This window comes from Anabas testudineus, chromosome 9 (assembly GCF_900324465.2).
Source record: "Anabas testudineus chromosome 9, fAnaTes1.2, whole genome shotgun sequence".
Taxonomy (NCBI): Eukaryota; Metazoa; Chordata; class Actinopteri; order Anabantiformes; family Anabantidae; genus Anabas; species Anabas testudineus.
Window position 1 is genome coordinate 16,470,199 of NC_046618.1, and position 468,923 is coordinate 16,939,121.

The window sequence follows — 468,923 nt, forward strand, 5'->3', positions numbered from 1 at the left end:
TTAGACAGTTGTAATGTACTGAGCACTTAGATTTTCTAATTTACACTTCTAGTTCAGTGAAAATAATGTTTTTTACTCTACTGTTAATAGTGCATGTTTTGTATACAAAACATACCCTTCCAAAATAAGATGAATTCCTAACGACTACACCCAACAGATGTAGCTATTTTTGCTTGTTTTCTAACTCAGTTCTAAGTTGCATTGGATTAAAGCATCTGCCAGTGACTAAATGTAAATTTAACATATGCAACATATTTAAAATGATCTCTATCTAAACCAGCTATACATGCAATTAAAGTGCATGTAAATTGATTCATTCTAATAAATAGTTAATTAACTTTGTACTAAAAATACACATCCAGTGTAATTTATTTTTAATAGGGCCACTGTGGCCTGGAAAAATCTCGCAGTTCACTAATTTAACTTGGAGGACTGCAGATTTTCCCTCTGGTCAGTCTTTTCAAAGCTGATTGCCAAAATCAAAACTCCAGCTGAATCCTATGCACTGGATAAATGATCTGTTCAGTGACAACAAATGCTGAATTATTCACATATCTTTATTAGGTCTTCTGAATTTTAACAAAGGGGTGGTTTTAATCAAGCCAGAACAGTACTAGTAACAGAAATGCAAACAATAAATCTGAAACATGTATAAAATCTGTAGCATTTTGTTCTCTAAACAATGCATTACTGTAACTACATTTATCACCTACATCAAAAGGAACATCATTTTTGGACAGGGTTGCTATGATTGCACCATTATGGTAAGTCAATAGGCTATCTACACAGTTAAAAAAAACACATAAAGGAAAGCTCAAATGGCACATATTTTCTCTCTCAGTTCACCATAATATAATAACAGTAATAAAGATGATAATACTATGTAATACCTTAGAGATAAGTTAATATTCTTGAGCAACATCTTTGTATGCTGGCATTAACAACACATATAAAAGCCATGATATTCACATCTGAGTCTACTGTACATCATAACTTGTGTGTAGGACACTACATAGTGCAGTTAGCCTGAATGGCCCCTTTCAGAGAGGCAGACTCTCACTTGTCACATTTTTTAAAACTTCTTTCTCCCCTGCTTTGTCTAAATGAACTGTACAGAATAAAGTAAAGTTTTCCAGGATATACAGACGGCCTCGGTTTGAAATTTCAGTCTCACTGCTCACACACTGCTCGTGTCAAGCTTTGACATATACATCGCACTGTAGTTAAAGAAAAACCCTTTTCTCTTAATATATTCACTTGCTATATTGCCACTAGTCCCTCTATCCTCAATCTCTTACGCTGAAGCTTTTCATATGTATACACACATGCACACCCGCTTGCACGCACCCTCGTTGTCATACACACATTTACAATCTATAACTATTAGAAGTATTTCTTTCTTTTATATCATACATTCTATAAAATGTTTTTAACTTTGGGGATACTGACTGCTCTCTCCGAGTACTTGGCTGCGAATGACACAATTATCATAATAACCAAATTCAAATTGTGTGCTTCCATTCACATTCACTCGGCAGTTCAGAAGGAAAAAAATGGTGTTGGGAACACTGTGAAAAGCTCTCTAATGTCCTCTAGCGTTTGATTTTAGACACTGCAGACGACCTACAGTGAAGGCAACCCATCTTAAAACATATTCTATATTAGGGGTTCAATATCTGCTAAACATATCTATTTAATTCAATTTGTAGAAAATATAAACTCTGTTGGTCTTAATGATATGTTTGAATGGGTCATGCTTGTTGAACCCTGTGCATGAAATGACTTGAAAACTGAACCAGGAGTCAGACTGTGTGACCTGTAACACCAATACCTGCCGGGATTTAAAAGGAAATAGTCCAGCTTTGATGTGTAACAATGATATGTCACTCTTTTACTGATATTATAATTAAAGCACTGAAAATAATAATCACACTTTTTTTTTCATCTATTCCCAGCATTTATATGTTCTTTTACACATGCTGGAGAGAATGGAGTAAGGCGCTCTCTGGCCAAAAATGCAAGTTAACATCACACACTCTGACCACTAATTCTACTTTTACAATACCAGTGACACAGACTTACAATGAATAAATACCGCATAATATTCTTGTTCATCATTTCTGACAATATGCCTGATTGTCTTGGTTCTTTTCTCACGTGGGCATTAAATGCCCTCTGTATTAGTGCTGTAATATAAACATTCTCATTTCACAATTTGCTTTTCTGCCATCCATCAGTGTGGCACACTTTTCATGAACACTGATCATGTAGCAGTGTTCAACTAGTGAGAGAAAGGCTGAATAAGATAGACTGAGTGTAACTCAACTTCCTGTTCAGATGGTCTGCTTGTTAATAATGCCTTTTTTGGTGTTAAGTGTCTGTAGTTGCTTAGAAAAGTATGTCAGACTGTACTGATTTATTCTATTGTAGACTGAAAAGTTGTTCTGCTCTATGCTGAAGTGTTTTTTGTCTAAGAGGCCTTGTCACTGTGTGTGTCCTAAACTGATTAAACTGGGTAATGTGTAACTGTTTTATGGCGCTGGCTCTATATCTCAGTGGATTCTATCCTCTCCAGGCGTGAGGGTCCTGCCCAGGGAGGGGCAAGCTGGTGGAGAGAAGGAGGGCCCTTCTGGTCTTCACAAGGTGGGGATAGTGTGAGGGCAATAGGGCCAGGAAGAGAGAGTGAGGGCTGAGGAGACAGAGTTGAGAGGGCTGGTGGTGGAGGTGGAGAATTGGAGGAGGTGGGGGAGGTGGTAGTGGTGGTGGTAATGGTGGTAGTGGTGGTGGTGATTGTAGTTGGTTTGGCTCCCAACTGGCTCATACGTTTTTCCAAAGCTTGGTTCTTCTGCAGTGTTTCAACATAACTCAGCTGCAGCTGTGCCTGGTATTTCAAAACCCGCTCCTTCTCGTCCTGCCAGGTATGTCGCTCCTGGTCAAAGTTGAGGGCCTGGCGTTCCCGTTGCTGCCGCTCGAGGCGTAATGCGGCCTGCAGCTGCTCCAGCTGCCTGCGCAGCTCCCCTGCTTCATCCCAGTGACCGTCCTGGGCTCGCTGTGCCTGGTGGGCATCCTGACGCAGCTGCACGTCCTGGCAGAGTTGGGCCTCGTGACGCAGCTGGGCTTCTTGACGCATTTGGGCCTCATGGCGGAGCTGGGCCTCCTGGCGCAGCTGCACCTCTTGACGCAGATGTGCTTCTTGTCGTAGTTGGACTTCTTGACGCATTTGAGCCTCATGGCGGAGGTGAGCCTCTTGACGAAGCTGGGCCTCCTGGCGGAGTTGGGCCTCTGGTCGTATTTGGGCATCCTGACGCATTTGGATGTCCTGCTGGATGTGGGTATCTTGCCGCTGCTGCACATCGCGCCATTGCGCTTCTTCACGTTGCTGCCTCTCCTGTCTCTGAGCTTCCTGCCTTTGGGCTTTGGCTTCATCACTCTGAAGACTCAATAAGGTGTCAGATGTGGGGGTGAGGGAGTTTGTTGAAGGCTCAGTGGGGTTACGTGGGCAGTGTACAACTCCCCAGGGTGGCAGCAACCCTGCAGCAGCTAAATTAGGGCTCACCACAACTTCAGCTCCTCTGCTCACTTCACTCAGAGCCCGCTTTAAACTAAGCACCTCTGCCTCGAATACACCCAGCTTTTCTCTAAGGACAGACACCTGTAGAAAGAAAAAAGGTTTAAAACAGAAAATTCAGTTGTAAATGTAGTAATTGATAACGTATGTGACCTCATGAATGCATAAACTGGAAAATGTATTTAGCATTAAAAGTATATTGGCGTTTGCTGTCATATTAGTAATAACATGCCTGACTTACAGTGTAGGCTGAATATATATATGTGTGTGTGTGCATGTGTGTAAGCTACTTATGGATTTATACAGCATATTAAAAAAAAGGTTGCGGCTGTAATATATAATTTCAGTGATTGTATGCATAACAATCTAGATTATGTGGTAAGAAATCCAGTTCTGAAATCTCACTTTCTATTTTCTGACTGCTTTGGATTTGTCTTCGGCATCATGTCAATCTTTTGAAGACTCTACTAAATCATTTATTTCTATTTACAAATTGGTGATTGACAGGGACATACTGGCCTCTAAGACACATCCTGGCTAAGACACTGAAAGTTTTTGTTTATTTAAAAGCCCCCAGAGACATCTTGTTAAATCCTCTGAAAACCTACCTCTGACAGAGTCCTCCTCAGCTCTCCCTCGCACTTCTCCAGCTCCCGACTTTTGGCACTGTAGGAGTCTTTCAGGCCCAGCATGGCCTCCTCCCGCTCTCTCAGCTGGGCGTTGAGCTCCTTCAACTGTCCCCTCAGGGCCACCATCTCTCCAGCTCGTTGGGTCACTTCAGCCTGACTCTCCCTTAGCTGCTGCTTCAGCAAGGAAATCTCTCCCGCCTTCTGACACACCTGCCACACAAAGTTGAGCGACTAGTATTTTTTGCAGTATTACAGTACAGTGGTAAAATATAAACCATATGCTACCATCTTTCATCCATCTTAATACTGAAAACATATTACTAAACTAGTCAAGCACACCAACTCATATCTCACCTCCCACTTGGTCTCCTCCAGACGAGGCAAGATGTCAGCCTGCTCCTTCCTGTAATCCAGACACTTTCTCTCCAGCTCCTCTCTCTGAGCCAAGAGAGCTGCCATCTCCTCCTGGAGCCTCCTTTTGTCCTGGGACAGACGGGTTATCTGGGCCTGCAGGGCAGTCTGGGAGCGCTGAGCACGGCGGGTAACCTGCAGACATAATGTACATCAGCTGTGTAAGTTCTACTGGTATTGATGGTAAATGTGCAGATTCTGCAGTGACATCATCTAGTACTAGCAGTAGTGTAGCCATGACAGTCTACACGCCGAGATGCCTTTCTGACGGTGGTGTGGTGTGGTGAGGTCACCTGCTGCAGGCGTGAGGCATAGTTCTGTCTGAGCTCATCCATTTGTCGCTCCCAGACGCGCTGCTTCTCCTCAAACACTTGAATGATTGCTGCCTCACTTTGGTCCAGGTTTCTGCGCATGTGCTGCACCTGGTAGAAATAAAGAGGAATCAGGCCGCACACTTGGGCACTTGGATTCAAAAATATGGAGCTTTAAGGGAAGTAGCCATTTTATTTAAATGTTTTTCCTTTTAAAGTTCTGGCAACTAAATGCTGAGTAACGAAAAATAAGATATTTCCGAGTGACCTCTGACCTCTTGCTCTTTCTCCCACAAGCGGTCCTCAAGGTCCTGGATGATGTCATCAGAGGAGGGGGAGGGGCGCAGAGGTGCTGGAGCATCACTCAGGTGGCTAAGCCTCTGATATGATGAGGAGCTCTTTCCTGAGGAGGATCGGCCACTGTCTGAGGCGCTGAGTCCGTTCTAGAGAGGAGAACCAGATTGTGATACTTTCAGGGTGAAGAGGGATACAGTGGCAAACTAAGTGAGAACCTGGTGGTCATACCTGGTATCCAGGCTTTTCCAGCTTCTCCAGGCCTGCGGCTGCCCCAACCATGCCCAACCTGTTGATGTGACTGGTGGAAGCACTGAGAGGCCCCAGGACTGCGGGGGGCCCACAACCAGACCCCGAGCCTGTGTATGTGGGCAGGCTGGTTAGGGAGTTTCTCCCTGAATCAGACATCCCTCCCTGAACCACTTCATTACCATTTCCCCCTCCCTCACTTCTGCTGACTCTCACTGGGCTGTCCTGGTCCAGGAGCAGGGCCTCTGGGACCTCTCCTGACTCTCCTCCTCCTCCATCCCTGCCTCTCCTGCCTCCTCTGCCCTCACCAAACCCTTCACTCCTTGCCTCAGCCTTTCCCTCGCCCCCAGCCCCTCCTGCTTGGCCCACCAGGTTCTGCATTGAGTGGAAGCTCTTCGGAACCACTGGCTTGAAGGCGGAGGGACGGACAAGGCCTGAGTTGTTCTGCATCGCCTACAAAAACATGAAGTAAGGAAACACAGTAACATTAGAGTCGTGATAATCACAACTTAAATTTAATAAGTTATTTATAGATGTCAGTTTGTCCTACGTCTTTAATTACCTGCTCCAGCTTTCCCGACACTGGCAGGATCTTGGGTGGGTTGTGGTTTGGGGGGTTATGGCTGGAGGGATTGGTCTCACCATCATTTCTTGCGGCTGCCATCTCTCTGTGCTGGTGTTGATTCATGCCAACACTGTTCTTCTCAGTTGCTCCTCGACCCACGATGTTCCCACAAACATCTAAACCTGCGGCCTGCATTTCTCTCTCTCTCTCCCGCTCCAGTCTCTCGTTCTCCAGCCTCTCTCGTTCCCTCTCCCTCTCCCTTTCTCTCTCTCGCTCCCTCTCCCTCTCGATCTTCTCCCTCTCGATTCTCTCTCTTTCCCTCTCCCTGGCTCTCTCCCTCTCTCTCTCCCTCTCTCGCTCCAGCCTCTCCCTCTCCACTCGTTCCCGTTCCCTCTCCCTGTTCCTCTCCCTCTCTCGCTCCCTCTCTAACCTCTCTCGATCCCAGTCTCGGTCTCGGTCCCTGTCTCTCCCTCTTTCACGCTGCCTCTCCCTCTCCCTCTCCCACTCCCTTCTGCCCGCTCCATTGCCACACTCCAACTGGTTGTTGTTGCAGGGGGCCGTCATGGTACATTCAGTGTTGGTGGAGGAGGCTGTTTCAGTGGGCCGGTCAGTCCCGGTACAGGTCCCAGTCCCAATACTAACACTTCCTCTTTCATCGCTAGAAGCCGTCCCATCTGAAATAGTCGCCGGGGGGCGGGGCAGCCGCTCTGCGCTGCAGCTGCGATCTGCAGGGCAACGGCGAGAGAGAGGAGGGGCCCGGGGCAGGGTGGTCCTCGTGCCCACAGACTTCATGGCAAACTCCTGCTCTCCTGCCACCCCACTGCCAACACTGCCCATAGTGGGGGTCAAAGGTCAGGGATTAGAGGTTAGGAGTCAGGATTGGGGAGGGTCACAGATACATTTGGAAGTAGTGTGGGTCATCACAACCTAATGCAGGTAGTGGGGGCACACACACTAGAGGAACACAGAAAAACGAAAGGAGTTATACAATATTGTAATTGCATAATGACTAGTTACACAATAACAGCTAATGCAGGCTAGAGTCCAGCCCACATACTGAGTCCGCGAGGTGCTCCCACCATGATAAAAATGAAAAGGGTCACAAAGATATGACTGGACAACGCCGTGCACCCAGGATATAGATACTGTAAAATGTCAAATTAAAGCTGTTCTGTTTTGAATTTATGTGTATGCAGTTAAGTTAAGTTAAAAGAAGTGTACAGGTCACTCTCACAAAAAACTACACTGAGCGTATTTCAACTAGACCATTGCTGGTACACAAATAAAAAACTCACCTGAGACAATACAACAGCCCTGCATTAAAAATAAGTTTGAGAAGTTTAAAATAATTGGTTTTCACTCACTCTGTGTCAGACACATGCTGCTTTAACTCTCATGCTTTGATGCTAAATCTTTTAGTTTGCCATTGTTTGGGGTTCCACCTGTGTTCAATCTGCCATTTTTACACTGTAGTCGATATAATGAACATGCAGCTTTAAAACGTCTGTCTCTGTTGCATTGTTGATGTTTGTTTGCACGTGGTTTGCTGGTTGATGTTGATATTTTTGCTGCTGTAGTGGTCTTTTACTGTAAGCACAACCAGCACATTTATTCTATTTATTACTTGTTTTTTATGTCACTCAGTCTTGTGTTGTGTTTTGGTGAGTCAAAGACAAGAATTAGTGCTCACCAAAGCCTGATTCTATTGTTGTCTATAGATCTCTTCTGTACTAAGATGATAATCTTTACCAAACTCTGCTTTCACGTGTCACTAAGATGACTAAATGTTGAAATTAAGTATAGTTATTACACCAAAGATGGAACTTTTTTTTAGCATTATAGTTGGAGTCAATTAGACCTCGGAGCCATCAGTCTCCCACTTATGATTTAAGTATAAAAGATGTATAAAGTATGTTTTACAATTGTTTCAGTGACATTTTTACTAATTAAATTTAATTTTAGCAGAATTCAAGGAACCAATACAGAGGATTAGGGTTAAGCCTATGGTAACTTCTAAGGTAGTAGTCCTCAGTGGTGCATTGGATTGTTTCATACAACAACCACAAGTATTTACAAGACAACTACACTACTACAAACTGTGACCTAACATTGCCATAGAGCTTTATCAACACCCATCTGACACAGTCTCGTCATTTTAAAATATAGTTATATAGTAGTAGTAAATACATAATGATTCTGACATTTCATTTAATATTTAGAGCCTGACCTACAGAGGGGCTGTGTCAAAATGTGCTGTTAAAAATGTGTTGATTTTTATGTCCCACTGGACACTTTCTTAAGCAAAGTTCTGCTTGATCAAATAATCACAAACTAACTGTTAGTTTTGAGCTACCACCACGTCATGAGACAAACACCTCTCTGTATAATTGAATACAATTTCAAAAAATCAACCTTAAAGTTGAATCTCTAAAGCAAAAGAATTGTTGAAGTTGTGATGCTGTTGCAATAGACTGAATTATTTCTAACTTGATACCTAATAAACTGAGTGTTTCTTCAGCGGCTGCACTTTGCAGAGTCTAACTCTGCTGCAACAAACCGATGGTTGTTTGTAGTATTTTATCAAGTTATATCAGTGTTGGAAGACTAAAGATTAGAAACATGCCCCAGAAAGCGTTCAGGAACCTTTGCTGCTACTCATCTATAAGTCTTTCCCTTTGTTTGCCATTCCCTGTTCCAACACCAAACGAAAAAGAAATCAACAACTACTGATACAACCACATCTCAGTATAACACTGCCGACTACAATTCAGCATCACTGCCAAAACATCTTCAACTGCAAATATACCCAGGATTTATTGCAGGATCGTTGTATTAGACCACCTTAGTTTTAGCTAGGTGCAACTAATAAACTAGCAACTCAGCAGATGGAGATAAGAAGAAGGCCATTAGGTTTAGTTGGCTGTAATCTGCAGCCATCAACTACAGTATATATAGAATTATAATGGTACCTACCTACAGTATATGTAATAGCTGCTTGTTCATATGTTTCAGCATGGTTGTGATAGATAGACAGAGAGATAGATAGAGGAATATATAGATAGATAGATAGATAGATAGATAGATAGATAGATAGAGAGTCTTGCCAGTGCACCCCCCCCCCCCCCCCCCCCCCCCTTCTCAGCCCATTTACTAGAGGTTTACTTCCACTTGGGTGAATAGTAGTAGTAGTAAATACACTGCCTATCTATGTGCTACTCTGCCTCATCCCCCTCCCCTCACGATTCCCTCTCTCTCCCCTTTTTCTCTGCATCCCTGGGCGGCAAGGGCGGCTTTAGCAGCATCCGCATCAAGCCCTGAATCGACTGCGCTCCCAAACAATTACTCGCTAGGCCTGAGACAAAAAAAAAAAACAAAACAAAAAAAAAAAACAAACCAAATAAATAAAAACACACAAGCACGACCCTCAATGGAGAAAAAAAGATCCATCGAGATTAAAATACACAGCGTCACTGACATTGGCGACGTATAATGCGGTAGCTTTGATTTACCGATTGTAGCATCCTGGCGCTCCATCATCAAAGGCTACTCACTATTTTGCAGCTCGGTGTTTTTTTTAAGATGGCAGCCTCTTTAAATCATATTGTCACGGCACAGCAGCGCCGGTCCTGGTCGGTCGGGCTCCCAGTTATTCCGCGATGCTCCCGCGGCTCGGTAATATTCAGGGATGCTGTCTTCGACCGCTGTCAGTCGGATGCTGATGATGGAGTCGGTCGGTTGATACGCGCATCAGCTGAGAGACACACACCCACCTCTGGTCCCGCCCCTCCGGCTGCACGATACAAACGCCCCCTTTTGGCATTCGTCCAGTGCTCCCCCTCGGGAAAAGCCTATGGAGTCATACAGCTCTCCTGGATGGATGGGTGGATGGATGGAGGTGGATGGTGGTGCATGAGGAGTTGTATGGGAACAGCACTGATGCTGTGGTAGCAACAGTTTCATTATATTTATTATTTTTTAGCCCACAGCATGTAAATAATGATTAGAAATAATAATTTTGTTGTTTTTCTTTTGTTTTTGATCCAGTGGTGGTGCACACTTTTTCCTGACGAAGTCCTTCTTGACATCACAGTGTGGGTCGCCCATCAGTCCTGCTGGTTTCACCAAACTTGAAGAAAACTCGTGACACACAACATTCATGTCACCAGTAAAATAAATCCAATAACGTACATTAAAACTAGTCACTTGGAGGATTGTGATTAGAGTGACTTCTTAAGCTTCACATGGATTCACTAGCACACGTCTGCATGTGTTAGACTCTGTTTGTCACATTGCATTGAGCTTTGTCACAAATTTAACATCATTACTTCATCATTGAGTCTTTCTCTATGCACTGTTTGGTATATATTTATTTATAACATCATTCTAGACAAACCTCCTTCATATCATTGGTTAATTCATAGTTTACTTTCTAATCTTAGTCTCTGATCCCAAGACACATACCTGTTGTCTCTCGCTGACATAGGACGTTTCATGTTTTCTTCTCCCACCAAAGTTTACAGAGGGAAATGGAAAAAATAAAAAAAGCCAGTATCCCAAACTAAACTAATTTCAAATTCTATTGGTGGGGAATCATTCATTTATTAGGTATAACACACAGCACCATTATAATTAAAAAATTTTTTTTTTTTTTTTATTCAATTAATAAAAGAAACTCCAGTATCTCCAGTAGTATATTTAGCTCCATTTTGGTCTCCACCAAAACTCCTGTGTGACTTGTGTGATACTTTACAACGCAGCACACACGGTTAAAGGCAGCAACAGTCAACATTACATTGCCTTTAGTATTTCAAATGTTGTTGACCTCCTTTGGAATAATTCCCCACAGTTATACGTGATAATAAAAGCAAATCTAATTAGTGAAAGTAGTGAAATCAAAATTTCTAAACAATCAAAAGACAAACTAAAAGCCCGAGCCGGGCCTGAACGAAATAGGCAAATGAGCAGTTTTTGTTTCAAGGTAGGAGGTGTCATTGCATAAAGAAGCATTATGAAATATTTGCACTTTTTAAAAGTTTAGGTGAAAATCAAAATCCCCAGAATGAAACATAAACCCTAAACTAAGTAACATACGACCACTTTAAGAGCGCAGCAAGACCTCAATGTCCTGGATTGTCCTCTAGTTAGAAGTAAGTTAAATGCTAGAGCTGAGAGAAACTGTACAGTCAGGTGATGATGAGTGAGAAAACAGCCTGAATTTGCTTGTAAATATTTATGGACATTCAAACAACACTAATGATATTACAGAAATGGACAAAATATTTTAAACTGGAGCCTGTCTTGACTAAATTTCTTTATATTAGTAATTATATCAGTCCAATCACTGACTTGCTGGTGGTCGCACAGTTTCCCACATAGTCATTTAACTCAACACTAAGCAGCTGATGCTGGTTTTGTGGACAGTCAAAATGAGCTCCCTGCTCAGGTTTTTTGCTCTTATTTATTTATCTTTTGGTATGAATAAACTTTTCAGTTCACACGTGTCAATCCTCATTTAGTATTCCAAGTTGTGACTGCTTGTCATGTTTACTTTGCTGTTGTCACATTCATTGTTTTATCCTGATGAATACTTGGCTTGCACACACACACACACACACACAACAATGCACTTTTTAGAAAATTTGTGTAGATCACACGGCTTGTTGACTCATTTAATAAATTAATTAAGGCAACAGGTAACTGAAAAAAAGATTAGTAGTGACCTAACCTACTAGTTACAGACCTACTTACTTACTGCAACATGTTTTTGTATCTCAATTAGTGATTAAATATTTAATTTTTCTCACAGAGTATATTTACAGCTCTCTGTGACCCTCTGTTGTGGCAACTCCCCACTTCCTCATCTTTCTGTGCTAATGTAGGATAGAGCCTTTTTCTGTTCCATGTCATGACTGTCCAGGAGGGGGCACTGGTGTCTATGGGATGGTGCTGGCACCTCCACAGCTGCAGTTCTGTATCTCCTTGGTTTCTCTTACTCCCATTGGCCACTGAGGGGCGCTATGGTTTCTTCCCCTAGAATGCTGCTCTCAAGAAGTGACACCCACTTTGTATAAACATGTTTAACCAAGTTTTCTTTAACTAGCTCTTGTAAAATACATTTTTAAATGCATTTTGTTTGCCAAGGACGTGAAAACATCACAGTGGATCTTCACGTCTCCTTTAATAACAGTTTTTGATAATATCAGCTGAGATTTCATCAGTGCAGGTTGACGCAGTGTGAGAGTGAGAATGAAACACTGAAATAATGCTGTTCAGAAACGAGTGAGCTCCCAGTAGACGCTAATGTTATACACGACCACAAGTTCAGTACATTTCTATACCACGATTCCAACACACGTGTTACTGGTGGCAGTAAGAGCACTTTCTGGATGTGTCAGTTCCCTTCCTAAAACTATTTCAACATTAGTGATAGAGAACAAAAGCTTGAAAAACACGTGACAACAGTCTGTACAGCACACGTTAGAGGATCAGTCCTTTAATCTGACTGGAAAAAGCTGCTGAGACATTTACTCAAGTGGTTCCCTCTGTTGTCTCTATTTCTACGTTTGTTATTTGCTAATCCCACTAAAGTTTTGAGTCCGGAGGGAAAATGTTATCTATGAACTTCTAGGAGCGTTTTGATTGATTACGTCTGACTTTTCACACTATTTATCCAGTTTAACACGGCCTAGCCATCAAGGAATGCATGAAAGGATCACATTTTGTTCTCACATCTAAAAACTATTTCATTTAACCATTACTGTGTATAAAACTGCAAGGAATATGTAAAGTACTCTGTTAAGTTTAGATTTCTGTTAGACAAAAAAAAATTAATAGTTCAACAATACTTTTATTTACTTGTACTTTACAATTAAATTCATTGAACTTTCAGTTTCGCTGTGAAACACATGAAAGACATTTGTTCTGCCTGCTAATGTTGGGTTATAAAAGCAGCTCAGTGTTCACATCCTTCTCACCAGATGACAGCAGCAGTGGGCTCTGTCCTCTCCTTTCTTAGTCACGTTTCTACACATTTTTCAGGACTTTTACCACCAGACAGTTTGAAAAGATGTCTGACGACCACGCTGCCAACCCGAGGACTCTTGGCAAATGCATATGCATCATCACAGGAGCCTCCAAAGGATTTGGACGGGCACTGGCATGTGAAGTAAGTGATCAACCTAATGAAAGAAAGAAATAAGAAAAGAAGACAAGAAACAAACAAAATGTCCTGCCTCCATCCAGGTGTCCCGCTCTGTGATGCCGGGCTCTATCCTGCTGATGGTGGCCCGCTCTGGGATGCTCCTGCAGGAGCTGAAGGAAGAGCTGCAGAGCTTCACTGAGGAACACAAGCTGGTTGTTCGCTGTATCACAGCCGATCTGACCACGAGAGAGGGAGTTAATGACACAGTAGCAGCGGTAAGGCAGGAAGCTGCGGATGAAATGGATCATGTGCTTCTTGTCAACAATGCTGGTGAGCCGTGAATAGAGGAATGTGCTTTGTTAAGATCTGTACAGGCAGCCTGGTCCATGCTGATTTTTGTGTAGTGACGATGTGAAATCACTCTTTACTCACCAACCATCTCTCTTTCTTTATCCCTCTCTCTCTCTCTCTCCCTGCTCCCAGCCTCTTTGGGTGACATTTCCAGGTTTGTGAATTTCACAGACTTTGACAAAGTGAATTCGTTTCTGTCCTTCAATGTTAGCTCTGCGTTGGCACTGACTGCAGGAATCCTGAAGGCCCTTCCATGCAGAGCAGGCCTGCGATGGACTGTGGTGAACGTCTCCTCACTGTTCGCTCTGCAGGCCATGCCGTCCTGGGTGCTGTACTGCACGGCCAAAGCAGCGAGGGAGATGATGTTCAGAGTGTTGGCAGAGGAAGAGCCAAACATCAAGGTCCTCAGCTATTCTCCAGGTACAGGATTTCAGTGAATTATAAGAGAAAGGTGGTTTTCAAAAGGTTCATTTACAGTAACGCAACGTTACAGCTCAGGAATTCAGTTCAATGTCCACTCACGACCCACTCACCCACTTGTCCTGGAGCTTTCAACTAGAGCTGGAGTCTTTCTGGTTTTCCTCAGGTCCCATGGACACAGAGATGCAGCAGGAGATTCTCAGATTGACAGGCGTCAGTCGTCATCTCCTCCCCTGCCAGGAACCTGCAGCCAAATTGACGAAGCTGCTTCTGGACAATAGTTTCGCCTCAGGAACACACCATGACTTCTTTGAAGACTGATGTAAAATCACGGGAGAGTGAAGAAGACTCCGTCCACCGACTGCATGTCATTAGGTTAAAGTTGGGGAAAAGTTCACAGAGGTGTTAGACAACAATACTGTTCATTTTCTTTTTCACATTTGTTCTGTCTGAAGCCTGTTTATTGATTAAAAATATATTTCCAACTCAATTGTGAGCAAACTTGAACAGCAGTCCATTATTTATGTATTTAAAAAACCTCTGCCAGTTTACTTTGACAGGCACCTACGAACCCCGGGTTTACTTTATTTAGTTTACATTGTTACAGAGCACTTCCTGTGTCTGTGAACAGAGGCCTCACTGACAAACCTGGCAAGTACCCTTCTCAACATTAAATCTACAACCAACAACATAATCACACATTCATAACTTTATCCAGATTATACAGGCAAACAATTATTAACGTGTCTTGGTACAACACCTGTATCTCAGAACCAGTGCAGCTACTGTTCAACGAACCACACCACCACCACCACAGTGTTCAGCTCATTCAGCTCAGGGTTTGAAGGTGACCAAGGGGTACTGTGTGGACTCTAAGTCATCTGTAAGTGTATGCGAGTGGATGACAGTGAGAAAGCATCGCTTACACTTCACGTTATGTGATAACTTGTGTGTGAGAGGGTAAGTTTGAGAAAGCACCAGAACAGAGTGGAGGCAAACAGGGAGATCCGATCCGTGTCTGTCAAACATCTCGCAGCTGTCCAGCGTCACCACACTCTCCCGACAGACAGCTCCAGCTGAGGGACGAAAATAACCCTCAGGGACGGGGCACCTACCAATTCACAGTTGGGGGTAGTTACCACAACAAGAAGCAGAAAATGTGACGGCAAATTCAAATAAATTAAAAGAATCTCAGAGAATGACAAAGAGGTCGGCAGTGTTGCTCTCGGGGGAAAGGTTATAGTTTTACTGACATTTCTCACTAGTGAGGACATTTTATTTCTCAGTCAGCAATGAAACAAATCTCCACCAACCCATTTTGTGTGTCTCTTGGTACAGTTCAAGAGGTGGCCGGCTATTTTAGTACCTTGGGTGAGGAATGTGCAGTTGTCATTAAAGAAAACAGAGAGCACGGATTAGTCTACGAGTTCCTCAACTACTTCACTGCTGCATTTAGCTCCTCTCTCCCACTGAACCAGCACAGGAACCAGCACCGGTACCATCCATGGAGAACGTGGCAATATTCGACTCACCTGGAAAAGGCAGAGGTTTGAAGGCAACCAAAGAGTTCTGGGCTGGTGACGTGATTTTTTCCGAGGCCAGTATTTCAGCTGTTGTATTTGACAGGTATGGACGATGGTGGTCGATGTGTTCAGATGTGGTCATTATGTTTTATGTTGTTTTATTGTAGCACGAGAACAAGCTATTGTTTCAACTGTGCCTCCATTGAAAACTGCTAATCAGAGGGTGACATTTTACCGTAACTGTACAGTAACTAATAGTTACTGAACATGCAGACATAAAATGAATTGTTGAGAGCACTTCTATCATGAATATGGGGTCATCATGTCACTTTCTGTCTCAGAATTGTTTGATTGACAAACCACCAAATGTGGAAGACAAAAGTCTGATGGATGAAAATATTAACAAATGTATTTTTCAGACAATAATGTTGAGCTGTATTGTAGCTTTATCTGGTTTGCATGGATTTTTTAAATTCTGACTTTAAAAACAAATTATAATTAACTACTTAATGCTAAAATGTGTTGCATACCTGTATTTCTTTTTTTTTTTAAATAGATAAAGATAAGATAGAAAGATAGATAAAGTTTTCAGCTGCTGTGACAACATAATTTCAACACAAGTTTACTTACTTTTACTTACTTCAGTTTCAGTTTGTGGAAGACTTTCATGCTCATCTGAAACATTGAGCCTTCAGCGGTTCATAATAACTTTCCTATTCTACTTCCTCTGTTTTTCTGCAGCCTAGCAGATCGTATTTGCCACAGCTGTTTCCGCAGACAAGATAAACTCCAGAGGTGCGGCCAGTGCAAATTTGCTCATTACTGTGACCGAACCTGCCAGCGTGCCGGCTGGGCCGAACACAAGCAAGAATGTGGTGCCATCAAAACTTATGGCAAAGTACCAAATGAGAATATCCGGTAAGTGGAAGAAAAAGAAAACAGACTGACAGAACATGTGCAATGTAAGGTGCACGGTGTTACGCTTTTTATAGAGTTTACTGTAGGTGAAGGTTTCAATTAACAAACAATACATAAAAAATAATTCACAGAGATATATTAAATCAAGCATTTAACATATTCTTCTTCACTGTTGTTATATATATTTTTTGTGGCAGATTGGTGTCCCGCATCCTGTGGCGCCTTGACAAGGAGGGTGGCGTGGTGTCTGACACACAGCTGACCACACTGGAGGAGCTGGAGGACCACACTGCTGACATGCAGGAGGATGAGCTCAAGGAGCTCAAAGTGGACATCCACAACTTCTTGGACTACTGGCCTCGAAACAGCAAGCAACACTTAGTCGAAGACATCTCACATATGTTTGGAGTGGTGAGTTTGAACATCTAAACCCTGTATTTGTCTTTCCTAGTGTCAGCACTAGTTATCTGTAACACCTTTTGCTGAACAACAGTGTGAATGACGTCATAAATGTCAAATTACAGCCTGTGATAAATGTCATGACTTGAAAACAATACATACTCCCAAATCTTTCTATCGATCCAACATGTTCTATGATGTGTTTGCTCCAATTATTCCCATTTTCAACCCAGATCAACTGTAATGGTTTCACTGTGAGCGACCAGAGGGGCCTTCAGGCAGTAGGAGTTGGTCTTTTCCCTAATCTGTGTCTAGTAAACCACGACTGTTGGCCAAACTGCACTGTAATCCTCAACCACGGCAAGTGAGTAGAAAGGAACCACTTTGGTTAATTTCTCTTATTGTGGTATTTAGCTGGCTTGATTGAAAAGTGGAAATGTTTGTGTTCACATGCTGTTGTGTGTGTGTATGTGTGTTTGTGTGTAAACGTGTGTTTGTCAGGTTGCATTTGGTGTTAAACTGCTTCCTGTTTGTCTTTCAGTCAATCGGCTGTGAACACTATGTTTCATTCTCAACGGAGGTGCGTTACCTCAACTGAAGCCGTTTAAAGTGTTGTTTATTGTTTATAAATGCTGATCAACACATCGATATAACCACCATCCTTTCCACTTAATAATGTAGAAAATAAAAGCCCGGTAGTAGTGTGTCACAGTAACTCACTTTAGTGTGTTCATATTGAATTTTACTGCTCTAACCTTTATTTAGAATAATTAGCAAAAAGTCTGGTGTTGTCTTCTCTCTGCATATTTCTTCACCTGCAAAAAGCTCCTTATTCGAATCCCACACGTTTATCTAACTGTGTCCACACAAAGTTTACCTGTGCTGCTGGTTTGTCACTTTGTGTGTTTGTCCATGTGTGACTGCACTATGTGTTGTTTCTGCCACTAACACCACGTAGCATGAACCAGTACACAACATCACAATGTAAATGTTTTAAAAAGAAATTCACATAAGAAAATATCTAATACAAATGACCAGACATGAGTTGAATATTCTGCTGTGTTAGATTTCCCTCTGGATACTGTACAGGTATATTTAAATTTAAAGGGTACTTCACAAAATTAATGAGATGACTTTAGGCTTTATTTTACTGATATCCACTAATATCCACACTGTCAATACTAAAACTCGAGTGAACATAAAGCCACAATATGAAACAGGGTTTCACCATCAATCACAAAATTAAAAACTGATTTCGCTTAATTGTGCATCTTTACATGACTTTAACTGTGTTTCTCTTCCTCAGGATTGAGCTGCGTTCTCTGGGTAAGATCTCAGAGGGAGAGGAACTGACAGTCGGATACGTGGACTATATAAACTTGTCCGAGGAGAGACGGAGACTGCTGAAAACACAGTACTTCTTTGACTGCACATGTGAGCACTGCACAAACCATATCAAAGATGACCTGAAGATGGCAGGAAAGGAAGTGGACGGAGTCAAGGTTTGTGTCGTTGTACACATCTTTTAATTTTGGTGCTGGACAAAGCAAACACGGACTAAACCCCCACAAGACATTTAATAGAGATATAGGTGATAAGGACAGACATGAAACATGAGAAGTGAGAACCACAGTGACTATTTAAAGCGAAGATAATTCCCAGTGGACTACAACACTGTGTGCATGTAGCCTATATTATGTTATTATGCTATTCCAATACCATAAGTCTTATACGTTGCACTATAATACAACTGATAATGTGTAGATCAATGCATGTCACACTATAAAAATAGGTAAAAATAGACGGGGCTTGACATTATCTTCATCTCTGAAACATGAGGCACTACGCTTCTGTCAGCACGACGACTGCCAGTTCACTCTCTGTGTCAGAGTACGCGTGGGCTAAAAATACTACGTGTCAGCAACTATCAGCTGAAAAAAAGGTTGAGGAATTTTGTAATCTATTTTTAACAATAGATATCGGACGTTAGCAAACTCTTATCGTATGTTAGATGGAGTTGTTTAAGAGTGACTAATACCAGAGTTGTCTTTCAACCATTTATGAGAGCGTCTCCTCTATTTCCAACCTTTTAGCCTTCAGACGAACAAGTGAAAGAGGCCACAGACTATTGCTTTGGAATGCTTGACAAGTTGGAGAAGGCTCGACTAAATGGTGACTACCACGAGGTAAACCACAGCAGAATCCAGATTTCACTTTTCTCTCATCTTATCTTATCACGCTTCAACATTTTAAAGATCTTCCGGTTCACGTTTTTTTTCTCTCTTCTTCTCTTCAGGTGGTTAAAATATGCAAAGAGTGTGTAGAGAAAACAGAGCCCGTTTTGGCTGACACTCACATCTACCTGCTGAGGATATGGAGCACGTTAAGTGAGGTGCAAGCTTACCTGCAGTACTTTGATGACGCTGCAGAGTACGCCCGCAAAATGGTGGAGGGATACATGTGAGTCAGAAAATTCCTGAGCCGTCTGTTGTGACACGATTGTCTTGAGTATCAATCAATCCAAAACACATAAGACAGTAAATAAATCGAATCTCTTCCCTCTGACAGGAAGCTGTACCACCCGAACAATGCTACTCTTGGTATGGCTGCTATGCGAGCAGGAGTGACCCACTGGCAAGCTGGACAGATAGAGGTTGGGCACGGGATGATCTGCAAGGCCTACGCCATCCTCATGATCACCCACGGCCCGACACATCCCATCACCAAGGACCTGGATGTAAACACATAATCTCATAACCTGAATACAAAGCTGCATGTGTTTTTGCCATTTAGGCCGACTATCTAGCAGCCAGGTTGCCACAATTCAAATGACCAGTTTTCACAGATAACACAATTAGAGTGGCTATAACCAACATTTGTGAATGATAAATATATGTGGAATTATCACCTGAACAGTACAGTAGTACCTGATCACTAAGCTACAGTTGCTTCAATTGCATCACTCTTGTGCCATTTTCTGGAAATGGCAGGCAGTCGTTTTCAGCTAAAATACAGCGTAAAGTCAGCTTAAACACTGATGTTTCCACCCTGATATCTCCACAGGCAATGCGGATACAGACCGAGATGGAGCTGAGGATGTTCAAGCAGAACGAGTACGTTTACCACAGTATGAGGGAGGCAGCTCTAAAGAACAAACCCATGGCCATGATGCATGAACCCAAGTCTGTGGAGGAGGGAATCAAGAATCTCTTCCACCGGAGGAAGTGATAATGTTACAGCCCGTCTAAAACTGTTTTGTGAGTGTTGTAACGTTTTCTGTATCACTCGCTTTTGTAGTTACTTTTCATTAAAATATGTCATGTCAGACTTGTGCATTTTGTTTTTGAGGCTCCAAACCAAGTGGAACAATAAAATTCAAATCTTTTGTTTTCTAATGCATAATGACTTGTGCCTGGAAATACTACACTAGTATTTTAACTGAACAAGGCAACCTATTGAAGCCCTTTACAAAAAAATCTAATTACCTTTGCTGCACACGTGTAAAGAGGTAAGACAGTAATATTCGAGAGGTTTAACATGGCACCATGTTGTACATGCCTGTTACTTTCGGGGCAAAGAAACCGTTTCAATGCATTTAGCCTTAGCTATAATTGTGCTTTTCATGCTGTGCCAATGCCAGTGTTAATAAAAAATCAAGCCAACCTTTTGTTTGTGGAAAACAAACCCAAATGACTACAGTGCCTAGTGTTTAACTTCATGTGTAGTTTGACACAGTGTCAAGTTTCCACTTGATATAATAGCCATAATAGTTACATTAGATCACTGACCAACTGCACTTTATCCTGTTCATAGGACAGGAAGTCTTCTGAAAGCCATCTTATCTTTGGATTTCAGTCAGTTTGGATAGTTTACTGAAGTTGTCAGGTCTGAAAGTAGACTCAGTCACAATACCGGTGCAGATTGGTGAGCAGGGTTTGTACCTGCACAGTCGCTCCCTGCACCAAAAGAAGCCATCCAGATCCACACTAGACCGACTTCATCCTTCAGAAGGACAGATATCATTATGGCTTGGGTTCTCGTGTGTAGTACCGGCAGTCGTAACAGTTGCATGTCTGAAACTACTACATCAAATGGCCACTCACTAGATTCTCCATGGACTTCACTCACTGGCATTTTGTTTTTAAGACATTTTTAGTCAAGAGTACACAATAGTGTTAAACATTTTATTAACCCAAGTGCAGACATTTATACACGTTTACTCGTTCTTTTATATACAATGCCTCCTAGCGTCAGTGTCTGTGGGAAGAGAAAAAATAAAAAATTAGGACCAGTCCAGACTAAGCACTGAATTAGTAAAGTTACATCTGCTGCGTTTACTCACATTGATGATCGTGTTCCCATCCACCAGTTCTGTGACAGACTCTATTCCCTTTAGGTTGACTTTTAGCTTGTTGCCTTCACGCCGAACCACTGCCTGCAAGGAGGAGGACATGAGATAAGATACAAGGCAGGGAAAGTTCAGCCAATGCAATAGTGACACACTGCAAGAATTAGCAACATGTCCCAGTCTCATTGGATTTGAGTTTCTAGCTTAACGCGTTTTAATTCCCCCTTTTACATTTAGCATCCCTTAACACGGTTTCCTTACCTTAACCTTCTCTCCAGTGAGAGTCTCCAGCTCAGCTTCTTGTCCAATGGTGAAGGAGTTAACAAGGACCTTTGAGCCAGTTGTGACTGTTACTTTGAAGTTGTCACCAGACTCCTCGATTTCAGAGACGCTCTTGATGTCTTTGCCTTTCTGGATGAGTTCATCAGGGAGCCCTTATGACAGAAAACCACCAATTAGGCCGCCATTAAATGTTGCACACACCGAATGTTGTTGCAGTAATTTTGAATGCACCAACACAAAAAAAATAAATAAATAAAAATAAACCACAAAGCTAAATTAGCAGCTATGTCACAACAATCAAGAAGCATTGAAATCTTACCAACAGCCTTCATGAAAGGCTCAAAGTTCTCCTGAGACTCAAGTTGGTACTTTCCAGCAAAAGACATGTTTGCAATCAGTGAAAGTGAAGCACAGAGACAGTGAGCTGCCTGTTTTATACTGTCACTCTGCAGCCCTGCAATCATTAACTACAGGTGTCTCCAATTAAGTCATCTCCAGCCCACTTGATCCTGCAGAGCTCACAGATGACCCACCAGCACAGATAAGGACAAAGACAGAGGGGGAGATAAGAAGAGAGTAAGGGTGACTAGGCAAAAGTTAGGCAACGTTTACTGCAGGCGGGAACTTAATGAAAGTGTGACAGTACTTTTGGAGATTCATCTGGTTCATGCATTGACATGTATGTAATGATCCTCACAGCCACACACACTAACATACAGAATGATTAAGTGTGTGTCCAAACGTCTGCTGACAGGGCACTACGTTTCTGCCGTGTGTCCGTTTGCAGCTTTCCTTCAATCTTCAGGGTGGGCCTTCAGATTTCTGTTCCTTCTTTTTATCTGTTTTCTCTATTTTTATTCCTTATGTGTTTCTTTCACCTCCTCTCTTGTTTTTTTTTGTTTTGTTTTGTTTTGTTTTGTTTCACTTTTTACACATTTTACATGTTAGAATTTAACATTTAAGCAGTTTTTAGATAATATATGTAACAAAATACGAAGTAGTTTTCCACAACATTCACAACATGCCCTAAAAGCATACTAAGAATGAATGCATTGCAAAAATAGTATATCTAAAGATGAACTTATGCATTAACTGGTGCATATTTTGTGTTTTATTATATTGTTTAGCGGTGATGTTCAGGACATTTTTAGCAGCTTGTAAAAATCCTGAAGTCCATGCGAACACACGTGAACTATGCTCTACATTTGATTGCAAACGTGCTGACGCAACAGTCGTGCCAATAATATGTCGTTTGTGTTTGGCAGTGTGCACAGATTTGTATAATTTCCCCAGTTTACTGTGTTTATTATTAATTTGTTTGACATTCACCTTTAGCATCCAACAGGAGCTTATGGTTTTACCGTGAAGTTAATAGCAGGATGGATCAAAGGTGACCATGCACAAGATAACCATCGTAACTGTTGCAAAAGCGAAGTTGTGTCACTAGAGCTGCTGTGAAAACACACACACACACACACACACAGCATCATGTGAGGCTAGTTTGAATCGCACTGCGGCCTGTTCATAGATTGTGCAACGCTCATCATCAGAAAGATAAAGACTGTTGGGTTCATACATTTGGTGATAGGAGAATATAGCGTGACACAGCAGTCTGATAAGCTTCAAGCTGTCTCATTCTTTAGTGTGTAAAAAAAAAGATTTGAAACCCTTTAAAATTGAAAGTATTTTGAATTAACTTCAGTTTTAGTCTGGAAGCTCTACAATAAAACCACATTTTATACTCTCTCAAAACTTTATTTCAACATGCAGATATCTGGATGACCACCTTCGGTATTCATCCCTATTTTTCATACATAAAAATATTTGGACAAAGGACAGGACGTACTCCAGAGGAAAGGGCGAAGTCGAGAGTCATGATGACAAAAGAAATACAACTAATCAGCTAGAACTACGAGTCCCTTTTAGCCCCTGTAACTGTTGACACCGCGAAACCTTGGCGTGGGGAGCATCTCATTGGTGGACCTGATGAGCAGAGGTGTGACCAGCCAGATGAAGGAGCCTGAGGATGATGTCACCTGGGTCGCTGCCTTCATAACGGCCCGTCTGGTCGTCCCCCTCGTCCTCGGTGAGGCAGGACTGGTCTGTGGTGCAGCTCTCTGTAGTAAAGAGGGGTGGAGTTGTCACAACATGTTGTTATGAGCCTTTGTGACATGTTACTAAAATAGTCAAACTGTTCAATCTTTAAATTAACACTGAAGTTCATCACATTATTATTATTGGGATCCAAACGTCTGCCTAGGAAACAGTGAGATAAACTCTTACTCTATACTAGATTTAGCTGAGAATACCTTTTTACCATAGAAACAAATGCAGGACCTTTACTTCTTAGTTTAAGTACAAGATAGGAATATTTCTATATATCTTTTTGTGTTTATGTACTCCAAGACTTTCTGACCTGCATCGCAGCAGAGTCCTGAAGCAGCACAGCGTCCTCCCTCAGATCCACAGGATCTCCCTCCTGCTTGGCAGGGGGTGAGGAGGTAGTTCTCCTCCACACAGCGAGCTGTTTCTGAGGAGCCCAGCAGGCAGCCGAAGCCCTCGCCGCAGCAGATCCCGGGGCCGAAGCATCGGCCCCTGTCTCCGGGGCCACAGGACATGCACTGGAGAAGGAAACGGAGGATTACTGTTGGTGTCATTTAGGAGGGCACTACATTTTGGCAGTTTGAGAGAAAGAGAAAGTTTATCATGAGCTCATATGACTGTTGTTAATTTCTGGATTTCTATTCCTCATTTTTTTATGTTTCAGCATGAAAGTCCTGGTTTCTTTCTTTAAGTCTATATTGACTCAAGTACTTTAGAGACTTGCTCTTTTACATTCTGAAGGCAAATATGAACTCTTTACTACATTAAACTAAACAGCAGTTTAGTAAACACACAGGCATATTTCAATGTACAAAGATACATTCTTCTTTGAATCACAGCAGACTGTTTGCTGATAGTTATACCTCTATTTGCCATTTTAAAAATAAAATCCAAGTTAAAGCCTCTCACCCTCCGTAGTGGTGCATCCATGATGGACCTCTTGCCACCAATGGGGCAGTTGGAGATGTAACATGCCGAACATACGGACAGGAGAAAAAGCAGACACAAGGACACAGCAGCTCCAGTCATTTCTGCGAAGAGTGAGGGAACAACACGAACGAGAAAATAAAGAAAGTTTTTAGTACAACTGACCACAAAATCTAAGCCGGACAGATGTTCAGATTGTAGCTTTACCCACTTGTTGCTTTCAAGTCAATGAGTAGCAGATTCCAGACTGTGTTTCAGATGCTTCTGGATGATCATGGTGCCACTGACTTGTCTTATATACTCTCAGGTCTTCTTTTGAGAGTGACACGGAAACCCCAAAATCACTTAGAGAGCGTTAATGAGCCTCCTTTAGCTACTGGCACCTCCGGAGATGAAGCTGACCACTGGGCAGGCCACAGGGTCAAAGGGCCGGGCAGCCCGGTTTGCTTGATACTATTGAGAATCATTAGCGCAGGGCTCGTAGTGCGTGACCGTGCATTTTACAGATGATAGCCGTGCCGGAGAGGTCAAGAAGAGGATAGGAAGGTGAAAACTGAGTTCACAAAAAAGTAGTGCAACTTGAATCTGCCTTATTCAAAGAAAGCACATACATTATTGGGATTTTTAGATTTTTTTTTAACGAACGTAAACACAGGGAAGAGATTCTGTTTCAAAGGTCATCAAAAGACGTCTGCCATGTTGGCTTGATGGTGCTGGACACACAATTTGGGGTTGAGTGGATGCTTGCAAACAAACCAAATGACTACAACAGGCCCACAAACAGGCACACACACCTTTCTATTAATAAAGTGCTTAATTCTTCCCAGGAATTGATGCACACATCATCCTAGGTCTGAGGTTAATTGGCCTTATAAGCTAATTATCACACCAGAACCCATAAAAGACTGTTTCACTGTTTCAATGATATGAGCTCAATTACTGCAGCTCCCTTCTGATCTACTGACTGCCACCTCATCGCAATTACAAGCAAGTCTTAGTGTGCCAACTTTCGTGCCAAAAAGTGAGAACTGGACACGTGGACTGTCATTAGTTTATTTAGATTTCGCAACCTTTGATAGTGATCGCATGTAGCACAGAGAGATCATAAAACACAAGTTATCATGTGAGCACATGAAATAGCTTTAAGGACATGGGACAATTTTCTGGACTTTGGAGCTCCAGTACTGGACCAGCACTAACTGCACCTTTACCAGCTCCATTCAACAAACTGGTTGAGAAGTAAAACTCAATGCATTCACACTTAAGCAGTCTAAAGTCTACAGACACTTATCTAGTGGAATGCATCCACTAGATACCGGTCCAGTTTTACCAGCCTATAGACCAGAACATACTGGCCCGTCCAATTAAAAAGGCCACGGACCAGCAGCTGACCACAATAGAGGGAGCTGTTTCCTGACCCGTCGCTGGTCCACGTGTCAGAAAAACTGGCCCACGTGTGTTTTCCTGATGCAGAGGTGGAGATGAGCAAGAGGGTGAGAGAACAAAAAGAATTAAAGAACGCACTCGTAGGGCCAGCACACACTCACAGTCTGTCCAAAGGTAGAATGAAGCAGTGCAAAAAGGAAAAACGATTAACTAAAGATCAAACTGTGTTCACATGAACAAATTGTATTTTTTCTTCCCAAATACTTTATTCAAATACTGTACTATAGCTGAGTAACTGTACGTAGTTACTTTCTACTACCGAACCAATGATCCTGGCCTGTGGTTCACTGAGAGCGGCTCCTGGGGTGGAGCTCCAGAGTCCAGAAAAAGTTTCCAAGTCCCTTTCGAAAACGATGTAAACGGGAAGTGTCACTCAGACAATAGGCCACTCCTGCCTCCTAGTGGTTGTCTTGATACATTTCATCTAATTATTGATTTGTGATAGATTTCGTCCGTCATGCTTTTTGCATGAGGTGAACAAAATACAAATACAAATACTTATCATGCAATATTATGCCATCCATCATAACAGCATTAAAAACAAGGCGCCAAACCACAGAAGGAGCGCCTCAGCATTTATCTCTTTTGTCTCTTCTCTCATTTCTTTGAAATCAAACATCAAAAGTTTCTTACCTACATACAGTCCTGCTAGATTTACATTATCCTGAGCAGGAATTAATGTTATTGAGCACAGCTCCTCTATGACAGAGGACTTTGCACCCAATAACTTTGTCTGCTAGACTTTAAAAGACTAGAAATATCTCTTATCTGTATCTCGAGCTGTTCAAAAACCTGAAAATCATTTGATATTCCACCTAAAAACATAGAAGATTTCATTCATTTTAATCATCTTCTCAATGTGCATTTCGCTGAACTGAACGTAGAGATAAGGATGAGTGGTTCTGACAGTTTGAGATCATTGCATGTCGCAGCTGTTAAAAATTCAAACTGCATTGTTTTCTTGTGAAACATCAGATCTCGCCTCCCCACGTTCCTCCAAAAGCTGTGCAAATCCCTATTTCATAGAGAAATGGAGATGTCTATCTAGTGTTTCCTTATTTTTCTGCAGGAAGGCACTAGGCTTGTTGACTTCCTCTCCCCTCCCTTCCTTCCTTCTCTCCGAAGGTACTCATCTGAAAAATGAGAACAAAGTGATTGTTCCTGTTCTCTTTCTTAAGTCACTTCAAATGCTATCCGTGGACGGGCGGCTCATTGTCAGGAGAGTTGCAGCACGAGCAGGAGGGAGAGAACGCAGGTACGGGCACAACAGCAGCAGCTGCAGCAACAGCAGCACTTCAGCCACAGCATCACAGAAAGCACACTCTGCTACACTCAGCTGGTAAGTTACACACACAGACCTCACTGCAGCCTCACACAAACACACACTTACATGGCACCGACTGGCATACGGGTGAGGAGGGGCTTTGGTTCTTAATGGATTGTTAGGAATGCATGGAGTGGCAAAGTATGGGCTGGGGTCTCTGCTCAGTTCAACTTAGGAGGGTGAGGTGAAGAGGATAAAAGAAGAGAATAATATTCTGGAGATCCGGTTGAAAAGGAAACATAAGAAATTACAATATGCATCTGATATTGTTACAGATTCTTATCATGAAAGCTTTTACTCACAAGGCTGAACGTTATGATTGCACTCTCCACGCTGTTGATGTTTTAAGCACGTCACTAACAACTAATAATTTTACATCCAACTACTTGTAATGTGTATTTTCATCATTTACTGAAATGCAGAAATCCTACCTGTTCTTAGAGAGAGCGTTGCTTTTACGAGTTTAAAGTGTGTCTCTGCAGACACTGAATTATATAAATGAGAATTGATGAATGTGTCTGTAATCCCTGCAAGTTTCACTGATCTTCATCTCATGGTCTTTCTTATCATCCCACTTGCCGTAATCTTTTCAGCAAGGTTCGTCTGCATGAATCTAGATGTACATATGGAGAGCTTTCCATTGCTGTTCGAGCCAAATACCCCCCAGTCTCTGTTTCTAAATGATGAGATTTGTCTGCTTGTCTTCAATCTATGTCACTCTAAACAGATTACGCTGGGGTTTTGTATTGTTGGTCAAACTGAAAAAGACATTTTTAAGACATCCTCTTTAAGTTTTGGGAAGTTGCATCAGGTATTTAAATTATGTGTATAACAATATGCATTTTGTGTGTGTGTGTGTGTGTGTGTGTGTCATTACATAGGAAGAGCAGTCACTGCATCTGCAAAAACCAACGGGGATGTAACATGTAACAGACAATGAAGTAGAACTTGTGGCCATGCTATAGTGGATTGATATGTTTCTCACTGATAAGCACTGAACTATTCATGGGACTAGACTAGATATGTACAACACTGCTGTGCACTATTTTGAATGTCATGCAGAAGTAAGACAGTTCCCCTCTGAGTATCAACATCTTTTGATCCATCATCATCATCTACACTAAAGCACGCACGCAAACCGCAGCGGATATTTTCTCCATATAACATCTACATGAAATCTCGCCATTGCAGCTCGAAGCTTATCAATAAGTTAACTGGACCCAGACTTTAGGGTGCACACAGAGATGCAGACATAAATCATCACTTAGTTCTGTCAGTGGAGGAAAAAAGGGGAAGAAGAAAAAAAAGATGAACAGAGCAGAGAAAAAAGAGATGGAGAAGCGAAAAGTGTGCGGGAGGGAGAGGTGAGCATTTCACAGATAACTTCCTAATTTCAGGACAGGAGGAGACCTGTGAGAAAGGAAGAAGTGAAAGGTTTCAGGTTGAACACTGAAAGGTGTGGGCGCTGACACCGTACTGCGTGTGTGTGTCCAGTCACAGAAATCTTTAGAGAAACAGTTTCATATCATAAATAGAAACAGAGACGCTGGACGCCGGAGGCTGCAAGCAAGGGAGCAGTGGTGGAAAGTAAATAGGAACTCTCACTTAAAAGGCCAGTGAGAGTTATAGTTGTTTATTTTCATTTTGTGCTATTGTACTTTTTCCACCTCAGAAAGATGCCTCACTGGATTCCTTTTGTGCATGTTAGCAGTACTAGTACTCCCTCTGGCCTGTAGACGGACTGTAGACGGAGGGTAAAATCGGTTGCACTGTTCAAATTTCCTTTGAAGAAATAATTTCTTTCTCTCTAATGCAGAAAGAAGGAGATGGAAACAGACAGAGTCAAGTTCTCACCAGGAAGAAGTCCTCCTCTCAGAGATGAGCCAAGGCAACCATCCCAGCACAGCTTCTACCTAAACCCGCCTCCACTCTACATCAAGCCCCCAAAATTCTCACCTCCCAGATACTCCAGCATATCACCAACCAGAGATACCTACAGTGCGTTCAGCCCACCTGCTTTCTTTCCCATGCTTGGCCCCAGTTACACCCAAAAGGAGGGATCCCAAAAACGCAAAAGAACTCCTTTCAAAATGGACGCCCACGAAGAGGAATCAGAGAGAGGAGCAGAGGAGACAGAGGAAAGCAGAAGTAAGAAGACAGTCGACCTCTCCCACATCCCCTTCTCATTTCCACCTCGCCCCATTGCCTCCTCATCTCCAAAGCCCCTCCCTGGTATGATTGAGCTCAACAGACTGCAGCTTCATCACAGAAGCATGAATCTACCTGTGCAGGTGAAACAGGAGCCTCTCAGTCCCTCCTCTGTTTGGCCTCCCTCTACCCTACTTTTGCACCCTCCCTATTTCCCCCCGCTCCACCACAGCCTCCTTCCTTACCCCTTCTTCATGCCCAGGCCTGTCATGCACCTCTCCCCTGGTGCGTTCTACCCTAGGGAGGACATCCGCTTGAGTCATCGGACTCGTGACGGACCTCCCCGGAGCGGGATGACCAGCGCTGAGAAGCTCGGCCTCAACGTCCATGTAGACGACAGCTACTACGTGGATGTCGGCGGCGACCAGAAGCGATGGAAGTGTCGCATGTGTGAGAAGTCCTACACCTCCAAGTACAACCTGGTCACACACATACTGGGCCACAATGGCATAAAGCCACATGGATGCCACCTGTGTGGGAAATTGTTTAAGCAGCTGAGCCACCTGCACACGCACCTGCTCACCCACCAGGGCATGAGGCCCCACAAGTGCCAGGTGTGCCACAAGGCCTTCACTCAGACCAGCCACCTGAAGAGACACATGATGCAGCACAGTGACGTGAAACCATACAGGTAGTCCTGTAGCAGGCTTGTTGCTGGCTCTTCGTATGTTCATTTCTAATACTCACACATACCCTTTTTACCCCCCCTCCAGCTGCAGCGTGTGCGGTCGGGGCTTCGCTTACCCCAGTGAGCTTCGCGCACATGAGCTGAAGCATGAGAAAGGCCAGGAGAACGTATGTGTCGAATGTGGGTTGGACTTCCCCACACTGGCCCAGCTGAAGAGGCACCTGACCGCCCATCGCGGGCCCACCCTGTACAGGTGAGCATAAAAACTTTGCACATTTAAGATACTGAGTACTAGTGAGCTTTAAAGACGACGCGGCTGGATCATGCAGTGGTAAGATCACCTCCTTCCATGTGGGAGACCGGTGTATGAATACCAGGTGTGGCCTACCTCCAGCAGGGGCCCTTAGGCAAGACCTCTTTACCCTGCCTTTGCCTTGTACTATGTCTCACTGGTAAGTAAAGGCATCTGCCAAATGACTCATTGTAAATGTAAATCTTTTAACAGTTGGACAGAACTAGACTGTCTGTCTGTTTCGCCTCTCTACTCTTGATGATCTAACCAGATGCTAGCTGCAGCCTTATATATTTAATGGACAAATAATAAGATTATGTCATGTAACTTCTGGCAAGGAAGTACAAGAATGCATTTCCCGAAATGTCACACTATTGCTTTAGCATTTCAACTCTCTGTGCAGCTATATAAGGAGGTTATACCTGTTGTTGCTGCAGGTGTGCAGAGTGCCAGAAGGCTTTCCAGTATCCGAGTCAGCTTCAGAACCACATGATGAAACACAAAGACATCAGACCGTACATCTGCAGTGAGTGTGGGATGGAGTTCATCCAGTCACACCACCTGAAACAGCACACGCTCACTCACAAAGTAAGTTTAATTAGGACGTCAAAGACAAAAGCATTTTGTCAGTGTTTTTGTGACAGGGGTTGGAGACATATGTATGAATTTGTGGCAAACCAAACGCAGTTATCTAATTTTGCTATCGCATCAAGATGCTTTCATTAGTCCTCATTCACATTTTGAATTGTGAAAATGCCTCAAAGAGTTTGGAAACCAGCCTAGCAGGTTGTTTTGGCAGCTGTCTCAAGGCAATTTCCTCTTAAATTCTGGCTCCTGATGCAATTTTAACCCCTTCAACACCCAGTATTTAGCTTTTATTCCCCCTTTGAAATTAAAAATAAATAAATCAGTAGCTTTCTGGTTAGCTTGTCCCAACTCTTTATACAAGACACTGTTACATCAAAGTGAAACATTTTGAAAAATTCAACCTGTGTTACGGCATCAGGAGAAACTACCACACAATTTAAAAAAAAAGTCATTAATACAAAGATCAGTCAAATGTAAGAGGTTGAACAAGAATTTTAAGTAGCGGACAGACATTTTTCACACCGCAACTCTCACTCTCACTCTCGTCCATCAGGGTGTCAAGGAGCACAAGTGCCGCATCTGTGGTCGTGAGTTCACCCTGCTGGCCAACATGAAGCGTCATGTCCTCATCCACACCAACATACGTGCTTACCAGTGCCACATGTGCTTCAAGAGCTTTGTCCAAAAACAGACTCTCAAAGCTCACATGATCGTCCACTCGGACATCAAGCCCTATAAATGCAAGGTTGGTGCAATTCAGCATGACAGGTGTGGCTCTTTGTATTGTGTTGTGGCCTTCGGTTTTGGCTTTGTTCACTGATTAAAGGAAAAGAATAACAATAGACACTGCCCTCATATCGGTGCATTAATTAGTGACTGTGCAGAGAGGAGCATCAGACTCATTTCTTTACATTTCCCAAAACTACATATAGCGCGCTCAAGTGATGAAGCCTTTTAGGAGGCACAGCGAAGAAGGTGGTATTAGTAAGACAGGTGGTATCTATATTATCAGATCAACTAACTCGGTCACAATCGAGCAACCAGCCTGATAATAATTAGTGATAGCTGCTTTTAGAGGATCCCCCTCTTTTCTGGAGTGTCTGTTTTGACCTTAGTGTTTGCTACAAGGCTTGAGACGATGACCAGATAGCAGAGAGGCTTTTGGAAGTGGGACCCTCCTTGTCCATAGGAAGGATATCGCCGCACAAACTGCCTCTCTAACAATGGCCTCCAAGCCTCCCCGGAGAACGAGGCCCGCAAATAGATTTCATCTTGCTTTCTCTGCTGCTGGATGGAGCTTCCTGTTTTCTCACGGTCCTCTTGGACAGTTTACAGTCCCTCTCTCCTCCTGAAGGAAAGGACCACCCTAATAAAAAAGAATGCAGAGGAAGGACAGCGCAGGAGTTGCCCTTCCCTGTTCTCCTCCTGGCCCTGTCTCGATGTTGCTTCCTCTCCCTCTCTCTTTGTGTCTCCCTTTCTGTTTTTCTTGTGTGTGTGTGTGTGTGTGTGTGTGTGTGTCGGGGAGCGAGAGAGAAGGGGGAAGACAGAGAGGAAAAGAGGAAAACAAGGATAGAGGGAGGGAGAGGGTGTGTGTATATATATATCTATCTGAATGCCTGCACATTCATTCATGATTACGTGTAGCTCTGCAAATCTGCATTCTCAGAAAAATAGTCATCTAGCAAAAAGGATTTCACAGAGAAAGAAATAATAGGTGGGTGATGAAGGCCTATTGTTTTTTGTATCCTGAAATAATGTTTACTACAGCCAGTGGTGGAAAATCACTAAGTACATTTATTAAAGTACTTTATATCATATCACTTCAGAGGAAAGTATTGTTTTATTGCTCATTTAACTGCATTTAACTGACAGCTATAGGTTTTAATTATTCTGCAGATTCAGATTTTCTATACAAAACACACAACTAAAATATAAATCTGAATAAATTACCAACTGGGGATAAAAACGTTTGCTCCACCTCTGGGACCGGCAATAGTAAAATGATACTTACAGACCCAGGTAATGTAATATACATTAGAATTATGTAACATTTTATTTTTATAGGTAAAAGTAATACTTTTTTTTGTACTTTAAATATTTTTTTTTTTCTAATAATGAATCTGTTTTTTGACTTTGTGGGAAACGTTCACTTTCTGGTGGAGATTTCACAGCTTTGACTGATGGTCACAAAACGTTCTTCACTGATCAAAAAGATTCACAGGCTGTTTTCAACCATTATCAGACGTGGGTTACCACATACCACTTCCACCGCCTGGGTTTAGCACAAAAACATGTAGGTTGGGTTGAAATAATTACTTTCCAAACTAATCACATTGACTATTTGTTTGAAACGAAAAACATACGTCTTGGGTTTTCTTGCACTCTTTTCCACTTCCTTCTTTCTGTGAAGACTTTATACCACGTCACCAGCGGTGACTGTTCTCCCGTCATAATCACTACAGCTACTGGAGATTGCTTAATTCTAATGCATGTCAGTGATATGCACTACATAAACTTTGCCTCTAATGAAGCATAATTACAGGTGTGATCACCATCGATAACGACCATTTAATGGAGGTTATAGCATTCACATTTTTGTGCTAATTATTAAGGAGTTTAGGGATTGGTGGATTTCACTACATATGGATATGATAGTTGTTCCAGTCTAGTCCAAGTCTCTATTCTTATCTGTTGGCTTCAGCTTCATATTTCACACACAGACTGATGTTAACCTTCTTCTTTCCTACAGTGCTGAACTTTAAGTGAACAAACTGAACCGCTGTTGGAAGGAGTTTGATTTCAACCATTAGAAAACAATGCACATGCCTTTGTACAAGCTGTGTAAAACTCATCATCAGTTGACCTGTATACACTGTCTCTTCTGTCCTTCAGCTTTGTGGGAAGGAATTTAACAGGATGCATAACCTAATGGGCCACATGCATCTCCACTCAGACAGTAAACCCTTCAAATGCCTCTACTGCCCGAGCAAGTTCACCCTGAAGGGAAACCTCACCAGACATATGAAGGTCAAACACGGCATCATGGACAGAGGGCTGGATGAAAGATGTAAGGGTGCACATTTTGTCATTGACATTACAAAAGTTGCTTTATGTAATTACTTTTCTCTGTGGCTTCAGTATTTAGGCAAAGAGGACGATTCTGCCTGTCCACTCCGATGGGTCTCCTCACCCACTTCAGCCAAGAGGAGCCATTTGACCTCTCCCAGAAACCCCCGGGCCTTCGTCTCTCCCAGTCGGATGGTGAGAGCGTCCCGGGAAGCTCGTGTCAGGAGGAAGATGAGGAGAGTTTGTACAGGAGGAGCCAATACAGCCCTGAGGTGGACCAACATGAACCAGCAGGGGTGGACCAGTACAACCCTGAGCTGGAAGAGAGAGGGCAGGGGTCTGCTGACGAATTAAGACCAGGAGAGAAAGAGAAACAGATGTATGAGGGAAGTTTAGACGGTGACACATTGGAGAGGGAGTCAGTAGTGCAAGAATCAGTAGATAACAGACGTGAACAGGTGCACATACAGTCAAAGACATCATATGAATCTGATGAAGAACTAGGAGAGCAAGTGTACCAACGCGAGGCCAGCTTTAGACAAACGTACGAGTGTGACTCGGATTCAGAACTAGAAGACCAAGGACTAGACGAGCAAAACAGGCAGCAGTTAGATGGCTATGGCGAGACAGACATTGACGTGAAAGAGAGAAACCAGAGCAGCTTGGAGGCGGACGAAAAAGTGCAGCACACGCACGAAAGTGAACTTTCAGGTCCTCACGAGGAAGAAGAAGAAAATTAGAGAAAGCACGAAAAAGGAGATGCAGGTTTTAGAAAAGGCTGATATGGAAACTGAGATAGTCTCTCCTGACGAGAGAGCTGTGTGTGCGGGTCTGTAAATAAACATGATTATGAAGAATGTAGTGTAGCAGCATAAACACAAGGAAAGAAAGATGAACATACTGTGTTTATTAACAGAGCAAAAAAAAAATAAAGCTGTGAAGCATCCTGGGTATACCACACATATCATAGCCAGTGATAGTTAAAAGGAATGAGAGTGGAGGAGTATGATGATGGGATGTAGGTTTTGTTAATGAAGTGCTTAAAAATATTTAATATTTTAGTTTTTTTTTTTTTGTTTTTTTTTACAAATCACTGCAATCCTAACTCAAATATGCAATTTTGCTTTAACTTTGACTCTTTCTGTGTAACTCTATGATCTTAAATTTTAAAAATCATCATTGTTCAAACTATTATGTATGTTTCAGGGTTATTTTGTATAGTTGCTTGTTTGTGGAAGCACTGATTTATTGTGTGTAATGATGTCGTTTATGATATGAAATAGACAAGTTTGAGTTTCTCGTGTGTTTGTCTTTAATAAAGAAACTGTGATTTGATTTTTACGTCTAATGTTTAGATTTTTTTTTTTAATCTACATGAGTTTCTTATTTCAGTTTTGGGGGATGACTGACTTGTTATTGTATGACACTGTAATGATGGTCACCTGAATATGATTCTGACAAATAAATACAATAAACCTTGTTTCTACAAACCGCTTGTTTGTGATTTTGGATGCACTATAAGCATCGCTGTGAGTGTTTTTAAAGAACATAAGCCCAGATATTAAATCTCAATCCTCTCTGTCTCTGACATACTTTACTGATCCTGAGCTTATTGCTGCGAGTTTTCAAAAAGCTTGCCTTTCCCCTCCTGCTTCTCTTTCAAAGCAGAGGAAGAGGAAGAGAAAACACCTCTCTTCTTCTCTCTTTTAGGTTGTGATCAAACAGCAGTGACGGACACAGTGGGTGTCCCAGACAAAGGCCTCATATGTCTGTATGACTCAGATAAAAGCATTGTTTCTGCTCATTGCAGAAGCCCCACTGAAAAAAGCAAAATACTAGAGGAATGAAAGAATGCCACATGACAGCATTAGACACCTTTTCATGGTTTTACCTCAGCGTAGAAGCCGCTGAAATAAAACGTATGCACGCTGCCATACAGCGAATCACGTGGGCTATCATAAATGTTTGTAATAAAACAATTAAGCAAAACATAATTTCAAGTTATTTACCATGTTTGAATTCACTTCACATAGCATCAGTCTCTCTGGGCTGCAACAGCACATCTTACCTCACTATATCATGCCAGTTCAGGTAAACACAGTCATTTCTTGTCACATGAAATGCAGAACAGCAGCTTCTCTATTTCTGCCAGTGACGACCACCGTGTCCTAAAGGGCGAAACTGCAAACAGTTTGAGGAAGTTCTCACATCCTCCTCTCCTTTTCCTTTCCTCACCTACATGTTTCAATCCCAGCTAGTGGCTCAGAGAGCAACCGCAGAGGGTGGATAGACTTTTTTTTTTTTTTTTGTGCTTGTTGCTGTCTTCTGTCTGGCATCAGGTCCTCTCAGCAGCATCGTTTTGTGTAATGTCTGAATAATATTGTGCATGACTGATCGCAGCTCAAACACTTAAAGACAGATTGTGTTTTATAATGTGTTTCTCCATCACTCTTTGCGTTTTTTTTTGATGAAGTGAAACTTCGGAGATCATGAGAATCCAAAGATCACCCACACTCAGACACACAGGAGAACAGGTAAACACCTGTTTCGTGGGAAAACGGATCTTGTGGTAAGAAAATGGTGGAATGAAAACACACAAATCAAAACTGTGAAAGGATGACAAGATCATGTCTCATCAGGAAAGCACTAATTATAGGTAGTGGAGCAGCGCTTTTTTGGCAACGCAGAGTTAATTAAAACAACACAAATACTGTGACTCATCCTGAGAGGAATTATTGATCAGATGATTAAACCATTATCTCGGAGGAGTCCAAGCCAAAATTATTTTTAAATCCCAAAGACATTCAGTTTACTGTCTAATGGGCTGAAACAGCTATTTTACAGAGGAATATTACATTTGTGCAGCTGTAACATAATATTTACTGATAGTGATACACTGAATGTTTTATATTACATGATCATGTTGTCATGGACTTTAGTGTTTCTATTGCACAAAGGCAGACAACACTGAAACAACAACAAACCTAAAAGATAAACCTCTTTAAACCTGCTTTTCATTCTGATGTTTTATGTCCTTTATTTATTTTATCAAACCCTTTCCTTTATGTATCCAGTGGTTTATTAAAATTCTCTTTCTTGTCATTTTTTCCTTTATGATTAGCATTTATTTTTACCTCTTTTTTGTGTGCTTCATATACATCGTACAATGTTATTATCAATGCCTGTCAAATCACTTTTGATGATGCCAACCTGTGCAAAAGTTGCTATAGCAAAAAATAAAGTTTGTTGAACAGGCTTCAAATATGTTCTGAGGATGTTTTATTACATTTATTAGTCATAAGTTACATTTGTTCAAAGATGTTATTCCTCACCAAAGTCAAGAATTACTGACTGAAACAGTCTCTTCATCAGTAAATTAGTCATTCATCCATCCAGCCATGATCCTAACTGTTGCTTGAACCAATCCCAGCTCTCTTTGGGTGAGAGGTGGGGTGCACCCTGGACAGGTCATCAGACTATCACAGGGTCGACACATAGAGACAAACAGTCACTCTGTAGAGTCACATGTCCGTGGGCTGTGGAAAGAAGCTGGAGTACCCAGAGAAAGCCCACACAGTCACGGGGAGAATATACCAACTTCACACAGAAAGGCACCCGGTCGACCTGTGAATTCAAACCCACATCCTTCTAGCTGCGTCTTTCTGACAGTGCAACCCACTACAGTAGTAGCTGTAACGCTGTCTCTCTGTGGACCACAGAAGATCTGTACTGTCAGTGTCTAGACTCAGAGTCTAATCAAAATGCCTTTAAAATATTATATTAACATACAGCCATGAAGCGTTATAACACTGCTTTCTTTTAACAATGGGATGTCAGGTTATGTATTACAGGGTGGTGCCCATCCTGTTTCATTCCCTCATGTTATGCAAGCAGACAAACTACTTCACATGGTTGTTGACATACAGAAGGTGTACAAACTGCAGAAAAGTCTATTTGAATAATTTTCAAAAACTTCACTGGCTTCACTTCACAGCATATGAGAAACTTTACCATCTCACATTTAAGTAGGAGTGAAAGCTTCACATTGTTTCATGTCTTATTATCAAATGTATGCACGGATTCCTTCAACCAGACTCTCATCTCAATCTGCAAAACTCTCATTGGGTTTAAATGGCATATTTTTATATCCTGAACTCCTGCAAAACATGTTTATTTAAAAGACTTTAACCTATATTTTGGAATTTTGTCAATAAATAGTTTTCTGATCATTTGCAGACTATATGATTAATTGAGGAACCAGTAGATAGATTCAATAAAAAATACAACTTAAAATAATTTTTGCAGCATCACAAATTACTGATGGGCAGCTTGCAAAGTTCATTTTGCTGTCTGAGCAACAACTTAAACACTGGAGCAGCTGCAGGTGATAGGTAGCCATGTAAGATTAATGAAAACAACTGCACCACAACTTAGTTAGTGCAAGGAGCAAGAGCAATTGGTATTGCATACTATATGCTTATGAAACTACATGATGTTTGGGTTTATTGATTGGTCAAGTGAGTATTTAACTGAATAACACTGTTTCAACTCTTACTTACGTGGACTCATAAAGTGACTTGTCATGATGTATAAATACATTTTTTTCACATGGCTTTCTGTGTGTCTTACCTTTTCAGTCACCATCTAGCACTGCTACTGTGAAATAAAAAGGAAGCACACGTGGGGATACCCGTAAGTGAAATACAGAGAACAAAAACTTCACTTCACTTCACTGAAGCAAGTTCGAGATTTCGATGATCAACACTTTCTGCAATACCAACAAAAACAAGCAGAGTAGAGTTGCAAACTACAATCAAATGGAATCAGTGATACTGGACGGGATTTATTCCTCAAATCATATCTGCATCCCCAGTTGTTTAGACATGTTTACTGTACTCTGTGTCAGTTCCCTCCAGTGCAGCTCAGGTAAAGAGCTTCCTGTTTTGTTGGTCGGTGAGAAAACGAGATGGTGCTAAAATTCTTCCACGCTTTGTTTAACTCAACTGTTCCACCCCAGACTCAACCTGTCACCTCCTTTGACCAAGAGCCAAGGAGCTTACAGTAATTATAGCCACAGGTTGTCCTCCTGCACCGAGAACAAAAACACTGGCTCTGTAACAGAGAAGTGAGAGAGGACAGCAGGTCAACAGCCCTGATAGTCACAGACAATACACATTTAGACTAAAAGTAAAACAGCTCAACTCCAAGTTTAGGGCGCTGCCATCCTTCCTGCTTTATTTTGAGGGAGTGTTACTATTTTAAGTGTTGCGTGTTATATTTTAATAGTGACTAGACAAATCGAATGTCCTGTCACGCACCAGGAAGTGGTCCTCCGTGATGCTGAGTAACTAACACAGGGACTTTTCATGGCTTTATGAGCAGTGTCTGAGAAAAACTGGACCTCCAGTGTCAGTCTGTGTGTCTGGTCTCTCTCCTTCTTAAATAAAGAGCGCCCTCTATTGTCACAAAGCTAGTCCTGCTCTTTTGTGGGCTCTTCTTTACATCTTGCATAATTAAAAAGATGCAATATCCAGTCACACCAATGCAACATAGGTACTTTTATTTACTTTATTCTATGTGAGTTTTAAAGATGCCGAACAATCTGAATACAACATGGTCCAGGAGCACTGTTAATCCTTGTACTGTGACAGTTTTGCATTGTGTGACCGAATCATAATAGTATAATGCAGTGTTTAGTAGTAACGTAGTCCTGCATTGGCATAAAAATGTATTCATTTAGATCACATTTAATGATGTCATGTAATATGTCATAATGTTTTGGGAAACAACAACAATCCCTTCATTTTATTTTTCTATTTGGCCCCTTGTAGTTGTTTATTGGTAAATACTGTATGCTATGCTGTGTTTATGTAATTTTGCATCAGTCTGGTTTATTCTGACCTGTTATTATTATTTTAGCTGACTGGATTAGACTAGAGGTGTTTACTCACACTCAAATAAACAAGTTGGGCTAATTAAAATTTATGTTAACTTTTATTTTTACTCGTAATTCCGTTTTAACAGAATTATTTTAGGTCTTTTAATTTATTTCTGTGTTTATGCTATTCGTGAATATTTACCAAATACGTTTTGTGTGAAAAGTGATTAATAGAAAGCTACAGGGTTCCGTTTTGCTTCCTGTCCTTTTTGGTATGATCCGTTTGTGCCTCTTCCCCCCCCCGTCCCGGCTGAGTAATAGTATCGTCCAAAGATGGCGGCCTCCGTGTTGAAACGATGTGTGACTTCACTTGTCAAAGTTAAATGTTTATCTCCGCCTGTTTCAGGTAGACACGTCTTACATCTGCTTACGACAGTCTTATAATTTGATTTGATGAATTTTCTTAGTTTTACTTTTGTTCTTCTGGCCTATTTTGTCCTAATTTTAATATTTAGGCAGGAGGAGCTAAATATCAGTTCATGTTGTTAGCTAATTGTATGTAGCTGCTTTAACCTGCTACTTGTACAACAGACTTTTAATGTCACACTATGTTGTTCAAGTCTTCTTGAAACGTTTACAAATGTGTAAACAGCCAATTGAAGTGCATGTAGTACTCGCATGTGTGTGACCTGTTTGTCTTTGCAGCTAGAAGATGGTTGCTCTCTGCAGCTTACACAGACACCAGAGTTTGGGAGGCGACAGAGAAAGATCCGCAGAACCTGGGTAAGGGTTAAAACTGGGACTGCCCCCTCCCAGTGATCAAAAGAAAATCAAATGGGGATCAGACTAGTTATTAAATGTACTCACTGTCTGCAGAAATGGTCGCAAAATACATGAAAATGATTAATCTTATAATCTGTGACTGGATATCTAAAGTCTGGACTGCATGAAAAGTTAGCTTTGTATTCCTATTCCAATTCTTCTCTGTGTCTTCTTCTTTGATCCAATATTTCATTCATTTAATCACAGTTTTCCAGTTTTATGCTGCATTTTAGTTGTACTGTATTTAAAGTTGTGATATAGAGTATGTTCATATTGTGAATAAATTAAAGGGTAAAGTCAAACTTGTTTTGTTATATATGAAAATCAGCTTTTATATTACTCATTGTAAGATGTCACAGAATATTAGCATTGAAACTCATGTATTGTTAGATCACCAGCAGCAGCAGTGTCAGATGGTGCTGTGTGTGCGTGTGATCGACACAGGGTGGCAGTGTTACATTGCAGCCTGACATGCACAGATCTGTAAATCTTCTGTAGCTGTGTGTATACGATAGTTAGTGTACGCAGTCTGTGTCAACTTAAATTAAAATACTTTCGGCGTGGTAAGTTGTAAATGTAACACCATCTAATGACATAATCAATATGTTTTGGTTGTCACACTGTAGTTGTATTCTGTTTAAGTGACACATTATCACACAATAAACTCTAGTATTATTGATGTTTTTAATACTTTCAGCTTTACTGGCTTCCGCTATGGACAAGATGTATGACAGGAACCTCCCAGTTAGTTCTCTGACCATGTCGCGGGTAAGCTGCATCTACATGGCTTGTGATAAATCTGCCAATGATGAAGTAATAAATAATTTTGGTGAGTTTTAAATGAGTATTCATAATTTCTGTTTGTGTTTCAGTTCGTTGACAACATATCTTCCAGGGAGGAAGTAGATCAAGCTGAGTACTACCTTTACAGGTAAAGGGAATCATTTTGGGCCTTTCTCCTTCTTAACATCTGTGTCGAATATCTGTTCTTTGCTGGGTTTTGTGCCGTACCAGCTTGTGTGCTTTTCTTGGAATGAATAGTCTGTTTGGTTTGTCTGTTTTGGTTTATGTACAGTCACATGCTTTTCTTTGTTCAGGGTAACTCCAGACCTTTCCTGTTTACTCCTTCCTCTGGAATCTGCACCCACTCTTGCGATTATAAGATTTAGTATATTTCTCATTCACACCCTTGTTTGGGGCACAATCATTTTCATAATTGGTTGATAATAAAATAATGTACAGAAACGTTTCACATTGAGAACTTTGTAACAAATTAGTATTGTTAATATTTTTGTTGTTACATTTAGTGGAAGCAACTGATTTTTTAACTACTTGACATTTTGTGAAATTCTGTGGTCACAAACAGATTTCTGTGATTTAAATGTGGTCACATATTGTTGTGAACATGGGGGTAGGGAACAAACTGGTGCACTCATTAGGAAAATAAGTAAAAAGGTCTTACACTTAGATTTGAAACCCTACTTTTAGGCGATACTAGACTGTATATTATTAAGAGATGCTAAATACACAATTTTGTGCATTTTGATTTTAAAATTAAAATAAGAAAAAAAAAAACATACACAGTAATAAACTGGTGGAAGGAGGTGATATCCATGTATCATTTGTTTTTGTATTTTTCCAGGTTTCGCCACAGTCCAAACTGTTGGTACCTGCGAGACTGGACCATTCACGGCTGGATCAGACAGTGTCTTAAATATGGGGCCAGGGAGAAAGCCATGCACACACTCAAAAATAAGGTACATGACACAATGTATTCATTGTGTTAAATGTTACATTTACACAGATTTACACAGTCCTTATAGCGTCTTGATGCTTTAGAAATCAGCGGTTGGTATTATCATATGTGTTGCACACTATCTTTACCAAATCTTGTAAATCAAACTGTCAGTGTTCACAAATGTTTGTTGAAATTGATTAAAAGTTATGTAAAGTTTTTAATGCAAATATTCACATCCTGTGTGTAGGTTCAGTATGGAATATTCCCAGATGACTTCACCTTCAACCTGCTCATAGATTCTTATATCAAGGATGGAGACTTTAAAGGTAAGGCTACGTTTATGTTTTCAGACTGCTGAAATAAAGTACCACAACCTGCAGATTTTCAAAGATATGCTTGTTGAATTTAAATATTTCCAGGAGTGGGAACAGATGGGCTGTAAGATCACTAAAATCAAACAATTCTTTCCTTGTTTGTAAAAGACAGAGGTAAAGAGGAAGCCTGGTTATTTTTTGTAATAACATTAGACAGTAAATAATAAATTTTTCAACAAGTGGAGGCACATACAGGACATGAAGATGCCAGTGTATTAAGTACACTTGAACAAACCTGATGTGGTCTAATACGACAGTCCATCAATACACTGTTCCTTGTCCAACCTTTAAAAAACTATTTACTCACTATTTATTCAGGATGGAATTTGTGCTCTTGTTGAAGTGTTTCTGTCATAGACTGTAAGTAATTTATATTATTGTCAAAAAAGACCAAAAGCGGTTGAGAATTGATCCCATTAAATATTCTTTGTTTCAATGAGCTATGTTGTTGTGTTCAAAAACAAAAAAAAAAGTTTTTTTTATTTATTTATGTATTTTTATATCATGAACAAGGAAGTTAATGTTTAATCAGTCTCTGTCCTGGCGCTGTTCATTCTCTTCAGTCGAGCCAAGTGTGTATTAAGCTGCACCTAAAAATCCCATTATTTAAAATTAAGTTTGTCTTAAAAATTCTCTCAAGCTTCAGCTTCTACAGCTGTTAAAAGATAATGAAAAACAGAAAAAGATCTGATTTGTTTTGTGTTGAATGCATGTGATTACACATAAAAAAGATAAGAAGGCAAACAAAAAAATGATGTGTATTAGTCCTATAACGTTCTTCTTTATCGTACAGGTGCATGCTCTGTGGTCGAAGAGGTGATGCTCCAGGAGGCCTTCGACCTTCCCTCCACACGGATCCTGTCTCTGTACGCTCTGGGCAGTTACCTAGCAACCAGACCACAACTCACTGTGAGTGAAACAGCAGCAACATGGAGGATGTTACAAAAACAAATAATCCCAAAATAATATGTTGTGAAACACAATGTTCCTTGGCTCTTCATTTTCACATTTCCCTATTGCCTAAGAGGGCTTTCATTCAAACATCACTGTGTTCAGGTGTCAGAGGAACGGGCTTTAGGGGCATCACTGCTCATCTGTGGACTGAAGCAAGACAATACTGTTGGCCTCAGCGCTCAGCTACTTGGCAATGCTCTCCTAGGTGTGTATCAGAATTCCCCTCCCCAGCGTGTTGTATTTGTACTGTGACCGATCAATCCAGCATTCTTTAATTATGCTGCTTGTCTCATTTATTCTCCTCCTCCTTCCCCATGCAGGCAAAGTAGAGAATTCAAAGGGCATACATGCCGTGTTCAAAGGGATGCCTCTGTTCTGGGGTCACGGATATATTGGCCGAGCGCTGGCTGTCATGGAGAGAGTGGCTTCTGCTTCTGGTGATGTCAAGCTGTCCAAAGACACAGTAAGGACACATACATTGTAGTAAAACTGTTTAATTTCATCATCATGACGTCAAAGACGAAACTTTCCTGCAGACACACGGGTGTTGCAATGCTTGTTTTTTTAGAAATCTGTTTGTCATTTACACATTTTATGTTGTGTGAATGAGGGAAAAAAGCCATTGAACAAAAGTGCAGTTTGAGGTCACTTGGGGATTGATGCAGCTTTTGTAGCCTGCAGAGTGAAGCTGTTACAGCCAAACAGCCCCAATTCATGATATTCCCTCCACCATACTTTACAGTTGGGACGATGTTTTCATGATGATATGCAGTGACCTTTTCATGCCAGATGTAGCGCTGTGTGTTTCATATAGTTTAATCTTGGTTTCATCAGTCCACAAAACATTTTGCCATATGTCTTTGGAAAACATCATGTGTGCGGCAATGTTCTTTTAAATAAGCAGGGGCTTCCTTCGTGGCGTCCTGTCATAGACAACCTGCTCTTTCAATGTACTGTAGACTCATGAACACAGATGTTAGCCAGTTCCAATGATGCCTTTAAATCTTTGGCTGCCACTCGGCTTGCTTCTTTACCTCATTGATGATGTTTGTTGTGCTCTTGGAGTCATTTTGACTGGCTGCCCACTTCTTGGTAGAGTAGTCACAGTCCCAAAGTGTCTCCATTTGTAGATTTTTTGCCCAACTGTAGACTGGTGAATTTCTAGAGCTTTGGCATCACTTTGTAACCCTTTCCAGCTTTATGTAAATCAACAATTCTTGATCATCCATTATTCACTGTGCTCAGTTGGACTTTTGTCATTGATCTTCTGCATCCACTGTGGGTTTGACATCACTCAAACAATTAAGTGTAAGACTGTGGCTGTAAATTTAATAATGATCAAATCTTTATAAATAGGCTTCTGTGATTGAGTACCGCTGCAGTTTCATCAACAGTGAGCATGGCTCTCCAAAACAGCATTACATAGACTGTTGAGTCACGCTGTTACTTTCCAGGTGGGGTGTGTGACACAAACAGTCCTCATCTGCTGAGATGGAACACACACGCTGTCATATAGTTGTTATTTTTGTATATACACATGCACACACAGTCAGGTGCAGCGCCTCTAATAAGGCCTGCCCTGTCCAGTTCGATAGTTCAACCTTCTCCACCTCTAATAATATTCTGAAGCGCCCGGAGCATGTCTGTGAGAATCAGTGCAACAGGAGCTAAACAACCTGTGTCTGACAGCGTCACAGCAATAATGTAGACAGAGCAGAGACAACACCGTGGGACAGAGAGGAAGTATTACATCTCAAATAAAGGTTCTGGTGACGGTCGCCTCCAGTCACAGTTAATCTTATCTCTTCCTAAGATTAAGAGGTTAGTTGTCAAGTTAGGTGTTCAGCCTCTGTCATCATTACGTGTCTTTTCTGTAGTCATTCAAGTAAGGAACTATATCTTGTAAAAAGTCAAGCATTAAACTTTTATTCAGGTAATTTAATGTACACCAATCAGCCACAACATTATGTCCACTTCATGGCTTTAATGTTGTGGTGGACAGGGTTTAATCATTTAATGATGCAGTGACTGGCAGGATTGACATTAAAACCACCAGGTGCTTTGAATTCTGTGGAAGTCTATTCAGGCAGTAGCAGCTGTTTCACAGTCACTAAACTACACTTTACAAATAAAACATGACAAATAAAAAAAATATGATCATTTTTTACATTATTGGCCTCATTTGTTTCTTATTTCCAGCTGGACTTCATGCATGACTTGCTACAGAAACTGTCTTCAGATTCTGACTCGTCCTCTGGGGATGAGTCAGGAGGTGAAGAGGAGAAGAAAGAAGACACCATAGATGAAGACGATCAGGCCGAGCAGGCTAAGCTACCTCAGTATGCTAGCAGATTCAAGGTGGGTCTCTCTACTCACTGCAGGTGTGCTTATGTTTATGTTTACAGTGTACTTAAGTGATGGATTTAATCAGATGAGTTTGCAATGGGTTTGTCTTCTGTCACAACGACTGTGACAGTACTTGATTTCATTATATTCATACAGCAGTTTTCAAGCTTTTACTTTTCCTTTAAACCCATTGTCAAGATGCTGATCCCATTTGTAAGCAGTAGCATTTAGGACATAGGACTTTTATAAGCATTTATTCCTTAAATCCATGTTTAATTAGCTGCAACAATTGAGGACGAATAAAGGAAATGATAGGGTCCACTATTTGTCTCCTTCAAAGTTTTCTTTTTACCCTCCCTCTCCAGGAACTGAGCAGCCAGCTGGAGTCTCAGGGTAAAGTAGATTCTGCATCCTTCCAGGCTTTAGTGACCTCTCTGGCCCAGCAGAACCTGGCTGCTGCAGAGAAACCAGACGTGGAGCAGTATGAGAGCCGGGTGCAAGCCTGGGAGGCAGAGAAGAGGCGGCTGGTCCAGAGAGAGAAAGAGATGAGGGAGAAGGCTGAGAAAGAGTTGAGGGAGAAGGCTGAGCAGGAGAAAAAGGAGCGCTTAAGAAGCGCCAAGGCTGCAGCTCAACAGGCACAAAGACAGTGAGAATGGAGATGTATAAGAGATAAGCCTCTAAATTGTGTATACTTAAAAAGTACTAATGGTTTCATGTCTTTAAAGCTGTCGCTATTTCAGTTCTGCTGCAGTCACAAGTCATGTGGCTTTTGTATATTTCATTTATTGTGAGCTTATACGTTTTTGTAATTTACTTTGGTCATAATAAAATAAAATAGGCTGTCAGTAAAACAGCTGTCCATTTTCATTTCTCTACTGTCTCACATGTATTGTTTTTTTTGTTGTGGACTATGGGATGATATCATTATTGGAACAAATACATCAATTGTTAGGCCGATGGTTGGGTGACCTCATATAGTAAGCAGAAAGTTGGGGAAAGAGCTTACCATCACATCCTCTCACTCCTTTTCCTCTGTGTCTACGGTTGTCTATATATACAGTATGTGTGTCTGTGAAAAGTTTTCTCTTGGGGGGTATTGCATAGAAAAAAATGTGCTGATAGCCCATCTAGAGAAAACCAAATTCTTGGCTTGGAAAAAAAAAAGTATTTATCACCAGAAACATTTCCGTTCGCAGAAGAAAACATAAATCACTAAGTACAGATACTGATGACAGCAAGAAGACACACAGAGTGCAGAATTCAGTGTTTGTTAAAATGTTAACACGACAGGGGAAACCTCAGCTAATACAAGAACAGCACTCTGCTACGGTTGTTTCCACTCTGCAGGAAAATAGGATAATTTGCTGTCGTGGTAATGCATTTAATGCATTCGGTCCACATTATGTTGCAGCTATTCAGTATTCAGAGCATGATCTTGAGAAACAGCCTGGTATGCAGTGCAGAATGAATGAGCAGCACAAAATACTAAAAGAAGAACCATTGTGATCCAGAGGCTCCTTACCCATTTTTTTTTTTTTTGGGAGCAATCACAGATTGTCAATGTTTTCCTTCATTTGCATAAGAAATGTAATTTATCTGTTAAATACCAATAGTAATTCTACAGTAATCCTGCAGCAGCAGGACTGTTAATACACATATATACTTTACAAGTATAGTAAATAGTGGCATCTATTGATAATAATAAAAGAAAATACTCTCACGTCCTTTAACTGCTTGTCATTTCCAGTTTTTGGAGCAGCTATCATTCCTAGTGGGCCATATAGATAAGGCTACATTTGCATTACTATAACCAGTGACGTCTTTTATCTTCTGCCAGCTTCAGTCTGCAGGCTGCAAAAGCTTGGGCCATTTTTTATGTGACTTTTATTGTGTAGCAATAAATCTGTAACGGTGTAAAAAGCTGTAGATGATGAATTAGCTCTAATCTTTAAAAAAAAAAGGTTATTCACCATTCTCTGTCAACCTCCTGTCTTCCATCTTAATTTAAAATTACTGCTTTGAAAGCAAGACCAGTGTTTAGTGCTGTGGTCAGAGACATTTTAGATATTTGAAAAAGGGTCAGACAGGTGTGCCAACACGGCACATGAAGTCAATCAGGAAGTTGGATATCCACATCACTGATTATCTGAGCCGTTTAAGTGGCTCTGGCTTTCAAGGAGGGGAGAAGGAGGAGGGCGGTTGCAGGGCGACATATAAATATTACAGAATCTGACAGAGAGAAGGGGATGCACCGCACGTTATCATTGCTGAGCTTGGATACACAACATCTGCTGTTGTACAAATGTTAATCTCTAACCTTTTTGTAGAATCAATACTTCAACTGGTGGGAGAATTTCTAACAAAAGGAGCACATTTACATCTAATCTTGTAGGTTTAGTACGTCCTATCCACTCTGAACAGTATGTTCTCCAAACTGCTTTATTCACTCTTTTTTCTCTTGGTTGCTTTTTAACCACTTGTAGCTGAGTTTTTATCTTCACACGAGGGCATTTCTTTCCCTCTCTGATCTTTTAACCGAAGTCATCAGGATTTGGCTCCTGTTTTGTGTGATATCTGTGATGGGAGATAACAGTCTGTGTCCTGCTTTGTAAATCACATTACAGGATAAGATGTTGCTGCTCGTGTTACTCTTCACCCGCCTGCCCGCAGCAGCAGGGAAACGTGATTATTTATCTTTCATGATTCATCACGGTCAGCGGCTTCATATTTAATATTTTACAGAGCAAAGTGAAAACAAATAATGTTTCATTTGCATTTGTTTGTTTGGTTTGTGGGTATTCTTGGCTTTTATGTGTTCTGACACTGGTGCATTGCCCACATATTAAACTATGATGCATAAGGCAGACGTGCAGTGGTAATTAGAAATATGATTTATTTGGCGTCTGATGTGTTTGCCTGTTGTTTTGTCATCATTAGCTGATGAGAATATAGATATATGTATATAATGATGATTTTCTTTACTAATCAACTTGGGGAAATTGTGGTTGGACGGCTGCCAGATATTACAAATGGCCCAACTATAGTCTTCTGGTGTACAGTAGCCTAGAGAAACTGGGAATCAAACCACTAACCCTGGGGTTTGTTCATACTTATAGCCTATTTAAATTTATATAATTTGAGCATAAAAATGTCCTGGAATTGTTGTAACTGAGAACTGAGCTTCTTAAAAATGCTTGCAACGAAATACCATGTTAATACTGCTAAACCTGACATATTTTAGATGGCTTTGTGCAGGCTGGGTTAATGACACAGCTAGGCATTCTCTAGCTTTGCAGTTCTTAGTCTAGAGGAAACCGTGTGGACATCTCTTCTCTGTATTTATACTCTTATACTGTATTTACAGATTGTCCTTATGAAACATACACAAATCAACATGCGTGTGAGTTTTCCTATCACCACAATGTATATCTTCTTCAAAAAATGCCTATTTGTACCTCTGTAAAACTCAGATGGTGATTATTCAGACTTTTATTAGAGATTATAAGTGTTTTTTTTCTCATGTCTTCATGTGTAGTATGTATTGTATGAATTGCTGGTGCAGTAACAGTTAATAGTTAAGTAGTGAATGTGAAGTGACGTGATGCCAAAGCTCACAAAGTCCTGTTACTAATCTCAAAAACAAATATTTAGTATGACATGTCAATAGCAAAAGTGTTTCTTGCTGTTCCTAATAGCCTTAATTGAAGGTGGGGTAATAGGCCTGTCAGCAGAGAGAACAGCAGGACACGACCAATGCTTTGGCTGGTGCAAACATTCAGACATCTTTTGTATGTCACCAAATCACTACAAAAAGTCATCTTTAAGCTCTTTACAGAGGAAGGTTTAAGACCTCACACAATATAACTATATATTGACTTGTATAGAAAACCCAACCATCCTACTTGAGCACTAGAATTAAAGAAATAAAAATAAAGCAGTGTGATGAATCATCTCAGGTTAATACATGCATAATGCAGAGAAGAACCTGCCAGCGTTTATTCTGACCAGGGTTTTCAAAAAGTCTGCTATATATTGTTTCCCAAAGAGGTCCCACCCTCACAAGACCAACATGTGCGTGCAGATGGGACTCTTATCTTATCCCAAGTTGTTTCTCCAAACCATTTGTCAGGCCATAAAACCGCTCTATTCTACCTTTCCTGCGCATACTACAAATATTTTTCTGGGCAATATAACATAAAAACCCTCCAGGGGTTGGTTATCTTTGACCCTCAAACTCAAAATGACCTTTTAGAGAGGCTTACAGTCATTTAAATATTCCTCAGGGAAGAGGAAAACCTCCCTTTATTAGAAGAAACCACCAGCAGAACAAGGCTGAGGGTGAGTGGCCATCTGCCTCGACTGGTTGGGGTGAGTAAAAAGAGGAGCGAGAAGAGAACAGCGTTATTGTGTGCACAATAAATGATGTTTAATCCCTCCACAAACATTACACTTTTTCCCCTGTAACACCTTTTCCACAGACATGCAGTGCAGTACCTGTCTGTGCGATGCAGCCTTGAGTCCACTGAAACCTCCCCTGCCTTACCATGCTCTATTTTAAGATATTTGATGCTCTGGTACTGGTGGAAATTTCCAGTATCTCTCTCTGACATCTGCCCACTCACTGCAGCAGCTTTTTGTTAACAGTGCCTCGTGAAGGAGCGTTAAACCAACGCTGAGGTGACGTGAGTGTTTAGGGATGATGTAACTGTCTGGGTGGATGCACCACAGCTGTCCCACTCACCCGGCTGCAGCGTCGCTTCGGTCACGTCACTGAAAGGAAACTAGATAGAATCAGCAGGTGACTATCTGTAATTTGTTTTTCCGAATTTAAAAATGTTTTCGTTGCCACATGTTGGACTCCTGATGAGAAATTACCAGCAGCGATTTCATTAGTAAGGTTGCTGCAAAGAGATACAGTAAAAGATAACAGGACACTAATTGCATCAAGGGAACAATCTATCTTATTACACATGATTGCTTAGATATATCATCGAAAGGAAATGAGTTTCATAATTCACGGTAAAGTAGCCAACAAGATGTGTAATGAATTAGTTGAATTGGATCTGCACATTCTCTTCTCCCACGACGATCATATGAATCATGATCTGAGAAAATGATTAATCAGCTTAATACGTTTCTTGAGACACTTTACATGCATAAATTAAACTTGTTATGTTCCAATCAGACTGGCAATGAGAGTTTTGAGAGTTTTCACACCACATTTGACTCTAAACTGATAATATTCAGTGGAAAAAGGATTATCTTTCCACAGAAAATGCTAAATAAAATACAAGAACATGACCAGAAGATGCACCGTTTCTCTTATTTATTATATACGCACCATCAGCGATGCACCTTCCTGCATGCTTGTTTCCACTGTGCTTTAAAGGACAACTAGGGTCGTCTGACCACCGCCATAATGTCTACAAGTAATCGTACACGTAGGAGCTAAACTTCTTCCAAGGAATAGTTGAGCTGGATTGACACTTTCAAGACAACTTCCCATAATGTTGCTGTTTGGCTGTTGCTAGGACTTGAGTCACACCCTCCTTAGGGATAAACGCCAGCTGGGTGATTGTGTAAAGTTTAATCTTAGAAGTAAAGTACATGAATGTTTTTTTTTTTTTTTGTTGTCATTTTGACTTGAATGAGCTTGAGACAGCTTTTTTTTTTTTTTTTATTCTGGGAAGCTCTGCAGTCAAGCATAAACCATCCTCTGTGGGTTTGATGTGTTCCAGCTGAGGATTGCTAATCACTGTATTAAGAGAGACTTTGACATTAGTTGTATGTTTTAGGTTTAGATCACTCAGCGTCATATTTACAGTGGTTGTACTGCTGGAGACTACGTAACCGAGTTAGACATGGGATATGATTAAATATGACGTCTTTGTCGACAGGCCAAACAAATGATTGGCACAGTTTGATCGCATGCCTGCTGCGAATAATCTTAAAAATTAAAAAAAAAGGCAGACAATCTATTTCTGTTTTCATGTTGGCATCACATGTCAAACTCGGTGCCAGTTCAAACAGTTTATGTTGTGTTCTCTGCGCTGCAGCTTTGTTTTGTTGAGAGAGATTGCACACGGATGTTATCTACAAATCTACCAGACCACAGAATAAACACGTCCCAGCTCTCTCTAAACTTTACATTTAAAAACATGCTGGGGTCACAGCATCCTCGAGCACAACAACCTGTACACCTGGGCTGATTCTCAGAGTGGCTGAGAGTCCCAGACGAGGTGAGGTTAGTGAATAGCGTGATGTGAAGTAAGCTGCTCTGTTTGAAAGTGCCCGTTTAGAGCTTAAAATAGCAATGTTGACAAAACCTTTATCTGAGAACAAGTGCTCTTGTCAGGCCATTCATTGTTATCTCTTATTTTGCTGCTGACCATTTTCATATGTCTGTACCGGAGATTGTTTTATTTAGGTGTTCAGTGACCTCTGTGTATTTCACCACAATGTGAAAAGCTGCTTAAAGCTGCTCATGGAAAAAAAGTTCATTTACGACTTTGAAACAACTCCACTTTTAACGAGACCAGTTTAACCTCATCACAAACACGCTGCTTTCTAATTATTTCCAGAGTTGAATCGCCACTGATAATATTCTGAGTAGATGTGTGTTTATTTAGCAGAAAGGCAGGACCGTTACCTTCCTGAGGACTTGGGCAGTCTAAACAGGCGAGAGAAAACATCTTCAACGTTGGAGAACTGTAGAGGTGCTGACAGGTGGATTTTATTTACTTTACCAAAATCAGTTTCTCCCATTTCCAGCCCGTGAGCTACGAATGGACGATACGGGGGGAATGGGATGCTTTAAAAGAGTTGCAGCGTGTATGAACTTGGCAAACTCCATGGACTGCTGAAAACTGCACAGTATTATCAAAAGCTCGAAAACACTGTTTTAAACATGTGCACATACTGTCTAGAAGTATGTTAATTGATTGACAGTGTAAACTGTGCTGTGCCGTTTTGGCCATTGTGAAACGTGTGGGTGTGAAAGCTTTCACTCTCTCTCACTCTCTCTCTCTCTCTCTTTCTGTACATACTGTGCAGAACTACACCTGGAATGAAGACAGTTTTCTTTGGCCCATCCCATAAGCTACCGAATGTGTCTGTACCTGATCACAGAGACCGTGTTTTGCTCTAAAAGGTAGAGGCTGTTTTCCTAAACTAAAAAGGCCTGTGGCAAAATGTCATCTCATATGATAAATCATGAGCTCAGCCCGAAACTCACATTGTTGCAAAGGAAGGCATCCAGAGCTGTTCTGTAATTGGGTTTTCTAGTTTTTCTCCATTGGTGTGATTGTCTAAGAAACAAAATCAAATTCCTTTTTAGCTATTTACAGTTTTTTTTTCTACCAATTGGCACTATTTTGAGGATATAGGAGTCTATAGAGCCAACAAAACCTTTCCATTACACAATGTGGTAATTGTTTGGCACAGGAATTAAATGTGCTTGGGAAATAGTTTTTTTTTTCTTTTCATTCTTCAGACTAAAAGTTATAAATGAAACAAAAAACAAAAACAAAAAGGGCCCACTCAGCTGTGTGATTGTCAATCTGCAGAACATAAGCTCATATCCAGAGCTGTTAACCAGTGCAGGTTATCTGACTTGGACAAACAAATCCAGGAAAAAGCACATTCACAACTGGCCCAATCTTTCAAATCTTCTTATAGCACATTCTCAAAGGCGTGCACATGCTGTTTACACACACACACACACACACACACACACACACAAACACATTACATAACATAACACACACAACGTATTTTTTTTTTCAAGGCTATACAAAACACATGACTGCAGAGAGATGCCCCTGTCCTGTGTTTCTATTAATGCAACATATCAGCAACAAAGAAAACAACAACCGTGTTTTTAAAGAGCACAGGGTCAGTTTAGTGGGACAATGTCAGGCAGCGAGGCTCAAGGTCTCAGACCCACTGAGTTCAACTTGTTCTGTGAAACCAGTCACAGTCTGGATAAAAGGAGGAAACAGTCTGAAGTAATAGACTGTGTGGTTCTACTCATGAGGATCTTTTCAATATTCTGTTCCAGTTAATCATATGTTGAAACACCCACTGCCCAGATAACAAGGCCATGTTATCATCCCACAAATGATCCAACTGAAAGCTGGCTCACACTTACAGTAAGTGCTGTACAGGCCTGCAGTCATAACTCCGCTGTACCCACAGCTAAGATTATCAATACAGCCCACGAGGAGCAAGTTGTGGTTCATTGTCTTTTTTCCTAGAAATCTTCACCATGTGAAGTCAGGAGGAGCGGGAGCCCTGACTAGTCTGTCAAGTCAATATCTTGTTTAGAACGACCATCCTACATAAGATAGGCAGATCTAAAACAACAGAGCTCATGCTGTGTAAAATAGTTAATTTTCAGTCACTTTAATGCTGGTTATAGGTTTAAAATGTATAAATTATATTAATACAGGAACTGGATACAAGATGCAAAGATGGCACCTACACACTGGAATGAAAACTGAATGTCCACGGTTACAACCCGCTGCACATGCACTTGTTCCCTCTGCAGGAAAAATGTCCGTTTATTAACAAAAACGTATGCATAACCAGTAAGACTTCATTTGTGGTGCACCTGTGGTGTCTAACTAACTAACTGACCATACAGATCACAGTTCCACGGGACCAGACCCCTCAGTGCCATGGCTGTGTCATCAGGACGTAATGTTTATTTAAAGTAGTCTTAATGACCACAGAAACAAACGCTTCATTAATAAGCAATTAGAATATTTTGGAGTTGCTCTCCAGTATATCCCAGGTTTGGGACCAGCACCCAGAGTGAACTGGCTTGTTCAGCCTCAGTGACTGGGCTTTCCTGGAACCCTAGAGTTGATGGACGACCACTGTGCCAACACTGCTGTGCACATTTAAATTAAATTCCAAAAGATAAAGTTAATTACAGTCATTAAAATCATTTCTTTGATTTATCTCACATTATCTTCTTGCTACATCAAATTTCTAAGTTACCCCTAATTTCTTTTTCCTCGGCATTTCAAGTGAGTCGGCCTTAGTGTGTTACACAATCTGTCCAAGTCTTTCCTGCACCATATTTAACAGCTGATGAGGGTTGTGAAATGAAGGGGAGGGACTGAACCCTGCAGGAAGCTTGAAGGCAGAGCCACATTTCATTGAAGTCACTGGTGTCTGTTGCCTGATTTTGTCTCTCTCACTTTGTGGTGAGTGAAGCCTGCTCGTCTCGCACTGCTGAGGATCTGACAGCAAAAAACTGCACTGAACTGCCACTAACCCCGACACGAGGAAGCGGAGGATGCTGTAGAGGGCTGGAAGGTTTCAGAAGTTCGTTTTAAGATAAGGTGCAAGCTGTGGCTGATCATTTTTGACGATGTTGCCGGGGCTTCCTCCTAGAGCAAATCCGTTTTGTGCCCTGGACTGGAAATACTGGCGTTGAGAAAAAAGTTGTTGTGTGTTGAACTGTGCTTGAAGGACCCAGTGACCATGAATAATCAGTCGATGACAGGGAGGACCATGGTCCCCACCATTCCGTCAATCATGTTCATTTTCGGGGTGGTTGGGAATCTCATCGCCATCGTGGTTCTCTGTAAAACTCGGAAGGAACAGAAAGAAACCACGTTTTACACGCTGGTGTGCGGGCTGGCGGTCACAGACCTGCTGGGCACCCTGTTGGCCAGTCCGGTCACCATCGCTATATATGTGAAAGGATCCTGGCCCGGAGAGGACCCCCTGTGCCAGTACTTTGGATTCACCATGCTTTTCTTCTCTCTGGCGGGACTCAGTATCATCTGTGCCATGTCTGTGGAGAGGTACATCGCTATAAACCATGCCTACTTCTACAATGACTATGTGAACCAAAAACTTGCAGGTCTGACTCTTCTTGGGATCTACATCACCAACGTGTTCTTTTGCGCGCTGCCGATTATGGGCTTCGGACAGGTGAAGAAACAATACCCGCAAACCTGGTGTTTTTTAGAGTGGAGGAGCAACAAGACCAGTGATGCCGCCTACTCCTACATGTATGCGGGGTTCAGCTCTCTTCTTATTCTCGCTACTGTCATTTGTAACGTCCTTGTGTGCGGGGCTTTGATCCGGATGCACCGGCGCTTCGTGCGCAGGATGTCCGTGGGAACCGATCTGGGGCGCAGCGTGGACCCGCGGAGGAGAGGACGCAGCTTCAGGCGTCTGGCCGCTGCGGAGATTCAGATGGTTATTCTGCTCATAGGCACGTCGGCAGTGGTCCTCATCTGCTCGATCCCGCTTGTGGTGAGTTTGCTTGTGCTAACCGTTACGCACGTTTTACGCACGGATTAAACATAGGGAGGTTTTTGTGTGTGGCGCTACTTAGTCACGCAGTTAGATCCAGATTTAATTGATGGATGAATATATAACTAAAGACAAACATATTTCTATTATTGTTCCCCTTCAGTGGTGTCGCCCTCTCCACTATCCATTTCGCACAAACGTGTTTGTTTTTATACACGGAACAATCTGAAATACAAGTGGATGATTGGAGAGGAAAGTTTGATTTGGATTAGATTTCTTTTTCCTCCCTGTTCTTTCTCCTGGCTGCTCTGGTCGGCTCATATTTTTGTTAGTGGCTTTCTCAGTCTTTCTAACAAACACATGCACTGCGCACTTAAACCCAATGTAAAGCATTCCTATTCTTTTTAATCATCTACTCACACAGTATTGTTATTTGATTTGCAGGCTCAGGTGTTTTTGAACCAGCTTTATAAGACTCCAGTGGAACTGCGGTTGGACAAAAACCCAGACCTTCGAGCTATACGCTTTGCCTCCTTCAACCCTATCCTTGACCCCTGGATCTACATCCTACTCCGAAAGGCGGTTCTCCTGAAGGTCATTGAGAAAATCAAGTGTTTGTTTTGTAAAATAGGAGCAAGAAGGCAACAAAGACAGCGAAACTCTAATAACTATAATTCCACTGATGCCCATCAGCTCTCCTCCATCATCTCTAACCGGGACTCTATGCAAGAAGTTACCAGCAGCTCCCAGACATTCCTCTATCTACCAGAGGGAATAGACGTGTACACTGGAAGCTGTCATAAGGCAGACAGAAGATCTGGCTCCCAATCTTCACTGGCCAGAAACTCACGAGCCTCTTATTCATGCGAGCAGGACAATGTTGAAGCTCAGATTCAAGAAGAGACAAATATAATTAGGGACCTTGCGGCTTTGCCCTGCCCAAAAGATCCAGGACTTCAGGTGTCGTTGAGCACTGAGACGGTGGAGGAAAAATCCATCTGACTTAACTTTGAACAAGCAGAACATTTCCGGGACGCTTTGAGGTGGATTGTCCACTGTATTACGTCTCCATGTGAACTTTTAAACCCCTACAAAATAGGGTGCAGGCACATAAACATAATGAATTATTCTGTGGGTGAAGTCAGGCACACGCACCGAGAAAGAAAAGAAACAGAGAAAAGTGCAGTGAACTGTATTTTTTTGTGTTTTCTGTTTCAGCACGCAGCTACCTCACGTGATGACTATCTCTGACAGCATAGCATATTATCGTTTTCTTACAGGGAATGACCCACATATACATGACCCGGCGCCAGAGGTGAAAATATCCCAGTTTCAGCCACAGTGGAAACCTTTGCTTTAAAGTAGATGAGGCCAGTACTTTAGAATAGTCAGAAGAGTCACATACTAGTGGCAAACTGTATAACATATTCTGTTAGTTTCATGGCCATTGTACAGTGCAGTATTATTATTAGTTGGACACCAACGCTTTTATCCCTCTATCTTGCAAGACACACAAACATGTCATCTCAAATTATAAAAAAACATTGTTTTCAAATCAGGGTACAAAGATTCCCGTGCCATAGATGTTAACTTAACCAATTTTAATCTGACTGAAGGGACGAACAATGTGGTATAAATTAATAGACAGTGGTTGCTGCATGTGGATTAAGGTGAAGATATTTCAACACAGCTGTCACCTCGAGAAAACTGATAAATGTTATATTGTTTCTAAAAAAAATTATTCTTCTCTAGGAGAAGGTTTTTAGTTAATAAATCACAATTCTAAAAGAAGTATTTCTGCACAAACTGTGTAGATTAATAGTTCATTCATGCTTCTGAATTGTTATCTTCTAACACTAACATAAAAAAAATCAAGTCAACAGTCAACAGAGCCAAAGATGTTCAGTTTATCATGAAATAGTGAAAAAAGAAAACTTTAGTTGTTTAGGTTTTGCAGTTTTTTTTTGTGTGTGTGACCCTGTTTAACTTTATTTTTCCAGTGACAAACTTTGGATTTTTAATGTCACTTGACACCTTCTGCTCCAGACTTACCACTATATAATAGACTGAACTTTTGAACTCCTGCTTGCTTGAACCTTTCTAGTCAAATGAGCTTTACGTCTTTGGTGTGAGCAGCTCCGAAGAACAGTCTGCCTCTTTTTCCCTGTTATTAAAGCAACTCCAGAGTGGTGTTTACCGTAATGGATTACATTCTTGCCTTTCTTCATTCTTATGTTGTTAATTTTACACCAGCTACTTCATGTGCTAACATGCTGAAAATGCCTTCATGGTTTTACAGTATCATTGTATGCTGCCTAAACTTGACAAACAAGTGGCGTATGAAACAAGGCTATTTTTTGACCTAGTTTTCAAATGATGCACTTTATTTTTATTTTTGTGCATATTGTAATGCTGAATGAAATCTGTGGACATATTTGTAGTAGCTCAGCACAGTTTTTTCTGCTTTTGTATCACTTACTGTATCTGTAAACATTTGTGCCAAACTCAGTATTAATAACTGATAACTACTGTGGGTTCAGGAATACAAATGTTATATGCTGTCAACATAAACAGGCAGTTCATAACAACTTTCTCACATTGACTTTTTTCTTGCTAAGGTTAGACAAGATCATCGAATGACCCCATTAGCGCAGACAAATGGCCCTGAGAAGTACAGCCTTCCACTTTTCCAAAGTTTATAGACAAATAAACTGAGGTAAGACTTTTGTAAGCCTCTGGACCTTGGTAATGTGTCAAATATCTAATGCCAGACACACAAAGAAACAGAGACTATTAGTATTAGTCTGATGGGAAGAAAAATCAGGGTCTCAGGAAATAGACCTGGCCGAGGGAGCTCCCCTCTTGAAACAATAAACACAATCTAAGGCTCCAATTTATTAAAATTAAGCTTAAACAAGCAAGACACAGTGGCTTAGACAAACACAGTGCAGAGATGCCTAAGAAGCAGAGTGTCACAGTATCCAGACTCTGGGAACAACACGCATTAATTCAATTAAACTGTGAAAAATGGGATTTTTACCGTAGCGAGACGCTGTGATGCGTACAACAAGCCTTCCACCTCTTGGCAATTCGATCCTCTTCGCTCTAACCAGAGGCTGCCAAAGTTAATTAAATAGAGAAATGGACAATGAGGATTGGATTCCATCTGTATAGACAGGTATATGTACACATTCTGTTTAAATGAGCCTTAATGAGGCTTCTCTCATCCCAGGCAGGTTGAACCTAATTCAATTTCAGCACTAAATGAGAAATATATTTTAAGATATATATTAAGTTTAATGGTGTCCTGTTGCAAACCTGTGAAGCTGCTTTAGATTAGCAGGGTCCTTCGGTGAGGCTCTGCACTCTGTCACCTCCGTGCTCATTGATAAACAGCAGAGGACATTCGCTGCCTCCCACATCTGCTGTCAGGCCACATTGAGAAGGACACCAAACAATTCTAGAAATTTCCCAGAAACAAAGCAGAAGCTAATAAATGTCCTGTAGTCATACAGGACATATTTCCTCTGAAATATGATCCTCTTTGGCCATGTTTCCACAATCCCTGTGGACTGTGATCCCCACAGGGATTCATAAACGTTTCATGAGGATGTTACAAGAAGGGTGCTAAAATTAAGTTGCTCAAACCATTAAGAGAACACCTATTAGTCACAGTATAACACAATGTCAGTCAAATGTCCTTTAGTTCACAGATGAGAGCAGAGTCACCCTGAGCATATGTCTGTCTGAGTCTGGAGATGCTTTGGTGAACATTATGCTGCCTGTGGCATGATCAAGCTTGACTGGTTTGGTGGTGGGTCAGTGATGGTCTGGGTCTGGGATGCTTGAAAAAAACTGTGCAGACCTGAATGCTGTGAGGTACTGGGATTAAATCCTCACAGTGATTGTGAGACCTCACGCTGGTGCAGTGGACCCTGAGTCACATTACGAGTTCCTGTGATGAAATGTATGCAACTTGGATTTCACTTTGATTTTCACATCAGTAAAAACTTACAGTGTAAAGGATTTAAAATTGTTGAGCAGTGTAGCATAAGGTGCATGCTTTGAACTATTAACATCACTTAAACAGCTGGCACTGAGTTGTGATTATTTTTCTCCGTCTCTGTGCTCTCAGTGTCACTGTTTACACAAGGACAGGATTGAGCTTCTCACTCACGGAGTCACACACAGGACGCAGCCAAGAGAAATGTACTTTTACTCAACTAGTCAACTCAACCTGATGATGACAGTGTTTGTTGAGCCATGCACTATATGCAAATAAAATCTGCCAGTAATACAGACAGTTCCCTACAATTTATCAAACACCTGTTGAACAAGCAGAACGTGTTACAGACCTACAGTAATCACATCATCATTTTCTTTCCATGTGAAATATTTTTATCCTTAAAACGGGGTCATGCTTCTCTGTTAGTGTGAAGATCAGCCTTATTTTCCATAACTTTCTCAGAACAATAAATCCGTGTTTGCTCAGTGTATGTATGTCAAAGGTCCAGTCACCCAAAACTTTTTTATAGTTTTAAAAAAAAGTGCTGAGAAATTTGTTGTGCCCACCCACCCACAGTTTTAACTGGGACTATTTCTTGGAGAGTAGCTCCACTGAAAACTATTTGCAGTGAGGTCTTGTGGATTATCTCAAACAACAGCAGCACTATTTCTGGAAAGAGTTTAAATGCTGCAAGCAACACAAACCAAATCCCATTCACTCCTATTGTATTAAGGAGACGCTGCACTGAATGTACACAGGAAGATCAGTTTCCTTTTCAGTGAAAAATGTTTTCTGCGCCTCTGTTGGGAGCGTTGTAAAGTCTGTTATCTGAGTTATCTTGACTTGAGACTAATAAAATCATGACTTTACCAGATTTAAGTGCAAATGTATTGATTAATATTATTGTAGGAGCCCAGTTGTGTGTTCAGTCTGGTAGCAGACGGCAGCGTGAACAGCTTGAGGGTTGGAATTAGTTCACCTTCTGACTCTCTTAAATCCCACACAAATATACAGTATGCAGATCAACTTATTTCAAAGGTCTTAAAGCAGAATTATGTACACCAGCATGTTCCCATGAAATCATCAACTAATTAGTAACTTTGATCTCCACTGTTATATAAAACCCATGCAGATAGGAAAAACTTAACCACACGAGATGACCTGTCAGACAACAAGCCAATCACACACAGACATGGGTTTTCAAATAAACATATTGTTCATCCTTCGGCGTATTTATGAATGTTTTTCTGTTTGTTTTGAAGTGGGAAGTAGTTCTGCTTTACATTTTTAACAAAATAAAAGCCTTATTGATCCTCTAACCTCTGAATAGATTATAAAAGAAAGTAAGTTTCCAATGTAGGTAGTCACATACTGTATCAGCATCACCTGCTGACTATGCTTGCATGTGCATGTGTCATTCCACGTGTGTGTGGGTGTATTCACAAGGGTCACATTACTTTTTTTTATTTTACATCTTCCAGTCCACACTGTTGGTTTCCATTTCACTTTGTCCATAATATCCATAAATATCCAAATCCTATCAGTCAGATGTCCCAGTATTTTTTATTGCTTGTTCAAACTACATCTTTCTGAGGAACTGGGGTGCAGGGGTCAAAATGAAACAACAACACCAAATGTCCATAAAACATCTGGCATTTGCTGTGCATCTCCCACGCTTTGGTTTCAAATGTAATCAGTGATCTCAATCATATGTCATCCTCTTATATTTATAAAAGAGAAAAAGCAACAAGAAATCCACCAAACAAAACGATGTTAAAAAATGTTACTAATGGTTAATAGATACGTTTATCAAGCCCGAGAGGTAAAGTTTAGTACAATATTGAATTTTTAGTTATTTTTGGAACTACAAGTTCTTGATTTCAGACATATATAAAAGTAAATCAGAAAATGCCAAAATCATTTGTCTGAAAATGTTATGTTAAAACTACTACTACTGCTACTACTACTACTACTAATAATAATAATAATAATAATAACAGACTTCCCCTATTGTTCGCTGGCTGTCCATGCTGTCTCAATAAATTGTAGAGGAAGATGTCTGGTCCGCACTAAACAATAACGTTACAGTCGTTTTTGTCTTGATACTGCTCAGTATTACTGCACAGTATTACGGTTCAGAACTACTTCTCAAACAATATTTACTTACAGTTATTTTCTGATTGATAGGAGCATGGGCGTTAGCAGACAGTAGGCAGGCCTATTTTTGTTGTAGAGTAACACACAGACCAACTGTCTGCATTATAACGTAATTCATGAGCCATAATAAAAAACAAAACAATATCTCTGGTACATATTTCTAGTTCCTTTCCTGATTCCTCCTACACCCCAAGGCACAGTTGTATCTATTTGTTGAAATGTATTACCACTAACAGTAACACCTGGCTGCTCCACAGTTGAACCACTGCACCAATGTTGTGTATCTACTTCTGGAACAGAATCTGGAAGTTCCAGATTCATTTTGACCCCGTTGACTCTGAATCAGTATGTGAAATAGATTAAAGGTCGACACAAGTGCAATGCCTTCTTGAGGTGTGACAAAGGGAGCTGTAGCGCATTTTTATAAATTTTGACATGGTGAGAGAAGCAGAAAAAAAGTTCAGGTCGCTTCAAGCTGAGAAAGAGAGAGTCCAAAAGTCACCACCTGTTGTAAATCTCATAATGCAAACATATAGCAAAGCAGGCTTATAAATAATGAAACCTTGTTGACTGAAGTCACTGTGACCTAACTGGACAAGAAAAACAGTTTTAATCTCTGTTCTTGTTGTTAAAATGAAATGTTGATGCAGCACAAATAGGTGAAGCAAACACAATTGATCACTGAAAGATGTCACAGCGGCCATCACACCAGGAGACGCAGTTTAAAGTTGTTTTTGTCTGATCCAAGCACAAAGTGTGTGGTGAATAGTTTAACCACTCAGTTTCGGGTCCGCTGAGGTGTTCCAACAGAAAGTCATGTGTCCACACATACTGGAAGCCAGCAGCGTTTCCCAGCTCGCACTGCTGTCACTGCCAACTCTGCTCTGCACTCAGTGATTGTTGGAGCACTCACTGCTTTTTGTCTTACCGTCACCTAACACCAGTATGTTTCTCCTTCAATTCTCAAATAATAGTTTCCCCTTTGCAATCACCTATAAGGTGACTCACCTCTTCTCCTCATCATTAAGTATTTATTCAGAACAGGTTAATTTGACCACAGAGCCTCTCTGCAGACTGAAGGCCGAGCTGCTGATCTGCCCGGATATCAGATTCCCATATCTCACTTTTGAGACGTCACTTGTCTAAAAAATACTGCTGTTTAACAATGTTGATAACTTTAACGCTCTTCATGTACTGATTTGTTTTAAGATTTCAGCACCCCATAACTCTCCCTACTACAGCACATTATGTGACGATTGCATCACACCAATTCATAAATCCCCCACTATATGCGCAGGAAAGCACAAACCATCGGCTCTTCGAAAACATATTCTATGCTAAAAATGTTAGCGTAGAATATATGTCCATGCATATGCACTGTCAGTATGACTGATACCGCTTTTGCAAATATCATTTAGCATCATTGTCGAGCATTATATAAATAGTCTCTATCTGCCTCTAGACCAATGGCGCTCGTGGGAACTTCTGGTGAAAGGTACAGTATACAAGAGAAATGTGATTAAGTGGAGGGGTCATACAGCAACAGGCTATAAGTCAGCTAAATGATGTCAACCTGAAATGGTTTATGAAACCACTGATTTCAAAAGGGCAGTAAAGTAGTGAGAACAGCGTGGTTTTCAGTCTCTGTCGAGCAAGTGACAGTGTTTTCCAAACAGTGACTGTTAACATGCTGTTAATCATTATAAAAGTGTACTGCATGTGTGTTTTTGCATTTCTGTGTGTCCACATAAGGATTGCCCGTGCAGCTTGGATTTCTCACGTGTGAGTCTTGAGTTCAGTTTCGTGCCCCTCACCAAAATCAATGAGACGCCGTCCTCGTTTCTACTGCGCGGACCGTGGCCACTAATTGTCGATGGCGTGGATAAACATGAATGTAAGTGTTTTACCAGCGTCTGGTACTTGCACACACACTATATCAGATGTCGCCTTAAGTGCACTTTCAGCAGGCAAAACAGCAGCAAAGACGTCACAACGTGAAGGAGCACACACGCCAAACATATATTTTCCAAATAATTTCCCTATAAGGTAAAGTGGAGCTTCCTAGAAATACAGAAATGAATTCCATACTTCAAAGTGTCCCAAACTGACAGCACTTTTTTTGTCACCTTTCCAATTTATCCCAGTTGAAGGCCTACTGATTCCTGCACGAGCTGTGTATAGTCTGCAAGATACACAGAATGACTCACGTGCACTAGACTACTTCTCTGCTGTAAAATGACAGCAAAGAAGTCCACAAATAGGTCAACTTGAGTACACCCTGTCAGATCTGAACTGCTTTCTTTTTCTTTTCAGTTTTCAAGTTCTTTATTTAAACTAACTCCTGTGGAAAGAAGTTGCTGAAGTGGAAAAGTAGGAACCAGTAGTGCTAACTACTTATATAGAGTTTTTAGGAACTGAGAAATCAAACAAAACAGTATAAATCAATCCAGTCTGCATGAATTTCCTAGAGTTGTCCTAATAAACATGGACTTTACATGATTAAGTTTAAACACTCACACAGAATTTTTCTTAAATAAACAGTTGCTGTTCCAGCTGTAAGATGCTTGGGCTGCTTGCGTGAATATATATTGCTGTGCACAAACCCTTTTTTTCCACGAATACAGAACAAAGTAACAGGTGGTAAGCATGACTCAAAGAGCCAAAGTAGTTGCACTTACGTGAAATTGGTTAAGTTAAAGTTAAAGTAATCGTCTAAACGTTAACAATAGTTTGAACTGTAAAATGCTACGTGCAATACTTGCACACAGTGGGTTAACAGTCTTCAAACATATGGAGATACTGAACATATGTTATTGTTGTCTAACATTCCCCGTACACCCACATAAATGTGTTCAGCTTAGTCTGGCAGTATAGTACTTTTGTCAAGATAGGGCTGGAAATACGCGAAAACGGGTGAAACAGGTTATAAAACCTGTCACGTGGACCCTCATGGAAACTCTAAATTGAGTTTGAACAAAAACAACATAATGGGCAAACTGTGTAGGGGCTTCAATTTAAATACACTCAATGAATGTTGTCAATTAGGATGGACCTGTAATGGACTGGATCAGTGAATTCATTAAACCAAATACATGCTGCTAGTTGTTCAAGACAACATCAGGCAAGGAGGCAAATGCGTCAGTAGCTGCATTAAAGTTAGAAAAGCTGTCTTTTGACCAGGACATTGCAAGTTTGTTCCCCAGAACAGGAAACCATCTGAAAAAGAATCTCATCTGCTCCACATTGCCACTAATAGTCTGTTATTTCTGAAAAAGAGATGATTCTTAGCAGAATCTGTAATTTTGGGGTCACACTTACTGTGTCACCTGTTGGCTACACTATGAACACTAGTCATGACCTGTGTCTGCATTGCATAACCACTGCAGAAACAAGTGACTGTGAGAAGAGACAAACCACCTTGGCCTTGTCAAATAAATCAGTGTTTAGGTTTCACCACAATCTGATCCCATTGTAATAACATAATTTGACCACAATCATAGACTCTGAGACTCTTGGCCGAGCGACATGACAGCCTCTATGTTCATCACGTATCCTGCTGCAAAAGTCTATTTCCTATTCATTTCCTTCTGTGCATCCTGCATGAACTGTCAGACCCTCCAGTGCGTTTGTTTTGAGAGTCTTCGCAGAGTGTCCTCCTTCTGGCCGGGATTGAAAATAAACATTTGTAGCTTTGGGAAACCAATTAAGCTTATGATCTAAAAGCTATGAAAGGAGCTGAAGACATCAGATACAGGAGACATTTCACTTCATTTCATCACTTCTTTTTATCTGTATCTGTAAAAATCAGGGTCAGTCAGTTCATTTTAAAGAGCTGATAATGAATCAGGGCGTTGTGGATAGTTCTGAAATCACCACAAATCCATGTGTAGTGTACAACCCTCCCAGAAAGTTGGGCTCCAGAGTAAAATGTACATTAGCAGAGAATGCAAAGAACATTTCAAATCTATATGTAATTAAAAAAGGGTAAAAAAAATTAAAAAAGGCAACATATTAAATGCTGAAATTGATGTTGGGATGGGGGTAACAAAAAACTTAAAAAGAAAAAAAAGAACTTTAAATTCATGTTAGACATCGTAGACACTGCATTGTCTAGGCTAAAGTCGAGACAGATTATCTGGTTTGTTATGAGTGCATAGTTCAGCAGCCAGCATTTGTAATGGGGGAGGGCTGCATTAGTGCTCACGACATGTAACAGCATGTGTGCTGTCTTCACAGACGCCATAGCTGCTCAGAAACTTGTACGGACGTTGGAGCTGGATGTGCTGCCATCTAGACAACACATCGTTAGGAAAAGCCTTGCTTAATACAGCAAGACGAAGTCAAACCAAATGGTGCAGAGGTGGAAAGTAACTAAGAAAACTATAAAATAAAAGTAGCCTCATAGATATCCTATATGCAAAATCTGAAAAATCATTTAAGAAACAGCTTCAGACTCTCTTGTTTATTCTTTGTTTCTGAAAAGAAATATTTCCAATAATTAATTGGAGCACGGAAGACTAACTTACTTGCTATCAGAGCCTATTTTATAGTTTTTAACGGCACCTCCTCTGAGAAACTTACAGGCATTTTTATTTTTAATGGTACCCCTTATTGCAACTATTATCATGATTTGTTATTGTTCCTATGGACAAAATTAAACTAAATAAACACTTTGTTGAAAAATTGATTTGTAATCTTGCTTTTCTGTTTGATTTATATCTAATAGTTTGCTGCAGTAAGTGGCACCAGGTGTTATGATGCTACGTTCACACTATTTGTTTACATTACTTTAATTTATACATAATTTGACTTATTTTCCATCTCTGCTCTTGTCATATTCCTTGATTGTGTTGTTTGTTATGATATTAGTTGCCTCCCTTTCCCCTTGTTGTTTGCATTTTGTAGCTTGTGCAGTAAAGTTGTTTACTGCTTTTAGTTTCTTAAATAATTAAAGATGAGAGGTGCTACACAAATAATGTTCATTCTAATTCTTGTTATATTACCTGTCTACATGTGGGCAGTAGGTAAGTTAGCAGGCAACCACTTTAGCTGGTTTTTTGAAAACAGATAGGGCCAGCATACATTAACCTTCAGTACAGACACATAATGTGCACAGACTCAGTCGTACTGGGACTGGTATTGATTTTCTAGTCATAACTTCTAGATGACTGCAGTGAAACAAAGAGGGAGGAACAAATATGAGGACAGCAGAACAGTCTGCTGCTTCCACAGTAGGATCCAGTGAGCATCCCAACAACGACAGCGGGTTCACTGATGAGATGACCTTTGGGATTCAAACTCTTTGAATCTACCTTCAAAGAAACTACAGATAAATGCTGCGTCTGAAGTCCAGTATCTGGCCCCTGTGGACATGTACACCCATGACTATGCCTATCTGCTCCTCTGTAATCCAAAGCTCTTTCTTTTCTCTAGAGGAATATGAAGGGACAGTGCTGGTTTACTGCAGCAAGTTATCAGGAAAAGTATCTTGAAATACGTGATGGAGCTCCTATTCCTGGAAGTGTTGCTGACATGAATGTTAAAATGTGGGAGCAGTTGTCTTGTCTTGTCTTGAGAATATCACACAAACTGATCATTAATCACTTTATTACAGTGTGATAACTAAACAGCAACTTCTAGTGCCAACTGTATTATGGCACTAACAGTGAAATCAGATTCATATGACACATAATTATTACTTAGTATTACTACTACTATAACACTTTCCGCTTGTAAATAAGGTTGTAATCATAAATTACAGCATAACTCTGGTAATAAAACACCATACGTGGCCAAACTGACCACTCATAGGTGCAAACATTAACAACAGAGGTGACCTCTCCCCAGTTTGGATGAATCAGTTGTATTGTAGAGTGAGGGAAAGGCTGAAGGGGAGGAAGGGTGAGGGACTCAGAAGGAGGAAGATGAGGACAAGGAAAAGGAGGAAGAGGGAGAGCATCCAGGGATTCATTTTGGCCGAACACATCATGCCAGGCAAAATGTGTGCTCTGCAGCCAAAGAAAACATTACAGAAAGCGGAGACAAAAACACTTGGCCAGACAGAAAATGAATGGGATGAAGCCTTTATTACCACTGTTATTGTTATGGTTATGCAGGAGACAGTAGTAACTATTGCCATATTTTATTCCAATATGTTCTGTAAAGATGTGTATGTTTCAGTCAGTATCTTGTTTAATACGTAAAACATTATGAAACATTTTTATAATGTGTATAACTCGTTTATATTGCATTGGCTTTTTGCAGTTTCTTTCTTATTTGTTGTTTTGTTTATGACGTTTTAAAGATCTAAGAAATATACAGTATGTTGTGATATCCAATGTGTAAAAACTGAAGAAAAATAGGCTGCAGAACATTTGATAAAACTGTTATATGTGATATGAATGATGTGAACAGTGTTCATCCTCTACATTAGTTGTGTGTTATGCTGCAAAAAGAACACATTTAATCCAAATACAGGGTAATGTGTCTCCCTCTGCTGGCTGTAAAAAAACATTTGCCCATAGAAAACAACTGAGGTGATTTTCTTCCAAGCCCCCAACTATGGTAAATGGCCTAGCTGGTAGTTCAACCTGATAATAATGTTCTTTCACGGAGTAAGTACAAAGTTTAGTTGAGGCTACCCTAAACAAGCTGGCATGTAAAGGCCTGTTAACAGGTAGCTTAAAACTGCAAACATCCTTGTAGCTTAGGGATGAGTCAAGAGTGGATCTAACACGTAGGTGAGTTTTAATTTCTCTTATAGAAAAGAAAAACAACACAATGGCTTTAGAAAATACTTAATTGTTTGCATACTTTATTGTGCTGTAGATTTCGTTTTACATAGATAAAATGATACAATAATAACAAGTGTCTTTAGGCATTTTTGCAACGTCTCTGGCCTCAAAAATATTTGGAAACACCAGGACTCTTACACATGTGGCAGAATCAGGCAGGAAGGGCTTTGGCCAGGTTGGTAGCTTGAACCCAGTGGTCACACTAACAGAACTTCAGAGGTCTTTTGTCCATCTCAGCAGCTCTCCATCAAACAGGTCTTAATGTCAGACAGAAGCAAACTTAAAAAAAAAACTTTCTTTGGTCGGATGAAGGAAGAATTGAAGTCTTCGGGCAGAACTCCAAGCTTTGATTAAACAACACCAGGCGCTGCTCAGTACCAGGCTAATACCGTCCCCACCAGCATGGTGGTGCCAGCATCATGCTACTGGGTTGCTTCTCCACTGCAGGGACAGGACGACTAGTCAGAATTGAGGGAAGGATGAACCTGCTTCAGGATGCATGTAATCTGAGACTGGCTGACGGTTCACCTTTCTGCATGACAAATACAGGAAGCATATAACCAAGACAGTGCTGGAGGCCCCGCCAAAGCCTAGACTCCATTATATTGGAAGAAAAGCGTGAGAGGATCTACAAATAAGCCGGGGATAAACTGCCCATATGTACAAAGCCTGTAGAGACTTGTACTTGTAACTTCTGCCAGGCAGGCTTCTACAAAATGCTGATTTAAAGAAATGAATACAATTGTAAATGAGAACTTTCAGTTTTTGATTTTCTATTGTAAATATTGTAGATTTTTGATTACTTTTTTCCACTTACAAATGAATTACATAAAAAACATTATAAATACACCTATCTACAGTAGACTAACTAATAATTCCCAGAGAGGGTTCCCTCCTCTGGTCAGGTGACAACAAGCAGAGTATCATTTTTAATGAGGTCAGAGCATCTGCAGCTGTTGTAGGTCAGGATAACCAGCAGAGAGGGACAGCCCCAGCCGCCAGCCAAACAGCAGTCTGTCAGCTCTGACTCTGACTTGTCCTGCCAGCTGGTCACTCCTGTGCAGTCACAGGTCAGTTTAATCACGTTTCATCTGGAGACACAGCAATCGGTTACAATTACAAGGTAGTAAATAAATTAAAGATGCCCACAAAAAAGAAAAAAACAAGTCAGAGAGTGAAGGAGGAAACCAAAGATGTAGATGACGAGGACTCAGGGGATCAGGAACCAAAGCCCAGGAAGAAAAGAAAGCAGGTGAGTGAGACAGAGGATGCTGAAGAACGGAAAAAGTCAGACGGCAATGAAGAAGAATGTAATTTGGACACATCAGGCCCTGGTGTGAGGAACACAAAGAAAAAAAGAAGAAATAAAGAAAAGGTCAAGGATAAGAAGAAGAGAGCCAAAGGGGACAGCGAGGATGAGTTAAGCGATGAGTTGCAGGATACTGATAATGAAGAGAATAACAACTCCAAGGGTACAAAGAGAAAGGAAAAGCTCTCTGATGTGATTGAGACTACTAAGAAAGGCTCAAAGAAGTCCTCAGTCAAAGACAAGATGGGGTCGAAGGCTAAAAAATCCAAAGACGAAGACAAAAAATCCAAGAAGGATACAGAGAAAGAGGAAGATCAGGCAACTGGGGACGAAGAGGAAGGGAAGAAGAAGAAGAAAGAAAAGAAGAAGAAAGGTTCAGTGAAGGGTGACAGCGATGAAGACACTAAGAAGACAAAAGGGAAGAAGAAAAAGGTTGAGAATTACGTTGAGATCTATGAGAATGAGCTTCGCAACTATGAGCCAGAAAAAGTGGAGAATTACGAGGATGAGTATCACAAAAAGAAAGGTAATCTTTAATTTTTAATCTCTATTCTTTAAAATTCACAAAAGGCAACCACGTCGTGTTATACAATTAATTAAAGCACAGTTCGATAAGTTCTGCTTGAGGGGAGACAACCGACACCCAGAGCAGAGGTGAATCTTTGACTGCGATTACAGGATTCTGAGTGGCTCAAGGAGCAACGTGCCCACGCTTTAGTTTGCTGTTCGTGGTAACATTACACTGAGTGAGGTAGTATCAATGTATGGTCAGTGTGTTATCTTCAGTTGAGAGCTATATGACACCAGTCCATCACTAATCCCTACAAGGTCTTTTGGGTTCCTAATAAGCGCTTCACAGTCTTCTAAAGGTCTTTTTTTGTCTCTCACAGTTGATGAAAGTACATAATTATAAGTAAATCTTATTTAAATTTTATTTCCATTTAAGTAGTAGAATATTTAAGAAAAAACCTTTATTATATATATTATTTAATCCTGGATAACTATCCATTAATGACCTGCACCACTAGCTCTCATGTTTTATTATGGTAAATCTTTATTTTTAAGTTCTTACACTCACACTATCCACAGCGCACCCTCTCACATTTGTTTTCACTCATAGCGCCTCATAATATCCTTCGTAGGACTGACAGACAGCGTGTGATTGACATCTCTGACTCCCTGTTATGTTTATGTGTACATATGAAGCTGCAACAAATTTAGACACCCATGTTTCTCATTGGGATATGAATATGGATACTATGAATGCTTTCCAGTAACCAAACTAGCTTTAGCCTGAGCAGAGATCTAATGCGGCATTGCAAATTGCAATGTTTCCACATCAGTAATGAAAAAAACAACTTTTATTCTGCATGGAAGTAGTAGAAGATAGTTAACTCTAATGCTGACAGTTTTGTCACAGGTGATAAACTGCATAAATTAACTACATTTGTTGCAGCTGTTCAATCAAAAAATCCAACCAGGCACAAACCAGATGCAAGCAAACAGTGTTGAGCTCTGTTATAATTAGCTCAATCGTTTGTATTAGTGTTAATATTGGATTTTACTTTGACTGCCAGCTGCAGTGTATTTGCAACTATTCTGCCAACAGTTTGTTGACATGATTGTCAAAAATTCCAACTCAAAAAGACTCCTAATTGTTTGGTTTTGCCCACTGTGCTGCAAGTAATTACATTGTGTGGGTGTACAGGGTCTTCAGTGGGCCAGTCATGGCACTCATAATGGAGTGACAATAAAAATTTAAAAAAAGAAACCGTAATACAGGTTATCAAATGTGTGGATAGGGTACTGAACAGGTCTCCTGAGTCCCACAGGCTCATAAATGGCCTCAAAGTTAATGCTGATTGCTAGAAAGTCAATCAAAGAGAAGAGGTGAGGAGAGTTAAAACAGATAGTGTCATGTCTATAGTGATTTTGTGTCTCTTTCAGCTCTTACTGTTTAACCATTGTACATCCCCATCATGCCCTCAGGCTGTGCATCTCCTCTATACATCACACCTCTGTTTGTATTTTGTCATTACATTTTTCAGTGTATGAGGTAGTGACAATCACAGGAGATGAAAGAGGAGCAGGCACTGATGCCAACGTGTTTGTTACGCTGTTCGGAGACTATGGCAATACTCCCAAAGTCCACCTGGCTAGCAAGTAAGTGCTCTGCAAAGCTTAAAGAGTTTAAGGCCAGCTGTACTTGTTTTAATAAAGGCAGAAAGAGGCTAAATGAACATGATTTCATGATTTAGGACTACTCTAACCAAATGACACCCAGTTACACCATTTTTTGAAGAAGGTTTCTGTGTTTTAACTAAGACTGTGTGCATGTTTTTTTCTCTCTTCACTTTAACAGCACAGAGAAAAGGTAAGTCTTTACCAGTTGGTGGTGTTGCTTGGGTAAGAATGGCCGCTCAGACAGCAGAATGTGTGCTGGGACTTTGATGTTCAATTTGCAGTGAGTTTGCAAGATGTGATCTGCTGCATGATTTTGCCAAAGGCTTTTGAGGTTTGTGGGTTTTATTGCACAAGTTGTACCATGCTTTTGTACATTTCAGTGTCTTTTGAAGTTTTACTATTTTGTGATTTCAGGAGTCGTACAGCTTTTGAAAGGGCCAAAACTGATGTGTTCAGAATTAGGACTCAGAATGTTGGACCACTGAAAAAGATAAGGTACGTTTTATTACTGATCCAGATTGTTTTTTGACACTGATGAATACATTTTATTTGCGGTTCAGTATAACGCAGATCAGATATTAACTGCTTTTTTTCCCCCCGGGGCAGACATTGCTTACTTTTGATCAGATAAAAGGACAGTTGTTTCCTCCCCTGATTTTGTTTGCAAGAGAATAAAATTTTATTCCTCTGCTGCTGCAGGATTGAGCATGACAACACTGGCCTGAACCCAAGCTGGTTCCTGGACAGGATGGTGGTGACAGATGTGATTAGGCCTCACCTGAGGTTCTACTTTGCTTGTAACAACTGGTTCAGTAAAGTGGAGGGAGATGGCCTTTATATCAGAGACCTGCTGGGCAGCATGGACCCCATGGACATGCCCAAATGTACGTACACTGGGTCATGCTTATAGTTATAGCTATAGTGAATAAGTATATGAATATATAACATTTGCAAGCCATGGTATTACACAAAAAATAGTCACACATTCAGTCAGGTCACTGTGTAAAGTCTTCTCCAGCAACATCACAAAAATTCCCAATGTGGTGAAGGTCTAGACTCTGTGGTGGCCACCCCATGTGTCATAATGATGTCTCCTGCTTCCTGAACCACTCTTTCACAATTTGAACCTGATCCATTGTTGATCCGTTGATGGAAAAAGCTGGTCATTCAGTACATTCAGGTAGTCAGCTGAGATCATTTTGTTGCCAACTGAAACATATCAATCACTGCTGTAATTATTTAATGGGATGCTCTTGGTGTAACTTTTGTTTAGTGAAAACACCTATTGGAAACATGTTTGTTTGTGTGTTTATTTTGGCCAATGATTTCTTGTTTTATTAGCAGGTTCCTCCAGTCATTAATTAAGTAAATAAGAGCCTAATCAAAACCATAAAATCTTTTTCATTTTAATTGAAAGTAGCTGTATATGATTGACATACTGGACTGTTTTTTATTTTAGTTAACTTTATTAAAGTTTTGTGTAGTTTGTTTCCTAAATTTAACTTTAAATTCTTTCTTCTAATTTTTCAGATAATAAATATGTAGTGAGTGTCTTCACTGCGGATGTTAAAGGGAGCGGAACAGATGCAGATGTCTTCATCAATATATTTGGAGAATTTGGAGACACTGGTAACTAACAGTGTAACTGGATTTTTCGTGTATGCAATCAAATAGTTATTTTCAGTTCAGCTGATAAAATGTATAAATTGTTGTATTTCAGGAGAGAGGCGACTTGACAGCGATAAAAATAATTTTGAAAAAGGCACAGAGGACAAGTTCACTTTTGATGCACCTAACTTGGGCAAAATTAGAAAGATCACCATTGGCCATAACAACAAAGGCTCTTCAGCAGGGTGGTTTGTGGATAAGGTAAGAAACAGGCAGACAACACAAGTGTTGTTTACAACGTCGTGGTTATTTAGCAACTTAGAAGCATAATGAATGGGTAAACTTTCATTTGTTATTTCTCGTGTAACATAATTTTTTTTTTCAGTACCTCATCTTGAAACAATACTCTACAGTATTGTTTCAAGATGTGTACTCTTACTGTACTTCATTCTACATTCGAGTTCTACCTCTGCAGAGGTACTTAAGACATGTGATCCTCTTATTTCCTCTCCTCAACCGAGACTGGTGTCACTGCTCCTCCAACACATACAGTGAGCACAACTGAGAGATGACTTCACTCAGATGCACGCATGCACAAGCTCACACGCACACACACAGGACATACATGTTGTCATTCTACCGTCTGTGTAAAGGGAAACCATGCCCATTAAGGGATTGGCTTACAGCAAACAGATGGGTCGGTGTATTTGTTGGTTACTGCAGCACCGACTGACACCAAAGATCAGCAGAGACTACATTAAAGAATTATATCCTGTTTGCATTCCTCGTGTGGTAATGAAAGAGACCAAATAGTGTTTTAATCCTCGAAATCATCAGTTTCAGTACACTGACAGCTTCTGCAATGTCATCTTAAACACTGTCTTGCTTTATCCTAACTTTGTAATAGCATGGAGGTCTGTTTTTCACATGCAGTATTTGATTAGGTTCCTATTTTTCCTTTTTCCTTTCTAAGGTAATTGTGGATGATCTGGGAAACAAAATAGTGTATGAATTTCCCATCAGTCGTTGGTTTGCTATTGATGAGGACGATGGGAAGATCCAGAGGGACATTTTGGTAGGAGGTAGTCAGCCCACAGGTAAGGATGAAATTTGTTTATGAAAAACATATCTCCTCTCTTCATTCAATTTTTCAAAAGGAAACCTCTTGTTAGTGAATGTAATTCATACTCGACTGGTTCATCAAATTATTTGGCTCAGTTTGCTGGTGTGAAAAATAATAATAAAAGATAAATTGCTAATTGTAACTTCTAAGTCAGTCAACGGTGTTTTCAGTCCAACTTGCCAGAGGCCCGCTGTGTGATCATTAACTCTTGGTTCAGGCTATTGATGTTTAGATCTGGTTGAACTAGTTCCTGCTCAGCTCTTCAGGGAGTATGAGAGCACTGAACCATAGTGACCTGCTGGCAGAGCCTCCGATAGCCTGACATGTAACTGTACCCACCAGGTATTGTGTACAACGTCCAGATTGCGACAGGAAACATCCGAGGTGCTGGGACCAACTCCAAAATCCACATTGTGATGCATGGCACAAAAGGCTTAAAGAACAGTGGCAAGGTAATAAGACGATACAGTTTACAAGAAACAAAGACAGACAGCTTGTACTTAATCGAAGGAACAATAGCTGCAGTAATAGTAGTTTTATTTGTGGGAAGCAGAGTAGATAAAGACCCTACATGTAACTTCAAAAAGTACTGGGTGCCTGTTCTAGTCTTTAATGTTTGTTCTAGAAGTAATCTATAGGGCATTCAGTGGTTATTAATTTGGCGTTTTTTTCTCTTCATATCCCAACAATTAATAATTCATTTCAACCAGTGAACATAAAGTATGAGTGGGGTAGAGGTATACCTCTTCTCTGTATGTCTGTCTTACATTGAACTTTAATTTGATCTCCAGGTGTTTTTGGAGGGAGGTCACTTTGAGCGTGGCCGGACAGACATCTTTAATGTTGAGATTGCTGCACTCCTCAGTCCCCTCAGCAGAGTCACCATTGGACATGATAACGGAGGAGTCAGTGCCGGGTGGTTCTGCGAGAAGGTGCATTGAACACAAACTTGTAAACACTACATTCTGGTTATTTACTGTGAAAACATTTCAGCTGAAACAATGCTCTTTGCAGGTAGTGGTGTACTGTCCGTTCACAGGGATAGAGCAGACGTTTCCATGCAGCAAATGGCTGGATGAGAAGGAGGGAGATGGGCTGATAGAGAGAGAGCTCTATGAGATGGTGTCACTCAGGCAGAGGAGACAGAAGAGTAAGTTAGTAATTACGGCTGGTCAGCAGCAACTCTTAAGCGCTAATTTTCTCTTGGATTTTCTGAAACACCCAAATAAAAACACTGACAACTCCATGATATAAATACTGCATTTGCATAATGACTCAGCAGGCAGTCTATTTTCAGTCTACCTTCTAATTTTAATGTGTTATTTTTCATATTGCTGGTTAAATAAAGTCCCGTATCTCCAATTTGTTATGTACTTTAATTGCTTTCATCTGATCCAAAATTACACAGCCAGATGCATGTATTAGCTTCTTTCCACATACAGTACATTTTGGAAAATGAGTATACCTTTACTGCTGTGGCACATCTATTCTCAATAACACAAATTCACAGTCAGGAGTTGTCTGCTGGAATCACTGTCTTCAGCATGACAGTTTCTGCTCTGAGAAGATATTTTAACATGCAAATGTGTCATTTCAAGCTCTCTATTGAAATGTTGCATAAAACTTGTCAAACTGGCAGCCCTCACTGTCTTCTTTTGTAAACTCCAGGCTGCTACCAATATATGCAGAGTTTTTATACACTTGACTCTCAGTCAAAGTAACAAACAACGGATAAGGATAGTATGATTTGGTTCTCCTCAGAGCACCCCTGGTCTTTGTGGCTCTGGACGTCAGACTTTCCCAATGCAGGAACCGACGCGGATATCTCCTTCCAGGTGTACGGAGAGAAGGGCAAGTCAGACGAGCTCAGACTGGACAACAAAACTGACAATTTTGAACAGGGACAGGTGGACAGGTTTATTGTAAGTCTCTTATAATCAAGTGTCACACAAATTCATGTAAAGTTCAATGATTAAGCTGAATTGCAAGCAGCTCTTACCCTCTTGATCTGACAGGTTGAGCTGCCTGATTTGGGAAAACTAACCAAACTCCGCATCTGGCACGAGAAGAGACATCCTTTTGCAGGATGGCATCTGAGCAAGGTATTATAAATCTTATCAATGCACGCGTACACTGGCTAGTTACAATAACATGGAAATCAGAATAAAAAAGGCAGAGTATTACAGGGAATTCAGACCTGTGAGACATAGTAATACCCTTATATTTCAAATTAAACATTACATTGTCATTCTACAATTAGGCCACTCTGATGAAAGCATTAACAAAGGAAAAGTATACTTTTCCCTGTGAGCGCTGGCTGGACACTAATGAAGATGATAATGAAGTTGTGAGAGAGCTACCTGCCACAGGAGAAGGAATAACTGAGCCACTGTCCAGTATGTACATGCAACGAAAACACGTGCTTTCCAAATACAGTGTACAACATAAAGCCTGATTGTATGATGTGATTCTCTGCAGTCATCAAATACAGAGTAACAGTCTGCACTGGGACTGTCAGCGGCAGTGGAACAGATGCATCCGTTTTTCTTAATCTGATTGGCGACCAAGGAGACACCGGAGATCGGCAGCTGGTCAACTGCAAAAACAATATCAACAAGTTTGAGAAGGGAAATGTGAGTACATTTATTACACTGTTAGCTCTATGTAAAAAAAAGAGCTTAGTGAAATCTCATGAAGAAAACTCAATAAGTTTTCATGTCTTTCTGTGTGTTAAAGTGATTCACATGCATGAACATGTTTTACATGCAATTCAATCTATTCTCAGATGTGAATAGTGTCATGTGTTAGTCATACTCAATCTGTGGCACAGAGAAAGGAAACGGACGTTGCACAACAGCAATCTTGTATCTATTGATCTAAAAATATTCTGTGATAACTGTGTTTGTCTTAAACACACTCCTCTATGTAAGAATGTGATGTTACTCACTGATTTTTATTTCCCAGTTAGATGAGTTTATAGTGGAGGCCGTGGCCATTGGGCAGGTCCGTAGGGTGAGGATTGGCCACGATGGCAAGGGTGGTGGCTGCGGCTGGTTCCTCGATAAAGTAATTGTAAGAGAGGAGGGACAAGCTGAGGCCCAAGCTGTAGAGTTCCCCTGCAACAGGTGCAGTAGTCTCACTATGAATACACAAAAGAGTTGTCACAACCACAAGCGTGACTTGGTTCATTTTTTTCTGCAGGTGGCTGGACCGCAACGAGGATGATGGACAGATTGTCAGAGAGTTAGTGCCGTTCTCAGATGGGCAACGTCTTTACAGTAAGTTCTACAGTTCTAGTTTATTTCCACATTTAATCTGTCTTGTATTGCTGTGATGCTGACACAGGTTTGTGCCTGTCTGTCAGATGTTGACTATCAAATCGCGGTGAAGACAGGTGACATCCCTGGTGGCAGTTCAGACTCCAATGTGTTCGTCAAACTCTACGGAGAGAAAGGTGACACCGGTAAAATGATGCTGGTGGTCTCTACCAACAACCTCGGGAATTACTTTGAGACGGGCCGCGTTGACATCTTCAAAGTGGAGACCCATGATATTGGACAGGTGACACTGCACACATAATTTACTGTAGAGACACAGTTCAGGATGCTGGATCATAGTACTTTCTGGAGTCATCATTGCTAAAATATGTCCTACTTTGTTTGAACCACATGATAAATATAAGTTATTGTATAGCAGCAGTTGCTAAAAACATTTTATTATCAATCTTATATAATAAGATGAATAGTAATAAGTAATAACACACTCTGCATGTTTAAATCTTTAGCTCTTTTTCATTCACGTGAATGCCAGCAGTAATTGTTAGTAGATAAAAAAGGTAGAGATCAAGATTTGTCTGAGTCATTAGTATATGTGTGTATAATAAAAAGTATAAATACATTTTTTTTTTTTTAACTTTAAATAGTGAATTCCATTTAATCTTACTGCAGATTAACCGTCTCATGATTGGCCACACCAATGAAGGTATGCGTGCTGGCTGGTTCCTTGACAGCGTTCAGATCATGGTTCCAGTCCATGGAACGCGTTATATGTTCCCCAGTCACCGCTGGCTGTGTAAGGATGAGGCCGATGGAAAGACAGAGGTGGAGATTTATCCAAGTGAGATCCTGGACATGGAACAACGTAGGTAACATTCACACACTCTTATCATTAGAAGAAACTACAAACAGTATTTACTGGTATATATACACACACACAGCAGACATAAGAACAACTAGAAACACAAAAAGTGGTCTCTTGACTGCTCTCCTTCCACAAAGAGTATTCCTGAGCAAGCTTCTTCAGACTAAGGAAGGATCAACTCAACGTCTAGATGAAGCAGATGATGCTTAGCCAGGTCATTGCTGAACATCTTCTGGTCTCTCAAAGAAGAAACCCGCATCAGATTTCGACAGGTCTTCCACTCCTGTTTTTGTCTCGGACTTCAACAGAAGTCACACTTGATATTAGTCACTTTGGCCGACAGAAGCAGTTTTTTCCTGATATGTTTGTGTTGTTTAATGCTGTGTACATGTTTCCTATGTTTTCTAGTTGTATTCTAATAAAGAGACTATAAAATAAATATACATGTGGTCATAATAGCATTGCTAAAATAACAAATAATGGTGGCCTAAGACCTTTGCACAGTACTATATACAGTGTGAATTATGTGTTTGACCTTTCACTCTTGTCAATCATTATTTTCCAGTGATGAACTATGAGGTAACAGTAGTGACTGGAGATGTAACGTTTGCTGGTACCAATGCCAGAGTGTTCGTCCAGATCTACGGGGACAAGGGGAAGACAGAGATTATCATGCTCAATAGCAGATCCAACAATTTTGAGCGGAACACCACAGAAATATTCAAGGTGATTTCAAACTTTTACTGGCTCCTAAGTACATCTCAGTAGTAATGAAAAAAAGTTAATATTCAGATGTTGCATTTTGAGTCAAAAATACTGCAACTTTTCTGTTAGGTAGAGGCCAAAGATGTGGGGAAGATTTTCAAGATCCGCATCGGTCACGATGGCTCAGGGATTGGTTCTGGCTGGTTCCTGGAAACGATAGATGTCAAACACTTAATCATGGCCTTGGTGCCGAAAGAGAAGAAAAAGGAGGACAAGAAGAAGAAGAAGAAAAAGAAAAAAGATGAGGATGACGATGAGGACGAAGGAGAGGAGATGCAGGAAGTGGTCCTGACTTACCACTTCCCCTGCTCACGCTGGTTGGCGAGGGGAGAGGAGGATGGTGAGCTGGTGGTGGAGCTGCTGCCCGAGAACACAGAGGAACTGGAAGGTAAATAGAACTGACGGTAATGTGGGAGTTGTTCAGAAAGAATGAAACAACATAAATGAAATAAGTGAGTGCAGAGAAGAGGCCTTCAAACATTAATAGTTGATCGCATGATTTCCCTACAGTAGCAGCTGAGCAAATACAAAATACAAAACAGCACAGTAATAAACCCTAAATTACTAATTGACAATTGATTAAATATCACCACAGATATACAAAATCATATATTGTATATATAATTGTCTTTATTATTCTTAAATAATACATCTTTTGTCCAAATGTGCTCTTGGTGCCACTCCCACTTTTTGTGTCTTGTTAAAGACATAACTGATTGTTTCCTTCATATGGATTATTTTGAATATTTTATGGTACATATTTATATCTCGTCCTCATACTGGTGTTGTGATATGCTTGGTGTGATTCATCTGTCCTAACCCACATATAGTATGTGGCAGGTTAATGAGGTGTTAGTAATTCATGCCCCGTATTGTCTGACAGTCAACACCTATGAAGTGTGCGTCTTCACTGGTGACATGATGGGAGCTGGGACCGACGCCAATGTCTTCATTAATATTTATGGGGAAAATGGAGACACTGGAGAGCGCTACCTGAGGAACTCTGACAACCTCAACAAATTTGAGCGGGGGCAGGTATGATTGCTGACATAAGGAGATAACTACTGGTTTGTAAAATTAGAATAACTGAAGGTGATGAATTAGATTTTAAAACCTACGTGGTGAAGGTGAAAAGACCAAAATGCTCTGTTTGGGTCATAAAATAAGACCAAATGGTGGATGACAGAGGTAGAAGTGTTTGAGTAGGGAGACTGTAATAAATAATACTTAATTATTTTTCATTAGGCTTGTTCAATTCCCTGACAGGGTGTGTTGCTGAACATTAACCAGCAGTTAGTCAAAGTCTCAAGTGTTCCACACAACATGAGCCATGCTCTGAGGTGTGGGTGGGCGTGTATTCTGGTAGGATTACAAGCGGCCCTGCAGGCGAGCCAGCTATGACCAAGAGAAATGCTCAGGAGTCCTCTGTTTACTGAACCTGTCCTACTTTTACTCCTTACTCAAGCCGAACCTGTGAATTATGCATCTCTACATTCCACATTGTTCTGTGGGTACTCAAAACTCATGTTCACAGACAATCGGGTTTATTTCTTCCAGCAAATGAGAAGCAACAAAAGCCTATTGTCTGTCAGTGAGAGGAGTGCTTGCTTACTAAAGCAACCATGGGTGCTTTTGCTTTTACAAAATGAGTAAGCAAGAAGATTCATCTTCTTGCACATAAATAAATTCAATCCAGTATAACTGTTCTGCTTTAAAACAACATGTACAAAAAAAATAAGGACAAAGGCTAAAACACTTTAAATTTGTTAACTGAAACAATCTGTGGTTGCCATATTTTGCAGGAGGATGTTTTCATTGTGACAGCTATTGATCTGGGTCCTCTGAAGAAGCTACGAATCCGTCATGACAACAGTCGGTCTCCTTCATCGTGGTATCTGGATCGTGTTGAAATAGTGGACACAAAGGATGATACAACGTAGGTGAAAACAGCATGCATGTACAGTTTGCCTGGGTTTTCATAAAACAATGACTCCTATGTAAAACTGTTTGAGTTAGAGTGTTTATCAGACTCATTTCTTGTTTCTGCAGATACTATTTCCCTTGTAACCGCTGGCTTGCAGTGGATGAGGATGATGGACAGATAGCGAGAGAACTGGTGCCTGTGGACGAAGCCTTCATGAGGAAGGATGAGGATGAGGAAGGAACAAGCGCCACTCTGGGGCTCGAGCAGAAATGTAACAGCTTCAAAACTAGCTCATGTCTTAGTGCAGATTAAAGGGTGTTGTGTTCAAGTATTTATCTCAGTGCTAGTGAAAACATCCAGGAGTTGACAATAATAGAGAAGGACACGTGTATTACTGAGAAAATGAGAATGATTATTTTGACTTGTTAATTTGATCTTACAGCCATGTCTACTACATATACTCTTAAAATAAAAACTGGAGAAAAGAAGCATGCTGGAACTGACGCCAACGTCTTTGTCATCCTGTTTGGTGAAAATGACGACACAGGTGAGAAACTGTACCTCGCCGGCGTCCTGGCTTTGTTGTGGCAGCCTCATGCTACAGTACATGTTACTGGCTAACTGATATTTATAATTACTTCACAGGCATCATCAACCTAAAGGCTTGTAAAACCTATAAGAACAAGTTTGAACAGGGGATGATTAATGAGTTTACTGTGGAGGCGGTGGACTTGGGCGACCTGGAAAAGATGCGAATTGGACACGACAACTCTGGTGGGCAAAGAAAGACCACTACAGACCAATAACAAGCAGCTGGTGTCTTCATGAGTAAACTGTGTGAAACTAAATGACTGTTTCTTCATTATCAGGTGCTTCACCTGGTTGGTTCCTAGACTGGGTCGAGATTGACGCCCCCTCACAGGGTCAGAAACTGTGCTTCCCCTGTGGCCGCTGGTTGGATAAAGGCGAGGATGATGGCGCTATAATGAGGGACCTCTATCCTGCTGATTTACAAACTGAATTCTACACCCCATGTGAGTGAACAGCTGTGGAAGAAGTACTCAAATCCATTAGTGAAAGTAGCAATGCACTGATTAAAAAATCTGCATCATGTGCAAGTGCTTTATGCTAATTTTTACTCTGATAAAAGCGTTGCAGCATTAGCAGTAATTTGTATTTAACGCCCTCTATCTAAAGAAGGATGCTTGTGAGAGCAGTGACTCTTTGATGCAAGCTGTAAGAAGTGTTGGGATGTAGCTAGAGTGGCACTTTAAAACTGTAGGAGATCACTTACTGACTTTAACAGTCCAACATCAGTCCTAATCACAAGATAGGTACTGTCTCACCCTGTTTCACTTTTAACAAACACAAACAAACCTTCTGTTTCTGTCTTTCTAATTTGCTATTATAAATGTAAAAATCACAAAACAAATCAAGTAAAAATTATAGATTTCAAATATATCTTTATAATACAGTATATAAAATATATATATTATAAATACACCACATGCCTTTCATTATGGGTTATCTTTTTGTGTTACATCCTAGAGTATTGTGCATAAAACAAATGGATAAAAACACAAAATTAAAACAGTGGAGGAGGAAGTATATTTGAAATGGGCAAAACAAAGTAAAGTAATCTCAAATTCTATGGTCTTACAAAAATGTATGTATCTGTACCAGTGAAAAGCAAAAAACACACTATATATAAGTTTTATCTTCACATATTAACCCATGTTTTTTACATGGTTTTTAAACATAATATTTAATTGCAGATTTTCAGTTTATCGAAGGTTGTGTCACCTGTTGTGTCTCTGATTTTTCAGTTGTGCCTTATGAGATAAAGATCTTCACCAGTGATGTGTTTGCTGCGGGTACAGACGCGGATGTGTTCATAGCCTTGTACGGACGTAAGGGAGTGTGCACACAGCAGAAACACCTGTGTGTCAACAAGAGAGAGCGCCGTCTGTACTTTGAGAGGGGAGCTGAGGACATGTTCATTGTTGAGGTGAGTGTTTACATTTAGAGTGCGGATCCTTCAAGACGCCGGCTGCAGCCTGTAAACACTGTCTTCCCTCTTCCCAGCTGGAGGATGTTGGTGATGTTATAGAGAAGATCAGGATCGGACACGACAACAGGGGCACCAACCCGGGGTGGCACCTCGACAGAGTGGAGATCAGGCGACAGCTCAGGAAAGGAAAGGTATTAAAAACCCACCTAAGATTACACCCGATTAGATAGATAAGAGCATCGTGAAGTGTAAATAGTTACTTTACTTCACTAGATTATTGATGTGTTAATAATTGAAATCATTAACACATCTATAATGCAACACCTTTTGGCTCAGACATCTCTCAGGGTCACATATGCTTTCCTTCAGCGTTAGACAGACACAGCTGGGCCCAGTTTGGGGATTTGTCTCTGTTTAATGGCAGGGTTCCGAGACAACCATTTTCCCATGTGAGCGCTGGCTGGCCAAGTCTGAAGATGATGGGGAGACGGTGAGGGAGCTGGTCCCCTCGGACATCATCACACAGAAACTGCTCAGGGATGGGACACTAAAAACAACTGAAACAACTGTGGAGGATGCTCTGGAAAGTAGGTTTGCCCTGTTTTTACTGCTGGAATGTCATTAAGTGCAGTCCCAAGAAAACGTAATGGCACTGTTTGCCATCCTCTTGTTTTCTGTGAACATAAATTGGTCACAAATTGAAACAAGAAAGGAGGTGTGGTTTGGAACTACCTTGACTTAAAACACTCAACAGTGTCAGTGTGCTATTCACAAGCACTATCAGATGATGTGATCTAGCTATATGATGCTGCTGTGGAATGACCTCAAGAGGTCATAGGTCATATCTAGCACTACAGGTTTTCCATGACAAACATAAAATGAGCTTCGAAAATACAATTTTCTGTTAAAAGTATAGATTAAATCACATCGACTGAGTCCTGTTTAATTGTAATTTAAGTAATGACATTTATTCTCAAATATACAGTATAAAAACAATGATGTAATATTTTACATTTAATAAGTTGTGGACAGTATTGAGTGCAATTTCGCCTGGGTTTTACTAAAACAATGATCCCTCTGTAAAAATGTTTGAGTGTTTATCAGAGGCATTTCTTGGGTCTGCAGGTGCTATTTTCCATGTAACCACTGGCTTGCAGTGGATGAGGATGATGGACAGATAGTGAGAGTATTTTTGTAATGTGAAATAGGTATCAAGTAATATGAGTCTTCTTTTCCTTTATTTGGCATAAGAACAGTTTATATTGTTTGTATTGATTTTAATATTTGTTTCTCCCACAGCCTACACATACAGTGTGTCTGTGAGGACAGGTGATATGTATGGGGCAGGAACTGATGCCAACGTTTTTCTCACCATTTACGGAGACCTGGGAGACACAGGAGAGCGCAAACTGGCCAAATCTGAGAACACCAAGAACAAGTTTGAGAGAGGAGCGGTATGTGAGGAAAGGTACACTGCCCATCCAAAAAAAAGTCACACACTCTAATATTACATTGGACCTTCTTTAGCTTTGATTGCAACACTCATTCGCCGTGGCGTTGTTTCAATAAGCTTCTGCTATGTCACAACATTTATTCCTGTCCAGAGTTGCATTCATTTTTCATCAAGATCTTGTATTGATGATAGGAGATCCGAACTACTGTGCAAAGTCTTAGGAATCTTAAGCTCCCTAGCAAATTAAAGCCTTTAGTTCACACAGACAAGTGTATTCTTTTCTTTTTCTACAATTTGATTTCACCAGACGTTTAAGCCATCAGCGCACATGATTAGTCTAGATTTTTTTGCGGCCACATTTCTCCCTCAAAGATGGTGGTTCCCCACTATCCTTCCAGTTTTTAATAATGCGTTGGACAGTTTTTAATCCAGTTTTAGTAGTTTCATCAGTCTCCTTGGATGTTTTCGTTGCTTGATTCATACCAATAATTTGACCCTTCTGAAACAGATTAACACCTTTTCAACGACCACAGGTCATGGTTGTTTAAGAAATGAGAAGCTACTCATCAGTAAGGGTTAAAAACATGTATTTGACAAACCAATAGTAACCTATCACAAAGCCATCAAATAAATAATCTGATGTTTTCTCACATTTTAACATATTATAATACTTTTTAAAATGTTGAACCTAGCTGCTGACCGATGAACTGTAGAGTTTCTAGGATTTTCTCCAAAAAGACAAAGAAATATTGTCCATGGCTCTACGAACACTAACCCTAACCCATGCAGAACAGCTTTTGAATCGCTGTCCACTGTAGTGACCACTGTGCATAAAAGGGTTAAATCCAGGTGGTGACTTTTTCTTTTTTTGGATAGGCAGTGTATAATACATTATGTTACATATCTGAACCTTTAAAGCTTTTAAAGTGTCTCATCCTTTCTGCCCCTCAGGTGGACAAGTTCTCTATTGAGGCTGTGGATCTGGGGCGAGTGTTTAAGATTCTCATCCGTCATGACAACTCAATGATGGGGGCCGACTGGTACCTGGACCAGGTGGAGGTGATGGATTTGGAAACAGAAGAAGTGTACATGTTCCTGTGTGAGCGCTGGCTGTCAATGAAGAAAGAGGATAAACGTATAGAGAGGACCTTCTATGTCAAGGTTGGGAAAGAGAGGCGTGTTTTTATATTTAGTTTTTTCTTTCTCTAGCAGGTGGAAAGGACAAATAGACTCTGTATTACAGTTAAGGCTTCTGTATTTTTCCATAAGAGAGCAATGTTGTGTTTGGCCTCAAAAAGACGGAGTCACCATTTTCTTCTGTGATTCTAAGAGTCTATGATCCTTCAGAAACAGTCCAAGAATCCATAATCAAAAGCACAAAAGCAACATGGCCAGAATAATTTTAGCTAAAAGTTTAAGAAAATCCTAGAATTTCTACACAGTTTCTGACCTACTTTCTACACACTGATGTAAGTTATAATTATTAAACTAGTCCCAGAAAAGTAACTTGTGTGGTCTGTTATGCTGGATTGGATCTGAACATGAAGGCACCCATTTCTCTATTCATTTTTGGTAGAGGCATGACACGATACTGTCTGGTTTAGGGCTATGAAGGTGAAAGAAACACTGATCCGTATTCCAAGAAGATTGCTCAGGCCAAACAGGGGCTGGACAGAAATGCCAACAAGAAGAAAAAGAAGAAGAAGGTGGCAGTGGTGGAAGAGGGTCCAAGTAAGGCCACTAAACTGTAACATACAAACTCTATGTCAAAGATCTATCATATGACAGATATTGTATAGTCAACAAATTATCCAAAATTTGGGAAAATGGTCGCCATTGTGGGACATTTACTTATGTGTTGTCTTGTTGTCACTAAACATGTATCTACAGCTACTATCAGACACAAGACACAACAATAACAACACATTTCCCTTTGTTTGATTTGTTATCAATCCTCTTGTGTAACTCTTTAAAACTAGAAAGTCAAACAAAACATTCCTATGATTCAAACTAAATTTGGAAAAATCTAAAAACAATTGCTGTACCCAATTCTTCTCTGTCTCACAGTTATTCCCTATCACTTCACCTTGTCCACGGGGATGGATCGTGATGCCAGCACCACAGCCAGGGTCTATATCATCATCATCGGCCCTAACGACGTTGAGACGGACAGACTGTGGCTGGACCTGCCAGAGGGAAAGAAATTCTTCTTTGCTGGCAGCATGGACCACTTTGTGTGTTATGGAACTGACGTAGGAGAGATCAAGAGGGTGGAAGTGAGAATCTTGTACTGTCGCTGCAGCTAAATCTGTGAAACTGTCTCCTCTCTGCTGCCTGCTCAGATACACTGACTTAAAAATGTTAAATAAAGCCATTAAAGCTCAGCACTAATTCATCTGAGCGCTGCCTTCTGCTACCTAGATCAAACTGAATCAGATGATATGTTAATTCTCAGCTTAACCGTCATTCCCTTTCTCCCTCCCCTCGCCCTTCTTATTTCTCTCTCTCCATCTTTTCCTCAGCTCGGGCATAACGGTGTCACACCAGAGAGCTGCTGGTTGGTGGATGAGCTGTCGGTTGCCGTGCCAACCAAAGGTATCAAGTACATCTTTCCATGTAAGTGCTGGCTGGCTAAAGACAGGGGAGATGGTCTGACTGCCAGACTGTTCAATGTTTTGGACTCCAGCATGATCAACATTACCCGCAAAGTGAGTCACTGCACCTAAAATATGAGCTCTTGGAAAACGTTCACTTTAAGTGTTGCAAAAAATTTAAATTAGTCTCTTTTGTGTGTGTGTGTTATCCACTATATTGTAGGTTATTTATTCAGCCACAGTTGTCACAGGTGACACTCAGTATGCAGGAACTGATACCAACATTTTCCTCACTGTGTTCGGAGACAATGGGAGCACAGAGGAAATGCTACTACCTAAAAATGAGGATAGGTTAGTCCTTCAATGATTCTCTAACTGTACAGATTATTTTCAATAAGGGAAGAGCTTGATATTTTAAGCAATATGCTTGTTTCTTTGAGATAATCATGCTATGGTCACGTGTTTTCAAACACAAATGAAACATGTAGTATATCGTACATTGTATTTTTTCCATCTACTGTAGGTTTGAAAGAGGCCAAGAAGACACATTCACCCTAGAAATAGACGACATTGCTCCTCTAAAAAAGATCAGAGTTCGGATTGATGGCAGCGGTAGTCGCCCCGACTGGTTTCTTGACAGGGTAACATAAAGGCTCCTGCTTTCTGGTAACAACTATCAAAATACAGACTGTAATGAATTGTGAACTGCGACAAAAATACTTTTGCTCTTTATTAACAGGCTATTCTATGAGTCTGTGTCACAGGAGGCTTAGACAGCACTTAATCCACATCAAGAAAAATTTTGACGCATGTTTAAGTTAAAAGAAAAATTGAAAAATCTTTGATATTGTGGCTTTATTTTATATAGCAATTTGATATAATCCTCAAGCACCTCAGTCCCTAACACTGCTAAAGTCGGTCTATTTCTGTCTTATCCTGCATTTAAATAATGACATTTGCCAAAGAAAATGTAGATTTCAAACACTGACACTGCCACTCATAGTGTAGTAAGTGTCTCAAATATTTTCAGATCCTAATGAGGAACCTGACGACAGAGGATGAATATCTCTTTACCTATGAGAACTGGTTGTCAAAGACCAAAGGGCCAAAGAGGACAAAGGTGTGTGAGCTGGCAGCTGTGGTGGACGAGGAGGAGATGGTGGAGAAAACAACCTACATCATCCAAGTCCAGACCAGTGATGTTGGAGGTGGGTAGTGTGGTGAATGTTCACATGCATCCAGACTCATATTCTAAAATGGTTCTGCTGATGCAAATAACTATAAATGGACTACAATCAGTTTTCTATACAAAAAACAGAAATAGAAATACCCTCATTTTGTGGTTGCTGGCAATTGGAACAATCATTGGAGAAGGTCTTTCTTTATACAGTATATTTAATATATATATTTTACCATGTTTTTGACATTTACATTAACATTTTTTAAACTAAAGCTACAGAATGGAAAATCTTTTGAATATTTTTATAGTAGTATTAAAACTTTTGAGTTGTTTCAACTCCGTACTCCGAGAAAAGGGATTTCTATCATTTATGCTTGATTAGTAAGTTTTGAAACATCTTGGCTAACACTTGAAGAGCTGTGCAGAGCATGACGGAGCAGAGAAGAGATGAGGTGGGGAAAAGTGGATAGATTTTAAGACTCATGCTAGCAGTAGCAAATAATAAATAGCATGAGGTGTCTGTAATCTGAATTTTGGAACCTCTGATATTTTAGGTGCTGGAACTGATGCCAACGTGTTTCTAATTGTGTTTGGGGAGTACGGAGACACTGGGATGCTGCCACTGAAGGAGAGCACCAACAGGAACAAGTTTGAGCGTAAAATGAAGGATACGTTCAGATTTCCAGACATCCTCAGTCTGGGCAAACTGTCCAAGGTCCGCGTGTGGCACGATAACAAAGGTAAGGAGGAGGAAAGAAGTGCTGACTGTAAAAACAGTAGAGAGACAGAAGCTGAAGGGATGTTTGTTCATCAAAACTGTAGAATTAACATGATTTTGAGAAGTGGTCGCAGTTATTATGATGTATTCGCTTTTTGTTTTGTTTGTTTTGTTTTGTTTTGTTGTTGGTCTGAGACCAACTATGCAAATGATTGTATTCATGAAAATGTAGTAACCATACTAATTGTTTCTCATGAATCTGAGATGGAACAAAGTACATTTTACAACCTTTGTTCAAAATACTCCCTGCAAGAAATTTGGTCTCAGGTCTCTTGATATTTTGTAAAATGTGTATGTGGATCTCATATAAAATTCATTATTTTTTATTTTGTTGATCCATCTATCCATTTCTCCATCCATTTTCTTTTACTTTGTGTTTCATGGTTAATCAATTACAAATTATTGTAGCATTCTGCCAGGAAGGAAAATGTGATACAAATATTAGTCAGTGCATATACTTAGACATTATAGACATTTTACTATACTATACTATCCTGTTGACACTGACAGTTCCTCAGGTAGTTTGCTATAATACTGTATTTGCACCCTTGCACTTGTAGCGTAGGTGTGATGCACAGGGAGTTGTGCAACTTATTTTTAAGTTGCTTACTTATTAAGTTGTTAAATGTGAGACAATAAACATCAGATCATTGCTTTTAAAAAGATTTTTGTATAGAATGAAAACACTTGACTGTTGTTATTAACAGGTCCTGCTCCTGGATGGCACCTGGAGTACATTGATGTGAAAGATGAGACCATGGATCAGACCTTCAGGTTCCCTTGTGACCGCTGGTTGGCTAAAAATGAAGATGACGGGCAGATTATAAGGGAGCTGGCCTGTGCCAACAATGACTCTTTAGACCTGAGTGACAAAACCAGTTAGTAAAAATGGAAATCTGTAGGCATAATTACAAGCTATCTAATTGTCAGAGATGAATGGCTTGCAGCTAATTACAACCATTTGCCAGATGTGGAGTGATTACAGTGCAACTGTCTCTCTGCATTGTCACAGAATATGAAATTGCCATAACAACTGCTAACACAGACGACGCCTCCACCACAGAAAATGCCTGGATCGTGTTGGAAGGAAGGAAAGCCCGTTCCAAGGAGTTTGTTCTGGAGAATAAGAAAAAGAAGTTCTTATGGTAGGTCTTCAAAGAGAGTACAGATGCTTCGGCTCACAGTAAAACTATATTATGTGGCCTTACATAATCTGCTCCCTTTCACATGTTTTGTTTTTCTACCCTCTTTTATCTTCACTTTCTGTTCTCCAAGTCCCCGCTCTCAACAGAGCCAATCCCATAAGACACACAAAAGAAAAGCTGTCTAGCACACCACTGAATTTCATTATTCAGTGGTCAGGATCAAACTCTGCTAGTCGCTGTAACCTTTCTTTTGACCTTTCACAGCGGTGCCACTGACACGTTTGAGTTTTCGTCCAAGTATGTGGGGGAGATTGCTGGTATCTGCCTCGGCCACATTACGAAGGACGGTAAAAAAGTGAAGAATGAAGCTTACTGGCATGTTTTGGAGGTGGTGGTAACAGAAAAGGAGCTGGGAAACAAGTAAGTGGAATAACACACAAAGTGCATTTAGTGTTCTATACAGTGCCATGTTGATAGTGTTGGTATGACTCCAAACCCTTGATCCTGTTTAGGTATTTCTTCCACTGTGATGCACAAATCCCTTTAGCAGCCAAAAAGGACCAGTTCCTAACTTTTGAGTGCTATAAGTCCATCGAGAGCTTTGCAAGCAAAGTCCGAAACCTGGTTCCAGTCAAATACGAAATCATTGTCATCACTGGGGACGTCAAGGCAGCGGGCACAGACGCCAACGTTTTCATCACCATCTATGGCGTGAACGGTGACTCTGGGAAGCGTCATCTCCGGCACAAATTTCGCAACCTTTATGAGCGAGGGCGGACGGACTGTTTTGTTCTGGAGATGCTGGACCTCGGGGAGCTGCTGAGGGTCAAAGTGGAGCACGACAACAGCGGCTCCAACCGCGGGTGGTTTCTAGAGTGTGTCGAGGTGACCAACACAGCCAACTCAGTCACAACCATCTTCAAGTGCGGAAAGTGGCTGGACCGTCAAAAGGCCGACGGGCAGATTCAGCGAGTGCTCTACCCCAGTTATTAGGAGGAGAACGCATGAAACCAAGAGTGGGTGAGAATTTATCTTAGAGACTGTTGGGTCTCTTTGTTTTTTTTTATTTATTTATTATATGAGTGTAATATAATGTCAGCATTTAAATAAAAAATCCAGTGTTTTTTTTTTTTTTTATTTGTGCCAACTAGTTAGGTTGCCCCTCATCTATCATCACAACAAGCCATTTGATACCAAGTTGAAAGACTGAATACAGATTATTAGATTTTTCCCCTTTTTTCTATATTGCTTATTTGATTTGTTGCTTGATTAAGCATGTTTGCACCAGTATACACATTTTATTTCCTTTTTGTCAAAGAAAATCATCAAAAATCAGGAAATAGTCTCAAAGAATCATCTCTTTGCAGGATTTCTACACATCTATGAAAAGTCATATCAATCTCATTCTCACTTATTTCCTTCACAAAATGACTTGGGTGTTAATAAAAGTCATTCACTATTTCATTCACAAAGGTCTGAAATGTTTTTTTCTGGTGAGTTGCAGACTGTAGCATTACTTACCTTTCTTACCGGTGGTTGTGGAATGTCTGGAGATGTACGTCTTTAAACTTCAAGCAATGATGATGAAACTATTCTAGTACAACTACAGAAAACAAAAACAATTCCAGTGAATCTTTGTTAAGTTTAATTGATCGTTTGACTGACAACTAAGGGAACAAGTACTATATAATTTCCTTTTAGTGTAAACAGCAAAGAATGTTTTTATACATTAACTGTGAAGGGAAGTAATATAACATAGTACATAATATTATAAGCACACTATGATATTGCAAGCTTTAAGGTATTAAAGCATGCAGTATAAAATCTTATCCAAGTATTGTGCATGAATAATCTTTACAAAATGTTCCAAACAAAACAAATAAGACTGACAATTCCATGAATGCTCCCTCAGCACAGTATTTTTAAGATGACAGGACACCAAAAAACACCACAAACGTGATTAGTTCTCAGCATTTTAGGCAGTTTATTTGAAAAACACATACAAAAAGATCATATACAAGACAATAAATAAAAAAGAGACCGAACAGTTTGGGTTAAGCTATGCAACTTTTTGCATCATCATTAGTAATAAATACAGTACAAAATCCACCCAGAGTGAATCTAAAGATTTTCCACAATATTCACTGATCATGTTATTCTTCATTATGATTTAGCTATTGCTTTCATATTATTGATACATACTTCTACTTTTCTATAAAATACTCAAGATCATAAAACATTGCGCGGTTACAGCAAAACAGCAGTGTGTTGTACAAAGATGGCCACTTCCCTTTTTCACTGGCAGGTTAATAATCAACATTTTTTCAGCAGCAAAGAAACATCTGAAATATTCAAGAAGGTACAGCATCATATTAAACACATCTACAGAGCTACTCCCACATACACATAGGAAAACCTGAGAAGGACATGCATTAAAAAGCTTGTGCTTTAAGTTCTACTGTTCATTCCGGTTCATCAGCTTGAGTTAATACTATGGCTACTGTCCAGTTCGCTCTGGAGTAATGGGGTACACTGTGGAGGGCGTGGGGTAAGGCCAGTGAGAGCACGAAATGAAAGAATAGTAATAGTAAGACCAGCCTGCTTCATTCCAATCCAATAAATAGTGTATTAATTTGCAGGATTAGTAGAGTATTAATAAGAAATGCACACCGAAAACAGAGTTAGCTTATTATACCCAGGTGTAACACACGCTATCTACTGTATATTGTATAACCACAGTACACCAGAAAATTTGCTCAATAAGATCAATGGCTCAAGTTAGCATGTTAGATACTTCCCGACATCCCACACAAAGCAACTGCCAGCAATACATAGAGACAAATAATACAGCTCAATACAGGGTCCTAAATAATAAGCACTAAATTGAGATCCAGATATGATGGAATATCATGAATATGGTCAAAACCCAACAAAAAACATAAAGAATTAAATCGAATATGATTGATTATGGGAAGCAAAGCAGTATCATATAACAAAAATGAGCTAATTGTGGCATCACGCTAAGACACAAGGGGAATATACCCTGTCACCTGCTTTAGATCAAAGCAGGGCTGATGTTTAAGAATAAAAGAAAGCAAAAATATAAATCAAGAGATGAAATGAATGGAATGTAATCCAGATCAACAGCACCGTGCTGGCTAGAAAATGTGTTGGGAAACACCCCCAGTCAATTTCTCAACGAGTTTCTTTTTTTTTTTCTCCTTTGAAAATAAAAACACAGACGGCATGCAAAAGCATCCCCACCGACCAATGCATAATGAGGTATTCTTTTTTTTATATTTTGTGTTATTTTAAATAAATATATTGATTAAATTGCAAAGTTATGAGATAGAGACATTAAATATTTCACCACGATAGCTAGCTAGCTACAGTTAGTAATAAATAATGATTGTTAAATACTTAAGGCATCTTTAATCACAGCATTCTATGTGAACTAGCAAACCTCCATTTTCATCCATCTGTAGTTTTTTGGATGGAGGTTTCATACAAAAAGAAAAAAAAAAAACGCAACACAAACAGTCAAGTTATCCTCCAGTAATACACAAGGAAGCATGAAAATACTTGTAACTGATAAGAAACACAAAATCTAGGACAAGAAGAACCCACGCCACCAAACCAAAAATCAGGCAACTCCATATTATAGTGCATTTACATAACACAAGCTACATTAGAACAACAATAAATATGTTTTTGCAGCATTGCAGCTTTTTCTTCACTATGGTTAAAATGGACAAGGACTCGGCATATTAGTACCATGTCCAGATTGGCATGTGAGCGAAAACTAAAAAAAACACAAGTAAGAAAGGAAAACAAATGGAAGAAAAAAGACAATTGAAATTAAATTAATGTTAAGAACAATTGTTTGGTATTTTTCAAATGGATGGCTTTTTCTCCCTTTCACCCTCCTTCAAGTGAACTACGCCAACATGGTTCATGCATGATATAGAGAAAACGGCTTCTATCACTGAACATATCACAGTTGTTCTAGCAATACCGTACACTACTACCATGGGGGGGGGGGGGGGGGGACAGTCATACACATTCTAGCACATATCACAGGCAAACTAGTTTGTATTTTCCCTGTAACACCAGACACAGTTTTTTTATCAAACAGTGGGAGCAACTTAGATTGAAATGAAAGGAGCCAATACACGACAGAGGCGATTTGCTGTATATAGAAATCACATGTGCTTGTTCGATAGGCAATAAGGTTCTGGTAATAGGTAATACAAATGTCCGATTTTCTTCACTCTGATGGCAAGACTCAGGCACTGCATCCACAAGCCCATGCCGGCCTCTCATGATCGTCATCATGAGCGTGGCAACAGAGAGGAGTTGCCGTTAGACACGGATCTGCCAGCAGCTCTTTGAATCCTAATCTCGAAATTAAGAAAAGACGTGCTACATTTGTTTGAGATCGGTGTCGAAGGGCAACTTTGGTCAACTCAGGATGAGTGGGGAGTGGGGTGGAGGGGTGTGGGGAGGTGGGGTATTCGGTGCATTCTTGTCCTCCTCCTATGAATGAGTGGGATCATCAAAGTCATAGTATACGTTTCACATGCACAGAAACAGTCCCTGTTTCTACTGCTCCACAATATTAACGACACAGCCCAAGCCTGCCATACAGCATGCACATCTGAGGCCTCTGCTCTAGATTATAGAGGCCCAGCTACGACACTACACAGATCACTGGAAGCCATGCCTGCAGTTAGCGGGTTTAGCATCAACTCTGATGGCATCTACTAACTGTAAATCCAAAACCATGTTACACGAGAAAGAGGGATTTTTTTTGGCCTTTTTACACAACTAGCTCTTTCTGTCACTGCCTACGATTAAACACACTGAATATTCTCACTGTTAGAGCTGTATTCACCCTCTCTGAAGGTTTATTTTTCACAAACACGTTTCTCAAAAGGCTTTTGCTTGCTACACAACACTTTTACTCTGTAAATACTTATTCAGTACTATACTCCATTACACCACAAGCGTTCAGCTACAAGAGTTCACACCAAACAACCTCATGCTAATCATTTGATAATGTTCTGTACAGATGTGCTGAGGGCTTGGGCAGAGTGCAGCTTAAAGGATTTTTTCACAGGCCTAGGGGGGAAAGGGTTTCAGATATAGTGGCACAGAAATGACCTTAATACACCACACTGAGCTGGGGAGGTTGGTAGTCAGAGTGTCCTCTCTCTTGGTAGCTGTATGGAGACATGTACACAAGGTACACCATCTGACAGAATCGTGTGAAGCCTCAGCACATCTGTCCACATGTGTCTGCTCCTACCTTCTACGTGCAGTAAAGTCCATACAACCAATCTTCAGTCCACCTATCTGTGCATCAACCCCCCATCCCTCAGTGTTGTAGTGGAGTGTGCTTTGTTGATCCCTCTGTCGCAGCTGTCTCAGAAGGCAGGCTCGTTGAGTGATGCAGAGGGAAAGAGGGGTGTTTGGCAGAGCTCCCCCTCCCCCCCTCCCCGCCAAGAGGGGAGGCGATGGAGAATTAACAAGACCAGATCCAAAGCTGCAGCAGGCGACACGGCCTATCAACTGTCGGGGGTCAGTTGGGTTTCAATGTCCACTCTGCAGATGGGGCATTTCCTGCTGGTAGCCAACCACTGGTCCACACATGCCTGATGGAAGAGGTGCATGCAGGGTAATCTCCTACAGACACAAAAGAGACTGGGTCAGGATTTTAAAATAACTGTGCATCACTGACATTTCAGAGCTGTCTATAAGGTTTTACCTTACAAGCCCTGTAGCTTGCAGGTAGCTTAAATCAACAACTAAGATATAGGTGAATTTCAATCATTCTCTCTCTTATATATTATAGGAGAAAATGGTAAAGTGTTACATTGCTACTGTAGAGAAGAAAACTATTGAAATTCTTTACTAGGTAGTTCAAACACATCAGTATCCATCAATTTCGTAGAGTGGCAGCACTGCAGAAATCCTTCACTTTGTGTTTTAAATTGATGTGATGATCAACAAAACAGAGTGTGAACATATTTCTATGTTTCCATCCATGCTAATGTATGGAAGTGGAGGCTTAATACATATTACATTTCTATCTGATAAAATAAGATTAAGAAAGTGTCAAATTTGCCTTTAAAGCAAAGGCTAATAAGCAGCTACAAGATAGTATCTGCTAATCTTACATGAGCATCTCATTTTAACCTTTAATGATACACACGGGGAGAGAGAAGAGGAGAGGGGGTGTCATAAAGGGCCCCAGCCAGATGCAAAGCTGGGACATTGCCCAATGGTTTCTATCTTACTTTGCTCCTTTAGCTTACTATATCTTCATGTTTAGCGTTGAATACATCCCTGTGTTCATTGATTCGACTGTGAAAACATAAGTGACAACAATGGAAATATGGAGTTTAAAACCAGACTGGACCACAAACGAGGGTCCGAACATCTGGACGAAGCAGCTGTCGTTACTGTTACTGTGCTGACTTTCTCCAAGTTGAAGGTTTTTTAAATCTTCCATGTAATTTATGGCTCCTGTCATGTCCAGAATCCTGATTGCATCAAGAATAGATCCAGTTGTCTGACTGTGGTTTACATTTGGCGTCAGGATGTGTCTCAAGTGACTACTTGCATGAATCTGCACATAACAACTCACATTTGATTTTCTTTCAGTGGGTTAAGTGTGATTGCTGCTAAAAGATACACATTTATATTGGTAATATACAGTTGGGTCCATAGATATTTGGACCATTGAACCACTCTTATACACAGAGTCCAGACTTTAGGGGCAAAGACCTACAAAACCTAAAAACAAGCACGAATAATTTAGAAGAAGTCAGAATGTATAGATTACCATTGTAACAAACTTCACAAACAACATGTTATATATTATTATGCATATTCTAAATAGTTAAAATAGTCTAATTACAGATGTATCTCTACGTCAGATCTCTGAGTGTTCTATGTACTGTGTGTTTTGCGCATAAGCAAACTCTTAACATATTTCTGATCAATTTTCTTTCTGAACCAGAAATACCTGACCCGAGAAAACCCCAAATTTTCACCTAATTTTAAATTCTTGCTACTCCTTCTTCCTCTGAGAGTCAAAGAACTTGCTCAGTCACTTTGGCAGTTGCACAGATCACAGCACTGGACACACATCATAAGATTTTGTGAAATGCTAATGTTGCCTTCGGGCAGTGTTTTCAAGATGAGGTACTGGAAGAAATGCTGTGATAGGATTTTCAGTCCTGATGCTTTGAACCTACGTGGCAGAACCAATTTAGGGTTAAAAACTGCTTATACTCTGTGGCTGTGCATCCGTTTTGAAGAAAGGTGAATACATACCAAATTAGGAAATGTGAAGTTTCTCTAATCGACAGGGAAAGTGTTCTCTGAGGATACACAAGACCTCAACCGGCTTTTCCCAAACAACCTTAAGAGTGAATTTTGGTCACAGCAGTATGTCTAAGTATACGACTGCATTGTAGAGGTTGAACGTTAAAAACAAATAGTAAGTAAGTCAAGCAAATGTAAAACTTTACTAAACAGGAAACATGAAGGATGATCTAGCAGCAAATAGACAATTGCAATCTCATGGGGATCTATCCATGGCGGCACTAAAAGTCAGAAGATCACCAAAGTCTGGGAACCAGAGACGTGTATCTGTACTGAATTTCATGGAAATCTTTCTGGTGGCTGTCAAAACATTTCACTAAAAAGCAAAAATTAAAGGGACCATGGCTTTGGCTGTGGGGGCCACAGCTGCCTGACTGAATACAATTTGACAATAACTTGAATAGTTAGCTTGTCTGGCCCAAAGAGGTGAATCAAGAGACAATTCAGAGATATTGTAAATGCAGCAACAACACATTCAATGTCCTTAAATCTTTATAAACAGCTCCTTTGTCTTTGAAAAAGCAAAAGGTAAATGCGTGGTGTGTACCTGACATCCTCTCCATCCTCCAGCATTGACAAACAGATGGTGCACTTCTCATCGGTGTCCAGCTCCTCGTCATCCAGACACATCTTCAGGTCCTGGGGTATTCTCTGCAGAGACAAAGACAAACAGACTTTAATTACTCAAGTCTGCCGTACCACTGACTGTTTATGAGACAAAAAAAGAAAAGAGTCACCTAATAATGCTTCGCTGAAGAAAAAAAAACAAAAGACACCAGGAACAGAAAAGACTCAATTGCTTCTTCTCACTAACAAAGTACCAAATGATCTGACAATGTTTCCAGAGTATTTGGGTCATATCCAGTGTAGACGTTTTTTAAAATTCATTCCACGCACATATCTGCAGACAGCTGCATGAGTCATCCCTCGCCTTGAATTGAACACACTGCAGACCTGTTTCACTAATCTGCAAACAGAAATTAGTTTGACCTTTGAACTACAGGGAGGGTCGTGACCCTCATTCATACTTTGATCCACTCGGCACAGCGCTGCCCTTTTCCCCTCCCGTCTTTCACATCGAACTCAACTTATCTGTTGTCCAATGCTTCGTCTGTACCAGAACATATTAAAAAGGTTTAGCACTCAGCCATTTTACCTTTTTGTACTTATGGGGGAAAGTGAATCTCTCTATGGTGGTTTGGACCGCTCCACGGTTTACACTGCCAAGTCTGTCCTCCAGCTGCAGGAGCTCCTACAAAGAAAACATATGGATGTGTCTCTCTGGTTAAAATGTGTAAATGCAAGCCGAGATATATGCGCAATAAAATATTGAAAATGCATAAGACAGTGTGGAATGTTGTGATAAGATATAATAAAACTGGTGCTTCAAGGAACAGGAAAGAACCTCTCAGAAAACAACTGCATCTTGTTGTAAATGAAAACAAATGTCATGAGATTAAAGGCAGCTGGAAGATTTGAGGCGTCTGGAACCAAGAACAATTGGAAATGAAAAAATATGTTACACACTCAAGCCTGTCCAGATCATTGGTCACAGAGAATACAGCGATAAATCAGTTTAGACTGGTGTGTCTGCCGAGGAGAGGGAGGAAGTGGTGGCACAAACCTCGTAGCTCTCTCTGACAGCAGATGCGTGGCGGGAGGGGTTGAGACTCTGCAGAGCCAGCAAATGCAGCTGGGGATATGGGTAGTTTCTGATCTCATGGACAACCTGCGGGATGACAGATAAAAGAAGCTACCGTCAGCTCTGCAGCAGAAGTCAGAAAAAGAAAACAGGAACACAGGTCATCTCCAGTTGCTGGGTATCGAGATTAATCTCGATGAGAAGCGCTTGGAGCTCATCGAGATGAGCATGACGGATTGTACTGAGGCAGACGGAGCTCACCACTTGTGTTGAGGCATTGTTTCTAGGGAAGTGGTGCATCCTAGGAGAGGTCAAGTAGTGCTGATAGTGCTGCGGTAGCGGATGGATGTGATACTGGTGGGGGGGCAGCCCAGCATCTACACTTAGATCCCTGACAGAAACCGAAAAACAAGCCAGTCAGTGACACACCTGTTATTATTTCATTGTGTTTCTGGAAAACTGCGTTTTGATAACAGAGGATTTCAACTCAGTGCAGTGGCTCTTCACATCCGAACATCAAACACACCAATGGTTCCCAGCCAGGAGTACGTTAACACATAACACATGCTATAAAGGCATGAGAAAATAGTTTATAAGCCAGCCAGAGAAACATAAGCTCTCCGTTTAATGATGAATAAACTGTTGAATTTGTAAAAGCAATTAATGAAAATGCTAAAATGAATTGCTTTAAGAAGTGGTGGATGTGCAATATAACTTCCACATATTTCCAGCCACAGTTTGATGTCTTAATATTAATTTGCTTTCATATAGTTGAGTGTTTAAACTTGATTTTTTGCCTCTGTAGTACTAAACAAAAAAAAACACGTTACATTTTGTATAATTTAACGGTCATGATAATGTACTGTATTTTCTAACAAATATAAAATGGCTCTGTATACTGTATGATAAGAGAGGTTCGCTTACCAGTCTGTGCCCTCAGCCAGGTAACGGGGCTGCTGCACCACCGGCTGAGGGGGAACATGAAGTGGGGGAGCAAACTCATAGCCGGGCCGCAGTCTATGGGGCTGGTGGGGAACTCTCTCCGGGGTGCGTCTACTAAGACAAACCAAGCATTTGAAAACATCCTGGGAAAATACAGATATGGGGTTAAATATCATGCTGCTACAAAGATCTTGCAGAACCCCCAACAGTCTGAGGTGGGAACAGAGCAGCTAAACATTTTATCTTCCTGTGAATTTCCCTTCAAACCCCTGTGGGTACCTGGAGGGTGGCAGGATGTGTCGGTGCTGGGCCTCGAGGATCTGCTGCTGGAGGAGGTATTGCTGGTGTAATGCCTGAGGTAGGAAGGGAGGGGCAGGGATGTCCTGGAACTGTGGGGCGGGCAGGGGGTTGAGGGGCGGGTGGAGTGGAGGGCCATGCTGGTGGTTGGGAGGGGCCAGGTGGGGGTTAATGCCTGACTGTGGCTGCCCTGGGTGGGGCATGGGGAAGTCCATGGGCAGCTGGGCCTGAGGACCTAACTGGAAGTGCCGGCAAGAGGTAGCATGGCTGTGCTGCTGCTGTTGCTGTTGCCGGTTGAAATGGGATCCTGTGGAGGATAAGGACAAGTCGTCAGGCATCTGCTGGTCAAGATTAGCTGGGATTAATTGTGGGTGAAATGTGGTGTAACTGTGTGTTTGTGTGTGTGATATAGCATGTTAATGAAGCCCTACCTCTTACCTAGGGTGAAAAACACTTCTGTGAGGGTGGGAAAATGATGATTACCACAAGTAGCATGAACATGACCATTATTGGTCGAACACCCAAATGTCATTTCATTTCTTTAATTGCATTTCCGACCTCTGGATCGACTCCTGGTCTTCTGATTCACACACAAGCGAACTGGATCGACACAGATGGAATCTACCAGTACAGTATAGGGTCTTCGACGCAGTTTAGTTCTTGCAAATTCTGCAGCTGAAAGTGGGTCAGTGCACTTGGACGTAACCACTATTTAATGGCAGTCTGTTAGATATATATTTAACTGTTTAGATGCCAAGCATCTATCTATAAAACCTTGAAAGCTTAGAAAAACTCTTTCCGCCACATAACTGAAACCAGGCAATAAATACACTTTATTGCACATCTGTGCTTCACTGAAATCATCTCTGTTTGTTTGTGTTACACATACAGTTTAACTTGACTTGTACTTCTCCCATATGAACACTCAAGAGTAGACAGGAAATAGCTTGGATGCTTTTTTTTTTTCTACTTTTCCAACCACAGCTATTTGGCAACGGCTGTGAACAGACTGCTGTCGAGACTCAACAAGGAGAAAAAGACATACTAACTTATGCTGCGGGGCAATATGGTTTTAATACTGTACTTATGCTTAGAAACGCTTTTTCTAGTTATAGAAGAGCTGGGAAAATACAGCAACAAATGTTATTTGGATTTAAACGTTTTGAGGAAATCCCGGTTAAAGGAAGCCATAGTAGACCTGTAGCAGGGCACGAATTAATACAGTTGTTTTGGAAAGTGTTACCCTGTTTATTCTTGAACATTTTACTGCATAACAAATGTATTTTGAAATGCAAAAAATGGTCCATCATTCCCCACACAGTAAGCTATGCTGACAAAGAGAGTTTTTTATTCACAGTTTTTGCTGCAGAACTCCAAATTGTGGTTGGGCAAATTGAATTTTCTGGACATTGGCATGATGTTATGAGGGTGCATCTCAGCAAAAGAAATAAGAGAACTGAAAAAAGGTTAAATGCAGTCAAATACAGAGGAGACCCTATTCAGGGTTCACCTGCCCACATGAAGCAGGAGAAGCTTCAGAACAGGTCTCTGACTGTGGAGACACCTGAAGATGGTAGCTGCTTCCCATCCAAGCTGATGGAGCCTGAGACAATCAGGCAGGAAGAATGAAATAAACTACCCAAATTAATTTTGGAAATGAGTGACTGCAGTTTGATTTTCAATACATTTTAAAGTAAGTCCAAAAAATTGTCTTACACTATGAAATGATAGATTATTGTATGTACATAAATAGGGTTAGTGCAAAACAGTAAAATATACAAAAAAGGTAGTGGGAATGAATACTTTCCAAAGCAACTGTATGCTGTGCTCTCTTCTATCTCGAGAAACCGAAGCAGTGAAACTGACTGAAATCAAGTTTAAAGATCAAAGATTTGTGCAGTTTTTACGTAAGATGTAAAGTTCCAGTACAGTCCAAGGTTTAATCTGCTTTGACAGTGCAAAAGACATGATGAATTTTGATGTGAACAGTGGATTTCGTTTTTTTAAAAATCATGAGAAAATAGGCAAAGTCTACATTGCATTTACTGGGAGTACGCTTGAGAAATGCAGTATGATTTTAAAAACACACCCAGACTTTCCAGCTTTGGATTTTCAAGTCGATTGTTGCAACCAGGCAGACAAGATATGACCTTGCTGCTGTGGGTCAAAGGCTCAAGTCTAGACTGCACAAGTAGCACACTGCGTTTTCAAGCGTCTCAGTGAAAACGATCACCATGAACGACAGCAGATAGACTCATTCAGGCTCTGTGATGGAGGAAGCGTGGAAATTGTCTATCTTTGTCACAGCAGGAGAGGAGGTGGGTGTGGGGTGGGGTGGGGTGGGGTGGAGGGGGGCAGGTAGGGACAAGGAAGAGGTAGGACAATAAATGGAAATCAGCAAGAAGCACACTGAAGGTTAGGAAAAACACTATATTCTTTATTGAAAAATATTAGTAAATGTGGAATTTGTGTTTTCTTTCTTGTTTGTTTGTAATAATAGTATAAATCCATGCAACAAAAATAAACAACATAGACTGAAGGCAAGGCCCACCATGCTCCATATAGGGTTAAAAAGAACAAAAGCGGCATCCAATGAGCAGACGTGTTGGCTACAGCACATGATTCCAGTACAGCAGGGTACATCTTTACTACAGAAAGATTACATTGGATTTTTCACTAGTCAATGTAGAAAAACAAAAACCAAAAAATTATGAATCATAAATGTGACCATGCATTGAAAGTATTATTACCAGAACAAAAGGTAAAGAGAGACCACAACCAAACAATAAAGACGTTATTACTAATAGAGGATCTCTTTAGCAGTGCAGGAAAATAGGCATCCCTGTGAAATGGATAGCATTTTGGCCTTGTTAGTGGGGAAAATTGGGAAGTGATGAACCACCAGTGAGCACGTTTTGCTTGCTTTAATGTTTAGAGTTTCATTTACCCATTAAAGGGCAAACAGCCCTGACAATTCAGTGTGATTCAAAGCTTGAAATTTGCAAAGGGAACAAAAGGATTACACAAAAATGGAGACAGTTATGGCAGGTTGTTGTGTGCAGGTGCAGTGTACCTTCAGTTTGAAGTGATCACATTACAGCATTTGCTGAAATGTTGCGTTTAACACTTTAAAACAATGGGCATGCATATGGTCCCAATTTGCATGCTTTTATTCAATCAGAGGCAACTTTAATCGTGTACATTGCACCTTGTGTGAAGAGAAGGAAGATGAGCCGAATTCTGGTGTTCAAAATGCAGTGCAGTGCTTGAGATCATGCAAAATGTATCCACTTTACAGGAATTTACAGCATGTTGTCTATCAAGACTGGATGGGAGGTACACAATGACATTCAACTGGTATCTAAAAAGGAGCTAAAATGTTTACTCAGTGCTACAGCAATTTGACAGAAAAAAAGACAAAAAGGTGCTCTGTTCTAGGTGTTAGCTATTGTTTTAGTCTGCTTAACATGGAAAGTATATGGCTGAATACATCTTGGGAGGGGGTGCTTTTTAATACCAATGTCGTCTTCTGATGGAAAGAGGAAATGAAGAAGGGATTCACAATACAGCTAAATGCAGAGAACAGGCAGAGGCCACGCCACACCACACAGCAGCAGATGATCATTAGCTACACAATGGGGGGGACGACAAAGATCTGATAAATGCAGAATGTAGAGCCAGCCTCCATACTATGAAACAGGGAAATAAGAACAGAAATAAAAGCACAATGAAATCACTGATGCCACTGTTGTATAATTAATGTTACACTGTAGCTTTATCATTATTAAACTGTGACCGCATCCTCGGCTCTTGTTGCAGTTCGGCAGCTTCAAACAAGCAGCTGCTGAATTGCCAATTAACAGATAAAAGGCGAAGGATGCACCGATGGATTCACACTGACGAGCAATTAGCCGTGTATCGACTAATAGAATGGCTTATCGATAATAAAGATTGAAATCACGTTGTGTGGGGGGGGGGGAATAAAAAAGACGGGGAGCGCTAGCAGGAGCAGATGATCTTCAAATGACATCATCCAGGCACAGATAAGCTGACTGGCTGGACAGGCTACGTCTATTTTGCGGTATTTTTACAGTGCAACTACACGAAAGCGCCCCGAGAAAAATAAAACATCATAACGTGGTTTATTTACAAAACGCACGAATAAAATATATGTCGAAATACAGACGACACTCTGTGCAGGAATGCGTTTTGGAGCAGGAGCTATTCTGGACCGCGCGGCCCGTCCATGTGGAATCCTTTGTGACAAATGTTTCCGTTCCAAGATATAGCCGGAGCCACCGAGCCAGTTAGCTTATCTTTAAAGGCGGTATTTGTAGATGAAGTAGACGAAACTACACCCGGAAAATTACATTATTCGATGGTTTGCATTAATCTACAATTAATACAGGTTAAAATAGCGTCACAGTGCGAGTAGTTTAGCGACTAATTTGATCGTTCGCTTCAGCTAGCTAACGGCTAAGCTTCAGCTAGCTAGCCAACAGCTGCAGTGCATATTAAGATAAACAGGGCACATGTTTTGGATCGATATGAATAATAATACCGTACCTCTGTTTCTTACTGAGCCGAATACGGGAAGAACCAGATATCCGACATGCACTAACACCATCCTGGGATCCTTATGTTATGATTCCGCTGGGTTATTCGGAGATACAGAGAAGTAATATAGCCCATGCGGATCTACATTCAGGCGGCTGCTTGTCGCTGGCTGACTAGCACCACAAGCACACGGAGCGACTGTCTGTCGGACTCGCTCGGCTGTCGGTAATAAAAGCCGAGCTGTCGTGTCGTGACCGGAGCAGTGGGGGGCGCTGCTGAGGCGCCGAGTGACAACTCCAATCAATCCAGTGTGTAAACATCAACAACATCAGGGCCTGACTGGGAGGGAGGGAGGGAGGGAGGGGGTCTGCGTAACAGGGCTGATTGATTATGTGCACATTAACGTATAGGTTCCCAACTGTTTCTCTTGTTTTGCAAAATGAACAAACACATTAGATGCATCAGTAGCCAATTTAAGATCATCTGCATACTTGTTAGTATTGTCGTGCATTCATTATAAGCTATGAAAAAAACAAAGGCATAACATGTGAAAATGAATGTGTAATGTTTGTATATACATAATGTTAGACATATATCAAATGTATAGTAAACAATAAACAAATACTAAAATAAATACAAAAAAAAAGATGACAAAAAAGATCCAGTGACAGCTGGGTTTGGCTCCAGCACCTCCATGACTCTTAAAAAGCAAAACATTCAAGATAATGGGTGGATGGACAATAACAATAATCATAATAATAGTCATACATTTATTAATAGAGCACTAATTGAACATGGAAGCAAGTGATGTACAATAAAACAGAACATGAATAATATAACACACACACACACACACACACACACATCAATAAATAAGTAGGTATAACTAAGACTTTCTTGCTGGAAAACTTTTTTTGCTAAATTAAGCTTTCTTTGGGAAAACATTTGCATTGCTGTGCCAGTAGAGATAAACACTGAATCAGTTGCACCTGCCGTACCAAGAATTCCTGCAAGTCAGCAGGGAACCACCTTTAAAGGGATTGCACACAATATGAACTAGAGCAGTGGTTACAGCAGGTAAAGTCTGTTTTGCTATTCATACGGGCACCAGACTGTTGTTTTAAGACAGCTGAACATTTTGAGCTAGATTAAAGAAAGATGCAATTTACAAATAAACCCAACAAATGTGCTTAAATAGTGTGTACATATATTAAACTTACATTTACATTTCCAAAAAAACCTAAAATGTTAATACAGTGAATGTATATCTATATATCTATATAATATATCTTTACATAGTGCTTACACAACAGACAGTACGTAAATAACACAAAGTGAACATAATGTTAACCTGGAAACAAATACGGAGTGAAAGTAAAGTTGGTAGGTTTAGAGGCCTTTTTTTGGCGAAAGAACCTGTGATGATAGAGGGTGGTGACAGGCTATGAATCCTTTCTGAGGCTTTTAATTTGAGAATTTTATAAGAAATATATAATAATATGTTTTCCCAAAATCCACCAATATTAGAGACTTAAAAGTATTTGTACTGTTTAGCTGTTTGAATAGTGAGTTGGTAATTTACAGTAAAGCAAAACTTCATTCATCTTATCACATTGGCATCCTATCAGACAATATAATGTATCTGTAGAGATTTGAAGACGTTGATTTGCGGCATCACAAATATTATAAGTCTAATAAGCAGCTTACAGACAGATAAAATGAAAATGGGTTTTGTGGTCAAATGCATCTTGTTTTAAACAAAAGTTTATATTTTATATTTTGATTTTTTTGTAAGAAGATAAATAATATATATTCTGGGACATTTGACACAGTTTATCATTCAAGCCAGAGTCATTTTAAATGTCTGGATGAGACTTGAAATTGGTTTGAGAGCAGTGTCATGTTCGTACCGGCAGGTGGCAGAGTGCGGCAGAAAAGCAGGAAATTTACCACCGGCTTCACATAAATAGAAGAAGAGTTCATTCAGCCATTACGTTCACTCACAGGCAGGTCGTAGCCGCTAGTGGAGGACAGGTCATTAGCAACCCGAGACAATGCTATCCGTGAGAGTTGCAGCAGCTTTGGCCAGAGCTCTTCCTAGAAGGGCCGGGTTTGTAAGTATTTAATCAAACAATCTATATCCTATGTGGATGTTGTAGTGCGTTAATTTAATTACTGTGTGAGTCTTACGGGCGTGAAGGGTAACGTTAACGACGCAGGCCGCTAGCTAACTTGTCATCCGCTTGTGAAGGTGGGTTTTAAGAGCTGCTAATCTGTTCCGCAGGCGCCTGCTCATAACTAACGTTTATCGTGGTGAAACAAATGTGTTTGTTCAAGTTGCTCTTGTGAATCTACAACCTTCGTCCTGCAGCAAGCGGAACCAAAGTTAGCAACAGACGAAGCTAATGCTAGCTGCTAGCTAGCGCCTCATTCAGCCACGCTGTGAAGGTCAGAAATCCTGACAGCGCATGTCCTCTCTGCTGCACAGACTTAGACTTACTCAGGGTTTATGGTGCACAGATTTATGCTATCGCCGTAATAAGTTTTGTGAACTCTTATTTACAGTAAGAGTTTAATTAAATCCGTCTGTCATTGAATCCAGGTGTCCAAGACTGTACCGGCCGCCTGTGTTGGGGTCAACCACCTCCACACACACAGACCATGGCTGCAGAAGACAGGTGAGAAGGACAACAACATGACACAAGCTCTGTTTTTCATGTTGTGGGTCAGTGCCTAAAGATGATGGAGAAAGGTCACTAAATATGTTAATAATGTGTCTTTGCACAGTCATTTTGTCAGTTCACGTATTTATCCAATCAAACTGAGCTCCTCAGTAGCAGTAGCTTAGTTGGTAGAACAACCTGTAACCATAGAGTTAGTGGTTCGATTCCCGGTCCTGTCCTTGGACAAGACATTGAAATCCTGTAGTATTGACGTATGTACGGTCTGGCAGCTGTCCAACCACAATTTCCACAAGGGGATCAATAAAGTATGTCATTATTATTTATTGTCTTTACTGCAAAGACTATTTAATACCAGGGTATCTGCAGGTGTCGGTTATGTAGCACTGCATTTTTTTTCCCAAAATAAGCCCTTACAATTTGTTAAAGTATTGCATTTAATGTATGTTTGTTCTTCTGGCTGTGGAGTCATTTGCTACGAAGCACACTGACAGACTTAAATTTTTTATCAAAATCTTTACCACAACTAAATTTATGGGTAAATTCCTGAGTTTTCTTTGCCCCTCTTTTTATATTCCTGACATTTTACAACTGACAATGGGCACATTATATTTCTTGAAGTTTTAAATTTAATATAGTGAAGATGTGGGGAGAAATGGATATGTCTTGATTAATTTTATTATAATAAAATGATAATTATAATTTTATTTTTATCGTCCATTATGCTCGTAATTAATTCATAGCTTACTACCTAGAAACAACTTCGACTCTTATATTCAGAAAATCGACAGTAATTAAGACAGAATGAGTTATTTATCCAGAGTGAAATCAGTTATGTGAAACTAAGATTTAAAAAAAAAAAGTACAATAAAAATACTTCTCATTACAGAAGTAAGATCAAAATTTACCTTCACAAAACTGCAGAGTCATCTGATGTGAATAACCAGAATGTTAACATTTGTGCACATCAGGAAAAAGTAAAGTATACAGATGGGTTAAATGTTAACTTTCACTCAGCTTCTACAATTTATATGCTTTCTCTTCCACAGGAACTGCCGAAGTGTCTTCAATCCTGGAGGAGAAGATCATGGGTGCTGACACATCTGCAGACCTGGAGGAGACAGGACGTGTGCTGTCAATTGGTGATGGTATTGCCAGAGTGTACGGGCTGAGGAATGTCCAGGCAGAAGAGATGGTCGAGTTCTCCTCTGGACTTAAAGTATGTCTGAAAGATACCCTCTTCTGTGTGAATATAGTTTTAAAACTCAAATTTATAATAAAACTTCTTTTGCCAATGTTTTACATATGTACTTTTTTTTTTCCAGGGTATGTCTCTGAACTTGGAGCCTGACAACGTTGGTGTTGTGGTGTTTGGTAACGACAAGCTGATCAAGGAGGGTGACATTGTGAAGAGAACTGGTGCCATTGTGGATGTTCCTGTTGGTGAGGAGCTGCTTGGCCGTGTGGTGGATGCTCTGGGAAACGCCATTGATGGAAAAGTAAACTGACATTTAGTGATTATTTTATTTTTTTTTTTTAAATAAATGCTAGATAAAGCCTCATCATCTTTTGAAAGATGGCTCATAACTGCTAGCTGTTTAAATATTACTCTTTTCTAAATCTTTTAATGTACTTTGGGACTTTTGAGCTGCTAAATGTTAATTTCTGTTAATAATAAAAATACATTATAAGTTATTGTTTTAAAGACTGTGTTAAAACATCTTTGAGTTAGAAAGCATTCACTTTGTTGTACAAAAGAGTTTCTACCTGAAGAACCTGAAATATCTAGGTTATTGTCTTTCTCAGGGACCACTGGGCTCCAAGATCCGTAGGCGTGTGGGTCTGAAGGCCCCTGGAATCATCCCCCGTATCTCTGTGAGGGAGCCCATGCAAACTGGAATCAAGGCTGTGGACAGCCTGGTGCCCATCGGCAGAGGCCAGCGTGAGCTGATCATTGGTGACAGGCAGACGGGGTAAATACTGACATAAAGAAATTTTAATGTGGTCAATCAAGACTGTATTAAAAATCATGAATTCCAATAAATGGTCATCTTCACTTTATAGCAAAACAGCTATTGCCATTGATACCATCATCAACCAGAAGCGGTTTAACGATGGAACTGATGAGAAGAAGAAGCTGTACTGCATCTACGTTGCCATTGGACAAAAGAGGTCCACTGTGGCTCAGCTGGTGAAGAGGCTGACTGACGCTGATGCCATGAAGTACACCATTGTGGTCTCTGCCACTGCCTCTGATGCTGCCCCCCTGCAGTACCTGGCTCCATACTCAGGCTGCTCCATGGGAGAGTACTTCAGAGACAACGGCAAACACGCCCTGATCATCTATGATGATCTGTCCAAACAGGTTAGGAAATTGGTTTATTTATTTTAAGGATGCTCATGATTGAAATTAATCTGACATTTCTTCTTAGTTAATATTATTATGGAAGCTGAGGCATTACTTCCACATTTAACCTTGGTAAATCTACTTTCCCTTCTCAGGCTGTTGCCTACCGTCAGATGTCCCTGCTGCTGCGTCGTCCTCCTGGTCGTGAGGCCTACCCTGGTGATGTGTTCTACCTGCACTCCCGTCTGCTGGAGAGAGCTGCCAAGATGAATGACAACTTTGGCGGTGGCTCCCTCACTGCTCTGCCCGTTATCGAGACTCAGGCTGGTGATGTGTCTGCTTACATCCCCACAAACGTCATCTCCATCACAGACGGACAGGTTTGTTTTAGAATTCTTTTATTTTTCCTTTATTCTTTGCTGCTTTGTAGCAATTTGACCTGATGCTTTATTGACTTTCTTTTCCATCTGCTCTCTCAAGATCTTCTTGGAGACTGAGCTGTTCTACAAGGGTATCCGCCCAGCTATCAATGTAGGTCTGTCTGTGTCCAGAGTAGGCTCTGCTGCCCAGACCAGAGCCATGAAGCAGGTAATATCTGAGTTGAAGACTTGTTTCTTAACCAGGCATCTGCCATCTGTTGGTTCATAAAAGTAAATATGAGGCTACAGTCACAGATCATTTCTAACTTTTTGTGCTGCTTTCTTTTCTACCTCACAGGTGGCCGGTACCATGAAGCTGGAGCTGGCTCAGTACCGTGAGGTAGCTGCCTTCGCCCAGTTCGGTTCTGACTTGGATGCTGCCACCCAGCAACTCCTTAACAGGGGTGTTAGGCTCACTGAGCTGCTCAAGCAGGGACAGTACTGTAAGTGATTATTTTTGCTATTACTACAGTAGTTTTGCAACTGTAGCACTGTATTAGACATTTAGCAACAGAAATAAAGTTTTGTCAACATTATCATTTTAAAAAGCAAATGTCAACCAATAATTCTCATTTCTAATGCTTCTCCAGCTCCCATGGCCATTGAGGAGCAGGTAGCAGTCATCTACGCTGGTGTCAGAGGCCACTTGGACAAGATGGAACCCAGCAAGATCACAAAGTTTGAGAAGGCTTTCCTGCAACACATCCTCAGCCAGCAGCAGGAGCTGCTCTCCACAATCAGGTGAGACAAATTCCTTTGCCACAATATGTTTGAGCATCCCTATCGTTAAAATTGGCATTTATTTTATCTGACTCACCTGAATTTTGTTTGTTTCAGGGCTGATGGCAAGATCTCAGAGGCATCAGACGCTAAACTGAAGCAGATTGTACTGAACTTCCTGTCCAGCTTTGAGTAATGGAAAGCACTTCTCTTGTTCTTCAGTGAGCTACCTGTCTGTGTCCCCATTATGCTTGTATACGTGAACACACTGAAGGCCAAAACCTCCATGTACAGATTTCTCAAAATAAACTTTTACAACCCTACTGTGCTGTAAAATTCTTCCAATTGAGCTCTTAACTACAGTAGGTGTGGAGATTTCACCTCTGCGAGAAGAGGAATGAAACATCAGTCGATCAAGAACAATACTTGAACAAATCAGTTGTGTTTAATGTCTGCGAAGTGTATTTCATTAAGAAAATATAAAGGTAATGTGCATAGCAGTGCACATACAAATGACTTCTGCTGTGGACTGTACTGACTCATAGGAGCATTATGTTAAAGAGGGCAAATGAATTGGTTTGAATTAAGTATGTTTTGCTTTTCAGTGGTGACAGGATGTAAAGAGTATAAATGCAGTTTCTTGACTGATTGGAAAGGTGGAAATGTTTGATGCTGTGGTAATAAATTTAGTTACACTGTCACAAATTAAGTCAATGTGATTGTCATTTTTTATTTCATTGAGACTGAGATTTTAGTATTTTGGTTACCTGTAGTCAAATCTGTACCACTTCACATCTCGTCTAAGCACATTTCTGTATTATGTAGTTATGAAAGAATGTGAAGGGCAAATTTCAGAGCAAGGTAAATTATTGTCATATTTAGTTTGAAAAAACTAAAGTTTCTTAAAGCCTAAGATCTTCAAATAGTTTATTTGATCAACTACTCAGAACTCTGCTACTGCTTGAAATGTAACCCATAAACATTGATCTTCTGTGTATTAACTAATAAACTAAACATACATCAATTAGCAACTCTGTTTTAGGCACACAACCTGTGCAGCTATGTCTTTATCATTCATGTCCAGTAGGTGGCCATAGACGCCACAGGCTCAGCTCCACAGCCCAAACACTGGTTGTAGCTCAGGTCGTATTACCAACAGGTCAAAGCCAGTAGTTCCCTGTCTGCCTGTTTTTTCATTATTTTGTTCATTTGTTATAGATTGGTGCTTTATTTTATATTGCTTGCAGTTTTTTTCTGTGTGCCAAATTATAAACCTTTGGAACAGTATTTCATCAAAGGTAGGCGCAAATAATTTGTGCGCTGTCAATCCATTTTTTTAAACAATGTATTAACCAATAAGAATTTAACACAAATATTTCGTTTCTACTATATTTAGTTTTATTTATTCTCTGGCTTTGATTGTTGTTTTTTCCTTTAAAGTTCAGCATTTTGAACATCTCTGCCCACGTCTCTGTAGCCATCACACTTCATGCTTTCTGTGCCTTAGAATCAGTATTTCCTGAAACACAATAAAACAAACTGCATTGAAATCATGGGTTAATAGGGGTAAGTATGGGAAAATAAGGGCAGCCTGTGTTTTGGCAGCCCCTATGGTATCCTCAGACAGTTATTTTGATTATACGATATCTCCAAACCCACAATGTCTTAGACATTGTGGGTTTGGAGATACAGCTATTCATGTATATTTTTTCCTTCCTCTTCCTGTAGGTTTGTTTCTCTTTTCTACTTCTCTAGTTTGAGTCGAGTACTTCTCTCTGGGTTACTTCATGTGAAATTTTAAGCCTCACTCTTATGCAGGTGTCCGCAAACACTTGCACGCTATATTTACCAATTGTTTTTTGTTTTGTTTTTTTTGTGTTCGCTTTTTGTTTTTGTTTCTTTCTCCCTCATTGCCTCACACGAGCTAGAATAATACTTTGTGGAGTCAAGAAAAATGTTCTGGCAAACTATATGTGAGGCCCAATAGGAATTCTTGTTGGGAGGGAAATTCAATTAATGAAAAAGGCTAATTATTTAAGTGCCATTGTCATTGTAGACTGATGTTGTAGACTGATGCAGAGATGCTGAGTCTCTTGTTTCTTTAGCTGCGTCACTGCCTGGCAAGATAAAGTGAGACATGTGACAGTGAGTGAATGGACGATTGTCAAGGAAATCGTGACAACAAGAGAGAGCTCTGTGAAGCAACACACAACGTGACCAGCGTCCAGACATGAGGGACGTGGAAGTTCTGAGACAAGACGAACAGTTTCCAAAATGATGTGATGTCTATGAAATATTTGTAACAATAAGAATTATTGGTTTCATGACATATAGTCAGACTGGCTCTCCAATGGTTATTGGGTGTGTGTTTGTGTTGTTTTGCAAGTTCTCTACAAAATTTCTGCAATGTCAACCGTCTCTTTCAACACGATTTCTCACATACCTTTTTATATCTTTTGTAACTTTTCACATTGCACATGTCATTGGTGATTTCTGCTTCCCACAAATTGGGAATCTCGGTTATGTTATGTTATATGTTAGGTTAGATTTTACTACAACTTGTCAGAAAGTGGGAAACATGGTCATCTTTGTTCATGACTCTGTAACATTTAGTTCAAGGGGTCTTCCATATGAATTCAAATGCCATGCTCGTGGATTTTATACATCGTTGTCAAACTCAATATATGGTTTTATAACAGGTAAAGCATTAATGGATTGAGTCTTTTTAAGTCTTTTGTAGTCCAAGTTGTAGCCGAGCTACTACTATGTTGCAAAATATATTGATTCAGTCATGTTAGCCTAGGTAAAACATCTATTCATATACCCCGTATTCTGTAGATAGTACTGTTTGTTGACTCCTTAGTTTCTCAAATGTGAACAAATAAAGTACTGTTTTGCTACTAAATCACATTTGCTCAGCGGGGTCAGGAGAGCCCAGTCAACAGAGAGACAATAGAAAGTGAGAGAGAGAGTTTCTCTAAGGGACCTTTACAAATAAATCACATTAACACATTCCTATAAATTAAATGTGAAGGTATGTGTGACATTATGAAATATGTGCAAGTCCAGCTTGAAGCACGAAAATCGAATCTTTAATGGGAACTGAAACAGCGGAAAAAGCTGAGCTGGCCTCAGGACAATAGAGTGAAATAAAGCTCTGAGATCTTCAGGAAGGAGGCTGTTTAGGATCTTTTGTACAGACATCTAGATGATCTGAAGTGAGGCTGGGGGTTTTACACTAGAAATAAGGTTTTCTGCATATTCTGAAACCAAACTATACGGCACAAAACGAGCAGGGGGCAGAAACCACAGAATGTAACTGGGTTGTTTGTCTTCAGTGACAGTGAGTTTATGCAGTGACAGTAAGAAGGTTATAGTAGTATAGTAATACTTTCTCATACTTGTACTTTTTAAATACTAAACTTAAGTTTAAAGTGATGAACTCAGACAGGGATAGTCTGCTTGTTCATTTTCTTAAACTCTTCCGTCATGATACCACTGAACTAACAAACCGGTCCATCGGCGTCCAGATCCAGAAGTGGTGTGGCATTTACATGTTTGTGGTGTCTATGGTTTGACCATGAATGTTCCAGACAAGAGTGTTGTGTTAATAAACCCCTTTCTTTCAGCACTCACGGTTTTAGTTTCTCTTCCTCGATGCCTTCATGCCTTACTTTAAATTTACAGAACAAATGAGCACGTGCAACATGTGCTTTGTATTTTTTACAGACAAAACACACAGGAATCATTTCAACAGAGTTTGTATCAAAGTAGCAAAGTTTTCGTCGCTTTATTTGAGTCTTTTTTTTTTTCAGCACTGCTCCGAACCTTACTGTTTAAAGCTTCTGCATGGACAAAAATGCAAAGATCTTCATAGAAACTGTAAAAAACAAAACAATAATGTATTCATTGCATTTTTGATACAGCAGGTAGCAGCAATCTGACAATCTGGCAAAATTAACATGAAATATATCATTTCTGAGTCCAGTCTCGACTTCTTGTTGAAGGACAGTCCAGGTTTTCTTATTCACAGGTGCCAGGCGCTCTACAAGCCCGCTTGCTGTGTGCACACAGACGCTCATTATATTCAGGGAAAAAGGAATTTCATTCATTCATGGTGGCAACATCAGACCAATATATAGTACTAACCACATTTCCAACAAGCTCACACTGTAAAAAAAAGAAAGAATGAAAGGTAAAACCAACATGCTGTATCTCGCCTTGTCGTTCCATAATGAACTTAGCAGAAACTGGTGATTCTTCATCGTTCAGTAAAGTGCAAGTACTGTCTTCTGTAGTGCACTTTTGTTCCTGTAATTAAAGTTTACAGACCACACCAAAGATAGCAGCTAAAGCCTGCAGGCTGCAGTGTTGGCTCCATGCGGCAAATGTTTTTTTCAAAGAGAAACAGCCAGCAAATTATATCAAAGGTTTGCATTTTCATCCGTGTGTTTAGGTCCCCTGTGTCTATTTCAAGCAATGGAGGCCTCAGATTCAGTCGGCCGCGCCATAGTGGTTTACATTAGAAGGGTTTTCCTGTAAACTGGTAGGTGAGGCTTCTTCCTCCTGTGACACCACTGGATCCACTGGCTGTGTAAAGCAGTTGGACACACAGAACACCTGCAGAGAAGCAAGGCGGAGAGCAGCAAAATGAGGACAGATTCCAGTTTATTATTGTGACTGAACAATGGATAGGAGCCGTTCTGACGTCACTGCAGCAGAGCTGGCATCTCACGGACATGCTGGTGGTCACATTCATAAAACAAATTGTACAAATTGTTGCATTTAAATATAATAAGTTCACATAAAATAAAATAAATAAATAAATAAATCGCTTTCTTAGTTAATTTAAGACTTTAGATTAAACTTACAGTGAAAATAGCGACTAAGCCTCCCTGCAGGAGGCCAGTAAGCACATCACTCCAGTGGTGCTTGTAGTCGGACACCCGGGATAGACCCACATACACAGCAGTTGCGATCAGGAAGAACTGGATGGTGGGACGCAGAAGTCTCGCCCATTTTGACTTCAGTCTGGCTTGAATGTACAGCTACAGCGGTCGGAGGGAAAAATGAATAAATAATATAAAAAAAACTTGTCGGTTCACCCAGACACACAGTTTAGATTCTCCGAGCCAATATTTACAGTACAGGTGCTGGCAGCTAGTTTCTCTGCCGAAAAGGTTTTTAAGAAGAAAACCTTTTTATAATGACAAATTAAAGTCATTTGTAGGTTCCAGTTGAACTTATTAGCGTGTAGAGACAGTAAAGAAAGTATATGTATTAGAATAACGCTCATAAATCACAGTAAATTAGGCTTCAACTCATTTTTTAAGTAGAAAGTATGAATGTACTTACTACAAGAAACAGCATGCAGTACATAGAGAAGGAGGAATGACCAGAGAAGAAGGACAGTCTGCAAATAAGAAACAAAACAGAAAGTGAATGAGTTTCACTTTAATTCATATGTTAGATTTATAACAATTCATGATCTAAACCGATAGCTTACATTTTAAACTATGATTAAAGGGGCATTCCACTTCTCTATACTGTATAAAGTGTATTCTAAAGCGTCTATAAAGCGTATTGTGGAACATGTCCGAGTTTGGAGGTTCCCCACAGCTCTATGGATTTACAATATAAAATCACTGGACTATCTCCTGAGGGATTTCCAGCTTGACAACATAAGCTCAACTTAACTATATTGGATTAAGGTTCCTGATAGTTATCCCGTGCATCCACACGAGCTGCATGTACAGCAAAGTAACGCAAATGGCTGGGTGCTCTTTAATTAATAGGCTCCTCCCTGAGTCACATTCATGAACTCATACACAATCCCTTTAATTAAAGGTAATGAAATACGTTCAAGATTCTTCAGAGGGCTTTACCTGGCCTCATCTACCAGAAACTTGTCCCCGGTGCAGGTGAAGTTCTCGATGTACCCGCCGCTCTTGCAGTTGATGCGATCCCAGGCTGGTTTGCATACAGCCAGGAAGTTTGGCCGCAGGCGGCCGATGGAGTACTTGGCTATGTCTGTCAGGGACTGGCTGGCAGCAGCTCCAAATACATAGCTCCCCACAGCTTTGTAGATGCATGCAGCATACTTGGTCCCTAAAGACTGGTGCTTGATGCGAGACAAGTAGACAGAAAGGAACTCACCACAGATGAGCTGCAAAAGAATGGATGAATGGATGAATTAGTCAATAACCCCGCCGCACCTAATGCAGTCCAACTTGTTCCTGCAGTGACATTTAAAAATGCTTTAGAAGAAGAAAGCTTGTTGACTTGCCACTATCAGCGTAAAGGGGATCATGACTCCACCCAGGAGCTGGTAGGATATGGTGTCCTCTTTGAGGGGGTATCTGATGGACTCATCGTCACAGAAGAAACCCCGTTTGAAAGGGCTGTGTTGAGGGGTCAGGATGAAAAATGGTAGTCCGACTGTCAAAGTGAAGAATGAGGCCGATAATTACAAGAACGCCCACAACACCCACTGTGTTCAAGGACAGACGGTTACGCAATAACTCGAACTATACACAGAGTCTTGAATTACTCCACAACACGAAGGTGAGACCCTGTAAAAACACGTAAAACATGCTGCCACTGGTTTTTCTCACATTCTTGTTTCCACTTTCCTCACACTCCATGTGCAGCTTTGTCAGAAAAGAAATATGACCAGTGGCTAAACTAAAGTTAGTAATTCAATGTTGGGCATTCTTCCCAGTAGAGTCACTGAAGACTTCAGGCCTTTGGGTTAAATGAGTCATCACAAAAGGCACAGATCCTTTGTTAAAGCCTGCTGGTTTTAAACCCACCGCAGGGCAAATTACACAGGCTGCCGTCTTTTAAATGTCAGGAGGTGAATGAGATCGAAGCTCGAGGAAACAATAATCCAACTATTATCCTCCGTCAAATTAGATACACGGGGGAAAAAAAAGGAGTAAATGATTGAGTTACACCAGAGAAGAACAAAGTAAGAACAGGAAAATGACATGTTTTGTCTTCTTTGTTGACAGTTCATTAAAACAAACAACTAATTTTATTTATACTAAACAGAAAAGGACTGAAGTGAGATTAGAGGTCGGCTTTGCTAAATATATGATTAGGAATCACAAGGACCTCTTTATTGTTGATAGGTATCATTACTTGATTTATTGCAAACGTTCACCTCTTCATATTGGGTTGGACAGGGGGACGTTGTTTGTCATCTTACTTTTAGTAAAAATAGAAAATGAAACTCTCTTATCTTCTAACTGAGTCTGTGCCCTTGTGTGTGTGAGTGTCTGCCAGACTATCAACAGCCCAGAGAGCAGATTAGAACTCGTGTTTAGACTTTGGACTGAAGACGCGGAGCTGTAAATATGGTAGACATTATATTTTCCAGTACGAGTGCTGCTGCCAGCTCCGAAAACAAAATGGGAAGATGAAGGTGTCCAGTCAGCACAACAAGACAAAGCAAAGTGACTCAGAGCAGATTATCCGCAGCAAAGGATTTCTGGAGCTCTGTAAGTCTCAAGCAGTCTATCTTTATCCATCATGGCAGCTATCAAATAGATCTCTCTGACTGTCCCAGACAGGACAAAGTTCAGATTGTTCCAGCTTTTTTATTTTTATTTTATTTTACAGTCTTCTTATTGTCAGCCACAGTTTCTACTTCTGTACTGTGATCCCACTCTCAACACTGAGCTAAAAATACAACTTTGCATGAGAAAAAAAAACACACACACACACAGGGTGGGACTTTGTTGCCTCTTTTTCCATGTTCCTGCCTGGTTTCCTGGTTTATGTAAATAATGAGAGAGAATTTGCTTAAAGAACTAAAGTGTGGTCTCTGCTCTGAAAGTCCTGCACAGCTCACTTTAACTCTGCATTTAAAAACAGGATCAAGAGGTTTTTCATACCGAGAATGAGACAGGTAACGTCCAGCAGGATGAGAGGGATCCCCGAGGCTTCAAACATGGTCCCTCTGCTTCTTCTTGTCTCTGTCTTTGGAAAAAATAGCGGGTCCCGGCTGCGCAGCGGCCGCCGGCTGCGTTCAGGCGAGACGAGGCGCAGCCTTTCAGGCGCACACGACTCGCTGCTCCAGCACAAAACCAAAACACACCAGAGTCACAGCCCAACAAGCAGCAGCTTCCGAGGACTGTCCGAGAAGCTACAACTACCAGTGAGGAATAAAAAAAAACACAGTCTAGATCAAAGCACGCAGCTACGGGCTAGATCTAATCTAAAACACCACCAACACACGTGGAGAGCCTCTCACCCGTTCCTCTGCTCACAAATCATCATAACGCAGCGGGATCCCCTCTGATCATAACACTGTCCCGTCCTGGGATGAGACGCTGCGGCGAGATGTGGACACGGGGGCCGAGCCTCTCCGGTCCTGATTAGTGCTGCCTTCACGGACGGTGAGGGCATTTTGTAGACAGCGCATCTGCAGCGTTTGTGGGGAGGGGAGGGGGGGGGGGGGAGCAAAAAGGGTGTGGTCAGAAAAAAGTGAAAGTCCTCACAGTAACTTCCAGGTTTCGTAAATAAGGATAGACTCAAAAAGAGGAAAAGAAACACTTTAAATGAAATACATAGCATGGTCATTAAATCATGACGAGCTTTAGGTTTTATTTTAAACTTGCAGGCTCTGTCCCAGAGACCTGTGTCCAAAAGACTCATTTAGTAATTGAAACTCAAAAATCAAACATTAAATTAAATTGAACTGTAAATTCAACAGGCTGCTAATCCATTTAAATGATTATATATTAACAGTGACAAAAATTCAGCTCCCTCTGCCTCCAAAAACACAGCAAGGGAGGAAGCGAGGGGATAATAGAGGCATGTTTGTGCTGAAATGATTTAAATAGTCTTATTAGTTTCTGGGTTTCTGTTGTCTTCAGGTAAAATGGTTGGTTATTGTTTGCTGGCTTCCTACTTTGCAGCTTATGACTCATGACTATATATTAGAGTAGTACCAGTAGATAACATGGTTATTGTCTGCTGCTTCCTAGTCCCATGTGATCAAAATGATCTGACTGGAGTAAAATCCAGAAAATCTGCCACTGGATGAACATCATATTTGAGTATGGTCCCTTCCAGTCATGCACTGACAGTTTTTCATGTCTGTTTATTTGTTTGCATTAACATTACAGTATCACTTTCTCCTAAGTTGTTCATTTTCCAGGTTTCAAGGTTTTTTCAACATGACTGAGATGAACCTTTAAACATGTGTGATGCTACAAATCATGCTCGTTTGCACGTCGTCACGTTTAAAAGTTGCCCTCAGAGATACTTTCCTTTTACAGGCGACAAGCAAATACGCATTTGCATGTCACATTTGGGGTGGGTCTTAAATTTCTGCAGTGTGCGTGAACGCAGCACACGGCCGTGGAAGGTCTCGGGCCTATGGGTGCTGGTGGCCGAGTCACCACAGCCGTCGGCAGACACGGAGCTGCTCCTCCTCCCTGCTCCGAGCATCTGCAGCAGGAACCAGGTTCCATCAGTATCAGTATTAATAGATACCTCCTGATCAATGCAGCACAAAGATCAGAGACAGGAGAGCTTTGTTTCTTAAGGATGTTTAATTGGTAAATTCATTTAATTTTAAATCCCACTGTTTCTCACTCAGCATATGAGGTTATTTTTTTTATTATTGTTACCTTTGTAGCTGTGTAATAGTTATAAATGTAGTGTTAGATGAAAAGTTTCTTTAAGCCTGCAGGTCAAACACAGTCACAGTAACTGTAGTAGTTTATTTAAAATCCACAGTAATTCACACATTAAGAGTTAATAAAATACAAATAATACAAAACATCTTCTGTTTTACTTGCTAGAAGATATTGTCAGACTTGGTTTTAGACAGAAATATTGAGACAGTACAGAGGATTTGGCATCCTTATATTTCTAATACTTCATTATTTGTACTTGTACTTTGTACTATTTGTAATTTAATATTTGATTTTAATTTGTATTTGTAATTTGTAACTTGTATTTGTACATTGTGGTATAAATATAAAAACACTTTCAACATAAATAAATTAATGTTACTTTCCTTGAATGTAGGTAAATAAACTGTAAGTGCTGTAAAAAGGCTGCAGCAGCCTTTTTCCAAATGCTGTGACACACAGAAGTAACAGAAAACACCTCCGTTAAACTATTGAAGTGACAATGAGTCGGGTACTTGGGTGTGATGACTATTGAAACTTCAGTTGTTTGGTTGAAGGTCATGTTTTACCCCCATGACAAAGAAAGCTGTAGGACAGCTGAGTGACGTACGGGTGTGGTCTGCTCCTCTACTGAGTAATGTTGTGTTTGTGTCAATAAAGCCTTATCAGAATAGAAAGAATAGTTCATCATTGGCTATATTCAATGATTTACTTATTTATATTTTGGTCTTAAGGTCCAGAGCTTACAGTTGTACTATGAAGACATTTTTAATTTGTCAAACACAGGTATAAGTAAAATGTCTACGAATCTGTTTAGATACTCAATAAAAAACATATATGAGATTTAAAAAGAAACGAGAGCACGCTGATGCTGATCACTTGGAGGAAAAGGGGGAAGCCCATCGTCGTAAACAGTTAATGAAGCTCGTCTTGCTCTCGAGCTGATCGTCACTATCAGAGAGTCTTGTTTGGTTTGTCTGTGACAACTCTTGTGATTTCAGTAAAGTTTGACCTGCTTCTTGCATTTCTCTCTCGTTTGAAGATGAGCTCCCCCAGCTGGCCGTGCGAGGCTTCGCTCATGGCTTTGGTCTGCATACACATCTTGTACTTGTCCGGAGGAAGCTCGTCTGCACAGGTCTTCTCATGCCACAAATGGAAAAGGCCGCGGGATGGAGAGCGAATCACCATCAGCTTACTGTGAAGGTACTTCCTGTAGAGGTGCACATCCTCCAACCCCCAGCCTTTAATGTTACGGTCAAAACCACCTGCCAGAAAGTGGACAAAGAAATCATCATCGGTATAAATGAAAATGATTTAGATAGAAATAACATTAATTTTATTATCATCATTAACAAGCTGGTGTCATATGGAAACACCATTTATTGCTACAGTAAAGGTGGATGTTGTGAAATCAACAATTAGTGGTGATGTTTCATTGGGTTATGTCTTTCAAAGCATGACATTGGGGAAATTAGGGATGACCCAAGCTTTGTCATTACCTATGTTGATGAAATCCAACCTGTACTGGCATGTCATGCCAAACCCAAAGTCTCTCCAGAATCCAGTTTCCTTCCTCATCACCTGAGACAAAAGGAGCAGCTGGAAATCAGCCTCTCTCTGTTCTTATTCAAGGACATTTTGCTGCTTGTGGAGTGTTTTTGTACCTACCAGTTGTTGTTTTACAGAAGGTAGAAGTGTGTGATTACTGTAGACGATAGCTGGGTTGTACTGGCTGAAGAGCACTGGATAGTACACTTTCTTACCTAGAGACAAAAACAGTACATGTATGAGTTTCATCCCTACTGGTGTCTCCATTAACAAAGTCTGACTGGGTGTCTTCCCTGTGTGGGTGCACGCACGTCATGATTGACATCGCATTTGTGTTCTTGTAGAAACAAGAACGAAGTTAGAGCATGAATCAAGATGGGATAATATCACTGGAAAGCAGTCTATTGAAAAACAAACATTGCACCATACTGAAGAAAATATTTCACACATCATGGGATGAAGCAACCCTGTCTCTCACCAGGCTCTGTGTTGAGACGGCAGGAAGTCAAGAAGTCAGACGTAAAGAGGATGTCAACATCACAGAAGAAGAGCAGGACGTTGTGGCTCCGCCGCCAGGCTCTGGCCCCGACTTCTAAACCTCGTCCACGAGAGAACTCCTCGTTCAGCTGGATCAGCGTGAAACTCCTGAATCGAGTCTCTCTGAGAGGGAGACGAAGAGTTAATGCAGACAGAGTCTCATCAGGCTGTTGCAGCATGACTTAGTTACCAGGAACTATTAGAGGAGCTGCTGGATTTTGCCCCCAAAAACCAAAAGTAAATCCAAGCCTGCATACCAAAGTAGCATGTGGGTGCTGTTCCCTGAGGATGCAGGAGACTCAGAGGACTAATTTATTATTAGACTGCTGCTCTGAAACACTGATACTCTGTCACTTACAGTGCAGCAGAGTCACATCAGTGAGAATAAATTCCATGATAGTTGAGAAGAAGAGACTGATTTGACTCTTGCTGTAAGCTGCCCCCGTTATCTCCATCTTGATATAGGTTAATAAAATAATTCAATTTAGTGTCACTGCACGATAAAAGTTTATGATATAATCAACATCAGTGACTCACGATTTCGCTTCGACAGGAAACAGATGATACCATAAAACGTAAAAACAGTGCTGTGGCCAAAAAAAAAAAAAAAAAAAAAAAAAAAGATGTTCCAAATTGTTCTGCTCAAATGGCTTTTATCCATTTTACAAGAAAATGTATGTTAGTGGAAATGTGACCTTTTTGAAAGTTTTGTATCTATTAATTTATTTACCAGTAACAAAGGCACAAAAAAGCATCCTTTGTTTCTGTAGAGTAACTACATTACTAAAATGGTTTCATTTTTAAATTGGGGAGTGCCCCTGAACGTCAAAGCCAAGACTTACAGACTTACAGATGATAACTTGGTCAAGTACATTATTTACAGCATTGATAAACAATTATTTTAAACCAACAAAAAGAAACAAATAAGGGAGTGACAGGTCGGTCAAACTCTACAAACTGAGGAAAAAACACTCAAGGCTATGAATAATCCTTAGAATCCTAATGTAGTTGAATTACAGTCTCCAATTTGTTGTTTTCGTGGAGACACAACAAATTAGAGATTTGAAGATTCAAACTGAAGCCACATGAAGCCAATGTGAGCTGTGGGCTTAGAATTCAACTGTCAATTCATAACATTACCTGGTAGTCTGGTCCAGCATGGCTTTCACCTGCTCTATCTGATCCCGTCCAAAGTAGACCACAGTGAGATGGACCCTGCCGTCCTGCTGGATGCACACTTCTCTGAACCAAAAACACAAAAAGGTAATAATCAAATACAGATAGATGTTGAACACACCCATCTTAGGTGCACTTCTATACTAATTCATGTACAAATTTCGTTTGTAAAGTGCTACATCTGTACTTTTTGTTCACTTTCTCCAAGGTGCCGAGATGTTTTACGTGCTTTTATGCACAGTTATCGTCGTGGGTGTTAATTCACTTCTAAATGATACCTGAAGTTGTTGATGAACTGCCTGAATGCGTCTGGTCTCTTGGAAAGAGGTACGATGATGTTGATGAGCATGCTGCGGGTGTCCACGCTCTCGCTCTTCACCTTCATCACGGGACCAAATGGCCTGAAAAGCACGAGCTGCGTGAAGTCCTGCGGGCCTTTGCCTTTAAACGTCAGCTCATAAACGCTTCCTCTGTCCCGCTCTGTACGAGCCAGCCCTGAGACAGAGAAAGGGAGAACTTGCAAAAATGAACAAAGAAATAAACAAATAAATCACTGTGCTGTCTCTCTATTTGTCCGGGAATGGATCGACTCTGGTTTTCCAGACATCCACCAAGTGTCAACATGCAGGAAAGATGAACACATGATCTTTCTCACCTTCTATAAAGTCCGAAGGAGAGTATGTGTGCTTTCGCCTGGTGTTGTCCGTATGTTGATGAGGTCCATTCAGGACGTGTAGAGCTGATTCCACAGTGCCTATCAGCTCGTCTCTGCGGTCTTTCCTCACAGGCCTCTCCTCGGGGTGCCGGGTCAGCCCCCTCTCCAGCTGGTACACCCTAAGTCACATAACAAAAGAGCATTGCATGAGGTAAGACTTGACAGAAGTGGGTCACAGAGTACTCCTGGAGGCCCTGAAAGCTCCACTGTTGCTGGCCTCACCGATAAACAACAGTCCCACTCACCTCTGCAGGGTAAAAGTGTCAAATGGAATCACAGCGTATTCGTTGGGCAGCTTTACACCCAAGTTCACCTCCGCCTGGTTGAGCTGGGAGCGGAAGAACTCCTGAAAGACGTGATGTAACATTTACTACTATGTGTCACACTGCATTTGCTTCATCAGCACACGCGAGTTTTGCTTCTTTACAGCATCTGTGCCACGAGTTCCTACCTTCAGGTCAGACTGTGTTGGGGTTTTGTGCAGACTCTCCAGACCCAGAGGCAAAATCCCATTTGTTTTAGCTTTATCCAAGGACTCCTGGAGCTGCTGCGTCCTCTCCTGGAGAGCCTCCTTGAGCTGGGCTATCTGCTTTGTCAAGCTGTTGATGTAACGTCTGTGAGAGTCCTCCCTCTCCTGCAACAAAGCCATGAATCCCTCCTTAGTGGTGGCACCTCCAGACCACAGCAGGGACTGCTGGCTGCCGTGAGACACAGGTTTGCAGGAGAGGAGGTAGAACAGCAACAGGCAGCAGCAGAGGCCCAGCACAATGAAGCCGACACGGGCCACAAGGGCCAAAAGCCACCTTTTAAACATGGTTGCCGTTTATACGATCCCAACAATTACTGTCTTATAAAACCATGACACATCTGTCAAGTGGAGATGCACCCGCAAAAAGATGAACAACTCATAATTCCTAAACTATAGATATAAAAATAGACTCCTCCTGCTTTCTCTTGCGGTCCTCATCTTTCACATCCACAGGCAGCATCTTCACACAGTGTCCAAACATTCATTTGCGTGGAGAAGATGGTTGTGACGCTGAGAGTGCAGAGATCATTCCCAGAAGGCTGGAATTCCCTGGAATGACAAAACTTTAGATTTTAACACAATTCAGTCTAACACTGTCATTCCCAAACTTTCTGGCTACTTGTGACCCTTTATCTTGTGTGGGGTCATTACAGGGTTTTTAGCAGCCCACATCACAATGCATGCTCCCATTGATAATCTTACCATGCTGATGTTTAGCAAGTATAATGTTTACTATGTTACGGTTTAGAGGAGTCAGAACTGATGATTGTGCACCTGTGACAGCAACAGCAGAGACTCCAAAGTTAAGTTACACCCTTTTGCTGCTTTATCTAAAATCTAACTGAAAAAAAAAAACCTAAATAACCTGATCAGCCAATGTTTCCTGAGCAGTTCATGCACAGAAAAAGAAATAACCTGACTTTGCATTCGGTTTGAGTGCCACGACGCTGAAGCTGGGAAATGACAGAAACAAGTATTTCTCTGTGTGTCTTTCCACCCTGAGTGTGTGTGCACGTGTTAGTGTGTGTGTTGCTGCCTTGCCATCATCAGTTTATTCAAGGCACAGTCGGCTCTTTATTGCTCAGGTAGAGGCTGATCTCATGAAAGACTTGCTTATGTTTCCAGGTCCACCCAAACAGTGTGTGTGTGTGTAAGTAACATGTACTGGTAATTACAAATGCATGTATGCATGTGTTCATACCATGCTGACCCTCTTCAACCAGTTTGCCCTTATGATCAGTGCTTTTTATAAAGAACTTACGTATTTCAAACCATCCACGCTCATAAAATAAAATCCACAGCATGAGCAGCTATTGCAAGTTAATATTTGACTTATAGTTGTAATCTTTCATCTGTTGCGGCTCATGCAAAGTTCATCTTGGTGCTGAGCAGTAAATCACAGAGGGTTTATGATGCAAAACATGACCACACAATTAGCACTCAACTGAGCTGTAATTAAGGACAGAGACGATGTACATAAGATAATATAATACTCACCAACTACTGTGAATCTCTGAGAGGATTTAATTGGATGTCCATCATGCTTCTTTTCCAGTTGACCATTTCACTTTACAAAACAGCATCTTTGACACTTTAGAAGTCTAAAAGGTTGAGAGGATGACTTAAAACAGCAGAGGTGGCCTAACAGGAGTGAACTGAAATACTGAGGAGTTCTTCTCTTCCATCCTCTCCCTTCTGAGTCTCCACCTTTTCCCCAGCACCTCCCTCTCGACTTCTCTCCTCCAGTCCCCTCCGTCTCTCACTTTCTATCGGGACCAGTCTTCCCCTACCGTACACACCATCTGCCTTCATCATGAATTCCCTTTCAGGTCCTGCAAAGGCTCCACTTTGCCCTTAAGTCTAATTAGAAGGCAGCCGGAGTAGGAAATGCCCTTCAGATTTCGACGCTCTGCCACCTGCAATCTGTTGTGGGGAAATAGCTAGGTACCAGTCAGATCCCACTAATAGAACGGGGTCTTGCACGTTTAATGAGGCATAGCACAGATGGTCCTTGTTTTCAATCAGATGTTGAACTCTGACTTCTGTAAGTCTTGAGATTTTCTACCTTTTTCCTGTTATTTACTAACGTAAAGGTTTCTTGTAATACGAATTTTAATATTACATTAATCATTAAATCATTAGTAGCAGCCCTTCTAACAGACAAAACATCAGTGCAATAAAAACCTTTCTTTTTCTTGTTAATTACCAGGACGTACGTTAAACATGTATTTCCTATTGCAGCTTGTGCAATTCTGCATCGTTTTGTTTTAAAGGTAGGAAGCTCGAGAACCAGTTGCTTGAATAATCCAAGTGTAGTTAATGAGATATATTATTTCACCTGATGGTGGCACCAAACGAACAAGAGGAGAGAACAATAAAGGAGAGAGGCTGAACAAAACAGACAACTGTATTTAATACTGTTTCAAGTTATTTACATCTGTTGGATTACAAAATGTGGAATGTGGCCAGAATCCGGGTGAACATTTCTCTTACTGTGTAAAATGCAACAATACAGACATTTTTTTTTACTTTTCTTGGCACGTGGGAATTTAACAAGCCTGTGTGTGTTCGGCTTTTTATTACAGTGCAGGTGCCTGTTGTATCTGGACAATGTGCTTCGTGAGTTTTATGCTCAGTCTAGGCAGTGTTTTGCTTTCTGAATTCTTAAAAATCACAAAAGAAAAAAACAACCTATGACACAGAAATGTAAAACAGAACCGCCAATAATTATGCCACAAAAAAACGCTGTGTTGATGCCCAGATATATTCAGACACCAGCAAGTCTCGTTACTGCTGCTTTCTTCATCTTTAGATGAAGCAGCATCTCTGATACTTCACAGAGTTTCATAAAAGCCAAAAAACAAGCGGCCTGCTGTGCATCCTCCTTAGGCAAACACTTCATAGGAACAAAGCTATGGAAACTGTTTCTTTCTGAATTTATAGTGGATAAAAATCTTTAAAAAACAAACAGACAACCAAACTTTTACAGTGAGAGGAGGGAGGAGTCCTTCCAGTGCAGGTGCCGAGTGGCTGCTATTTATATTAACACAATAAAACACGCAATAAAACATCCCAGTGGAAAAACAACTGCAGCATGCACAGTATGTAGAAGATACATGTTAGTATGTAGGCACCAACATGGATCTTAAACATCGGTATCAGTAAAACATATAAGCAAATAAACTGTTGGTTTGTGAGAAAGACTTGATGACATCGCTGATTCATTTGCTACACATGGATTTCGACTCAAGCTGCTTCGTCTAGATAATATGAACAATTTAGTTCATACTGCGGAAACATGAATTTATAATCGAGGAAAGGCCGAAAGTGTTTAAAATGTTATTTTAAAGTGCTTTTAATCAATCCTGTCTATGTCTCTGCTACTGTATTAGTTATGCTCTCTTTGTTTCACTTGTTGCTTTTCATTATTTTTATTGTTAGCAGTGTGTCACGTCTGTCAGCATGTTCTGGTGCTACTGCCAAAGATACTGAGCAGAAAACATCAAATTGTGTGTGGCTTTGTCCAACAACATCTTCTCTGACAGAATTTAGGAGGCATCCATTTTCCTCAAGAGTTTCAATAACCTCAGTCAATACTGATATTAACTGTGACGTACAGCACTCACAGATGCTCAGAGGGGATCACTACCTCCTGCCCAGCGTGCTTCACCACTCATTTGTCCGCATCAATGTTGAACAATCCAACTGCGTCTCCTCCACTTGAGCGGAGCCATTGACCTCATTAGGGAAGACGGGTGGAGAGGGGGATGTTGAAAGAAGAGTGGTGGAGTGATGTGTGGGTGGCTGGAGAAAATCTCTCAAACACCACAAGGTGTCGTGTTGCCATCTCAGAGATGGTTGCTAGGCAACAGCATCCTTCTAAGTCTTCCTGCGGGTGGTAACTAGGTTACCCCAACTTAACCACGATCATGTTGGTGCTTTGCTGCATTTTAACAGCAAAACTGTGCCCCCCCCCCCCCTTTTCCTGTTTGTCGCTAACTTAAGCCAGCTGGTCTGGCCAGGTGCTGGTGTCCTACCCCGGGTGGCGGGTGTTTAGATGTTACACCAGCTCATCCAGCAGAGTCCCTATGCTGTGGTGCTGCTCAGGGGGGCCAGCTATGGGTTTATTGCACATGGGGCAGACGCAGCGCACCTCCAGCCACTTTACAAGACACCTGTGGAGAAGCACACAGACAGGAGAGACATCAAAAAGAGAAACCCAACAGAGACACGATTCATCTTAATCATGTTGACACATTTCACAGGTCAAAACAAAACGTGACCTGCAAGATATAGATATGCATTCATATCTAATGCAGCTAATTTACATCATAGTGTAGTGTTGTATAATCTATATCAATTTAATGATCATATGCTTTGCTTGTAAATATTGAAAGTAACTGAACTTTAAATGTAAAAATAAGTGTAGTTTACAACATTTCCCTGTCATCTGAGTACTTAGTATATTTCATCACTGCCTGCAGGAGTGCGCATGTTAGAGCCGTGCAGAATTCACAAATGTCTATGAAGAAACATTACAAACAATACATGTTGGATTGTTGGATGGATATACAATACAAATGGATGAAAGTAAAGACTGAACAAGAAATCCAGCAGTGTCACACTGTAGACAGGAGCATTCAAGCACCTGACTTTTAATCACTGAACTTCAGATCAAGCATGGCCACTTTCAGTTTAACAAGACAGGTTCAAAGTGGTAACAAGAGCGACGAAAGACTCCAGTGTGCTCTCCTGTACTCACTTCCTGTGGAAAGCATGTTGGCATGGTAACACTCCCAGCTCGTCTTTCACTTTGAAGTCTTCCAGACACACGGCGCACGTCTGCTGTGTGAGTGACAGACAGGACACTCGGCGGTCACTCGATTAAATGATTATGAAGTGTCATTTCTGATAAATACTGAAATCAGAGCAGATTCTTACCCCATGAAGATTCAACTTTTTTGGATCTCCTTTTAAAACTACCTGTAGGAGTAATAAAAATACAACATGCTTAAGAAAGATATGTTTGATTTACACCTTAAAACATCCTGAATATTGACCTGAGGCTTACCTCTCTGTACCCAAACCGCTCACTCTGTGCTTGGTGTCGTAGTTTGCTGTAAATGGCGAGAGAAAAACACATAAATAACTTTGATTACAATCTGTACAACTGTCAGTCTGCCATAATTGTGCATAGATATCATGATTTAGCTCTCTGACCTGCAGCTTTACTTACATGTAGCATTGTTTTCAACTGTAGCAGGCAGTAGCTTTCAGAGAATAAGCTATAAAAACACCTTGTACACTACACTACATCAACCAGAAAGATTTACAGAACATGACCACTTGCAGAGTTATATTACCATATTTTATTTTGCATTAGCAGATCATTATCTGAGATGCATTAACACATAAACCTCCATCCATCCATTATCTTAACTTCTTTCCTGTTTCCCTTAGAAATGTTGAGGGTCACAGGAACATAAGCTGTGTTTATTTTATTAGTGTTGGTTGTGGTGGATCTGTTTCAACAGGATTAACATCACATTTAATAAACTGATCATATTTTTGTATGTTAATCTGCAAAACAACCACCTTCAACTGTGGATATGGGCAACAAAAGTAAAATATTGCCCTCACTAACACAGTGTATTAAGTTCCTACCACTTTCCACTTGTTTACTGGATGATAAAGTGTCTGTATACAGTATTTATTGTAAGCGGAGTTTAACTGAAGGTCACTGGATATAAGTTTGTGTAGTTAAATTATGGGACCATGTGTAACTGCAGGGTTTACTCTGATAATTAACTGTCTCTTCTAACTGTAACAGTACGGTGAACACACACCTGCGGACAAATACGTGTTCCTCTAGAAAAACACATGCGATGTGCACGAGCACTTACAGTAAGTGATCGTAATTACACACAAAATGCCAACACACACACACACACACACACACACACACACACACACACACACACACACACACACAATTGCGCGCACATCTGCACACACACTGTTAAAGAGTATGTTGCCTCTTTGAATCCCTGCACCACCCCAAACCAACAATGGAGAAGAGATTGTTATCACTTGGCGAGCTATGTTTGGTTATTTTTGGCCTCCTGTTTTTACACAACTAAACATAGACTCAAATGTCTATCACTGTCTGCGTCTTTGGTTTGAAACTAATTGCAGTGAGAGTGTTTGACATGAATGAATGGTTAACGATCTCTTCAAAAAATAGATAATCTCAGTCAGTGTTAAAGTCAGGAAATGACAGTTATTCGTTGCTTTTGTCACTTAGTTTATTGTTTACACCTACTGCGATGAACAATCTCCCATGCAGAACAATGTGAGGATACGCGTTTTGCATGTGCTGAGGTTTCCCATGCCTGGAGAATGACGTGAAGTAGGTGAAAGGGGGACATGATTCAATCATTCAGTGTGTTTCAGTCAGCTATTGTAACCAATCTGCAAGAATAGAAAATCCTCATACAGCTGCTGACCAGTTCTGTGAAGGATCAACTGAATTCAACAGCTGTAAAGGTCTCGAAAGGTGCCTGCACCGATCATTGTGTTATTTAATGCGAACAGAAGCTCTGCAAGACTGGGTTTCAATTCACCTCACCAAATCCAGTTCTGTGGGCTCAATAGAAACCAGAGATGTCACACAGGGGAAGAGTTTGGATGTTCTTATTGACTTGAACTTGCAAGCAGAGAGTCAGGGGAAATGAAAAATGAAGTGACATGAACTGTTTTTGGTCTGGACCTTTTTTTAAATGAGGTTTTACTGTGCACGCTGTGGCACCCCTGTCTGTGTAAAGGAGTTGCTCAGTTAGGATGTGATCTTCTGATGTTTCTCATGACAAATGCTGCTGTGTTAACACACACACACACACACACATAATGACCTCCATCAGAAAAAAAGGAGGTGAATTTTCACTTTAATGTAATGCGGCTTTAGAAATGCTAGTGAACCTGCACTTACGTAACCGCTAAGCTTTAGAAACTCCCTATTGCCTCATTCTCCTGTGGGATATGGATTCCCGGGCGATTTCACAAGTTGAGTCTCAGGGATCACTGACTCAATTAAATTAGTCAGTGAATTTATTTGAGCAAAGCCATTCTAGTAGCTCAGTATCTCAGCCATTCTATTCTCTGGCTGAAAAACACCTTCAGCTTACCCCTGCACCTCGGGTTTCTCAAAATATCTCTAACCCCAGCGCAGTTAGAGCACATTTGGGTATAATTAAAGATATGATATTTTTGGTGCATGCTTTTGGCACCCTCGTGGTTTTGCACTCTTGTACATTGCAGGTATACACCCCCCACTTTGTGCCAGTATTAGCAACAGTAGCCACACTACAAGGGTTTTTAGAAAACATGTAATTAAAGGAGAAAGTAACTGTTAGACAAGAACTAACAGAGACAGACTAGTTTTCGCTATAATCCCAAAATTGAACATCACAAGCTCGCTGACACGCAGAATTTAACGAGAGTCTGTCTGAGAGGGTAGGAAATCTGCCCCCGACAGAAAGGGCTATTCATCACTCAATATTCATCTAGTGATTCACCAGGTCCACAAATAAACTCACAATCACACTCCTACCCAAGACTACCTTCAGCATGTTAATGGGGGTGAAGGGAAGTGACTCATTGGTTATGATTCATAGGTAAGTGCTTTAAGAGAAACAGGAAGGATCGAGCTTTTCTGACAGAGTTGGTGGTCAATTAAATGGCGACCTCATCCCAGACAAAACATCCATGATTAGAAAAAAGGGGCCTGATTTCACCCCTATTACTCTATAAATCCAAACTAAATGCTGGGATATGTTCTTTATTTGCCAACATTTGATACCTATTAAGTGTTTTTCTCTAAGTGCTGACCACATTGTAATATATCCTAGATAACAATTTAAAAACCTTTGGATCTTTTCTCATGCTTTTCAAGAACAGATTGGACGAAGTATTGGAGTTTGTGGCATTTGTTTGTTTTTGCTTTGATTAAAAGACCTAAATGTTCAAAGACAGAAACTATATTATCTATAGTTTTACAGACATGGAAAAATAGAAAAAACCCACAAAGGTCACTGAAATAACTTGAAACTGACAAAAATAATGATAGTAATAGTAATTACAAATGTAATAATAATTGACTCATGAAAATCAGACATTGCTTTTTAATTGTGGTTCAACAGAAGTTTAAAAAAAACTAATGAAAGTGGCCTGGACAAAACGTTTAAGGTCCACAGGACTGTAGCCAACCTCCCTGGACATAGCCACAAGAGGACAATTGATGGCAAATTGAAGACAGATTATACAAATGGTAACCAAAGAGCCCAGAACAACTTCTAAAGACATTAAAGGTGAAATCTAAGGTCAAGGTACATCAGTTTTAGATCGCAGTGGAGGACTCCACTGTTCAATGCAAACCATAAAAAGCAAAGCTTATGGGAGAATGTCCTTTGGACAGATAAGACAAACTGGAAGTTTTTGGCAAGTCACATGATCTCTATGTTTGTGACACAATCAAAAGAACACTGTACCTACAGTGACACATGGAGGAGGCTTCGTTATGTTCTGGGGCTGCTTTGCTGCATCTTGCACAGGGTGTGTTAAACCTGTGCAGTGTACAATGAAATCTCAAGACTATCAAGGCATCCTGGAGCAAAACGTGCTGCCCAGTGTCAGAAAGCTTGATCTTAGTCACAGGCCATGGCAAGGTAAGAACCCAAAACACAGCTAAAAACACCCAAAAATGGCTAAGAATAAATCATTGGACCAATAGTGGCCTTCTATTACTTCTAATGATGTACATGAATGATGAAATTGTTGGATTTCAGCAAATGCTGGAGGGTTTTGCAACAAAATATTAAGTTAAATGTACCATAATTTTTGTCGTTGTGGGTCTTCTGTTGACCCACAACGAAAAATGTTTTATATTTATTATTACTTTTGTGAGTTTCAAGTTATTTCAGTAAACATTTTAGGTTTTTCTTTCTTTAACGCAATTCTGCAAACTGAATTTTATTTATATAGTGCCAAATCACAGCAGTCATCTCAAGGCACACAAAGTGGAAAGAGTAATTGTTTAAAAAATGATAAGGCAACAGTGGAGAGGAAAAACTCCCTTTAGAGGAAGAAACCTCCAGCAGAACCAGGCTCACGGTGGGCGGCCATCTGCCTCGTTACATAATTGTAACGTAAGGATACCAAAAATTTTGTCCACGTCTGAATAACTGGGCCACCTGCTGATAAAGTTCATCTAAACGCTTCAAAACAGCTAGTCAAGGATCATTTTATGTTTTAACTACAGTTAGAAGCTTATTATTTCATTTGCTGATGCTGCTTTCGAAAAAGAGCTACTGAGTAGGGAAAAGTCCAAAGATTCAGCTAAAAGTACCACTTACCTACTGTACCTGCTACTACTGATACTGACATGCATTTGTATTGGGACATTTTCATTTGTGCCTTAGTGTATTTTCTCGACAGCACGTTGGCTCTGTCTCCAGCCGACAGACACACGTGTTCTTTTAAATTGTTTTGACATTTTCATAACACAGTCAATTTGGAGAGCAATTCAAAATCATATTTAATGCCAGAATACTGCACCACATTATGAGATTTCAGGTCATCTGTCAATACACATCCTCCAAGGAGAACTAAAAAACCCCCTGCTGCACATGTTGATGCTTCCTGATGAGGTTTTCTACACTGCAGACAGTAATGTATGACGACTGTGTGTAATCCCACTGTGCGCTATTCAAGCTGTATGTATTCTAAACACAATTTCTCTGCAGTTTTCCTCACGCATTGTGGCGAGTGGCTTCCTGTTGCCTCATATCCTGTCCTTCAGACACAAACGTCCCCTCAGCTCATCAGGGAGTTCACAGTCAACAGCAGGAGAGGTCACCCTGTTCCTCTTTTTTTATAGCTCCTTCCCTTCCTCACCATGATTCTTGCCTGCCCACACACACACAATCTCCCTACTGTGTAACAACAATATCAGTCTGTTGATCCACTACTTTGGTCCAGACTACTGGATGTAATATTTAATAACCATACTCATGACCCTCTCAGGATGCTGATCCCCTCAATTTCCATCCAGCATAAACATAAGGTCATAATTTCCCCTTTGAGTTCCTTCTGAGCAATATAATGGTTTCAACACAGTTTATAACCATCTATAAATGTAGTTGTAAGCATATCTTAGTGTTTATTTATGCATTTGTCAACAACAGTCCTGTGGGCACCGATATGGAGAGGCTGGTGCATGAACAGACAAGTACTGATAATAAAGTAGTACACAGTTAAAATAGAAAATATCTTCATAGTAGACATTTACTCAAAGCACTGCTCCTACTAGGGCTGTGTATTAGCAAGAATATAGTGATACAAGATGTGTCATGATAAGGGGGATACGATTCAATATATGATGACGTATTAATAGGTTTATTTCATCTAGAGCAGTTCATTTGTGGCAGTACTGTGATCAGCTAATGTGCACACTGCATACTCGGATGCAAACCTGACAGTTTCTGGCAGCTAATAAATCAATGTCTGACTTGAACTAGTAATGACGTCTATTGCCTTTATCAGGATCTTCCTCCTGTGTTGAATTCTCCTGTTTTTCCTGCCTGTTTTTTTTCCAACATGACTCATTTTTACCCACAATTGTCTGTTTCGTTTGCCCCTCACCTGATGAAGTAACAGCAGAAGATGAGGCTCAGGATGAAGACAAATATGCCTGTCCCGAAAATGACCATGTAGATGTTAAGGGGCAGGTCCTGGAAGGTGATGGGCGGCATGGTGCACGACTTGTTGGCGTAAACCAGTCCCAGACCACAGAAGCACCCTAACAAAGACAGAAAGACATTGTAAAAACATAACTGAGTTAGCATATACACATGATAGAAAAGAAGAAAGAGAAATGAAGGTCCGATATCTCAAAACTGAAAACACACATATTTAATTTTAAATCACTCAGCTAAGCCAGCTGAGGATCAAACCTGCAGCTGAGTCCACCTCTAATTGAAGCCAAAAACTGAGGCATCATAACAGACACACAAGCACAGAGGAAGAGTGTAGAACGACAGAGAAATACAGCTACTGCACTTTCCTGTGAAGGTAAATTATTCATTTTCAATGTTCAACTTAAACAAATATTTTTGTTGTGGTATCCAAGCAACATGGCTGTAACACAAAAGGTTAACGCAGGGGATCCAAGCATCAATGTGATTAAACCGGCAGCATATATTCTAATTAAGTGCCTTCTTCATAAATGCACAATACAACTGACAATAAGAATAAAAACACAGTTCAACTGCAGGTACCTAATGTTTTCATGTCTCCAACTGAGTGCTTTCAGGAGAACTTTTGCAGAGTGCTCAAAACCAAACAGATGGTGTTGTGTGTTTGTTTTACCATGAAATAGATTAGCACTGTAGCACTGCAGTCAAGGTCAGAGACAGAAAGGTGGGGGAGGGTGAAGATTGAGGAACAAAAGTGGCATGAGATTGGGTAAGTTGCAGTATACAGTATGTGCAGTTTACTGTATTTGTTTGGATGTATTTATTATCCTATATAAATAAACTGAGACACTGTACTTATGTACAAATACACAGAGAAATGAATAATTGGATAGAGGGATTGTTGTTTAGGCAAACAGGTCTGAAGTGGATAGATTGATGGATAAATAAACAAATATAAATGCATGGACAGATAGATAGGTGGATGGATGGATAGATGGCTACACTGTTGTGGTATAGACGGGCAGACTTGACAAAACAGATGGATGAATGAACAGATGGAGGAACAGATGGATGAATGGACAGACGGATGGAGAGATGAATGGAGACATTTACCAGTTTAATTTCTCTGTGATGGCATTGTCGTCGTGGAACAGTTTTTTTTTTTTTTTTTGATCGATCGTGGTATTTCTAGTCAGTCCTGCAAGCCAAAGTAACACGTTGACATTTGTGTTTAACATTTCTCCCGCCTCACTGTGGAACGTGCGATGTGAGAGGATCAATATTTCCCGTCTCTTAGTTCCAATCTCTCTGAATGAGCAGCGAGGCTCCATTAATCCTGCTCCTGATCAGCGATATCATACATTTATTTGTGTCTCAAGTTCAAGTGACACAGGTGATGTTTAATGGGAGCATGTATGTTTTTAGAGGTTTCATCTGGTTTTCATTCACTCACGATATATCCTCCTAATTAATGATTGTTGTCCCTGATTCATTATTCATGTCACAGCACAGCTGATGGCACATATCACCTGTGAGGCGGCAGCAGACTCACAATCCAAATCTAGGTCATTCGTATTTGAGTCTTTGTGTGTGTTCATCCTGTCGAGACTGACTGTATGAATCGCCTCCTCCTCCTCCACCTGTGTTCGTATGGAAAGCAGACAGCTATATGTGATATTTTGCTTTGGGTGTAGCCCTGCATGACCACTGACCTATATATTGGCACACTCAAGGGGTGTCCTGTTGCCATGGTGCGGAGAGTAGCAGATGCAGAAAAAGGATGAGGGCTAGCTAGCGAAAGTCCTTATTGTGAGGAAAGAGAGAATCTATATCTGTCATATTGAGTTTCAGCTGCCAGACACATTATTGTGTTGTTCAAAAAGGCAGGAAAGTTCCTTTGTGATTTGACAGAGCTGTAAAATACCTCGGCTATGGCAGCTTCCTTGACAGCTCCTTCGAGATGCCTGCTGGGGTTTTGTCCTATATACACGTCTTCACACAAAGCTGCTTCTGCTGCCTCCACTAAAGACAGAACTTCCCATCAAATATTGAGCAGTTCACATGGGAGGGAGGGTGGGTAGGATGGGGGGGGGGGGACACTCAAGCCTGCCTCCATGACTGGTGCTGGCTTTCAAGATGAAAGAAATCTGCATTACAGTACACGCATGAAAGCGCTACAGTACATGTGTCACGCGTAAACACTGGAACAAACAGTCATGATCACAGACGAGCTGACACACATAGCAGACACTGAACTGTGGCTGCCGGCTACTGCTTCATTTTTGCAGCAGAATGTCACTCTTTGATACTATGTGTGTGTTTGTGTGTGTGTGTGTGTGTGTGTGTGTGTCCTATGAATAGTAGGGGAGTTGAGCAGCACAAAGGGGGTAATTGTTCTGCTCTGAACACCAACCAAAAGGAGGCTGCTGCACTCAAACAGCCAAAGTCACAGGAAAACAACCAAATACTCCATCATCTTCTGCAGGTCTCGCCACGATAATGAAGCACGGACTCACCATTTCACAGCAGAGAGGGAACTTGTTTTGTTTAAGCATGGCTGATACGCCTCCCCGACACGAACTACTATTTTAAACAAGACAGTGTTTGAAGATAATTGGTCAGGGCCAATAAGAATGTAAGTGAGAAAGTGCTGATCAGAGTTAGTCGGTGTAAACAAGTTTACCCAGAGAGTCTAAATTTGACATACATAGCACAATGACTGGTCTTGTGTAGCTCTCTGACTAAATTCAGATGGAAATAAAGGATTCTGTTGTGTAATCAGCCTCTTATTGAACTAATATATGGAAATTTGATTAAGCATTAATAACCATTGTCTGTTTTTCTCAGACAAAACATGAGTGATTATATTATTATTACTAGAATATAGAAGTGTCAACTCTCCCTATTTAGCAGTTATAAGTTAAATACCACCCAATATTGTTTCCATTCTTGTCTAACCTGCAGATTATCTTCAGAAGTCATGTATTCAAATAGCTTGTTTTATTTCCAAAACCTGGAGCGTTACAGTTTATAATGACTGAGAACAGATGTAAATCATCCCATTTGAAATCTGGCACTTGAAAAGTTAATCAGAGTTGACCATTAGTCATCTCTTAATCGACTAATCACTATCGATTCGTTGCAGATTTACTGAAATCTCTCACAACTATATGTATCACGTTAAGGTGGACTACTGCTTATAATACCTGAAAATGAGGGGATTCAAATAAAACACAGCTTAAAGTAAAACATGTCATTGGATACACGGTAAAGTTTCAGGACACTTTAAAATCACTGATGCGTCGTGATTTTGTTTTTCACTAGACTGGATCACAGTATAATACTGCTCTACTCACATATAACCACAGATATGGCCATAAACACCACAGTGAAGATGGGTGCTCACCGTTACACCACTGAAACGGGTGCATCAATGCACCAGAGGGAGTCCTTGCCAGCGGGATCCGATGCGTGTTGACCTACAAGTCACAGCCGCCTGTGCGGGAGGAGGATGGTGGCAAGTGGAGCCAGCGACTGTCTCCCAGCAGAGGGAAAGGTGAGCAAACAAATAAAAAAAAAATAAAGGAGGTCAAAGGCAAATAAAAAGGTGGACGAAAGACGCAAGACTGGAGCGGGGTGCTGTTACATCATGTGCGCTCTGGTTCATCCCCGCAGATCCAAAGAGGAGAAACGCTGATGTGGATTCCCCTCGCTCCTCCTCGCTGTGGTTGTGTCATTATTAATAGGCGGCGTATAACACTGACCCAGCTGCAGCATCTGTGTGTGAGAGAGAGAGAGGGGGGGGAACTAGAGCACCGGCTCGATTTGCCCCTCTCCACCCGCCCCCTCCGCACTCGCTATTGACGTGCGCACAAACCAATCCTCAGCCTGCCCTGGCTCGGTGCGCGTGGTGACGGTGACCGCCACCTCCCAGTCACACAACATACAGTGCGTGTTCGTGTGTAATAAAGGGATCAAATCAGTGCCAATGCTGTAAAGGTGCTGAGAGTGGAGAGGACCCCTTCTTCTACAGGCTGCCATTGTTGGGGGGGGACAATCTGGTCTTTAAAGGGCTGTTAGACGTTCAGCTAGTATGAAGTCCAAACCAGCCCCTTCCACAAGACTGAATTTAAAGTCCAGCACTTATTTAATCATTAGAGCACGGAGCTGAATAGATGACAAATCATTAAAGTGATTATGAAATTAAAACAATTCCTTCACAACTGGACAAATTCAATCTCCTGATGGTGTGATATGGTCCAATCTATATAAAATGAGTGTAAAAAATGCTGAAATCTGAAATCAGCCTTTGAAATTCATGTATACATCAAGTACAAAGGTTTATTCATGCGACAAAAAACAGCTATAACTGCAGATTAAAGTATAAAGCTAATATTTACCTGTGCAGAACTGTGTGCTCTGTGGAATTACTTTTCTGAATCAACATACAAATGTGTGATTTAACTCTTTGTTTAAGAAGCATGTAGAAAATACTTTAAGAGTGTAGTTCTGGGTGTGTTGCATCATAGACTGTATGTGTTGCGCTGAATGTGACGCGCAGTCAGAGTCAGACACTCGGCAGATATCAGAAGAAATAGAGCTGCTGATAGCCTGTGATGTTTCCAGCGTAGATGGGCGTGTAGCTGTAAATCAGTGACGAGGCCTCTTCCTCGGGATTGTCAAACTGATGTAAACTTCTTCTGCCTAAACAAAGCACAAGGGAGATTCACATGAATAGACCAAAACAGGATAGAAGAGATTAGACACCACACATAAGTGTTAAATATGACACTGGTGTTATCTGAAGCATGACTGGATTCAATTATAATGAGATTTAGAACAGCCTGTTACCCATTGCTAATATCTGAGTTTAGATCTCCTTGGTTCTCTGGGTGTTTAATGTCAAAGCAAACAAATGTTTTTAAAAGAACTTCCTAAATCAAGTGTATTTATTTATTTATTTACTGGAGCCAGTGAGACTGTCCTGTAAAGGATGATCTCACTGGAAAAAACAGAAAAGTTTCCTTGTTATGAATATACTAGAACAAACACATGAGCAGGTTTTTAGAGCTCTATGATATGAGATATGCATCTAGGGTAAATATCCAAATCATGTCCACCCATGAAACACTGATAATATGCTGTTTTAGATTAATTTACACATCACACAGCACCTGTATCCATAATATAGAGTTATATACTGTATACATTGGCTCTATCTCAGCTCTATCTCAGCATTTAAATTGACAAATTGCTTTGAATAATAGTTAGATAATGTTTGTCCACTTGTTGTAAATCAAGGTACCTACTGTACCTACACCAACACAACCTCCCTGTAAACCCAACATTACTGTAAGTCCGGCTCTTATTAAGGGGAAGGCAGGCACTGTTTTAATAGTACTGGAAAAGAACTTATAGTTAAAGAATTGGTATTATCTCACTGTTTATAAAATATATAATGTGTGTTTGTCATCTCACCTTCATTGACAAAAAACTCCGCCAGCAGAGACGATAACTGAACAGCGTGACGGGAGTGAGGGAAGTTCAGCTTTCTGTCCCACTGGAAACGATTCACCTCTGGGTGCCACTGGACTCCATAGAAGGGATAGCTCTTACCTATCACGGACAACGAAACAAAGTCTGCTATTACAACTCTGCTAAAGAGCCACAATGACGTCTGTCACATTAATATATTATTAATCTTGTAACCTTCTATGGTTGAAACAAAGTGGGCTCCGTTCTCTGCTACGTTGGTAGACAGCATGGAAAAGAAACTGTGCAGCTTCTCATTTTCCTGGAAGGTCTGTAAGAGCATTGTGTGATTACACTAGTCAATATTTTTGCTAGATAGTTTTGCTGTGTCGTAACTGGATTCAACATTAATGAATTAAGGAGTATGCAACATTTGAAATATCAGCTGTGTCATTATTATTTATATCTGTTCTGCATAGCTCATTGAAGTCCTGAGTTAAGTTGGACAGTTTCTGTCATGCGAAACAAATTTCGGTAAAACACATTTCTCGATGTTGAAATAGTCGGAGGAGTGTTTGTCATTTTAGTTCTCAGTACAATGGCAATGCATATTCATAAGGGAAGAGAGGATGTGAAACTCTCAGTGGTGATACTGGAAACCAGGGGGATTTACTCTACCTTTACTGTGATTCCATAGCGATGGAAATTGCCAGTGAGAGGTTCTTGGGTCAAAGCCTTCATAAGCTCGTCAGGAAAATCCTTAAACATCCTACTGGAGTGGCCCTCTGCAAGGGAAATTATGAGGTATTCAACTTTGTATATATTTAAAAATAGAAAATGTTATTATAGCCTGATGGAAATAAGTTTGATTTGGGGGCCAAAAACATCCTCTACTGACATCAAGTGGTACAATGCAGTACATTTACATCAAACAATGAAAAAGTCTATTGAAAAAAAATCTAAATGTGAACCATGACTGTACTTTAACCTGAAAAAAAATGCACATAAAGACATCAACAAAAAAATTTAAATTCAGCTCCATCTAACCTGTGGTGAGGTTGAGGGGCATCGCCACGTTCTCAGCCGTGGTGCTCTCCAGCAGATTTTCTCCAGCTACCAGCACAGTCAGCAGCTGCATGCCCATGCATGTACCCCAGATGGGGAAGAAGTCTCCTTCATCGTTTGCCTGGAGCAGACACAGAGTGCAAAGTTTTACATTTATGTGTGAAAAATAAAACAAAAACCAAACCATGACAACATTATTAGGAAATATTCTGCTCTAAATGTGGAAAACAATGTAATTTAACTTCCTGTAATTTCTGCAATAGAAAAAATAACTTTTTCACTAATCACTGGGAAAATAGAGACACATTTCTTCAAGTTCCATAATTCAAGAGGAGCTTACTTTAAGAAATATTAAAATTTTATGAATAACTGGAAAAATTATTCTTAGTACATATTGAGTTTAAACCTTATCTCAATTTTTGCATTTTCAAATGATCTGCTGTCTACTAACTTAAATTGCTAAACAATTCGTTAGAGTTGATTAACTGGACTCCAACTCGTAGGTAGAACCAAGTTCTGTCTTTTTTTTTTTTTTTCTGGGAGACTTTAATGGAAATTATTAGGAAAGTACAAACCTGTAAAAAAAATGTTATCGAAAGTTCTCTATACTAATTTTTATGTTGATAAAGTACCAACCCTCCTAAAGTCCACAACAATCTCCTTGGTCGTTGTTATAGTTAAGGTCAGGTGATTGTTTCCCCACCACTTTCCGAAACAGTCCACCAGGCTTCTGTGCTCTGTACGCCGCCTGTCCTGTCCAGGTGTGAGGGAGCTCTCTGGAGCAGGTATATAATGGCATCATCTACTCCTAACTGGGGGCGATAGGTGAACTGTAGTGGGTCCAAAGACGTTTCCAACTGAGACCTCAAATGGGAAATGTAGACATGATGGGTGGGCAGTTTTCTCTAAGCCTGGTTCCCCTTCTCTTTGAAGCCTGTGATATTCTTCATTACAGACCACACGTTTCATGTTGTTATGCTGGAGTTGGTTCTCCAGCTTCCTCATGTAGGCATCTTTGTTCTCCTTCAGTCTCACTTTCAGCTCCTTCTGAACTCTCTCCATCCGGTGCTTCCTGTTCAGCAGCTCCTTCAGGTTGCAGTTAATCCACGGTTTATTGTTGGAGAAGCACCTCACTGTCCTGGTTGGGATTAGATTATCCACACAAAGTTGATGTGCCTGTCATGGAGTCGATGTCATCTCCATTGTATTCACGGGGAACTTCCCAGCCAGTGGCTTCAAAGCACCCCTGCAGAAACTTAACCGCTTCCTGATAACACTTCCTAACAGTTCTTGTGGTCACTGCCCGCTGCTGAACAATGGAAGTGTAGGTAGAGGTGAGAGGCAGCAGGTTGTCTGTTATCTGATCTGCCCAGTGGTGTATGCATCTTTCACATTTGCATGCAGTAAATCCAGTGTAAAGTAAATGAAATTGAGTTAAAAGTGTGATTGTTTGCTCTGAAGGAGGTTGCTAAGAACAAGTATCAAGAAGATACTAGAGGGGGGTGTCTACGATGCGCAGATCATCAAAGAGACTTTAGATAGCAACAGTGAAATCAATGTATGACTGAACAAACCTTCAGAGCGAGTCCGTAGAAAATCTTTGCCACCTTGGCAAAGTCTGACGTCTCCAAATCTGCAGCTCCTCCAATAAAGATCAAGCTAAAGAGACATCACACAGTTAGAACAGTGACAGACTGGGGAACAAATGTAATTATATTCACTCACAGTACTGTAGCTCACCCATTTATCTTCTTAAAGATATCTTCATATTCAGCTGTGGTAAGATTCAGTCTGCAAGAGCACACAAAGAACGGTCCTTATTTACTATATTATTTTACATTAGACAACACAGGAGAAAAAGGCACAGGGGAACTCCAGTGAACCCAGGTGTTTGAAAATAAACTTCTTTCTTTTTTACACAAAAGCAGCAACTATGAACATTGCTTTAATTATGAAGTGTTGTGGTCATATTATGCATCAAGCACCCAGCTTTGAAACCTTGTGGTTTGATATCTTACAACAAACCATAAGGTTGCGAAGCTGGGTGTAGTCAGTCTTTAACAACATTTAACTGAGGGCATTTATTTGATTGTGCATTTATGATGTTTTTTCTAGAAAGAAGCATTAAATGATAATTTTAGTGTGACATTTTTGTTTGTACTTATCTTGTTAAATTATCTACCATTAAAAACATATATACATACAGCATTATCTACCTGCTCGGTAATAAAATACGGATTATAAAGTGTAATTGATGATATTATAAACACCACAACAGGCCAAAAGTACTTTACCCACCTGATAGGCATTACTCTGCTGCCCCCAGACTCAAGGTATTTCACATAGGAGGAAGGTATGAAGGTCCTCCCGAAAGGTTTCAAGATTTCATCTGAGACTATCTGGGTCAAAACACCTGAGTAACAAAAACACAAAAGCAATGAATACAAAAAGGAGCTAAATTAAACACTTACAAAGAAACTGCCATTTGCTCTATTTTTTAAATAGTTGTATTTAAACTTTTAGTCCTAATGGTACATTTGACTCACCGATAATAGGTCTGTCATTCACAGGCTCCTCGTTGACTGTAGTCGGCATAGCTTCGCTGCAACACAAGCAGCAGACAAAAAATAAGCACAAAAATACTGAGAAGTTGGTGTTCGACATATTTTCACCTCAATTTCCACTGACCAATAACAGCTTCAGTCATATGTGGCTCTTAGAAAGCAGTGAATTAAAAGAGAAGCAGCAGCGCGCTTACATATATATGTGTTGCAGTAGAAGAGGATATAGTCAGGACAGGGAAGTTAGGAATATCCAGATTTACATGTCATAACTCCTGTACTGCACATGCCGGTCAGGCAAGTTGTTTGCTGAGGTAAACATAACTATTCTGCTGACAGCGTGGACTTTTTGGTAAAATTCTGATCATTTAATGTTTGGGAAAGGATGCGGCTTCATTGTCTAAGGTGGAGTTTTGTAACAAAGACAACATAAATGAGAGCTTTAAGAAAACAGCCCTCGGTTCACACAGCGCACTTAAGTGCTGTCAAACAGGTTTCCATCTGAAACTGAAATGAATTGCTTTCTATTTTTAGACTTAGAAAGGGTAGGAGCATACTGCAGAGGTGTGCATGAGAAAGGTGACAAACTCCTGTTCTGTGTGTTCTTCCATCTCTTGGAGTGCTCTTCTAATTCAACTAACTTAATGAATATTATCTTTTGACCTTTCCCGATAATGCTGTGTGGACATGTTTCGAAACCTGCTTTATTTTTGGACTGCATCAAGTTCAGCAAAATAGCAAAATAGCATCTCACTGATGCAGAAGCTTCTAAAACAGATGTGCTGATGTCAACACGCTTTCTTTAATAGATAAGATTTTTGCACTGATTGGGTAGCGCAATCAATGCAACTCTGGACAGAAATAAATGTGGTGACTCTGCATAAGCTTATCACAGTGATGTCACTGTGAATGCATGCTGTAATCTAAGCAAAAGGTCATCCAAGAAATATTAGAAAGTGAGAGATTTCTTTGGCATTTTGTAAAAGTATATTTAGTAGTAAATGCTGCTTGATGCGCTTTTTACATTTCCAAGTTAAAAGGAATAACTTGTATCAGCAGAAATTTGCATTAGGTCACTCTTTTTCACAGAACTGGTTGGAAAACCCACAGGATGCCCACTGTAGTAATTGTGCAACATCTTTGTTTTTCCTTTTTTTTTTTTTTTTTTTTGCAGATCTGAAAATGCTGGTAGATTGTACAATGTGGGGTGGTACTGTAATGCCATGTATTGGAAAGCAGATAATTACATCTTAACACTTACATTTTGAGACTTTAATTTATGTTGCACTCACAAGGTGAATGGCCCTAAATACATGTTTTTTTTACAGCACACAGAAAATCTGAGCCCATGTTATTCTAGTATAGTACAAGTGTTTTATGGGTCTTTGCAAATAATAAATTAGTCTGCAATCTATGCATCTATGCAGAGGGAGCTGTACTTGTGGACTTGGGGGAAGAGGGTCAGCCGGGGCAGAGAGCAAGACCAGGCTTTTTCGATAACTGTTCCCACTTATTCCACCCAGTCACGTATACCGAACAACTTCATTGCACAAAAATGGATGACTGGTGTCATAATGATAGTGGGCATGAAAAATGACCAGCTCCAGTTTCTTTTTTTATATGACACAGACAGACCTTTGTCTGGTTACAGCACAAAGTTAGTTGGCCACTGGTCTGTGTCCTGTTTGCAAATTCAGCCACAAGATGGAGACAAGTTGACGTTGTGTGTCACCGTTGTAAAATCATGTAAAAATAAAAAAAGATCATCAAATCACAGAACGCCAAGTTCATTTAAAATCATTTTAATATTTACACTTTAAATATTCAAACGTGTCTTTAGTAATCAAACTAATGTTTAGCAATGATGTATTCTTTGTATTTGGTAATGTGCAGTAATTTTAGTTATTTGTATTTGTACAATGTCTCACACATTTTAAAAAAATGCATAAACTGAAAGATGAAATATTGCACGAAATGTCTCATCAACTGTGTTTGAGTATCCAGCTTCCCCAGAGAATATCTTAACTTTTATAATACTGGTTATTTGTGTCAAGACATAAAAATTCTGGCAGCCTCCGTCTAGTTTCTGATGCTACAGCATCGATTCATTCAGGTTTGGTCCTTTCAGTCAAACATTAGTCCAAAAGAGGAACTTTCCTGCATCTATGGCAGCAGCAGCAGTCTCCATCTTCAAAAGCAAATCTGAGTCTGACCCCCTCAGTCTTTCTCTGCAAAAAAATACACAAAATCAGATTAGTAGCTGTGCATGTAAGAAAGAACTTTGAGTAAATTAAAACATCTCTGGATATTGTTTGACAATGCAAGGCTATTTCAAACAGGATATATTAGCATTATGTGACTTTAACATAATTTGCTGATGATAAATTGTTTAATATTGCTAGCAACTGACTGGCTCAACTGAAAAATGGATGTACTTGCAGAATAATTTAAGGAAATCAGAATTCTCTAGCTAAGCTAGAGATAACAATCACACTATAATTTTAGCAGGATAGTATGTTGTATGTTGATGATGCAGGCTAGCCATTAAATTACAAACTAAAAACACTTAATTTGTAAGTAAGCTGTGCCTCTTTACTATTGTCTCACAACACAATGTGCAAAGGAAACTTAATTGCTACTTAAATCATTTGTAAAACTGCTGACAACTTTGTTTTCTCTTTATTTGTGAGGGGGACCCAAAACAAGGAACATGTTCCCCACTCCAGCTTACCTCTGAGTCTTTCTATTTCTTGACATACATCCTTATACACAGCAGCCAGCAGCTCTTCCTTTGACCTCCGTCCATCTAGAAATACTGTAAAATAAAATTAACATACATTTATTTCTACTCAGATTCATCACTAGTTAGCAGTACAACTGCTACAACAGAACTTTCCCATACTCTACATTGTGTCTTTGACTGAATACCCACCAATTCCTGAAACCATGTTCTCCATTTCCTGCCGGTTTTTTAGGTACATTGGCCACACGTGTCCGTCAAAGTACCCAGGAGGATCGGGTGGCGAGTACACCCTTAGACTGTCAATCAAAGGCAGCAGCACAGGTAAAAACATTGGTTAGCTTTTGTTTATTGCACCTCAATGGAAACAAAATCTCTAAAACATAAAGTAGAACAGATTATTTGACACCTCCGTCTCATTTTGCAGACATCATAAGGTATTTCCATGAAGTATCGTTTGTCAAATAGTTCATTCAGAGGCCTGGAAATTTAAAACAAACAAAAAAAAAAAATCACCACAAAGACGCAAGAGTTTTCACATCATTAAATAAACCTGAAAAACATATTATGTGCTACAGAATTTATACGTAAACAAGCAAAGTAACTTCTCAAAATCCACCGTCTCGTACCTGTAATTAAAAATGAGGAAGCCTTCAACTATCAGCACAAACACCTCTGTGTCGCCCCCCGGAGTCGTGTGCTCAGGGTTCAGGTCTTGCTGCCTCAGGAACAACTCAGGATCACTTCGCCACAAGTTCACCCGGCTCATCATTGTGTCCATGTGAAGAGCATCAAGCACTTAGAGTGTAGTGAGATAACAGGAATGAGTATAAACTTTCTCCAACATGCAACGTTCGACTCAGTTCATCTGTCACTTCTTGGTTTGAAAATAATCCATTATAAATATATTGGAAACAGCAACTTGCGCAATTTTATAATCTGCCCAGGTTGCTAAGTAACACCGGACATGACATCAGTGTCCTCAAAGGTAGTCATTCTGCTTCTATTCATATCCATAAATCTTTTGACCATTTTCAGATCCATGGAAGGATAGAACAAAACTAAACAAACAAAGACACGACAGTCTGCGATTTAATAAGAAATCATTTTAAAAAGTGTCCTTACTGTCATATTGCTTAAACCCGTTGCTGTCTACTGGTACCACAGAGTCATCCTGAAGAAAAAGTGTCCACTGTGATCACTGAAGCTCTTAAATGTCCAGTAGAACAGTATAGGTGTAAGATGTGATTTAACGAACAATCCTTGCCTTAAAATATGAGTCCTGTGCAATCATGCAGCTGTTGGGTATCTGTTGGTGGAGACTCCTGGAAAGAGTTGATTTTCCTCCATTGGTCATACTGAAAGAAAAGTGTTGTAAATATTCAGTTTAAAGCAGTTATGTCCTTTATTCTTTAAAATAACAGACTAGCTGAAATATTTAATGGAGATAACTATATGTTAACAACGACCTTTAAAACTCTTTTTAACCCCAATTGAAAACCCTTTTCTTTGCAGAACTGTTGTTTAACCGTGCACAGGTTGTGTCAATGCCAGAGTTCAACTGATCTATCAGCCATTATATATGCGTGTTGGCTTCACTATACACATAAAGGTAAAGACCTCCTGCTCCTCCTATATAAGAGGAAGACCCCCATACTGAAACACACAAACCACAGAAAAAACAAATGAGAGACACTACAAATGTTGTGTCTCTCTACATCGTTTTTCTCTCTTTCCAACAAGAAACAGTAATTTCAAAGACATGGGTGCAGGGGTCCATCAGTAAAGAATCCATAGTTGGCACATGTCCCAACTTATAAACAGTATATTGTTTTCTGTGGAAACCGAGCCAATATTTGACTGAATCCAACCACACACTTCAAAGCTCAAAGGCCAGTGACACTGCTTTCAGCCTGGAACCTAATATTTTAAGCAGAGCTTCAATGATCAGTCAATTAACGGACTGGTTGTACAAAAGTCAGTAAAGTGAGTTATTTTTCAAACAAAATGTCAAACATTTAAAATTGTTCAAATGTGAACAAATTGCATGATAAAAATAGTCTTTTCACAACACAACATATCTGGACAATTTGATTTCTCTCTGTGACTCAAGTGACTTTGAAACCCACTGTTATCAGTCTTTGCTGCCACATGGTTTTCACATGCTGTATTGATCCCATGGCGTCCCTGCTGCACCCACTACATGTATGTGAACCTGTATTCACTTGGGATTTCAGCTTTATTTTGTTCTGTCTCCCTGTATTTCGTACCATAAACCTCCAAGACACCTTGAAACAGTCTGGTTAAATAAAGGATTGAATAAAGACAAATAATAAAAAATTCTATATTTATTTATATTAGTATTATTCCTAAAAAAAACATAAGCAGAATGGTATCTGAAGTCCAACACGTTATCTGGATGGAGAAAGATCCCATGAGGAAGAATAAAAGGAGAGTTTGCACAGAGGTCAACACAACAACACAGTGTTTACTTACCCTCCTACTCCTACAATTAGAGTCTTCATTTGTTTGTTGTTCAGCTCTCTGCAGAGTTTCTTAAATATACAACTGGCAATAACAAATCATTTAAGAGTTTATATGCTGATATAACTGCACATACATGTGGGGCAGCAGTGCTGCAACAAACCCCCTGGTCTGTCTGTCTGTCCCTGTTCCGCTCTGGGACGCTTGTGATTCGCCCACGGAAGATTTACGTCACTGATGACCCGCCCATTCAGGAAAAAAGAGCAAAACCAGAAGTTTATTTATGATTCCACAAAATATTAAAAAAAAACTACACTGTACAGAAAGTTTAGCATTTACACATAAAAGCTTTTTGTTTAAAATGTTTTATAAGGCAAATTATATAAAAAAAACCCAAAATAATAAGACAAAAACAGTAATACAAACAATTAAAAACTGAAAAATACGAAATGATATAACAAGAAGAAGAAGAAGAAGACGAATAAAAACTTAAACGAAGTAAAACTAAAATATGAAAAATAAACGAATAACGATATATGGAATAAAGTAAAGCTAAATAGAATAAATAAAATATTGCAAAAATATAAACAAAATACATGGTACATCAAATGCTACATATAATGTAATCCAAAACAATATAGTAATGTGTCAAATGTCTTTAATCCTTACCATACAGTATATAGTAATTCATTGTAATTAAAATGTTTTAGAAATGGGATGAAAGATTGAATGGGAGGTTGATTTTGCAGTTGAATTAAATGTATTTTTAAGTGGATGTGTTTATAATCATATAATGTTGTGCTGTTTTATTATACATTATAGATTATAGATTATAGATTTTACATCTGCAGCCAATAGAACCAAAAGAGGAGAAGCCTTACGCTACGCGCATGCGCACGCTAACTTTCCGCCGCCTCACCAAACTTCCTCATTGGCAGTGAGAGCGGAGTTGTTGTCCTGCGCTGCGACATTTCAGTCTAAAACTACTCGGCGCGACTTGTTTTACATCACCTTCAAGCCTCGAAAATGTCGAAGCCTCCTCCCAAGCCGGCCAAACCAGGTAAGGCTGACGATACGAGAAGATCTGACTCCGTTTGGAGGCGAACTTGTTTGTGTCTTACGAGGTCAGCACCACCTCGTATGGAGGCGCTGGGCGCTTCTCAGTGAGCTCATTGCTGTCGTTTGTGTGTGAGAAACTTTAATCGGCCCGTGGTTAGAAAGGCTGTAAACTCTCATTAACAGCAAGTTTTCGTGATTGCTGGTGGACCAGGACGACAGTGGAGCTGGTAAAAGTGTCTGACAAGGAGGGAGGGGGGATCCTGCTCTCAGCAGCAGGCCGCTGCTACTTCCCTATTTCCATCACTTCTGCAGAGACAGAGCTGTCATTCATTCAGTGGCTTTCAGTAGCTGTAGATCGCAGGTTCAGAGGTCACGTTGGGCACACATGGTCTGTTACATCAGTGACATCTTCTCAGAAGCTGCTTCTCATCTGACAGCAGGAAATGGGTCACCCAAGCGAACAATGCAGCTTATTTAGAAGTGGAAGTAGTTTGATTTTCAGTGGGTGGAAGTAGGCCCAAACATTATTCAGCCATTACATAAGCAAGAGTCTTCCTAATTTAAGATACATCAGTGACAAGTGAAAGAAAAGGAAGTAGGGCTGCAACTGCCAGTTACTGCTCATGTAGATTGTTGAGTCGTAATTGATCTAGTGTATATAAATAATATAACAAGATCAAGGTAACGTTGTCAAATGTTAACATATCCAAAAACCTGCAAATATTCAGTTTGTGCGATTCAGTAAATGACAAAGAAAAGCAACAAATTTGAAGCTGAAATCTGCCAATATTTAGCCTCTGTGTAGAATAGTTGCAGATTATGTGTCTATTGACGTAATCGCAAAGTCATTCTCAAGATGAAATGCATTTTTTTGATTTTTTTTGAATAACTATACACGTGCTTATTCTAATAATAAAAAAGGCAACTTTTACTCTTTCGGTTTTCGTCTTTCAAGGACGAGTGAATGAGTTGTCCATTATCCTTATCTACAGCTACAGGGAGTAGTCGATTAAATTACAATTAAATTATAAAAAATCAACAACATCATCATTTTTAAAACACAAATTTAATATTTCTCTTTGTCACACATGACATAAAGTGAATATGTTTGGATTTTGTCTGTCACTCAAACAGAAATTGAATTCACTATAGTTTGTGGGAGATAATAATGTATATATGCCTCCGTTTTCCTAATACATACATTTTGTCAGAGGTTTTATATTCTGTCCCACTGAACAACAAGTCTGTAATTGCCATTACATACAGCATATTGTTTTAACTATTGCTTAATTCCTAACTTAATTCCTGAAATCACAATCAATTTGTCTCCTTTGAGGTGCCATTTTGGACGATGCAGTATGTGTTTTTTCATTCTACTAGGGCGTGTTTCATATGTGTATTCTCCCATCATTTACATAAACTGGATGCTACTGTGCAAAACAACAATGTCCATCTTACCATAAAGCTGTTTCTACACATCTCAAGCAGTCACAACATACTGAACAAGTGAAGACTTACAGTAGGACTGGTGCTTTATTATAGGCTGTATTATTCTCGTCTAGGTGTACCTCTGAAACTCGCAACTGTCTGTTTTTTTTTAGGATGTATCTTGTGCTTCAGAAGTGGTCACAGACAGTGGCATGTGTATAAAAGTTTCACAGAAAAGAAAACTGAGCCATCTTCTCATATAATGTAAGCTCTTACAGAATGAATAAAGACATGTTTATTTAAAAAACTCGCTCTGGGCGATGAATTTCCACAGACGCTTGTAACTGAAGTCTTATGTAGCTTTATGCCCTAATAAAGGGGAGATGCAAATGTGAGAATGACACATATCCAAGAATTAATGTGCAGGATACAAAAATTAATCCTCTGAAGGAGGATTTGCAATATAAATGAGTTTTACTGGATATTAAGAAGCTCTGAGTAAATGTATTTAGGCTGTTTATTTAATATGGTTCAGAGGTTAAAGGACATTTCATAAACTCCAAGCCTCAAACCTTCATGTTCGTCCATTTAAAGTCATTTTAAATAAAATATTCCCAGTGTCAGAGCCGGTTATTTGTAACTATCCTAACAAAGAGCAGATTTAATGCAGTAATCATTTGTTATTTTACTGAATTCTCAGTATTTATAAATGCTAAAAAATGTACTAAACAAATCTTGACAAAAATAAATAAGTAATAAAATTGGAAGTTGTCATAGACCAAACAAGTAATAAGTTAACAGTAATCACTAATCACAGCTCAGAACAAATTAAAACCTTTTTAGTGGGATGCTTGGCATTAATAATATTACCATTGTACAGAGCCACATATTTCCACAGCAGCATATTCAGGACCTGGCTTGTGGATTTTCTTTCTTTCAAAATCATTCTCAGGCTTCAGGTTTTGTGCTAACCAGGAATTGAGAAGACAGCTATGCATTTTCTCCAGTTTAAATTGCTATAATAATTTAGGGACTTGTGGTCATGTATTGTACACAGTTTTACAGCCTGAGCAGGAGCAGAATCAATAAAAGAACACCATCAAAAACCCACCAGCTACGAACATATACAGTAGTGACAATATTCAGCTTTCATTGAAAGTAACCTATACTCCTCTTCTGATTATTGTAGCTTGGAGAAATTCTTGCATGTGCCTGAGGCTTGAAAAAGAAGCTGAACTAGTCAACACAGGCTTTTGTGTGTTTGAAGCGGCATGATGGGGCCTGCAGTGTAGACCTGCTGAACAGAGCTGTGCTTGTGCAGCAGCTGAGACACCGAGGCAGTGCGTTAGTGAAATGGAAACCCTGAGTAACAGCACAGAGCAGTTTTATGTTTATGTTAAGGAGTAATGCAAAAATTATAATAAAAGTAATGAGAATCTTTATTTGAATAGCACTTTTAACAACAGCCAAGATAAAGTGTGAAGTACGTTAACACAATATAAAGCATTTCAAATTAAATGCAGGCTATGTTGCAGCTTCCATTCCACGGCTTTTTATTGTACTTTTATCTGCTATTAGCATACTTAATAAGGATACATACAGCAAGGTAAACATTTGAAAGGGAAGTCAGGAGAATTAAGCACTGAGTGATGTTTAATGACTAATGAGTACAGACTTTGTACTCATTAGTCCTCATAGTACAGTAAACTACACAGAACATAATAAAAATTAATAACTTCAGGTTGTGTTTGGAAATTAATAGCTAGTTATTAAATAATAAGTTAAAGTGAAATGTAATGTGAGTTTTATTTCTTTAAGGGCTGTCCGTCCTCCAACACTAGTTGACACTAGTTACCACATCCAGGCTTTGGCTGCATTCTAACAGCATCGCTAACGTCAGCCCCAAACCACCTCAGAGCCGCACACTCTAGCCATGTGGTTTCGTCTTTAATCTGCATGTGAAGTTGGCTATAGAGGAGTTGTTCCATTTTACCTGCATTTGGCTCCTGGGGAGGGTGACAGGTGATGTTACGATTCGCTGATTGACTGTGTCTATGTGGGAGGAGTTGACCACATTTAAAGTTGTGCACTCACTTGCAGGCTCCTTGCTGAGAAAACATAGCTGAATATTCAACATGGCTGTGATGTGGCAGCATGTGCAGTTTCACATCTCTTTGTCTGGCACCTACTCTGTGCGATGTCCACCCTGTGTATTTAGGGATGAGGTTAACTGGTCACAAACTATGCTTTTTTAATCTGTGTGGTTTCTCCTCACTAGGCCAAGTCAAGGTGTTCAGAGCGTTGTTCACCTTTGACCCCAGAACGGTAAGAGCTTACTGTGCATACTATACCCTTTGATTTTCTGACTGTAGAATAATAAAATGATATAATTTGGCTACTGGCCTGCAACAATCATCTAATATAATTAACAGTCTGCTAGAGTCTTGTTCTAAAGCATTGCATTTGGGGGTTTAGCTCTAGAATTACAGGAGGAAAGGTTCAACAGAGTCTAGATATTTTTCCTCCACTGAATAGTGAGTGAAAAAACGCTGCCGTGACTGATTAGCTCGTAGTGACATTGACTTTTGGTCTTTCAGCCAGACGAGCTGTACTTTGAAGAAGGAGACATCCTGTACATCTCAGACACGGTGAGTAAAACCTCAAAGATTCAGCTGCCGTCTTCCTCTTTATGTCTTCACATCTGATTTAGTTTGAATTTGGTTTCCTCTTTCTATGGAAATCTCAGTGTTGCACTCTTTGCATTGTGTTTCCATTATTCACTATTTTTTTTCCACGTCCCACTTTTTATTGAGTTTCTTCCTTTCCTTTTCTCTACCTTGTTATTTCACTACTATTTCCTCTATCCTGTTTGTGTCTGCACATTTGCTTTCTTATCTTCTTTATTGAAGTAAAAAAACAAAAACAAATAATTCGGCACTACTGTTATCCCCAGAGTGACACTAATTGGTGGAAGGGGACATGCAGAGGGAGGACGGGACTAATTCCAAGTAACTATGGTGAGTGAACAACAAATTGAATTACATACATGTGGTGATCTGAGTATTGTGGCTTTGTGAATAATTCAGTAATACTCCTGTTTTTTGTTTTTTGTTTTCTAGTGGCTGAGCAGGCTGAGTCTATTGACAATCCAATGCACGAAGCAGCCAAACGAGGTGTGACACCTAACTGCATATTTGTACTGTTTAATTATTAAGTTTTTTATGATGTCTGTTGTTTTAGTGTATGGCCTTTCTGAATTGCAAGAGTTGATTGTGTGTTTTAACAGGTAATTTGAGCTGGCTGAGGGAGTGTCTGGAGAACAAGGTTGGAATCAATGGGCTGGATAAGGCCGGAAATACTGCCCTCTACTGGGGATGCCATGGAGGACATAAAGGTAACAGTGATGTATAAGGTTACATAAAGGATTATTGTTTTGGAGATGCCACTGGATGGATTATGTACTCAAAAAACGTTAGATTTTTGTGTCTGATTTATGCTGTTGAAGCAGTGACTCTGATCTTAAATTGTGACACACAGGCAGATTAGTTTTACATGAGAAGTGCAGGACACAAAAAAAAAAAGGAAATTGTCTTGTGAAAGTGTTGCAGTTCTTCTGTGCCCCTTGATTGTTCCTGCAAGATTATTGTGATCTGTGTCATGAGATCTTTACTCACCGTTCACATCACTCCAACTTCTCCTTTTTTGATCTTCATCTATTAGATGTCGTGGAGCTGTTGCTCAGCCAGCCCAACGTGGAGGTCAACCAGCAGGTGAGAACCATTTTGTACCAAAGACAAAAAAAAAAACTCATCAGGACAGTAGTGCCAGTCTTGACATTCAGTGTTGGCTTTTCCAAAGTAATTTATGCTGCAAGACGTGCAGCAGGGTGATGTAGAGAATGGTAAAACCTCGGCAGCCACAGGAGTCAAGAACGAGGCCTTCGTAGACACCAGTTGAACACCTATGAGAGGTTTAGTACAGACGTCTCCACCATCACCATCACCATCATCATCAAAACGCCAAATAAATGAATATGTTGGGGCAGCTGTGGTCGATTTCACCGGCCACATGTTTCCTTGGACAGGACACCAAAACCCCGTACGCACAATTATCTGTGTGCATCTGTCACCATTAGCTCAACAGAAACTCGGAGAATCTCATCTCTCGAAAGATACATTGACTTTTTTTTGTTGAGGCAGTTGATGATTATAAAAAAGACCTTGAACGCATGTCTTGTGTATTTAAGAAGACTAATGTTGGCAGTTGTTAGGCTGTTTGTCATTTTAGGAATACCTCCTTTAGCAAATGTTAATATAGTCAAAAAAAGTTCTATCCAGCTATAGGGTATTAGAAATAGATGATCTTTTTCTGGTCTTTTACGTTTGATTAAAACTGCAGTGCTACAGAGAGTGGTTCAGTTTTTTTTCAGGAACCGTTTTAGAACTTACATGTTGTTGGAATTGCTCTATTCCCCTGTTATTCTTTTCTTAACTTTTACTGTTTTAAGTAAACAATTAAGCTATTTGTCTGAAAACGCCCCTCACGGAAACAACCAGCGGTGTGATCATACATCAGGTTAAGGTAACATTTGTCCATAATGATGATGTTTTATGTTTCAGAATAAACTTGGAGACACTCCTCTTCATGCTGCTGCCTGGAAAGGTTATTCTGACATTGTGGAAATGTTGCTGAACAAGAGTAAGTATCTGTCCACATCTTGCGTTTGGTTTTATAAAGAAAAGTTCTTCCTCTTTGTTTGGATGGATGTCAAAACAGGGCAGGGAAACACAGTCAGAAAGCTCCAGAGAAAGATTTGATTAAACAAGATGTGACAGTGTGTGGTTTCCCATTCAGGAAGTAACCATGTAACTGTCCGTTGTTCGTATATAACGTCCACAAAGCTTTATTTTTATGTGTTCCCATATGCTATATGTTTGAATTTTTTTTACCATGTGTTGTTTAATATTTGTTTCAGATGCGAGGATAGACATCAAGAACAATGAGAACAAGCTGGCTCTGGAAATGGCCACCAACGCCCAGTGTGCTTCACTTCTCAAACGGAAGCAGGGAAGCAGTAAGTACAGCCGCAGCTAGGAGGCAACCTCGCACCACACACACACACACACGTCCTCTGCTGGAGTTGAATGTCGGTGGTAGTAACCAGTTTGACGTGCATTGTGTATGTTACGCTCTTGTGTTGCTTATTTTCAAAATGGTCAGTTTACTGAAGGCTTAACATTACATTTAGTCATTTAGCAGAAGCTTTTATCCAAAGAAAGGTTCTTACTGGAAACACTTATGAGAGGTAAAAGACTTCGAGGCAGTTACACTCAAACATTTACACTAGTCTGCCTTTGTCTCATTTCTCTAAACTTGCAGTTACTCCATCCAGCTGCTTTGATTTAGTTTGCTTGAAACTTGCTTAAGAACATTTTATTTATTTATTTTATTTCATCGTTGTCCTTAACTGTTCATTTCTCTTATTACAGATGTCACCCGCACACACAGCAACGCTGAAGAGTATTTGGATGATGAGGACTCAGACTAAGCTCGCCAGGTTGAAAATTTGTCACACTGTCTTCCACTGGGTTTGGGGAGGGGGTCACAAAGCTTGTATAGTTTTATTACAGACCTAAAATGGATTTGCTGTTCTGTTTCCGACTTTAACTCCATTTTAGCTCTATTATTGTGCGCAAACACCTCAGTTCTCAAAACCCCGTGTATCACATCAGTGGGAATTTCAAGACACTGAATGAATGCACCTTACAGGTCACCCGCATCGCCAAGGGCATCTCCACATACAAGGAATTTGCCTTGGACTCTAAGGGTATAGAGTATGTGTAATAGTGCAAAATGGACCAAAGCCTTAAGAAACACATTCCAAACATACAAATTACTTTTAACCAGTTTAAATAGGAAATGAAAGTGCCAATGAGGATTAAAACATTGATCTGATCTGTATCTATTTATGCTTTCAAGCCCCATATAAATTACTGAACTACACAATCATCCAATTTACTGCATTTTAGAGCTTGGACAGTTTAGAAATGTTAATGTACATCAGGCAGGCAATGCAACATGTGTTCAGCCTTAATATTTCCCCTCTAAACGGGGATGTACTGAGGGACCCGGTGCTACCTGCTCAGTCAAATTAAGGGTGTCAGTTATGTGCATTTAGAGGGGGAAACGTCTTGTACAGCAGTCACCTTCCTCTGCCTCCTGAATGTCATGGAACTCACCTGTTAGTCTCTGTACTACATGTATTTTGGTCTAAGTAATAACATTTCCACTGCCATCAAAGATAAGTACAGTCAAAATCTGTGTGAAACAGAGTTTGTTACTCTTCACTCTTTCAAGCTTTTGATGGTTTGATTTCCATCCTGGGAGCAAGTTTCTGGTTTTATTGCTGCTTTCTAACAAATTATATAAAAAGTGCCTTAAATGTGTTTGAGAGTATATGTGTCTTTGGTTATGTATTGATATGAACATATATTTGTTCTTCTGAGGTTTTGAATTTAAGATAATATTGTTCTAGATTTCTATCTGCTCTGTCTTCAATCTGCAATAAAATGCTAAATTAAAATGTTGCATCAAGTAGATGTTTTTCTTGTTTTGGAAACTGGTAATAAATCGCGAAACAAATATGTTAAAACATCAAAGGATTCTCTTTATTACAAATTCAACATGTTGATGACATTCCAAAGAGGGCAGAAAGGGCAAAAGATAGATGTGTTGACAGGAAATACTGCAAGTCCTGTATGAGGTATTTGGGTACATGCTACACAAATGTCTGACCAGAGGAAAGAAATGAACAGACTGAGAAGGGAGAGAAAAGTTTCTGTACCTAAAATAATTTTCTACTCCTCAACATTTCTTCCTGCAAGAAATTAACATTAACAGAAATGCCTACTTCCTATTTTGATTTTGTTTGATGCTAGAGCCAAAAAAAAACAAGTATTTCTCAACTCTCGATAGATTAAAAACCCACTTCTCCATACTTTTGAGTGCACGTACAGTACAGCAGAAACTGAAGCAACTGGTATCTATTAAGAGTAGAGTGCTGACTAAACCATTTCTGCCTTTCAGGTCAGTTTTAATTAGCTGGTATTAAATAATATATATTTATTTCAGTATCCACATTGGAATGGAGTTAGTGTCTCCTAATGCGGCAAACAGCAGGTGTCTGAGCGTGACTGTACAATTCCCTTGGGGATCTTATTGTTAGAAGTAATAATATAAAGATGCACAACTTTACAAAAATGCTAATAAATACACAGCTCTTCAACAACACTGCTCTCCCAGGTAGCATTGGCTATAAATTATGTGCTGGTGGGGAAGAGACAAGAGGAAGTAGTTATGATTCATTATTAGGCCTCCAGATCATAGCAAATCAGACACATGCACCCAAGTAGACATAAATTAATGACATACAGTCATACATCCACACAGATATGGTCAAACTCTGTATTGTGCATGGTTTAAACATGTTTAAAAAAATAAATAAGAAATACATATTATTAATATAAATAAAATAACATCTAAAATGGCAGATGTAAATAAACTAGTATGTGTTGCATGTTTTTTTTTATGTCTACACTTACTGCTTCATGTTTAATAATTGGTTTGCCCTATAAATATAAGAATCAGTCTTCTCCTGGGTGTCTCCTGCTTATCCACAACACTGCTGGTTAATACAAAGGAAAACAAAGGAAGAGCTTATTTGTTCACTTTTGGGAACAAAATGCTGTAAGTTTAGGTTTGATGTAGGTTTATTCAACTATTGGCTCTATTTTATTTTCAGTTGGTTTAAAGTCAGATAGATGCAGTTCAAATCAAGACCATGGTCTCTGGTCTGCCTGGTGACCAAAACCAGTCACAGGAAGCACCAGAGCAATAGAAGTTAGTTCTATTATTATTAGTACAACATTTAGTGATCACTGATTTATGTGACATATGTTGTCCAGTAATATGTGTAATGGATCATAAATCAAACACAGAATGAGCAAAGTTATTTTGTCTTTATTCAATTTTTCCAAAAGTGAACAATATTTTTCATATTCATCATATTTCACTTCTAGAAACCTACACTGTAAGAATGACAGTCAAGCCCTTCTTTAAACAATAGCAATTTATATTATTTCAGATAAATATACTGTGTATTTACAACAATACCCTGACAAATAGTGAACCTTATGATGTTCAGACACAGCCTCTATGTGCAGTCCATGGTTTAAATGGCAGAAAAGAGGGCAGTTATTTGTGTTACTTATCACAAGACTCATCTTTCATTTTTAAAACTTTTCTTGATTAAAAATATAAGTTATAGTTAGTAGCAATAGCTACTAAGTATTGTACAGCACGTAAAGCAGAACTTCGCTGTGGTCCGAAGGTTCACTGGCAGGAAGCTGGAACGAGGAAGCTACAAAAGACAGAAAAACTATAATAATATACCGTACTATACTATATTCTAAACTTAACACAGCTAAACCACTACAGAAACCAATACTTTTAGTCCAAAAGAGATCATCTCCACGCAGTACGACGGTACTGTTAATATAAAGAATTTTAAAGTGATTATCCATAATCACAGTTAAGATATCTAAAATTGCATTTTGACCAGTTAAAATTACAATATGAATAAAGCTAAATTTTACCAGTCACAATACCTTTGCAGATATCAGAAATTACATCATCAATGCCATCACATTACAGATATCTGCAATGTATATCTGACTAGTCCAAACTATAATTAAAGATTTCTGCAACTACATTTCTCATTGGCTTGAATGGGCTACTGGAATGGGATAGGATTATTTAGTTTGTAAAGTGAATTCCAGACATGTCCAATTACATTATGATTAGTCAAGAATTACAGATATCTTTATCTTTCTTTAATTTGGCACATTTTAAAGCTTGCTAGTTTAACAACACAGCTACTGTGGAACATTTGTATCATGCAAATTAATCACTTACCATTATTGGACCAGTGAACATGTCATCTTCCATAGTCTTCACGTAAAGCAGAGCGCGGTATCTCCTATCGTGATGCAGATTGTGTTGGTCCTTCATCCTGATAAAAGCAGTTAAAAGATAATGATGCTGCTTCCGGATCAACAAGGCACATATGAGCATAAAAATGTTGCCAAGAAGCGATACTTCAAGTGATTCAAAATGAACTCTTAGAATCACATCAGTTCATTTAGTGTCAATCTGCCTTTGATCACATTTAAACCAACTCGTAACAAATACAGACATAGAAATAACGGTTTTGTCTTCAAGTCAGTTACAAATGGTGTGATAAAAATCAGTTTACATATCATCGTCCAGCAGTTTTTTTACATGCTAAGAAAACAGCCCTGTTTTTAGTTATGAGACAAGGTATTTTGAAATGATTTATGTAAAAGAAGAAATAGAAATCCAAAAAGAAACACTTAATCATTCAGTTTATGTCAAAATCAAACAGAAGATACTCAGTTTTTACTGGAAAACAAACAAACAAAACAAAACAAAACAAGATATTGCACCAATGTTTGTTATTCTGAATCAACATACTTTTTTTCATTGGGACCAAAAGCTCATGGTTAACACAGTTATCCTGACATGAAAGTATGTTTACAGAAAAAGCTCTGCATACATATCATTTAGGAACCTTTGGGAATTTTTGAAATAAACGTTGTGCGATTTAGAAGTAATGTTAAATAAACAAAAGTGAATCCATTTTTAGACATCGAAGCACAGTTTAGTAGAATCAGCAATGCCATGTACCAGAACACGAATCCCGTCTTTGAAGACATAATTATCAGATATGACGGTCTGTGTTACAGTAATACTGACAAGTTGGTATATTTTAATACCATGTTGAGCCATGACTTATGAATGCATGATTAAATTATTGCCCTACTGCACATTCAAGTTTTATGACACTGAAACAGGCCTGAACACCAAAATCTTCATACTGACCTTTCCTGGTATCAACTACACTTCACCAAAAATGTATTTTTTTCTTTTCTGTTGGCTCAAGTACAAAGCACTGACGCTTTAAAAAGGACTTAAATGTTAACAGAGCCCAGTCTGAATTCCAGTAGATACAACTTCACATCGAAGCAGCCCTGACTGAATCCACTTTGCAGATCAAATAAAAATAATAATAATAAGAGACTAAAGTTGATACCTTCCAGAATCACATCGTAAATGGGCAGACGTACAAAAAGCCGATTCCAATAACGTGAAATTGTTCACTTCATTTTACTTTCCAGACACAAACTTCAGAGGCTGACAAACAGTATCAACACATCATGCAAATGAGATGAACCGAGAGAATGTGAAACCTACATGAATCTAAATGAGAGTGAAGAGAGTCTTGACGGTAAAGTCTGAACTCATGCCAACTTTTGTTAGAGCTTTCAATCCTGTTGCACAGTCTGCAAAAAGTTCTAACAAAGACACTACTACAGATAAAAGCTCTGGAAAAAGAAATAAGGAATTGAACGTTCAGTTCAGTTTCTTTTGTCAAAACATGCAGCATGGAAGTGACTCTAAAGAAAACCAACCATAGTGTTTATGACTATCCAGAGCTATTTAGTGCCATCTCTTACCAGCTTTAAGAACATTTGAGGCTGCATTTTTCTATTTTATGACACTTTCTTTCAACCTCCTGCTTCGACTATTATTAAACAATAAGCTCAAGAGAAAGTTGCAAGGAAAATAAAAAAGATTCACATAATTTAAACACAGTCTGAGATTCAGAGTGTGTGGAAGAACAAAGTCACGTCGTCGACAGCTTCTCTCCACTTTACAGCCCACCGTCAGGCTACAGGTAAGGTATAAAATAATGCAACTCTTTGTTTAAATAAATAAAACTCTTTAGAATGGTAAAAAGAAAATAAAACAGAATAAAATGAAATAGTTGGGATAAAACACATGACATCTTGGACAAGCAGCTAATAAAAATTCCCTCCCTGAAAATAATTTCTTTCACTGATTTTTCTTTTCTTTTTTCTTTTTTGCAAAAAATGAAAATATATCTTTTCCTTGTTCTTTGCAAGTGTCCATTTAAAAAGAAATTATAGTACCAATGAGTCCTCTTTGAAATATTATCTACAGCTGTACAATAGGTCTTGCAGATGAATTCATGAAAAAAAAAAAAAAAAAGAAAATTAGGGAATAATTTTACATAAAAAAGTATCTTTACAGATATGGGTTAAAAAGGATCATAATAAACAATATAAAAAGACAGTAGAAAGACAGCATATGCTAATGAGATTCATCTAGATTTGTTTTCTCTTCAATGGCCTGTTTAACTATTTCAGCCAACTTCAAGCGGTCGACTTTATCAGAGAAGGCTCGTCCTGCAACAACAACAAAAGAAGAAAGCTAGTGAGGAAGGACTTTATAGTGTAATTCAACGAGCAAACAATTGTACACTCATTTCCCCTAAAACCTATATCAAAAGATATTCCGTTTACTATCTTACAGTGCAAAAAGTATTCACAGTGCTAAACTTTTGTTACAGACTTATTCCAAAATGGATTAAATTCATTTTTTCCCTCAAAACTCTACAAAAAAATACCCAATAACATAAAGACGTTTCTATGAAATCTTTGCAAATGTATTAAAAAAAAAAAGTGGGTAATGTCTGTCATTTTTGCTTGAACGTGTGAGTAAATGTCTTCATTTGACAGGCAGATAAAGAAAAAGGGCCAGATTAATGTGGGGAGCCTTTAAACAAATTTAAGGAAAAACATCACGTCAACAAAACTGACAACTATGTGTAATTTCAAACTGCTTTTTTTTTTTAGATCTCTGCTTTACTTTTAAATTACTACATACTAAAGAACAAAAAAGGTTCTGCCAGATAGAGCCAAGATAAAATGGTACTGACCGTCCCAGCTGAGCCCCTGCAGGCCGTCTCTGAGCAGTTTACAGTCTCTGTTGAATCTCCAGGCTTCGTACATCACCTCATTCAGCTTCTCATCCTCGTTCTCTCCTGGACCAACAAAAATATTCACTTCAGAAGAAACCCTACTTTCCCTCCTGCTCCGGCAAGCATTTAAGCCTAACCTGTAGCTCGTATATTTATTTACACAATTAGCTAAATTAAATGTATTCAATGTCACTGTATGTTCACTGACCAGCCTGTGGTAGTATACACTGTGCTATGACATCTCGTAATTTTTCCAGTGCTACGTTGGAGTCCTCCCCTCCGTTCTCTGGGTCGTGAATGAAGAAACTGTCGCTGGGCTTCGGGCTGCAACATGTACATGAAAACACATATCAGACTGATATCAGAACCCACCTAGAGAGTCAGAGACCCAGTTAGGAGAATAGGAACACGGGAGAATAAGATTTACTTCAGTTGGCATGAAGTAATATATTGCCACAGGGACATAGCAAGAAACAAGAAATACATTCTCTCTACATCTTGCTCTCACTGAGAAGTACAATACATCAAAATACAGACAAAACTATTTCATGTATCTTAACAAAAGCAATCGTACCCCAGCAGTTTCCGCTTCCTGAGGATTGGGTTGTTAACAGAGTTAAGGGGCTTCAGGCTGACGTTCTGATCCTGGATTCTCATGTTGGCCAACTGTTCTGCATGAGCCTGCTGGATACCTGCAACTACCGCCTGGAAGGTAAGAGGAGAGACGGTAAGAACCGGTGAGAAGATGACGTCACCATATTGTATCTTATAATAACTAAGCAATTTTTAACTTGCCACTCACCTTGTCCATCATCATCTGGGCTGATGGCAGCACGTTGTCGAGGGCCTCAGTGCAGTTGAGCCAAGGGTGAGCCAAGACTCCCTCAATAGTCAACCTCTCCTCTGGTTTCACCTTAAGTAGCCTTCAGGGAGCACATATCGGGCATGAAGGGATGAGGGAGTAGGGTTAGGAAGTAAGATAGAAGGAGCGAGATATGGGGAAAGGCATGACAAGTGAGGTTAACAAGGACGAAAACAAACAGGTTTGCAACAGTGAAAGAACATGATTATACAGTACTCACATATCTGGCTTTTTATTTTGTTCCTGATTTAAGTGTTAACAAAAATAGACAGAAACATAGAGCGGCATTTGTGATCCAGCTGCTTACGTGCAAACAAAAACACATACTTGCGTACTATGTCCTTGGCCATCTCGGAGATCTGGCTCCACTCGTCTTCAGGGAAGTCGAAGCTGCCCGTCATAATCTTCTTCCTCATGTCCTTTGGGATGGTGCGACTGTGGTGCTTGGAGTAGAACGGAGGATAGCCGCACAGCATCACATAAATAATCACACCAAGAGACCACAAGTCACAGCTCTGGAGAAAGACAAGAAAAATGTGTTTTAAATGCGAGGAAGGCCACAGTAGGACTGAAAGCTTATCAGAACAAGTTAGTCTCACCTTGTTATAAGTGTAAGGAGTGGGTGAGGTAGGTATAATTCCAGACTTTTCTTTCTGGTGTCTTCTTTGAGCCTCAAGTACCTGATCAGAAAGAATGATAACATGTACTGAATTATTACTTTAGGTTATTATTATGAGTTTCTGATGTTCCTAAGCATGAAGAAATAAGCATGTTTTATGTCCACTTGCTTTTTACCTGAGGTGCTACGTAGTAAGGAGTGAACTGCGGGGTCATTAAGTCTCCTTGATCTATTTTGGCAAACCCAAAGTCACACAACTTCACTGGTGCATCCTGTGGAAAAGAAAGAATCGCAGACGGAGAAGCGTGAATGTGGAGCAATAACAGAAACATATTTTAGTAGCTCTTTGTGAACCATCAATGGCTTCATAGCTTGATATGATTTCTAACATGGAGTATATTTAGGATACCATAAAGATGGATTTTAAAGTCTATCACAGCAACTGCAGATTGAATATTTCTATTGTAAATCTTGTAAATCAGTGCAGGTTAAATTGTATTTTGTGCACATAATTAATCAGCTCTGAAGAATCTGCAGTGGCATCAGTGCTGTATGTGCAGTGCAATTCAAGTCCAGCTACCTACCAGAGAGTTATCCTTGAAGAGCAGGTTTTCTGGCTTCAGGTCACGATGTGCAATATTTAAAGAGTGACAATGTTCCAAGGCTTGACTGATCTACAGGGAGAAAAGACATCAGACAGGCACCATGCGTGTAAAAACATATTTTAGACATCCCTGATTTGAGTTTGTGTGTGTGTGTGTGTTGCTTCTTTTGATCACGTGTCTCACTGCTGCATGAGCTGCTTGATCCCAGCAGGATGCAGTTAATGACATGGAGAGTCTGTGAGGCATGATGTTACCCACAGGAAGAAAATGTTTCACACAAATACAGACAAATCTATACAGAATGATTTAGAAAGAAAATCACTGATGGACAAAGACTGACCAAGCAGAATTACTGATAATATTTACTACACACAATCACAAGTTAAATAAAAGCAGTCTGTGTTGACTCCTGATATGCTGCACCAACCTGTTTAGTGACCTGACTGGCCATCTTTTCAGTAAAGTGCCTGTGCTGACTGATTCTGTGGAACAGCTCACCACCCTCCATCATTTCCATAACAATCAGGAGCCTCGCTCTGTGTCAAAAGAAAAAAGAAAGAAAAAAATGGAAAATGTGTGGATGGTTAAAGACGGCCTAAAAACTAGGACTGATGCATTTAGAAGCACTGGATTTTACACAGTCACATTTAGACACCCAGTTCTTTACCTTGAGCTGGACTCATGTGGGAATTGGACACTGTTGGCATAGACCTCCAGGATCTGCACTATGTTTGGGTGGTTGGCACACATCATATGGAGCCTCACCTAACATAATGATCCAACCAATACATATTTAGACAAATAAGATCAAAATAGACGTTCTTCACTGGGGACATTTTGACATTATTGTTTAGGAAAAGCATGTGTAAATAATAAAATGAATAATTATACAGTAGGTTCATATAGCTGCTTCAGGTTCAGGGGCTTGTATGTCACAAAGGGGGCATACACATTAATTTAGCAGGTGGTTTTAATTGTTGTGACTGACGGGGGTTGTGTACATGTATGTATATTTATTACAAAAATCCTACCACAATGTATATAGAGCCCATATAGTGATGCATGTAAGCAGAGCAACACCTTCAGTCCTCCATCTATGCCTATAGAGAATGCATTTGGGCATAATATAATGATAAAATGTACATACAGTAATGCGTTAGTGGCCTGTTTAGTCAGCTCGTTTCATTTAAATATCAGCATATCTGTTCTGTCAAACATGCATCACATGTTAAACACAAAAATGTATTCTACAAATGTAACTGAACACTATGCTTATTATTCTTCTAATAATAGTTGCAAAGCAAAAAGTATATCGACAATACAGCGTTACCTATAGAAAACCAAACATGTAACTGAACGCATCATTATCATTCACACACTAAACATCTGTATCCGAGAAGCAGCCTCATTTAAAATTTGCCTGCATCTGTGTGTATTTGCTTGTCAGTGCCAGTGTTCACAGTTCAGCAGTGAGTGCTTGTGGGAAGTGTTGCTTGTTTTGACTGCATGTTTCACCGATTCACAGTTGTGTGAGCAGCTTGATCAAAACAGAAGGCTGCTAATGACATGGAGAGGCTTCTAGACAAACTGTCTCACAGGAAGACAATGCTACGGACAAAGAGCCTATACAAACAAACAGAAGGAGCACAGGAGACAGACTGACGGGGAATCAAAGCAGAAATTAATAAAGACTGATATCAGGCTGACGGAACAAAGCTTATTGATATGACCAAAGACAATAAACAACAGGGATTAATCACAGTGTTTCCTCTCACCTCATTTCTGGCCTTGGGGCGATCAATGAGGATCTTCAGGGCCAGGCGTTCCTGAGTTGACTTCTTCACACACACTCTGGACAAGGAGAAAACAAAAATGAACAAACACCTCACTCAACATGCGTGCGTGTAATGTGACAGGTTGTGTTTCTGTAAAAGGTAATAACTGTGTCTGAAAACAAAATGCATAGCCAAGCATTTTGCAAGCGTTGTTGACTGTATGATAAAGAAAGTTGATGGACATGAAGCCAAGTCAGCTGTGTTTACATAACCCTAAACTACAAATGTAACAGTAGTTTTAACTTTAGGTGGTTCTGATATATTCTGTACCATCAATCTTCCTTATCCTCCTTTCAACTAAATATTCAATGCCCTGAGTCTATTGTCTATTGTAAAATACTGTTTTACAGACACACTACACTTTAGGACTGTAACAGTTTACAGTTGAACTACGTTCAGTAGTCCATTAACTTTGTTCCTCCTCCTCCGAGCTGCAAGGACTAAAATATTCACTTTTAACAGCAATCCCTGACCCTTAAAACTCTGATTACACTATTAAAGCATTACAGCACAAAACATTCTGCTTCGGCCAAAGTTCACTCCACTGGAAAGCAATACCAACCTAATGAATAACAGAGTTAGAAAGAGGGGGGCTGGTAAAAGACAAGAATGTGCTATGAGACAGGAAGAGGTGAGCGGGAGGTGAATAAGAGAATTTGAAAAAAGATTTTTTTAAGGCAAAATTCAGTGTGAATCAGAGTGAAATATGGAGTCAGAAGAATATGAGACAGGGCGAATAAGAGCCGAGTCTGAAATAAAAAAAATGCAAGTAAAGCATGAATCAAAGTTTAGAAGTGTATTTACATGGAGGGTTGATGAGTTCATTTCTCAGTACTCTTTTCTCTGGAGCCAAAACTTCACATATTAGGTAATAACAGATTGCTCTCTGCTGATCCAGACCCCCAGAAATCAGTGTCAGACACTGATATATTACAGCCTGTATCTGCCTGGAATCAGCCACAGCAGTTAAGACTTCAGCTAGTATAAACAGAGCAGCTACTGAATAAATCCCAAGACAAAGTGATTGTGAGACAATGCAGAGTTTAAGTCTGATCACAGTTCTGGCCTGTCTTTGAGATCCTCCACATAACTTCATGAAGTCTCTGTAAATGTTAAAAGACTGGCCATCTATGAACCCCAGGGTCGGTGGTTTGACTCCTGGTTCCTCCTGGCCACATGTCAAGGTGTCCATGGACAAGTCACACTACAGCAGCTGTCCAAACAACAATTTTCCCAAGTGGATCAATAAAGTATGTCTTTATCATTAAAAACTTGATGTGTTTTCAGTAATGTGTGCTTTCATGTCAAATACTGTATTGTCCCCCATATGTAAAGGTGGAGAAGATCAGAGAGAGGAATGCAGAAGGAAAGTACACAGATAAAGAAAAGCGCTGGTCACTGATCCCTCGTATATCCACAAACATCCATATCTGATCTGAGCACAAGTTTTCAAAAGAAGAGTTTAACCTGCCAAAGCCATGGAGTTTGACATACGGAAATATACTTTTTTCAACAAGTATATATGTTTTCAATTGCACAAGAAGACTAAAAGACTTCAACTAAAGGGTGTGAGGGTTGTATTCAAGACCAAGCATGTCACAGCTAAAACAAACATTTCCATATTACGAGGTAAGCTTTGACGTGGTTACACACTAGTGCAGTGTGTTAAAGCCACAATCACAAGCATTTGATTCCTTCAAATTCTCAATATGTGTTCTTGTGAATATGTTGATAAATTGGTGTCATGGTGAATACAAAGAAATCAAAGCACAGAAACATAATAAGAAGCAAATATCAGAAATAATCACACTGCTTATCTCTTTGACAGCCTAGTTAGTAAATACACTATATTTGCTGAGATGTCATACTTGAATTCAACAGTCTGTGTGTCAAAAGTGCGGCTGTAACCACCTCTTAGACACTCTACTGCAGCATTCTCCACAATGGTTTATTCATGCACTGCAATGCCAGGGCAATATATCATTATTTATTCGTCTCTCTAATCCTACTCGCAATACCCAATTTTCAAATCTAAACCAAACTAGCAATCAGTCTCATTGGACCCAGGCTCTGCTCTCACAGCTGGATAATTTCTGCAACCTTAAACAATGACAGTGGAAAATGACAGCTGCAATATGAGTACATATTATCATGGACGCCAGGAGCACAGTTTAACAGGTGATTTCTCAATCATAAACTGATACCAGAATGATGACTCCTAGTTATGCAATACTACTGCCCCAAACCAAGTTTAATATAAACATTTTGTTAGGAGTTCTGTCTGTGTAACAAGCAATAGTTTGACATCAAACTAAAGCAGAACAAAAACATAGTTAAATACGTAGAAAAGATAAGAAATAGAGATAGAAAAGACCATTTTCTTTATACACACACACACACACCTGACAGGTCCACTGATGCCAGCTCCCAACTTCTGTGTCCAGTTTATGTTGTACTCATCCAGAATGGATGTCTCCTGTTGGGAGGAGCAACCACAGCAAACAGTATATCAAATGTTTAAATAGAAAAATACAGATTTGTGCTGAGTATGCATATGAATCACTTTTCTTCTCACAGTTTAGAGCATAGCTTATGTCATGCAATCAACAGCCCACTGTCACCCATCCCCAAAAGAGAGAAAACAAAAACACTGAACAAGACATATTAACTGCAACTGCTGTTTAACATAATAAAACTTTTTAGATACCCACACAAAACATATCTTGACCATAAAATGAAATGAGAATAACTGGAATGGAGTTGTTAGAAACAGACGTTAACCTATTTTTGTATTATCTCTAACTTTGTGCTACAATTTACAAAAGACTGTTACGTGATGCATCATCTGATTATAATTTGTTACAAAACTATAAACTTATCATAAGATATTATTAAATTAGCACGTCTGGTAGTTTGGTCTTGGCCTTGGCACAGTGTGTTTAATCACGTACCACTGCCAACATGTCTCCTCCCTACTGCTGCCCTGACCAGTCCAATCTGCCATTTGTAGACACAAAGAAGTTGATGATAGTCAGGATTCGTGATGATTATGCAACACAGGAGGAGGCGCTGATATTTACTACACAGCGACTCAGAGCCTATACTATAAACCTTTTATTTTTTAAGGATCCGTGCCAAATAGACAGACCTGGATAATATTCTGAACTCAGGTTAACGCATAAGATGGTTACCAATTGGTTTTGTTCATTGCAGGTTTTCCAAGCAAGCTTTGCTCATGTTCACATGAACGAGCAGGATTTCAAAATATAAGCCAACCATGCACTATCAGCAGATCAGGAGAAATGTTTTAATACAAGGCATGATGTAACTGCTGATTCCCATGGAGCAATCAGGTTAGGCAAAAACTACACAGGCTATTTATATGCTTTGATCCAAATCTCCTGAATTGAACTTGCTCTGGAGCAAGTCAGCTGTGTAGCATAGGTGACCATGATTTCTTGATTAAGCGCTCTCTTAATATGAGAGCACCTGGGTTAACACTAATGTTTCTTCATGACAACAGCACTTGTGGATACTCTGTGTTCTCGTTTGCAGCTTCTTCTTCTCTCCTGACTATTAAAGCATGGGCCAGGGCCACTTGAGATCACATTTAAGTGCTGACATAAATGCCCAGGCAGTGACACACTGATGGGAGCTGGCCAAGAATGAATCCCAGAGTCAGGGTCGGTTAATGACCATGACCATGCTAGTTAGAGTCAAGCTTTACAGAAGTGTTTATCATGGGTACTTTCCATAACCCATTTTGCATGATTCACCTTTACGCTATTATGAAGATTTACAAAATGATTTATCCTTTTGCATGTGTTTTTCCAATCTAAAAGTAGTCTCCACCACAAAACCACAAGATCCAAGTGTCCATTTAGTGCAGCTTTTACTGGATCCATAAGAGCATTTATGCAATTAAGATCATATTGACAGAATACAGAAGAAGTATAAAACTATTGAACAAGATAAAATGAGCCGTAGGTGCGAAACAGTCCCCTGACACAGCGCAATAAACTTCAACTACATCGACTAAGAGAACATTTTCACCATCAGAGTAAATTGCTGTAGCTTCACTAGTTTTATTTGAAATTCACTTAATCATGAACAAAACAATTGGCTATATCTAGTTGCATAAAATTCCTTTGATTAAGTTAAAAATGATTACCTTGATGAACTTGTCTGCGCTGTTATCCTCCGACATACTGTCCTGCTCTGGACAGATGAAATCTGCCTCGCCGATCTCACAGCTGACAGCGGTTTTTCTGACCTTTACAAAGTTTCGGACTCGCAACCCTGTGCCAAACAGCTCGTTTGCTATATTACTACTGATGACCCGAAAAGGCCATTAGGATAAACCGATATTTTGCCCGCGACCAGCCAAAGTCCCGCAGCCCACCGGCTGGTACGATATAACGTTAGATCAGACCAGCTCGGCTCACAACCTCGCTCTTCCAATCGTCTTAAATTCACTGTGGTGACCATGTAGAGTGCCAAAGTCCTAGCAAGATGACCAGAAAGCCTAACACAGGTCCAATGTGGACTAGCCCACCACTTTTGGAGGGGCACTGAACATGGGACGTTCAGAAGTGTATTTTTAGCCAGTGCAATGAGAGCAGTGTTCTGCTAACACAGTGGGAACTGGCTAAGTTGCTGTTAGTTCGCTTGCTAGCAAGTAAGCTAGTGCCACTCACTCACGTCCCACGGTGAGGACAGATTGCGTAACAAAAGAAAAAGTGAAAGATAGGGTGGACTAAACATACTATCGCTGATATTATCCTCGACAAGAACTGTGTTGTGAGACAACGAGCACACGGTGTTCCCCACAGCAGAATAGCCAATGACGCTATGTCGTCGACCTGAGCCTGGCAACGCGCTAGCGAGCTAGCTCAGGTGGCAAGTTAGTTTTCTAGCTCTACTCAAGGCAACAGATGTTAACATTCTTCCGCAGGGGCAGGGTAATATCTACCAGAGCTCGTATGGAACACTATTACTATTTCACAGACGGAAGGAGTTCATAAATCATCCCAGAAGTGACACAAGAGATCGCATCTCTGGACTATTTTGCTAATCCCATAGCTTCTTGTCAAAGGGGATACACAACCCGAGTCGGCACTACGCAATAGGAGTCCGCGGAGATCGCCGGATCAAAAACATTGTTTGGTTTTGTAAATTCAGTCAGAATGTCATATTTAAAAGGGTTTTCTTCCAGCAGATAACTACATCTGACAAGTATGAAGGATAACTCCGTCTGTAACATTTTAATGTCTACGTCCATTATTTATATATATTTTTCAATCTATTATGTTTGGAATGGCCAGCCCCTGCTGGGTCCTTGTAAGGCCCCAGTTTTCAGATTCATTGGTTAAAATCATTCATGGTTAAAATTAATTTAAACACATAATAAACTCACGTTGCGGAAATCTTATTTGTGAACAGCATTTAAGCTACTCATACTGTTTGTCTGTTTGTGAGCATCGGAACAATCTATAGGAACATCCAAGCTATAAACAGTGGTGGAAAGAGGAAAATAACTAAATAGGGGCTTATTCTTCATTATTTATATTTTCTTCTACTTACTACAATATCTGTGAAATATCAGAAAGTAGTGAAAGGCGCCCTTGTTTTATTTTGTTTGCTTTTTCCAACCACTGACCCCAAACCCCAAACTGGCAGAGGTTTTGCATGAAAAGTTTAAACAACTGACCAATTATTATGTTAGTAGCATTTTAATTATTTGCAAATCAACTAAATCTAAGTTGTTTTCTTGTTTGATAACTTTTGTTATGGAAACTTGACAGATGATCAATAAATATACTATGATGTATTATTTATGATAGTTTAAGATTATATTTTCAGTGTGGCAGTGTATTTATTACTACATAGTAATCAAACATATCCACATACATATTCCCTTGCAGCTTTACACTTAATTACACATGAATGCATCAATAATTATTTTCTAATGATATACCTATATTTCATTCATTGTGTCAAAAATATTTTTACTTTTGGTACATTAACTATATTATATTTGTATTTACAAAAATGTTAACTAAAATGTATGCCTGTAAATTTTTGAAAGCATGGCATTTACATCTAAATAAATATTCCTACACTGTAGTTCTGTTCCTTTAACCTATGTAAAACAGTGTTTCTTCTAATACAGCCAACAAATGGAATAAAGAGGTAGCCTCTTTTTTCAGCGCTATTGTAACATATTTGTCAGCTGTATTGTTTTGCACTAATTTATGTTATATTTAAGTTTTGGTGACATGAGGGGTACAAAATATTTGAAAGTCTCATTTGAATTTAATCTTGTCAGTAAGATTAAAAGACAGGGTTGCACTATGATTATAGGTTCTTAGGCAGCCATTAGCACAAGATACACTGCACAGATACAGGGAAGAATGGATTTCAAATATCAGCAAATTCTGGATGCAAATTTCATGTAATCAGTGAATAACGTGAAAAGAGTTATGTCATGTTTCTTCAATATTTTTTAAAGCTCATAAAATAAAAAGTAACAGTGCATTAACATTTGAACAAGGACTCATTTCAATATGTTTTGGCTGCAGGGCTTGTATTTACACAATTTTACTTAAAAATCAACAACATATGTATTTTGCCCAGCGTTATCTAAACTGGTGCATACAAGTAAATGTAATTTACCTGTAACAACCTTCATGTCATCACTTTGTTTCCCAGCTCTTGTTCTTATCAGGTTTATTAACGTCGGTTCATTTATTTGCAAGATGGGAATAGGTCAAAGTGTATCTTTATCAGGCAGCTTGAGAGCAGTCCTAATTGCAATGTGCAAGTTGAACTGCCATCAATAAACACTCACCGTCAGTGTGTTAATAGTAGGTTTCTATGAGCGTGCGTCTGTGTGTAGTTTATGTATTCACCGGCTCACGTGGATGTCACAAAACAGCCATGGAGTGTCCGTGGACTTCCTGAAAGTAGTGCCTGATGTAGGTGTATTTTTTCTAAACAACGACTGCCTGTATGCTTCATCTGGCAGTCTGGATTACATATGACTACGTTTTTCGTTTTAGCAAATTGGTGGTTGACACAAAACACAATATCTGAATATTTAGATAGATGTCATGAGTCCTTTCGTTTTTCATATATCCCTCCGCTGGTTTTTGTCCCCTTTCAGACTGTTTTGGTCTTTTCGCTGTTAGCAACGGAAAGAACCCGAGATAGCAGTAAACCCTATTTTGAAATAATTGCATTTTTTGTTAGGACTACATAGTAGGTTGACAAAAGGTGTAACATCCATGTTCATCTTGGAACAGTGATTGGCGCGTGTTGTCTTTTTTAAATATAATTTTTTTCTGTTTTAATAGTAATTGTACATATTGCTAATTTAGCTAGCAGCTGGTAGCCAGCTAGCTTCTTAGCATAGCATCCTCTTAAAGAGGCACGTTGACATTAGCTTGTTAGCTAGCCAGAGCTTAGTATAGCTAACATTAGCGAGCTGTCACACAACCATACACTCTCTCATCGTCAAGTCATTGCGGTGTGAAACTGGTCGTTTTAAGACGCTGTCTTTTATGGGATCACCATGTCAATGAAGGCCGGTGGAAATCGCAGCAAGCCCGGTGGTAGCAACACCGCTGGTGCCCCCGCCTCTGGAGCCGGAGGAAGCGGCGGGGGAAGACAGAATATGGGCAGGTCTGTGAAATGTAATCGTTAACGTATTGAAATAAAAAACATATCAGCGGGGAGAAACGTGATCAGTTTTCAGTGCTTGGGCATAGACACTTTAAATAGTTACAGTTTTAAGAGATGACATGTCCATTAAGTGGTCCAAAACTTGTACATGTTGGTGAACGCTATGTGGGCCTTGCGACGTGTTATCTAGCGTAACGTTATGCAGTTTAGCTAGCAAGGCCTGGCTGCTTGCTCCAGTAATGTTGCAACTTCGTCGTAACGGTACCTCCTCTCGCACGCTGAATAAAACATAACATCTGGTCTCAGGCCATGTAATGAGACAAGTCTGGGCAGAAAGACAAATTTTCACAAACGTGTATCAGTGATGTTGTTTGGCAAGTTTAGTATCGGCTTGGAGTCAATTTAGCAAGTGTTAATGAGCCGTTTTACAGCCCTTGTTTGTTATTCCGTGCACTTGCCACATTCAGTGTTATTACAGCTAGCTAACGGGACACATCCTTACGACTTTTCAATTTAAGAGACTGTGGCTGAACAACAGTGTTTGTTTTCCATTGACTGTCATGTAGCTTGGTGCGTTACCGCAACACTGCTGCAATGGGTTTGCCAAGAAATTGATATAAAGCGAGTGGGCGCACGAAAGAAAGGGGCGGATGAGGAGGAGAAGGGGGGAATTATAGACCGACGGCTTTCAACCTTGACGTTACTGCTCGTATGAAATAGTGTCCTTGAAGTATGACATTTCTGCACATGTTGTCCCAAGATAAAGCTAAAACATTGTCTGTGCAGGAGCTGCATGCGTATTGTGAATCTTTGTATTGCTATTTTGGTCAGGCTTCTATTCACCGGTTACTAGGACAGTACGCCCCATTCATTGCGTAGGTTTCATCTAGTAAGGCCGTATGGAAATTTTAAAATTAGAAAGCGATCAGTTGATCCTCAGGCATACAGGATTCTCCATTTAATATTGAAACGACTTTGATTTGGTTTGAGTATTGAGGACACGAGTAAACCTATTACTCATTTACTATAAGGGAGCTGTGTGGGGAAAGCGGCCATTGCCTACGTTGAATCAAGTGTGGATGTCTGTCCATGTGCCAGCTGTTGAACGAGGTGCATTTTAGGACATGCTTGGAAAAATGAATGCTACTCAGGGTTTGGTTGGCAGTCACTCCAGCATTATGCCAAACAGCAAATTGTTATGGGACCTGAGGATGTTTCATTTACAATTAAATTGGATGATTCTTGTTGATGATTTTTACTGTTCCCCTTTAACATGTGCATCAGCAGTTCTGTACCATCTTACACATGTACACCACTACCTCCTGAGATTTCTATTATTCAGTTGTACAGTTGTCCCCTTCTGAGATTACTTTGTTTAGTATGCTAGCAGAAATTTCCCATTGCCAGTTTGACAACGATGGCATTTTTTTCTTTCAGGGGACGGCACAGTGGAAAAGGTCCTGCAGCAGTAAGTAATCAGTTAGCTCTCATAAGTCAGTAGAAAATAGCTTTTTCTCATAAGCATGTGTCATCAGAGGTTTCTTCTACTTGTGTGCTGTGTATCAAAGAGGGGAAACTGTGTTTTGAAAGCATACACACTGAATCAGTATTTCTTTTCATTTATACTTGACAGTCATTTCAAGACAGTATCTTGTTTTTTTAAAGCATGCAATTTGGTTTTAAAGTTTCATTGGAGAGACCTCAAACCCAGCATAAATCCTGTGGTTTGATAGCTTTTACTGATTGCTTTTCATTATGAATGGAGGAAATGCCCTGTAGGTGTAGCACAGCAATGAGAGTCAGTTTAACATAATTCTCTCTCATTGTCTTTGCAAATGGGGGGCATCAGAATTTAACTTTGTCGTTTCTTTAGGTCATTTTCAGTGGTGTATATGCAAATGTGAGGATGGTCCATGTCTTGACTTCAGTGGTGGTACGTTTACTGTCTCTCTTACATTTTTGAGATAATGTTCAAGGTATCACTAATATTTTTGTGTAATTTTTGAAATTTTGACTTTTGTGTAATAAGTGAATTTAAAAATAAGTAGCAAAAGCATGTCATGCTTACTTTAAATGAGTAGGTAACAGCAGTATGTACTGCAGCCAGTCTTTTACCATATGCTGTTTCTTTTAAATGTCTACGCAGCAATAAACAAAACTTCTGAGATTTGTAGAGACATCTGGTTGCATAAACAAAGCAGAAATTGATCAGTCACTTATTCAAATCAAGATTTGTTTCCCAACTTGCTGTTTCTCAATGTGTAAATTGAAACTGACAATTCATTGAATGAGTGACTGCTGCATACAGTGAGTAATATTAGTGCTATCTTTTATAGGGGACCAAATGCGAGCTGAAAGTGAAAAATGGAGCAGTCTATGAAGGAGTATTTAAAACATATGGTCCAGAGGTAAGGCTCACACAGTGCAGCGTTCTTTATAGGTGTTAATATGGAGCCAGATCTGTAATTTCCTCAATAGCTGTACTAATGATGAAGGTTAACTGCTTGGAAGATGCCTTGCCAGCAGCTTGACCCTAGAGGTGGCTTAAACACATTTCCACCTTTCCTTTTATGGAGGAGAAATATGTGGACCTTCATCTCTTTCCTTTTAGATTGAAATATTCCCCAGCATTTTCCCTTTGGGGGAAATTTCACTTTGCACAACATAAAAGCTTAACCTTAGCAAAGGTAGAAGTTTCTGTTCAGTTAATTTAGTAGAGCTGGGGTTTAGCTTCAGTTCTTAATTGCATGCCTGCAACATACCTTATCCCTTACTTTTACATCAAACTGGTTATAGCTTCCACATCTTTTGAAAGGTTGCTCGACTGAAATGTGAATAAGGCCAGCAGGATACTCCAGCAGAAATTGATTTTGGTGTGCTTGTACAGGCAGAAACACCACTTTGTTTTGAGACCAAAACAAAACATCACATGTGGATTTTATTACCACAGTGTGTGCAGGCTAAGCAGTCAAACATGCTGAAATATTCACATAGCTGTATTCAAAACCATTCTGTATACTGCCTCTTACTCTCTCAACAATATAATGTTTAATTTCAGGGCTTTGGTTTTAAATTTTGTTTTAAGGTACTTTACTAGTTTTACTGGATCTGAAGTGCCTCTGTCTGGTGTGGATGGCATTCAATAGCAGCAGAATCCAGTTTATTGAGTTTAATAAGCTTTGATGCATATTAAGTTATTTCATTCATTAGGTCCTTTGCTGCTCGTCAGGTTTATTTGCATTATCTATATAAATAGTTTGTAGTGCATAAAATGTCAGAATATGGTGAAAGAATTGTGCCATATATTTAGACTCCACCCTCTGCAGATTGCTTAAAAAGATCATTCCGAATTAAATAACTCGGAGGGGAAAACGGCATATCTTTCTTGAGAAGATTGAACAAGTTACTGTTTGATATTTTAGAAGATAAGTTAATTAGTGACTGATTTTTGTTAGTTTTGTTGCTGTGATGCAGGATTAAATGAAACAAATGCATGGTATTTATCCTCAAATGTCCCATGGCACCTCGTATCTCATGTAGATATAGTAGTTCAGGCCTTTGTTGTGTTTCAGATCCTAATTTTTCCAATTTAACATAACTTTCTCCCTCAGTGTGACCTGGTGTTGGATGCTGCCCACAGAAAAAGCCCAGAGCCAAGCATAGGTCCCAGGAAAGAGGATATTGTGGAAAGCATCATTTTCAAGGCCTCAGATGTTGTAGTCGTGACCTTCAAAGATGTAGACCTAAATTTCGCCAGGAAAGGTACTGTTGACAACTGCTGTCAATGGCAGTTTTTAAAATACCTAGTGATGTACATGCTAAAGTTGTAAACTATGTATGTATGTAAGGCAACTAAGTGTCATTGTATTTAGTGCATAAAATAAACATATGGCAGAGTAAATGCCCATCACAGTATGCCCCATACACAATATATAGATTTTTTCAGTCTGTATTCACTAACTTGATATCAAAGAGGCGTTAAATCTTGTGCGTCTGCTCTGAGCGGCCAGTCATTGAAGACTAATGTGATCTATTGATTGGTCAGAAGGTTGCCCTGGCAGAGCAAGGACACTCAATAAAGGCTGAAGGAGTCTCCTTCATATAATTCATCCATACTATTCTCCTTTGAACAATAATACATTATGTGGGAAGGTTTTATTTTCTGACAATGAGCAGGTGAAAAAGTATGAGGGCTTCATCATATGATTTAAAAGAGGTATTGCACTGGTGAATTTCTAAAATTGTTATCTTGCTCAATTGAACAGTTGTAGACTAACTGAAAATTTTACTGTGTTGTACAGAAAAGAAAAATGTATTAAGAGCATATAAATAAGTACACAACACAGTTAAGTGTTTCTGTTTCCTTTGTGTAATTATGAAAACAACATGCAATTTGTAAAACCTACTAAAAGAAAACAGAATTATTTTCTTTTACTTAGTTGGTCCATATCCCAAAATTGTAATCGCCAGTCAGTCATTCTGTCTGTTAGACCATCTTCTGACTCTCTGTCATCTGTCTGTCTCTCCTCTCCAATGGTCTAGTCTCCTCTGACACAGGTAATATATGGCTGTTTTCTCATCTCTCACATTTCTGTATGCTCTCAAACATACATGCTTTCATAAGCTTACATTAAAATAAAATCATACTCAAACAAATGTGAATACTTTAGGCTGGGGCCTAATCTGTTGCTACCAATTGCTGCGTTGTAATTCCAACGTGATGATACCATTTACTGCTTTCATATAATTCCATTGAATATTTTACACAGGTCAATCTTGGTTCATCTTTGCATCTGAGGCTTTATCGCTACACTGGATGTTGCTTTCAGTGGAAGAGTTACCACTTGTCCTGTCACACACAGTTTTTGGGGTTTTTTTTTAATTAAGATTTTCTTTAGAGGCTTAGCTGAAGCCTACTGTGGTAATGGCCCTAGGCATTATATATACAGGCACATGTTTACTTATCAGAAGTCTTACGATGTGTGTGTGAGAGAGAGACACACCTAATTGCATAAAATATTTTAGCTAATAATTGTTTTTGTTTTAAACTAAAAGCAGTACTAACTTATTTGTAGTTTGTCTAAAATCGGCACTTCATTTTTTATTGTAAAATTTAATGTATTTTGTTGTACCTAACGCCAAGCTAGTAATTTATCTTTGAAGGATATGATTCTATTTTGTTAAACCTGTGGTTACCCTACAGCGCTTGATTTTAAGCCTTCTTGGACTACAGCTAAGGTCAGATGAGACCTGTGTGAGAGGAAATTATAACTATGATTCCATTGAAAGCAACAAATTGAAAACCCATTTCCAACACTAGCACTTTAATTTGATTTATGAGTATTGTATAAAAAATCAAGTTATGTGAGGTTGTTTAATTTGGTTTGGACCTGAAGTTGAAGTCATATAATTGACTACAATTACATGCATGTTTGCTTAACCCTCACTATGCCCAGATTTGATTTGTAAATGTTCCATTTTTTATGTACAACTCCCTTGATGGACAGTGTGTTCAAAGTATACCAATCACCTTTGCCAATGTAATTCAGAACTCTTACTCAAACTGTCTGTATGGTGCTAATCTAGTATTTCTTGCTGTGTACCAGAAATACTAAAATGCACTTTGTATTGTTGGATGAGTTTGGGTGACTGAGTTATGTAACTCCAGGTGGCTGATATGCTTTATGCACATAGTCTGTTGGTGCCAGTTCTGAGAATGTGAGCGCAGACTTGGGCTGACATGAGATTAGACGTCCTTTCAAATATATTTGGGGGTTTTCTTTGAGCCTGCCCCTGGTTTTAAATGAGCAAATGAAATAATTCTGTAAGCTTACTTACATAGGGTAAATATTTGTGATAGTATTGACTACCATCAGCCCCAAATGGCCTTATACACATATGAATATTGTTTCTCAAGCTGTTGTCATGGTTGTATATGATACAAGGGGTTGTACTTGGTAGACCTGCTGTGATACCTGCTTTTAATTTCTAAATAGGATTAGCTTGGTGAAGATAATAGCATCTTTCTGCTTGAATTACTTTTAATTAATTTAGTTACATGCTAAGGCAGTAATTAGAGATTACCCTTTTCTCTGTACAAGTTTTTATATTTTTGCTCACACTGCTGTTTTCCTTTAACCAATGCCAGCTCAAGCAATAGCTCAAATTTTTTGAAAGGATTTTCCCCAATCCAGTTGGGCCCATGTCTTGATTGTGAGTGGGTGTGTCTGGTCAACCACCACTACCTCCATAAAGACCTGCTGTGGGAGCTTGAGGCACAAGCTCATGAGGCATGATCGCTTCTCTGCATAAACAGTGAAAGTGCAGCCATGTGACTGTATACCATTTTGAGCCTATGGGGGTGTGTATGTTGATGTGTAGCAGTCTGTTGTACTTAAGTACAGTGACTTTCACACACATTATTGTGTTGTAGGTTTAATTTTACTTGGATACAATTCCCATTTTCCCCAAAAATTTACACCCAATCAGTAACTCATAATGACAACTTTTTTTTTCTTACATTTTTCAAAAGAAATCAAAAATGTATCTAATTTACAAACAATATTCATATACTGTGCTGTGCTTCTCCAGGTTGTGCTCTGGTACACCTTTTTTTTTATTGTAAAGTGTAAGCACTTGGCTAAAATAACTTCAGAAGTCCTCTGCAGAGATGCAGAAACCTGCCAGCAACACTCCATCAATCAGGGTTTTATGGTAGAGTGGTTCAATGGAAGCCACTTTCAGTAAATGGCATATGACAGTGGCTTGAAGTTTGCCAACCAGCATTTTATTGAGTCAGAGCATGAAATAAAATATTATCTACTCGGATGAGATGAAAGTGGAACTTCAAGCATTGTCTGGTGAACATCAGACTAATACCATCATTGTGGTAAAGCATGGTGGTGGCAGCATCATGTTATGGCGGTGGCACTAAGCAATGAGAGGGAGGAGACAGGGAGACAGGTCAGATTTGAAGAAAGGGTGAATGTAGCTGAGTACAAGGAGTTTCTTAGAATCCTATAGCACAGCCTTGGGGTTTAATTCAGGGATTTGGAACAGTATGGAAGTTCACAGACCCTGGAAGGCTGTCAGACTGTCTGGAAGAGCAGGATAAACTGCCCCAGTCCAGGTTTGCAAAGCTTGTAGAGATTCATGGAGAGTTGAAGCTGTAGTTAGATTGGAAAATAATTAAGCTTCTGAATACTTCCCAAATTAAAGATTTCAGTTTCAGATTTTGAATAAATGTGAAACAAAAATCAATTTTCACTTTGTCATTATGGCTTATTGAGGTGTGAAAACAGCAAATCTGCCAATGAAAATTAAAAGTACAACATAATAGGGTACAAAAAGACAATGTGTTTGAACACTTTCTGAAGTTACTGTACGTATTCTTTGTGTGTGCCACAGACAACTTTACAGATGCAGCAGTTAGCGGCAGAATTAATGGCGAGCATAAAGAGAAAGATCTAGAGCCTTGGGATGGAGGAGAGACCCATAACTCTGACAGTCTTGAGTCTCTGGATACAGATGTGGTAAGAACGCACAATTTGTGATTGCACTTCATACTGCATATAGTGGAATCCGCACAGGCTTTTACTGTCAGATTTAACAGATATTTTGACATTGGGAGGAGCTAACTGATTCTGTCATACCTGTGCTTCTCTCCCATCATTTCAGTCAAATGGGTGGGACCCCAATGACATGTTCAAGTACAATGAAGAGAAGTATGGAGTCCTGTCCACTTACGACAGCAGCCTGTCTACATATACGTAAGCCTCTGTGTTCATACCTATATGTCTCGGTATGCATCAATTTGTTAAAAAGTTTAAACTTTCATAACACATTGCACTAGGTGTAAGTACCGGTAATCTGCATTTTCTACTTAATACATTATTATATGTTTTTTTTTATTATTGTGTTACAGAGGTATTTTTCAACATCTCTTTAACCTGTGTTGTGTCATACTTTAAAACCTGTTTTAGTTTTACAGCAAAGTAAATTCTTTTTTTCAAGGTCTGAGCCTCAGTCCTCTATCACCCTGGTGCCCTTGTCTGACCTGAACTTGTTTTCCAGGGTCCCCTTGGAGCGGGACAACTCAGAGGAATTCCTCAAGAGGGAGGCACGTGCTGCCCAGCTGGCAGAGGAGATTGAGGCCAGTTCCACATACAAGGCCCGTGTGGCCCTGGAGAATGATGACCGCTCTGAAGAGGAAAAATATACTGCTGTGGTCCGAGGGGAAAGGGAGTCCCACACAATTAACAGGTGAGCTCAAGGCATAAATACAAACTCAGGGCCAATTTATGCTTCTTGTGTGTGTCAGTGTACCTGTACTAATTATGCAATTGTAGGCTGACTTTGCAACCAGCATGTGTCAGATTTCATTAATTTCATTTCATTATGATCGCAGTACTGTAACATTTAAGTCCTTCTTACTGGTATTTTCTGACTGTCTGCTGTTTACTATCAAATGAACGCAAAGAAATTACTAAATAACAATACTTGCAGAATCTGTCGTTACTGCTGCATGCTTAGTTTGCAGTAGACCTCAGGTGCAGACATGAGAATCATATTTGAGCTTTAAACAGAGATAGTTACTGCAAATGCACTAGTAGGCAGCAGCTGTTCCCAGAACAAATGCTTTCTTGATAATTAAAGAAACCACACGCTCATTTTGGTTGATGAGAAGTACTTAATTGGACAAAATAGAGTGTTGAAATTATTCCTCCTCTTCGTTATGTTGACTTTTGTCTTGTATATAAAACGGAACCATCTGCCTATATTGTTTTTGTTTTGTTTTGTTTTTTTTGTTTTTTTTGCACATGTGTAGAGAGAACAAGTACATTCCCCCAGGTCAGAGGAACAGGGAGGCAATGTCTTGGGGGCCAGGACGTCAGAATACACCTCGTCTGCCTCAGAGCTCAGCTGGACCCCCAGCTCCTCGGCCAGGACCTCAAGACTACAGTCCCAGCTCAGGGGCTGACCAGAGGGTGGTTAATGGAGGTACGGTTATACATCACACACTAACCTCTTTGTTGCTGCTTTCTACATTCTATATACAGAATTGATATATGGGTACATTGGATGGTGAGTGGGTCTAAAGTGACACACTGTTATTTTTTTCTGTTATTTATGGTTTAGAGTCTCTGGGCATTGGTTGTTGCTGTTAATTCATTCTACTTTCTCTATGATAGTTGCAACATTTTTCATCTGTGCCCTTCTGTCTCATGTTTTATTAGTCTTTTCTCTATTCCTGCTTTTCCTTTGTTTTCCCTACTTTAACTGATTGTCATCTGCTGTTTGTCATTCTTGATCATTTGTCCTTCCCTCCTTTAGGTACATCCCACTGGCCCTCACCCTGTCCATCTCCTTCCTCTCGTCCCCCCTCTCGTTACCAGTCTGGCCCCTCCTCCCTGCCTCCTCGGGCAACCACGCCCACCAGGCCACCCTCCAGACCCCCCTCTCGACCTTCCAGGCCTCCTTCTCATTCATCCCACCCCTCCTATCCCTCCTCCTCATCCTCCTTTTCCCACCACGGGCTCACGTCGCCATCCTCCACTTTGCCCAAACGCATGTCTTCAGAAGGTACCCCACATCAGTGTGGAGTAGACCTGGGCAAAGGCATGAGTTGAAGGTGGATGGAATGAGCTCAAAATGGAAATAATTTTTCCAATCATGTTAAAAACCATTTGTTAATAACAAGAGTTAATAAGAAAACTACTTTCAAAACTAAATTTGCCCAGGTCTAGTGTGGAACAACACAAATAGGTGAACATGCATCTTTAGACTGAGTTGGGGTCATATTTGCAATTTCTGTACAAATGGAAATTGTATATAATATATAGCAAATGACAAAGTTGACCCTTTCAGTTCATCAAGCAGTTCCTCTTGGCATGTGGGTGCACTGCTGTGTGTGCTGGGTTTTTGTTTAGCAAGCGCTCTGCCACTGAAAACATTTCTCACAATGTTTTTGTTTCTGTTTTATTTTGTTTTTGATGGTGCAGGTAAGAGGAAGTTGATGTTAGCAGACAGCTTACTCTTTTAGCTAATATTATGACTACAAGAATAAAATAAATAACATATAAAATTATGAGCTTAAATTGTTCAGATGCCTTGATAGAGATTGGCCATTTAAAAAGAGGATAGTTTTAGTAACTAAGTTACTAGTTCACTAGTTTTGTTTCAATTCAAGCTCCACTGAGCTGGATTATTGAGCTAAAACAATTAAATACGTGAATTGTGGTGAAAGTTGTCAAATGTTTTAAAATGGATATTATCTGTGTAACTGCATAAACTCTGCTAAATAGTGAATTCTTTAAAGACCTGTTTCCACATCACTTTCTGCTTTCTATGCTCTCGGTCTCCATTTCTCATCTCACACTTTGCTTAATTGTGGTTGGAGTGTGGTGTGTTGCCTGATCGCTTTATGGGATCATCTGCAGTTTCTCCACTAACATGTTTGTCACCAAATAACATTGCTGTATGATGTGATATTTAAAAGTTGCATTAAGATATAACCAGTACAGATGTTGGGTTTCTGCGAAGGTTTTGAAATACACAGATGAACCTCAGGCTGAAACCTTCATAACAGGGTGGCAGGAAACACTGTGTAGTGTGTTTACCCCACTTCCACTGTCTGTTTACAGAGTTCTGTCTGTCTTTTGGTTTCTTTCTTCATTGACAGGTCCCCCCAGGATGTCTCCAAAATCCCAGAGAACACCTCGTGCTCACAGAGTACCACCCTGCCGGACCACTGGAGTTCCTCCAGGAGTGGACTTAATTTCCCACAGTAGCCCTGGAGAGGTCCCAGCGACTCCACCAACCAGGAGCAGCTCCTCTGGAGGGACATGGTCCTCAGTTGTTAGTGGAGGTAGAATGGTTCTGTACTTCTTTTTCTTTTTCTTTGTGTGGTTTATTGTGATTCATTTGGATATTTCTACTTCATTAAGATAACACACAATGCATCAGATCAGCAAAGAACACTAGGGTTTTAATGCTGTGGGTACTTAAAGCATTACATCCACCTTGCATTATCTTATTGCGTGGGGTATGCAACCTCTAATGTTGCCCAGTGAATCAAGATGAAATAATTTGGTCATGGTAATTTAGCATAAGGTATATTTTGTGATCAACAAAATTAATTTCTTGTTTCCCTCCTCAGCTCACAGACCTCGCTCACCACGGCAGAATAGTATGGGTGGATCTTCCCCTGGCTCCTCTTCTATACCATCACCCCAGACAGGGGCAGCTCCTGTTGAAACAGTTGCTACATCAACATCGGCTTCCTCTCCTACTGCTGCTGCCCCTGCCTCCAACATGGTCACCTCTCCATCCGCTGATGGTAAGCTTAAAAGTAATCAGCTTTCACCAAGAATAAAACCATGGGTTAGTTGATTTTGTGACGTATTCATATAAATTTCACTGCAATGTACAGTTATTTTGAAATGTTATTATTACCTTTAGGCAACGCCCATAGTCCATAATGTATATTAGAACACTTTTTTATTTAATAAAAATAAAAAATCTCCAAAGAAATTTCTTAAAGTGTTTACACCCCTAATTCAGTACTGAACTCGATCTGTGACTATCAGCACTAAACACAAGCACTGTTCACAAATCCCTGCTCTGCTTTTATGCTTTGGAGTAAACTAATAATTTTTCTTTGTAGCAAAAGAGTGTTGGGTTCAGGAGACAAGACAAACATCCCCCACGGCAAACAAGGAAAACATTAAGCCCTCAGACAGCTCATCCAGTATCACCAGACCAGTCTGTAAAGGTATAGCTGTATTTGCTTTATAGTGTTGTGGCTGCTGTATCACTAAGATTTTAAAGAATAAACCATTTGTTAATATGTTTTATTATTTAGCTTTGTAATCTATTTTAGGGTATTTACTCTGGCTAAATAGATATTTCCATTACTGAAACCCTCACGTCTGTCTCTTTCTACTGCTCTTATAGGACCCCCTTCTATGGCACCAGATCATAGAAAACAATTAGATAATTTAAAGAAATTTAGTGTGGATTTTAGGGTAAGTATCTCATTCATTTATTAATATGGTATAGAAATGCCAAAACTTCATGTTTATGCGGCTGCACCTGAGTTTGTGTGTGCTGTGAACTGTTCTTTTCATCTTCCCTGTTCCAGTTGCAGTCTAGTTCAAACCCAGACCCCACCTTTGACCAGATGACGACCAAGCCTTCCAGAGATTCAGTAGACAAGCCTAAAGACCTTCCCCTGGACAAAACAGCGGGGCGGGAGGGAACTGAAGAGGGTGTTGTAGTGATTGCTGCCGGTACCCCTGGTGGTGCCTCTGCCACATCCAACACAGCCACAAACACCAGTAAGCCTGGCAGCCCTGCTGCACTGTCCCCATCTCCTTCAGCCCCAGATCAGAAGAGGGAAAGCCTGGATGTGACGTCACAGGGAGTTCAGACCACAGCCACTTCCACATTCGGTGGACCTAAGCAAGAAGAGAAGGAGGAGAAAAAGGAGGCAGTACAAGAGTGAGTGGATGGTTAAACAGGGAGATTGTATGTGTAATCAGAGCCTAGCGTATTTTATGAGAGATACTGTTTTGACAATGGACATGATTTTATTCCGCCTCAAATGTTATTGCGAGAAACACTAGAGCATTAAATGTGTATTAATGTGGCATTAAAAATAGTTTCCGGCAGATACACTACTTACTAATTATTCAGCGATGTTTGCTAAAAATCTCTTCTAGCAACTGTGTTAGGAGGTTACAGAGCTTTTCTGTTGCTAATAAGAACAGTATATTGGTAATACTAATTTTAAATTTAGACTAGTTTCTCAAATGTTAAACTCTTTTTTGCAGTCAAGTGAGAAAATCCACCCTGAACCCAAATGCCAACGAGTTCAAACCCAGGTTCAGTACACAGGTCAGTGTTCCCTGTCACCTTAATTTAAACAATATAAACTAAACTAGCTTTCTGTCTCTGACATTGTGTCTCTCTCTGTTTTTAAATGCTACTTTATCAGCCCAAACCAGCCAACACTCCAACGCCCCCCCGGCCTCAGGGCCAGCCTAGCCCCTCCATCGTGGTCCCACAGCCCCCAACTGTCTATTTCCCCCAGATGTATCCCCTCACCCCCGTCAGCCCTGGAGTGCAGGTGAGACACACACCCCCATGCTGAAATGTGCAGGTTGGACACAACATGTTGTTGTTTCTATTTAGAGTAGTTCACCCATTAAATGCATTAAATCAGTGTGAAATTATTATCCCTAAATAACCACATTTGCCCTGATATCTCCCAATATATTTGTTTTTAATTGTTTTCCCTTTCTGTCATTGATTTAGCTGTAATTCAATCATTATTTCCTGATTTTATTTGTTTAGGAACACACGTTTTTTTTATAATTCCTTTAACACATCTTGACAAATGGACCATGTCCATACACAACATGTGTTTGCCATCGCTTTTCTTCTCCCTTCCCTGTTTTTTATTATTATTTTTGCTGAATTGTGTGAAAAATGTTTAGGTAAATATTTAGGATAACAAGCTTTGAAATGTTTAAAGAACGGAGGAAGAATATGAAATATGTATACAATATGTCAAAATATTTGTAATCGTACAAAATACTTATTACTAGAAAAACACATGAATCGATATATTTTCCTGTGTTGCTTTAAGAAAAACTTGGTGATCCAACATCAGACACATGTAAATGGTAAATAACTTGGTGAACAACTAAAGAGTGGTTCTTTTTTCCTTTTCTCCCCCTCCTCCTCTCTCTCTCTCGCTCCATTAGAAAAGCATAATATGGAAGGTTTGTGGATTTTTTTAAGATTTCTATTATTTTTAAATCTATTTATTTTTTTAAGCCCAATCAGCACTCAGATGTTTGGCTTGCTTGTTGGATTAATGCCATCAGATGTTGGTTTGCCAACTTCTTATTGCAATTCATTTTAAACTGTCATCACAGATGGACTTAACTTCATCTTATTTCTATTGGCTTCATCTGTTTACCAATGGCTGTGAGCTGATAGGAGTTTAAGCCTCTGTTGTTTCTGCAGTACTGTTTGTAATAGAAGTGCATGGTGTATACTGTTAAACAGTTAAAGAACAGAGTATGATGAGCAATGTTTGGGTTGTAGTCGTAGGTGTTAAACACATTTTTTTGCCCAATGATAGACGAGCATAGAAAATGCATGTGGCCCCAGGTAAGAGATTTCCACAGTCTCACATGCACGTTTGTTTTTAAAATACAGTTTGTATGTGTTGGATGAGGGGTTAGCTATTAAAGCGACAGTTTAAAGCTGGTTAGTTTGTATCCAGCCCCACAGATTTATAGTAAGAGTATTCTCACTCAAACAAGCATAAAGTCACATTTTTAGCCAAGGGATGGTTTTCATTCTTGTAGAAATGATGCAGAGGTGCCCGGAGACAATTAGGTATAAACTTGTTTTCTTCATCTACCACTATCATCCCCCTCCTCCCTCCAGTCTCCAGCTATGTACCAGGTTCAGATGCCACATATGACGGTCAGCCAGTCTAAACCCTACAGACCAGGTAAAGGTGAGAATAACCACAGCTTTCTCTCATTTCCCTCCCACCATTGTCGCTCTCACGCTCCCTTTTGCTCTCACTCTCTGTGTCTCTGAAGCGGAATAACATTCACGTACAACATAATATGTATAAAGTTACATTTTCACAATTAGGGGCTGTGCAATTAAAACATCTTCAAATGGTACAAGTTTCTGGTCTTTACGTTACTTAATATTAAGAACGAGTTGCATTATAGGTTTTTTTGTTGCCATGCTGTTGGTAGGCTAGTGCATTTCTGCAAGTTCATTTTGTGTGTCTTTTAGAATTACTCATCTTATAAAGTTTGGGAAACACTTTGCCTCTTATCAAACAAGCAGTATTTTCTCATCAGTCCTCTGTGGAAAAAACTCTCTTTCATGTAAATTGTTAACATGAATCTCCAGTACCCAACATGCCCCAGCAGAGGTCAGACCAGCATCACCCGCCAGGCACGCCCACCATGATGCATTCGGCGACAGCAGCAGGGCCACCCATTGTAGCACCAAACCCGGCCTACTCTGCACAGTACTTCACCTGCAGCCCGCAGCAGTTCAGTCAGCCGCTGGTCCAGCAGATGCCACACTACCAATCGCAGGTGAGATTTGTTCTGCCACTTCCAGTATTAGGACTGCAGCAGCTGATCCAGCAATGTTTAGCCCTAATAGGAGCCATATGTAGCCATTAAAGTTACTGTGGTCCTATCAGTTAGCACTGGCAGTCTTTCTCTTTTCCAGCTGTTCATTAGTCCGCCATTTGTCTGACAGATGCCTACAGTCCAGCCACTTGACAGGGTGCCAGCAGGATGCCAATGTTTCATTTCTTTTGATTTGTGGAACTGACTGCAGGCTCCTGGCTCTCACACCTGAAGTGTTGTTACCTTTTTGTAAGCAGAAGGCAAAAACAACAGCAGGCACACAGTTCGGATTTGTGGGTTTATGTCATCTAAGGGTAAAATAAGGATATGGGACGGTCATTTCATTTTACTCTTAAGTCAAGTACAAATGTATTTAAATAGCCCCATATGTGGCAAATTTGTGTTTGAGCTCCAGCTTTCAGTTTTTGAAGTATTGATGAGACAGAACTTTGCACACACAGGCTCTTATGCTGATGTTGTCTGTCTGTGTGTCCTCCAGGCACAGCATGTGTTCAGCCCCGTAATGCAGGGCAGTGCCAGGATGATGGCGCCTCCCACACATGGCCAACCCAGCCTCGTCTCTTCTTCAACTACACAGTACCCAGAGCAGACACACACCATGTATGGTACGGCAGCCCACCCCCTGTGTACTATGATATGAGTATGTGATGCCAACAATGGTATGTGTACTGGTTTCACACATTTCATACCTACTAGTGCTGATTCTTATCTCACAGTGTCTCCGGGGCCAATGCCTCAGCAGTACCCCCACCACAGTGCAACCTTGCACCCTCACCCACAGCACCCCCAGCCGTCTGCCACGCCTACAGGACAAGCCCAGCAGGGTGGTCCCCCACAACATGGGGGTCCCCCTAGCCACCCGGCTGCCAGCCCAGTCCAGCACCCACAGCACCAACAGGCAGCAGCAGGTGTGTAGATGAAGTCTGTTAATCCTGTTTCACCTGGAGCTGAATGTTTTCTAATTGAGCATTAGAGTAATATACTCTTTCTATTTGTGTGTTGTAGCAGCAGCAGCGGCGGCCCAGGCCCTCCATCTGGCCAACCAGCCTCCACAGCAGCAGATGTACTCGGCTTTGGCCCCCACGCCCCCTTCCATGACCCCGGGTCCCAACCCTCAGTCTCCCCAGGCGTCGTTCCCTTCTGCCCAGCAGACTGTGTATATACACCCACAACAGGTGCAGCATGGCTACAACCCCAACCACATGGCACACGTGCAGCAGGTAGGTCACAACAACACCCACGGTGCCTCCAGCCAAGTAGCCCGATTGGCAGTGCTTCCTGTTTTTAAAAGTGGAAATGATGAAATCTGGGATCAGGTCCAGCAGGTGTTTAAGCTATGAATCAGTTGTATTTTGGTGTCAGTGCTGTAGGTGCAGGGGATATTTTTGAAAGTCAAGTTCAGGAGGTGTACCTCACACTTTAGTTTGTGCATTAGTGTGTTTTTAGAAGTGGAACCTGGTATAAATATATGTTGACAAACGGCCACACGTGTCATTAACGGGAGACGTGACGTTCCAGCGAGGTTGTCAACACTATAGCCAGAGCCACCGCACAAATATACTGTTCAGACTGAAGCTGTTCCAGTAATTAACTTCCTTTCTATGTTGTAATGTTTTTGTTGGTGGACACAGATACCGTGCTGATTTGTGAGCTGTTGTTAGAGTTTTTATTGGCCTTATTTTGGATAGTAGAGAGCCCAAGTGGCCGTTTACCCTTTATTATTTGTTATTCTAAGCTAATTGCCTCCTGACTCCAGCTCCATACTTAATGGACCACTCGCTCTAAAAAGAAAAATACAAAACAAAAAAAGCATTTTTAAAAATGTTGTTCAGTGACTTCAGCAAATGTCCTAAAACATTTCACACAGTATGTCTATGTCCCAACCTGATGTATACATTTCTTAGAAGGCTGGTTACATCTTTCCTTCTTTTATTTTGATATTTAAAATCATATTTTGGCTCTGTTGTGTTTGCCAAAGTGATGCTTTACCTGGAGCTTTTTTCTTAGAGCTTTCCTGTGGTCACAACCTCAGAGGATCCATTGATGCTGCTTCTGAAAGTAACCCACACACAGCAGTTGTGGCACTTGTCTGTCTGATTCATCTTTCTAATGAACTGTTCTGTTTATCTCTCGCTCTCATTCTCACTTTCTGTCACACTTTTGGTCTCACTGACACACTTTGTCTCACACCTAGGCCCATATGCAGTCTGGCATAGTGCCGTCACACCACCCAGCACCCACCCATCCACCGATGATGCTGATGGCTACCCAGGGTCCTCCAGGCGGTCCTCAGCCACCCATGCCCCAGGCTTCCCTCAACCCCATCCCTGTTTCCTCCACCACACATTTCTCCTACCTGGCACATCCACAAGGTGTGTATGTCTAGCACACGTTGTTACTTCGATTGCTACACTAACCATCCATCCTGTAACCTGGAACGTGAATAAGTGTTGTTTATACTGATGTGCAAAAATGTATCCGTTTGTCATGTGTCCAGATGGCCTCTGGCTTTGCTAATGTTAACATCTACCAGAGGAATAGCCTGAAAAAAACCCCACACTGCACATTAATTTGTGTTGGCAGTATTTCTTGACAAGATGTTATCAACAGGTGGAGCCGGTGAATCAGTCCTGTTTTATTCTAGTCTGCCCGTACTCTTGCTTATATCTGGGTTGATAACATTAGTGAGCCAGCTGTATTGTAATATGACGCTGATGGAAACCGTGGGAGCAGATGAATTAGTGACTTTCAGTTTCGGTCCTGTTTGTGCAGAATATGATTAAACCAGATGTTCGTGCTCTTCTTAGCTGAAGCATCTGGTACCGACATTCTGTAGCCGTCTATGATAACCTGTAGTTTCTCAAAAGATATATAATGATGGCAGCTTTAAAAGTCATCATGTTTTAGAGTTTTTAACATTTCTGCACAACAACAAAGACGAAGGACACGCTAACACGTTTTAAAAACACAAAGTTTTTCCTAATGTGAAATGCGAGCATTTTACTAACAAAAAGAGGCTTGTAAGCAGAAATCACAGTTACTTTAGAAGTTACTGATTTGATGTAGAAGAACAGCATGTGTTCAGGTGTAGTACGTTGGGCAGGGATGATGGAAACATTGCTTTGAGCTTCTATTGTTAGAGATATGAAAAAATGAGAACTTCACCTAAAGTGTATCAACTCTTCACATAGTTTTTTTATTTTTACTTTGCCCAACGTTAGCCAGACCAAACCGTTTCCTGTGTTATTGTGTTCAATCTCTAAATCCCTCCACTTCAGATTTTCCCCCATTTTGTCTCATGTCTGCAGTGCAACCTCATCATCAGCAGCAGCTGTAGATAGAGGGCGTCAGCGAGACGAGGGACCCTCTCTGTGTTGTGCTCCTCAACCAGAGCCTTCAAAGCCAGGCGTTGAAGAGAATGAGAGCCCTCCCTCTCGTCTCTTTCCTCATCCTCACCAGACATGCTACACATCAGCTTTTCTCTTCCTCCCCTCCCCTCCCCTCCCCTCCCCTCCCAGACTAGGCAATAAGAGAATGTTAACAGGTTGATGCAGTGACATGTTTTAACGAGCTAGAGAGTTTTAACGGACAAGACTGCTCCTATTCAGCCCCTGTTCTCTCACATACAGACACACACACACACACACACACACACACACACACACACACATACACACACAGAAACAGGAAAAAATAAAACCCACACAAAGACACCTGCAGGGGTCCCAAATTGCAACTTGAGTCAGCTTGCCAAGTCAGAAATGAGAGAATGAGAGTAACTAATCAGTGAGCGTGAAGAAGAAAATTCAACTGGAACTTGTATTTTGTCTGCACCTTGTTAAGGAAAAAAAAATCTTCCAACTTTTAGACAGTATTAATCTTACTGTTTATTGCTGCTGCTATGTGCTGCGTTTGTTTCCAGACTAGTTTCTAACCAAACTAAAAAAACAAAACAAAACATGACAAGAAGCTTCCTGTGAAATAAACACATTTTGGCAGCCAAGAGGACAGGAGAAATGTTATTTATGAAAATCTAATGGCTGAGGTGAACAGATACCACTTCTCACCTGACCCTTATGTAACTTTTAAGTTAAAGCTTTTACTTTGTAGATAATATAAATAATTTAAAAAATGAGCAAAAAAATTTAAAAACAATAAAAAAGTTTTAAAAACTGAATGACTTACTTTGGTTGAGTTGTGGCTTTCTCGTCTGTTGCGTCGTCATTATGAGGGTGGGTACTGTAGTTTTTCAGCATCCCTACATCAACACTTTTGTATTTGTCATTGTAAAATCATTTTTAAAGCGTACTCACAGTGTGCACAGCACGCATTTTAAATGACACAATAAGGGACATTTTGTCACACCAGCAGTCGTCACACACACAGATGCTAATTAAAACTCACTTACTATTAAGAAGTGATTAGAAGAACTAAGCTCGCCGCCCCCGATGGGCGACCCGGCTGTGTTTTACCTCCTGTTGGGGTTTTCTGTGATTATGAATTGAGTTTGTCAGTTGTGGACGTGCTAAAAATGATAAATTAGAAAAGTCACATTTACCAGACAAATTATAGCAGATTAATGTTTAGCTGAAGACTTAAAATCTCATTCTATTGTACATAACAACCATATGGGAACTTCCTTCTTCCACTTAAATATTAAGTTTATGAATGGAGTTTGGTCCACTAGTGGGATTTTCCTTATCAAACAAGCTGAAAAGACGAGTGTTGTGCTGGAGGAGGATTCTCCACAACCTGGAAAACCCGAAATTCTTATTAATGTGTTATAACTGACCTATTACAGCTTATAAACTCCTTTTAAACTGTGCATTGTAAGAACAAAGTGGCTCTGCACTGATCTTACACTTCCTGGTGAAGGCTATATTTGGAATCTGCCTTCGAGAGTCGTCTGTCATCGCGTAGTAACAGATGGTCTGACACCCCGTAAGAACTGAACCATTTATCTGTAATCTCCATCACCTGCACAGCGATTATCTTGTACTGGTTCATCAGATGCTCATTACTTTGCACATCCTGTACTAGAACAAGATGACACAGTACGCACACACACAGAAACGGCTGATTACGCAAGTCACTTTTTGGTTAGGTTTATTTTACAAAAAACAAATATACAGTTGATATATATTTAATATAATTTAGATGCTCATAACTGAAAGGGATGCAAATAAAAACGGGACAGATTTGAAAAGTTGTGGTTTTCATCAGCTGGTTGGGGGGGTGTTGAGTTCAACTGGAATGTTTACAGTGCTAAGTTAAACAGAATGAACAGTATTGAGAACACATTACATTCATCAACTGGACATTTTAAAATAAAACAGGGGAGGGGTTGCTGGCGCAGATACTGTCAATTAAAGACAACCTGAGGTTGAGGTACGCAGGGTCTTCTGAGAGTGAGGAGACAGCAGGAGTGAACTATAAAGCAACAGAAAACCAAACACGGTAGGTTTACGTGGTGTACATCCTGGAAACTTTGGCATTTGTCGAATATCTCTCCTACAGCCGATGAGCAGGTGCAGACACTGAGTTTTCACACAGCGTGTCCATCTAGAAACCTCCGATTGCTCCTTACATATACATATATATGTATATACATATATATAAAGGTGTGAAGTAGTGGGCATCTCTGAGATATTGCACTACACAAGTTCTGCACCACATCACACCCTGAACTTTCATTAAAACGAAACAAAAAAAAAGGGGAAGGGCAACAGCAGCTTTCTGGCAAAGGCACAGTCATTCTCCCTTAAAGTCAGTTAAGAGAGGGGACTGATGGTCAAAATAGTTCTTGTTACCGTTGCGTTATTTTAGCAGAAAAGAAACAGAGAGGTGATGAGGGACTTGTTTGAGCTTGGACGCATAATGGCCGGAAGACCAACCGTACTTTTGCCAAAAACATCCTTGTTTTTGTTCCCCTTATAAACACTTAGGATGTCAGACTGGATCGTGATGACAAATTAAGGAAAACTTCACAACCATTGTACCAAATGATGCTTTGGTAGACAAAGCTGACTTAATGTGAGGAGGAGTAATCACAGCAGACTTACTCTGGTCATGTTAATGAGGAAATTAAGTTGCAATTATTAAAAAAAACAAAACAAAAAAAAAAAACAGGGAACTACAATGAAAGCGAGCAACAGACTGAATCAGGTCTAAAACATATATTAAGCATGAAGGTAAATCTAAACTCAACTGCTAAAGTTAGTGTTAAAGCAAAGTTAGAAGACAAACAGAATTAGCATCCTACTTCCCAAAGGCACCCTGCTGCTAATGGATGTTCTTGAAATTAAATTACAGAAACTCTGGTATTTCTTTGGGAAAATTTGATCACAAATCTGATGATGTTTATGGGATGTTCTGCCCCGTTTTCCAAAAATAACAAAAGGCTTTTTCAGGGAGGGTGTGTGTGTGTGTGTGTGTGTCAAAATGAGAGACAATGTTCACAAGAGAACAAAACTGAAACAAATCTGTCGTGACCAGAAAAAGATCTGTTCGGTTCTGGCTCAACACAGAGTTGCCATAAGGTTTGAATCAGTTCGGGTTCCAAATAGATGTATTTGAGAAAAGTCAGACCTGGTGGTAAAGGAGATGAAACGCCATGAGTGAACTACACACCAGATGAAGTTTCTGTCTTTGGTTAAAGCCTGTTTGGTGTTTTTCTGTAGAGAAATCTCCAGAGAAAAGGAGCAAAAATCAGCTCTTGTACGTCTTGAACTGGTGGTTCAAACCTTTGTGACACACTCAGAAGGCACCTTAAGGTTTGAACTGGCCAATAATAAGGGCACAGACAGGTGAAGCTGGAGTTGCACAGAGGAACGTGTGTGATCATCGGTGTGTAACATCTCATGGCGTCTCCATCCTTTCAAAGCTTTGCGATAAGTGAAACCAAACTTACTTTGCAAAACCTCTCATTAAAAATATGTTAAGTTCTATTCAAAATTATCTATAGTGTAAAAATATACCATTCTCACAGTCCCTCCTTATTTTTTTCCTTCTTTCTATGGACTGCTGTGGTGATATATTTTACATAAGACGCTAAGAAAATAATTAATGCTATCAGTGTAAAAAGTAGAGCTGGTGACATGATGCTACTCCGAGAATCGAGATTCGCTTGACGTAAGAAAATAAATGTTAATATTTACAGAGGCACCCGTGTGATTTCACTGTCACTGTTGTTCAGGGGTTGCACCATATCACCATCTACTCACAAGAACCCTTTAAGGGGTGTAATGGTAGATTATCAAAGCACAACAAAACTCATTGGAGCAAGGTTTCAAACATTTTAAACCTGGGTGGAACTTTCCAGCGCTTTGACCCTTCTTGAGAATCCACACCAGCTGAAAGATGAGGAAGATGATTTAGGCTGAATTCGATTCAATCCCATTTTGTTTTTGGTCTTTAATTCAAGTGTTTTCTCCTCTCGCGATCTTTGGAGTGAAGCCGTTCAAGTTTATGCCTTCGCTCGTACGCTTTATTTATTCATCTTAGGGTGCTTAGTCTCATTTTTGGTGACACAGAATGCTATTTATGCCACTAATGACTGGAGTGGATATATAATCATTATTAATATATCATCTGCAATTTGTGGCAATGAAATTAATTTAAAGCACTTATCCCATTATCACTATTATTAACTTCTGTTCTGTAACAAGGGTTCAAATGAATAAATTAATGTAGATTCATAATAAGCCAATGTTCAGTGTTCCAGGATGGTGAATGTGTAAATATTAATGCACCGCTAAGACAAAATGAAGGGAAACCAAACACTCATCACAGTATAACACCAAGTTAAAGTTAGTTAAACGTCGAGGGACATCAACCTGTTCATTAAGGAAGTAGTCTTGCTGTGTCTCCCAGCACAATCTCAAGATCATGCAGGAGATAGCAGAAACCTGGCTGTTACACCAGGGGCCACACTCGCACTTCGCTGTCAAAATTTGGTGAAATTGGTGAAATGTTTGTCATTTTGTTCTTTTTTCAGTCGACTGAAGTTTTCCCTTCATTTGTTTATTTTAGCAGTGAGCATATATTGTATTACACCATCCTAATTTCTGATTTTGTTTGAAATTGTTTCAGTGAAATGTGAATTTTGTGCACATAGAGCCTTTGGTGCATGAAATGTGACATGTGACACTGATTTTGGAAATCGTAGCAGTGGAAAAAAAGGGCACGAAGGTGAATACTGTACCAGAGTGAGACCAGCACAGACGCACTGAAACTACACTTTAGCTCATCTCTTACACCACAACGGATGGACACACGCACGCACGCGCGCGCGCGCATACACACACACACCATAAACACTGCTTTAGACAACTGTGCTGGTGAAAGCTGATCATTACTGTGGTTCTCTGTAACTGCTCGAGCAAAGGTGTGAAAGAGTGGAAGCGGTGTTTCTAGGAAAAGCATCCCAATTAACTTTAACCAAGGTTTCCCCATTTTTACGTTATTTTTTAAAATTTTTCTATAAAAGAATCTGTGTATAGAAAATACACATTGTTTCCAAAGTGCACTGAAAGCAATATGCACTAAAATATATAGCAATACGCAAGAGGAGGAATATCTAATAGATAAAGGTAAAAACACTCAATAGAGTGCTTCTCTGTGTTTGTCGAAAAAGGCTGGAGTTTGCTCCACACTACGAACGGCGTGTGAAGAGTAAATGTCTTTTTAAATATGTTAAAGGTGCGTTTGATTTAACTCATTTTTCAGGCAGTGCTTTCCCATCAGCTTGGGTTGATTGCCTACAACATTAAATCAAGCGCACCTATTTGAAAGGATGTTTTTTTGCCTGGGCAGCTACACCTGTGGCTCTCCCTCTCTCACACAGAACCTCAACATCAATAAAAGGAGAATAATCACCATAGTCAACACTGCTATAAAACTCCCAAAAATACATTCACTGTGGACACTCTGGGTGGAGGCTGTGAGGGTCTGACACTGGTAAACGTAAACACACACACACACACACAGAGCTCAGACATAGTGAGGCAGTGTGCATGTTTCGACATACACGGTGCTATGCACTCATCAGACAAAGACTTGTTCTCTCAAGTTCATGAGTCTGCTAGAAACACGTTACATGAAGCTTAGTGGGGGTAACGCAACGTGTTCATATGATGTGTGTGTGTGTGTGTGTGAGCGCGTTGGCTTCACAGGTGACTGCCGTCTTTCAGAGGAGATGGAGGCGTTTGAATCGGCGGGTCAGAGCAACATGTACTGGTTGTCTATTGCCCGCTTGCGGCCCCGCTCAGGTTCCAGCTCATAGTCTGAATCCCGCTGAGGGATAATGGAAGCGTGGGTGTTGGTGTGGCGGAGCAGAGGCCTTCTCCCCACCGATTCGCTCCGGCGGAGAGGAGCAGGGACTGGTGCAGGAGGGTCAGGGGGAGGGTTGGTGCGATTGAACGGGTGGTTCCCTGGCCGAGAGACAGAGCTGGGCGTGGAAGCAGAGCTAGTGGTGGAGCAGGAGGAGGCGGGCTGGCTGGAGCTGCGAGCCAAGCTGTAGTGAGCTAAGCTGGGCTCAGAGCTCCACCGGTGGAGGGAGAAAGGAACCAGGACGGTGCCTGAGAGCTGACCTGAGGGGAAACCACAAAGAGGAAAGGAGATTTTGTGACTACATCAGTGACAGACTCCACCTTCACTGGCTTTTCTCCTGCACAGTGCACACCTGTTTACCATTACACACCCACACAGGATTACATTAATGTTATTATATTAGGATTATTATGAAGCTCATTTTTCTTTTTACAGTTTTGATCATTAGTGCTGAAAAAAGCTAATGTCCAAGATCTGAGAACACGACTACATTGACAAAAACTTTGAAAAGAAAACAAGGATGTTAAATTATTAGCCAAACTGATGCAAATATCTGTAGCACTTAACATCAGTGTTTCCAGCCAGTGCTGATTTACACTTTTCAGTCTCAGTGATACAGCGCCTCAAAACAAAGAAACACCTTCTTGTACTTTATATTTCCATTAGTTGTGGACAGTTCAAAGAAGCCAGATTTTCCCTCATAACTCCAATGATCTAGTCGAGGAGTTCTGAGCCTCACTTTGGGAACCAGTGGTTCCGATCTTAGTTAAACTGTCTTTTTTAAAAACTCACTCACACGTCACTCGGATGTTATAAATGTTGCAAAAATGGAGCTAATTTTCAATCCAAAAGCCTTTGAACCACAGAGTAGTGATCAGATAATGTAATTAAGAGAGTGCTAAAAATGTGAGAAGTATGTAGGAGGATATGGATCTTGTGTTTGTTTCATGTATTAATAACGGTTTCTTTATCACTCGACACAGATCAGATGTTTTCCTCTGACACTAGTTTTAGTCTCTTCAGTGGAGCAAAAGCTCCAGGTAATGTTTAACTCACCCACTTCTTTGCTAAATTGCTTGCATGTTGTTGCAAAACTGAAGTAGCTTTACCAAAACCAATAAAACTGAAATTGCTAAAACAAAGATTGAAATAATATGTAAATGTATGTTTACTATCAACAAGTCATGCATCAAAGAGCTATGAATCAGAGCTGACTCTCACCCTGTGACGGAGGGCTGGAGCCCGCCACTACAAAGCTGGACAGCGTGACGGCACCGGCGGCTCCACACTCCAGTGGGATGGGGAAGAGGCGGAAGTGACTGAGCATGTCCATAACAGAGGGGAAGCGCAGGTGCTGCACTCTGCACTGACCCCATTCTGTTAGAGAGAGACGCAGGTGCTGCAGAGACAGAGAGACAGGGACATGAGGGAGGAAAAACAATTAAGAAAAGATTCTGAGAGCTGAACTGTGACCGGACCGCTTTTTAACTCTTTATGGTCCTAAATGGTGAGTTTGCTTCTGTTTCTGGGAACCAAAACCCAGTTTGACACGTGCACCATGCGGGTTCATTCATGTTACCAAATGTTTTAGTGAACCACTTCAGGCCTTCCGTTTCTCGTTTTAGCAGACATTGTGAAATGTACCTTTGCTTTTCCTTGGTAGTTAAATGTGAGGACGTAGTCTCCCCTGCGTGTCTCACTCTGTCTGACCAGAAACACTCCGTGTCCCCCTGGTCCAGAGCTCTGAACCAGGTGTGCTGCCTTGACTCGGGAGATGGGCCCATGGAACCAAGGGTAGGAAAACAGGAAGTGGTCTGTCTTCTGGATAACCTGCTCCGGCAGGGTGAAGGGGATGGGACCTGGAGGGATGAAAAGAGAAACAAAACAGTTTAATTATTTTAAATCATAAAGCTGGACTAATCAATATATTATATTAATAATGGATGGAAAGCTTTAAAACTGCAGTGTACACAACCTGCACAGCACCAACAGCAGAACACAACTAGACTTGACTTGATGGTGGAAAACACAGTGCAGCATTTAGCAGCTTAGGTCTGATAAGCTCCAGAAACAGAGTCTCATCATCTCACACCTCACCACTCACTTTGATTTGCTGACTCTGAGCTTCCTCCGTGTGTGTTGGCTGGTACAGAGCTGTCAGCTGGGGAGGGGAGTGGCTCCAGATCCACGCTGCTCAACCTGAGAGACAGGAACAGAGTCAGATTACACCCACTGCGTCATCTACATCACATATTGTACGTCATTCTCATTGTTTCATTTCTTCCTGAGGAAGAAAATAGATTCATTTGATGATTATTTCATGTCAATTTGAGTATTTTTTTTTCCACAGCTTGAACTGTGCTAAAAAGATTAGTGTCCTCTTTTGATTTTTGGGTTGAAGTACTCCAAGATATCTGGAAGTTGCGTCATATAGTAGCTTCATATGCACTTACAAGCAGCACACACATGCAGTACAGTGGTTGTGTAAAAATAAAGCATCATTTTCCTTTCTTTGAAGGATATAGTGGAGTAAAAAGTAAAGCATTACTCTCTGAATTCTACTGGATTGATATTAGAAATTGCACTACAATAAAATTCTCAAGTACTGTGTCTCACATTTACAAGTACAAAGTACAAGAACTTGAGTTGCTATGAGTTAAATTGCACCACTTAGTAAGTGTGTGTTAGTGGAGTGAGTCTGGTTAACAAACAACAGGTAACAGGAAACAACAGGTTGAAGGAACGCAAAGACACCAAGTACAGACAGGTAGTGAGTCCAGTTTACCAGTTTAGATCTGAACCAAGACTTAATGTTCTGTTTCCGTGCTCGTGTTCCCTCTTTCTCCATTACACACAGACACAGACACACACAAAACAGAGATGTACAGACAGTGTGTGTGTGTGTGTACATACACAGATGGTTGAAAGAGGGAAGCTTGAGCAAGTCCTGCTAAAATGCTGACTTGAGTTTGTAGTGCTCTGATTAACAGGAAGACAAGTCTCCTTTCTCCTCCAATGGTTGTGTGAAGAGTAAAAAACAGAGCTCAAACCTACTTTTGTAACTTGACAACATTTGTATCTTTCTCTTCCAAAACAACTGGTCACAGTAAAGGTAAACACCAGTGACCCCTATGTTAATACTCACTATTATTATTATTATTATTATTATTATTATTAAAAGGAATCACTCAGAAATGTCCTTGTTGTCTGGAGAACAAGGGTTTTATAACGATGCATTAGTAAACGCAACATGTGTCACAATGGACAAATGTTTGCTGATAATATCTACATATAAATATGATGTGATTATTATTATTAGATACTTATTTCATTTTTTTATGTATCTTTGATTTTAAGCAAATCAATGGGATCAAGACTGTTTGCTAATTATTTGTTTGTATGAACAAAATTATTGGCATAATTTCAGTTTGGTTGAATTGGTCAGACTATAACACACAGTCATACTAAAAATAGTAGTACATGAATGTCTGCAAAAGTTTTTAAATGTTTTGATAAAAACAAGAAGAATAGAAATATAATAATGGTGCATTTGGTTTATGAGCCATCTGAATAAACAGTGTGAGTGTGTGTGTGTGTGTTTGTGTGTGTGTGTGTGTGTGATAGCATTCCAGACATCTGCAGAAATGAGAAAGGTCCTGAGATTCTCCTGAGTCTCAGACCTCCCCCACACTTCCTTTCACACAGCGACACACACGGAGCAAGTGAGAGAAACCGTCACACCGAAACAAAGACAGACTCGTCTAATTTGTAGCGCAGGAGTATTAGTTATAGTAAATTGAGTATTGGGTACATGCTGCTTCCTTTAAGAAACAACACAGAATAATTTATAGTGAGGAATGACATGCAAAGTTCAAAGGTCTTCTGGCAGGCACATTGTAAACCTATTGTCTACAGCAAGAATTTTAATCACTAGCTCCCCAGGACTCCACATCTCTCCAATTTTAATAAGTTTAATTTAAAATATACAAATAAAAGTTCTGTTTCATATTACGTGTACAGTCATTGCAGGATACTCCCCACACAACATGTGGTGCTCCTCAAAGTTTGAGTGTAAATATTAAGTTAACTGATCAGTCTGATGAATGATTATTTCCAGAAATATTTGAAATAAGAAATACAGAGGGTCAAACCTGCTCCAGTGTGCAGAGCCTTGAAGCAAAGAACGGTAAAGCTCAGGAATAGCAAAACAAGCATGCACACGCAAATGTTTGTCCACAGATACACATTCACTACAAAACTTTCTCACTTGCATTTGCAAACACATACCTCAGCAAAGGTAAACATCCAGTACACACACCAAATGCTAAAAAAGTCCAAGGCTTAAATATTTCCACTCAGAATCTCAAGAAAAAAAAAAAGCTGTGCAAGGGGAGAGGATAGAGCAGGCTGCTGTTACATAGAGAGTGTGAGTGTGTGTGTGTGTGTGTGTGTTTCTGTGGAAGTATTAACGTGTTAACTTTTCATTTCATTTGAGTAAAGTACTGGTTTTCCTCCACTAAAAACTGAATCTACTTAGTTACTTTTGCACCACTAAAGCAAAGGTACTGATTTCATGTGTTAGGTTTGGCTTTGACTCGTATGACAATAAACTAATCATCAAATCTAGTTTTCACTTCAGTCTGTGCTGACAAAAATCAGAATATGCCCAAAAATGTGTTTGCATTTGAAAATGAAACGTCTGTGTGGAAACAGACTGGGTTCTGCTATCAGTGTTCGACAGATATCAAGCGTCTGACTGTTTCTCACCTGTTGCTGATACATTCTTTTAGCTCTGTGGTCCAAGAGCTGACCTGCTGGTCATTGTCCGTCTCAAATATCAGACTACCTCGATTAACCTGCAGAGACAGAGAGGAATACGTTATACAGTCATGCTAAACTGCTGCCTAAAGCCCCAAAACTGAATCTTAGATCCACATTTAGCTACAAAGAGAAGAAACAGCCAATACACAAAGTACAGTCTTCTATATGTATTTAAAAGTGATCGTTAGGAACATGATTTGTTGAGAGAACCCAACATGTTAGTCAAACCAGCATATGAAGAGAGTAAAAAAATGAATACAGAGAAAACTAAACTTAAACTTAAAATAAGCTTGTTATCAGTTTGGATAGATGTATCATTTATAATAAAGTTTAAAAGAAAGTTACAGCTACTTCCTGCACGCTCGACCAAGGAGCCACTCTTCACCTAAATCAAATGCAGTATTTCCCTGACAGGTACAATCTCCTGTCGGGTGTTATGTGTACAGTGTAAAAGGGCAACTCCAGGCAATATGTGGACCTAATTCTTCAGACACTGCAGTTAATGAGAAACAGACTAAACCCACTGAACAGTGGCAAGTGAAACCTGCCTCCTGACCTGCATCTGTGCAGTTTGATTCGTTTTTCTCTACATAAAGTTAACTGATAACAACTATGCATGTTTTGTTGCTCAGTATTTTAAATGACAAAATGGGGGACAAAGCTTCGTAAAGGACGGCTACCTATTTCAAAAGCTAATTTAGCGAAGCTAAATGATTATGTGGAACATATTCAGCATGTGCATGGACAGTGGAAATGTGGAAAATGCTGGAGGAGAGAGGTTGAAGTGTTTCTGAGGATGTTTTGATACTCACAAAACAAGGTTTGGGTGGAGTATCCTTTACGTTTCACTGAACAGGCCTAAATTAAAGCTATTTGGTGACTTCTGTTTTGAAATGTTGTGACACAATAATTGTCTCGTTTCCTATTCATGTTGAATTCAGGGTTGCAGATCTAAACATTGTGCATGTAAACAACTTGGTGGGTAGAATCTGCAAGGTTAGCCTTTTTGAACAGAACAGACCGCTTAAAAGCACTGTACGTACCTTTAGAACAAATGTGTTTAAGTTGTCGGGCATCTCCAATACGTTACAACGACGGACTTCTTGGATATCTGAGCAGTGAGTCGTCAGTTTAGGACTGGAAGCCTGAAAAACACAATAATAGAACGATGACTGACCGATCAGGTGATATTTGCATGAAATAATGAAAGAGAAAATGAGCAAACAGACATCATTGTTCTGTGCAGATGCCACTCCAACATGTCTTGAAGTTATGCTAACACAGACCACACTGTACCAGAGGACACAGCTAACAAACACAGATGCTGTTTGACTGCAGGCTGTGTCTTTACACTTAATATCACACTTCATGATTCAAATCAACCCAGAAAAACAGTGACACGTGTCATATGTCACACGTCATGTATATCTGTGCAGTCATACGTTTGTTCATATGAACAGTCTATAAGTGTCTGAATGTGTGAATCATGCAAGCAGCTGACACTAAAACTTCCCTTAGTGAAGGTAATTACAGTAAATCACAGGAAGAGGAACATGATGGGACTCACATGACAGTTTGACCCATGACCTCACATGTGATGATGTGCACACCGACAGACGCATACACTCTAAGTCATCATATGTAACTCATACAGCAATGCTGAGCATGAAGACACACACGGGGACCCCACCAACACACACACTTGATTGGATGACTGTCAGCCATGTGTAGCTACAGGCCTGAGGCATGTTGGGGCAGAAGTCACTGAAATGAAGCCTGGGTGACAGCTGAGAGAAACATGTGGAGACATGGATGTGGAGTCAGCACCTCTGATTTAGAGTTTAAAAACCAGTACATGTGTCTGTGTTTGTTGATGTGCAAGACAACTGAATATGTGAGAAACAGAGTTCTCAGATGTTCTGAGGAAGCAAAACCATCATGTGACTGACTGAGATCCTTTTTATTCAAGCAGCCCAAAATCTTAATATGTATGTAGTATTTAAAGGTCTTGGGCACTTACATGATGTGATGTCAAGAAACATCCGATTATGTAGTTTGTCTAAAATAACAAGTTTACAGAAGTTATTTGTGAATGTAAAATGACCGGCATCATCAGAATACTGCTTCTCAAATTGGAGAATTGAAAAAAAATAAGCAATTCACAGACTTAGAATTGTGTATTGTAGTTGCTGATTAATTTTTTGCTGATCGTCTAAGTTAGATATCACAGTAACTACTGAAAATATAAACTTGTTACCAAACAGCTGCTTATTGAGACAATGTTGTTCAGTACTGTATGTTTTAGCATCATGTCCAATAGTCTTCTTTCACCCCTGTTTTGGTCTCTACTTTGAATTCCACCATGGAAATATTTGGCTCTCTAGTTACTAAATGCTTCACTATGTTCACTAGTTGATTGGTAACTCGCTCTCGCTCTCTCGTTTGATAGTGTACAGTAGGTTTGTAAGAGCCTGCTGACAGTGAAGCAAACAGTCAAATTGAAGACGTGACATCTAAAACACAAGCTGAAACTCACTATGAAGTTCCATAAAGCTGAGCAGAGGTGAAAATGTGAGTGATAATTATCTGTAGACCCTCCTTCACACCGTCTTCTTTTCCATTGTAAAACACGGGTTATACCTGCTGACCTACTGGATCTTACACTGGTACTGATTTATTTTAACTACGGACTATGAATCACAGTATCATGCTATAATGATATAAGTATAGAGAGAGAATTTATCACAAAGCGAAGGCTGAAGGTACAACAGCGCACAGCGGAAGCTAATGAGCTACAGTGGGATCAACATTAAACCCTATGGGACAAACATTTGCAAGATGCAGAACAGAAAGTGGAGGGGGTGAGTAGCATGAGAGCAGAAGCAGCAAAAAGGAAACTGACAAGACAGAGAAAGAAGCAGTGTTGGGTGGGAGAGACGAGAGGGATGAAAAGCAGAAGAAAAAACAGGGAGGATGGATTCCAGGGCTTTTGTGCACCGGATGAGTTTGAGTCTATGTGACAGCGCGTGAGGCTGAGGAATGTCTATGTTAATCTTACACATGCATAAAAACAGTCAGAAACACACTCACACATCAAAAGAATAGACTACCCTCCCACAGCATCTCGATTTCCTCAGCTTGCCAGTGGCGTGAATGAACCCTGCAACTCCAGCCGCTCTCTGTTTTAACCACAGCGTCTAATATTATCAATAAAAAGCAGTGTGACGCAGAGATGAGAAGGATCTGACTCATTCTGAGATATCACCGAATGAGGAACTGACTAAAGATGAAATGGTACCAAATCGCTGCCACAGCTGAACCTTAGTGCGGGATGTTCAGAGAAAGGCGTTTCTGCTTCTTTATATTCATGTTAACTTTCAAGGTTTTCTTATAATTGTCATGTGGAGAAAGACAATAGTGAGAAAGATATAATCAGTGTATTCTCAGAGGAACACTCGCAGGAAAAAAAAAAGTTGCTATTTTACAAGATGCTATGCAAAGATTTGTGTTATAAGTCATATATAATGCAAACATTTTGCTAGATTATTTAAAAACAAGTTCATAGTTCGCGGCACTGAAAACAGCAGGTGGCAAATCTCACTTCAAGGTCAACTGAGTACATGTACTGGAGATTTTCATTATGCAACATGGTCTTCATTAACAGACTGCTTTTGAGTTGAACTGTTTCCATAATCAAGAATGAATTTGAACCACAACTTCTAAGCCAACATGGATAAAAAGTCCATCTTGTACTGAAACAACTGAAAAAAAAAATCTATGAGCTCTATGACAAATGGGAAAACTAAAATCGAACGAAAGGTCTCAGTAAATGGACCTTAAACCTGCAATAAGTGAGGTTTTTAGGGACTCGCATGTGCCAGGAGAAACAAGCTCAGGTTGATATGGACAATAAAGAGACAAGACGTTTTAGATTTGACTGACGTTTATGGAGACGCTTCAGTTCAAGCCAAACTGGAAGGAAGATATGGTAACAAAGTGCACGATGTGAAGGTTGCATGACTGATGTCAATGTTCTTGCTCGTATGTGGTTCACATTTCGGTTTAATTTGTGCATGCGTGGCAGTTGAAGACCTCAATGGTGTACAAAGCGCAGTCCGATGCAAACACGAACGTGAACCACCAATACGACTGGATCGTATTGGATTTCCAAATCTAATAGTGACTATTAAACTTCAGGCATCCTCAAGTTAAACTTGAATTTAGACTTATTTTATGTTAAACAGTTTTTTCTTGTGTTGCAAGTCGTACAATAAATCGCTTAATAGAGAAAATATAAATGTGTTAGTTGTGACTCCACTGTATTTACACCAAATAAGAAATGTGCATAAAAGGTGCAAACCAGTTTTCTACTATTTGAAGTTGATGATTAATGAACGTTTAGGTGTCGTGCCAAAACTAGAACAAAGATAGAGAGAGAGATGAGAATAAAAGATGCAAGTTCAACATCAAGTAGACAGGATGTGTGACAGCTAATGAGATGTGCTACTCTACTGTGCGTGCGTTGGTGAGCATACGGGCAGAGTGACTCATTGAGACAAACTCAATGTGAGAATGTGAATGAATTTCTGACTAATAGCATCTTTGAGGAACCATATGTGTCTGTGGAGGGAAAAATAGAAAAAGAAAAAAGAAAAACATGCAGCAGATGTCTGAGTGGTTGTGCAACAACATAACAGGCCTGATTTCTGTGAATCAACTTCATCAGGGGAGCAAGTTTAGGCTCACAGCACATTTCCCACACACGCACGCATGCACGCACACACACACATGCATGCATGACCTTTGACCTTTTTGTTCTTTATTTGTAATCTGCATACAACTCAATCAAGATTATTTCCTCAACACCACCAAGCAATGTGGGAAAACTGCACAAGGATTCATGAACTATGAGAATGACCAAAGAGCTGACCACAAGAGACACAAAACAACCACAAGAGACACACAATGACCACAGAAGACTCGAAAAGGGATGCAAAAACACCACAAAGACTAAGATGGGGCACAAAATTACCATAAATAGACCATTTAGAGACAGAAAAGGACCACAAAAAAAAACAAAAAAAAAAAGTGTCAAGAGTGGGAACCAACCAGCATGAATCAAAGGATGTAAAATGACGACAACGAGAAAGAGGGTCGTGCTCATGTGTTGAAAATGTGCTCATGCGAGCCTTCTATTCAGATCTTTCTGCCAAAAACAAAAGCTATGTAACATGTCCGTAGGCATCAACATTATCCACACACATACTCTGAGCATATAGCATGTCTGTATACACGGAGTAAAAATGTGGAAAGTTTTTCCACTGATCTCTTAAATTACTGCTCCTCTTTGTCTCCATAGCTTACTGTACTGGTTGCCAGATCGCAAGTCAATGGATTTCTCTTTCTCCTGCAGCTGTGAAGAGTACTGCACTGTTACGACGTCTGTAAACAGGCTACAGCCTGCTCCAAGCTGCAGCATATGAAAAGTAATTTACCCAGAACAGTTTGAAAGTTTTCACATTTTGCTGCTGTAGCGAAAAAAGTTGGCCTCTGCAAATTATTGATGCATGAAAGCTGTGAGATAAAGTGGAAACTACTCAGGTAAAAGACAGACTGGAGTTTTATCAGCTTAACAAAAAAACTGATCACTTTATTAGAAATTACAGACTACTGATCGTACTCACAACAACAACATGCTGTGGAAAAGAACAAAGAGGTAAAACATTATTGCATCACTGCGTTTTACAACATTATATTATATTTTCCTTATCAACTCTTCATTGAAGCCATAATATAAATATTTATAACGCTGTCAGATTAACATTACCACAAACAAGAGGCTGAATCTTTAACCGGTTACTAAAATAATAACACGGCAGAAACAAAATGATATTGTGACCCAGTAACAATTTTCTGTTTTCACTTGTTGCTCTTCTCATGTTGAGTCAACTTTCACTACTATGTTTCAACTTCAAACACATACACAACCAATATCATGATGCAGAATGTAACAGCGACAATATTTGTGTCACACTAGGTTGTGTAAATACTGGTATAATGTGTTGTTTATGTAGGATTGGCTAAACCATGCATCTTCTGTATCACCTTAAACTCATTTTCCAAAATCCAGCCAGTCATCTTCAGCAACACCATCTCTGCTGTGACTTAAAATAAAGTTTAACAATATCTGGCTGCAAAGCTTCGTGTTTTATATCATAAATTGAAGGTCCTTATATTGCTACTAAACTGCATGCATGTTCTCATGGAGACTAAAACTACAATGATTGATTTAAGATTCATGACTATAATGTTAAATAAACACATGAAATGACAAACCAACAGGTACATTTTAGGCACCAGTGCCGCCCGTATCGACTGTTTCACACAGGTTTATAAACGCGCCAGCAGACGCACACAGTTGATGAAAGTAGCTCACAAACAAACTGAGACACGGCAACAGATGCAACCGTGCAACCTCTCACCCACACAGTCACAAACACATCTACGGTCTGAGCGTGCACACCCACACACATGGGTGACACACAGGATGTTTGGAGTCCAAAACGATCTTCCCAGGGTCCCTTTCTCAAGGCCGTCACCGTGGCAACTGACTGACACTCAACATTCCTCTATCCCTCCGAGGGTCACCACAGCCAACATTGTCCGGGGTGCATGCATCAGTGTGTGTGGTTGTGTGTGTGTGGTGGGCTGACCTGCGATTCTGCAGGGTTAACAAACTGGTCCCTGGAGAGATTTAATAAAGTGTCTGTGCACAGTTATCCTACACACACACTCTCTCTGCAGCACCACCCATCACGGCCTCATCAGGCAGCGGAGACCTTGACCTTAACTGACAAACCTACAGAGAGTTATCACTCGACTCTCAGCTTCACAGAACTCTAGAGCCAGTTCCAGCTCATTGTTCAGCTGTCTGGCCTTGAATCTACTGCTTTGGTTTACTCTCACCACTCTCATACCAACTTCAGCAACAGCTGGCAGCTATTTTCAGCAAAGGAAAAGCTCTTAAGACCCACTGCAGACTACCTGTTCAGCACTAAACAGTAGAGGATGCAGTTAGAGTCTAGCTAGTGAACATAGTGCAGTACTTAGGAGCTTAGGAGCCACATAGTTCCCTCAGGAGTTGGTAGAGAACCAAAACAAGGAAAGTGACTATTTGACTGCATTGATCAGACATCTCAGTTATTTTATATGCAAATAGAAGCATTGTATAATAAGAGATGGGTGGACAATGACAAATGATTGTCCCCACAAAAGTATGATTAACTTTTGCTAAAAACAACAGTTCCCTGCTGTTTTAGGAATTTATTTAAACTGGACTTAGTGGTGAGTGACACAGACAAGCTGTGCAAGTGTTGATGTATTAGGAGACAAACCAACACACTAGTGCTTTGGGTCTTTTCTTGAGATTTCCTAACTGTGATACTGTGACATTATTGCAGAGTTTAATATTTTGATCCCTGACATTTGATTTTTACAAACTCTGCTTGGGTTATGGCTACTGTAAACAAACCCCTGGCATGTTTGTAATGAAATATACAGCTGCTGTATTGAATAGCATTAGATTGTACAGGTATCCTTTATTAAGTGGCCAGTGAGTGTGAATGCCCCTTAATATGTTTAAACAATGGCTACAGCTGCAGCCAACAGCAGCTAATAGCAGTTGGCATTGTTTTCACTCGACTTCACCATCTGTTGTTTTCAGCGCCACAGATACACACTCCTGGAAGAGGTCTTCTACCAGAGCTGATGCAACAGGAATAGATTATTTGGTCCTGGTTTCCTCCATGATGGCGGGGGGCTACATTTTTCTTCCTATACACAGTAATTAATAAGATCTAAAGCCTTGTTAGTGGCACAGAGATATTTATTGTTGCATTTATTTCTAAATCATCACAAAAAGAATATCCACAACAAAAAATGCATTAAAGGTTGTATAGGCTGTATATCTCTTTTGGGTTTTAACAGTGGTTTGTGTGGAGTTTCTTTTGAAAGTAGGATTTGACTCAGACAGCAGATCCAAAACATGATAAGATGCTGAGGGATGTTTTACAGATTTTCTCTGGTCTCCAATGTCAAATTGTTCAAATTACTGCTGGCTTTGAATGACATCTACAGAGAGCTGCTTTAATTGCATAACTTTACACATGTATGACAATAGCAACCTCTTAATTTTATTTTTTCAAATACATTTCAGGCCAACTGTGATCTTGCATTGACAACTGCGGGCAGTAAACATAATTATAAAGCAGTAAACGTTGTATGTTTACGTATTTTACAGTTCTATTTTAAAAACCTGCCTCCACCGAGAAAGAAAAACACAGTCGCAAACACTGTCACCTCTGTACACACTGCTTTCTGGTTCATGTACATAGGAAGAGTACAGGCAGCTAGGAGATCACTAGAACTGATCACATTCACAATCAGCACTATCTGTGGCATCTTGGAGGATGTGGGAAACACACACACACCCCCCCGAGCACTAGCTGTAGGGTTACCAACACTGATAGAGATGAGTGTGTTCTAGGAAACCTGTCACAAGCTGTCAGTGCTGTAGCCTTCAGTAATGAAAAAGTGTGTCAGTTCACAGCGCTGCCCTCCTTGCATACTTCTCAGAAATGCTGATATACAAGCCAAATATGCAGAAGTTAAGGGAGCACACTCAAGATTCACAGAACTCAGAGCGGTTCCTTGAAAATGAATTAGCTGTGGTTTTGCACACAAGCAAACACAATTACACACAATTAGCAAGCATGACAAGGCAGCACAACGAAGGGAAAGTGCTAACATCTTTTTAAAGGTTGCTTCAAGAAACAAAAATCTTTCCTCCACAGACGACTACCATGTTCTGAACGTAAGTGCTATTAGAGTTTACACCTTATTAAACGCAGACTAGAGATAAGAGATAACTAAACCATAAACACAGTGACGGTGTAGTTTATTGCACTGCTAAATTATACTGCATTATGCTGACATGTGTTTCAGTTGCATTGTCTACCCACTCCCATCCAATAAACCCCTTCCTGTATAACACAGTACAGCTCGACAACAGCAGTACAAACCCCTCCAGTGTGACCATACTATGTGTGATGGGATATTTATTTCAGACATCCAGACGTTGTTATATGCAGCTGCATAATTATATTAAATATCCATAATTTAATATCCACCACTAAGAAGACTGTTGCTGCTCAAATACAACAGAGAATATTGGTGTTTCAACACAATGCTTGCATTTAAAAAAAAAAATGCAAAAAATTGAAAAACCCAGCTGAAACATCTCCATCCAGAACATACAAATCACTTACTCAACATAATCCACAGACCTCGCTGTGAACAGTTGTTGTTGGCGCTACTTCATTTTGAAAATGCGAGCTGTTTTTACTGGGACTGTTCTCTAGCGAAGAAATGGTCCCAATAAAAACTACCGAAAGGAACGTCTGTGAAGTATCTTGTGTATCCAGCTAATTGATTTTGGAAAAACATGTTTCTTGGGAAGTTAAATGTAATTTTTAATGCTCAAAACAGCATAAACACTGTATTCCCCCATTGTATCGGAGCAGTAACACACGTCAGGTCGGCTTTGTCAGCTTATATCCAGCTTTACGGGACTGTCCCTGCATGAGTGTCATCTTAGAAAGTCCACTGGTCTCGGATGTTGACCACCGCGTCCCCCAGTTTGAGTCTACTTTCTCACCTCCTTCTCATTTCCTAGCACCTCGCTAATGTGGGTTAAAAAAAAAATAAAGACAAGGCAAGTTCCCTGAGACTCAATACGTTTCTGTGGAAACACGTGGCCTAATATGAATACCAACATATCACATCAGTGTGATAAACCATTCAGTTGTAAGCTCTTAGTCCACTTGGCGATTTCAATTTTGTGATTTGTGTAACACCTGCAGCTGAAATATGAAAAATAAGCAAGGAAGCAGATCAGCTTACTGAGAAGCAGAACATAGATCATGTGATTGCGTGCAGTGGTGAGCAGTGCATGAATGTGTGCACACGTATGCGGTTTAGCGGAGTTTAAGAGTATTAACTGTAACCAGCTCACAAACGCTGTGAAGGGTTCTCAAATTTTACTTGTGCAAGTAAGTTGTGCAAAAACTGTGAACCCACTCTTGTATGACAAGTTCTTGTCAGGAAGGTTTTGGAAACGTACTTTTGGAAGTTTTTTTTTTTCTTGAATTTGAAAAGTGCCTATTATTTGTCTTTTACGTCAGAGTGCCAACTTTAACTTCAACTCTTTACACATAACTCTCTGAATGGAAAGATTTCACATATGTAGTCAACCACATGTCAAACTCGGCATGTGTCAGTTATGGGTGTGTATGTGTGGTGGTCAGTTAAGGGTGTGTGGTGTGTCCAGTAACTGTGCACACATGGAAAAGACCTCTGCATGTAAAACTTTTTTTTCCCTCTACAATTTTGTCTTTGTTTTCTGCTCTGATCCTTTGCATTTTCACAAATTTACTTTCTGCTTATGTGTGTAATTTCTAAACTAGTGATATTACTTTCACCCTGACATTAATCATGTTACTACCTTACCAATATGCATCAGACAGATGCATAAACAGATGTTTGTTAACAAAATACTGGCATAAATTTCTTTTTTTCTTTTTTACAACATGTATTTTAAACACTAAACCTCTTCTACTGATCTGAATCTTGATTTTACTAGTTAAATGTGTCCCTCGAACACTAGAAAAGGCGTAAAAATCTGCATCTGCTGTCGAGCTGCAAGGAAAAGATGATTTATCAGTTACTTAAAAAAACAAAAAGGCAGCAATTTTGATAACTGTGTCACTGTTCATGGTATTTTAAAAACTAAAATAACAAAAATAATCACCACTTGCAGCCCTAATCTGCTGTGACTTATTTTCTTAAATTACAATAACACACTTGACACAGGGACTTGCCCATAAAATGGGGAAAAAAACAAAAAACTTTCTCTGTCCTTCCTTTTCCTCCTGCCCCTGTGACACACCATTGTCTCTGAATAAACCTTAGTGTGCAGTTTTGCCCCTTATGACTACAGTTGCTGGTATCACTGAGCCAGAACCAGGTTTATATAGGGAAGGAGATCTGACCATGATAACATTTTCCACACAAGATCCAAAGCCAAGTGGGACTCACTAGAGCCAGAGCAAACTCTACATGTTTATACCACAGGATCAAAAAGGACAGTTTGCTTAGCGAGAAGCTGCAAATGACAAATGATCTCCACTGGCAAAGGGATTTTAAAAAATGAGACACAGATTTTATTTTATTTTATTTTATTTTTTTTTAAAGGGAAACTGAGAGGCACTGATAATGAACAAATGCTAGCTCTGTTTAGCCCTGTAATGGAAACCAGGCTAAAGACTTGCCTAGAGAGAATCATGGGAGGGGGCTCAGCAGGGTTAGAGATGTGACTCAGAGAATATATTGTGGAGTGAAGAGGAGAGGGTAGAGTAGATCACAGGCACGGTTTCTGTGTGGTACGTGGTAAATAATCAGAGTCATAATTAAATTGGCAATTCGTTTGTCAAATGTGATGTTGTCACTGCACTCTTACAATGCATTTTGCAATTGGCAATTCATTTCCAAGAGTGGTAATTAAATTCTCCATTTGTTTAAATAAAAGTTAGAATAAAAGCTTAATCAATTGCATTTCATATGGCCATGTGTTTTTGGTCTCTTTATTCAAATGGCAATTCATTTTGCAATATGCAATTTGCTACCTTAATTTCCTGTTGATCAATCAATATAAAAATTATTCCTTATATAATACCTAATGTGGCCTAGACCTTGTAAATGGCAAATAATCCATCAACATATTTACAGAGGAAAATAAAATATATAATAAATTGAACTATATGCTGTATTTTTCACAACAAAGGGCTAAAAAGCCTCATGCAGAATCCAAAGCTGCAAAAAAAAAGATTTTTCAATCCTAATATTATCTTTTTTTTTTTTTTTACTTTTCTAGCTGCAGACACCCTGATTAAAAGAAAAAAAAGAGGGAGAGCTGCACCAAATATTCAGTATAGACTAAAATATTAATTAAAATGTTTACATGCACATAATTTGTTGACAGTAATAAAAAGACAACACTGCAGTGTACAAGGCTACTGTTATGATCCTTCTAGTAATATTTCTGTCTGACTAATAACTGAAAAAAAAAAGATTTCAATTCAGCATTCAACCTTGAACCTGATCATTCTGTCAGGATGGTACTGTGGTTTACTCTTGCGGTTGTTATGCAAATAATGCAATTAGACTGAACTTTACGTGCTTCTCTTTACAGTAGCACCAGTGCAGGAAAGTGTGCAAAGATGAATTTTCACATAGAAAGACCAGAGACCATACAAAATCGCCTCTGTAGCATTTTGAAGTACAGGAAGTTTGTTTATTGTCTTTACACTTTTTGCAAAGAAGAAGAAAGAAACAATTAAATAGAGCAAAGTCAACTGAATGCATGAGCAAATGAAAATAAACTTATTTGTTATTTATTATGTACTATTGTTATATTAGCTTGGGTATAACATACAGCTGTTTATTTGATATACTATGTGAAATGCAATGTAGACTAATAGAACAGTCCTGCAATAAATCTTATAATTTTACTTATTTATTCAAAATGTTCTCAAGTGATATTGATTTAACTTTGTTGTTCTGGAGGATCTAAAGGATGAAAATAGCATGCATCCTTTATAATAAGCCAAATATACTCACTTGAACCATGACATAATGGTTCTTTGTAACACATCAGTGTTTGCAGGTGTGTGTGTAGGTGTGTACTAATGAATAAGATGAACAGAGGCCAAGAGAAAACTGCTAGGTGACAGTGCTGCACAGCTTTGTTTTGGGGGCTTTCCACATGCAACTCAGCAAGGTCATGTGCGCTGGCACTGTGGTTGCAGGTTACGCACATAAGCGCGCACGCACAAGCACGACAGTCCAAGAAAGAGTTTGTAATAGGAATAAAAGACTTGAAATGCATGAATAATGAAATATCATTTATCACCAAAGGAAAACGATGTATTGATCTGAGAATTTATTATATTAATGCAAGCAGACACACAAAGACCAGCATGACAGCTCCTTCCTTCTGCAGAAAATGACACAGAACTAGAAAGAGACAGAGCGAGAGATCTGACAAACATCTTGACCACATGACACTAACCACTCTACTTCCTTTAGATGTTTCTCTTGATTTTTGTCACACTGAAACGCATACACACACAAAACAATCCTCCCACATTCAGGCATGTCTCAACACTGAGAGAGAAGTTTTTTTTTTTCCACTCCGTATGAGAAGAAAGTTTGTTTTTTTCCTGTCTCTTTCAAATTAATCCAAACAAATATAAACAAAGGCGATAAATTATATGAAAATCTGCCTTCCAGAGTAAACCGTATCCGTTATGAGCTTTGTTGTTCACCATGTCTTAGATTAATTTCCTTTTTTTTTTTTTCTTCTAACATTAACAAGCATTTAGCCTCAACTGCCAGATTACAGCATCTGTCCATCCATACATGTGTAGCTGCAGAGGAAGCAAGATACACAAAATAGTCCTGTTTTTTTATTTCCCCCATCAAGACTACGGCCTCCTCCTCCCAAGACATTCATCTGGCCAGGCGGACTCCGTTTTCCTTCCAGCATCTGGATCTGCACTGGGGTCTCCTGAATGTTGGACTTGCCTGCCTGGATTATCCCCACAGGACTCATCCAGAAGGTAACCAGTTCAAATGCCTGAATCATCTCAAAAGGCTCCTTATACGAACTTTAACCCTGAGCTTCTTAAAAATGCTCCAAACACCTGCAGGAATTCACACAGATCAGTCAATGATCAGCCCTGTCCACCACAATATCAACAGTATGGTTAATGGTATATATTGTGGTGTTTCTACCACCAGCAGGGGCTTCCTCTCCTGTTTTGAAGTTTCTTCTTACAATTGGTTCAACCCGCTATGATGCAATATTTTAAGCATTTAGCATGATGGAAGAACTGTCCTCCAAGCATACACCAAAGTAAAGTGGCCAGTCAGTAGATATCCACAATTCCTGTCCTATAGGGTCACTGTCCTGCCTGTTTTCCCCAACTATACTCTGCCCTCCCCACTACACCCAGCTTCTGATTGACTGGGCACACCTGATCCAGGTAATTAGCAGGGGGTGGAGATCTAGAGGATTTGTCACTCTTAAAGTGACAAATCCTCTAGATCTATATCTTGCAGATAATCCAACCCTAATGCTCAACCACTACAGACGTTTATGACCAAGTATGGAACTTCCAAGTACGGGATGGGCTTTCTCACCAAGTCTTCTGAATGTCATCCAGAGAGGTCAGTCAGGTTTAGTTCAGTTCAGTTCAGTTCCTTAAACTCAACTGAACCATCGCCACTCAAAGTCAGCAGTTCCCCTCCACGTGCAAGCCTCTGGTTTATGTAAACGTATGATCAATCTGGATTCACAGATCCCGCCTATAATACAAGCTTTCAAAAACTGTGCATGAATCATATCAAATTACGTCTGGTAATACAAGAAGTCAAGAGCAAAATCCAGTAAGGAAAAAAAGGTCAGGCCGATACCTGTGGCCATCGTAGATTCCAAAAAAATATTTTCTAATGATCTAGTGTGCGAGTCTCTTTGATGCCTTTGGTAACATGTTACATCAAATGCCTTCTGTGGAAATTTGTGGCATTGAACTTGATAGGATTTCTCTATGACTCACGGTATTCCTGACAAGAGTCATTACTGCTGACTGACTAAACACTGGTATTCTACTCAGTCTTAATCCCTCAAGCCCACAGATAGCGTGTGATGACTTTTAATTAGGAAGCAAAATGCAAAATTATATAGAAGAAAGAATGAATTCAGCCAGAAACTCAATGGACAGTGGCCAGCTGAAAATCTACTACCAACAAAAACCTTCATCTATGTGAAGCCCTCATAGTTTCCACTACATTTAGTTTACCACAAAGTGAAATGGGCTAATGACATTTTAATAAATATATATGCCTTATACCCTAGTCACACTCGTTTCACAATCGCATCACTTCATGCTTCATAGTATGTTAAATTCATTTATATATTATTTATTTTACATACCTGTACCTGTAAGTTTATGGCTGATTTTGCACAAGCACTTCACTGTACTTTTCCATGACTGTATTTATAAGCTGGTGAATTCAGTGGTAACTAATGAACATCTCATCTTGACAGCATAAATTCTTCAACCAAGCCAAGACAGAGATCTACAGACTTAAAATTAGGGGGTGTTAAGACAGGTTAGCAGAGAGAAACTGAAAAGCAGAAATGTGGCCAGAAAAGTCATAAAAGTTGAAGTTATAAACTGTAATGAAACAAACGGGGGACATCTGATCTCACGCTTTACCAATAGTCAACATTTTACTCTGTCTGGTTAAAACGAATGGATTTTCTACACGGTATTTATGCCTTATATACATGTGGTGAGCACCCATTCGGTTTGTATGCACACAAGCATACAAACATGCACCCACACACACGTCAATAACTATTACATCAGTCACTTCAAGGTATAATTTCTAGGTTTCATGAAACTCAATCCCTGGAAAGAGGAAAAGATTTGACTTTGTGGGTGAGATACAAAGGCTGTTATGATGTAAAATGAAACTAAAGTCTTGTCTGTCACTGAAGAGATAATCAGTGCTCTGAACACTGGTGTCAGCAGAGGTCGAGTGGCCATCTGGATGTTGGACAGAATTCTACAATATTTCCAAGATATCCACCTAATCACTTGGGCAAATACAAAATACACATTGCATAAATGTGTATTTTACAACATGTATTTGATATTTAAAACTAAAACTAAGCTGCATCCTGGACCCAGCAGGTGTTAATTTTATTAGGGCTGCAACTTGTGCAATTTTCATTATCAATTAATCTGACAACTACTTTCATGAATAATCATTTGGCTTATGAAGTGTCAGACAATACGGGAAATCACAATTTCTCACCATCACTTGTTCCCAGAACCAAATCGTCTGTTCAACCGACTATCCAAAATCCAAAAATAATTAGTTAGCACGACTTAAGAAATGTTCAAACTACTGAAACTGGGGAAAAAAAAAGAAAAGAAAAGAAAGAAGTTGCAGATTCTTTTTGTCTTCATTATTGTGCCCACTCATGCCTCTGCACAGTGGCATTTGAAAATTTGAATGCGAAAAGAAAAAAAAAAAAAAAAAAAAAAACTATATATATATATATATATATATATATATATATATATATATATATATATATGCCGATTTGAAATAAATTATGTCGGCACAGTATCTAACTTACTGCAAATGTATGTGTGCAATTAGAAAACCTTTAAAATAAAAAGCAGACAGAAAAAATAAAAATATCAGCCACTACCCCCTCTCGCCTTGTCTACCCATTGTCATGTCTCCTGTTGTTGTTGTTTCCTGTCTCTCTCATGGTTGGTTTCATTCTGTTTCTGGTTCAGCTGACTGAGGCCCATGTGTTCAGAGCTTTGGTTGTGGTATGCGACAAGAGCCAAATTAACACTGCATGTTGCCATATGAGAGACTGAAGTACAACAAGTAACACAGAACAGATGGACACCCGAGTCTGGTTATTGGAAAAGTATTTTCCACTGATGTTGCAAACTCCCCTCTTACTGACAGTGGAAAAAAACAGCACAGATGCAGAGACATGAACGTGTGAAGATAAATGTAAACACGAGAATGTGTTAGCACGTATATTAAAAGAGCATATTCACTTCAAATGTGTAACTCTACTTCTGTTTTAATGAGGTACAAGTCCACTTTCTCAGAAGACCTATTCCTGGAAATTCTTCTATTTTCTTTTCGCTGAAGGCTTTAGATAAGGTATCACGTGACCCTGATGGGACGGAAAGAAGAAGACAAAGCCTTTACCATATATGACAACATACATAAAAACATGTGTGAGTGTGTGCAGGGAAAGCACAAACACATACAGACAGAGAAGGACAAACCTCGAGAGCAACATGATACATAGTGTAGGCACACATACACACCAGCATGAAATTAAACCATGTGGGAAAGATTAAGGCCAGAAGAACTGGAACAAACACATGCAAAAGTACAAACACACTCACACACAGACTGCTCAGATGAGATGTGAGTAGTGTGACTAAGATGAAGTCTACAGGAGGTCTGAGGAAGCATATCCACCATCAGACTGCAGCAGTCTGTGGGAACTGAATCTGGAAGACAGAATACCAAGATTTTCCTGGCAGATTGTGAACCTCGCCTGTAACGCTGACTACTGTACGCCAGATGAAAAGAAAACCAAGGCTCACTGTGGAAGAGCCTCTATTAGGATGAGAAAACGTCAAAGCTCAGGAACCATACAGTACAAGATAACTTCTAGACATGAGAAACTTTTTAAAACCAACCAGAACTGTCTATCGTTGGTATTCCTAGTGTTAGTTAAGGCCAAAACCAAAGACAAAGACAGTAGTTAAAGGTTAAAGTCCCAGACAACAGTGAGGACATTATTAAGACTTCTGCTCATTTCAGCTGACGTGATGAGATTCACTTCTGCAATAAAGCTGCAGCTTTGTTTTTTTTTTGTTTTTTGTCAGAATAACACACAGACCTCGAACCTGCTTATATGACTGTCAGAGATGTATGATTCATTTGCTTTTTCCAGCAAAATAACTGATGATATGTACAACTACTGCAGCTGTAGTCAAAAATTATAGCGTTTTTTTTTTCCCCAACTTGTAACTACTAAATTAAATTATAACAACTTTAAGTTATTAAATTGAATTGTTTTGGTGAAAAACACTTTTTAAATCGAATATAGAGTCAATATAATCACAAAATGTACCATTTCATAAACCTAAAAGATTTTTGGCATTGCAACCCTAAACACAATAAAGTGTTAAACCAGCACTGGTATTGCTGTGCAGGATTAATAGTGTCACAACAAAGTATGGCAGCTGTAGCTAGGTTATACTTTTATATTACATATACACAGTATTTCCAGTGGTGCTTGAAATTAAGTCAAGATAACAAGTTTAACCCAATTAAACAAATGAGACAAAAATTACATTTAGCCACTTATGTATTAAGGAAAATGATCCAATATTACTTGTGAGTGAAAAAAGTATGTTTCACGTGGAAAATAACGTGTTTCATGACAACATGTGCTGGTAACACGGGTGTATGACTTGTTCTTAGAGTAAGCAAACTACATCACACAGATATGATTATTCTAGTGATCTGCTAGAAATAGATTTCTGGAGAAGACTCATACGTAGACCACAAGGGTGAAAATGATTAATTGAGGTAGTTTGATCATTTTTTGTCCGGATATATCTCTGGCTAAACGTTAGCCCTGACAGGATGCCACGTAGAACAGTCAGGTATGTGGAAGCACACATTAGTGATTGGCTTTTCTACTGATTTTGTAATAACGCAATTACACTATTTAATCTACAAACAATCAGGCAACAGTAAAATGATTTTTGCAGTGACAACCTTACCAAGTGTTTACTGCAAACTCCTTTAAACTGTGCTGCCCATCTAATTTCATCTTTACATCTATAACTACAGCAACATACACATACACTCTTGTGCTGTTTAAATGCTGTTCTATTTTCAGCCTGAACGTGGCCCCAACGCATCAGATTATACGGAAGTGAAACTGACCTCGGTTTTAACTACAATTACAGGACAAAAGAGATACTTGTTAAGACTTTCCCAGTAGGGGACAGTGTGTTTTTTCACAGAGAGAACTAACTTTTTATATTTAAGGTCAGTCTAAAAAATTGGCCAGTGAAAATTTTGTGTGTTGTCTGAAATCTGACAGATCATTTTGCAGGTTTATTGCATTTTCTGGCTAATACTTAGCAGCTATACTTTGGCTGGAGGTTCTCACACAGATACATTATCAGTTTCCCTGCAGCTTCCTCTTTTGTGCTAAATTAGCTCATTGATATTACTGCAGATTCTCACACACACACATAAAGATATAAATAAAAATACACACAGTAACCATACCCATGGATTACTATTTTCTGTGCAGTCAAGGTACGTGTGCAGCATGCAAGCTTTGCACACACATGGAGTTAAAGAAGGAGCACACAAATGTGTGAAACCCCAATGTACATCCACTAAACAGAAACCGTACCAAACAGAGCAACACAAATAATTTACAGATTTGTATGTTTAAATGACTTTTCTTGAATGCATTTGCTCTATCTTGTGTATGTTAAAATGTGTGCATGGTAGTTCACGGCTCTCCTTCCTTTTAAGGCCATTCTCAGGACCTTACCTCTCTGTGCTATGCTAAGATTACACACACACACACACACATTTTTGTATGGCAGTCATTGTGAGGACACTCATTGACATAATGCATTCCCTAGCCCCCTAGTGTTGTGTAGGCTTTGTTAATCTACTCTGTATCAATTTTTATTCAATCAATTGTTACCTTACTCCTTGACCATCACAACTGACTGCCTCACCCTAAACTTTACCCTAACCCTAACCAAAACCTAATTGTAACACTAAATTCTAAAACCTAGTCTTAACCCCGAAGATGTTTTTTTAACACCCTTCCCATTGTGAGGAACCACTAAAATGTCCGCACTTTGTCAAAATGTCCTCAGTCCAATGGTTAAAAATTCATGCTGGTCCTCACAGTGATAGCCATGCAAACACACACACACACACACACACACACACACACACACACATACTGAGCTCTGGCTGTATCATCAACAGAATTACCTCACGCACATGGTTAGGGCTGCAGCTGGCTGAAGAGTTGAGGGCTGCTAAATATAAAACACTACAAACACACATACACCCTTAAACACACACACACATGCATGTAAGCAACGCCTTTTTCAGTGACCTCTGTTTGTGCCAGAACACACATTTGCACACAGCTGAAGAGACTGAACTGTGCTTCCAGTGACCTTATAGATGGCAGCGGCTAGTACAGCAGTCAACTGAACCAGTCTGATTGCTGGTTTGTGGATCTTGGGGTACTGGGTGTGCAAGCACACGCATCCTTGAGGCTGGCTCCATCTGGAAATATTGCAGGCTTTTTAAGCCATGAGGTCTTATGTGGGGAGCCAAGCATGCATATTAGAAGTAAAAAAACTAAGACATCCTGCTATGCTATGATGAGCTGTCAAGCAAGGGGAAGGGCAAGTTAATGCTTCTTTTTCTAATTAAAAAAATACAAGTTACTCACATAAACCAATTTAATTTCACATTTTTTGATTAAGGGGTCAATGCACTAATTAGCGTGTAATAAGGAGTAAAGTTATGACTGGATAAAGCAAACCCCAAACAAACAGGAAATAGTGTAGGAGGCATATCTACTCACCAAAAAGTAAAAAAAAAAGGCATGAATGCTGCAGAGTCTTTGAGGTAATCGAGCACAAAATGTCACATTGGCCAAATGCAGGTCTATACTAAAGTGTAAAAATTGTAGTAATATAAAGAAATATGTGTCAGTAATCAGTGAAGTACAGACAGAGTAACTACTATCTGTACCTACACCAACAGTAAGTCAATTCTCTCAAGCTGTCTCTTACCCTGTCTTCAAAGGTGCCAGTGGGAAAAAATTATGGTGTTTTAAGAGTGACACTGCTATTCTGCATGCGAGGAAATAACAGGCATGATGCTGTGATCAGTTTTCATTAGTCTAAACTGTAACCAGACTAGTCATATCACCCTTTGACTTCTTCAGTATGGTTAACACCTAAGCCTGTTCAATATCACAACAAATCAATCACTGGAGACAAAGATGTGATGAAAACCACCTATAAAACACACTGTTTTCTGAAGCAGAGCTAAAATTCATCACTGCTCTGTCTAGTTTTGTCATGTGGCGAACTGCACACCAAAAGCAGCTTCTTAGATACGGCAAATTATCACTTATGAAAACAAAGCAAACACAGAAAATAGATGATCTGAACAAGGAGGGGGGGAAAACCCCTGTGACTAAAACAGCTGGAAACAGGAAATGACTTTGTGCCTCTCTGTGTTTGTGTTTTTGTGTGTGTTAATTTAATGTACATGCACACAGACTGGCAAAGTGACATTAAGCAACCCTTTAAAGTCGTCTGTGGGTTTCAATCTTATTGATTGACACAAACAGATCTACAATACAGAATCTTGCACAGATATGAAACCCAGGCTGAGGTGCCTGCCAGCTGTTTCAGTGTTGTGGGTTCTGAGAAGAAGCTCAAAAAACATTTGCGAGAACTGAAGACACACAATCATGTGAAGCACAGTCCTATGAAAACAGGTTTGCTACACTGAGAACAGCAGTAAAAGAAAAAAAAAAAACATTATGGAGCCTAAGTGCAGTGTTGTTGAATATATACTGTGATAACAGAATAAAAAGTAGAAAATTGAGTAAATCAGTAAATTGGTATATTGAAATGTGATCATGTAGTTCTGAACTGTAACTAACTTTATCAATGCTCTTAATCTCAACAGTGAATAATGTCTGAATATATCCTGCAGCACTGTTGGGAGCAGAAGAGTTGCTGTTCTGTGCTTGAAAGGCTCAAAAAAGTCAGATCATGATGCCCTTCTTGATAAACCTTAAAGGAACAATTCAACATTTTAGGAAATACACTTATTTGCTTTCTTTGTGAGCACTGGGAGGGTACACAATCATTTTCACTTTGCACCAAGTACAAAGCAGGAATGAAGTGTTGTTTAGACTAGACAGGAAAAGGGCAAGAAGAAAGAAAGACTCCTGGGTGCATTTTGTGTGGATGTGATGTAGGACAGAAGACTTTAGTGCTGAGATTACTGGAATGATTGTTAGCAACCTCTCTCTCTCCCCTTCAAAAAGGAAGTGAATCATTTCTGAAAATGTTGGACTCGACCTTTAATTTGTAATATCAAATGATGCATTTTGCTTTTTGTTACTTAACAGAAACTCTCACACCAACTCCCTACTGCAATTATTTTATCTTTTGTATAAAGCAGACATAAAACCATGTATGCAAGGCGTAACACACTGAAATAAAAAAAATTATTCAAACTCATGAGACAATTTACCCATGAAATATTTGTATGTATGCAATAATGCCCACTAAACTAGGTGTGAAGACTAGCTAACTTCCTCTTTGTAACCAAAGTCCTAAACCATTTTAGACTGCAATTCAATCACATTTTGCTTGGTTTTGCAAATGTAACTAAATATTAATATATCTTCTGGAAAAAGAGATTTTAAAAATTATATTAATATAAATTAAAATAATTGTTAGCACAATGAATGTGATGTGTTATATTGGACGAGTGTTTTATATCGTGTTTATAACTGATGTGTACATAAAAATGTGCTTTTACCTTTGGAGGATCATAGAGCTCCAACTGGTACATCTCCCCTCCTCCTCTTCCTCCACTTTGAGTGGTGCTGATCCTCCTGACCAGCAAGTGGCAGCGTTGCCAGCGGGGCTGAGAGTCAGAGATGGTGTCATCCACCATCAAGTACCTCAGCTGACCCTCTTTACAGCAGCCAGTTGCCTCAGACCTCCTATGTCTCATGCTTCTGCTGCGAAACCTCCGAAAACGATCCAGGATTTGAGAGGTTACTCTAGCCACAGACCGCTGTGAAGAGGCTGGGGGTGTAGCCTCAGAGTTCAGACAAGAGGAAGAGTGGGAGGAAGAGGAGGAAGATGACTCCTCATTTGTAGAGGAAATCCCGCTCACTCTGTCACCACTGTTTGCAGGAGTGTTGTTGTTGGTCGGGTTGCTGGGAGACAGGTCCTGGGATAAGGGGGGGCTGGGGAGGGGCCGTTTCTTGAAAATCCGTCTTACAGTCTGCTGGATATGACTGACAGGGAAGTGTGTGATGTCAGCATGTCCAGGGTTTGAGGTTGAGGAGTCCGATGAGTACCGTTCAGATATCTGACGACGATCGCCGCCAGAGATCTCCTCATTGCTGTGGCTATGAATGTGCAGTGAACCACTGCCGACGCTGCGGGTCGACCCTCTCAGCACCACCGGGTTTGCTGATAGGGGGTTTCCTGCAGCACATCGCAGTGGCTGCTCCTGTTCCCTGTGCACCACCACCGTCTCCACTTTTGGTGACACCACAGAAAAGAGAGCAGGTCCTCCACTTGACCGCCCTGCCTCCCGATAGTCCTGCACCCCAGACAAAGACGTGATCCGCACTCGACTAATCAAGCCCTGCGATGGAAGGGAAGGGGCCACTGGAGATGTGGAGGAAGCGCTGCTAGAAGCAGTAGCACATATGTTCTGGCTGAGCAGAGAGCCATCTTTGCTGACCTCACAGCAGAAGTGCTGCTGGAAGAGGTCAGTGAACTGCTTAGAAAAGGTCTCTGGTGGGAGCACATCATGTTGTGGCCGCTCTCTGGCAAAGCTCCGGTAGTGTCCGACCAACTCCCGGGCTGTGGCGATAGCGTGCAGCTCGCAGAACTCCCTCCAGCCTCTCGGGGGCGCTGCCACGCCTGGGCCTCCTCCTGCTGTTGTGGTGGTGTTGGCTGGATGGATAGTGTTACCATTCATTGCAGTAACCAAACCGGCTGAGAATCACTGCTGCGAGACGAAGAGGGAAAAAAAGGAGGATAAAAATTAATGGTTGGACTGGAGGTGGGGGCAAAAGAGTACAGAGGAGAGTGAAAGAACAGATTAGAAGAGAGAAAAAGAATGATTGAAAGATAAACAAATGAGAGAAATGGAAATCTAATTAGAGTCAAATCAAGATAAAGTGACGTGTGGTGAAAGAACCGAAGCACTAAAGATGGAACTGGAAACTCTGAACTACTTGAAAGTTTGAAACAGTTTAAAAATTGAGAAAAGACAGCCAAAAGTCTGATTTCATCTATTTTAAACTCTCTGAATTGGATTACATGGCCCTGCAAGAAATCTCTGGCAATCAACCAATCATAGAGTATCTTAACAGATAAAGGCACCCACGGTTCAGTCAAAGGATGACGGGTAACTATTCAATTTGGCAGAAATAAATTCAATCAAGAGCAAAAACACTGTATGTGAATATGTCTAAGTGAATTATTAAGAAATATTATCTTACTGTCGAGGTGAAAACTGTGGTGTAGCAGAGTCAATAAAGGTGGCTAAATCTGTTCTGAATTGCACTGATGTGGACAACATACACTGAAGTATTTGAAATGAATGAAAATAGTAATAAGTCACTCGCACAGACACTCAATGAGGCTGTGACTGAGGAAGTACGGTTAGCACGTTTCTTAATCAACCACACTGCCTGCTTGGCCATCTGCGTGTTAACATGTGACCTGTTAGGTGGTTCTGCTTATGTTTTTTTCCCCTCAAGGTGAAGCCTTCAGTATGTCAGGATCAAAACATGGCCTCTGTAAAATGGCTGAAGAACTTCACTCTCATTTAACCAATAATCTGGACTGATGACGTCTCTTTTTTTGCATTTGGTTGGGTTAGGAACATAAATAAAGGCCAATCCTGGAGCCACAGTGTATCACATTACATGTCGTTAGTTAGATAATGTTCTCACTTCATACCCATCAGATACTCATCACACTTTTCAGAATTTGCCAGTGTACAATTGGTAGTTTGGTTTTACTGAATGCTGTTTATTTGTGATCATTTGTCGAGTTAGACTGTTATTGACTGTCTGGCTCTTAAATTTTATGATAGAGAGTAAATGTGACAAAAATAAAATGAGAGTTCTCAGACTCCTGGACTCAAAACATGAATGTAGTGATTACACAGTGAGTGTCAAACCCCATGGCGCCCCTGTATTTTTCTGGGGTTTTGTGGGAAATCTTTCTTGCATACATTGAGGTGGTGGTTCTTGGGTATTCTCAACCTCCTACAGTTTCTCTCTGCTGCTTGTTATTCTCCATTCTGTATTTAGTTTCACTTCCCTGCTTTCTAGCTGCATAACAGTGTATGTGTATAGGTCTTATCTCCGTTAAGGGGTGGGTCATCTGAGGAGCTTTATTATGGTCTATAGTTTCCACAAACTCACGTCATGACTTTATAAAGCTCTGATAATGTAGATCTGTGTGACATCAATTAATGTAGGAATACAAACTTGTTACATGGGTGGAAAAAAAAACAAACTTGGCCTGCAGGAGAGAGGGAGAGTCCCGCTTTAAAATGATCTGACACCACATCTCAGTGGTGACATTCACTCTAGGATCCATCTGTAGACCACTTTTATGAACCTAAGCTACATTTTGTGAGTCAAACCCAAAGTGTGAAAGTGACAAATTATCTGGTTGCTGGTCGGAAGCAGGCCTCAATACAATGTCACAAAGATGATATATGCAGCAAGAGGCATCACTCTGTAAAATCACTGATCAATCAGCATGCATCAGCGTGTCTCTGAAGTTTCAGAAACCCAAAGTGAAAATCCACCAGCTGATTTCACAGCAGTTTCGGGATCTCCCAGTTTCAATTTCATTCATATTACATCAATAAATTATGATCAATATTTAGCCCTCAATGAGCAAGTACAGTATTTAAAGCAAGTAGCTACTGGAAAATACAGTGTGCCAAAGTCAGCAGGCTGTTAATGTGTAGATAATAAAATACCAAAACAATCTCAATTTATTCTGCTGCTATGTATACAGTATATTTATCGCCACAAAGACTTGATAGACACAAATGAAAGAAGCAAATTCACTGTAGTGTGACTTACAAATGAAGCCTAGAAAAAACCTTTAGGCCCTTAGGAGTTTGCACCTCTAAAGTGGAAAGATAGATAGAAAGTTTCTTGCTCCACTGGCATTTTCTAGTCTAGTTATTCTCTATAGTACATTTCAAATTTGAAAGTAAAGATTGCAATTCAGATTGTGATTCTGCATAAAAAGATTTTGGCATGACCTTTTAGCCAGATCGCCTAACCCTGATCTCAGTGGGGCTTTCTACATTTGAAAACATCAATTTAGATGTGCCCAACAATTAACCACCAATCAGTCTTTAGTCACATAAATACATCACCATCCGAAGTCACAGACACCACTTAGTCATTCTGTACAGAACAAGCACTCGACAGCTCTTTTCTTCTCTAGTGCATATGATGTTACTGCTCTGCATTGGTTAACAAATAGCTATTTTTGTAATTAGAAAGAAACAAGACAGTGGTTTATGAGTTTCACCTAAAAGAGGAAATGTGGTGCATTCCTAAGTATTCAATAAGAGCCATAGCTATGTCCTTCATTTTATTTATTTCCTGAAGTGTGTGTGTACATTACTGACCCTGTGTATGCTCAAGCCACATTTAAAGCAGATTAGCAGGAGAAAGGACACAGTCTCAACCACAACAGCTTTAGCTGATGCAAGAGTGGAGCTCCTGAGTTCATGCAGGCAGCCTATGGATGACTCAATGTTGTATAATCAGCAGCAGAGTTGTAGCACAACAGTGACCCTTACATGCACATGTTGTGCAGTTAGTTTCGTTGCATAGCACGATAGTGTCTGAATTTCTCACCCTGAGACACTTGCTAGTAGGAAAACGTCGATATCTAATGAACCTGGAGATGTTTTAAAAGATACCAGCACGTGTTATATAACTACTGCAGCTCATTTCTTTACTTCGGTACACATGTGCCATAAATGAGCAGCCGAATACGGTCGAAGCACAAATGCAGGAGTATCAACTAAAACATGTGCAGAAGTAGTAACTAAAACATGTGCCTACTGTACATACCATCTTCCTCCAGTGCAGCGGAGAAGGGTCTATTCTAAAGACAGGAAGTATGAGTGTGTGTATGCATGCAAGTGTGTGTGTGGGTTGGTGTGGGGGGAGTCACAGACTGTGGTCCAACAGATCACAGAAAACCACAAGAAATATAAGTGGGAGGAGGAGGGGGGGTCGTTGTGGTCAGGCCAAACATGGAGCAGCATGTCTTGTTATCTGTAGCCTAACATCTCTCTCTCTCTCTCTCCCTCTCTCTCTCTCTCTCTCACACACACCATGTCCTAAACGGCAACATTCAGAGAAGAAAAGCTGTGAATTCTTGAGACTGTGTCACAGAGTGAGCAACTGAAATTTATTCATTGGTATCATCAAACATACCAGGGGGACACGTACGTCAATGAGGGAGTGAGAACTTGGCATCATGAAAAATTGCGTCACCAAAGTTTCTGGATGTGTCCTGTCACAACAACTAATTCCCTTCCTGTACTTTTTAGAGCATGCTCAGTGCTTGCCCCCTTGTGCCCCTGCAGCTGGCCCCCCCAGAAGCTTGTTTCTATCTGCCTGGCCAGCCCAGCGATGACTCAGCACTGAGTACAGAACATGTACACACACACACACATATATAGACACACACTTCCTCTCGCTGTATCCCTCTGGGGTCTCTGTTCCCATGGTTTTCCCTTTCTTTTCATCCTCTCTGTCATCTGGTATGAGGATCTCCAGATGTGTTTGGATTCATGCTTCCTTTACTTTTACCTTGAATGAGGGCCTACTAACAGAGCCACATTCAAGTTGTGAGTAAAAACAAAAAGGTTAATACAGTTTTTGGTTTCCTTTCTCAGCCCTTATCCAGGACCTTTAACCCCAACTTGGTGCTTTGTTATCGTATTATTGTTTTGCTAGACGGCACACAGCAGAGAATGACAAAAGGCCAATTCAAACACACTACATTGCAAATGGAAAACATTCCTGCACAATAGAGTCAAAGTTCCTGCATTCCCTCTTTTTTTCTGTCTTCCTCACCTTACTCATCACCCCCTCCTGCTCCTCATCGCCTTCCTCAACAATGTCTACATTCTTTACTGTGACGCAGGCACACACACACACGCGCACACACACACACACACACACACGCGCACACGCACACAGATTGCTTTCTTCACCTCTCTCACGTACTTTACAGAAATCTGGCACATCTTTTCCTGCAGCGGTGACACCACAAGCGGCCTGAGAAACTGCTGTCCTGAGCAACTGTGGCCTAGTGGCAGATGTCGACATCAGTTTCGGTTTTCTTGGCAAGAAAAAAAAAAAAAGTTTAACCAAGCAAATGCTACTGTTTGCGTGTCCTGCCTCTGACTGTAGAGCTACTAATACTTCAGCTCAACTGCTGTTGTTTAAAATAGCAGACAGTGACACACACAATACTTAGAAGTCATTTGCCTTTATTGGGCAGATGCACATGTCAAACAGGTGCTAGAAAAAAAATAGTCTGCCAGGAACGCAGCTTGTGACTGACGTTTTGAGAAATATAGCTTAGTTTCATTGCCTGAAAGTCTAAAATGCGCTATGTGTGTGACATGGGAATGTAGAACAGTAAGACAATTAGTCAACAGATAATTAATCAGCTGTTATTTTGATAAGCATAAATAATCTCTGCTTACAAGTTCTCAAATGTGGGGATTTTTTTTTGTTTAAAGTGTGAGCACAATTGTTTCTCAGTTTTAATGTACGACCTACATTGGTTGAAAAGCAAATATCAGCCCAGGACTAAGTGAGGATTAAAGATCAAACATGTACAGCACCATTCTCACCTTCCATCATAACTTTGTTACTCCCAACGCCAGAGGAAGAACTAAACTAAACCTGATTTTAATCAAGCAGGAAGGAAACAGGATGTGTCAAAGACACGTGAATTGATCTTATCAGCAGGATTAACCTCATGACTCCTGTCAGCTCACAGAGATGGTTTATAGCACAACGCAACCTTGAATGAAATGAGAGTGATACTGTGGTATGAGATTCTTGTTAGATGCCCAGAGACTAAAATAGAAAAGCAGTCAGTATGCCTGTAGTATGGTGGCCAGTCGACGCTGTCCTGGCTGTGACCTATTGGGAGCAGAGCCAAAACGCAGCCTTAAAACCAGCACTGCCTTCAAGATACACACAAACGCACAGCCAAGCTTACACCTCAGACCACAATGCCAATACAAACATTATTACAAACACTGAGGCTGGTACAAAGCAACGCAAATGATCACTGCCGGGTGTGGAAGCAGTATTGCAGGGAGGTGCTATTTATATCTCGAGAGTTTGGCATCAGCCCTCACACACCTCTGTGTGCTCCCTATTGTCACTAGCAGGGAGCAGCTCTTGTTTGATGTAATGGACAGAGGCACATAAGAGGTCTCTGAGCTTTCAGGTCACGTATTCATATGCAGACAGACAGGGAAATGGCGGCATGCTGAGGTGTAAAAGTTGCTTCTTATGGATTTAATAATCAACCACACTGACAACAAAAGCTATTTTTTGTTAGTTTGATTATCATTCTTTTTTTTCTCTTTTTTTTACAATTTCTTGATTATTATTCTACAAACTAATCAGTAGATTCAATCAATCAATAATGAGAAAATGATTAGTTGCTGCCCTGATGCACTCACCCTGTGGACGTTAGGGAAGTTGTGAATGTGAATTGTTTGTCACAGTTTTGTCAAGTTAAGTCAAACTAAACTCCACTTCTACCATTAGTCAAACAAAGAAAAAACATAAACACATAACCTTGTGATTAATCAAGACAATCAGATTAATCAAGATTTAAAATAATCCTGCTCCTATCCTTCAGCTCCACTGTGCTCAAGTTAGGATTTTCTGACATGACTAACATGATGACACAGAGCACTAAACCCAATACAAAGCTTTAAACATGCATTACATCCCAGATACAAACCTCCGTGTTTTTAATGTCTTATGTAAAAATGCATGCGTCAGTTTTAGGTGGCAAGCCGAGTTCTTTTTGTTCTTGTTAACACACGCGCGCACACGAGCGACCTGTCTGAGAATGTGTGCCCGTACACCACGCCGCAAGTACATGTGCTGTTTGGTTGTTCATTATCTTCATTACTAGAGAAATAGGATGCCCTCCTAATTGTCATACTCATTATATAAAATGCAATTTACAGCAAGCCACATCCTTCTGACCTTGATATAGCCTTGTCTTATTAGAGAGATCAGCCGGATCCAATCTATTGCTTACGACTCAATTAGCCTGCGTGGCATCAAAGCTCTGTGAGACATCAAACACTCTAGATTTTACGGGAAAAACTGGAGATGGAAAAAATAAATAAATTCGGAAGAAACGTGGCAACATGTGCATCACAAGGTCTGGGATGAAAAACAGATTTTGTTACCACTTTTGAATTTTCATTCTCTGAATCACTGACTGAATCACAGAGCTAGGGAGAGAGTAAGTGATTGAGTGTGGGAGTTACAGGGTTTTTGTAAAAGAGAGAGAAGGGAAGAGGCAGTAAGGAGTGAGGGAAGCAAATAAGAAAAGGAAGAGGAGGACACGAAGGAACGTGAGTCACAAGGACAGAGGGAAAGAAAGATGAGGGGATAATACCAGGGCAGACAGGAAGTTAGAAAAACGGAGCAGGAGATGGTGCCAGGTTTGCGGGGGAAGGTCCAGGTGGCAGAGTCAGAGAGTAACAGAGACCAAAGGATCTCTGCTCTGCCTGGGCAGCAATCACAGCAACAGGAAGCCCTGCCCTGGCAAGCAGCGACGAGTGCACACATGCAAAGATACTGTACACACACACACACACACACACACACACACACACACACACACACACACACACACACACACACACACACACACACACACACACACACACACACACACACACACACACACACACACACACACACACACACACACACACACACACACACACACACACACACACACACAGTCAGTGGTGGAAAGCTCAACTAAAAGAGTTGCTACTTAAAATACTGTGCGAGTATCATGAGTGTGATGTATTTGTGCTGAAAACTAGCTGGTTAAAGCAACAGCCAATTCCTCTGTGTGCAAAGAAATACACAAATAAACAATATAGGCGAGGAACTGAGCTCTTGCAGAGATTCTTCTGTATGGTTTTACAGGGTTGAAGCCATAGAGTGAAGGGTTGATGTGAAAGCTGAAATATTTCTTAAAATAGCAGAGAGTAGTGATGCCTTCCACTTACTTTATGAAAACACTTTCTCAAACAGTGTCTCGCAAAGTAATTGCTGAAACATGGTTCACACAAGCACACAGACACAGCATGCACCACAGGTCGACACACTCAACATGTGCTATTAAGTACCTGTGGAGATGGAGGTATAGGTTTCTGAATGATGATTTGTATCAAGCACCTTCCTTGCAAACTTGAGTAAACCATGGTTGGGGCCTAAAACAGAACAGCAGAGTTTCTTCCTCTAAAGGGAGTTTTTCCTCTCCACTGTCGCCTAGTGCTTGCGCAAAGGGGTTTGTTGGGTTTTTTATTAATGCTTTATACAGTTATATTATGTAAGGTCTTCATCCTTAAACACCAAAGTGCCTTGATACATCTTCTGTTGTGATTTGGTGCTATATAAATAAAATTAAATTGAATTGATTTAGCCGTTTGTCTTCTCTATCAATTAATTTCCTGCATAAGAGTGGAAATACTGAAATAGGAAAAGCTTAAACCAGTAAGCAACACACATCCTACTCTTATGTACTATTCCAATAGAGGAAGGACATTAAAACCAGTGTAAATTGTAGACATTAACGTTTTTTCTCCCCAACTTTAACACTAGAAGCCAGCATCATGCGTTTGCAGATTTATTCCTATCTTTACCCTACTTGAACTCAACAAAATCTAAGCAAAATACAAGACATGAGGAAAAACAACCCACAAGCAACTATTATGCAAGTCTGTTCTTAGAACCAAAAGGCTGTGAATTCCCACCAATACGCTCACTATTCGATATTGTTATGACAAGCAAAACAACCTGCTACAATGTTAGCCAACAGCCCAGTTAACAAGAACTGACACTGTGCGACCTTTTTCCATCCCTTTCACTTCACGTTTTATACTTGAGCGCAGCAATCTGCTGTCTCACAGAAACCCATCAGAACCTGACGACAGCTACATGCAGCTAGCGGTGCTTTTGAAAAAGTGTTTCTCCGATTGATCAGCTACATAAAACAAGAGGTCTGCGTGTAAAAAGAACTGCTGTTGCAGGAATGGGACTGGCTGAGTCTCAGTGTTCCTGTTTGTGTGAAGTGAGATGTGAAAGAGCTTTGATAATGAACAGAGCAGAAAGCGAGACGTGCACAGCTTACATAATTGAAGAACATATTCTAAAGGAGGAAGTAGCACTGAAATATGAGATAACCTCTGCCCCAACTTCCCATAGCCTGAGGAAAGCATCAGCTGATTCAGGCTAAAACAGGACGGGAAGAGTCTGCAGCTTCATCATAAGTAAGCACAGCATCAATATAAGATAAAATGTTTGCTCAGAAAAGACCCAGAAATCTTTAGTACTTTGGCATCTTCATGAGAAGTAATAAGAAAGCAAGACATATTTTTATAACAAATTATGTAATCAGTGAATAAATGCTGATACTAGATAAACAGACCAATTCATCAAATAATGGAGTAACAACTGTGAAGATGTATATTTTGTAATGCATATGTCGTCTGTTGTTTTATGTGTAGGCAAAATACTACTGGGTACATCGGGTTTTTGTTATGGTTAGAGCATTCTCTAGGTCCTGCATTCCCACAACAATTCAGGCTCCAACACAACACAATGCTGCTATTCTTAAGACGCACAGAAATAAAGCCCAGTCACTTTCGGACCATTTCCTGCAGTCTGGGAACAGGGAGACGGAGGCAGGTTGGGAATGCAGCAAGTCTAAAAGGCAGGATATATGATGATAAGTAGGACACTGCACAGTACATATAGCAAGGGCTGAGTCTGAAGTGAGAAACTCCTCTCCTAAATTCTGTACATAATAAATATGTATCCACCAAGGCCGTATGACCTAGTTAAAATCCCACATTAACATGCAACCATCCAGCTGTCCAGCATCCTACAAGCGACTAATAAAAAAATGTCTTTGCACAGTCTGGAGTCTGTCATTATCCTGCAAAGACAGACCTTAGCATGTCAAGGAAACACTAAAACATAGTACTCCCTGAAGCATAATCATGGGCAAAAAATGAAACGAGAAGTTTTGGCTTTAGCTGCATGAATGTGATGTGTGAGGAGGTACAGCTAAAAGGGAATTAGGTCAGTAGTGACTCTCAGGCATCACAAACGCTGCAGGACTCATACTGTAGTTGACAAACTACAATGCACAATGAGATCTATATTAGAGGCTTAGCAAACAACCTGCCCTTTCAATCACGGCTGGAAAATGTCAAGTTGAGTCACAAAAAGACGTACAGGATTTTTCTCCCTGTGTGATGCTTGTTCACACACACACACACACACACTCACACATGCTGTCATTTCTGAAGTCAACTTAAGTCATCACATCACAACCACAGAACAAGGTAAGGTATCATTTAACAAGAGGTCAATACCCAAAGACGTGAACAATACTTTTGAGACTTATCGTCTCTGCACGACTCAATATACAACACAATGTTTAAAGACAATCTGAATAAATGCACAATAAATGTGTCCGGCACAAACACACTTTAAGATCTGGCAACACAAACACATATTGCATAGCATTAAATACACATATACTGAATAACTTAACAGTTTAAGTACATTATTCAGCTACAAAGCTACCAAAGGCTGACCTCAACATATTACTTGAAGCCTTAAACACAGGTTTAGTTTCCGAAATGTTGAAAACAAAGATCCATCATTCATAATTCGGCTGAGTCAAGTCAGTACAATTGAGCCAATTCAAGCATTTGAGAGTCAAATGTTCCAGCCCAAGAGACTATGACAGATACTGCTGTCTGAGCCCCGCAAGCACTTTATGAATGAGTCATTTCTACTCGTGTTGTGTTTCTGATTCATTGTGAATAATGAAAACACATGATCGTATTTAAGATGTGATATAATATATATTACGTATATCTGTGTGTGTGTGTGTGTGTGTGTGTGTGTGAGGGGGGGGGCTGTTTTGGAAGTTTGGGTGAGAGATAATGGATTCCTTCAGTCATTCTGATCGGCTGTGAATCATCTGTAGACATCACACTTCCTGGAAGGCTAATTGAGGAGTTATAAACTTTTCCACATTGGCCTCATGAGGAGCCACTTGAGTTACAGGGTTATCACTTAAAAAACACCGCTTTCTGACAGATGAACATCACCAAAGAATCCTGTTTAGACACACGTCTTTTCTCTTGGGAATCAACTTCAAGTGTGTATTTTGCATAAAAATATGTTCCTACTTTCACTTCCACTGACATGATTCCCATTTCTGATTAACACAGAAGTGCACATAACTATGTAGGGTTGCAACATTTCTTTTCAATGAATATTTTCCCAATTGAATTAGGCCTGTGATACATGAGAAACTTAAAAACAGCATTCACAGATTCTCTTCTTTGCTTGCTTTTTGTGCAACCTGCACACACACTTTTGTCAAAGAAAATCTTCACATTGGAGATGCTGAAACCAGAGAATATTTGACATTTTTGCTTAAAAAATAGCTTAAATGATCCATTCATTATCAAAACAGTTTTCAAACTGACTAATCATTGCAGCTCTACAAGTAAACACACTTCCCATGACTGAAAAGCAAACATTCAGGGTGTTTTTCCTTTTCTCAAGCTCAACTAGGGGAGGGAAAAATCCATTAATCCTACATCCTTACTGTGCACACGCACTCACACAATCCAGGTATGCATTGCAACTGCAGGACCTACAGAGACTTGTCTTAAGCGACATCCTCACACAGTGCTGCAGCAGCTAAATGGGGCCTGTAATCAACATTCTTCCAACAACAAGAACAGGGGCGCACTGGGGTAAATACGCAAATAAGCACACAGTCTCTAATTATTTCTGCTTTGGGAAAAGAAAAAAAAAGCCACAGGAATGTGTGTGTGCGCCCCCCACCCACACTTGCACAAATGCATGCACAGACATGGAAGAACTATTGTATGCACTGTGTGCGTATGTGTGTGTGGTGAGAATTCAGAGTTAAGTCTGAGATTTTAGGTTTAGCTGTCCAAAGACGTGTGAGTGACACCACTCACACAGACACCGACTGCTTGATAATGTCTTATGTTGCAGAAGATCTCCACTATCACCACAGTAGAGCTTAATTTTTCTTCCATTTTCTGTCCTAATACATCTCTTCCTTCTTTCTCTGTCATTCTTTTTTGCAGATTCGTACTCCTGTCTCTCTGCCAAGTTGTCTCCCAAGGCTCTCTTTTTCCTCCCCTTTCCTCTCTTTCTCATTTTGCCTCTTTTTCCTTCCCCTTTGAGGGTTGCTGTGGGTCAGACCTCTCTCGTGGTCTCATCAGTGGATTTTCTTAGAACCCCTGAGGGGAGCGGAAGAGCTGGCATCCGATAATATCTCAGTTAAAGATGTGAAACTATGACATTGTCTGGTCTGCAGCTGAAGGCCAAAACTACAGGGTCCACTACTTTTATCAGTTCTTTTAAATCAGCAACAACAACAGCATATACATATATGCATACATGTACAGCTAATTTGCACAATGCCTCCTAAAATGGTGGAAGTACAAGTGTAAAGTCCAAATTCCAAGAAGTAGCAGCCTTTATTTTTTAAGGAAAGATGTCTCAGACTATTATCAAGACAATATTGTGTTGTGGTGCATGAAATCCCCAACCAAGTAATCATTACCTGTTAGAGAAAATCACATTATAATCATACCATCATACTCTCACACTCCCCCATCCGTTTTGTGCTAAAATGTAAAGCAAAATGGATCCTATTGTAAGCTGTAGAATTAGAAGTTGATGAATGATTTATGTCAATAGTACTAATTATATAATTTTAGGTTGTACTGTTTGTGTCAAGCTACCTAGATACAGTGTTTACACAGGGAGAATAGTACTATGCCTTTCCATACCACATTGGCAAAAAGAAAAGTGATACTGCACGAAAATATCCAACTGACAGAGAACTGAGGAAGTCTATGGAGAAGTAAACACTTTTCTGAAATTCATCAGAAACTTGTGTGACTGTGCTGAACCTCTAAATTATAGTCAACTTTCTGTCTTTTGTCTTCACAGACCTAAACCTGACTGCCACAGAAACACTAAGTACAGTTTAGCTGGTGTTACTTCCCCACCCTAGAGGCATGCTTTTCTGTCTGCAGTGCTTCAGTGAGTCACGGTGTAACAACTGTCTCGTCTACATGACTAAATTCAAACGAAAACTAAGCAGATTACTGCAAAAGGTGAATATGTGCCATATGCATGTGTTGCCACAAGTTCAATATTTTTAACTTTATTTTTAAAACCAATGTGACAAGTGTGATAGTCAAAGAGTACAAGCAGTGTCTACTTCAGCCTAAACTAACTAACTGAGAGCTGTGGTTAGAGAGATGGCTTTGTTGTCAGCTGCTTGTGTCACCAAGCCTGAGCTCATTCAACAGTTAGCCATGTTAGTCAGTTAACTAACCTTTGATTTATTATATCTTATCTGGTTAGCTAATAAACTAACAAAGCTCTGGCTCTCTCCGAGTTCAACTGAGGCTTGCTGCATTATTGTGATGGAAATAGACATTTTAGGTTGGTGTGGGGTATCGTATTGTGAAACCATGTGGCTGCTCCCTACTTGTTTCTGTTCTCCATCCAGCAGTCATGAGGGGTGACCACTGACTTGAGCATGTGCACACTCACGTTCCAGCCACAAATAATCACTTTAAAAGAAAAAAATAACGTTTGCATCTCAAATCTTAATGTTATTTATATGGAACAGTGCACACAGTGGCATTTAACACTACCACGGTGACAACATAATAAATTAGCACTGAATAAAGTTGAAAATGTCACAAATATTCACACACTACTACTACAACTATTACTACTGCTACTGCATGAGCTGTGTACATGTTCTGTGCCAACTTTCCTCACTGATGTGATGCCAGGCAGCTCACACACATAAATCCTGATGGTCATGGCCAGATTAACTATGCATGGGGCCTGTGGCAAAATCTGGTTGGGTCACAGTGACCCTCATTATAAACTGCAGTTTTATTATTTTGTCAGGCACCCAGAACCAAACCAAATAGAGCAGATGAGCAATTACTAGAAATTCAATGTCAACAAATGTTTAAGTCACTTTTAAGCACACATGTCTAGTGAGTGGGTTTCTACACTAAACTGGAGTCTGTTACACTAAATCAAAGTTAGTGTACATTGTAAGCACTGAACAATCAATCCGCTGTTGAAGAAAATAAATGTCAGACCTGCTCATAATGAAAGCAATTGTTGCAGCAACTTGCATTTTAAACAGGGTGCCTCTTCAAGACTGTGGCCACAAGATAGAAGATGGAGGGACCAGGCGTTGTTGATATTCGGCTTCATTGCAGCGCAATCAACAAATGTGCTGTTTGTCTAGTTGTGCAGCAGAAACAGGGAAGAATACACCAAGTGGTTTTAATGCCCCTGTCTCCTGGGCAGTTGCTCACTTTGCCCAGTTTGTAATCCGCAGCTCTTTGTTTTGTTTATTCATTATTTCGATGAAGCAAACTTCACTTGTTGACCTAAATGAGTCTGCACAAGGAGCACCGAGCCCGACCTGCAGACATGCAGAGTCCTTTAAACTTCACACAAGCACATTTTTCGACGATTGTTTAGTGAAGAAAAGAAAAAACAAACAAACAAACAAACAAACTCGTTTGGACGGAAGCTTTGTCCACATTGCTGCTGCGGTTCGTCATATGCGGCCAAGAGTTTAGCGATGTTAAAAGCACTTTAAGACATTAAAAGAGAAGCAAATAAAGGCAGACTGGAGCTCAGTGCTCACAACGTACTCACGTTCTCCGTTATCTCGGATGGGCACCCACCGCAGCTCGAAGACTGGCCTTAGCATAACGGAAATGTGCTGAGTTAAAGTTTGTCAAAGCGACGTCGGCGAGGAGCAACAGTAAGTGGACGTGAGAGGAGAAGCCGCATGCTAAAACGCCCGTCGCTTTCTCTCTCATTGTGAGTGCATGCGACGGTTCCTCTGCTACAAAAAAAGGGAAAGAAAACTTTCAGCCACGAACTTGACACGGAAAAGCGGCGACTCCTCATTTCCGCTGTCAAAAAAAAAAAAAAAAAAAAAAAAAAATGTGCCGCGGTCCAGCGCGTCAAGCTGCCGGAAACGCAACTCATCGTCTTTTCAAAGTAAGAGAGTCACGCTTGTTTGCCGATGGGTTGCAAACGGCCTCGTGGCTGTTTAGATCTTAAACTTTGCATGATGCATTAAAAATATATATTTTTAAATGCTCAAACATTACATATCAAAGTAACAAATAGGCAAAATGCGCTCACAGTTTTACGTATACGTCATATTTCTATACTTTTAGAACAGACACAAGATAACTACTACATGCAAAATGCTCACAAAGAAACACAACACTGCCAAAGATATGCAAAACGTCAGAATTGTGCAAAAAAAAAAAAAATGCAAAAAAAAAAAAAAACACATCTGAAATACTTCCAACATTTCAACACAAACTGATCATTGTGAGTTTTAAAGCAGAGTAGTTGCAATGAACTTAATAGGATTACACAGGTGTCCACTGGAATTTAATGTAGCCGCTAAACCGATTTCTATTAAAGCAAAGTGTTGCACTACCATCTTTTAGCGGGAGTACTTTTATGTTGAAATTTAGTTTAGGAAGTTTAGTAAAGTCTGCGGTAAGAAGCCCCGTGAAAGAGAACAGCATGTACAAGATGCACAAACTCTCCAGACTCAATCAAAAAGTCTTTCCAGACAATGCCCATCTGGTTTAGTAACATACAGATACTGTCTTTAGTATCTGTTATGTCTCTTCAGTTATTTGCACTCTGTCCCGTCCCACGTTTATTCCCGTATTGTCGCTTGGACGTTGTTTACAATAACCCCTCATAATAACTTCTTGACTAACACAGAAAGTTGAGGTAAGAAGGGCTGAAGTTTGCTTCTGATTAACTCATCGCTCCACACCGACCTATAGTGTGAGGACATGATCTAAAGAACATTTAAATTTTTAATCTTTCAACCAAATGATAAGATACGTCTTTATTGATCCCCAGAATAGAAAATCAGGGGTTATAGCAGAACACGGACAGCAACACATATAGAATAAAATAAAAAAAAGGTTAATAAGAAATAAGCACTACTTACAACCAGTGTTATAAACTGTGATCAAGTGGTTTAACGAGTAGCAGCAAAGTCTAGTATGCAACAATTTTACAACCCTTCCACTATAATAGCATGCACCACAATAGTATGTTATATGATGATGATATTTGGTTAAATACACTCACCTGTCCTGAAAGCATAACTTACTCATTGATTTCCCTAAACGCAAGGGTTAAATACTCTTGTCTAAAATTGTTGCACAGCGACACCTGGTGCGACACAGACTGAACAGCACCGACACCGTTTGAATGCAGGGGACCCAACATACTGCACAATGTTAAAACAGTCATAATCATTCAGCGACTGACAAATGTTTTGGTGCACTGTTAATATCACAATCATTATGATCACAGAAAAATCAGCACAGCATAACTTATTAAACTGTTTATTGAGTGGTTTACAGTAGAGGTGTAATTAACAATCTTTTCAGGGTACCTCAGCAGATCAATGGGTTAGATATAATTACAACATTCAATATAATCCTCATAAAATGTACCGTAAGACTGCAAAATGTTACTGACTGAAAGATAAGATGATGAGGAGAAATTATTTAATTGGTTACTGTGCATTCAGATTGCATTCCTCATTTGGCACTCGTGAATCAAGATATATACACAATTTAAAAAAAGCCTTTACACATGATTGTAAAAAAACCTGACTATTGTCATCTGTAATTATAGTAATACATTTCTGGAGTTAGTAAAAGTGACACTATAACTCCCTTCATTTTAAAGGGTGTCAAAAGAACGCCTTCTGGATACTAGTGTTTTAAAAACACAATACACACTGTACCACTCCTTTACCTTATTGCTGTTTCTTTAGAAGCCAAGTGTATAACTGTAATGATATTGCTGTGCATCAATGCAGACTGAAGTAACTGAGCCATTGTCAAAAAAGTGATTGCACCGAGATGAGCCTTTGGCAAGAGAAGAAAGAGTAACAACAATCCAGCTGAAAATAATCCTGTCAAACTATCCTGTCACTTGCAACCCATTCCTACAGTAATGGGTTGCAAGTTGAATCAAAAAGTTGTAAAGACAACATAAGGCACATATAAATTCAAACAGCTACATGAATGGATATAGAAATACAGCATGCACAATCATTTTTAAAGGCTCATTTTGCTTTCTGCCCATTTCAATTTCCAACGTGGAATAGTAAAGATTCATATGCATTCATATGTCCACACAAAGAATGCACCTTTAACAGCTGCACTCATTTGGTGACATTAAGTTTAATCAGTTGTAACATAAAACACTTAAATCTATTTCAACTTATTTAACTGTATAATAAGGAACTACACAAATGATACACCCTGTAACATAAAGGATAAATAAGCTGGTTTTACGAAATACAAGAATTAAAAAAAGAACTTAGTGACAAGCACTCTTATGACACAGCATCATCTGGCCGCTGGCTAACAAGGGCTAAAAATACCAGGGTGTGTTGCTCTGAGGGAGACAATCCAGCTCCCACCACAGTCCCCAGTGATTGTCAAGCAGATGCTCTGACATTAACAACCACAAGGCCTCTGGGGTGAGATGTTCTCCTGTGGGAGTACAGAGGAGAATCTGGACTAGTTTTTCCCAAAATCACTTCTTATTCCAGTAGAATCTATACTTCTCTACAAGTCGCTATGTTAAAATAAGTGTAGTGTTAAGGTGGTTGGAAGCTGTGGAACGCTCCTTTATGTGACATTTCTATACTTTAGTTTAGTCACATTCATTTTCCAATTCAAGCATATAACAGTAGCATCCATCTGTCCTGGTCCCTTCCATAAAAGAGGATTTAACTGTGTTTTTTGATTGTTTGTTTTTCATAAATACTGGTGTCTGAACTACATACTAGTTCTAGCAAAGTAGTTTGTGTGTATATGTAGTATAAAAACAGTTGGTATAGATTTACAGAGAATGGACAAAAAACAAAATATATAAAATGAACTTAGAGGGAGAGACAATAGTTATGAACATCAACATATTGACAACATTTCCTACTGAATGGTCCGTAATATGCGTAAGGCCAGTCAAGGCCGGACTCTTTGCATATTGTTAAAAAAGCTGCTGTTTCAAAATACTGTTTTCTTCACAGTTTTAATTTTTCTTGACAAATGTGATATATATGTTAACATTTCTTTCTTTGTACATTGGATAGTGTTATAGTTTAAGACAGATTGACTCCCCTGTGCCAGACAAGATTTAGAATCAATCTAAAATTGATGTCTTTTCTGATTAGTTACACAACTGCAATTAGCTCTCAATTTTCTCAAATTTTAAATGGCAGTAACATTTTAGGATGCTTAAGAAGGAATGATATAATGTGGTGGGAAAAGAAACAATCCATCTCCATCACTTTATTGGCTCTGCAGCCATTGCACTCTAAGTTCCTGCACTTCTTTGCCATACCAGTCATGGAGTTTTGAGAAGCAGCCAGTGCCAGGACAGACGGGGCTTTCCAGAGATGCTCCTCTTCTCCGCGGTGGCACTGGTGGAGCCCTCACCCCATCAACCCCACAACCAATCACAACGCTATTTTCAGTGTCTGCACAACCTTCCCAGGCCACACAGGAAGACGAGGCTGCAAAGCCATTAGCCAAGGCGACTGGTGATTTACTCCATCCAATGCCATTCTCCTTGGAACAGCCAGAAAGCATCTGCACCTCATCCTGGAATAACCTTTGAGCGGGAAGGACACTAGATGATGAAGATGACAGGGAAGATGAAGATGATGAAGAGGAGGATGCTCCAGACCTAGATCGTGTCACCTGATATCGCCTGGAGGATTTAGGCTTGCCCGGCAGACCTCCAGCTCCAACACAACCACCTCCTGCAGCATCCTGGATCTCCTCCAGCTGCCTCTCCAGCTCTTTCACCACCAGCCTCATGTAGTCAAAGCTGGCCCTGGACAGCGCTTTGACCCACGACTCCATGGCTGCTTGGTTCTCAGCAGCCATCTTGTACACTCGAGCTTTGGCACAGTCAAACTTGATGGCAAAGGCGAACTCCTCCGCTGACTCACACAGCTCCACAGTGCATCCTTCGAGGACGATGACACCAATGGGCTCTCGGCCATCCCGCTCCTCAAAGTAGAAGAGCATGTTACCCTTCAGGACAAACCAGCGCCGGTGATACGCTGTGTTTCGCTCGCCCTTTTTGAACAGGAAGCCTGTCTTGTCCGGTGGTGAGTCACAGGTGGCATAGTGTGCCACGCTGCGTTCGTTCAGCTTCATCTTCTCACCTCCTTCTTTTCCTCAGTGGATTTTCTATTTATCTACAAAATATTTCAAAGACACAGGTCAAGAATCTGCAGCATTTTCCTTCAGCAAGTCACTGCACCAGTACATTTTGCTTATTAGTTGTTCATCCTGCTTTCTGTTGTCCTAGTTAGTGTGTTCTGAAAGCAAGTTTCAGGTGGTCTATTATTTGTTTATAGGCATGGTAAAATAATAACAATAGTAGATATTAGATTGTTTCATGTTCAGTGGGGAAACAGACTAGTCGCTGTGCTCTTGTAAAAATCAGGTCAGGGCACAGGGTCAAGCTAAAAATGAAAAAAGCAATACTGTTTTCTACTTCATGGCACTTTAGCAGGGCAGATGCTTTCCAGTAGGACTTCAACCTGCCTTCTCTTTTGTTCTCAGCCATGTGGCAGTGCAAATATTTATTTTTTTTTTACTTTCATTTCCCCTGCCACGATTCAAAAGCACAAACATGACGTTTCACAATATGTTGCTAAAATAAAACTGTAGTATAGAAGAAATACTGGATCAACTTGAATTGATACAAATGTAGGTCAACTTAAAAGGGTAATATATATATAATAGAGCGACAGCGTGGTGTGTATACACAGTGTAAGTGTAAACTAGGAGCTCCCTCTGTAAACAACAACTAATCCAGTTTAGTCTGTTAAGAAGGAAGTTTTTCAGTCAAGGTAGGGCTGGGGAATTTGAGTAACTCCATTTCTTAATGTAGGAATCTTAACACTGCAAGGACAGATGATCCTTATTAATGTGAGTTGATAAAATGCTCTCAATAAACATTTAAAGTGTGTTTTTTTTTACTCACCTGTTCATCTCACATCCAGGTGACCCCGGCCCGTGTCCTTCCATCAGACCTGGAGATGTGCCATTGAAGATGTCTCAGTGTATTTCTTTCTGTCTCTCCAGAATAAAGACTGAAAATACACCTGGTTTCAGACGTTTCTCATTCTTTCGTTCACTCCAGAGCTGCTGAGCTCTGAGTGGAAAATGATGATAAATTAAGTTTCAGACGTGAGGCGCTAACGTGTTAGCTGTTTTTTTCCCCTGGTGATTCAGACTGGGTCACAAGCTTTTGACACAGCGTGAGGTGAACTCAAGACTACAGACACAGTTTTAATGACACAGCATCACGACCACAAATGTGTCAAAGTACATATTTCTGGGCAACTAGCATAAAGTTGCCACACTTAGCAACACAAATCCATCGTCAGCGTTTTGAGACCAAACGGCTGAGCGCTAGCTAGCAGGTACCGATGTCTGCTAACACCAAGCTAAACCTACACAATGCTCAGAACATTATGTAAACTAGCTACGTGTTACTGTTTATTACCTTCACATAACGTCGCCTCCTCCTCTTAAACAGATAAACTCAGTTGTTTTATTTTTTTTTTTACTGGACCTTGTCTGTTTTTTTTCTCGCAGCCTGCGTCTCTCAGTCACGTGACCCACATGAGCCGCACAAGTGTTGTATGCTGTAATCTTAACCGGGCGGGGTCACCAGTACAGCCTTCCTGCCGTCACGGTGGAGCGTACCGCATCGGGAGGAGAGGTGACGTAAAACAAGCGCACCCCGTCGCTGCCCTTGGAAAGATGGCATTTTCTGCTTCCGGATGCTGCTACAGCTGCATGAATGGATGCATGCAGCTGTTACACACGACACTTGGTTTGAGGATGGTTTTTTTTATGCAATTCTGTGTTAATGTAAAGTTTATTTGGTTTTGGACTGGTAGGATGTCCTACACTAGAAAAACCAAAGCAGTCGCCCTTTTTACAGCTAATAAGAGTGTCACAAATCTGAAAAAAGCAAATATACACTAGTCCACATTTGACGAGTCCAACTATTGCATAGCCTCTTCTGGTCTAGCTTTATTCTTCTTATTTCTAATATTTGTGATTGTATTACTTATTGTTTCTCTGTATGTGTGTGTTTATCTGTGAAGGCTGTTTGGGTGAAGTACTTGTTATGGTCTTGTATACTATATGCTACTACTATATATGCATAACATCAGTGCAGTGTAGTGTCCGAGTGACACCTCTCTGCACTCTTTCAAACACATGATGTGCATGGGGAAGAATCTGTGGTGGATAGGAGCGGGCAGGGGCTTTAACATGTCTGTTATCTATTGACTACTTTACACTTTACAATCTATTAATAGTAAATTACTTACTTATCAATAATTCTGCTTTGTCAGTCACACCTATGATTTACTGGTAGTACTTTACTAAAAATGACTTGTTTCTCATTCAGCTAAGCTGCAAACAGTTGCACAGTGCCAACCACAGCCCCTTTTGGAAGTCAGTGGCTTGTTCAAGTGCACCAAGCTAATTATACATGCAATTTAGCCATGCACATTTTTAACAGATATTCTAGTTCATAAATTGGAAACTGTAAAGTTTAAGTCTTAAGTTTGCTTCTCTGTCCTCTAGGCCGCAACTACCTTGTTCCTGCAACCATGTCCTTAATTTCAAAGGCACTGAGCAGCTGGCTGCAGCCTGTCTTATGATGTGTATGGCCATGACAAGCCACTATGAATTCATTAGAATATCTTCTAGAGACAGCCAATGGCCTTTAGCACCGCCAGCCCACTATCTCATCACAGTAATCTTCAATTAATTGATGCAACTGCTGATGCCATTTAATGTATTTCTCTTTCTGGAAGGTTTGCTTGCACTGCTTTTTGGTAAGTTTGATTAAATGTGATGCTCTTGCAGTCAGTTTAATTTCCTCTATTTGACTCTCAGTTCACAGAGTCTTGACATTGTAAAGGTTAATTTGCAAGAGCACAGCTGTAATAGAAAATACACACACAAGATCACAGAACACTTTCTATACGTGAAATTATTGTCTAGTCCGTAACATATACACAGACACGTCAACTTTAGGTGCAAAGTGTTTACTTCTCACAGGTCATTTTCCAACAGTTTGTGGACACACAACAAAGTATCACTGACAGGTTTTTAAGACATTCTAGTCATATTTAAAACTGATTCTTGATTGGTCCAGAGTTTGGTCATGAATTCAGTCTCTGTTTCCTGTGAGAAAAAAAGAGGTGGCGTTTACAAATGTGGTTCTTCCAGTCTGAATATGGTGAGAGCATATCAAATGGCCAAAAATGTTGTCACTTATATGTATAATTCCATCGTCTCTGTTTATATTTTTCCACTTTGTCCTTGTAAAGGATTCTGTAACCTCACATTTTCATATGTTCTACATAAACACTCTTTATTAATACATGTATTTAATTACCACCTTGTTGACCTAATTACCAATGACACACTTCCTGATGGTAACACCCAGGAAATTTGTCAGTGACATCATATGAGGAAATGGGAGAGAACACTTCTTAACTCTAGATAATGGAGAGCAGAGCACCCTGCATGTTGGACCCACCAACAGGCAGCCTCCCCACAGAAATGCATAGAACAACACAGTGATGGCAGGACAAAGTGAAGAATCAGTCATGCATTCAGTCAGCCCTCCCGTCACTAAAGCACAACTAGGTATTTGGTTTAAGTAGTTCATCTTCTCCACCTTATGCTTTCTTTCTCACAATATAGCCCAGTCTGTTAAGTTTCTTATAGTAATTACTGAAGCACTTGATTTCCACATCCACACTAACACTGTCCTGTTGATGCTATTTATATAAATAACTCATCTTGCTATGTCCTGCTGAAAAACACACACCTCAAGGAAATGTCAGCTTTTGGCAAAATACCTCTCAGTCATCCAACAGAATATCAAAAATATCATCTCTAAAGATTAAAGTCTCTGTAGAAAAATGCCTGAAATATATAGATATCAAACATGTACACGTACTGTATATTTGTATACAAAGAAAATTTGATGCAAATTATTACTTCTTCAAGGATCCTTTAAAGCTGTAACTATGCCACACTGGACTGTTTCTCTGCATGTTGTTGTGAATAAAACATAGCTTGTATGGCACCAGTTGAGCACACAGAATTTGATGGACAATAAACATCTGGACACGGATCAGTAAACACATCATTCATTTTAAATCATTAGTCTGTCCAAAATACACTGTGACTGTGCATAGGGCACGTACTGACTGACATAATATTATTTTCTTCGTATCTGCACTCCAGCAGAGCAGCATTTTGCTTACAGGCAGACCTGTGAGCCAGGCTCTCCAGACACAAACAATTACAATTCTTGAAAGGCAAATTCCATCACTTGAGTGGAGCTATTGATTTCCATCTGAGTATGTACAGAGCAAAAGTCTGTATAGACATCAATCAAATAGTGGCTTACATAATTTCACTGCATCTCGTACTTCTGTATCTAAACTTGCCTCTTTACTTTTGATGATAGTGTTTCAGCAGCATTCTCATCTTTAATTCAAGAATTTCTACGTACCAAAAATATCACCTCCACAACAATAAATTTATTTGTCAGTATGCACTTACATACAGTGACTGCCTTTGCTGTTTCCTTACTTTCACATTAACGTGCCTGGAGGTTGTTTAGTGTTCAAAAGTATGAATTTATCTAGAAGATATTGTCTTTTACATAAAGCCATAAGCGCTTTATGTAAAAAAAGAGTTGATGCTTGGCCTCAGCTCTGGGTTCTCCTTGATCAACCAGGGTCGATCAGTGTATGAAACAAGCATCCCTTCCACTCGCATCTCAAGTATCTCAATGGGCCCTGCAGAGGAAAAAGAGGAAACACATTAGTGTGGATATCTGACTGCACAGAAGAGAGCCACTTCACAGAGCAGTCACAGCACCAGCAGTCAAGCTAAATGAAAATGTACTAAGGTATCATTGCCTACACACAAGCACCCAGACACACATACAGAAGTCATCAAAGTTAATAGGATTGAACTGTCTGGCACATTTTTCTTTGGATTAAAAAGCCCTCTCTTTTGAAAGAAGACAATCGCCTAGCCTCATGTTTCTCCTTAAACAGCTGCCATTTTTCAGTTACTTAAGTCTGGAGTGGTTCATTGAGCAGAAGATCCCATCTGGGTCATCGAGGCTCTTACAAATGTGATCCTTTCTGAGATATTGTTTACCTTTTCTGACTATGGTGCAGCTGATGCCTCTAACTTTTAGCAATCTCCAAACCAGCGTGAAATCCTTGGATTAAGTTTGCTTCACCACCAAATCTTTCTAAATTGCACTGAACCATCTCACGCCCTTTGACTCTTTCTCACACATGGCTGCGTGTACTCACACATGCCTTTATGCACTCTCATATACCTTTAAACACATGTACATTTATCCATTAACACACATATTGTCAAGGACAAATGCTCACACACACATGCCCACTCACTTTCCCACATTATGACTTTATCTGAGTCACAGATTAAGAAGTGCCAAGATGAGCCAGTATCCATGCCTAATGTGCACCAGATTTACTTTTGAATGCTCTGATGTTTGGCAATATAGGTCATGTCTATTTTGTACTCTTATGAACTGTGCATACACTATTTCCATTACAGATGTAATATTATGTTCTGGCCACAATTATTTGTTTAATGCCTTCCTCAGAACCTTCTCATTTCAAGTGGTCATTATGATATGTAGCTGATTGGGGGAAACAAAAATAATGTAAATGATGCATGCAAAAATGGGGATGTACAAACAGAAAAGTGTGTCTTGGCAGACTGTCACCACCAACAATAAGACAGAAAACAACAGCTAATTAATATTCACTGGCAAAATGTGTCTCACTCTGACACATCTTTTGAGTTTTACTGCACACTGGTTGGAAAATGGGATGAACATAATACAGTCAGCACAAACACTAGGAGCACAGGTAAGCGTGTGTTATAAAAGTCAAATCAACAGGTTTACATTTACTAATGTTTCTGTGACAATCTAACCATTCAGCTCTATGAGATTTTAAATTAATTATGGAAGCATCAGGTTTACTCATTTGCTTGGTAACATGAGGTGTCTCACTACTGACGTCAGCAGGATGTGAGGTTGAATTTAAAAACGCACAACCTTTAATTGGAGGAGCTGCTGTACACAATAATTTATTAGTGGATGCATAACAACCAGAAGTAGATTTTTCATAGCTGCAAAATCATTTGTAATACCAAAGTACAGTAAGGAGTGAAGGATTTAGAGACTGCAGCAGCTTTGGAAAGAAAAGGTCAGTGATTTTTTTGGTAAAACATAAATTAAAATGCAGCAAAAGGTGTTTGCTGTACAAAGTGACAGATATGTTTTAATAGCTACCCAGCCCACATGTATATGGAGATACATGAGCGCAGAGAGATTGTTATGCATACAGCTGCTGCTGAGTGGGAGTGAAGCGTCATCCAAGGGGAGAGGAAGAAAGAAATGAAGACAGAGTGAGAGAAAGCAAGTCAGAAAGAGAGAGATAGGTGGGCTATGAACTAAAGCTGTGAGCTGTGAGCTGTAGGGAGTAGGTCAGTGCAGTTGAGTCAGTCCTGACTCATGATGGAGGCGGTGAAGATCCACCTCCTCCCTGCCCATTACAACTTTATCCTCTAGCCTGGAGCACTGGAGCTCAGATAGCCATTATAAAAACAGTGAAAAACTCCCACACCTATGGTCAGAGGAGCAGTGGTTTCTGTGTTACAGGAACAATCTGATAACAAGTCAATGGTGTATTTTACAGCGAGCGATGAATCCAAACATGAGGGGTTCATTTCTGCAACAAGAGCTGGTCAGCAAGCGCAAATGTCAAAACTGTCTCTCCCACGTCCCACTGTGGGTGCCATTAATTCATGCACATAATTGTTTTTTTTACATAATTTACATTATATTTACAAAATACAATTAAGTTCAGTGAATATGCTGAAAACTTCTGTGTCTGTTCCAGTAAATTAAAAAAGCACTATTTTAGTTATATCTGGCATTCTCAAAAGGTCCCGGCCTTTCTGGACATGGGCTCTGTACATCACTGTCAGTAGTCAGCGGTAATAAAAATACTATTGTGAATTGGAAAGGGAAATTTGCCCAGTCACTTTAACAACTCAGAAAGTGCACAAACATTTATTGTCGAAGCTTTTCAAACAACTTGCTGTCTGAGCAGTAGATGGTGCACATCAACAAAGTCTGTCTGCTTTAGTGTTGTAGTTACTGGTCAACAAAAATTCACAAATTTTATCTTACAGACAGCACATTTAATTCAGTGGAAGGGCACAGCATGGAAGAAAATACTTATGATTAGAAACTTGAATAGAAGCACATTAGTTGAGCATAGGACGCTGATGTGCTATTAAAATGAAAAAGGGGCGATACACAAACACTGTGCAAGGCATCAAAACTAACAGTTTAAAAGAAAAAAGGAGCATGCAGAGGGAGAATTGCTCCCATAATCATATAATGCCAAGTTCACTGTGTTAAATTCCATGCTTCATTGAATAGTCCATTAGGTAGTAAAGCAGTGCTATAGTTGCAAAAGCCCAAACAAGCTGCATCTATTGATGATACTGGCTGCTCTCTATTCTGTAGCACACTGCTGTGTTCAGTTCAAATGTTTTTATGCGTGCCTGTGTGAGCTTCTGCCAGACTCATTAGGATCCATTAATACAAGGTAAATACTGTGAATGTTCTACATTGAGAGCAATCATCTTGAGGGCTCATATGCATCCACATACGCTCTTATACAGCAGCAAACACAATGTAGCCAAAGCAGCATGCCTGTGTCCCTTCCTCAACCATTCCTCTCTCTGCCTGTCTCCATGAAACATGCTTTCTTTTCCCTGTCGCCCTCCTTCTCTCTCTAACACATTCTCCTTCTGCGTCCTTACTCCCCCACCCTCACACTCTTACTCATTTTTCCCATGGCTGAATTTCCACTGATCTCTAATCCAGATGCTGATTTTAGATTTTTAGATTGTAAGGCCAACAGGGTCATGCTTTGGATTTAGTCATTAGTGTGTGCTATTTCATACCCTGATTTTCTCAGTCTTAAACCTCAAGCTGCCCACCCTCACAACTTTAAACACGCACGATATACACTGCCTGTCCAAAAAAGACACTTTTTTGCGTTGATTACAGCACACATTCACCGTGGCATCGTTTCGTTAAGCTTCTGCAATGTCACAATATTCCCGTCCAAGTTTCCCAATTGATGATAGCTGTGCAACGTCTTCTCCAGCACATCTCAAAGATTCTCACTGGGGTTAAGATCTGGTCTCTGTGGTGGCCAATCCATGTGAAAATGATGTGTCCTGCTCCTTGAACCACTCTTTCACAATTTGAGAAATTGAGAGATGAATCCTGGCATTGTCATCTTGGAATATGCCGGTGCCATCAGGGAAGAAAAAATCCATTGATGGAATAACCTGTTCATTCAGTATATTCAGGTAGTCAGCTGACCTCATTCTTTGTGCACATAATGTTGCTGAACCTAGACCTGCCCAACTGCAGCAGCCCCAGATCATAGCACTGCTCCCACAGGCTTGTACAGTAGACACTAGATATGATGGGTGCATCACATCGTCCTCCTCTCTTCTTACCCTGATGCACCCATCACTCTGGAGTCCAAGAGTCCAATCTTTATGCTCCCTAGCAAATTGAAGCCTTTTTTTTCCGATTAGCCTCACTGACAAGTGGTTTTCTTAAGGCTACAAAGCTGTTTGAGTTCCCTTTACATTGTGCATGTGGAAACGCTCTTACTTTCACTATTAAACATAGCCATGAGTTCCACTGTTGTTTTTCTATGATTTGATTTTACCAAATGTTTAAATAATCACTGTTCACCACCAACCAAGACTGCATTTCTTTCTCAGAGATTTCAGTTTTGAATAATGCGTTCGACAGTTTTAAACCCAGTTTTAGTAGTTTCATCAATCTCCTTAGACGTTTACTTTGCTTGATTTATGCCAATAATTTGACACTTTTGAAACAGATTAACATCTTTTCCACGACCACAGGATGTGTCTTCCGACATGGTTGTTTAAGAAATGAGAAGCTACTCACTGCATCAGTTAGGGTTAAATAACTACTTGGCAGCTGAAATATAATCATCCATGCACTAATTATGCAATGGGAGGATCTTTCCTATTTGTTTAGTTAAATTCAGTTGGTGACGGGCAGTGTATATCGACAGGCTTAAATGTACTGTTTATGTGATATCCTGACCTCTAAGCATGAGTGCATTCTTTCATTACCTGCTTTCTGTCTTTATTCTCTTTTGCACCCCCTCTCTCTGTTGACCATAAAAAATATGTGTGGCAGCAGTTCAGGGCTTTGTTGAGCCTAATGTTGGTACAAATGCTGTCTGAGGCACTGTTGTTATCTCCTGTAGCCTAATCTGGCTAATTAAGGGCATCGCTGGGAGGAAGGTGCTACTATTCTCATTCAACTGCAGGGTATGCTGTCTCCCCAAGTCTGCCACACTCACGCATGCTTTTACACACATGCTTACTGTATATGATACACACATAGAGTAGTTTAAGATTCCTTGATACTTGATTTGCAAATTCGACTACACACATACACAGCGCTCCTACACACCGTTTGCACACACACAGGTCCCAGAAGCTTTATCAAATGTTATTCTTAATAAAAGCTAATAAACTCATATAATCTGAGATGTTATGATATTACTGCTGATTTGAATGCCCTTGAGGAAATAACGTCGAACATGCATTCAGTCTCATTCTTTCTACTCCAGAGCAGAAATGATTAGCTCACTGTCCATTTAGTCTTATCGATATCACAGAGAGTGATAGTCAGGTTCTGCGCAAATGGGATTTGAGTTGCTACACATGAATTTATCAGAAAATGAAATGCAAGATTATGGCAGATTTGTCATCTGAGACTTTTCTCTCTTCCCCAGCCCACAGTATCACCTGTCTGATTTTCTCTCCCTTCTTTCACCACAGTGTGAATTGTCAGAAAAATGGGACTTCTAGAGACAAGAGGTGATAAAGGTTTAAAAGAAGTATGAACTCCCTTGTCTATCACTCAACCCCAAATGTTTATCTAGGTAGACTTGTGTGAATATATGAATGCTGTAACCGGTCTGCAATGAGTTTTATAGTATATATCTATATCTATATATAGATATATATATGTGTTTGGGTATGTATGTACATGTGTATATATACCCTGTAACAGCTGTTACTGTCATGTAAGCTACAAGTACACGAGGTGGAGAGTTATTTAGGTGTCAGGTTATAGGAAGATCTTGAGGGCTTTGGATGAAATCTGAGGGAAGCTGGTTTTCTTGTTTCATCCAGAAGGACATGAATTAATCAGAGCCCCTCTCGAAAAGAACTTCCTGGGCTTGAGACTCGTTAGTACCAAGAGCTCCCAGAAAGACAAAGATACAATTTAGATTTGGTGTTTTGGTTATTTTAAAATCCCTGTACATTTTTCAGTCAATGCTCAGTGCCTACAAACATCACACTCACACCCACAAATACATAGACACGACATAAACAAATAAACTATGCAGACAGACTCACAAATATGCTTCAGTGAACACATACAATTGCTCTTTTTCTTTCTGCCTTTTCCTTTCCAACAAGCATATTCATACATGCACAAACACTCACCGCTTCCTCCTGATCATTCCGTGTGTTCGTCTCAGGACCCATGGCGACACCTTTGTCTCTATTCCACTTACTCTATCCGTCCTTTTGTTTCCTATTCCCCACATCTTCCTTTCTCTGGATAATCCAAAGTTCAACTGGAGTGGAAAGCGCTCATTAAGTAGAAAACACTATCAATGATTCAATAATGTTTTAGTTAGACAGAACAAGGGGTTTGGTGTCAAACCGTGGTGGTGGTTGATTTGCGTAGAATTGTTTTCTGGGGCTTGAGGACAGGCAGGTGAGGAGGCACACAAGGTGGAGGATTGTTAACTGTCGGCGGGAAACTGTGGCTGACTGAAAGGCCTCCGTTTTCCAACATTAGATCATGAGCAAGAGTATGAGACGGGGGAGGGGGGGACGAAGAGCAGCAATGCACAGGGCTGAGCCTCAAGTCACTGAGCTCAGCCTGTAAGTGTAGTTCTGTGTCATCTACATTGTACTGGAGGTCACAGTCTGGGCAGTAGCCGTGGTACTGGACCTTCTCGCTGAAACGGACACGTTCCCTCTCACGTGGCTCCCTGCCAGAAGCCTTGGGGCATTTGTTCTTTTCATGGCGGAGTAGAGGCATGGGCCTGGGCAATGTAGGAACAAGCCCAGACTCAGGGATCCCGCTGTCACTAGAAATGAAACATGGTGTGGAGGAGAATAAATCCCTGTTTGCTTTCAATGGAAAAATCCCTCCATTTCTCAATAAAGACCCATTAGCCTTGGATAAATTCCCTGATAACACTAATGTTGGATGAGGCAGATTCTTAATGTTGTGATCCTCTGCTCTGAGTGGAGTAAGTCTTGGTGGTGGTTGGGGTGGGTTGGGTTTCTTGAGTACAGTCAGTACAGTGGGAGGATTGACAGAGATAGGGAGGATGGGAGCAGGTGTTTTAAAGATGCAGTCCTCAGGGAAGAGCTTCATCTTCTCCAGGCTGGAAGCGGTAGTAGTGGTGGTTGTGGAGCTCGAGCTGGAGTTGAGTGTGTCTGTCTTTGAGATGTCCGTTAGTCTATCCTCCTCCAGCTGCAGGTCGGACGTCAAGGTGTCAATATCATGAACAACCTGGTGACAAGTAGGAGAAGTGTCATTAGAGGAACACTTATCACTATGACACAGGTAACTAAAATAATAATGATGATCCAGATTGGAGCTTGGAGCACCTTTGTTCTAAGGAGTTAAAGTGTTTAGTCAGTCATGGTCTTAATTGAAGTACAAACCAAATGAAATGTAAAGATGCACTTTGATTCATGAAATTATAATTTGACTAAAGATATCACTATGACAACCATGTGGCAGAGACAAAATATCCCTACAATTTATGAGAACAGCCTGTAAATACGAATAAACAATCCCATGTACCATCACAACTCAGAGAAGTAAGAAAACCAATTACATCATTCACAGTACAAAACTAGTGTTGGAGATGAATGAAAAACATTAATTCATACAGCCCACAGCCTCCATACTACTAAACTGTGCACATGACAAAGACATAGTAAGTAACGGTAAAGGTACAGACATGAAAAGTCAACAGACTGTCAATCTCCATTTGAGAGAAAACAGGATAAATACTTCTAATATTCTGCAGAAAATAAGCAAGTTTGATTGATAAGAATCTTGCAAAAGATAAGGACAACTCAACCACGGAGAGAGTAAATAAATATTACAGTGGAACAAATGCTGTGAGAGGGGAGATTTATTTCCACTAACAGCAGTGTCATATTTCTAAAACAGTACAGGATACAATTCATCATAGTATGAATTAATTCTGGGCAGGCAACCTTGGTATGAAAGAAAGACAAATAAAAATATGTTTTATATAAAGCAGGAGACATGCAAAATGACATCTGAATTCTACTCTGCAAGCAACACAATATAAAAGAGCAGTCTATCAGTAGCACTGGTGCAATGATGTACACAGTGTGCTAGGGTGGAAAGACACATAAGAAATGCAGTGGGAGACAGCCTGGTGAATATTGTCTGAGTGAGGAACAGAGCAAAAAAAAAGAAAGCTTGAATTAATTTGCAATATTGAAAAAAACACTGCACACCATCATTAGAAACAAGGGGTTGAAAACGATAAATAAATAGTAATAACGAGAAATGATGTAGCTGTTCTTCTCAATGCTGAGGAGATTCATATAATTTTGTCTCAGGACTGCATGTATACAGGTGTATACAGAATAAATGTACATACTTCGTTTATCCTCCAAAAAAAAAAGTGTTATCACAGTCTGCATGGAGAAATATTAAAGAACTGTTGCAGCAGAAATTGAGCTTACTGGAGCTCTAAAGGGACCAAGCAATACAGGAAATAACTGTAAGAAAGCAGCAACACACACTGAGATGATACAGATGCTGTACAGGCATGCATATATTCCAACTGCACAAACAATACGTGTAACACATTAATTCAAGATATGATGTCACTTGATTCAGTATCAACTAATCCATGTGCACCAATCTAAAGAGAACTGACTACACAAATGAATGACATGCAATAATTAAACAGGGAACTAAGTGAAAATGTGATCTCCTGTCCTACAACTGATTATATTGCAAGCATTTGTAGTCTGGGCACATCCATGGATGCACATGGTGTTAAACTCTGCTTGTAACTAATAATTGATTTAATAATGCTCATGTTATTCAGCTATTTTCAGGAGTCTATCCAATAAAGTTCAGTTTAGAAAGGAGCTCCTTACTGGTTTTCCTCACTTGGTTGAGTTATTACTACTTTAATGCCCAGAACTGAAGTGCAGTGTTAACTTATATGAGAAGCAAATCACCAGAAAGTAAAGTGAATGTATTTTCCTTTACATTCATAAAATACTTATTACAATGACAGTGTGCGTACGTTCATTTTCTGAATGCTCATCTCAGTACCTAGTACATCAGTCTCCTGTAAAACACCACCGCTATCGGCTAAAGGTTTGAAATACATGTCCAAGAAGTGGCCAAAAACAAGCCTGAGAGAGAAATTAAGAAGAGTGATGAGGAGACAAACACGAAAGAGTGAGAGGGAGCGATAAAGTGAAAGACAGAAGGCCTGGGCTGGATAATTTGTCGAGACACACATGAGGTAATACCAGTATCCCAGAGTGCAGGCCCTGCTGTAGGCCAAGCAGCTTCAGTGGCTGTGCCAAGCATCTGGGCAGCGTCGCTCCTCGGAGCCAGGCTGGACTCCAGCCCTGTCTGTGAGTTATAATAGATAACTGCATTTCAAATGGATTAAACCCAAACACTGGCTTTGATACTAACACCCCTTTAAGTTATGTGTTCAGAATGTGTGGTGTCAGAATAACTGATCCTCTACCCAATTTCCTATCAAGCGTAAAAAGAAGAAAGATAAAGATGGAAACATCACAGAAATCACAATAAAATGTTTCACTGTTGACAGAGACACAATGTAAGCTACCGAAAAACAAAAAAGAAGGTGAAATCTCCTTAAGCTGTGAAAAACAGAGTAAAGGGACTGGAGTGGCAGAAGCAGACAGAAGCTGTGCTGACTGCCCATCTATAATGTAGGAACCAGACGTTATATGCAATAGAGTTTTATTAGAATGACAGCCTACGAATGTTAGGGTGAGAGGTTCGGCACAGCAGGCTGGATGCCTACTGTGTGCCTGGCAAAGGGATGTAAATAAGCCAGCAAGACCGCAGGTTGTTACAACTAATGTGGCAGCAAGCGAGTCAATGACTGACGTTAGAGGAAACACTGATTTGAAGCAAGCCCTAGAATATGTGAATGAAAGGAAAGATTAGCTCTGTGCAGACGTCCTGCTAGTTCTCCTTGGCTCTAAGAGAACAAATTGCTGTAAATAAAAAAATAAAAAAAAGAATATTCTCACATAATCCCTGAATCATGCAGAGACCCCCCGACTCCCATTCAGCACCCCTGTCTCTGCGTCACTGAGATTTGAATAGCCAATCAGACAGTTCTGAGAGTTCTGATCTTTAACAAGGACTCTGTAGAGAAAAGAGGGAGAAAGAAAGCAGACAACGAGAGATAAAGAAAACATGAAGATGAGCAGCTGTGTTAAATACAGACACTTGGTGAAAGATAAAAGACAAAAGAACAGATGATGATAAAGAGACAACGCCAGAGATTAAGAGATGAAAAGTGAAAGGAAAAAAAACAAACTCTATTATTGGCAAGAGACAATTCACGGCAAACAACATTCAGCATTAAGATGATGAAATGCAATGCAAAAGCGCCTTCCTGGTTGAACCAACTTGTCCATTAAATATTAATTGTGATTAAATTTTTCTCACTTTCATCAAAGCCTGTGAGTCAGGGTGAAGAAGCTGTCCTGTCACTTCACACCCCACATCCTCCTGTGCCAAATGTCTTTCATGTTGGGGATAATGATCACATACATTAGCAGGGGGAGGAGCACAGTCTGTAGGTCTGTGTGTGTGTGTGTGTGTGTGTGTGTGTGTGTGTGTGTGTGAGAGTGTGTGTGTGTGCTGTCATAGCCATCTCCAGGGCCCTGTGAGGTGGACGTCAGCCTCCCATCTCCTCTCAGACACGGACGCTTAGAAAGAGCATCCTCAAACACAAGCCTGTACAAATGGCTGTAACACAACACACGCTCGCACACCATGCGTTGCGTTTCCTGCTCATTTACCTCTTTGAGCTCTTTGGCTACATCCTTGAGATCTCCCAGGATGGTTTCCAGATTCTCCACGATTGTCTTGATCTCCTTTTTCACTTGTACTTTGGAGACTACTCCTTCAGCCTCTGCATTTGGTGGTGCTGACATTATTCAGTTTATGGCTCAGTCTATTTCGTGAAGGATCCCAAGTCAAATCCTTTGGTGGCCACGCTGCCACTTTGCCAACGCATTTTTCTGTAGTCCTCCGCTCCCTGTTTTTTTATTTTATTTTATTTTTTTTACTTTTGCTCCTACATCACGGCCAGGACTCAGCGAAGTGGCGGCGTTGTAAATCTCCCACTAGGCATGCGCAACAGAGCGTGACACAAAAAATAAGGGTAATGTCCAAATATTGGAGCATAATGTCTGAGCAGCCTCACACGTTTATGACACGACTTGGCAGGAGCACCGGACGCGTCGACAGGGCGCTGAATTCAACATTTTGTAAGACGAAAATAGTCATAATAATAATAATAATAATGTGTTGACTAGAGTAAATAAAGAGAAGAGCTGGAAGGAGAAGAGGGAGCGCACAGGCAGGTATCCGCACACGCTCGGTCCATAATCCTCAGGCATCGATAAAATGACAACGCACTCCTCCCTTTACTTCCCCCCCCCCCTAAAAAAAAAAAAAAAAAAAAAAACACGGTGCTCGGCTCCGGGTTTGACAGACGCAGCGACCCTCTGGAGCCTCTTGCCTGTGTCCGTGTCAGCCTCCTCAGCCTCCTCCGAGAGTCTGAGCAGCAGCCCACGTCCGCTCTGCCTGGCGCGCGCTCTCTCTCTCTCTCTCTCGTGCTCCCTCTCTCGCGCTCTGGCTCCACGCGGCTGCTGGTAGTTTGTTCTCGTTTCGGAACACGCGCACGTGACGGGGCTGGAAGAGGACACGGCACGCGGGTTATTATTATGAGCCTCTAAATTCAGGACACTACTTTACTACGCGATGACCTCCGTGTCCTCTTTAGCTGCTTTTCTTCTTCTTACCTGGCACGTCAGTGGTCGTTTCTTTATGGTTGTCTTTGCATCTCCATGTCCAACAAAGGCCCCAGTTTGATCAGTGAACTGTGACTCTTTCACAAAGACCTGACAGCTTGGATGTGATGTTTGATCCTACTCTCTCCTTTGGTCTGCACAACACTGCTTAATTTCACCTACTCTGTACAATAGAAATTCAGTCTGCTCAGCCCATGGCAGATGCATCTAATTCATGCTTTTGTATCACCCAGACTTGATTATTGTAATATTTAATTGTTATGCCTGCCACGTACTGATAATAAAAATCACCAAATGGTTCCGAATGCGCCAGCTACAGTTTGAATTACACCCAGACATTTTGACACTTTTAGCTTCCCGTCGTTGGCTTTCTATTCACATTAGATCAGACTTCAAGGTGCTAAATCCCACATGCTCCTTCATACCTGTCTGATCTCCTTATAGTCCATCTACTTCACGGTCCTCTTGAATAACCGTCCTGCTGACACTCTCACTCTACAGCGCCCTTTCAATCCAAACTTAAAGCTGATTTTCAGTTTAGGGGCTATTCTTTGAATATTTCGGATGCAGCACTTGTTACGATTTTTTCTGTCTAATCTATTAAACCTATACAGTCTGTGTCATCCAGCAGATTGAATAATTGTAAAACTTCTGGAAAACCACTGTATCTGTATAGCCACTGTTTCTCCAAGCTACATGCCCCTCTGCCTCTATTGCTTCCTCTCCCTGCCCTCTCTTTCCTCTCAGGTTCTCTTTGCTGGAGCACCATATGAACTGGAGAAACTCATGACACAGCCATCCTGGGACCTCTTCACCTGTTTGTTAGTGCGTCATAACAGATTGGATTATATGCCTATTTGTGTTTGTTTTCTTTCTCCTATATGTGTGAAAGACATGCTTGAGTTTTGCCTCTGCTGTTTTTGAACTGTCCTCTTTATTGGTATTCATGGTGTAGAGGCGATTTTATGGCTCAGGTTATCTGGAAGCTAAAAGTTACTTGCTGTTTTCTAAGATCACATGCTTCATATACTATAACAGTCTGGGTTTGTTCCCAGTCGGCCCATTTAGTCATCCACCACTTGCTATGTTTACTGTATTAAAATAACTTAATTATGTCCCCATGAGCTTGTAATAATGCAAGCTACGGTACCAGTAATTAAGAATTCAGTGGTGGAAACTATTCTTTTTCCCATCATTTAATTTCTTAAGTAAAGGCACATAATATTTCTTACACACTTGTGCCTTTCACAATACTGTTTTTGTGTTCCTGTAGTGCATACATTAAAAAAAATATATATTCTAACTAAAGTTAATTGAGTGTGTTGTATTGCTTACCTTTTTTTGCTGGAACTGCAGAAAAATAGTTTGGATGATGCTGGTATGGTAACTCTTCAAATTTAAACCTCATATTCACTCAAAAGCAATTTCACCTGAATGGTTATACAATGGCAGTCATCATCACAATGCTAGCCAACATTTACAGTGGGAGAAATATTGAAGTATTTAACAAGTAACATTAACAGTATTTGGCATGTTTTTTTCATTAGAACATATTTCATAAAACAAATTGAATGCATTTAATGTGCACTTATTGCCTTATTAAGTTGATATTGTAATTTATGTGAATAGCTACAATGGACATTTGTTTACTGACAAAATGGTAACACGTTGAATACTAATCTCCCTTACTGTATGTTATTATTTCCTCATTTTGTGCAAACATGGTCAAAAATGCTGCATTATACTAAAAAACACACAGGGAAGGCTCATAGAATAGAGAATGACCTCAGCTAATTAACATAAATAAACATGTTTTGAATTGTATGATACTTGTATGTGAGAGACATGATAAGTATTGTATGTAGGACTGTAATGTAGGTAATTACTTTTAGAAAACCTTCATATGAAAGAGACTGAGATTTGCAGGGTTTTTTTTTGCATAAAAGAAGTTTAACAATTAAGTGTCTACATGACTGCCAGTTATTTTTCAGTCGATTATCTAATCGGCTAATTGTTGCAGCTCCAACTTACTAGACGACATGAATAAACGAACATTATAGGGTTAATAAATCCTGGTTTTTGATTGGCCACTGCTGACACCGCCCCCTCGAAATGCGGAAGTGTAACTTGTAGAAGTTCACCCTGCTGTCCTCAGAGTAAAAACCAGTGGAGCTCTTGCAGCCTCTAACTGTGCTGCGAGTTCTGTTTAGTTTCTGTTAAACAACAGAATAATATCTCAAGAAATGTCTTTGTCATTCGAGGGAAGAGTCGTGCTCGTCACGGGGGCTGGAGGAGGTAAAACCGCCGTGCAAATGTTACTGAACGTCAGCTAAGCTATCTTTGTTGCTAACGTTAACAACGCATAAACAGGGTTTGTAGCGATGGACATGACTGCTAACCTGCTAGGTGTGGACATTTATTTAAGTTCAATTGCTAAGGGTTGTACGAATCAGCTGCAAGTTGTAAAGTCAATAAAGTAAACAACCTTAGATCACGGTATCCAGATGAATCTTGATCAAAATGATCAAAATAAAACATGGTTACTGATGTTATTGTAACGTAACGCTACTTTAATTGCATTAAATTGACTAGCAGCAGACTTTTATCAGCCTTTGCATCGCATGAACACATGGAGCAAAGTTCATGTAACGCAAAGTGTGTGAAAGGGCACAGACACAGTCAGTGGTGTTGCACAAAAAAATGTGGTTCAGTCACCCACTTAATGTAACGTTATCTATTGTCACACCTGTATGATTAATCAAATCATCAATCTAATCTGCGACCGTGCTTATCACTGATGAGGAATTTTAAACGCATTTGTGAAAGTTTGTATCATCTGAATCCCTAAGCTTTGTCTGCACATACATTAATCTTTGTAACTTTTACCTAAAGAACACACTGACTGAAAAAAAAAAGTCACCACCTGGAAAAAGGTCACCACCTAGACTTAGCAAATAGTTATTTAACCCAAACTGATGCAGTAAGTAGCTTTTAAGTTCTTAAACAACTGTGTCGGAAGACTGAAACTACTAAAACTGGGCTAAAAACTGTCCAATAGAAGAAGGTCATGCAGTCTGATGAGTCCAGATTTACCCTGTTCCAGAGTGATGGGTGTATCAGGGTAAGAAGAAAGGAGGATGAAGTGATGCACCTATCATGCCTAGTGTCTACAGTACAAGCCTGTGGGGGCAGTGCTATGATCTGGGGTTGCTGCAGTTGGTCAGGTCTAGGTTCAGCATCGTTATGAGGTCAGCTGACTTCTTAAATATATTGAATGACCAGGTTATTACATCAATGCGTTTTTTTCTTCCCTGATGGCACGGGCATATTTCAAGATGACAATGCCAGGATTCATCAGGCTTAAAATTGTTAAAGAGTGGTTCAGGGAGGATGACACATGATTTTCACACATGGATTGGCCACCACAGAGTCCAGACCTTAACCCCAATGAGAATCTTTGGGATGTGCTGGAGAAGACTTTGCACAGTGGTCCGACTCTACTTTTATCAATACAAGCGAAAAAATGTAAGATACTCTGAACGGGAATAAATGTTGTGACATTGCAGAAGCTTATCGAAACGATGCCACGGTGAATATGTGCTGTAATCAAAGCTAAAGGAGGTCCAACGAAATATTAGTGTGACTTTTTTTTGAGTCAGGTTATTTAATAATTCACTCTGGGCTGCTCAAAGTTCATTTCCACTTGTAAAACTGATTAAAAACTATAGTAAAATAACCATGTTTTAAAAATGATTACTTGAGAAACACTGTTTATTACAAGCATCATAAAATTAGATAATATTGCACAGTACAGATAATGTACAACTATTTGATGTTAGCACTGGAAAATAGCTGAAAGATGGGACTGAAGGACCTGTAGCTGATTAAGTCTGTTTCTCAACATGAATGCAATGAAACGTACGTTATCAGCACTGTAATAATGTTGCTATTCACTTTAGAAACCACTCAGCAACATTACTAGCAAGTTGTGTTCACAAGATCTTTCCCCTGTGATAGTTGTCTTCGTATTCTGTTTTGGGTAATTTCTTTTATGACATAATTTCCCATTCCCTTCAGCTTCAGCACAATTGCTGCTTCAGAGACAAACGTATTTCTGTCCACCCTACTACAGGAGTGGACTAGTCACATATTTCAGTCAAATTATGTAACATTTTAGAGTTATATATAAACATAATATTTGAAATCTTGTTTTGCAAAGTGCTAGCTACATTTTCAATCAACAGCAGATGCTGATGGGACTGTTATGTAAACTCATCTCTCTTTTTTGCAGGCATTGGCAGAGAATATGCACTGGCTTTTGCTGAAAGAGGTGCCTCAGTTGTAGGTAAATGAAGTATCTTCATTTTAAACCCCATAACCATGGTTTTAAGAGAAGGTAAACTGGATATATCATGCTTAGAGGCAGCATGTCCCTGTTTTTATATATTTAGTGAGGTACCGGCTCAACATAAACTGGCGTGGTTCCAGATGTTGAGGATTAGACAACAGTTTAATGTTTCATTAATAAGTTTATTTTTCATCATTCATTTTTTATTTTATTTTAGTAATTTTAATGGCTAGCTATACTGTATATTCATACCACTTACCGCTGACTATATGAAAAGAGTAGCAGTAATTTATTATAATATGTGTAACATGCGAGCATAAGTAGATATATTGCACCAGCATGACTCAATGCCAGACAAGATTGTAAGGATTGTATTTGAGTAGGGATGCACTGATCTGCTATGCTGGGTTGGTATTGGTAAAGATACTGATCTTTTTAAGAGTGGTTATCAGCCTTAACATGACTCTCTGACAGTAAATACTGTGGCTTGAAGCAAACACAATGTCACATTGCTTTTGTTACCAGTTCAGTCGCAGCAGGTGAATCAGGAATCCCTGTTCTCATGTTCAGTTTGTTCAGGCTCCTTACTTCTAGACAGCTACAGCCCTGCTGCTGTTGAACACCTGGATCGGTGCAGCCAAAGACCTGAGTGATATAGGAGATGGGGATGTCATAGAGTATTTGCATTGCATTGACTGTGATATAAATGATGTTACTTTTTGCACAACAAAAGTCCAGGTGTTGGTCTTAACATTTCTCCTTGTTGCCCGGAGTGAAGTTGCCCTTGAACTCAGACAAGGAATCAGCTTAGCCACACTCTTCTCCTAAGCTAATCTCTAGTGAAGAGTTGCAGAACTCACTACATTATTGCTAATCTTTTTCTTCTTCCCGCAATAAAGTGAATGACCTTGGGGGAGATATTAAAGGAGGTGGAAAGAGTTCTGCAGCAGCTGATAAGGTGGTGGAGGAGATAAGAGCGAAAGGAGGCAAGGCTGTGGCCAACTATGGTGAGAAGTTTGGACTAATCGTCTTGTCTAAAAGCTTATGTTTTTTCAAACATGATCTCCATCTGTTTTTTCTTTTCATTCTTATCCTGTAGTATTTAGCTTGTTTAATGGTACACTTTAAACAGTATTGATTTCTCAGTCTGACTAGCTCACTGATGAAGGCTTAAGCAAATACTGTACATCTCCTTTAATTTTTGTACATTTCACATATATAAACATAGAAGCAAAAAACAAGGCTTTGATCAGTGTGTTTGGAGTTAGTCAATTAGTAAAATGTTGTATCACACATGATCATTATTGAACAAACTGAGCAGGTGAATCTGTGAGATTGTGCCTCCTATATAGTACAGTTTTCTCATAAACTTTCTCTTTCTATGTTGTATTATTATAACTATATAATGGTGTTTTATATACTACATATTTTATAAACCTACATGCGAACAGTCCAAATAGCCAGAAATCTAAATTATACAGTAAGCAACTATCAGAGCCAAACTAGAAACAGTCTAGTCTTGAAATGGACACAATCAGATGAACACAATGGTTAATTATCAAGTTGACTTATCAAGGGCAATATGTGTGTTGTGCAAATGCAGATTCTGTTGAAGATGGAGAAAAGCTTATCCAGACAGCACTGGATGCATTTGGAAGAATAGGTGCGTATTGTAGTTAAATTATCTCAGTCAAATGATTAATTGTTATGCTATTTGTATAATGTGCTGAAATTAACTTTCTTCCAGATATTCTTGTGAACAATGCTGGGTAAGTTATTCCCCAGCAGTAATAACACTTTTTCTTTTTAGATTTAATTACATTTGTATTAAAAGACAAAAACACTTTGGCACTTTTCTTTCTCAAGGATTCTTCGCGACCGATCGTTTGCTAGGACGAGTGACGTGGACTGGGGTAATTACATTATCTCTTTACATTTTGCTCTCATTAACTCACACTGTGTCACCTCATATTGTCACCATTAGTATGGCCGTCAGTGACAAATAGTGCTACTATACCATATTTGGACAAACACATTTGCTTTTCACATAGGTTCGATGTTAAAAAACATTATGTCTGTAAAAACAGATGGCTCTGTGGAAGATTAAAATGTTCTTTAAACTGGATCTGATCCTGAGTTTTTAATGTGAGTAACAGAACTGTGTAATAATAATAGTTTTCCTTGTGGTAATGTTTACTCATTAATCTTCATTTCAGACATTGTTCATAGAGTTCACTTGAGAGGCTCCTTTTTGGTGACTCGAGCTGCCTGGAACCACATGAAAAACCAGAATTTTGGCAGGTAGGAGTCCAGGTACTAACGGCTTTGACGTGGATTAAAACTGTACCATCCTCCTATTATGTGCGTAGGATTTTTGTCTTTTTCATCCAACAGAACTACAGTATCCTCGGCAGACAGACTATTGTTGGAATGTAGTTAAGAAGACATCCGTATCATAGATATCAGATTTAATAAAATGCTGTGTAGCAAGGCCTGATTTAGTTTAGCTATTTTAAGTGGGCTCTTGAGGATGTGCGTTTGAGATAATGAGTACATAAAGCATGTCTGCCATCACATTATCATACACATATTCACTTGATACCACTTAAATGTCTGGCTCCATTGGTTTCATGAGGTAAATGAAAAAATCTGCGTGCTAATAAAAGCCCAACACAACAAATTTGATATGAATATGTAAATCGTCAAAGAGACAAAGAAACAGGTTCATTTGGTTATGTAGGACTTCAGGTTCATATTTGAACAACTTAAATCTGGAGTCTGAAGTTGTAGAGTTCAAGCTGTGTACCACTCACTCAGATTCTTCACCTCCAAAGATGCCTCTTAAACCTCAAAGAGAAACATCGAGTGAATAGTTGTTATTGAGCTGAAACATAAAGGACGGTACAGTATGAAGAAAAAGTTTGCCATGCTCACAAAAGTTAAAAATGTAGTTCTATCAAACAAAAGTTTTATATGGTACATTTAAATAAAAAATATGTTCATAGCAAAGAGAAACGAGAGAGGTCCATGGACACAAAAAGCCAGAGTTTAGAATAAAGCCATGTGACAGCATGGAGGGACACATACACTTACTTCTACTATGTATCAGGTCAATGCAGGTGTGTGTTACCCTGTTAATCTAACACTGCCTTGCTGCCTCTGGTTTTCTCTGGCTAGAATCATCATGACTGCTTCAGCTGCAGGCATCTATGGTAACTTTGGGCAGGCCAACTACAGTGCTGCCAAGCTGGGCATGCTGGGACTGGCAAACACCTTGGCCATTGAGGGACGCAAGTACAACATCCACTGCAACACTATTGCTCCTGTTGCTGGGTCACGCCTCACAGAGACCGTCATGCCCGCAGGTAAACAGAAAAAATACATATATAATTAAATGGAAACAGTCTGTAAAATACATACTGTGGTGTTGTGCTGGGTATTTGAGGTCACACAGACGAGCCAGATTGGCCACATGGATTTTAACCACAGCTTTTTCTTTCTTTTTCTCAGTTGCATAATGTAATGCCCATGTAATGTTGATTTACAGAATTTGAGGCAACAGCACTCCTGTTTGACATGCAAATTTGTCATCTAATATTCAGGAGCTGTTTTTTTTTTTTGCTGTACCAACAGCCATGATGAAACATGCACCCTGTAAGTGCTTTAAAAGCCTTGTGTCAGCCCTTGATTTAAACAGGCGGCTCTGGCCTCCTTATTTTCTGTAGGTGTTAGCTGGGTATCCAAAATGTGAGTAAGCATGCTAATGAAACATTTCGATTTTTCATGTTAAAATAATTTCATTATACATTCAGTGATAACAATGAAATATGGCTCAGAACAGCTCAGAAACATGGGGCACAGTATAATGCACATGACAATTATTAAAAACCTAATATAGCAACTGGAGAGCAGTTTAAAAGTGCAATAATTTATAGCACTTTCTGTTGTGTTTTTAAAATTTCATGGATTTTATGAGCCCGTACAGAAATAGGAATGCTTTTCCAGCCCACCAAACCCAGGATTTGTTAATGTCTATACATCACCAACATATTGTGCATGCCCTGTGACTGCAGCTCTCTTGACAGGCGTATTAAGTGACAAATTAAAGGAGTGGTTTTGTTGCCCCACCGTGCTGGTCTACGGGAGCATCTGTCACCCTGCGCTGTGCCAACTGTCTCAGGATGGTCCCCCTTAGTAAATGACTTGGTTCCATATGTTGGCTTTTACTGACTCAGGCTTTTCTAATAAACAACAAAGCTCATCTCGCTAAACCTTTCAGTGTGCAGTGAAGTAGAATGCCTGTTGTTGTTGTTGTTGATGTTGTTGTTGTTTTTAAAGCTGGCTTGTTTTGATACAGTGGTACAGGTACACTGCCCGTCCCCAAAAAAGTCAGCACCTGGATTTAACTAAGCAATTAGGTATGAGCCTCCCACTGGATAATTACTACATGGATGATTATGTTTCAGCTGGCAGCAAGTTATTTAACCCAAACTGATGCAGTGAGTAGCTTCTCAATTCTTAAACAACCATGTCCAGATTTGCCCTGTTCTAGAGTGATGCCCCCCATCATATCTAGTGCCTACTGTACAAGCCTGTGGGGGCAGTGCTATGATCTGGGGTTGCTGCAGTTGGTCAGGGTAGGTTCAGCAATGTTATGTGCCCAAAGAATGAGGTCAGCTGACTACCTGAATATACTGAATGAACAGGTTATTCTATCAATAGGCTTCATTGGGCTCAAATCGTGAAAGAGTGGTTCAGGGACCATGACACATCATTTTCACACCTCGATTGTCCACCACAGAGTCCAGACCTTAACCCCAATGAGAAACTTTGGGATGTGCTGGAGAAGACTTTGCGCAGTGGTCCGACTCTCCCAACATCAATACAAGATCTTGGTGAAAAATTAATGCAAGTCTGGACAAGAGTAAATGTTGTGACATTGCAGAAGCTCATCGAAACAATGCCACGGCTAAAGGTGTTATAGTGTTTTTTTGGACGAGCAGTGTATTTTCATTTCACATATGGTATCTAGTATTAAATCTCTGATGGTTCATACAGGGAATTAAAAGCTGGTGGCATATTTTCATGACATTGTTCTAACATATTTAGGACTCCCTTTCCTGTAAGAGTAAGTCACACTTATTTAAGACTCCAGTATGGATCCAGAAATGCTCCAATTTATTTCAATATGATATTCCATTTTCTTGCTTCAGGAAAAAGGAATATCAAATGATGTTTCCTGCTTTCCATAGTATTATTAGCCCATGGTTTGCATTAATTATGTTTCCAGCTGGAAATGTTTATGTAATGCAACCTAAACATCCACAGAAATAAAGTGAAGAGCATTTTCTTAATTCAGTTTTTCCTATGATATGAAATTTGTTAGAAATAAACAGTGACTATTTATCTGTAGTCTGTGAGCTGTGTTGCAAAATGCTCCAGGCTTGTGTTGTAACTCAGATCATGTACAGTACTTTCAAAATGAGAACATTTTGCAGACTCTGCATCATTTTAATAATACACTCATTTAGGACATGTTGTATGACAGATGTGCAGTAAAAAGAAACTCAGTACCAGCAAACTCTATATTTATGTGTTTTTTAGACCTTTTGGCGTCTCTGAAGCCGGAGTATGTTGCTCCCCTGGTCCTCTGGCTCTGTCATGACCAATGCCAAGAAAATGGAGGACTGTTTGAGGTATTCATTAGCCCTATATTATATAAACAATATCAAAAATATGTTATTTTTTCAGTTTTTGTCATTGCTATTGATCAATAATGTAGGTTCCGTTTAAAGAGACGGTATTTTAATATCATCTACTCACCTTTCAAATTCTTTCAGGTCGGTGCAGGCTGGATTGGTAAATGTGAGTACTGTGTATCTTTCCTGGGGAAATTATATTCATTAGCCCTGTGTTCACTGGTACCGTATTGTACTGAGTATGTGTAATTTTCACCATGCAGTGACCTCTTTGTTTGTGTGTGTCCGTGTGTGTCCATGTGTGCAGTGCGCTGGGAGCGTTCTCAGGGCGACATTGTGAGACAGAAGAACCAACCAATGACTCCTGAGGCTGTCAGGGACAAGTGGGACAAAATCTGTGATTTTACAGAGGCCACCAAGCCTGTTAGTATACAAGGTCAGTAATGCATTTGGCTGAATATTGTGTATGCATCACATACACAATAACTTACAAGACACATGGATTGTAACGTGTATACATACATTGCACTCTCACACTTGTATGTCCATTCACGCTATTACATAAGAACCTTAAAGTAGATGTTATTTTAAGATTACCTTAAGGTCTAATGGTTCATATCTTTATAAAAAAGTCATCTCTTTGTCATCTCATTTTCTGTCTTTAATGGTCAAATATTAATTGAATTCATTGAATGATGAGTTCTCTTGAGTGAACGCTCAACTCCTATATGGTTTGTTGGTCTTACTAAAGACTCCACTCCGGACAAAGTCTGGAAAATCAGGTCCAGACATTGTGCAGAGTTGTGTGTTCACACGCAGCAGGGCATAGTCGGGGACAGACATGTTCTCACAAGGGGAAATAGTCCATTTGGTTTCTGTGAGGGGTGGGTGCTGTGTAGAGCCTGCAGGAGGTACAATGTGACACAAAAAGTACACAAATCAGATGTCGATTGTTATTTGTTTGCAGCACATCAAAGAAAAGCCCGTCATATGATTAGAAACAATGCATTATGTATATATCTATGGTTTCCTGAATGAAAGAACACCAGAACGCATGCTATATGTATGCTGTGTATCTGTGAAACCAGCTTAAGGCTGTTGAGTCTAAATGTGAGTTGGGCCTAAACTTGGTACACTCAGTTTCATTAAAGCTATTAGATACTTACCAATGTGGCACCGTGCTCATTGGACATGTGTACCAGACGTCCCCAGATCATCACTAATATACTACAGAGCCTTTGGTAACATAGACCCAGGCTGCGGTGGTGTTGAGATCAAGGAAAAAAATAAAAGCGACGTTGAGTGTGATCAAACCTTATGTTGTTCCCGAAAGGTCTAATGCAAACAAGAGGGTGGCAAATGTTGCTGTTTCTCTCCGCCTCCTTCATCCCTCTCCGCACTCTCAGATGTATACGTTTGAAGAAAGGGCGGCTGTGTTAACATTAACTGAACAGAGGTGGCAGTCCCACGGGGCGTTAGCAGGCCTCATTATCATGGCTTTGTAGTGCCTCATTTGTAGCTTATTACAGAGACTCTGTAACTGTCTGCCACCGTGTGACAGCAATTGGGAGCTGGGGTCTTCCCAGGTTCATGTTGTCTAAGTTGTGTGCACTCCTTATATTTATTTTATTTTTAGACAAAGTGAGGCCACGCAGTGTGAACTAGAAGTTATAAATATGTAAACAGCTAATCTTAGAACAGAGAAGTGCCCATTTTTATTCTTAAATCAAATAGATTTCACATCCATAGGTCCGTTTTTAGGCTGCTTCTTACGCACTTGTCCGATTGAAATTCTTATTGTGTGTGTTCACATCTCCCTGGAATACAATTTTACTTTGATCCATTTAACTTGCGATTAAAAGCTAAGTCTTGCAAATGTTCAGGTTTAATGGTATTTAACCGCATGATGATGGATAAACTTTCCAATAGAGAAACTGGCGTAATTACAATTTGACATCAGTTTAATTTTGACAGAATTTTTACCAAAATGGTAAAGCTAGATACAATTAAATGAAAGTATGAATCCCATCTGAATTTAGTTCAGCCAAACCTTTCTGTCTGATATATAATAAATGTAACCTGAAAGTTTGCCAGATTGAGAATTTACCATTCACATTCACAATTGTAAAAGGTTAGAGAAGAAGATTGGCACTGCTCCCATACATCAACAGTTAACTAAATAAAACTAGGTTATAGAAATCTTTAGTGCATAAGATGCACTAAGTCACCTGCACATAACCCCCCCCATAAAATGACAAATTGTTGTTTTTACAAATTAAACAAGTGCTGGCAAGTTAAATTTGTTGTTTTATGCTACGCTTTAACAGTTATAATGGAAAACATTCAAAATACTTTAGGTGTCACCACATCTTCCTTTATTTTGACGGGTTGTTCTCGTGTACTTACACTCAATTGTCCTCTCTCACCTTTGTGTAGAGTCCCTCCAGTCCGTTGTGAATGTGCTGTCTCAAGTGGAGTTGGCTGGAGAAGTGGGTGCAAATCCAACGGCTGCTTCAGCCTCAGCTTCAGGGATCAATCCCGTAAGTACGGACACAGCTGTTGCTGTTTATTCGTCGTGTACAGGAAGTATGAACAGTTTACTTACAGGAATCAAAATCTGTATTTTACCCGTTTACTATTCCTTCATTTTCTGACCTCTGAGGTTGTTCACCTCATGTTCACCACTGTTATTCATGTTCATCTTTTATGTTCTGTCTGTGGTAGGGCCTGTAACGGTCGGTTGATAATGAGTTTTGAAAGTGTGGCGCTGTCGACTGGTTCAAACATGGCAACTCATGACTCTTTAATACCACTGCGTTGTGTTTCAGCCAGAGATGATATTAAGCTACAGCATAAGTATTTTGATGTCTTCTGTAAATATGAAAAGGTGATGCATGAGACACATGCCAACTCAGATGATCTTTTAGAAAGACAATGCAGTGACGTCTCCCTGGATCAGCGCTCCGTCACTTCACTTCCCTTCCCTTCGCTTTCCTATCATTCAGTTACAGAAAGTGAAGTCATTACCACTCACACATGGCTGAGTTGCTTGAATAAAACATTGAGCAGCTCAATTATATAACATAACAGATAATTATCCACAAAAACAGCCACCCTTCTCTAGTAAAGTAGTTGTACGATGCAAGAGTGATTACATCAGCAGATTATTGGATTTTAATAATACAGATGATTATAATTACGACATTTAGATAAATATGTAGAAACTATTATTCTGAATTGTGTTGAACACGGTATTGTTTAAGAATTTGCAGACAAAGCTAATAGCACAGTTTAATCAGGGCGAATATTATGTTTAGTGCAGTGTGGAAACAGGTGCAACATATATTGACTGCATTATGAGCATTATGAGATGGTATAAAAATGTTTATCAAAGCTGGTTACACGACACAGCTGAATGTCTCCACTCTACACAAAACATAAAAGACAAACCAACCCTCTAAATGTGAAGCAAAAAAACAAAAGAGGCCAATTCAATCCAACACGGAGCTCTGCAGAAACAAAAGCAATAAATACAGTATAATGTAACTCAAACTGTTGTGCACGCACTTGAAGCATGACGTAGGATCAGTGTTTTGCATTGTGGTTTATGGTTCAGCTGTTTTTTAAAATGAATCACAATGTCAGTAATATTTGATGTTAATATTGAGTATCAGCACATTTTAGGTAGTTTCAATGAAAAGTGAATGGCTCTGTTTGCAGTTTCCTGTATAAATTGGTCACGAAAAAGTGATCTGATCTTCAGAAGTCACAAATTTCAACAAAGATAATGTTTCTAAGCTGATTAAATGCAGTCAGCGTTCACATCTTTATCAAACCCACCTATTAAACATGCACAGTGATGGTGGAAAAAGTAAGTGAACCATTGTTGCAATAACCACCTTTGGCAGTTGTGGATCAGACCTGCGCAATGTCCCAGAGAAATTTTTGACCATTCGTCCTCACAGAACTGCCTCGCACATTCTTAGGACATCTGGTGTGAAGAACTCTCACTCTTTTGGGCTGAGGTCTCGGCTCAGATGATGTTTCATGACATATTTATGTAGAAAACCAAGAAACTGCAAACTGTGCCATTACTTTTTCTTCTGTAAGTCTTTTTGTAGTGGTCTGATATTAACTTTTCAAAACTGTATCTGACTAACTTTGATGGTGCTGGCTAGCTCGTTACATTATTATATCATGCTTCTGTGTGTGTGTGTATGTGTCTCGCGCGCTCTAGAGATTTGGAATAGAGTCACAAATTAGCCTCAAGACAAACATCAACATCGTGTCCTCAGCTGACTTAGCTTTGTATGCAGTGTGTGTATTTTATACTTGTGTAATGCTACAGACTGATATCTTTGTCCTTGTGCATAGTGCAGATATTGCTGAAGATGATGCCACACTGTGCTCCTGCTGTGCTTATATTTATATTTCAGGCAACTCTGCCACTGCTCCGTGCTGTATGGCCTGTTTAGGTTTAAGCTTGATGTTAGAAACATCATGTTTCACTGTTTTAGAGAAGCGTTGATTCCACTGTCAGATCGTCTCGGAGGCTGCAGTTATACATGCATTATGCATAATACAGAGTTGTTTGGTTTTTTATTCAGGTGAGTCACTCATGTACCTGAACCACAGCCTTGGGTGATTTTTCTATATTTTTGTTTTGTTAATGAATCTAATGAAGATTAAAACCATCAATAAATTGTGTGTACTCACCGTAATGTTGGTGAATCCCGACACTGATTTTAGCTTATTAACATTGACATTTGGTTATTTGGCCGACTTACAAGTGAGCTTATTCATCTGTGCTATAGAGCTCCATTATTCAAATGTTTTTAAAACTCATCAGTTATCTACGCTGCTGCAGCGGGTGTGGTTTTTCTTCATCGTGTAAAATGTGGCTGTAGGGTTTTTAAAGAAAGAATGCCCATCAACTTTTTACAGCCTATTTTTCTCTGCCTCTCATCCAAAATAGATGGATAGAAATATAAAACATAGAAATGAGTGTCAACCATTAAAAACATGATCTTTCTTATGAGGTTTCTCTAAATTTCATATGAGTCTTGGTAGAAGATTAATTATCCGTTTGTATTGAATTAATCTTAAGTTACCGGTAGTCAGAACCCACTGCCAGTAGATTTTGGCCTTGATATTAAAAACCTATATAAAATACAGCAAAGGGATGCGTCTACCTGAGCTTTAGAAGGCATTTGTGACTTTGTGTCATTAACACTTGATTACTGCGATGCTCTGCTCAGCGGCGCTCGTTAAAAGAAGCGGAGGCACAAATCGAACGCGAGCGCTCAGTTGTGGCCTCGCTGCTCTGGCCACCAGTCATGTCCAGGACTCATTTTGAAAAAGTGCTGATCACTTACAAAGCTCTGCCTGCTCTGGCCCAGGAGCACAGTTGGGAACTGCTGATAGCCTGAACACTGAGATCCCACAGGTCCACAAACTAATGACAGCACTGATTAAATCCAGGAGGTGACCATGCTCAGCTTCTTATATGTTCAGATACAGTCTTGTTCAATCTGAAGATGCATTTTGGTGCTTTTATACTTAATTTAACTATTAAAGTAAATGTTTTTCTTAATTATACATACTTTTCAGGGGTTCAATTAGCTTTTTTTGTTTGTTTGTTTTTTTTTAAATCCTTAAAAGCCTTTTTTTTTTAACCTCCAGGAAATATTGGCCATTAACACTTCTTAATGAGCAACAAAATATGCAGCACAAAATTAAGGCAAAAGAGGGATTTGTGTTATAAAATGGAAGATGTCTACTTAATGTAAATAACCTCATTCTCTACAGATAAAGTAATACAGGATATTTGGAAGGAAGGAGGGCTGCATGTTGAGCCCCACGTCTTACATCTGCAGCAATCATACAAACATCTGACTTTGCTTTTAAGATAGATTTGACAACAACAACAAGTATCCTTTAAGGTTACTTAAAGGATACTTGTTGGAGCTAATCTACCATTTTTTTATTGTTCTGAACACTAAAATCCTCTCCTCTCTGTTTTTCTTCCTCTTCTTCCCTCAGACTGAGGCAGTGGGGAAAAAACTGCCACCAACCACATTCAGCTTCGACCACACCCAGTGTATTCTCTATGCCCTGGGGGTCGGTATGTCCACTAAAGACCCCGACCATCTAAGGTGTGTGTCTGTGTGCGTGCTGCCTCCAAGGCTCTGAAAAGTCCGACTCTGTGACATGATAGAAATGAAACTTTGACTTTTTAAGGAGAAAAGACGGGTAAATGTACCCAGGCTAAAAAACAATGGACCTGTGCTGCTTTTAACTGTGAATTCTTCCTAGTCAGTGGGATTTTACCAGTTCACTAACACACTATTTTCCCATGTAGGTTCCTGTATGAAGGCCATGCAGACTTTAGTTGCCTCCCCACCTTTGGGGTCATTCCCTCCCAGGCAGCCATGATGGGTGGTGGATTGAGCACCGTCCCTGGACTCAACATAGATTTTACTCAGGTAAGAAAACATACGTGTGCATGTCTAAAATCTTTTTACTAGTGTGTTTGTTGTGTTTGCACATGGTATATTTCACTCTCCCAGCAATTCACACATTATTCACACTAATGAGGCTTTAAGACCTGATTATATATCACAGCTGTTGTAATAATGTTTTGTGTCAGGTCCTGCATGGAGAACAGTATCTGGAGCTGTACAAACCTTTACCCACCTCAGGTATTTCCTTAAATATATACAGTTTATTATATTTAGTATGTAAGAAGTTGATGTTATTACAGTTTTTTTTTATTTTATATAAAATTATTGGAATAAACAGTTTTTCTTTATGCACTATGTAATATATCTGGGACTTATTTGAGGGTAAATTATAATGTAGAGTTTATATTAATGTTATTATAACTATCCTGATGAAAAAAATATTCAGATGGCAGCACAATTAATACAAAGCTAAACCAAATTCATAAGGGTATTATTAGTGTTCCCTTCTTTTGTTATACAAATTATAGCCGCAACTAATTATTTTCATCGTCAGTTGGGTTTTCAGTTCACTGATTGATGATTCATTGTTTGTTTCATCACAACACAGTGAGGTGTTTGACCCAAAAATATTGTTTTAACTGTAAAACAAAATGTGTCATAAATGGAGACTCATCAAATAATTGTACCAAGTGCTGTTAAATGACCTGGATTTCTCAAACCATGAGGGACCCTTAGCTCTGTGACTCGAACATGATGTTAATACATGTGAGGGATAAAGTAGGGCAGTCGCGAGGTACAGAGCTAGTTTATTAATATTATGTAACGTCTGTTGTTAGTTACAATGCATTGTGAAAGTAGGAAATAAATGAGTAAAATACGTTTCCAGGTAAACTCACCTCTGAGGCCACCGTAGCAGACGTGTTGGACAAAGGCTCTGGAGCCATCATTCTCTTGGATGGTGAGTTTCTCTTCTCTTCTGCGTGCTCAACGTCTGTCATATAGTGTATTTATTCCATATTCGTTTGTTTTCCTCACTTTAACATGTCCTTTTCCTTGAAGTTGACTCTCAGCCTGAATTAAGTTAATTTACAGTCTGTGTCTGTAGGGATTGAAATAATGTTCTGAGATCGGCTCATTTTTCTTTTTGACAATTCCACAGAGATGAGATGATATTAGAACCACTCTGATCTATAATTAATCCTGCTTAAAACAAATAACGCGGGACCTGAGGTGCCCGGAGGATTTACAGAAGGAAACATGAAGTTTCTTTAAACAAACCTCTCAGCTTCTCTTCTCCTCTTAGAGTAAAATCAAATGCTTTCTGGGTCACATTAACGTCCTGCAGAAGCATCTTTGTTTATCTCTATGCCTGTTTCTAGTCTCAATTGACCTAATGAAATGAACAAGCCAGTACATTAACCGCTGTCAGGATTTGATTCCCTCTGACTGCTGCTAATTGTATCTTCACAGTCGGGCTTCTTCCTGCTCTAATGTCACTATGAATGTGCTGTAATGAGGCAGGTGTTTATTGTTATGTTGTACTGTACCTATTCTCATCATAAGTGACAGTACAGGAATAATGGGGCACTTGCATTTTACTACAGCATTTCCTTTTTCTTCTTCTACTTAATTACTGTACATACATTTTAGAGGCACGTTTACTTTTTACTGGACCTTTAGGTGTCTTTGGTGGCTTTCAATCAGTGGAATAGTCTGAATAGCCTTGAAAATGCTCCACAGTGCTGCCAGTGGACACAACTCCCGGCAGGGCTGAACACTTAATCGTCTTCAAATTGATATCGCGCTGTAACAGAAGGCACTTTTCATATTGCAAAGCTGCAGTTTCAGCTGCAGATATACATATAAAAGAAAAGCTACAGCGTGTAAACAGTGAGCGAAGCAGAAACACTCAACGTTTGATGTGAAACCTGCAGTGATAGTAAGTTAAAGAGGATAAATAAAGCTGAAGGAACTAGTTGAGGAGTGTAGGACCGGTAAGTTGTGTGTTAGTGACGATCGCTGCATATGAAGGCAGACGAAGACGCCACTGGAGCGTCAGTCTGATAAAAGACTCGGATCAGATGATGCCCCTCAACACAGCCTTTAAGGATGGATCAGCTTTGGTTGAGCTTGGTTAAGATATAAACAGCATAGCCTCTACTCACACATGTACTAAAGTTAAACTACAAAACTGGAACTACACTGAGCTGCAAGCACCAAGAAAAAGGAACGATCAGGAAATTGCACTGTTCTGTTCAGTATTCAGTATTTAATATTCAGTTGACTGCTCCCCAAGGGAACCTTTGCCACATGAGTAATTTTACTGTTGACGTGTTGAGTGTTTGTTTTGCCTGAGAGTGAATGCAGAACTTTTAAGGCTTTTAATAACTTGTACTTTGGATATATCGAAATATCATTTGTGCTGCTTTACAGTGAACACCTACAACGGCAACGAGCTTGTGTGCTACAACCAGTTCTCTGTGTTTGTGGTTGGAGCTGGAGGGTTTGGAGGAAGGAGGACCTCTGAGAAGGCCAAAGTACGTATTCCACCAAGCGAACAACATAAGATATAAACAAATGTTGCCTCATATTTGATTTACTTTGTGTGATTCCTTTCCTCCAGACTTCTCTGCCTCCACCTCGGCGGACACCAGATGCTGTGGTGATTGATTCGACCACAAGAGACCAAGTGAGTGTGCCCTGTGTGGGTTTGGTTGCAGAATTAATCAGCTCCATTGATGATACGTGGGTGGAAATAGGACATAATGTTCTGAAATAACCGTAAAGTTTTAGAGAAATTGTGAAGGTACGGCAGAGGTGTTCAACAAGGTCTTAAAAAGAGAACGCGGACTGAATGATGCAGCAGAAAATAACAAAGGGGGGGAAGAAAGAAAAAAAATCGAAAACCCCTGAGCAATTTAACTGCAACTGTATCACTTCAAAGACATTCTTATTTTAGGTTATCTCTTCTATTGCCTTCATAATATTTTAATTTCATCCCACAATGAAAAGTTCAGGGGTTTATGAATTAGATATAGATCTAAACAATGCCTGTTTTCCCTGCGGTTGCAGGCGGCCTTGTACCGTTTGAGTGGAGACTGGAACCCGCTTCACATAGACCCCAGCTTTGCTGCCCTGGGAGGTGAGAGTCCGTCTGCGTGCTGTCGTTTGATGGCTTTCTTTTTTTTCCCCCCCATTTAAAAATGTCTTAATGTATGTTAGAATTAAATTGTTCCCTGGGATTTTAGGTCAAATGATGTGTTTAGGTCTCATCCATTTTTAAACACGCTGTACTTAGAAATGCTCTTTGGTCAGGCTTCAAGGCTCCCATTCTGCACGGCTTGTGCTCGTTCGGCTTTGCTGCAAGACACGTCCTCAAGCAGTATGCAGACAACGACCCCTCCAGGTTCAAGGCTATCAAGGTAAGCATTGATCTGAATCCATGCGTTGTATAAATGTGTTTCTTCTTCAGTGGCACGTTCCTCTGACGAGTAGTCACATTCGTCAGTCGTCTCGTATGAATGAAATTACTGATCTCTTTCTTCATCACATTACAGCTCTGCTCTATCATTGGTAGATACCGTGTGTTGTAATTCTCTGCAGCACGTGAAGCTCTGCAGTCTGAAATTCTTCTTTTAACTCCTTTGTGTATAAATATTTACAACATATTTGAGCATAGATCGTTTGGAGATCCCAACTTTTAATGTGACAGGTCCGTTGACTCCACCACTCTTAACTCTTTACACCACCTCTCTTTCTCAGGTTCGCTTTGTGAAGCCTGTGATGCCGGGTCAGTCGCTACAGACTGAGATGTGGAAGGAAGGCAACAGGATTCACATCCAGTGCAAAGTCAGTATTAAGCATCAGTGTGGATTCTAATCAGATCTGTGGATAAATGAGTTTGTCTGTTCTGTTTTTCTGATCACTGCTCTCCTCTTTCATTCAGGTGAAGGAGACGGATGCTGTCGTGCTGTCAGGGGCCTATGTGGATTTACACCCTGCATCTAACGCCTCTCCAGAAAACCTCACTCAAGTAAAAATTTCCAAACAACAATCCTCGATTTGCTTTTATCAAATTCCTTCATGGCACCTTGAAACTTAATTGAGACACAATCGAGGTGTACTGACCTTATGACAGGCGGGTTAATGTCGGTCTCTGTGCAGGGAGGAGGTCTTCAGAGTGAGCTGGTGTTTGCAGAGATCGGTCGTCGTATTAAAGACTTGGGCTCAGAGATGGTCAAGAAGGTGAACGCTGTGTTCGGCTGGGAGATCACTAAAGACGGCAGACCCGCAGCACAGTGGAGTACGTTTACTGAATGGAGTGCAGACACATTAAAACACACCTCGAATTCAGTGTCGCTGTGTTCAGGTCTTTAAAGTCCTGCAGGAGCAAAATATTTAGCAGTAAAAAAACAATACAGTAAAATGAAGGCGATGCAGACTATATACACTATCCACAAATACACGACTGAGTCTGTGATGGCTCTGGAACATTATTAAATGTCACCGTGACATTATAATATTGCAGTTCACTGGAGTGTCACACTAATTTTGTTGCTATGCCCCCCCCCCCCCCCACTTTGGTCTTGAAATCTGTTCAGAAATCTATGAAAACACTCAGAAATCGGTCTGAAAACATGATTCACTCTCACATCAGCCTTTGAAATATCAGTATGAGCTGTAAAGTTGACAGTTCATGAGATACACGTTGACATTTTGCTGTCGACTACACCAGTAAAACTGGGACAAAATCTGTGCTGATGACTGAATAATGACTCTAAACACAAGTAAACTGTGGACAAAGCGAGTTAGCCCAGGGAAAGGGAAGCTCTGGCAAGTGTTTGTAGCAGGATTTAATGCATCTCCTGTCTCTGCCTTTTGTTTTTTTCTCTCCCCGCTGTCTTCCTATAGCCATTGATCTGAAGAATGGCAGCGGCTCCTTGCATAAGGGTTCTTACAGTGGGAAGGTGGATGTGACCTTCACAGTATCAGATGAAGACTTCATGGAGGTGGTGCAGGGGAAACTCAACCCTCAGAAGGTAAGAAAGGAGTAGTCAGCCCTGTTCAGCTGCCATGAATCTCTACTGGTGTGACGTGATTTAAAAGTGGGCTAATTTACATGCTGTGCAGACTTAAACCAAACACTGTATCACAGCTCCCCCTGCTTTACACCGTTTCCTTTAGCTACTGATAAAACGCCGTTCAAATGTAGCCTGCTTTTTAAAACCTCTCTTTATGTTGTTAGTCACTTCTCGTAGTAAAAGTGCCTTTGAAGAGCCCTTCAATCTGTAATGACTTCCTCCTTGATCTCGCCATGTCATAAAAGATGGAAAGCAACGATCTATCAAACCAAGTTCAGAAAGCAGGCGGCATGGGTAATCAATCGATGCCACTTGTTATATCTGCAGCATTTCATCTGTCACAGGGAGTGGCCATCACCGGACAGAATTGATATGCTTCCTGGAGCGCTTGATATTGATCTGAGGCTGCTGTGTGTGTGTGTGTGTGTGTTCATTCATTACAAAGAGCATCAGCAGGCTCAGCCAGGGTCTTTTCCAGTCTCCCCGATGATGAAAGGAGCAGCTGGAGAAAGATTAGTTGGTGGAGTTGAAAAGGACACTGCTGTCATCCAGGGTAGCCCATCTCCACATCAACAGTAGTTCAGTTCACCCATTAAAGACACTTCTGCTGCACCTCTCAGCTGTGAACCTTGTGAATATGAATATCCTATCATTGTTCTGGTGCCAGAGCAACAATGGCACATATTCCCCTTCTGCCTGAGACCTGGCTTGTTGCTCTTTGTATGAAGTGTTAGCCGCAGGCGTCTTGGCCCTCTTTTACTCCCCGTGTACTTGAAAACGAATGATGGCCAAGCAGAAATAAATCAGAGGAGACTGTGCTTTCTTGGAAGAAAAAGAAAAAATGAAAAAGGTAAATCTTAAGTGTGCGTTTGTTGTTTTTCTAGGCGTTCTTCTCTGGCAAGCTGAAGGTTAGAGGGAACATCATGCTGAGTCAGAAGCTGGAGGTCATTCTGAAGGACTACGCCAAGCTGTGAGCTCCTCAGCCAGCCAATTAAGACGACTTTAGAAACTAACCAACATACCAGTGTTCCCCGTCTGTCGACTGTTCTTGTTCCGATTTATCTGTACTGACGTTCTTTTGCCTCTCGAGGGAAATGCATTAAAGAAATAACCAGTGAGATTAGTAACTCTTGGGAATGAATTCTCTTTGGAGACTTTCTGAATAAAGTCAGACTCCTTGATCAAATAGGAACATTTCCTCCATTGAATCACGTGAATACAGATGTTTTGAAGAATGGTGAAATACGTTGATAATTGTTCCATCTCATTTCAGCTGGTTGGTTTACTTGGAGGTGTGCTCCTTGCTAATTGTGCACATAACAATTTAATAAAAAATTAATTATTAAAATAATAATAAAAAATATTCCCGTGTTACTAGAAATATGAATCTAGTATAATGACATAATTCTACTTAACGTTCTGGGTGTAGTAGTGATGGTAACAATTCAGTTTTCAGTCTCAGCCTGAGTAAAAACCATAATTCAGTGGTCTGTTATTTTAATATAACTGAACTTAGAGTTGAGTCTCATACTGTAATCACAACAAAAAAATGGATTTATAATAATGTAGTTTGCACTTTTTAATACTTTCAGTGCAATTGTAATGACATTCAAAAGTTGCTCTTCTATGAAAATAAATTAATTCTGAATAAAATCTGATTTCTGTTATACTTACAAATGTGAAATGGTAATTAAAGTGACTGTAATCAACATTATTATATCGAGTCTATAGACATTTACAGTGAATGTAAAATGTTAAGCTGATCAATCACCTTCATGTGCCCGTAGCAGCATTTTGGCTGCAGCAGGTTTCAGTGAAGAGTTCTAAAAACCCGTCAATGTCAGCAATTTGCTGGGTAGTGGAGAATTTAACAGCCTAAAAACAAAAAAGATACTTCCTACAGAAATTGGTAAAGACCAAAAACTAAGCAAAAGGTGGAAATAGAAATCTAAATAAGTAATGTTGCTTTGTAACTGTCGGCTGCATGAATGTTTTGCTCTCAAAGCTCAAAAACTAACTTGGGGTAAATTGTGTTTTAAGTTGCCTCCATGCACCTGGTAAAAGTCCAGGGGGCGAGAGCCGGATTGAATGAAGCACACCTAAAGCAAAATTAAGAAACAGACTGTGGGGTGCCTCCGGCATGTGCAAACAGGCATCCTGTAAGCCTGTGGTCCTAAACCAGTCCTTAAGCAGTTGGAGAACAAAGATTGGACTTTGGATCTAGAGCGTGAGTCGAGTAGAGTCCGCTCAGCTCAGTCTTTACTCAGCAGCTTGTGTCTTGACTCCACTGTACCTTAAGGGGCACTAGCTGCACTTGAGTTTGTATTCCCCAAGTGTCCAACTCCAAGGTTACCCAGCTGAGACATTGCAGGGAGACGAGTGACGTCTGGACTTTTGGAGTTGGGCTCCGCTCCCCCGAAAGAAAAATTGCTATTTAACGGTAAAATCCCAGCACGACGATGCCTCGTGAAAATCCTCCTCATATTGTTCAGCCAGGTTCAACATGACTTCACTGCTATATGGTCTGGTCTTCCTGTAAATGTGATGAACATACAGTCGACATTCAGCCGTTCAGTTAATTTCCTCAAAAATGTCCCCCCCAGCCTAAAAAACATTTACTTCATAGTCAACAATAAGAGTCAAATGTAAAACAGTTCACGGGAACCACAAACTTCTTTAGCTCATCATGTATTAATAAGGATTACAAGATGGAACCCAATTCATTCCAAACACCTGTCACATAATTTAAAAAATACATCAAAACACTAAATTCTTCCAGTTTCCAGTCATAAAAATGAACTGGATGTTCGAGCATCTGGGCTGAATAAGGATAAAATGAATGGAACGGAGCAAATTCTGATGATGAAGAGTCGATATAGAAGGTTTGTGATGCTCATAGCTGCAAACAATCTTAGAAGTTGCAGACAATTTATAAATCTCATCACTGACGAGGTTGATCGACAGTCACGTTTTCAAAATTACAAAAAAACATTTGCCTATGTTACATATACTTTTTATTATATCAGTACATTTTGTGTATAATACATTGATTTACACCATATATTCATTATAAAATTAGAATTATGTAATCAAATTCACATTTCAAGATCGAAGGTTCCTTTTGATTTAGTGAGGAAAATAAGCCATATTTGATTAAAGTTGATTTTATTCTCCACTTTCCGCAGGAGTACAGATAGTCTGGCTTTGATAAAACGTATTCTCCATGTGCTGCATGAATACAGCAAATTTAATATCCGACTTAAGTTATTTGTGGTTGTTCAGCAAAAAACGAGAAAAACGATAGGTCAGAAATAGTAAGTAGCATAAGATTACATCTGCCTCTTGATCCTACATTTGAACACTTCATAAATAGACCTAGATTTCTGCAGAATAATATTCTTCATAAAGCGTCTTGTTACCCACGGCTTATCTACAACTAGTCATTATGATTATGCTGCTATTATGAGAGCTCCAGTTAAGAATCTATGTATATACATAACTGTAATAAATCTGCTTCATCAAAAGGTTTTTCCTCAGTTTATCCTCCCTGAAATCAAACTAATGTACATTTGTTTCTCTACAGCAGCACAACACGGTTCTGTGGGTAGTTAGCTTAATGGATTAACTCCTTCAGACTTAATGGCTGTAGGACGTTCTGCATCACTCCACCCTACATATTGATGTGGAAGACATGTCATATTATACACCAACCTCCATTACACTTTCCAAGCCTGTACTGAAGGCAATCTGCTGCATTTAGGTGACACACAAAGAAAGTCATGGTAACTACTGAAATGAAATGCTACTAAAGTTCAGGTCTCTACAAGGCAGCTTTCAATCACAGGAAATGAAAGGTTGGGATCAATATAAGGGAAGTGCATTGTTATTGGAATAAGACATTTCCACAACCAAATAGGATTTTATCCTTCAAGACTAAACTATCCCATCCAACCCCCCTCCCATCCATTGTCAACAGCAAAATCTTCTGCTACATGTTCTAAAGCTTAATATCGAACATTTGCAAAAACAAAATGCAGCCACAAAAAGGTATTATTTACTGGGCTTGTTAAAGCTATTTTGTGCAACTTAGTATGAATGAGAATCAATATTATCAGGACCAACAGTACTCGGACTGTGCCAGCACGGCAGAAGTAGTTTCCAGAGTTTAAGGACACTTAATAATAGTACTAATAATAATACCACTGGGTAAGTGTAGGCCAGGATAACCAAACATCATACTCTATATTATAAAGTTGTGACTTTGTACTTTTATACATTGCACTACATATATCTTAGCTTAACTTTCATGTGCAAATACAAAACGAAATGGCGCATTCAGGTAGTCCACGAGAGAAGAAGAAATCACTGGGTAGTGACACACCTAGTGAAAGAACTGTTTGAATTCTTCTTAGTTGCTTTTTGGCTGGTAGGTAAGAAGCTTTATTCGGCAGCTGGTTTGCTTGGCCTAGCCACGGTTGCCACAGGATGCAGCCTTCTGCTTGACTGGGCAACTTTTCTCCTTAATCAAGCTGGTAAAAATGGTTTTGCATGGGGTAGAACTCGAGTTCAATGATATTCCAGTTTTTAAACGGGAGTGGAAGCAGAGGCATTCGTTGCAACGAGATGTTTTCTGTTCACAGAACAGAACGATGTGGTAGCACAGTCATGTTTATTTGCCTGAGAGGCAACCAAACCAAACCTCTGCTATATTCCAATAAATCTATTCCTCACATCAGTTTGAGATTTTCTGATTGGACGAGGAATAATGTGATATGTATAGACGCAGTTGTCAGGAAAATGTTACACTCGTAAACTAGTGTTTGTACAGATTAAACAAGTGAACTTAGAGGAGCTGACTCTGTTAAAGCCTGGCTGTTATCAGTCTTTATGTTAAGCAAAGCTAACCAGCTGCCGGCTGTAACCTACACGTGTTTAACAAAGACTGTGGTATTAATTTTCTTATCTCACATCTACGTGATTTCCCAAACTGTCAAACTATTGCTCTGAATTTAAGAGATATGCGTCTTTCCACCCATATGAAATCAAAGTTTCCTGTATTCATTTTGAGTCAGACTGAATTGGGCAGCATCTGAACACCTAGAATTATAATGTGTGGTTTGTTTGTGATAAATACTTAGTCCTCTGCTTTACCCACCAAGCTGGTGTCATTTGTGTTTAGGAAATGTATATGGAGCACCAGAATGCGCCAACAAATCCATGTGACTGACAGTAATGTGCTTTGTATGATGCTGTTTGTACTGCATTGTGCTGAGCGGGCTCGACGGCGTTCTACAGTTTTGTGTCGGTCGAAGCCCTAAAGGAATCTACTTATCTGTACTATACACTGCACACGCACCGTTTTATCACCTGTATGCTTCTGCAGTGATTTCAGAAGAGCTTCCATAAGCATGACCGCTTTACTAATGGGAACTAAAGAGAAGGTGTTGCTGTGTACGAACAATGCTGCAGCTTTAGACCCTTCAGTCTCTTCTCACTCCTGCTCCGTCTACACCTTCAATTCCCGTGCAAAAACAAAACAAACAAAAAACAAAGGCCCTCCATGTGCTGTCCAATAAACACTGATATGGCAGTTTGTTTTTTTTTTCTTTTGAAGAATCTCCAGCCGGGCTTTTGTGTCTTCTTCAGTTTATTCAGACTGAAGGTGAATGTGCCCACAGTTGTTACCTTGTGCCCGCTCCCACCACAGCTTGAAACACTTGTAGAGGCTCCTGTGTTTGGTCAGCTTCAATGCCAAGGTGGCGTTCAGGTCCCACACAAAGCACAGCGGATGTTATCATTTCACTGCCCTATCGCTCTCAGTGACATAATTAGACATCGCTCTGTCAAATTATGTCCTCCGTTTTATCATGAAAGCCATTCTCCATTTAAAATGGTGGAAAAAAACTGACATCGCTCAATAAAACGAACCTGTAGCAGCCATTGTTCCAATCAGGCGTTAAAGTAAGTCACACAATAACACTGGGAACCTCGCTAGATCGCAAAAATGCACTTTGACACACATCTTTTCTGTCTATATGATGAACCTCACGTCGTTCTTCACATTGCCATAATTGTTGTTGTTGTTATTGACACTGAAGCGGTTGGGGAGGATCCTCATCTTCATGGTTCCGTCAGCGCCGCAGGAGAAGATGTGATTTGCTGGTCCCACCTCAATTTGCATGACACCCGTGCCGAGGTTTCTGAACAGAGATTGGCGGGCGTGTTCGTTTGGAAAGGTGTAGAGGAGGCTCTGCGTGGCCATGCTCCAAACCTGTTTAGAAACAATTCAGTTTCTAATCAGTGCATACAGTTACAGCAAATGAAATAATTACGTTGATATTCTGAAATTCTACTCTATTTTTTTATTTACATAGTACAGAGCCTGACTTGTAGTGTTGCTGCCATGAGGCTCATGACAGACAGTCTGGAGTGAAACAACACCAACTGTCCACTGAGAATTCTGATCAGCTCTGAGCAACTTACTCTGCATTGTTTTAGCTTTTTTTATTTTATCTGATAGACTGTAGCCTTTAGAAACTTATGAATTTGCAGCACAACCATGTTAAAATTTCAACCAGTCGATACACAATTAATGACTTGAGATGAGTAACACCACACACAGCTTTGGAGGTTTTGTGAGCAATCATCCAGAATGAAAGTCATTTGAATTTCAAGCAGATGTGCACTGCACTCCTACTCCTTCTACAGTACATCTGCTTGACGCAGTGGTTTCATCCTTGGAGTGACAGCTGTGTGATCTGCTCCAACATATTCAAGTCGAAAAGATGAAAGACCTGCTGTGTATGGAATTGTATTAGTGGAAGACAATCACATCTGCCTGCTCAGTGAAAACTGTTTCTTTTGCCTTTTTCTGTGTCACCCCACTTTCACCTTACACTTGAAGGTCATCATTCGCACGGTTGTCCAAAGCAGGTGGTCATTCATAAGCATGACATTGGTTTTAATTGACTCTGATGGGGCTCACTGTCTCCACAGATGAACACAATGCTCATCTAACAGTTGATGTGGAGGAGAGATTTTTACACCTGGGTGACAAACACCTTGCAGGACTCTTCTGTCACAAACGGGTTCACTTAGTGCAGAGGGAGAAAACCGTTTTCAAAATCCCTGTTTAGGTTTTTTTAGAATCACTGCTTCCAGTGAAGCTCTCATGGAAAATTAATGACTTTTTTTCTAAAGGTTTCTGAAGCCACAGAACTTCTATGACTAACTTTCTATCCTTTCTGAGAGATTATCTAACAAAGCAGGTCTAGTTTCCACTGACCTTGAAAGGCATCAATTTAGACATATTATTATTACCGTTTATCGAACCGCCTGAATCCTGTCTGGAGCCTACCTCTCAAAATGTCATATTTATTCCATAAAATTTATGTATTTGTGGAAGCAGAATATCAGAAGAGAAGTCAGAGTACCTTAATGTTGCCCTCAGCTGATCCACTGATAAAGCAGTCCTCAGTTGGATCGACGGCCAGGGCTTTGACGGGGGAGTCATGGGCTTGGAAACTCTGGCGCTGGTGCTTGTGGGAAAGCTCCAGGACACTTATCCAACCCTTCCTGCCACCTGTGATAAGCAGCTGCTGCCTCGGGGCCACTGAGAGTACGGTTGCACCTGACTCGTGGCAGTAGAAAGCTGACGGTGGGGAGAAATAGAAAAGATGGGATGTTTAGGATAAGATGTATAAATCAGAGGGAGAAGGACAAGATTGAGAGATGCATCAAGATTAAAAATAAAAGAGGGCAGAAAAGATACAAAATATTGACCCTATAAATTTCTTTTGTCCAATCAAAACCTAAACCTATATTTTTGGTTTAATAACAAGAACACAAGTAAATACAAATCTCTAGCTCTAAACAGCCTTTCGTAAGTTTGACAAAAAATTACTGTTAAAATTGCTGATGATTCGTTTAGAATATTTGATTTTTTTTAATGCGTAAGGACGTTTAAATCAAAAAAGGTTGTATGTGCTGCGCCTTACCATGTACAAGACTGTTAGCAGGTGGCACAAGAGTGTCCCACAAACACACGTTCCTGTGGAAGAAGAAACAACCAAGTCACCAAACAGACCAACATTTTAATTAAACATTTCATTATTCCTGTTGGGCACAGGTGGAGCTGAATGGAAAAGATTCATCATTCACTTTAAAGTTCATGACACAAAACTGAAGCTGGGCAGAAAAATGGAGATGCAACCTCCTAACAAGTCTGTACAAGTACCTGTTGTCTGTTGAAAGACCTGCAGTGGCTATGAGGGAGGACGAGCTCACGAAGACAAAGTCATGAGCTGTCTTGTTGTGGCACTGCAGCGTCTGGCATGGAGAAACAAAAAGGACAGTCAGTCATAGTGACAGCAACAGAGAAGCAGGAGAGGAGTAAACAAAAATGAAAACGACAGGAAGAAAAAGCGAGGACACTGAGAAGGTCCTGATGGACAAAACTTCAAAACTGTTAGTCTTGTGAGCTTCTTACCAGATATGGTTTGGGTGCATTTCCAGTAGTGTTGGTCTGCCAGAGACTCAAACCTCCGTCAGCATCTACAATTCCAAACTTAAAAAAAGAAAAAGAAAATTCACACAGGAGACATAAAACTCTGAATTTATTCTACATCAGATAAAAACATATTGTTGGATGCTCGTCCTGTGAATATACATCACACAGAACCAGCACTCCCTTCAGGTGATTGGGACCGTGCTCAAATCAACTTTGAAAATACATCAACAGCATCAGAAGTCAAAGCACCACTTACATAACTGAAAGAAATCAAGAGCTCAGCACATGTCCTGCAGTTCCAAATTTTTTTTTAAGCATATTTCACTCTTTGGCCAGAAAAGATAAGATAGTACTGGCACAGGAGAGGCACCATCTGAGAAAATTATTAGCTTGAGGCGAGTGCCCGAGTTCAGAGCGGTTGAATCACTCAGCTGAAGAACAATGTGTGCTGAAGCCAAACTCCCCACTGTGGTTTGTGCCTGACTGGCAAAGTTGTGAGAGGAAGTGTGAAAATGTTGCTGGATCTGACAGCCTCGCATCACAATACAGTCCTATTGCAATGCTAAGAATAGTTTGACATCTGTATGGCGGCAGTTAACGGTTCAAGGTGTTTACAGTTTATCTAGCATTTGTGTGTATGTGCGACTTTCTTTCTTTCTAACCTTGTTTCCTTGGTGATTGAATCGTATCCTGGTGACTCTTGAGTTGCCTGGACTCCTGAAGCAGATGATCTGCTGGGAATGACCCCACTCGAACATCCTCACGCTACCATCCTGAGCTCCCGTCAGGTCTGACGAAGAGAAAATTAAAAATTACATGAAATACGACATCAGCTTAGCTTTTTTTCTGGTGCATCTAGATGCGCTTTCTGGTCCCAACATGACGTTTTGGCATTCCTTTGTTCCCAAAATCGTCTATTCTATAATTAATGAAGAAATCGGTTTATTTCACAAACACTTCCAACAGCTGTTTCTATGACCGGCTGGGATTTTTTGATTTTTTATTTTATTATTTAAACACCTCACAACTAAATCCCCACTCTGCAGTTGGACTGAAAAATACAGAACAAGACTGTAACAAGGTGGGCTCATTCAGCCTTTTGTAAATCCACAGCCGCATTGGGACCAGAAACAAAAAACACTGCCAGTTTTTGGGTGATGTAATCATCCCTAAAGGCTCGTTTTAACATGAGAAATATGAAGTCTGGATAGCACCTTTAAGAGACAGATACCCTTCTAATCTTCTGACAGACTTAAACTTACAGTAAGGCAAAGTAGGATGGGAGGTCATCCTTCTCACATTGTTGATGTTTCTCTTGATCATCTGGGAGAAGAAAAGTGAGGAGGAGGAGAAGATTCTTAGTCAATATTAGCAGAGAACAATGCAGGAACAGCGATATGTTTATTTATTTTACAGCACTGCAATGATATACTGTACGTATGAAATATGTACAGCTGCCTTATGTTTTGTGTTCACATACTGCCTGCATTTGTGATGGATATATAAAACAGACCATCATGAGCATGAGCACTTTATAGAATATTTCTACCTGTGTCTTTAAAACAGGTGATTAAGACTGGTGTTAACTTTTAAAGGTCAGAACCAAAGACCACATATTTCAAATATATGCTTGTTTAATCACAATACAGCATCACTAACCTTAATATACTGTAGCTGAAATACTATATTCTGATTGGTAGCAAAGAGAACCAGACATCAACACTAAGAATTGTATTTATTATAGTCTCCAAATGTATTCTGCTCCAACCTTGAGCGAACTGTTGGAATGGTTGGTAAAATACTTTACGATGCAGAGTGGCTCCTAATGTCCAGTCTGCATATCAAGAGCAATGAGCGAGCTGGTTAACATCAACAAATGTGACTCACAACTCCTCGATTCAAAGACACTGCTACAACCACAACCAAATCAATCTCCTTCACCACTGCTAGCGCCAAGTTTCTCTGCTCAGTAAAACAGCTTTTACAGACTTATCCATAAAAACACAACGGCTGAGCCTTCTGTCTCACAAGCTGTAGCAGTCAATATCTTCTCCTTTGCAAGTCCACGAGGAATGCTAATGTTAGCAGCTATGCTGCTTTTAACAGACTGAGCCCAGACAAAGATGAATTATTCATTTAAGTCATTTTAACTGCTTTGAGGATTTTGCTTTGAATAAGAAGATAACACACAACATCAATTCATTCCAAAAAAGCAGTGAAGAGTATTTTAAACAGATGGTAATCATTGCTGTACTGAGTATTGAAACCTAAGAGACATATTAGTGGCTTTCAGGGTTTAGTCACAAACTGCATTAATTTGATACTTCAGTTGACCACAATTGTCTGAAGTACAGGCATGCCATGAACATTTATTTAATCATGCAACGTACGTTGCAAAAGCGACTGTTTAAAACAACTAAGCCCATTAATTTTTTTAAAATGTGCAGGCTGCAGCTCATAGATACACCTTTTCACAGGGAATTCTTAAATCTCCCACGTCAGTGTTCTAAAAAGTTACTTCTAATACAGTTTGAAAATATTAATTATGTGACAGAAGTGTAATTATAACACAAAATAATGATATAATAAACCTCTAGTAAATATGAAAATGTGCTTTAAAATTATAATAATTTAGTAAAATTTATTATTTAAATTTTTGAAAACAAACAAACATCAAAGTGCAATATATCTTTTCCAGTATCTATACACAGTCTCCTCAGTGCATTCAGCATATAATTCTTCTCGATTCAGATGCAGGTTGAGCACTCACCACGGATGCACCCCTGCCTGTCTGCATTCCTCCCAGCCACGGCATGTTGATGGGTGTACCAGGGCTACTGTGGGTATATGGCGTAGTGCCGTGTAGGGCGACTAAGTCATCGCGTGTATGGACCACAAGGAAGTCGTCGCCTCCAACACTACAGACACGATAATAATTAGACATATTGGCAAGAATCTGGAAGAATGATATGCATCATCATATGTGGGTTATGACTCAATATATTGCATTTTTCATATAATATTTGGAAACATGTATTGTTTACATTGTCATTGGAGTAAAAGGGTCAAATGGTTAAAAACAGATTACATAACTAAAAGCACAACAAAATGGAGCAGTGTGTGCGCGTGTACACTAGTAATTAAAAATCAAAAGTGCTTTTCAAAATGAGTACAGTATTAGTATTATAGTAATATAGTGACACTTGAGTGTATGGATATTTTCTTACACCACTAATCACAACATAAGAAAAAAAAAAAAAAAAAGAGAAAATCCAGTGTTTTGTTAACACTGTATCTGTGGATTTTATTCTTGTGTACGCTACGCACACAAGAATAAAAACAAATATTAGCAGTGACACTACTCTGAGATCATTCAATAATGTGATAAAGACGCAGCCACACACAAACAGAGGACGATTACACAAAGACAAACAACGCACAAGTATGAGCACCACCCACACAACCAGAACTGAACCAATCACATTGTCCCATGCCCACGCTCAGTTTAACTACGGTGGTACTAGGGTGAAAAGGTGAGCTGATGTTTCTCTTGCTGAATGCTCAGGATCAAGTACAGCATGCGCATGCAAACACATACCAGTACTCAGATTGCTCGCTTACCCTTTAGCTTCAGCCTCGTCATCATCGATCCATGTCAAGATCTGTGTGGCCAAAATGGATGACACATCCAACTCCTGGATATCGTGTGTGGAGGCCATGACTAAACAATTCCGATTTGCCTGAGAGAGACAGACACATGAAGTAGGGAAAGGGAGAGAGGGGGTAAGAGAAACAGGCTCAGGCTTTGAGTACAGAATTTTAAAAGGTTATAGGGATTTATAAGAGTCAGACAAAGACGTTTTAAGTTTATTTTGCATATGGTCACAAAACCATCCCCGTTTGTTTTAAATCATGACCCGAGGTTCAACATCCTTTGATCACTGTGAAGAAGAAGCGTCATCACATCAAAGACGCTATGATATGGTGAAAGAGTTGTACCACTGTTTTTTTTTTTTTAATACGTTTGCTGTAAATTTAAAAGTGCATTATTTAAAGAGAAGCTAGAATGTAAAAATCACTTTATAAATTCAGTTTAAATCCAATATAAAACTAAATACACTAAAACAAAAAACCTCAAACAAACAATTAAGCAAAACACTTGCACAAGTAATAAGAATGTAACATTTACATTTATTTTGTGTGTGCGTTTTTTTTTTTTTGTTTGTTTTTTTAATCTTACACATCTGCCTCTGATGCATTTAAATGCTTTAGTGCTGGGCAGGTAGAGTGAAGTGAGAGTATAAGAGCTTTTTTAATGAAAGGAGCTGCCAGCTGAGGCTGGAAAAAGAGGATGATGGGAATAGTAATCAAAAATATTAAACTTGTGAAGTTAAGAACCAAAAAACCAAAACCAAAGCTTTAAAGCTTGCAGTGGAAGCTAGGCTGTGATTTTCTGCAGGTTTGCCACTATAAGCATCATAACTGAAAAGATATCTGACCCATTGTGTAAAAAAAATTATATTATTGATTTAGCAGCTTTAAAATGTTGTCAAAGATAATGTCTCAAGGCAAGAGGAAAAGATTCATAGCTAGCAGTCACAGTACATGCAGTACAATCTCATGATTCTTAAAAAGTAGATTCAAATTTTGAAAGTTTAGTTTTGCTACCAAGTTTTTTTTGTTTGCAGTTTTCTAATAGATACATGTCAGGTTTGCACTGAAGTACTACTATTAGTAGTATTATGAGGTTTAAATAAAAAGACCAGAGTCTGAAGAACCTAAGAATCCTTAGCTGGAAACACACTGTGGTTTTCTCATAGTACACTGTGTGAGATCTGTGTAAAAGAGTTGTACCTTGTTGATTGCAAAGGCTGTGATGATGTCAGATTCCTTGTGGATGATGCGTGCTTTTCCTCTAGGGGAGCCCAGATCTGACTCAGTCTACACACAGACACACAAAGACGCACACACGCAGATCACCACCACAGAAATGGAATCATTATAGCTTAAATGTTTCTAAACATTTCCTGCAGACAAATAACATCCATACCTTACATACACACATACATTTATGCTACAGAACCAATGACCTGACCTGAAGATAAATGAATATTGTGTAAAAGTGTCAAATTATTTGCTGTAGAAGCTAAAGCTGATGTTATTAGACGGTCAAGCCACATAACCAGGTTAGTGCCTTTAGATAGTGTGAGTCAAACAACCCCTAAGTGGTGAGCGCACACTGTACTGGACCATAAAGGTACAGAGTATAGCATAATGCAGCTCTGTGTGTTGTTCAGTATAGGAAAGTTAGATTTTAAAGCACAAAATGAAACAGGCATCCTTTGAACATGAGATTGAATTAAAGTCTTTTCTGCATTTATTCAAGGGGAAAATACCATGTCTCTTTCTGTCAGAGGGAATAAAGTAAAACTTGACTTGCAGAAATCTAAATATGGTGGTTTGCCATTATTGTTGAGCACATAATCCCTGTGGGACACAGATTCACTGCGACAGTGTTAGGTCCATTAATCAGAAGCTATTCAGCTTCATAGTTTGTCCTCTGAGAGACTCGGCTAATTAACACTGAGCCAAATGGAGTTACTATAAGACAGCAGCTTGCACAGCAAAAGCTGGAAGATTGGAAACCTCTCCGAACCAACATCAGACAGTGCAATTTAAGATTTATAGTTCACATTCACATGAATATTTAGTCAGCTAAATGTATGATTAATATGGAAATGCTGACAGAAACATTCAGAGTTCATGGCCCTCAAAATACATGTACCATAATTGTTGAAAGATTGAATGCGTCACTGACAGGCCACATTTACTATTCTGCTGTAAATACTAGATAGAGCATGTACTAATGGGAGAGTTTATACTATGCACACTATGGTGTGGTGATGTATTTAGGTTTCACAACATCTGTACACAACATTGTTTATCCATTGGCTTTGTCAAACCATAAGTGGTGTTTATAATGAAAATATCACAATTTTATAAACACCAATCAAACAAAACTCCTTGATAATATGATGCCATGTTGTAGCACAGACACAGGCAATACATGTAGGTTTATGCTTTAGAGTTATCTGGTAGGAGTCTATCAATATCATGTCCTACACAAAATTTTAAAAAGTATGGTTTAATTTACAAAGTAATTGTCTTAAAGAACAAGACAATAAACTGTCAGGATTATTACCTGTATCCTCATTATCACCCACTAGGGCTAAATAATGTTTGTTTAATACCAGTGCCAATACAAGGCCTCATTTTGCATAAATTAATATTTCCTAAACATACATAAAAAAAAAAAAAAAAAAAAGTCAAATGTATTTTAGGACACAAGACAGTTTAAAATTAAAAAAGTAAATTTAAAACCAGGCACTATATGATCAAACAATCAGTAAGCAACAACGTAAAAAAACATAATGTAATCATGCATTTGATATCAGTTTTGGCTGTGGATGCCAGCCCATTGCACTAATATATCATTAATAATATCCAAAGTTGCGGTACCTGATTGTTTCCTGTCTCGTCCATTCCTGATAATTTCATATTGTCAGTCTGGTCCTCTACTGACTTTAATGATTGGGGGAAGCAGACACACACACACACACACACCACAGAACAACAACCAGTGATGAACCATGCAACAACACACAGATAGTGAATTATTGTGCTGTTAATCAAACAGTGTGTAATTATTTGAATTATATTGAGTCATCATGATGCGACCGGTGGCAGTAACAATACATGAGGTTGGCATGCAGAACAAAAAAAAAAAAAGAAAAAAGAAAAAGAAAAAGCACAAAAATGCCAACATGACATGTAAAAACAATAGTGATGCAGTGTGGGATTATAACAAAATAGTTAATGTTTTATTTTTTGACAATTAATAGAATGTGCTAATGGTGCAACAGGGAGACAGTACATGCAATGGTTTGGCATGGTGTAAACATGATGTACCTCATTTGGACTCAGTTTCTTGGTGAAGATGTTTCTAATGAACGTCTCCTGCACTTCTTCCTGCTTGACCAGAAACTGCCACAAACGTTTTACTGGCAGTGCTGAATGGTGGTTAGACCTGAAAAGAGTGGGACATCTCCTGCATATTAACAGTGATACTCATTAAATCAGATGCATCAGCTCACTGAACCGCAACTAAACCAAGTAAAAATATGATTTTGATTTGTGCCATTGGTGCCGATCTGAAAATTGTACATATCTGGGGCTTAGAGCAAGAAGCATTGAGATGCAGCAACTCCCTATAGTAAACACGGGCCATGTGGAATTCTACAGGGCTCAATCTGTGCAGGGATACAAATGTGGGTCTATGAAAACTTCTAATACCCTTGTATTGGATGTAAAGTAGTGCACATTTCTGTAGTGAAAAGAAATAAACAAACTATAAAAATTAAGAAGTTATTGTGAAATGCAAAAGTTTGGGAACCTTACTGAGACATCACAGCTTGTAAAAACCTTTTCTCAGCAGCTAAAACTCTTCCTATTCTTAATAAAGGAAATTTAACCCACTCTCCCTGAAGATCACTTTAAGTTCAGAAATATTTTAAGCTGTCTTTCACACATAGCATGTTTAAACTTTGCCATTATAAAAGCTGCACATTGGGTATTGTGAAGTTGTTCATGGTGGATTTTGAGGCCTGCTTTGGATCAAAACCTTGTTGCACAAGCAGACGTATTTTTTTCAGTTAAAGTTTCTTGACTCAAAGCACGACATTTACATCCAGATATTTAGAGAAATTACCTTTGGGCTTATGTAGCTTCCAGTGGCAGAGGAAACATTTAATGAATAGAGGTAAGAAGGGAATATTTCCACCTCCATGATTAACATCTGGAAATATCAGCACATGGTAAATCAGGTCTTGACCTACTGTACAACCTGCTAATGAGTTATATCCAGCCGAGCTAATGAGCTCTGAGTATTGTGCACATGCCATATTTACTGCGGATTTTCCTTTTTTTTTTATAATTAAAAATACACACACACTTAAAAAACCCAAACGTATTCATCAGCAATCAGCAGGAAAAAGACACTCAAGTGTGTTTTAACTTTTGCTGATGATGCCCAGATAAAGTACCTGAAAGGGGTGTTGGATGGTTCAAACAGGGCCTTATGTCTAAGCAGAGCAGGACCAGGTGTGGCTGTGTCATCCTGGAGATGGGTGGAGATGTATTTAGAAGGTGGACCTCCGAAGATCTCCAGCCTCTTCTGCAGCACCTGCTCCCAGCGCTGCAGCGTTTTCAGCACAGCATGACACAGAGGAGAGCCCACAGGCAGATCTGCGTTTAATAGAAGTAGGCATACACAAACAAGAAGCAATAAGATTAGCTGAGACAGCCAGTGAGAAATGGGACAGCACTTATCTACGTTCGGGATGTAAGTACATCACTGGGTGTGTGGTGTATTTTAGTGTTTACCTAATAGATCATATCCTGCCATTGGGTAAAAGGACTTGAGGTTGACCAACACCAGCTGTACCATGGCCAGGCGCATTAAACACCAACTGAGAGGAAAGAAGCCATCACAAATCAGATTACAGTTTGAACATAAACACTGTTAACAGCTCCAAAGCTGGCTTTAAAAAACCCGGGGCCATAAAGATCTGTTCACACTAAATGTGGAGCAAAATTAGAGGCAGCGCCGCTAAATCGAAAATGAGTAGAAAGGCATGCAGATTTACTGTAGTTAGCTTGAACTGAGGATGAAGAAATCATTGCAATAACAGCTTCTCAGTGCTGTGTTATTACCTGTATGAATTGTGGTTTGAATGTTCCTTTTGTGGAGAGTTGGGATCAAACACATCTTCATATTCATCATCATCGTCATCTTCATCTTGACTGTCCTGGCTCTCCTCTGAATCATATTCAATTCTATTTTCTGATGGTGGTAGTGAAGGCTAAAGACAACAATGAAGAAAACAGACATAACGTGTCAAAACATAATTATCATAAATGAACACTAAATATAAAATATTCCTCCAATCTGTTCAAATTTAAGAAGGACAGAATATTAATCAATATGAGACGTTTTTTTTTTTACCTTGGCAATAAAATAATCCCAAATGCTGAGCTCAGGAGGGACAAATCGTTCTTTAAAGATAGATGTGGCTTCTTGTTCCACCACAGAGCCGTGCTTGGGACTGTAAGGGCCCTCTCGCTCTATTCCAGACTCCTCTCTAGACCCACTGCGTGATGACAGAAGCCTGAATCGTCTGGACTTCCTGTTTGAGTTGCTCGGAGAGACTGGGGTATCAGGAGAAAAGGTATGTTAAAATGCTACATCTGCAATCATCCGTCAATACACCTACACCTGTTTATACAGTTTTAAAATACTGCATTTTTGCTTTATACAACTACATATATTACATATTTATTTAAAAAATAAAAACTGTAGTTGCTTAAAGATTCAATATTTTGTCAAATAAACAAGAATTACAAGTGTATTGCATCAGGATTAGTGTGTCAACCAAAAGAGAGTAGCACAGAGAGAGCGTGAGGGAAGCAGCTCCCACACTAATAGATTGATGGATATCACTGTGACCTACAGTCGGGAACCCAATTAATTTAGAAGGAATGATTTGATTTATCTACTGGTGCACCTCTAAACGAGAAAAAAAAAAAAAAAACACAGTGAGAGACAGCCACTCAGAAAACTAAACAGTGCAAAACAATTACCTGGTGGAGGTGTTCTTGTTGGGCTGTTGGGCTTCTCTATGACAGGGATCCTGGCACCTCCTCCAAACACTGTGACCCAAAGCTTACTGTTGAGGGGATGGGCCACAATGCGAAACAGCTCATTGCAGGAGTGAGTGGCCATGCCGTGAACAAACAGACTGAGGAAGACAGCAGTCAGGATCTCACAGAGCAGCACAGTCAAGCCTGGCTGACTCTCCTCACCTGCTGAGCTCAACAGACAAACCAGAGAGGAAATACCTAGAGAGAGGGATGAGTAAGAAGAGCAGCAAGGAAAAGAAAAGAGAAAGACAGCAGCATACAAATAAGATATCATTAAACGTACCTGGGTCTGAGAAACAGAAAATCTAAACATTTAGTCACCCTATTGTGGGATACATTCAAAAATGTGTTCAATGGCGCCTGGAGACTTTCCATAAATGTCATTACTCTTAAAACAAATGCCATGAAAATACAAAAATCCACAACAAATTGATCCTAGTAGTATTTTGTGTCTAATTTTTTGCGCAGTTAAGACTATATTAAACATATGTCACTACTCTTGGGGACATGCTCCTTTATCACAACTAACATGGACACTGTAGTTTATTTAAAATCAATCTCACACGCACTGAAATGGCGATTAATATTTACTGAAGCAATAATTATGTCTAAATCCACAGCTGAATATAGTCCTCAGTAAATATACTGGGTTTGATTAATGTTTGCTAAAAATTACAGTGCCCTGGAAAACCTGTCACATCTTCAATTTCTCAGTTAAATACTGTGGGATGGATTAAAGTGGTTTTCCTTTCGTTGTGAATGAGAATGAGATTATTTTATTGAAAACGTGTTCGTTTTAGATTGATTTACCTGGCCACTGTGCAGGAGAAGTGTTGGGTTGAACAGACTCATCCATGCTGACAGTTCTGACTGGCTGCTTCTGAGACAGCAGCACACTCTGATACACAATCCCAGTGAAACGGTTTACATGACTGTGGGAGATGAGAAAGAAAAAAAAAAAGACCCCAAGGAGTCATTACGAGGGCACAAAGCAAAAGATTTATATTAAATGTGAAATGCTGTGGTGGAAAGTGAAATTTTAAAAATTGGGTTAGGTGGAGTAAATATATAATGTCTCTATTTTTTTGCATTAAACTTTTTAACTGTTGTGAATACTGAGATGTTGTTTCTAAGAAAGAGGAGCTGCTGTCACACTCTGTTCTGTTACAGCATAAAATACTAATGGGCTGAACCTCCACTTAGGTGCCTATCTATGCTGTTTGGCAATAGAGAAGAAGCACTTCATGATGACGCGGTGTCACTACTCAAGTTCTCAAAACATACACATGCAAAGGGAAAAAAATAAAATAAAACTTTGGATGACTGGAGAGGAGATTTATTAACAGAGAATATGCAATGCTTAAACCACCAGGGAGTCTATTAGGTTTCTAACATCCAATAAGTCCCCGTTTTAAGCTTCTGTGAAAAATCCAATTGCCTCTACATCAAAAAGAATTCAGTAGTCAAAAGGAACATCACTCAGAAGCAGGAGTGGCAGTCGCTGTGGTGTTAATGTACTTCACACAGCAAATGTCTTCAATAAGAACACATGACCCTGAAAAGGTACCACAACCGATAATTCTGTCAAACTTCATATTACCTGTTGTTTGCTTTGTTAACATTAAATGCAATAAAGAGAGACAGATAGAAAAGGGCACAGCATGTATCAAAATACCGTCAGCTTAGTGGCAACACTCAACCCAGATCCTGAAAAACAATTCACACACTTGCTCCTGCGCTCACACACTCGAGGAAAAAACAGAAGCCCAATTACAGCAAACATCTGCAGCGATACACCAAGAGAGTTTATATTGTAATTACCATAACAAAGACGGCGTTAAATTAGAAATAGCCTTAGTAATTTCGTTAGACTGTTCATCTCCCAACATTATGTGATAGATGGTTATTTGTGTGCATTTAATCACATTTTGTGCCAGGTTCAAAATACCAGTTGTGAAAGAGTAAAATGTTTTTTTAGTTACTTACTTACTCCTCTCCCTTTTTGACAAAGTATTTAATTGACACAAGCCACTCTACCTCTAAGGTTGCAGGACTGTGGCTTTAAAGGTCCCAGTTTATTCAAGCATAAGTTATGATTCTGTACAACATCGAGCAACCATGACAGCAACTCAGTAGCACAGCTGTAAACCAAATGTTGTGTTTTTTTTTTCAAAATAATCCAAAAATAAAAGAATATCCATCTCTCTCTCTCACACACACCAATCCAAAGTTTAAATCCTGCAGGCTTGTTGTTAGAGTCATTGAGAGTTGGTAAATATCTTAAATAAACAATGTTCTTCCCTTCTGTTAAAACCAAAAATCTATTTAGGTATTGACAAGAACCATAAACATCAGCTTTGCAACTTTCAGAAATTGTTTTCAAAATGTTTAAATTGAACATGTGGACATATGACACCATGTTTTTCCACCATACCTGGAATCACACCTTTGTAAAAACAGCCTAAAGCAAATGTTAAATGTATAAATTATAAATTAGTGTTATATTATTAGTGTAGTAGTGTTGACATGAACTACATGAACTACATGTGTGCATTACCCTCTTATTACACTGTAAAGTTTGGTTTACTAGCAGTTGTGTTCCTTCCCCCTAATTTCTTATTATTCTGCTCCACTTAGCCCTGTAACACATTACATTACATCAAAAGACATTGCTTAACACAATGTTTGCCAGCATTTTGTTTTTTAAAAGCTAAGACCAGAATAGTGGTGATAGTAATGGAATCATGTCAAGGTGAATATGGTGGAAAATCCAAAAGTATCATTCTTGAAGACATAAAGAATTCAATAATCATGCTTGGAGAGATGCTGCTCTTTAGACTCCCACTAGGAGCTCAAAGCATTTCCAGCCAAGCTGCATAAAAGTGTTTTTTCAAAGACTGGTCTGTGAAATGCCAGATTCCAAAATCTCTCTCAAGATGGTCAGGAAAGGTTGCGATGTAAAATAGCTTACTGTAGTATAAAGCTGGTGATTATATTGTCTTTCTAGTGGTTTAGAGCCTAAAGAAAATGGTAGCAGGTGTTAAATATTCATACTTCTTGACATGCTTACCTGTAGGTGTGTGCATCACATAGACACTGATATATACAGGCAGATAAGGAGGCCGCCAAAGTGTGCATCACGTAAATCTGAAACAAGAGGTATGGTTAAAAAACAAATAAATAAATAAAACTATTTGTCCACCACTTCATCCCATTATACAATGACCAAGAAATAAATATCAGTTAATGCGGATTTACACGCACACAAAAAAAATGAACCAAAGGAAATCTGTATAACCATTACATGCCAACGCACAATATAAAGTCTAAAATCTGTTCACTTTTTGTGTTTCTTTCAAGCTTGGTCCTCTACCAGAGGCCTGGGAGCTTAAGGGCCCTGCAAAGTATCGCAGCTGTTTCTCATTCAGTACTCTTATGACAAAGATGTTGGATGTTGCTCATGGCATCTGCTGGAGCCAACTTATCCTAAAGTCAATATCAGTCTTTATCTAGAAGGTCTACAGGATCTTAGCTTGGTCAGCGTCAACCATCTTTGAAGGTATATTGTATTTTAAACTTGACACGTCCACTTGGAACTACCTTCTCTTCTCCGATTGGCTCTTTTTTTTAGTAATTAGTAATTGCATACATCCACTAGTATTACAGTTTTCAAAAAAAATTGAAAGAAATAACTCCCTAGCAAAAAAACAATGAAACCTAAACTATAAAACAGTGGCCAACTATTTGGATCTGAAGAAGAAATGGATAAATAGTAAATGACTGCCTCACCTCATTGTTCACAACGTCCGGATGTGGAGGAGAGTCAAGTGCATTGATGGTCTGTAAGATATCATGAGTCAGGTTGGTCAGGTAGACGATAGGATTGGCCACCACTGTCTTTACGTTGGCAGTACAAGCCATCAGAAGAGGGATAGAAGTGGGCTGGGAAGTTGATGTCACCACTGATTGGCTGGAGTCATCCTGCGCAGGTCAGAAAAAAAAAAAAATCTGTTCATTGCAGTATGTCTGCAGGTACACTAAAATAAAAGATGCACTAACGTATGCACATGCTGTTTTGACAATGCAGATCATGCGTTTTGCAGTATATAAAATAAAAAGTATTCTTACAAACATCACTTCACAATATTAAAAGCAAGAAGACATACACTCTACTTTCTCTTCTCTCTTTTTTAGAGGGTAAAAAAAAGAAAGCTAGGAACTAAGGAGGGCTGCTTTAAACTGAGAAACAGCCTTTTCCTTAGACATAATAAAGACAGGATGAGCCAACTACTGGAGTGTTATACACAACCCTGTACTTAAGAAAGAGCTGGATGTGTTTTTCAGTGTATGTGTGAATGACATTTAAATAGCAAAAAGAGACACTGGCAATTGCTGTTTTTTGTGTGTGTTTACTAGATTCCAACATAACTCTCGGTGCAAGATTTCCACAGTCTTATGTTTGTCATGCTTGAGGAATCGCATTCAGTCACTAACCTCCTTAGCAGAAGCTCTACAGACTGACTGTAGTCAAGACAAAAGAAGAACACAAAGATTTCCTTGAAAATAATGGAGAAAATTGACATCTATGGGCCAGAGCGGGGACAACAGATTCTGCTTTTATTCTAAAATCAAAGTAGAAGAGTAGAAGGGCTCCCAGTGCCCATCGACTGTGCAAGTATTCACGAACACTGTTCCCATGCTGGTTCGTTGAGTTGTTTATCTACTAAAATTTAACTCAACCTTCTAATAGTCAGCCTAAGGCAGCACCTCCCTCAGGAGCCTGGAGATTCAGCACAACCTGTCAGCCCTGTGTGTGCTTTGCTTGTTCCATTGCTGGAACAAGCACAATAAGTAGGTCTGAGTATTTGTGTGTTCTGGCAAGCTTGACAAGCTATCAGATGGCTTCATGTTTATCTTTCATTTGTACTTTGCTCCTCATCTGCTCAGTATCTTTCCCTTCAAAGAGAATATGTGATCAGTTAAATAATATCAGTTAAATAATACTGCAGCTTTATTTGCCTGTGTGAATGTTTGAACATGCAGCTGATGGTTATTATTGTCCTAAAATTGTTACTGCATAAAAATGCAGTATATTCTGTTCGTTTTATTTTCTATGTTCCTAAGTAATTATTAACAATTAAGACAAATTATGTCACATTTCGTTTGTTTTATTGGTAGTCTGTTTAGACTTATGACAGAAAGAAAAAACTGCAACAGCTGTTATTCCCACTAAAAACGTATTAATTCAGTATCTTAAACCACTAATGAAACAATAAAAATAAATTGAGATCTTGTTTCAAGTTACAAGAGCCATGCATGCTTAGTAACTCCATTCCACATCCCCCAACAAATGTTTTTTTTATAATAAGGAACAATAATTTCACACATTTATGAAGTGCTATTTAACAAATGTTGTTTAGCAACATTGCTACACTACTAATCAGTCATCACATATTATTTTTATCACATGCAAGTCATACTTCTTTGTCTGGTTTATAGATACAAAAGTCAAAGAAGAGTGGCTTTTAGTGTGCATCATGTTTTAATTACCTGGTGAGACTCTTGAAGCAGTAATGTGAGCTCCATGCGTACAGAAGCCAGTCCTCCACCATGGGACCCGTGCAAGCTGCAGTAACTCAGGAACATCCTCAGTAAGGGCTGGTTACTCTGCAACCAGTGTCTTCTACTCCTCTGGCTGTCACCACATGGGCTTGCAGGCTAGAAAACCATCAAAATCAGTCAGCATCCCTGTAACTGCAATGTTACCAAGCTGGCTATTGTTCAACTAAAAAAATCCCACTGACGTGGGTACAAACAGCTGTGTTTTAAACAAGGTGCATTAATCTTTTCTAGTGGATCTTTGAAAAGTAATTTTAATTCAAGATCAACCCATAAGCGGTATGTAAAAGGATGGGTATGTACATCAAAGTATATGATGACACGCTGTTATGTTGTCTTCCTTTTTTATTACACCAATTTACAGTAGTCGGCTGTGTAAATGTACCTCTTCCTCCTCCACCAACCCAGAAACATTGGCATCACCCTGGACAGACAGCTCTGGCAGGCAGGGCTTGTAGCTGCAGCAACGCTGAAGAGCCACCACCTAGAGAACACACACTTTTATATTAAATTCAATGTATCAGTCAGTTAATACAATTTACCATCCACATGTGGGAGTGAAAGCAAAATACAAGCGTTTTTACAGGAGAAGAAATTCCAAAGAGAGACACTAACTGGTGTTATTAGCAATATGAGCTTTATATGTAGTGACACAGAGATCAAATCTTGAAACAGTAAACATGAAGACTGAAGAGATCTGAGCGAGTTCTGCAAGTTATGAAAGTTTTATTGAGACAACTTAAGGAGGGAGCCAGACAAATGCTTCAACAATATTGACACAAAAACATATATCATAGTGTTCTCTTACCTCTCTCTCTAACCACTGGTAGAGTTGATATCGTAGCTTTCCTCCATCCAGTTCATACCCTGTCGACAGAGTCCGGAGCTCATTAGTCATAATCTTCAAACAGGCAGTAAACTTCAGCTGTGCTGCCAAGATGTCATCGGATGGTGCAATGAAGTCACTGCGATCCTCACTGTCCTCTCCCGTCACTGTCTCCATTAGCGGAGACATGGCATCCTGCGTGTCCTGGAACACACTGGTGCTATCTCCAGTTCTATCGCTCTTAGCATTTTTCGTTTCTTCTTCATCCTCATTATCTTCATCATCCTCTTTGTCACTGTCCCACTTCAGCTCCAGGGGCTCATCTGGAAGTGTCATTGACGGCTGGCTCCAATCAAAACTTAACACTGAATCTGACTGGCTGTTGGATAAGCTGTTTCCATCAGACTCGTAGCCATTCAGAGCAGGCAGAGACCAATCTGGATCTGACGTTTGTGCATTCTTACTCCCAACACTGAGTTCAGCAGCGATGCTTGTATCCTGAGGTTTGGGGCGCTTGGAATGCTTTTGGACTTTGGGCATCTTGGAGAGGACTTCAAGTGCTAGCATGGGGCAGCCAGCCTGCAGGTGAGCATATGCAGCTGTGAAAAACAGCCTTCTTTCCTCCAGGCTAATGGAGTCAGCCCTGCGACACTCAGCGGTCAGGCCAACTTTAGCCTTGTCTGAAGAGCTGAAATGGCGACGAAGGAGGAGCGGGTGGGTACGGAGGTAGATATAAAAGTTGAAAACCTCAGGGTTACATGTAGACACAGAAGAGGAACCTGTGATAGAATGAGACAGAACATTGGCTTTTACCAGTTTTAGTAGCAAAAACCAGCTGTCGTTACTGCTTTGATCAAAGTACCTGAAAGAAAAAGCAATGCCATTAGATCAGATACAGAATTGGAGCTAAAGCTGGTCTGACAGGAATCGTCGTCAAACTTTTAGATAACTTGAAGCATGCAGGTCTATGAGCACTATACTCTGACAAACTGCATTCACCTGTCAGTTTAAGGTGGGGAGACGGTGAAGTCAGGAGCTTAAAAGCTGGTCTAGAAAAGATGATGCATTAAGTGCCCTGCTTTTCATGCAGATATTAACAATGTCAAAGGACCACAAAGCTCATATTTAACACCGAGCCAGAACGACACATAAATATATGTTTGATGTGAGATATTTTACGACAGTACATGTATAAAAGTGAATTACACTCAGTGACGTTACGGGCAGCCAAATATGAAGTAGCAAATCTTGCTTAGTGGAGCCTTTACAAGTCTTCCGTGTCCAAAGGACAAAAATTGTGTAAAATCTGTGGTATTTTGTTAAAGCAGAGGACTCAATCTCATAGTGTCAAATCACAATGTGCCATTTATGGTGACATACTGTACAGCAGCTAAAAGGTATTCTTTGGAATACAGTAACAGACTACTCAGTATAAAGAGAACTGCAGGCCTACCAGTGTCACATTTGTTCTCACTGTTAGATGGCTGCTCGAGTAGAGTGTCCAAGGCTCTGCTGTAGTCCTCCAGAACCCAGTGAGCAATGCTCCGCAGGAACGGGTCCTCGTGGGCTGGAATCTGTAATATACAGACAATTACAATGTCTTATCTGGTTTCTGCAGTACTTTAATTATTACTAAAAGCTGGTGAGTCAAACAACACTGTTTAGTTGGATGTTCTACAGTTAAAATTTTTTTTTTAAAAAGCTGGTGGAGGCTGTGATGTGCTCAAACACCTGTTTGTCTTGTCCCAGTACATGTCTCCGGAGGATCTTTTTGTAGGTGGATGCTGTCTCGAACTCAGACTCATACAATCTGGAGATCACCAGGGCCAGCTGTAGATCCTGTAGTTTCTCTATGCATACCTGGAGAAAAATATAAAGCAAGCTATCACTTCTAAAGTTACAGCTTTCCTGTTTGTTTTTCGTTGTGAAACACAAAAGGAAAGAAGCCAAATAACCAAAGAAGATAATAGGTAGTTGAAATTGTTCTAGTTGCTCCCAACTGGTGAGGTGTGAGGTGCATTTCAATTAGACTACCTCCCATTCAGAGACTAAACAAAGTCAATGACAGCCCTTTGCCCGGGTGATGCTCATTTCCATAAAATGCTAGAGAAGCTCCTGTTACTCACACAGATGAAATAATGTGACTCATTGCTTCAGGGATTTTCTAAACAGAAATAACCTTGAAAGGAATAAAAGGTTAAGTAAACAAAATACCAGGAGCAGCTCTCTTTATATGGGAACAGAAAGATGGAGAGCTGTATATTTTCTATGGCTCAACACTACAAATAATCCATACAGAATATGCAAGTTTCTACTATACAGCACAAAAATTATGCAAATACATCTTCGTGAAATGAGGGCAGTACAGAGAGTGTACTGTAAAAGTGTAGTGCTGCTGGTTTATAAATGTGATGACACGCCGTTGAAAATTCTCATAAAAAAAGAAAAGACAGTAACACCCAAGAGTCAACTGCCAACATCAATAATTCTACAGTGTATTGTGCTAAAAGCTCTTGACTAAGACACCACTGTGGGAGTGTACTGAGCTCTTTTAATAATAAAAAAAGACAGAAACACTGGTGGTGAGGTCTGTTTTGCAAATGTGGTTTCACTGCTTTTTACCATCTCATCAAACACTGCCCTTGACTATGAATAGTTGGGAAAAAAAAAAGGCACAATTATAATGCCAAAGACTCGCTGCAAATCAAAATGAGCAGCACTTGACTTAACTCGTTCTGAAAGCAAGACTTCTAGCTTAGGTGTAGCAGAATGGCAAGTGGCACTTGCAGCTGAAGGAACAAGTGCTTCTTGCAAACACGGTGTCATGTCTATTTTCCACTTGCCTCCACAGCATCCTTAAGGGAGCCGGCTAGAAGGAAGAAGGCTGCAGAGTGCTGGAACCGCTGCTTTCCCAACAGAGAAAAGGCATTTTTCAGCGCGGCCTTCCTCCACCGGTCCTCACTGAAGTTGTTGCGAAAAAAGTCTGTCATTTTGGCATTCTTCTGAGACCTGAGAGCAGAAGAAGATTTTAGAATCAAACAACAACAAACTGGTGTCACAGATCTTCAGTAATCTAACTATGTGAATCTGTTTGCAGCTGGATTTCATATGATAAATCATGTTCTGCATACCTGTACAATCCCCAGACCACTGCCTTCTTTTTCAGTGCAAGATAAAATATAGCAGCATCCAAAGGATCATTGCTGCTCTGAAAAGAAGCCTTGGCAACCTGAAAAAATATAGGGGGAAAAAAACAAAACAAAATCATTCAGCTCATGCTTTCTTAGCCCACAGTATAAAGTCTTATCCACAGAACAAATTGCTGCTTTATGGATAATTTCAGGAATCAGCTCATACTCAGAAAAGCAACTCATGTATAAATGAAGTAGTCAATATGTAATACATGTGTAGAATTGTATGCGATTACAGAATCTTATTATTCTGAGCAAGCTTGTTCTGTTAGAAAAAGGAGACAATCCTGATAAAACTGGTTCTGTGTTGTGCTTGGAATCAGACCAACAATCCAAAACACAAAGATACTCTGAATATGACAAAGAAAAGCAGTAAATCCTGAATTAGAAATGTTTGAAGCAGACACATTTGGCACCGTTGCTTTAAAAGGCCTCCAACACCATCAGTTAAAAGTTTAGGAACACATAGAACTTATCGTGATACATGTCTTTGTCCGTTTTACCATCATTTCAAAAATAGTTACGGTTACAATAGTCATTTTTAATATTAATGACTATGCTGCATTTCTGATAAATATGACGTTATAAAATCAGCTTTTCTTTAAAAAAAACTATGTGTGTCCAAACTTTTTACTTGCAGTGTACAGTAATCACTTATCAGAATACTTGTTGATAGTTGGTAATTAATCTAGTGTGTAAGAACTGAGTACTGACAATTTTTCTGCTATGATAATTAAAAAGTGTCATTATTCGTCTCACCTTCTCAATACACCTGCGTAGCTTGTTTGTGCTTCGCAGCCACCAGCCCACACCCATAGAGCGCAGCTCAGGCCAGGTGGGCTCTCCCTTATGAAGGGCAGGTAGCATGTTCAGCAGCTCCTCCTCAGCTTCAGAGTGGAAGGCCCAGGCATAATGACATGTTGACAATCCTGCAGAAATGAAAATGAACAAGAACATTATGTAATGCTTTTAAAATTAATGCCTACCAACAACTACTCATGTTTATATAATAGAGACATAAGTCAGAAAACACAGGACCACAGTCAGTTTCATATGTTTAAAGCAATGACTTCCCTCTTATTGCTACAGTGTTGTACTGCTGCCCCCTAAGGAGTTCTTTGGGAACAGACATGGATAAAATGCCTTGCTCAAAGTGGCCGAGTGATGTGGAATAAAAGTTGGACGCTGTGCTGTGAATAATCAATTCTCTCTTAGCCAATCATGTAACTGACTGAGGATATCAATACATTTTTATTGTTATCTAACTAGTGTAGGACAGCAGATTTAAACACTCAGATCTACAACCAGAGGCAGATGGTGTAGGTTGTTGTTTAACTACTATAACAATTGAAAAAGAAGGATGGACTTTGGTTTGCAGTAATCCAAAATATCATTAAACACTCTGGTGGTGTTAAAAGTTATTTTTCAAACCTCACCCAGTATCTCACTGTGGGAAATGCCCTCTGGCATGACCAATCATTGATAGATGTGGTGTTAGTGGACCTTCTCTGATTGGTCATGCCTTAGGGCACTTCCAGTAATGAGATACCTCACTTAGTTTTCAGGGCACAAGGTTTACCACGATAGCTAACTTTTACTTTGTGCCTGTCTGACACTGTTTGCATGCGTTTCAATAAACAGTGGACAGCCGTGCATAAAGGTACTGCACTCTGGCACGGTACTTCTCAGATTAGCATGTGCAGCTTTATCAACATATGTGTCCTGCTGCCAGAGGAATATAGCGTAAATTAGTATGATGTGTTTGTCATACTAATTTATAGACTGACTTACTGACATCTCTGATTTAAAACAATAAACATTAATATATGAATACTGATTTAAATCCAGTGTACTGCACTGGACTGCAGTGGACCAAAGTGCTGTACAAAAGCAGCCAATGCCTCTAGAACTTTGGTCCTCTGCTCCCCAACCGGTCAAGGCAGATGGCCGTTTAACTTGAGCCTGGTTCTGCTGGAGGTTCTTCCCCTAGGGGGAGTTTTTCCTCTCCACTGTTTGCCTAGTGCTTGCTCAAGTTGATCTTGTTGGGCTACATGTGTTTCTTGTCTGTCTTGTGAAGCGCTTTGTAACATATGTTTAGAAAAGTGCTCTATAAATAAATTTATTATAATTATTATTATAGAAGCTGGCAAGTGATGTGGTAATATATGCTGATATATTTACAATTTAAACATAATTCTTTTACTGCGGCACATCAGCTGCTTGCCTTTAGTTTACTAAAAAACATCATCCAAGTGCTGGCAGCTTGACATTGTCTCACAGGACAGAAATGTCTAATCTCACTTTGCACTGGTTCATTTGAATCAACTTCCCACTTGTTTGTGCCTCTCCACCCACCTGTGCACGGAATAATAATAGAATATTTTTAATCGACGTGACAGCGGTCCTGTACAGTGTGTTGAATGTTGCAGTTGTTGCATGCTCTTTTGCATCAGCTATGACATTCCCCCAGTTTAAAACAGTTTGTAAACTACTATCCCACTGTACCTTGGCGTAGCAGCTGTGCTCGGTGCGCGGGAGGCATGGAGGTAGACAGGAAGGTATGCAGCCTAACGGCCAGCAAGAACTTCAGGCCACACTCATCTAGTGTCTCTCCACCTAGTAAATGATTGACAGAATCTTCTTCCTGATACTTGTCAAATTATTATTACATTATGTGTATCGACAACTTATCTAGTAGATCTCTATTAATTTGAAGAACCCTTTTCTAATTGTGTTTCGCTGCAGTACCTTTGCTCTTGTCCTGGCTGTCCTTGAGGTCTGTGCTTGTGGTAGCAATGGTATCAGCCAGCGCCATGAGGGACATCTGCTCCATACGAGTTAATCCAGGCAAACTGGAGTGGAGAAGGTGGCTGGAGAGAACCTGGGCATGTTCTGGACCAAAGTGGGTAGGACTGTACTGGGACAGATCAATAACCTACATACAGGGAATAAGACAGTGGGCAGTGTTTAAAACGGATTGTATTGCAATTATCATTTATAATACAGGGAGACAGAAAATTATGTTAAAAAGTACTGCGTCATACATGGATTCAAAATCAAACTAACATGATATTCTATGTACATTACCTATTCAAGTGTTTTCGTCCTCTATCTAGAAACATGAGGTTGAATTTTTTTATATGTAAGACAGAGGCATCACAGGCTTTGACTGGTCTATTGTTTATGACTGCTATATATAAAAAATGAACCTTGACACAATTATTCATGTCTTAGTCCTCCCTAGAATACAAGTAAAGCCCAAATGTATCCATCTACTCTTATTTATAGAAATCGTGTCTTCATTGTGAACAAGCAAACAGACACTGACCTTGTTCCCCGTTTCCTCTTTATCATTGTCCAAAGGGTCCAGGTCCACTATGCTGTTTGTATGGAAGAGCTCATCATAGGCATCTATGTGACTGGACCCATGTCCACTGTCTCCACTTACACTGCCCACTTTACCTATAAATAGGCACAAGGCAAAATTAAATTACAAAAGATCTGCATTTCACAAGGGACCCGAAGAAGAATCCTCTCCTCCGGAGGAGACAGACGATCAAATTAAAATACCAAGAGTAGGATTTATTTTTCTGAATAAATGTTTCTTTTGTCATTCTTTTCATTTTGTGTTCTCAGAGGCACAGTAAGGAAAAACTACAAGACCAAGAGTAAGAAACTATCATCAGTCCCTCATAGCTTGAGGCAAGGTGGCTACAAATTTGGTTTATTTTTCCACTGTACAGTAAATACCATTTCTCTGTTTTGGTTTGTGTACTAAATTAAATGTGTATCTGGATATATTTTTTATGTTTATGAAACTGACAGACTATACTGTGGCAAAGTTGCCATTTTCAATTCTTGTCAATTTTACACAGAGGGACATTTATCTAAAGTGTTTCCAAAAATGTTCCAAAAAAAGTTTCCACTCTGGGAAAGACTGTGAGAGGAAAGATATCAACAGCTTAAAAATAATGTTTCCTAACATAGAACTGCAAACTTTTATCATATATATGTTACATAATGTTATTAAAGGATTCAGAGAAACTGAAGAAAAATCTGTGTGCAAGAGAGAAGGCTGAGAACCAGTACTGAATGTCCTTGATCGTCAGGCCGTCAGAAAGCAATGCATCACAAAAAACAACAAACAAAATCTGCATTAGAAACCACCGCATAGGCTCAGGAACACCTCTGAAAACTTTGGATTACTTACATTACCATGGTTCTCTGAGTAACATGAGTGTTTCACATTGGGAACAGCTTTAGAGTGATGTTGCATTCTGCCAGCCAGGATTGGCTGGCAGAACTAAGCATCTCAGTGTGAAAGAGGGGAAAAATACCGACCACATCTGGAAATACTGACTCCTGTAATTTAATTAGCATTAATGACATGTAAATGCTTCAGCACCATGGGTCGCCGTTTCTGCTAAATCCATCAGTTCATGAGTCACTATTTTTGACTCTCGATGGGGTATTACTACTGGAGAGTGTAACTGTAAAAAATATTACCACTCCTTTTAGTAAGAATACTCCTTATGGTCCAGGCTCAAACTAATGTTTTGTGAAAGGTTAGTATTACCAGAACTCTCAGGGAATTGTACACCGAGAGCGAAGTGCCAAGTGACTGAGTTTGCACCTGTGTCATTGGGCAGTTAAGCTACATCCTGGAGAGACAGTTGGCTCAAGAAAATGTTGAAACGTAATAACAAGAAGGGGCTTTTGACTGTCAGTATGGTGTCAACAGCGTTTATAGAGGGTTCTCTCCCCTCTTTGACACTGACATGCTTAGTCTTAGTCAATCGTAGCTAGCAGAATGCAACTTCTGATGAGGCTGCACTGAAAGCATTCCTAATGTGAGACACAAAAATCAATGCTCTTAAAGAGAACCACAGTCATTTAACATAATTTGGCACTGCATCTACAAAACTCTCTTTGCAGAAACAGCCATATATAAACCAAAATCCATAAACACAGTTAACTTCTCTGGGCATGGCAAAGTGTAAAACTGTCCGGTAGCGTCATGTGTCTATATTTAAAATTCCATGCTTAATTCAGGCTGAAGGCGAGAAGGGTCATTCAGCTTGTTAACAGCAAGCAGTTCAAAAGTCAGCATTAGTGACTATGAAGAGTGCATAAGTGCACATGGCATGGCGTCAATCGATGAAGACACCATTATGGCTGTATAAGCTTAAGAAGGAACATAACTTGCCTCTCCCGACATCTCTTTAGGGAAGGCCTTGCTTATTTCAGCAAGACAATGGTAGACCGCATTCTGCAATATTACAACAGAATGGCCCCATAGTAAAAGAGTCTAAAAGATAAACTGAACAGTTTCACAAATCATTGCATTTTATGTTAAAATTGTGTTACTGTATACCCACCAGGTTTTGGTGATGTATCTTCATCAGCTGCTAGAAGAGCATACAGAGGTAAAGGAGGGATGGAGCTTATCTCTGTGTAGTCAGGAGTGGAGGTTTCTGATTTGCTGAACATTTTTGGGTCTCTGGCAGTGCTTCCTCCAGCGCTGATTGTTCGAGAGCGGAAACGTTTCCCGGGGTTGGTGGTACTGTCTTTAAGTGCCACAATTTCTCCAGCAATGCATTTCACCAGGTGGGAGAGGATGGCTTTGGCACGGTAAACCTACATATACAAATTATGTCAATCATTTATTTAGGCTAACACACAAAACTTTTGCAGTTCAGATAAAACTGAAAGGGGAAGAAGAAAAAAAAAAAAAAAAAAAAAAAAAAAAGAGATTACACTTATGTAGGTATGGGTAATAACTGACTTACCTTCCCTAGATCCATGAGCTCCAGTAACTGTACAGGATGGTACTGGGGAAGAGTGGGAAAAAGTTGGTGAGCTGCTTCAAAAAGACCAGAATCTTCCATCTCTATGGGCAGGTCATAAGCTGTTCTCTTCCCACTGAGTTTCTGAGCAAGGCTCATCATTGATCTCGTCAGGGCCTTTCTAGGAGGGGCCAGTGAAGACATGGGGACCCCAGGGCTGACACCCTCCTCCTGGCTCTGTCTGACAGCTGAGATTATGGAGGAGACACTGCTACTGATGTCTGTGTCTTGTGCAATGACAACATTAGGTTTGGGTGGTGCTGGTGGTTGCCACTGGGAGTACACATGCATTTCACAGTCCATGCCTACTACCAAGATGCCATCTCGCACCCACGAGAGAGACACTGGGATAGGTAATGAGCCTTCAACAGAGGACACCAGATCTACTGATCGAAGCAGAACTAGACGAGACAAGCTTTGGTCTTTAGTAGGATCAAATGACAGACCAAGCTCTGGAGGTTTCCCAGAGAGACGACCATACATATGAATCTTTGTTCCAATACCAACAGTCAGAACGTGTGATCCATCCTCTTGGGAAACCCAGTCCAAGTGAACCAGGCTCTTATTGGTAGAACCAAGACAGTTCTCATTAGGTAGTTGGAAGTCCATGTTACTTGTTGCTGCACTACTGATAACACCATAGTTAGCAGTGGGATCTGTGCTGTCCAGGACTATGATCTGCTCCAGAATCCACTTTGAACCACCAGTGGACTCGCACTGAAATATGCCAATGTGGACCAGTGGTTCTCTAGTGTTTAGTGGGTTCGGGCATAGAGTGAGTTTTGGGCTTTGCTGTACAGTAAGAGCTGGCGTCAGGTGGGTGTTGTAAGGGGAGGATGCCAGCGTAGGAGGAGAAGTCGAGGGTCTGTGAGAGTTTAGATGAGATTTGGTCTTCAGAGATGTATTTGGCGTCTGCCTATAGGCAACTGCAATCCGCCCAGGGTGACAGCAGCTGACCCCTATGGGGCGACCTGATATGCTAACTGCACTGCTGTTGGGAAGCCCCTCCTCCAAAAGAAGAGGCCACTCCTCCCACTGGTACACCAGGTTCTCCATAGTGCAGGGCTCTGATGCCCCAACATTACACCTCCAGAAGCGTACCTTTCCATCAGAACAGGAAGTAGCAAGGAGGTAAGGTACGCGGTCAGCAGGCAGAGAACAAGACGCACTCAAGTGACCTAGAAAACAAAATGACAATACAGTGTTATCCTGAAATTTTTCTACAGCATCTTAGTTCTAAAACTTGAATATGTTTCATGTAGAAAACTTGACATGTAAAATGGGATGCAGAACCTTTAGCTACTAAGCTCCTCTCCTGTGGAACCAGGGGGTTTTTCCTCTCCACTGTCACCTAGTGCTTGCTAAAGTGGAGTTGTTGGGTTTTCTATATAATTCTGTATACAGTTGTATTTTGTAAGGTCTTAAAGCTTAAACACTGTAAAGTGCCTTGAAATGGCGTTTGTTGTAGTTTGGCACTATATAAATTAAATTGAATTGAATTGTAAGTGCTTATTAAAACACAAATACAGTTTAAAAACCGTCTAGCATTGTATAGGACTAAAACAAACAAACAAAAAAAATTAGTCCATGGTCTTAAGAACTTTCATTTCCACTGTGACTATGAAAACAGTTTTGATTATAATACTAATAATACTTCCAACACTGCTATTTCTACCAGTATTGTCCGTTTAAGCAGATGTTTGTCTCTGCCTCTCCAACATAAAGTTTGTGAAGTTGTTTAATTTGAGTGAGTGTATATTCTCATTGTCCCTCACCTGCTGAGGGTGTAACACTAATGGCTTCCACCCCTTCTGGCAGAGCCATCTCTTGGCTGTATAAGCTGTGTGTTGTGAGGCTGAGGCGACAGGCACTCTGCAGATTGGAGGTGCAGGGTTTACTCTTCTGAGTTACAGGAGAACTGAATGTGTCAAAGTTAAACTGAGAGCTGTTCAAAGGAGAAGCTTTGGTCACGTCTTTCTCTGTCTCCTCTGTGGGGAGACAAACAAGAAAAGGAAATGTTGTTTAAAAAATAACTTATGATCACACATTAATCACATGAATGTGTGAGAAACAGCATTAGATTCATTTGTATTTCAAGAATCGATAAATATAGTTTTTCATTAGTATATGTACTACTGTACCACTTTCACCAAATATTTTTAAAAAATCTAATAATTCAGTTAGTTGTGGTGCTCAAAAACAGCAACTATTCCTACATTAGGCAATCCAAAAAGAAAATGTCAGAACTTTACAGCATGTGTTTGGTCACTAGGAAAATCTGTCCAGTTGGGTTGGATGATGAGCTAAATAACAGACAAACGGACTTGTTCAGAGGCAACTGTAGTTTCATACTTTGTTTTAGGTCTTTTGTTAAAAGTACCCACCCATGGTGACGGGTCGAGCAGCAAGATGGAGGTGCCACATGTGGAGGAGTGAGCGGCCTGTCGGGGTCAATTCGACCACCACCAGGAAAAAACGTGCTGAGAAAGTCAGCTCACCAGAGGCTGTACATATAAAAGAGTATTATGTAAGTAAAATATTCTACACAGATGCATTTCTATTTTACTGTAAAAAGGTCTTAAAACACCAAGATAGAAAAAAGTATGTACCAGTATGAGGAGAAAGAAGCGTTTCCTGTGTCCCATCTGTTCTCTCACTGCCAAGTATCAGGCCCTCCTCAAAAACATGGAGGAGCTGAGTCTCCTTCCCCTGCTGCAGAGTCAACAACAACAATTATTTAACCACATTCAGAGATTGAGCAAAGTGCTTTAACTGCTGTGGAATAAATACACAAACACACATTTCTGTTAATGTTCCACAAACAAGCAAAGATACACACACAAACTGCCTGAGGGATGAGAGAAGGTTTGTTGTACTGTTTTTTTATGGTTGACCTTTCACAGAGGTCTGCAGCTGAATGTTTCACGCTACAAATGAACAGGATACATTTCAACTACTACTTTTAAATATTGCAGTTATATGTTTTATTCCACGAAAATATCCTGTTTAAATATGTTTCATCTCATATGTGTACAGAGTCTCTCTACTGTTACACATAACAGAGTGAGAGCAAGAGCAAAGAAAATCTCCTTGAATACACTCATGTACACTTACAAAATCAGTGATGGCATCCAGCTCTATGATACATCCAGGTTTTGCTGTGGATTGCTGACTGATGATGTTGAACACCTCCCCAACATATTTCTGAAGAGAAGAAACAAACAACAAATAATATATTATCTCTGTAGATTTACACATTAACATTATACAGTTTTAATCTACAGTTTAATGTCTTTATATAAACACAATACATGTATTTTTTGCAATCCAAACATACAAACGGGACTGTAGTAAATAATTATTAACAGCATGACTGCACAAAGAAAATTTGATGTTTACATGCATGTAAGAATAAATATTCTTAGAAATGTACAATTAATAATATTGTTCATAAAAACTGCCACTTTAAATGTTACTTCTTGCTGGTTTTAACTCTGGTGAATCAGGTTAGAAGGGTCACTGCTATTTATAACTAGGGATGCACGGATCTGACTTTTTCAGTTCTGATATTAATACCAATACCTGGACCTTCTGTATTGGCCAATCCCCAATACTGATCTGATCCAATTGTTGAATTAATGACCTGTAAACCTCAACTTAGGTACAAGATTTAAGGCATCTTGTTTTTGGACTGATAGCACACACTGTAATTTGTTAGTTATAAATAAATTTGTTAGTAAATTAAATCAGTTTATATTTATATTTTATCTAACTTTATTTTATACCAATCCTGTGGCCTGTCATTTTGATGTGTCTGTGTCTTGCTGAGGTAATGCCAAGTCCCCACACATTCTACAGCGTGTCTGATCTTTTAGATCTTTTAAGTTTGTATGTAGGTTCCATGCTGTGGCCAACTACATAGGGACCATCACAACATGTCAAATTCACCCTAAAATTCAATGCGGCTTGACATTAACTTCACATTCTCTATACCCTGCGGAGTTTCTTGGAATGGTGTTTCGAGAATTCTGTTTGATGACTTACTGATATCTCAGGGTTGGAGAGCTCACTCAGGAGTTTCTTAGCTTCAATAACTGCCTGATACAGCCTGAGCGAGTGGCCATCACTTGCTACGAAGCAAGCGCTGGGAGAGTTACAGTATGCACCTAAAGAATTAAAGAAAAAAATAATAATTACATTTGTTACAAGAGCTTTTACGAATATTACAACCTAAAAAGAGACAAAACTAAAATAAAAAATAAAAAATAAACTAAAAAATAAAACTAAAAAACACTGAGGTACTGAGGTGTATTTGTCTGTTGCGATTCTCTGTTATCAAAGTCATGGTTATCCCAAAGATAAAGTACAGTTCAGCGGCAAGTAGGCTTACTTGAGATCTATGTAAAGGCATTAAATCATTAACATCAACTGTGGTTCGTTGTTTCACATGAGTCAAAGTGTAAATGGCGGTGAAAATGCCATTTATGTCAGGACATCCCTTCCCATCGCATTTAAAGTTGACAAGTGGTGCCAAAGACCACCTCTTCTGCCAAGAGATGGTTGTTCTAGTTGAACATTTCGGACATGTAATAGAAAGTCTTTAAGAACTTTAAGCAAGTCCAGTTACCACTGAATGGTATCTTTGGGATACAGTACATTCTCTTGGCACACTCTCTCCCAATTTTATTGTATAGCAATGCTAAGCAGTCACTAAAATTTAAAAGAACAGACAGAATAAAGTATCTAAAAACAATAAAAACATTCTCTCACCTAAACAGCTGCTGGGAATGAGTGTGGGCAGCCAGGCTACATTAGCAAACGCTGATGCATGGAGAGAATTAATGCGAGCTAGCTCGGAGACTCCACCCGACAAAGACAACGGGCCAACAGGGTCCACTCTCCATAAAATCAGCTCACTGTAGATTGCATTAGGATCCTGGGAAACCATACCCAGGGACACCCTGCTCGGCCGTGACCTACGGGTCAAAGATGGTGACTGAGAGAAGCCAGAGGAACAGGCCTCTGGAGGAGCCAGGATGCTGTCTACCTCTGGTGTCCTCAAGGCATTGTGGTGTGAGGTGGTGAGGAGGAGAGGGAGAAGTGAGTGACAGGCTAGGTCATTGAGGTGGAAGCGGTGGCCACAGAACCGTGACTTGTGAGAGACACTGAGCACAGTGGAGAAAGCAGAGTCCTCAGCAAAACTGACTGCCCACTGGTTGAGCGAGCCATCATCATGTTTGGAGATCATAAGGACATTTGGGGTGAAAATGCTTAGTCGAAGACTACTGCTGGGGGCAGCTTTTCCTTGACCTCTGTAGCTTATTAGAGCTGATTTGGTTTGAGGCAATGCGGTCCCAGGTGGTCGCTGTCTGCCATGTTGGATAGCAAGATCCACATTCTTGTTGCAGGCATACATAACAACACTGTGGCTCAGAGAGATTGCATCGCCTGCAGGGAATGCTACAGGGATACGCGACACAAATGACACCTGAGAGACAAGGAGAGACATCATAATAATAAAGTCAACAACAACAACAAAAAAAAAGCTTACAGTTCTAACCCAACTATTTCCTAAGCATTGTGAAACATATGTATGCTATAGGTACCACTGAATGTAATGAACCCATATTACAAAAATTCTCTATTAAAGAATTAAGTAAAAAATTATTTGGGATGTTAATTGAGTCGCTAAGACAGTGATTGAAACTTATAGACAGAGCTTACTTCACTTGTACCTTCTAATATAATAAAATTAAAAGTCAGATCCTGCCTGCTTCATCTGAATAAAGCAGTCAGGCTGAAACAACTTGAACATTAATGAAACTTGGGATTGTTTTAGTTGCCTTTCCCAAATGACTGCCACGTTATGAGATTCCCATTATTTCACTGCTAATAAAAATGCATCAAGAGACTTTTCAATTTCATATGAAGTCACACATAATTAGAAAATAATTCCAAAGGGTGAATGAGAAACCATTGGACTAGAAACTAGACCAATGCAGATGTCAAAATGATTCACAACCTTATTGGGATGATAAATCCCTTAGAAGCTCTTTTTGAATCACTTAAAAGACTGATTGAAGGTCTTAGGTGACCATACTGTTAATAATAATGTGAAAATATAATTCATACAAGATTTACTGTAGCTTCCCATCCTAACATGTTTGTGTCTTTGTATTTCATCAATCCTTTATTACAAATACCATACAAATTAAGAAAAAACAAGTGGTTTGTGCACAGGTAAAAGAGGGAGCGACTGAGTTTGTTCATAAATCATAAACATAATTAATTAGATAGTTAACAATATCTGATCATTTTAAATAAACACAAAATGTACCTGAGCTTGTCTGAACATTCCTGGGTGGTATTCATCTAACCAGTCCACATGCCAGACTAACAGAGAGCCGTCCATGGGATGAATACTGAACAACATGTCTGCTCCTTTATTCCACTCCTCTAGCAACACATCCACCTGGTGCTCCACTGCTGCCAGAGGAAGCTCCACAGCCTCAGGTCCTTGGGTGTCATTTGGCTTGCTACTATTATCTTCTTCATCAAAGTTATCCTCATCGTCAGGCTCTAGAAATCATAGTGCCAAAATGTAAATGCGAGAGATGCAATATTTCTAACTTTTACAACGGAAAGTCTAAATTTAGTTTTCTTTTGAAAACTGAGCTTCATATCATCAACACTCCAAATAAAGTCTTAATCCATGTCTTTTTTTACCTTCATGGGAACCTTCGTTCTGTTGCTCCAGGCTGCCTCTGAGCTGCTGTAGGAAGACTTCCATAGCTAAAGTGAAATGAAGCTCTTTGTTGTTGAGCCAGTGGACAGTAAAAGGACCTCCAGGTTCCTCGTCATCCACAGCACTCAAAGAGGAGATGGAAGGCAGCAGAGGAATGTCTGATAAAGACAATATATGATAAAGTGGGATGCCAACATCAGGGCAACAGGAGGGCAAATAGCAGACAATCAAATTAAATTAGATAAATTAGACAAACAAAAATAGCAAAATAACTTTTGTGAATATTGGTATTGTTGGAAGTATGCAAACAAAAAATAAAAAATTCAAACAGCAGTGCTCAATGCTTTCGCAGTAACTGTAGGAGCATTTCCTTCTCTTTAAAAGGGGTATTGCGCCATCTTTCAAATTCTTCACCACATTTTGAGAACTTGTTTATCAGAAACAAACTTCTAAGTCTCACCGGTGGCTGGGTTGATGCTTGCAGCAATGTGAAAGTGGCAGAGAGCATTGGCATGGGGCCTATTGGAGTTGCTCTTCTTGTGACTGTAGTGGCCGTGACTCTGCTGGTGAGGCAGGCAGCCAGTCACAGAGGGCTGGGGAACATCACGATACAAGGAGAAGTGCCACGGTTCTTGAAAATTAAACTGTGAAGAAAACATGAATTATTAAAATTAAAGCATTAATAAACAACATTTAATATTTTGTGACTTTTTTCTAATACAAAAAAATGGGTTGATAGTGGTTAGAAAAATGTTATTTCATGAATGTAGAATGCCATTTAAGCCAACTGCTCAAAGACCCAGAAAAAAGAAAATAGTAGCAGCTAACATGCAAGAGTGGCTGAGTTTAAAGGGAACTGAAATAAATCCTTAACCTACATTGTTATTTTAGTTATATAAATTGTATTTTTTTCATTTTTTAATTTCATTTTGCTGTGACGTGTGAACACCTGCTCATTAATGCTAACAACAAGCTACAATGTGGATCACAGCCATGACCTTAAAAGACAGAGCATCCTATTATAGTTCAAGGAGATTATTTAACATGGATTTACATTTCCTGATGATACGCAGCTTTACTGGTGTAGAATGAGTAATGTAATAGAACATTAAAGGTTCAGTGTCTAAGTGTTTTTGCAATATATGTGCTCATTAAATCTGCAAAAAAGTATTCTGTCAAAAATTAGGTAATATTACCATTTGAAGAAGTACAAGGCATGCAGAAGTGTACAAAGCAGACACATATACTTGTAAATGGGATCATATCAAAAGAGAAAAATGAGATCATTGGGGAAATCCCTTATCACCGTCTCCTCCAGAGGTTCTCAAACAGCATTCTTATCAAGAAAGTCTGGGTTTAATTAACTTCATTCATTTTGCAGGAAATCTTGTAGTGTACATCCCACCTGAGGCAATGTGGGGGTTTTAAAATTGTTTTAAATAGGGCTCTCTCAGTCCCATCCTCTTACATTCAGTTTTGGAGGGTTTTGGATAGACAAAAATACCTCAAACTAGTACCTGGGTCATTCAGCACAGTCAGAGTTTTAATGAATAATTCCACACATGTACTCTTACAGATGTAGCTCTAGGCACAGCAGAGAAATTCACATACCTATTTTTCCTGTAATTCCATGTGCCTTGAGCACTGTGAGAGCCAGTAAGCATTTAAATGTCCACATTAAAATGGATTTAAATTTTAAGTTTGGGGGGCTCCAGTAACTAGGTTGTCATCAACAAACAAGGTCAAAAAGACCATGACAAAGGTGAGCTAGCAGGTTCAAAACAGAAAAACAACTATTAAAAGTCAAAGTTAGAACTTTAAAATGTTGCACACAAAAAGGAGGCCAATCTCCAAGTCAGATGCTCTTCTTAAGTCATACAAAGTGTTGAAAAACAGCTTCTTGTCTAATAGCCAATTAATTTTTTCTTTTGACTCGACTAAGCTTCTGTTTTTTTCTGCTTTCTCAGTCTCTCTGTGCTCAGCGGTTTCCTATTGTGATACATTGGAAGTGATAACAAGCACAAAGTGATAAAAACACAAAGTCTGGTTCCTATTTTGGGGACATGTATGCCATTTATTTTTCACTACAAAGACAATTTCAGCTTTTTGCATTTCAGAACCAAAATAGAGGATATTTTTACTGTGCTCCAGCTTTACAAATCATACGTTCTTTTCAAAACAAGTGCTGAACCCAGCAAGCACTTCTTTGACAAAAGTGCTTTTGTACCTGTACATTTGTGTTGATGGTAACAGATCATATTCTCTATGAAGAGGACGTGATAAATCAGTGAGGATTACTTGACCTTTCCTCATCACTTTGGACTAACAAAGCAGTTATCATGCTGTTTACCTACAATCAAACTAGAAGTATTAGCAATCTTATGTTAGTCCTTAATAGCTAGAGACAGTGAGAAATAACAGGCAATTATAATGAAGTCAGAATGTGTTTTTAATTAAAGGTATAAGAGAATGAGCATCTTTCTACCTCCATCAAGTCCTCACAGTCCACACATGAAATATAACTATTTAACCCTTGTATGTAAATAACTCCTGTGACAATTTGATATTAATAACTGCCCCTTGATATTGTTTTACCACTTTGATAAAGTCACCACTGATGGTTATTGGTTGGTGTATATTTCTCCTTGGGATAAAATAAAAATATATTTTTTTGTTTTTCTCTGTATTTAGTTGAGCAAAAGTGCAAATTTAACATAGAAAACATCAGATTAATTTATATGCAAAGTAAATAAGACTCTTTGGGGTCACTGGGTGCCACTGGGGGAGAACACTGCAGAGATAGTTACCTAGTCGTACATACAGCGGTGATTAAAAGTTTGTGACCCTTTGGAATATGCTCTGTGTCTGTATAAATATGACGTGAACTGTAATCAGACATTTATTTAGTTTAATAATAAAGGTGTATTTGTTTATTTATTTATTGTGGAATGATCAAATCTTAAATATTCTGTTCAATCTTAGCTTGGTGATCAATCTTAAATTTAGATTCCCTTCATCCAGTTAGAGGACTTTTGTTAATGTCATGATACAGAATTTGAGTAAAAAACAAATCTCAAACTGTAAACAAAGTGGGAACTAAATGATATTAAACCCACTTACTTCCTGTGCTGTATTTCCTTGTGTCTTCCCATCAATGGTGTGTTTCCCAGACGTTCCAGTGCATTTGAGTGCATCACTTTGTTGGTCAGAAGCATAGTTGTCATGGTGACCAGACAGGAGGCTGTCACCCGGCAACAGTGTTTCAGCCCAGAGCCGACACACGCTGTCCTTACAACAGGTGAGCAGAACATTACACACTGCACCCCTGTTTTACAAGAGGAAGCAAAAGAGAAGAAGGAAAAGAAAGGTTAATGGGAGGTTTGCAGTGGCTATTAAACTTCATTAAATGTCAGTAATTATGTTAATCCTCAAGTGGAAATTTATTCCAAAGGAGATGCCCTGGAAAAGTACTAGAGACTGAAAAAGACACTGGAGAACGTGCAAAGTGAAGACCAAAGTGGTCCTTGTGGTAGTGGGAACACTTTGTACTGTGAACCCAAAGCTTAAAAGTGGTTCAAACCGATCCCAGGAACAACGACAAAACTCTCTGTTCTGAAGGGTGCAGTGTGAAGTACAGCTATATACAACAGCAAGTCAATTGCCATTAGCAATGTACTAACAAAGGACAGCGTATCCGAAGGCTAGTGTAGTATGATACTGCAATACTTCCCAGTGACTAATCTGTTTTATATTTGTAAGAGCTCCTTTATTTTCCTTGAACCCACTCTATTCCGCCCAGTAATACTGGATGTCTACGGTAAATAAACAGAAAAAGAGATACTACCTGTCTTTCCAGCAAAACTGGGGTAAACAGGTTATGTCACCTGAGTATTGTTTCTAGCATTACTGAGCCACCCTCTTTGTTGTATCGGGCTGGGTCAAAAATGTTGACAAAATAAATTAATCACTGTTGCATGTTGCCTTGACAGTGTCCATACCGTGGCATGTACTTGCTGGTTTTCCTCCATGAGAAACCAGTAACAGAGCGGGGATGAGCCAGGTAGACAAAGGAGAAGGCCAGCTCTCCCTGGACACTGACACTGGGTTCTGGAGGTGTGAAGAGTCTGGAAACACTTGACTTCCACTTACTGGTGCTGTACCATACCTTTACTAGGCAGTCATCCTAAACAGGAGAAACAAAGAAATCACACTGTAGGGTGTTCCAATGCAGGTTAAAGCAGGTATCAATGGTTATAGTTTGTCTGACATTGTTTGACCTTAACACTGTGAATCAACAAGGCAAATATGACTTGCATACACAAGTCATTAAAATCCATATAGGTTTAGCAGGTCCTCAAAAGCCACTCACCTGACCAGCAGTGGCAAAAAATTCACCATCAGGGGAGAACTTCATTAAATTGACAGCAGAGGCTGTGCTGCAGACAGATTTAAATTACATGAATTTCAATAATACACTACAGACTCTAACCAGTTCAGTCTGTAAATATAGGACATATACTATGCAATGATAATTAACATTTCTGTTAAATACTTCCTTTAAATATAATTAAAGTAACAAAGGCAGTCAACATCTTATGCTGTGCACATCTCAGTTCTTACTTGCTCTGCCAGATGCACCTCCAGGCAGAATGAGAGTCTCCTATGCTCATCTCCTCTGTCTGTTTTCCTTTTTCTTCGTCTTCATCTTTAACTCCATTAACATTAGACCACAGCTGAAGACTACTAGAGCCCGTTAAGAGAGTGGTGCCTGGATACACAAAAACAAAACAGATACCACCCATGTCTTATATCACATACATGCAAAAAGCTTTTTTGAGGACATAATTGTTAATTTTTATATTTCTATGCTACATTAAGACAAAACTACTGTATCGATCAAAGTACCTGTGGGGTGCCAGGCCAGGTTCCGTACCATAGACTGCAATGCAAATTGACCAGTCTTCTGCCATTGGCATTCCAATTTCTGTACAGAAATAGGACGCACACAATTTAAACCAAAACATTAATGTAAAAAAAAAAAAATAGCATAGCTATGTTCACTTGCAAAACAGAAAATAAAACTGAAGCTGCTATCATGTATCTGATAAGGTCACATGTGCCTGATGGAACTTCTGCAATGAAAGAGGCACTGAGCTGTGTGCGTAAAATCTTTCCTATCCATGTGACTAACTGTGACATACTGTAGCAAACCTGAGGCTTCTGCACCGACTGACAGGCAGTTGCAATAACTTTAAGACATCATACAATATTTTAGTAACTATGTGCATTTGTGTTTCGAATTATTTTCCCAGTTGACGTTCTCATAGCTTTGGAGGAACAATATTTTGCTCTGCTTCAAATATCAACAGAGCGTGTCCTGATAGAGAATCTTTCAGGATAATGTGAGTTCATGCATGCTTACAATAACTAGAAGATAATGCAGGCTACTCACTGTCAGTGATGTGTCTTTTTGATCTGGTTGCCAAACTGGCTCAAACACACACACAATGCTTCCATAGGAAGCTGCAATCTGTCAGTTTAAAGAGAAAAGGCAGCACATTAGATAAAGACATACTCAATTTTTAAGAAAATATATTTTTTATATCAAAGATTGTATTTTAATAATCATAATTTTATTTTAATTCAATTTCAAAATATGCCAACAGTTAGCATTTTATTGTCGTACATTGACTGGATGAAGGCAAATACTAAGCTTAATAAAGTGCAGACACTGAATAATACAAGCTGTGTCTCCGATGACACAAAATGCTGACTATGACAGAATGAACATTGTGAAGGACTGAGGTCTATGTGCAAATGTGAATAAATAATGGGACATAGGTACACATGCAAATACAGTAATATTCAATAACAAACAGTCCACATTTAAACAAATTCTAGTGAAGAGACACACATTTATGCTGTGAAAAAAAAAAAAAAAAAGCAGCATGCTGCAGGTCTAGCCCAGGGAGTAACGTAATCAAGTCAACATATGGTAGGCCTGTTCTGCAAGTAGCAAAAACAAATGTGAGCTATAAAACACTTATTTACGTTTTCTTATTAAAAGTGACACACAAATGCTTCAGTGAAACTGTTTTAACTTGACCTGAAATGGCATAATGTTTTAGCCAGCTGAAAGTAACAGGTACTCTTTTTAAAAGCTGATTTAATGTCACTGCCTTCTGATCTTAGTGGAGGCCACACTTTGTCCTGTCTCTATAGTGTTTCTTTGCATGTATTTGTTTTTAAAAGTATTATGACCTGATTCAAGTCACTGATTTTTTTTTCTGCTTAAAAAAAATAAAATAATAATAATAATAATAATAATAATAATAATAATAATAATAATAATAATAATAATAATAATAACTTTATGACATTTTGGAAATTTCAAATTACACGTTTAATATAATGTCTTTGAAAATAAATGGTAATGGATCATTCATGTTTTCAGAATGCATATGAAGTAATACAACACTTATTCAACAATACTTTAATGCTGTTTACATTAATAGCCTTGCAAAAAATCAGTGTGGAGATGGGCACTGAGGTGGACCTGGCTAGTATACCAGCTGAGCATGCTTAAAAAGATGCTCAACCATGCTGTGGGCATGTGAGGTTAGTTGTGGCCCAACTGAATTAGATTAAACAGCACATGATGGGACTCATTAAGCACTGGGTTAGCATTTTTCTACATTTGAATTAAATCAGTCAGCTCTCAGTCTGCTGGTTTAACAGGGCTAAAACCATTCACAACTGAAATAAACCCAGATTACAGAGATACTAAGGCTCCTAATGAAAACTTCTGCCTTTAATGGTCTGATAAGTTTCTGAAAATGAACCAGTCATTCTCTCTTTATATGTTGTCTATGATTGGGATTAACAGAGGGTCAACTGATTGTGACAGCATGGTGTTTGGGCAAATTGTTTCACTTCCACATTTCAGTTTCTCAAAAACTTAAAACTGAAAGCTTGTGAATTTTGGACTTTACTCATAACATTAATTCATAACTTCGAGCCTGTCCTGAAAAAAAAAAAAAACACTGTACACTATTAACTTAAACGATTCCTTTATCCAACATAAAGTGATTGCTTCCCTTGTTATGGGTTAGGGTTACATACTACTAGTACAGATACTCTATTACTTCTATTTAAAAAAATGTTGGAAAAAAAATTGTTTTTATAGTATAGTATTTTAGGAATGTCCAGGTTTGTGCATTAGCCTAAGAACCCAATAAAATAATAAGAGCACCTATCCATTATTCTTACCTGTCCACCCTGCAGTGAACAGTCAACACAGCCAACCTGGATGTTGCCATGTTTGGCCCCTGGGATGATTTGCAGCCGCTCAAAGTCACTGCCCAAAATCACCACATCACAGCCCGATGCATAGGCCTATATAACGGGAAAAGAAAAAAACAAGAAGAGAAAATAGATGAAGAAGACAGTCAGATCTCTCCAAAAGGAACTGCAGGAGGGGTCATTTCATGACTCCATGACTCCATGAACTGACCCTGCATGCAACCTTTGATGCATCAAATATGCCAACACTTGACAGTTCTGGGGTAAAAGCATAAGATAAGATTAGAATTTCACAATCTATTTCTGTGGCACTCAGGACAGGAGATGTTCACATGAGCTGTGATTCACTGTGACTGTACCTCCTTCACAAAGGACACAAAGACGGGAATAGTTCTATTGATCCACTCTCTAAATAATATGGGGAGAGTTGGCTTCAAGATCAAAAAGTACACAGGCAGTCAGAGATACAACCTTTGGTATTTCAGTCATGCAACAAAACCCTAAACCCTAAAAAAAGAAGCCATTTTGCATTATTAAGCATGGTCTAGAATTACACAGCAATTAGCACAACTAACACAACAACATAACATACATTACAGCAAAGCAAGTTAAGCCTGCACTGAGATGTGAGACAACAGACCAAACAAACCCATAATATCATTGCTTTTCAGTGATTATATTCATTTCCACCAATCAAGTCTCCGACAGATTTATTGCCATTCTGTCCTCGGTCAGTTGTCCCTAAAATTGGTAGAAATTCTAAATATTGATGCAAAATGTGTCAATATTTTAGGTGACTGTTGATTTACACAAAATTAAACCTAACCACAGCCTATTCCATAAGTAGACAAATGTGTTTAAACTAAATTATATCCCTTATCTGTTATGATGCTTCCAAGTTGATAAAAGGAAACATTTGAGCCAGTACATTACTTCTGTATTATTATTTTGAGCTTTTTATGCAGCTCCACAGGCTGTTTCGCATTTGATAGAGCTATGCTCCTACATAATATGATTTTATTTACTTGTTAAGTAGAGTATGCTTAATTATTAACAGCAGTATGTTTCATTGGAAAAACTCTGTAACAGGAAAAAAAAACATTATACTCATGATGATTTTGAAAGCATTCCTCTCTATTAATATAAAATCCCCTGTCCTACATTCTGATGTCCTATTACAAGTGGATCTTCTTTCACAGAAGACATTTAGAAAGTCTTTCTAGGAATAGTTGACGTGTAGAAACATTGATGGCGTAGTTGTTTCAGTTTCAGGCTCCTGCCATGATGCATGCTGGTTTACTACCAAACTGCCCTGACTTACTGGGACACTTAAATAGAACTGAGGCATCTTGAACATTAGTAACATCTGTACTTTTCTTATTACAGTGTTTCCAAATGTCTCCTGTAAAAAAAAAAAAGGCCTTTTGTCCTAATACAATGTCCTCTACACTCAGACTTCAAGTGTTAACTAGATCAAGATGTCTTGTGACAGGACTGCCATGATGGCTGGTCCATTTATTTTATGTGACAGTTCTCATTTTTAGGGAGCATTAGAATAGACTATGTTTTGCTTGCAGGGTCACATGTTATTAATAGAACTGTGCTTAAATGTGTGCTTTCTTTAAAGACAGATGACCGGTGATTCAAATTTGATTTGGATGCTTAAAGATTGTTCACATCAATATCTTATCCAGTTGCTAATGGCTAGGTAAACAGGACCATCACTTCAACTTAATTCTTGGTCTACATAGCAACACTGTCATTCCTTAAGTCTTCTTGGTGTCAGTTCTTTTTAGATAGTGTACAAAATCATAAACAAGTAAATTAAGAAAAATCTCTTGAGCTTTACCACAGATCAATTTGGCAACCCCCTAAGAATCACAACTCCTAAATGGCTGGGAGGGGAATATTTTCACAGCTTGAAATATCTTACCGTGAATGGCACATTGTTGAAACTCCCCACAGAGAAACAATTGTCCCCAGGGTTGACAGCCCCTGTGAGGACTTGATGGAGATTCATGACTCTTGTTTATAGTCCTTTTGTGTTCCTTTCTCACAACACCCTCCCACTCCAGGTGAGATTCATGGGAAACCATAGGAAGGATATGTTCATCTTTGTCTGCAGTGTGCAATTTCACTTCAGTCTCTGTTCCAACATGCTGTTAGGAAGAGATGGAGGGAGAGACAAAATATGTAAACAGAATGTGTTGGTTCTATAAACATCAGGTCTAGAGGACATTACTCGATGTTTACTTCACACTAATTTAACAGTAAGAACTTCATTTGGTGCAACTGTCTCTGTTGCACTAATATTTGCTAATTTAATAACTCATTTAACTAGTTAGATTAGGTGTAGAACTAAAACTACATGATGGGAGCTTGGTTTACAAAATATACCAATGATATTGTGATGCATTAAAATGAATCCCTGAGCTCTGCCCCTTCATCACAAAACAACATGTAATTTTGTGCATCGGCTGTTTTACAGGTTATCAGAGTTCTTTCACTGCAAACGAAATGCAGTCAGTTTGATTACTAACAAACTAGTTAGCATGAGTAGGAACTGGAATGACCACCAAGATGGACAGAAGCTACATGGGTAAATATGGGGGAGGGCTGTCAGGGAGTCAATGAAATGGGACCTTGGTCAAGCAAGGTGATGTAGCTGATGCATCTGGTGGCAAGAAATAAGAAATTATTGTCATGAATGCGAAGTTGTTCATAGCTGACACTGTATATCTAAGTGTTTAAATCAATTCAGTTTAAACTGAACATTTCAAATGTTTTACAATTTCTACAGAGGTGTAGTGGCAGAGCTATGTTACAGTTATTGAACACAGATCAGATGACACGAAGTAATAGTTAGTGAAAGAAATAGGCTAAAACACTTGTGAAACTAAAATGCCCCTCCTGTGTGCTGGCAGTAAAAGCCTGTTCAATAGAAACCATCATAAAAAGCTGAGAGCAGGTGTCAGTAAAGCCAAGTGGGTCACCTCAGTGCGGGGTTATACCTTACTACAGCACAGCAAGCCCGGGTAATACACTTTGTTTGGTGTCAACTTGTCTTTTAAATTTTGCTGCAGATACGGGAAGAGGCAATTGAGGAATCCAACACGTACAGAGGAGATCGACCCTTATGAAATGTTTGACAGTCTTACTGATACACAGCTAACTTTCTGTTATATTAGCTGCTAGCAAGACTTTGGCTCAGCGTGGAGGCTGTCATTTAAACAAAATATCTGTATATTGTAAAACATTTAAATGTTAAAGCTTGGCTTACATCACAACACTGACATTACTGTCCGATTATTAGTTGTTTTTGTTTTTTTGTGGAAAATTTTTGTGAAACTAACTTAACGTACATGTTTCCTATGACTCCTCACGTGATAACGTATCACACGCCAGCACATTAAAATATAAAAATATTTACTCACTGTGGTTGTGTCACCCGTTCACATAAAACTAATAATTACTTATATGACTCAAGGACTTTAATTAGGCACCTTATACGTTAGCTACCGGTTTCCAGTTCCTCGAATCATGACGCTAACTTAGCTGTCAAGTTTAGCTAGCCATTTGCAGTTTATGAAATAAACACCATAGCACGACCAGTGTTAGATAAACTAATTAGCTAACTTGCGTGACTTACCTTGTGCTGCTACTTTACTGCTTTACTTGCCCTCCTGTGCTGCAGATATTACCCCTCACAGCTGCTCTCTTGGTGAATGTAGCTCTCTAACGTTAACTGCTAAATGTTACAGATGCGGTCTCTTCACTTAGCTAGCGTTAGCATGTGCTAGCTTCTGTAGCTCTCCTTCAGCAAGCTGCTGCAAAGCTAGCTGTAGATCAGATGTGGCTCATATTTAGAGCCCGACAGCCTCTCTGCTTGAAAAGACGAGTAATTATCTATTTCTTAAAATACCAACCTTACGCAGGAGCCAGCCTCTCCCCTAGGTTTGCAGATACAACGCTTTAGAGGAAGCTTTTCCTTATGTTGAAGATGTGTCATGATAGTGACTGTTTCGCTGCGGTGCATTCTGGTCCTTGTAGTTCGGTTTTCTCAGCTGGGCGAGGGGGTGTTTCTTGCATCAAGTCGCAATACGATGCATTACGAGCTCTCCTTTATAAATCCATGATCACACCTGCTCACATTAAAGAAAACACAGTAAAGTAACATAATATTTCCAGTGGAGATTAACGTGTTTAGGTCCTTCACCGACACGTCTACAGGCAAATACAGCAGAGCGATCATTACAAGAATACGTCATTACAGCTCCATCTATAATAAATATAATAAATATACTCTAACTAGGTTAATCCCACCAAAGTTTGCAACTTCTTTTTCTAGGACCCAGGCCTAAAAGTGCAGACAGAACAAAACGACATGATATTATTTCATTATGACTGGAAGATTAATTCAATAAAATACATTAGTAGCCTAGAGATAGGAGAGAAGTAAAAATGCACTAATAAGTCAAACGACTCTGAAACAGTGCCCAGAGATGTCTTAATTGTTTTTCATTATGTAAAATGCTAATGTGTAAAGTAAATATTGCCAAAGTTGTCAGCAGAAATGTAGCAGAGTGGCATACAAAATAGCATAAATGGATAAAACAGTCAAGTGGAGTATGCTACCTCCAAATTATACTTTTATATTATAGATTTGGCTTGTTACAGTCTCAACCCTTTTCTGTATTATTACTTTCATCTTTTGTAGCTTCCATAGTTTTGTAGTAAACATCTACCCTAGGTGTGGCTGTGCTGAACCTTGTTTACACTGTGTGAATGAAGTCATTGCTCAAGTGACCTGTCTTGCTCAAATAAAGGTTTTAAATGTCAAAATATAGAGAAATGTTGTTTCTGCACCAAAGAATGGTGTAAATAGCAATTTACTACGGCATGTTTGCAATGATCATTAACCCCATGCACGAGTGTCAAGATGAGCCACCAGCATCTGTGAAGTAAGCAAACCCAGATCCGTGGAGACTAACACAAGAAGGCACTGAAGACAACACTACCATAACTGCAGTCATGCTGGGTCTAATTATTAGCCTGATTTTTTAATAATGTGCTTTGAATAAAATTTCTGCTTCTTGTTGTGATTATAATCAAGTATTTATGTTCTGTGTCTCTGATTTAAACTCTAGACACAAAAGTCTTCTTTTACAAATATTTCACATTACAACTAATTTGTTCAAAAGTAATATGATGAATGGTTGTTGTGAAAGTCTTTCACAATGGTTGTTATGAAGCAGGTTTATGTCTTGCAAAGAGAAGATTCCTTCATTTCCATGTGGAATTCAATTAACTCATTACAAACACAGTTTTCACTAACATATTGCTAAATTTCCACTGCAATGGATAAAAAAACTGTTTAATAGTGGATGTTAGGCTCCTGGTGGCTTCAAAGTCAATTAAAGCATGTTGAGATAAACAGGAAAGGCATGCTCTATAAATAATTAAATCAGCTGACAAGTCAGTGACATTGGGGAAGGTTGGAGACATTTATTGTCATGGCAGTAGGAGGGTGGTGATGATGAAACAGTTGACTTCCCATGAGGAAATAGGTCATAGCATAATTAAAGATGTTCATAATATAACTGTGCTAAATATTACATTGCTTTTCACTTCTGGCACTCACATATGTGGACACTGTCTCACTGGCAGCTACATTTATTTCTACCAGATGTAAAAATGGCATATTCTTACAAACCAGATTGTGCAAACACATGCACATCTACACACATGTATCATTCATCAGGATATAACAGTGTCACCCCATCTTGTTTTACCATTTCAGTTTTCCACCAGTGGGTTTGACTTTAAGCATTCACAAAGGAAATAAAAGAGAATTTGTTCACAGGCTATCTTTATTCCACAGTGTATGAAGGATACTGCTTTTCAGTGTGATTTTAAATTCTCTGACTTTTTGTAAGTATACCTAGTTCTTTGCCAGCCAAAGTTTCTTTTTAGTTCAGACACGTAAAAATACTCTGTTCTTCTGTTTGAAACTGAAGAACCATTGCAAAGTTTAGTTTAAGTTATGTGCAAAAAAATCCTTCTGTGCCTTAAAATGGTCTAAATGACAATAACCACAGGAATCAAATAACTAAAAGCATGAAAAGGTTTTACATTTATAGTCAGGATCATGGACTCTTTACCTAAGCTGTTAGAAGAGAGAACTAGAAGAGTTAGAAGAGGAGCTAAAATATCTCTCTGCGTATCTAAAATATATTTGGCAGCTCTGAAAACCTATAACATTGTTAATGTTGAAATACTTGCTGTTTAATTCAATGGTTGTTATCTATTTATCTATCTATCTATCTGTGTGTGTAGAAAGATAAATAGATAGAAGAAGTTGCACACATCAAAAAAATCCTGTGCAGACCCCCTGTGCTACAGAACACAGAACACAGTGCTGTAGTTTCATATACTATGGCCAGTTGGTGATATAGTCCATAGCCCAGGAGACCATGCTTTGGTCCACCTCTGCTTGCTCTATTTTATCCCTCAACAGTTACGGCTGTGCATTATTGCTGGCACTGGAGTCCAAGAATATAATCCTCATAGTGCTGCCTGTTCTTTCAAGGTGAGAGAGGGATCTGTGCAGGTAGATGACAGTGTCATTCACAATGCATGATTGGTAGGCAAACTGCAAAGGGTCTTCATCACATGGGTTGTTAGGGCCACCACTCTGTACTCCAGCCATTTGGACCTGCTGTTTTCCGTGCCTGGATTCTCTGCAGCTCCTTTCTCACCTGGACCACTGAAATCAACAGGTGGGCATGAGAAGACGTGGTTGACCTGAGAGGGGTTTGGGGCAGATGGGAATGCTGGAGGTGAGTGGGTGAACTGAGGATTGGAGTCAGTGTCACATTTGTTAAAAAACATATTCAGTACCTCCCCCAGCTAGACACTATTCACAGCTCCCAATTCAATTCCCTCAAGAACTGTTTTATTTAAGAATAATATTTATTTTTAGCTTTTGACTTTTGTGGCTAACTGTCTGAATACAATTTATAGTATTCAGCACATTATATCTCATGCTTTATTCTGTGTACTGGAGATCTGTTTAATATTCCCTTTTATTTTCTATTGCTCACATGCAACATTTCTTGTGCCTCTGCTGCTACTTTACTTTGTGCAATCAATAACATTGATATTTTATCTCTTTAAAATGAAGAATTGGCAAAAGCAATCAGCAAATAACTTCCTGCTTATTAGCTTATCGATTTGTGGAGTGCATATTAATTATATTTTAACTTTGTCTGTAGAAAAAACGAATTTAAAGAACACAATAACAAAGAACAGCATTTTGCATATTTTGCATAGTAAATTTGAGACACAAGAGGGCAGTATTGAAACATACAAAGATCTATGGTAGAGGCTGTCCTAACCATCCATGCCTTGCAATTTAACCTCACTGTCTAAACTCACACTTGCTGCATTATCCTATTGTTACATATGAAATTAGCACCACATCGTAAATACAAAATACTGGTAAAAGCGTACAAACCGCTGGTCTGCTCAGTTTTAACAATCATGTAAAATTTCTTTTCAAATTACACCAACATAAATGTTGATCAAGTTTGAGTCACGCTCCAGATAACATGAACCGAGCCTCGCTTGCTTTGGAAGGTTGAATCAGTCCGTCCTAATGCATAATCCATGAGTTTTTATTTTTCCCTTGAAATGTGAGTTGCCTCTTTGAAGTGCTTTGTGGTATTATTATACTGTGGTTTGACGAGTAATAATGTTGATGTCTTGTATGAGCTGTAATTACTGGATCTGAAGGTAGGAGGGCCAAAGCCAAAATGGGCTTGAAGTTTTCAGTGTGGCCGTGCTTTGATGTTTCATGGGCAGGGGCAAGCCAGTTTTTCCACAGGAGAAAATACCCACAAGTTACTGAACTTTGACTTATAGACAGGAGCATGAGGGATTAACCATAATGAAGGGAAATAAAACAACCGTTCTTTTGGAGACACTAGCCATTTAGCATTTGGCTCCGGTGCAAAAAGATAAAGTCTCATCTCAGAGTAACTAATTGAAACACTTTCACTATCAACTTTCATTTTGGTGTATATGTGTAAAACTGCACTGAGAAGGATAATGGGCTTTGTTTGCACTTAGTAAACCAGACCAGCTGCACTGCACTGCACGATAATATTGTTTTTATTGGTGCCATCTCTGGCAGACTCTCTGTTTGTAATCCACTGGCTCTTCCTCCACTGTACTATCATTTCAACACTGTCCTTCATTTCTGCGTGATGCAGTGACCTGAGTGAAAGTGTCCTTGGCCGTGAATGTTGAGTCAACTGTAGGTGTGTGTGTGTGTTTTTGGCTGTCAGCACGTGTGACAGGGCCTGCGTACATCAGCGTACTCATCCATCTGTTCGTGTGTGCATGGGAACATGTGTGCGTCATTGCAGGAGGTGTCTATGAGTGTTTGTCCTGTGTGTTCGTGTTGCTCTTGAACAGAGTCTCATCCTGCAGAAGTGACTGTGAAAGTATGGGAACAGACATTAGCGTTGGAGGGAGAGAGGTTAACAGGCAGGCGGCAGGATATCCCATCACATTAGGAGTGCTCCTGCACCCACTTCCTTAAACTCTTCCCAGCAGCTGGATCCAGGAAAAGGTCGGCAGGGGTCAAGCAGGCTCCTCCCTCTGTTATTATCCCCCCATCACCTGCCGTCTTCTCTATGCTGACAACAGAACTTTCTCTTCTGTCTCTTCACCCTTTACTCTTGACACCAGCTTCAGCTCTTTATGGCCCTGACCCATTTTCCTTTTCTCCTTGTCTGACTCTGCCTTTATGATTTTCACATCTATTTTTCCTCTCCATCTGTTCCCCAGCTCTCTTCCCTTTCTCGGCTTTTCACTTGTATCTTTTTGCTCTTTTGTTTGCCTCCATCCAACTCTCAGTTTCCCTCATTTCATTTTCTCTCACAGAGACAGAGAACTCTGGGGTCCCTCTCTCTGAGATTTTTTTTTGTTGAGTCTGCAGCTGATCTCTAGATTGCAACAGTGATACTATAAACCGAGTGCTGCTTTCACAGACACACTAGAGATTGAACCAAATTTTTTTTCACAGGAGGATCTCTGGCGGGTTTTTAGCAAAAGAGGAGAGGTCTGGCTGTGTACTGTGAGCCTGAGAGCTCAGACTAATGTGTGTCAAAAATACAGCTAAAATCTGGGGCAAGTGGTAATGCAATATAGATGTTATGTCATCATGAATATTTGATGACACACAACAATGTACTGTAATAGAATAATGTATGGGTATTGACTAAACTGAGCAACAGAGGTGCTAATTTGATGTCTTTATGTTCAGTGTGGTGTGAATTTAAAGTGAAGTCTTTCAGCTTGTCTTGGCAAGCGGCGTCATCTCCTTTCACTTGGTTCACTTTTCAAATAGCACTTCAATATTTTAGCACAGCGGTTCAATATTTTAGCTAAAGCTCTATCTGGAACTACCCCACTCGACGCTGAAATGACTGATTTGCATCTTAATTTTCAGATTTGAAATTCATAAAGTTGTGTACATATATTCTTTATGCTGTAGAGCGTCCCTTGATTTAAGCACTAAGATGCTTAGTGGTTCACGAGCGTACAAGCTGTATTTTTCCTGTGTGTTTTGACTTTCTTTGAGCTCGGGTCTCTTTATCATCAAATGCTTTGGTATCATTCTTTCTCTGGCTGCCTCCTCCTGTCTGAGGAAACGTGGAGTGAACTTGCTTAATGAGGAGACAAGAATATTTTCACATGATTTAAAGAGAGATCACAAAGCAGACGTCCAGAACACACTCTCTCAAACAACACACACCTGATAACAAGTGGAGAGACACTGGAGACGACCAACAATTCTTTCTATATTCTGCCATGAAAAACTAAACCCCCATGTATATAACTCATGTCCAAATTCAGCAGTTCTGAAATAGATTCAGTTACAGACTTATTTTGACATTGACACGGACATGAACTCTACAATTCATTTTTATACTGCCTTCACTAAAATATAAATGTAACTATCGAGTCTAGAAACCAGTCCACTCCCACCTTAAAAATCAAATCACCTTTGGAGGCTTCAATGCTATACATCTTCTACAACATCGAATTAGCTGTTAGCAGTAAAATGTGCAATCTGGTATTTAGTGGAAATGACCAAATGTTGACTTATGGCTATTGAATATACCTGCAGTGTCTCTAGTTGGGTCATTATCTTCTGGCTATTATCTCTGTCTGATTTATGCCGCTTGTGCCGACCCTCACCCACAGTAACCTACATTCACTTTCATCTCACCCATCAATCATTTAGGAGTTCAAAGCCAAGGTCTGTCTGTGGAAGAATGCTGGGGGCTTGATCATAATGACATTAATCCTCCAAAGGTAGCATAAAAAATTGGCCAATATTATGTATCTAAATGCGGTTTCATTGTACCACTGTGGATAAAACAGAATACAAAACAATACATTAAGACATAATAAGCAGAAAGCAGATTGTTTTGACACTCATCTTCAGTAAGTAATATTGAGGGCACTAAGTTCAAATACTGTATTTATGTTCAAAGCCAAACTCCAATTTTAACCAATTCTTTCCCCTCTTACTATTACATGGACCCCCCCCCCCCCCCCCCCCAAAAAAAAACACAATTCAACAGAAGCAACACCAGAACAGAAAATATGAATGACTCCAACAACCACAGCAGAGCTGATTGCAGCTCAGCAGCGTTAGACAGACACACAGGCAAATGGGATGGAGAAGGAAAGACAGAGAAATATCCTGCACTGAAAAATGGATGAGCACTATGGGTGTGTAAGGGAGGCTGGATGATTTATTCAGCACTGACTATGTACATGTCACTAAACCTGCTGCAATGTCCACATCCAGCTGCCCAGGTGGAGTTAAAGCTGGAGATCAGGGATTTGAATCTGGATCAATTGTCCCGAGATGAAGATCAAAATAATAAAATGCAATGTCATGGGAACATCTGCTTCACTTTGTATGCTCCTGGTGTTCTACCAAGTGATACCGTGCTCTGCAGCATCAGTTCCTCATAAAATCAATTCCACTCAACACCTGATATGCATTTGTAGGCGCAACAAGGTACAATGTACTTCCATGGTGTGTACACAAATAACTTGCTTGCTCATGTAGACAGAACAAGGTGAGAAAGGTCGTGTATAAATGTGTGATATAACTTTTCAAATAGACACACCCTCAAAATGTGCCTTTCCTGATACATTTGGGACAAAATAAGTGTGAAGTCTCTTCGTCATGTTACATTTCTTACAAGTAAACCCAGTACAAGGAGAACTAGTATCTGCAGAAACTGTATCTTAACTGATATACAACACACTGATCATTGGATATAAACTGACATGTGGGCAGAAAACAGAGAAGCAGGGTGAAACTGAACTCAGGAGTTGCAGGGAGTGAGGACTTGTCTGACCTGTACTTTCCACAGTTTGTCCAGCATGAAGCTGTGACTGGCTGTGGTTGAGAGAACAACAGAAATAAGAATAAGAAATGAGAGCCAGGCCATCAAAAACCAGACCAAACAACAACAAGAAAACAATTAAACACATGAATTATCAGCACACAGAGCGATAGCACACATCCTCACACCCTGCAGCTTTAAACTACACAGCATTGGAGCGCTAACATATCCAAACAGGCACATGTACAAGAAAAATATGTGTATATGTGATGCTTTTATGTAGTGCATTGCAAAATAGATGTGCATGGAGCTATGTTGTTGTCTTCCAAAAGGTTTGGGGTACACAGGTTGTTAGCAAAACTGACAATTTACACCTCCCCCATTGTTCAAGTTTGTTTAGTGCATGAGTTTAAACAAAAAATACAGAAGACTATAAACTTAAGAAAGAAAATCAAAGCCAGATTTTGTTTTTTTTCATGGCAGCAAATAATGTAGAAACCAGGGCAAAGAGACAGGGGCGTATGACATGCAACAAACCACGGTCAGTAGGACCTGGGGCTGTTGCAGACATCTTAACCACCTCAACACCAAACGCATCAGTACTTAGGGTAAGTTTCCATTTCAATCTAATTGAAAGGGAAAACCTCTCTTAATCTTCTCATTCTGATCACAGAAATAAACAAATGAATAAATAAAGTCGACACTCTGGCTGCTTGGTTATGTGATGAACCAGTTTGTTTACCTGAACCCTCCACTTCATTTGAAACTGACATCCACAACCTTTTTCTCTCTCTTTCAGACCTCATCAACAGCATGACGTCCATTTGTGAGGTAGCTGGAGGGCGGGGGTGGCTACACAAGCACTGAGTCTGACGCACACACATACACACACACACACACACACACACACACACACACACACACACACACACACACACACACACACACACACACACACACACACACACAGAGTCCCATCTGAGTTTCTAAAGACTATGCTCTCTAACTGTCACTCCTAGTTACAGACCTATCATGCAGAAATGCTGACTTATTCATGGCTTTCATGCAAACCTGGATGCACAGAGGAAACTGAAGCTGGCTGGGGCGAGGCGCGGCCAGCTTCAGCTTGTGTGTGTGTGTGTGTGCATGGTCTGTACTTTGCTTACTGTACCCTACTCAGCCATGCTTTACATCATTTTGCAATTACAGGTCATACACACACCATACAGCACAATATATGCTAAGACATGTAGACACCCCGGGGCTTAAACTTAGAGCAATTTCCTAATGAGGCTTTTAATAGATGTTGCTACTGTTGACTTTATATTGATGACAGGACAGAAATATATTTTCTGCAGGGAGTAGGGGAGAATACATTTTACCACTGTTTTAAATCATCAGCATACAACCATCATCATTGCAGGAATATTAAGGGATAGTAGCTAAGAGCATAGCCTACAGATAACAACGTCTGTTGGTATAGAAACTCCTAGATAATCAAATGGAGCAGGATACTGTCAGGGGCCAATATGCAGCAATGATGTAAATCAATGGCAGCATGTTAACTATAATTTGTAATAATGAAGCATCATTAAAATTGAAGTTAAAACAGCTACAGTATAAGTTGTACATACCTGTAGAAAAGTTCCACAGCAACTAGTCTTCTCTGAATCCAAATCACTTACCAAAAACCTTTTGCAAACAGCAGCGCTGCTTAAATAGAGAGTACTCCTAGAGTAAAAAAAGAAAGTTAAACAATTATGTCAACTTGAATTTTCCTGGAGACCAATTAAAATGGTGTGAAAGAGCAATTTACCAGTTGGATGGTGCTAAAAATGTGAATGCTCTTCCTGTGACACTGGGATTCTTATTTCCTGTAATTCTCGCTGTTGTCTTCTAATTGTCATAATACGGAGCATCGGAAACTGTTTTCTGTGTGTATATACAGTATCATTAATGCATCTACAGATCAGTGTGTGTGAGGGATCTTCACCGCACGGAATTCATAACTAGGGCATGTGACTGTCACTTGCAGGGTTTTCTTATAATATGTTCCAGGTTCCTCTTACATCCGCAGGTATAGTAAAGTATACACATAGGTGTTGATATGTGCACACACACACATCCATGCATCTGTTAGTGACAGCTCCCTGCTTGACTGTCAGGCAACTAATGATCATTATTCAGCTGCTCAGGGGCAAATATTACATTATTCTGTCTTTTCTTTTTCTTTTTTGTTTCCTGTCTGAGATCCTGTCATCCAGGATCTATTGAATCTTCTCTTTTAAGTGTTTGACAGTTACCTCACAAAGAATGAATATCTGATGCACAGTAAACATACACTCACAAATGTCCATACCAAACACGCAAGCTGGCGTTAACAGTTTATTTTGCATGTATAACTAGTATAAATCTATAGTTTCATTATGATGGTACATTATAATGTAAATTCAAAAAACTAACAAACAGAAAACTAACTACTTCAATACTGAAAATATGAGTTTCTATAGTGGACTACAGAGCCAGATTAGCATCTGGACAGATCAACGAGCTATCCGCAGCTTTATCATCCACACCAGCGTCAAACTAATGCATATATGTTTTAGAATCTCTATATATATAATATATGTACATATTAGTCCAGTTTGAATATTGAATGAACCTCCGCTACAAAAACACTCAAGGGTTTCGAAGTGAAAAATGTACAGCGACAAAAGCTAAATAATTTCCCTCTATCAAGCCTAAGTGCCTCAAATACAGCTGGGACACCTGTGTGGACTGTTGAGCATAATTGCCCCACCGTGGTGAACACATTTTCCTGTTCTCTGTGCAGGCTGTACAGTTTTTTTCTGTATTTTACGGCCTCCATGTGTGATGATTTTTTTGTGTAAACATTTAGCAGTGCTTATAAATCACATGATCACATTTTTTTTTTAATTTATTTTACATTGTACCTCTGTTTTCTGCTTGTGGAAGTGCTGCAGACTCCTAACACAGCGTACTGAATCTGGACGGTGTTTCCGAAAAACAACCGTATCACTTTCAGGGCTGCAGCTGTTTACCAGTGTTCGACTAGATCCTTGTAATCCCCACTTTCCTGTCTGTTTTTAGCATTATCCACATGCGAACATCAATTACAAGACAACAGAAACGACAGAATGCAATGTTTGCGATGAATGCAAATGCAGCTGCTGTGCTCCCAGATGCCACGTTTGGAAAGGTTCGTCAATCAGCACTTAGTTACCAACATATTTAACATGTAACATGTACTTGTTTACTCTTTTTCCACTTTACACCCCTTTGGGAGAATAAAATTCTACACTGGCTATTAAAGTACCAAGAGGAGAGCTAGCAGACAGATTTAGTGATTGGCCTGCAACAGTACAGTGGCAGTTACCACTGTAAATGGGCTCAGTTCCTTTCTCAGCTGTCCGTATGATCCACAGGTGAACAGCAGCCATTAGGACTTCAGCAGCAGCAGCAGTGGCAGTTTTAACAAATGACGCTCCTTCAGTGGTCCAGTCGTAAACCACACAGGTCAGCAGGCTTCAAATAGACATCCTATCACCTACATCATTTTGTGTTCTGGAGGCACACTTTGTGTGACTCTGGCCGGCTGAGACCCCAAACCCGGACGAATGCACAAAAACACACTACAGGCTGTCGCTGTGGCTTATTACGTCGTGAATGAAAGCTGGTGATGTGTACGGCTCATTGAGTTTAAAATGGTGGATATTTACTGTTATTATGGACATTGCTTACAGTACAATTCTGATGTCAGCTGATATTTATGATGAGCTTAATTTGCACGATCTGAGTATATGTTCCACAAATGTGTGTTGTTCTCTCGCTGTGTGTGGGGTGCATGTGAGGGTAGATGTACCTTAATTTTATGGGACTTTACTCTTATATAATATAACCCATTTTACTTCACAGTTACTTTTCAGATACACGTTTTAAACACAAAACACTGTAAGCGGTTAAACCCACGTGAGATCTTAACAGTTTCATTAGACAGACCTTTCCTCTTTAACTACGATTATGAATGCAACTGTTTTTCCTTTAATAAAGGCTCTGATTACTTCTTCCACAGCTGGTGTGATGTGACAGTTTTAAGTGACAGGAGAAAGACAAAGAAGAGAGATGAAGTGTCAGAGGCTCAGGAAATTGATGCATGTTGTTGCAAAGTTTTTAATGCGACACACTGTTTAGACAAAGGTGAGTGCAACTTCTTTAGTGTCTTTTCAGGCCAGCAAAAGGGTGTGGATTAGCTGGAGGACACGAGTTGAAGCCAGTAAAATGAGCAGAAGACGTTTGTGACCCCGGGAAGGTAATATACTAGATTATGTTCCCGGGGTTGGAGAGGTGACAGGCTTCTGTAGTCTAGTCAGTAGAAGAAAAACGCTTGAACATGGAGCTGAGCTGAGTCCCTGAAGCATCTGTGGTGCGTGCCTGCTGTCTGTCCCAGTGCAGGATGTAGCAGTAGCTCTATTCCAACCCTCTCTCCTTCAGACACGGAGTCGTAAAGCGCCGGGGAAAAGATAAGCGAGATAACCTCTCACACAAGCATATTTCTAGAATAACTGGTGTGTATCTTGACATTATTGAGCTCGAATTATACCCTGCTCTCCTCCCACTCTTAGCAACACTTGCACTTCAAAGTGTGCGTGTGAGTGAGTGAGTGAGCATGTGAAATTGAGAGAAATTAAAGAACATAAAGATGGAGTCGGAGTGTGTGAAATACAGAATGGCTGCACCTTGTTTGTTGTGGTTATATTCTTGCTGAATTTTTACGACTTTTGATGTTAGATCAAAATGTTTTTTTTTTTTTAAGTTTCGTGTATGGTATCTATAATGACTCACCTGCGTGTGTCAACAACACACAGTAAAATTCAAACACATCTCTCACACAGAATTTTAATGATCTCGCACAAGCCTGCTGTTCATTATACTGTAAAATGAGCTGTATGATATATGATTGCGCTGCATGCAGTTAATTGCTAAGGAAGTGCTCGTATTTGCATATACCTCAACCACACTTTAACTGTAGCCTGTTCATAATAAGATATAGTTAAACTAACAGGATCCAAATCTGTTGCAGCTAATGACAAGCGAAACAACACAGTGATTATGTTCCCTCCCGCACGTGCACAACCCTGGATGGTGGTTCGGTCGCACGACGACAAATGAGTTTGGTTTTTTAATGCAAATGAAATGATAACACATGAGGAAATTGCTGGCAGGCATGAGCACACTGGTTTACATTATAGAACAACAGTATAGTGTTTGGCATCGGGCCTGTGGAGGCAGCACCGTTCTGAGCTGTTGCAGTAACAAGACAGCAATAGTGGCTGACAGGCCACTACTCAGGAGCACAATTACACACACAGTCCATACTGTACACTGACACGCACACACACACACACACACACACACACACACACACACACACACACATACTGTTGCTGCTTTCACAGGTGGCCTCTTATTATATAATGATAAGCCCAAAGCTTTAGTCACATAATGTCCCTCCGGAGCTTATACTATATATCTATGTATGATCTAGGTGTTGTGTGCACACTATAATATAATGTATGCTTGTGTTTCAGAGCATGTGAAAGCAGTTATGTTTGCATTTTGTGATAGGTTTGCACTTTCAACGTGTCCAATTGATGTTGGTTTTGGCTTGATTTAGGGTAAGGGAAGTGTGTTTGCGTGTGTCTTAGAGCAGGAGCATGTGGAGCATGCATGTGATATCAGATTGGAACTTAAATGCAGCATAAATCTAAGCAGCAACTTTCTGATCTTTGCTGCTGTTGTCACACTTTATCTAATGGCCTCTCTTATGAGACTGGGGTCAAGTAAAGTGAGGACCCATTTGTAAAAATCCAGTGATTGTTAGGCAAAGGTTTAATGTGTGTGTGTGTGTGTGTGTGTGTGTGTGTGTGTGTGCCAGCCTGGGAACAGGAGGGACCACCAGGGAAAGAGGGGCGGTTCTGAGACAAGAGACAAGAAACAAGAGAGGCTTTGAACCTGTACCTAACGCAACAAACGCACAAGGCGAGGCAATGCGGGTGGGATGAAGGAAGACCTTCATCTTTATTGTGTCTTCAAAATGACCAGTGGCACTTTGCATGACACAACTAGCAGATGAGACTGCGCCGCTACAAAATGCCAATTAATCTTATTTAAATTTCAACAAACGTTTTAACATGATTCCTTTTTTCCCCCTCCTCGCGCTCAGGCTCTCCATCCACAACGCGCATTCTTCTGAAATGCCGCCGCGTAAAAATAGAAATACAGTTGTCCATAACTGGCACCCATTGACACAATAGCTCCCGTTCCAGAGACGTAGCTCCTCCCTGTGTATGTGTGAGAGAGCGTGTGTGTGTGTGTGTGTGTGTGTGTAGCGGGTGGGTGACAGCTGGGCTCGCTGCGCTGCGCTCCAGTCTGGTAAGAAGCTTCATCTCCAAATAGGATGAGCGTCGGCTTTTTGTGGAAGGGGCTGTGTTCAGTGCCGTAGCTAGTGCCGGGACACCCGCTTGGTTCCGATCGTTCAGTTTACCTGAGGGCAGTCGAGTTTTTTCTCTCCAGTGTGGATTTCCGATGGATATTCCGATTTGAAGAGGTGTGATTTGAGCGCGGCATGTAACAAAAAACAGGAGCGCATGAGAAAAGTAGCGCTCGTTATTGTCATTCTGAAACGAGCCCCGTCTGAACTGCTTCAAGAGCCCGTTTCTCATGGATTATTAAAAAGACAGAGCTGTATAACCACTCCGATGCAAAGCCATTCCATGAGCTGAAGGTAAGATTTATTTGTTTATTTAAAACTTTAAGTGCGCTTAAAGCCTGCACCAGTCATTTCCAGCCCCGGAGGCTCGTTTTCTGAGCAGCCAGGCTGCCGGGGCGACAAGTGCAGGAGCTTCCCACGGTTATGTTGGCAACTTCGGGACATTTATTGCATTTCTATAATATTTTGAAAGTTACATTCATCTCAAAGTGCATAATATTCAATTCAAGTGAGGTGTGAGATGCTCGCCTGCAAAACAACAGGCAACATTGTGCCGATACGGTCGCACCACAATTTCGTGCGTAATCCACGCACTGTTCTCCCGTTTATAACACGGTTCAGCACTCCTGAGTCTAAACCCAAGTAAAACAATGTCAGTGACAATCCGAGCAGCAGCCACACGCACAGTAAATAAGAAATGTGCTTCTCAGATTGTGTGTGTGGGAACTTAATGGACTCGGACCGACAGTTGCTCCCTTGGTTTCCCGGCTGACGGTGATTTTTTTTTCTTCTTCACCTCACTGAGTCTGTAAAAATGTCACAAAACTATAACTGCAAAGCCACCAGTTGTAGATTTGAAATATAAAAAGAAAAGAAATGCAGATATTTTACGAGGCCAGTAACACTTTCATGCCCGAGTTGTTCTGAAACCGCAGAAACACTGAAGAGCTCGCTCCGTTATTATTATTGTGCATGATGGGATTTTTATTTGGCAATTTGTACATGGATCCAAATCCTGAGTTAGAGCCGCACTTTATATATAAACTAATGATTTATCCCGTGTTTACAATCATAACTTCTATTTAAGTTATTTATGTAAAACTCTATTAGGACACCAACACATATTTTTGGTGATTTTATATATTTTACTTGCAGATTTGTACTTTTCTAAAGTGATTTACTCCGCAGACTGAGACATTTTCCCCTTCTATCTTGCTCACACATACACACACACACACACACACACACACACACACACACACACACACACACACACACACACACACACACACACACACACACACACTGACTAGGGCGTGCTTAGGGATTTCAAGCTACCAGGAGGTGGAGTGGTCACTATTGCTGTAGTCCAAAAGATCAATCAAATGTTAGGAACTCTTACCAGGAAACAAAATTGCACCTGTCTGTGAAGTAGATTTGCAATTAAATGAAGTAGTGCTGCATATTATTTCTTTAACAAGCTGAGAGAGGAGATAGAGGCCTCACAAACCACATCCAGCAGCTTGACTGCCAACACCCAGTCACTCCCAGTGGTTTCCCTCTCCTCTCCTCTCCTCTCCTCTCCTCTCCTCTCCTCTCCTCTCCTCTCCACTCCACTGCTCTCCTATGCTTTCCTCTCCTCTCCTCTCCCCCCAGATTGCCCCAGAGGCACTGGGAAGCTGAAGAAGCAACTCAAACTGTAGGTTATAGATTAGTAAGTGTGTAAGGGTGATGATAGAAATTGGCAATCTAAGACTCCAGCAAAGTGTGCCTCCCCTCAGCTGATTTCCAGCAGCATCACATGGTGTTTTGGAAACATAATTCTAGTATCCGACTTAAAAAAAAGAAAAAGAAAAAGGATAGAATGACTTCATCCCAACTCTGAAAGGAAAAGGTGTCATGTTTCATCTGTTTTCTCTGAAATCACTGGAAATATTTAGTGCTCTCGTGTGTTGCTTGTGTTTTCATCTGTGACCTTATGCGTTTTGGAGTCCGTATGCATAATGTGCTGGGGATTACACATACTGTAGATCCTGAGTGTGAAACACCAGAATGTTTTAACGTTTTACCACTGCTCCTTCTACAACATTAGCCTCAAGGCATTTAAATGTCCTGGGGGCATTTTTTGGAAATGTTGCATGGGCTGTAAATCCCATCACACCACAAACCAGAGTGCTAATCCTGCTATTAACACTTTATACACTATGACATGTTCTAGCGGTGATACATGAATTAGAGCATGATTACCTTTGTGACAGCAGCGCGCCTGTTCTCTTCCTGAAGAGGCAGAATGGAGCCGAGTGTCCAGACTTGCTGCTTGTATGTGGAGAAATACTCTGTGGAGCGTTTGATCCGCAGATCCCCTAACAATAGCGATGGGGATGGCATTGTGTGTGACCGATGGGCATTTGTCACACTGTAATGTGTGTGTGTGTGTGTGTGAGTATGTGAGAACTACGAAGAGAGAGAGAGAGAAAAAGAGAGAGTGAGTTTATCTTTTCCAGTTAAGGACAGATGCAGATGCAGCCTGAATACAGCAGATCTGAATAATTGATAAATGGCTGTGCCCCTGTTCAAATGAATTGGCCTTCTATTATAAACACCGAGACCAGTCTGCTGTTGTTAACCATTGGTCCCCATTCAGTCAGTGTCAATACCCAGCATTCAATAGTGTGTGTATTTATGCATATTTTATAAAAGTAATGTTTTATTGATGCATGTCCTTGGTGTGTGGGCTGCTTTTTTAACAATTAGAGTGCGAGGAAGCATCAAACCTCATTCACTCATCTGAATGTGATTTATTGATGCTTAACCCATTTTCCAGATTACACATCTTTCGAAATTGCTGCTGCATCAATTACACTGCCTTTAATGCTCCACATGCTCCAGTAGTGGAACATTTTAAAAAGAAAAGGATAATCAGGAGTTAGTGTGTGCGCGTGTTCTAGCACGCTTTGTGTCAGAAATACAGGTCAGCGCATTCAAAGACGCTTGTGTTTTAATGGAGCTGTCGATCACAGATGTTACACGTTACATTTGCTGATTTGAGCTAGACTGAGAAATTGGCTCTCTGCTGAGGTTCAGTGGGAGTCTGTTGTGATTCAGAAAGTGAAAAAAAGGAACGTGAAGATATTTTGACCTCGTCTAACAAATTACACAAGTCCTTTTCTTTATAAACATTTTTCTACTTAACCTTCTGCTGCTCCATCTCTCTTATTTACTTGGTCTTCTTGACCAAGTGAAGCTGAAGCCATTATTTGATAAATGCCTCTCATTTTATCTGAGAAAACACACTCAGTGATATTATAGAGGATAAGTGGAGATGCGGACGGACCCACGTCTACGTTTCAGTTTATCTTCTTTGTTTATGTTTTGTTTTTGATATGTGTCAACAGTTTATTTGCTCACTACCCCTCCATCCTTTTTTGGTCAAGTTGGAACATATCACCCGCCCTTTATACAAGAGATGATAGATGACATTCATTGTAATCTAGGGAACTAGTACGTTTCATTGTGCAGCATGGTCCAGTGTTTACATGGCATGGCTCATTAAAAATGTAATCACTTGCTAATCACTTGCTTCAGCTTGTTTCCTCTGTCTTTCACACACATGCATGGATGTATGGAGTTCCAGTTTCCAAGATTTGACAGTGTTGTTCTCCCACTACGCTTTAACACTTCCATCTGCCTATAAAGAACTCTACAGTGCATCCTTTAAATCAACTGTCCATGTGTTAAACACTATTCATACTTGTTATATTAGCATAATTGATTGAGTGCGTTGTCTGTGCCAGGAAAGCCAAAGGCATGAAGGGCCACGGAAAAGGTTTATTTTGGGCTGGGTGCCGCAAGTCAGCCGCAGAATTGGCTGAATGTCTGTTGGTGTTTTGGCTGTTGGTCCTTGGCAAAGCTTTGTTGTTAGAAATTAAGTGAATTAGAAAGTGATAGCTAGCCAATCTAGAAGAAGATTGTTGAAGAGCCAAACTTTGCCAGGGGCGTGCCAAATGAAAATGCATCCACTGTTAAAAACAATGGGTTCTCTTCATAGAAATTGTCTATTTTAAATACTTAGTACTGTATATGTGATATTAACATGCTGTAATACCCTTGTCACAGCTTAGTTTGCCTGTCATTATTAAATTGAAATGGAAAGGAAATGCATTTGCAGGGATAATCCAAAAGCAGCAGGGCTTTGTGTGATTGCCTGGGAGATGGATGAATGACTGGCCTTGAAAAGAGCCGAGTCTTGTACCACAGATCAGATGTGGTACATCATGATACACAGAGAAAAAAATATGATGTCCCAGTTTCCATCCTGCTGTTGTGCTTTTACAGGTGAAAGCCGCCAGCTGTGAGTCACTGAGACAGCCACAGTCTGTTAAGACTCATTAGGGCCACATCCGCTGCTGTGGCTGTGGTTATTTCTGCGGTTAGTTTGCTTGTTGGCAGCCAATAAGGAGGTGTGTGTCATATGGATGTTGAGCATCAGGAAAAGTCTGCCACCCCTTTGTTTGCTCTTTTAACTCTGCCTGCGACACACAGTTTTGCTGTGTCCGGGTGAGGATAAGTCAAGCCCCTTTCTATTTTCTGCGTGTATAATACCATAAAGCACTGAGGGTGGCTAATGGTGTGTGTGTCGGTCAGGGCTGGGTGTGTATGCGCGTGATTGTGTGATGGGGTGTAAGGGGGGGATTTGTGTGTGTACTTTCTGCGACTACGTGTGCATGTTTGCGTGGTGTTGTTCGAGTGCATCTGTCCCTCCTCCCCAGACCCCAGCGATTGGCACTGCATCTCTCATCTATTAATCATAGAGAGCGCTTGCTCTCTCATTCCGTTGCCATAGTTTCAGGACCTCAGACAGTGTTGGGGTGCCTGGCTGCCTAGAGAGACCAGAAGTGAGAGGAGGAGGAGGAGGAGGAGGAGGAGAGGAGGAAAGGAAAGAGGTGTGACTATGGAGGATAGGAAATGATATAAACAGTGTAGCTAGGGAAAGGTGGAACAATTGAAACAGAGCAGAGGAGGAAAGAGGGGAAGTGATTGAAAGAGCAATGGCAGGCTAACACACCAAGCAGGCCCTCATACAGTGCATAAGTGTGCTTGAAGAACCAAAATGGATTCCATTTTTATCTCAGCAGTGAACCCTCTATCTCCTTCTGTGTGTGCATGCTTTGAGTCTCTCTCACACAAACAGTATGTAGAAACTATCTATTTCTCTTTGCTTTTTGTTTTTTTTTCTATAGAGAGCAGAAGAATATTTTCACAGTAGGTGTCCTCTTGTCAATAGCGCGCTCTTTGGGCTGGTGCATCTCCAGTATGTTACAGTACATTGAATGCCTGTTATTTCACCTTGCTTTACAAAGGAAAAGCCTTCCACTAAGCTGAGGTGGAAGAGGGGCTACGGCCTCCTGTTTCATGCTTCGTTGGCTGTTTTGATGCTAAATCATGCTGAATTCAATGATAGATTGGATATGGAAATTTCCAAGGCAGGCAGTACCTCTTGCGATCAAGCCTTGTCTTTCCGTGTATGTCTATGTGAATGTATATATCTCTTTGTGTTTCCCTCTTTCTTCCTTTTCCTATCCTGCTTTTCTTTCTATCTACCTTCACCCACATTTAGAGGTTCTTTTCCGCTGTGCAGAATGAAACACTGAACGTACGCTTTTACTTTCAGAGAAGCAGCTCTTGTTTTGGCTGTAGGCTTTGCACCTCCCATATGACCTCATAATCTCATTTGGGTCTTTTAATGGCTAACTATGCACTAATGTGGTGGTTGTATTATCGCCTTGTCTCATCACATCATACCCCGCTAGTGAGCATTTCCAATGGGAGCTTTTGGAGGGCAGGCATACCAGCAGCACTGTAATCATGGGATTCTCAGCACACACACAACCATCTTTCATTCAAACGCAAGTACACAATTACACATAAAGCCGCTCATGCACACACACACACACACACACACACACACACACAAAAACACATGCAAGTACATACAAATTCTCGCACCAGGGCAATTTCTTTCATGTCAGTAAGGGGGAAACGAATAAATAAAGCTTGTCATTGTTACAGCGGTGCACACAGTAAGTGCCAATGGGCAAGAACTCAAGAATACCTGATTTTGGAGCACACTGTGTAATCCTCCCTTCACCATGTATGGACTTTCTGCAGGGGAATTACCATTAGGGGACAGAAGGACAAAGGAGGAAGTGATGGGGTCCGTTTGCTCTTTGAGCTGATGGCACTGAGGTCTATTCCTTTGAAGTAAAGGGATTGCAGGTGACATCATAGCGGTTGCATTCTCAGGTGCAGCAGGTGAATTAATCCATGTGGGGGATGGGGTAAAGGTGTGTGTGTGTGTGTGTGTCTGCGTCTGTGAGTGCAAATCCGGCGTTTTAATGCTCTTGAGTATCAGGGGAAGTCTGCAGGCATGGCTCATGTGTATGTGTGTGCATCAGTCATCAAAGTAGAGGAAAAGCGGTGTGTAAGGTGATCTGTATGCTCATGGCAGAGCAGCAGTCATACTCTCCCAGAGGCTATAAGCCTCGCTGAATGTGGAACAAGCAGCTTCTTCTCCCAAAGCCCAACCTGCTAGTTTCCACGTGTGAGCCAAACAAGGCTAGACAGATTACAGATTTAGTTTTATTACCCATATTTCTGGATTTCCTTCACGGCAACATTTCCGTTCAATCTGTCAGCGGGAATATCATTTTTGATTTCTATGTTGTGATGCAAACATTTATTGGCCGGATGAACTCAAGTCAAACAAGCATCGACTGCCCTGTTTTTATTAAAACATAATAAAGAAAGACCTCTATATTCATTTATCTGAAAGCAATCAAACCAATTCAGATACTTTAAAGGTGTGAATGTTAGTTGCCAAAATGTTCATAACCAACATTTTTTATTAGTTTATTTTCACAGCATTTTATACTGAAAATAAAAGAATTCAGTGTTTCTTCAGTGTTTGCCCTGAAACCTTGTTAAGAAATCAGTCTTGTCTTGGTCACAGTGGCTGGCAGACTACAAGTGATTCCCCGGAGGGTCCTCTATTTCAGAATCCAATCAGGCAGAACTTGGAACAATATTACCTCTGTGTGTGTGTGTACATTTATTACATAGCTAATGAACAAATTGCAGCCATGTGGCATGGTCTGGTGGTGTGGCTGGTAAGAAAAGAAACACAACACACACACACACACACACACACACACACACACACACACACACACACACACATACTCCAGTCCCCGGCCACCATCGCAACCCCTCCTTCATCTCCCCCCTCTCACATGCACACACACACATGCATGCCCATCCACAAGGCCCCCAGTGTTCTTGGCCTGTCTGTCCATCAGCTCATGCGGAGCACTGGGCTGGGAGTACTTATCATCACTCTGCTGAGTGGAGGCCTCACAAAGGCCCACTCACATCAGACACACACACACAACACACATGCACACAATTCAGTCAGCACGGGGAGGCTGCTCGGTATAGCCAGGGCTGCTGGACTGATTAAATGTATGGTGTGACAGCTCAGCAGCCTGAGCTGCCACTGGGAGGAAGAGATCCTCATAGGTAAATGGAAACTAGCACGCACGTAGACAGGTAGAAGGGCAATCCCTATCTCCAATAACAAATGTAATGCTTTTAATTTGCTTTGCCGAATACCCCGTATAAGACATACAATAGCTTCCTGAATTATATTTAGCGCCAGTGGTTTTACAATCCAGGAAAGATAGAACCCTTATATTGCACAGACGGCACATGCGAGATGTCAAGGTGAATGATTGACCTTATGAACCCGTAAAAGCCACGAGACACAATTAAAGCATTTTCTTCTGTATGCTATTTATTATAGCTTTAGTCTATTGAAACACATGATTAAAGTTAGTAGAAATGATAGTTTTGATTTAGTGAAAACACCAACTCGAGCCTTTTCACTGCCTCATTGTTCAAATCTGCTGCCTTTTTCAATATTTGGCGAAGAAAATGATTGGAGCCCTAATTATATCCTTTGAACTGACCTAAAAAGAGAATGAAAGCCTGGCTCTGTTCATACATATTGTGTTTATTCTGAAGAAAGAAAATGAAGCTAGATGCGGGAAAGTTACTTCACCCTGTACACAACAACCTGTAAAATAGTCAAATGCTATTTTTACACTTGTACAGTTCAACACATAATGTGTTAATTATTTATCCAGACTAGATGTTTCCTGTGCTAAGCTACCCAGCAAAGACAGAGAATGGTATCAGCCTCCTTATCTTCCTATCAGCAAATGAGATATAATCAGGCTGTAGGTGCCAAAATATGAGACCACATTTGCCTGTACATCAAAATATATTTACGTAGTTCAAACGTCTGTATATTTCTTACAAAATAAAATTTGTTAATGCAAATTATTTGTGTATGAGTGTTATGTTTGTAGTCAGAAAAAAGCATTTTTGGAAAACAGACAGGCAGCAAAATTCTACCAAATAGACAGTGATGGAAAAAATCCAGTAGAAGCAGATATTCAGCAGTTATCGGGCATGGAGGAATACACAGACTCATATTTAAGCAGACAGGTAGAAAGGAAGACCGTCTGTCAGGGAGAGTAATAGAGATAGACTGGACAGTTAGCAAAGGAGGCAGTCAGCGGGGTTGTGAGGCACACAGAGTAAAGAAACACATCTTTTTTTTTCAAATGAATTCTTGTGAAAAGAAATAATATTTTACCTCTCCCCCATCCATCTCCCTTTAATGTGGACAAAAGGTGCTCTGTATGTGGGCAGGTAATCAGGCGAGCAGGTTGATAGGCAGGATAACAGACAAGCTGTGAGGCAAGGAAAGAGAAGTTGTGGCTCGCATGGTAATGCATTCATTCATCCCCCACTCGGATAATGTTCACAGCATGCTCGGCTTGATTCATCCATCACAGTCTACTAGGGGCCTTTTTACGTTATTTGTTAAAAAGTCTCTTTGCGTTTCTGAACCTGTTAAGGTTTTGATTTGTGTGCTGACTGGATTATTCACGAGGTGATTGCTTCTGGGTTTGTGAAAGGTGTGCGAGTACATGTATTTGAGCTGGCGTCTTGTTTGTATATGCATTCACTCCCGCATAAATTGGTGTGTGCTGAGACTGAGAATTCCGCAATGAGGTTTATTTTGGTCTCTAAATAGTTTGGTTGATTGGGCAGTGCAGCAGCTGCATACTGAAACGCCGTGTCTTTTGATCTACTCCCATCCTCAACTAATCTGGGGCCGTCTCATCTGTTCCACTGATAAGTTCTCTGTATTCGCTTCTTGTGGGATCTGTTTAATTTTATCCAAATAACCAACAAATCCTCTGTTTATTGATTGTGGTATTATACAGCAATTGAACCCCTGATTATTTAATTGGGTTTGGAGTCTGAGTGAGGAAGCAATGGCTACGCGCCCAGCTCTTCTGACGAGAGTTTGATGAGTCAGAAATGGTCAGATATCATCACAGGAGAGACGTGTTTTCTCAGCGTCGAATCCTGTTTGCTTAGGGCTTTAAGCTGATGCAGTCAGCTGTCTGACAGGTAGGAAAAACAGAAGATGTCCAATTCATTAGTCACTGCCTCTTCAGGTTCTCTCCTGTTCCTTATCTTTCTTTCTTGTTCTGTGTGTTTGTGTCTGAGTACATATGAGCTAACACTGGATACATAAGATCTAGTAATGCTAGCCTGGTAACTAGATAGGATAGATAGGAATGCAGGAAGGCAGGTGATTCTATCTTGACCCACTGCCCGTTAATCATTTACATGGTGTGGCTGGTTCCTGCTAACAAGTAAAGTCTTTTAAACTTTTTAACTGCACATTTTCTGTTAAATAAGTCATTTTTTGACTTCATATATTGTATTGTTCTTTGCCATCTTTTGGTTGTTTTTAAACTTGTAATTAGGGGTTAATTACTTTGGGAATTAGAAACCACAATCTAATCTTTCAGGCATTCGTTTTAGCTCTTGGTGACTTGGTTACTAGAGAGAATAGTGTTTCTATTGTCTGTTTTCAACACATGGCTCCACTACCTGATCTCCATCTTATGAGTTTACACTGCAAAGTTACAGTAGGTTACATCACCACACATGACAACAGAGAAATCTGACTGCAAGGAAAGGAGGTGGGAGCAGTCTTTGGAGCTGTTGCTCTGACCTAGATAAGATTGGAAGTTTGGAGTTGATCCTGTGGTGTAGGCTTGTTATTATTGTCATTTAGGCTGTACCTGACTTTGATCTTCATTCTTCCCCTGTGCTGTAGTGGATTCGCGTCTCTGTTCAGTCCTATGAGGTGCAGTCATCCAGGGCCAGCTGAATTCCCTCTAGCTGACTGGTGGATTGTTGCAGACTCTATCTAGAACAAACAGGTTTTCATGCAGCCGGCCGATAAGATGGGACACGATGGTGTGTTCACACTGGCGCCGCTGCAGCAGTCATTTGTTTCACACGTTAACAGGTGAAGGACTTGGTGTGCTTTTGCAAGTGTGTGTGTGTGTGTATGTTGTGGTGTTAGCCAGGCTGTCCAACACTGGGCGACCAAGGCTTTGGTAAATGAACAGTCACACAGCCTCGACTACCCAGACAAAGACATTTGCTGTCATTACAACACTGTGAAGAATGAGGTTGTGGTTACCAATAATTAGGTCATCTGTGTACAGGCACGCTTTTATACACACACACGCACACACACACAGATCTACACACATTTTCACATGATCTCACATGCATACAAGCATGCAGAAACCAAAATAAACATGATCTCATTGTTTACGTAAAGCCAATAAACCCGTGACAGCCATCATCAATTAGGAAACAGGTTTGAATTTTATATCTGGTTGAATTTAGTACATCTGTGATTCCACTTTTTTTATGGCTAATGTGATTTTTTATACTTCCTGTGGTTTATGTTGACTGTAACGTCGTACAACACATGTGGCGTGGTAGAAGTCGTGCTTTATAGAGCTGCAAAAAAAAAAAAGAAAAGTTTGTTTAAGAGAAGCAGAGAAGTCATTTTAGCACCACATACAAGTATTTGAATTTCATAGAAGAAACTCGCTCGCCTATAGTGTAAACCACTCACAATTGTTCTCTTTTAAATATTTGAATAGTTCATATTTTATTCTGGACCATGAGATATGCTGATTATGGAAAGTACACCACTGCCGGGTTTCAGCTATTTTCTTTCTCGTTTTACGCCAGCGTCTCCGTCTTGTTCAGGGTGATTGTCTGTAAGAGGCAGCCTGCATGGCCTCAATTACCTGGGGAGGCCGTATATCTTACCTCCACCACTTGCATAATCAGGCGTGACTTTCTATTCGAGCGCTCTCATTGCCTGTTCCACCCTGGTGGCAGTCCGATAGTTATTCCTTCATCACGGTGATTTCCATGCTTGTACCACAGGGCTAATTACTATACTAAATACTGCCTGGGCTGTGACTACAGCATCAACTGAATGGAAGGGGTGAGCACATGGGAGAGCATTTAATTAATTGATTGTTATTTGGAATCCTCTGCGAAGGATTGCGGTCTGACACAAAGGAGGAAGAGTGATGCTATTTTTATCCGAAGCACCTGACTGGATCGTAACAGTGGAGTTTTATTGTGGATGAATCAGCGTGAACCAGTTACTGTTGTATTGTGCAAACTTTACAACAGTAGCAGGACTCAGTGACAGTGCTTCAGTCAATTTAGGAGAATCCAAAAAGGAGCAAAGTCCCAGGTTGTTTTCTCACTGAGCAATTTCTCTTCCGCTATTCATCCTTAATTCCTTGTGCCACTATATTGAGATTAAATAAAGATTGTGGTTGGGGGGAGATATCGATTTTAGTGGCTAGAACGTTAGCTGATTCTCAGGAGCTTTTTATAGCCATTAGCAATGGTTATTCATTCCCTGGGATGCATTATGTTACATCTAAAGAGGGCGAAGGAGTGGATGGAAAGATTGTAATCAATAGAAGCATTAATACTGTTTTTGCCCAGTGTGCCTTTCCTCTTCTCAGGAATGACCGCTGCCTTCCTCTTTCATATGAATCTGTTCCTATCATGAGTTCTGCTTATGGTTATGACATTGTCATAAGTGCTGTAATAAAACCATAGCGGTAAGGTTAGTCACAGGAACAGCTTGCTGTCTACAGTAGGCCTGCCATATGCCTCAAGTAAACAGAGCTTAAAGGAGATATTTTTCACAGTGGCACGTAATGAGGAATTGAAATAAGGGGGTGGGAGGGGGGCAGAGGGAAACCCTACCAGTGAAGAGGCTTTGGTTACCCTTTTAACTGATAGCTATCTCTCAAATGGATAGAGAGGAGCGCACCTGTATTGCAGCCAATTGTATAAGAGGACAAATAGTGTATTTCATTACCTGGGGGGGGGGTGTTGATGGAACTTTATCTACCTCTGTGGGGTTTTATGGTGGATTTTGATGAACAAATATGTGTCAGAGATAACAAGCTTTAGACAAGCTTTGATGGCATTGAGACGGTTAGTTGGAAATTCTAGTGCATACAACAGTGTAGGCACACTCGTGTATACGCCCATTCAATTCAACCTGCAGGTATGTGCACACAAGGGAGCATCCAATATAACTCATAGATAGAGCCTCTCAGTGTCAGACATACATATAGAGCTACACAGAAGCCCACATTGCCTCAGGGTGGAGACATGCTACACTATAGACAGGCTTGCATATGCATGCATCTCTGATATCTGCTATCAGGGTTTTGGGCTTGGTTCTGTGTATCAAGTGTCCGAGGGTTGGACATGATCTCGGTGTCAGATGACGTTGTGGTCAGATGAAGATCGCATCCGTGAGACGCCTGATTCTCTGACTCAGGTTTTTTTTTTTGTTTTGTTGGCGTCAGATGCCTGCTAAAAACCGCAATTAAACGATAAGAAAGAGGTCAGCTGGGTAGTATGAATAAGAACTGAAACAATCAATGGATGAATCAATTAGATCAACAGCTGGAAATGTACTGGTTGACATTTTAATAATAAATGAATAGTTCATGTCATTTCTTAAATAATATACTATTTTGCTTGTTCCAGTTTCTCAATCACGAGATACTGAAATAATCATTACTTGCTAAATGAATTTGGACGAATGCACAAACTGTAGTAGGTTAAAATACCTTAGAAACATGTCAGTCAAACATTTGGTTAACCATTTATGCTGAGGTATGAATCCATGTATCTCTGACCACGGTGACTTTTCCATTAATGCGATGACCAGGTGTTTAATCATATAAAAAAAGAACATTTTAACAGTGGTATCTAACATTTAATTAATCTAATGGCAGAGAGACCAGAAACCTTGCACCATCTACCTAAACAGTAGATCCCTCTAGTTTGATGGTTTTTGGCACTGTTGTTCCCCACAACTCAACTGGGAGTCTTAAAACAAGGTTTGTTACAATATGTCTTCATTGTATAACATTTAGTCACACCATCTGTTGTTTTCAATTTCTCTCAAATTACAATATGTTTGTGAGTTTGAAGATTAAACTAAACTGAGTCATGTTTTCTAAAAGATTGACTGTGTCGTCAATTACAGACTTTGGCGGTGGGGTGAATGCAGCATTTCTCCCTCTTTGTGATGTGATGAAAAGACATGTCACAGTGAGTGTAGCTAGATCTGATTGCAGAGAGTGTTCGTTTTTTTTTCTCCGTTGCAACATACTATAGATCGAATTTTTCATGTTCAAACAGAGACGAACATCATTCCTTTGAGAGTTTTTGAGTGTTCAGTCAAACCTGATTGTGTTTCTGCCCACCCATCCTACAGGCAGAGGATGCAAGTGGTCGATCACAAAGAGCCATTCAACAAAGCCTCCTCCCCCAAACAGATCAAATATAGATAAGACCAGTAAACTCTTAGTGTGTGCCAAACCAAATGATACGATATTTCCCCCTTCTGAGTTCTAGTCGATAAAGCAGTTTTTTATGTAGAAGGTCTATTTGCTCTTCTGCCTTTTTAAATATAGAAATGTGGAGAAAAAGATTATCTGCTCGTTATTCCAGATTTATTACAGGAATATTTTGTATCTACCATTTTGACTCTATACTGATCAGCTGTCACAACCACATTGATTCCTATGTGTAAAAGGATGTTTGCAAGAAAAGGGTCCAACTACCAGTTCCTTTCGAAAAAGCAAACAACAAGCACCTACTGTATTTTCTTCCTTAAAGAGGTAAGTTGTTGACTTACTGCAAAATTTGGAGGGCTTCTGTGAGGAGGAGGTAGATGGGAAAAGAGGAGAAAAAGGTCTACCTTTGGAGGAGGTTGGCTTCTCAAGTGCGCAGTATGGTGCTCTTGCAGTTGAAAGCGTGTGCATGTTTTTCCAAGAACATGTGTGCGAGTGTTTATAGATCAAAGTTTTTGCTTCATGTATTTTCTCTGTGATTATGCTCGTCCTGCTGTGAGCTTGTGTGTACTTAGGTGTTCGCCAGCGAGCGTCTTTGCTGCTCTGTCGTCCCCCTTGTGAAAAAGTAAATACTGCGGCTCCGGCGAAGCAGAGCCTGGCGAGCCAGGTCAGAGCAGCAGAGGTGAAACCGTGTAGGCAACCTGCACACAGACCCTTCTTTATACACCGTTAATAACACAGTTCCATGAGCGACAGCCTGAGGCCAGAAAAGGTCTGTCAAGGTAGTTCATTGTGCAGTAGGAAGTGAGTTGTTCATATGGTAATAGCTGCTGGAGCTGGTTCCTTCAAAGCCCATTTGTTTTAGTGGAAGTTGTAGCCACTCATTGAGGGGGACTGGATGGAATGTGAGAGGGTGCCCTGTCTTTTAGTTACTGTAGCTTAATTGACCCTGAGAAAGGCGAGCAAAAGGCGGGGGGAAAGGAGGAGGGTTAGGGCTGAAAGAAACAGAGGAAGAGGAAGAGGGAGGGTGGGAGCGATGCACAGAACAGTGGGGAACAAAAAACTCGAAGAAGAAATTGATAGAGACAGGCAGAAAGAGGGGGAAGAGAGAAAAGAGGGGACGCTTCATTACGGCAGAAGCAACCCTCCGCTGGAATCTGTTTATCTGTTTAGTCGACAGGAAAAGTCTTACTGGTGAACACTCTGCACAATGAGACGGATTCCTCTGAAGTGCCTTCTACTAATGAACCAACTTGTCCAGAATCATCATCTTTCTAATTATTTACTGCGCTTTTATTTATGTTTCCATTTATGGATTTTCTATTTTTTTCCATGCTTATTTATTTTCTGGGTCAGGGAAAAAGCTTATTCTTGTCTTTTTTCATTAAGCTCTCAGGAAAACAGTCCAAAAGTGTTCAGTGGCTCTGTGGGGAAGCATGTTTGAGAGGTTTCTGCAAAATAACAATTTCTTCACAGATCATGGATGTATCTATTGCATACACAGTAAGTCTTTAATGTCCCCCCCATGGGACAATTTGCGTTACACACAGCAGTCAGTAATTTTAATACAGAAAGTACAATATTGGGTCAAAATGGAAAAAAAAAAAGCAAATGGAAAAATATGTACACAGAACAGCTGTCATTGCCTTTTTGTCACTAAAACCACTTAGGACTAAGAAGAAGAAACCAGAATCCAGAGAACCACCATGACATACAAAAGACTGAAAGAAATACCTGCACCCTGCTATCTAGTTCCTGGTTAATGTTTCAACCACAAATTATCTCCCTCACCTGAAGAAACCATTTGTGGTTGACACATTGTCATGGAACTGCTATCATAATTGCAGTGTACGCGTATTATTTTATTGTTTCGTGCAGATCATTGTTACCTAGCATGCACCCACAAAAAACTGTAGATGCTCACATGCAACTTGATGAGACCCAGCCACATCCACAACTCGAGAGAATCCAGATCGCGTTTTGTTTAAAAGGTCGTAGCATTTGTGAATTTTGAGTTATTTTTTGTGCATATAATAAATCCACTTAGATGAAAGTTTAGTCAGAGCTGGATCAGGCTCGGCTGCCCCACATTAGCAGGTAGGGATAATCTGATGTGATTCAGATGTGATGGAGGATGACACGGATGCACCACACACACACATACACACACACACACGCAGACTTGTTGATGAGTAGGTTCAGCCCTCACCTCACACCCTGATCTTTTGCTCTTATGTTTTTCTAAAACACAAGTTCAAAAAAAGACTGGCAAGGCCACCGTCAGAGACAGAACATGTGAGATAGTTAGTCCTGTTCCAATTTTCTACCTCCTCAGTATGAAATCGCTCTTCTGTCTCCACTCTATCTGGAGGTCATGAGCTAATCAGAAATGTAGAGACCTAGGCAGACCTTGGTCAGCCTTCCCATTATTTGGGTTAAAGCTGAGCTGCAATCAGTGAAGCTATTTTAAGGCACCAACTGCTGCTTGCCCTGTACTTCCTATATCTCTCAGTGGGAACATGGAGTCATTGATCTATTGCCTTCCAGCCCTCCTGTAACCCCTCTCTTCTCTGTGAGATCCCAAAAAGCATTTCTACCCTGCAGCTTTCACCTTCAGATGGCATACCAGCTATACTGTGAGGAAATAAAACATCCGTGTGAAAGAAGACCAAATGAAAATGCTGTAAGTGACACCGTCAGCCTCTCACATCGCAGCCCTGACATTCTGGAGAGAAAGTTTTTGGTACACGGGGGCTATGAATTGTAGATCATAAGTTATACACTCTGAGACCCCTGCCCTGTGCACTGTTTGGAAATAGAAACGTATTCCTCAGGTACATGAACTGAAACAAAGACAAAATGCTGCCTAACTTTCCAGCCAAGCATTAAATGGCTTAGCTGCACCGCTGCTGCTGAATATGAACAAAGAGCTGACGTGTTTCTCTTTTATATTTTTCAGTTTCTGCTTTTGCTGTGTTGCTACTATTTAGACTGGAACTTTTGCTTGTGTTTTTAATGTAATGACTTTTTTTCGAGTGGATCATTTACCTCAGGAGTGACTATGCACATTTTCCACACTGGGTAAATCTCCACAGCGCTTGGGATCTGAAGCATTTTTTTTGGAAAACACAGTGAAATGACTAATTACCTCACATTTTAGGAAAGATTTGGAGCAATGATTATCTATACATGTCACAATAATGCGTGACAGTGAGTTATTTGTTGTATTTATGAGGTCACTGTGTAAACCTGGCCTGTTCTAGCTTGTCAGTACTCAGCTCAGTGACATTGGACAGAGGAGTTTGCAGCAGGAGAAAGGCTTGCTGGAGTAAACTCATGTCCACAAATATCCCACATTCATCTTCCTCTCCTTGCTGCACTCAGTCTTTCTCTGTTTCCTCTCTTCTCTCGGGTAATGTTCTCTAAGCTCCCTACTTATGGTCAGTGTATAAGAGGTGAGAGGAGAAAACGGCATGTTTAATCCTAGAGTGTGTGTGACTGTGTATTACTGTGCTTAGTGAGGGTTAGTGCCAGACTGTCTGTGCATGCAGTTTGTCCGTCTAATCTCTCATACAAACAGCCAATTGAATCGAACTGTTTTTCAAAAAGACAAGGAGACTTAAGGGACGTTTGAATGTTAGCGAAGTTGAAAGGCATAAGCGAAGTAATTCAGATGAAATCCTCTTGAGTCTGAGCTGTGATGTAACGAGCGAGAGTGTAACTTCCAGTCATGAAAGCGTTTACCCAAACTTCAGGGAGACAGATATTTGCCTTCTTGTAAATTCTAGTACTGAAATGAATATCATGATGGCTTTCACAAATCTCTTCTATTCCTCTTAAAAGACCCAGCACCAATAATGGTTGGGAGGGGCTCGCTGAAGTGATAATGCAACTATTGAGACGTCTCGTCACTGTGACATGACTGCGGCGGTTCCCCCTGCGCCTCCCTAATCACCACTTTAGTTTACATAGCCTGTGCCCGTGTCTGAGGTTCCTCCTGCGGACTTTCTTGCTATGTCTTTGTTTGTTTTGGTAATGGATTCCAAGATACTATTGTTCCTTATGTCACTTGGTGATTGATGGGAAAAATTCACCTTCTCTTAACCACCCCTTTTCCCTCCCTAAGCCACCCTTGCATGAAAACACAGCAAGAAGAACAAGTTTCATCCTATTCTCCTGGCAAAGCGACTCGCTGGCATCCGGATGTTCACCTTTTTGGACCAGCGGGCCGTGCCTTTAAATCAAGAAGGGGACCTTTCTGAAAACAAGGTTGAATGTGTGTGGCTATGACAGTGCAGCCTCCAAAGGAAAGGCTGGGATTATATGCGTGGACGGTTTGGGGGTCCCTCCATTCATTGGCCATGTCACCTCATGGGGGAGGACTAATTGGTGGCCCCTGTTTTGTCCCCTGCGCTCACAAAGGCATCGGGGTGCGGTTGCGTAGAGGATGGGGGGTGTAGGGGAGCAGCAGCGGGGATGGAGACAGGAGCAGGTTTCCCATAGAATAGTTGGCTGGGATGAACTGTAGGGGGGCCTCACCGCTGGGTTGTAAGGGGACATGACACACTCATTCACTCACCCACACACTCATTCACACACACACTCTCAGTGGGGGATTCTGGTGCCAGTTGCTGGCCTCCTCTTCTACAAATGATCCAAGGCTGACCCACATAGTCAGCCATGTGTGAGGCTTCCCTTTATCCCACAGCCCAGTTGAAACATTGAGTTATGGGTGTTCTCTGGTGCTCCCTGCCTTCTCGGCTGGGACAGCACTGGGGCCCCATGTGGGCTGACATTGTTCACTCTGACCCAAGGACAATGAAGCTGTTGGCTGGTCTGAGAGAGAGATGGAAAGGGGAAAGATGGGTGGAACACAGAGAGAGAAAGAAAGACAGAGAGACATAGATTGAGATAGACAGAGTGAATAATTGAGAGAGGAAGGGAACGGATGAGAGGCTTCAGATGGAGAGATAGAAAGTGTTTGGGGTAAAAGAGACAGTGATTGCATCTTAACAACAGAGGGGAAGAGATAAGAAATGGACAGAGGTGAAGGTAAAGTGAAAGATAGGAATGAGAGATAGAAAGATCGAGGCAGCAAGACTGATGGCAGAACAGACAACGAGCAAAAGAGCGAGCCGGTATGAGAAGGTATTGATTGCAGTATGTGCTGGGTGTCTTCAGCTGTCATAGCTGGATCCAGAGCGAGGTCGTTAGTGTCTGCAAAGCATGGAGCCATGGACATTAGTGGCTCTTTAACAAACTCTGTATTGATTGGGACTTAGAGGAAGACTTACATGTATACCAAGGGATAATGTCCTGTATGTAATTAGCACCATTGCTCTGATAGTGCAGTCAGTAACATTGCACATAAGGACATACAGTAAGGGTTGGAGAAGGGGGGGGGGGGGGGGGTGGGACCTCAGCTTCCATATGAAAGATGTTAAGTTTTTTTTTTTAAGTAAAAGCTTAATTTTATAATTTCTGTGCCACAGATTTTTTTATGAGCCTCTTAGCCTATTCACCCTCACCAGTATTCAATCTACATTGAGACATTTTATTCATCTAAAAGCAGCTGATGAAGCTAATACTAATACTGTATCTTAAAGGCATAAAGAGAATAAATCAGAGAATGGTAGCTTTGACTGCGTCATGGATCATTTAACTCGTTCCTATTCTCTCCCCGCTTCCACTATTTCTCACTCTCCATTTGACCATGATTGCCGCCTGGCCCAGCTTTCAAAGAGAGCAGTATAATTGACAAATGACTTCAGCCTAATCAAGTGATTGTGGGCGATGATGACTGAGAGAAAGTGTTGCCTCCTATGCAGCGTAGCAGAACGAGTGCACGCGCAATTTTTTAAAAAGTGCACGTTCTTTTGGAGAAATTGGTGTTTGCACATGTCTGCTGACCTGATTTCACACTGTGATACTGTAAGATTACAGCAAATGCTACAACTATCCTGCTATATAATGAGTAGGGTAGGAGTTTTCCTGTATGTTTTGTGCACCTGCCAACATAGACGCACATATCTGCCCCACACCTACTGAATAAGATATTTACATTAGCAAGACAAACAGATTCATCCGTCAGATGTCTCCTGTTTGAAGCAGTCCCTCCGAGCTATTTGTTTTGACATTTCGCAGCATCGGTGTCCATAGATGATAGATGAAAAATGGTGCTGGATTGCATGATAAAAGCCGCCTGGATTCAACAACAGTGCTACAGGAAGCTGATGCATGCCAGCTGTCATGTTCTTAGGTATATCTGGAAAGATCAAATACCTGTTCGTGTTGGACAGTGAGGACTTTGGGGAGATGTTAGATGGCATCTTTAATCTCAGAAAATCTAAGGATTTGCTGCAGTTAATTGCTTGTAGAATTAAAAAATGTATGGTTTACGTATTACATACTTTTGAGTGCTTCAGTCAGCGACAAGCACTTTTATGTTGCTTCATTAAAGTTCTTCATTTATTCTGGGCTCATATTCTTACTTTACCTCTGAAACAAAACAAAGAATTACACAGTTCCAAGTCAGTGTGTGTGTTTATGTGTGTGTGCGTGAGGATTGTCGTTGATGAACAAGCCTCATATGGATCTTCCAGCACACACACGCAGACACACACTCTCACCACACGAAACCAGTAGCATGTCATCAAAAGCTTAGATTTAAGTGCTGTGTGTATGCAGTACGTTCGCTTCTGGAACCCATTTCAGAGTGGGGCAAAACCACATGAAACGTCCTCCCTTATTCTTCCACCCGTGCCCCCATCCATTTTTTTCATCCTTGACTCCTTCCCTCAGCTGCTGTTAGAAGATTAGACAACTTTACTGGATCTTATAATCAGGGATGTCGACCACAGATGAAAATGCCCGGCCAAATGCATCTTGATAGCTCCCAAGAAGTGGGAGACATATGCAGGTCATTACGCTTTCTCCTCAAAGACAGCTGCTGCCTCTGGAACTCAGGACTCCCTGAAAGTCTCTGGCATAAATGGAAGGTAATTACCATATCAGAGATCAAGACTCTGGGCTCTGACACCACTTTTTCAATTACTCAGAAAGGTTGTTAAGATGCAAATTCAACAAAATGGCTGAAACCCCCTGAGAGGGATACAGTTTCACACCCAAAGCTGCTTGAGTTTCTTAGCTCATCACATTTTGACAGACAAAGAGAAGAAGAGAGGATGTGATGGAGGTAGGGCGGGGTGATGCAGGCCATCTATTATTCATTCTGTTTGTTAGCGTGACAACCCAACATTTCATCTGAGCACAAACTTCTCTCAATTGTATATTCTTGACGGCCTGTTTTCATTTCGAAGCGTGCCAAATCGCCTCATTCAACCTTGATCAGGTCTAATTTAGTGCTGATATTGTGCGTAGAGTTTGACATCTGGTACGTGTTTTTTAGGAACAGGAAATTGAATCTGCCCTGATGACAAAGTGTCTCTTTCAACAAATATATCAAATCTTTCGTACTGTAACTGCAAAACCTTGCACTGGTATTTAGCTGGTAAGTGTTTCCTCGCCTTGGTTTAATAAATCATTCCAATTTAATCTGCAACTTTCTTCTAATACTCAGTTTGGCAGATTATAGTTTGCATAGCTGATCACTTGTGTGTTGACTGATTGGAGGACGGGTTCGTGGGTTGCTATATTTTTTTTGTCGATTAGTGCTTGCTTTGATCATTATGATCATTTTGATTATATTTTGTACACATTGTGACAAGTGGATCTTTTTGTACTGATTCAAAGTTACAGAACATGTTTTTTCCGCCTCACTGAACTCTTTTGTTCGCCTGTCAGACAAACCAGCAAACAAAGCCGGAGCTGAGCTTCTCACTAACTTTTCGTTTTGTTTCTCAAGGTTTCTACAATATTTAAATAAATATGGTGCAGAACACAAAAAATCATGAGAAGATAAACACAGATGAAACAAAAAACTAAACTTTGGCGGGGTAGAAAACAAAATAGCTACTTCTCGACTGATCATCGTAAATGCAGCATAACGTAAATTTACAGGTTACTTGTGTTGAGTAAAAGTAGACATTGCATTGTTTTTCCAAAAGCAATAGTAAGAAACATCAACACTGGATTATATCTTTGTTTTTAGAATAGAAACCTCCAGAGGAAATCAGCAGAAAGGGACAGAAAGTTACTTTAAGGAGGAGCTGAAAGCGATTTGTTTGGGATCAGAGAAACTAACTGGACAGTGCATGTTTATTTCACTGCATGTTTGTGTCTTTATGGCACCTTGAGAAATAAACATAGCTACAAGAAAAGGCCACAGAGGAGATAACGGGAGACTTCAAGAAAATGAGCAGAAACTGTAACTGAAAGATGTGGAGGAGCAGTCGGATTGAACCGGCGCTGCCAGGAACGCTGGGAGCACCGTGTGTGTGTGTGTGTGCATGTGTGCATTTGTGTGTGTGAGTGCCAAGGTCTGGAGGAGGGAAAGTCTCTCGCTGAGGTCATGCCATGTAGGCCTCTCCACTGGGGCCCACCCTGCCTGGCAGCCACACACACACACACACACACACACATACTGGGGCTAGTGCCAGATGCAGACTTGAGGAGACTCTACGGCTCTGTGGTATGAATGACTGTCTGTAACTCTGTGTGCCCTCATCACGGTGGCCTCATTATACTGGAGCTGAATTGTGTTAGTAAGGATGTACTATGTGTGTGTGTGTGTGTGTGTGTGTGTCTTTAAAAAAAGCACAAGGGAAAGCGCAATGAAGGTCTTTATGTGCGTTCATGTGCAGCGTGTTCACTCAGTGCGTGTGTGTTGCCGTGCTGCTGTGGTCCTATGTGCTGGAGTGCTGGAGCGCATCAACAGGATATCAACAGGATGTTTCCTCTCAGTGAACACTTAAGGTAGCAAGTCCTACTGTGAAGGAAGAAGAGGACATGCTACAGTTTCTAGGAAAGCACTGAGAGGCTCATGTAATAATTCATTAGGACTACACATTATGTACATATACACGAAGTTCACTTGCGCTCCATTGTTAGTGCCGTGCCCAAATGTTTCCCTCGACAGCCTATGCAGAGGATTCATGCATTATGCAGATCACGCAAGAGGACAGAGGAAAAGTATGATTTCATAGTGAATTATTAGAGCACACACACGCCACAATGTTGTTTACACAGACTTATATATTTATAAAGGAAAAGGCAAGAGAGATGCAATGATTGGAGTGGGTTTTTTTTTTCTTTCATGCTGCTTTTTAGAGTTAATAAAAACACTTTGGTGGCAAAGGGGGATTTATTTGCATTTCCATGCCTTTCTGTGCCAAGTTTTTGTTTCCCTTTAGGTAAACGTTAAGTGTTTCCCTTGTTTCGCTTTCTCTCTTTCCTAACTCCTACTTTTACTATCCCTCTCTCCTCCTCCCTCTGCAGTTTACCACTTATCTCATTATTCGCCGTCTAGATTATTTGTGGTGCCTCCTCTCATCACCCCTCTTCATCCCCTACACGTTCACAATAAGCCCTCATATTTACAGCCTTCTCTCTCCTCGTGACCTACTTTCTTTCTTCTCTCAGTAGTGCTATCTCCCTTGCTCCTATGTATCCCATGTGTATACTTCCTTCTTTCTCATCTCCCCCTTGGAGAGAGCCTCCATGGCCCCATGTCTCCCATTCACCCATTGGTGCCGCCACTGCAGCATAATAACTTTTAATCGGCAGTTCTCCCTGTGCTTCCAGTGATTTCATTATGGCTTTGGCAACGCTCCCTACGCAGGTGAGTCCGAATGCAGCCACAGCCGCTCTCACTGTGAGCTTATGGCGCTCTCCTGCTTGCTTAGAAGACAAAGAAAGGAAAGTGTGAGGTGAGAAAGATTGAGCAGAAGATTTACGGCGCAGAGAGGAGTTCACACTGTAGAGAAAGACAAAGAGAAACAAATAATTAAAAAGAAAAGCAGCGTCTCACACAGAGTTTGAGAACAGTTGCCGGCCTGTGTGGTGAGCCAGGAACAGACGTCACCTTTGCTTTTAAAATAGTTAATCTGCTCCTGGAGGGACAATGACTGCTTTAAGTCCCTCTCTTCACTCCTTGTCTCTCTTTTAAGTCCCTCCCACGAGCTAACCTCCTCTGAGGCTTGCGGATTAGCTTGTGTTGTTGTTGCATTACCTCAGCTCTATAGCACCAGCTCTTAATGCACATACTGCTGTCGTATAGTGTGCAGTACACTGGGAGAGCCGTGCACGTAGGGGTTAGATGCTATTCTGTGAACAGAAGGGGTTAAAAACAATGGCGTATAGGGTGTTGCTGTAGTTGCAAGTACACGTGTATATGTATGTATTTGTGAACTAAAAAGAGTACACAGTGTTACAAATAAAAATCTTTGGGTACTTGCCCAGTGATTTCCTTTCTTCTTTTTTTTTTTCTGGCTGCATTTTTTTATGTAATTTCTTTCAGACTGTACAGACTGAGTAATTTTACTCTGTGATCAATCGGAAAAATGTAAGACAGATGTGGTTGGTTGAATTCTAATTGATGTCATACAGTTTTATATGCTTTAAAATCATTACAAACGATGAAATGAGCTGCACTCTCATATCCTGTTATTATGAAAAAGACTCACTAGGCTATCGTTCCCATTTCCCATCCCAGTTATTTTTAAAAATTTTACTTCTGACAGATTTATGTTCCCTGACAACGTTTTTGTAGCAAGTGCTGCCTTAATTTATTGCCATATGAAGGTGGTCAGGGTTAAAATGGTGTTCAATATGCAAATGAATTGAAAATTGTTCAAGGTTTTTTGATTTGGCAAATCAGAAATGAAGAAAGTTATCACACTCTTGGTAGACAATGCAACCTGGGAGGCATTCAGATCTTTTCAAAAGGTGCTATCTGTGTGAAAATAATGTTTATTAGGGAAATGTTTAGGATCTATTTGACTCATTTAATATTAAACTGTGTATGATTTTCCCGTTGAATGAACGTTCTTCTCGTTGAATGAACGTTCTACTCGTTTTCTTCGATGCTCGTGGCATCTGGTGCTCCTACGGCACAAAGGCATTAGCCTGCTTCCTGCTAGTGTTGTCTTATCAACCAGCCAGTCTCATCAGCCAGGCAACAGACACCAAGGCTGCAGCAGTGGACTTGTAGTCGAGTAGTCCTGAAGGACCATTTTACTTCGCACAGGCACTTTTGACAGCTCTTCAGCTGTCAGCTTCAGTCTTTTGACAAATGCAGAAATGGTGTCAAAGGGCAAAGCAGATGTCTGAGCTTCTGGAAACACGTCAGATGCAGGCATACCTGTGTGGCCTGAACTGATTCTGCAGAACGGTTTTCCAGACTGGAAACGGATTCAACATGACATCAAAATGCAGACAACATCTTTTTATGTGCCCATCGCTCTACCCCCAAGAGGGGAGCTCGTTTGAACAAGCTTTACTTTGCTACTTCAAGACAGATTCCAGTCCAGGAACATCTTCACTTGTCTCTGCTGCGCACTAGATCACATTTGACACAAAACTAACTCAAACATTTGCCGATTACATCCAGTTGCATACCCTGCCAATTAAAAATATTTCGATGTGCAGGTGTGAAGCTGGACCTCCCTGCCAAATTGGTTTAAATAACTTTACTAAATCACATCATAACCATCCGTAATAAGTGTCTCCTAACCTGCCAGTGCGTGATTTTAATTCATCACATTAATATGCCACCAGAGAATGAATCACTACAGCATCATTTCACAGATGGCTTATCTTTGCAGAAGAAAAATGAAAATGAAAAATGAACTCTTCTGGAATGCTGCACCGAATTGGTTCCTTCGCAAAGTGCCAAGCTGAAGAGACTACCAATTAACAACCTGAGCTGAGAAAGAAACGAAGATAGTGAATGATTAGGCAAACAATATATAAATGGGTTTTACACCGTCAAATGGATTCTGTCTATTATATTTGACATTTGTATCTTGTTGGAACAAGAAAAAAGTTTTATTTTGGGCTGTGAAATTACTCGTGATTGTATTGTTATCAGGGCCGTGGCAGGTCAACTGTATGATGTTTGGAAATTTTAAAGAAGTAAAATTTACAGTTCAGATCCAAAGGTGACACTGAGAATATTTAGTAATGTGTTACTGAACAGTAAAATAAAAAAAAGAACCAATTACAGTTAAACCCAGGTTACATGTGGTATTGTACTTTGTAAAACAAAGTCTAAACTCCGCCGCTGTGGGCTTTAATGCTAATTATCTCGTTGCTCTATTATCCTTCTTTTCCAGAGTTAGTCACCACCGAGTTTTACGGTAAAGATAGTAATCCACAGATCCTCCTTCGACAATGAGACTAGATTATGTCTGCTATTGCACTTTAGCTCATAAGTCAATTACCCAAATGCAAAGTTTGCACTTAAAGTTGGATCTATACCCTGAGATTTGGGTTTAGGGAAAACAAGCTGCTTTTCAAGTCATTAAAAATATTGACATTGTGAAAAAATATACAACAATTACTACGACATGAAGTTTGTTAAAGCTGAAAAAGTTATCTTCCAGATAATGAAGGAGCAAGTCTGCTAAGCCAGCTTGATCACAGTGTTAGACCTTAGCAATGTTTGACAAGATAGCTCATGTGCATTGTTTTCTGTTTAAATATTACATGTCAGTGGAATTAAATGCACAAACAGTTAAATGGTTTAAGTTACCGGATGAGCAACTTGATCCTCTTATGTCTTCAGGGGTCCTACCTCTGTCAGAAAAGCACAGATTTTTTTGTTGCAGCTATCAGACTGTAAAGTTCTGTCTTGCAGGCTTTGTCTGTGATTACATGCACGTGCGTGTGCGTGTGCGTGTGCATGTGCATGTGTGTGATGCTACAGGCCCTGTCCTTGGATTGGAGATGGTGGTGGTAATGGTTTGGATAGGATCATATCAGGAAAGATGAAAGGATTGTTGGATGGAGGGATGGATAGAAGGGAGGGGCAGGTTACTCCAGGGACTCATCAAAAGGAGACAGAATGAGGGAAACAAAAAAAGGAGGACATTGACTATCCTCCTTTTTTCTCTCCAAGGCCAGTGTGACAGCGACTGAGGCCTGCTTACTGTTGTAGCCTTTCAGCTAAGTAGATATTTGAACCCTGAGCAACCCTCTCCCTCAAATCCTCTATCTCTCTCTCTCTCTCTCCCCCCCCCCCCCCTCCTGCTTCTCTTCACTCCTTCAATTTGTGTCTTCAGTTCCATTAAGCTGATTTACATTATTTAGGCAAACTCATTAATCACATTTCCTCCTGAATATAATCTGCTTGTCAATCTGAACCTTTGCAAGAGCGAGGGGGAGGGGGATGGGAGCAAAAACAGAAAAAAGAAGAGCAACTGAGGTACAGAAATAGACAGATGGATTGTGTTCCACTGCAGGGTCTCCTGGACCAAACAGCCAAATCAGTGTAGTACGTTGTGATTACATTCGTCTTTATAAGATATTTTGTCTGCGAGAGGAGAGCCAGACTTCTGTTTATCTGAAGAACCAGATGGACAGGAGAGAGATAGAGAAACACAGAGAGGTGAAAACAGAGAATAAAAGCCAGAGGCGGGGACACAAATGGGAATAGAGTAAGAAACTAGAAACTAGGAGAGAGACAGAGAGGGACCGGCGTGGAGTCCAGCCACAGTGTTTCAGTCGATGATGATGAATTACTTTGACAGAGACAATCAGGATGAAATGTTAATGTGAGTGTGCCAGGGGATGCAGTCACAGCCAGACTGAGTCCTCTTATGGGGAAATGAGATGGTTAGTTAGAGCACGAACACACACACACACACACACACACACACACACACACACACACACACACACACACACACACACACACACACACAACTCCAACGTGGTTTCCCAGATATACAGTAATAAAACAAATCACTGAGGAAATAGGAGCTGTGTGTGTATTTGCTGGCTGTTTGTTCATGTATACAGTGAGTGATGAAATGCATGAAATACCACTGCTCCACTGACCTTTCCATACAAGTACAGTAGTTGTGTGTATGTCTGGACAGTTTTTTTTTTTGTTTCTCAAGTTAAGAAGAAATATTGATTCGGTGTATCAGAGGCTGCTGGGCTTGCCTACAAATCCATATTTTAAAATCTCAGAATTTATTGTGACAAAACAAGTGAAAACTTTTGGGTACTAGCATCTCTGGTGTACACTATATCATTCTCTCTAGTGGAGGAAGTTCTGCAGTAGCCCCGTGTCAGTGATACACATTTCCTCATGCTGAATTAGTCCAGTTTATCAAGTACCTAACACGTTTTCATCCCCACAGCATCACAAAATGATGCTCCTCATTTGGTGTCTCATGCAAACAGTAGAGGTTCCCTTTGGAGTCAGTGTAATGGTCTTGTTACATCACAAAATGTCTCACACTGTCAGCTGGCATCCCCATAGGTCTCATATGTTTACTAAAGGGTACCTTTACCATCAATATGTTACATCAAATGATGTGACAAAGTGTTGGTATCTCACTAAAGCTATATAGTGATGCTAACTAATAGGCTCCACGCTGTACAGGATGAATTCAGCCACAGACCTGACGTGTAAAAATCGTAATTGGATGATGATGAACGCACAACTTCTCATTTATAAAAGGAATGTGCTGCAAAATCAAGGTGTATTGTGATACTCCTGCGGTCATGAATCATTGTCTTTTGATTCAAGACTAGCTGTTGTTTTGTCTCTTTCAAATACCAAAGTGTCTGAGACAAAAAGAGAGGCCTCCCTGCACGCGATTCATCAGACTCTCCTGAAATGTGGACTGACATGATAACTCGTCATCCACTCACTAAACAGCTATGATGGTCAATGGTTGGTTCTTTTCCGATTTCTTAAATCTGACCATTTTCATTTCAACAACCATTCCTCAGCGTCTCTTCAAGCCTTTTCAGTTCCTCCCATAAACTACCAGTGTGTATAATTAAGGTGAAGTTGGTTTAAACTGTGTTCTTAATGTAGGCTTGTTGTCTGGCAGTCAGTCAGGCAGACAGAGCAGGCGACAGACAAAGAGAAACACACCGAGGCAGGCAGAGGGGAAGATAAATAGATTCTTTCATGGTTTTGATTGAAAGGAAAGAGCAATCACAGTATTAGCTTATCATCACAGTGAGTCGGCTTGACAGGCTTCGGTTTCCATCTGTGTTTCCACCGTGTAAAGCCCGGGAGCTGCAGGTAGGCACACGCCCACCATCTGACCGACTGTAACACAACACCTGCAAGGGTAAGCACATAACCACATGCTGGATTGCACAGACATGCACAACATCCAATCACTGCAGTCTCTCTTGTCAGTCTCTTCACACTCCATCCTTCATTATGACTCAGACTGAGAACAATAGGTCAGGGCTAAGGCACTTGCCAGCTTAAGTCTGGCACCCTTTGCTTTTATTTCCCCCTCCTCTGTCCATATGCTGACAGGAAGTCGTAAATGCGGATCTTCAGATGTTTGCCCGTCTGGGGTAACGGATGAGGTTTGGAGGTTGTAAGGTTAAAGATGAAAGCCAGAGGAATTGGTTGAGGTTTTTTTAGCAAAAGCCTTGCATGTGGTGGTGTTCTTATAAACTCTTCATCTGCCGAAGAGAAAAAGGTTTTCAACTAAAAAAAACTAATCAGGATTTGTAAGTGTGAAATGGGAGGCTGTTAAAGCTTTTATCACTTGAGAGGAACAACACTTTGTGAGTCATGGTGTGAAAAGAAGAAAATAGATAAGAAAGAATAATTGTATCCTCCACCTTCCAGATTTCAAGTTTTCAGCAATTATGCAGTGTTATCATAAACTGTAAACAGTTTTTTTTCCAGTTCATTGTTCATTTGTTTGATGGGAATTGTGCTACTTCTATTTTCTTTCACTTTTTTAAATGGATGCAACTATTGTTTACTCTCGACCACACATATTTTTTTTAGCACTGTTGGATGAAACCCCTTAAATTTCCAAAGAGGCAGATCAGGATGAATCATGATGACAGTTAATTTGAATTTATCTACATAGTAAAATGTTTACCCAATGACAGTTGTATTCCTGAAACCTATTCAGTCGAGTGAAAAGATGAAAAGTTTTTTTGTTTTCTAGCATTCAGAGGCAGTAATAAAACCTTTGGTGGGCAGTTTTTTAATTTTAATCTTTTATCTTTATCTTTTTCATCACATATAAAGAAGAAAGTAAGTAAGCACACAACACTGTGGAGCCTGGTACACTGTTATTTTCCATCTGCTCCTTGAAAGCAGTGCAAAGTAGCTAACCTGATCTGGTCGAGCCTGGTCCATCTCAGGTCAGCTCCGCTCTGAGACCCCACAAGGGAAATTTATAGCCATGATGTATAGACCTCGCCACTAAATTAATGCAACACTTCCATTTAAAAAATTGCATGACACAGCCGATATAAGAAGTTAGTGATCACGAAGACATTGTGACACAGCATGGAAAATTGCTTATCGGAGAACCGTCATCTGCGCTTTGCTGAAATTTGTGATGGGAGGCAGAGACACGGACTGCAATATATCTGCTTCTCCGGACGAGCAGAGCTGAGGGAGCTGGAGGCTGAGCGGGATCTGGTAGCTTGTAAAAGTCATGTGACACTTGAAATAAATTTCTACATAAATGTCAATTAGGTTCTATATATTCTAACACTTAGAAAATTGAAAGGAGGCGATTCAGATGTAATTTCATACTGTTCTACACAAGTTAGTACGTGATTTTAAAGTCTCTGAAGTACAGCCTGTGTTCACTGCAACCGCATACTGTAATTACAGCATAATTACTGTGCATATGAGAAATTATGATGTGAGTCTCGGTTCACACAGCTGTTAAACAAACACAAGGTCAGATTCTCTTTGTTTCAGCTCCAGAGAAAAACTCGATGCCTTATCTATTTTCTCTTATAAAAATCTTTTGTGTCAAGTCTGCAACCCCAAAAGGTGACAGAGCCGTGTGTACTCTCCTGTGTTTAAATTGCCTCCGTCAAGAAAACAGCATCTATTTTTAGTTTTCAGGCGCTGTTGCATTTACAATTAGCATGCATACATTTTGCTCATGGTGCCCAAATCAGACAAGCGTTTAAAATGCTGTGGGCACAGGTGGTACCATCACATCACTCACAGCAGACTATAACAGGACGAACATCGGGAGAACTGTATTTTCTTTCCTCATGCTGATCTGAAAACACTTTGAGCTGGATTCACTTCTACATTGGTGCTGTCTTTTACACTGCAGCGACAGTGAACTTGTAGAGCCGCTTCACTGTACTGATTATGTGGTCTCGTTACAAAGAATGCACCTCCCTTGTGGCACTAGTATTCATACAGCTCATAACAGTGGTAACCTGGCATTCAGTGTTTATTAACTCATTTTTCAGAGCCCGTCCTGCAAATGCTCTCAGTTTTATAACTAGTTTGACATTTGAAAACACATAACAATCTATTTATAACCATAAAGCAGTGCTTAATAAGGGTATATTAGATCATACGGCGCATGCTATACTGTTTAATTTGCACTGCAGCCATAAGCACATCTTGAGTTCCACTGAGGTTAACTAATAATCCAGCTCTATGTACCTACAGACTGAAGTGATTTTGCTGGCAGGCTCATAGCTAATTGTTAATGGATAATTAGCCTACACAAGTAAGTAGTCATTGTAGTTAATGGGTTCACAATGTGTTTCTAAATTTAATTTGACTCCATCATTACACAGGTCATATGTTGAGGTCGCAAATTGCTCGCTGTCCTCAGATGGACATATATTTGTTAGAAAATAACATGCAAATACAAAATGTGTTTTGCCTCTGGTGATTTACTTTATAAGTCAAGAAAATAAACAATTGAAATGTACATTTTCCATATCCACAGGCTGTCACTCAGTAGATTGCGTTGTTGTTGTCATATGAAGTGTTTTACAACGTGCTTGCACAGACATGCTTGTCTACAGCACTGGGAGCATAGTGACACACTAAGTGGTCTAATTGTACTGATTGGCTTAGCGCTAATCAGTTTTTAAGACAGAGACCTTGGTTTCCTGAAGAATCTCATGCTTATATCACTTCTCGTTTTTATCTTTAAATGCATCTTCTTATTCAGAATCTCCTTTTGTATATCGAAGCTCCTTTTATTACTCCCGAGATCCTCCTGCAGTATAATTTATTGGCAGTTGAACTCACACGCGAGCAAGAAATAGCCTTAGAAAGTGTTTCCTGTGTTACGGTTGATTGCTGTACTTATTGTGTTACCTCATCTTGTGACATAATGGTCACGGTAATGACGCTCACCCACTCTGCTGCAGACTGACAACATGCATTTGCAATCGAATGTACTGCATTGTGTAATACATTTTATTTTCATAGATTTTATTCTGCACACTGGTGGAGCGTCTCAATGATGTGCCATGCCTGAGCATTGTCATCTCGTTCATTAGTTCAGAGCTGGATCCAAGCTGCATCGCTCCTACAATATGGTCCGAGGAGATAACAACAATCAGACAGTTTCATTCTGTACATTGGCAATACAACAGCTACTATGGTGTAATGTGTTGTCAGTCTGTGACTGTGGCCTCGTGAAGCAGCTGGATTGAATGTCCTGGTTTATCGGAGATGATTCATAATGCTATTGGATATGATGCACTTAAAGAAAACAAGATACTCTGTTATCAGTATCACAATATCACAGACTAACACAGTACATAATTGTGTTTAGTTTATGCCATCATCCATTATAAATATATGTTTCCTGTCATAGAGAAAATGAGAGGGATTCCGAGTCTGTGTGATGATGTTTTATTCTTTTCTAAAGAACTAAGTGGTATTTAGTTAAAGTGAAGGTACAGTGAAAATGAATAGCAGAGAGAAAGAAGTTAAGGAAAGAGAAAATGAAAGTGAATAAGAAATAGAGACACGAATGAACAGAGAAACCAAGAAAATGTGTGGTAGTGGTGTGGTCTGCTGTCCCCCGACCCGTGGTTGGCATATTTTCTTAATAGAGATTAGCATCATGCTCAGTCAGATCTGATAGGCTCGTTGCTGTGGAACACAAGGCCAGCCAGCCAGTTATCAGTGAGGACACAGACTCAATCACTTAGCATAATGGAACCTGCATCAAATGAACTGGGAGCTCAACAAGAAAATGCTATTAACAGAGCTGAAATGATTTTCTGTGACGGCAGAGCAGCAAATGAAATTGTGCTACATTTGCAGACCTCGTGACTGAAACAGACTCACATGGTACGTTGTGTTATTGAACACTGTTTACACAACATTTTTATGGCTTCAACTTCCTTTTTGATGACAAGAATGTATAAATGATGATGTACTGAGATTTGCAGTGTGCTTGTCACCGTTTGCAGCACAGCATTAACTATGCAGTGACTGAAATGCACAATGGAAGTATTGTTCAAATGGGAAACGGTTCAAAATGTCGCCAAGCCTGCTGAACAGAAACAGAGAGGAGTGCATTAGGTACACAATGAAGCACAGACAGAGATGGTATCACACCTTGTGAAACTCTGAAGCACACCTATTATGAAGCAGAATGCTGTGAGATGTGAAAACTGCACCAGAAAACAGAAAACCATCACACCTCTTATTCAGTCCCTGCAGGCCACCCGCTTATATCCTGCGTCTGTTTTTCCAGTTTAGTTGGAACTAGAGGGAAAGAACACAACAAAAACAGCTGCATAGGTTGAGAGCACATGCTAAATACATTTTGGAGGCATTTATTGGCCAGTTGTGTTGAGATTACAGCACTTTTCCGGAGCTGTATCACAGTACAGAATAAGGTTAAGTATGTGCGATTTAACATCAACTCCCTCCCTCTGTCCTGGAGCTAAGGTCATGTTGAATGCATGGGATTTTTATGATTTTATGCATACGTACATGCAGTATTGATTATAATTAATGCCTATTTAGTCAAGGTCTGGCAAGAAGAAAAAAATTCCATTTCTTTCCTCCAGATCTCCTTCATCCTGCTATATCCGTGGTAAAAACCACTTAGTGAGCCGCCGTTGAATATTGACTTTGAGACTTTTCTCATTTACAGTCTGGGCCTAGTGAGGAAAAGGGTTTGAAACTATGCAGCTCTCAGGGCAGAATTACCACTATTGTTTTATTGATTGCTCATCCTGTTTTATTTGTGTGAAAACTATCCAAGGAACACAGTGTCCCTCAGCTACTTCTCCCATACTCTCTCTAAATACCCCAACGAATTTCTGCTAAGACTCAAAGAACTTCTGCATGAATTGCTGAAGTCTATCAAGCTTTTCCCTCTTCCCTTTAGTGAACCTTTTTTTTTTTTTCTCGTCTAGAAATTACATAAAAAATCATTTTAGGGCTCATGCATTTTGCATTTTAAAATACTTAACCAGACAACCACAGAAATGGATTTCTCAGTTATACTCCTTGCTGCTGATGGCTTAGCTGATGTTTACTGAGGACAGGAGCCTGAGGAGGATGCGTTTAACCCCTTCCTTGAACTCCTATCTGTCCCTGTGTTTAGTTACTCCTGTATCAGACACACATTTCTACACATCATATGTTTTCCACTCTAGGCAGCCTAATTTAAAGTATAACTTGACTCACCAGCCGCACAAGCTGCAAGCGCCCGGTCTGTATCATGACTAAGCATAGCACGCCATGGTGCAGCATCGCCTGAAGGCACCCCACAGTCGGCCTTCGTAAAGTGAGTTTCCAAGTAAAATGTGCATTATGCCGTGTGACAGCTTCAACACCCCCATCGCTGCTCCACAGGGCGCTGGGCTTCAGTCATTCCTCTCTCTCTGCGGAGTTAATGTGGCATTTAGCTCAGTGACATTCTGACATTTTTACTGCTATTTCTCTGCTGTACCTCAGGAGAAACACTGAGCCTCTGTTTGTATCTCACGGCTGCTTTTGCTCTTTTGACCAGGGTCGAATTCAACACTAGACGGGTGATCTTTAGTCAAAGTGACCAAGTACTATGTGAATAAACAGCAAATAGGTATAAATAGGGTGATGTCAAGCACTCAGAAAGGCAGGCAGAGTAACATCAGACCAAAGTGATAATTGGATCAGAAGAGACACAGAGAAGGCCATGCGCCACCAAGCATGTCCTTATCAGCAGCGTGTTTCTGTGCTTTGCCCACACAGCTTCGTATCAGCTGCTTCCAGATTGATTAAGTTACCCTGCTTGTATCATCATGAGCAATGACTGACAGGCCCGGAAAAGGTTCTGATATTTAAATGTGTAACCTCTTTCTTTTTCGGGGGGTCAATCTCTTAAGCGCCAGTTCTGTGTGTGTGTGTGATGTGAGCTGGGCTTTGTGTGTCACAGAGTCGGTGGGGGGGCTTGTTTTGATTCATAAATGCTTTTTCGAGACAAACGGAAAAAAACTAAACTGCACTATACTCATCTTTTTCTTATTTGCTGCAATTTGCGAGGGGATGAAGAGGAGTGAAAAGAGAATCAGGAGGATAAAGAGAGCAGAGAAAAGGAACGAGTGATGGTGATACCACAACAGTGTGTTAGAGGTGCTGAGAGAACATAGACGACAAATGGCTACGTGGGCCTGGCAGACAAAGAGTAACCAAGGCTGAGAGTTTACTGGGAGTTTAGCGTCTCTATGCAGTTTAGCGTCTCTATGCTAAACTTCTAATGTTTGGCAGATGTCTGGGTTGCTGCTTAGGAAAGTCGAGGGATCACCAAAGTCTTTAGGAGTCATCACCACTGGCACCATGGAGATCTACAACATATGTCCTAACAATTCCTTCAGCAGTTGCAAAGTTATTTCAGTCACAATAGAGAAATTGTGAGCATGAAAAAGCATGGAATAAAAAAAAAAAGGGCTGCAGATATGAATTATATTTCGGTTTGTGTTAAATAACTATAGAAACTGATGTAATCTACTGGGTGTTTATGAGCTAATATGTTTCTCTGTAACATATTTCTCGTCTAGTGCGAAACCTTTAGCTGTTAGAGATTTTTCCGAGTAATTTTAGAGCTCATTTCAGCCCCAGCAGCCTAACAAGTTCTTGACCTACTTTTAAAAACAATGTAGTGAGTTGTAGGTAGTTATCTCCTCTCATCTTTCTCCTTGGTTGATTTCTGCTGGTGGCAGGGTTAGTGTGATGTCAGTTTACTTTGGATCATTCTCAGACAGCGAACATCCATTAAGCTCCCCTCCTCTTCCCCTTCCTCTGCCTTGCTATCTGTTTTATTCCTTTCCCCCCCTTCTCATTCCTTTCAGTTCCTTTGCCTTTCATTTCCTCTCCTCATTACACTATTTCATTTAACTTTTCATTATCCTTATTTCTAAATCTATGGTAATTTTCTACAAAGACCGTCCTCAATGCATCCCTCATTGCTTTGCGACAGATAATTGTTTTTAATGAGTAAGAGGCACACAGGCATGTCCAGGCCTAATGGTTTTTAGATCACAGAGGCAGAGTTATAAAGATAGCAGCTTATCTCCAGTCACTGTATGTCTTTGTTAGGTTGCTGTTGTTCCAAGTTGGCGCTTTCCCTCTGTTCCCTCGCTGTTCCTCTGTCTCGCTGTTCCCTCTTGTCTTTTTGAGTGGTCTTTGGCCCACTTCCAGAATCAATCCGTCACCTCCTTAAAGGGAGACGTTCTTACATTTGCTTTTCTGTTTTAATAAAGGGCCTACAGCGACAGGGTGCCTCATTCATGACTACTTCATTGTCTTTTAATAATAAAAGCATGATGGATTACCTCAATGCTGATATTCATTCGAAACTAACATCCAAAGGACGGGAGGGAAAAGAAAACAAAATTATGCTTTTTGATAGTTCAAGGACTATTTGTGGGAGTAAGCAAATGTGTGTGTCTGTATTTGTGTGCCTATATTCGTTTCTAGTTTGACTCTTGCTCTCAGAAGAGATAGGCAGGTTCCTCCCTCTCGCTCCCTCTCCATTCCCTCCTCTTATCATGGCCTCCTGGGTTCAGGCAGACAGCTCCTCCTGTCTTTTCTCTCTGATTTATCAGCCTAGGGATGACAAGTGTAAACACCTGCCAAGCTAGAGCCCTAGGTGGTTGGATGTGTTCCATTTATTATCCCCATATGGTGGATCAATGCATTATTTTCACCTGGCTGTCTTTCCAACCTCCTCTCTGCTCTTGTTCACTTCTACCTTCACACCTCATCCCAAGCACCATTTCCTCCTGCATGCCTGCGACCGAGTGTGACTGTGGATGGTGGTCTGAAGTGGTGTTAGGCTCAGCAATAAGGCATTTATGTGGCTGAGTTGTAAAAGTGTATGGTTTTAGTGTGGTCTGGCATTGGGAGTGTTCACACCTGTGTGTAAGATCTGTTTTCTGCTCTGTAATGCTGTGAGATTGCCACACAGCAGAAACTTGCTGGAATTACCCCACTGATATTCATCTGCCTGTAAAACCACTTTAGCTTTTACTCAGTTCCTGCAACAGGGGAAAGCAAATACACATCCAACAGATAAACCACTCTTCTTTGTATATCCTTTTTTTCCCCTACTTATTTCATGTTTAAATGGTTGGTTTAATTCTACTTGTATGGTGGGTGTGCTGTCCTTTTTAGATTTTCAAGTTTTGAATTATCCCTCGGTGAGTTTTCTATATTTACCCAAACACAGCACAGGTGACATGCACATCTCAAATTGCTGACATGAATACGAAAACTCTGGAAAGTCCACAAAACATGTTGTGAGCAGTTTTTTGATTTGGAACTACTTTTTGAAGAAGGAGTCGAGCAGATTACGAGTAACTGGGACAAATGTGTTTTCCTCATAATTTGGTTAAACCGACACTTACAAACAAAACTTTAATTGCTACACGGCATGCTCGGGTTGAGGCGAAAACACAATCATGGTGTGTGGCATTCTGCTTGTGTCGTCTTTTTTTTACGAAACTCCAATTAAAGACGCAGAAAGCAATGTCTCCTCCAAATGTGGTGACTGGCTCCCAAATACAGATAGACATGCACCAGCACATTGCCAGTAAGCTACCCATTCTCTTTGGCATTCCTGTCATCTGTAAACCCGTCAGCACCAATCTGTGGACATTACCCAGACTGCCAAATATAAACACAAGCAGGCTGCACTCGTATCAAAGCTGTCAGACAGCATTTACAAGAAGCTGCTACTTTAAAACCTTCGTATGGAACACTTCCTTCTGACTAGACAATAATCAAAAACCAATTTCGGAGGAGATAAGCAACTGACAATGACACATTTGAAAACTGCACAACTTGATGACCCGAGACTGGATACAGCAACGTCTGAAGGCAGATCGGGTGGCTTTATGCGTGACCTAAACACACCGGGCAACTATTCTGTACAGCTTTGCTATGTGAAATATACACAGCAGCCATTCAGGATGTGCAGACGAGAACTCCGGGACAGATGGATGGCCGTGAAGGAAGCCACAGAGTACATACAAACATACATAAACATGCAAGAAATTCCCAAAGTTTTTGAAACTGCCAAACAGAACGACCCACTTAAGTGTTTTCTGATCAGCCGCCATCATCAACAGCTTTTATCAATCAGCTGCTAAACCACTACGGTTAGCCAAGAGTCTGGTTTAGGCCAAAAAAACGACTTGGTAAGGGTTATAGAATACTTCAATAAGAATTCATCTGTGGCTCTGTGACAACATTAGTCTAATTCCTCCGTTTCTCTCAAGGGACAAAGCCGCTGTAGGGCTTTCTCACTTGAGCGTCAACATATGTTGTTTTAAGGCCTTTGGCTGAAACAAACAATGCTCTCATTTTTCTTTCCGAACACATTCAGAAGCATCGCCATCAACAGGTCGGCTCTGATGTAATTAAATGGCAGTCTCTCACTTCATTGCACAGTTTGATGGTTGGCCCAGTGGGGGCCTTCAGCAGATGAATAATTGGGACCTTCTCAAGATTAACGCGTTGTGTGTATGCGGAAATGTGTGTGTTTGGGAAAAATCTGCCCAGCTGAGCTCCATCGTGTGTGTCGGGAACCTCTGCTTTGTTTGTTTCTGCTTTTAACCAGAGTGACAAACTAAATGTGTGGCTAAATGACGGGTACCATTTCCTTTCCCTTTCCTCACCTCGAGCTCACCGGGGCTGACTTTGTTTCCTTAATAAATGAGCGTTACTGTGTGTATGTTTCAGCTGCGAGCAGCCATAGCTAACATGTTGATGCACCAGCAGAAATAACATCATTAAGCTTGATAATTTGTTTATTGTTAAAACTAATGCAGTTAGGTTCGGCTGTCCCCGTGGGGCGGCTGCATCTTGGGAGGAAATAAAGGATGTGTGTTTCTGTCTCTGTGCTTGAGATTGTTTGTTGCTTTGAACTGTATAGATTTTTCTTCATGTTTCCTGAGTCTAGTTCTGTGCATTTCCTTATTGTAAAGATGCAATGCGATTGGGTGTCTGTGCACGTGTGCAATTCATATGTGTGTAGTTATTCATAAGATGGCGGGTAAGTAGACAGATTCTGGGGGGTCCTTGTGTTTTTATTACCTACTGGTGGCCTCCTGCCAGCATCCAGCTTGATTAACTCTACCCTCTCTCCCCCTTTCTGCTTTGCACACACATACACGCCGGTTATGTGCACACATAACTCGCTACTTTATCACTGAGCGTGTGCGGGAGGTGTAAGGGAATAGCAGCTAAGGTTCTCAAAATGTTATTATCTATTAAGAGCGTGAGGAGGAGGCATGAGGCTCCACTGTTACTCTTTATGTCTCTTCTCTTTGGTTGTTTTTCAAGACAAGCTTTTATGAAAGTAGGAAATCCACACACTTCCACGTGCACATGTGTGGGTAATTTATTGTGGAAGCCTGAGCACATGTTGAAGCCTTGATTCGTGGATCCTGATGTTTTCAGTTTTGTATGTGTGTGTCCGTCATCTACAGTGCTATAAAAAAGCAGCATTATCTATCAGCATTTAACACACACACACATACACAGTCACACTCACACACAAGGAAGCAATTTGCTCTTCCACATAAAGGGTGTAATTCGGTAAAGATAGACTGTGTCTCGCTCGCTCCTGTTACTCATGTGTGGCAGCTGGTAATGAAAGGGCCACTGGAAGGCTTAGGGGTTTCACTTAAGCCATTTTGTGCTCAATTTATTTTGTGTATCGCAGGCGGCAGCGTGAGATGGTTTGACTAACAGTTTTTAGCATCCTATTACACCCCATAGATATAGATTGAAGACGCGCGTTGCATTCAGAAGCCACCAGTTCCTCAGCACGTGCAAGACAAATGAGTGTAGTGCGACTGGGCTCCTGAGATGAATTTAAACAAACATTAACGGTAAAGCATCTACATCCATATGTTGCAGATATTGTAGTTTCAAATTTATTGTGACATAATGAAACCCCTTTTTTAAGCATTCCCATTTGTGAGTAGCACAGAGCCGCCAGATCACATCTTGCTTTCTGGCTCAGCACAACATCCATCTGTCATTTACTACGTCAGTCAAATCTCAGGGCTCACCTTTCCGCCTCGTGCCACTTCCTGCTTATCAATCAATTAGCGAAGACTTCCGGCTCAAGGTTCTGCGTGTCACCTCACCTCTCTGCAGAGGATTACTGTACTGTGTAGAGAAAAGTCAATATCCTATTTACAACTTTAAAGTTGGAATGCACAGCGCATGGGTAGTTCAGTGAACCTTCACGGTATGATAAAGGTAAAGGTGAGAGAAAATCCATTTGAGTATTTTTCTCTTCATAAAATGTAGAGTGCAATAGAAAAAAATAAAACTTTTTTTAAGGATAAGAGGAACGGGCCAAAGAGTGAGGAAGGAGGGAGGAGAACAGAGTGGCTTGTGAGATGAAGGTCGTATCCAGGCTTTAGTATTGGTATTCTCCTCAGTGTTAAAGTGATTCTCCCAGTGAATAGTGTTTTCATTCCTCTCCTGAATGAGATTCACAGGAGCATGGAGAGAAAGGGGGAGAGAAAGGGAGAGAGTCATGACACAGAAAAGGGAAAGTAATCCCCCATCGCTCGCTCTTTCTCCCTCCTTCCTCCCTCCTGTTTGTTCCCCCCTTGGACATACAATAGCAAATGAAAATGCAGTGTGGGATAAACAACTTTTATCAGACTGAAGCAAATGAAATCGACTATTTTATTCAATTCTTCATACCTGAAGCATCCCTTACCCTATCTACTCAGGAACACCTCATCCCTGCAGCTTCGACTGAGAAAAAAAAAAAGGATTTGCCTTATGCAAATTAAATGCTTTATTCTTGATTAGATTACAGACAAATAAATTGTCTGGGATGATTTATGGGAGTGATTTGTTGCAATAAATTGCAGTGTAGCTGCAATGGTTTGTACAATAAAGACATTAGATCAACACAATTACGGCATCTGCTATAAATCCACCTTAGTGGGCACATACTGTATATCCTACATTAGTAAATTAGATAGTTGAGGGCATTGTGTTTTCCAGGATTTAAAGATAAATAAGCAAGAATTTCGATTAAATGAGTCTGAGAAAAAAAAGGAAAGGAAAAACCCAGGTGTCTCTTTAACCATTATAGTAAAACCGGAGTGTTCAACAGCCATACTGATGCACTACATGTAGCTCGTGGTCGTCATCCACTTATATGAGTTGTGGATGTGGAATTGTTAGTGGGAAATTAGATACTTGCCACACCGTCCGTCCCATCTCCAGGTACTGCTGGTCCTTTACAGCACACTAATCTCAACAAGAGCTCTCCCACTTCACTAAGACCCCGTCACACTCAGAGGGAGCGAGAGGGAAGCACAGAGATCTTCTGTGCCTGACATCGATCTATGACGCATATTACCACCTTAATCCAATTAATTCTGTTTCGCTTGCAACGCGGCTTACTTGAGTCATCAAGAATGCATATATAAATATATCTCTGACAGATTGCGATGGTAATTCGTATGCACTTGAATCTATTTGTCTAACTCCTCTCTTTTCTGCCACTCCTCGCCGCCTCCTTTGAGTTCTGCTTTTCTTTGTTTCATACAAAGAATGCAGAAACCGAGGAGGGAAAGTAATTGAGGAGGCAGCCAGGTGAAAACAGATTTGTTAAACAAACTTTGTCTTTTTTTTTCCTCCTGTCTTCCACATCTCTTCCCCTTGTCCCCTTCCATCTCCTCCTTTTCCACTTTGGTCTGTCTTTGTAGAGGCTGAGGTAAATCTGTAGCAGAGGACCAGCAGCAGCAGCAGTGTGGGTGCGACCATGAGGTCGGAGGCCTTGTTACTCTACTTCACGCTACTGCAGATAGCCGGGGCGGGCTTCCCCGAGGACAGCGAACCTATTAGCATCTCACATGGCAACTGTAAGTATATTTTTCCCTGTCTTCCTATCTTTCTTTCCGCCTGTCGCACTGTTCCTCATCACATGTCCTCCCTCGCACACTCCCTGCACTGTTTTCCGTCTCCTCTTTGTTTTCCACAAATCCCCCTATTCGCTATCTCGCTCACTTGTTCTATCCTGGTGCTGCTCTACATCCCTCTCAACTCCTTGTTTCCTCCGTAACCCCCCACCTCCCCCCAACACTGAATGCATTTAGTAGGCATGGAGTGTAATTTGGCGCCCAAGGATAGGCCCTCTACTCACACTAAAATGAAGGACTTAAAGCAGCATTTGAAATTGAGCCCACCCCACATCAAAGGGTAATCCGCTATTTTTCTGTTGGGCTCCTAATGCAGTGTGTGATATTGTAAACACTGTGGCAGGCGATAAAGATATGGTCATTGTTTCCTCTGTGTTTTCTCTGTTTCTCCCTCTGTTCTGTCCCTTTCCACTCTCTCTGGGCGTAACACTGTACCTCTTGGCCAGGAAAGCTGAAACAGAAGCCAGCTATCCTCACATAGACCTGCCCCTATATCAGACTGTTTATTCAAACCAAGCGCTTTCATCCAAAGCCACTAACAATATAACAATTGCATGGTACCTTTCAGCACATTTTTAGCCTACAATTTAAGTTCAAAAGAGGGAGCTCAACCAACAATTGTGGTGGTGTTCTCTCATCCGGCTAAGACATATGAACAGACATTTGGCCTAAAGCCCATGAGACACCATGAGAAAAGTTATGAGATTCATGAATTCCCAAAGTTATTACTACTGTTAACACATCTGTAAATAGAAGATTACCTCGTGTAGTGATTCATTTTTGTCTTCTCCCTGCAGACACAAAGCAGTATCCAGCATTTGTAGGCCACAAACCTGGCAGGAACAACACACAGCGGCACAAACTGGACATTCAGCTCATCATGATCATGAACAGGACGTTATATATCGCTGCCAGGTGGGTGATAATAGCTGTTTGGTTCAACATGTGTTTTCTCTGCACCCAGGAGATCCTCAAAAAGTGGTACTATCTGTCACTGGCCCTTATTCAATAATAAACAGAGAATCACAAGCAGACATAAAGTCAAGGTGACACTCCAAATGACTGCTAGTTTCACTACTTTTCATAGTGGAGTAAAAGTGCAGGCCACTGTAGATTAGGAATAATTAAACTGAGCGAGTGTGGTTCCACCAGGATTATTGAATCCTTCATCACCCCCTCTCATATTACAGTTGCTGATTGAAGTTTGACTTTCAGCAATGAATGAATCTCATCAATTGTTGCCAATTGAGGTTTGTTATAATTTGAACTTGATAATGACTCAGGGCTGTGAGATCCGGTCGGACTATCGAACTGAACTTTGAAGTCCTGCTGTGCTGTTTCCTTTCAAAGTTACAGGAATCAGGAGGGACTAATTCAGAGCAAATGCTAAGACTTTAAAGTACTTTGCAGCCTGGACTTTTTCTTTCATTACCTTTATGTTGTTTTCTATTTTGGGCTCACCGTCTTAAACCCCGTTTATATTGTACAATGTCCCAGAAGACTTGTGTCCTCCTTTTTTTTTTTTTATATTTAGGCAACCATACAAACTCTTACACACCCTCTTGTACTTTATACAAATGAAAAGCGAAAACCGTTGAATTAAAAACTAATCTCAAAGAAAAGAGTTTCCAATCATTATTGTGATTATTATTATTATTATTATTATTATTATTATTATTATTATTATTGTTATTTAGTTCTAATTGCACCGTCCAATAGACCACATTCTTCACTGTTTATTGTTCATTGTTGGATAATACTGGTCTAATATAGAAGCCCTCATTCTTTATCTGTTGGCAGCCTAGTTGTCTTTAAAAAATCAATTTTTAAAACTTATTTCTAGTGTGTCACCTGCCTTTATTGCTTTCTGTCTATCCATCAATGTGTTTTTCACCTGTGTATCTTTATTTTCGTGTGACTCAACTTTCTGAGAAAGTAAAGCTCAATTACACCATCTGGAATCGTGAAGAAGATCAATATTGATTTTGTCTTTTCTCTTATCATCATTATTTTAGAAATGCTGCTTGATTCACCTTATGGCAAAGTAGACAAAAATAGCAGGGTCCATGTTCAAAGCATCAACAGGCAGATTTACTTGCAGACCTAAAAATACAGTTTAACAATACAGCAGTATTTTAAAGGTCTTAATAAAATAGGTCCTTATATGCTTGTTCTTTGCCACCCATAACTAATTGAGTGGCAAGCTTGATTGGATACTGCTGAAAGCCACAATAGGGGTCTTTCTTTGTTTTCCTTCCAAGCATGTCAAATTAAGTGGCCGAGGGAGGCTGCTGCTTTAAGTGGCAGAGCTTTTTAACATATCTGGGGTCATTAAGACGAATTGTGCGAAGGGTGAGAGAGAGGAAACATAGTAAAACAGAGAGCATGTGTGTATGTGTGAAGTGTGTGTGTGTGTGTGTGTGTGTGTGTGTGTGTGTGTGTGTCTGTGTGTGTGAGATGGGGCGCCAAAGGCTTTGGTCTGCCTGTCGCCCACCTGCTCCATATGGGGTAGCGGGAGCCTGGGGGGTAAGGGAGGAAAATGAGACACAGAAGGTTTATTGGCAGGGTGTGTGTGTGTGAGTGTGTGCGTGTCTTTGTGAAAAAGTGTCTGTGTTGCCCAGTTTAGTATGCTGTCCAGTTGTCGAACGGATTAAATTGTGAGTTCTTGAGTGTGACATGTGGACATATGTGAGTGTATAGATGTATGTTTGGCATGGCGAACATGTGTTGGTGTGCTGCTGGGTGTGGGTGCTGCAGCGTGTGATCATGTCTGCAGTGAGTTGTGCGTGTGTGCATGTGCAAGGTCACCTGGTGCATTGGTCCCACATTGACATACTTGCTTAAAGTGGATGGGAATTCAGACACATGGACAGGATATGCGACCCCTGAATAACTGGAATGTCTGTCTTAAATTAGACTGACCCTAATGACCACCATTGATCCTGACATAGAGAAGAATGCTGGAGTCAATAAAATGGACACGCAAATGACGGATCCACAGACGCTAATAGAAAATCAATGAAAACATATAGAAGTTGGAACGACAGGCAGTTTAAGGCAAACCGAGGAGACAATCGCCACTTCACAAGTCCCTGCATAACACGGCCAACGTCAATGAAACAACGAACAATGCAGCAGCAGAAAAAAAAAGGCAACATCAAAAGTTGCTTTCATGGGGTATGTCCAGTCAAATGACTTGTTTATTCTGGGGCCAGCATCACACAGCTTTGCCATCATGCCTCTAGACCAGTGAGCCTCAGTTCTTGGTGTGCAGCAGCTTGCAGATGGCCACCATGAATGCAGTCCAAAGCCCAACTCTGTTTCAGACTGTTTTTTGAATGGCTGCTCAGTGTATTAAATCCCTTTGGCTCCTGTTTTCATGCTGGCAAAAAAATCACAAGATTTTTAAGCTGCGAGATGCATGCAAACATAGCAACTAATGAAATTGTAAATAGACAAAAGTGGCTTAATCCATAGAGGGAAGGAGTCAAGTCATTGGCAGGGGAGAAGCTCAGCAACAGATGCAGTGATTGATAATTCATCCTCAGTTTAGAGCGTTGAATGAAATGTATTGATTTGGTGGAATCAGATGGTCTTAATGCAGTCCTGTTTCAGCCATTGCATGTCTGCAGATATTGAACAAAATGTCCTCCGTTCACAGGATTACGTGTCTTTTCCAATGTGTGTAAAATAGGCTGACATTAGGCTGAGTAGAGAGTTGATTTCTATCACCTTTCCACAAATATCTGTTGTTAATTTCCTAATAATAAAACCTCATTCACTCGCTGCGTACTGCTGCTGATACTGATACTGAATGCTCAATCTCAGGGGTTTTCTGTGTATCTGCTGTCACGAGTGTTTTAGGTGTTTAGCAGCAGACTCACGTTCAGTAAAAGCAATAAACTGTTTTTGATTCAGTCAGAGATGGACGCAGGGCGATTCCTTACCCAGCGGTCCATATTTCATGGTCAAGGTACACTATGAACAGCATCTACAGTGAATTCATCACAGTGCAATGGGAGATTTATCATTTTGATCTCTGCTAAAAATATGTGCAGCTGTGTGAGTGTGTAGCAGTGTGTGTATACAGCTGTAACTATAGCAAGTCATGTCACGAACACTGCAGTCCACTGCGTGTGTGTGTGTGTGTGTGCGCCTAGTCAACAGATTTGATTGAGGCCACTTGCCATTTAGCAGCAAGACAGATAAATCCAAACTTTAATCACGATTCTCAGATATTCCTGCCTTCGTGACGTCAAGCTCATTTTTTGTCATTCCTGAGAATGAGAAATTGTGTGTGTGTGTGTGTGTGTGGGTGTTCGTGGACTAAAACCTTTCCTAAGATGTACTGCAAGCTGATCTGAACTTGATTAGTTGTTACTTTTTCAAACAGCTGTTTTGATTTAGAATGAGATGAATGGATTATCTATCATTTTAAAGTTATGTCTTGTTTTTCTAGTTTCAGGCTTTTTTTTTCATTTAGTTGTTATGCCAAGTGTAATTATTAAGATCTAGAGAAAACTTGACAAAAAGCAAAAATTGGAGTCATGTGCACTTTATCTGGAGATAAACTAAACAATGAGCACACCCAATATACTGGTGATAATCATCTTTGTACTGTCACAGTACAAAGATGAACTGGGTAGCCAATCTGTAATCTGTGATGGATGTTGCAGCAGACAGTTTGGGTAATAATCTTTGATTTAATTTGTTTGGCCATCTTACTGCTCTGGTGTTTTGCCCCATGGCTTCTTAGTTTGCAGAGTTGCCAGCTCTCCAAAATCTCCGCAATTAACTGAAATTCTATTGTTAAGAGTAGGAATGAGAGTTAAAAATGTGTAAAATGTGTTGCATGAAAGTGGTTTGGGGACAGGAGACCTGCAGAGAAAGAGCCCATGCATAATTATCTGTGTGTGTGTGTGTGTGTGTGTGTGTGTGTGTGTGTGTGTGTGTGTGTGTGTGTGTGTGTGTGTGTGTGTGAGTGTGTGAATTCCTACTGTATACCAAGCCTAGCAAGCATGCCCCAGGTCTCTCCACATGCAGGGCATAGTCGCCATTCCCGGCCCTCAGTCAGGCTTTACCATGGTAACACCAACCACACTCAGTTTACACCCCTCTTGGAGGCTCGGAAGCATGGGAACCTGGGAGCGAATGTGTGTGTGCGGGAGAAGGATCAGCCTAGCAAGTGGAGGGACTAAAAAATTGTGGTTGCAGCGCGCACTCACACAGAGACACAAAGACACAATCAGTGAAAATCCCGAAAACCTTCCCTCAGTTGAGTCCTCTGGAACAGTTGTGCCTCTGTGGCCGCTGTTCTTCCCTGTCGGGTCTCTTTGGGTCTCGCAGTGGAGGCCACTAGAGTCTCCATTATTGTAGCAGCACCAAATCCTGTTAAAACCCACTAATGACTGGGATTACATGGTTGCCTCCTCTCGCTCTCCTCGCAGCTCCAGCGACATCCAGCCACGTCCACACTCTGAAACAAAGCTTTCAGCTCCGCTACTCATAATCACCTGAATTACAGGTCAAACAACTTTACATTCAAAACCTAATTCTTCAAGTATGTAAAATACTTTTCTCATAAAGTTTTGACACCTTGAGCAAAAAGCAACAAGAAATACACACTCTGTAATTTATACTCTTAAACTGGTGTGAAGTTATTATAACAGCAGGAGCTGAAGTGTGGAGGCTCTTGTTGGTTAAAAAGAAACAGCCAGAGTGGCAGGTTTGGAAATGTGTTTGAATATTGAGATTTCTACACAAACGCTGACATGTTAACTTTATATATATGAAGCTGAAGATGTGGAAAATATTTTGAGACCACTGCATTCATTTTAATCAACACGCATTTTTGCAGTTAATATTGCATGTCTGCCTCATTCCACCACCAAGTGTGCATACTTAAAACAAGCTCCCACCACTGACCCAGCAACACACACAACACACATACTCATATACACACATGCACAAAAGGAAATGTGGAGCGAATGTAGAAAACCGTAATGAGAACCTCAACCTTCGAAAAGAACAACCTGCCTCAGCTCCGGGGTGAGTGAACTCTGGCTTGTTGTATTTCATGCCACCACATCACTGAGGGCCTCTCTGCGCCCTCAGCCTATTCAGAACCTCAACAACTCCCTTCACAACCCAAAGGTGCCTGCTGGCTTCCGTGGTTCCCTCCCATCCACTTTGAGAAGAGGATTTGAACCAGTGAAAGCCAAAACAATGTACAATGGGCCCTCCTCTACCACCCATGATCTGGTTTATGAAGAGAGAGGAATATAGGGTGAAGAGGGTGATGAGAGAAAGTGCGGGAGGTGGAGAGGAGGGTAGACATGCAGGAATTTAGTTTGAGGAAAGAGGGGTGGTGGCAAAAGGTGCGGGGTGCATGCTAATCACATTCCCCTCTTTTCTGCTACTAGAGTGCGAGATAGTTTGACAAAGACCCAGCAGATGGACCAAGCCAGCCTGCGGTTACCCAAGAAGAAATGTGCTGTTATGAAAACGACATTCTTCCACACAAAGCCCCTGTGTTCTCACGGCCACGCACGGCCACATGTCAGACGGAGACCCTCTATGCCACTCCATTGCACTCAATCTAACACTCTTGCCCGTGCTGAGTTGGTCTACTGTCAGGCCTGAATCTCCAGCTCTTTGTCTCTGTACCCATCCTTTTACAGAGCCTCCATATTTGTGTCTAAAAAGATATTTGCATACCTTCCATCCTACTCACACATTTTTGTGACTGCATCCTGGGAAATGCGAAGCCCGTGCCAAGTGATTCACATTGACAGCCAATGTTCTGCACTCATCGCCCGTCAAAGGTCTTCTGTTATTTCATTTTCCTCAGTATCGCGGTGTTTCAGCGAATTTCATCGTCAACACCGCAGACCATATATAGCCTTATGTTTTGTGTAACAGCGTTGTGTCATAGTCAAAGCATGTCTGCGTCATAGTTGAAAAGAGAGAAAGAGAGAAAATGACAGGAAAGAGAATCACATGCAGCAAAAACATTTTCATACTGAGTTCAGTAAATGTGCCCTGGTTTGCTTGTGAGACTGATTTGAACCAATTAGATTTAGATTCAGGCATAAGTCAGAGGTTTTCAGATTGGTGTTTCACCCCATGAGAGCACTGGAAAGTGCCAAAGGAGAGACATGAGGCAAATATGCCGCATGTAATGAGAACATGCATGTCAGTCACTAATTTGAGTGCTTATCAACAATATAAAATATTCAAAATGACATGTTCGCAGATTCATACTTTAGCACATTTGAACACAAATATGTTTTTAGACTCACTGTAACCCAAACTTTCCGTGGGTATCATTATATCTGATATCCATCATGAATTTATGTCCAAATGTCCTCTGTTCAATAACAGAGAAGGATACAATTTTAAACTTTCCTCTGTATTAAAGTGTCAAGTGATGCTTGTCTTTGCATCCATGTGTACACTGAAAACAGGAATTACTGGTAGTTAATTTGACATGTTTTTAATAGGACACTGAAATATTCAAATAGTAACACAAAGTGAGTGTGATCTAAAATGCCTGGGTTAGCCCACAAAGTTTGCTAATTAAATGGATTTAAACTCATACAACATTTGTATTCTCATAATAAATTTAGAATTAAAGTGTTCATTTGGCTTTTAGATTGATGCTCTTCTTTTTAGCAGCCAGTAGTTTATACTAATTTTCTACACTATGTTGAGCCATTGTTAGTTTTGTCCTTTTTGAAGGGGTTAATGAATGTAATGAAAGTCATCATTAGTTCCATTAAACTTTATACACTATACTCCAATAATAATGATGATTTGTCAAGGCAAAGCTTTTTGGTAAAATATGTTAAATACCACAAAATAAGAGGCTGAAATCATGTATTTCTAACAAGTTTCAACTCCCTGCAAGTTAATTATCATAGGTTGCTAAATAAAAGCAAACCACTGGCTGCCTGGAAGGTGGGAAATCAATGTTTAAACTTTGCTTTAGCAAATGGTCCACAATAAAATTAACTAGCTTCGATTTGTAGTTCATGTTCTACAGAGTGCAAAACCATCAGTGTAGTTCTTGAAGTTCTTGAAGACCCTGCCTCTGGTTTTTATTTTGCTGTGAAGTTACATGGATCTGACTCACGCACCGGATATGGGTGGATATGTTGTAATATGAGTTCAGGTGCTGAAGAGGGGAACGTGTGCACGTGTGTGTGTGTGTGTATGCACTTGGAGAACTGGCGTTGACACAGACACAGCCGCCCCATTGTCCTCCTCCATCTCCAGTCAGGATGTTTGAGGGACGTCTCATTGCTTGGCTCCCTCTAATCTCTGCTGGAACCAAAAACCCTGTGGCTAGAAGCACTTCGGCCTTCGAGAGCAAGCGAGGCACAAGACGGGGAGTCGTGCTGGAAAGGTTACTGTCAAAAATAATGGAGCAGTCAATTACAGATTACATATGAGCTGTTTTACAATTGCAGGCAGTAAAACAACCCCTGAGATTACATTAAATCCACCAAAGTAATCCTCTAATTCTTTTGATTTAGTCGCGTCTTTTTAATATAAAGTTTGAAGTTTTGAAATAAAGATATAAATAGAGTTAATTGAACAAGTCACTGAGCCATAGCTGAACAGAATCGTGACATCACCCGTCACCATTATTGCTCGTCTCATTTCTAAAAGTTGCTACATTTATTTTAGCCCCGTGACCCGTGTCCTGTTATACTGCAAGCAAGGTGAACGAAACACGGGCTGTTCAGGAACCTTGGAAATTCAATCCAGATCAATTAGCTAGAGTAGTGCAATGGTAGTGCTACGACGGAGGCTTAATGAAAAACATTTTACAGTGGAGTTTGTGGTTTTGGACTGAAACGTTTTAGTCGTGGCAGACATAGTATAGCATAGTGACAGTCAGCATCGGGTATTTTCTAAAGGTAGTGAACTTCTAGGAAGGGCATGGGCTGCATCCTACTGACCTATCGCATGGTTGCCACCCTTTTTCTAAAGAAATGAAATTACATTTTTAATTTCAGGGGACAGATGTTTTTAATGTTGGAAATTTAGAAGAGACTGTTTGGTGGTGCACTTATTATAAGGCTTATTGTCCTGAAGAAGAGTTTCCTGTGCAGCAGACAGACAGAAAACAAAGCAAAATGAAAAACTCACTGACAGACATTTCACCCATGGTCTCACCTCAGATGTGTCCTCTCCCACTGAGCGAGCTACACTGTTTTCTTAATTTCAACTGCACTCAAAGATTAATTATTCAATTTAAGTGTCGCGGCTGATAATGTACAGCAGACTTGGCTTCATCCTTAAGGAGATGGCGGCGGCCCCCAGGAAAGCGATATAAGTGGATTCATTTCAAGATGCCTGTTCCTCCGAAGACTTTATTAGATTTAGTTAATGAGAGAGCAAGGAAGGCTGACTGGCGGAGCGCAGGTTGGGGAGCTAGAACGTAATTAAGCTGTGAGTCTGACGATGCCACTGTTACACACTTTGATTAAAAACACGTTCAACATCTAATCACCAACAAATTAAAGTAGTTACCTTGTTTGGCACAGTCACCTTTGATTCTTCCTCAAACAAGGTATCCCCCCCCCACACCCCTTTCTCTCTCTGTCTCTTTCACTAACACCACCTCTCTGTTTGCACCCTAATTCTCCAGAGTAAGTAGGTGTAAGCTACATGTCTGGTCAACCAGTCGATCGTCTGCCTGCAACGCAGTTAACTCCTGTGGGTTTTATGTGTTCCATATGCCCGGCTGAGGCCTGCATGGGTGGACTGTGTAATACAGGAGAAGCCTGTATATTTCCAGGCCAGCACACATAAGTCTTCTTGTCTGAGTTATAATGAGTGTTAGTATAGATTTCCTGTAGCTCAAACACTAGGCTTAATTGACCTGAACAGCTCTGAGTGACTTGGCACCTCCCGTCTCAACCTTCCTCTCCTCCCTTACCACCCCCCCCCCCCCCCCCCCCCCCCCCCTCCCCTCCAGGACCTTTCTCTGGGACAAAGAGGCTTTTGTCCCCACTGTGCTCTAAACCTTTGTTGACTGTTTCTGTCTGACAGAGCAAATAGCTCTGGCCTCCTTTTGTTTATTGTCATTTTTTGAAGTTTGAACAAAGTTTATACAGAGCCACATTTTCAGACGTTGTTTGTTGCCTGCAGGGGGAAACAGATGGAAGAAAAGAAATGGGTTTATTGTTTGTTGAATTTTTGTCTGTCTGCTGCTGTCTGACCTCTTATCGTCTCATCTCTCTCTCTCCCTCCCTCTCTCTTTTTTTTTTTTTCGCTCATAGGGATCACATATACACAGTGGACACGGACACTGCCAATAGTGACGAGATCTTTTTCAGTAAGGTGAGTGAGATGTCTGTCTCTTTGAGGACGTGTTGTTCTTACCGTACTGTGATTGACAACGTAACCCTAATAACCTGAGTGCAACTGTGGGCACGTGGGTGCGTGCAGTGTGTGTATACATGTGCCTGCCAGCGGTCTTACTCACAAAGTCACGGGTGCGAGCTTGCCGGGGTCACCATTGTGAACCCATTAAGTAGATTATCCAATCAGTCACCTAGCAAACTGCCTGCGTCATCCACGCTCATCTGTGGGACAGTGCAAGGTCTGAAAGGTGTGTAGAGAAAGCTGCAGGACAGTACAGGAAGTGAGAGACGAGGACAGGTGGAGGGGAAGCGCATAGATGAAAAGGAAGGAAGGAGGAAAAAGAAAGAGGAAAATGTCGGCAGAGAAGAGCCCAATGTACATATTCAGATTCAAAAAGCATAGGGCCTTGCCTGTAATAAGGCACTCTCCACTCCATTCCTGCCACTCCTCGCTGCCATCACTTGCCCTTAACATAATGCATGCAAACCCAATTCATCCCCGTGTATACAACAACCCGCCATCCCTTCACCTCATCCACTTCAATGTCAAAGCCTGGTGAGTGGGTCTTAATGAGAGCAGGCTGTAGATGAAAGGCTGGTGGGAGACACGCAGATTGATTGATGACTGAGGGTCTTTAATCAGTGGCTGAGCTCCAAACATGTTGTATATCAGTGACAAGTAAGCGGCGGTCTGAACCGGAGGCTCCACGCTGACCCGCAGGCCACACGGGGCAGGGATAGTGAGCGATGTGTGCATGGCTGGAGTCCAGATCAATCTTAGCTGTGACTGCTAAGTGTGTGTGACAATCCACAAAGCTGTGCCTCATTTGTGTGTTTGTGGCTGACTGTTAGGTATTGGCTAGCCGTGATCCACAGGCCAAGGCGTTTTGCGCGTGAAATGTGTGTGTGTGTGTGCAAGGTTGGTCATCATCTCAGCAGCATAGAAAAAGCTGTCTTTAGTGTGGGATCTGCCCTTGGACAGAGTCTGTCCTGATCCAGGGTCGGTATCGTATTTCCTCCTCTATGGCAGAGGTTTCGCAGTTCAAGGCGGTAAACCGATCACCAATCAGCCCTTAGAATAAAGTTCACCTCAGAGCAGGTGTCTCACGAGGAGAATCGATGGCAGAAAATCTCAGATGATGATTATTGATCACAGTATAGATTGGTTATTGAGCTCTATGGTGCCTTCACTTTATTTCTTCTGCTTTAATGTTTATGTTGTTTGCCTTCTCTCTCTTCCTCACTTTTATTTATTCATTTTTTTCAGAAATTGACGTGGAAGTCCAGACAGGCAGATGTGGACACTTGCAGAATGAAAGGGAAACATAAGGTAGAGAAAACATACAACCTCTGTGCTTACACCCTCATTTCATTTATAGAACAAATGTCACCTTATTCGTCACAAAACACTTCTATAGCAAATCACACATTATACAACGCAGGCTGTAACAGATGTAATTACTCACAGTTTCTCTGTTTCCTCTTGTCTTTTTTTTTTTTTTACACAAGTGCTCTCTGTCTTACACACACATACAGGAGACCCTGCAGGTGCAATAACACACTCCCTGCAGTTCATCTAACGTTCTGCTATCTCAATTTATAGAGCACTTTAGCCTGAATCTTCATATCAAATGGCAGTATTAGTGCATTTTCTCTGGATTTACTGTAAGTTCTAACAAAACGGTGCAAAATGAATAATGATTCTATTATTGTCCTAGAGAGCTGCTGGATGTGACATAAAAAATCTGCTGCACATTTCTTATAATGTACCAAGAGTGCAATAGTACAATTCATGCTTATAAGGTTGATTTTTGCTATTCTTGCTCTTCACTATAATTCATAGGAGAGAAAAAAGAGCATTTGTTTTAAAACCACATGTGGTTTTAGTATTGAGTCTCCTCAAAATTGTGTTTCCATACAGCTAAACTGCAAATCACAAATAGGATGTTTTGGGTAACGTAATTGCAACTCCATTGCGTTTTCTGTAACATAATGACCATACGTTAACAAAACATGGATGACAAGTTGCAAATACATTGATACGTAAATTAAATGTACACAGACCACATATTTTTGTGTGCCAAAACATATAATCGACAACATCCAATTTTATTTTCTGCATTCCAACATTTAGTTTGGTAACTCTTTATTAATATTTTTTATGATTGGGTTCAGGCAATCGCAGCACTGGGTTGAGGTCAGGGAGAGACTGTGAGCTGGGTCACTTCACACACAATATGTTAATTAAAATTATTGAAATTTAAACAAAACATGATTTTTCTCTAACCCTAAACCAAGTGCTTTTCTTGCATAAGCCTGACCTCACATCAGACTCTGCGCTTGAACTCCATCCAACCCAACCACCTCCTTGAAACTTGTCTTCTGTTAATAAATGTAGGGCTTAATTTATTTAAAAATTACGTTGCATTATGTTGATTACAAAAATGTAATTGCGATTGCAGTTTAGTTGCATATGAACATAAATTTTGAGGAGGCAAAGTGAATCTGTTAGTGTCAAGGTGTCTGTTAAAGAAAACATGGATGTCATGAAACACCATTCATCTTTTTCTCTCTCTCCCCTCCCCCCCCTCCTCTGCAATCCCTGAAGGATGAGTGTCACAATTTCATCAAAGTCCTCCTGCAGCAAAACGATGACACCTTGTTTGTTTGTGGAACAAATGCTTTCAACCCCTCCTGCCGAACCTACAAGGTAGGAGCAGACACAAACATATACTGTGCACACACACACACACACAAAAAAAATACTCCTTGGTGATCTTTTGGTCTTCAGTGAAAGCCATGACATGCAAACTGTACACACACCTAATCTATTAAAACTCCTTTCCACTATGTGTTTGTCATACACAAACAGAGGTATTTTTCAATCCCAGCCATGTGGGAGTTTAGTAGGGCTGAGCCATGAAATGATGGACATTGATGAATGACTGTCACAACTCGGCAGGCCCTCCTCCTATCTCCAGGAGTACTTTGACATGCTTGAGTTAGAAGCAGAGAAACCTAACTACCTGCCTTCTTATATACACAGTCATTCACACACACACACACACACGCACACACACATTCAAGTGCAAGTAGAGGTGCTGTCCTGAAATCAGATTCAGCTTTCTTCTGTAAACAGTCGCTATTCATGCCGGCATGTCTGAAATAGTTTCAAGATTCCTTCAAGAAAAACAAACAAAAAAAAAACCTCGTGAGGATGCATTTAATGACTGCAGGTCAAAAAGGAGAGTAGACCAACATCAAGATTGATTCCTTGGATAAAAATGGAGATGTCAGGAAAAAGATAGACAGGGAAGCAGATGCACAAATGATACAACATACACACAAAAACCCACACGGGTTTTATGGCATACAGGCAGGCAGAAAGACAAACATAAAAGGCAGATGGGTTGTCTTCAAACTTCTGCTCCACATGTTCCTGTTTTTTTCTTCCCTAGTGTTATAGATCTGATGTTTTTTGATGCTTTGTGCGAGAAGTGAACAGACCTGCTTTTACAGCTCATTCAGAAGTCGTCGGCAGAAGCTGAAAACATGCTAGAGGAAAAAATTGCCATTTTGATTGGTGCTGATTCTAATTTTCTAACTCTTATACTGTGCCTAAAATCTGCTCAAACCCAGCTCAATAACTATGCACTGCCATTCAGCAGACAGAGAAGCAATATGATGGACGGGCAGCCAGTAAGAAAGACCGGAGGAGAGACAGACATGGCTGTGGTTTGTCCTGAAGGGTGTTTAGTTTGTTACGATGAGATGTGATGGTCACAGCATACTGAGATGTTATCTAGGTGGCCTGTGGGGAACACTCTTCTGCTTTGGTTCACCAGATCTGTTTACCAGAAAAACAAGACATCTCCGCTCCATTGCCTTTGTGGTTCAGCATGCCAAGCACACAGAGTGGATGTCTTTCAATTGACTGACTCCTCCTGCAGCGAAAGTGGAATTTATGTCTCTGCATTTATCTGGCGTGGTTAGCTTTTATAGCTCCGCCGGTTATGTTTTCAAGGTTTGTGTTTTTGCTCTTACTGCATTGATATCGCTGCAGGTCTGGTGGAGGTAAAGGGGCATGAGGGAAAGTGTTGTAAAACGCAGTGAGGGCTGGTCAAATGGCCAAGTGTGCAAACATATAAAAGAGTGCATAATGGACAAAAGTCAAATCTGTCTGTAACAGAAGTGTTTATTGAAATGTTTTTCCATGTTTCAAAGTTGCTCAGTCCAATTAGCAATTGCATATTTTGTGACACAGTTTATTGGGCTTGCAGCTGCTCTTTCTCATAAAAAATAATGCCACTGACTACATCGTAATTAGTTTAGCTGAATAAAACAGCAATTTTAATCTGGAAGTCACTGAATCAATATGCCACGATAGAAATCCGATTAGAAGGCTGTCAAAGGAGTGAGATATTAAGAGCGTTTTAAATGTTCACAGATCGCTTTCATACAAACGTTCGAATGCGCATACAAATGCTCAGGCACATGTGTTTGGACCCTTACAAACACTGACAACTGTGCAAACATACAAAACACACATTTTACAAAGTCATACACACACACACACACTGTACTGCTGGCAGGCTGGCAGACTCTTTGGGCAGATACCAGGCCTTTGATGGCGTGCTGGGCTCATCCACTCTGGTTGGTCAAATGTGTGTGTGTGTGTGTGTGTGTGTGTTTGTGGTTAAATCCACCTTGGCCACAGTTTGCCTCTCCATCTCCCCAGTGTGACAGCACTGAAAAGAGCTTCTGTTTCGGGGCCAGCCTCATCCCACATTAATCAACAGTGCTGCAAAGGCAAGCGGGAGGGATGGAGGGAGTGATGGGGAGCAAAGGTGGAGAGAGACAGAGGGGGCAAGGAGGGCACACACCCAAATCAGCAGCGACCCACATTGTTGTTGTCTAATCCCTTCCCTATCTGTTTATGTTTTTCTTTCCTTCCCCTAAACCTTGTGTTGATAGAGTGACCAAGTCAGAATCTGGTAGCAGGCAAACACACACACATGCACACATAGAGAAAAAGCCCAGAGACACCTTGGCACAGCAATGGCACAGTCCTTTCCTTGAGCATTACACAGCACCCGACCCAACTCGCTCCTCTCTTGTATTCACCTTCCCACCGTCCTGCCCTCCTCCCTCTCTCCTCATCCTCTGCCAGCCTTAATTCCTCTCCCCCACCATTGCGTCCCCCTACTCCACCATCTCTCCCTCTGTTGCTTTCTCTCTCTGTCACTCCCTTGCTGTGTTGTAATAATAAACATCCCACCCAGCTGGGCTGATATATGACTGGAGTCAGTTTCATCGCCTGTTGCTGGGGCAAAGTGGGGGGAATCAGCGGGGAGTCTTGGAGGCCGTGGGTCGCAGGTGATGGAGCCTCGACTTGATACTGGTAGACTGAGGTGCACTGGGAAATTTCATCTGTACTCATCTGCGAGTCTTTGCTATTGAAATATTGTTAATGCTCGCAAAGGAATTTACTGAAATCTACAAAGTGAACACACATCCACACTCTTTTCTATACTGCTGCTTGATTGACGTACTGTTTGACAAAGACAGACAATGTCTTCCACAGTAGAAGCTCATTAATAACTGTCTGAACAGTTCCAACACATACTGTACTGTAAGTAATGGAATTATTGTCCTATTTGCTCTATTTCCAAATAGTCATTTTAGATGTTCAGATTAATAAGGACAATTTGTCCTCTGCAGGTGAAATTAACATATTTCTTACAACAGTTGCAAAGACTCTGTGTAAAAGGTGGTCAGAGGAAAGGTTCATCCTCTCAGGGCTCAGAAACAGGTTGCAGAGAAATGGGCCATGACTATTAATCTCCCAGTGAGATGTGTCCTTGTTTGGTTTACACAATCACTTCTGGCCCAGGTGTGAACTTGTGCACTTGACCTTTACATATGGAGACATCTGTGCAGGTGGATGGACTGCATACAAAGAAATGCGTGGATACTCAGCTGCAAACCGTCGGACACAGAACGGTGTAAACATGCACTCAGATATGATTATTCTTTCAAAATAAACTCATTAGGAACATTTCAAGGGAACTGTTTAAAGCAAACACTTAATATGTGGGATCTGGCTCAGTTTACCCTAAGTTTGTCCTTCCATAAATCTTTCTGCTATGATAAATGAAAGCAATAAAAGAGTTCTCATAAAACTAACAGAGACGCAGAAGCCGAATGTGTCCCTCACTCTGAGTGCCGAAGCTGCTGCTGAACCAATTATTATACTCCTGATGGGCATGCTTTAGATCTACATTGTGTTTGTCTAATTAATTAGCCTATAGCCGATGGAAAACACCAATGAGCTGTAGTAGTAATTAATTCATCTAGATTCACTCCACCCAGAGCCAAGGTTACTGTACATTCACCTCCTATGCTTCTTCGGCAGACCTTTGCAGAACAGCGTGCCGTTAAAGCAGCTCCGACGAAGTGTAACAGCCCCACTGTTCCCTTCCCATTACTTTGAATTGTGTTTCTACAAAGATGAAGCACCTCTTTCTTTTTTTACCTAGTGGATTTGACAGCATAATAAGGTTTGCCTGGCAAACAAGGAAAAAAAAATCTATCTGGCTGTTTAAACATCACATTTCTTTATGGTAATGTTTCAAAATCTTGTGCGTCAGTGTAGCAGTTTTATGGATTGCTATTGCCACTTTTCTAAAATATTGAATATTGCTTTAGACAAGGCTAACAGCAGTAGGCTGTTGTTTTCCTCACGCACGCCAACTTGACAGGAGATTCGAGCCATACGTATATCTGCAGCCGGGCTGGGAGTGTCTTTCTCCGTTCAGACGGCAGGAATATATCAGTGACAGCAAAGCCAAGCCCAGCAGACAGAGGTCACTGCCTGGGTGAAATCAACTGAGAAGGTTGAGGGGTGGCATGGGAGGCACAGATTGTGAATGTGGGTTTGTGGCATGTCAGGAAAAGAGGGAGCGTTTGTGTTAGTTTGTGTGGCTGACGCTGAAGATGCTGATGTTTCAAGATCAACCGCCTTGTCACTCTGAACACACAGACACTCTAATTCAGTGGACGCACCTGACCTTTAGCTGCTCACATCCCTTATGATTAACCAAGTGTTATCCATAATTACAGTCTTCCCTGTCTAATAAATATATATAATCACAGCAGCATGCCTGTGTATATTATTCTCCTATAATTTCTGAAGGAACAGGAGAAATGAGAAATCGAGAAATGCACTGGTGCTGGTGGTTCTCTGTTTGTTGTAAAAGGTCACTTGTAATTTTCTCTGCCAAATCTGCCTCAACAATTTCTCTGGCAGGCTTTTCCAGCGTTGTGCCGAAGTGTGTGTGTGACCTTTTTAGTGGGCAGATGATAACCGTTTCCGCCGAGACAGGAATAGAAAACAAAATGACCTGTTTAGAGACCAGAAGGGCGGAGTAAGCAGTTTGCACTCTTGGCAAGCTGTGCTCGTCTTTGTCAAGAGAAAGGGAGAAAGTGAGGAAGTACAGTAAAAGAGAGATAGAAACAGAGATACAGAAGAAAAATGACTCTAGATTGTGACTGTGGACAGGCAGACAGTGTGTTCAGTAATCTTTCCTGACCTCAGCTGCTGGCCAGTGCAGCCTGCTGTCTTATGTGTGTTTGTGTGTCGAGTGTCCTAAGGCCTAGTGGGGAAGATGAGCCTACCCATGCTGGGGATGACAGTGACCTTTTACCCACATCTTATCTATCAATTGCACTTAAACTAAACTGGGCACAAACAAGAATAACTAAATTGCATTTTCATAAAGCTAATGTCCCTAAACCTTAAACTGGACCAGCAGTGATTCACGAACAAGGCCTCAAACTCGCTCAGCAAGACATCTAAGTTAGTGAGAGAATAAATTAACCATGTTTGGCTAAACTACAATCCCAGATGAGAAAGCCTTGACATTAAACCTGGGATTTCTTTCAAAATATTCCAAATCATGGATTTACTTGTCTAAGTCAAGGCTCTCTGCACAAAACAAGCTTATGCTGCAATAATATATAATAACAACTGATGCAATGCAAAAACGACTGTGGTTCAGTAAACAAATTCTCACCCCCCGTGCTGAGGGATGTGAGCTCACCCATTTTTTCAGTCCATTTATTTTCTCTTCATAGCAAAATCGCAGATTTTAGAAATCAGGGCAGGAGAAAAACATAAGTAATTAGTTAAAGATCTGTCTTAAGGTTTTTTTTCTGTTCTTAAACACCAGTTGAGGGGTAAAGGATGGCAGGAGGAAAAGAAAACCACATTCACCCATACTGTGAAACACATTGCTGTAGAAAATAAAAGTTTTTTCTTTTAAAAATCTCCCTCTGAAACACTTCCCCAGATACTCCCAGATGGGCTGCTTTGACAGCTCTCAGTAGGACACCAGAGTGGTATCCATGGAATATTAGTTGAGGTCAGAGTTAGACAGACGTGCTCCGCGGCTGGGCACCACAGCTTTTTGAGAGTATATTATTATGGCTCACACCATATCTATCCACTTTAACATAGTATTTTTAGACGTGCCTTCAGCTCGACGTTGTTTTGATATGTGAGCATGGTTCTTATTTTCCTTTCTGGATCTTTTCCTCCAGCTGGGATCCAACATTTCCTGTCTAAGTTGTATTTCAAGCCCATTGTTTGTTTGACAACACTGAATTGTTTTAACTCTGTAACCCCTATCGAGCTGACCTTTCACCTCATTTGCGCCCCTAGACGGACACGTTGGAAGCTCTGGGAGAGGAGATCAGCGGGATGGCACGCTGTCCGTATGATGCCAAGCACGCCAATGTTGCCCTCTTTGCAGGTAAGAAACCTGTGTGTGTGTGTGTGTGTGTGTGTTTTATCCAAAACATTTGTCGATCTTCAACCCCTGTGCTGTGGCTTAACATTAGTGCAACTTCACAAGTTTCTGTGAGGTGAAAACAGATGAGACATATGAGATACTACTGCTCGTCGAGTGGCACGAGAAAAGACGTTAATCCCTATTTTCTCCTATCCGCACTTATTAAACATTGGAACATGTTTGAACTAGATGGGAAGGTTGAGTCTGTTTGAGCGAGAGGATTAGTTGTGGTTGTATTAAATATTGTTCTTAATACCCTGTGGTTTACTCTAATGGCAGTACTCCGACAACATGTCAAGAGCGAGAGACAATCTGTGTTATGTGCACAAGAGCAAATCATCGATGCGACCACATTTGCTCAGTGTCAGGAATTTGCTGCTTAATAGGGCTGTTTGGAAACACATAAGTAGTACTGTGGCAACAGACAAAAACAGAATCATCTGTCTCTCTTCGCCTCTCGTTCGCTTTTGAAATGAATGTGCACGAGATTCAAAGTAAGTCACAAACGGATGGGACCAGAATGAGTCAGCTTTCCGTTGGTGGGGTGTGATTTTTTCTGATGCAACAGACCCACAGACTGCTAAAGACATCCAGTCCCAGTTCATACGTACTGTAGGACAATTTATGACAGTATTAATGAGTTGTCCCTGCCTGTTTAATGCCAAGGAGGAATGCTTCGCTTGACCAGTTAATGCGGAGCAGAGCTTCTTGGAAGAAACTGGAAGCACTGAGTAATCAAGAGAGTTCCCCTCACTGCTATCCTTTCAATTATGTAGTTTGAGTTTCCACTGTGGTTATTGTCAAGGCAGGCTGAGGTCATGCTGGCGGTGGATTCTGTTCATGAAGCGCGTGTGTGTGTGTGTGTGTTCGTGCATGTAAGTGTGTACTGTAACTGTGGGCTCGTGTGGCGTCCTCACACTGTGTGTGTGTGTGTGTGTGTGCACGCAGCTCTGCGGTGTTGGTTTGTGCTTTTGAAGTGTGTTTGCGAGAGTGAGCAATTACAAATGTGCAGCATGTTTAAGTGTGTGTACTGCCTTTTTGTTGTCCATCAGAGACTCTCTTTGGTTTGTGTGATTCATTCATTTTCCAGGTCCGAGCCATCTGAAATGTGTTTGTGTATCCAGCCACAGAGCACAGGAATCTCCGAGTGGCTTTACGTGTTTCTCTCTTGACTTTACGTCACTCTCTTCACCCTTTTCTCTTCCATTATGGCTTTCTCTGTCTCTCTTTCTTCATTCTCTGTTCTCTATCTCCATCTTTCCTCATTATTGCTCTTTCCATCTCTGTGTTCCCTCTCCAGATGGCAAGCTATACTCGGCCACCGTAACAGACTTCCTAGCGATCGATGCAGTCATCTATCGTAGCCTAGGAGACAGCCCGACTCTGCGCACTGTCAAACATGACTCTAAATGGCTGAAAGGTGAGTATGGGACACACAAACAAAGTCCCTATGTTGGAAAAGCATCAAGCTGACTGACAAGTTGAAACACAAACTACTTTGGACATGCACGACTCGCCATATGCTTCTGTTGTATTGATTTATGATTTATGTGCATACGTGCCTTTGCACCTGTGTGACTGAATCTAGGTATGAAGAGCGGGGCCACTTATGCTAATGCTACACGCTCTGTTTGACGCAGTCATTTTGCCAACCTGCCCTGGCACAGTTGATGTAGCCAGGAAATTGCTCTGCCCTGGGGAGAAACAAGCAGTCAGAAACAAGTCCAGCCTGTCAAAACTCAATAGAGAGATCCTTCTTTCCTTGCATGCAAATAGTTTCATTGATATGATGGATGATAGATCGAGGCACTCAAGGTTCACAGTCGGTGCTTTTCTGCATAATATGACAGATATTCAGTCTGTTTACTGTGAAATATGGTGTCAGAACTGTTTTGTCACGGCTAAATGCCACTTTGATTCATATTTTATTATATATTTTACCCTCCTGCAGAGCCCTACTTTGTCCAGGCAGTCGATTATGGGGACTTCATCTACTTCTTCTTTCGGGAAATTGCTATGGAGTACAACACAATGGGAAAGGTGAGCACAGACCCTATTCTTCTGCTATTGTTTGAACCCTAATCAGAGGTGACTTCCTATTTACTGGGGCGAATCAGGAAGCGCCTGAGGAAACTAACAGGATATGGATGTATCACATAACTGGAAGGAGGCTTTCAGGAGCTGTAAAAGTAGTTTTTTTTTTGCAATAGATAAACACTGGGCAGGATGCAGGACCTAAAATAGATTCAAAAGGAAGAATTTGTGGATGCCTGGAGATCCCATTTTGAAGTCTAAATATATAGCTTGAATTGCACCTCCACATCTGTCCGGCAATAGTCCCATTTGACCTATCATCTCAATATTTCCCAAGAGGAATTCCACCCAAGTGTTTGCGAGAAAAGAAACGCCTTGGAAGTGGAAAGGCCGAAGAACAAACAGGCTTTTCCCAGGTTTTACTCCAGGGGGACAGCGCGTGACATTTCTATTAATCCCCTCAGTACGGTTTTGGACCCTAACCTAAAAAAGTTAAATTGTATATCGGGTAGTAGAAAATACATTATGGAAATCCATCACTCAATATGTCTTTTTAGGAGTAAGGCGAGTGCTAGAAAGAGAGGGGATAAGACAAGAACAGAGCAGAGGTAACGAGAAAACACTGCAATAATGGATTCCCTGCCAGAAGTGACAGGCATGTGTTATACGGAGCATGAATACAGATCAAGCCGCTCAATCTGCTGGGTGTTTTGAAAGCAATGTCAGTATAATTATGCATGTGGTAGTAGAACTGATGGTGCAGAGAGCAATTTAACATTTAGTAAATGATATCTCTTCATTATTATACAGAAGAATGCCCTAGCCGTGACAATTTAACTGTCGTCTGTGCTTCATGGCAAATTGATAAATTTCCTGTGTCAGGACTGTGTTTACTTCAGTTTTATTGTCGGGTTGTTACTTTGTTATCGTGAAACTGCAAAAGGATAAAAAAAAAAAATTCATTACACAAGTGAATTAACAAGCTTTGATTAAGGTATTTGCTCAGCGTAAGGGATCCGTATATGTACGGGTGTGTATTTTTACCATGTGTGTGTCTGTGCCCCAAGTAACACACAGATAATCCAGCAGTCAGCTATCTGCTGGGAGTAGGACTGTGACACGCTGAACTGCAATATGCAAAGCCGACATAATTCCACATTCAACTTGACAGTCTCACCTGTTCTGTGTAATACAGTTTCTGTAATCTCGCTGCTCTATAATCTCAAAGTCAACAGGACTGTGCAGGCTTTTCTGTGACGGTGTGTGTATTTTTCTTAGTTGGAATGGCGTGCTTTCTACATCCATCCATGCTTGTATAAGAGTGAGGAAGAAGTGGGTTGTGGTGCATGCATGGGTGAGGGTGTGTGTGTGATTGTCTGTGGGTGTGTTTACAGGGATCTGGTTTAAATGCATGTTAACTCCCATTCACACTGTTTACTCTAGGTTGCAGTTTCAGGTCGGGGTTAGATTTATTGCTGTTAAGTATAGTGTGACAACAACTAATTACAATACTGGCTACGTGATCTTACAGCACAGTTGTAATTACAGCTCCGGCTCCCATTTGAAGATGTATACTTTAAATTCTCAGTTGCCAGGTGCTGACTCTTCAACATCATATCAAACACACAATTTTACCGCTCCGTTTCTTTAATTTGCTATAAAGTGATGAAACGTTAGATTAAGACTCTGTGGCGGTCTATGGTGGGTACTGCTGCTAGAAATCTAATTCAGATCTCACCACTATTTAGTAGCTCTTATAGAGCTTTTAGTCATTCTGCATGAAATCCATCCAGCAGCTACAAGCTTGTGATTGTAGAAGTTCATGTTTGAACTTTATAGAGACTTGTGACATGTTTTGTATTGAGTTATTTAAATGTAACCTTGCAGCTTTGTCTTGGTCAGGTGGTGTTTCCCCGTGTGGCGAGGGTTTGCAAGAATGACCGCGGTGGCTCGCCCCGTGTCTTGGAGAAACAGTGGACCTCCTTCCTCAAGTCTCGACTGAACTGCTCCATCCCTGGTGATTCCCACTTCTACTTCAACATCCTGCAGGCTGTGACTGATGTCATACACATCAGTGGGAGGGATGTAGTGATGGCCACTTTCTCCACACCTTACAACAGGTACGGCGAAGAACAAAAAAAACGTGCTGAAGCACTGAGAAATCAACAGACTGAAGTGAATTGATGAGATTGTTTTTAATCAGCTGTTCTCCTCATCTTATGAATGAGGTGTGAACAACAGTTTAGCACTTCCATTTTTTAATCTCATTATGTTTCTCTGTTTGAAATACTTTTAATTTATCAACACTATGACATTAACATAGAGCAAGCAGTGCGTGCTCCTGCTGTGCCACTGGGCGCCATGTAATTCCTGAGACTGGGTCAACATTAACATCTTCTGTCAAAACAGTTTTGCTGCCCTTTTGACATGCAGCTGTTTAATCTTATTTTCCCCTTTACAATTCATATTCAGAGCTGCTTTCATATTCATAGGGAGTTGATATCTAAATTGAAAATTACCGCGCAGCCATAGAGCTTGGCTGATAGCACGCACATATTGTAATTTTCCATTTTATGGCTGCTTTTTAGCAGATAAGACAATTGCTTGTGACAATGCAATTGAGCATGGTTAATGGACATTAAAACCCAATGAAGCAGTGCCTCTGAAAATTTCTATAAGCGCTGGTTTTGATCCTGGCATTAATTTTCCATTTAATAGTCATGGGGTGAAATTAGAGGGAGCACATTCAGACTGTAGGCGGCACTCAGGGTTGGTGTCGTTTAATTGTCTGTCTGGATGTCTGGCTCACTTGCTAACGGGCTGGCTCACTCAACATTACCATCTATCTGTCTTGTTATCAGCCCGGTGTAAACAGACATATGACTGTCTAACTTTCTGTACATTTCCAATGCAGAGGGCAATTACTGTAATTTAGGAGCCACGCCGAGAATTAACAGCTCTCTGACCTTGTACTCGATAATACTGCCCTTGTGTATTCTGTCTCCCTAAAGTCTAGATGATGAGTTTAACCCATGATGCAACAGCTATAAAATCCAGCTGGCCGAGAGATAGAGAGAGAGATTAAGATTTCTCTGAAAGTCTGATAAAGAATAAACTATTCTTAGTTTTTATTTCTGAGAGCAGATGCGGGAAAAATAGAAAGTGACTCAGCAATCTACTATGCAATGATTCCACTCAGATGGAAAGAAGACAGCGCTGTCTGCTGCTATCACAAGATGGGTGTTTTCCCCCTTATAATGAATAGCAATAATAAGATAATCTGTCTCCCATATTTCTTGCCCAACAGTGGACTTGTGATGAACTTTGATGCCTCGAGGCTTTTTGGTGAAGCTCAGTCTTAGAGGGGAGGTTTAGGGAATGTTGTCCTCATGAGGCTTGGCGTGCCAAACGAATGCTTCTACTAAATGAATGGAGGTTTATACTACATTCTTTTTAAATAAGTGAAAGTAAGTGAAAATAAGTAAGGGATATGAGAATAAAGAAATTGTCACCTATTCTGTAATCTTTAAATTTGGGTGTATCATCCAGTCTAAACATGCAACAGCCAAAATGAACAAGCCACAAGGGATTTAACCCCCTCCAACAGAGGGACTGTAAATCCATTTTTCTGTCTCCTGTTGATAGTCCAGACTTGGCAATATGTTTCTTTTTATATGTTCAGCTGTGGGGATTGTTTATGTGGGGTTTTTGTGTGTGTGTGTGTGGCAGTATTCCAGGCTCTGCAGTGTGTGCCTACGACATGGCCGAGGTGGCCAACGCGTTCACAGGGCGTTTCAAAGAGCAGAAATCCCCAGACTCCACCTGGACGCCTTTTCCTGAAGAGAAGGTTCCCAAGCCAAGGTACAACACCAGTCAATTAACCACAGCTCACACACATACATGCACACGTGGGATTTAGCTCAGTTGCACACACAATACACTGAGTCACACAGTTTGTCTTTTCCCGACTTCAATGTCTCACACCCACAGACGCAGATACACTATATTCTCCCTAATCAATAGACCACTTATATTTTCATTTTTAAATCACGTTGCGTCATTTTTCAATCTTTCACTCAGGGATTACACATCCTGTGTCACATTGCATCGCACCCACATACCGTACGCTCACAAAGTGTTTTCACAGGTGCAGCCCTAACCCACCTCTCTCCCCCACATGCAGCTGCATCAAAGGAGGACTCGGTATCACAAAATGAAGCATGAGACCATTTTACAGATGGCTGGCTAATTCCACAAATATACCAGCCTGATCAATCTCCAACCTATTGCTTGCTAATTAGTGCACTACGCTGCTCTACTACCCTCCAGAAAAAAGAAAAAAACAAACAAACAAACAAAAAAACAGATTTACTACAAAGATCTGGGCCATGATAATTGTTGTGTGCGTCAGTGTGTGTGTGTGTGTGTTGCCATATGGCTGCAAAGGCAGTTCCTCACCAGTGGAACGCCTTTGAATTCATCTACATGCAGCGTGTGACTAAGTGTATATGTATGAGTTCACCCACTTCCCTCAATTAGCATTTAATGAGTTGTTTATGTTCAACAAGGTCAGATGTTGCAATGATCAGATGTAAGTACTGTTGTTTCTGCAGCGACTGATGCGATTGATTTCATTTCCTTCCTCTGGTGCGTTCAAACCTTTTATCTACAGGCAAACAGACGGGGAGTTGTAACAATGCCACTTAGGTCTGGTCCTGCAGCAGACTGTTCCTCCATGTGTTACACTCTCATGCAGAATCGTTTACAGATTTTCATATTTAAGTCATGTCTGTTTTCATTCTGCTCTCCGTATGTCCCCAGACACACCAGAAAATGCAATAGCACTCGCTGTTACTGTCTCTTTCTCTTGACAAATGGTTTTACAAATGCCACCACTTCATTTACCAATATCAGTTTGGAGGTTCACTTGCCTGGAACCCATCTGTCAAAAGGATTTTTTTACATTTTCAGGTCACCTTGAATGGTTAAAAAAGTGTTTTCATTATAGATTTTATACTGTTGCACTTCACTTTAGGATTACATGTATTACAAAAACTAAATCAAATTGGACACAGTACACATGCGAATGCAGAGGAAGGCTGAGGCATTTCTCTTCATTATTAAATTCTCTTTGTAGTCATGCCTACACAGCAAATGATGATTTCCATAAAGGAAGAACACACTTCTCCTGACTACACATGCTTGCATGATTTAGGGTCTGCCCCTTACATGTTGTGAGTGTCAGACATTCAGTGGCCATCTGACTAATATTTCTAGGATCTGATGTGGATTATGTGGTATGGCAGGGTATCAAAGACCATGCAGTAAAGGGGTTTTACAAGCTCTCAGAGGTGAGATGCCTGCAAAGGGGATATGCTATCAAAAGCAGCTTCTCTTTTACAAGCAGCTCACCCTCTCCCTGTAAAAGGATCAGATAGATAGAATGTCTCAGTGCCTTACCCTGAGTGTAAAGAAAAGAAGACATCTTATGTCCTTTGCTCTGACCAAAGCCTCTTGGAATGAGAGTTTAGTAATTTAAAGCTACACTCTCATTGATTTTAGGGAACAGAACTTTTTTCTCATCTATTGGAGTTCAGACCATGAAAAATTGGTCTTTCCCCCCGCAGTCAATGTAACAGTTTGTCTTTTATACTTTTCCTCCTTCTGGTCGCCTTTTCTTCTCTCACATCATGCTCCTTCCTCATCACCTTCCTCTCCCTGCTCTTCATTTCCAGGCCTGGAAGCTGTGCCGGCACTCCATCCATGGAGAGGTACAAAGTGTCCAATGAGTTCCCCGACGACACACTCAACTTCATTAAGATGCATCCGCTGATGGACGAGGCTGTGCCCTCCATTGCTAACAGGCCCTGGTTCCTCAAGACTATGGTTCGGTAAGTATTACACACTGCGAAGGCTGTCGTCATCAGAGGTCTATGAGCCTCTTCAGCCCAGGACAATAATTACGTGAAGTGCTGCTCAGAGAGCCAGGCAGCTCATTAAAACACAGTAGTACTCCACCACAAACCAGCCGCTGACCTATTTTCGCTGCAGTAGAGGAAACACCGATCTACACTATACTATCATTCTCCCACAGTGACCATGTAGTGAGGTGGTGAAGTAACTTTGAATTCTCAGTGATGACTGTCTTCATGTTGCAACAAGTAATTTCACATTTACACCTATGAGCCTTTATTAAAGAAGAGGATTTCAGCTATTATGATTTTAACTGTAGTCTTTGTTGCTTTTTTTTGGTTAAAATTCTTTGAGGTTATTTCAAAGGGAGGATTTAAGTTTGTTTTTATTCTGTGGTTGGGTTTTCTCTAGGGTTTTTTTGGAATTGAGCCTATTTCCCAAAAGCCAGTGCAGTGTGGCTGATACCATTTGATCATAAAGGTCTGTCTGGGTTTTAGTTACACTACACAGACATTTCAGTCAACCTCTAGGGGAATACGACAGTGCACCACCATCCCATCAGCAGGGCAAAACTAGCTGACAGAGCATTGGGTAGAAAGTAAAAATCTTTCTTTTTTTTTTATGTGGAGCTAGTTTTGAAGGATTTATGGCTTGGACTGCTTGTCAGACTCTTGACAAACCTCAGCGGTGATAACATCTCTTTAAGCTATATAAAGAATCCTTCATATGTTTTACAAATTATTCGTGTCATATCATATCTTGCTGCTACTTTGCTGAGGTCTGACCTACATACTGACTTAGTCAGAATATGAACAGCTTTCATCAAGGCTATCCCTACAACTTTTTCTGTTCATTAGTGGACTGTATCATAAGGTCATATTATAAATAAAGCAGTGTTTCAGTCTTTGCATAATCAGCAATCAGATTTTTTAAATCTAATTTGAAATGACACCACAGTGAGTAAAACCTTGTATGAAAGTCAGAGGCAGTCGTTAAAAGCATTATGTAAGCTTAAAAAGCATCATGAATGCACATGTGGTGGACACAGAGTAGACTTTTAAAACATCTGTAACAAGTCTTGAAGTGAAATATTGTTCTTATGCTGAAGACAACTGGAAAAGAAATTAGAAATAGGGTTTGAGCCTCGTTACGCTATGGGTAGGACACCCTAATATCCTGCAAGAGCATCTGCTGGAAATTTTAGAAAGCCTTTTCTGTCCTGAGACTCTCTGTGCTGTGGCACGGACCTCAGCTGGCTGGGCACAATGAATCAAATAAAGGGGGGAGACACTCTGAAGAATCCTCCTCTTGAGATTTCTATTATCCTGAATAGAAAAGACAGTGAATGTCTTAGTCCTTGAGATTGTATTATTTCGCTGGGATCAAATCCCATTGACACAGTCCGTGGAGTTGCTGTTACGCTTGAGAGGATCAAAACCACATTAGACCTTTAGATTGCTGTTATTGTTGATTGGATAAAACCACACAGATCATTTTTAGAGAGAGTTTTTAAGAAAACAGAAGGGAAATGGGACTGGGGGACTATGCTTTGTTTTTTATTTGACTTAGTGTAAACTGTAGTAAGGTAATATTTATATTCATCACTTAAAAAAAAAAAAAGTATTTTACCACCTGGTGCCTTTTTACCCATTTTCACACAGAGAACACTCAGGAAACCGTTAATGATGGAAAAGGTGAACTTCCTACACTTTCCGATAAGATCTTATGTTTTATCTTTCATGAAAACAGTATTTACATAACAAACATTGGTGAGCAGACATGTACCTCTTTGCTAACTTGAAGAAAACTAATTGATAGATATATTTCAGCATCTGTTTGGCAATGAAATCAGACGGTCAAAGCAAATTGCCTTTTTGTTTGATTTATCTGCATTTTACTTGTAACACCCACAATTAGGCATCAATATAAAAAACACTGTCGAGTAGAGGTGTAATTTGCTAACTTGAATATGCTTGTTATTTATTTAACAGATATTAAAAGGAAAAATTAGTTTTATGCAGACCCACCTTGTGCGGAGCCAAACTGTGAGATCAGCTGGCGTCAATTCAAAGCGGAAGTAGCGTTCACAACTATTGTCTGTTGCTTGAGCAACTTTTCGTAATGTCTTTGTTTGAAGAACCACCTGACATGCCTTATGGCAATCTGGCTGAGTTTCTAATGAAATGACAATCAGCTAATGAGATTAATAATAAGAGTGTAATCTCCCCTGCTGCTGCTTATTGTCTTTTAGACATCTGATGTGAATGATAAAAGCAACATTGATTGACTGATCAGAATTATCATTTAAGAAATCATTTTAAATATATCCTGTTTTTGTTGTTCTTTTTTCTGTTATCTTTACAGGTCACTAGTAGTTTTTATTGATGCAAATGTTTTGAATATGGTCCAGTAGAGAACTCACTGCACTGGGATTTACCTTCCATCCCTCCTGGTGTTCTTCCTCCCCATCTGTTGCTCTTACAGCTACATCTGATGCACAAACATGTTCCTCTATTAAACAAACTATTCGACTTATTAATTGGTTGATTGATTTTACTCTGTGTTCCTCATCCAGGTATCGTCTAACCCGTATCGCCGTGGACAATGAGGCGGGTCCCCATAAAAACAACACAGTGGTCTTCCTGGGGTCTGAGAAAGGCATCATCCTCAAGTTCCTGGCCAAGATGAACAATGGCTTCCTCAATCATAGCCTATTTCTGGAGGAGCTCAACGTCTACAACCCTGACAAGTAAGTAGCTCTGGGTGTATCCGAGAGAGATGGATAGGAATAAAGAAACACATAGATACAGTTGCTACAAATGGAAAATGCTGCAGTTGTTACATACGTGTGCTTCGAGAGAGTATGTATGTGCTATTTTGCATGTTTCCAACCATCTCCCAGCTCAGCCAACCCACCAGCTCCATCAGTACCAATCAATTCCCCCGGCCCAAGCTATACGGTGAAGCCAGCCAACCAGATGGCTACTCTATCATTTAAAAGAGTTTTATCAGGTTACACTCTGCCCAACCGCAGCTACAAAATTAAAGACATAGACCCTAAGGCTCTGGATAATGTAGTGCTGTGGTTCCCAACCACAGTGGAGCCCAGCTCCTCCAAAATGATGGTTGATTAAAGGAAACACACATGCACCCACACTCTGGGGCCTGTGTTTGTCTTCAGAGCAGCCCTGCACTCTCTCGCTAATACATTACACGGCTGTTGGTGCTTGTATGGACGTAGGAGCTGTGTATAGTGGAGTGAGCGAGTTGAGCATTGTTGTGTATTTGGATTAGAGGTGAATAAGGAAAAATCAACCACAGTATGACCCTGCCAAAACAAATATTTAGTTAAGGAGTAATGGATGAGGGGGAACGAATTGCAGTGCAAACAGAGGAGGGAGTGGTAAAGACCAGAGAGAAGAGATGGAAAGAAGCAGAGCTGAAAATACATTATTGGGTTAGACAACTGAGAAGAAGAAGAAAAGGGGACGGAGGACTTGACAGGAGGGCTTTCAAGGTTACCACTGTTTGTTATCCAACATGCTGCGGCCATGTGACGAGCCGTATGGAGGAGACGAAGGGCAGGCCCTTCCTTTTCTTTCTCTCGCCCTGCTGTATCTTCTTCTTGTCCCCTCGGCGTCTCCCCCTCATTGTGTCTTCTCTGCGTCTATGGCTGAAGCCGAGCATTCGTCTGTTGCTGGCCATCTGGCTTTAGTCGCATGCAGTAAGTGACTTTGCCTGCTTTCCTGGCTGGCTGGATCAGAACAGGCCTGACTGTCGTGCATTACCCAGTGTAGATGTACTCTAAGCCCTAATTGAGAGAGATAATGCAGGAGCAGAGCGCTGCGAAGGGGAGATTAAATCCCAGGAGCTGGATGGTGCGATGGAGAGGGCACCGGATGGAGATAAGGGGTAGAAAAATGCTTGACACGCCCATAGGGATCAAAATGTGCTCCTATGGGGACGAAGAGACAGACTAGCGGGGATGGAGGAATGGACGTGTGGGGGGAGGAGGGGGCTGAGTTATGTTACTGGGTTTTACAGTTAAGTGCAGTGTTGTTGCTGACTGCTCACAGTGCCCATCTGTCCATGTATCAGTTGTATCTGTATCATCCCCTTCTTTATCTCACTTTATCTCCCACTCTGTTCCTGACCCTATGTTCTCAAGTTGACCATTATCTCTGCGTTCCCTGACCTCACAGTTTGTCTACCACATGTCAATCTTTCTCCTTTTTTTTGTCTTTAAATGAACTGTTAAATCTCATTTTGTGATCTCTCACATCTCCCCTCACCAGCTTTTTTTTACTAGACTTTGTCCCTAAAAAACACAAGTCCTTGTCGTTTATCCTCTTCTCTGTGTTCTTCTCTGTTTCCTCTAGGTGCAACATAGACGGTGTGGAGGACAAGCGTATCATCGGCATGCAAATAGACAGCAAGAGTCACGCTCTGTGGGTTGCTTTTTCCTCCTGTGTGGTTAAAGTGCCACTGTCTCGTTGTGAAAGACACGGAAGATGCAAGAAGTAAGTTTAATGCCAGCTCATGAAATCGTCATTCATTAACAAACAGTCCCTCTACAGCTTCCCTGTAAGAGGTGAAAATGCTTCCAGTATACAACATGACGAGTGTGTGTGTGTGTTTGATTTGCAGGTCCTGTATAGCATCCAGAGATCCATATTGTGGTTGGGTGTCAGAAGGAGCCTGCAGACAGGTGGTTGGCAATGTAAAGTAAGTATATACAACCATAATCACAAGAGCTTTAGAAAGAGGTATGAAAAGGAAAAGTTAATTCCTGCACAGAGTTTGTGGCAGTTTGTGCACCTCCAAATCTTGAAAGAGCATGAAAATACATTATTATCATCATCATCATCAACCACTGTAGAACCAAAGTACCATGTAGCTGTTTGGTATCAAACACCCGGTCACCATCCATTGACGAAATATTATACTGGTTAGAAAGATTTAGCTCTGTTAGTTCAAATTTGGTCCCTGAATGTATTTCGGAAGACTTGAGGAAACATTTAGGTTTGTTTGGTGCTATATATTTATACAGAATAGGTTGAATTTAACCAATTTTAAATTATGATTTTAAAAACGTTTCCATTGTCCTGCATGACACCTCATTAATAATGAAATATATGTTATTATCATTACAGTACAGCAAACATGTCCAACACTGAGCTGGTTATATCTGGTGAATTTCAGTAAGGCTGAGACACGTTTCCAAGGAAGTTTTATAAAACTGTATCCCACTTTTTTTGTCTCACCTAGTGGCATTCATTTCTCGATTTGTCGTGTCTGTGATCTTTCTAATTTTATGGCGTGTAAGTGCAATTTCCTCCAGCTGAACGGGCTATTGGAAGGTTGAATGGAAGGAAAGCGTTGTTTGCCTCAGGCATGGGGTTGGGTATGCAGCACTGGGGAAAGCTTGATGGTCGCGGTAACTATAATTTGTGGCTGTAGTTATGACACAGAACCAGATTATGCTTTCTGAACAAACAGCATATGGAGTTTTGTGGTGGAAAAAACATTTTACAGATGAAGTCATAACAAAAGAAGCAGTGCTCCAGTGGCTATTTGACGATGAATGAATTTGATCCCCCTGCTGCAAAATGATTGGCCTGGCATGCCAACACACGAAAGGCGCATGTACCCACACGTACACACAAAATGTGCGTAGCAAAAAACACACACGCTGCCCATCCTGTTATTATTCCGCAAAGCTGAAGCAGTGAACTGCTCTGATTGAGTTTCCACTTTAGAGCAGCAGCCCACATAGAGGCTTTAAAGGGGCAGATGACCTCTCTCTGTTACTGTGCAATATTTCTAAGTGAGAGAGGGTAGGATTAAGCCCTGTAGGATCTGTTGGTCTGTGGAGAGCTATTCAAAGCATTTGCCAGGCTGGACAGAAGGAGGCATGAAACTAGGGAGGGGAGAGTTAGAAGCATTTTGGTGTTAAACTAAAATGTGAGTATTGCTAATGCAAACAGTTCCCTACAGAGAAGAGACCTCTCTTTCTTAATGTTGGTCTTCCTTTCTCACCTCTTCTTTTCCTCAGTAAAATAAAAATCCCTGTTTCATCGTCTGTCTTTGTTTACATCTCTGCCTAACAAGACACCTCTCTGTCTTCTTACCTGTGTTCTGTGTGCCCATCCCTGTCTGTGTATCTATTTATATCCATTCTTTTTCTATCTTTCTTCCAACATATTATTTCTCTCTTGCATGCTTTCCCTCCTTTCTTCTTCCATCTGGCCCTGGTGCTAGCGTGCCAGCTTTCCCATGTGGAGTTATGCCTCTTATACCTACTGCCTATAAACAGCTTGTTCTCTGGTCGCCTGCAATATGGTCCCCAGTCACCCCCTGTTCATGCATATGATTGCATACGATTCTGTAGAGTTGTTATTATGTAAACTAAGTACATGGCTGTGTTTCACTGACAACAGATCAGCATATTAATAATTGTTTGTTCATTAATTAAGCCATTGTAAAGGCCAGCAACCACGACTTTTGTGGTTGCTGGTTACACTTCCAACCTCTGCACAAATACTGATTATTTCTTTGTAAATCAGAGCCCACAGATCACGATGAACAAGCAACTTTACTTTACACTCTAGATTTGGTATATTAAGTCCCTGGTTGCCCATACACTTCTGACATGAATAATTAATGCTATTATGCCTGACCTGCATTTCAGCTACCAATTGCTGCCTTCGGTTATGTAGTGTGAAGTTTGAAGTTGATTTAAATATGCATTATGTGGTTGCAGTGGGATCTTAACCTTGAGCTGAACCGTCTGTAGTGTCACATTCAAACACACTGCACTATAATGCAGCCGCTACGGGACCTGAACCTTTTAACTGAAGGTTCACACTCGTCGTTCGTTCGCATTCACATGTGCCAAGTGCGGCTCAGACGCTGCATCTGTAGTGTGACAACTCATTGTACATTCATCTCAAGACCAATGGGATTTAAACCTTGTAATGTTCATCTCAAAACAGTCTCCACACAGTCTGTAATGTTCTTATCAATCCATACTGGAAACCATGACCGCAAGGTTGCCAGTGTCTTGGTCTGGTCACAGAAGCCAAATAGCATATCACGGCAGAGGGGCATGAGGGGACGACGTCTGTGAGAAAAAGTCTGGCAGATACTGGAAATGCTTGGATGGTATTTGTGCTAAGACAGGTTTAATATTGCAACTCTGCATCTGCTTTGTGATTATGACCGTGTATGATAAGCAAATCAGATAAGCAGATTAAATGTAGGCCTACCCCCAGAAATGAAACGAGGATGCTGCTGTTGTTATTTATGCTGCTGTTATTGTGGTTGCTTTTGAAGGGAAATTGGTTATCAAGGGGGTAACATTTACCGTCACCGTGTTAATTAAGGTTCTGTCAAACAGGAGGAAAAGAAGAAGAGTAAATGAAGGCATGGAAATTTTCAATCATCTCCCTCATTTACATATACATAAGGCTTTGACTTTGATTCTGATTTTACAATGCTTACAATAAATTAATATTTTGCTTCTTAAATCTCCTGTACTTGTCCTTGTTGTCAGGTTCAAGCTTTTAGCTCTGATCAGGGGATAAAGGGGTGGGTGACGCTGTTTTGGAAAATCATTCTTCTTCATGCTATAATCGTGGCCAGTGGAGGGTGAGGAAGATGAGAGGCGGGTGGACAGGCAAGAGGAGGAGGAGGAGGAGTAGAGAGGGAGCTGAGGAGGACTGTGAAAAGCTGTCATGCGTGACTGTGATCCTGGTTGACAGTTGGTCCGCTCTGTTTCACAGATCTTCTTACTGCCTGCTTGGTGGTCTTTCAGGAAGAAAACAGGTCTTGGTGCAGATTGCATCAGAAAATAACATCTTCGAAAACCCTCTCTCTGCCTTTGTGTCATATGATGGCCCTCAAGCATGGTTACCCCTCACTGCCCTGGTCTTGGCCCATGTGATTGGGACTTCAACCTTACAACTCTACTGAACCTAGATAATGTCAGACACAGAATAGTAGGAGAAAGGATTTGTGAAGTTCTATTGAAAAGGAATAGTTCTGAGTCGTATGGCTTATATTTGCCTTCTTGCCACGATGGCAATATTGATAACTCTCCCATGCTTGGACAATAAATAAGAAGCTGAAAACTGCAGCAAATTCTTTTAGCTTAGCGTTGTCTGGAAAAAAGGAGAAGCAGATAACCTGCCTACAAGCAGCACCTCAAAACCTCTGTAACTCATATTTTATATCTCGTTTGTTTAATTACACAGGATGTTGCTTGCCTTACTCTATCTTGGCTGGGACCAGTAACTTCCTGGAGTCTCTTTTGGTTGCTTGGCAACTGCTCAGAGCCAAGTATAGTAATGGTCTAGCGGCAACGTAACCCCAATGCAAAATATTAAATGTTGTTTTCACACATTTTTACACAAATAGGCGTGGTGTCTATTAAAGTTATGTAAATATACAATAAGTTATTGCTACTGTATACTGCTGGTGATGAGTCCCATGCCACTTACTAGCCTTCTAGCATTCTTCATACCCACAGATTTTAGGCCCCCAGGGCACTTGCTAGGGGTCTTTAATTTTGTTCCTGTAGGGCTTTCAACAGCCTACACTGTGAGCATAGTGCAGTGTACACTGTGTTTGGGGATGTTTTGTCGTAGGTTTACTATAGTTACTCTGTTAGGTGTGGCTAGCCTGCATGGCCTGGCCTGTTTTCCACTGCTGACCATGATGTCTCTGTTCCCCGCAGATCAGCCTTTGAGCAGGACGTGGAGCATGGTAACACAGATGGCCTGGGAGACTGCCAAAGTAAGCAGGCCCACTTCACTCCTATCTTTCCTCCTCTCCTCTATACCCCTCGTACTAGTCCTCTTTTCTCTGTTAACTCATTCTCCCTCTTCTCCTTACTCTCCATTCCCTTCTTCGCTGCTGTCACCTCTTTCTCCCCCGTCTGTTCAGCCCTCACAATCCTTTCTTTCAGCCTCTTCCATCCATCTGTCCCTTTCGGCGCTCATCCTCCTCTGCCCTCCTCCCGCTGTTTCTCTGGTCCCCTGGTTAATAGAGTGTTGTGTCCCATTGAGCAAAGACTGGGTTCCTTCTTGCAAATTGCCATGAAAACACAACTAAAACCTTCAGCAAGTCACAGGAAAGCCTTTTACTTCCATTCAAAGGGCTAATTTTGAAACACTAAATAAAACTCTGTGCCTCAGAAGTCTTGAAAGGTCTCTTTGACTCTACAAGACAGAGAATAGCACATACGATGAATGTACATTTTATAAGTAAGTGTCCAGAATAACAGTTTGGATCCATCGAATGCGATGCTCTCTTGATTTTCTTCTTAGCCTGCTCAATGCTCTAGAGAAATTTAAAAAACATTTGACATTAAATCACTCATCTTAGTCCATCTGATCTGAGTTTCAACTGTTTACTCAGAGTAAATGAAAGCAGTGAATTTTCCGCTCAGTTTCATCAGTACGTTCAGTCTGGGGAAGCCGCGCTGCTGGGCCTTCATTTGCTGTAGAAGCCATATAGATCACCTCTGATTAAAAGTTAGGAGAACATCGAGCAGCCAGTCGATTCGGCATTACTTTAAGAGTCATGGCTTTTGATCACGTTAAAGCATAAGCTCTCTTTACTGCTTGCAATAACACGTTTTCCCTCATTTGTTTTCTTCTTCTTCCAGATACCTTTGTGGCACTGAACGGTAAGTGTCTCATATTGACTGTAGAGGCAATCAGATAAAAGACAAGAGCTGCATTTCATCTTCCCAGTCTCTTTAACTTCAACCACACCTCTTCATCTTGTCAATCTATCTTTCCCTCTCAAGCAAATGAAAACTCCTCCCACCTGTGTAAAGACACATTATTAATGACTCGAGCTTTTAACTGAATTCATTTCACTTCTTCTTTTTGATAGACATTACTCCCAGTTACAAAGGTAACGGTCAATTTCTTTTCTCGCTGTGTTTTTCCTCAGCCAACCCCCTTTCATGTTTGATAAATAAAAGCCAGAATTAAAAATCCTTAATGTAGATTTTGATCCTATTAGTTCCCTTAGACCTCCCCTTCCTTTCTTGCTCCCCCTGCCCCATCCTCTTTATCTCTTGTGCGGTAGCATTGATTAGCCCTGACCTTTGCTTTGCTAATTGGATGGATCTGCTTGTTGGTGTTTTAAGGCCTTGATGGTGAAGAAATGCTTCAAAGTGCAAATTAGACAAGATGTGTTGACAGAGGGGGAGAGAGATTAAACTGGCCTGTTTAGAGCCAGCATAGATCAGATATGTTTCTGCTAATCGCAAACGAGCACGTGGAGTTGGCAGAGCCCCTCCGCACAGTCGAAGATGCTTAATTCAAAAGGCCAACACGAGCATGCACAGAGATACAGCATGTGCACACACGTTTTTAGAGATTATTCATCTCACGAATATGTTCACTGTCCTAATCACGCAACATAATATCACAATCACGCTTCAATGCTGGCTGATTCAGACAAATTTCCCAATTCACATTCAGACAGTTGTGATTACCCCGAGTCACAGTTAGGAAAGTCACTCTTATTCACAGCACTTACACCTCCACTCACATTCACCTAATTTTTTATCTAAGTGGAGGTTTTCAGCTAATCTCTCCCCCGCTCTCTCTCACGCACACATGCGTGCACACCTTGCAGATGCCAGATCAAAAACAGCCAGATCCGCACAGAATGACAAGAATAGATATTTTGAAGTTGTTCCAGAACGACCAGCGCTCCCTGTCTCACCCCCCTGTGGCTGTACCCCCGCTGTGATTCTCCCTCCTTTTGGAGATCCAGGGTCATAGAAAAAGCATCTGTGTTGGTGTGCACCCCTATAGTGCTGAATATGCTCCCACAGGCTTGTCTGTGTATTTCCAGGCACACACATAAACACGCACACACAGACACCACCCAGTTTACAGCCCCCCTAAAAGAAGTCTCCGCTATTGCCCCATTCCCCCGTCTATCTGCTGGTAGTTGATATGGATTTAAAGATAAATAAATGCCCCCTTCCCATTCTCCTCTCCCCTACTCCAGACTAGACATCCGCGCCTCTCTTTTAATCTGTAGAAAGAGAGGGATGTGCATCCGTCGAGTCTGTGGAGGAGCTCTGAGGCTCCGAGCTCTCTCTCTCTCTCTCTCTATGTGTGTCATCTGCCTGAATTGCACTTCCCCTGGCGGTGGGGGAATGAATTATAAAATAGGCCTGTCACACTAATCTCTCAGCCTTGGGCCAATAGTTAAATAAATCATTTTAATGATTGCCACGCCACACGGTGGAGGAGGAGGGGGCTCTGGGTGGTGTCTGTTGTGCGTAGTCTACCAGCAGCATCAACGTTAGCCCCCTGGAATGACTCTCCATCTTCAAACATAGGCATAAACACATATTGAGAAGGCACTCACATATCCGCAAACACACACACACACACTTTGCTGTCACCTCCTCCACGGAGAGAGCGTGTTAAAATGGGAATTGGGGACTGAGCTCTACAGAGGATGCTGATAAAAGTGTTGTCACTCTTCATCTAGGGGAGATTATTTCCTTAAATATATACATTATATTAAATTCAATATATAGCTTGTGCAAAACTGTGTAGGGTGGCTTAACTGTAAGCAAGTGGGATGGTAATGTGATTAGTATGGTTCAAAAATAAACAGGCAGACAAAGCTTAGGCACAAATTCTGCTTATGAAAGATCATGAGAAAAGTGAGACAGGTGAATACAGGAAAGATTATATGGAGACGTGCAGCGATAGCTGGAGAAGAGATAGATACAGTATGAGCTGTTATCCACATGTGGAAGAGTGTTTTGTTAGTTGTCAGATAATGTCAGACTTTCAGGTGTTAGTGGATTCGTTTGCATAGACACGTCCTACGTCTAAGTGTACTATTCCTGTTATAGTCCCTTAATCTGATTAATTTCCTGAATGTATTTTGATTTCTGTTTGAACTGTTGGCCAGTAGTTCATTTAGCCATTAAGGAATTTAATTACAAGGAGCAGAAAAATTCATTAGCACTTAATGACTTTTATGGGGGTAGGAATGCTTTTAAGTTTTATATCTGCTCACATCCCCTTTTCCATTGTCCACATAACAAACCTATTCAGGTTAGGCGAGAGGTGAAACCACCCTAGAGAATAAATTTGAACCAATTTTACTCAAAGTGAAGATGCTACTTGGATTAGTTGACTCAACAAGCTAACCATGTATATGCAAAATGATAATGGGAGGAAGGAGTGAAGAGAAAGAAAAACAGGAAGACTGATAAAGAAAAGAAAAGAGGAATGAGAGGAGAAGAAACAGAAGAAACTAACCAGTGCAAAACTCTATAAAAAAGAATCCAGTTTAGAAGCTGCAATGAGGGGATATTTGGCACTTCGGCGTAGGATATAGCTAAAACTTGCTATAAAATGGATTGAAAAGTTAGATTTAAAGTAACACAAAGCTTGAGCAGAATAGCAGGGAAGAGGATGGACTCCGTTAGGGGAGCTTTGCAGTTGATGAAAAGTTATAGGCAGACTTTTTGACAGGAGCAAAGGAAACAAAGTTTGTCTCTTGTCCTTCATATCAAAGGTAGGCCCCCCTTTGGTGATTGTGGAAAAATATGATTGTACTGTGCTCTGCTTTGACAGGCCCAGCGGAGCTTTGACATGTCAGTCAGAACACGCGGGAGAGCGTGAGAAAGGCAGAGAGAGAATGACAGAAAAAGAAAGACATGTCCAACTTGAGAAACACACACACACACACACACACACACAAACATTCGCTAATGAGTTGTCCAGGGTCACCAGGGAAGAAACACTTTGTCGCCTCACACAGCCCAGCAGTTGCCCGTGTGTGTGTGTGTGTATGTGTAGGTTTCAGATGAGGAATAGATGTGCATGTGTGTGTGTGTGTGTGTGTGTGTGAACACTGCTGCTGCCCTGTGGTCACATGCATTGACGCCTGTCCATGTTCGTCTCGGGCGTCGGTTAACCTGTGTTGTGTCCGGCAGGCCAACATCACCACCACCATCATCACACCCTCTCACTCCCCACTTCAGCCACACCTGAGGCCGCCGAGGGCCCACTGGGGCGGGGCCGCATGGTGGAGCGGAAGGACCCCCCCATGAGCTCAGACAAAGGGGAGGACCCTTACGTGGCCGTGCCCTCTCAGACTCAGCCCGAAGCCAATGGTAAGCCTTGGAACGCAACAGTGAGCAGTCGATTTTGGTTTTCTGTGCAATTGAGAGTTATGGCTGCCTGGCTGTTTCCAGCTGATGAGGTGCAGAGATAGTGATTCACTTTCTTTCAAGGGGACAAATTGCCTCACGCCGTCCATATAAACCCCCCACAGCAACGTGCTCAAACGCTCCTACACCGTACATACATAAGAAGACACATGTACATACACATTCTGTGCTCATTACGACACTTGAACGCACACACAAGCACACCCTGTAGTATGGATTTAATATCCGTGAACTGCAGTGTCCCAGCGGAGATGTAATATCCAGACCATTACACTCTGAAAAAGGGAAGATGGCGATGTATTTATTTCCTTGAGAAGACGGGCCCGGACCCCGTCTCTGTCATGCTTTGCGACACATTGACATGACATTGAATGCCCTTTTCTCCCGTGTTAACAACCTGCCTAATGCTGTAGCGCCTCAAGGACGGCTCGCTGGATAAATGAGACAGAGCAAAAAGTAGAGAGGGGAAGGAGACAAGAGGGACGACACACATCAGAGAGGGGGAAAAAAGGTCACTGCCGTCCTGCTGATCCATGTTGTGTCCCTTAATAAAACATCCAGACCAATTACAGATCCCATTAAAACAACATGCAACATGTCCCTGCGACATTACATAGCTCATGCTGTTAGAGGCAGCATCGCCACGGCCTTGAGGAGATATTGATTATTAACAGTGGTGCTTCATCATGAGCGCAGACTGGTCGATACTTTCCATAGACATACTGTATTGTAAAGATAGAGACAGTTAAAGCAGTTAATCAGATAAGACATTTTTTAAATCTATAAATAGTAAATGATAACCACATTAACCTCAATTGCGCCTTTTGGATTTAAAGGTATATTTAAAAAAAAGTAATTGCAATGCACATGTCAGCATCACCTAAACTGAGGCACAGTAGTGACTGCAGCATGTCAGCTGGAAGCAGCAAGGCACCAGTGGGTAGATCCAAGCACAATGGTGGCAGAGACTTCAGACAGCATGCCTACAGCCAGCATCACAACATGCTGTCGCTCCTCTTGTTGCTTTTACCTGAGCAGGTGTAACGTTACCTGAGCCCCACAACAAATGGCGGGGAACGCTGTACTTGTAATGCCTCACATACGAGGCGTTGTTCGAGGCGGGGGTGGGCGGGGGGTTATGTGGGAGTTCCATGCTCAGGTAACTGCAATAAGACTTCACATTTCAAAACAAAGCTTCCTGCTGTTTTTTTCTGTATGATCATTATTGTTGTTATTATTATGATCGTTTTATAAGACACCTTTGCAGCTTGTTTGAGTATTTATGAGTTCTATTTCAATTTCAGCTCTACAGTCTTTTCTTTCTTTTTCTTTTCTCTGAAAGTCAGCTCTGATGAGATTTCTTGTGTTGGTTCTTGTGTGCTGTTCTTGATATTTTGCATGGCTTGGTCTGAAATTATGTCTTTTTTTTTTCCTTTTTGCTATTTATATATTTTCCTGCCTTGATTGCTTTGATGGTATTAAGCACAGTTTTGCCTCCATGCAGCTTAATGCTTTTCAGCATGGCAAATTGAGCACCACAGTCAACAGTATTCATTTCCCGCTCCACCCATCCTGCCTCCTCTTCCTTCCTGTCACCGTCAGTATTATTGGCTTCAGGTGTCAACTGTACTGTGAAAACTTTGCAAAGTGCATATGTGACAGTGAAAACAGAATCCCTATATGAGACATGACTATGAAACTTGGTAAAAGAGGCATTTTATCAGCATTTTAATGCAAGAGAGAGAGGGAGAGAGATATCAAGTACTCAATTTTACACAGGAAATAAGGATATAAACATTTAATCATACCATTAATTTCTCAAATTAAGTGACAAAAATATGGTTGAATAAAAACATTATGTTATATCCAAAGTCGTTCGCAAGCTTGCGTGCAATTTAAAAGAAATTACAATTACGCCCCCAACTTTTTCATTTGCAGTTTAGACGCTGTGGAATCTTATCTACTAATGAATATTACAGTGCTGCCAATATGTATTAGCCCAACACCACCAGAGTAATTAGAAATGCTGCAAACTGACGAGCATTCACACACTGATGATATTTAGCACCCAACAGCATCATTATCTGGCGTTCCAGAGGGGCCGTTGCACTTGCCAGGTGGCCGCTTGTGTTTCACAGTACATTTGAGCTTGGTGTTTGTCTGTCTGGCTGGGGCCTCATCTGTCTCTGTTATATTTTCTACCACTCCTGTCACCCTACCTACTGCACATCTCCCCCCTCGCCTCAATTCGCTCACCTTTCCCCTGAAACCACCAGCCTTGCCACTTTTCACCATCTGCTGCCATTGTGATCAGTCTCCCTTCCACAGGACCTCTCATCTGACTGGGATGGCATGTTCCAAGGCTATACCTTACCTAGTGCAAATGAATTCCTGAACCAATTTATGGAGCCTCCTCCCCCAATGCCCCTTCCCCCCCTTGCCTCTCCCTGTCTCTCTTCCCATCTCCATCTCTGCACCTCCTCCTCATCCTCCATTCCTACCTCAGTAGACTGCCTCTTCTCCAACTGGAATCATATCTCTTCCCTTGTCTGCAGGAATGACTCCTTCCCCTGCTCCCCATTCGTTCTCTCTCTTCTTCCTACGTCTGTCTCCCTCCCTCTGTCAGGCTCAACTCTCTCCTCCCTCCCCCATTACATTCACCCTCCCCCAACCTTGACCTGTAGCCACCACTGTGTTGCTCCAATTTATGGGTTCATTACAGCGGCTATCCATGGAAGAGGTGGAGGAAAAAAAGAAAGATGGAGAGAGACAACACGGGGAAGAAACATGGAAAATGAGACAGGGGGGAAGAGCAAGAGAGAGAGAAAAGGAGCACACACGATAAAGATTTATTAAACAGAACAGGACAACAATACAGCAGTGAAGGTTATGAGCGAGGGAGTGAAGAGATTGAAGGTAAAGATAGAACTGAACAAAAGAGATGGAGGAAAGACGGATAAGAGAGGCTATGTGATCGTGAGATACTGTAGCTGAACTGAGTGAACAACACTGTTTCTCTTCAGCCCTCTCAGTCATTTGTTTTCATACTGGGCCCCACTTCTAACCCTGAACCCTGTCCACGTTTGCTAGTTTATGTTTACCCGGATAAGTCAACTAATTTCAGCTGAAACAGCGTTGAGCTGGATATCAAAAATCAATACGGACATCTGGTGCAATTCCTACATTTATATACTGCTAATTTAGCAAGAAGCTGGCAATCAATGTGTTTTTTTATAAATATAAAGACATTTTGATAAATGTTTAGTAGTAACATGCAGATTATGTAAAGTCAACGTAACTTGAAGCTTGACAACTATATGTTTACCTGATCAACATAATGCATCATGAAGGTAGGATTTACCTAGATTGCATTAATCTCACCTTCCATGCTAGAAAAGAAAAAACAAGCTTGCACACACAATCCATGGCATCATTTTACCACAAATCACAGTATTATATTTTAGTGTTAGTATTGTTAGTATTGCATAAACACAAATTCTAGGAGTCATAGCTGTCTAGTGGAATGTGTTTGTTGTCTCTAGCTACACTCATAATTTACAAAATCAATATTCTCAAGTGTCAAGTTACTGGAGAAGAGTCAGCCTTTTCATCTTAGTTTGCAGATTTAATATGAAGAACCTCTCTCTATATATTTTTTTAAATAACGTGTTGCCAAAACAACACTTTGACATTTTCATGATATTTCTTTGCCATTACACAAGAGCCACTGTAATTTATTGAGAAATATGATTTCCCTCAGTGTCAGGATTTCATGGTAACACCAGCTGTCTGTCAGCTGCTCTGCAAGGGTTATTTTCAGCTGCAGGCAACTCTCTGACACTTGTGTGCCAAGGTGAGCTGGATATGATGGAGGTAGGATAGAAAAAGAGTATGACCCCGCTCACACAGGGATGCGCCACAGTTTTTCTTTTCATCCAACAAGTCTTGATAGCCTGAGCATTTCACTTTTTCACTTCATGTCACTTTCTGGAAGGCAGTTGAAGGAAGTATTCACCATAATTACTGTGGATAACGTGTCACTGTTGAATGCTATCTGTCCTTATGGGGAGAAACTGTCAACATAAGCAGAGAAAATATGTTTGTTTACAGTCCAATTCTGCTTTCAGACTTTCTTATAAAGTACAGTATTTTACGTAATTTAACCTTTATTACCTTGTGTCCATGTCCTAGTAGACCTGAACTGTGGCTTTGTTCATAGCAATTATGGCAAATTTGCCACTATTTACTGTCACATATTAGTTCTGCTGACAAACACAATCAACCATTGTCAGGTAGAGCAACAACTGCTATCCCTATCTCTTAAATATGGTCACTATATAAAATGATTTTTCAGCTATATTTATCCCAGCACTGGGTAATTTCCTGGTCAGTCTGATTATTACAGAGACATCTTTCTTCTCAAATTGCTCTCCCCTGGAGGTGAGTCGACAAGATTTGAGGTAACAGAGGCTTTAGTTTAACAAGAATCCTGCTCACAGTCAGATCATGCATTTGACTGGTGGAGGTTCTTGGGACCACATGAGGATGAGCACTTTGGGTAATGTAATGCTTGTTGTTTCATATGCCTTTGCAGTGATTTGGATTTAGGTTAATCCCATAAAATAGGATTTTAGGTAAAAGTTGGTGAAATGGCCCTTTAACGCAAAACAATTGTACTGTTGCAAAATGTTTCGTTTTTTTTTAATCAAATAATCAAAAAACTCATATTCCTTTAACTGAGACCGATTTCCTGTTTTATTAACTATGGGATTTTGGTTTAGTGTATCATGCTGGCCAAAGATTATGATAGGCCTTTGTGAGGCAGATGAATTATTTGCAGCTCATTGTGAATAATAATAGAAACAGTGGACTGGATGTTTTCCCCGAGTGTTACGCACTTCCCTGACTGACGTCAAGCCATAAGCCATAATTTCCTCAACTGATTAGTGTATTGTTCCCTTAGATTGCCTTTGTTTTGTACACATTTGCTGCTCACTTTTCCAATTTTATGTTTTGGTTATGCTTTTCAGTAAGACCACTCGCCAATGCCGGTTCGCACAAAAGCTTTGCTTTGTCTTTTTCGGCCATGTGAGACCGAATCGCATATCACAGCAGCTCATCCCTTTGTGCTTTTGAAGCTTGTCTAACCCACATTCAGCTGTCATTATTCTGCTTTGAACTGAATTTAAACACGGCACGTTCACAACGTCCGTATGCGAGCCGCTCATCAACTAGAAGCAAACTGAGTCTCTCTGGTGGTACTACTTAGGGCCTGTGTCTCTGAATGATTATCAACTCCTGCATTTAAAACTGGATGAATTGCAGCATATCAGTTCACAAGTAGTGCTTTAGTCATCCATAGAAGTCAGAAGCCACACATTCTCTGCAATCATAGCATGATAAAACACACTTGAGTGGGTCGCCATCTGCAGAACTGTGACTCATCGAGAGTGTATATTAATTAACAGGGAATCAACATTATAGAAAAAGCCACACAGGAGGTTTCTCAATGCAAAAATCGACATTTCTATAAACTGTGATATACGATTCCAACACTTCTGTGTCAGCCCTTGCTGTCAGGAAGCTCCTGCCTTCAATATCTCAACATGTGCCAGCAGTAAAGTGCAGAAATAATTGGCATAATTCTTTCAGCTCTAAAATTCACGCAGAGCAGGTTTGTTTAACAAGTCCACCACCCATTAATAAAAACAGTAGTGGTGTCAGTTGAAGACATCAAACAGCTGATGGAAAATGTTCTTAGGGACATTTAATTTAGGATGATTTCCCGTGAGAATTAAAAACCTACAGTTAGTATGCAGTGAGGTGGATAAGTTAGTACATCAATGTTAATACCTGTGATGCAGAATGATGTAATTAGTGGCTTAATTATATCTTAACTAGCTCATCAGTATGCAACGCACTGACTCAGGATTGTCTGATGAATGCTTTAATATCGAATAGCACTATTAAGGCAAGTGCCTCTCGAACGCAAAGATACACAAGACTTAATGGGATAATATCCTAACTGGGGATTAAATAGAACTTAATGAATTGCTGTCATCATCTAAACAGAAATGTCCTTCTTAAAAGATGACAACAAATCTCTAAAGCTCCCGGTGCGGAGTAAACGTTGGCAACTAAACATTTTCTTCTCCTCTTCTTCATCTTTAGTTCTTCAGTTGTCAAGGTCCACTGTTCTGTCTATCAACAAGTGGCAACTCAGTGAATGGAGCTAAGTCTGATTAAGATATTTATCATTTTGCAGACAATGTCTTTGTGTAACGATCGCTAGTCAGAGGTTAGGGCCCTCTCCGTAACCCCTCTGTGATGTTTAACTGCCTTTGAAGTTTTCCCAACACCAACACAAAGACAAGCTCTGTGGGCTTAAGTCAGCTGGTGCTTCTGAAGAGATTAAAAGAGTGTAAGAGTGTCTATGTGTGAGACAGACAGAGAGAGAGAGAGAGAGAGAGAGAGAGAGAGAGAGAGAGAGAGAGAGAGAGAGAGAGAGAGCATTCACAAGTTCCAGTCACAGCAGATTACAATGTTCCTGATTTACAAGTAAGTGTTGCCGACCCAGGCTGTTTTGACAGCGAGAAATATCTGAGTATCTGAGATATGTGTTTAATATCTGCATGTTGAGGCCCGAGGCAGTGTGAAATTCAAATCAATTCTACCACTGAGAGAAGTGTTGAACTGCAGGATGCCTTGCGATGCATTCTGGGGGCGAGGCAAGAGAGTTGAAACCAGAAGATTATAAGTCACTGTACAGTCAGAACCCCAACAAGACGGGACTAAAGCAGCAAATCTGTGGGTTTTAGCAGCACTTTGATACTTTCCAAGGTCATGTAGGGAAAGTTTTGAAAAGTTTTGCCAAGATCACAAACGAGCCACTCAACAATGAGCTCCATAGCCACCTTCATTCAAAACCCTGAAGTCCTGTGATTCAGCAGAGACAGCTCTGGTGTCCTCTGTGGCTACTTTCATTCTCTTTGAAGTTCGGATGAGAAACAATTCTTCACATGAAAGATAGAAGTCCTCGAAGTTTCCTCTTTTTCTTTCTTTTGTGTTTTACTCACAGCCTTGGGCTAAGTACCCTCCGGAAGTGTGTGTGTGTGTGTGTAAAGACATAAGTGATGGATGGAAGGGGTGAAAAAGTGAGAAAATAATGAAAGGATTTAAAAAAATAAAAAGTTGCACACAGGAAGAGCCATGCAGTGCAGGTTAAATAGGGCTTTAACCTTGGCTTCCAAACCCCTAGAATAGAAGACAAAGATCCCGCTCCACAGTGCGCCTCCTTCACCAGAATGGAGACAACCCATTTGGATGTGGTGCCCTCTGGCTTTGTTATTCAACGTGAAGAACATTAACCTTTAACTGCAATAAATTCACTGTCATGAAAATTCATAACAGTTTTGATTCACTCTTTCAGCATGTAAGCACCATAGACAGAGATAGATTATTGTGTTTGCGTTGAACAAGGAATATGGAAAAAAGTGAGATACGCCAAAGTATTTGTTTATGCTCGCACTTTCATTTTCTGTGATTTTTGGGCCTCCTCACCTCAAGTGAAGCTGAATTGCTCTTCTTTTTCTTCATTGTTCGCAGAAATGTTTAACCCAGCAGCTCTCAAACAGTGCCCGTCAGCACGGTCATTTCTGCCAAGGGATGATAACTCACAGCGTCCGCGAGGGTTATAATTGCAGCCCTAACAGTTTGCACCAAAGAGAACACTTAACCATATGGAAGCTGAACAGTGTGAAAGAAAACACTCAGAAACAAGAAGAAAGTCAGAAAAAGTGATTCATTGTTTCTGTTAAGGAGAAAAGTGGCAGAAAAAAAGATCTAAGTGAGGACAGAAGAAAGTCAACAAAATGAAAGATAGCAGCGGGGAGAAGTGTCTCTCTCCTTCTCAGATCTTACTGCACGAGATGTGAAGCAGATGTTTCATCAGACAGGCAGGTCATCTGGTCACACGGCCCACATAACACTTGTCAAGCCACAGTGTTTCGCTGCAGATAACACTCATCACTTCTCACACCGTCTACGCAGCCAGGCACATCCTTGAAAAAGAAGCGATTTTGGCCAGAGAAGAAGTTTTCAAAGCTTTTGTTTAAGTCTAAATGAGGTATGGCTGAGCTGCACACTGTCAGCACTCTATTAAAGGGAAAAGTGACGTTTTGTTTTTACCAAAAAATGAAGAATGATCAGAGCAAAAGTAACTGCTGTTGCTTTTTTTTTTACCCAGGTTGAGGTTTAACATCAATGCAGGGACTGACACATTGCTTAGTGCTTCATTTCGGCTAGAGAAAAGGGTTTGAAGTCATGTTTTTGGACTAATGAAGTATGACTGCAGCGAGTGAGGATTATGGATGTTCGTTAAAGAGATTCTGGATTTCAGTTCCATGAGAACAGATTACCACGTTGTCTCTGTGCGTCTTTGTTATGTCTTGCTGAAGAGACACAGAAAGAAGATATTCTCCGAGTACATCCTCTGTGACACGGCCGGGCTGAAAAGCCCAAACATGATTACCCGACCGCTTTCAGGATTCGACTGAATTATTGCAACTAACACTTAATTTTGTGGCATTTTCTTTTGGAAAGTTACGACGCAAATAGAAACACTTTAATGATGCATCAATCTTCCTGATGCAGGAGCTGCAACCATCGAAGTTGTGTTAAACTTTGATGTTTGCAACTCTGGTCTGTACAATATAGTTCACTTTTCATAAAACTTAGGATTTCTATTTTTTTAAAAGTCTACAGAACAACAAAAATGCATTGAAGGCAGAATATTTATAAATGTAAGTGAAGAGAAATAAGTCTAAATAAGTCAAGATGCTGCAGTCATAGACGTTTTTAGTCATATTTGTCACCTGTACGTGAATTTCTGAAAGCCGCTATACAAATCATATCGCCCACAAAGTGCTTATTTTAGACAATTGATTGAGTGTAAAACACACGTTTCCTGTATAAAGACATACAGGTGGCAGACAGCATTTCAAATAGCGTTCACGTGTGTGCACTGCACAGTGAGCAACGTATGAAACAATGAGAGCGGTACGCACGTGGAAGTGAGTCACGTTATCAAGACCAGCGGTGCACTGTGGGAGCCTTTTACGTGATAGAACCCACCTGTCTAATCCTCTGTCTGTGGTAACCGATCTGTGTTGGCCACAGGTCATGTGTGAATGCATTATAAATCTCTCTGCTGTGGACTGGTGTGTTTAACCCAAGGAGCAGAGTGCTGCATTAGTCTGTCTACATTCATCAACAGGCTGGAGGTTATGCTCTGTGTGAGTGTGTGTGTGTTGCAGCTGCATGTGTCCATGCTCGTGTGTGTGATGGTCCAGATTACTGTTGACCCCATTTTATTACACACAACCTGCTGCCCCCACTCTCCCATTGCTAGAATACTTCATAGCTGCTGTTATTGAATTATCTTTTATTTGGCCGTATCACAGTGCGTCTTTGCCAGTCTTTGAAAGTGGCGCTTTCATAAGACACTGATGACACAGCTCATTGGATTTAGCACCTAATCAGAGGCTTTTTAATGTATTCTCTGTGATTCACGAGATTGGATCCAAGCTTTATGAAAAGTCTCCCATTTGCATCTATGAGAAGAAAGGGTTGGGGTATTTCAGGCTCTTTTATCTGCACTCATATCTTTTTTCATTTCAGCAGAGGGTTTTATCTGGGATTTAAAATGTGAATCGTAATCACCCCTCCAAAACACATTTCCAGTCTAAGATTGGATTTTTTAGAAATATTGAATGTTGCTACTTCAAGCTACAATTTGTGCCCATTTTGAATAGGTGTTCGTTATGATTGGATAAACCCTTCTTCATTTGCATGTTTTTCATGAAATTATTTAAGCCTCTAATCTTTTTACCCAGAAAATATCTTTTAATTGTTATAATTCAATATCATTTTCTATTTTTTGGTTGGTCTAATAATATGCAGCTTTCCCCAACAGCCCAGTTTTTCTTAGAAACAGGTTCCTACACCAGAAGCCGTATCATCTCTCCGTTTACTCTGCTAGTCTGAATGTCATTTCCACATCTCTCTGCAGGTGTGATTCGTGAGAGCTACCAGAAGGGTCGTGACCAGCTGGTTCCTGTAACACTGTTGGCCATCGCTGTCATCCTAGCGTTTGCCATGGGTGCCATCTTCTCTGGCATCATTGTATACTGCGTCTGTGACCACCGGCGTCGAGACATGGACCTGACAGGCCGCAAGGAAAAGGACAGCCACCACCTCCACTCCCGTCGGGGATCCATGAACAGTGTGACCAAGCTGACAGGCCTGTTTGAGACACAGGCCAAAGATGGTCGCCCTGAGGCGATCCTTACCCCTTTGATGCACAATGGGAGATTGACAACAAGTGGGAAGATGCTGATAAAAGCAGACCAGCACCACCTGGACCTCACTGCTCTGCCAACGCCAGAATCCACCCCCATGCAGCCACGTCGTAAGCCTAGCCGAGGAAGCCGTGAGTGGGAGAGGAACCAGAACCTCATCAATGCTTGCACCAAGGACATACCACCCATGGGCTCCCCTGTTATCTCTACAGACCTACCCCTGAGGGCATCACCAGGGCACATCCCCAGCGTGGTAGTGTTGCCTCTGCCACAGCATCAGCACCAACTTCAGCCTCACCTGCAGCAGCACCAGCAGTCCTACCAGCATGAGTATGTGGAGCAGCCCCATCACAGTGAGATGAACATGGGCCACGGTGTCATGGACGACCAGGGGGCCACCCTGGAGTACAAGACCGTGAAGAGCCCGTGTCACAACCTCAACATGGTAGATCCAGATGGGGTGCTGCCACCGCGTGTTCCCCAACGAGAGGCTTCTCTCACCATCCCTCCTGCAGTCCCACAGATGGGGAAACGCTTAGAGGTCCACTCATCAGTGTACGGGCTCCGGAAAGGATCAGCATCTGCTGCTTCTGGATCTTCCGTCCTCAAGAAGCACAACACCAACTCATCCAACTCCTCCCACTTGGCAAGACATCACAGCTTCAACCGCGTGGAGACTCCACCGCCTGCACCACAAAGGGTGGACTCCATACAAATGACAGCACAGGGTATATCTCTGTCACGGCAGCCTGGAATGAGCTCCTATGGTTCACTCCCTCGAACGGGCGTCAAACATCTCAAGCCTGATGTTCCTCCCAAACCCTCCGTAGTATCACTGTCCACAAAAGCCAAGTCCAGTGACTCCTGCACATAGTCAGCTTGTTGGTCAGTCCAATGTGAAAGGACAGTAGTGAACGTATTTTTCTGAAAGAGAGAAAGAAACTGGGAATACTGTACAACTTGCATCTCCTTTTAGTGTTTTTTGTCTGATTCTTTTCGGTGTACAGTACAGTGAAAATGCAACACAGTTTTTTTTTTAAGAAAACACTTTCTTTTTATATAAATATGTAAATATTATACAAATGGTTGTTGTCATTTGTTGCTCTCATTCAGCTCCTGGTCTGGCTGACTCCCAGTTCCACAAACACAACATGGGAACATGTGCTACTGAAACAGAAGAAGATAATGCTTGTCTCGAGTGTTTTCATCCACCCTGTAGCATCTAAGACGGTGGCTCTGTTTGTTTGTGCTGTTTTCGGCCACTGGAACTTGACTTCATACTTGCTGGTGAAAGCACAGAAGAAGACGGCACGGTGAGTTTGGAGGATCATTGTTGTACAGTACCTTGTAGGACTGTGGAATCTGAGCGAACAGGCACTCAAAAGACTGAGCTCAGACTAAAAGGACAGACAACGGCCTGAGTTCTGTCGGAAACTGTGAAAAGTCTCTCAGTGTTACAGCAATCAAGTCCTGCCTGGGGTTCACAGAAAACCTGGGCCAGAAGAATCTTCTACTGTACTGGTTACTGAATAACACATGACTGTTAATACTAATAGCTTGTTGTATTTATTTTTATTAAGTGCTTTTGAAAAAAAAAAAAGACTGACTTTGTAGGTTTGGAGAGAGAGAGGACAGAGAAGAAATTTTCTAATATTAATTAATGCGTGAGGAAAAAAAAAAACTTATTTAAAGTCATTAAACTGGAGCCAGTAGAACTTTCTTGACAACTAAATGTCCACTAGGTCTTACTGTGTGCTCAGTGGGACCTGCAGCTTGAGATATATGTGACCTCTGTGAAGCAGAGGAGATATTTATTTAAACTGTGCCAGACAGGGACTTTTACCTTCGTGGACCAGATTTTCTGTTGTTTTAGACCAATCATAAAAATGACTTCCTGATTATCACCCTTTCACTCTTCCAGTGAGTACCCCCCCCCCCACCAAACCCACCCTCCCCTCTCCCCAATCAGCACTGTGGTTTTGTGTGAGTCAGTAACATTTGTCCTGATAGGTTGCTGGCTTACCAGTGCCATCAATGCTCACTGTTGCATGTTGCAAACAGAACAGATGCAGCTGCAGCAACAGTACGGGAAATCTGCATACACACACAAATGCGAAAAAAGAAGCTGTAAGTGACACTGCAAGCAAGGATTGTGGAGTGATGCCTCCACCTCGGGAACGTATCGTCTTCTCTAGCGACTTCACACAGATAAGCAGGTGAAAAAGAAAACGATAAAAACATCTGTATTGCCTGCTCGTTTTTCCACATGTAAATTTGTGCCTTACACCCTAAAGTAGTGACAATGTTTCCTTTAATAGCTGTTAACTTTGTCTCCTTGTAGTATTTTTTTATTTTCTTACGTCATGATATTTCCCTGGTTTGATAAAAATGCAATTAAAGAATGTAGGTGTTATTGTTGTAATCCTGGTCCCTGGACATAACACACTTACAGGCCAGAGGGAAAGTCGTCACTCTTTCTCTCTTACACACAAGCAAACACATAAAAACATGCACATATATATATATATACACACACAGACACACACACACACAAATCTATGTGGTTCATTTCTGATTGTGCCATTAATGCGCTTAAAGCAACCCTTTATGTTGTGCTGGCAGTGTCGATGGAGACGTTGTGAGTGTTTTTGATTTTCTCATTTATCCAATTTACAAGTCCTGTTTTTTGACGTCTGTTTGCTCGGAGTGATGGTTAATTGACCGATTCATTGAACAATTAACGCTTATTACTTGAGAAGGCCAATGTATGTGTATCTTTCCGGTGCACTGCAATAAAAATACAACGGCAACACAACGACGATGACAATGCGATACACGTAAGCACCCGGTGTACTAACCCAGTTCTAGACTTGTTGTGTGCATCGTTAACACTCGTTTCTTAGGTAGCTGCATAAACAGGCTGGTTCCTGTGAAGAAAGTGGACATTTCAAAACAGTGATATTACAAAGATGTACATTATGTACCCCCCTTTTATAAGAGAAAACACAGTCGGAGGAAGCTAAGAGGTATGTTTTCATTTATATTCACTAACTCTCATAATTAAGCCTAAAGAAAAGCTGAGAGTTTGACTAATCAGACCTTTGTTACTTTCACTTCCTCTACTTGAGGATTTTTATTGGTCACCACCCCGACACTTAAATCAACGAAGCACTCCCTTAGTGTTGTATGTGTAGATAGGGAACAATTTTTTTCTTGATATCAAGCAATTTTCTGTTTCTCAATGGAGAAAAGCCAATTATGTCTCAATCCACAGCTAATGTGAGAAGGACATGCAGGATCTGTGACCTGACCTAACATTTTTGTACTGTACATAGACGCTTGCAGGGTTCGGCTGGTGGGGTTGATGGAGTCGTGAGCGACATATTAGGTCAAAGCGGGGAGCCGAGGGGAAGCTGTCCCTTCAGAGGCTGGGGTCAGTTGAGAAGCTATGATCTTCAAAGGGAAAATGACCTATGATTAGTGCAGTGGATGAGGTGTGTCTAACTCCATACATCCAGAACACCAGTGCATTGTAGACTGGTCAGTGGGCACTACAAGGCCCTACTTATCTGCCAGTGTATAGAGACGTACATGAACCAGCAACCTTCCCAGGCGCTGAATAATGCTGATCTACAACTAAATAGGTCCTTGTCCAGAAATATTCAGTTGTGTCGGCTCTTGCCTTGGAGAACTGTCACATCCCCGCAGAATGTGAACAAGACAAATCTGTCAGCGTTAGAAGGTTAAATGTCCACATCCTGTGTGGATGGGTAAATTTAGCGGCGGGTGCATTTCGGATTCTGCAACAGCAAACGTTTTGATGTCAGCGTAAGGTTCAAATTTTAAAGACTGCATTGGGCTTGACCGCGAAGGCTGCTGTGGACAGTGAGGTTCTTTGGTGTGTGCCTTTTTGTCTTTCACCCTTGTTTATAATACACAGCTATTAGATGCAAATCAACTCTCTTCTCAACCTTTTGAACTTTGTAAGCTTGTAAGATATTGTGATGTCACAAAGTTTTTTGCCCTACTCTCTCCACATCCTTAACATCTGATTCACAGCTTAATGTATGTTGTAAAGAAAAACTCTTTAATTTAATGCAAAATGTAATAAAAAAAAAAAAAGAAAATAAAATTCTTGTCATGAAGGCTGTGGTATGTCCTCATCTTTTTCCACCTGTTTTCTGCCTGAGGTCATTATTTTTATACTAGGAAGATCTTTAGTAGTTGAATTTTTGCAATATTGTACGTGGAAAAACAAACCTGGGTTGTGCATTGGACTTGCTCTATCTGTTTTGATAGACAAATAGTTTTAAGGAAAACATTTTACTTCCTCTTTGCTTGTATAATCACAGCTAACCCCTTGAGGTCTTAGGAACTTTTCTTCAGAATAAGATTCTACTTCTGATACAAAACACACATGGGTTGATGAAAGTACTTGAAACTAAAGTGTAAATCAGTCCCTAAATTTTATATTTAAAACTCTAGGTACAAAAAAAGACAAGGTTATGAACAGAAAGAAGAAGCCTGTGCTCTATTTTACTATTGATCCTGTCGGTTAAATGAAGCAAAGAATCTGATAGTGTCTAGAGGCGCATTTATGTTTAGCAGTCTGGCACAGGAGACACCCTGAATCACCTTCTAAACCACAATACTTAATTGTCCACAGGGACATTAGGAGGTCATAAGTGTAGTATAGGTTCAAGGTAATTTAATCTCATATAGGAAATCAATAAACTCTTCAAATAAAGTATTCTGAAGGCAAGTGCAAGACAATGAAGGGATCGTCTTATCTTTTAGTTCCATTTAAATGTCTTGCAGCTGAAGTTAGAACATACTGTATCGGAGCATTTAGCAGCTAAAGGGCCCAAATGTTTCCATCAGGATGGAGAGGAGGCTTAAAAATAGGGCGAGTACTGGACTGAAGATAAAAAACATGTCTAGAAATGAAAGTTTATGTTCCTGCACATGTGCTAGAACTGTTGGCAAGTTCAACATGTAAACTTTATAAGACGATGATATCTATATCTATATATATATGAACACGAAGAACTAGTACAGGTAAAATGTAACATTTGTGAGACATCCTTTCAAATCTGTGTGACCTGTGAGTGCATACCCTCCTCTCTCAACACAGATCACACATCAGTGCATCAGTGCCGACAAACACTCACCAGAACTGCTCTTATTGTCTCCAGTTTCACACGTAAGTCTATCCTCAGTATCATTTTCTCAGGAATTGTGTCTTTGGAAGGCAGCTTGACATTCACACCTTTGATCTTGAGGTGAGTCATAACTTACAAGTGTTGGTTCAAGTCAGACTTTGCATGGAGATCAGATAACCAGGATGTGGTGCAGCTAATGAGGCCTGTCGCTGGCTTCACAATGCTGCATTGTGCAGTCTCCTTTCAGGCACCCGTGTGTTGTTGCCCTACTCAGAGATCGAGATTCAGATATTTACCGCTAACTCTTTCCCAACATGACAGGAGCACAATCATATCTAGTTGTGAGTGTGAACTGATATTATCTCACAGTTAGTCAGAGTGCAGCTCGATGACATCAGACGTCAAAGGATGATAGTTAAAGGGTCAAAATAGGTGAACACTGTGCCTTATTGTGTGGTTTATATACCACAGTTCAGATGTAGATCATTCAGTTACAGTATGTTAATGATTCTGCCCGCACAGTTTAGGTGATGAGTATGTCATAGATTTCCATGGTCAACCTCCAGTCCCCAGCGTTAGTGCAGATGCATTGCACCAACACTGTGCAACACTTTATTTCCTACACTTCAAGAGTCCATATGTTCAACGCCCCCTTAATACAGTATCAACATCAACAAAACGTTACAACCTTCATGCTGTTGTATCAGACTGCATTCGTTTTAAAGAGTTCAATAGAGGAAAAACTTGTCTCTGAAAAATTCTTTGATGTCAACCGTCCCCATACATGCTGCTTTTGGATTCCAGGAAAGACATCATGAGAGACAGCTTTGGCCTTGCAGTGGTTTCATGGCTTCAAGCTGTAATACTTTAGTAACTCTACTGTACTTTTGGATATAAATATGCATTGGTTTTTGATTAGCAGTTGCAAATCTGTCCAGTATAAATCAGTAACAGTTACTTTGGCTTATGTCCTGACATTGTGACCTGCCAATCCAAACGCTCAGTGGCTCTTTTCCCAGCGGCAGCTTCGCAGGGCAGCACGCCAGACTTCCAACAATCTCGGCAACAAACCAGCCACCCAGTGGTCCCACAACAGCCCAGCTAAACAATCAGCAAGCCAGCCATTAAACCCTCCAGCCAGCCTTTAAGTTAACCATCTAGTCATTCATGCTGTCATCAGGCCCATGCCCCCACCAGTCTCGCACAACTCTAATCCACCCTGCCTGTCACGGCCCGGCAGTGCTCATTTCGAGTGCCCAGCAATCTGTGGTCACAACAAGCTTAACCGTGTGCTAATCCTTGCGGTTCCATCCAGCTATCATTATCCCCGCACTGATACTGTCTGCGTTGCCTGTCCGTTTTAACGGCACACATCCTCATTTTTTAATGAATTCTTCTGCCTAAAAAATAAAAAAAAAATGGCTGCTGCGGATACGACTCACACACAAAAGACAGGCAGATAAACAGTAGAGATAATTATCTGCTGAATGAAAAAACAACCCGCACAGGTTCAAAGAACGTCAAAATAAATTCAGGGAAACAGACAGACAAAGACATCTGCCCTCACACACACACACATAAACAGACACACACACATTAACAAACTCCTGAATAACGTGTCCCCTGTGAATTAATCAGGCTTTCTATGAGTTATAAATGGGGGTCAAAAGGCCCCTTAATGGCCATTTGCCATGTTGGTGGGTTTGTCGTTAATGTGTCATGGAATAAGTACACGCGAGCTTCACAGTGGAGTCTCTATGTCTATTTTACAATTGTGTGTGTGATTTTTTATAGTGTAGCAGTGCAGGATTAAAAGTACCAATGAGAACATTTTAGGCTTTTATGTTTATGTTCTGCAATTAAAAATGTTCACATGTTCACATACTTTATGTTCACATGTTCACATAAAGTAATTCCTGGATTTTAGATATTAAATTATAAAAAGACTCAGAAGTTCTCTAAAGGTTTCTGGCAGGGTAGAGAATGATGCATTTATTTAAGGAATTAGATTCATTAGAATCAATTATGCTAAATAATCTCATGTATTCAACTTTAGATTCTTTTGCTACGCTGACAATAAAGTTTAAAGGTTAACAAGATAAGTCAACATTGAAAATCTAGAGTAAAAGAAAAACATTTTTTTTTTTTTAAATTTCTCCACATGATCCATTTAATACAATATTTGATAAGTGGTGTCTTTTTTTTTTTACTTATTTCAAAAGGAAAAATAGATGCAAGGAATGCACTAAATGGTGGAATGATCTCGTGTAATATAAACTACAGTTAATAGCATGCATGTCTAACTGGCTCACCTACAGTACAAGTACTAACACAATTGCACTTGGCATACAGATTCTTCACCCTCAAAGCCTGTTTTTCTTTTAATGTTTAAAAGTAAAAAGGTAGAATAGTGTTTGAAAATACTAATAAATGTGTAAGCTCAGCAGGGTTGTGTCAAAATTAAACACATTTAATTTTACAGGAATAGCATAACAAAAAAATTCTTCTTCTCAAACAGGTCAAGAGAATAAAAGAGCAGCTAGAAGCTAGAAGAAGGAAATCCACCCAGTAATGTTAGTTTAACTAACTGGGTAGCTTCAATCTGACAGTGACAGTTGTAGTTCAGCTGGATGGGAAACAGCTATCACTATGGCAGGACTTTGTCTACAGTCAAAATGTCTAAAACACTGACTAGGACTATTGTATCTCCCCATTTGTCTATTTCAGTGTTAGTGACTTGTTCCAGTCAGTGTGTTATGCTGTGTGCGTGTGTGTAGCTAATAGTTCTCTCTATGGACGTCACTAATGCGAAACCAATCACCCAGAAGAGATGTAGAGCTTATTGCTGCTCACTACTCTTCGCACCAATATTGTGTTTGCATTTGTGTTAAGTGTTATGATGGTGCACAATGCCAGAGCTTTGCAGCATCTTCCTGTATTACAAAATAAAATGGTTCCACAATGCATCACAGTGGTAATCTCCACCTTGCTGAAGATCTCTGTGATTTAATGGCCAGCAACAATCTTGCACGCCGCACCTTATGTCTTGTGCACTGAACAATATCTGCTCCACTTCATTTTACGCCTGCATTTGTACCCTGGACATTGGCCAAACTTCAGTGCAGAGCAGACATTATTGCCTTGTTGAAAACATAAAAGCACACTAGAGACAATTTACCCTTGTAGGAAGCACATTAACACATCTCAAGCAGTTAAGCTGCACTAAATGTACCTTTAAGGCATTTAGGTGGCCTTGTTGTGGAGAGACCTGTAAATGTGTAAACAATGAAACAGGCCTCCATGCTGCTGCTGCCACTGAGTCATGAAGCGTGACAAGCACTGAGCGCAAAGACAAATGTGAAATTTGAAGAGATTCAAATACAGAGTGATTTCAAAAGCTACATTAGCAAGATTTATTGTGTTAAACTGAGCTGACCACACAAAATGCACGTAGTCCATCATGGTGTGACTGATGACATAGTCTCTAGATTATATAAGTGTAGCTTTCTGAGACATACAGTATATATGTCCACATCCATACAACATTTAAAATGTGTGTTATTTCTAGTCGTCCATTAGCAACAAACCTGCATTTATTTCAGATCTTTACCCAAGAATCCATTAAAATTTCCTTGAAAGGGTCTCATGATGTGATAGCTCACTGAGAAAGCAGTGAGCCGGGGATTGGTAGCACGTCAAACACTGTCGTGGCGCTAACAGCCTATTCTTGTATGACTTCCAGCGCACTAAAGCATGCATCATTCAGCTCAAACTTTCAAAACTCAAGAAGAATCCAGCAGAAGATTCTCAGCGAGGATTCACAAGAACGAGGGTGAGAGCAAGTGTCTTGTGCTTTGAAAAAAGCCTTCGGCTGTGAAGAAGCAGCGAGAGGAGTATACCTTGGAGACTTCTGATGGCAGAGTGAGGAGGGAACACAGCCAAGTCTTGTTCTGCTGTTATAGGCCCTGCACTGCATACACTGACGAACAAGCAGGGGAGAAATTGGCAGTGGGAATAAGGGCAAGACGGTGTAAATCTGGCGCACAAAAGGCTTAAGGGGGCACTGTGCATGCATCACTGTGGCCCACATACAGTTCAGTATGCACGGGGCTTAAGAGGTGGCTGAGAAGAATGACTGGCAAAGGGATCAAAACAAAGCCCATGGGTGATGTTGGAGGGGAGCTCAGCGATTGGGATGGAAGTGTGCGTCTCATCTGCCGAACATATGCACATCCATATGTGCACACGCGCACACACATTGAGGAACTCTAGGAGCCTAATGACCACAAGAGAAGGAAAGATAACCCCCAAAAAGACACACCACGGAAAGAGAGAATTCAAACTTGCATGCACACACAGACACATCCAGTGCAAGGTTCTAGCTGAATGTTATTGCCAGGAGTGCTAGGATAATCTTGTGTTTGTGTTTAGAAACTTAGTTTCAGTGGCCAGGAGAAAACTCCCTCCAAACGTTGAGGGAAGATGCCAGTCAACTTTATACCTCAATAATCCGTGACCTGGTTTCTCAGTGCTGTCAGTCACTTTGAGGCAACACAGCTACATCCAATTATTTTCAATACAGGGCATTTCGACACTTTGTGTAAACATGCCAGCTATTTTCATGATGAGTTCAGGGCTATAATTGTCCCAATCAGAGCGATATATGGTGATACGGATATAGTGTGGAACAAAGAGTGCCAATTGTATCTGCAAAAGAGTGTGCGAGGAAAACGTGGTGATAATTTAGGGAGGATTTATGGGAGTACGGCTTCCATCAGTGGTGTCATCCAGTGAAGAGCCTCAACTGCACTGACAACAATATAAATGATTTCCATTTATATGGGACTTGATTCATGATTTTGCACATGTTGTTAATAAAGAATAGTCAGTGTGTTTGGCTGTATCAACTCCCTCCCAAAGCCATAAACTCAAGCGGTTAGATTGTTTTTTGTGCTAAGAGCTTCTTGAATAAAATAATAGATTTAGGGGAAAGACACTTAATATAAAACCATCAATATGATGTTTGTGAGAGTCTTAGCCTTTCTCCCCATGTCTCGATAAAACGTGGCACAAAAGAAGATTCACGCTTGTGTGCAAACCTCGAGCTGCTGTACACACATTTTTGCCCAGAGATGAGGTAATTTTGAGTGACTGAGCGTTATCAGAATACATTAGCGGAAACTCTCTGAGGCCCCAAATGTAAAATTTTAAAGAAGTAAATAAAACATTATAATCTAATAAATGTTTTAAAACTCTTTAGTTATGTTTATGTTCACAAAGATGGTTTATTAAAGGTCACTCTTAGTTTTTTGTTTTTTCCAAAGTCTGGTTTAATTTCACATCACAGTTATTTAAAAGTTTTATTTCTATTCTTTAAATGATCATCTTAAAGGCAGACTGGCTGATCAAACCAAAACAACAATCATGTTTTCTATAATACAGCATATATTAATAGGTAAACGCATCCTAAATCTTATAGGCGTATTGATTGGTCCATTCATCAATCCACACTCTTTAACTGGGGTGAAAACATCTTTATTATAAGAACTTTCAGTGTTCTTGACCCAGAACTTAATGCCCCTGCAGTCATCACAAATGAGAGGAAAGAGGAGGTCAAAAAGAGTGGTCTGTTGAAAGTCTCACCTCCCTCCCACCCTGTCAGGCCACTGTGACAGGGGACAGGAGTGAAAACATGCACGTGTGAAAGCTGACACAAACTTGTTAATTTGCTGACGGGGTTTCATCCAACAACTTCAAAAATGAGGGAATAGACTTTGTCATCTTGTTTTTCCTGTTCCACCCTGTGAAAATGTACCTACATGTTTTTTAATGCTTCTGCTGGGTTTATTTTAGTCCCGTCATTTAGCTTATTTTATATAATCTTTCACTTTCCATTTATTTCAAAGCCTGTTGTTACCCTCAGTGTTGTGTAAAAAAGTTATTTAATATAGTCTTCAGTTTGCAAAAAGCGTGGGAAATTAATGAGCATGTCATCAGAAATAGAGATAAATGGTGATTCATGAATGTTTACTACTAAGAATCCGTCTTAAGTGCCAGTCACACAGAAGAGGCGACGTTAATGAATGGATGAAATGGAAGCAAAAGCTGGAAGAAAAAAAAAGAATCGTAAATCATACATTTTCTTCGGGAAGACCATTTGAAGACATCGTTTTTAAATGAACAATAAATTCTCCCAACAAAAGCGCAGTTTACATGTAGTGTGAAGAGGCTTGTAAGTACTGTATTTGACTGGAGACTTGTCGGTAACAAGAGAGCGAGTACAGCAACACCAGCGGCTCTGTGAAGCTGTAGTTAGTAGTTAACGTGCTCGTAATCAGTGCGTTTACATGCACTCAAGTAACCAGGTTACTGAGAGAAACCAGGTTTCTCAGGTAATCAGGAAACGAGTCACTGAAGAAGAGTAATCTGATTTCTCCTCTGCCACAGGCTGCAGTTATTGACTGTATGGAGACAGTCAGAGACTCCACCGATTACATTAACCATTTACATGATACTGAAGTAATCAGCTTTCTGTGACCTGATTGAAGGCACGTCAACGTACTGAATGACTCTACTGACACGTTGATGTAGTAGTACTGACTAGACATGTACTGTCTGGCAGCTGTCCAACCACAGTTTCCTCGTGGTGATCAATAAAGTATTTCATTCTTATTAATATTATGTTATTACACGAACTGAATATAAACCTTTACACTTTGTATGTGCTGAAACAAATTCCACTTGTACTAATGACAAATAGCACGAACCCACATTTGAGAAGCAGGAAGTGAACATTTCCCACTAAAGATAGCCATCGCCCATCCAACTCACATGCTCACTATTCAACCGAGACCCAAACTGGAAAGACAAGGCACCTGACAGGTGCTGATATCTGTTGTCAGAGAGGGACTGTTTGGGCTTGTCATACTCAGAAGCTAAGAGAAACATGTTTCCCAGTGAGTGTGATAGCACCTCTCTTTCAGCAGCAATACCTAGAAAACAGCAATTTCTAACTGAGATCACAAAGGGGTTTGTGAACACGTTTTTACCGAGCACCCGTTCCACCTGACGCTGAACGGGTGGGTCAGATCAGCCAAGTCAAAAACAAGCATGTTCCCTGCTTCAGCTATTTCATCATGTGGGTTTAAGTGAAGATCATTAGTGTTCAGTAGTCTTAACACCATCAGACGTTTTACAAGCTTGAATAGAAAAGCGTCTCACCTCATGACACCTGACAACTGTTGCCTGCAGAGATTGTCTGGTCGTGTTGGTTTGTATCAGATGGGAAGAGTGAAAGGCTTGATGTGATAATCCTTTCTCTCTGTCTCTATATCTCACCAAGCCTTTCACTTTTCAGTCTGAGATGCAACTAGAAAATCGTAGCCTTGACACTGACCTGGATAGATTCTGTAAAAAGTTTATATATCTGGCTCAGGGAGCAGGTGACTTTAAGACATTTTGCATATGATCCACTTTGCTTGTAATATAGCCAAAGATAAAATGTCAAAGACGCTGCAAAGCAAAGCAGCCTTACTATAGGATTATATTCGGTTCTGTGGATGTGTGGCCTGTCATTATCCAGACAGTGTAATTCTTTTTAGTTAGACATTAGTGCAAATGAACGGAATTAAAGCTAATGGAAAAGTCAAGCAGTTCACCAGCTTTGTGGATTAAAACAGCAGCAGGAGTGAGAAAAATATTACAGTACGTGGGAAGAAGGGATGATTGTGTAAACTCTGGCTCCGACACAGTCAAGCAGAGTCAGTCTTGGAATGAAGACTGAGGCTGTGGCGAAACACACCCACAAGACTGCGCTTGGTTTTAATGTGCGGAGCGGAGTGGAAAGGTCATCGGATGATATTTTGCTCCAGGAGTTTTGAGGTGAGCAGCTGCAAAAGGTGGGTGAACCTGACTGGATCCATCTGATGACTGATGACCTATCATACTATAGGTGTTGCCCAGATATGCATTAAAATATAAAACTGTCTCCACACACAGAGTTCCTGATGTCTTCAAAAGATAACACATTCCTAATTTTAGCAGTTTTCATCCTTTTAGGTGTTCGTGCATGGGGCATGTTTTTACTTCCAGCATACACGTAGAGCTTTAAAGGTAAGAATCAAGTTCTTAAGCTGATATGTATTCCCAAGACAGTTATATATACAGCATGAAAACTCTTTGCTCAAACCGCAGGCCTGCGTAAGCACTTCCCCTTCACCAGATGAGCCACCTCCCATATCTTCACACATTGCAGCCTCTCTGTGGCATCAGCCCAGCATTCTGTGTGAGTCTGCAGACGTAGCCGTGTGTAGCGGTGGCTGTCGTCCTAAACTGCACTTCTGATATAGGTGGAAAAGGGACGACTTATTAAAGCACAGATGTGGCCACTGAAAGCAGTTTCTGTGCTCCCCAGAGGAATAGTTTTTAGAAAATCAGGCAGAAGTGCTGCAGCACTAAGAAATGTGAGAAGAAGCTGGCTAAGCAGTTGGGAGCAGCTGTAGATATTATTATAGAGAGACCCATTTAATAGTAAATTACTGAGCTTCCCATTATGTGATAAATAATAAGAAAAACGTTATTTTATCATACCTTTCCCGCAGCTTTAAGTGCTTTGGGCAAAAGGATTAAATGTTGACTTCAAAGGATGCAAAACCCAGAATCATTAAGCCATTTACAGTGGGCCAGAGAATGAAAGTTGAATTTATGATTTTACAGAAATGGAGGTACTTTAAAAATAGGATATTTTTTTAAACTTTAGTTTTTTTGCTGGTTACAATATTAGGAAACAGCCAATAATAATGAGTCTGATGAGTCTCAGCTGATTTCTGCACTTATTAATCCCAGAGTGAAATAGCTTTGCCTTGTCACAGCTGCTCTCTGTAGAAAAAGAAAGGGAAGGAACCAACCACAGCCAAACTACATCTGTCAATAAGAATAAGAAAATAAATAGATAAATGAAATGAGCTTAACAGAAAATAATGATGGTGTGCAGTGAATGTCAAAAAGAGTGATTATACTGATGGTCAAATGTTGAATGTGATGATAATAAAATTATAAGTAGACTGAAACAGCTACAGGTTCCACTGTAAATCATGGTAAAATGTCCAGTGGTTAGTGTTACTGGTCCCAGTGTTAGTTATTATTAAAACCATGGTCAATTACTAGAGAGGTTTTGGCTAATCCTCAAATCGCCTTTCTCTTTGTGTGTGTGTGTGTGTGTGTGATTGTGTGAGTGTGTGTTGGCTGCATGTCCTCTGTTCTCATATCAGCTGGGATGAAGAGCTGTGTACCATCCATCAGCTCACAGCTGTGACTTACAGACCATTGGCTGGTCAAGGTCGACTCTTTTTCTGTCACACACCTCTCTCTCTCTCTCTCTCTCTCTCTCTCTCTCTCAAACACACCCATTACATATACTGCATGTTCACACTGTGTTATTACTGCTCATCACTGAGTCCTCACGTAGCAAAACCAAACAGAAAACCCTCACAACCAGGTCATTTAAATAGGTTAAGAAAGCACTTAATGCTAATTTTGAGTTTAAGGAAAACACCACTGGGATGTCGTGTTGGCGAGTTGATGAATGTACCATAACATTAAAGGTCAAATGTTCAAAGGTGGTTAATGTTTCTTTTCCCATGTGTTCTATCTATCACCCTTCAGTACACTGCGAGCAGACTGACACGTCCTACTTTGAAGCAAACAGCTGCACATTTGTTAGACTTGTTGCAAGTTGACTGTCCTGTGTTGGGACTTGACCAGCATGCAAGATTAAGCAATCTCAGGTAAAACTAGAGGCATTAATATTGCATCTGACTGTCAATCAAGAAACCAGAGAAAAATGATGTGCCTGGTTTTGCAAAAGTGCCCCCGGTCTGAACGAGTGGATTCATTGTCATAATCTCCTATCAATTCATTTAGATTTGGCAGCTGAGGCTTTTTGAAGAGGTTGGCTAATTGCTGGCACCTCCATCAAAGCCATCATTTCTAAAAAATAGTTTAAAAGCTAAAACATCTTGACAAAAAGAAAGAAAGGAAAAGCAAAAAACACGAAACATCCACGTGAATTTGTCACTACATGAGTTGAACACTATCTTTAAACTTACAACTCATTTAGTCATGTTTGATTCTGTCTGCTACACAGAAACCTGAACAGATGCAATGATTCTAACAGTAAATGTTGTTCTTTTTTATGTATCCGATACAAATCCACTTTGAGATTTCCACACATGATGAAGCACGCTGCAGAACAGAACAACAGTAGAGGTTTTTTTTTTTTTTCCATCACACGCACAGATTCACCTTTATCCCTGCCTGTGCTGACGTTGTGAGGTCCTCGGTGGGGGGTACACACCCCGCTGTTCTTGCCATGATGCTGCAACTCTATATTTAATTCAGGCCGGACGGCTCTGTGTTGATAATAATTGCGCAGATTACCTGGAGCCATAATCACATGATATGTGACCACGAGAAGGTAAAGCACAGGCCATCTGGTCGGCCTGGGTGTGGCTGAACCGGCACAAAACACGCACATGCACACACGCGCGGTCGACAAAAACAACAAAGGCAACAAGCAGAACCAGCATTTTCTTCATTCTGATCAACCTGTAAATGAACCTGGAAAGGCACTTTAATCAACACTTACAGTGCCAATAAATCCAGCTGATGCTGCCAATTGTTTTTATTCTGTTAAACATTGGCTGCTTCCCATTGACTGTCGTGTAGTAAATCCAATCCAACGAGAGCTGAGTTCAGCTGTCTACACTGCAACATGTTTGTCAAGAAAGTTACTGAAGATTTTTATATCAGCTACACTGTTTCCATGAGTTCCTCCTACCATCGAACAGGAGAGAAGAGGAGAGGTGAGAAGTCCCACATTTTAACATACTGTGGGTTTAAATTGATCTTCATTCTTTCCCCTGTCCTTACACATTAATGAATTTAACCTAAAGATCCTCATATCTACACTGTGTAAGGTGTAAATTCACTTTGTGCTTTTCAAAACCAAATCAGATGCATACATATAGCACACACAGGTGAGAGCATAGAAACACATCATTGTATAAACACTCCTGGACTGATATAATATATTCACAGCATGTATCTGTCCTTTTTTTTCTGCCCTTCACCCACTAAGACCTATATCCATTGTTTACTCCTCTCTCCTCTCTTTCCCCGACCAATGATGCATCATCTCACATCTTTTCTGCTCTCCACAGCCCCGCGCCCTGCTATCAAATCCCTCCATCTCTCTCCTCCTCCTGCCTATCATCTCAGCCACCAAGCTGTCACTTAAACCTTAGAGCACTGGGACACAGCTGCCAGATATCAGTAACCTCTATGCATACACACACAAACACACACTCTCTCTCTCTCTCTCCTGCTGCCTCCCTGGACTATAATCAGTGGGATCTCAGCTGCTCGTCTGGCCATCTCGTCTCTGAGGGCTGCAGAGATCAGTCACTCCTCCTGGGGAATGACACAGTGTGTTTCTGCTGTGTACTTCAAAATTTGAAAACATTTGGGGAAAAAATTCTGAATTTAAACCAGTTGTTACGGGAAGGCTTGTGTCTGGTGTCCCTAATTTGTTTTGACTGTGTTGACAGTTCCAACATTGGGGGACCTGTGAGCAGCAGTCAAATCGAAGCGCCCGAACATCAACATCAGAACAACATCAGGCTGCCTTCAATTATAAACTGTCACAGACTCAACCAAATGGGTTAATACTACTATAAAATACAGTATTAATATGATTCATCCCAACTCAAAGTTGAGTACATATAAAACAATAAAAAGAAACTACCCCAACAGAAGCCTACACACCCATTAGGTATGGAACAACATTAGCCACCACTCTTTAGCTCTGTTTTCTGCCTTCACTGACTCCTGAGGGAAATATCTGGCTCTTTAGCTGCTAAATGCTGCATTATGTTCACCAGCCACTTTGTCAGTCTTCTATTTGGCTGTGGACTGGTAGCATACAGTGAGGTTTTATAGGTTTTTTGCTGAAAACAGCTTCCTGCTGCTGCTGCTGGTGACTACGATGATGAAAGTGGAGAGAGTGAACCTAAAACAGAAAGGTGCTGAAACACGGGAAACTGTAGAATTTACTGACAAATCTCTGTCGCTGTGATGCCTTTTACAAGTAGCAACATATACCTTTGTATAAAAAGTGTTCCAGTGGGTTAACTATTAAAACATAGGGTTTGATATGTGTATTAAAAATAATTAAAAAGTGTCATCCTCCCCCCGAGGAGAGCATGGGGGAGTTATGGAGCAGTCAGAGAATTTTCCATACCTGCACTTTTACTATGCCTGTATGCTATGGTAAGGTCTCCTGAGAATTAATTTAAAGTCAACCCATAGCTCCCAAATGAGATTGTGTGTGTGATATAAATACATATTTGTATAAGCATGACAGAGCGAGCTCAATAATATGGATGTGTTAGCGTACGTGCATATTCCTATGGTGTATATGTAACGTATGTGTGTACACTGCATGTGCCACTCCAGTGTGATTATCAGACTGTCCATAAAGTACTGGATGTGCATTTCTGTAAACATGTGTGTGTATGTGTGTGTGTGTGTGTGTGTGTGTGTGTGTGTGTGTGTGTATTCTCTGAAGCCCTGAAGGTCAGTAGTGAGGTGATTATACTTCAGCTGCATCCAAGTTTGCACAAAACGCCTGCGCTTCCACATTGATTTCCTGTCACTCGGAATGGAAATTCATACTGTATACCAGATTGGACCATCTCTTCCCCCCTCTACCTCTCTGATACACACACACACACACACACACACACACACACAAAGACACAGACTAATCATCCTCATACTGATGAATGATTCCAGAGTTAGCAGTTAAAAGGTGAGGGATCAGGCTGTGTTTGTGACAGGTCACTGATGGTTTCAGTGGACGAGTAGAAATGTATTCTCTAGCATCTGAATGAACTGTCAAGGAAGGTTATAGGAAAAGGTTTCATCTGAAATTTTAATTCTCAAATTTAAAACATCTGACATGTTATTGAAATTCAAATGACCACATCGCCAGCATTTCTCAGTCTTAGCACATGAATATGAATGGAGTGATCGCCTCTATCTGATTCTCCCTTCATATGCATGAAAGGAGAAGACGTGATGAATAGCCCAAAATGTGTGTTCTGATCTCCATTTGCAATTATTGGACCAAGAAACCAATTGTTCTATAATGAGAGGCATTTACACCCGCACTGGATGGACTTTTAATGTTATTTGGGTTCAAATCTGATCTGGCCTTGTTACATGAGAGGTCAAGGGTCGCGCATTTTGTAAAGGGAGCATCCGTCACACTTGACATTTTGTATTGACCTCTGCAGAGTGCACAACGTGCAAGCCGCGGAGGTGGGGGGAGCTGCTGATCTTCCACAAGCAAAGGTGCAGATGTACATAGACACAAACATAGGAGCATGTTGTGTGAACACACACGAACACACACGCGCACACACGTGTCCCCATTTAACCCCATGTGCTTCCTCCCATTCCAAACACACATTTAAAAACCTTTTTATGTGAGCCAGTGATTGCAGGCTTTAGACATTACTTGTGAATGGCGACTACCATTAAGGCTTGTTCATTGCTGTGCTAACAGCCCCATTCACTATGACAGGTTGGGGCCGAATAAGTGGAGCCACATGAGTGATGACATCAGTGTCTAATACGTATGCAAAAAGTTGGACTGCAAACAAAAACCATCCGTGTGTAATGGGTTTCAACCCGTCACATTTGATCTGTACTATATAATTTTTTTACATAACAGGTGGCTGCATCTCAGAATCATGACAAGCAGGACTGACATTTTTTGGATTGGAGACTTTTATGGCGCTTTAAATCAGTGGTAGAGACTGATAAGATATTTTCTTTCTTTTAGTTAATAAAATACTGTACTTTTTATTGTATTAAGTTGAAGAAGAAGAACAAACCTTTATTAGTCCCACAGTGGGGAAATTGCATCAGAAATACAGTTCAAATATCAAAAAGGCTAATCTGACCAAGGAACATTGAATTAAAGACTGAACTGGTACAGTACAAGCTAGATAACCTAAAGGATGATGAATAGTAAAATATAATAAAATAAAACACGAATTTGTACTGTACAGAATATAGTTGGATGCATTATGGAGATATTGTACAACGCAGGACGGAGCTGGTCTTCAGGAACGCCCCCTTCACTCCAAAAGTAGCTCTATTTACTGTAGTTTACTCCAGTGCAGCTAGATACAGCTGCACTGGAGCAGGGTGTGGCAGTCAGATAAAACTACTACCCAAGCTACTGGGACCAGTCGCAGACACAATGTAGATATGACACTGGGTCAAGTATGTACAGTTGGCTCAGGTGAGGTCAGAATTTTTAAGAAGCTTTCCACTATGTTAGGTCCGTCTTAAGAGTTAGCAGGTTAAAAAATGATGTTGCCCGTCATGGGAACCAGAAGATTTATGAGAGCACTGTCTCATACTTGCTGCAGGTCCCACTGATAGGTCAACACATCATTTATCAAGCAAACTGGGCTTCCATAAGTTTTAGCACATTAGACTGTGTCAACAGTTTATAGGGTATAGGGCAACCTAGGATTCACTAAAAAATATAACTTTCTGTTATCATCATGAATATATTAACATGAAACAGATTAAAACACCACTGTCAGCAACAGTAGTCCAATAATAATGTGTATTTTATAATAAAATGAGGTAGTTTTCTTATTTTGATGCTGTTACAATGTGTACAGACAATGTGACTACATCTCCCAGCCCCGACAACAATATCAAATTTAACCTGTTGTGTCTTCCAGCTGTAATTTAAAGTGTTTTCCAAAGAATGAGTGTGGTGCTGGGATGAGGTTGATTGTTGTTTTTGTGCCTTTGCACGGCGGGTCAGATGGACATGAGTGGTGCACTGGTTGAGCTATTTTCCAGCTGTAAGAGTGTTTTCTTGCTCTGTCTCTCAAATACATTCACTTCTTCCATAATTGATGTGGGAGATGAGGCTCCCCAGGGGCCGTAGCCTCTCTATCGCCGTCCCTCCCATTTTCCCCAGCTGTTCTGCGCTGTCTCCTACTCACCTTCGCCTCTCCTTCTTTCATTTCAACCCTCTCTCCCCAGCCTTTCATCTTGTCAACCAATTTACATGCCTGCTGGCCGTCGTCCATTTAATGTGCTGACAACATTGGGGGTTACCTGTTCAGCTCCAGCAAACCACTCTTAGCAAGACGCCTTTCTTTTAAACCTCCTCTGTGTTTGCCCTCCTTCTGTGTGTCTCTGTATCTATATCTGTATCTCAGTCCAGATTCGCCCTCCCCCACACACACGAGCACACAAAAAGTCCTCACTTTGCGCACACATACACACGCCTAATGTTAGTACTCTCTCTCTCTCTCGCTCTCGCTCTCTCCCCTCAGAGGCTTTTATCACACCATACCTGGGTCCCTCTCCAGATGTTGAATGTCTCCCTGGCTGGTAGTGATAGTAAGGAAAAGGCAAGCATAGGGAAACACACACACATACAGTACACAGAGAATAGAGATGTATGATAAAAGGAAAAGCAGAATTTCCTGACAGACCATGCAAATCTCTTAATTGAAAAGACACATTTGCAGGGACGACATTAGGCCTTGCTTGCCGCCCCTGCAGTAATCTTATATTCTATTATAAGAGCACAGACAGTATATCTGCACTAACATAATGAACTTACATACCGCATGTCTTAATTTATCAAAAATGACATTCATACACAGTTTGTGACACAGTGTTACTGCATGAAATGAATCTTCATTGGATTTATTACCAAGGTTACTGAAATGGAACAAGTTTTGTTGCTAAAGTAAAAAATACACATAGATCCTATATCTGCCTTCCACTGATGGATAAAAGCAACAAACTTAAACTTCAAGGTAAGAGTCAGTATTTTAACCAAACGCTGTGATAGGTAAAATATCGAGACACTGCAGAATGTTAATTTCCTGAATGATGTAGTGTGAGTGGCCCATGATGTGTGCTATGGGCTGTGCAGTAGCCTGAGGATGCTGTCTGGTGTTTCTGTCTGGTTAGGGTGCCTCACAGGCAGGCCTGGAGCCCTGAGAGGAACTCTGCTCCCTGGGGACCATCTGACCATCCTCCAATCACCAAGCCACCAGATGGTGAAGAAGCAGGGCCCGACTGGCATGGACTGCTCTTTAAAATGTTCTCTAAAAACAACAGCACCATGAGTGAAAGATTAGTGCAGTGACTCCTATTTGACTCCTCCATGCTGACATTTTCTATATATATATATAAAAAAGAAGCTCTTCAACACAAGATTCACAGCCTCCAAATAAAGGAGAGGCTGGATGGATTTACATGCAGTGCATATACTGAACTGATCTTATGTGGCAAGAAAGACAAAATATTTTCAGACACACCTGCTTTAATACTAGACAGCATGGGGGAGTGCGAAAGGGAAGATGGGCAGAGGGAGACATGAAACAACATCTGTCAGCTGGAATCAAACCTGGAGTACCCAAGAGTATATGTCTTTATATTGTACACAGAAAACATGAGATTTCTTGTGTAAAAACAGGAACAAATCGTACAGAGGTAAACAGGAAGTGTTTACTTTTGCCTTCAGAAAGTTAGCATCGTACTTAGTCTGTATGGATTCAATAGGATGTAAGAACTAGGGTGGTGTTTTGTCACAACAACAAAAACAAGCACATCAGATGTTGCTTCGTGTGCACCATCAACACACGGAGCTCATCTTAATATGTTTTTAGGATGTATGGTGAAGGGGTTTTGAGAGTGTGGCAACCGTTAAATGTGCACATGAATAGGGTTTATTTTGGAAACACAAAACTCCACTGTCTTTCTCCTCTACTTTTTGTTTTTTTAATAGAACTGTCCTCCAGCTATTCTGGCTGTGTTTATGGGTAATTTGGTCCTTCAAATGGGGCTCAGCTGTGCCCATTTTACCACCATCATACCCATCATAGACAAAAAATAAAATAGTTCCGGGTGTGTTACGACGATTGAATCAGAACTGCAAGAAATACAACAAGTCTGGTGTATTTTCTACCATTTTCAGTGCAGCCCTATGGTCGACAGTGTTGTGGATCTACCACTTTGATCCAGACTGAAATACATCTCTATTGATGCACTGTAATTAAGTTTTGCCCTGACAATCATGGTATTATTGTTATTAGGGAGCCGCTGTGTTGAAGTACACTCTCACAGAGCTGCTAGCCTCTCGGTAGATTCTCGTCTGTGTCTGTAAAAACAACAGAAACGCTAACATCAACATATGTTCAGGTGCACCTTTGTGGTGTGTTTTCTGTAAACAGACTGACCTCGCAGGTTGAAACTGAGAAGTTGACACTGAAACATCTTGCAAACGCACACAAGGCCATCAGCATGCGCTCCCCCTCGGGTTTCACACATGGCTCCTGCACATGCTGCACATTAGTCAACCGATCACACGATTCCAGTAGTTCGCGCTGGTTGTATGGGTGGTAATCATGCGTGTTTTTCATCATCATGAACCCTGTATTGCTTGCACGCATCTGCTAAGCCTGAGAGAACAAATAGCTCCGTCTGAAACATTTGATCAGACACGCACTTAGGTACGCACAGAGTTACGGAGCCAGACTCTGTGATGTTTATACCTCAGAGATGGGATCATTTACAACAAATGCAGAGCAGCTTTTACCATCTCTCACATGGTTCATGATTATCTAAATATTGTGACAAGTGCGTGAAGAGGACCACAGCACAGTAGCAATGATGGATGGGAGGAAGCTCTGGGAATCGTTCTCGCTCATACTTGATTAAAACAAAAACACAAACACACAAACACAGATT

General features: G+C 40.4%; 25 protein-coding genes across 47 annotated transcripts; 11 read left to right on the forward strand and 14 right to left on the reverse strand.

The window, feature by feature from the left end:
* Positions 1 to 544: 544 nt before the first annotated feature.
* Positions 545 to 9,741, reverse strand: lzts3b (leucine zipper, putative tumor suppressor family member 3b). Its single transcript, XM_026343036.1, has 9 exons — positions 9,537 to 9,741; positions 6,511 to 6,981; positions 6,025 to 6,354; positions 5,445 to 5,915; positions 5,195 to 5,362; positions 4,902 to 5,030; positions 4,552 to 4,743; positions 4,177 to 4,407; positions 545 to 3,652 (listed from the first exon to the last, which is right to left on the reverse strand). The coding sequence occupies exons 2-9, from the start codon at positions 6,862 to 6,864 to the stop codon at positions 2,546 to 2,548; spliced, it is 2,982 nt and encodes a 993-aa protein (XP_026198821.1). The 5' UTR covers positions 6,865 to 6,981; positions 9,537 to 9,741; the 3' UTR covers positions 545 to 2,545.
* A 3,352-nt stretch (positions 9,742 to 13,093) lies between these two features.
* sprb (sepiapterin reductase b) lies at positions 13,094 to 14,260 on the forward strand. The gene is made up of 4 exons (XM_026343037.1): positions 13,094 to 13,192; positions 13,270 to 13,498; positions 13,652 to 13,939; positions 14,106 to 14,260. Exons 1-4 carry the CDS (start codon positions 13,094 to 13,096, stop codon positions 14,258 to 14,260), a joined length of 771 nt encoding a protein of 256 aa, XP_026198822.1.
* Positions 14,261 to 15,343: 1,083 nt separating this feature from the next.
* smyd1b (SET and MYND domain containing 1b) lies at positions 15,344 to 20,403 on the forward strand. 2 transcript variants are annotated; one of them, XM_026343579.1, is made up of 10 exons: positions 15,344 to 15,565; positions 16,204 to 16,380; positions 16,578 to 16,791; positions 17,013 to 17,143; positions 17,321 to 17,359; positions 18,086 to 18,281; positions 18,873 to 18,965; positions 19,076 to 19,239; positions 19,348 to 19,516; positions 19,843 to 20,403. In XM_026343579.1, the coding sequence occupies exons 1-10, from the start codon at positions 15,444 to 15,446 to the stop codon at positions 20,005 to 20,007; spliced, it is 1,470 nt and encodes a 489-aa protein (XP_026199364.1). In that variant the 5' UTR covers positions 15,344 to 15,443; the 3' UTR covers positions 20,008 to 20,403. The 2 variants fall into 2 exon arrangements, with proteins under 2 accessions (XP_026199364.1, XP_026199365.1); XM_026343580.1 differs by lacking the exon at positions 17,321 to 17,359 and having other exon boundaries at positions 19,843 to 20,402.
* Positions 20,404 to 20,916: 513 nt separating this feature from the next.
* LOC113150968 (fatty acid-binding protein, liver-type) lies at positions 20,917 to 21,866 on the reverse strand. Its single transcript, XM_026343740.1, has 4 exons — positions 21,729 to 21,866; positions 21,389 to 21,561; positions 21,122 to 21,214; positions 20,917 to 21,036 (listed from the first exon to the last, which is right to left on the reverse strand). Exons 1-4 carry the CDS (start codon positions 21,793 to 21,795, stop codon positions 20,986 to 20,988), a joined length of 384 nt encoding a protein of 127 aa, XP_026199525.1. The 5' UTR covers positions 21,796 to 21,866; the 3' UTR covers positions 20,917 to 20,985.
* Positions 21,867 to 23,155: 1,289 nt separating this feature from the next.
* Positions 23,156 to 24,743, reverse strand: LOC113150837 (isotocin-neurophysin IT 1-like). The gene is made up of 4 exons (XM_026343556.1): positions 24,651 to 24,743; positions 24,422 to 24,543; positions 23,826 to 24,030; positions 23,156 to 23,526 (listed from the first exon to the last, which is right to left on the reverse strand). Exons 2-4 carry the CDS (start codon positions 24,539 to 24,541, stop codon positions 23,381 to 23,383), a joined length of 471 nt encoding a protein of 156 aa, XP_026199341.1. The 5' UTR covers positions 24,542 to 24,543; positions 24,651 to 24,743; the 3' UTR covers positions 23,156 to 23,380.
* Positions 24,744 to 27,034: 2,291 nt separating this feature from the next.
* znf366 (zinc finger protein 366) lies at positions 27,035 to 34,920 on the forward strand. Its single transcript, XM_026343907.1, has 7 exons — positions 27,035 to 27,224; positions 29,026 to 30,048; positions 30,131 to 30,298; positions 30,775 to 30,925; positions 31,479 to 31,670; positions 33,818 to 33,992; positions 34,064 to 34,920. Exons 2-7 carry the CDS (start codon positions 29,036 to 29,038, stop codon positions 34,729 to 34,731), a joined length of 2,367 nt encoding a protein of 788 aa, XP_026199692.1. The 5' UTR covers positions 27,035 to 27,224; positions 29,026 to 29,035; the 3' UTR covers positions 34,732 to 34,920.
* A 5,256-nt stretch (positions 34,921 to 40,176) lies between these two features.
* mrps27 (mitochondrial ribosomal protein S27) lies at positions 40,177 to 46,976 on the forward strand. Its single transcript, XM_026342316.1, has 11 exons — positions 40,177 to 40,275; positions 40,575 to 40,652; positions 41,389 to 41,459; positions 41,564 to 41,622; positions 42,334 to 42,448; positions 42,677 to 42,755; positions 43,597 to 43,712; positions 43,860 to 43,962; positions 44,078 to 44,220; positions 45,957 to 46,115; positions 46,469 to 46,976. The coding sequence occupies exons 1-11, from the start codon at positions 40,203 to 40,205 to the stop codon at positions 46,751 to 46,753; spliced, it is 1,281 nt and encodes a 426-aa protein (XP_026198101.1). The 5' UTR covers positions 40,177 to 40,202; the 3' UTR covers positions 46,754 to 46,976.
* An 8,311-nt stretch (positions 46,977 to 55,287) lies between these two features.
* On the forward strand, positions 55,288 to 59,364 carry ptger4a (prostaglandin E receptor 4 (subtype EP4) a). Its single transcript, XM_026344300.1, has 2 exons — positions 55,288 to 56,378; positions 56,823 to 59,364. Exons 1-2 carry the CDS (start codon positions 55,596 to 55,598, stop codon positions 57,378 to 57,380), a joined length of 1,341 nt encoding a protein of 446 aa, XP_026200085.1. The 5' UTR covers positions 55,288 to 55,595; the 3' UTR covers positions 57,381 to 59,364.
* An 11,112-nt stretch (positions 59,365 to 70,476) lies between these two features.
* loxhd1b (lipoxygenase homology domains 1b) lies at positions 70,477 to 92,542 on the forward strand. Its single transcript, XM_026343039.1, has 43 exons — positions 70,477 to 71,170; positions 72,693 to 72,807; positions 73,007 to 73,018; positions 73,243 to 73,323; positions 73,528 to 73,712; positions 74,359 to 74,457; positions 74,549 to 74,697; positions 75,410 to 75,533; positions 75,902 to 76,011; positions 76,351 to 76,491; positions 76,574 to 76,709; positions 77,321 to 77,481; positions 77,575 to 77,661; positions 77,820 to 77,955; positions 78,038 to 78,192; positions 78,524 to 78,684; positions 78,761 to 78,837; positions 78,924 to 79,120; positions 79,507 to 79,699; positions 80,265 to 80,425; positions 80,534 to 80,852; positions 81,348 to 81,499; positions 82,267 to 82,400; positions 82,514 to 82,659; positions 82,831 to 82,935; positions 83,034 to 83,162; positions 83,258 to 83,422; positions 84,215 to 84,396; positions 84,474 to 84,590; positions 84,824 to 84,986; positions 85,699 to 85,853; positions 86,804 to 87,013; positions 87,457 to 87,583; positions 87,920 to 88,128; positions 88,375 to 88,560; positions 88,670 to 88,797; positions 88,970 to 89,087; positions 89,477 to 89,654; positions 90,181 to 90,366; positions 91,112 to 91,282; positions 91,417 to 91,549; positions 91,814 to 91,969; positions 92,062 to 92,542. Exons 1-43 carry the CDS (start codon positions 70,477 to 70,479, stop codon positions 92,540 to 92,542), a joined length of 7,224 nt encoding a protein of 2,407 aa, XP_026198824.1.
* A 977-nt stretch (positions 92,543 to 93,519) lies between these two features.
* Positions 93,520 to 106,591, reverse strand: rnf165b (ring finger protein 165b). 3 transcript variants are annotated; one of them, XM_026342898.1, is made up of 8 exons: positions 106,389 to 106,591; positions 101,805 to 102,129; positions 101,508 to 101,636; positions 100,845 to 100,974; positions 100,566 to 100,670; positions 100,098 to 100,193; positions 99,489 to 99,592; positions 93,520 to 97,234 (listed from the first exon to the last, which is right to left on the reverse strand). In XM_026342898.1, the coding sequence occupies exons 1-8, from the start codon at positions 106,447 to 106,449 to the stop codon at positions 97,117 to 97,119; spliced, it is 1,068 nt and encodes a 355-aa protein (XP_026198683.1). In that variant the 5' UTR covers positions 106,450 to 106,591; the 3' UTR covers positions 93,520 to 97,116. The 3 variants fall into 3 exon arrangements, with proteins under 3 accessions (XP_026198683.1, XP_026198681.1, XP_026198684.1); XM_026342896.1 differs by having other exon boundaries at positions 101,508 to 101,639; XM_026342899.1 differs by having other exon boundaries at positions 101,508 to 101,639; positions 101,805 to 105,511.
* A 1,766-nt stretch (positions 106,592 to 108,357) lies between these two features.
* On the forward strand, positions 108,358 to 113,246 carry LOC113151111 (ATP synthase subunit alpha, mitochondrial-like). The gene is made up of 11 exons (XM_026343950.1): positions 108,358 to 108,493; positions 108,982 to 109,057; positions 110,110 to 110,279; positions 110,386 to 110,559; positions 110,867 to 111,033; positions 111,125 to 111,425; positions 111,563 to 111,787; positions 111,888 to 111,995; positions 112,125 to 112,269; positions 112,417 to 112,567; positions 112,664 to 113,246. Exons 1-11 carry the CDS (start codon positions 108,434 to 108,436, stop codon positions 112,740 to 112,742), a joined length of 1,656 nt encoding a protein of 551 aa, XP_026199735.1. The 5' UTR covers positions 108,358 to 108,433; the 3' UTR covers positions 112,743 to 113,246.
* Positions 113,247 to 116,311: 3,065 nt separating this feature from the next.
* On the reverse strand, positions 116,312 to 120,939 carry LOC113151171 (phospholipid phosphatase 1-like). Of its 2 annotated transcripts, XM_026344045.1 has the most exons (7): positions 120,804 to 120,939; positions 120,445 to 120,701; positions 118,833 to 118,984; positions 118,432 to 118,712; positions 117,902 to 117,959; positions 117,418 to 117,594; positions 116,312 to 117,166 (listed from the first exon to the last, which is right to left on the reverse strand). In XM_026344045.1, exons 2-7 carry the CDS (start codon positions 120,500 to 120,502, stop codon positions 117,041 to 117,043), a joined length of 852 nt encoding a protein of 283 aa, XP_026199830.1. In that variant the 5' UTR covers positions 120,503 to 120,701; positions 120,804 to 120,939; the 3' UTR covers positions 116,312 to 117,040. The 2 variants fall into 2 exon arrangements, with proteins under 2 accessions (XP_026199830.1, XP_026199829.1); XM_026344044.1 differs by having other exon boundaries at positions 120,445 to 120,939.
* A 1,609-nt stretch (positions 120,940 to 122,548) lies between these two features.
* LOC113151170 (chondroitin sulfate N-acetylgalactosaminyltransferase 1-like) lies at positions 122,549 to 127,024 on the reverse strand. Its single transcript, XM_026344043.1, has 9 exons — positions 126,621 to 127,024; positions 126,415 to 126,515; positions 126,110 to 126,288; positions 125,733 to 125,949; positions 125,419 to 125,520; positions 124,220 to 124,401; positions 123,862 to 123,956; positions 123,693 to 123,774; positions 122,549 to 123,458 (listed from the first exon to the last, which is right to left on the reverse strand). Exons 1-9 carry the CDS (start codon positions 126,981 to 126,983, stop codon positions 123,148 to 123,150), a joined length of 1,632 nt encoding a protein of 543 aa, XP_026199828.1. The 5' UTR covers positions 126,984 to 127,024; the 3' UTR covers positions 122,549 to 123,147.
* A 2,089-nt stretch (positions 127,025 to 129,113) lies between these two features.
* Positions 129,114 to 140,970, reverse strand: rnf122 (ring finger protein 122). 2 transcript variants are annotated; one of them, XM_026343714.1, is made up of 6 exons: positions 140,856 to 140,970; positions 137,397 to 137,553; positions 131,770 to 131,815; positions 131,640 to 131,681; positions 131,461 to 131,540; positions 129,114 to 130,873 (listed from the first exon to the last, which is right to left on the reverse strand). In XM_026343714.1, the coding sequence occupies exons 1-6, from the start codon at positions 140,878 to 140,880 to the stop codon at positions 130,759 to 130,761; spliced, it is 465 nt and encodes a 154-aa protein (XP_026199499.1). In that variant the 5' UTR covers positions 140,881 to 140,970; the 3' UTR covers positions 129,114 to 130,758. The 2 variants fall into 2 exon arrangements, with proteins under 2 accessions (XP_026199499.1, XP_026199498.1); XM_026343713.1 differs by having other exon boundaries at positions 131,461 to 131,543.
* Positions 140,435 to 146,755, reverse strand: LOC113150947 (gamma-glutamyl hydrolase). Of its 2 annotated transcripts, none has more exons than XM_026343711.1 (10): positions 146,533 to 146,736; positions 146,285 to 146,399; positions 145,727 to 145,777; positions 145,561 to 145,645; positions 143,969 to 144,107; positions 143,600 to 143,706; positions 143,159 to 143,252; positions 142,928 to 143,065; positions 141,096 to 142,153; positions 140,435 to 140,983 (listed from the first exon to the last, which is right to left on the reverse strand). In XM_026343711.1, exons 1-9 carry the CDS (start codon positions 146,648 to 146,650, stop codon positions 142,035 to 142,037), a joined length of 966 nt encoding a protein of 321 aa, XP_026199496.1. In that variant the 5' UTR covers positions 146,651 to 146,736; the 3' UTR covers positions 140,435 to 140,983; positions 141,096 to 142,034. The 2 variants fall into 2 exon arrangements, with proteins under 2 accessions (XP_026199496.1, XP_026199497.1); XM_026343712.1 differs by lacking the exon at positions 140,435 to 140,983 and having other exon boundaries at positions 141,752 to 142,153; positions 146,533 to 146,588; positions 146,675 to 146,755.
* Positions 146,756 to 148,383: 1,628 nt separating this feature from the next.
* nmrk1 (nicotinamide riboside kinase 1) lies at positions 148,384 to 151,928 on the reverse strand. The gene is made up of 8 exons (XM_026343662.1): positions 151,784 to 151,928; positions 150,555 to 150,645; positions 150,413 to 150,461; positions 149,917 to 150,085; positions 149,697 to 149,768; positions 149,480 to 149,586; positions 149,279 to 149,362; positions 148,384 to 148,775 (listed from the first exon to the last, which is right to left on the reverse strand). Exons 1-8 carry the CDS (start codon positions 151,810 to 151,812, stop codon positions 148,765 to 148,767), a joined length of 612 nt encoding a protein of 203 aa, XP_026199447.1. The 5' UTR covers positions 151,813 to 151,928; the 3' UTR covers positions 148,384 to 148,764.
* A 752-nt stretch (positions 151,929 to 152,680) lies between these two features.
* On the forward strand, positions 152,681 to 160,853 carry ostf1 (osteoclast stimulating factor 1). Its single transcript, XM_026342712.1, has 10 exons — positions 152,681 to 152,831; positions 156,537 to 156,583; positions 156,856 to 156,906; positions 157,212 to 157,275; positions 157,378 to 157,431; positions 157,545 to 157,652; positions 157,979 to 158,028; positions 158,878 to 158,956; positions 159,234 to 159,332; positions 159,748 to 160,853. The coding sequence occupies exons 1-10, from the start codon at positions 152,798 to 152,800 to the stop codon at positions 159,804 to 159,806; spliced, it is 645 nt and encodes a 214-aa protein (XP_026198497.1). The 5' UTR covers positions 152,681 to 152,797; the 3' UTR covers positions 159,807 to 160,853.
* Positions 160,854 to 162,261: 1,408 nt separating this feature from the next.
* Positions 162,262 to 175,208, reverse strand: mapkapk5 (MAPK activated protein kinase 5). The gene is made up of 15 exons (XM_026342711.1): positions 174,274 to 175,208; positions 172,505 to 172,578; positions 170,043 to 170,118; positions 168,935 to 169,032; positions 168,695 to 168,803; positions 168,247 to 168,336; positions 167,839 to 167,934; positions 167,643 to 167,723; positions 167,371 to 167,558; positions 166,984 to 167,104; positions 166,756 to 166,886; positions 166,390 to 166,505; positions 166,140 to 166,244; positions 163,232 to 165,606; positions 162,262 to 162,677 (listed from the first exon to the last, which is right to left on the reverse strand). Exons 1-14 carry the CDS (start codon positions 174,307 to 174,309, stop codon positions 165,512 to 165,514), a joined length of 1,416 nt encoding a protein of 471 aa, XP_026198496.1. The 5' UTR covers positions 174,310 to 175,208; the 3' UTR covers positions 162,262 to 162,677; positions 163,232 to 165,511.
* A 2,055-nt stretch (positions 175,209 to 177,263) lies between these two features.
* On the forward strand, positions 177,264 to 196,655 carry atxn2 (ataxin 2). Of its 10 annotated transcripts, none has more exons than XM_026342991.1 (27): positions 177,264 to 177,785; positions 179,223 to 179,253; positions 179,659 to 179,718; positions 180,122 to 180,193; positions 181,397 to 181,547; positions 182,328 to 182,342; positions 185,193 to 185,317; positions 185,463 to 185,554; positions 185,859 to 186,047; positions 186,613 to 186,785; positions 187,119 to 187,367; positions 188,467 to 188,652; positions 188,944 to 189,123; positions 189,451 to 189,558; positions 189,741 to 189,811; positions 189,928 to 190,286; positions 190,619 to 190,682; positions 190,783 to 190,914; positions 191,555 to 191,572; positions 192,249 to 192,321; positions 192,735 to 192,925; positions 193,464 to 193,590; positions 193,702 to 193,893; positions 193,991 to 194,205; positions 194,993 to 195,043; positions 195,180 to 195,357; positions 196,294 to 196,655. In XM_026342991.1, exons 1-27 carry the CDS (start codon positions 177,676 to 177,678, stop codon positions 196,320 to 196,322), a joined length of 3,441 nt encoding a protein of 1,146 aa, XP_026198776.1. In that variant the 5' UTR covers positions 177,264 to 177,675; the 3' UTR covers positions 196,323 to 196,655. The 10 variants fall into 10 exon arrangements, with proteins under 10 accessions (XP_026198776.1, XP_026198777.1, XP_026198782.1 ...); XM_026342992.1 differs by having other exon boundaries at positions 192,249 to 192,315; XM_026342997.1 differs by lacking the exon at positions 194,993 to 195,043.
* Positions 196,656 to 198,090: 1,435 nt separating this feature from the next.
* Positions 198,091 to 245,089, reverse strand: sh2b3 (SH2B adaptor protein 3). Of its 4 annotated transcripts, none has more exons than XM_026343002.1 (8): positions 244,833 to 245,089; positions 229,505 to 230,713; positions 208,180 to 208,281; positions 207,083 to 207,171; positions 204,420 to 204,514; positions 203,960 to 204,174; positions 203,537 to 203,714; positions 198,091 to 202,575 (listed from the first exon to the last, which is right to left on the reverse strand). In XM_026343002.1, exons 2-8 carry the CDS (start codon positions 230,684 to 230,686, stop codon positions 202,205 to 202,207), a joined length of 2,232 nt encoding a protein of 743 aa, XP_026198787.1. In that variant the 5' UTR covers positions 230,687 to 230,713; positions 244,833 to 245,089; the 3' UTR covers positions 198,091 to 202,204. The 4 variants fall into 4 exon arrangements, with proteins under 4 accessions (XP_026198787.1, XP_026198786.1, XP_026198788.1 ...); XM_026343001.1 differs by having other exon boundaries at positions 229,505 to 230,716; XM_026343003.1 differs by having other exon boundaries at positions 229,505 to 230,716; positions 244,829 to 245,089.
* A 1,466-nt stretch (positions 245,090 to 246,555) lies between these two features.
* On the reverse strand, positions 246,556 to 250,910 carry pheta1 (PH domain containing endocytic trafficking adaptor 1). 2 transcript variants are annotated; one of them, XM_026343006.1, is made up of 3 exons: positions 250,773 to 250,910; positions 250,248 to 250,418; positions 246,556 to 249,453 (listed from the first exon to the last, which is right to left on the reverse strand). In XM_026343006.1, the coding sequence occupies exon 3, from the start codon at positions 249,410 to 249,412 to the stop codon at positions 248,537 to 248,539; it is 876 nt and encodes a 291-aa protein (XP_026198791.1). In that variant the 5' UTR covers positions 249,413 to 249,453; positions 250,248 to 250,418; positions 250,773 to 250,910; the 3' UTR covers positions 246,556 to 248,536. The 2 variants fall into 2 exon arrangements, with proteins under 2 accessions (XP_026198791.1, XP_026198792.1); XM_026343007.1 differs by having other exon boundaries at positions 250,248 to 250,356; positions 250,773 to 250,890.
* Positions 250,911 to 253,571: 2,661 nt separating this feature from the next.
* Positions 253,572 to 265,014, reverse strand: prr16 (proline rich 16). The gene is made up of 3 exons (XM_026343741.1): positions 264,614 to 265,014; positions 259,958 to 261,044; positions 253,572 to 254,109 (listed from the first exon to the last, which is right to left on the reverse strand). The coding sequence occupies exons 1-2, from the start codon at positions 264,746 to 264,748 to the stop codon at positions 260,175 to 260,177; spliced, it is 1,005 nt and encodes a 334-aa protein (XP_026199526.1). The 5' UTR covers positions 264,749 to 265,014; the 3' UTR covers positions 253,572 to 254,109; positions 259,958 to 260,174.
* Positions 265,015 to 267,742: 2,728 nt separating this feature from the next.
* On the forward strand, positions 267,743 to 288,345 carry hsd17b4 (hydroxysteroid (17-beta) dehydrogenase 4). The gene is made up of 25 exons (XM_026343226.1): positions 267,743 to 267,925; positions 269,922 to 269,975; positions 270,878 to 270,985; positions 271,582 to 271,641; positions 271,726 to 271,747; positions 271,845 to 271,891; positions 272,195 to 272,279; positions 273,156 to 273,343; positions 275,583 to 275,674; positions 275,819 to 275,843; positions 275,985 to 276,113; positions 278,114 to 278,217; positions 281,720 to 281,832; positions 282,039 to 282,162; positions 282,327 to 282,378; positions 283,028 to 283,099; positions 284,575 to 284,678; positions 284,765 to 284,830; positions 285,214 to 285,283; positions 285,457 to 285,563; positions 285,904 to 285,990; positions 286,088 to 286,174; positions 286,306 to 286,444; positions 287,053 to 287,180; positions 288,107 to 288,345. Exons 1-25 carry the CDS (start codon positions 267,874 to 267,876, stop codon positions 288,194 to 288,196), a joined length of 2,205 nt encoding a protein of 734 aa, XP_026199011.1. The 5' UTR covers positions 267,743 to 267,873; the 3' UTR covers positions 288,197 to 288,345.
* Positions 288,346 to 290,219: 1,874 nt separating this feature from the next.
* On the reverse strand, positions 290,220 to 339,055 carry LOC113150635 (dmX-like protein 1). 3 transcript variants are annotated; one of them, XM_026343223.1, is made up of 51 exons: positions 338,946 to 339,055; positions 336,953 to 337,178; positions 334,987 to 335,112; positions 333,170 to 333,247; positions 332,623 to 332,701; positions 332,338 to 332,485; positions 332,087 to 332,153; positions 331,716 to 331,900; positions 330,838 to 331,042; positions 328,178 to 328,361; positions 327,699 to 327,875; positions 327,310 to 327,551; positions 325,743 to 326,460; positions 325,017 to 325,138; positions 324,087 to 324,176; positions 323,582 to 323,684; positions 323,357 to 323,476; positions 322,748 to 322,960; positions 320,916 to 322,150; positions 320,505 to 320,763; positions 318,455 to 318,588; positions 317,875 to 318,061; positions 317,632 to 317,742; positions 315,886 to 316,055; positions 315,067 to 315,164; positions 314,779 to 314,944; positions 313,667 to 313,795; positions 313,389 to 313,509; positions 311,918 to 312,714; positions 311,495 to 311,593; positions 311,041 to 311,208; positions 309,280 to 309,471; positions 308,561 to 308,637; positions 306,301 to 306,422; positions 305,431 to 305,688; positions 304,796 to 304,998; positions 304,504 to 304,652; positions 304,174 to 304,259; positions 303,834 to 304,035; positions 302,701 to 302,818; positions 302,251 to 302,313; positions 300,586 to 300,672; positions 299,353 to 299,471; positions 298,502 to 298,649; positions 296,994 to 297,054; positions 296,394 to 296,521; positions 295,711 to 295,788; positions 295,459 to 295,550; positions 295,220 to 295,272; positions 294,656 to 294,873; positions 290,220 to 293,493 (listed from the first exon to the last, which is right to left on the reverse strand). In XM_026343223.1, the coding sequence occupies exons 2-51, from the start codon at positions 337,037 to 337,039 to the stop codon at positions 293,254 to 293,256; spliced, it is 9,312 nt and encodes a 3,103-aa protein (XP_026199008.1). In that variant the 5' UTR covers positions 337,040 to 337,178; positions 338,946 to 339,055; the 3' UTR covers positions 290,220 to 293,253. The 3 variants fall into 3 exon arrangements, with proteins under 3 accessions (XP_026199008.1, XP_026199010.1, XP_026199009.1); XM_026343224.1 differs by lacking the exon at positions 338,946 to 339,055 and adding an exon at positions 338,669 to 338,933 and having other exon boundaries at positions 293,254 to 293,493; XM_026343225.1 differs by lacking the exon at positions 302,251 to 302,313.
* Positions 339,056 to 352,827: 13,772 nt separating this feature from the next.
* On the forward strand, positions 352,828 to 450,044 carry sema6a (sema domain, transmembrane domain (TM), and cytoplasmic domain, (semaphorin) 6A). 2 transcript variants are annotated; one of them, XM_026342504.1, is made up of 19 exons: positions 352,828 to 353,262; positions 394,923 to 395,078; positions 395,933 to 396,050; positions 405,428 to 405,488; positions 406,779 to 406,841; positions 408,120 to 408,221; positions 414,234 to 414,324; positions 415,664 to 415,783; positions 416,315 to 416,403; positions 418,300 to 418,517; positions 420,127 to 420,258; positions 422,133 to 422,288; positions 424,886 to 425,059; positions 426,690 to 426,830; positions 426,958 to 427,035; positions 431,048 to 431,106; positions 431,981 to 432,001; positions 435,305 to 435,484; positions 445,611 to 450,044. In XM_026342504.1, exons 2-19 carry the CDS (start codon positions 394,979 to 394,981, stop codon positions 446,771 to 446,773), a joined length of 3,066 nt encoding a protein of 1,021 aa, XP_026198289.1. In that variant the 5' UTR covers positions 352,828 to 353,262; positions 394,923 to 394,978; the 3' UTR covers positions 446,774 to 450,044. The 2 variants fall into 2 exon arrangements, with proteins under 2 accessions (XP_026198289.1, XP_026198290.1); XM_026342505.1 differs by lacking the exon at positions 435,305 to 435,484.
* Positions 450,045 to 468,923: the final 18,879 nt, after the last annotated feature.

Bases quoted from the DNA above. Each gene is read 5' to 3' on its own strand.
- sema6a (XM_026342504.1), top strand. From the start codon at position 394,979: ATGAGGTCGGAGGCCTTGTTACTCTACTTCACGCTACTGCAGATAGCC. The intron at 395,079-395,932 runs GTAAGTATATTT...TTCTCCCTGCAG, and splicing joins TAGCATCTCACATGGCAACT to ACACAAAGCAGTATCCAGCA. The intron at 416,404-418,299 runs GTGAGCACAGAC...TGTCTTGGTCAG, and splicing joins AGTACAACACAATGGGAAAG to GTGGTGTTTCCCCGTGTGGC.
- prr16 (XM_026343741.1), bottom strand. From the start codon at position 264,748: ATGTCAGCACCACCAAATGCAGAGGCTGAAGGAGTAGTCTCCAAAGTA. The intron at 261,045-264,613 runs GTAAATGAGCAG...ACTTGTCACCAG, and splicing joins TAGCCAAAGAGCTCAAAGAG to GTTGTTCATGATATTGACAC.
- LOC113151171 (XM_026344045.1), bottom strand. From the start codon at position 120,502: ATGTTTGAAGCCTCGGGGATCCCTCTCATCCTGCTGGACGTTACCTGT. The intron at 118,985-120,444 runs GTATGAAAAACC...TCACTTTGACAG, and splicing joins CGTTACCTGTCTCATTCTCG to TCGGACTACCATTTTTCATC. The intron at 117,167-117,417 runs GTAAGTTTAATC...GCTTCTCTGCAG, and splicing joins GCTTAGTCGCTATTTTCACT to GTGTTCTGTGTGTCCAACTG.
- mapkapk5 (XM_026342711.1), bottom strand. From the start codon at position 174,309: ATGTCGGAGGATAACAGCGCAGACAAGTTCATCAAG. The intron at 167,935-168,246 runs GTAGGTAGCTGG...TCTTTTCCACAG, and splicing joins TCTTCAAGGATAACTCTCTG to GATGCACCAGTGAAGTTGTG. The intron at 167,559-167,642 runs GTGAGACTAACT...GTCTTTCTCCAG, and splicing joins CTCCTTACACTTATAACAAG to AGCTGTGACTTGTGGTCTCT.
- LOC113151111 (XM_026343950.1), top strand. From the start codon at position 108,434: ATGCTATCCGTGAGAGTTGCAGCAGCTTTGGCCAGAGCTCTTCCTAGA. The intron at 111,788-111,887 runs GTTTGTTTTAGA...TGCTCTCTCAAG, and splicing joins TCTCCATCACAGACGGACAG to ATCTTCTTGGAGACTGAGCT. The intron at 111,996-112,124 runs GTAATATCTGAG...TCTACCTCACAG, and splicing joins AGACCAGAGCCATGAAGCAG to GTGGCCGGTACCATGAAGCT.
- rnf165b (XM_026342896.1), bottom strand. From the start codon at position 106,449: ATGGTGTTAGTGCATGTCGGATATCTGGTTCTTCCCGTATTCGGCTCA. The intron at 100,671-100,844 runs GTGAGCTCCGTC...GTCATCCCGCAG, and splicing joins ACAATGCCTCAACACAAGTG to GTTGTCCATGAGATCAGAAA. The intron at 100,194-100,565 runs GTTTGTGCCACC...TTTTCTTTGTAG, and splicing joins CTGTCAGAGAGAGCTACGAG to GAGCTCCTGCAGCTGGAGGA.
- LOC113150947 (XM_026343711.1), bottom strand. From the start codon at position 146,650: ATGTCGAACACCAACTTCTCAGTATTTTTGTGCTTATTTTTTGTCTGC. The intron at 144,108-145,560 runs GTTTGTTCAGTC...TGTCTGCTCCAG, and splicing joins TCTACGGACTCGCTCTGAAG to GCAAACGATGAAGGAGACTT. The intron at 143,707-143,968 runs GTTAGATGGAGC...TTTCCCTTGCAG, and splicing joins GCCCCTCAACCTCACCACAG to AGGGCCACTCCAGTAGGATG.
- znf366 (XM_026343907.1), top strand. From the start codon at position 29,036: ATGGAAACAGACAGAGTCAAGTTCTCACCAGGAAGAAGTCCTCCTCTC. The intron at 30,299-30,774 runs GTGAGCATAAAA...TTGTTGCTGCAG, and splicing joins CGCGGGCCCACCCTGTACAG to GTGTGCAGAGTGCCAGAAGG. The intron at 30,926-31,478 runs GTAAGTTTAATT...CTCGTCCATCAG, and splicing joins AGCACACGCTCACTCACAAA to GGTGTCAAGGAGCACAAGTG.
- sprb (XM_026343037.1), top strand. From the start codon at position 13,094: ATGTCTGACGACCACGCTGCCAACCCGAGGACTCTTGGCAAATGCATA. The intron at 13,193-13,269 runs GTAAGTGATCAA...GCCTCCATCCAG, and splicing joins GACGGGCACTGGCATGTGAA to GTGTCCCGCTCTGTGATGCC. The intron at 13,499-13,651 runs GTGAGCCGTGAA...CCCTGCTCCCAG, and splicing joins GCTTCTTGTCAACAATGCTG to CCTCTTTGGGTGACATTTCC.
- LOC113151170 (XM_026344043.1), bottom strand. From the start codon at position 126,983: ATGTTTAAAAGGTGGCTTTTGGCCCTTGTGGCCCGTGTCGGCTTCATT. The intron at 123,775-123,861 runs GTAGGTACAAAA...CTTTTGTCTCAG, and splicing joins CTTCTGTAAAACAACAACTG to GTGATGAGGAAGGAAACTGG. The intron at 123,459-123,692 runs GTAATGACAAAG...ACTTTCTGGCAG, and splicing joins GTTGGATTTCATCAACATAG to GTGGTTTTGACCGTAACATT.
- LOC113150968 (XM_026343740.1), bottom strand. From the start codon at position 21,795: ATGTCTTTTGCTGGAAAGTACCAACTTGAGTCTCAGGAGAACTTTGAG. The intron at 21,562-21,728 runs GTAAGATTTCAA...TTCTGTCATAAG, and splicing joins GCCTTTCATGAAGGCTGTTG to GGCTCCCTGATGAACTCATC. The intron at 21,215-21,388 runs GTAAGGAAACCG...TCCTCCTTGCAG, and splicing joins TCACTGGAGAGAAGGTTAAG to GCAGTGGTTCGGCGTGAAGG.
- atxn2 (XM_026342991.1), top strand. From the start codon at position 177,676: ATGTCAATGAAGGCCGGTGGAAATCGCAGCAAGCCCGGTGGTAGCAAC. The intron at 179,254-179,658 runs GTAAGTAATCAG...TCGTTTCTTTAG, and splicing joins GTGGAAAAGGTCCTGCAGCA to GTCATTTTCAGTGGTGTATA. The intron at 188,653-188,943 runs GTAGAATGGTTC...TTCCCTCCTCAG, and splicing joins GTCCTCAGTTGTTAGTGGAG to CTCACAGACCTCGCTCACCA.
- pheta1 (XM_026343006.1), bottom strand. From the start codon at position 249,412: ATGAAGCTGAACGAACGCAGCGTGGCACACTATGCCACCTGTGACTCA.
- mrps27 (XM_026342316.1), top strand. From the start codon at position 40,203: ATGGCGGCCTCCGTGTTGAAACGATGTGTGACTTCACTTGTCAAAGTT. The intron at 41,623-42,333 runs GTAAAGGGAATC...GTATTTTTCCAG, and splicing joins GCTGAGTACTACCTTTACAG to GTTTCGCCACAGTCCAAACT. The intron at 43,963-44,077 runs GTGTGTATCAGA...TTCCCCATGCAG, and splicing joins ACTTGGCAATGCTCTCCTAG to GCAAAGTAGAGAATTCAAAG.
- rnf122 (XM_026343713.1), bottom strand. From the start codon at position 140,880: ATGCACCCGTTTCAGTGGTGTAACG. The intron at 131,682-131,769 runs GTAAGCCTCAGG...TTACTCCTACAG, and splicing joins AGCGGTTTGGGTACAGAGAG to GTAGTTTTAAAAGGAGATCC. The intron at 130,874-131,460 runs GTGAGTACAGGA...GCTTCTCCACAG, and splicing joins CAACATGCTTTCCACAGGAA to GTGTCTTGTAAAGTGGCTGG.
- ptger4a (XM_026344300.1), top strand. From the start codon at position 55,596: ATGAATAATCAGTCGATGACAGGGAGGACCATGGTCCCCACCATTCCG. The intron at 56,379-56,822 runs GTGAGTTTGCTT...TTTGATTTGCAG, and splicing joins TCTGCTCGATCCCGCTTGTG to GCTCAGGTGTTTTTGAACCA.
- nmrk1 (XM_026343662.1), bottom strand. From the start codon at position 151,812: ATGAAGACTCTAATTGTAGGAGTAGGAGG. The intron at 150,646-151,783 runs GTAAGTAAACAC...CTTTTCTTTCAG, and splicing joins CTAATTGTAGGAGTAGGAGG to TATGACCAATGGAGGAAAAT. The intron at 149,587-149,696 runs GTGTCAAATAAT...TTTGATTGACAG, and splicing joins GTCTGCAAAATGAGACGGAG to TCTAAGGGTGTACTCGCCAC.
- LOC113150837 (XM_026343556.1), bottom strand. From the start codon at position 24,541: ATGACTGGAGCTGCTGTGTCCTTGTGTCTGCTTTTTCTCCTGTCCGTA. The intron at 24,031-24,421 runs GTGAGAGGCTTT...TTCCTTCTCCAG, and splicing joins TGGATGCACCACTACGGAGG to TGCATGTCCTGTGGCCCCGG. The intron at 23,527-23,825 runs GTCAGAAAGTCT...TCTTTACTACAG, and splicing joins AGGACTCTGCTGCGATGCAG to AGAGCTGCACCACAGACCAG.
- hsd17b4 (XM_026343226.1), top strand. From the start codon at position 267,874: ATGTCTTTGTCATTCGAGGGAAGAGTCGTGCTCGTCACGGGGGCTGGA. The intron at 272,280-273,155 runs GTAGGAGTCCAG...TTCTCTGGCTAG, and splicing joins AAAAACCAGAATTTTGGCAG to AATCATCATGACTGCTTCAG. The intron at 278,218-281,719 runs GTAAGTACGGAC...TTCTTCCCTCAG, and splicing joins CAGCTTCAGGGATCAATCCC to ACTGAGGCAGTGGGGAAAAA.
- loxhd1b (XM_026343039.1), top strand. From the start codon at position 70,477: ATGCCCACAAAAAAGAAAAAAACAAGTCAGAGAGTGAAGGAGGAAACC. The intron at 74,458-74,548 runs GTAACTAACAGT...GTTGTATTTCAG, and splicing joins TGGAGAATTTGGAGACACTG to GAGAGAGGCGACTTGACAGC. The intron at 91,970-92,061 runs GTAAGTGGAATA...GATCCTGTTTAG, and splicing joins GAAAAGGAGCTGGGAAACAA to GTATTTCTTCCACTGTGATG.
- ostf1 (XM_026342712.1), top strand. From the start codon at position 152,798: ATGTCGAAGCCTCCTCCCAAGCCGGCCAAACCAG. The intron at 152,832-156,536 runs GTAAGGCTGACG...TCTCCTCACTAG, and splicing joins TCCCAAGCCGGCCAAACCAG to GCCAAGTCAAGGTGTTCAGA. The intron at 156,907-157,211 runs GTGAGTAAAACC...TGTTATCCCCAG, and splicing joins TCCTGTACATCTCAGACACG to AGTGACACTAATTGGTGGAA.
- sh2b3 (XM_026343002.1), bottom strand. From the start codon at position 230,686: ATGAATGGTAACACTATCCATCCAGCCAACACCACCACAACAGCAGGA. The intron at 207,172-208,179 runs GTACGTACAGTG...CTGTCTCTGCAG, and splicing joins TAAACACATTTGTTCTAAAG to GTTAATCGAGGTAGTCTGAT. The intron at 203,715-203,959 runs GTACATTTCACA...CTGTCTCTGCAG, and splicing joins ACTACCAAGGAAAAGCAAAG to CACCTGCGTCTCTCTCTAAC.
- smyd1b (XM_026343579.1), top strand. From the start codon at position 15,444: ATGGAGAACGTGGCAATATTCGACTCACCTGGAAAAGGCAGAGGTTTG. The intron at 17,360-18,085 runs GTGCGTTACCTC...TCTCTTCCTCAG, and splicing joins ATGTTTCATTCTCAACGGAG to GATTGAGCTGCGTTCTCTGG. The intron at 18,282-18,872 runs GTTTGTGTCGTT...CCAACCTTTTAG, and splicing joins AGGAAGTGGACGGAGTCAAG to CCTTCAGACGAACAAGTGAA.
- lzts3b (XM_026343036.1), bottom strand. From the start codon at position 6,864: ATGGGCAGTGTTGGCAGTGGGGTGGCAGGAGAGCAGGAGTTTGCCATG. The intron at 6,355-6,510 runs CAGCGTGAAAGA...AGGGAGAGAGCC, and splicing joins GGGAGAGGGAGAGGGAGAGG to AGGGAGAGGGAAAGAGAGAG. The intron at 5,363-5,444 runs GTATGACCACCA...TCTCCTCTCTAG, and splicing joins TGGAAAAGCCTGGATACCAG to AACGGACTCAGCGCCTCAGA.
- LOC113150635 (XM_026343223.1), bottom strand. From the start codon at position 337,039: ATGAATCTCCATCAAGTCCTCACAGGGGCTGTCAACCCTGGGGACAAT. The intron at 313,796-314,778 runs GCAAGTGGAAAA...ATTTTTCTCCAG, and splicing joins CCCTTAAGGATGCTGTGGAG to GTATGCATAGAGAAACTACA. The intron at 296,522-296,993 runs GTAAGTTTAAGT...TCTCTTCGTCAG, and splicing joins CCATCCTACTTTGCCTTACT to ACCTGACGGGAGCTCAGGAT.